The 420,946-nt window shown below is 39.0% G+C and overlaps 19 protein-coding genes and 1 non-coding gene across 41 annotated transcripts; 13 read left to right on the top strand and 7 right to left on the bottom strand.

The window, feature by feature from the left end:
• Positions 1-4,453: 4,453 nt before the first annotated feature.
• On the bottom strand, positions 4,454-7,172 carry LOC119659338. The gene is made up of 2 exons (XM_038067380.1): positions 6,562-7,172; positions 4,454-4,702 (listed from the first exon to the last, which is right to left on the bottom strand). Exons 1-2 carry the CDS (start codon positions 6,952-6,954, stop codon positions 4,556-4,558), a joined length of 540 nt encoding a protein of 179 aa, XP_037923308.1. The 5' UTR covers positions 6,955-7,172; the 3' UTR covers positions 4,454-4,555.
• Positions 7,173-7,414: 242 nt separating this feature from the next.
• On the top strand, positions 7,415-8,989 carry LOC119659610 (Bardet-Biedl syndrome 5 protein homolog). 2 transcript variants are annotated; one of them, XM_038067781.1, is made up of 5 exons: positions 7,415-7,557; positions 7,625-7,773; positions 7,839-8,022; positions 8,150-8,387; positions 8,462-8,989. In XM_038067781.1, exons 1-5 carry the CDS (start codon positions 7,505-7,507, stop codon positions 8,897-8,899), a joined length of 1,062 nt encoding a protein of 353 aa, XP_037923709.1. In that variant the 5' UTR covers positions 7,415-7,504; the 3' UTR covers positions 8,900-8,989. The 2 variants fall into 2 exon arrangements, with proteins under 2 accessions (XP_037923709.1, XP_037923710.1); XM_038067782.1 differs by having other exon boundaries at positions 7,440-7,561.
• A 2,289-nt stretch (positions 8,990-11,278) lies between these two features.
• Positions 11,279-12,808, top strand: LOC119659565. The gene is made up of 2 exons (XM_038067714.1): positions 11,279-11,846; positions 12,450-12,808. The coding sequence occupies exons 1-2, from the start codon at positions 11,457-11,459 to the stop codon at positions 12,594-12,596; spliced, it is 537 nt and encodes a 178-aa protein (XP_037923642.1). The 5' UTR covers positions 11,279-11,456; the 3' UTR covers positions 12,597-12,808.
• A 2,002-nt stretch (positions 12,809-14,810) lies between these two features.
• On the top strand, positions 14,811-230,506 carry LOC119658598 (guanylate cyclase soluble subunit beta-1). Of its 2 annotated transcripts, none has more exons than XM_038066067.1 (16): positions 14,811-16,070; positions 33,440-33,513; positions 167,318-167,418; positions 167,599-167,717; positions 167,776-167,925; positions 168,344-168,524; positions 169,089-169,421; positions 173,036-173,147; positions 173,461-173,620; positions 173,868-173,950; positions 194,775-194,945; positions 195,020-195,091; positions 196,441-196,606; positions 196,680-196,817; positions 196,909-197,066; positions 227,847-230,506. In XM_038066067.1, exons 1-16 carry the CDS (start codon positions 16,068-16,070, stop codon positions 228,025-228,027), a joined length of 2,202 nt encoding a protein of 733 aa, XP_037921995.1. In that variant the 5' UTR covers positions 14,811-16,067; the 3' UTR covers positions 228,028-230,506. The 2 variants fall into 2 exon arrangements, with proteins under 2 accessions (XP_037921995.1, XP_037921994.1); XM_038066066.1 differs by having other exon boundaries at positions 168,344-168,620.
• Positions 188,158-225,454, bottom strand: LOC119658603. 5 transcript variants are annotated; one of them, XM_038066077.1, is made up of 10 exons: positions 224,955-225,454; positions 224,331-224,419; positions 224,119-224,218; positions 223,926-224,035; positions 223,464-223,567; positions 219,334-219,429; positions 206,962-207,118; positions 206,596-206,714; positions 194,406-194,585; positions 188,158-188,492 (listed from the first exon to the last, which is right to left on the bottom strand). In XM_038066077.1, the coding sequence occupies exons 1-9, from the start codon at positions 224,983-224,985 to the stop codon at positions 194,468-194,470; spliced, it is 924 nt and encodes a 307-aa protein (XP_037922005.1). In that variant the 5' UTR covers positions 224,986-225,454; the 3' UTR covers positions 188,158-188,492; positions 194,406-194,467. The 5 variants fall into 5 exon arrangements, with proteins under 5 accessions (XP_037922005.1, XP_037922006.1, XP_037922002.1 ...); XM_038066078.1 differs by lacking the exon at positions 224,955-225,454 and adding an exon at positions 224,596-224,713; XM_038066074.1 differs by having other exon boundaries at positions 188,159-188,492; positions 224,959-225,453.
• An 11,053-nt stretch (positions 230,507-241,559) lies between the features above and the next one.
• On the bottom strand, positions 241,560-262,876 carry LOC119658594 (protein mesh). Of its 6 annotated transcripts, XM_038066057.1 has the most exons (18): positions 262,153-262,874; positions 259,121-259,356; positions 258,634-258,821; positions 253,867-254,044; positions 253,421-253,558; positions 252,652-252,820; positions 252,187-252,444; positions 251,701-251,863; positions 251,300-251,476; positions 248,528-248,650; positions 248,307-248,465; positions 247,504-248,248; positions 247,289-247,418; positions 246,791-247,079; positions 246,544-246,731; positions 244,853-245,086; positions 244,730-244,783; positions 243,821-244,672 (listed from the first exon to the last, which is right to left on the bottom strand). In XM_038066057.1, exons 1-18 carry the CDS (start codon positions 262,646-262,648, stop codon positions 244,344-244,346), a joined length of 4,254 nt encoding a protein of 1,417 aa, XP_037921985.1. In that variant the 5' UTR covers positions 262,649-262,874; the 3' UTR covers positions 243,821-244,343. The 6 variants fall into 6 exon arrangements, 5 of the variants coding, with proteins under 5 accessions (XP_037921986.1, XP_037921985.1, XP_037921984.1 ...); XR_005250248.1 differs by adding an exon at positions 241,938-242,051 and having other exon boundaries at positions 243,857-245,086; XM_038066056.1 differs by having other exon boundaries at positions 243,821-244,783; positions 262,153-262,875.
• A 14,186-nt stretch (positions 262,877-277,062) lies between these two features.
• LOC119658597 (probable 2-oxoglutarate dehydrogenase E1 component DHKTD1 homolog, mitochondrial) lies at positions 277,063-286,320 on the top strand. Of its 2 annotated transcripts, XM_038066065.1 has the most exons (16): positions 277,063-277,322; positions 277,410-277,617; positions 280,731-280,854; positions 280,913-281,081; positions 281,153-281,372; positions 281,433-281,594; positions 281,658-281,731; positions 281,856-282,191; positions 282,250-282,407; positions 282,706-282,841; positions 284,356-284,487; positions 284,583-285,000; positions 285,237-285,560; positions 285,730-285,918; positions 286,007-286,092; positions 286,182-286,320. In XM_038066065.1, exons 2-16 carry the CDS (start codon positions 277,461-277,463, stop codon positions 286,284-286,286), a joined length of 2,790 nt encoding a protein of 929 aa, XP_037921993.1. In that variant the 5' UTR covers positions 277,063-277,322; positions 277,410-277,460; the 3' UTR covers positions 286,287-286,320. The 2 variants fall into 2 exon arrangements, with proteins under 2 accessions (XP_037921993.1, XP_037921992.1); XM_038066064.1 differs by having other exon boundaries at positions 277,063-277,617.
• Positions 286,321-290,118: 3,798 nt separating this feature from the next.
• Positions 290,119-291,307, top strand: LOC119658604 (probable rRNA-processing protein EBP2 homolog). Its single transcript, XM_038066079.1, has 3 exons — positions 290,119-290,254; positions 290,313-290,396; positions 290,453-291,307. The coding sequence occupies exons 1-3, from the start codon at positions 290,195-290,197 to the stop codon at positions 291,248-291,250; spliced, it is 942 nt and encodes a 313-aa protein (XP_037922007.1). The 5' UTR covers positions 290,119-290,194; the 3' UTR covers positions 291,251-291,307.
• A 195-nt stretch (positions 291,308-291,502) lies between these two features.
• Positions 291,503-297,765, top strand: LOC119658599 (protein zwilch). 2 transcript variants are annotated; one of them, XM_038066069.1, is made up of 9 exons: positions 291,503-291,703; positions 291,756-292,462; positions 292,523-292,695; positions 296,360-296,433; positions 296,554-296,753; positions 296,825-297,120; positions 297,207-297,333; positions 297,417-297,544; positions 297,613-297,765. In XM_038066069.1, the coding sequence occupies exons 1-9, from the start codon at positions 291,566-291,568 to the stop codon at positions 297,675-297,677; spliced, it is 1,908 nt and encodes a 635-aa protein (XP_037921997.1). In that variant the 5' UTR covers positions 291,503-291,565; the 3' UTR covers positions 297,678-297,765. The 2 variants fall into 2 exon arrangements, with proteins under 2 accessions (XP_037921997.1, XP_037921996.1); XM_038066068.1 differs by having other exon boundaries at positions 297,417-297,548.
• Positions 297,766-300,588: 2,823 nt separating this feature from the next.
• Positions 300,589-323,562, top strand: LOC119658596 (chaoptin). Of its 4 annotated transcripts, none has more exons than XM_038066062.1 (22): positions 300,589-300,961; positions 304,231-304,461; positions 304,519-304,585; positions 304,642-305,288; positions 305,357-305,532; positions 305,590-305,724; positions 305,785-306,004; positions 306,068-306,286; positions 308,102-308,188; positions 308,258-308,392; positions 319,405-319,479; positions 319,562-319,652; positions 319,713-319,840; positions 319,901-320,014; positions 320,170-320,312; positions 321,440-321,581; positions 321,651-322,009; positions 322,070-322,184; positions 322,259-322,552; positions 322,611-322,852; positions 322,986-323,172; positions 323,246-323,350. In XM_038066062.1, the coding sequence occupies exons 1-22, from the start codon at positions 300,959-300,961 to the stop codon at positions 323,348-323,350; spliced, it is 3,915 nt and encodes a 1,304-aa protein (XP_037921990.1). In that variant the 5' UTR covers positions 300,589-300,958. The 4 variants fall into 4 exon arrangements, with proteins under 4 accessions (XP_037921990.1, XP_037921991.1, XP_037921989.1 ...); XM_038066063.1 differs by having other exon boundaries at positions 300,590-300,961; positions 319,562-319,649; positions 323,246-323,562; XM_038066061.1 differs by having other exon boundaries at positions 300,590-300,961; positions 305,776-306,004; positions 319,562-319,649; positions 323,246-323,562.
• Positions 311,115-316,520, bottom strand: LOC119658601 (zinc finger protein 658-like). Its single transcript, XM_038066070.1, has 3 exons — positions 316,264-316,520; positions 316,000-316,170; positions 311,115-313,186 (listed from the first exon to the last, which is right to left on the bottom strand). Exons 1-3 carry the CDS (start codon positions 316,390-316,392, stop codon positions 311,636-311,638), a joined length of 1,851 nt encoding a protein of 616 aa, XP_037921998.1. The 5' UTR covers positions 316,393-316,520; the 3' UTR covers positions 311,115-311,635.
• Positions 323,563-328,129: 4,567 nt separating the features above from the next.
• Positions 328,130-336,382, top strand: LOC119658602 (eukaryotic translation initiation factor 4B). Of its 2 annotated transcripts, none has more exons than XM_038066073.1 (5): positions 328,130-328,276; positions 328,702-329,913; positions 329,983-330,070; positions 330,173-330,365; positions 335,587-336,382. In XM_038066073.1, the coding sequence occupies exons 1-5, from the start codon at positions 328,264-328,266 to the stop codon at positions 335,644-335,646; spliced, it is 1,566 nt and encodes a 521-aa protein (XP_037922001.1). In that variant the 5' UTR covers positions 328,130-328,263; the 3' UTR covers positions 335,647-336,382. The 2 variants fall into 2 exon arrangements, with proteins under 2 accessions (XP_037922001.1, XP_037922000.1); XM_038066072.1 differs by having other exon boundaries at positions 329,983-330,112.
• Positions 336,383-341,882: 5,500 nt separating this feature from the next.
• LOC119658605 (ATP synthase lipid-binding protein, mitochondrial) lies at positions 341,883-347,932 on the bottom strand. 2 transcript variants are annotated; one of them, XM_038066081.1, is made up of 4 exons: positions 347,802-347,932; positions 347,145-347,242; positions 346,027-346,231; positions 341,883-342,622 (listed from the first exon to the last, which is right to left on the bottom strand). In XM_038066081.1, the coding sequence occupies exons 2-4, from the start codon at positions 347,190-347,192 to the stop codon at positions 342,459-342,461; spliced, it is 417 nt and encodes a 138-aa protein (XP_037922009.1). In that variant the 5' UTR covers positions 347,193-347,242; positions 347,802-347,932; the 3' UTR covers positions 341,883-342,458. The 2 variants fall into 2 exon arrangements, with proteins under 2 accessions (XP_037922009.1, XP_037922008.1); XM_038066080.1 differs by having other exon boundaries at positions 347,773-347,913.
• A 1,067-nt stretch (positions 347,933-348,999) lies between these two features.
• LOC119658680 (zinc finger protein GLI1) lies at positions 349,000-360,920 on the top strand. Its single transcript, XM_038066244.1, has 5 exons — positions 349,000-349,421; positions 349,734-349,946; positions 353,399-353,507; positions 353,580-353,714; positions 353,777-360,920. Exons 1-5 carry the CDS (start codon positions 349,322-349,324, stop codon positions 354,534-354,536), a joined length of 1,317 nt encoding a protein of 438 aa, XP_037922172.1. The 5' UTR covers positions 349,000-349,321; the 3' UTR covers positions 354,537-360,920.
• Positions 360,921-373,106: 12,186 nt separating this feature from the next.
• LOC119660234 (protein takeout-like) lies at positions 373,107-382,002 on the top strand. The gene is made up of 5 exons (XM_038068680.1): positions 373,107-373,361; positions 379,925-380,034; positions 380,909-381,173; positions 381,267-381,416; positions 381,563-382,002. The coding sequence occupies exons 1-5, from the start codon at positions 373,298-373,300 to the stop codon at positions 381,712-381,714; spliced, it is 741 nt and encodes a 246-aa protein (XP_037924608.1). The 5' UTR covers positions 373,107-373,297; the 3' UTR covers positions 381,715-382,002.
• Positions 382,003-387,805: 5,803 nt separating this feature from the next.
• Positions 387,806-395,316, top strand: LOC119660276 (protein takeout). Its single transcript, XM_038068746.1, has 5 exons — positions 387,806-388,163; positions 392,382-392,622; positions 394,096-394,229; positions 394,790-394,942; positions 395,013-395,316. The coding sequence occupies exons 1-5, from the start codon at positions 388,103-388,105 to the stop codon at positions 395,159-395,161; spliced, it is 738 nt and encodes a 245-aa protein (XP_037924674.1). The 5' UTR covers positions 387,806-388,102; the 3' UTR covers positions 395,162-395,316.
• Positions 392,782-392,854, top strand: Trnav-uac. The gene has a single exon. It is a non-coding gene; the product is annotated as a tRNA-Val (tRNA).
• Positions 395,317-397,933: 2,617 nt separating the features above from the next.
• LOC119659807 lies at positions 397,934-400,531 on the bottom strand. Of its 3 annotated transcripts, XM_038068080.1 has the most exons (6): positions 399,970-400,531; positions 399,048-399,063; positions 398,848-398,997; positions 398,536-398,770; positions 398,340-398,473; positions 397,934-398,272 (listed from the first exon to the last, which is right to left on the bottom strand). In XM_038068080.1, the coding sequence occupies exons 3-6, from the start codon at positions 398,912-398,914 to the stop codon at positions 397,998-398,000; spliced, it is 711 nt and encodes a 236-aa protein (XP_037924008.1). In that variant the 5' UTR covers positions 398,915-398,997; positions 399,048-399,063; positions 399,970-400,531; the 3' UTR covers positions 397,934-397,997. The 3 variants fall into 3 exon arrangements, with proteins under 3 accessions (XP_037924008.1, XP_037924007.1, XP_037924006.1); XM_038068079.1 differs by lacking the exon at positions 399,048-399,063 and having other exon boundaries at positions 398,848-399,006; positions 399,970-400,530; XM_038068078.1 differs by lacking the exon at positions 399,970-400,531 and adding an exon at positions 399,422-399,771 and having other exon boundaries at positions 398,848-399,063.
• A 796-nt stretch (positions 400,532-401,327) lies between these two features.
• Positions 401,328-403,039, bottom strand: LOC119660273 (protein takeout-like). Its single transcript, XM_038068735.1, has 3 exons — positions 402,887-403,039; positions 401,835-402,209; positions 401,328-401,767 (listed from the first exon to the last, which is right to left on the bottom strand). Exons 1-3 carry the CDS (start codon positions 402,960-402,962, stop codon positions 401,466-401,468), a joined length of 753 nt encoding a protein of 250 aa, XP_037924663.1. The 5' UTR covers positions 402,963-403,039; the 3' UTR covers positions 401,328-401,465.
• Positions 403,040-406,929: 3,890 nt separating this feature from the next.
• LOC119660270 (MFS-type transporter SLC18B1-like) lies at positions 406,930-416,668 on the top strand. 2 transcript variants are annotated; one of them, XM_038068730.1, is made up of 10 exons: positions 406,930-407,646; positions 412,486-412,674; positions 412,745-412,873; positions 412,967-413,153; positions 413,250-413,390; positions 414,981-415,146; positions 415,440-415,535; positions 415,595-415,746; positions 415,847-416,091; positions 416,282-416,668. In XM_038068730.1, the coding sequence occupies exons 1-9, from the start codon at positions 407,524-407,526 to the stop codon at positions 416,086-416,088; spliced, it is 1,425 nt and encodes a 474-aa protein (XP_037924658.1). In that variant the 5' UTR covers positions 406,930-407,523; the 3' UTR covers positions 416,089-416,091; positions 416,282-416,668. The 2 variants fall into 2 exon arrangements, with proteins under 2 accessions (XP_037924658.1, XP_037924657.1); XM_038068729.1 differs by having other exon boundaries at positions 406,935-407,646; positions 415,847-416,084.
• The last annotated feature ends 4,278 nt before the right edge of the window (positions 416,669-420,946 follow it).

Below are 420,946 nucleotides of genomic sequence, written 5' to 3'. Positions count from 1 at the left end.
TCATATTTGGTACTGGCTCTTGAGTAGGACTCCAATGGATCTCCGCTTCTTAGCTGGTTTCCGGTGACCGGCATAAGAATGTCGACAAGAGTCAGTCCTTGCTTTTGAGTGGGCCGCCGACGACGACGGTTTTGGGTTAGGAGTACTATGGCCGGTACTCGCTACACTCAGCTTAACAGCAGTGGATTCCAAGCTGGAAGCCACTATTCCGTCTGACGCCTCACTTCGGGTTTCAGCATTACAGTGCTATGACTGGCACCGATTTTACTGATCTCCAAGGTTAATGGTCGAAACATTAATAATTATAATAAAATAATTATTAAGGGCACCTAATTGAACCCTTTTCCAGATGCATGTTTTCACCGCGATACACGGAGCAGTCCAATATCATGTGGAAGCCTATCTCGATTTCTTCATTGCGAAGCGTATATGCTTCATTATAGATCCCCCTCGTGTGCAGATGTTTCCATATATACCGTATATATTTCTTGACTACTGCTCTTCTCCCATATTTGATTGGTGATAGAAGCATCGCAAAGAAAATCTAAATAAGAATGAACGGAAACCATTGTCACGAATGTTCTTTTCAAAGTAACTGAGTAGCAACTAGATTTTGTCTCACATGATTCGAAAGATTTAAGCGAGGAACCTTATTAACTCACTTCTTTGTTTCCCTGTGTGAAGTTTGCGAAGATCTTTATTTTATGACTGATTGGTAATCAGGATGCTTTTATGGAAGGTTCACGGATTCCTTGTTTAAAATATATTTTAGGCGAGCTGGTCGGGATCAATTATAACTGCAAATCCTCTGGGTCTCCCTGCATTTCCTTGATTATGAGCTGGGAGATGAAAATGTCTAACTTCAAGGAGTTCTGAAAGGACTAATAAAAATGGTAGCTGATGGGTTGACATCGCACAAAAAGGGGGGACCGTGTGTGTGGAAGAAAGTTTCTTTTCAATTTGTCTGGTCCGACATCAACTGGATTTGGACCTATGTAGGACTCCCTAAATCTTCAAAAAAATATGTTCGTTTTGGCCTAGTTTGGGTGATAATATACGGCGGTTTTCACTTGTCACTTATGTTGTATTTGCGATTATATATAAAGGAGCGATTATCACTTGTAGCCATCCTGCTCCCGAGGTGGAGCGCTCTGGATGAAACGGTCAGTCATTCTTCAATACACTTGCTCCAAAGGTCTTCTAAGTTATGAGTTCTATCTCTGAAGTAAAGCCGGAAGATTGTCGAAGACGTTTGCATGACTGTTTTTACCTGTTTGTTCGATGAAAATAGTTCCCAATAAAATTTTGCGGCTTGCCGATTTCGATTGCTGGGTAGAGGCGATCCCATCAGATGCTGCCCCGCGCCTCTACCTTGTGAAGCAGCGCAACAGAAAGTGGCTACAGGTCGCATTTTGGTCTTTTTGTTTAATTCCAAAACCTGACAAGAGTATTGTTTGAAATCAAAATTGGTTTCGGCTAATGTAACTAATTTTTTCCTTTAGGAATGAGTGGTTCTGAGGCAGCCGTTGCGATCGCAGGGAATTTTTCTGATGTTTGAGGATGTAAATCCAGTAAATAAGCTATATGCTGCGATAATTTGTCCTTTTATTGATTGGCGATGGTTGACGTTGCATTGATGAAAAACGATTTGTTTTTTTTTTGTCTAAACCAAGTCTTCTTCCACGATTTTTACAACCAACTGGTCAAACGACTGCAACCATTTAAAGTAATTCCTTTTGCATCCCAAATAAGTTAACGCTAACACTTTATTGGTTGATTGCTAAACCTTAATTCGATTTGGATCTACAGAACCAGGCTCAACTATTCCTTAGCCATTCATTTTGATTCGGAACATTGGTATTAAATCCCATGTATAGTGATGAAACGACTCGGTCGTATTCGAATATGCTTTTTCTCCGTTGATAGGGACCTTAACGTGCATTGTACACACGATTTTCTGAAACGCAATGAGAGGCTTCTACTAAATCTCACTAGTTAGTTCAACACCATATCCTATGTTTTTATATAATTTCTGGTGATGACTAACTTTTCGATCCCTTTTTACGTGGATCGCCTTCAATAAATCCACCCGTTTCCACTGTTCTAGAAGAAGACGAAGACTCCCTCATACATGAATTTGTTTTGGTGGTACATCTTCAAAGAAAAACAAAGATTTATCACTACCCCAAAATATTCATTTTTTTCAATTGTAACAAACACTTTAAACAGCTGGCAATATACGGAAAGCTGGCAGACCTACATGAAACTTTATACGCGTTCTTTGAAGAGTGTACTATCTTTAGAAAAATAACGCGACAAGCTTAAAAGCGTCTTATCGATGACGAAATCTTAGTGAAGGATCTAGCATATCCATCCCGTGTGAAAAAAGAGTTGATGAAGGCACCTCTTTTTCTTCAGCCTTTGTCCCGTTCACAAGCGGGGTCGGCTCATCGTGATCGGTTTTGCCATTTGGTTCTACCGAATACCTGATCTGGGGGCAATCTTGAGGCTTTTAAATCCCCAGCCAGCGTATCAAGCAACCGTTGTTTCGGCCTGCCTTTTGGCTGTTTACCATTGACTTCGATGTTCAGACCAATCTTGGCGAGTGAATTATCGTTAGCACGAATAGCGTGACCATACCATCGAAGACGCCTCTCTCGCAATTTTCCCACGATCGGTGCAACCCCATAACGATCGTGGATATCCTCATTTCGGATGTGATTAAAACGTGTCACGCACATGTCGCAAGACGCCATTCATCTTTTATAGTCATACACTCAGACCCAGGAGAGTGACAGGACGGACAACATTGCGGTATATTTTAGATTTAAGATATTCGTTGATACGTCGATCACAAGAACACCAGTTGTGGAACGCCACTTTAATTCAATCCGATCATCGTGTACATTGTATGCATTTTCTTGGTCGGCCTGTCGCGGGACCTGTCACCTAGAGAGATCAGGTAGGATTTAGCATAGTGGAATAACTCCAACTATACTCTATTTATCTCTTTCCTTGATCTCAGCATTTTATTTTTGTTTTACTGAGGACAGTACAGAGTATGTTGCCTCAAACTCTCCTCCTTTACACACCTAACTAAAGCAAAAGATCGCCTCTTGTTGTAAAATTTCAGAATGGATTTTTTAAGTTGCTTTGATAAAGTATAAACAAATATTTTATATATTTTCGCATGAGCTGCTTTCATTTGCATTGCGAATTTCCGTTTTTATGAAAATTCTTCTTTGGAACTTTCTTTTGTATGAAAAAAATATCTCTTGGATGTTGTCCTCATTATAATATTCTTAGCTGAGGCTCACAAAAGTAAGAGGATGCAACTCTAAATAATAAAACTATTTCTATCTCGAATCCAATCAAATAGGCCCTGATCCAATATGGATTGTTTCGCCAACGATTATTATTATCTGTACCAGAAAATAATCCACTTAAATATTAGGATAAATGCTAACAGGATGAGGGTGGAGATTTTACGATAAACATTAAAATTATTCTAAAGATGAAAAGCGTTGCTATTGTCCTGGAATATTAATTCAAATGGGTGTTAATTTCTTATAATTTCATCTATTATTTAAATAATTTTAAAATTTATAAAAATATTTAAAATGGAAGCAAAGGTTAGTATACAATAAAAACAAGAACAATAATAACAAGAAAAGAGGAATCATGTAATGTTAAAATCTACAATAAGTATTACATAAATATTTGGACTCTTATATATACATATATGTGGAATTATTGCAATGAATATTTAACGGTATAAATTCATATATTTATCCGTATGTGTTTAGGCTTCATTAGATAAATAAAATTTACATGTGCTGTAATATTTAATTTAATTGTCTTCTTGATAGTGATGACACGATATTTTCATTCCAAAACGTAAATTATTCTATTAGCATCCATTAAATCCTTTTCATTTTTTCCGGAAAAAATATTGGTGTAAAGTTTTTCTTGGAACTATGCAGCTAAAGCTGGAATAAAGCTTCCTCTTTAAATTAAAAAAAAAGTCAGTGATCTGTCCTAAAGGCCTTCAAAGCGTGTTTTTTTCATTTTGATCCCTACTTTTCCAAGCCATATTGTTATTATTATATTATATATAATCTTGAAAAACGTAGAAACATAAGTTAATAAATATATTTACTTCTTAAAACTCGAAGGATTATACATTCGAGAAAATATTCTGTTGCTAAATATAAAGAAATATAAATAAATTAACAAATTAAGATATTTATAATGGTAACTATTGGAAAATCTGAAAAAATATAAATTGAATAAATAATGACTTGAATAACATTATCTAAATAATGTCTTTGTTGGTTTTCAATAATTCAATAACTTGTCTTAAAATCTCGACTTATGGTTGATGCAAGTTACCATAGATTACCACTTCCGTCAAAGGTCAACTTTCATGAAGTATAAGAAAAAGATTTATAACTCAGCGACCAATATCAATTTTTTATTGACTAAAATACCAGGAAAAGGGGAAGTAAATATGCAAACTTGAATTTCTTAGATATCAAGGAAATATGAACCAAATTTAGATCAGGAACGATAACCATGCACCCAATAGTGTAATTGTACCCAACATCAGGGCTCCTTCACAACAATCTGGATCACGATTGAATGCTCTATGATATTGTGTTCCACAGAATATTATCGTTCCAGCAACCAATAGAGTTGTCGTCTGCGGAAGAAAACATTTTATGTAATTTAATCTTTACAATTTCTATCTAAAAAAATAGGAAGAAAACTAGTACAAATTCGGATATATTTCTTAGAGAAGTGACTATTCGAAGAAGGTAACATACTTCGCGGGCTTGTTATCTGAATATATTCTTTCAAGGACAACGATATTGCACACTGATATCACTAACTAAATTACCAGAAGGTGCATTTCGTTATTATGATGAGCAGTATAATATTTATTCATGCTTGATATCTCAACTACCTGTGCAAAATAGCAGTCTCATTTTGCTTAAAACGAAAGATTTAAGCGAGTAACCCGATCTACTCAACTGTCCTTTGTTAGTACACCTTCCTTACTTTCTGCACGTGAAACCATCATTTTCGGTGAACCTTTTTCTTTTCTTAAAATTTTGTGGAATAAATACTAGTTTATCCGTCGTAATCTCAAAATAAATGATATATTTATGTTACAAGAAGGCAAGGTGGTATTGCAGGAGCACTCACATTTACACGTAAAATAGGAGACCATTTTGGCACTGCTCAGAATTCGTTTATTTCAAGAGGAGGGGGGGGGGGAGTGAAGAGAGTAGAGATTTCTATAGTAAATATTTTCTACCAAAGCCTCGACCATGATGTATAGGCCACAGATTTTCCTGAAGAAGCGGTGTTGTACGATAGAAAGGAGCGGGAACAACGGATCAAACCTTCTCCTTTACCGTCCCCACGTGAAACATATTTTAGTATCATCATCATCATCAACGGCGCAACAACCGGTTTCTGGCCTAGGCCTGCCTTAGTAAGGAATTCCAGACAACCCGGTTTTGCGCCGAGGTCCACCAATTCGATATCCCTAAATGCTGTCTGGCGTCCTGATCTATGCCAGCGCTCCATCTCAGGCAAGTTCTGCCTCATCTTCTTTTTCTACTATAGATATTGCCCTTATAGACTTTCCGGGATGGATCATCACGATAGGGCATTCCCTTGTCTCAGATCATTGTTGTTGATTATCTGGCCCCGCACACTGGTCAGGGTCATCCTAGTCAGTAGCAATATATTTATATTGCTAATGATCAAGCAATGAGGGACTCATTGTCTGTATCTCTCGCTAGCTTAATTCTAATGGGGTCGAAAGGTTCTCAGATCTCATCATCTAGTGTATTAGACCATCGCTATTTCGAAATCATAACGAATTACGACACTGATTCAGCGCAAACATCCATGTCTCCATAAATTTTAGTAGTACCCCATTGGAAACTTCCAATCCGCTGTGACATTACAGACGGCGTCTGCAATCTTCCGGCGTTAAAATCGGAGATGCTGTCCTGGCAAAGGAGGACAACTCATCGTTCGCTCATTGACTGATAACTGGAGTTGCGGAGAGACATCCGGGCAACGACGAATTTGTTCCCGATGTCGCTTTGCGGACACGAAGCTGTGTAGGATATTGGCAATGATATTGGAGTCAAGATGATTGACTTCTGTTAAAGGCGTACTGGTTGAATCAAACTACTTTTATATATTGGCTGACCTAATAAGAGTTGAATTATGGATCCTTCGACTATTGGGGGGAGCTGATTGAGGGAGCAAGTAATGATTTGAAAAATTTAGTATGAACTAAAGTGGGCAGAAATAGGCACTATCATGAGGAAAGTAAAATAAATGGTACGCACCGAAATTATACAGCGGAACCTAATCAGCATGTACATCCTAGTCACATTCTGCATACACCTGAACTAATCAGGCAGCTTACTTCCTTCATTTCAACCGGAGATTGTAATTTATACAGGGTCGAAGACGCAAGAAAGTTCTCCCATTATAATAAAGAGTAACAAACAAAGGAAATCAAATTTTACTTACAATAGCTGGTTGACTTGCAACATAAGGTACAGCCAATAGTGCAGCCGAATGTACCACATGCTGATTAAATCCACCACGAAATGCTTGTGCTAATTTCGGGTTATATAGCAACGGTTTCTCATTAACATCCCCCGAATTATCATTATCCTCGCCTTCTGTCCCTTCAGTGTAACCGGAGCCATCGTTTGTATCTGTCCCAATCAGACACATTTTATTTTCATTCGCCACCATCTCACGACCAGCTTTTGCGGCCATAAATAAAGCAATGGCACCACTTGTTGCTGCCAAAATTGCCATATTCAATTTGCTAGCAAAGAAACCTTTCGGTGGGGGCGGTCCCAGTGCAAGACGTCCTGATCCCGCAAAAGATGGCTCACATGCCCTGAATTTCATGATTTGTTTACTCGTTAGTTTCGTTTAACGTTAATCCTATTCAATATCTGGATATGCTTTTTTTAAGATGTTTGAATTTTTCCCTGATTGACTAAAACACAAAGCAAACGAATTTTACTTTGGAAATTTTGAAAAATACTGAAATTTTTCTTGTTGTGTCAATGGTAATTCCAGTAGGAAAAAGGGAAGTGTCGTTAAAATGACGTGACTCTGATATCGATGTATTTAAGGATGACTAGATCCTTATGAAGGCGGCGAAGTTAGGGCAGTAGGGATAAGGTATTTTCAGGGAGGAATGTTGGGAAGATTAGTAGTACGAACCTCCTGTGCACTTTGTAAAAAAGTTCCTTAGCTCCATTATTTTTACAAATTCAAATTTTCGAGAGTATACTCTTGGACTTTTCAGCGCATGCGTGCCTCCCAAAAGGCATAACAAAAATGTCCATGGTAACAACAAAATATTCAATAAAATACTCAAAGTATTCGTTGCATTGAAAGAGTGCAATATTTTAGTTTGCAGATTTGAAAGACAGCTTATATCTCCATAACTATGGAATCTCCTGTTTGGGAAGACCGAGAAATAAAGTTCGATTTGCCAAATGTGTAGGTATCTATTTGCAGACCATCCATCCTTCTTTCTTGTTGTCAGCGTGAAATGATCCCTTTCCAGACAATATAATCTCCGTAGTGGCGAGAAAGCGCTGGATCTTATCGATTATATCGAGGACACCAAAGGAAACCCGGATGACTCCGGTAAATTGCTGGTGACGAATTTGAGGTTGATATGGTATTCCTTAGTTCACAAGAAGTTCAATTTGTGTAAGTTGGAAGAGAGCTGAAAATCTATAGTTCGGCGATTTGATTGGTATAGGGCATACTTGCAGCAATCGGTTACCAAAGGATTTTGTCATTACAAACTAGGACTGTCTATTCGAAGGCACGGAGAACACATCAGGCACTGCATGTAATGGGAGTCGGAGTGAATATGCGATTTGAATTTTTATTTACGGATATGTCTATGAAGACGTCTAAGGTATCTGCATTCACATCGGTTTTTGATGTTTACAGGTAACGTTCTAAATATACTGACCAATAATTATTGAGTTTTGAATGGTCTCACCTTTTTTACCTCACGAATATAGGATAAGCGTTTGTCCCCTTTAAAAACTTTAAATATGACACTTTTATTATCCAGATTATATCAAGATACCCTTCTCTATCGTGAAGTAAAACTGCGAGGTGCTATTGTTCAATCTGGTCAGCTGGTTATACTTCCGCAGGAGCAGGTTTACAGCAACTTTCAAGGTGTATGGAACCTATCTAGCGATCAGGGCAATCTAGGATCATTCATCATTACCAATATTCGAATGGTTTGGTTTGCAGATGTCAACGAATCATTCAACATAAGTTTACCTTACATGCACATGTCATACGTAACTTCATATCCCTTTGACGTATCCTAACTATATATACTGATCCTCTTATCTCACAACTTTTTTTATGATAGATCAAGATCCGTGAATCAAAGTACGGTCCAGCATTAGTCATACAAACTTCAGAAACGGGGGGTGGATACGTTTTAGGATTTCGTATAGACCCTCCGGAACGTTTGACTAGAGTCTATCAGGAGCTGAAATCGCTATATGCAATCTATAGTGAGACTCCTAATTTTGGTATCGTCTATCAACCGGATAAAAATCCAAAGTTAGCCAATGAAGCAAGCGAGGAGGAATCGGTAGAGTCAAAAATAGAACAAGAAGACCGGCAAAGGAATGAAAAGCTAAATCTTTATTTGGCTGAAGGATCAACGGCAGGTGCTAAAATTCGGGAACCGTTTTATTGTAAAGAGTTAGGTTTTGCAATGGAGAAATTGAGGGATGGATATAAATTGAGTGATTTATGGAATGTGATCCCTTTCAAAGAAGAAAGTTCAGAGGATAAGTAATGTAGTAATTTATCCTTTTTATTGGCGTGTTTGTCTTGTCAAAGTTTTAAATATGTTGTTGGTGAATAATAAAATTATAATCTCACATTAGCTAGTCTCCATTTTCCGTTCCCTTGATTAATTCAATTTCGTTGTGTTAACACGGGCGTTTTGAGTTTGGTGAAAAAATGTGAAGAAAAAAGAGTTTTCTGTTGACCTGATTTCAAGGAATTTAAGACTCATCAGGAAGAGAAAGAAGTATACAACGTGAGGATGAAGAAATTTGAACGGGTTGCTGATGGTGAATCGAAATCTGGAATGGGGAAAATGCTCAAGCCGAATGGGTACTAGCTTGGTTTGATACCATAATTGTTAAGATCCAGAATGAACTGCGTAAGGAGGGAAGAAGGAAACATAAGGTCGTAAATACAAATCAGGTCCGCGAAGTAATATTTTAGGGGTTGTCCCGTAGGACAGGACTGGAGGGAGTGTTTACAAATTTCATATGCATCCGCTAAAGCTCCAAATTTCAAGTGGCTAACATGGAGAGGACGTGTCTTTCTATGATTTTTACATGTCTTTACGTGAAGAAAAGCTATATCGTTTCCACAAAATAACAACGTGAGAAGGGGATGGATGATGAGAGTATTGTCGCAAGTGCAAAGCCCATCCGGTTAAAATCTTCAGAGTCAGCCCGTAGTATTCACGAAGGAAAGCAGTACTCCTACCATGCAACTAGAGATCTCCCAGGGATCATCAATTGCCAAGAAAGTGCCTGAGGGTTTCTTCCTTTCCCCGTAGCTCCGTCAATGCAAATTGTAAGGTATGCCGAGCCGGGCGGCATGGTGCCCTATAGGTCAGTACCGCGTGCAGACCGTGGTAATCTTGTATACATTTGCACGCGTCTGGCACAAGAGCTCTTGTGATTGGGTCTTGTTATAAGTGGGACAAATTCTGGTTGACCTGGCGTAGGTGGTTAAGTTCATCACCTGAAGACCGCGGCTGTTGAATAGTGTGAGTAGATACCACTCTTAACAGTCGTCAGCGGAACACAGACTCCCCCCACTAAGGAATTGCCAAGAACAGAGCCTGGCCTGGTCAATCCGTCAATCCCCATTCCCCTCTATGTTCCAATGAATGGAAAACCAGAGGATGGTGACTTCGACTGTGTCGCCCTAACTAAGCGCATTCCAGCATAAGTCTGGAGAATTTCCCCACTAATATAATATATGACTATGATACGTTTGGGCTCAGATCATGCCCTAGCAATCGACAGGCTTCCAGTATTGCAAGTACTTCTGTTTACAATACACTTGCGATTCCGAGGGGATCGTACTACTCTGCTATAGTGTGCCTAGCCGAGATGACTCCGGCACCAACTCTACAAACCATCTTTGATCCATCAGTGGAGTATACTGTAATATAGCCTTACAACACGTTGCCGGTCTTCCACTCTGTTCTGATTGGAAAGTCCACAGCGAAGTTCTTCGTGAAGTTCGGCTTTCGTGTGGCGTAGTCTGCGGGGAATGCCTACAGTTTCGGAGGTACTTCGTGTAGGATGTTACTACGATCGTAGGGCGTTTTTAATGTGGAAGTCTAGGAGAAGGAGGTGTAGGCGTACATTAAGAGCATCTGCCGAGCAGGACTGCAACGCCCCGGTAACACCTGCACACGCAGTTCTATGAACCCTATTAAACTTGACTCTATTGTACTTTTTGCTCAGCGACACCACACAATAGAATTATACGTTAGGATGGGGCGAACCACGGCTGCGTACATCTAGCAATATCATCGATTCGCCGGCATACGCCACCACTTTCACCCCGCTCCCGTCCTAATATTTGCAAAATTTCGTCCATTACTATCAACCGGAGTACCGGAGCGATGGCGCCACTCTGGGGGGTTCTTAGCTATGGCCAAGTGGCTATCTCGCAGGGCAGAGAATTATATGCGGAGAGCTCCTTATAACCTAGTCGATTTTACCCTTGGTAATTATCGATTTGATAGTTTCAGACGACTGGGGCTGCATACTCTCCAAACAAGGTTCTGACTCATAGTCCTGCTTGCTGGTGGGAAAGTGCGTCTGAACTAGAAACTCTAGGGTTCCAGCAAAAGATTCCGTCCAGGAGTCTTCCGACTTTTCATGGTGGGAGTATCTTATGTAGGATTAGATTGTATTGTCCTTATGCAGTCCATTTACATATAAAGTACCGTCATTGTCACGAGCATAACGCGATAATTTCCTTTTCCCTTTTTCAGGATCTGTTACTTCCCAGGTGGTATTTTACCACCGTCAGGGGTTGGGGCAGTCTTTGTTTGCAGCTTTGTTTGTCTTTTCAGTTCATAGCCTACTTAAAGTTAGTCATTATAGAAAAAATTAGGTAAAGCAAGTCATGGGAACGTCAATAATGTTCATATGGTTTCGTTTCGCTTTTATTTTCATGCACGTCAAATGTATAGTTTTTAAAATTTTGCTTTATCAGTAAATTTTACGTGAGACGAAATTTTCCCTTATCTCTTTTTAAATAAATTTACAAATTTTAGTCCGTCCAGCCATTTCCTCAGTTCTTTAAAAAAAATGTTCAAAACTTTCCTCCCAAGTACATATCGTCAGCTTTGTATGTGTTCCTTGGAAAAGCCAATGTCATGTATTACACGAAAACGTTTGGGCGGATGTGGGTCAAGTGGTGCCAAAAACGAATTACCCAAAAAACCTGGACAACTTCTTTGTCTTGCCATTGGTAGTACATCTATGGTTGCATCAATAATTATGGCATTTTTAGCAGTTCGGGAACGAAATTTGACGTATTTGAAGCAGCAACAAGGACGAAGTGATGAATCGGTATCGGCCACAACTATATTGGACTCGAAAATTTTGGGAGAGAACTTTTTAGGAGGAAACCGAATGCATTTTTTGCATTCATTTGCTATCATTGCTGCACCGTATGCGAGTGCTAATGTGTTTTTGGTAAATATTTTTGTTTGTTTTGAACGAAGGTGCGGGATATGATTTAGGGAAAGTTCCACAAATTCAAGGGTAGTGAAAAGTCTAATTTCTAGGCTGGATTAGGGAAATCTGGGACAGGACTGAATATTTTTCTGCGGAATCGCATAGAATTTTATTAAAATCTTTGTGTCTCAGTCCCCCAAAAAACTCCGTGCTTTGCTCTCCTTTTACCATCCTTGTCAAGCCTGACTCCACAACTAGAGAAGTTGCCAAAGCCTGCTCTTACTGATAGATGGAAAATAGAAGCAGATCATTCGCGTAAACGAGTTCACTCTGGATTTAAAACTTCTTTTAACTAGTATAAGTTGTCAACACGATTCCGGAATTAAAAAATTGGGCGGGGGGCTCTGTGATAAAAATATTAGAACTTCCTGTTATCAGTATGTCCGGTTTTCATTAAATCGGGGCTCGGTGCTCTGACTGGCCAATGCCTCTCCAGCCATGGGAATTGATGTTACCTTATCCTTGTTATATGTGACATCATATAACATAAAAAAGGCTTTCATTATTCATTCATTCATTCACACATTAATTACAATTTTCTTTTTCTTCTTCCAATTTCAGACAACAGGACTATTTTTATCTGGAATTGCACTGTATTCAGGAGCCCAATATAAACGCTCTTTTAATCGTCAACCTGAGTCTCTGAAGCCTATATTGTGGGCAGGAGGTGCATTGCTTCTAGCTGGATGGTTATCATTCCTTCTTTAAAAAGATATGAGGATGATTTCAAAGGGGAGCGAAAGAGAAAAGAGAAGAATGGGCAATATCCTAAGCGGGGTTAAAATCTGCAAGGCTTCCAATTTCCTTTTTAAAGTGGCATTTTTAAATTGGAGTTAATTGTCTTGATTGTTTTTTCGAAAAGGAAGAATTTATAAAAAAATGAATATTTTCCATGTCTAAAAGGGAGAAAAATTTATTGACTCGGAAGAAGAAAAAAGGATCATGATTTAGTATACATGATGTAACGAAATTTCAATAAATAATTGATTGAATCTTTGAATTGCTCTATTGTGTAATTGCGAGTGTATCCTTTGCAAATTTGATTCAAAAGACTACGTGAGTTCTTTGTCTCACGATCTTTAGTAAGATTCTAACAGTTTAGTATCCGCATGTATTACAGCGTTCATCCTCACACTCTCCTTGAATCATGGCCCCTAATAAGCGGTGGCGACCTCGATGGGAGTAGGAATGGAGAGAGGGGGAATTGATATTTTAAGGAACCCTAAGCTACCGGTCTATCAATCTAGCTGGTGTTATGTAGATGTACTGCCACCATGCACCTTGGGACCTCTTGCCGAAAGTGCAGCAATACTTTTATGGTTTCTTGCTAGCTTCTCTAGTTTATATACTCGTACAGGTAGCCTCCAGTCTCATTTAGGTTCTACCCCGTACTGTCACTGTTCCTAGACCAAATTAAAAAAAGAGTACATGTGGCATTCTTTTTCTTTCTTTATTATTTTTTAATTGAATAGGGCTCTGATGACTACATTTATTTCGTGTAGGGTCTCGGGATCCAGAGGCGTCCTTGGGATCAGTTGGTTTTTGATGCCCCGACAGGTTGGTTGCTCGTTCAGCTCGTAGTCCCGCTTTTTCCAATTTCTGCTTCCGCTTCAGATCTTCAAGGTCTCGCCCGACCTGCTGTTTGATTTCCGGGCTGGTCGTATTCTCCCGGAGTAGATGTAGCATGCGCCTCTCCAGTCGCTGCCGCACCTTTCGGCCTTCCCTGTGTCGCCGCCCCTTCTCCTCACTTCTACTGTATTTTGCCTGCTTGTGGGTGCCGAGCCGGGTATTGGGCTATAGTAATGGCTACCCTAGGACGAGTTCCGGCCACTGGTTGATGGAGGGCTGTGATCTTCGGCTGTGTAGGCGTTGGTTTTGATTTAGAGGGGGCTGGCAACTGTCCAGATATGTATACCTGGACCGGATATATCGTCAACTGCTACTGTAACCATAGAACGTGTTAGTTACAGTGCCCGATTCCTATTTGGGGACCACCCTAGATGGCTACATGAGAAGAGTTTTCTTTTTTGGGAAACCTAGTGGTTCTCACAACGACTGCTATTGGATAAATCTTTTACAGAATTTTCTTGATGACACTACAAAGTCTTTGTTTTATCAATGAAATACTTGGAAGTTGATTTCGAAAATTTGTTTCTGAAAGAACAATCAAAGAAGTTACTTACTTTCCTCTACTAAATCCCCCTATGCAGTATTATTCCAAATGCAATTTTGGGAAATAAACACCCTTTGGGACTGCGGGACTAAGTAACTACTGGTGTGCTAGCACCCCCGGCTGATAAGCACACGGGGTCCCACGGACAAAAGCGCAACAACTACCATCGGCTCAGGACCAACTGGAGTTTGTACGCCTTTCCTAAAATAGAGTTATTTAGGTTTTGAACCAGTGTGATTCTCACTTGGTTATTGAGGAAAGCATATTCTTATTAATTCAAGCCAAGCGTTTAGTCCAATCACTTACTAGAAATTCTGGGTTAACGTTGAACCCTTTTCGCTCCCATCTTGCGCGCTTTTCTTTTTCTTAAAACGTATACACGCTCTGTTTCCATTTAATAAATATATTTTTTGAATTCGTTACTTGTCTCCTCCCTATAACTCCGCTGGCATCTATAAAAAGAAAACAAATTGGCACAAATCCCTTCCTAAATGACTAAAACATATTATTGAGTTTAGATTCAGCTTGAAAGATCCAACAGAATTAAGATTTTATGAGCAGGAAAACTTTCTCTGAATTCTATCTTTTTTCTGAAGGATTAGATTTCCATTTAAGCAACTTTCTCCCCTAGCAAAGCTCAGTGTGGATGTTAGCCCCATCTCAAAGCTTAAAAACCGCCCCCAGCTGTTTGCGGAACCAAGCGAATCTCGTCAACACAACACGGTCCCGAATTCAGTCGCGTACGACTCGCGAGTAGGATTGGCGCTAGGTGTGTTCCGCGTTATCTTTTTCCGTTTCCCAAATCCGTAAGATTTCACGTTCAAGAATTCTCCTCAATTGGTCCTAAAAATATTATCCTCAAAACACTAATTGTGCTGTAACTGGGTCAAGACAGAGCCAGTTTACTTCCATCTCCTCAAGTGGGGATCATACGATTCATATCCGTAAATGCCCGACGTCGGGAGCAAAGTGGATTCGTTAAAGTGAAAGTCGTTCGCTGAGCGTCCTGTCGCGCCGTATTGTACGTAGTCAGTAGTCACCGTGGGTTCATGTGAGGAGTCCTCATTGAGCTGGGACGTTGTTTGCGCGGTTCTGGGTTATGTGCAGGTAGTGGTGATAATTGGGGGTGGTTGCTGGGAATTGAGGAAGAGAAGGTGGTTCTCGTGCAGAACATATTTCGTGCGGAGCAAAGGCTCCGGTGGAGCGCAAGTGTTTTGGAAGCATGTCAAAGATGCAGTGGCAGTGGCAGTAGCGGCCGCAGGACTTGCACGTAGCTCCAGATTCAGGTCCAAATCGAGTCAGTAGACACAAGGCTACCGTCCGAGGATAGTCGTTCGAAGTGTTGGCTCTTCGGGATCTTTGCGCTGCAGTTGAGTTGCTTCCGTTAATCGAAGCAGTTGGAAAGGTGAATTCGATATTTTTGCAAATTCCTTTTATTTAATTTAAAGAATTGCGCTACGCGGCCTAATGAAACGTACAGACAAATTCCTCTGAAAAGGACTTTAATTTCACCAAAATAAAAACAATTAATCTTCGAGTAGACATTGATCAACATTTGAATCCGAATACCGCGTCATAATAATAGTACACTATCACGTGCACATATTTCGTTTCAATCATTCCCCTGCCGACCGCAGCGAGCTCTGCTCGTACTTACCGCCCAGCTCGCGCGAGACTAATTGACAACGCGAATCTTTCATGTAATCGTAGATTGTTGTGATTTTTGTGTTGCCTCCTAGATGCCGTGCAGAACGAGTTAGATCGGGAACTGAGTCCTGTCACGAGAAATCTTCCGGTTTACGGGAAGTGGACATTTTCTCGGCGGGTGTGGTGATTTGTGGTTCCTTCCGGTGATTTCGTGCGAAATTGGAAATACTCAGGTCTATTGTCAGTTTCGGTGGTTTTAAGTGAACTTTACGAATTTCAAGTGAATTGCTTGTGTGGTTTGGATTCTTGGTGACGGATATTTTTCAGGAAGAAGGAGTATTGGAAAGCAACACTCCAAGATGGTGAGTATTGCATTTGCTATTATTATTGATAAACAAATCTGGTTTGGGGTGGGTCTGGAGGTAACATTATTGGAGGACAAGATTGCTAGGTCCTTGGGGCCCAATTGAAAATGAAGTTAAAGTACTCACATTTTAGAAGTCTGAATCTAAATGCTAATAACGATCATGTTTGGTACAAATTTCATACTTTGCATTAACTAATTTGCCTAGATTTCCCGAATTTTACTATCAATTTTATAGTAAAGCAATAATCAAAGTGAAACTGGTTAGGGTGGTCGGCTTACACGGGGAAAGGGGTGCAGCTTTCTTCTTCTGGGACACTGCACTCCGATTTCGATTCCTGACCTCTTGTAGTCTCCGTTTCTGTCTGCTCGGTGGAGCGACGACGTCTTTCAATTTCACTGTAGGCATTTTTGAGGATTTTTTTTTAAATCAGCATTGGACCTACTTTAGGCGTGGAGCTCTCCAACTCGACCACTGGATGATATGGAAGGTAATAAACGTTCCTGTTCTTCGCAATGAAAGGGATCAGTCGCTCCATATGTCCTAATAATATTGTCAAGGGATGTCGTGTGCCTCTTTACTGGTTATAGTACACCTATAAACTATAACGACAGAAACTTTATTATATTTCCTACTTCTGGCATCTATGATAGTATTAAGGCTTCTCTTAGGTGCATGAACCTACTTTGAACAAGTGCCGGACACTGTCCCAGAACATGTACAAAGGTTTTATCACTCTCCCCATAGAAGCTACAGACAGTGTGTAGTTATATTTTTTATAATTAAGAGCACATTTAATTCAATTAAAACATTTCACTTTTGTTATTTTTAATCAATTTATTAACAAATATAAAACCAAATTTAAATACTACTAAGGGAGGAGTTCTTCACTCCTCGGCAAGGCCTACTTCACACGATAGTGATCACTCTGTGTGAAGTAGTCTCGCTCTTTCAAGTTGGCCTCGTGGCAGCTTGCGCCCTCGTCCAGTGCGCCCGGTATCGCTCCGCCACAGCACTCTGCTGCGGTCGACTGGCAGACGTCAAAATGAACACGGCACTCTTGCATCCTTCCAGTCCCGTCTGCCTTCTGGAAGAAAGGGTTCAGCTTGTTCAAGGAGATCCTCTTGGACTTGCCACCGTCGTACAGATCGAAAGAGTGCTCCCCACGCTCGAGTACCTTATATGGACCGTCTTATGGTGGCTGCAGCGGCATTGGTGCTCACCAGAATATGGGTACAAATTTCATGGTCCCCAAGGGTGTGGACCGCCGGCTGTGTGTGACGAGATGGCGAAGGTTTTATTTTTTTTTATTTGGGCACGCTTCTTGTAGAAGGCGCAACAATTCGGTCTCTCCAAGGCCGTGCCTTTTGTCGAGGACCATGTCGCCAGAGAGTCGAAGGTTTTTACCGTACATCATCTCAGCAGGTCTGACAGCAAACTCTTCGTGGACAGCTGTACGGAGGCCAAACAGAATGAAAGGCAAGACCTGCGACCAGGACGGCTCGTCGCGCGCCATAGTGGCTGGAAACTAACCGTTCGTTGTCCGAATGCCGGGATGCGCAAAATCATGCACCGAGCGAAACACTTTCTTGCGAAAAGCGGCCGGAATATATGGCGTAAGTCCCTTTTCAGAGACCTCGTAGTAGAAAGAGGAAGCCGAAGATAGGGAGCTTCTTGAACTTGTATTTGGAGTCCCATTGCAGTCTCTGAAGAACTGCGTCATCCTTCTGGGCCACATCGATTACCGAAAATCGACTGCGGCTGGGATATTGATCTCGGAGATTCGAAATAAAGCGTAAGCAACTAAGTTGAACACCTACTAAAGTTTTTGACCGTTTTTGGCAGCAGAAAGCTCACGATCGCTGCATTTTGACTGGGTTGGGTTGAATGTCGTCAGAGATGATGGAATGACCTAAAAATTTAACCTGTTTTGGGAGAAATTTGCATTTGTCAACGTTGAGAATCAGACCATTTTCAAGGAGGCGTTGAAAAATGTAGTGGAGATGTGCCAAAGGCTCAGTTTCGCTGGAAGAAGCGACCAGAACGTTATTCAAGTAGACGAAACAGAAATCCAAGTTTCGTTTGTTTTTGGAGTATCTTCGCGAGCTACAGGGGTTTGATGATAAGCTGAGACCTCAAGAGAATCGCTGTCTGCACAAACTAGGATGGCCAGCGGACTTTAGGGGCTCCGTACCGACCTTGTTCCACTCAGCTGCTTCATTTCCTGAAGTAGTTGGCTGGGTGTGCGGCCGTCAAGCGTTAAATCTGTCAGCAAGTAATTCAGCTTGGCTCTCTCACATACCGATAGGCGCCTGATGAGCTGGTCGTTCAGCCGGGTGTAGGAGCACCCGCTCAGCACGCCGGCGACTAGTGTGACGAATTCCTCGCCCACGCCGGCTAACGCATGGTTGAATTTAGTGGCGTTCGTCGTGGCGCACACCAGCGCGAATTGCGCCTCCAATTGGACAAACCACACCTTCGGATTTCGCGGCCACAACGGTGATACCCTAACCGAAACGACGATTAGGAGGACAGAAGGTGCGCGACATCTTTCCGCTCGTCTGACATTATTAGCGGAGCAACACCAGAAGAACCCGAAAGAGAGCGGACGAGAAAAACCTAGATCATCTTTTGACCTGGAAAGAAAGAGGCAATGCCCGTTCTTGCGGCCTAACGTCTTTTACTTTTATTTCTGAATATTTATATATATCGTCTTCACACGAAAAATTAATATTACTGCCCGTTATTGAGATCTACCCTGTCCTTCTCATTTTCTGTAAATCTTCCTTCTTCAGAAAGATAGAAGATATTGCCATGAATTTGGCTATAGCTTTATATAACCTGCATGTTTGTGTGTACTCCTTCACAGAATTCCCTGAAGCTATTTCGTTTTGCTTCCATGATCGTTGCTATACATCGTCAGTACACTTTTGTACCTGTGCCAGTCTTTGGTTTGTTTCGCTTGGTTGAAGAGTTTTCGCACTTCCTGTCTGATTCTGACTTGTTTCTTGTTGCACCAGGATACGTCCCTTGACGACTAGACTGTCTTAGCGTCAATGATTGAGGCCTTCCACCATTATTTCGCGCTTGATATCACCGTTCACCTGTAGATGAGCCATATTGCCAATCAGTTGTCTTGTGTAGGAGTCCGTTGTTAATAGTAACATAGGGTTATCTTGTACAACGTGTGGCTGTCAACCCCTACTAATTTCTTAGTAGACAAGAAGCTTAGCTTCTGGGGACCCCCATATCAACCCCAGAGAGAGATAGGTTGGCCCCTAGAAGGTTGTAGTCCAGATCAGTCTATCCACTGTGTGATCCCATGTGTTCTAGCTCTATGTAATAATTCATAGTTATAAGACACTTCTTGTGTAACTCGAAAATCCTGTCTAGGCGCCTTTCCAATTGTTTAAAACAAGGCAACGCCCTGCTAATGGAGTTTTCTAGTGGAGCTATGGCTTTGTCGTCCTAAGCGTATATCTTTCGTCTACATTGAATGCAGACCACCGAATCCTGTTATAGACACGAATGTCTTGCTTTTATTCAATCCCAATTTATTTACCTGTGATCCAGGTTTGATCAAAACCCAAAGTGTAACGCTTCCTCCACCCTGGCAGATCGTCTTCACTAATGCTATTGCCAAAAAAACGCTGGGAGCATGTTGCTTATTAGTGGTATTGGCCTTTATGTCCTTTTTATGGTGCAGCAATATATGATGATATATATTGCACTCAAAGCAACGGGTCTTAATGGGACATTTTTTAGGATCGGCATGCGGACCACCAATTCCGACATAGTTCTTCTGTTTCACAACTTGAAACCTTTCGTCGATGGAGAGTTCTTTGAAAGTGTCATAGGTAAATATTGGATGATATGATGAATTGCAGTAGAAATAGCCTGGTTTCGGCAGTGTCGTAAAAGATGTTGTCCTTGGGGATCTGGGAGGATATTGGCTGTTGTTTCATGACTACGAGAAAACGATATCATTTCAGCAGAAAGGTGTAGAGTTTATCCACATTATTCTTAAGGTTCTCTTTAATAATAATCGATAGCGCTATAATCCAGTTGGATCAGGGCCTTGAAGTGTGTTAGAGGACACTACAGGATTACAGTACTCTGTAGGACGCAATGTGGTCATTTCATTATTGCGCTCGCTTGAGATTATTATCCTGATTTGCTACAGGTGCTCATTCACAGCTGAGTCGATATATCCGACAACAAGTCACGATATAAATCCCATTGCCTGAGATTTGAAACGCGACGTTCCGTACGAGAGCCTAGTGCTCTAACTACTGAGCTATTTGTTCCTCCATATTCTTCTCGAAGAAGCGCAGCGTTTCGTTGTCAAATTTACGCCGTGTTATGTTTATAAGATGGGAAACCGCCTCCTTGGTGGGGTCTTGCAAGTACGCGAGGTAGTCCCACATTTTTTGGATGACACCTAACGTTCGGTTCGAGTGAAAGATTACTTTAAATATCACCTTGAATTGGTACCATTCTTTGCTAAGACTCGTGAACACTGGAATTTGAATAGGTGGTCGTTCGGCCGCTCTTGAGGTGCATACACTTGCTACTAGCCTCCGTGCTCCTCAATTATGCGAGCCATACTGGTACTGGAGAAATCTGAACGGCTTATATTGATGTTCGTTTGGTCCCCTGCGTCCGCGACTGTATAGTCAGTGAGGTTTGTTTAATCTTTCTGAGCAAGGCTTTTATAGAAGGGAATTTTGATTCGGAATCAAGATGTATCTCGAAGTAGAAACCCCTTGCTTCCAGCAATCTGATCAGCTTCTGATAGACAACGTAGTATCTTGTCGTCAGCTCCTCCAATTTATAAAATACTCGACCGTTTTGCGTCCTACATTGTCTTTCCGGTATTTTTTTTCTAAAATCTCCACACTTAATAATGCCTGCTTCCGCTTATAACAGCGTCTTCGCCTTGATGAAGTTACATGATTGTATCACAGGAATAGGTTTAGTGAGGAGACTTGGAGACATCTGAAGGTTGACTAAGATTTTGATAAGGATAAGGGCTTCACGGACCAAATGTGGCCTTGCATTATAGAAGTCTGGAGAAGACCCACAAATAAGGCAAATCAACAGTGTGTATTTTTTTAAAAATTATTTATGAACCGCAGCCCACCAGGGGTGGATCTATATTATGTCTTCTTGTTATCGATGGCTTTCCCCATGCTGCCTTGCCCAGAGGACGTGGAGGAGTTCAATGGACCATGACATCTTTCCTCGAAACGCCTGAACTACGCTGATGATATCTATTTCTTTTGTTACCGCTCTCACCGGGCCATGAGCCTTGGAAATGCCTTTGATTTTGGGAAAAGAGGCAAGCAGAGTTGGACAGAAGATAAACGCAAACAAAACCAAGGTTCTCAGTCTGACGGTCATCGCACTCTCCCTATCTGATTGATGGGCGGATCATCGAAGACGCCGTCATTACGATGGAGTGACAACAGCTTTGGTGACTACGCCATGTAGTGGAACCCACTGTATCAAATGGTTATCGAATTGATCGCCCCAAGAGCATTTGGCGCAGAATAGTGGAGGGAGAGTGTACTAAGGTTAATTCATATCAGTCAATACGAGGCCTATTTAATAACTCCGCCATCAGTTCTCCTGACTCTGCCTGTCAGTGTCTCTTTATATTTATTTTTACTTGTTGCGCGTATGTCCCTCAATTTGCTATTTCCAACAACAGTTTTTTAATGAAACACAGTAAAAATTGCACATTGCATTTTTCATTAGAGTCAATGCATCAATGAATTGTTTTTAGGCAATCAGGCTGAACATGGCGGTTTTCCGGGTTGTAAGTCTGTGCTCACATGTGTAAAAATCCTGAAAATCCCATCATAAAGTAGAAATGGCTTATTGTCCTTCTGCCAAAAAGTTAGTTGAAACACCGTATCGATGGTAATATGTAAATCCTTGTCTCAAATTAGCGTTATATCATATGAATCCTATTAAAGTAGAATCTTCCCTTAATAAGGTAACTTTGTAAATGTACCCCGCTTGCGATATTTCACCACCCGCACGGTCACTTGTTCTTGGTTCTAATAAAATTCTTACACACTTAATTCCTTGGTCGACAAAAGGTAATTACTTTCATTTCATCGTATAATTCCTCTTATACCAATATACAGCCATACATATATGCACATAGCAAGCATCATTGATAGGACTTGGAATTTATGGGATCGTGCTTCCACAACAGTTCTTTGCCTCGATGAAAACATAAATTTGAGCCCCGTATAGACATTGGAGTAAATTTTGTTAGTATAGTGACAGTGGAGGTAGCTGCTGTCAGGATTAGTTCTTTATTGAACGTTTCTACGTGGAATTAGGCGGAAGAGACAAGGATGCAGGGATGAAAATTGCAAAGTCAGCAGGGAATTACTCGGGGAGCAATAACATACGCATGGGGGCATAAATGTTTTTGCGTGGCGTGGAAATATAGGCTTAACTTATTTGGGGCTCCTCAGAGAATTTCGATAGGCAACGTGTCACTTGAGTGAGCAAGGAAACAAAACTGATCCGGAAGGAAGTTACCATAGATTTGCTCTTGAACTTTTATAGGGGCTGAGCGATATTTCCTACTAAATCTCCGATACAGGTATTCTATCAGAAGCGATTGTGGCCATAATTTAGCTTTTCGTTGGCTAGTAATCGTTGGCCGATAAAGATTCCTCCATCAATAAATCCTACATCCTCATGAGGTAGTCCATAACATACTTAATCGAAGTGGCTGCTGCCACACTAGTCTCCATTCTATGTATACCATCCAGATAATCACATTAGAGGAAACAATGAACCTTTATTATGGCGTCCCATACACGGCATTATCTATTCCGTAGCGTGAATTCCTCTGGGTTTGTTCATTACGGACCAAGGATGTTAGAGATTAATGTGAATCTGCTGAGATATTAATCAATTTGACAATGTCTCGGGGCAAGCTTTGCAACATTTTGGTTCAATCCCAACAGAGTTTGGAAGGATTTTGTTATGTGGGCATGCTGTCGGGTGATAAATATTGAAATAGCTGGTCGAGCCTAATCATGGAAGATTAGTATTTTGTGTTGTTTGGGTTTGTCCATAGTCCTCAAATTGTTTTTCATGTATTTTACGGAACTTTTGGTCTATGGATCAGGCGAGGGGATATTGGTTTGATTTTTGAAGAAGAGGATGTTAAAGATAAGCTTTTTGAATGGAATGATGAAGTAGGAGCCTCCTGGTTCCCAATTGTCTTGATTTAAATCGAATGATCATAGTGCACGACAACTGATGAAAAGGGCGTTGTTGAAGTCGAAGTTATTTCCCGTGGGTAAATTGCATATCCTTCTCTTTGTGTTTCCCCGGGTACTTTATTGTGTTACACAATGAAAAATGAAAGAATGTGAATTCCTCTCCAGTGTCCTACACAGTCACTCCGTGAATCCTTTAAGATTCAGACTGTGAATTCGCAGAATCATAAATTTTCCTGTTTTTCAAATTAAAAGTCCCCGTTGAGGAAAAAGGCACGGAAATGGTAGAAAATAACTCCTGGGAAGGAATTCCTTATTAACGGAAAAACTGAGACAATAATTCCACTCTATATTACATCTTATCTCAACTTGACTTTTTGCCAGGAAATTTGTTCGTATTATTCACAATTCCAGAAGACAACTCCCATGAAAAGACAGGAATCTTTAAATCAACCGAGTGAAACGATAGTTGACACTGACAAACAGAATATAATATCCTTCTCGCCGACTAATTGTTACAGGAGAGGGCAAGGTATCGTAGCTTCTATCCAGGGAGTAGTTGACGTTCATTTAGTGTGACTCTTTAACAAACAACGCTTTCTAAACTCAGCCAGACATACAAGAAACAATCAACGGAGCGGACACACAGTCTGCAACAGATTATAAATACTGACAAGCTGGGAGCCGATTCAACTAGCAAACAGGCAGACCGACAACTATACTCTGCAAACAAAGTATTTGTAATTCTTTGGAAAGCAGGAGCAAAGGGGGCTCAGAAGTGAAAGGAAACAGGCTCAGAACTGGAAGGAGCGAGGACTATCAGAGATGTTTTGAAACAATGAAATTAGGCCTGTATTCAATTATGGATATTTTCGCTTCATTTGAAGGAAGCAAGCATGTAATTCGAAGAAGATAAGGCGTAGGAAGGACTTGTGTGTACTATTAGAGAATATTTTACTTTATTCTCTCGGTTTTCCTGTATGATATCTCGGTACGGTTGTTCAGAACTAAGAAAAGGAACGATGGCAGTACGGATCAAATGAAGTTTTCTGCAAGGTTCGTTTGACTTTATAAGTAATTCTATTATCCTGACAAGTGATGACAGCAGCGAGGCGAATGAAGGGGAGAAAGCAATAAATTTGCTTATACTTGTATGTAAGGGTTAGTCGCTGACTAGGGAATATTTGCAAGAAGGTTGCATGAAGCCTTTCATAGAAACTTGAAACGTGTCGTAGACAAATCGGTTGTTATTTTCTAATTTTAATTCTCGGGAGACAAACTTGTCTCGGTTGAAGAGAATTTGAACCTTTGTTGTGGAAGCATAGAGTCGAGAAGAAGAGAAGCGAGGGGGGAGAGGTGAGATAACTTTTGAATGTTATTTAAAATGACAAGGGAGGTTTTTAGAAAAGGACTACCGGACGGATTGTTGATTGTTGATTGACAAAAAAAAGTTTCTGGAGTGGCTCGCTTTGTTAAAAAGAAATCTAAAACCGGAGGCCACCAAAGGCACATCTCAGTCATGATAAATTGCGCGAAGGATCAGAAGAACCAAGCTCAAAGTCAAGATTTCAGAGACAATAGAGTAGTTACATATGGAAGGCCAACGAGAGCCGAAGATGCTGTCGATGGATTCCTGCTTGGGTGGAGGTAATTCTAGACAAATTTTCAAAGACGCCTTTATCAATATTTTTCTTTTTGCACGTAGGGTTACACACTTTACTGCTGATCACATCGCATGGTTTAAATGAACGTCAATTCCTTAACTGAAGTATCGATGCATTGCTGGTACTGACTGCGTCTTTCTATTTTTTCCTCGGTTTCTCGGTTGATCTACTTCTCTTCATTTTCCTCTTGAGTAACTCTTGTCGGTGAAGTGGCAATTCATGAGAGGATGCAGGATTCGTCATATTGCTGCTGGAACCGAGATCTCACCGACAGAGAACAATCAAGAACTAACTAAGAAATTGGTGTCCGTTTAAACGATAAGTGCAATTGAAGGGTTCAGTTCCAAAAGCCACATGCAAAAACGTATTTTTTCAGGAATCGAGAAAAACTGATTTCAACACATGTGACTGCTGAATATATAGCCGACTTTGAAGGCCAATTTTATCTCGCAAGAGAGCTGTACGGAAAAAGTTATACAATTCGTTATACAATTCGAAGCGGCTTGAAATTGACTTTCCTAGCTTTGACAACTTTGGAACATGTGACCTTAGGAACTTCAACTGTTTTGAGTCAAATCTCAACAGCCAAATTTTATACATACCATCGAGAGACTATCTAGCATGGTATATAGGTTGCAGGATTTAGGAGGCGGAATAATGGCTAAACCTTTACAAAAATTTCAAATGTCGATATCTCCGTTCATATCGGAAGAAAAATAAGAATAGGAATAGGAAATTGATATACAGGTTGGGGTGTCTAGGCTGTTACCAAACTTGTGCCCCCTTATGGTAAGGTCTTGGCTTTTCGCTGGGGAGAATTTGTCTACAAACTCGGGTCTTGTAGTACATCGATTAAGGAAATTGGGGCGATAGTCCCCATCAGTATGCTATGTCAAAACTACTACCCTTTCTTTCCTAAAATCCGGCAGTTCATATTATTAGGTATATTGATCGCCCTGATCTTGTAAGCATGTGCATGTTTTTAGCTTCTAAGCTTCATTGTCAATGAAGCTTTTTTTCTATAAGAGCTAAATTTTCCTCGAGTTATACAGATAGTGAGTGTGTTTCATCCGGAGTCTGCAAATGAGTTGTGTGAGCAGATTTTCTTCCTTACATTAGCGAGGCGTAGATTGCGGTCACCGAAGTGTTGCCAAGACTAGAATCACGCTTGGTCAGTTCGTTGGCTCGCTGATTTTCTTCGGTACTTTGCCGGGCAACTCAGAAAGGAGAGGTTTTATGTGAACTGTCCAGACTATCCATTTCTTCCCTGCACTAACTTCGCCTAGAAAGCACTCACATATCCTGGAGCTGTACGATTTGGGTATTTTGTGAGTTCCAAACTTCCGCTCCAACTTCAAAGCTTCCGTTTTACTCGTCAGTAATAAATACCATGTCACAACCTTGTAGCGCATTGCGGGTTTTCGACTCCGCATTGATTGGGAAACCAGGGATAAAGTTTCCTCTTAAGCTCGGCCTACGAGTAGCGGCGTCCGCCGATGATGCCAAAAGCCTCTTTGTAAGTAGGTCCTGGATCTTTGGATATGAAGGCCGAAGAGTAAGAGATGTAAGATTGCATTGAGGGCGTTCGTTAGGTAAGGTTGCATAGCTACTGCAGTGCCCATGCATTCGGCTCCTTGGACCCTATTACGATGGTCTCATTGTATTCTTTGCAAGGGGCAAGTTACTACGCAATAGAACCATAACTGAGGACTGGACGGACTGTGGTTCAATGCAAAAATAGAAATCCCTTCGGATTTTCCTTTGGAATTCATCTGTGGCTATTAGCAAAGTATCAGCGAGATAGTACCACCTAGAGATGTTTTTCTGTTGCTGGTCCTGTTTAAGTGGCTGCTTACTGGATCTGATTGGATTATTATCGATGTAGTGCTGGACGGTCAATGCTGCAGTTCCTTAAATGGTGCGGATTAGTTGTGAGTCATATAAGTCTAGGGAACATACAAGCTTTCTTTTCCCATCGACATATTTTAATCAGGGTTTGATCGCTGGAACCTGGATCAGAAAAATGAATAACATGACAACTGTTTCTCGCAAGGATACAAGTTCTAGGCCTATGAGCTTTAGAATACATCGCAATGCTTGTCTTTAAGTGGTAAACTTCGCCGTCGAGGCATCCAGTTCTCTTCTCATTTCTTCTAATCTCTCGTTAGCAGTTTCAGGATTAGGATAGGCAGGCTATTTTCCTCCTTAAATACCATATATATGGATTGCAGAGTTATAAATATATAGGCATCGGACGAGCTTCATTCTATTATTGAGGGCTCCTACGAATCTCATCATATGGGGTTTTCACTGTCTCTGGTGTCCTGATTAATGCAAAGGTTTTCCCTTGGTCAACAAAGGCTGAAGAAAAGGAAGAAGATCTCGTTTTTGACTTAGTTTTGAATTTGAAATGTCGACGTTGCAGACTCTTAAAATCAGTTTCGACCATTTGTACTGGAGCTAGATTCCATCCGGTGTATGTCTGCGATTAGCTGCGAAAATTGAGAAAGCTCTTTTGATGAATTTCAAATTCTAAATATGAAGTTGATATAGGTTGGGAAAGGCGCGCATAGGCGCTACATGACTGGAGTCTTCAAGATTCTCTATAATTCTGATTCCTGTGTGTGCTACCCCATTGAGGTCCTTGCCCTCTTATACGGTAGGTACGGACAGAGGGTATTCCAAGAAAATTGACTTTAGGGTTACCTGGTTAATGCTGATTCCTGAACAGGCTACGCATACGTAGTCTATCACTTTGCTAAAAGGCTTCAATATCCTTTTCGCTCTAACATACTTTTGAGTATTTCTTGAGAAATCCAGAGCTTCTTTTACTTTGCATATGTGTTGGTCTGCTGTGATTACTGTTGTTGCTGTTTGGTTCTTCGGACCAGCCTTTGTCGCTAGTTTCCGAAAAAACTCATTATTATTAACAGTCGTCTGCTCAGTCTTCATGTCCTAACAGGTTCCGGGTTTATTAATTAAAGGGCGCAATTCGGATACGCTCTTTTTTAAGTTGACTATAACTTTGTTGTCAAAGAGGAAGGAGAGCCTTGTCAGTTCCCTAATTGGTCCATCCTTTAGAACTGCCGAGATTTTAATTGAATTGAACTGATATTCCGTCATCCATTCCGCAGATTTATTCGTGTTTGCTTCCATCGGAAATTTCGTTAGATCCAGGAACAAACACACATTCTGAAATATCTAATATATTCCTTCTTGCTCATATCTTTGCCAGGACAAACTAAATTCCAGCCTCCACATGCACACGTGCCCTAAACAATTACATTCTATCCAATCGAAATTGGATGCAATCAATATTGTCATTGGCTTTTGACGAATGACAAATTGAAGTACACATTCAGCAGCTTTTATGTCCTTTGCGTCGATTTCATTAGGGAATACTGAACTGAAGTTCTTGGTACTTCAAAGGTATTCATTCGTTATCTCCTGGAAATTTAATCGATTTCTTTGGTTCTTTCTTCCGCGTGGAATATTTACTTAAGAGTCATGATTTTCGTTATTGTGGCAGCTGCTTCGTTTCTTTTTCGCTCCCCAATGAGCAGGGGAGGTTTTTAGTTCCTTATGGTTCTTGCTTCCGTTTGGTTTTCGATCAATACTTTTTTCCTTTAGGGCTTTGCAAAATTTTACCTGGCTCACTCCAAAGTGAGTTAGGCCGGGTTCTCTGTTCGCCTTGAAAACTCTACCACATCGGGATTAGTTTGCGTTAGATTTGCAACTAGATTTTCTCAGTTTATTTTCTGGTGAATTCACTTCATCTACATATCCTGAAAAGCTGATGAAAAGGGGATATCTCTTTGATTTATAAAAATCAAGGAAAGATACAAAAGGAAAACCTTATCAAGCGTTATAGAAATGAAAAATCTAGAAGCTTTCCACTTTCCACACTGTTAACTATCAATTGAGTGTTATTTTCCCACAACAGGGTTTGCATGTGCTACAGAACCCTTTACAATTAGAGCTGAGTTTCTGTTGCCTTAGCATGGAATATTCTCTCAACCTCTTCTGTAAATTTTCTCCGAGAAGTGCGATGATATGAATAATTGCGAGGAATTCGAAATTTACGTTAAATTTGATGCTTGAGAGAGAAACTCTTCAAACTTCTTGTTCTGGATAACTGCAATTTCAAGGATATACTTCGGATTTAATTGGGTTTGATGTTGAATTAATTTACATTCCAATACACTTACAAACCTCTCAATATAATGTGGGGCTCGACTACACGTAGTTGAACACTCCGGATGAGGACCATTTTCGGCTGAAAATAACTTTACACTGAAAGAGAGCTCGAACTTTTCAAAACCACCCTAATTTAAAATTAACTTTTCATCATGGTGCGTATGAAAATCTAATATTTAATTTCTGAGCCTATTCGACACGTTTACTTGCTTCTGTTCATCATATTTCCATTCGATTACAACGTGTGGGCCTAACTTTGCAATTTTCACCCTTGTTTACTTGGAAGGTAGCCGATGTGAAGTAGGTCGGTGACCACGTCCCTTCCTCCACATCTAGACAGTGGGATCGAAAGCAAGACGAAACGTAACAGGTGTTTGCCTATTTAACCTGAAATGTCTGGAGTTTGGTTTCATTCTATGACGAGACGACTACGAGGACGACTGCTAACGACTGAACTGAGACAAAAATAGGCACTCTAAAAATCGACCCAAAAACCAGGAAGTGTACCCCCAGAACGTATTGACCCATGAAACCACTCTTGAATGTGGAAGGAGCGCTAAACGAACGAGGATGAATTTAGATGAGGGGAAGGTAGTTTAGATTCAGACCTGGAACGTCAGAGCTACCTTTTCATTTTTAGCCCTGGCAGAACGTAACTCATGCGACTTTCAAGGTTGAGATGTTTTTATGAGAACCTGTAGAAATGTGTGGGTGACTGCACCATCCTCCCTTTTGCTTTGTCAGGAGTCTGCTAACAACTGAACCCTTGGGGAGTATTACAAGATATTGTAATGTTAGAAGACGAATTGAGGAATTCATTGATTTTCGGTTTGTTCAATGTGGAGAAAACGAGTCGATAGTGGTAAAGTGAGAAAACTAGAAAATGTAAGCATCCTGTCCTTCGTAAAATATGCTCAGGTGGTTGTGAAATTTACAACCAAACATGATGAGATTGGGTTACGATAAAGTAAATTGTCTGGAAGGAGTCAGTATTGTTACTTTAGATTAACATTTGATAGCAGGTGGAGTCGAATAGAAATAAAATGTTGTAAATTGCGACCATGAATATCTAAAAGTTTTCTGCTGGTTATTAAGATAGGTGTGGGTGATATGGAGAGATATTTGTAGTCATAGGACTGATTGGTTGGACTGGAATTCAATAAGGATGCAGGGAGGAAATTGGGTTTTAACATGGAGCATTTTTTGGATTGGGGATTGCATAATGACAGTGGAATCTCGATAACTCATATGATAAGGGGGCTGACGATTTGGTGCGAAATATTGCGATTACCAATTATCGGGAGTGAAAAATAAAGAAAATTGACTCTGGGGACTGCCAATTTTGTACGGATTAATCGGAAATACGAATAATTCATGTAGAAGAGTTACACAAAATATCATGTGCTCGGGCCTCCAGTTGAAGTTAGTCCTTATAAAGACTTTATTTTAAGCTGTTGATCATTTCTCCTATTACACTCTGTCCCTAATTTAAGTGTCTATGTCTTCTACCGCTTTTTAATCCTTTTTTGGAACCATTGTAGCCATTTTCTTTCCACTTATGTCAAAGAAGACTGCCGTCCCTATCTTGAGTTCCTTCACACGACAGTCAACTATCGAGAACGGTCGTTAATCTTTCTTTCAGTAATTTTGATGTCATTATATTGGAGTACAACTTTCCTTAATGCTAGTAAACGACGTATCAGTGTAATCCTTAAATAGCGAATAAAATTAAACCGGAGAGTCTCGCGACTTGCGGGTCCTCAGCTTGGGCACTTGAGAGCAAACGAAACATGAAAAATATTTTTCTTTTCCAATGTTTAATGGTGTTACATCAAAAGATCCTTTGGGTTGTTCATTGATTTTCCCTCTTTTACAAAACAAGGAGTAGAATGGCTAACCCAAGGGTTATAATGGCTGAATCACTTCTTTTCATCCATTGTGTGCCAGGGAATTACATACAGAAATTATTATAGCCTTATCGGTTTACGTACGGAGAATTTTTTCATTCTGTGCTGCGCTTTCGTGGATGCTCTATTCTTCAAAGCTCCTCCTGAATGCAGTTTCATCTGATGTCATTCAAAATGCGTTAGCAACTCTTGACGAGACGATATTCTGTGGATATGGTCCCCTTGTAAGCTTTGGTTTTAAAGGGTTTCGGCCGGACTGGTGCTATGTACAGTAGGATGAATGCATACACTTGGGTTAGTAGTAACCTCTTTCGGCAGTCCCCTCAATATTGTGCAACGCACCTACAAGTTTTACCACTTCCTTGCTCGCGTAAGGAAGGTGTCCTTTGAAGTTTAATTAATGATTCAGCCTAGCACCCAGAGATTTTCTAAAACGTCTGGATTATATCATGTGCTGTCCCGCGCGAAGTCTTAAGTGCTCCACCAGCATAATAAAAATTGGCACTCGATCTTGGTGGCGTTGTTTCTTTCAGTTTTGCCATCATCAATTCATAAGCACCTCATTATGGGTTAACGTCGGCCTCTTGTTTCTTCAGTGAATTTCCTTTGCTCTTGTGGATCATTTTTTGCAACTTTTCCTGGCAAGTTTTTTCAACGGTGTGCAGCTCTGCTAAGGTTGATGTTTATCTGTCTGCTTTCATTTTCCTTGTTTCTTTCGTTTTTGCAATTGTCTAAAATTTGGTTTCCCTCTTTTGGATTGCTAATATCTAATCTTTGACGCTTTTGTACTTTTTTTTTGGTAATGGAAGTTTTCCTATAATATCTTACATTAACGTCCTGCTTCTCCTTATGCTCTTTACCACTTTCCACTTCGGGTTTCTTTTTCTGCCTATTATGCATGCTTCTCACAATAAAGGATTTTCTTTTGGACAACCCTGCATTCATTGTGCATTCACTCACATTCTTTTCGCAGAAGTCTTTCTAGCTTTCTGTGCAAAAACCATGCAACAGAGAGATTTCCACCTCCATCCACACTACAAAAAACCTGTATCTAAGGAGTAGTTGGGTTACATTACAATCAGCATTGTCGTGTTTTCGTGTGAATTGCCATTGACTCTAATGGGTTGTGCGGATAATCTATCATTCAGTTGACTCTCCCAGGATTGCTGTCATTATTGAGAATGCGAGCCTTCTTTTTACCAATGAACATTTCCTTATCTTTCTCATATTCTCGGATGTATATAGACTTATGCTCCGCGGTGTGAAGAACGATTATGCTATCACCATCAGAGATAGTGTATTAGGTGGACGCTATTTGCTAGGTTCTTTGATTTTAAACCTGCTTTAAGCGCTTGTAGTATATCTGAGAGAAAAACTTATTAAACCTCTAATATTGGCGATCCTTCGTTCTTTTCAAGTTCTGCCGGCGTCTTCGACTCAGCCATCCAGCTGACTCGTTCATTACCATTCCAAGTGTACATTGGTATTGTTCGACCAATCATAGGGGGGATTAGTGCCGTGTAAGATCATCTGGATATCCAGTGTAATTCATCGAGCAGAATTTCGTATCAGGGATTGCCGAATCCTAAACTGTCCACGATGTATTCTGCGCTGTCCTTCCCACAACTTGTAGAGAAGAGGGATTTCCTTAGGAAGTCCTTCGATATCCGTAAAAGTTAGCCTGCAATGGGAAAACGATTTTTCAATAATGTCTCATATCTTCATGTGTATACCACACTACGACATTATGACAAGTACCAGCTTACAATGGGGCAGATGTGTGCCTCAGTTCCAGCGCTCAGGTGTTAAGTAGGCCCATTGTACTAACTCCTATGACTATAGTCGGGATTCGACCCTGGGGTGCGTCGGCTCGTGAAACTGACGCTTCGCAAAATTTGAAGGGGGGGAGGGGGGGGGGGAGGGAATATCTGCTGCCAAACATGTTTCAATACTTTGCTGACGATATCATATCACCTCGAATCTTGTTGTCTTTAGTATACAAAACCATCCTTTCTAGTTTCCTCGCGGTGACAAACGGCCAATCTGTACACAAGGAGGGAACTATCCTTGTCGATTGCCTCATCTCATTTAAAATGCACATGAGAAAGTACCTGCATGATTCCCTCCATTTTAGTTCTGTTGGGTGAGGCAAACGCAAAGCCTCCCAGCACTCAGACCCTAGTGCTCCATTGTACCCGATTCCCCCTCTAATGGCTGCACTATGGATTCAACATGTTTTGATTCTTTATTCATTAATTAACGCCTCCAAAGTTTGGAAGGGTCGAAAATTCCTAACTTTACATCATTAATTTAGGTTTTTACTAATTAAAAAATCTCTTTTCCAGTATGGATTCGTGAATTACGCTTTGGAACTGCTCGTCCTTAAAAATTTTGGATTATCAGTTTGGGAGCAAATCAAGTAAGTACTCTTCTCTCTTCCAAATGCATATTTAACAGAATTAACTCGGTATTATCCTGTAATCATGAATTCCTTTTGTAAATCCCATGCAACTTAATGGATTTTCAATTAAAACTATTTGTAGAACTTTGTTTAACCAAGAAATTGATTTAAGGATGCAATTTAGACCGAGAAAAAATGGGGGGAAAGTAGTTATGGGAATGAATCCCAAGTGAACTAAAAATATTTGCAGAGTTTAGGTTTGCGGAAGGGCATGATAGTAAACTCTGGGGAAAACCATTCGATGTGTATACTCGGACTGGATGGTATCTGTGTCAATAATTGCAGGGTAAACAGTTTAGAACTTTTAGCAAGTAATGTAGACAGATTGAAGCATATGATTTGCCAGGATATGTAGGTGGACGATAATGGGAGAGACAACGGACAAATTGAGAAGGGTGGAAAAAATTGAGGACAGGATAGATGTGTGTGGCTCTGAATGGAATTTAAGATGTTTTCACCACATTTGTATTATTGTCATGGAGTTGAAGTCATTAAAGTGAAGTGTGTAATTGTAAAACTATGAAGATGACTTGATATACTAAGGGGTGAATGGCAATCATATATATGCAGATAGGAAATCTGAGATTCTGAAAATGACTCATTTAAATAAATTTTGGTAGAGTATGAGTTTTGAAAGTCCTTATTTTGAAGGAGGATAGATAAATTCATTATCGGAGACAGTCTGACCGAACCGTTCTAGCAGTTCAAAAAGTGAAACTTGCCCTCCCACGGTATCTTCCGTCAGCATTGTCACTTGATCCAGGAAGCTGGCTATCGGCATCGAGTCAGGGGGTCCAGAGAACTTCAGGCCCCATCCGGACACTATCTTGCTTAGGCGGTCGTCCGGGTAATTACCTCCTCTGGAGATCTGTTCAGATCACTAGTTGGTTTCCGACCTGAACTCGCAGATGGCAAATGCGATGTTCCCGCTCGAAGAATGGTAGAATTTCGATTCGACGGGGGATCCGGCGAGTTGACACCGTCGCCGAAGAGCGAACCGTGCAGTGCTCCGGTGATAACCTAAATTCATGGATCTCTTCTCGCAGCTGCTTAATTTGCTGAGCGAGTGCAGATGATCGTTCTGTGTGTACCTTACGTTCGGTATTTATTTATCGAGAGAGGATGAGTGGCATTTTTAAGACAGCGCTAGATGGTAGAATCGGTGAAGTCACTGAAAAGGATGTGGCTTCCTTTCAAGTCTTATGTCGAGCGGCTAATTTTGGGCATAGTCAACTCCATCTGTTGATTCTCCTCCAACTGTAGGCAGACAGAGGCTTCTTCAAAAGCTATGGCGAGATAGAAACGAGATAAAGATTAATTCAACAAAAAAAAAAACTGCGAAAATTTGCGGTATTTATGCTCCTTCCGAGCTCCTAGAAAACGCCAGTCCACACAAAAAGATTCTTGCATGAAGAAGAAAATCGATGGCCACACCCCGACGAAGTAGATCAATTAATTCAAAGCTTTAATAAGGAATATAAAAAAATAGGTTCAGGAAACTCTTCATTTGCTGAGGAATCTGGTCGGAATCGCAGACTCAAGTCCCTCCCAGACCAGGGATGGGTCGACGGCACGGCCATCCTCCCAACTTCGACTAGCCCGGTTGAAACTCAGAGCAACGTGACATTGAAGATTAATTTTGATGTGTGATGAGTCAATGGTTTGAGCTAGCTCCTTGGCAAACATTTAAAAGGTGAAGTTCCTGAGCTTTGGATGGACACTTTTTTTCTACATCCTCCACTCAGGCACCGCTGAAGAGCTTTGCTTTCAGCATCAAGCTCTAACTGACAAAAGGATGTTCACGTGGTGATCAAAATCCTCCTAAGTTCGTTTGGTATCAGAGTATTCGCAAGCGAAGGAAGCTTTGATCCTAATACTAACAGGCCTGGAGGGTGCAAACCCTAAAAGATAATGGGAATGCCACCTTTCGGGCCCCACGTTGGGTGCCAAATCTGTTACGTAACAGGTCTGCAAAATTTTTTCAGCGAATATAGCCACGTGGGGTATCAAATGAAAGGTCTTGATTAGCGCTTTTCGAAGCAGATATTGATTTTGACATTCGTTTCTAGTGGAAGGAGTACAGAGGTTCTAAAGGGGATTCGTTTCTAAAGCCAGAAGGTATTCAAGAAAGTTATTAGCTTGTCTGGGAAATTAAAACTTTCAGCACGGGACTTTTAACTCAAGTTTTTTTGGGCTAGGGAAAAGGGGAAAATGCTTTTCTTTCTATTCTTTCCCATCTTTTGAGCGCTGACTAAAAAACTCAATTTTGTGCATGAATATTGTAGATTTATGCGTACAATTTAGGTCATTTGCATGCCAGCTTAAACTTTGTTAGATGTTCTTTAAAAAAGGGCAAAAAGCAGATAATTTTCTTCGAATAACCTCCAAGATGAACCCATCAATCGCTTCAGGTGGAATTCAAAAAAGCATTCCTTTTGAAATTCCACTACCTATCACGCAAGGAGAACATTTCAAATGCTCCTTTCTCCACATTGAGTAAAAAATTCCAGATAAGAACCCTCGAGCTATCTTGACGGCCTTTTTTCCTCGCTCAGTCGTCACTCACATATCTTTTCCGAAGATTATTATATTATTTATCCATTCTCCTCGTCGTCCTTTGTGATTCCTACTTTGCGCATTTTAACGTATTATATTTCTACCATTAAAATGTACTTACATGGGGATATCTGAGACTCGAGGAATTTCATCCAGATTATGAAAAATGTCTATGAATTCGTATTAACTAGGTAGACGGGGAATTTCTGCACAAGCCTTTCCCACATAGCGCTCCGGGTCGGAACCTCTCATCCCTGAGGACGTTCCAACAGAAATAGAATACTGGAATAATAAAGAGGCTCTTTACACACTTTGTTTCAAAATTAAATGAAATTGTTATGAGTGTAAGCAAGAGCTCATTGTAATGTTATTTTGTAATTTTGCACAAGTGTGTATGTGACCGTTTTTCATCTCGTTTTGAATTGGATGACAAAGGGGGTGGGGCAGGCGGAGGTGAAATACGATGGTTGCAGAAAAAGGATACAAGTGCTTGCTCGGCTCTTGATTTCCACAATCTATTTGCGAAAGCTCTAGAGCTCAAAGAAGGTAGGTAGAGGCAGACTTGTACAATTTCAAGTTGAATTGATGGCACATTTTAAGCTACTCCAGGTTACGATGTGATGTTTTTTTGTCCTTTTTTATCGGAAAGGGGTTGATTGTAGTGGATTGGAAATGTTATATGTTTCTTTGAATTGCTTGTGCGTAGTTAATTGGGTGGGCAATGGTGTGGGCTCAAGGATATTTGAATTGTAATTGAGTGGAATAGACAAAAGTGGGACTCAGAGTCTTTAAATTACGCTAAAACCTACCCCAGCTCCTCATTAACTATCACGCAATGATCCAATAATCGAAATTGCTATCATTAATTATATTATTACTTCATTTCATGTTTGTCTTGCACTATCTCGTTCATGTCATCAAATTATTAAATACAATTACAGCAACTTCCTTTTAATTATGTGACTTTCCACCTTTACCACTAAGTCCCTAGTCCTTACTCTATAGCCAAGTGACCATAAAGGGCTCAGGCCGCAAAAGTATAACTTTTCCAATTATTTCTAATTGAATTTTAATGTCTTCGCTTTCTTTGTTACGACTAACCTGTTTTTTTCTCCTCTTCAAACATCCACTTTATTAAGGCTCTTCCTAATTACGATTAAGCGAAAGTCCTTCTAAAAAACTTCATTACACTTTATAGGACGTACTTTGCAGGCTAGATGGGAATTTCATTTATATCCTGAAGTTATATGAGAGACTGCGAACGGGAACCCTTTTTGAAGATTTTGCATTCTAAAAGAGAAAATTTAAATCAGAAAGATAACGAACCTAGCAAAAAAGTAAATCCTTTGTGCCTTTAAAATGTAAAGTCTTTAAATCCGGATTCAGTTTCCTTTCCCCTTTTTTCTTTCTAAATTCCGAAAAGGAGCAATTTATCATTGAATACAACTAGCAAAGCATCGACCATACGGGAGGATACTCCTGAAAATACATGAGAGTCTTGGACTTATAACTAATTTCCGGTTTTCATTTGCTAACAGAAACCCAAAAGGATAATAGGAAGGCGAATGAAATCGGCTGGGAAAACAAGATTTGATTACGATCACAGCAAGTCATCTATTGGAGTGGCGAAGGGTCTTTTAAGGATACTATGCCTGGCTGGGCGATTTGATATGATTGAATCGCTCGTCCTTTTTAAGCTTGAAAGGGGGAAACGAGGAGCCAGCATTACTTGGGTATTTTCTTTTCTCTGACCTCTAAATCATTGATGGTTCAATTTTCGAAAAGCAACAGTTTTCCTGTAGATTGACCAGTCCTAATGGGAGGTTTCGTTGTAGACATGGGATTCGTCGATTTTCTTTCATCGCAATTGGAATACAGATGGATTTCAATTGATCGTTGAACAAAAAAAGGGATATCATTTTCAGTCTGAATCAATTTTAATCAATTTCGGGGTGACTGGTATTTATATTGACTGGAAATTGTTAAGTTTTCGATGGGAATTAAGACAATTCATTTGTGTAATTAATTTGAAGTTCTCAAGGGCTGGTCCTTGGTCGATGGATTCAGACCCTCAAATCAATGATCAACGAACTTTCTGGAAGGAAGATACATTCAGTTTTAATAGATTTCTAACTGTGTTGGGTCAGACATGCTCTGATGGCGTTAAAATACCTTCTGGTTGACATATTGCATCTACTCTAAGTTTAGTTCAGGTTGACGTATTACTTCCACTACTTCTAGGATTTCGAGATTTCTTTTGTCGCTGGTGCTATAATTCGTTGACCCCTGCTGCTCCTTCAGTGTCTTCAAGTCAATTACCGCCTACCGTCAGTCCTCGTTAATGGCGTACTCCTGAATCAGAAAGAGTGCCTGTCGTTCCGGTCTTTTCCCAACCTTCGTCCTTCTCATGGCCGTAGAGAGGCCATTGCTGGGGGCTGTGCCTGGCGACGGGCTGGGTGCTCCTCAAGACTGAATTCTCGCCGTCTGTTGTCTGCTGAGATTGATCTACTACTTCCAGTGACCTCTTTCGTCTTGTCTTGTAGTAGTTGGGATGGTGATGACGCACCTTCCGTGCACCCGGACGCCAGAAAGGCTTTTAGGGCTGCCTGTGGGGAAACAAAGGAGGGAGATTATGGCTCCTATTGCCCGGGACTGATCCTAGCTACTCTGATCTCTGCCTAAGGTAAATGTTCCCCTTTGTTAGAAACATGTGGGTAAGGAGAAAAACAAGAATAAAATCGCAATTTTTAAATAGGATAGCTTTATTTCGAAAAAGTTACCTAAAACAATTCCCTATTCCCTTAAATACATTATTTTTACGGACATCAACATTCAGACTTTGGCCGAGATGTTGATGGGTTATTTCTTTATTGTCATTGTTTTACTTTAGTGTTTCACGTAAACTTCCGCTCAGCATGTGTGGAGCGATCGTGTGGAATGTAAAGTTCCCACTGAGCCAACACGCTGGCAGTCGTTGCTTTTACTTTTTTGTATCTAGCCAAACTTTCCACTATTAGGGTACTTCGGTCACTGAATATCGACGACCAGCAGGCCAGATGCCCATAGCCGACGATGCTTGGTTTTTGAAGTGTTTTTCCGTAAAAGAATTTCCTTTTCCCTGCTTCCTTATTTGGCTTATTTTCTTCTCTGGATGTCCATGCTCATAATGGATTTGCCGAGCCTTCCATCATACTCATGAAGGAACGCGCCTGATGGGGTACTTGGTAACATCATACAGGCTGCCTGTTGGAAACTTTAGGTGGCACAGTATTCAAACCTACTAACGATGCACTATAGCCGGTTAGTCGGAAAAAAATGTCGAGGTTGGGTTACCGAAGCCTTAGCTGATGAAAAGTTTTCTTCTTCCTTAAGGTTGGTTTGTTTTTTTAACACACATATAAGGTGGATATTAGATAGTAGTATATGGATTAATAAGTACTCTTCTGTTTACGCGTTGGAGAGGCACAGGACAGAAGCACTGGACACTTTCAGTAGTGGAAACATTTATAATGTCTAAAGGCCTAAGGAGTCTGAGCAATGTCCTACCTACGTTATCACAACAAAATTTCTCATTTCAAATCGGCCCTTGGCCTCCAGGATAGACTTCCTCCAGTCATCTCGTTCCTACGATGTTTATGTCGTCAGCGAATCCCACTATTTGCGGAGATTTATAGAGCAATGTTCCTGTGATACCTAACTCCAGTTTGCGGATAACATATTCAAGGGCTAGGTTAAAAAGCATGGGGTAAGCTTGTCTCCTTTTTTTGTACATAGGACAAATTACGCTCTTGCGCCCATTTTCATTTCCCCAAATTTTCAAAATTTATGGAGGAGATTATCTAGGCGATTTCCTATCCTCTGTAATAGTTCAGCTGGAATACCATCGAATTCCGGGGCTTTGTTCAATTTTTCGTCGCGTAGGGCTGCTCGCATCTCTTCAATAGAAGGAGGTTCAAGTGGTGTGTTGTTGATAACTTCTCGGTTCGTCAAAGCTTTACTTCTCGTTGCACTTCCACTGGATTGAGCAGTTTCTTAAAGTGTTTCATCTAGCTTTTCTTGACATCGTTGGGATTACCTAGGATGATTCCTTGGTCATCCTTACAAAGATTGGTTTGCGGCCTATAGCCTGTCGTAGGAATCACGACATTCTTATTCAATCATTACAGGTGTGTTCCGTTTGCCGTTACGGGTGGGTTTGGTTTGGAAGCCTTTTCTTTTCGGCGGATGATTTTAATGCATCTTTTAAGTTTGATCACGTTTCTTCAACTTCGGGTCCGGCTAGTGATGCACTATTGACGTAGTTGGATAGCACTGTAGTTTTGCAGCTGTAATTCGCCTATTCTGTTGCTGAAGTCGTTGCCGTTGAATCCGTCCGGTTCGAAGCTGTTGTCCTGGTTGCGTGGCATAAGAGTATTGCCAGGACAGGTTGCTGGTCCCTCATTGGTAGGTGAGAATATAGCGTCTCACACTCGCTACGACCATCGTTAGTGTTATCCAGCAGGCACCGCAGGGTGGTGACGGTTCGTTTTTGTCTGCTCTCTCTCACAATCAACAGTTTTTATTCTATATGGGGGAAATCCTCACATGCTGCCTCCTCCTAAAGGAAACTGAGTTTTTGCTATAAAGTGTGTTCTTTGTTACGCTAGTGAGCATTCACCTAATTGCATAAATATTGTTTCTGAGGTGGACTGGTGATAATTGGACTCGGAATTTTCTTTGAAATTTCGATTCGTAGAGTACCATGGTTAGTACGCTTTGGCCTACGATATGATGCGGATTCAAACAGGTTCAATGACAAATTTTTGTGAATTGGGGCTATCTAAGAGTGAGGGCTACTACTTCTAAAATACTCCCCGCGATTAAAAAGTAGATTGAATAAATTTACTACCACTTCTCATTTTCTGACTGTTTTTATTAAAAATGAAAATGGAAATTTGTTTACCTTTTTCGTCCTTTCACTCCTTGAAGAGGTACCTTTTAAAACGGGTTACAAAACACCTTCATAAAATCTCGTTTTTATCACAAAAGAGCCAGGTGTGACCTAGATTTGCTGTACTTTACAACGAATGAGTTTCTAACACGTTAACATCCTCTTGAGGAATCCTCACTCAAATGAGTTATCGTAAGCTTTTCATCCTGCATTCTTTCAAGACTCCGAAGTAACTCTATAATGAAAGCTTTTTACCGCCCTATAACATACTTGCTGTGCTCGGAGAGAAGAGTGAATTGCTCACTTGGACAACGGTATGAAGAGCATTTTTCTTTGGGAACATGCATACTACTTATATCCTTTTTATTGTAAGGACTTGAGTAATTGTATTCATTGCTTTTGTGGCCAGTATTGCACAAACTAATTTGTTATTCGTTTAAGTGTGTAGAAGTGGTGGTACCGGAACATGTTGCAGGTTGTAAAGGTAATTACTTCTCTGGATAATTGCTGGGTTTCATATCGTCTCTGGATTGGATGGTGATGGGTTTAGTCCTCATTTTCATGAATAGCAGCTATTTACTTGACTTTACGAGTGTTGAAGCAAGAGCAGCAGGAAGATTGTTTATACTATGTGTAGAAAGACATGGTTCAATAAATAGTTTTGTATCGTAGCTGGGTTCCTTAAAAATTGTGGGAATTGGTTCCAACCTATTTTGCTTCAGGGACCGGGATCCTGGTTTTAGTGGATTCCCAGAGCGTCATTTAAGACCTAGCATATCTAAAGAGGAGACCTAATAAAGTCTTAAATGGGTGCTTAACTTCGAATATAAGTTAGACGATCCTTCTTGAATCATTATTTATGCAGTTGATTCTTCAGAATAATGCCTTCCTCTCCCCAATGCGATGTATCTCTTCCTTTTTTTTCGTATACTTAAAAAATGGATCAAATAAAAATTATGTTATCTAATTTTTTCGCTGCAATGTGCTTGCTTATTAAGCGGGTGAAATTACATTGAAGTTTCTTCTGACAGGCACCTTAGGCAGTTATGAAGAAACACAAGGACAAAAGATGCAGCTGTAAATGGCTCTGCTTGACATAGATGATGGGTGGTGTGATGAATAGACTTTTGATTCATAATACACTGTCGAATATCCGTTGGGTAAGTTAAAGTGGATGACTTTAGCCTTTTAGCAACAAATTTTGTGGTCCTTGTGGCTTTATGTAGATTTATGAAGTAGTCAGTCTTGAATGAATACTGCTTCGAATCGTCAAACGGTACAGTGCCAACTGCCAAGATATAAAAGGGGCTAATGGGTACTTGCAGGCTCGCAGAGAGAAGCTACGTATCGGGGGTGAAAATAATGCGTCGATCCAGCAAGGGTCATTATAAATAATTAAAATCCCATTCGATTTGTAGACCAGTTACACCGTCAGCTAAAATTTTCGTCAATACCGTGGCTGTTTGAAGGACTATCAACATCAACTTGATATGATGATACCTTCTGGCCAAATGTGTCCAACAGAATGATTAACATCCTTCATCATCTAAGCGTTTCAAAATCATTACATAAATCTCATTAGTTTCCTTTCTAGCATCACACGTGTCTTTAAAAAGGGTTTTTTATTCATAATTTCCTTTCAAAAAATGTTCAATTTTCCTAGCACCTGATAAGATCGACCTGTCTACCCGGTTCACCCCATCCCATTATACAAATGTTTTCAAGTAGCTGCGACACGATTGAAAAAGGAATACCCTGTCAGGTTTCTGATAGACCTGTGATACCTTATGCTTTCCTTCCATAAAGGATGTCAAATAACGATTCCTGTAATTTTATGTTACGATGTAAACATTTTCCTACGTTTTCTGTTTAAAAAGGTGCCGGAAAGCAGGAAGACATGAGATGCCATGACGAAGACGAAAAAGGATGAAATATGAAAATGTAATAGGACGTTTTGAATTTCAAGATGGAAAGGATATAGGGAAAAGCGGTAGCATGAAAAATGGAAATTGAAAATATAATTTTCTGAAACGCGACTAATATGGAATGATGAAAAATGAACAATTTTCATATCATTCCGGAGATGAAATTTGATAAATTTTCAATTGGAAGCGATGCTGAAAGTCATCCTGAAAAGTTTTTGATATACAAATTTCATTTGGGAACGTAGAGGCGTGGAAAATGCTGTATTCTGATATGAGTTTTAGAGCGTGGGCCTTGTAGGTATGATGGGGATAATTAGATAAGTTACTTGTCAAAGTTGTTGGAAATGATAAAATGTATATAACGAGTAGCTCCGTTTGTTTGGGTGGAAGTCTTCATAGGATTGGTGGTAGGTGGAGTATGGAAAGCTCTTATCTAACCTGTCTTATGAATCAGTCAGTTCAGTTTGGATTACTAGTCACTGTAGACTTTTGAGGCGCATTTAAGTTAAAACTCCCCTACAGAGGAGAGTCCTAAATCAGAAAGCGTACTTGAACTCTGCCGTACCCTGTCCCAAGCCATGAAAAACGAGGAGGGAGGGATAGCTGTAGCCTAAATGGATGAGTTATACCTAAGCGTCTCAGATGAGTAGGGTGTCACGAGCTACGTAGTCAGACGTACAACATAGTTGTGTGAACTCTGGCATGTTTCGAATTACCTGAAGTAGCTATCACCGAGGCCACCCCTGGATAGGGGTTTGCGATGCGCCAACGACCCATCCATGTAAAAATTACCCCATGTTAAAAAACCTATAACATTTGCAAACGTCTAACGGACTATTCTTTCGGATCCGTCATTGCGTGATGCGTCGTGCATCGCGTACAACCATGAGTTGTATGAATTATACGATGAGTTAGAAGTCTCGAAATTCGTTAAACTACAACGCCATCAGTGGGCAGGACATGTCCAACGAATGAGCGACGGTCGCATGTCTAAAAAGGCTATGAACGGAAGACGTGTCAATAGAGCAAGACTACGAGAAATATGGAGAGTACAATGTATTCCGACGCCGAGCAACTACTGGGCTTCCAAGATTAGAGAACGCAGTCACGTGACTGATACATTTGGAGTAAAACGATTCAGGTGGCCAGGGCGCGTTGACAGGTTGTAGTACCACGATGATAATGATGAAGATTTTGGTTTACGATTGCAGAGAGACTTTCAGTAGTTTATTAACAAGACTTCCATTTTTATCTATTTTTCTACTCTAGTTGAAGATTTGAAAACTTAGATTAAATGTTGGACAAAGGTCGTCAATTATATCTATGCGTTGTTTCTTCCATTTTCCTGCAGTGTACTCCAATCCTTCTCTGTCAAGAGACTACCTCAAATGCTCTAGGGCCAGTATCTCCAAGGGGACTTTGCTGGGATAGTGTATTCCATTGCATAACAGTTCTTCATTTGTGTTAGGCTCGAGTATCCAGGCATAAAGAGAAAATTATGCACAACTCCCCTCAAAACCAGCTGATCAGTTTAATTTTGCTAGTTTGCCTTCGGGCCCGACGAGAAAATTTCGGGTCAGGGGGTAACCACTCCCTTTTTCATCCCACTATCGATGGGCGTGTTGATAAAGTCTCGAAGGTAAATATTATAAAGGACGCTTTTTTCCTGAATAAGAGGAGTGCGAAGACCAATGAGACTGAGAAGTATGGTTTCATTGGTGTTACTCTTTATTCCAACTCACCTTGCCTTTTCTATATGGGCTGCCATTTTATCCGGATTAAGAGTGATTTGGTAAAAGTAAATGTGTCAGGGAAATTGAGGTGCTTAGGAAAGCGACTATAGTCCATAGTTGAATTCCTCTATGTGACCGGGTAAGGCAGTACGAGAGGCTTCGTAACTTTCTTGGCTGGAGCATCTGAAACAAAATTAATTGAACAAAATTAATTTAATTTGCTATAGCTCCCTACATCACTCTTAACCATTAGCAGAGCTCTTGGGGTCATGATTGACAGATTTTTCATAGATATCAAAGTACCTTCGATCAGGCTAAGGCTAATTGAGTGATATGCCTTCAGTGATGATGCGGTGGAATTCGTAGAAGTCCACAAACCTTTACTATTGTCCTTACAATCGCTAAGATGATGTTCATTCATTACGTACCCGATTAAGTTATTGTCAGATTGCCCTTTGGTAGCTAGACTGCTGTTCATGATCTTCTCTGAACTGCCTTCAGTTTTTCATATGACTTCTGGATGGATACAAAGATGTCTTGATACTCTGGACCGTGATTTAAAAGCCTCGCGACTGCAGCAAATGACAGCAAAATGACGATCACTAAGAGCTGATCTCGCATGTGAAGGGGAGAAGGCTAAACAAAAAGGAGACTGACTCAGACACGCCAGCGTGTAAGATTTCTACCCGCTTAACGCACTCCTACTCGATACCATTGCATTCTTTCTTTCATTAGTAGCTCACATATGGTAGGATCTCTAAGCTTATACTGGATGGATTTGATGAGTCGATCGGTTCCCAATAATTCTTTACATGAAAGCCTTCTGAATTCCAAATTTCCACGGATTCACTTAGAGTACTTTTCTTTTTGTCCATAAATCTCGCGCAGTAAAATGAATTGAGACGTGCTTCAAGTCCTCCGGAGGTCCATCGAACCTTGGGCAATCATGTAGAGTAATAATTTGAACCTGTACAGGAGGATGTGCAGTATACTGAACTCTGTGAGATTAAATAAAAGCTCATCTCACCCCCATGCTTTTTTGCGACCTCTTCTTAATAGCACATAATAAGCAAGAATTTTGGCTGGAAATTAGGCAGAGAAGGACAAGTCAGGGTGTTTGGCTTTCCTCAATGGTTGCCCATTATTGCTGAAATTATGTATAGTAATGTATCAAACGTTCCGGTCACGCCTCGGCCCCACCCTCATTTCCTTATGCCTTCAACCATTTCAGAATTCGGTGAATGGAATGACGGCAGATTTAGACTCATAAATACTCGGTTTACCTTAGCACCAGTGGGACTTTCTCCGAATTCTATCATACCACTAATTCGCACCTTGCACAGGGGACTTCTTCCTGAACTTCGGCAAATTTAGTTATAGAAACTAGCAGAGGTTGCTCGTCAGCGAAGTATTTGCAGATGAGCAAAGATCTTTTATTTCAAAGGGAATTGGAATTGAAATTAATTATTGGTCCGATGTCTCGGGAAATGTAATTCCCAGTATTTATAGACTTTACATGTTTCTGAAGTATTAAAACTTGAATGTCTAGTAATCATTCATTTGTGGAGTATGGGGCATCCAGACAGTTTGTTTTTCGATTTTCAACGAGACTCTTCTTCAGGCCCATTATTATCATCACTCTTAGTGCTGTGCAAGTGCTAAACCTACAGCAGCTGGATAGCACGAAAGTGAACTCAAACATCCATGTAACAAGATTGAAAGGCAGACGCTTGTCCTGATTGGATTGGGGTTGAAATTTTATAAAAGCTCTGGAAAGGTTAACCATCAAACTTGCCAATATGCAAACTTTTCGCCCACATTGGGCGCCGAATTGAGTTCAAAGATTGTTTAGCAAACAAAGAGCATTTCACTTCTAAAAAAGTTACTATGTCACCCAAGTTCAATATAGATTTCTTTTCATCTAAATTAAACTCGAAATTTGAACGTTTCGAGGGAAATCGCATTTCAAAGTAGTAGCTTAAACTCAACCTGAATCCGGAACTTATGTATAATCTCTTCCTTTTCCCTCTAAAACCGTCCCACGTACATAAATTTATTGAAATAAATTAACTACTCGTAACCTGTTTACCACAAACTTTCCCTAGGAAACCTTCGGTTTAAAAAATCCACTTGATTACTGTCCCTGTAAAAGGTGGGACGTTGCAAATCTTTCAATGACTATTTTTAGACCATTTACTATCAATCGGAGAAGCATGAAAATAAAAAAAATCCATGCAAAATCCATCACTTTTACATATCCTTTAAAATTTCGCCCCTTCATTTTCCAAGGAAATTGAACAAGGAGCATCAATGCAGGAAATGTGAGGATACCATTTTCCATGAATCTTCTGCGCTTCTCTCCCCGCTTGAGTTACATCTATCGTTCTTTTTAGTATAGTATTATAGATTCGTTGAGGTCCTCAAGATACTCCTTCATATAAACATTCATACATACATATTCACATCGTTGTAGAACAATTTTCCTCTTACTTTGAGCCGCCACGGTGCTCCGCTCTCCATTAACGATATAACTTTTATCTTGTCATTGCCGCGAGGTGCTTGGAAATGATCCTATCATATTTCATAGGATGGAAATTTTTCTTACATTTCTTTTTCCTTTCGCTTTGCTTTTGTGACCGAAGGGAGGCTTTATAGTGTTCTGTTGAATTTTTTCTTCTTTTTTTTTGGGTGAGACTTGAATAGGGATGAGACACACAAGGTAATTTTAGGTGAAGTGAGAGACATCCTCAGTATTTTTGCCCGATTGAAAAGCAGAGGTAGATTTGATGAGGGGGGGGGGGGGGGGTCGTAGTCAGGGACGTTGAGGGTATTTCTTTTAAGATATGACCTTGTGAACTTTTTTGAGTCACAAAAATAATGTTATTTGGTTGGTGGTGAATATATAACGCCTACATTAGGGATATTAAATGAAATATTAATTGCGTATTAGTAAAATGTTTCCAGGTAAAAAGTAGTTTCCATTGTGTAGGTCTGGCGGGAGGGACTGAAGCAGGGGAAAGCTCTCCATTGGCTGAAGTTCTCCCGGAAACCTGGGACAGGAAAGTATTGGTGATTATGCAATTCCGGGTGGACAGATCGTGCAATTATCATCTTGAGCCCGAATTTCCTCCCTCCGACCGTGCCATTTTGACCAAAGACATAGCCAAGTTAAGAAACATGAGGATCAGTCTCTATCTACTATCTTTCATCCTTCAAGAGATAAAGAGCAATATCGTTGGTCCCGTAATGGATGAACTTGTTCTTATCACACTCTGAGAGTTATATCTTGTGTCGGTTTTGTTAACTATGTTTGGTCCTTTTGGCATTAGTTTTTACCTTTTAACACACCTTCTTTTCGAAAGAACGAAAAGACCTTTTTGTTGCTGTGAACAAAAAGCTTTATGCGATGTATATGCGTGAAATACTGACAATTCGATGATGAAGTACTCTAAGAAATCAGTGGAATATGGACTAATTTTTCGCTGTATGGCATTTTCGGGCAAGCTAGTAACCACTTTGTCTGGCTGAAGTTAAATTGTCGGCCTGGCAAGCCGTCCAGATTTTCAATAAAGATAAACGATTTATTATAGATTTTACTGGATACATTGTTGTGGCTTCGTATTGTTTTTTCCATCCTGCTGCAAAGCTTCCTTACTGCAGATCTTTTTACCACGCCTAAAGGTCTCTGAAGGCAGTTGTCATGTCTGTTTCTGGAAACCGGTCGTCGTATGTGATTTCTGGAGATGCACGTCCTCTGTACTATTACAATTCTGTAGATGTTTCAAGATGGGCTTACATAAGCTTTAGGCTCTTTTCAAATGTATACGGTTCCATTCGGCTCACTTTCGGTCGTTGCTGACAAGTGTGGAATGGAGTTTTGGTTTCAGTTTGGTGTCTATTCGGTATTTAATTTAAACTGTACAGCAGTGAATGCTACCATCACTCTAACAAGTTTTACTTTCACTTATTGGCAGTGACTTAAACAGAACCGAAAACGAATCGAACCGAATGAAACCATATACGTGTGAAAAGAGCCTTACAGAATTATCTGAAGTAATGCCTCTTATTTCACTGTAGCTACATGTATAGCTTTCACCTCATGGTCAGTTTTATTTACTGGTTTCTGGACCACTTGCCTGGCAGATGACTCGTTATTCAATCAAATCTCAATAAATGTATGCTTGCCCGCTGCTTTCGCAAACCAGCGAAAGTTCGGTTTTCACCCATTTTGTGAACTTTGAGGCCCTCAGCACAATGTATGAGGTGTTCACTGCCACTTGGAATCATACCAGGATCTAGCACAAGACTAATGGAAGTCGACCTATAATCGAATCGAATCTTTTTTCCGGTAGGTATTCACTTCACCCTCGTCAGGCAAGAAAACTGCTAACTGCCGGGAAGCTCCCTGAAGTGAACTTCTTAGTTCCGTGGGCAAATCATAGAAATAGTTTTAGGTTTTCGTACTCTTGCATCGAAGGTCAGGCTCACTAACAGAAGCATATAAGTTATGGACGTATACGCCATCTATTTTTTCGCCCTTGTGCAAACTTTGGTTGAAATCAGAATCGTGGATACAGATTTTTTAAGCCTAGCATGAGTTCAGGCGTTTTCTTTCAAGCTTAGGTATGGATAATTGAGGTATTTCTCGAATTCTTTTTACGCAAAATAATAGCACACGTAAAAAGGTCAGCGGCAAATTAGAAAAAAATGATCCCGAAAGTCAAAATAAGCGGCATAATTGGAGGATGACATAACGCAATTTATAAAAAAATTCATCACCTCTGGAATAGAATGACCTATGGAAGACGAAAATCTTTTTGCGCTCTTCGGCTGAAAAACGTGGTCTTAGAACATTTTTTGTGCAGCAGGATTACTGCTACGTTTCTGGTCTTTCTCTTTGTTGCTGTCTGCGTAACCACTTTCTAGGTTCATTATTTTTCTTGGAAAGTTACTCGGTTGACCAATGTCACTAGGGAGAGTAGAGTGACAAATGAACTTGTTAGGGACGTATTTGAAGCTCGTTCCAAGCATTACAATACATCAAAAAGCACTGAATCCGATAATATTCTTTTTGCCCACGACCTTGATTTATCCAGTGTCATTATAACAGGGAAGGAACTACGTATATGTCAATGGCGTTTAGTGGATAGGTCGCACATAAAGGGGAGGCGACAGTTGCATTGCTGGCTACACCATGCAGTGGAATTCACTTCCCAAGTGGGTCGCCTGAAGGGCGCTTGACACAGAACAGTGGAAGAGGAGTGCGGGCATTTCGGCATGTCAAGAGGGTAGCTGAAGCGTTGGTGTGCTTGATGCGCTATACGCTACCAAGTGGTAAATGGGAACCATATATACATATACAATAGCAGAGTGGCAACTATGTATATGCCACAATTTTACTGTTAGAAACGTTTGATCTCAAGAGGACTGTGGGAGGCCAATGACTGTTTGAATTGATATCAGCACATCAGAATATGACCTTTAGTCTTCAGCCTTCAGGATGCGTTTAGATTATATAGTATCCGCCAATAATTGGGACAGCTTGTCGTTTAATAATCCTCTATTTCTCACAAAGCGGTGATTTTAGTATCGCGTCTATGAAAAAAATCAAAGGACATGTTTGTGGAAAATTTCTTCCCAACAATGCGACTCAAAGCCAAAAAAACCTTGTCCACTCTAGTATTACGAAATAGTGTATGAATGCGCACTTTTACTAATCACTTGCCCTTCTGACTTTTTAACCTAAATTTTCATTGAATTGTCCGATTCACGCACCTTTCAATACCATTTACTTCTTTTCAAGTTCAGTAATGTGTAACGCTGCCATCATTGTGCCTACAAATCAGAATTTTGGTGAGCCTCTTCAAAATCTATGCCACAAAGTCATGCAACAAGATCCTGCATACGGTGCTAATGAGGAACTGTCATAATGGAAACTTCTTCAAAAGTAACATACCACTCCGCTCTGAAGGACCCTTTCGCTCATAGCATGTCATTGTTACCCTTCATAGTTCCGTTTCTTCCATGTCATCATTAAACTTCCATCAGCTCGGCTAAAAACCCTTTCAAGATTGAAAATCCAAGGAACGTGTCTTATCTCCTCCATGTCTTTTTTTCTAAGAAGCTCACGAATAATATATGCTGACAACTACTGAAATCGTTCAACTATCATCCCCCTTATGGCCCGTTGGTTTGTGGGGTTAAAAAAAGAACGGAAGCCTTTAGTCATCCAACAATAGGACCATGTCATCATTATATGTACCTTGTTCGCTGCTTGTGCCAGATGAAAAATCCATCTCAGCATAAAACTCAACCTAGTTCATGTAGGTAAAGGTGACTAGAAGAAATTAAATCTTGACTAAGAAGTAAAGGTTATGGGAAGAAATGATGGTCCTGATGAGATGTTGTAGTTGAGATGACATCACGATAAAGCATGTTAGCCAGGGTGGAATGTTGCAATGTCATGATTAGTCATTTAGAGGCAGGACATTTGATATATGGATTAGTATTTAATTGAGGTAATCAACAAATCGAATTATTTGAGATGGGAAAGGACTGAATCATTCATTTTGGAATTTCCTCATTGGAACTAATCAAGCAATTAGTAAGTTCGGAAAAATTCTCCATGTGTAGTTTGGATTGCGGAAAAATCTTGATAACTTCATCTTTTTCGTAAGTTGTTAATTGAACAGAATGGCAGACGTCATGAATTTGGGTCCATTTGCAAGATTTAATAATCATTTATTGTTGAATTTATCCCACAGGAATTCCGTTCTTACTTCGGTTTTCCAAACTATTCATTGCAAATTAAAAAACGATTTGCATGGGGCTGCCAACATGGGATTACTATAAGTCAATTTGAGTTCAAGTGTTCAGGTGGCCCCAAGAAGACACTTTGTTCGATATTTGATGGTAGAGAAAAATCGTTGCACATTTTCGACTGTCGATGGTGATTGCGGAAGAAAAATTCCGCGCATAAGATCTGGTGTTAGTGTCGTGTATGTGATGCATTGCTGTGCGCCTATGTGGCTGCGGGCACTTTGCATTACATAGTTGTATATAGCTTGTCACATGGGGTGGACAAACAGACACGAGAAAACCATCTAAGCGCCATTGACACACCGATACTTCAATACATTAACCACATGGAGCACGGGTCAGTTAGGTACCTCGTCCCTAACCCAAAGACATTCCGTGCCACTGGATTTTTCGGGAGGGCCTTAGTAGGAATTTCCTTTCAAATGGACACAATAAAATAGCTCACAGACGCCTATTGTTAAGTAGTGAAAGGATTTTCAGGCTGAGGAAAAGTTCAGTCTGGTATTTCATTGGCAAGATCTCGAGTACGTTCTTCAGTAACAAAGTCAGCCAGTGCTTCTCTTAAGTCTTTGTCCAGCTTGTCTGCATCGAAATTTCGCTAAAGAAAAAGAAGAACTTTATTTGATCAAATATCAAAATAGAGGTATTTCGAATCTTTGACGATCTTCCATCCGCCAGCAATTAGCACGAAATTTATCGATCGTGGAATGCCAAAGCAGATGGGATAAAACGCTGAAAGCACGCTGGGAAAGTAGAATTACTCCAGATGGCTGGAGAAGAGTTCAACATGACCACAAGGGAGTCAGTCATAATGCGTAATAACAAGGGGGAGTACCTTGGAGTATGAGTGATGAGACCAAATTAAAAATGTATGGCAGTCCAAAAGGCAAGTTCAGGCAGAAGGATCTGGAACGAGGGAAGGAGTGGAGAGGACCACAAAGCGGATAGATGTGGTTAGTCCACGGACCCCTAATATATAAAGCAATCATCGCCTTACATTTTTTAAATTTTGGGTGCTAAGCCCAAAAGTTTATTTCAACACTCTTCGCTTATGTATTTTATAGTTGCAGACCCATTTGTTGGCTTTTTTGGGATACACTCTTTCCAAATGTGTCACTTGTCGACAACTACTTCCGCCTTCTACTTAACAAGTTTGTAGTTGTCTTGACTGTCCAGGTGTGATAATATCGGTCGTTTCTCTAATGCTACTACAAACTATCTTAAACCTAACCATTGTCAGAAGATGCTAATACACTATTGAGCAGCAAGGACTACCTTACTGCCAACTATCATGAGGATAATCGTTAAGAATAAATCATCACAGAGCAGAGTTGCCTTCTAGAAGTTTTCTTAACACTCAAATCAGGATGTAATCCAATCCTGAGGGATTGAGAATAAAATCTCTGGTACATAGGGTATTCCCACCAGTGGTTCTAAATCGATTGAAAATAAAGCACTAGCTCCATAACAATGAAATCAAAGGCTAATGAAGCAACCAACCGTTTAAAGATGAAATAATAAAAATACTTTTTAAACCTCTTATTTGTATCCAAAAGAAAAACAAAATTGTATCTTAAATAAATATTTTCTGGTCTGGGATCAAGCTGCGTTGAAACGATTTGTTGGCCCCTTCATTCCTTTTATCTTTGGAGCCCATCCCTGGCCCTAATAGCATAATTCAGTTGGTCTTTTTGAAATATTCATCTACGAGAGTTCAGTATCGTATTTGGGTCCGTATTCTTGTCATCGTCATTCGCTTGGTTGTCGTTTCAAGACACAGAAGATCTCTTAATATAGTTACCAATGAATCATAAAAATTTGATTTTCCTCTACTTCACTTCATAAGGACCATCCGTTCTTTTTTCCTAATTCTATCAGTAAACGAGAACGGACGAAACAGAAGGACTTGGGAGAAAGGAAAGGAAAGTTTATATTGACGACAGGTAAAAGTTGAAAGCGATTTTCCTGAGCTTCTTTCGTCCGACGTTTGGGAGTTTTATTCTCCGAATGTGCTCTAAAGGAGGTTCAGTTTAGAAGGTCATATATAAAAGGATAATCGTGTGCTTTTGTTACAGAGTTTGGAGATATGTGTCTTTTCCATTAAAGAGCTACATTTTTCTTTCAGCTTTTTTTTGCCAACTTATAGACAGGGAACGACCAGAATGTTATTGGTAGTTCCGAGCACTCCCTGGGGTGCTTTGAATAAAAGTTGATCCTTGGTGCGGAAAGGTGAAACGTAGAAGAGTTTACGAATTGGCGAGGAAAATTCTATACATGCCAAATGGGTTATATAGAGTGAAATCGGGGTAGGGAGAGTTAACGTAGAGTATGGAGTAGTTGAAAAGTTGATAAAAGTTTTAGTTGCTATGAGCCGATTTGAAGTCCTTAAAAGTCCAACAAATTTAAATAAAAAATTGAAACTTTGGATATAGAGAAAATACAAAAAGCTTTCGAAATTATCTACTTTATCCAATTCAAAGTGACAACTCGACTAATGTGGGTGGTGGTGGTTTAAACTTAGAAAGATGGGTTAATAGTGAGTCGTTATTTTTATATTATAATAATAATGCCGGGGGTCTGCACTACGTCTTGATGGCAGGTTGATGCCTATCATCACTATACTATGTCAGAGTTCATCAGGGAAGCATCCTCTCACCACTCCTCTTTGTTTGTTTATGGACGCTGTCACTGTTCAACGTATCCCTTGTATCTCTTACGTGCTTCACTAACGTTACGTTCTCCCTGGAATCTGTGAGGCTATTTAGGTCGCATCCATTTTTTCTGCCAACTTTGCTTCTTTTTAGGTATTCTTCAAAACTTGTTTCCACTTTTGATTATTTGATATATACTTTTCTGCAACCCGCGTAAGAAATTTCGTATATCCCAGACTTTGATCGATTGGATCTTTGGTTGATTCTTTAAGGGTCAATGACGTCAAAACTCCTCAGGCAGGGTCTGATGAGTTGCTTCTGCCCTGCACGAAAGCGTTAGTCGTTTTTCTGTTTTTTTTTTTGTGAATACTTAGGTGCTATGCTGGTCGGTGGACCAAAAAAGTAAGAGTAAGTTGCTTTTCATCCGGTCCGGTCCAACATCAAGTAGATGTAGATTTATCCCAAACATAAAAATTAGCTTTGGCTTACTTTGCCGTGTTTGCGATTGTATAAAAAGAAGATATTTCCATTTGTTGTCGCTGTCGATCACATTGCTCCCAAGGTAGAGGTGAGGGAGCGTCTGAGGAGTTGTCTATGCCTTGGACAGAACTGTTAGTCCTCTTTCTTGCTATTGTGTCCCACCAGTGTTCGTTTTAACGGAGAGGAAATTTAGTTGAAATCTCAAGCTATTCTTCGTTTCCTGATTAAGTATTGTGTGTCTGGTCAGTGTATCCTTTTAGTCTGGCGACCTCAAAATTATGCTTCGTCTCTTTCATTATGCCATGCCGGGTGAACACGATGCAGTATATTGAGGTGCAGTCTCTTGAGGAAGTTGAGTGTTTTTCCAACATCGTTTTTCTTATTGATAGCGCGGATATCGTCTATATATCTCTTCCAAAATCTTGGCATGCGATCGGCCATAGCTAATTTCGTTTCCAGGTTGGCTATGAAAAGCGTTCCCGTCTGTTGGTTTTTTGGCCAAGGTGCTTGAAAAAAGAACCTTGACGTCGAAAGACACTAAGACTTCGTCTTATTCGAATTCCGCAATAAATTCAAGAGGCTTTGAGAAATCACCTGTTTAACGAGTTGCGGTAGATGGTTGGTGTTGAGTCTTCTGTACGGTCCATTCTTCACCTTTTCCTTTATCCGGTTTTCGTAGTCCTTTTTGTCCAAAATGATTAGTACGTTCCCTTTATCTGCCTTTTTTCCTCATTCAAACTCAATCACTGAAGAAGGCAATAAGTTATCGTTGAACTATACATATTTGCAAAAAAATAAAAATATTTAGCGAAGAAAAGGGTTTGGATTTTTTATTTGTTTTAGTCGATGAGATGACGGCTACCTAAGATATTAAACCCAGTTCCAATTATCGACACATAAAAAAGGAGGAATTGGAAAAGTATTGTAGATGAGAACAGTCATGAAGAAGATTGCAAAATGAGGCGTTGGACTCTGGGACACAGAGAAGGCATGGAGCATTTAATTATAATCTCATCCAATTCCTCAGGGGATATGGATAAAACTGCAAATAATGTTTGGATTTGCCTAATTGTTCAAGTTGCAACTCACTAGAGGGTTGATTGTCTATGTATAGCGAGATGGTACTAAATGATAGGGTTATTAAGGCAGTTTTGCTTTGTTTTGGCCCATACAAATCAGCGAGATTATTAGGTCTTCCCCCTGATAAAGGACGTCTTTGACTGCTTTCTCGCTAAAAAGTAGGTCTATGCTGATTAAAATGTAGATTGAAACTAGTGTTCTGGAGCCCTTCAGTGATTGAGTCTCTGGCATAGGGCTCTTGCCAATATTCTCATATGCAAGAAAAACCAGCATTTGACGGGCAATTTGCAGAAACTTCAACAGTGTTGATTTAACAGGGAGGGTTGAGGTCGTTATGGGAAAGTCCACCTCGATCGATATCTCTTGCAGCAAGTCGACGAGGCTAAGGTTGTCATTTGGATGTGTGCTTTAGAATATCTTCACTTTGGTGCCTAATGCGGAAGTTCCGCAGAAAGTATGCTTTTTTCAGTACTTCTACATAAATTGAATGATTACGAAAAGGCAGGTTACTTCCCGGGCTTCTCTTCTTTGCCGGCTAGCTCCCGAGAAGATAAGAGGATTTAGAATCCGCAGACTTCATTCATTGTAGCTTCATCAGTGTTGACTTTGGACAGTCAAATTTTTGGCGATAGGTCCTTCAGAGGATTTCATCGGCCGGAATCAGTTCGAGCTTTAGGCCTATCACAGTATACCATGTCGGTAAAATAAATAGCTAAGGTCAAAAGTTAGCTCACTCGAAAAAATCAAATTACATGACATAAAATAAACATCACCTCCCTCGCTTCAATTCAATTCAATTTCATTTCCAAACATACATACAGAAATGAACCCCCAACAAAATAAAGAGGAAGCGTTAAATATTTGTATTCCTCGAAAAAATAAACCAGGAAAGACACACGAATATGAAAATAAAGTGACTCAACTTGAGTTGATTTAGGTACAACGAAGGTTAAAATTCGCAGACGCCATGCATGCAAAAGAGGCTACATCTCCGATAATTAATTACTTTGAATGTCACAGTTTTGTACAAGCATTAATTAATCATCATGATATGACAATTTTATGTCAAACCGTCAAGCAAAAGGATGTAAAAAGTATATTTATCTGGGGAGCTAAGGCTTACGGATGTTTACAATTCAAAGAAGGATCACTGCTACGAAGCCTACAATGGAATCTGACACCCAAGCTAAATTTTAACTCTGTAAACATTCATTAACATTGTTATTTGGAATTTTCCAAGCTCTCAATGGCTTTCATAATTTGCTGAATGATCCCGACTAATTAACTTCCCAAATCTTAATTCAATCCAATTTTAACAACGAAGCACAAGTGCTTTTAATGCCTTCACATAATCGACTGGTTCTGTGAAGGCCCTGTTCAGCTCCTGGCCTTGGGTGAGAACCAGAGAATTTCTCATCCCCCATGAACCTGTATATGAGAGTACAGAGGACAAAACAATCTCATTATCTGGCGACAGATTGATGTAATTACTTACAATCCCTCACCTATTTACCATCTAATTATTTTGTTAACGATTACCGCCAGCCAGCACTTGAACTGCAGACCAAGAACCACGTCGTTACCTCGGTTTTCTCCTCATCCCACTTTTTTTCAAATCCTTTGCTCCGTCAGATGGTTGTAGCCACAAATCAATACGAAAGGACAAATTACTTTGCTGACAAAATCTACGTGTTTACAATGGAATACGTGATAATCTGATCCGTGGTGTTGACAGCTTAAAGAATAAAAGGGAAAGGGGGTGTTTTGGGTGGGAAACAAAATAAAAGATTCTCTGATGCTATCAACTTAATGGTTTATTTATTCTTCGTATTGTCCACACTTTGCCGCCAAGCACATTCGAACCGTGATTAATGACTTGATTGTATCCTTGGATGAAAACACCCAAAGGATATCGCAACCAAAAAAGGAACAATTCTTCAGACACTACGTGAAGCAGATAAAGGTCCAACAAATAAGGATCAGTTCAAACTGATTCTGAGGGCTGAATAGGGAACTACCAAATTGATTAGTGACCATTTAAACAAATCGAAAGGATTGACTCCTTGGCCCGTTCTCTTAAGCTGACCCTGCAGATATCTTTAAACCATCTTGATTTCAGGTCCCGTGGGAATGAGATCCACAACACAGCTCTTCCGCTTGGCTGTAATTGGGATAGGTGTGTTGTTAACAAAGCTTCATAAAACTGAAACAATCCCAATCTTCATTCCTGCTGAGGGGATATAAGATGGATTATCGGCATATATAGTTTCGTATTTTAATACACAAATGACCCCGTACAGTCCGCCTATGATGGATTATATTACCATTAAATGTTTGTGACATAAAAACGGAAAACAAAATAAAAACGATTTATCAGGATCCTTGTAAGGCTTGAAATGACAGTGCCTACCACATTTTATTAATGACGATTGGATCAAATTTTTTATCGTACGAAATTCTGTCCCAGATAACAATTATATGTGCTCATTGGGTCGGAAAGTAATTGAGACAAATGAGGAAATGGTGATCATAATGGATAGGTTAAATGTTTATTACGCTTATTGCATTATAGGTTTTTTTAATTGGCGTAATTTGATATTTATAATTATTGATTATTTGGATATGCAGAATAATCATTCAAATGGAAGAGTTATTGATGTGAAAAAATGCGAATGTTCCTCGTATAGCCTTTATGTAAGCAAAAACGTATCTACCCACACTGAATGCGGAAATTTGATTGCATTTTATGGGGCTCATTGTAGTTTTATATAAAAAGGATTTCTTTTGGGATTTAAACTAATAAAAAAAACAAATTTCAGAAATCGAACTATTTTAAATTCAGGCACAGCGTATAACTGTTAGCCACACTTCTTGCTACACTAAGGAGGAATTGGCAGCCCGCTTTTTTCGAACCCCCTTTAGCCCCAGTTCACTACACTACGCACCTACCTCTCTTCTAGGTACGGACTGCTCTTACCCCTTCCTTAGTGGAGTTCTTGGCTTAGGAACCTTGACAACGATGTCGAACCTGGGCCTAATGGGCTGGCAAACTTCTTCTTTGTAAATTGCAAACGATATAGGTATTTTCCTCCCTCTGGCATAATCTTCTTCAAGTCTCGGAAAATTCTACCTTCTTCATCTTTGAAAAGAGGCCCCTATTATTCCTATCCTTTGGCCACTTCATAGTGAAAGAGCATCATGTTTTTAAGGTTCTGTTTGTATGCTTCTTCTTCCTGAGCAGGTTGTGCATCGCTTTCATTAATTTTTCTATTGACCTCCAAGCTGCTTGAAAAGTTAGCATGTGGTTCACGATATTTCCGGGTAACAACCGCTTCCCGCGAGTTGAACTAAGGAACTAAGACGTAGCTAACTTTACCGTGCCTTCGTTTGATCCATTTTCAGAGACCTAGAATAATCCTGTGAGTCCAACTTCCTTTGGGTGAATCATCCCAACTTCTTTTGCGTCTGTCTGTCTTTCACAAACTTTTTGCAGAAACGGCTTTACCGTGTGATCCGAAATTTGGTAAGAAAGTGAGAACTATGAATCCCCACCAATGCAGGGAGTTACACTTCTCTATGCTGAGTTTAAAGGGCGGTCTTTCTACATGCAAAAGGGGAGTGTAAATTTTTTTTCACTAAATATAGTTATGTTGGGTATCAAATGATGCCTCGCTTAGTAGATTAGTTTTGACATTTGTTGGAGAGGCGAGAAGTGCGGGGCTTGAAAGTGATAATTTCTTGAAAGGAACCATTCTTAGAAACTGCCCAACCGAACAAATTACTCAAATCAAATAATACTGGTATCTAGATTTGACCTCCTACTATTAATATTTTTTATTAACGACCTCCCCTTCATCCCCACCTCCATGGGCTTTACAAAGACGATTTTAAATAGTTTCGTTCGCTATTTCGTCTCCGCGGAATATTGCTCACTTGCAGTGCCACATAGATACTGTGGTCCGTTTGTCCTCAGTTATCAAGCTGACATTAAATTTCAGCAAATGCCATTTAAAACCTTCCTATCACCCTTTTCTTATGATCATGGTGGACAAGACCTATCACTATTGACCTCCTTTCAAGACCTAGATGTAATCTTCGAAGGCACACTTTGTTTCAATTCCCACTTCGTTTACATCATCAATCGCGTTTCCAAAAAGTTTGACTTTATCCTACGTTCCTGCTCCGACTTTATTTCATTTCAGTCCACCTTATTGCTTTTCAACTTTGTTGTTAGAAACATCCTTGGATATTGCTGCGTAATTTGATCCCCTTCCGTAACTGGGGCTTCGCACCCTCTCCTTTCTTCCTTGGTTTATTTACGATCTTCAAACTCTGTAGTTGCCTGATGGACCCCTCTGCCAGCCGCAATATTATGTTTTGCATCACCTTCTGTAGTATATTTAGTGCAGAAATTTTTGAAGCCCCCGCTGAGCTCGACATTTATTTCCACTCTCCGGTCTTACAATACCCTGCAACTTCGATCCTTTGGCTCTGCCTCCTTCCAAATTTTTAAGCATAAGTGAAGCCACTTACTTCCTTGTTCTGAGGAAAATATGTAATTAGAAATTTATTTCTCTGGTTGCCGTGCCGATGAATTGCTTAACCTCTCAATCTACTAATATGCAATGAGCATAAAAAAATCTGCACCGATCGTTGAATCAAATGCACAGCTCTAGATTTCTAATCTTGGATGCGATGAAAGGAAGTGGTATGTCGTTCCAATGATAAATTCCCATTAGTTTTTTTGTTTTTAAGTGCGGACTGTTGTGCAGTGGTCAGATGACAGCAAGGATGGCAAAACACCATGATCTGGTACACGGCTAGTATAAATCTGCGAAACGGCTACTGCACATCAATATCTAGAGCTCTGTTATCGAGTCCTACCTTCACCTGTGCACAGTGAGTTCTGGGTGAAGACGAGCCATTTGCCTAAAAAAGAAAGAAATTATCCAGACCATTCCTTCTGGGAGAGCGATGAGTGAGGCGATGACCTTCCTTTGGAAAACATCAACATATCCAATAACTCAGGATACAAACTAGGACCGGATGAATTCAACGGCGATGACTCTAGCATTAGGAAATAGATTATTCTTTCGGATGTGGGAAGGCTGATTCCTTTATCGAACCGCGGTATTTTGCAGGAGTATTAGTACAGGCGAGTATCATTTAGAGCAGGTGGGCCAATTCGTTTGCTAAGCCCCTCACTGTCGAAGGATGAAAATGAAATTCCAAATTTGAATTACTGCTGTTGACAAAGCATTTTATGTGGTCTTATGCATCTATAAAATCCTAACCAGTCCCGTGTTACTGGATAGATACGAGAAATAGATCTGAAAAATAAATCAAGACTTTTCAAAGAAAACCCCTTCGAAAGATTTTTGAAGCCAAAGGACAAGCGAAATCATAAATTGTACCCAGTATCTGATTAATCGCAGTATGATCTGTACTCAAATTTCGGAAACTGCAGCAGCAAACTTTGTGAAGATTCTAACTGGAATACGCGGTTATTGGATCCAGAGAAGTGAAAACTGCACATAAGCGGTTTCACCGCTCCCGTCGTCGTAGGTGTGGACCGGCATGTATGTAGTAGGTTAACCCTTGTGAGTCTCAGAGTTAAACTGGTATTAGCAATAGCCATTCTTATTTCGTCATGGTTTCGAGTCATTTCATTTCTTGAGGTGGTCGTTACGTTAAGTTACCTCGTCTTAGGTTTTGTTACTATTATTAGAAGATAGTTATTTTCCAAGCTGCATTATCACTGACTAAAGAACCTTGGGTTTTTGATGTTCTCTAGTTTTAAGGTAAGTTATCTAGACGCTCTCAAATTTCAGAATGAGTTACCTTTTCTTAAAGTTTTATATCAAGGATTGAAGAGTCTACCGTTTCCGTTGTGAATGTTCTGCTAAGATAAGTTTGTCTCGAAGTTTTGCTACCACCGCCTGGAGACTTTTTATTAATGAGGTGGTCTTCCACGAATTGTAGGTTAGGTTACCTTCCGTCGAAAGCTCACTATTAGGATCTCCTGACCTCCTTACGACCAGGAGAAGTGGCGATCCTGATTCAGAGCCACCACTCGACGGGGCAAAGGCTAAAAAAAAAGAAAAGGATTCAGGTTGTTAATAACGATCAATTAATAGGTTTAATGTTTTGTTGAAAGGTTTATAGCACATGCTTACAAACGTTTACGAAATGGCTCGTATCGTTCAACACTTTATCTTATGGTGGGCTAGGTAGTGGTCACGGCGGTCATTAGACCTCCCATGAGTTGAAATCTATTAAACACAAGGGCAAAATTCTTCTTATTAAGGGAACAATTCTGTCCTCATGACTGACAAAAGCGCATATTCATTATGTGCTTTATGCACATATTTTGAGCTACAATTTGTTGTGTTGTATTCACTTTGGAGAGAACTCGACGTGTTTAAAATCGAAGTCGAAATCATTTTTTTTTCAATCATGATAATGTGAGACTGACAATTGACTGATTCCTTTTAATTAGCTCCAAAATATGGAACGGATCACCTAAACCGTGGCCCTTAAATTCCCCTATCTCTCATCTGTTTTAAAATTCAAAATACGCCACCAACTTTCATCCGGCCTTTTCACACATTCATGGTCTGAAGTTTTTCTATTGTATTTGTCCTCCCCATTTTCTTCTAAATGATAAAAATAGGACCAACAACAAAAACATGACGACGTTTGTCAGTCATCCTTTCAGTCATTCGAACCTTCTGTTCTATTCTCCTTGAATTAGTTTACTAAGAATCCCAAAAGTATCTGTGGCGAATTCGAAAGCATCCTTTCCACCGTTTCCAACAAAAAAATTCGCATATGGGGGTTATTTACGGTTTCTCAATCCGTCGACTCATCGTATTATTATGCGTAGAAATATCTTTCGGCTAGTTACTTAGGAATGCTGTCAACATTCTAGGTTTTTGGTCCTTTTATCATCCTTTATAGACTATAAACGGAGCCTCCAAGATACAGTGTGTTTGAAGGGAAAAGGTGAGGTTTGGCTTGAAATTCCTGAGCCAGAAGCGAAATGTTTTACATTATTTAGAACTATTGTGGTGGGATTTTCAACTAGAGTTTCACAGGACCTAGGGACCGGTACGGTCAAAGTCAACAGGTTCCTCGAGAACATGGAAAATATTTCAATAAAATCTTGTTTGCTACAAGCCTCTGAATTTGAAATTTTATGTATCAGAAATATGCCTTCCTAACAGCACACTGTTGAGCGGCACCTCAACCGAGAGAGAATGTGACTTAAATTTCAAAAAGGAATTTACTTTCTTAGGCTCGAATATAGTGGGAGGGGGTAAAACCCTAAGAGCTTCAATCCACTTATTGTTACGGAGGCAAAAATGCGTAACAATATTTGTAGGGTCAAAATATGACACAAAGAATAAAAGGAACGCACAAAAAAGAACAGAATATTCGATCCACGTACCGTACCGATACCGAGGTCGGGAAAGAGATTCCAAAAATAAGAACTAAAAGCATTCTTTATTCTTGCCTTTATTCCACTCACAAATTCAAGTAGTCACTTCACTTTCAACAAATAATGTTATTGTGTGTGGACAAATATGTAGTTTGGAAGTATCCCGGGATGAAATCCAAATGAAATAATATCGAACAAGTTTCGTTTTTTGCCAGGCTTCCTTTTTCGTCTCCGTTTTTTTTTCTGGTCCTGCCTGTGTTTTTCTTTGAAAGTGAATGAGATTTACACATGACTTACATGGCACGTAAATCTCTTGTGTGAAGACAAAGTATTTCGGAATGGGCTCTTCAAATATTGAACATAAGAAGAAAGCATATGTGACATATTTTGGGCGTAAGTAGGCTTAATATTGTAGGAAGGATATGATATGTGGAGCGTAATTGTATGGTATAGAAAGGTCTGCTTGAATGTAAGGTTTTGATCTCCTAATTAAAGCTGAAAAAAATTTACTAAACATATGTGATTCTCGCAAGAATGTTAACCTACTTTTTGCTATGGACACAAATTTAATCCACGGATATTAGCTTGTATATTGTTAATTTGGGGGGGGGGGGGGGGGGGGGGGGCAATAAAACAAGCAGTCCATGGACCATGGAAGTTATAATATTAATAATCTTGACTGACGGTTTCGTCCAGGGCAGAGGCAACTCATCAAGTGCATACGGACTCAGGACGTCCAGCATTCTTAACAAAAAAAGGTATCCATAATTTGGTTCTCTCATCTCATATGGAAGAAGAAGTAGGTCCAGTACGGAGCCCTGTGGGACATCTGCGGAGACAACGTCAGAGAAAACGTACTCCTGGGGTCCGTCATCGGTGTCATACCAGAGCCTCCATTCTTGTAAATATCTGCTGACTATACAATAGCTGCGAGATAGGCTGGAATACCAATCTTTGCCAGAGATTCTCGTATTAGGTTCCAATTGGCCCAACTGAATGCGTTTCCCATGTCCAGGGTCGCCACCACGCTATATTTGCTAGTATTACCCTATCCGTGGATTGCATCATGCTCTATGAAACCCATACTACCCATCTGAGAGGCCTCCCTGGCTCTCAACCACCGGGAGTAATCCATTGTAGATTATTCGTTCTAGCATTTGCCCCACAGTGTCCAAAAGACATATAGGCCTGTAGGAGGTTGGCTCACCTGGAGGTTTATCAGCTTTAGGTAGCAATACTAACTTCTGCCGCTTCCATGATGCAGAAAATGTCCTCTCAGACATGCACGCTTCGAACAAGCCTTAAGACCCGGAGCTTTGTTATTTCAGCCGATCGAAGGCTGGCCACTTCAGTATTCTACCAGTAATTTGCTCTTCTGCTAGGAAATGAGCACTTCCTAGGCATGGACGTGTCACCTGCTTTGGCGATGCATTGGGCTACATGGGCAGCCCTTTCCGTAAAATCGTCTGCTTTAATAGGTTGGTCTAGCCACACCTCTATGAAGCTTTACTAAACCAAAGTTTTTGCAGGCAATTCTGACATATTTCTCGGTTTCGGACGTGATGGTTCTCTGCACTGTGGCTGCTCCACTAATAGCTCAAAGAAGGTTGCTTGGTATTCGATGTGGGTGTAATCCTCGCTGACGTACCAGGACATACCACGTGCTATTGCAGGGTTGACAAGGTTAGGTCTATGATTGAGGTTGACCCCTAAAAGGGGTTTACATAACCTTCGTTGGCCAGAATTACATCCAACTGTGCAAAAGCGTCTAATAGACTGCGCTCACTTGCTTCTGCCTCTCTGCTACTCCACTGAAGGGCCCCCAAGAAGTCAGCGGCAATCATCCTTGGTTTATAACCCCTTGCGTCGAAAACAAGACTATCAAGCATTTTACTTGGTTGGGCGTAACATATACCCTTCCCTTGCTGGAGATCATAACTGCCTCTGGGCGAATTTGCACTTTTGCTTCCTACTTCGCCTTTTTATTAACTACTTTGGTCCATCCACCATTTTCCTTCCCCTTGGATTTTGTCGATTCGATTCCCGGAGCTTGCACTTGGGGGACCTGTTTTTTCTCTTCGGTGCTTTTAGTTTCGTTTTTTGGAATTATTTGTATGGCCTTTTTCTTCTTAAGTGCTTGCTGATTTCCTAAAAGAGCCACATCTTTTTCTCGCACTCTATTGTTTGGTGGCAGGTTGATTGCAATACGATTAGATATCACTTGGGTCGCCTGTGATACTGTTGGGGCAGCAGGCTTTGACTTGTCCTTGGAATCTCGTTCTTCCTTTTTCAATTCGTTGTAGAGCACTTTAATAGCTCTCACCATATTTTTTATGGCTTGGTGCACGTTGTGCTTGTCCTTGATGAAGTCGCATAACTTAACTATTTTTGTACTAAGCTGTGTGAAGGGTAATTCCTCTGGATCAGGGTTCTGCTCTCCATGAGTCGTAACCGGATTATTGTTTTTAAATAGTCCTTCACATTTGGCATTCATTGACCTTCCCTCCGCTCCATCTTTTGTGATTTTTGGCATTGGCGGAGATCTCAGAATTGACGATCTTCTTCTGAATGGGTCCTTTTCCTGGTTCTGGAGTCCCTCCTACTGTCGCTCTTCTTGAACAAGTGCGGTCAATGCTGTGGCCGTCTAGCAATCATTTTTAAACTCATCTTTCTTCGATTTTGTTACCGGTGTTCTCGGTACGGTGGTACTTTTGTTTGAACAACTTCTTTTACAACTCTAAAACATTTGTCGCATTAGATGCCATGTTGGCAAGTCAAGTTGTTTACCATCGATGCACTGCGGTCGAAGGATATCGACGATCGGAAGCCCGCTTGCTCACTTCCAAAAGCCGCCGGTATTGGGGTTCGAGCCCTTCCACCGTAAGTTGCCTTCTTCTCACGTCTTCCATACTGGTTTACGAAAAGGGGGGGGGGACTCATAACCATTTTGGTCCGCACACCAGAGATAATCAAACACTAGCCCATGGACATTCAGAAAAAAAAGTGCATGAACACAAATTTACACATCAATAGATATGTCCTAATCCGGCAACTGGGGTCGCGCTTAAAGGGAAATCTGGCCACTCCTCATAGAAACTCCGGAGACTCTTGACGCGATTATTGAGGAGGGTATACACACATTGAAAACCAATTCTTTTCTGAGCATGCTATTCAAAAGGTCATAATTGATAGGAGCTTCTTTATCTAGCCTATGGATAACTACTCATTAGGGTACCATTTCGATATGTTTATCCCTTTCGTCCCTTTCCCTTTAGTCGTCGTTTATGCAACGATCCTTAGTTCACAGGGAGGGTCACCATTGCAGTATGGGGTAAGATGTCAGTTAAAGGTGGCTATTGTAATCATTATTTGAAATTTCTCTCACCTACCCCCCGAAGATGCCTAGATACTTCGTGGTCGTTAATACTCCATCCCCTTTGGAAAGGTCCTGGAACTAGGTTGAGTGGAGTTTTCCCCGAAAAACTGAAAAGTTTCATCGAATTGTGCAGTCAGGCTGAAGATTTGAGATAAATTCCAGTAAATAGTATCAAACCTATAATTGAAGAGTCGTGTTAATAACACTTTTTTTACAAGGAAAAACCCAACTCCTTAACGCTCCCCCCCCTCGTCAAAGTACGCAATTAATCTGCTTTTGTTACAGTATTTATTCCGGGACTTTTGAGAAAATCCTTACTGGAGTTACCCTCCCCCTCTTGATGGGCTTGATGTTGGACTTGTTTGATTAAAATTCTAGATAAGATATAGCGAGGTAAGCAACACTGCATGCGAAATAACTCCGCTTCTGGTCATATTTAATGCAAATATAGACACAACCCCTATAAATAATTGACTTCACTCCCTCTCAAGTAACACACCCCACATTTCCCACGACCCTTGGCTATCACAAACAAGCAAATAATCGGATAATTGCTCACGTTTTTCACCCACCACAAAACATCTTTAAATATTCAGGTCACGCTATGCTATCGAAGCCGACAACTAGCTGTTAATTAAAGTAAGAAATCAATTCCTTTCTTGCATACCGAAGTGAGTGGTTATGCCAGACACTCTATTTTTCACTTAGTAAACACATATTTACATTGTCCTTAATGCTTCCGAGGAACTTAACCGGAGAAAGTGATTGAAGGCGTGTCGTGGAAATTGACTAGTATTTCAGTTCCAATCAAAACAAAGACATAAACAGGAACACGGCGTTGAACATATTTTCAGTCGCGTGACTATCCACGTTTGTTTTTAGTTGCATGGTGTGAGCTTAATTTATGATTTGATCCTTTGGTTGGTAGTCGTAAATGCTTTCCCTGAAATATGGAAATTGGGGCAAAGGTTGGGGGACAGTATTTCATTGGAAAATCAAAGATTACCAAATGCAATATAGACGTACAGAGATTTCCAATGAAAAGCAACGTGTGTTTTCATATTTCCAATGTTCGAAAAAAGTCCTTTTGCAGGACTTTTGACTTGCAAAGCTTGCAGAGAGGGTATGCAAATTTAATGGACTTCCACATCCTGCTGCTTCCGTGATTACTTTCAAAATTGTTCAGTAATTTGAAGCCCACTTTACAAAGGGCTGGGAAAACTTTTGTATGAAATAAAGGACACTGCAAACATAATTACGAACAGAAGAGCATTTAATAACTCAATTTCCGGTAAACAGTTTAGTTCAGCACTAAACGCTTCACTCATCGAATTCTGCAAAACTTCATTAATGAGGTCAAACTAATTTCACCCACAAAACTAGTGAGCCATTTGCAATTTTCACATCGACTAGTTTTTGAAACTCCTTTGAGCCCCTATCTACCTGCAAGGGCATGGGAAAAAAGCGGAGGCAATTCCAAAGTTTTTTTTAATGGCTTTATTGGAATTTTCAAACTTATGTTCTCTTACAGATTGCAGTGAACCGAGTCCTTTCGAAAATTCCTGGCTACAACCTTGGCTTGGATGGTACTTGTCCACTGCACTTCCATAGCGATTAAGTGACGAGGAAGTTCCGTTCGGCAACCATGTCGGAGGGAGTTCAAATTACTCAAGAATATGCATGGAAGCGTGAATGGTGAATGAAATATTCAACAGGTTTTATGCAAATTTCAACCTGACGCTAAAGTTTCAGTTTAGTTGACTGAGAATGAATAAATAAGGATTATGAACGTTTTGTTCGTATAGATTGGATAATTTGGATGAAAGAAAGTGGAGAAGTTTTCGAATCCGGAAAGTTAATGAATGAACTCTTTTCTGTAGAGAAAGAAAGGTCAGGGAAATTTTTGTATAAAATGAGTTCAGGAAGATTTTTAATTCAAGTCCTCCTCCTTGGATAGCATCATGGATAATTCTTTACATCCTTTTTCAGTTGGTAGCGTGAGTATTCTTCAGCAATTAGGGGATCTTTTCACTTCATTATATAACTTTCTTCTTCTTCTTTCTTTAGCTTCTGATTGTGAGGGTAAGCTTTGTTTTTGTGGTTGCCAAAGTTAGCTCCAGGAGATCTATTAAATCATAGAAGTGTGTAGGCTTTTTATCCTTTTCATGTAGATTATTATCCAGGTCGTTACTCTTCGTAGGAATACAGCCACATTTGAAACGCGCTTCCTTTTTACAATTTGTAAATTTTGTTTGGCATGGAAAAGCTCTCTGTGGACGCGCTCCCTATTTGACAGAATTCTTTTTTCGCTCATTTATTCCGTCTCCCCAAAATATTAGTTACGTTTAATAAAATCTTCAGATTTATTCGGAATAAATTTCCAGTTCAAGGCTGCAATCATTCACTCTGCTCGATTGAGGTGTCCCAATTATTTGTTTTTCTCCCGCTCCTTTCTGGAGCAGCTATGTTAGTACCTACTTTCACCTCACGATAGTCTGTAAATATAATTTCACTGATTTCCATCAAAAGCGTTGATTTCCGTCTCCTTTTATATCTTTCACTCATCTTTCTTCACTTTCTGGGTGTAATGTTTACTTATGCAAAACGCTTACAATATCCACGCAATTTAAAGATAACGGCAAGGATACCATCAAAAGACTTTCACTTGAGATCCCTTGCCTGCTTAAAGTATTAAATTCAAAAGCAAGTGATTTCTTGTAAAATGGAGGCCGAAACATGCTAAATCCATGAACATAGTGGATTCAACCTTTCTTAAAGGAAAGAATGGGCCTCATTCAAGCCAGGGATCCCTGCAAATGGCTGGCGTGAATGAGAATAACTTTCATGGCTTTGTTACTGTTTTACTTTTGAAGGGAATTAGTAAGTGAGAAAGCTGGGATAAGTGAGAAAGTTGGGATAGTAGGGAGGAAGACAATAAGATGGAGCACACAAACGAAAAGGGGAGAGGACTGGAGATGCTATTATTGTACACATGCTCTCATACTTTCAGTTTCAGGATTTTAAGTAAGCAAGTGCTGGACATATTCAAGTGGAGTTTATGAAGAAAGTTTTGGGATTGCTTTCTTAATATATCCATATCGTGTCGGACTACTTTTGTAACTAACTGAAACTCTTTGGGGAGTGACTCGAAAGATACTTAAAGTCATATACCTAGAAAGTTTCTGAAATAATTAATCGATGCTAATCAAGATTCCATTTTGGATAAACGTTTTTTCCATATTAATATGGGTTGAAACTGCTCAATAAGTATAAGAATCTCCCACTAATTGATCGCATCATCATTTAATTTAAATGACTACAAGGAAAGAAAATGACATCGCGAAAAAATAGAATATAATATCAACAAATCCTATCACATATGACATTTAAGATGGATTATTCTGATATTCTAAATATTTTTAAAATAGTTTCGGTAATTATAGTGAAAGCCACTTGACTGGCCCCTGCATTCAGTTCTAGTTCACTCGACCCAAATTGTGAACGCAGAGCTACGCGAGTCATAGGTTTGTCTAAAATTGCCGAAACACCGTCTTTTTAATAACTAACTGCAGAAGTGAAGAAGTCAATGTTGCTATTGTAAGAAATGCAGTGGAGACGTAGTTTATTTCAGTAAGTCCCTGATGAATTCCATCCCATTTTAGGGAAGAGGTTTCCCAAAGGTAGGTGACATTGCGGTGGCAATGGGTGATCTGAATGGCAAGGTGGGCTCTGACCATACTTTGCTCAGACATATGATGGGTTCACACGGTCTTGGTGACCGTAATGATAATGGTGGGATGTTTATTGGTGGCACATTGTTCAAGCACAGAGCCTGCCATTAGGCCAGTTCAACTGATTGACACCGTACGATAATTAGATTGACCACTTTACTATCAGCAGTAGAGGAGTAGGAGTTGTCCCCTTGCTGTGCATAGCAAGAGAGGTGCTAACATCAGCCTCGAAACGCTTACGTTTGTTTGCGTGTTGCGTATGTTATTTCTCTCAGTGTTAGAAAGCTTCAACCGTTCAAGTATAACATCGGGGCCACTTGTATGATCCAGCTCTTGCTCGACAGTGGATCCACTGAGAAACCCACCTAAGAATATCGATGAGCATTGAACAGTTATTATTAATTCTCTCGGGTGCTTCGCAGGTCAGTGGCCACGTCTTGAAAGGGCGTCACAGGATCTGGTCAACTGTGGAATCGTGGAACCGGATTAATGAACGAAAGGGGTTGAAGATTCTATTGACCGCTGCAAGTGGCGTGCGAAAGTTCCGATACCGTGCGAAATCCTGGAAAGATGCCGCAGAATGCAATAATTTCAGAAGTGTTATCATCTACGATCATAAACAACTGAGCAGATGGAAAACAAATCACCATGGTTTTCAACAGCATCACATCCGGTGAGGTTCCTCCTCTTGTGGATTAAATGGTTATACAATGCTTATAGGAACTGTTTCCCCAAGGAAAAGATAAATCGTGTCGGTCACTAATGCACTCAAACGGAGTAAAGCCGATTGGCTTGACGATCTCCCCGTAGAGTTATTTATCGCTGCACCTGCAGTCACGGTAGATCAGCTACATTCACTCCCACGCAAATCTTGGGAATCCGAGACCTTGCCCAGAGAGTGGAAGAAGGGGATGATGGTTAAGATTCCAAAGAAAAGCACGCGTTTTGGTTATATTAGACATTAAGGAGGGGTGATAATTGCATTGCTGGCTACACCATGGTGTGAAATCTATCTTCCAGGATAGCCGACGGGGGCACTTGGCGCAGAACAGAGAGGAGGAGTGCGAGCATCTCGGGGTATCATGGGGGAGTTGAATTAAGCGATGTAGGTGTGGTTGACGTGCTATACCTCACCAAGGGGCAAATGGCAACGATATATGTACTTTGGATATAGACTTACAGATAACACTGTGTGCAGTTAAGATGAACGGAACGAAATTTCAATAACACTTTACCTATTTTGCTAAATATTGGAGTGGAATCCAGCATGGTACATTCATCGATTATATAATGAAAAATTGAATGGGTATTAGCGGCATTGAAGTTAGTGTGGAGTTATCTTCAACTCTACTGTCATCATGTATTTTTTTCGGCCCATCCTCCGTATCGCGCCATAGAAGTGTCACCAACAAGTGTGCTTATGTTACCTCAGCTGGCCGAATTGGAAATATTCTTTGTGGGAGACCACTAGCTTATTAAATATCATCCTCGCCATCATTTTTTTCCATAGCATTTAACAGACAGATAGGACAATACAAACTGAGTACGCGGGGTGGTTTTTTCGGCTTCCGTAGCAGAACTGAATTCAACTTTATACACTAGACAGGAAACACTTTCTCGCCGATGCATGATTGAAATGTGTTTCTGAATTACTTGGGCCTTGTCTTAACATCCAACTTGAGAGCCTCTAACGCGTACGTATATATCGCATAGTTTGTCCTCTGTAACACCAAGGACCGAAAAGAAATCTTGTTGAACCTTTAGTTATTATTATTCTGTTAAGGGGATGTCACACTGCGTCCTTGAAGTACTATTGTGCCCCTTCTACTGGTTATAGTGTATCTATTAACTATAGTATTTCAAGAAAGCCTATAACCGTTAGGAAATTTAGTATATTCCCCACTTCCAAATCTTTCAACTTTGCATCTGGTATTAAGTGTTCTTCCTGGTGCCTCGACTTACTTTGTACAAGTGCCAGATCCTATTCGAGAGCGTGTATAGAGACTTCGACACACTCCGCACAGAGCCCGCAGGCAATGTTCGTAGATATCCCTAGCTTCCCTAGAGTGAGTATTCCCACGATGATTCGGAGGTTCTTCTTAGTGAGGTTTAAACAGTCCTTTGTGTTTTTGAGTTCGATTCCTCCAATGAGCACCCTGGATTGCTCCATTTCTGGTAGGTTCGCCCAGTATAGTTCCTCTTCTGTTTTTAGTGTCAGTGCTATGAACCCATTTCCGACTCCACAGAACGGTTCTGACCCGTAACTTTACACGCGTCCCTACTCCTTTCTTGGCCAGTTCGTCCGCTGCCTCATCGCCTTCCAACCTTGCCTTCCAACCCAAAGTATCTAGACCGTATTGTGCGAGCCGAGCATATTTAGTCTCTCAGGGCATTCCCATACCAGCTTATAGTTCACCTGGTTGGACTTAAGTGCCTTGATCGTCAGTCAGTTCCTTTGCAGATTAAAGAAGGCACATCTGTCTATCGCGTATATATTCGCCTGGAATATGCTAGTGTGCTTATCTATTGGTTCCAAGTACATTTTCCTTGGAATAACGTCCCCGGCATCCACATCCCTCGACAAGTCCTGGAAGGAGATGATATACATTTCAACAAACCGACATCGATATCCTGTAGCCGTGGTTGGCATTCTGCTATATTCCGATCCAAACTATCATATGCTTGCTACAAATCTACAAGGGTCTAGTGCATGTCAATGTTACGTTGCTAGCATTTTTTTAGCACCTGTTTATATTATTCTTTATGAGCTCTTCGTCAATAACATAAGCTTTCCAAAACCAGATAAAGTCGGGACTTTACCATAGAAAATTCAACTTTGAGCATATAGTGCTTTTCCCCCTAAGGGAAATGCGTTTCATTATGGTTTCTTCAGAAAAGGGCGAACCTGATAGCATATATAGTTTGTCCTATAATACATACTAACTTCCCGGAATTGATTTCAATTTACACCAATTAGTTCAGTCCACTAAGCAAACTCATGTAAACCTTCCAACTGGAAGTTCCGACTACTTATCCAATTTCTTGCTAAACAACTATCGTTACAAAATCATTTTGCGCTAACAAGAACTGAAAGTTCTTCACCTTATTACGCAGCACATTCAATTACGAATTTCATTAAGAAAACTTCCTCCCTAAATAGAGATAAGGAAAACAAGAAACAGGAAAACCTAAACCAAAAGTACGGAGGCAAGACCGGAAAAAAGAAATCAGATACATACGATAGAGGCAATGCAACATCCCACAATAGTCACACGCACTACGGACGAACTAATGAGATAGAAGATCGTGTAGAACCGAAAACGATATGTACACCTCCATGTAATAAGATTTCCCATTACCATAACCCAAAGTGTCGGAATTGAACAACGGGCATCAATCTCATTAATCACCACCCATTTATAGTTTCGGTCATCCTATAAATGGGAAATAATTAGCACAAAAGATCCAAAACTGCCTCCATTCGAACCCTTTTTGGAGCAGGCATGTTCTTGAAAGTGCTTTTTGATAGTTCAATGGGTCAATTGTTCATCCCTCAAACTAAGGGACGATTAATGGACGACAAGAACAATCCATCATTCTGCTGGAGAAAACGATGAGAAACACAAGGGATCTGAAATGGATATGAGTTCAGGCCAAGTCAACTTTGAAAGATTTGTTGATTTTCGAAAACTTTGTCGAACAAACATTTAAACATTTCAACCCTTGAAGTGAACCCTGAGTATACTTTGGCAAGTTAGCTGTTTGCGTTTTGGCCGGAATTATTTATGCAACTGATGATTGGTGAAATCTTCATAGTTAGGTATGTAGACAGTTGGGTTGGATCGATTTGAAGATGGGGTTGAGGGAAGAATTTGCTTTTAAGATGCCAGCTTTAAAGGCATTCAGGAGAAAATTCACGGATGAGCAGAAAACAAAGGGGAACATATTCGCTCGGTTTAACCTCACTCTCAAAATAATCACATCAATCCATTTCACCGAAAATCACCCTCTGGCACGTAGACTATCGGACGCCATCTGAATGAATTTTCCACGCTATCATCAATCATATTTTTTTTTCAATTTTGTAGATACTGAGATATATCTATATTCTCATGGATGAGATTCGTTTCTAACTATAAATTTCTGAAACTGATGCTTCCAGTCAGATGAAAGATGGATTGGAATTATTTGTTTAATAGTAACTAGCTCGAAACGGGAACTTAGGACCTGAGTGTATGAAAGGTTTTCCAATAATTTTATTGATGAAGTCAATGCGAGTATGAAATGGTGGAGGAAATATCAGGAACCAACTTCAGATAACTTTATGCTTTTGAAAAAATTTTGAATTCAAATATTCTCTGAAAGATAAAGTAGGCATAAGGAGCATTTTAGCACTGCTGGTGTTGTTCAATATCGAAGAGCTTTTCAGGTACTACCTCCCCGATATATTATGAGCAGAACGACTGCAATACAGGGAGTTTGTGTTTGAGTTAGATGAAATTTATAGGATGTCCAGAAGTATAAGCATGCATAGCTTGCGGTTGAGTTGTTTCATAGAACTTTTTACCCATCTTAGATGCATACATATCTCGCTGTTAACGTACGTAACTTGAGTAAGAGTGGCTTCTTAAGATGATCGTAACATAAAAAAGCTTTATCAGGTGTGACAAGGAAAACCCAGTGCTCGCTTAAACGCTAGGTCTGATGCTGTGCCTTCCGGAAGGATGCCGATGTTGCACGAATGGTCATGACTTTTTTAATCTTCATGAATGCTGCAACAAAGTTTGACACCTTAGTAACGAACTCCAACCATCCTGGTGTCCTGCCCAGGTACACCAATTCGACATCCTTGCAGTTGCCTGTTGCCCTGCCTTACTTCATTGCTTCTTCTAAACAATGTCTTATCTTTCTATAGTAGGTGTTGCCTCTATAGAGTGCTTTTCTGGTCCATTATTGCAGGTTTCAACTACCAACGGCGAATTGGCTAGATGAGCACTGACAATTCTATTTTATAAAAACAAAATTTTTGATAGCTTATAATGTATTTAGATGGTAACCTCAGTGGTCGTTATTCCTTTGACTATTTAAAGAGTTTCACTGCCAGAAATATTGCGAGTAGCTTGCGGTCATCTGCTCCATATTTAGGTTTCGCTGGTCTCAATTTCGTCGAGAAAAAGGCCAGTGGTTGCCAGTTTCCATCAACCAGCTTCTGTAGTAAGGGGCCTACGTCAAAACCGAATGCCACCGTGGATCCAGTTAATGATACGATTTGTTGCGGGTACTTTAATCAAGTTCTTCCTAACGGTCACCAATGTTTGCATGGTAACTACTACAGGAGCTCGTTGAATATGCTCCTGAAATTTTCGGTAAGGACCTTTCAAAAAAATGTTGGTTGTCTGTGTCAGGTCATTGGAAGGTGAAACAAACTTCCACTTCATTTGAAAGTAGTCGGGCATTTGGTTTACGTTGTCAGTGTTATTTAGTTTGGAATCATACCCTTCTTACAATAATTCACATTTAAACATACCTTAGGTGCAGGGTCGTGGACAGAAAATCCGGGCCCGGGGTGAAAATGGGGGTGGAAAATGGAGCTCGGGGTGAGAATTATACGGTTTAGTTCAAGGTTATGCGGTTTGAATTTTGCAACGCACCAGCGAAATCGATGTTCGAAATCTAATGGATTTCACGTCGCGGGGAAAACCTACCTTATCCACTTAGATGATATGATTGTTATCGGGAGGGCTTTCGAAGAACACGTGAACAACTTAGAAGAGGTGTTCCAACGGTTGCGATTGGCAAAACTGAAGCTTAGTCCAAAAAAAATGTTCACTGTTCTGTAAAGAAATCAAGTACCTTGGTCACATAGCATCTGCCGAAGTTGCTAAAACGGAACCGGAGAAAACGTTCGCCGTAATGAACTGGCCTACTCCTAAGGATGAACATCAATTTCGTAGTTTCCTAAAATTTGACAGTATGGCACACTGGCTTTACCAACTAACGGAGAAGGGTAGACAATTCACTAGGAATGAACAACACCAAAAAGCCTTTGAGAAATTAAAAATGCATGCATGTGTTAGTCTTCCATTTTGAGCTATACAAACCCCAGGTAAATTTTTCGCCGACGGAAGCACCATTGGGGTCGGAGGAGGACTCTCGCAAGAAATCGATGGGCAAGTGGGGGTGCTGTCGTGTAACAGTTCTTTCAAAGCCGGAGCGAAACTATTGTGTAATTGGTAGGCAGTGGGAGACACCTCTACGGCTAAAAGTTTATTCTGAGAGCAGATCATGCATCACTAAAAGGGTTGCTTTAGTTCAAACACCTCGAAGGCCAAATCACACGGTGCATAGAAAGATTTCAGTCATATAACTTCGAGATCCTTGTGAAGAGGCATCAAAATTGGAAAATTTACAGAAATGAGGCATCCACAGGCTATGTTCCTAGAACTGTGGTTACTGTGCTCGTCTAGAAAAGAGGGAAACCGGCGGCAATTTACGGTTGCTGACAGTAAATCCGAATGCTGGATGGAATCTTCCCTCCTCATTCCCAATCAGGAGACTGCCACTAATGCCGATCAGTTGATTACGAATTGGGTTACCAGATTTGGAGTTTCTCGGGAAGGAAGAAACTTTGAATCCCACATCTTCAGAGCACAGGCGATTCATAAAACCAGTACAACACCATTGCATCCACAATCGGAGGGAATGGTCGAACGGTTCAACAGGACTTTGATTGCGAATCTGTCTAAATTGTTCAGTGAAGGATAACGAGACTAGGACCAATACAAACCGCTGTTTTTAATGGTCTATACTTTCTAGGCTAATTTATGTAAATCTTTCTTTCGGTGTAATTTTTTTTTGAAAACTTTCTAAAAAAGGTCCAGTTACTCAACTTCATTTGTAAACCCAAATTAGTAAGATACGATTTCAAAATTGTAGAAAAACTGAAGAAAACTTCGAGAATAATTCCATTTATTGTTCGGGGCAATCCATTCCGATAACAAAATATATTTCAAATTCTGATCCTCATCCATTTTTTGAACAACTCCCCAAACTCAAATTTCTGTCAATCATCTTCCCTCTAATTATCAACTTTATTCACAAAAATGAGGATAAAATTCTCAGAAGACAAAGTCACATTTAATCCTCTAATAAGACAAGGACAATAACAAAAATTCCCACACCGTCCCCACTGTTCGTATCTAACTGCTACAATGGCACAATCATTATTCATGTCGTTTCTGTTCTTCGTTTTAAATAACACCACGCTGTCAACAACCATTCAAACAGGATGTAATGGGGAAAATGGAAGTGAAGGTTTGAATAGAGATAGACAAATATGTGAGTAACTTGAAAAGGATAATATAGACGACAGCAACAATGGCATCACAATAGCAAAGAAATTAGATGCCAGGGCGGGGATAAAATCAATTCTGTCATATCAGATGACTTGTATATAGTTGTACATATGTATGGGGAGAGATTAGGACTTTAATCCTCAGATAGAAGATATTTGTTTGAACGGGGCTGGATTTTAAGGCTTTCCTAAATATTAAACTTTGCCCCTGAGAAGAAGGAAAAAGTAGGATAGTCAGTTTACAACAAGGCTTAAGATTCTCATAGAAGATTAAGCCGACACAACAGTGAAATGGGTTGGCTTCGGATCATTGCAGGATTAAATTCTTTACAGAAGAAAGCTGAGTCGAAATTGAGTGAAGTCGGTAGATTGTTGCTACTTTCATTTCCGACAAAAACATGAAATGATCGACGAAAAAAAGTTTGTGGCACAAGAAAGATTTCTCAAGATTCAAGATGATCCTATCTAACACTCAAGCAATATCGTCCTTTTTAGTAAACTTTTTCAACATGCTTGCAGTATAAGTGTTATCTCGCTAAGGATTCAAATAAATTCAGTACAAGGGAAGAATCTTTATGTGAAACTTCATTCCCAGGACGAATTAGTTGAAACCATAAAGATTGGGAGCTTTATACTGCAAGCAATAATCTTTAATTTTTTGCTCGACTAAGTTTCGAGAGTCTATTACTTTCTGAAGAGTCTATCAGAGACATTCAAAACTTTCTCAGGACAGAACAGTGAATTTTCATTGTCTCCGTTACTGGAAAATTCAATTAAAAGGCAACTGATAATGTGACAAAAGTTGGAAGATTGTTACAAGATATAATATAATAGAAGTGCTGAGAAGGGTGAAGTTAAATGGTCCTATGATGGCAGCAGAAGGCAATGGACACACCTGTTGAAACGACTTTCAATAACTTTCTATCATAATGAAAATGGCCTTTACCGGGAAATTAAAAGGAAGCATCGAAATGATTAGTATGACTTGAAAAGGCATTCGATACGCCTGAGAGAACCTCACAAATTAATTCACTGAAAAGACAGTTCGGTTATTTAACTATTTCACCGGCAGTGGTTTACTAAATTTAGATTCCACCATTGATGATACAAGAAATATCAAAGTGTCACAAATCAATCAAGTTATATTCGAGTTCCATTAAATAGTAGGAGCCAAATTTCAGCCCTTCCTCCAGACCGCTTAATTGTGGTTAGCCTTTTCACACCAATTTTTCACCTTTTCACCATACAACCGTCAACCTGTCTCGACTCACTTCGTAGTATCTTGGAACAATTAGCAAAATCAAGAATACCTCCTCAGGAAATAATTGAAAGACAAGAGAATTGACTGTGCAGAAAATGATATTATCACATTAAAGGCTTCTTCCTAACAGTAGCAACAACAGGCGCCACTTGAGCCTTTGTCACCTCTTTGGCGGGTTGCGTCCCTAATTTAAAATCAATCAGGAGTTTCTGGTTTGTGTTTTCAGTGTAAATCCTCTAAATTAAAAAGTTCTTTTCTGGGGTTTGATGGACGCAGTTGACATTCGAAAGAGGTTAAGGAGATGATTCAACAATGAGAATGGAGATATGTCAAACCCTTCTCAGCTGAAATCTTCTTGTAATTGAAAAGGAAATAAGTAGAATAAGGTTTTGCAGTCGATTGAATGGTTCAAGGGATTTGAAGGTTTTTCTTCATGTGTCCTTTTCTGACGGTGGAATCAATAGAATTTCTTCCGAAAGGACATCTTTCAGTTTTTTGAGGAAAGTTTGAATATTATGAAACCTTTCTTGAGTAGTGTAGTGTAGTAGTGTTATCTGTGGCAAGCCACGGAATTACATACATGGAACGGACAAAGGAGATAGAAAACGTGCACGAAAAACTAAACTCGATTTTTTCCAGGATCATTCATGAGCTTTGCTGAAAAAATTGACGTTTAAGCTTGAATGGTCATTCAAATTCGTGCGGTAAAACTTCTAATGGTGAACTTTTTGTAGAATGAATTTTATTGAAGATTTGTACTTTCCCTTTATGTCCATATTGATTATTCTATTGTTTGGTAAATCGAATTGACTAAGTACGAACAAATGAATTTTGATCTAAGGACCAGACTATACATGGAGATGCAAAAGATCATCATCCAGTGCTATAATCCGAAAAGTCCTGTCTGGAAACTTTCCTTTTGTTATTGCTGCTATATTAAACAGTAGTGTTAGAGATAGGCAAGAGTAAACCATTGCGTTTTTAAAGCCCATGCATGCGGCGACCTGGTTGTCATGCAGTCGGGAGTCATGCTAGTGTCATGCATATATGGGGGTAAATTCAACTAGATGTGCAAAGCGTATATCTTTTCAGGGCAGCCGTTAATGGCGGCAGACGCCTTATGAATTTACACAGTAAATGCTCAGCGAAATGGCGCCGAGCTAAAAGATATAGAGGATAGAAAACCCTTTTTCATTAGTCTTTGTCGCGTACACAAGCGGGGTCGGCTCGTCGTGATCAGGTGTGCTATTTTGTTCTCATTTGCTTGATCTGAATGCAGTGACAAGGCTTTCAAATCCCCATCTAGCATATCAAGACACCGTTATTTCGGGTGGCGTTTTGGTCGTTTACCATCAACTTCGATATTCAGACCAAGCTTGGCAAGTAAATTCTTGTTAGTCCAAATTTCGTGACCATACCATTGAAAAAGCCTCTTCCGCAATTTTTTCCTGGTCAGTGCAACCCCAAATCAATCCTGGATGTGATCAATGCGTGTTACGCCATTAGTCCAACACAACAGTAGATAGTGAAAATTCCGAGAACTGGCTCCTGCTGGCTCGATCGTGCTAGTGCAATTTATCCGCTCAGTACATTGCGATTTAGGGACTTTTCTATATGAGAAGGAAGGCTATGGATAAACTTGTAGATAAATGTTACATTTGATCGTCAGTGAAAAAGGATTGTCAACGGTGGACTTGTTTTTGTATTGAATACTAACGGGTAATGGTCTAAAGATACGTCGCAGCTTACCTGGTTCTTTTCAGCTTCCATCTCAAAGGTTAAAACGTAATTTTCTAACCTAGCGATATGTTAGCAGTTATAAAGTGCCCTTCTCTTTTAGAAATTGTTCTTTCTCGCAGATACCTTTCTTACCGTTCCAATGCAAATTCTTAACAATAGCTACAAAGGGTTTACGAACTATCTGGCTTCCGGGCTGCGCTTAGTTTATTACAATGCAAACTTCTAATATTAATTAGAACTTGATCAACGTCATGAGTCCAAATGACCGGATGAATAGTTCCTCCTGAGATCACTAAGAAGCTGCGAGGCATGAATCCACTACGGAATTACTGAATTCTACACTAAAGCCGACCCTGCAATAGAACGGGGCAAAGGCTGAAGAGGGGGAAGATTATGGAATGCTGTGTACGATCTATACAGGATCCGGCTTTCGTGATTTGGCACATGGTGGTTGCGATTGACGCCTGTTAGAACAGATGCGCTTTTGAGGTTTTAAACGAGCCCAGTTTCAAGGAGATATTGCAAAATGATTGGATTGATGGATTGGATGCCGGATACCAGTCAACTCAGCTGTTAATGAGTATCTACCAGCGTGATGCTGACAACATTGCCTTTTGTAATTTACTGTAGTCCTATCTTGAATGTAGTGATTAAAACGCTTCAAAGCCCTGATCCAATCTTTCATAAACTTTCTTCATTAGGAGGAGAGGAAATGGGGATCCAGCGAACTGTTCTTCTGAAGGCTACATGCCAGCCTTCCCTGCTACTATAGTTAAAATCCAAAGGAGCACCTTTTACCACCACCAGTTAAAACCATACTAACATACTAGTCGTTATCTGCAGTCACAATACCAAAATCTTAACGTCATTTTTTTGTGGCCTATTCAATCCCACACAACATCATTCTTTTTTTCCATAACAGACATAGATACGAATCTAACAACCAACTGTTTGTTGAAAAGAAATTATGTGACATGTGATAAAAAAAATTGAACAAGACAACGCACCAGCAATAAAGATCCATGAATATCCATCCAAACGCAACATTACCTAAATTCCCGAAGAGAAAAAGTTAAATCTTTTCCCTCGCCAACTTTCCCTGAATTTATTCGAACACTAGTGATAAGAGGACTAGCAGTTTTATCTCTGTTCCGACAGTTGTAGAATAGAACTGAAAGTTGTTTTCCTGTAGCATAAGAACACAACACAATATGTGGCGAAAACGGGAAGAAAAAATCAAACTGGGTGAAATCAAACTGGAAAATTGGTATCGAATTGGAATCCGTTAATCTTTTTCTGATAGATTTGAAATGAATTCTTCTAGGAGGACATGCGTGTGATTTAGGAGACAATAGTTACTTGGATCTAAAAAATCCCATTAGATTTAGGCGTATGTTTCGTTGGCTCTATATTCGGATAAATATCTAGGATTCCGGATGAAGTCCTTTGGGAGAAAAGAGGACTACTCTAAAAATGTACAACAAGAATTGGCGTGACGCGAAAAGGATTCGCATTGCCGATATGGTATTCCAAAAGTTTTACGTTTCACAAACTTTTTACTTGAGTTCCACGGAAATCATCACTTCGGATCGCGATAATAAAACCATAGTCTCCTCTCTTCCTAGAAATATTTCGATACTTTTTCTTTCCATCCTGCATCCTTACTCTCACTTCTCACTAAACCGTTTTATTTTTTATGCAACCCCAGAGATTTCGTAATATGATTCCAACCAGCGTTGATTTGAATCACTGCGACTCAATGGAATTCTGTCACAGAGGATGGCTAATAGTATAATCTTTTATCGTTTGATTCTCCCTTCGTGCTGTCAGAATAAACTTCTTCGCTCAGCAGCAGGATGAAACCAACGAGAAAACTGCTCCCGAAAGCTAACGCAATCATGATGAAAATCTACTTCAAAATACACAGAAGGAAAGCGAAAGTGACATGACTACAGGAGGTTCACCTCCGACCTCCTATCGTTGAATTGAACTCATTTGTCTTGTACAGATGTGCATGGTGGAATTTGTGACATATTGGGAGATTCAGGTCTAGACATTTCAATGCTTAAGGATTTTAATAATCTTCAAGGTTTGTCCAAAAGAAAGGCAACCATACTTGAAGGTAGATGTTTCGTTAGTCTGCGAATAATCTTTATTTCATATGAGAATCAAACTATATAAACTAATCGATGAGAATACTGAGGGAAGGCTGCAACCGTACTTAGTCAATAAAAAATCTTCCCGCAATACATTAAGAGTTACAGAGATTAATCATCATAGATTCCTTAATTTGCCTAATTCACTAAGCTAGCGGATAAGCGGGAATTCGCACTGAATATTAACTCAATAAAAGAGCGGAACCACCGAAGCTGATGGGGAATGAGTCGCCATAGAGCTATATTGTGCAGAAAAGGAAATATGTTGACGCCTTGAAAAAAGTTGGGGCACATTACCAGAAGCAGGTGTCAATAACATGTACCCATGACGTTACGCTATACATAAGCATATTATCAAGAGATCAGGGTTGTGTGTTTTCCAGCCTTAGATGTTAGCACTTCAATGTATTAGAAAAGAGGAAAGTTGAGAGAGCTGCAACTCTGAGACCCAAGTGCTCATATATTTGTGCTTCGTCTTTTTAGCGTTCGTCCCGTTCCATAGCGAGGTCGGCTCATCTAGATAGTCTTTCCTTGGTGCTCATATTGACTACACATAAAGTTAAAAGTTGAAAGCCTAACACTGAAAGCCTTACTAGGTTAAAGTAATTACACGGGGGTTGGCTATCTACATTTTTTAGTTCAAAAATGTGGTTATTGGGGATATTCCACGGTAGGCGTCTACGACGTAAAAAGCTTAACTTGAACTCCATTGGTTTCCTACTTTTCATCCAGCAAATTCTTTCAGCAACAGCCATTATCCATGGTATCTGTAAAAGTGGTTTTTGGAGCAGTTTCTCGTATTCCACCACCCTGTCTGTCGTGGCAAAGTACAGATTTGTAAGGCGCAACGATCATGCTTCCCTGAGTTGTCGTCTGCCTCTTGGAAGAATGGCTTCAGCCTTTCTAAGGAGACCTTCTTGGGCTTACCAGTGTTGATTACCGGATGCGCATGACGAAACGACGGAGGCAGTTCAGTTTGGCACCGGCCTCCCGTAGCAGACGCAACAATCCGTTCTCGCCAAAACCGTCTCTCTTCTCTAGGACCAGGTCGTCAGCGATTGATAGATTCTCCCCGTATGTCAGATCAGTAGACCCATAATTAGGAGGTGCCATAAGGGCGGCCTTTAGCGCCTGATACCAACGCTCCAGCATCTCAATGGACTTGGATGATCTGCAGTTGTTCACTGTCGTTTGAAACCCAGGAGTTTTCCGAGCTTCGAAAAGGGAACAGTTTCGAACTTTATACCAAAGCATGGAATTCACTCGTAGCAGGGGGCCGCAACACATGACTGTGCTGTATCGTTCTTCAGAGGTATTGCTTCAAGTCATCGCGTAAATCTATCAATCGCGAGGCAATACTTGTAGCAGCGCAAGTCGTGAAAAAGGCGTATAATATCGAGATGTATGATGTGAAAGCGCTTCGTCCAGCGGAATATTCCTACTTCCTTCCTAGCAAGTCTAGTAACCTTACAATTCGTTTATTCGATGCACTAACTGAAATATTACTAGAGACTAACCGGTTCGCTATCCAAATGCCGGGGAGCGTAAGATTGTGCACCGAGAGAAACATTTCCTTACGAAAAACGACCGCATATATGATTTAAGTCCATTCTCGGATGTCTCGCAGATAGGGGAAGTAGATGGTCTGCCTTCAAGGGGAAAAGGGAAGTATTTAGTGCTTAGATATGTGACGTGGGATTCAACTGCTTTGAGAAGAAACCCAAGGGCTGCTAGCTTTGATTCGCTATCTGATGGAGAGCAGCACCTATTGCAATGTCTGAGTCATAGACGAACACGGCTAGGAGTGCATCCTGTTGAGGATATGCCAAAATTATAGCGCCTACTACTAATCGGTTCTAAACGCTTGGATGTTATCTGTAGACCACATAACCCCCCGCGATTCCTCGGTCCTAGGATCAGATAGGAACCGTTAAATAGAGCCTGGTGGTGAGTGGCTTTGGACAGGAAACGACCGTAGTAGTTTTCCATTTACAAAAATCTACTAAGCTCTTTAATTGTCTTCGGTAACGGAAAGTATGCGATCGTTTGCACCTTGTTTAGGTCCTGTTGCACGTCTTCAGGTGTGATGGAATGTCGTAGAAATTTCACATGCTGCTGGGGAAATTTGCCTTTTTAGGGTTTAGAATTATTCCATTATCGTGGAAAAAAATTCACTCCAAATGTATCAAATGCTTTGATTTGGTGGAAGAGGTGACCAGAACATCATTCAAGTAGATGAAACAGAAGTTCAATTTGCGTAGTACAGGTGGATGAATATCTGGAAGGTTTGCACGGCATTTTGTAAGTTCGGGTGAACTGGAAGGGTCCAAAAGGTGTGCAGATTGCTGTCTTTGGAATATTTTTTGGAGCTACAGGGATGTGGTGGTAGGTTTTGGCAAGATCCAAGGTCAATTTGCTATGTAATGTGCAAAGTCTCGAATGAGAGGAATGGGGTATCGGTCAAGAATCGTCTGAGCATTCGAGCGTCTATAATCTCCATAAGGTCACCCTTGGCGATTAGGCTTGGGAACCAGATGAAATGGAGATGACCAATTGCTTTTGGAAGATCTGAACATAACCTTCTTAAGTAGTTTGTCAAATCTTTCCACACAATAGCGAGCTTCTGGGATGGTAAAGGATGCGTCTTCGAAGGTTGGGAAGTTGGTAGTATTGATGTGGTACTAAACGTCGTGTTTAACTTTCAGGTAGTTACTACATTCGGTAGCGCCATGAAAAACCCTATTATAAGTCAAGACTCACGTGTGCCTGCTTGTAGCCATAAGTATTAAGAGGCGTAGAGTTTCTTGTCGTTAATTTTAACTCCGGAGGAAAAAATTGTTGGGTCTGGTGACGGGGACGACCGGAACTTCTGCCCTTGTGTCCACCAGAAAATTGTAACTGCTAAGGGGTCGTACAATGTTGCTCTTTGGGTAAAGGTCACTGCGTTCCCGAGCGAACTTACTTTCTCTGTGTTGCAAAAAACGTGCATGGGGTGGTACATTTAGTGGCTCTTGCTGCGAATTTGCAATGGTACCAGCACACCGAAGATGCGGACCCCGGCGCGCGACTATCCGATCGCACACTGTTAGTTGTCGGTATGTCCGCCGAGGTCACTTATTACTCGGTGTAGTCAGGCTGTCAAGCGGGTTCAGAGTATCACAGAACAAACGATCCATGCTAGAAGGTGTTTCGTTGATGCACGGAAGGTATCAGAGTGAAAGGAAGAGCGTTTTAGTGGAAACATGAGCTCAGCATTCGGTAATCGTTGAATGAATCAATCGCGAAACATACTCCCAAAAGGCAAAAGCATTTCGCTGCGAAAACATTATTTGAAAATGTTTAAAAAGGCAAGTGGCTCAAGTGAGCAGGTGACAAACCGCATTCATCAGCCTTGCCACGTAGGCTAATCTTCAAGGTGGTGCCGGAAGGGAGCAGCTAAAAAGGGGTAGTTTTCTACAGAGCAAAAAGCGGATCAATGCCGAAATCATGCACATTCCGCAGTATTAAACCTACACAGTTTCTAGTGGAATAGTAAATCGTATTATTTTCGCGATTGCCAAAAGGTGGGTGGGTAAGACTGGTTGAAAAGGGTAAAAGCTTATAGAGAAGCCTAAAAATTGTAAATTAGCTGTTTCGTGAAGTAAAATAGACGCTTAGATTTCTCTTCACATAAGTTTATGGTGGGTCTCTATAGTAGAAGGTGGTGGTGAGACTACTCAAAAACTATGCACTAATCTTCTGCTGAAATTCATTCAGGGGCTATTATCTCATCAGAGGGGACCTGTCAGCGGTGACAAATCAGAGAAGAATTCAAAGAAATTTGCAGTAGAATATGGAATAGCTTCAGGCCTAGAATGTAAAGTTGGGCTGTTGGACAATGTGGTAAGGACTAGAGCTGAAGCTGTTACGTAGTGAGTGAAAGTCTCACGCGTGTCCTCTCTTGTATTGGATCCTCCATAAGCATTTAAGAGGGAGGTTTCTATAATACAAGGCCTTGCCAATCCTATGCGCCTCCAAAAAATGTATCATTACCACTAACACATGACCATGGGTTGTTTACCGATTAGTTCGGTTTGCTTGGTTCACTAAACTATTTTAAGAAGTTCTATCGAGAGGAGCCTACCAACTTTTCTAAATAACCGTCTAGCAGTTAATGTGCTAGTAGATCCCCAACTGTCATCATTGCCTTGAATTTGAGAATTATAGTCTGAGTTATAAGAAACTGCTGTAGGTAAAATTTGTTTGAAACCATAACACGGAAATGTTTGCGCAAAAGATGCATTAATTTTAATTATTAATTTTCACTTGGATATCAACAAGTTGAAACCTTAATCCTAATTTAAATATATCCTACCCCAAGAGAGAACATCTCCGCCGAGGCTCCTTTCTCGCCACTTGTGACTCACGTAATCATTTATCACTTCAACCCTAGACATTTGCCCATAAAACTAAAGTTTATAACAAGCTCCATCTTACCCCCAATTTGTACATTCACTGAGCAATCTATCTGATGACCTTGTATGTATCTCAACAAACAACACTATCACGATTTCATAGTGCTACACTTTATAGTTTCTTTATTTGCAGAAACTTACAGCCAAGTCCATTTACGGTCACTATCATTGGACACTGTTTTCCTTGTAAAACATGAAGTTGTTTTCTCATCCAGCTTCACGACTCCTGGAAAGCATAGAATGACCACTGTTCCGCCCTTACCAGAGAACTTGTTTGACTGAATTACTCTTCACAACTAGAAACGTTTACGAAGTTGTCGAAGACGTTATTTGACTCGGTCAGGATGTTTACGAACAATCGCCTGCTAATAGGAAAAAGATGGAAACGCTTTCGGATTTTATTGCTTCATATTAGCCATTCCCATCATATTGAAGAGCGGATGGCATACGTGCAAATATAGAGGCGTCAGACATTTCCAGAATCCTGGTAGACTGGAAGGGGAGGGAGTTGGGGGGGTGCTTTGATGACAGTATCATAGTGCGAAGGATACCGCCTGAGAGGGATATTGACATTTATTCTGGGGATAAATTTTCTCAAGATGTTCCCAACATGGAAATCAATGGAAATTTATGAAGGACATCTTTAACCCCGTGATGACATCAGACCCCAGTTGGGATGTTATGATAAATTCAATAAAGACGTACAGTAAAGAGCTGGGGAGGAATTCACTGGCGACTTATTCTGTTCATCGACCCTTTAAAGGTCCAGTCCGAGCCATTTTAGACCTGATATGTCGTTGCCCATTTTTTTCGCCGTCGTAAGAGGGGAGAAGCTGAAGGATTTCCGAAACTCGATAAAAATGCGTCAATTTTTCTTGCGTTTTCGCCTATTTTCAGTTTTGTTTCTGTCGCAGGGCAATTTAAATGTTATTGACTAAAATTTTATGGCATTAATAAAAATGTATATTGGTCCTCCGTTGAAGCACACAAATTCCGGCCTAAGCGCGATAACGACAGCACTTGAGATGCGAATGAACGATGAATGAAGCTGAATGTATTGAGAGTTTACTACCCTCTCAGTTCAATTGCTGGCGAATTCAATTTAATTTTATATCATTTAAATTCGAGTCATTTTGGGGATAAGATACTGACGACAAATTGTAATTTTATGGCAGCAAATCGGCCATTTTGTGGTTGATTTTAGTGGTGATCAGTTGAAGTTGTTAACCGAGAAAATTACGAGGGTAGATTAATTGTTGAGAATATTAGAAGCAGAAAAGATGCGGTAAGGCCTGTGACATCTTGGGGAAAATTTACGGGTGATTGCAGTATAATGAGGGAAAGATTTTATTCTTTTTAATGATAACCATAATCCAATAGACTTCCTGGCGCCCTTTATATTTGATGCAGAAGTAAATATACAATTTACAATAATCGCACCAAAAAGATGCAATTAAGCTCAAGAAATATTATTCTGCTTCATAAAGGATTTGTATATTCTAGTTACACGACAGAATACATACTTTAGTGATACTCACAGCTTCGATTATCTTTTAATTTGACAGCAAAAATAAGAGAAAACCTTCTTAAGGCGTCCCAGCGTAGCCACAAAGAAGATATTTTTGGATAGCTCGTCTTCCCCAAATATATTTCATTGAAACCATCAGACACATACATTAAGAAGGCAATGAATCTTGAATTTGAATATTATCGTGATACTGGATAATGCCAATGAAATGTTGTTTTTCACACTATAGAGTCGTCTCTGGCCAGACATTTTATGGCTATAATAGCGATGATCGTTGAAAAAATGAATGAATGACGTCCAACATCGTAAGTTCTATTATTGTTTAAGATGTAGATAAAACTTTGTGGAGTAAAATAGAAAGTAGATAAAGTTCGAGGAGTTATGGATGATATGAAGAAGATATGCAATGACGTTGAGTTTTCACGATTAAGTCGAGAAAGCAAGAAAGTCTGACTCGTCAGTGCAACCTATCAGTGATACGAATAGTACGTAATAGTCGCATTCTTCTATCGCCAGATTAGGAACAAGTATCTCTGCCACTTATATTCGTCGTCTCCTACTAGGGTTTTCATGTACCCCTTTTTAAGGGACAACAAAAATGATGCTCTATCGGCCCCAGGTTCCGGCGGGTTCTGGCCCCACTATTGTGGATTCAGACCATTGGCGAACCAGTCTGTCACCTTTCTCGTTACCAGCGATGTTTGAGTGCCCGGGGACCCACATCAGGAATATTTCGTTTAGTCGACTAAGTTTCATCGGCAACTGGTTGCGTTCTCCACACCAACTGACTTGTTGTGCTGTTGCTGTTTAGCTCTGATAACGCTGCCTCACTGTCGGAACATATTTGAATAGTGCAACCGTGCCAATTTCGTCGCAAGCGTTTTTCTGCTGCCAATGAAGTTTCATATATTTCTGCCTGGAATATTATCGTCATTTTTCGGAGGGGTCAGGTCAATTCCATAATTGGAATATCCGAGAACACCCCTGCATCTGATCTGTTTTCCATGACTGACATTAGTGAAGATTATTAGGTCAGTAATCTCAAATGACTCGTGGCCATTGATCGACGATTCTTCTCTTTTGGTGATTAGGACAGAGTATGTCTTTTCAAAGGCGAATCAGGAAACAATATGTTTGTCAAGGAGGTTCAAAATAGGCGCATTACAGTCACCTTTTCACGCGCCAATGGTACCATGTCTATATACGCAGTTGGCTGCTTTCCGTTTCGCTTCCAAAATAATGGGAGGCAAATTTAGGACAGCTTCAAATGCTGCGGTCGGCGTAGTACTCATTACTCCAGTAATATTTAGGCAACCGAGCCTTTGTGTCTGCGCCAGTTGCTTCTTGGTGTTGGCAAAGTTCAGTCTCGGCACCCAGACAACGCATGCATACATGAAAATGGCCTTTATTATGGATTTGTATATCCAATGAATCCGTTGCGGTAAAAGTCCCCAGGTTCTACCTCCTCGAAGGATTCTTGATATTGTTCCTCTAAATACTTCACTATATACTCTAGCCGCCACCGTAACTTTCCTAACGAACATAACTAGTCCAGTGTTCTTAGCGTTCACCATGACTCCGTTATGGAAGCACCAAGTATGGATTACAGTTGCAATGAAGCGGTCATATACTGTGCCCGCAAACTTCCCGGTTACTACGTCGGCAAATGTTTGTGCAAAGACTTTTTTGTCCTCAGAAGCCATAGCGAGGAGTCATAACAGAGGAGAGAGAACTCCTCCCTGTGGGCAATTCGAAAGACATCCTGCCTAAATATTATGTGGATTTTTCTTCATTCGATCCATGCTGTCTTGCTACGTTACAAATTGCCACGAATGAGGCATAAGTGAAGGTACCTTAAATGTCCATGAGTGCGCACTTTTGGACGTCAGCTCATGGAGTATTGTCTCCGTTGATTTGCTTTTCTGGTAGGCATGCTGCCTATAGTGAAATGGCTACTTTAGAATTATCCCTTATAAACCGATCCTTCCTACTAAAAGGACTGGAAAGATTACTTCCAGTCCTTTTAGTAGAAAGGACGTTAGATTGATGGGTCGGAAGCCTTTTGCGTTCATGTTGGGCTTGGGACCTTGGAAATAAATATCAGCCTCACAGCACTCCAGTTAATTGGAATAATTGGAATGCACGGTATATATTTCGAATATGTAGACCCAAGGCTTCCATTATTAGCGCAGGAATGATGCCATCTGGACCTGCAGACTCGTATCTATGGAACGAGTTAAATGCCCATTTTATTCACTCTTTTATTACTACTTTGTGTGCCAGATTCCAGTTTTTCGGTTGATGGCTGTATGCACCTGTCGTCCCCGAGATGATAACATGTATTCTTTCTCCTTTTTCTCACTTGTTGGGACCATGTACATGCGAAGAATCATGTAGTTGAAAGGGGCCATTTTCTAACTCCATGACTGGTTGAAGGTTATTGGGATGCTTCGTCGGATGTCGGTGATTTTTCTGTGGAAGTCAAACTCCCCCTTTCCATCCTTGTTCATTAGTTTGACGTCCAAGAAGGGGAGGCTGCGGTCTATTTCCATTTCCATTGTGAAGGCGATTTTTTGGTCGATATTACTTATAAACTTAGGTTTCGTCTTGCCTCTTGACTACGGCAGGGACATTATCTACATATATTCCGAATTTTTTCATGAAAATTTCACTAATTAGGGGAGAGAAGAAGTTACCCATTACAATTCTTAAGGTTGCCTAGTAGGATTTACTCCTGAAAGTCAAATAGGTTTCGCTAATAGACAGGAGGCCAATTTCATATATTGACGAACCTCTTTCTTTCACTTAAATAAACTTTCTCTTTTTAAGATTTGCTCTTCCAGGTAGTCCAGTGCCTCTTTTATAAAGATGCTAGAGAACAGAGCATTCACATTTCGTCTTCGTCGATCTGTTCGATGAATTCTTTCTTTGTCTTTCATGGCGTATTTGCTTTTGAGCCCCAAATCGCTTAGTTCTGATATCAGGCATTTCCCTAGTAGGTTGGCGAGTTTGTTGCGACGATTATCTCCCTCATTTCATTTTCAGGTTTATGGATTTCAGGCAGGCACTTAATCCTTAGGAGGGTTGGGTCGGACATTCGGTCCGTTGATAGGTTTCCAATGATACCTTCGCATTCTTTGGTCGTTTTTTCCACCCGGTCCGTCGACTCTGGTCAACTTGTCCATGATTTCTGCATCGTACTCGTCTTTTTCCATGATCTCAATCGCGTTTTGCTTGCCTGCGTTCATGTAATAACCCGGTTTTCCCTGGGGCTTTTTTTGTTCATTTTGCCTATTTTGTCCTTTGCATCGTTTAGAACAATTTGGCAAAACTTTTTCTCACAATTTCCTTTTCTTCTGTTGGGTGGTACCGAATGGCCGCTTCGATATCCACGATTATAGCGTGTATTGTGGGGGTAGAGTCTCTTCTTTTAGAACGTCTGGGAGGGCTAGTTCCTCATCTAGTTTCTTTGAAATCTTCAAGGACGTGGTCCACGAAATCCAGTTCTATTGCAACCAAGGATACCAGTTATATTTTGTAAGGTGGAGGGACATTATTCATATGAGGACATGCTTCAAAGGTACCAGAACAAAAGGAAAAGTACACCAAGTAGAAAAATGTATCTTTGAAGAGTGAATATAATCTTGCGAGCTGGTTAATTTATTTGATACGGCCGGCCTTACAATTTGCTTGCTCTTGTTTCAGGCAACCTACAGAAGAGACTATTTGATGGTAATTGTTGCTAGTAATTTAAAGTCTGACAATGAAAACTTGTTGCCTAAAGAAGTATTTATCCTGTGGCAATCTGATATCTTTCTCTCCATTATTTCTCTATCATGACATTTAGTTTCTCCCAAGCCAAATTACAAAGGTCTTTCATTGATTATCTAGGACATAACACTAATAATAAATATCCAATTTGATTATATGTGATACCCTCATAAAACTCCCAACTATCCAATATCTTTCTCCCTGATTACCCAAGTGGCTTGCATTACTTTTCATCACTTCCATTCTGATTAAATCAATTACAGCCATTGGGCACAGGCTCCATCGGAGAATGCCATAAATTCCCAAACCGAATATCGGTCATACACTCCATAGAATATATCTAATGAATTTTCGATATCTTTTTCGGCTCATATGGATGCAAGGTTAGTACGTTATGTATTTTGGCCAAACTTTAAGGTTTGGGATTAATTTCGTAATGGAATCGTATGTTTATTCAAAGTTTGGATAAAATACTACCCTTGCAGCAACCACGGCAGCTGAAAGGTACCCCAGGTTGCAAGATCTTTGGTTTATGGCTAGGTCTACATGAATATGTGGGTTATATTAAATGGCAAAAGTCATACAGATGCGAAATAGTTTACTGCAGTCTTGGGATTTTCTGAGGGAGTTAGAATCAACCTTTCGGTTTTAAGTTTCGGGGTGGATTGGAGGACCAAGCTTTCCGCTTATTTGAAGTTGATACTAATTAGATGGAATTTCGCGGAAACAGCTTTTAATTAATTTTAGTTAATTACGTATCGAGAGAAGTGGCGAACCCGATCTCCCGAGCAGGGTCTCTAAGGACTTCTCAATTTTATAATATAATATTTAGTTCAGTATCGAATAGTACGTCCGTTACGAGCTTAAAAGAGCTATAATGCCTCAAAGTAATATGAGCGCATCAATACCTTTCCTAAGCATTATTTTTCATGAAAGGGTTTTTATGCTACAGATACGCAAGTTTCGAATCTCTGCTGTGGCAAACGAACTACCATTTCCGTTGGCCCGAACCGTACGACCCTACAAGGGAGGTGAAACAAGATAAACCTGAACTAGGAAACGATAACGTGTCCTAATAAAACTAACGGAAAAATCAATGATGATGCAAAATGGAAAATGGCCAGAGATATAATGAAAGGATACCGGATACAAGGACGTCATATTATATGAGAAGCAAACTAAAATTGTGCGGTTGCTGGGCAATGGGTAATGATTTTCTCATGGAACTCATCGAGTAGTAGATAAACAAGGTATCTGTGTTTATCATGAGATAAGAGTACAGCTTACTGGTTGTATCTTTCTAAGCAAACAGTTCAAATATGCCGAGTATGCCGTTGAATAGCTTTACCATGGGATTTTTTTTCATAGCAAAATGATGCAAATAGGAGTCTGTTGGCAGAAGGATTTAGGTTTCATTCGGACTGAAGGTTAATTAAGACGACCCAGATTTCAATGTTAGTTTCTCTTCGTACGGAATTGATTTATATAGATACTAAAGCTTTTTGGGAAATCCTGAGAGGAGCCGAAGAACATTGGAAAAAACTGGTAGCTATGGTGCGTGGGGGCAGCATATATATACATTTATATACATAAGAAACGATAAGATAAATGGCCTTTTTGAGGCGTGAAAACATATCAGCATATAAAAACTTTGATTTGTACAATGTTCAGTTGTGATGTGGGGTGGAAACAAAAAAGGTGCGGAGATCAACGTAGGTTTCTTCTATATGCCTCCTGGAAAAGATTGTCGCCATTCTGTTTCCTTACCATGAAAACCGCCGAAGGCAACCCGTGGTTGATCTCAATGTATACACTCACCCCCAGTAACCGCGGCGGAGCTGCTGGAGATAGTAGGTAGAATCGGTGACGACAAAGCCCCAGGTTTGAGTGGCATGTCTATCAGAGTTTTGGAGTTGGCAGTGAAGACTAGGCCTGACCTTTTCGCTAACTCCTTCGAGGCGCGACTTAAAGAGAGAATATTCCCCGTCTAGTGTGAAAATCAAATGTTGGTGTTGCTTCCCAGATTATGGAGAGAGTCATCTACAACAGATCCCTTTCCATCGTTGAAAACAGGAATTGCGTTTAGTCGCGCCAGTTTAGTTTCAGGTGTGCCCACTCTACGGTGAATGCAATAAGTATGCTAGCAAATGTGGCAAAAAGCACACTGCTTTTTGGCGGCTGCTGTACTGTGTTGGCGTTGAATGTCAAAAATGCACAACTGAGACCGAATTAAAGCGGTGTTGACTGCCATGGGCGCTCCCGGATATGTAGCGAGCCCGGTGGAAAATTAGCACTTACAGAGGGCTTTCTGGTATGGACGAATGAGGGTCTCAAAGAGTACATCGTCACAGGGCTCAGTACAGTCATTTATAATGAAGTGCTCGTTCTTCCCGGCCCAGAAGAGGCTACGATTGTCGTCTTTGCGGGTGACCTGGCTGTAGTTGTAACTCGCTCGGAAAGGTCGGGCTGACCTTGGCGGACGAAAAAAAGGGAGCTACTATGAAAGTGAAAGTCGGTAGATATACGATCGTGCCAAAATCGGCTATCAAATATCTGGGGGTTCTTAAAGATGAGCTTGACATCAAACAAGCTCATCTTTACGAAACACCTAGTACAGTATGCACGTCACTAAACAGCCGATGCCACTGCGGCAATTGCAAAAATGTTGTCTAATATTGATGGACCGAAACACTGTTGGAGGTTGCTTCTAGCCGGAGATGTGCTATTCATTCTATTTTACCTGTCACCTATATGGAAAGAGTTGCTAGCTGGTGAATTCGGTTTATAGGCTGATGGCTTTGATAGTTTGCAACGCTTTTAGGATGGCATGATCTTGGTCGACATTCAGGTGAAAAAACGAGGGTCCGGCATTATGCAAAATATATACAAAACTCGGGAATACAGCAAGGTCAGAGTCGAATGATCCCTGCCAACGCATGAAAAGTCGCTGGATGCACGGGCTTATTCCCAATGTTAGAGTGTGGCTTAAACGGAAACATGGGGAGGCCAAATACCACATTACACACTAGCCTCAGTTACCTGCATCGGTTTGGTCCGGATGGAGATTTTTGTGGCCGCGTGGAGGAGCTGGAACGAAGTGTTTCTTAAGATTTTTTACTTTCGTGTACGCAGAAAACAAAGCAATTGAAAAGGTCTGATTATTCAGAAGCTGTTGCGGTAACAGCCAACTTTGAGGAAGCAAATAAGAGGCGACCAGGTACATTTTATAGGGGGGAATAGACACAACTGCGTACTAGCATCTTGTCCCGATAGAAGAAGGTCGATACTCACATCTATTCAGGGTCACTCAATATGTCGATCACCGTAATGGCTGTCAATCTGCATACCCCGGATCACTTGTAGTTGGAGTCATGATGCTTGTCTTTGCTTGTGAACTTGCCCCACTGATTTAGGCTTATTACATTAAGTTTGATGCTAAGGGTAAAACCCTCCCTTTATTCTTGAATTCCTTTAAGTTCCACTTATCTTTATTGAAAGTATCATGCTATGTTTAGTAAAATTGGCTTACATTTCAATTGGTTCTATTTGGAAATTTAAGCAAATATTAGAGATAATGGAAATTACTATATTATTCCTTACAAAAGGAAGAGTGTTAATCGTTATTAAATGAGATTCCATCTTCACACTGTCTATCAGCATATGGCTTATTTCAGCAAAATCAAGCCCAATTGTTTGTCTGCCTAAGCTTAATTAACTGCAATCAACTAAATAAGCAGAAAGGACTCGTTATTCCTATGCTAACAACTATTCATGAATTAAATTTCAAATATAATTAAACGCAAATGATTAGGACCGCAGCAAAAATTGGTGTCATTTTTCATTAATGACTCTCCCAGGTGTTATTTTATCACTGCGTGGGGAAGGGGTTGAATTTCAATAGAACAATATATAACGCTACCAACAAGAATGTAGTTGCTTTTGGCATTATTTCTCGATGGAAACGGTCGTGGCCAAGAGCAATTATTAATAATAATTAACGTCGGTTAGATTGGCGTTGAAAATTTAGAAGTGGTTTATTTTCATTAAAGGTGGTATTAATTGATATAAAACGGTGGATATTCTAGCCTTTATGTGAGCCAATATAGTGAGCTTGAACCAAATAAATATTTTTTTTACTTAAATAAGCGTTCGCTGCACTTCAACAAAAATGTGTGCTATCAAAAACATGAAGCGAGCAACACAAACGAATTCTAAATGGAAAATAGCAGAGAGTGTTAACAAAAGCCGGGTTGACATGAAAGGATCTGAAGGGGTTTTACAGTTAGAAAAGCTGAAACTTCGAGGAAACAGGGTTCCGGAGGTCATAACGTCCAGGATTTCGAAGGAAATTGAATGCCAAGAAGGTTGAAAACGATGCCTGGATCAAGCTCAATACTAAAAAAGTCAATCAATTATGAGAATCTGCCGTATCTGGACATACAGCAATCATTGAGAGTAAGGAAAGCCCCTCTTATCTTGAAAAAATGGAAGATGATTCAGCACTGAGGGACCTACAAGGGGGTGTCCCGGGGATCCTGGGGAGGATGTTCCAGGGAGCTGGGAACAGAAGGAATCGACAGCCTTGGGGCGTGGAAGACAATGTGAAATGACAGCTTATTGTCTGAACCAGATAAGTCGCTCCTCAAAGAAAGGGACCAAAGCATACAAACTAACTCATGAAATAGCAGTGTAGCACAGATATTTCGATAAAATCATCTCGATATTTGAGCATACTTGCTAATTGGAGATATTAGGAGGAAGCATGGACGCGTGAACGCGATTATCAGTTTACCAGTAGATTCATCGAACAAAACACTTGCAGCTGGCAAAGTTAGGAACTGATGAGCTCAAAAGAAAGTACCTGAGATGCTACATGGCAATAATTTTCAGAAGCAACAATAGATTGATTCTTGAGGTGACATTGCAAGAAAGCATGCTATTATAAGCTGTGCAAGGACATTGACTTGGATACAAGGGCCATACCGCGCGAAGTGGAAGAAATTCACTTTCTAGGATTGACATACACACGTAGATTGGTCTAGACTCAATTTATCTATCTATCATAGCCGGAAAATCTTCCATAAAGATATAACAGGAAGTTGACCTTAAAATAGATCCCTGCGGAACTCCCAAAATGGTGATCTTTTTTTTGTGCTGATCAATAAGTGCCTATTGTCGAAGGAACATATTGCAAGTTTGATCATTGGGTCGGGTTAAATGGTTCTATGTTGGAACCGGAAGCCAAAGTGGTGGTAAGCAAGAATATTTTTAAGTCCGCACTATTGGATCAACTCTACAACTTATACTTTCCAAAAAAAACCCATTTTGGGAAATGGACCTAAAATTTTGCGATTTGCTTTTTATCCTTATGATAGTTATTTTTATGGTAAAAGTCTTGGGAAAATGGTCATTGGTAATGCAGTTGTTAAAAAATGCAAAGGCACACTTCATTGAGGCTCTAGAGAGGTTCTGATTGACGAAGTTTAGGATTTCGTCTAGCCCGGCTGTTTCTTTACTCTTTATTGTTGGTAGGAGCCATGGGTTGAAATAATATAATAATGCTTATTTGCATTTTATTTTTGCGGGAGCAAGGAGAGCAACGACAGAAGTGAAAAAGCGCCTGACGAATCACCTCTACCCTTAACGAAATATTTGTCGAAAAGAAGAGATCCGACCTTCCGGTTTCCGAAATGTTCATTTTGAAAACCCTTATTACCATCATCAACGGGTCAACATCCGATACTCAGCAATGTGATGCCTTTATAATTGCTGCCCTGTGTGATATTTTCCTTTCTATGTACGGGATAGGTAATGTCTCTTTTCCAATCATCAGGCATTGATTCGCTTCCCCACATCCCACAATTCGACCGTAATTCCATCTGGTCCTAACGACTTATGATTTTTAAACCGATGAATGGCACGGACTATTTCTTCTCGGCTTGGTGATGGCGTTAGTTGACCGTCGTCTTCAGTTGACGGGACCTCCAACTGGCCGATATTCTGGTTGTCGATCGGTTTATTAAAATACTCAACCCATAGCTCTAATACGCCCATTCCGTCGAAAATTAAGTTTCCCTCTTTATCTCGGCGGGATGAACATCAAGGTGCATAAGACTTCATCCTGCTGACTTGTTGGTAAAATTTGCGCGTCTCCACCATGTGCATCGTCCTCGGTGCTCATTCCGTCTCGTTTAATCTTAGCAAACCACTTTTGAACGATTGATTTTCCTGGTCCAAAGTCCGAATAATGTTTACCAAGCTAGGTCTAGGGTTGAACAGTATTTTTTTGGTCATTACGAAATTTCTTTTTATCCATTTTCTTCAAACTCACGAAAGTTGCTTCACATGAAATACTCTATCCGGCTGTCCAATATGTACACGTGACTTTCGAAGGTTGGAGCTAACTAAAAATCATATTGATTTAATATTAGTAGTCCCATCTATGTGTTAGCCTATGAACTTTTCAGCTAATTTGGTAGGTCTCTGTGCTGCCCCCGTTCTTTGAAAATGAACCTTAGTCGGTATACAGAGTCGAACCAGGTGGCTGTCAAGTCCAAATCTAAAACCGTAGTCAATGTGTATTCACCGTGTTTCTAGCGAGTCAACACTTGGCCCTGAGGAAGGGAACAAATTGTTTCCGAAATATCGATATATGCCAAATAAAAACCACCAGTAGTGACGGAGACAGTGTTACGTTTTAATCTCGCAAATACTGTATTTCGAAAATTAATCCCACAAATACTGTATTTCGAAAAGTTTTTTTTCGATTCGTAGTCTCATAAATCTCAGGGATACGTACTCTCCTATTATCAATATTGAAGTTTAATATGGTACCAACAGGGCGAGCGTCACTTTTTTTATCTCATGGCCTAGGCTCGAATCCCGAGTGCATCATGGTAATTTGTATTTATCTTTGTGTTCGTCTTGCTGCTGCAGGTTTATTCATTACGCAGAATTGAGTGTGATTATAATGAGATTTAAGGTCAGATGAAAATTAAAAGATAGAAATAAGAGGCTGTGTGAAGGCCCCATCTTCCATAAAGGAGTGAACTGGAGACATAAGTATTCAAACTTTGATATATGAGCTATAAATAAAATATCTTATATTCAATATCTCCACTTACTACAGTTATCACCGTATTGAATAAAACCATCGTAAAACTCAACTATTGATCAAATTCAATAATAATCGTTAGTGTCACCGATTCGGACGGTTATAGTCGTTCCCGATAAATTATCGCTCACACATGCCCGGACTAGTCCCTGAGGAAATAAATCCTCACGTTAACGATCAATCGTCCAACATATTCCAATGATGAACCATAAATAATATTTCATAGTTGGAATGAAACTTTTACTGCGGTAATAAATGGAGTCGGTTATAATGGAGGAAGTTGAGGGAGCAGGAGTAAGGCAAGGTGGTGAATTGATAGTCCTTCGTATGGGCGGCCCACACTGCTTTCAGGGATACGATTTACTTTCTTGCAGTAAAGATTAAGTTGTGATGCGGAATATAGTATTTGGATTTGTTTTTGTGTTTTGCAAGAGGGAGGGTGATATGATCGGAAAATATCCTTAATAAGGAGACTCCCACGATAAACAAACATCTATGATAAGAAAAAATCTATGCAGCTATGATTCGACATAAAATTTGAAGAATATGCTGCGCCAGAGGCACAACTAGCTTGACTTCAGAAATTGCGAATTTCAGGATTTTTGCTTATTATTCCCATTTTCATTTCAAAGGACTTTTGTCGATTCATTGCATTTCTCTAACTTCTTTTCATTATGTTCGAAATCATTAATGATTTTCAAAATGTTATCATATATTAAAAATTCATTTGCACTCGCTTCAAAAAAGATAACTCACCATCTGCAAACCTAGAAAATTGCAAAACTCAACAGAATTCGCTCTTCCCAGAACGGTCTGCTTCGAAATCCCTAGCGGGTCCACCAAACTGAAAAAAGTGCCAACTCTCCATGAAAATTAAATTCTAAACATAAACGCAATTCGACAGCTTTGCACTTTAAATTAAACAGAGAACCGAAGTGAAAACTTTTTTTCAGTGGAAATTCAGCAGAAGAAGAAGAGATAAAAGCGGATGAAACGAAATAATGGTCTAACAAAAAAAGCCCCTCGTGTCGAAAAGAAAGTTTGCCAAGATTTAAACAACTTTTTTCCTTAGAATATCACTAAGACAATTTTCATCTGGTCTAAGGAGAGATACATTCCTCATGATGGTTGCGAGGGAGTGAACATGTCCAGGAGAAATTTTTAAGCAGGAGCAAGAGCGTACTAAGTGAAATTCCCAACACAGGATAAAATTCCAAAGATTAATTCTATTTTATTGATTTTCGTGCAAAGTTGCTGGCTTACGTGAATCCAAGTAATTTCAGATCGACTTCGAAGATATATCCTTGAAGGACGGTGAGCCTGCACTGAATATTAAGTATATGAAATGTATTTAGTCGACGAAACAGGCGCGCAAAATGACGATGTATTGAATATTCTATCTCCTAGCTGCCTGTAGAGTTTACTCTCTGAGCAAGAAAGGTCTCCAGACCTGTTGATTTCTCTGTGTAAATTTATTGAAATTATTCGAATGTTTCAAGGTATTTTTCAGTTGGATGAGGGAAACGGAATTTACGGAATTTAACAATATCGGCTTCAGGATAATAAGAATTTCTCATCGGATTTAAGATAGAATTTGTTGAGTTCATCGTTGAAATTCGTAATTAAAAGAAGGAAGGGAAAGGAAAAAGGTCGGACCAAAATCAGGGTATTTTCGAGATGCAGGCCTCACAACTACAGTGAGAATAGAACAACAGGACTTCAGCCCTGTCAGGCTCGCTGGTAGCAGATAGAAAGAGGCTTTGGCATGCTGTAATTTGACCAACCTTTATGGTTTTCAGCATAAGTTTAGTTTAATGTTTAATGGAAAACAGAACCAGGCTTTCCTCACATTGTACCACTAGAGGCTTCATCCTCTCATGTTTGATTTCTCTGAGAATTTCTGCATTTCGAGGTTCATCTCATCACGCATAGCTTTCCTTTGTTTTCAACTTAACATCCTCACTGGTTTGCGGTGTGCGGTTTGCGTAGATCCGATCACACAAACTGGCATCAAGCCAGTTCCGCTCACGTCTCTGGCTTTTCTTTCACCACTTGTTACTAACAGGTAGGATTTATTCTGCATTCTCGGGGTTGCGCCACTGCATGCACAATCCCCCGCGCGCCGCTCCATTGTGACAAAGTGAACCGAATATATTGCAATTTATTATTCTTCTTTGCTTTCAAAATAAGGATAATGTTTCCTGATATGATCGAAGGTCAATCTATCGAGGAAAAAGTAAAGCACCAGATGGCAACTGTTCCTAAGTACCTTCTGGCAATTCTGGTTCAGTTTAAATAATAATAATCGTTGGCGCAACGATCCATATTGGATCAGGGTCTTGAAGTGTGTTAGAGCACTTTATTCAAGACCGTAATGGTACACTAGGAGGCAATGTGGTCAGCAGTTTGAATACCAACCTAAAACGTTCCATGTTTGTTGATTGGCCTATTCTGGCGTTCATGAAATTTACCTTCCAGTATCGGAAGTCCAAATCCGGGTTCTGGTCACCCGGCATGCAGATCGCATCCCCTGCCTTCCTTCGAGGGCCAGATATCCATCACCCGACATGTTCTCTTCTGCGCAGCTCGGTATTCACAATGGCGAACTTGGGCCGACCGCCAGAACTACCTGCTGGAGCCACTTTAAGGCAGTCTCATCAGTGCACTCTAAATGGAGGAGTCCATTGCAAAACCCTTGATTGTTAAATCTTGGCTTCGTTCCAGGCTCCAGCATTTTTTCCGGCAGGCTTTAGTGGGGGAGAGTAAATTGTCCTTCTGATATGTCTTCCTTTGCCATACTTGGAGGAAACACGGCAGCGGTCAGAAATGCGCCTGCAGTTTATACATACGTCTCCTTGTTGCCCGCCTTCATGTCCGTATTCTTATGAGAGGGACCAGCTACATTAAGATTTTTCTCGCTGATTTGGTCATCTCCCGGTACAACGGTCCTAATTTTCACGCGGGTGTATGCCCAACGTTTTCATTAATGTGTTTGTATCTGATGCAAACAGTAGACCTGAACAACTGCCCTTTTCAGATAAATTGCGCAAGGCTTATCCTTTTAAATTAGTAATTGGGTTTTTATCTTCTTATTAATGCGTTTTTTCTCCTCCTTCCAGGTAAGTCTAAGAATTTGCATAACTATTTGAACCAATGGATTGGTAAGTACTTAACCTATAAAGCCTAAATGATATGAAAGAATGAACTTTCCTATTTGAGATCTTAGATTAAAAACCTCTCTAAGTCCCAGCTCAGAGGCTCTTTCAATTTTCCGTCTAATTAATAATAAATCCTTGTTTTAAACCGTACTACTAGCGGTTAAAATCGATATAAAGCCCACATTACCTATCACGCTCTGTAAAATCCCCAAGTTCTCTGTCAGCGAAATTAATTTTCAATTTTTCTGACGACCGTCAGCACAATAAATTACCAGAATTTCGACGTGAGCAGAACTTAATGTGGAAAAGAAATTCCTCTGTAAGGACTTTTTTTTATTGTGTTCTCTGGTTGAGCCGTTTCCGTTTTCTATAGAAGCAAGCATCACACGTTTCTTCTAGGACGGTATTTATTTCCATATTTTCCACGCACTGTTATTTATCGCTCTGGCAATTTTCTCTTCAATTTTATTTACCGTCAGCTTTTTTCCCTGAGGGCATGAAATAATAAATCCTTACTTCCGTGTTTTTCTGGGTGTTATCGAGCTTGATGTTAGTTGGTTTGTTGACGAGGAAAAAGTGAGATTTTCCTTCAGGGGGAGGCGTGTCGATTTCAGATTGTTGGTTGGTTTGCTATTTTTTAGATGGATTTTAGGGGTAGTAACGAGTTATCCTGTTAGACAGGCAAATAATTGTTAGCTGTCGTTTGTCTTCACAATTTGGTATTTATTGACAACAGCTGAGATACATTCGCTTTCGGAAAAGAATCATCATCAGAGGAAGACTTGGGCGAAGGAGCGCCATTGTCTTCGATTTGATAGAATTTAGAATCCTTGGGATGTTCAGAGCTGTGAAGTTTTAGGGACCGATTTAAGAACTCACATAGGGTAAAATGATGTACTTCCATACCAGCCTTTTGGAGGGATATATATTTAGGGTATTAAGGAAGATTTCATGGTTTGATTTAACTACTTTGAGTTGACTGCGTAGATTCTGGAGCTCTGTTTCGACGACTAAGGGCAAATTTTCAGTCCCACTTTGCTTGCCTGGTTTTGAAAGCTTTCCATTGTGATATAAAAATCCGGGCCCGGGGTGAAAATTATGGGGAAAACGGGGTCTGGAGTGAAAATTGCGTGGACCCTCTATTATTCCATTTTCTTACTGAAATTTCTGCTCCGAGCCCTCGAGGCAATTCCGCTTTGGTCAGGCATGGTTAAGGAAGTGCCCTTTCGATGATATTTTTTAGGAAAATTTGAGATTAATTCGCGATAAGTTCTACCACAAAGAAGGACATTGACTTCATTAAATAATTTATTGGCGCGTTCTCTCTTAGGACATAACCTCGCAAATTAATAAACATACGCCGCTGTAATATTGCATGCATTTACGATCGGATCTTCTTATAAGTCGGCTAAATCCTGGCGAGACTGTCGGCCCGCTCATTCTCGACTAAATTCCTTTGACCGGGAATCCAGAGGAGGGATAAGCGTACCACCCAGACCATTCAATTCGTTTCTACACTCTCCCACCAGTCTGGAGGATGTCTCCGATGAGTAGTGACCGCTTGGCTGCCGGTTAGGATAGCCATGTTACGTTCGTGCCCGGCACTTCCCGATGCTTCCATTATCTTCAGTATTTTCGTTTGGAATGCACTGGGAAATTCTGGAAGGCCCTACGACTCGGCTACACTGTGTGTAGAAAACTCCCGCCTCAAAACCGCAGGCCGTCATTGATCCCTCGGTGAAGAATGCTGTGTCGTAGTTTTGCAACATGCCACTCTGCCCTGGTTGAAAATTTCCCAGTAAAAGTTCCTGGAGAAGTTTGGCTTGCGTGTCGTATAGTCCGTGAGGACTGCTCAGAGTTTCCGAGGTACTTCATCTGGGATATTACTATGACCATAGGAACTCACGTAGTATGACAGTATTGCACGCTATAGCGTATTTAATGTGTAGGCTTGGGGATAGGAGATTTAGGAGTACATTGAGAACACCTGCCGGGCAGGACTGCAGAATCGCACGCTGCGTACATTCAGAGAACCGTCCTCGACCGGAGATTCCATTTCTTTGCAAAGGTCCTCTTGCAGGCGTAGAAGGCTTTACAAGCCTTTTTAATCCTCAGCTCTATTTTCAATATCCAATTTAGCTGCGGAGCCAGGATTATGTTGGAGGAAAGAACCAATCCTTATTGATTTAGCTGGGGGAGGTGTAATTTGGCTACCATTGTTTCGATGGTGAATATCATCAGCTTCGTTTTACTTGGATTTATGCCGAGTCTACATCTTGTGGCCTATAGGCAAGCCTTTTCCGCCGCTTCATTCATGATTTTGATTTCAACAGAGGGAAATATCCTGTATCCTCGAAGACAGCTGAAGTATAGTGCTTGCATTGTGATGACTGCTTAACCGCGCTAATTACTTGTCGAGTTTCTATGGATCTGCTTTTGAGGAGGGCATACTGAGGCTTATATAAGGGCATTTGGTCTGGAAAATTTATATGCAGTGAAATTTTTTATGGCCCAGGCGATTTTATCCTGGGTAATTACCGATTTAATAGTCTCACACGAATGGGACTGCATATCATCCAAGCGGAGTCATGACTCACAGTCCTCCTCGTTGGCGGAGAAGTACATCTGAATCAGGAGGTCCAGGGTTTCACCAGAATATTTCGTTCAGGAGTGTTCCGACTTTTTAAGAAAGAAAGGACTCGTGTCTTCCTTGGACAGAATCTTACTGAGTTTAATAGACTGGTTGGTGCTGCCAATGTTCTGACAATAGTCCAACCAGGACCACTTTATTGTAGTCGTCATGGCGGATCTGTACTATTGGCAATATTTGTGCTTGTAGCAGATGTTTAAGATCTCCCTGGTCAGCCATTTGAGGCTGCACAGATATTTATTCCACCACAATGGCAATGTCTTCTTGCAGTATTTAGTAGGGCATATGACTTTGAAGGTGGTTTCGAATGCCTTTGACTCCCGTTCATCTGTCGTGCCAATTTTACCAATTTCCGCACCGGAGAATTCGTTCTTGATAACTTCGTTCTCCCAGTCAATTCTTGTGAGGTCTCTCAAAGGTTGGAGGCCTCTGCAGCGAGATCTAGAATGAAAAGTATTCAATTGTGATCTGAGAAGGATCTCTCGCCAGACACTCTCCAGTGTTCGACCCTAAGACTCTTCTATTCAAACATCACAGTTTTTCAAGCTGGAAAAATGTAAGATTGATCTACTGCCGCTGTTGCACACCGATAGATTTGTGATAATAAAGTCAAAGAGAGATTATCCTCATTCGCTGATTTCTGAGCTACCGAAAAACCATACCTGCATTGGCGTAACAGCTAATCAAAAGGTTAGCATTCTTTGCTGCGATGGCGGATGTCAGATGTTGCAGTTCCTCTGGTGGAGCTAGTTGGTCTTGAGCCATGTAAGTCAAATAAATATACTCATTCTCCGCTCTCGCCCACTATTAGGTCGATGGAACTCAGGTCGGGACACATGCTGTAGGTCTGTCCCGATCAGTATCTGTTGTGCTGTGGAATAAATTATAATATTTACTGTGGAGCCCTTTGATTTCTCGGCCGATCTAGGGCTTTTGTATTAGTACGGCATTGATGTCTTCTTCTAGGAGGAAGACCAGTAGATTAGTTGAGGTGCATTTCGAGTGTTACAGATTTAATTAGCGCTACCCTCAACATGATCTGCTTATGGAGGCGGTTCGTGAGTCCCCGTTGGGTCGTCAATCTTCACCTTCTTTAACAGTTCGTAGACGGTGTTGAGTGGATCAGGTCATATTCACCTGAGGTTCCTTCCTATTGGTAATCACTCAGTCGCCGCTGGGGATCCTGGGACTTCGAAGGCGCAAGGATTGAACGAGCTTGTCCTAACACATGTGGATTTTTTTCAAATAGATGCGAGCGACCGGATTCCTGGGGATCCTGGTCGTTTGGGATAACTTTGAGCTTAATGCCGGACATGATGGTGAGTGTGTCGTCGTATATCGAACCTTTTTGGTTTAACTTGAATCCAAGCCACGCATTTGATATTTCTCGCAGGTTTTGTCCATTTTCCTCTTTAAAATCTGCCCAAGATCCTATTTGTAGTTTTCGGTTTGTCATACAGATTTATTACGCATTTCTTTCGGGGTTGAGCTTGCAGTTCAGTTTCCTTTTTTCCCCAGAGCAATTCATCAGGTGCTTCCTCACTGCTGCCTTGTGAGTGACGTGCCCGTTAAAGCGGTCTTGAGAGTACACTATGGCATTACATTTTAACGCATTACAAACAATGGAAATGTTGTTCAACCAAAACTCTTTATAAAAAGAAATTGTTAAAGTATCCTGCCCTGCTTTCCGTTCCCAACTTGCACCACAAAAGATGCAAGTTACCCCCTAGCCAGATTAACGTGAACATACATATAAACTCATAGTTGGTATCAATTTCATGGAAAATGTTGCTGAACATACCCCCAATGCTAACTTTGAAAGAGTTGCGTCGTCACTCGAAAACCGTAGTTGAACTTTAACATCATTTCATTTAACGCCTCTTCGTTGTAGTAATTATTGGAGTATGAATTCCATGTAAATTCTGTTTAATTATTTATTCAAGAGCCTTCCATGCATTTACTTGATTTCAGGATGTGTCTAACCACCACCTATTGATATAAGTTCTCTCATTTAAATAAAGCCGTTCCAGCGTCATCTCCGAGCAAATCGATATCACTCTCCTCATCATCACCATCAAGTATACACATCCTCGCCGTCATGACTATGTACCAGAATTAAGTAATATAGAACATATACTCGACGTTGGATTTCAATAACATGACCACACCATTGATTTTCGTGCTGGATCAGGACAAAGAGCAATTACTCAAGCTAAAATACGTAATGTCTCTCCGAATTGGTCGATTTCATACTAAACCAATTGGAAGGACATGAACTCTTGCTCATCAAGTGACCACTTATGCAAATATAATGTTATAATCAGCTACTCACATACGATGAATACATATTAAGGATCACAAAGCTGATGCCACTTGACGTTGGATTCGTTTCTATCTTGGTTCCCGGTAACTTCATAATCCTTCAATCAGGAGTCGATGAGAGAACCATCTGTTCATTGTTTTGCTTTTCACTTTAATTGATCTGACAATTCGTTCTGATTCTCAGGGGTGGATTGCATTAGCTCACGTATGGTGACCACGAACGTGGGCAGTGATGATTGAATTAATATTAATTAGTAGATCTTGGCCCAATTCATTGCGAAGTTTATTTTGTAATAAAAAAAGTTTCCTCACAGCTTTTGGTTGAAATCTTGATGTCCCGTCAATATCCCTGGGAAATTTCAATTATTTCATAAATATTCAGCATTGAGGGGCAAATCAGAAAGGATTCAGAACGCTGCTCCCTGTTTCGAATGCTGGGTGGCTATCCTGCAGCGTTTTGGGCATGACTTCTCACAGAGCGCCCTACAGTTTACTAGAAGGGAGGGAACCGAGCCTCGCCAAACTTTTTTTATTAATAAAGTTTGAACATGGGCTAAAGGCTTGGATTTTCGCAGAAAAAAGGGTGGTTTAGGTGGGTCGTGTATGGTATTATCATCTATAGACTATCACTTGGATTAGAGGATCCTCTAACCCTTCCAATGTCCCTAAGCGATGCTTCAAAGGTGAGTATCCGGCAAAATTAATAATTTTCCCATACAAGGATGACGTTCCCATTGTCGTCCCAAGCCATTCTCGTTGGCAGGATTTATGTATTCCTTCACACTCTCTGTACGTCCGTTTTTCCTCTTGTTTTTCAGTCACGGCATTCAGAGGCTGATTCATATGTAAATTCATGTCACCTGCAAAATGGAAATTTTATGAAAGAAGGAAGCAGAGAAGTCCGAAGGTATTGTACGAGGTGAAGAGGACAAAACTGATTCTATTAGCATATTCATTGGTTCTTTATTCTGTTGGGATATCGCCGTGTGCAGCTCGAGGCAAGCAGGAGTCTCTGTTGCGAGCAATCAATTGCGCTTTGTTTCTGTAATCCAATTTGAAGATATAAAAGGTGGAAGTGCACAGTTAGAATGCCACCCCCCATTTTTCCGCTTTGCTTTCACATGAAAGAGGTTTGTCAACTCGATGTAGATACGAAACACAGTGATGTTGATAATATCGCTACATAATGGCATTGTGGTTATTGCTTGAAGCTCTGTTTGCAGAATATATTGTAGTATTCTAGTGAATACAGTTGCCGTTCTGGACTTGGTTCAATTACGCAAATTATAACTTCACTGCACATTGACAGGATATCAACAGAATTGAATGAAGAGGAACAAATGGATAAAATAACAAATGTACATGACAACAAAAATGTCTTCATGTTCTTCCATATAAAATGGAATGAATGATGAACTCAGAAGAATACTTTGATTGTATGAATTCAAATGAAATTTCTGAATATAAAATCTGCGCTTTTTTCACAGAATTAACTATTCTGTTTGAATTCCGTTGATAGATGCATGCAAAAGCAAATTAAATGGGGATCTTAGTGAGACAGAAGCCTTGTCGAGTAGGAGGGAATTCTTAGAATTAACGGACGTTCCATTTGAAACATGATTCCGTATAGCATCTTTTTCAAAATTGCTGTATCTTTTTGCAAACTATCAGCTAACATATTCAGATTTGATGCTTTTGCATTGAGTGTCTTTGTGCCGTATATGGTTGAAGCGATAGCGGAGTAGATAGCAGCTTTTTCGTGCATAATATTTAATGTCCTGGTCAGATTTCTAGAAGGATGGGAACTATGTGAAAGGATTTTTTAACCAAAATTAAGGATATAAATGATTGCAAATGACTTTAAGTGATTTATAATGCCTCAGCGTTATGGTATTGCTGTTGCTTCCTAGTAAGGTGTTTCAGTTTCTCTCAGGTCTTTCCAAGAAGCCCGTAATACTTCTACTGCACCATATATTTCTAGGACGACCCACTGGAATACTGGATTCGACAGTATATATGGTGGCCATTAACCCCTAAATTTGACCAGTCTAAGGAGTGTAAAGCAGACCCTGAATGTAAGTTTTTCAAGGGGATGGAAAATAACGAAGAAATGAGGTTGATTCACCTCAACTTCAACCTTCCTGAGGTAGCACAGGACCTGTTCGCATGGATCTTCTTTGCGAGGGATCTACAAGTAGTCATTGTCTGCGCACCATATCTGAACTGCGAATTTGGCGGTAAGCTAGCACAATTAGCATGCGCTCTGTTGAAGTGAAGAGAGGGAGTTTGGGACGAGCTTTAGTTTTCGTTGGAAAGCTGTCTTGAGTGGTAAGACGACTACCCCTCCCCCCTCCCCCTCAGTGTTGATCGTAAGTTGCTTTCCTCTTGTGACGAACTAGACTATATAGATTCTTTTCAAATGGAGTTCACTGATGGTTAGGCTGATGACTCCAGACGTTCGGAGGCGGCTGAGTACTTACTAATTGCAGAACCCAGGTTGGCCTACTTTAGGTTCGTCGATTTCAGACAGCAGTAAAAGATAGCCAAGGTTGGTCTTTGGAGTGACGATGAGAGGGCAGCCGTGAACGCATCGATTGACCTTATGTGCTTGCTAGTTAGGCAGAACGGCGATCGTCTAGAAAACCTTTCGAGTATTGCAGAAAGGATCAGTGGCAGTTTTATGAGGTCAATGCAATAGTGGTCGAATTGCTCATTTATAATATCTAGAAATTTTTGTCTCATGTACGGTCAGCTTTATTGTGTTCAAGGCCTCCATGTTTTGAAACGCGTTGGGGGCGGTTTTCTATCATATTTCTAGAATGAAAGGTCTAGCGTTTGCTGCCCGGCATCGCTAGCTTGTTAGTTTAGTTAGGTTGGATGAGCCGCATCTCCAAGCGCTGATACCTTTATTAGAATCACTATATTGTCCCCTAAAGTCGTCTATCCAATGACCAATCGCTTGAGGAGTTCGCGAGCTTTTGCAAAATCCAGAGCACATTTTGAAGAAATCTTTACTGAGATATATTCGTCTGAGATCTGAAGTGGCCGGGCTCCTCCTCTTGTTCACATTGGTTACTTACAGACGTTTTGTACGTCCCCCAATCTGTCTTTCGCTCGTTCAGAAATGAAGTGGTTGGAGGTGAATTCATTCCCATATCGAAAACGACGTCACTAAGGCTAGAGTTATTCAAATTCTAACCGATGAAGTCCTGACTTGGATGTTTCCTGCTTGTTCCTCTTTTTCATTTGCTGGGCTTTGAAGAAGAAAAATCGTGTACCCCGTTATTCACAGCTATCAGTTACTTGAGGGTTTTCTGGTGTTGTAGAAAGGAATCGTAGGTTGTAGGTCGTAGATCTTTGGGGCAATTAATGCTGAAGATTTGTAGTAGCGTCGGCGGACGTTGCTTTTGATTCGGAAATTAATCGATGGTTTGCACGTTGGGGTTTGATTCTTTCTGTGGAGATGATGTAACTGAAGCATTCCATCCTGTTCATGCCGAGGACGAATTTGTTCGGGTTGATAGGAAAGTGTGGTGGAAATGTTTTTCATGTTCTGATAAAACCACAAATATATGTTATCTAAGTAATGATTAAATTATAAATTTCCTTTTACCTATTGAGGAAGCTTTCATTGATGGGTAATGGCCCGGAGTTGTGCAGCCGTTTAGATGTATGTAATAGCCAATGATTTGTCATGGGGCTTGACTGCGTTCAGGAAATTTACACCAATGGTCGCTATTTGAACATTGACGTCAGAAACCTACTAAAAAAAGGTTAAGGTTTGGTTAAGCGTCATGGTGTGGCTGCCCTAGGCGTAAAGAAGGCATAAGTCTAAGTTAAGCGTCATGGTTTGGTATGATGGAGAAGAAAAGGCTCACGCTGGGGTGGCTTCCTCACGATAAAACCCTTTGGAAATAGTGAATTGGCGGAGCACGAGTGGATCGGAAGTCGGCAGTAGAGGTGTAGACAGTTTTCTGTGGGAATGGTAGCGTTGCCAGAATTCGTGCTAGTTTCAACGGTTTTCCTTGTTGTCGTTAAGGCCACATCACTTTCTCACTTCTGTGCTTGCGATCCATGAGTTTAATGTAAACTGTGTGCCTCACTTTTGGCATCTTCGTTGCTTGTCCTCAACTCACCAAAAGTCTAAATCTCCAATGAAGCGACCAGAGTTTTATCACCAGGCTATGTATTGCTAAGTCTATCTTAAAGAACGCAAAGAGTCATGCTGTCGAGTAAAGAAATTCAATATCTGGTCGACAGACGAAGGTATGTGCGAAGGAATCAAGGCCCCAAGAACAAAACAGTTTTACTATTCCTTCAAAGGGGGATATAGAAACGCAGAAACACTAAAACAACTCCCGACTCTTCTCCTGCCCCGTGAAAGCATCATTAGGTATTACATTACGGGGTAGAGTTAGCTCACTAGCTAGGTATCTTTTCTTCTTTCCACGACGCACTTTTCTGACTTCTCTCCCTTTTCACAGTTTATCTTGGATTGTTGTAATCATGTAGTTGATCGCATTCCAATCGTCCTGGTAAGCTACCATTATCCGGCAAAATATTCCAATGATAGCACTTCTCCTAGAGTTCCCTCTAAGTCCTTGCCTTCTTCCACGACGTTCAGGCATTGGAAGAATATGTACGCTGTGTCCTCCGGGATCCCATCGCAGTTTGGACAATCAAATGAGTTGTCCAATTTTCGATGAAAAACTGGGTGAAATTATAATTCATATCTTCATGCTTTCTTTCCTTTCACTTTCCGATGGCAGGGATCAACCTCTTAGTCTGGCAACCCTTTTCTGACTGCTGTTGCCATTTGCTTATGGATCGCTCCCAGTTAGTTTTTTCTTTTTCATCTTGTCTGCCAAGATGTCAAACGGCATCATTCCCAAAATGACGAACGCGACATCATCTTAGACAGTCCTGAAAGCAGAGCGCACCCTTAAGGCTATTCTTCTGTAGAGCGCACTCATTTTACTTATAATAATAATAATAATCGTTGGCGCAACAATCATTTTACTTACATTGCCTAAAATATGCAGAGCTGTTCTCGAAACTGGAAACTGGCTATGAGTAGCCTGCAAGTATGACGCGGTCTTCCTATGTTTGGCATCATTCTTGCTGGAGCCATGCTCGTGGTATGATTCCGAATTCTAATGCGGGCGTAATTTTTCTTGCGGTGCTTGGTGATGAGGACCGTTTCCGTTTTTTAACAGTCCAACGTTTTCTAACTAAGCCTTTACAGCACAGATTGCTTTTCTTGAGTACAACTCAGTATTTTCGAGGTGCTTTGCGACCACAACTAGTGCTATTTCGTCGGTGTAACCCACCACTTTGGCCTCCTCCGGAACCAGATTCTTCATAGTAATGGGCTCAGTACAGAGCCCTTTGGTACACCCGCGGAGTCTATGGACTCCTTGAGTCCACCATCGGTGTCATACGAAAGCATCCCTTCTCACAAGTAGCTATCGACAATAGCAGCGTGATAGGTGGGAGCACCAATCATATCTAGACTAGTATAGGGTTCCAATTGATTGAATTGAATGCATTCCTCACCTGTTTTCTAGTACAACCACTTCCGTAAATTGCATTTTCGGCAAAGCGAGTAGCCATTTTGATGGCATAAGTGGTTGATCTGGCTGTACGAAACCCATACTGCCGATCTGAAAAATCTCCTTGGCTAGGATCTGTTTGTTTAGACGGCTAACAACCCATTCATTTCAAATTTTCCCTACAGCCAACCACTTTTGCGCTGCCTCCACTGTGGCAGGCACATTGTGGCCGTTTAAGAGCGGCCTTAAGCTATTCTTAGACTCACGATGGATTCTTCTCTGAATTCTCCCTCCTTTGAACTGTTGTTGTTGTGAAGATTTCCTCTCAGGGTGCCACTCCGTCGTGATCCTCCACTATCTCTATTACATTCACCTTTCTCAGAATATTCGGTAGAAATGTTGAAACTGTGAATCCCCATCAGCTTCCGGTTTCCCGGTTCCGGTTTCATTGTTCCGGGAGATTCTCTTAGTTTGAGATCTTAAAGTTAACTGAAACAAACCCTAAAACTATTTTGCAACAATATGTACTCGTATACGACCGACGTAATTGAAGTTAACAGTTTTATAATTTCCTTACGAAATTCACTACATAGAAACTTTTCCAAAAAAAAAAAACCACAAAGATTTTCTAGACCACGACTGCGTCTATCATCTCTCTTCAAAACTATTTCATGTTTTTCTTATATTTCAACCTCACAGATACTTTGCTCTCTGCCGACACCAAAAAGGGGTTCACTACAAAATGAACTTAGCGAAGACTTTATCTGTCGCAAACAGAACTTTAACTTTTTTTAGGAAAGTTACTCCATGCAGTTCACTGCTGTGCTCCAGTTACCCTCACTATGTTGATTTTGTCATCATTAACTCGAGGAATTTTCGGGAAACTTTTAAAACAAAAAGATACAGCAGATGCAGCGATCAGAGATTGTGTTAGGTCTTCATGCATCATTTGCTAACGGAAACAGGAGATCTTAGGATAGTGTTTGCTTGTAGTTTTCGGCAGTCCTGGAATTTATGGAAGAAAACTTTTCCCATTTGACTATTTGTTGAGGAAGTGGTAAGATGTAAAAGCATCTAGAATATATCCTTGAATGGCTTGTAGTTTTATATGGGGGACAAATGGATTTCTATTCCATCGGGAAGGAACTAGTTCATTGTAAATTTTGGGAAGCTTGAGCAAGTTCGAATACGTTTGGATGCATTCTGCAGATACTCTCCGGGTATAGTAGATGTCTGGCTCCTACCGCCAGTAGGATGGCTCCGCAAACGCTGCCCGGGGAGAATTCGATTATCTTAGAAATGCATTTTCAACTCTCCGCATTTTCAACTCTTCGGCTGTAACCACTCACACTCAATTTACGGTAATGTCGTCTTTTTGAAGTGAATCGATTGCAAATCACCCACTGAAGTGAAACCATCAGTTTGTTATGTTTAAATCGATATTACTGAAAACGTGAAACGGGAGAATTTATATTTCAATCAGTGCCCAACTGCCATTCCTTTCAGGGAAAACTACTCCAATTTCGCGAAGTCTCGAAACACGTAGGATATTACTCTTCCACAAGTTGCGGGGTCCTTAACTTTGATGCACATCTAAATTAATGGAATTCATTTGCATTTGCACGTGAAAGTTTACCAACAAGATAATATGCAAATGGTTTAACTTTAATTCAAGGAAGGAGAACATAAGTGTTTCCGTACAAAGGAAGCCATTAGAGACTTACGTAGTTTCCTGTTGGGAAAGTAATTTGCAACCCAACAATCGACCTGACTGCAGAAATTCCATGTGAAATTATTGGAACAAATCTTATGGTAGTTTTTGCCGCTTTTCGAATTCTCAAGTTTCGAAGAAAATGCAGTCACAGAAGATGCATCTTCTACGAAAGTGACTTAGTAAGGAGAAAGTTATGGAAACGGAATTCAACTGGGGATCAAGTTAAGTGTTAAATTGCTTTAGAAAATTCAAGTTAATTTTAGCGGAAATAATATTCTGTATTCTGTGAGGAATGAAAGGGAGAGGATAGTTTAGTGTTTAGAGAAGTTGCTTTGTGGGTGTGATGTTTCAGGCACTACCTTGGAATGAAATTGGAAACGAGGTTATAAGTTTGCCGGAAGAAGTCGAGCTGAAGTTACAGAAAGTTCATACTGGTATCGATTCAACATCTTTTACTTGAATCTTGATTAAGTTCTCGCTGGTACTTTTGTAAAATTCGTCACTTTATGTTAAAAAAGCGGAAGGCAACATGAGATTTTCTCCATCTCTAACCATTACTTTCCCCTTTTTCCCAGCAGCCTCACAATTCTGCCTTGGAAAAGCAATGCCTGCAGATTCTCTTTTAAAATCTTTTTCGATGAGCCAGAGTGCTCTTTACCTCCAAACTCAAAATAATTATTTTTGAAGCATTTAACCCAGTCACTGCATATTGTTCCCGATAGAATATAGACACCATAAGTCTAAATAAAAATTGTGTGTGTTGCAGCTGCAGATTTTTTTGAATAAAGTAGTACAGTAAAATTCACTGCATATTATCTTTCTTTGTTGTTGTAGGTTTTAGTTTCCTCACGACGTCCTGGCAGACTAACAGAGAAAGCTACGTTTTCTGGCCTCGCCCACGATGATCGTACGTGGGAACGAGAAATGGCCAGGCCTTCGGCTTATGTGTACCAGCCATCATTCGGTTTTTGTGCACTGGACCCTGCGCTGCCATGAATGAACTACGAAGGGTGCCTTGGGATAGGAAATGCCTTATGGCTCGCGAAATTCACATTTGCGTATAAAAAGCGAGGAAAAAGAAATATGAAATAAAACGTGAGAGGCGCATAGTCTTAAAGCTTGATTTTTGATTCTTTTACAAAGCTGATCAACTCCTCAATCTGGAGTTGGTTTGCTTCTTACAAAAAACTCTTAGGGAGTTGAAAGCATTTCCAAATAGATTTGTTCCTAGCCACACTGCTCCTCTTACACTCAAAACTAAGGTAGTATATCCTCAGCTTCAAAGGATAAAACCATGGTGCTTCCGCTGATTAGGGGTGCCTTTGCTGCTGAGTGCCCCACTTTGTTCAATATAATTTCACGTTTAGCTGGGAACCACAGTTCTTATCTCTTCGAAGCTAGAATTCGCTAATGCGTCAATTATTTCCCAGACAATGGGATGTCTGATGTCTTGCTTCTCGAGAAGAGTACAGACTTTTTGGAAGTCTCTGATTATTGCGATCTTGGAGGCAGCAGCATAATCAAGCACTGGTCTCACAATAGTCCTAAACAGTTTTACGGCTCTCTCAGCTTTTAATACCCATGAAAAATTTGTGGCAAAGTTTAGAAGTATGTTTCGCCTTTATGATTGAGTTATTGATGTGATCTTTCAGGGATAGGGATTTCGTAATTGTCCTGCTCAGAAATGTTAGCTTCGGTACCTATTTTAGAGTGGACTGATGTCCAAAATTGTACAGGGTTTGCCACTATTTCTCCTAAAAGCAATAACCCTAGACTTATCTTTGTTCGTTGGGTGTTTCAGGGAGTTACATTTATTCACAAAAAGATCAACCTGTTTTTTAGTAGCCTATCCACTTGATCAGATGTCCGTTGAGTCATTGAGTTTGGAGTGAAGTGAGGTTGTGTACAGATTGAAAAGTACCGGGCTTAAAATACTTCCTACCCCACTGTTTACCGAGCACGACCACTCATCCAGCTTCAGCTCCTGTATTCCAGAAAGTGCAAGGTACAAGATGTCAGATGGCACGTTTTTTTCTCTCATAGTTTCGGCAAGAAGGAGTAGGTCCAGTCTTTCGTACGCTTTGCTGATGTCAAAAGATACAGCTATCACCACTCTGCCCTTACTCTTGGCTACAGAAATTTTCAGCAATAGGTCGTTTGAGCACGTCGTGGTCGATTGCCCATACGCATAGCAATGGTCCGCAAGCGCGTTTTTGGTTTCTAGGAAGAAGGAAAATCTTTCTTTGACCATAGAAGAAGAATTTTGGCGAAAGTGTTTATTAGGGAGATAGGTCTGAAGTTCATGGTGTTGTTCAGATGAATGTGGTTTTTGGGTGTTGGTATAATCTTGGCCGTCCTCCATTCTTGTGGTGGTTGGAGGGTCCTTCAAGCCCCATTAAGCGCTTAAGCGCGCTCAGAAAGTGTAATTTAGTTTCTTCATTCAACCAGTTTACATAAAAGTAAAGTATCTTATCATTCCTTGAAGTGTGACTGTCTCTTGTGCAAGAACTTTGTTGAGATCATCGGTGTTGAAGTCGGCATGGCAATAGGAAGAATAAAGTTTTATATCTAGGGGTACAGATCTTTTGCCGTATTTACCTTCTATTTCTGTAAGAAACTTTTCTTTCTTGTCTTTATCTCATGATTTGAGTTGTCTGGACTGTTCTTGAACCCCTTGATCTTTAGCCAGAATTGTTTGTTGTTGGTCTGGTTCGGCATTTCTTGCATAAGTTATCCCAGAAGTTTCTTTTTTTCCTCCTGATTTCCTCCTTTCATCGTTTATTTGCCTGTTTGGTCCTGAGGAAATTCTCATAGTTTGAAATTTGTCTGAGAGCCTAGGTCCTTATTTTACCAGACCTTGGGCCTTGTGGTTTTCCTAAAATAAATCGATGTTACAATGCTAGGTTTAAGATTTAGTGTTTTTGCAGTCAGTATTTCATATTCGGTGTCAAAATTGAGTGTTCTAAAGGTTATTTTGTTGCGAAAGGCGAGTGCCACTCCGTCATATCCATCATATCTAAATCCGGACACTAAACAGTATCCTGTTATAACCTTGAAAACGGAAGTAAAGTGAATGTCATAGGTTTCTTGCAGGGACACTATGTCGATGTTTTTTAAATTGTAAAATCTGGTAGCCTCATCTCTACAGTTAACTATGCTTTGCACGTTATGTTTCAAGATCCTTACCATCGGGTTTTCCATGAATCGCACGTCGCTAAAGTTGTTCAACTTTTTGGTCATAACTCTGGTGTACTGTATCTCGTCTGAAATTCCTTGGTTCCGTGTTTCTTAGACCAGCATTTTATGCATTAGCTTTTGAAACTTAGATATTGGAAAGTAGGCAGGATGTTCAAACACTGGACCCTTTTTTGGATTAGTAGTAATTTGGGGAAAAGTCCTGTAGGTTATAAGGGGGTTCCTTTTCTTCACAGCAGTACTGTGCTTTCCTTGGCTCCTGAGGATGTTCACGTCTGTAGTGCTATCTCTTGAGTTTGTTTGGTTCGAGCTGCTAGCTTTTAAAAGGGGGAGAGCCGTGTTGTATTCGACGACAATGGAAAAAATGCTGCTTTTATTTAGAAGCTTTGACATATCTTAAATGCCAAGTGGCAACGAAGTACGAGTTTCTTATAGATGCATTACAATCTTAACCTATATAACCCCATCTGATGAAAAAGTTTTACTAAATTTCTATATCGTGATATTTCCTTTATTTCCACTTATTTGCTAACCTGTCCCTTTATTTGTCATCCAATCTGTTATAAATCAACAAAAATTTCATGTGGTTTCTATTTTATCGACATTCGATTGACGTGACTGTAATTTACGATTGTCTACAAAGATGTAACTCCCACAGCACGGATGCCATTTTCAACCTTCCAATTCCCAGAAGCTTCCATTGTGTGCTCAATTAATAGATACAGTCGCAGCCCATAGAACTTGCTTATCACGATACAATCATCATCATCTAGGTCGTCTTTTTCGGACAGGACACATTATTCGTGCATGAAAGCACAAGGTAGTATGCTCTTGTATGTAGCCTGATCCCCTGGGTGGAAAGCTATGTTTGATGTACTGAAAAAATACCGCAAAATCAACAATCCAAGTAGAAAACAGTTTTTTCCTTAACTATATATACTCGCATGTTGTTGATTTCTTTGTGCTACTTTTTGTCTTCACGTACTTTCAATTCCCTCGTGTAAATATGAGCAATTTATATGCGTGTCATGACTTTTTCAAGTCACTCTCAAAATACCTGAACCCGCTGAGTTTTCTTGGGGAATATTTTACGAATAATATCCTTGGAAGGATGTGACAATTTTTACGGAATAGAATTTTCACCAATCGGAAGGGGTTGGGACATTTACCAGAGGATTCTAGGACTTTGAAATTCTTAACCAGGAAATGTGGTATAATCACCTCAACTTGGTGCTACCTTCCAATCTGGTTTGACTTTAATCGAATTAGGTGTGTTCTAGGAAAATTTCCTGTTTTGAATCCTTAAAATGTAGAATGATTCGGTGGTGGATAAATGATGTTTGAGAACGAGATTGGAATTTAGGGCAGCTCGTTAGAATTGAATTACGCAGGAGCGATGCGAAAGGTTTGTGGTGAAAGCCAATGAAGGAAAATATGTTTACAATCATTTATAGTACGTGATGTGGTATATTTGAAAGGTTTTGACAGCAAGCAGAGGTTCACCATGAATAGGGTTGAGGTAATTGTAAGTAAGACTTCGAAGTTTGATAAACGTTTAATAATGTAGCTGGTCATGGAAAATGTTTGAAAAATTAAGGACGGCTCAGAAGATATAGGATCCACTACCAGCAATATTTAGAGCGCCTTCTGTTTAAGCACGATGTACAGCACTACCGGCTCTTCAATCTTTTCAAAGGTGCGTCCACTTTCACTCCTGAAGCTTGCTGTTGCTCCCGAAGACGTTCCGAAGACAATTATCTGCACACCATTCGAACTTTTCGAGTTCACCAGGATAACTTCCGGCTTGTGCAATGCTGCGCAGACTTTCTAGAGGTTCATCCACTCTGTATTGTGAAACTAAAACTTTTGTATCGTCTACATGGATCATGTTCTGGTTGCTTCCTTTTTAGGATCTAAGCACTTGAAATATCTCGAGTGCATTTCTCAACGCCTCCTTGAGGCCGAACTTGTCCTAAACGTTGAAAAATGCAGATTCCTCCAGAGGCAGGTAAAATTTCTCGGCCACTTGATAACCCCTGACGGTATCCAACCTGGCCCAGAGAAGTTTGAGACGATAAAAAGCTTTTCCCTATCAACCGCGGTGAAGAATCTGCGAAGGTTCTTGGGCATGTTAAATTTCTATCGTCTTTTATTGCGCAAGGCCCCTCATTGCCAAACGATCCTGAATGCTTACTTACCTGGCGTGGTCTGTTGAAGCGTCCATGCGCTTGAGTCGGTCAAACAACAACTTGTTGATGCAACACTGCTAGCACTTCTTCAGCCAGATGCACCCCTAGCTGTGTTCGTCGCTGCCTCAGATACAGCGGTAGGCGCCGCTCTTCACCAACGAGTGAACTAAATATGGCAACCGTTGAACTCCTTTTCAAAACAGCTCTACGCAACTACAGCGCCTATGATCGTGAGTTACTCACCGCGTACCTTGCTATAAAATACTTCCGTTTCTCCCTTGAGGGCAGGCTGTTCACTATGGTCACGGACTACCAACCCTTTACTTTCACGCTCAGACAAAAGCCTGACAAAGTGTCTCCTTGCCAACTTCGGCACTTGAGTTATATCAGCTAGTTTACTTCTGATATCCAACACGTGTCTGGAAAAGATAATGTCGCGTTTCGATCACCATCTGTATGGATCAACAAACCGTTGTGCTAGTTCTGATGAATATTGACTTCATTTTTTGAATATTACTCTTTTGAGTAATTTGCCAATTTAGAGCACTGCCTAGAATAAGTTGGAGCTCACCAGTCTACTATGTTCAAAATCATCCTTTTCAGGGCTTTACTTGTGTTGAATGCTTTGTTAATAGAGTGCTCTAGTGCTGCTTAGAATATAGCCTTACAGACTTTAAGGCAAGCTTATGGCATAGATATAGGGATCTTTTCATCACTGCCAAAAACAACAGCAATGCAACGTTACCCAGACTTCTAGTCAGGCGACGAGGTTGAGACTTGACAGAGTACTTTGGGAAGCTTATGACGGGATATAGGTTCCCCTAATATACTTGTTAAAATCGAAGCCTATTTAAATCTCTACCGTGTTAACTACGCCGCAGCTCTGTTGAAAAAAATAACACCATTTGTTTGCCTTTATGGATAAAAACCACAACCTTCACGGATCCAACCTGGTTAGCTAGGAATTATGCAAAGCTAAGAGAGTTTATCTGGCAGCACATGGTACTCAAGTTGCCTCCCATATGGAAAGATCGTGGCCCGTAGATGTTGATGTGCAGACCTCTCGTTTAGGGGCAAGAAGCCTATTTTTGAAATAATCAAAAATCAACTCTTTCGTTCAGGGCAGAGGCAGAGGTTGCTGCCTCACCTCTACACTGAAGCACTGCCATTGCCAAAGGCAAAATTCAAAGATACTTTCTGGATACTTATGTCTTCCTTAGGACTTGTATCTTCTTTAGGACAGGCTGCTGGAATTATTTAATCTATCTAACTATCCTTTCTTGCAAGAACCTTTAAAGACTATTAATCGAAATTTTCATCACTCTACTCAACATACTCCTAATTATAATAATAATTCACATCCATTTCAGGTGATGGTACACATTGCCTCATTCTATGTCTATGAGCACATTATAGGCCCCAAAATTGATGCATGGAACTTACCACCACTGGAGACGTATAAGGTGGAATATATGACATCATTCATTGGCGAAGTAGTTACAGTTTTACTTTGGTCTCCCGCAGGCCTATTTTAGTTAATGTTCCCATTTCCACTTAGCATAAGTCATCAGCCCTAGGTATTTCATAATCGGCTTTGAGATGACATTGTTGCTATAAATCCAGATGCTAATATGGAGAGACTTTGATAATGACCTTATCAAATAACAAAGGGATTTACTTTTGCCAATATGGTGTTAATCCGAATTATGATATATGGGACTTTAATGGCAAGGAGCAAGAAGCCACTATATCTTACGACTTTTTTTTATCCATTATTAGATATGTATTAATTTACCATGGAGCACAAGAATGGGAGACTGTGCGAAGTGTATTCATATCGAATAAGAAGACAATATTTCCGGGGTCAACACTAACGCAGTCAGTAGAATTTACAAAGTTACGAAGTAAAAATGGACCGAACAGGGGTGAGGCGAAAGAAGGCTTAGCGAACGTATTAATATACTGTATGAGTTCATAAAGGAGTTACTGAATATGGTTAGGGTGAGGGATAGGAAGCATTTAATTGCCTTATATTGAAACACTGCAGGATACATTTCTTGAAGCGACAAATAGCAAAGTCAGAAAAGGAATGTAGATGACATCTTCCCAAGATAGGAGAGGAGAACATGCTATTAAAGGAAGGAGGAACAAACAAATGAGTCTTCGCGACCTCCAGAAAGTCGACAAAAGGAATTGCGGAAGGGAGAGGGGGTGATTTCCCAGAGGTAGATTGTGCAGTTTCGAAGGCCAATTCAACGTGCTTTCCAGTGCTCCCGCCCAGACAGGAACCGCATATAACAGGATTTCACATTCCTGCGATAAGCAGCCGGCGACTAAATTTTGGCTCTCGTATATAAGGCGATATGAAGGGGTGTTTCAGGTGGTTTTTGAGTCCTTTTCCACTGGGCTAGAAACACTCCTTATACTATTCACGATTCAAATGTGCGGACCTGATTTTAGCAGCTAGTTTGTACCGAATTCCGTCCAATCCTACCCCGGAGCTTTTTTACCTACAATTTGTCCACAGATTTCTCGTAGTTAATTCTTTCATTCTCAGTCAGCCCGAGGATTCAGAGGACGTCCTGGTGAACCGTCGGTTGACGTGCACCTTTTTTTTGTTGTGGGAAAGGAATTGCGGTTATTCTGAACAAGAGTCGTTAGCACGTCATTTGGGGTGATTTTTGATCACAAATAACGATCAACGAAGACAACCAGGTAAGCAACGCCCCATGGGTTCGAATTTTCCTCAAGGCACAGCTGCTTGCAGAAATTCCCATTACGTTCCTGCATGGTCTTCTGAAGACTATTTCCAAGATCGCGGTATTCTTTCTCCATTTGCTAAAATGTTGGCTTCCCTCTTGTCACTCGAAGTTATGAGCATCTCAACTGCGAGATTTCCTGGTTTCTCCGGCAGTTTCATTTCCTTCTGCGGTAAAACCTCCGTTTGGCCTTTTGCAAAGCTTCCTCTCTCGCAGACACGAGGATCCCAACAGCCAGATTTCCTGATTCCGCCAACAGTTTGTTTTCCTACTGCAGTGAAACCTCTGTCGCGGCATTGTAGTGTCGAATGTCTCAGTCACCCGCTGACATAGCTGACTCCTTTTTTTCTAGCGCAATTCCGTTCGAGTTGTGACCTCCTAAAAAAGTGAGGAATGTCTGTTCCTCGAAAGCTCTAGTGCACCAATCAGCTATCGTGGTCCTTCCACTTCTGTTACACATTCGACTATCGCCTTCTCCCGTTTCTGATGTTGAGAAAAATGGCCCGGTATTCACTGTGGGTGTAGTGTTCCCTGCCGCCTACTGAGGTATGCCACATCGACGATCGAGCCTAACTTTCTGCCTCAGGAGGGTGGGTAGTACGAGGTCCAGTTTCGCGAAGGTTTTAAGTAGAATTTGGCCCCTGGCGTTCGTCACTCTGCTTCGTCAGCAATAAATTTTTCTTCATATTGCGTTAATGTTGCTCTTGTAGAGACATAATAACTGTAAATATGGACAGGAATGCCATTGTTTCTTAAATGGCTTGCCTTTCGGTTATCCATATTAACACGTTTTCAGATGAGTCATTCAACCATAAAGATCTCCCGTAATTTCAGTAATGTTCGCAGATTACCACCACGTCCACATTCGACTCGTGAATGGTTTGTGAAACCAGATCTTGAACTGGCTCAAAATGGTTGGCAGTTTTTTGGGCCTTTGATTTAAGCTTAACCCACCCCCACTCCACCTCATCACTTTACAAATGATGTAAAGATTAGCGTTTGAAGTATTAATTAAGAGACTATATTCCGACGAAAAAAATTTACACCTCCTTTGCTTATATGGGAGCTCCTCAAAACTCAATGTAGATTAACGTCCCTCACTGCATGCAGGTTGGTTTACAGTCCCGAAGTTTCCACCAAAATTCGTGTCAATAGATGGGACGCCAGGCGGAGAAAGACAGATAAACAGACGAATAGACGGATGATAAACCTATTTTAATAAAGTTTTGGTGCAACAGCAGCAAGATAATCCCAGATTCCAACTCGCCAGCTGGCTTGTTCGTAATCCAAGAAACTCACTCCTACCCGAATGTTTTAAAGTTAATTCTTCCAATGCAAGTGGGTAGCAAAGGAAGGTATTAGTTCAGCACAGTAGTTCTGCCCTTGCGAAAGTCTAACTAGGGCCTTACAAGTTTGATCTCGTGAACCCAATCTCACCAGTCCAACTGGAATACCGGAAGGTTTGCTTCTGACTGGTACTCCCCTCGCATTCCTTACAGTCAATGACTCCAAACCAAATTACACTCTCATTTTTATCAGAGTCCTACTTTCTGCCGATTACCTCATCGTAAATCCTCGTAAGTCCTAATAAGAACATACTGCGTGATGAACTTTTCACAACTTCATATTTAAATGAGTTCTATTGATGCATTACCAAAGTGAAAGTTAGCTTTGAACCCCAAAAAATTTCTTAGTGATATTTTCGGGAGTCAATCCTTTTTCTTATCAGCATTTAGCATTGATTTTACTTTCAACTCTTTAGATATCTAATCTGTTTCAAGCTTTTAATATGAGATCTTTTCAGACTTTGTAGCAAAACAGAATTAAATTTGGATTCTTTCTAAAAGGACAAAGCTCTGCCCACCCCCTTTCACCTCATTTTTCTCACTTCTCGCAGCATCTGGATAAGAAATCTTCCCATCCATCTAACCTATCATTTCCGCATCTTTTTTTATGACCTCACGCACTCTGTAATGTCCAAGGATTCTCCCACCATTCATTGTGAAGAAAGAGGCAAAAAAAGAAAACATGGGACATCCTCCTCCACTCAAGGGAAGTTTCTAATCTTTTCCTCATTATGGATTCCCAGCACAAGTACGTGATCGAATTTAGTATTCCGCCGACAACGCTTGAAATTCATCTACACGAAAGAATAATTACTTTATGCCTTTATGAATGGCGAGAAATTTTTCATAATATCTTGGTGCCATGATTTTTTGATGGTTATGATAATGGCGGTACATCTTTTGTCCATTGATATTATAAAAAAATATTAAATGGAAAAAGTGCGTTTGACGCGGTGCTATGGTTGCGGTGATTCGTTTCGGAAATTATGCAATATACGCAGAATTATTTTATTACAAGTTATAAACTCTATATGAGCTTGGAGGAGTCGAATAATGGGGGGTTGAAATTGGAGGAGATTATTGGAACATAAAGTACTGCTAAGAGCTTTGGCAACGAACAGGACCATGAGACTGTTGGCAGTAAATCTGCAATACAGGCCGATTTAATATGATACATCCTGCTTAGTCGTTCATGGAATATGGTAAACCACATAATCTCTTCTTTCAAGATCATGAAGATGATGGTCAGCTACTTCGGAAATTGCACTGTCGTCAATGACTGACAATGGCATAATGAAAAATATGTAATAAAAAGCGCCCATTGAAGCCGCACATGAGTATAAGCCATAATACTTGGGAGTCATGAAAAAAACCCTAGAAAAAATGGTTTTCACAATGAACTGTGAATGATTTAACGGATGAGACTCTAGATCAGAAATCGGAAAGACTCTGATCTACTGACTAAGTGTAAACAATGAAGGATGTCCAAGAGACCGAAAAACCTTTCGCTCCTGAATATTCGTTGTGAAATGTAATTTGGGGAAACGACTCAACTTTCTGCTAATGGTATTGTTAGGATTACGAAAAGAACGCCGCCGAGTACTCGTTGAATAGCACGAAACATTCCTATATAATGGATCGTAAACCCTCTTCCCTTTTGGCGTTTTTCACGTATCGATCAAAGGAAGAATGGGATCTGATGCGCGTCGTCTCATCGGCCGCAATGCCGATCGGCTTCATTCCTGCTACAGCGTAGGCCATTTCGTTACAGATAGTTCGAAAAACACAGCACATTATTAAGGCGCTCTGCATGGGGTATGTAGTTCAGTTGGTCAAATTGGCACTCCGTAGAGCAGTATAGAGCCTACTACTCTAGCTGCAAATAGCCTACGGCTGCGTCGCGGTGTACCAACATTTGAGCCATGCTAACAGTTGACACCTTAATGCAAGCGTGCTGTAAATGCTGCTTGAAACCCAACATGATATCTATTATCACTTCAAGGTATTTACGTAATTGCTAGTTCTGAAGTGATGATGTAGTTTTCCATTCTGATATGAGCACAGGTTTCTTTACGACGGTTGGTGTTAAGGATCACCTTTGCTTTGTCCACTGTAAGTGCAAGACCCACATCTATCAGCCACTTCATTATGTCATCCATTTTTGTGATCTCGTTATCAACTGGGATATTAAGGAGATCAATATACAATAGGTTTTAGGCCTTCTTTTATTTTTTGGGAACCTGTTGGTTTCCTGGGTGTTCGTCTGCCTTTTCTCGAACCCACTTTTTTTGGTGCCCATCCAGAAGTACTCCGTCAAACGAGTCTTTGCAGGGCTTTCTTTCAATTCTTTCGCATCCTACGGCGATTTGTTGTATAAAACCATGATGGCTCTCACCATATGGTTGCTTGCTTGGTGCAATACACACCTTTCATACCTGATTTCCCGACATGTTTTAAATCAAACCACTCAAAACTATCGAAGAAGGTAAATCAGTCATCAGCACTTATCTTCTGACGGGAGTTTCAAATGTAAACAATCAAAGTAAAATAAAAAATTGAAAGGGATTGCCAATATGTGAGTATTTCAAAGTCTTGAAACTTACCAAGGACTCCGACAACGAACTGAAAATTAGTAATCCATCATGCCCAAAACAAAGCATCCCAGCAAGATACATCCATTCACCGAGCGAGAAATATCACAGTCTCTTCCAGCATCCATCAAAACGTCCCAGACAAAATTCCGGCGTATGCATCATACCCGTCTTCCACCAACGAATTCCGACATTGATCCTAACAGCCAAGTATGCAATTGAATGCACATCTAATCCATACATAAATTTCGACCCTTTTTTATTTGTAATTTTTGCCCTTGATTGTAACCAGTCACAGTTCCAGAAAATCAATATTTGTGTTTCCTATATATAGAAATGGCTGCGGTTGTATTAAGAGGACAGAAAGCATAAGTGCAACAACATCTAGGTCATCCGACCAAGCGAAAGGGGGTGGACGAAAAGCGAGAAACAACGGCAAACAAGGGTAGTAGAAGAATGGAATGGATGACGACGGATGTTTTTCTTCTCTTTTGACCGTGAAATTGAGAAGTTATGCTCATGTAATGCAAGTATATATGGATGGCGAACGCACTTAAGCATGCACAGACACAAAGCTTGTAAGTATGGTATGTTTGAGGAATTGTTCAGAGCAAGGTCGAAATTGAAGGGAAGGACACTATGAATTTCATTGGCGGTCATTAGTCAGAAAAGAGGAAGATGCTTGAGTTTTACAAGCCGAAAGATGCGAGATGATTAGAGAATGTTGTTAATGGGAGAATAAGAACTACGCAAATATACATTTGTTTGTTCGCAGGAAACGCATAAGTGATCCTGAAGGCAATGGAAGTGGGAAACACTGAACTATGCGTCAAATTAAAGATGCAGGTTTCTAGTCCACAAATTTCTATCCCTTTTGACAAAAGGCGACAAGCAAGGAACTCTGAGTATATTCTTAAACACTCCAAAAACACTCCGCGTTATGCTGGTAATCACTCCAGCGATCAGTACGGTCTTTAAGTCCTTCCATTCATCAATCCGCTTTATGATTCCACACCCAGACAGATCACGTGATGGCCCTTCAGGACGTAGACGGCGACTCGCTTAGTACCCAAGAGAAGAGTATTCTTGAAGTTGGTTCAATGTTAATCAATATTCCTAATCAGGTTATTCAAGGTATTTCTCCCACTGTCGAGTGGCAGCTGGATCATATAAGTGGCCGATGTTGAACTTGGGGGGTCGAAGTTCTCCAACCCTACGAGATATGGTGGACACAACATGCAAGCGAACGAAAGCGGCTATTAGATGATGACCCCTTTCGAGGCAAATGCCAGCGCCTCTCTTGTTATGTACATCCAAAAGAACAACACTTAAATATACTGTTGCGCAGTGTAGCGAGAGAGAGGGGGATATTCTCCCAGGTCCCAGAATCCTACTTCATTTAAGTCCAGAATGCCCAACTTATATCGTTGGAATTCTCTTTCCAGTTGAAAAATCCGTATCTTGGCTTTCGTAATTCCCGAATACTGTAATCCATTACAACGGAGTAAATTTATTGGTTGGGTTGTAAGACCAATGCATAGAGAGCGGAAAAGCTACGACCTGTTATCCATAGTCATAGTCACATCCTTATTTTTTCTGATACATTATTGTCCTCAACAGGACTGTATGGTTGTTGCAAAATTGTGACCTACGCGTTTTTGCAGCGATTATCGAGCCTTCGCTACATGGCTCAATTATCATTAGATCATCCCGAAAGCTTTAAGTCCATTCTGTATTAGCCTTGCTTAGCCATGGGAAGACTGTTTCACTGGTATCCTTCAATAGGTGGTAAAGGTGATATACGGTAGTCAGCAATGGAACTGTAGTTCTTTCTTGATGCATTATGTATCCACTAGCATCCATATTTCTAATTATTATAATTCGCTCAACCTGGCTCTGACACTATTGCTTTATTATATCATAGATTGCAATTCACTAAACTGGTTAGGTTTTTGCCTGTATTCAACATCATCAAGAAAATTGGTTCAAAGAAACTTTCGAGAAGGAAATCCTTTTGAATATCCTTTTTATACAAGAAAGGGAGTCATGTATGCAAAGCTGAAAAAAGGAAAAAGGAAAGTTTTTTTTGGATTGCCTTATTCGCGAAAGTTTTCCACTTTCATTTCGTTACCCCATCCCATCACACCCACAAACGGTTCAATGAATCGTCCTGAATTTTTCAAGTGGAAGCAACAACACATGTTAAAATTCCTTCTTTCCATTCCTTGATTATATCATTCAGCCACATTTCGAGGTTGCAATCAGTTTTTCGCATTTTTCTTCCAATTCTCTTAGTCAATTCTGTTAAATTTTTGAGAATACTCAGAAAATGCCATTACTCTGTTTCCTTTTCGGATCCTCGGATGAGCTCGGTTTTTCAATTACCATCCATTTGGTGGAGTGATATGGACCCTGTGTGTATCTCAGGAATGGCGAGGTTATGCAAAATGAAAGGCTCTTATGATTTTTTTCTTTTTCCTAGGAATTCTTTCGTTCGTGGAGAATATTGAAATTGTTTTCATTATTTTGAGTGCTTTTTTTGAAGTTAACGCTCAGGAATTGCCTGGAGAGAACATTGAAATGTGCGTGGAGTAAAGGTAACTTTTATACATTTCGAAGAATTGAATAGGATAACGTTGATTATTAGATTCATTTCGAGGAAATTTGCTAAGAAGTGTGCCCAGAAGTGAGCAATAGCTTAAATTTATCAGAATAAGTTCTTTGTTGGAGAATCCAGAAAAATTATGTATTTTTGAGTATCCCGGCACCCATTTATTGTCTTGCAAATATTCGATGTTCTGGTGTCCTTGCTTTATTTCCAGCTTTTTTTGCCATTTATCAGGCTCTCCAATAGTTTCCTCTCATGGTTTGGTCACTGTTTAACTGATCCAGTCCTGCTGAGTTGAGTTGAGTTTTTCTAACCAAACCACGGTGTACTTTCCGTGCAAACTTTCTGAGTGATTTCTCTTTATCGATTTGTACTTTCTGTTTGCGAATGGCCTCCTGTTGCGGTTTTGCATTTTCTCAAGCGCTCTCTCTTCTCAGGCTGTTGCTACCCGAATATTTTAATTATGCTCTCAGTTTCTCAGGGTTCGATCCGTCACTGTATACTTTCCTCCACGTCGTTTATCGTGTCTGGCAGCAGACGTGGTGTTGGTAGTGGTCCGGGTTTTGACGTAGGAGGGCTAAATCTTCTTCAATATAATACAAGTAGTTAGCGTTCGTTATCTGGAGTCAATAACTGACAAGTTGTACGAGTAGATTCCGCTCCTCACTGGGACATCGAATGCATCTACCAGCAGACTCTTGATCTTATGTCAAGTTTTCTTTGAAGCAGTTCCAATATGCTTCTATAGCCGTGAGGCTATCGCTATCCAATATCTTAATTGCCGGAGCCTGTCAACAGTGAATCATCCAACGCGTTCGATATGAATGTTAAATAAAAAGCAGTGTAGCAGTACGTTGAAACAGTCCTTACCCAGCGAAGGTCACCACAGGGCAGAACCGAAGGTGACGATTAAGTGAAATATCGATGTATACATCTATATATTATAGTTATTTTCAAGCAAAGCTCCCTTTTTTTAACGAAGAACTTTTTTTAACTTAGAAGTTCAATGTTTAATCTCCAATTTAACTTTGCATTGAGGACTACACCAAAATACTGGAAGAAATTAGCAGTATTTATTTTATATCAAGCCAAAAGGCATATTTTTTCCAATCGTCCTTTCAAAATTTTATTGTTAACCGCGAGCCTGACACGCCTGTCGAGTGTTTTTCGGACTTCAGTGTCGCGGCAGGCCATGGGCCAAATTACTGAGCTTCAGCAGACGGTAGCCACCCTCACGGCTACCGACTCTAAGCTAGCACCAACAGTGAGAGCTTTGCGTTCGGTAGGTGGAACTCGTTCGAAGTACGCTAATCGAAATGGGCGATCGAGTTGTTGCACGTCGGGGACCTGAACGAGTCCTGCAATTTATTGGTACCATTGCATCTTTGCTGACAAAGCAAAGAAGTGTACGAATCGGGAGCTCGTTGGGAGCTCCGGTGTCGGTTATCCAGAACGCAGCTCCATGCTACTTAATCATCTATGATTCTTTGAGCATCCGTCATTACCTAATCGACACGGACGCAGACGTATCAGTCCTCACGATATCACAGAAACACAAACTGATCCCGTAGCAACTCAAACTAGAGGCGGCAGATTCCTCCACTATATGGACTTACGGCTACAGGCAAGTGGACGTAAGTCTGAGACTTCAACAAAAGTTTCCATGGCGTTTTGTTCTAGCGACCATCAGCATTCCCACATTTAGCGCAGATTTCCTAGGCTACCATGATTTGCTAGTAGATTTGCAGAAGAGTTCTCTTATAAACCCCGTAGTCTCGTTCAGGTCTTCAGGAAAACTTGCTATCTGCTCAACCGTCAGTCTTCCTAACATTTTTGAAAAACTATCCGACCCTTGCATTCGCGCGTTTCTTCATAAATACAGCAACATAACTACCGAAAATAGTTTCTCGCAGCCAGCTAAGCATAATGTACAGCACCACATCCGCACTTTAGGCTCTCATATCTTTTCAGAGGTGTGTCCATTACCATCTCAGAAGTCATCCACAACGTAGTGCACAAACTCGCTAGTTGCTATGTTTCCAAGACCTTGGACTTAGCCAAGGCGTTCTATCAAATTCCTGTAGCTCCAGAAGACATTCCCAAAACGGCAAAAAATACACCCTTCGGAATCTTCGAGTTCACACGGATCCCTTTTGGTCTGTGCAATGCTTCGAGAGGGATTCATCCATTTTGGCCCACGAAACCTTAACTTTAATTCCGTGTACTCGGATGATGTTTCGGTCACCTTTTTTTCTGAGTCTGAGTATTCGGAACGTCTCGAATGCATTTTTCAACTTCTCCTTGAAGCCGATCTTGTACTTAATGTTGAAAAATGCAAATTGTTTCAATAGCAGATGAAGTTTCCCTTTCCCCGGATCCACACAAGGTTCAGCTACCATAGACTTCCAACAACCTAAAACAGTCAAGGATCTGCGGCTTTTGGGCATGTTAAACTTCTATCGTTGTTTCTTGTCCAAAGCTGCAGCACAATAAGCGATTCTCAACGCCTACTTGTTTAGACACAAGACCAGAGACTCATACGTGACTGCGTGATGTTCAGAAACCGTCCAGGCATTTGAGCCAGCTAAACTACAGCTAGCGTAGCCGTATTTGCCGATGCCTCAGACATCGCAGTGGATGCTGCCCTTCATCAAAGATGAACCAAATCTGGCAGCAGTTGAGTTTCTTTTTCAGGAAATTGAATACAGTTCATCAGAACTACGGCACCTACGATCGTGAGCAATTAGTCGCGCACTTGGCAATTAAATACTTCCCATGTTCCCTAGAAGGCAGGCCGTTCACGGACCACAAGCCTTAGTGAATAAGGATGTTAACTCCTAGGCCAGACAATGCTTCGCGTGTCGGAAGTGTAAAGTCACCAAACACATTCAGAAAGAAGTAGGCTCATTCGATCCAAATCGGCATCATTGGCTCTTTGCGACACTAAGATGGCTTCAAGTATTGCCCCACAATCGTCGATAGGCTTAGGCGGCTTGAGGCAATATCTCTGGCGGTCATTTTTGCACGATCGTGCGCCGAGGTCCTGTCGGGAAGCGTGGGAGTTCCAGCCGAAGTTATTACCGACCAGGAAATGCAGTTCGAGTCTATCTTGTTCCAGGTAAACTTTTAGGCTTCGAACGCCATCGGACTATTGCATACCACATGCAATCATACAAATATTAACACGACGTCGGAGCCTTCCCGTTGGGACGCCGGCCTTCATTTCCTCCAAAATGTCTTTGACGGCGTCGACTTAATTCAGGTTATTAACTGGTTTCGAGAATCGGAACACTTTCACTTTAGTGCTCCTAGTCCCAAACCGCAGCTTGCGTCTCGTCTTTTCCACCGCCTCCAGGTCCTCCATTGTTTCGCTACCTGTGCCATAGTCCTTGTAACCAGTCAGTCTTCTACATGCCAAGAAAGTGTGTGCATATGGATGATCAGTAACGCCTCATCAATGGAGATTCCTAAACTCCGTGCAGATTCCTAAATTACAGATACCTTAGAATAAAACGTAAAATATCCTTCTCAAAAGTATCGACCATTATTCAAACGGACTCCTGTCAGAAAACTCATTATCCCAATCGTTTTCAATAAATCTATTTATAATGAGACTTTCCATCTTAATAATACTTTCCAGGAAAAAAAGATATAGAAAACCTATTTATTCTGCTGTTGACAGGCCAACACTAAATCACCAACAACTTCAATCCACACAGTAGCGACAATCTAGTCATAAAGTCCTTAAGAATAAAATGCCTCATATCCCCTTTTTGAAAAGTCCTGTTGTCATCTTTTCCTATAAAAGTGATTCGAAAATGACAGGATAAGTAAAAGTGAAAAAAGATATCAGTCAAACTTTTCCTTTTCATTTGAAAAGTAGTCTATCGTTTTCCTGTTTCCTTCCTTCTTACCAATTTTCTAGGAGTTCCTTTTTTTACATGTTTACTTTGTTCTTTTCCGTGAGTTTAAAATATTTTCCTTTTTAGTCATTGAGCCAGAAAATGGAGGGAGGAAATTCAAAGGGAATATGAATGGTTATCCTGAATAGGAAACATTGTTTCTTTTACTGCTGTGCAACTTCCTTTAAGTGATTAATTGTTTTCTGCTCTTTTGTATGCACTTAAAAGCGTTCATTTCCTGTTCAAGACGAAGGACTGAGATGAGGATTTTCTCAAGGAAATAACTTTTTTTCAAAGTATTTTTTTTGTGGATTTTACATTTCTAATGAAGCGTTTATTCTTGGACATTTGGATTAGTAAGAAGAAATTGTAATTGGAAATGTAGGATGTCCTTGTGATTGAAGTTTACTTTGAAGATCTCAAGAAAGTTGTGATTAAAAGAAGGAAGCCATTTAGATTGGGCAAGATTGTATGAGTATTATGGGAAAGTTGCCAGGAAAGACTGGGAAAAAAATTGATTGGTAACAAGACATTTCGAGCGCAAATCTACGTTGGGGATCATGAGGAACTTGTGACTGAAATTGAGCGATTATTCTCTCATAAGAAATTTGCTATCAATATTGTTCCTGAATACTCCAGAAGCGTCGATCAAAGAAAGTTGCTACTGAATTGTTTCTTTCTCTGGCGACTAGCCTATCTTCAAGGTTCGTGAGTCAGACTCCAGACACCCTTACCTATTAGGTCCCCTCCCCAAAAAAAAAACGAAAAAGGAAACCCCAAAGCTTACATTAAATGCTGACACTCAATTAACTTTTGAGCATGCAATAAAAACCAGCAATGGTATCAGCTCATAACGCCGCAGACATCCTTAAGAGAACCCAAAAGCTTTATAGGCAGAGGAAACGTAAAAGGACATAACATTTTTACTGTTAATCTAAAAACCACTCTTGATCCATAGCCTGCACAATCTTTAATTAAAACGACAAAGCCATTTCAATACTTACGATAATATGCGTGTCCTATTTAGGGAAATTTTATTTCACAAGAAAAAATTATTTTGAATTTGAAATGGGGGTGAGTACTGGGAAGTTGCCGCGACCCGGGTCTATCGATTATGGAAGGAATCCGTTTGGATGGAAGATGAAAATAATGATCAAATGACAGTGAGAATAACGACAAGGACGCTATAATTAAATTTCTTGAAGGAAATATGTCTCATCATTAATTGGATCACTGCGAAATGATGTTAATCTAATTAAGAAGGGATAGTATTATTTTTGCTAATGAAGTGGATTATGCAGGGGATGGTTTTGAGAGTGCAGAAAGAATAGTTATTCCATTGGAGCTCCTTTCGACTCATGATGATTGTTAATGTAGCTTCGAAAGAGTAATTATTCTTCTGAAATTTATCTCTATTTCCCAGAGGTTGAAACTTCAGGGGGCGTTAATGCTACTTGTGTTTATTCAAGTCCATTATATTTGCACAGCTAATTGCACGTGGCTCAGTGAAAAGACTCTTTTCTTCTATTGGCAGAAAATTTCTATGTAGGACATAGTTTTCGATCCGTGAACATTCCAATATATGACAAAGAGAAATGAGTGTTTTTAAAATTTCAACGTGGTTAAATGACGATACTTAACCTTCAAAGCGATACGGAAAGGCTAAACCAGTGACAATCTCGGAAATAATAAAATACTACCATTTGCGAACGTCTCTTTGACAACATATCAGAGCACGAAATGGCACAGATCCATGTCCCTCAAAGGAAGAAAAACAAGGACGAGCAAATCAAAAATGAATGCAATTCATGACCGAAAGCAGGCTAGGCGAATGCGTTTACATACAGAAAACTAGCCTGGAACTGCTTGGCACATTGATTCGGACTAGCTTTCCCGGCTTAGGGAGCCATCAAATTAGTGAAATCCTTCCACCAACTAGAGGGGGAGGGGGGCATGACGTTGTTGGTGCAGGAAACCTCTTGCTATCCGGCCCCTCCACCGTTCGCGCTCAATCTTCTTCGCAACAAGAAGATTCCGAACGTAATGTGCAACATCACACCATTTGCCAGCGCTCTTCATCATCTCTCTGACAATATTGTCTGGAGAGAGCTTCTCTGTATCTGTATGAAGCTTCCAGAGAAAAATGTTGTTTTCGTCGCCGTCCGCACTCAATTGAAGAACACACAATCAGGAGATCGTGCTTTCCCAATGTTGCGCAGGTAGGGCTGAAAACCATTACCATTTAGAAGTTGGGTAAGGAAATAACCAATTTCATCACGTTTTCAGTTCAGCCACGGATCTAAATCGTCGATGAGCTACGCCGACCATTTGTCTGTTGGCTCATTGAGAGAGAGTTGCCACTCAGTAAGTGTGCGTTGACGTTCTTCACCTCTCTTAAATTTTCGCGTTTGCAGTTGTAGATGGCTTTACGTTCGAGCGGGATCACTCTCGCGATCACCATCAAGACGAGTTTTCAAACAGTATGATAAGCAGACACCACTCGCTGAGCTTCTCGTCTCTGCACTTTGGGCAAGGCGCTTCCGGTACCCTTTCTTTGTCAAAGACAATCGCTCATACCTTCGCACCGTAGAGTATAACAGACTGCGTTATTCCCATAACAAAACGTCCCCTGGACCCCCAACATTGGCCGTTAGTCAACTCAAGGCTAGTTTGATTTCCTCGAAAAACCTCATCTGCTAGTTGACCGTAAACCAAGGTATTTATCTGCTAGTTTTGACTCTATAGTCAACTTGCTGACCGATATGGGATCCAGAGTCGGGATTCTCTTTCTGTTCAAGGTGACTACTACTATTTTCCTAGAGCAATGCTGAAACTATGAGCAGTCATCCTTCCGCTTACCCGTCGCATCAATATGCCAAGTCTGTTTTGGGCTTGTCCGCCTAACCGACCAGGTGCGAGTCTTCTTGCATGTCGAGTCTTAGTAGACTATCGTAATGGGGTCCATACACTATCAAACAAATTGCGCATGCGGCTGTTGCGCAGTAATTTGCTAATGTATGGGCGCGTTCGATGGATATCAAACAAGTTTGAAATCAACGGAGAGGTTTGCACAATACATTGTGTTGGGTATGGGCACATTGTGCTTCGATGCTCAATGTTTTTCACCTGACGGCTGAATTATCATTTTGGTGAAGATTGAATTTTCAACCCCATCCCCGGAGGGGTGGAAAGTTTATGGAGAAGGTAGAGGGTGCTGCCCCTTCTTCAAACCCGGTAAAAATTCGTTTTGGCTATTCTTTAATATGTTGTGGGGTTCCTTTCACATCATCAGGGTCCAGTTGAATTTTCAAGTTTATTCTGTGAGAAGAACAGGGAAGGATATATAGAAGAAACAGGATGGTTCTCTTTTTCTAACCAAGTTAAATGACTGCGGCGGTTAACATTCCTTTAAACGATAGGGTTTAATTTTGAGCCCTATTCCCGCAGCGGTAAAAGAGGTCCTCTCTCTAAAATTTCTCTCGTCTAATGGGAGGTATTTTGATATCAACACGGTAAAGTTGGGTTTGCCAGCAGATATATACAAGGAAAAAAAGGCCCGCCTTTCCACTTTTGCTAAAGGTATGGCACCTCAAAAATTATCGTCTCAAATTGCAAGGGGGGCTACATTTGCAAAATATCTCCGAAATTTTTAAAATTAAAGGGGAAGATAAATGTAATTCTTAAGTTAGACTGACTATGAGTCGCCCGCGATAACAATACAGATTGATGCAACAGCATTTTAATGACATGTTACCCGTACGATTTTCAAGTTATAATTATTGTTTGAACAAAATTTTACTAAGTGTATGGGAAATAAAGATTTCTATGTTTAAGACGGTGGCAAGTTCACTATTTTACAGTTACCAAGTGAGGAGCTGTCTCAGTGGATTTTCACTCCAGAAATGCCTGCTGAGATCTATTTACTAGGGCTGCATTCTAAGGTTGTCAGTGTAAATGTGAAAACTTACAGGTTTGAAGTTCTCCTCAAGCTCATGATTTCACTTCCTAGCTTCCGCGATGGAAACAATTTGGGCTCACCTCCACAGGACAACTGTCTGGACTTGCTTCTGCGCCATTGTCGGTAATATGTATTTTGTCCAAGTCAAGTGATATTGTATGCTTCCAAGTTCAAGAAGCTTCCAAGTAATGGAAAGCAGAGAGTATCGGATCTCATTAGATAGGAAACTGTTTGATCACCAGTAGGTCCTTGTAAACACAGATATTTTATACGCCTTTTGGTTTTGGATGACCGTGATGGTTGAGTGCCAGTTTCTCCATCTCTTGATTTGGGTTCGCATCCTGGTTTTGGTCATGGATATTTTTATTTATCCTTGTGCTGGTCTTCCTTCTGTAGGCTTATCACTTGCACAATATTAAGTGTAAGCATTAAGCTTAATAGGTTCTCGAAAAGCCCTAAAGACCCCAGAAAGTAGCCTTATATCCCACGAAAGCAACACAGCAATTTGTTTGTTAAACATATGTGCACTCACTTAAACTCCTTTTAATTTCATAACATTTTTGAAAATTTCATTAATTTGTAATCTATCAAACTAGATATTGATTTTAATTGATTTCGGTTTCCTCCATTAAAAAACACATAATTTCTGAAGCGAAATTTTGCGGAAATTCGAAACTAATTTCTCTCTCGATTGGAAATTCATCCACATAGAATCTTTAAATCGCGAAACTTTTTTCAAAAATTCCATTTCTCTCTTAAATTTCCATTCACGTTTTCCATTATTTCACCCTCATCACGTTCAGCTTTGCCCCATCATAGCGAGCATATATATATTGTGGATATAGTGGAAGATAAGAAAAGGAAAAGCAGAAAGCAAAAAATTGATGGAAAATCTTTCACTTTTCCATGCTGAAGTGCTCATACAATTTCGCTACACTATTATAATCCATGAAACACGTAATCCTTATGAGGTAGATCCCAGGCATTTTTCACATCACCAACTTCTGACTGCGGATTACAAGATTGCCAGCGACAGCGCGATGAGAAGTATCTGAGATTAAAGACTCATTACGTTCTAGCTGGTGGCCATGTTGTGCAGTTTTCCGGCTTAAAGAGCATCTCATTTTTCATGTTTTACTTTTTGCTGCTTGCGCTCGGAATCTGTTGGCTCTGCTTCCACTTGATCTGAATTTCAACCTATTCATCTTGCCCTTGAATTGTGCTGAGTGGTTTGGGGAGTTTGAGTGCGGTGGGGATTTATTATTGTTTAGGGCAAGCTCATGAAGGATATTGAGAGTTTTTAGGCTTAAAATTGGACTACGGGGATTATTTTGAATAGTAGGCCAGAGTTGATGACGCTTAATCCCTTCCTTGAAATGTAAGCAAGGTTCAGTTGTGCACGAAAATGTTGAATAGATTCAAACTCCTTGTCAAAATCCTCGCTTCAAATGCTTTTCTAATCCTGATTCTTTTCCGGATCGACATACCACTTACACACCACATTTCAGGATAGAAACTATGCTCCCAACGTAGAGTGCGAGATTTTTTGCTGGCTTATGCTACGTAATCGATCCTAAATAAACCTATTTGTTAAGAAAGCAAGTTGGTCGCTCGATATGTTTCAGGAAATTAAGGAGTGCAGAGTTTTCGGGAGGTCCTGGTGAGATACAAGGCGCCTAAACGGAAATCGACAAAGATAGTAAAATAGCTGGGACGCTGCTGTGCTTCACTTGGAATAGGCGCTGAGAATGGGAAAGATAAACTGCAGGAAAGTGAGAAGGAATCAGAATAGCATCTCTTATGCCTTTTGCTTTGAGCTTTTCTGGGAATTCACTTTTAGAGATATATAAGAAGGACTCCCCCTTTCCGAAAAGTATAATTGTAAACAGCGTTTTGTCTCAATAGAGCAACCACTTACTAAGAAACATCAACCATTCTAAAATTCTAAAAATAATCATTCAAATTTTCCCTTATTCTCTCATGCTATCCCCACTAGAATACAACCACCCCTTACTATACATTCACATCTCTACACGTAAATAGGTTCTCATGCGGGTATAACCAGACAAGCGGGCACAAGTTCAGAGTTTTCATATTATAAATAACACTCCATTCACACAAGTCCGTACTTCACTCTAGCTAAAAAAAGACACTGACACGGTTCTTCCGTTTATATTCCGTTGTTTTATTCATATTATTTTGTCCCTAGTCCTTTTCGTTGATAGTTGGACATAATGGTCGGGTGCAAGTTGGATTCCATCACGTCATGGCCTCTTAGAAATTCGTCCCAACAGGGGGTAGCGATGCCATTGCGGACAAACTGTTCCACAGTACTCGAGATAAGGACTTGAATTTTCTGACTTTTAATTGGTGTATATTAAAAGAAGGATGTCCGTCACTATAAGCGGTGAACAATTGAGATTTACTGCATAGAAACGCTATTTCCTGTTTGAGGAACGATGAGTAAGAAAGCGAGAAATTCAAAGCCAGGACGACCGTTGGAGTAGTTTATTTTCACTTGTGAGGTCTCATTTAGGGGGACCGCTATATCGTCTATAACAATGTCTCCGGACGTACACAATTCGTGCTTGTTATTCCAGTTTAATGATATCCTTGTTGGAACAATTTTATATTAAATTTAGTTTTTAATGATTCGTGCATTTTTTTAAAGGGAACCTTCATTTAAAGGATCCATGAAATGTTTAAAGGGAGCCGCACTCTTATCATTTTCGCCAATTCCTGCCATTTTTAAAGAGTTCCTTTAACGCTCCGGTTAAATAACTCAACTTCTCACTCCCATTCACTAAGAACCTCCGGGATTCAACTTCAATCAAGACTCAATTAGCAGGTCCGCATCTTTATAACAGAATTTTCAGTAAATTTACTGAAAAATATTTTCCCAAAAGGAAAGTACAAACCACCTAGGAACCTCCAAGAAACAATACCAGTAACTAATTTGATACTGAACAAACTCTTTACTTCGAAACCATTCCAAACTGGAAATATTAAATGGCCCTTTTTTCTTCAACCATAGTGGCGTTTCACCCAGTTTACTCGAAGGAGAACGAATTCCACCCTTTGCATTTTCTAAAAGAGGAAAAAAATCACACAACCCTCCTCGAAGGGTTCCACTTGCCTGACTTTTCAACAAAGTAAAATTTCAACAAATTGCAATGAAAATACAAAACTAAATTGTGAAGCAATTTTCTTTGTAGGCACTAGTTATGAATTGCTTCCGGAAAAGGACGAAACAAGCACTTTCTGACCCTCAATTTATTTTCAGGAGTTAATTTGGAGTGAAATGTAATTAGAGCTTACAAGTGAAATTTTGCCATTTGACTTCATTGGGGTGTCTAATTAAAATGAGGATAACAATTGTTTAATAATTACCCTGCAGAGAGTAAAATAAGTCATTTCAAAGGATTGTTAATTTGTTTGACCCTTTTCGAACGAAAGCAATTTTCGAAACTGGAGAGTGTCAATCAGAAAGATATATTGTAAATTAGGAAATGATGGGGACAACTTCCATATGCATTATTTACCTATAGCAGTTTTCTTTTCAAGATTGCAGGATATTTGTTTGTATCCTTTACGGGTGTCAAGTAAACCCAATTCCGAACCTCAGGACTGCTTGAGAGTGCTTCCACTCACCTGTAAATTCAGCTCTTCAGCTCTCCCCATAATAGATATCGGTTCTGTTCCCAGTATACCCAGAGTTCTTGAGCGCGAACTACTTCAAAGTCCTCATATTTTCACTAGCAATTATAGGATTTAGGAACTAATCTACTCCATCCCTGCAGGTTTATTCATGCAAACTGCCAACATGTATGCCTTTGTGTATCGTCTCCGGCGCTCGTCGATAGTTCAGCTGCCTCCTAGACTAACAGATAGGAGGTAAACGTTCTGAGTCGGGGGTTCACACAATTCACCAGTATTAGTCCTGGTTTGTCATTGTTTCTAGCGACTGAGTACTTGCTCTTGATACGCCCAAGATAAATTACCCTTGCCTACTGATCTCCGCTTCTCCCTCATTTCGGCTATTCTAGCGAAGGATTTGGTCATTCCAGAGCATTTCAAAAGGATTTCTTCAACCATAAACCATTTTTTCAAATAGCGCAGGAGTCACTCAACTCCTACTTCACTGGCACCTGCCTTCTTTCTGTCAACTGGTATCCCCAACTCAGATTTAATTTTGCTGGTGTTCGTTATATTTTCACTGTTCTTAGTCAGTTGACTGGGCATGATTTGCATAACATTTTGATTTGGAGGGTGAGGGCGCCTGGGTAGTCTTCGGCATTTCGGTCTTTTTTCTGCTGGAGTAAAATATCCTTAAGCAGAATGCGAGTTGTCGATACCCACAAACGCTCCTGTATACGGAAGACTAAGGCTTAATATAATATAATCGTTGCCGCAACAGTCCATATTGGATCAGGGCCTTGAAGTGTGTTAGAATACTTCATTCAAGACTAAGGCTTGCGGAATGATAAATCTGTCTTCCGTAGAGTTGCACTACTTAACCTTCTCTGTCGTGTGAATTTGATACTTTTGTCATGTCAAAAACGGCAGCATGGACAAGTCAACTACAATATGACAGTGAGGGATCCTAAGTCCACATCCACTTGATGTTGGACCGGACCAAATGGAGAGCATCTTACTCTCACGTTTTTTGGTCCACGGATCCCTCGTTTGGGGCATGGCACCTAGGCATTCAAAAATGGGGACTAACGGTTTTGTCCAGGGCAGAGGCAACTCATCAGACGCTGCCTCATCTCTGCCCTGGGAGCAGCGTGACCGTAAGTGGCAACAGATGGAAAACGCTCATTTATATATTCGCAAAAACACGTCAAGGGGGCGAATTATATCCAAGTGAAACCGACAATAGTTTAAGCCTAAACTAGGCTAAAGCTAAATTATTGTTTAGGATAGTGAGGGGTCCTAAGTCTACATGCACTTGATGTTGAACCGAACCAAATGGAGAGCAACTTAAGTGAGAATAGTCCATTTGGTCCGGTCCAACATCACTTATCCTAAACAAACATGATTAGTTGTAATGCCTCCTAAAAAGACGTTTGGGATATCACCGCTCCCAGATACATTCCGTGAGGTTGGTATCAGCACATTCTTCCCAAAGTTCACCACCAGTAGAAAGCGGCCGTATAAGTTTTCCTAGAGAAAATTGGAAGACAAAAACTGTCTTCAAGTTTGTGCTGGGCGACGATATTTTTTCTTTCTCAGGTAGCTTTTGAGCCATGAGAGACATGATTCCCTGGGCAAATGGGGCAATTAGGAGGCTACTGGAAACAATACTTGCAAGGTACCGATCACCTACCCCATTGCGCACATACACAATTTTGCCGATATCCTCGAGGGCTCCTTGGTCTACTTCACAATTGATTAGATTAGAGGATATCATTGAATGCCAGTCTCTTTCGAGGACATCGCAAAAACCTCATCAATCACGCAACTCGTTTAGTATGAGTTCATTTTAATGAGCGCGAAATGCGGATTAAATATTCCAACGATGAATACCTTATTCCTTTCAAGTCATCAAAAGAACATGAAAGCTGTTTGAGAGCTATTTTCCAGCACTTTCTCAAGTTTAGACCCAGGATCAACCTCGCTAGTTGTATCTTCGATTAGACAGAATTGGTAGCACTTACAGTCAGGCTGTTCCATTGCACTAAGGACTAGAATGCCAGGCGGCTCATCCGTTTAACACTATTTCAAAGTAATGTATCTGCAACACCATCGGGTAGTAGGAGCTTATATCCGATTATTTGAGACTAATTCATCCTAATCAGCTCCTTTTATGAGAGGAGGTTGGTACTGGAGATATTATTCCTGAATAATTCCTTCTTTTTATGAAATCCATACCCTTCGAAATCAGCTTGAGGACATTTGGATGAATGGAATATGCTTGAATTGTGTGTAAAGTCCATTGCAAAATTTCAAAACCTATCATGAAGCTGGACCTGGTTCAAACGATCGGTTTGAAGCAATGGTGGAACTGGTGCACCCTGGTTTAAGCCTAGACGGACAGAGGTAGATGCTCTATTGTGCTATTAGTACGGGTTGGAAACTCGGCTGACTAGTGCAATTTTAGTGAACTATTTCTTAATGGATTATTCCAGAGTACCTTACAGGTTTCCTGTAGAGATTATTGAGGAGCACATTTAAGAAGCTAGCAGATTCAATGCTAAGTTTTTAAGTCTGTTCGATTTATTGGAACTGTCAGCAGTTAGGGCATACAAAGACAGTTTAGGGGAAACCCGAGACTATACCTCATGACGTCTGAGACATCATGGGGTGTTAGACGAGATTACTGTATACCACGGTTTTACCTTTCATTCAAACTCCATGTTTGGGTTCCGGAGTAGTTCAGTTTCCACATTAATCACAAGGGTTCCACATTAATCTTTTTGCGATTTCAGGAAGCAACGGATAAGTAAGATAAAGATGCTGGTGGTTAAAAGTGCCAAGAACTCCACTCACATTCGCGAACTTCATAATGGCATGCAAGGAAGCCTTGCTAGACATTTCTGCGGGACGGGGCTTTCGGATCTACACCGTTTCTATCCGTGACTTCTCTATTTGGGATTGTGACAAAAATCAATTCGAGATAATCTTTTAAAGCATCAATTAGGGGACCTTTTATTCATGCTGCTTCCATGATGGAGATAATGGTGTATTGCAAGTGTTTGCCTCTATTTGGGACAAAACAGACAATAATTTAGAAATAAAATTGAAACGGTGCCTTTGGAGGGTTTTTCGGACAAGTACATCTATCGCAACTAAAAGTTGATTTTCCAATTTACCTCTACTTTTTCATGTTTCTTTGTTCAGTTTTCCGCATGGCCCCGAGTACTGCTTGATCACAATTCCACAGGGTTGATGATTTTCAGTCACTTGGACTTTTCAAGACTAATACCAACCCCATTTCCATTGAAAACTTTGTTATACTATTTTTATATGACATTCATTGGAAAATTACACCGAACTGTCATACAATTGCACAAATATCATACAACATTGTGGCTGCCGGGGCTGGTGGTGAAGTGGCCACGTTATGAGAGGGAATAAAAGGCAAGCATGGTGCAAATGGAAGCAGCCATGCCAGGAAAATCGAAAACTATAATATTTCTTGTGTCATTATAATCGGATTTGACTTTTTACAGTTGGTTGGTTTGTTTTTAGTTATATTCGCTTTGATTTGGTTTCCAAGAGGTGAACGGAAGAGACGGAGAACGGAAATTGTGGTGTATGGGCTGTGGCCGAGGAAGTGAAAACCGGGGTCGGAAGCATTCCAACAATATCTAGTTCATGTGAAACATGTATGACATTGCGCGTGACTATTCATTGGAAAACATAAAAACTAGATTTTCTATTGCTTGGAAAAATATTCAGTTGAATTCAGTTGGTGGGACGTTCAAAGTCCTTGGCATCATCCTTCCTTGAAGGGCAATTGTTCGTCTTATATAAATTTCGCTTCCAAATCACTAAGGGCAATACAGTCCACAAAATTTCAGATATCCGGAACTTTTGCCGTTCTGAAATCCCATTAAGATCCTTATAAAAAGGAAATAAAAACATTGAAAAAGTCGTAAAAGGACTTGGGACTTTACATCAAAGTTTCATCTGATATTATGGATGTTACACATTCTCAACCGAAATGAAATGTTCAGCGATCTTTTATGGGGTTTGCGTAAAAGCATTCACCTGTTGCGCTCTGAGTTGAGGAGAATCTGATTTATTTGCCCTTTTGAGTTGACAAGTGTCTATTTGCATTTAAACAGCGTATTCTGCAAATTGCATTCCGGGCTGTGGGTGGGTACTTGAAAAGCTCCCCTAACAGACGTCATATATAGTGCACCACGTTTGGAGCGATGAATTGCAATGATGTATGCAGAAATAGTCCATGTAGGATATGCTAAACTGTGCTCAAGTAGTGCTTGAGGAAAATTAGCGATATTAAAATTCAAGCACGGCAAACGCTATGAGAGAGCCATCATTTGATTACACTCTCTAACTGGCCAGACAGCAAAGCAAATGCATGATTGAGTCCTTTGGAGCTCGTAATTAAATCAAAACATTCAAATTACGAAACAGCACCAAATAAAATCTCATTAATGAAAAACCGTCTGCCTTGGGAAAGGGCCAGCTCACTTCATTATCTCAATTCATAGCGCGAAATTATCGTTATTAACTTCGGCGTCCTGCGTCCTGAATTTGGATTATGAAACAAAGAAAACCGTGTCCTTCCTCCTCCTTTGACTATGATGCTAATGCAAGATACGACTTCACCTCGTAATGTTTACTTAATACAAAGCTTTTAAAAATATACAGCCTCTCCAATCCCGACCAGATGAACCCAATCTAAGTATCCGTACCTGCACAATTGCCGCCATGAAAATATTCAAAAGATGTGCCCCGGGAATTTAGGAAAATTCTTGGTGAACAGGAGTAAAATGGAAAATAGAAGGAAAAGCCCAGTTGACGTCACGACTAAAGCCAAAGGTATGTACTTTGTTCAGCTTGGCTTTTATTGATGTTTGAGTAGCCTCTACTGTGGGGCTGTTGATTTCCATCGACTTCAGCCTCTTTAGAAAATCTTTTTCTTCCAGTGGAGGTTAGATTGTTTAGCCACGATTTCAAATTAAAGTAGAATAATCGTATTTCTTAGGTGAACTTTCTGCGAGCAGAAATATGTATATCATTCGTTTTATGGGGGACGTAATTGAGCGACTTGCCTCCAAGGTTCCGAGGGTATAATGGAGAGGGAACTATTAGTGGAGGTGTAGTTATAGATGATTTACTCTTTCAGGAGCAATGAAACCAAACAGATTTTTCACGGAACTTTTAAAGTTTGATAATACCAATCAGCACACAATCAGACCTTATTGTCCGCACTGGATTTAATAGCGTTGAAAATTGTCTCTATTCGAACCTGGTCCATCACAAATCGGGACAAACTTGGTGAAAATCTTAAAGCCCTGTATTCTATCTTAGCATCCTCCTCCAAGTTCGCTAGTTATTAGAAGTACACAGCAATAAACTGTCTTGCATAGAAACCGACTTATCGGCAATTTGAATCCGTATTCATCATCAGCGATGCACCAACCGGTATTCGATCTACGTTTACTTTAGTAAAACACTCCAGACATCCCGATTTTGCGCGGAGGTCCATCAATTCAATATCATTCTGGCGTCATGGTCTATGCGATCACTACATCTCAGGCAGGGTCTGCTACGTCTTTTTTTCCTTTCACAGATATTGCACTTATAGACTTTCTGGGCTGGATCATCCTGACCCATACAAATTAAGTGACCCACCCACCAAACTTATGGACGCGAATTTTATCCAGAACGACAGAGTGGTGGTATCAATCATAAATTTTGGGGGTTACATGGGCTATGGAATCGTCATACAGGAGGCCAAAAGTTCTTGCCTTCATTATCAATGCACTGTGCAATCAAAGACCTCGCGCCGATCACCGCCTGCTCGATCATGTTTTTCAGTAGTTGGGTGGACTTAAAGAAGTTGGTGCCTCTTGCCTTTACATCATCGACGTTCATCCCCTTTTTCAGGGCCAGGTTAAAAGGAATATCTCCTTAGGTCGTTGTTGATGTTGAATGATTTCGAGAGTGATCCTTTCTGCTTTTTTTGGCTTCAAATATTGGTCAGGGTCAGCCTAGTCCGTCTCAATTTAGTCGGGATACGAAATTCTCTCATGGCCGTGTACAGTTTTACTCTGGCTATGCTATCACAGATGGCCTTGAAGTCGATGAAACAATGGTGTAACTAATGGCCAAACTCCAAGAATTTTTCCATCGTTTGTCATAATGAGAAAATCTGATCTGCTGTTCATTTGCTGGCAATGAAGCCTCTTTGGTATGGGCCTCCGGGCTATCCGCTCAACAAGATAACGAGTATCTTAAAGATTATTTATTTCCTTCAATGCAAAATCGCTGGGTGTAATCCTGGATTCGAAGTTAAATTAGACATTGAACAGAAAGTTGTGGGTTAAGAAGGTCTATATAGCCTTCTACATCTGCGAGAGGACCTTTGCAAGGAAATGAGGTCTCTGGCCGAGAATGGGCCTCTGGATATACACAGTTGCCGTACGTCCCATTCTGATGTACTGTTTTATTGCGTCGGGGCAGGCGCTGAGCAAAAAGTGCAATGGAGCCAAGCTTAAGAGTTTAAAACACTGCAAGTGCAGGTGTTCCAAATGTACTCCTACACCCTCTTCCTCTGAATCTGCACATTAGATACATTGTACCGTGAGATGAATTTAAGGCAAAGAAACAAAAAAAAATCTTAAAGTGATAAATGAAGCAGATTCAAAAACTGACATAACAGACCTGCAAATCGGTGACATCTTGATCTATATAAGGCCTTCGTCCGAACAGGTAGCTGAAAACAAAGAATGTTACTTTCAGCTTAACATGTTAACAGGAGGAATACCGTTACGAATGGGGAAGAATCGTGGGACCAAGTTAAAGGTACGATTCACTAAGCGGCCTATGCAACCCTCGGGGTCACCAAGCCAGGTAAGCATAAACCGGAATAGTCGATGACGATGTTCAAATGAAGGTCCGTGGAAGGAAACGCCTCTACCACAAGTTTCCTGACGATAAAACGCTGGCCAATTGGCAAATTTAAAAGACTGCAAACAGGGAAGCAAAGAAGCGATCTTTAGGATAAACTAGACATTCGGAATGGCGAGGAAGATCTGTATTGATTTGTCGAAAGCTGACACCAATCCACACAGAATATCGAAGAGTTCTGTTGCGTTAATGACAAGAACAGTACTTTGCTTACCGATAGGCAAGCTGCGACGGATAGATGACGAGAAAATAGGAACCTAAGAATTTGTTCATCTTCCACTTCCACAAGCATTTCCGACATTTGGAGTAATTCCATCTATCAGCGCCACTCAAGTCGAAGAAGCAATAAAACGAATGACATTGGGGAAAGCAACAGGACCTTACGACATCACATCTGAGCTCTGGAAAGCGAACAGCTGGAACCCAACACTGTGGCTCAGTAAGTTCTTCAATCGGGTTATTCAGGGAGGTAGAACACCATCTGACTGGCAAGAAAGTAGAAGTGATCACTGGCGTTGGGGAGGGCCTAAGCTCCCAATTGGGATATATTTTGTGGGCTCCTGTGGTCTAAGTTCCCAATAGGGATATAGGTTGTGGGCTCCTGTGGTGCTAGGAAAATTGCTGAAATTTGGAGGAATCTTGCAAGAAATTTTAAGCGCTTGTGTCTCCGTTGATATTGAGAATTTCAAGAAAAGGAGGGAAATTCGTGATTACTTGTGTTGGCGGAGGGTCTGAGCTTCAAAATGGTATTTTGGTTAAAAGGTGTGGGTGTCAGGAAAATTGCTTAAATTAGAAGAAATCTTGGGAAAAACTGTAAACCGGTCCGTGTGCAGCGCATCTCTTGTAATGCTGGTACATCAGCCCTATATTGAGACTGGGTCCGGAAGTTCGTTTTCTCTACGGAGTACACAAGTTCCACGAAAAAATGAGTAACTCGTTCGACTATGCTGCTCTTTAACCGAAACATTCTTAGATTCACAAAATTTCGCAAACAGCATACACAAAATCTGTGCTTCCTGGCGACTAGGGTCCTTAACTAACCAGCCTTGCTGATAAGACAACTGAGGTGGTGTGGCTAGAGTTCTCCCGGTTGTTGGTAGGGTTTCAAAAGTAACTTTTCATTCCATTGGATCATCTTGAGGACTCTACTTTTCCTGTTTTCCTTTCGAGTTGAATTGTTATTTGTTTTCGATAGAGATATAGGGACGCAGTTCATCTCTCTTGGCCATGAACTTGAACATTCTTTTTCCATCGACCTGCTGACTGTCCTTTGCATCTTTTAGATACGGTACCTACTCTGAGCCTGTTACGCTTTTCTCTTAGCCACAATTACTGATACACGACGTGGTTATGAGGCCGAATTTTTGCCTTAGTGCACTAAGAAAGGATCCAGTATATTCCCCGTTTCCCTATCAAGAACAATTCAAGGCAGATCAATCTCGTTGCTTTGGGTTCGAATCGCAGCTGTCATTTGCTCAGCTTATTATATGATAATAATGAAACTAAAGCGGTCCCATTGAAAATAGAGGGTTAAGAAAACAATAAACAATAAGAAGAGTCCTTGGATTCCCTATACTCTACAAAGGAGTCAGCGGTAGACATACATGGATTTGGCTCAGGATGCTATGGTTGTATGTTGGAAAGTTGGGACTAATTATTGAGGACTGGGGCCCTTTTTGACGCGGTGACTGAGACCTAGTAAATTGATGTCATCATTTTTTATGTTTTAATTTTTTTGGGTTTTGACTTTTGATAGGCACAGCCTCCGCACCTTTTCATTTACATGTGGCTGATGGCTTTTCGGTTCGGGAATATAGTAGTGGATCCAAATCCGAACACAATACAAGCTTCTCTTCATTTTGAAGATAAACAGGAAGAGGTTTATACTCTTAAAATCCTTTGATCTACCTTAACAAACGCCCAATTATCATCGTGATGGAGAACCGGAAAAGGACTAACTTGCCTTTAACTCTAAATATCCCACTTAGAATTTCTTCTAATAACATCAAAAGCGTCTTCCGGGCTTGTTAGTTCCTAGTTTCCCAAGGCTCCAAAAAGGGAAAACAACGAAAAGGGAGATTATTTCATCTGACACAATAAACCTGGAACTTGGACTGGTCACTCATTAGATGAGCTGGATTGAATACTTTGTTTCGTCATTTTTATTTTATTTCATCACATCCCTAAAATTGTATTTGGTGCTTTCTTCTTTCATCCATTCATTTTCACAAAACAAAAAGAAACCTCCCTTGAAATTCATTGTTCTGCCCAAAGTTGAATCAGGTTATCTTCCACAAGTGTCATAGAATAAACAGCTCTGAATGTGAGCAAGTCATACCCCAAAGTAAATGTGACCCAACGAATGAAACCATCTTGTAAATAGCCATCGGGTGGTGGCGAAGTGGCGTCATCGCAGGCAGACTTCAGTCACGGTGCTTTCCTATATTTTGTTCCTTTCATATTAAGTCTCGCAGCGTTCAACGGAAATTTTCCTTCAGCAAAAGCCACTTTTAAACACAAACCTCAATGAAAACGCTTTTCTGCTTTGTTCAATGTTCGCCCCCAACAAAGATAGCCACAGGCTGGTAAACATTTAGTGGAATCCACCATAGAGTAATCCTAATTAGGAGTCGGTTTATGACAAATACAAGGACATGCCCGTCTTTTTTTCATCTCCATTCATAAGGACTGGCGTTTTCCAAGTCAATATAATGGATGTGTGTACATTGACTTGAACGAGCGCTTGCTAAACGTGGGAAATTGGCTTTTGAAAAAGGCTTGATAATATGAATGGCCGTAAGGAATAAATCTCGAGCTTAGCTAGAGGGAGGACGAGGGAGATCGATTTAATTTAACTTAGCTGTCTTTTTATTATGTGTGTTGTGGAGAGCTTCAGATTGAAATGAAGTGGAGTTGAGTTGGTGACAAAGGAGGTTTGAAATGAATTATCCGAATGGCTGTGCTTCGGAGTAAAACTAGTTTTGCGAAAATATCCTTCTACATACATACGACTAGGAGAGTGTCATGATGGATGGGATTCCAGTACTATTGATTAACTAATTCCTTTTAAGACATGAACATTTTCATTCTTTTACAAAGCTGTCATCATCAACTTCTACTGAGACGAACTTCATCCAAGCGATAAAAAAAGCAACACAGCCAATCCCACAGAAAATCAAAATCCTTCCTTCAAGCAGACTACTTAAAGAATAATTTGATTTTTGCCTTTTTAGGGTTCTTTCATTTCTTCACTTATTCATTGAGGGAGCGTAATCCGATAGTCCCTTTTTCTGCTTCTCCATTTTTTTTTCATTCAATGCAAATTGAATACTTGCTTCTGAGAAGACTTTTTTCTTCATATAATTTTTCATGGAAAAGGCAAGGGAATCCTTTAATGCTTATACGATATTTCATCAGGGTGACAGTTGTTTGACTTCATTTTTATCCGATTCTGGATTCAGTTGAACCCAATTCGGATATAGTCCTTGTAGAAATATTTTAAAATTGAGGTTGGTATGAATTCGGGGAAATTTGAGTTTAAGTAACCTTGGCAGGTATCCTTTGTGGCAGATATGGTGATGACCTGTAATACTATAATAAAATAACGAGTGAACTCCTTAAATTTTTCCCTCTATCCCTTTTCCTTTCGTTTAGTCTTTGTCCGTTCGCTGGTGGTGCTGATTCATTTTCTTGAACCCCTTATTCTCTAGAAAAACCTAACCTATATCTTCCAGCCATTTGTAATACTACCTATTTAACATAATTAGATGATTAAGGTCCTGGATTTATTATCTTTAGAAGCTTTCCCTTCACTGTTCCAGGAATATAAACGTCCCTTAAGTTCATGTGATCAATGCATCAAATTCCGAAATGAAATGGAAGTAGGGCTATGAAAAGGCATTCAAACATTTTCCGTTTCAATTTCACTCCAAAAATAAAAAGGATTCCATTGTATTATATATGCAAATAATGTGAGCTAAGACTTGTGTTTGCTGTTTTTTTCTGTTGCTTTTTGTATCAAAATTTCACTGGGACTTCTCAGTATCATTGGATGATTCTAACTCCAAAACTGATAGGTTGCCTAAGCATCTATACCTAGAAAAGAATCAATTAGATTCAATTTTAATTAGCTGCATCTTTTCAAAAAGCCTTGCCATCACTCCCACAGCATAAAACCTTCCACTAAATCCTTAAAACCTCATGAAATTCTTTCTTTTTCTCCCTATTTTTCATTTTGGTGTCCATTTTTTCTGAACTTATATTTACCACCCATCCATTTCGGGAAAGAAATTCATTGGATTAGGCATTAGATTATTTTCACCTGATTTTCGATAAATATTTTAAAGTAGGGTCGAATACAGTTCTCGCTACTCATGGGATCATAAATGTGACCTAAAATATTTAGGAGCCGTGTAAATTCTTAAGACTCTTCAATTGATAGAAGGTCGTAAGGGTATTGTGTCCCTCATGATGGGTTTCCTATAATTTGGAGGGAGTATATAAAAGGTATTTCAGGTAGTACCGTTGAAGGTTAGTTAAGTTGAATGGTATGATATTTTGGGTTCATGAGCTTTAATATTCCTTATTTAAAGGGAAACAAATATTAAATGTGGTGCTTACTCGTTTACATTGAAGAAATATTTTGGGAGATGGTTTGAAGGAAAAGTCACATAAGCTCTATTGAAAGTACTCCAGGGAATTCCACACTTCATTTCTCAATGATTACGACAAAAATGTCTGCACAAAAGACTAAAATATCCCTGGAAAATTAAATCCTGAATAACTTAAAAATTGGTCGGGGCCGTTTTCAAGAGGATTCCGAATCAGGGCACCCTTTAACCTCAAACAAAAAAGTTCACTTCCGTCTAGTGTAGGCCTAAACATAAGGCGGTCTCCACTTAGATATAATTCGTACGCATGTCTTGTTCGTGATTATATATAAAGGAAGCGATTATCACCTGAAGCTTTCGGTCACCTTGCTCTCAGGACAATACTGAACCTCAAACGAAAGACATGCTATACGCGTTTTCTAAATAGGCATTCACACAAAACGTACGCTGTTGCACTGAACTCCCCATGTTGATGACTTAGAGGGGTCATAATAAACCTTCCATCCCACTCCGCACACATTTGCTACAAGAGGAATGCGCCCATTCTCAAATCTATCTGTCTGCAACGCTCCACTCTCTACAATCTGAAGTCGGCCTCTCCTTTGTCGCAGACGAAGAACTTCGAAAGGAAGAGACCTGTAAATAGATGGCTGGAGTGTTAAGAGAACTCAGAAAGGGCCAGTGAACACGCAGGGTGATCCTTACCATCAAAGAGTGGCTGGGGAGATAGCATGGGGAGATTAATTCCGCCTCATGATGTAATACCTTACGATGGTTTCACGAAGCAAGGGGAGAGTCAGGGAGTGGCTTTAGTGGGTAATCCCACACTCTGGCGTATCCAAACATGGATGCTAGCGGGTCAAGTAACAAGCCATTCTGTAACATTCTGGAAGTCTGTCCTTTTCACTATTATTTGATAATCCCAATATTTTTTCCAAGGATACCTTTCGCTGTGATAAAGAGAAGAATAATGGATATACTCTATGAAAAGAAATTTTACAGGGTTGATCCTCCATGTCATAGGCAAGTGAAGAAACTTAAGTAGTAAGTTTCCGAGGGACCATTAAATTAAAGAGAATATGACCACGAATACGAATTAAAACGCTATTGAAAGAATTTACTGGGATGGAAATTAGGATGAAATGTATTGAACGTTGTTTGTAAGTAGGAAGTAAAGTAAGGAATTCGCAACAAAGAAAGAGTTAAAATGAGGGACTTTTGGTATTCAAATTGTTCCCCCCAAAAAATAGTAGTCGAAAATTGTAGAGCTACTCGCGCTTAATGAAAAAGGTGTACCATATTCACCATAAATTGCAAACTCACCATAATCATTATTTCAGCACATCATCCAATGTACACTATCGATTTTTTCATTACTCTCTCCCTAGTTACATGGCATCAATCGGTCTGATTTAAAATGTGTTCAGTGCCAAAAACGTTTAGCTCCCTTAAAACTTTTCGAAACCACATAGACAGGGAAACTGTATAAATGTTGCAAACTTTCTTTCTGTTCAAAAACTGTCGGTCCGCATTAGAAGGTTTTTCCATGATGCTTGAAAATATTGGTCAGTTTTCCCGTGTTTTTGTTTGCTTTGCTATTAGTCTGCTCCCAGTATTGGAATTCCGTGGAAATTTATCAGAATGCGGTATGAGAAAGTAGTTTTCGGCATGGTCGTTTTATGTTACTGAAATTTTAGGATATATCTCGAAATTCAGATAAATTTCAAACCAGAATTTAGAAAGAACCTTCGGAAATAGGAGAATAAGTATGACTTGGCAGCCTCCAATCTAGGAGCGCATCTATCTGCTTTGCGTTCGTTTCCAATTATATATTTCATGGGAGAGAAGACAGTCTAAGCTAAGGAAATTTATTTATTTGCTTCGAGGTAAGCATCCTCTACATACATATATGCATCGGCTGTTAAAACATATGACTGAATACTTTCTTTGCAGTATCCTTAATGCAGCTTTCTCCAGGCACCAAGCACATGGCGCCTAACAAAAGCTTATAAGATACCCGTCGTACCATCATAAAAACTTACGACTGCAAATCTTAGCACGTAGACATTGTCTGCCCGTACTATTACCCTGGAAAGATGCTTTGTGTGAAATACTCATTCTTCTTATTTTCAACCCTTTTCTGTCGGAATATCAGTTCTAATGCGCTCAATCTACACCCAAGGGGTTGTAATTTCCGCATGCACTTGACTATGCCATTGGGTGGTCCTGTCTAATCCATCTATGTGCTTGTCAGATAATTCGATGGAGGAATGACGCCAACAGAAGATTTTTCGCTTGGGTTTTTTTATTTCCTCTATTGCTAGACTTTGTATCTGTTCCACTTGATTTTTAATGGCGAAATTTTGAAGTCATATTGATTGATGTTTTAGGAACTTGACTGGATTCTTGATTGCGAGAATATGTGACGGTTATATTTTATAATATCTTATTGAACAAAAACAAGGAACATTCTTAATGGATTGAAAATGCTGATGCTCAATGATGAGGTTTGTAAGCATTGAAAACTAGCCAATTTATCAAAAAGTCAATCTGAAAGAATTTATAGGTAGTACCTTGATGCATTGGCTTCGTGTGGTCACATCCACATCCCCCCTCCTTTCCCCATTTGATTCTTCCAATACTGTCTCATCCCCAATAAGGTAACATACCCACACTCTTGACATCAGATTCGCCGCAAACAGGATCAACGAGTGAAGAAAAAAATATATTGATTTAGAAAGTCTCCATCCTGAGAAACATTCTGGGAACCTCATGGCCACAAAAGGAACAGTGGATCTTTGAAATAGTAATGGAGAAAAGGACCCAAAGAATACAGGTAAAAACAAAGCTTCTGCTCCAAAAGAATAGAGAACTTATGCAATAGCAGCAATAGCGATTTAGCACGCGAAAATTTCTACATATATCGACATGACGGTGAAAGCAGAAGAGTACCCTCGAACATGTCTGAAACACAGAGTAAATTGGAGTATCTTGAAAAGGGTAATTATCATCAACAAGCCGAGGAAAGGCGACTTGAAGTACTGTGGAAAGTATTATTCTGCTGACTAGGTGAATGGCGGATCCCTGCCTTTATGATTCTTTCTGAATAGATTGCCTTCTTTGAAGATGGTCTACGTGAAGAACAAGCTGACTTCAAACATAGAGTGGATGCATTAACCACTAAAATACCATAAAGTATTAATCATAAATAATCAGCAGGGTACATCTCCTTCCTGTATATACCATTCCCAAACTTCGGGTGAGTACACAGCACATTCGGAAAACAATTACTTGAGCTCTCTGCAAAGACGTGGAGCTTCTTCTGTCTTTGTCCCTTGCAGAAGCGGGGTTCAGCAGGGTACATCTCCTTCCTGTATATAACATTCCCAAACTTCGAGTGACTACACAGCACATTCGGAAAACAATTACTTGAGCAAAGACGTGGAGCTTCTTCTGTCTTTGTCCTTTGCAGAAGTGGGGTTGGCTTTTTTTCACCGATTTCGCCATTCTATTCGGTCGAAGGAAGTCGCGAGGCTTTCAAATCACGGTCCATCATATGAAGCCATCGTTGTTTTGGCCGCCCTTTTGGTCATTGCCCATCAACTTCGATGTTTAGACCAATATTGGCAAGTGAATTCTCGTTAGCGCGAATTACATGACCATACTATCGAAGACGACTCTCTCGCAATTTTTCCACGATCGGTACAACCCCTTTCGATTGTGGATAACCTCACTTCGAATGTAAACAAGACCTATTACCTCTTCCTCTCTATCACCGCGGCACGCCGTTCATTGAATTTTATAGTTGGCCATCAATGAGGACCATAAAAGGCGATTAGGCTTATGCCTATGAGATATATTTTGAATTCAAAACGTGAAGCTATTGTAAATTAACCCTCTCAACTGAATTGGATGTTGACATAAGGATGTTAACTTTCCTTGATATCACAGTTGATCACAGTATTTGACGAAATAATGCGCAACACAATTGCATTGACTCGTTTATGGAATTTAGACTGTGTTCCAGTTGCATCATCATCACACCTGCTTGTCTGATAAGCCTATATCAGCGGGACAGAACATAGATGAATACAAATGTTTGTGATGACCAGAATTCAAACCGGGGCTAACGAGAGCCAAAAGGTAACGAGACTCATCATTTTGAGCCCTGCGCTCGTCAGAATAACTTTCGACAAGTTCAAAAATATCTAGAGATCCTCATAATTTTGGGTACTGTAGTATGCGTTCAGAGAATAGTTCAATCAAGATTACTTAATACGAAAGAACCAGCAATTACAAAGTGCAATTAGACGATGGTCAAAGACTATTTTGAGTGCTCCAAAAAGAACCAAGAGGGAAGAGCTATCCCAAAAATCTAAAAAGATGGTGAACCTGACCGCCAAAGTCCGCTTGCAAATGTTGCAACCCCATCGAAGAGTTCCGTCGACACGTACTTGCATGACTCTGCTAGTCAAATTCGGAAATGTGTGGAAGAGGATTCTTTGGCCAGTTCCATCTCTTACGTGCCATTATACGAAAATTCACCTGCCCTTTAAAATTGCGTGGAACAGCACCGAATTCTGAAAAATATCATAATTCGCGTGCAACTAACGAATTGAAATAAAAAAAATTACGTGGAGCCGTAAAATTCCGGACTCAAGTGCTGCGATTGATACGAAAGATCTACGACGGATCACACCCTCAATTGATGCTTCTCCTGGGCTCAGCTGTACTCTGAGGTACACCCCCTGAGGTTCCCTCTCTGCCGTGGCATACTCAGACCATCCTATTAGAGGATGTCCCTTTTAGAGGAGAGTTTTACGAGGTCAAATCCACTAATTCATTTGTTGAAACTAAGCGAATGTCGGCGCTTAGCATAAAATCGTCAGTGGAATTATTATCCGCAAAGTGTAGAACAGCACTCCATAACTTGTTCTCTGGGGATATTTCAATCTACGCCCTCCAAAGAGGAAATAAGCAGCTGAAATGGAGCCCCACTGTCCTGGGAATCAGGAGGGAGGGTAAAATGTGGTTCATTCCATCTAAAGATAACCCGACTCTTTTCTATGGAGGCTTTATCGTTGACGAGGCAATTGCAAGGTCGGAGTGTGAAGAGTTGATTCGCTTTTCCTCGGACCGAAATAAACATAGCCGAACAAGGTCAGTAGTTAATTTCCCACAATTTAACTACTAAGTGGCATAGTGCGACTACAACCAAGATAGAATTGTACAATTCTAATATCGCTAGAAAGGAGTATATTATTGGGATAGTTCTGCCCACAAATATCTTAGCCAATTATAATTTCTTTGCTACAATAGAGAGTCAGGACAATTTCGAGCCAAGCAATTTTTTCGTCAATAGTGGCGCTCTCAAAACCGTTTCAGAGCACCCTCGATCCAGCCTTGAACTAAGTTCGTCTCCACCGTAATAATGATAACTCGATCCTTCACTATGGGAAGAAATAATAATCCTTAAATAATTAAACTTCAGCTTCCAACGTCGCCCCCCCCCTCCTCTTTTTCGATCTTTAAGTTTAAAGCATCAAATATTCGTAACATAGAAGAGTTTCACTAAGAATTAGGCGACGTCAGGAGCTTAAACCACCATAGAAGAGCACACAAACATAATCGGGAGGAGAATAAGAGGAAATGGATTACAATTTTGCAGCTTGAGTGAATTGTGAAATTCTCATTTCATTTTAAATCGATTCCTTTCGAATTGCCAGCCGCAAAAAGTAAAGGCAAAATAATTGAGAGCGTCCTTAGTACGGCAAGCACTACTAGATAATACGTAATATCTCTGGAAAAGTATCTGCGACTGAGCAGATATATACTCGCTCCGGAAAGACAATGGGAAAATCATAGCTAGGACTGCTGGATGCTCAATTCCGTTCTATTTTTCTATTTTTGCTTCATTTACGCTTAACAGCTTGCAAGGTTATACTTTTATCTAAAAATAGAAACCATCATTGCAGAAATGGTGAGAAAAATTGACATTTTCTCATGGCAGTATCGGAAATATTTTTTCTTTTTTCATAGTGGCGGTTGCTGGAGCTTGTTAGAATGATTTAGAAGGAAGTCATGCTGAGTGATTTGGTGTGAACGTGCTTCGAAGTCAATTGCATTATTGGATGGCAACATGTTAATGCAGCACATGGAGCTGGAGGAAACAGCAAATCTGTAACTTCCGTGAAAAATAATTTTGTTGGCAATTCGATTTTTGGAGACTTTCGGAAAATGTGAACTAGCTTTCAAGCAGAATCGATTGATGATGCTAATGAGGTACTCGCGCTTCAATTGACAGAATGGATGGATATCAAGAATAGATGTTGACTGAAAATCCTTCCTGGGGCTGCCTGAGTAATACATTTAAAGATCCGCAGTATGACGTGCTCACGGCACCGATTACGAAATATGCACATTACTACATGAGGAGTAAGTCCCCATGTCGAGGCCAAGGTTCACCTGTACAGCTCATAAGCTTTGAGAACTCGTTTAATCTTTGCCTCTACATGTTTGTTATAAAGAACATTTTTAACTAGAAAAACTCCAAGATACTTCACTTCTTCGGAAAGCAGAAGGGTTTTTATAAATAATACCATACCGGCCAACAGCTAGCATCGACTTAAATTTCTGCCCGGTGAACGATTTTTTAAGTTCGGAAGCAAAACAAAATCTGGGGAATACAGTGGATGGGGTAGCAGCTCGTAGCGCAGGTGGTGTGAGCCGGTGCGTTGTCATGGTGGAAGAGCAGTTTTTTTTCGCCAAATGGGGCCTTTTTTCAACAATTCGTGGTCGAATCGGCCCAATAATTCGGCATAGTAGAGCCCTGTGACCGTTTTGCCTTTCTCCAGGTAGTCGGTGCAGATCACACCTTGTGAATCCCTTTGGTGACCATCACCTTTCCGGCCGATAGGACAGTCTTCGCCTTCTTCGGGGCACGTTCGCCGGTGAAGCCCACTGTGTCGAGTGTTGGTTAGTCTCCGGTGTGTACCAGTGGAGCCATGTTTCGTCGACGGTCGGGTCGAGCAGTGAGGTTAAGTATTCATCAGACTGCCCTATTATATATAGGCAGATTTCACAAATCGCATAATTGTAAGTCGATCAACATATTCCACAGAAAGCGATCACCACCCACTTCAGCACTTAATTAAAGATTCACCGGTATCATGCTCTCTGCCAACGTCACACGGTTTATGGAACGAAGCATAGTCAAAAGCCATTTCTATCATATATGCACGAACTACATCGCTCACTGGTCTTTCTGAATTGTGTCCTCTATCTTTGAAAGCAAAGAGCGAAGAGCACACTCATAGCAGTTTCCATGCTAGTAAATATGTTAGCTTTCATTAAGATGGTGCGACTTTTGTACCTTCTCACAAGGTGATGTTCAACCAGTCCAGAGATTTCAGCGAGGCTGATATTAAGATAATCTGACCGAAGTTCTGAAGTTCTTTGGATTTGAATAAATACCTTTCCCAGGTTTAGGTATGAAAATTACCTTAACTTTCTGTCACGTAACCCAGAGGAAAACAAGTTAAAAAAATATTTCTTACAAGCCGCTCTAGGTGTTGGCCGGAAGCATCATGCCAGGTGCTTTGAAGTGCTCAAAGGAAAGTAGAACAGCACTTTTTCATTGATAATCACCATTGTCGCATCTTTACAACACTTTGCCCTTGCACCCTTATCCTGCCACTTTTGTTAACTGTTCTTCCGAATGGTATATTCCCAAGAGAGTTTATTCCAGCTCAATCCTCGAGTTCATGAAGGTTCCATCCAGAGTCCAACTTGACTGACTCATCCCTTTTGAGGATTCTGCGTATTTCGGGAACCAACTGCTCTCTTCCTCAGAGAAGAGAAGAGAGAAAACACTAAGGAAGGAGACAGTTGGTTCCCGAAATTTCGGTAATTTTTCACAAAATGTTTAGCCAATAAAGGAAATCTTAAACCTTGGCTAACTTTTCACCTCTGAACTCAAACCATCAATAGTAACTTTCAGACAAAATTTAACTTCTTCCCGCATTAAATCGATCCTGCCTTTCAAATTATCTACATATTCTGTGAAAATTTATTCAGATCATTTGGTTCTTCAAAAACCATCAGTTTTCGTAATATTAGAACCTTGATACCCGCCCCAATTATGTCAGGCACAAATAAAATATCCTAGTCAAATACCATTCCGAATTTTATTGATATTCCATGATATTCCTGGGAAAAGGGTCAAAAATAAAACTCTTTTATGTCTAACGTATGCTTGTTCAACCGACCGTAAATTATTTCCCTTGGTAAAAACATGAAATTTCAATTGTGTTTCCTTCATTCATATATCGTGGTCAATAAACATTCATGGGAATTGGATTAATTGGACGTTTTTATTGTATTTGAGGATGGCTTGCTTTTAGGTTAAAGTGTGCGGTTGGATGAAAATAAACCATAAAAACGATCAACACTGCCGGAAAGCAAAAGCACGTTAAATTGGTAAACCAAATATTTTATTCAGTTGCTTTGGCCATGACGTCAAGGAAATGACGTAGGTAAATTAAACTTTTTCTTTGCAAAACTATTATTAGTAAATTGGAAAGCTTTCTTTACGAATGGATGTAGTGTTACGGACTGAAGTAAGAAGTTACAAATAAACTAACATCGAATTTTCATTTTGTTGGGCTTCGAGAATTTGGTAATTTTCCGTTCGTTGTGGAAAAGTTTGTCGAACGTGACTTGTTTTCCATCGCTCTTGAGGTGATAACATTACAGTGTACGGGAAACCAGGCGGTGTGCGATGCGAGGTGCCAAACTCTCCCTACAACTACGGCTAACTACGAGTTGTGTCCTCAGACTTATTTCCCTGTCAGGACACCGTGATTTTATTGACGTGCTCGACCCAATACAAAAAAAAAAATAAACCCACCTGGAGTAAGCTACTTTAATAGAGACTATATACTAGCGAACATTTTTTTTTACAAAAGGAGCTAAACTGCCACACGCCTAATAATGGAGGGGAAACATAAAATGCGGGGGATGGACGAGGAAGGAGTAGCCCTGAACTGGCATCTACGCAACGAATGGCCCCGTTTTCTTTTTCTCTTCGTGGGGGGCAGATAACATGGTGGCCCTGCATCGGCCGACTCCAACTTAAATAGTGTTTATCCCCTGCCTCTTCAAATACAATAGGGGGGAGGAGGACACCTAAATGTGAGCTAACTCCTCAGCAAACATTTAAAAGGTGGAGCTTTTGAGCTTCGAATGGACAAGGCCCATTCTACTTCTTTCTACTTCCTCAACTCAGGCACCTTGCCAATAATTTTAGCTGGCTATGCAGAGGCCCACATTGGGCGCCAACTCAGTTACAAAGAGAGTACGGCGTTGTATCACCTTGACACCAACATGGTCACCAAGGCTGTAAGGTAAATACACACGAAAAGTTAATAATAGTTTGGTTATGTCAAAACTGTCCAGTGTTTTCTGTTGACGATGCTGGGAGTCCTGAGTCCGTATCCACTTGATAACGGACCGGACCACTTGGAAAGCAACTTACTTCCTCTCTTGCGGTCCACGGACCCTTCCTTTTCGGTGATTGATTCCTTCACGAGGTCGAAGTCACCGATGTTATAGGACTCTCGTTTTTGGAACAGTACCCCTTATCTCTTGTCAAAACGCTCTACGCGAGAAATTTTACTGTGAAGTAATTCAAACGAAGAAACTGTTTTTCTAAAGAACCCATCGTGAAGCTTGGAAACAATCTTTATGTGATAGCGTATTTTTTTGCCCCTTTGATTTAAATGCACCTTGTAATGATGACCCTTTACTGAAGGATGAATTTCTGATGGCTTCTGTAATACATCTGATTAAAATATTTAATTCCGACCTGATCGATGAAATTTAGATTGAATATTGTTGAGCAAACTTAGCTGCAGTGTAAGTTTGGCGCTCAGTTCCATGTTATATGTAGATGTTTTGCACCTATCCTAACTCCTCCGTGTATGTCCTTGACAGTATGAGTACAAATATTTACTTAAATTTAATAAATGATGGAAAAATTACTTCTGCAGTAGCTTCAAAAGTAGCAATTCAACATTTTATTGTTGTAAGCATCTTAACGCAATTGAATTCAATTAAACCTTCACGTCCTCCAAATCCCATTATGTCTGACGTTTAGGCGACTGTAATTCGTTTTTCACCTTTATATGCGGCGACGACATCCATATGTTTATGGTTATAATACGCTGATGAGAACCTAGATATATATAGTACGCAGCAAATGGATCTAGCTATGTGCGTGTATATGAAATAAACTTTTATCCTCGAGCACCTCTCAAACGTGCCTGTAATGTGTCGAAGTATTTCAACAATTTCGAAAACAAGCAACTGAGAGCGGGCGAAGGATATATTTGCAAGGATACGAAGGTACATATATGGGTATGTATGGTGGCGAGGACTTTCACATATGGAAAGTGGAAACTCCTACAATCGGCTGTAGGCTATAAATTTGGTTTTATGTGTCTGCTCCATATGCGATAAGCTTCAAGTAGCGGATAATCCTTAGATTTTGCGGAAAAGTTACTTCGTTAACAGTATGTTTAACTTGGTCCGTTGATTCATCTTGCTCCTCAAGTATGCAGATGTGAATGTGTGGGTGGTTTTATGAACAAATTTATAACGAAATCTGTTTTTGAAATGATGGATTAATAGATGGATGTAATGTAGCGCAAATAAATAAGAAAGTTTATGTTTTTTGTCGGTTTTTGATGTATGTCGTTTGGTTTCATCTTTTAAAAAAGATAAAATTGAATTTTGAATTTCAATTATTTAATTTAGGTTTTATCTAAAAAATGGGTGCCTAAATCTGAAAATTAATTACACATCTGAAAATATTATGATTCTCATTTGCAGTATCAATATAAACATATCTAAATGTGAGACAATTCGAATATTTTGGTAATTCGGCGGTGAATTCTGATAACGTTTAGAAGAACTCCATTTTTATACATTTAAGCGATTATGTTACATATTTTAAGGAATTGGCTCCATTAACATAGTTACGCTTAAATTTAAAGGTTTCCAGATTTAGTGAAATTGAAAAATCTTCGAGCTTCCTAGGAAGTGGATCTCCTTGGGAATGTTCGTTATTGCTTAACGTTATACGACCTGGAATGGAATCTCTCTGTAAGTGTCATGTATGAATGGGAGGCACATTTATCCTTTAGAAGGTTCATGCCTACTTCTGGAGCTATAATATAGCTTTCTTGAATATAATAATATATATGGGTATGCGTTCTTCCACATAAAATAGACAAAGGTGGCACCAACACGGTTGCTTTGATAGTTTGAAAACCTTCTAGCTACTGGCCAATGAATTTATATCTTTTCAGTCACCTTTTACGATATGTAGGGAATTCCTTGGCCGATCGAATATTATCGCGAGCGTGATATAAGAAGGTCTGCAGTGTCGATAGAGAATAGAAAAGCGGACAAAATGAAACGAATGAAAAATATTGGGCAACGAAACGAATGACATATCCTCACGACTTCAAAGCTTTCGCCCAAAATTCCTTTTGGCTCTAAGGAGTCTTCATGAACTCTTATCAGAGGATCTTGGAGAAAATTTCCTGTCCGCCCACCTTCCTCGCCGACCTTGAATGATTTTTCACATATAAGATGGCGGAGGTTACTCTGATTTTCGTTGTGATAGAGATTGGGCTGCGCTTTACAAGGCAACCGGCGTAAGTACCCTGATAGCTGTTAAGGCCCCTTTCCGTATCAAAATCATCTTTTCCTTCTTCTCTTCCACCGACGATTCTAACCCAAGTACGAGTCATTTCGCCAAACGTTTGCACCTTTATCATCTCCTGTGTATATTTACCCTGCGTCCGCCACATTTCTCTGAACGAGGATTTTTTCAACAGATTATCAGAAGTACTAATCCTGTTGTATCCCTCAGTTCCTTTCATCCTCTGTGGCAACTTTAATCATCTTATGCTCCCCTGGCCTATCACTCCCGGCCTCTCCTCCCTTCCTAATAACTACACCCACCCTTCCCTTCCTTTATCCACTTTCATGTAGATCTGTACCGCCCTCCAATGTAACCTTTCTAGAAACCACTTAGATCGCGCTCTTTACTTTGTCTTCCCTAACCTTCCTGTGCGCTGCCTTTCCCAATCCCTTCGTGCCGCCTCTTACGTTTCTCCTTATATGATGCAGCATCCGTCATCTCTGGAATTTCCCCAATTAATAACTTGGCGGACGAGATTGCGAACATTTATAACGTCAAGTCCATCTCTTCTCTATCACAGGAGAAAAAAATCGAAAGGGAGATACCTATAAGTAGATGGCAACAGTGATAAGATCAGTAAAAAACGGTCGTTGGGCAAACAGGTTGTCACAAAGACTGCGCTGCGCTTGACAACCGAAAGAGGTGCCCTAATTTTGTTAAGTCCCCTCTCCGTGCAGAGACCTTTTCGATTTGGGGAATACTCTTACTTTCTTCCTGGCATATCGTGACGTAAATGTAACGATGTGTAAGGTCACTAACACATCGTTACATTTACGTCACGACACAATTTCTGGGCAGAAATAATTGCTGGAGACTAGCCGGATCGTTATCCGAACGCTGGAATGCGTAAAATCGTGCACTGAGCTAGGTTTTCGGATATCTCACAGCAGCTAGAAGAAGGTGAGCGGAAGATAGTGAACTACTTGAACTTTAATAAGAAATGTCGAACAAGAAATCGTATTTTCCTTATACCGGTATTTCGAGGACTAGTTGTCCTCTTCCTCAGTGAGTTTTAGTCTCCTTGAATTTATATTTGGTGTCCGGCTGTAAGCTCTGAACAAGTACGTCATCTGATTGCAGAAAAATCAACTGCGGCGGGGGTGTTGATCTCAGAGATCGTAAAGCAAAAAGCAACAGTAACAGCCTTTTTCTATATGGTCAGCAATTCTGTCAAATAAATGCATTTGTATGTCAATATTTTCATTAGGTCGAATGGCAATCACTGTATTAGGAATTTGGAAACTATGAACTGGTAAAAAAGGATGTGGTATTGAAGAGCGGGAGTGGAATGGTGCATACGAATTCAGTTACGAGAACCAAAAAGTCGGCCCAAAGCCGCAGATAACTACTTCACGAATTCAATAATTTTAAACTTTCTTAGCCACTTGTCATAAGTCGGTTATTGTTAAATGTTTCTGAATCAAAAACCAAAATATCCTAAGACTTCTTCAAGTGGTGTGCGGGATTCTGTTCTGCACCGTCATAATTTTGGAAAGTATCTTTCAGACGTATCAGGACATGTTGCTTTAAATCATGTAAAAATATTCAGTTCAAAGGATGTTCTTAAAATAACAACTTTCTCAAAACTTTTCTAATTAATTTCTGTTCTTAAATACCTTCCCATCTTCTCTCGAATTCAAGAAGTTTATATTTCATTACTCTTTCCAACAAACTGGGAACTCTCATTCGTCCTCCATTTATTAAAGACAGTTGAAGCGCTTAGATCTTAAGTAGCTTCCGTGGAAGATTATAAATTCGCAATTTCAACGTCGAAAGTCAGGTGGTAATTTTAAAATTTAAAATAGGGCAAAATGTAAATAATACTTATTAGGATATCAAGAATTGCGATGTGGATATGGATGGGAAAATTCGTGAGGAATATCATTAAATTTTCTCCTAATGGTTTTTAACAGAAAGATGAACTTTTCTTCTTTGGAGAATCGTTACGCTCATAATTAAAATGAACAATTTCGCAGAAAATTTGTCATAAGTTTTATACTTGGTATTTCAGTATGAAAAGAAGCAAATCTGTTGCTCGAATCCCATTCTTTCAGCCCCGAAAACCCTTTGTATAATTCCTCAACAGTCACACCAATGAAACTACTTCTGAATAAATTCCGGTAAACTTTCGCTTGTCTTTCAACTGCTTTTCTTCTCATCCTTATAGCCGGGCAACCACTAAAACACCACTAAAACATAATTAACTTCAAATACTCGTCCATTCTTAGTTCATAAATTGCAGACTCTCTACTACTATCCCTGCAATAAATACGTAACCAGAAACCACATAATTCAATTTTCCTCCGTCCCATCTAATGCGAAAAGTATTATCATCGTCATCATCCCCCACGCGTCTAGTGCGAATCCTTCACTGAGCACTACAATCGTTAGAGACTCTCCCTCCTCTCTCTGCTGGGGTGGGTGCCTTCACAGGGGTTCCTTCTTGGTCTATGCGTCCTTTTGGATCTTTATTAATGTAAATTTAACCTACTTAAGCTGTGACAACGGAAATCTTTTAAGACTTTGAGGGTAGAATTTCATTACCAGAAAGAACTAATTGAACTATTTTCTTCATCCTTACCCACAATTGTTCTCGGTTGTGTCCTATCTTATTTATGTAGTTAATTTGTATGCCTGAAACATTGTGAAATTGCACGTGTCTCGTTTGGATATTTTTGTATTTTTTCTTTAATTTTGCATTAGTTAATTCAATCCCTTTATATTTTACAGAAAAAAAGCGGAAATTGCAATGGAAGGACAATTTCTCGTTAGGCAAATTTATGATGACGAGATAACATACAATTTAATTGGGGCAGCTGTTGAAATTCTCAGTGAGTTAATTACGCATATTTAATTTTTTTAATTTTCATGATTACTTGGTCCAATGGTCTCCTACAGATAAAACGCATTTTCCCGCTCTCCTCGTCCTCTTCCTTTTGATACCAAATTAAAAATTCTAATGGCATCCTGTCGTTAACATTTATGAATATTTTTTTACGTTCTTTATCCAGACATTCCAGCTGACAGTATCTTGGAACTTTTTGGAAAGACTTTTTTCGAATTTTGTCAGGATTCTGGATTTGATAAGATTCTTCAGGTGCTGGGAGCCACTCCAAGGGACTTTTTACAGGTGAAGTTTTTTCATGATTGGAATAAAATAAAAATATTTGTAATCTTTCCATTACTAGAATTTAGATGCCCTTCATGACCACTTAGGCACTCTCTATCCAGGAATGAGAGCGCCGTCATTTCGGTGCACAGAAAAAGATGGGTCCTTGATATTACACTATTATTCGGAAAGGCCTGGCTTGGAGCATATTGTTATTGGAATAGTAAAGGTAAGTCCGGAGACTTATAGCAATTCATAGGCTTTTGACTTAATTTATAATTTGACCCATGGGTCACGTATAGCTCGCACCCACATTGGGCGCCAGTCTTAAGCCTAAAAAAACAATTTAATTTCTGGTATTCCAAGGAGCAAATTATCATTATTGTCGCTCAATATAAACGATTGAATGATTCAATCCTACGCAAAGACAAAGACAAGGCTTCTATCGTCTATAGCAATAAATCAATTTGTCAAACCCTAAAACTCTTTGCTCCATTTCGTAGATAAGAAAGGCTTTCACACTTGCACATCATCAATTCAATATTCATGAGTCAAATATTCCACATTCCTTCAATCTTCTTGCATCCACATACCCGCCCACAAATCATTCATTCCATCCCATTAAAATTTTATCTATCATTTTGCAGGCTGTCGCATCAAAACTTCACGGCGTCGAAGTTAATATAGAAATAATCAAGAGAAAAGGTGAACCACTTGATGATGACGAAGTTGAGAGGAGCCAACAAATCGCATCGTCCTCGTCGGATATGAACCTAAGCAATGCCGTGGACGGTGATGGTTTGCGGGAGACAAACAATAATGATGAGGGTAAGCATTGTCTGAGCGAGCCTACATCGGCCATTGCGGGACGTAGACGTCGTTCAGCCACTGAGATCCTTTCGAAAGGAAGATGTCCTTTTGCAAGTAAGAATTATCTTATGAATATTGTCGAGGAATGGGTCGTGGGTCACAAGGATGCGAACTTGACGGTATCTAATAATGGATTGAAATTAGTGTCGTCTTGTTGTGACCTAGACTCCTTCGTACCAAGCTTCGCTATTGAAATGCCTTGAATACTTTGAGGAGCATTTCCAATTTATTGATTTTTGTCGTGATCTTCCTCAAAGTATTTTCCGGTGAGCTTGTCATGAATTCCTTGCTGTTTTCATTTGATTAGATGCACGCTTGATTTAATTATCTTTGAAATTAGGTAACGTAAGAATTCAATGTCGTAGTATCATACAAGGAATTCAGGCAAGCGTGAATGCATGTACGTATCGATTTTCATGTTTAAATCTATTCAGTAAGTGGAGGCCATGAAATGAAAAATTTCACCGACATCCTGCTCCTCGCATTGATTCTATTCACTCCAATACTTTCTTCCTCTTTCAGGCCAACAAAAAAACTCACAAACCTCCTGCGCGAATCGAACGACGGATAAGAACCCATCCAGTGATAGTAATTTTGAAGGCATAAAGAACGATGGTAATAGTGACAATGAGTTTTCATCGCGACGACCATCACATCCTTCAATCCATCTTCACGAGAGTTTTGATGAGAGCAAGGCCAACGAATGTTTGCGATTATGGAAGAACAAAAGTGACGATATCGAGAGGTCGGATCACGTTCAATTTCTTATAACTGAAACTTTAGGAGCTAGTCGTACGGCCCAAACCAATGTAGAAGAAAAAGAACCACCCGACGAGGTCGATTTCTTTTGTGAAGGCAAGTACACATAAATTACTAATGATGAATCTCATCCTTTCTTCTGGTTCTTTGCCACGAGCTCTCTCGGTTTTTTTGCGGTGCCTTGGTAATGAAGTAATCAGGGCCATGAATTTGAAGAGCTTTGGGAATGGTGTGATCAAGCTCAACAATGGGAGTATTTGTTGAGATGTCCTGAATTACTTATTTGCGGTTATATGGCTTTACACAGGAATTGGATTACAGTCGCTTTAGAAGATGTATGCTCCTCATGAAAAATAGGAATGCCAACAAAGTTTCAGAGTTTTGTTCTGTATTTGGGTAGTTGGAGATTGAAAAAGGTCTTCATTTACCATTAAAAATTAACTGAGCATCATAATTGAATTTAATCTCATATTATTTTAATGGAAATATAGGTTATAAATTCCCCAAAAAAATGGCAAAAGTGGATGCAATATAGTTAATAATTTCCGGATAGTGAGCTTTTGTATCTTGAAGACGAAAAAAGATTGGCTAAGAGGGAAATGTTTCCTTGATGGAATCCTATACTTTCATTTTCAGTTATATGTACTTACAAAATGTTTCATTCAGATTTAAAAAAGGTAAGTCAGGAACCGGAAGCTCGGTTCTTGATTGAATATGTGCGCAGCTCAGCACCGGTGTCGGCATGTCGACAGAGAGGAGAAAGCAGAGTGGGTACGGAAAAGAATCACCAACGCCATTAGTGAGTTCCTGCTTCGCCTCCTATGAGCACGGTTTCTGGTGTCAAACCGCGAATGAGCAGGTGCCTTACGCTCTTACGATGTTGAGTTTGTTATAAAACTCAATGTTTTCAGATGACATTTTCACGGTAGTGATTAAAAAAAGGTTGAGCGCTCGTAATCCATGTATCTTGGCTTAAAACTGCGATTCTTGAACTAGAACTAGAAACGAATTTCCAAAGTTTGTACTGAACCTCAGTACATGAGAGATAATATAGGAATCATAAGATTATCCCAAAATGGTTCTTGTCAACCAGGTGGACAGAGTATTGCTTCATCTGAAGCTGGCGAATGGTGGGTAGGGTCTCATAGAATTACCCGTCAAAACTCCTTATTGCTATGATGACGCTGGATTACTGAATATCTTATAGTATAGGTAAAACTTTTGAACTCTGATCCTCAGATCAAAGGGGGGTGAACAGCATTCTTCAAGAATGCAATTCACACCACAAAAAATTCAATGAAGAAATGGATTCTAATTGCTAATTAGCATGTAAGGTCACACCTGCCATACAGGACGTAAAATCCATAAAACTAAACTGCCATCAAGAAAAATAGCATTAGGACGATTAATTCCGATTAATGAAGCGGAAAATGAATACTTGTGTGATATGATACACAGCCCACAGCGACTGACGTGAAGTTTGAGCAAGAATGGTTTTCTATTAAAAGGTATTAAACGATTGTTATTGAAATCCTTAACCGACGCATCCAAATACATCATAAAGAACACAGCTCACAATGGCTATCTCCTAGCCAACTACATGTCATGGATTTCGGATAGATTGGGGAGAATTGTATAAGAACCTGTAGATAAGAAAAGATCTTATAGAGCTCCGCATAACGTGGGAAGCCTCTTCTCGAAATTGAAAGACTCCGAGTTAACATTCAACAAGCCAATTTGGTTTACAAAAAAGTAATTAAGGCACCTTACCTAATTAACTCTACTTAAAAATACTAGACCTTTGCATTTGCACGTATCTGGAACAGGAACCCTCGTGATCGGCCAAATTCTCCTTGACTTGGCACAGATGGTGAGCCCTTGCCATCTGAGGTTTAAGCTTCGTTCTACGTACACGGCGGGGTACCTCCAAAGAACCATCTTCAGCCGGAGATCCCATTTCTTGCAAAGGTTCCAATCTCCAGTTTCGCTTCGCAATCAGGATTACATTCAGGTACTATACATTGACGAAAAGCAGAAATATTTGCTCATTTTGTCACGGGAGTTGGAATTCAGATACCCTTGCCTTGGTGGTAAATAGTATCAGTTACGTTTTAGATTTATGACGAGTCCCCATCTTGCGGCCCACAGACCTTCCTTTCCCAACGCTCCTTTCATGATGTCATGCATAACGGAGGGAAACATCTACCAATATCACCAAGTCGTCGGTATATGCCACCACTTTGACTCCACTTCTGTTTAATACCAGTAGAATTTTGTCCATCGCTATTCATCAGAGCACCGAAGCGATGGCACCACTCTGGAGCGTGCCTCTGCTCATAACTCATGAGAAGTAGCTACCTCCCAGATCGGACTGGAATATCCTGGTCATTAGCATTCTATATTATCCAGTTCGTAAGATATCCCTCCAATCCAAGATTGGTCAAGGCTTTCTTCACAGCGTTGGTACTAACGTTGTTGAATGCTCCCGCAGTAACCAGGAAAGCAGCTAGAGTATACTGCTTTTACTGCAGTGACCACTCAACCATTCCACTTACCTCGTGGAGAGTAGTTTCTGTAGATTTTCCTTTGAGGTAAACATGTTGGGACTAAGAGAAATTCCACGACGCGCTTTAGGATCTTCAACACGAAAGAGGTGAGGCTGATAGTTCGACGTGGACTCATGACCGCATCTGCTCGCTTTCGGTATGAAAACCACGTGTGCGCGTCTCCAAGATTCTAGAACGTATCCCAAAGAGATGCAGCTCTGGTAAATATCGGCAAGGCACGGCGCAAATACTTGTTGTTTTCGTGGCATGACTGGCATTATGTCATCTTGGCCTGGCGTAACTTAAAAGAAAACATCCTCAACGATGATCAATTTCAGAGAAGTGGAAACAGTTTTACATCCATAGGGATCAAATAAAGCTCAGGGTTTGATCTCATACCACAAAACTCATTATTGATTAATTTCCTTTTTCAAATGTTAATGAAGATGTGGAACAAAGAAGACGCTTGATGGCTGGCGGAAATGCACAATATGCTGGATATATAGGAAAGGAGACAAGTTTTGCTGTGATAGGAACAGATGCAACGGCTATAGAAGTGCTAACTAACATAAGCCTGAAACAAGAAGATGGTCTCGTCCCCCTGGAATTCGTCCTCAGGGACAACAAACACAAATTGGAAATAATATCTTAAGGTTTTTCCAAGGATATTTTAGGGCTTTTCCAAGGATAAAATCGAATAAAGTGTACAGGAAAAATAAGCCACGAAGGAAGGTAGGTTGAAGATGATGATGACTAATAGAAAGGTGCCCGGCGACATAAGACGGCAAAAGGTTCGATGTTTTTCGTGTAAATTACTGATTGAAGTTAAGGTTAATCACGTCACTACGAACACAACGATATCAAAATTGTTATTCTGTTAGTCTTATGTGACCATCGTTATCAGGACACAGTAACATCTTTTAAAATTCTATTGCAAAACTCGATTTTGAAGGTGTTTTACCGTTCAACGTGATCAAACTTTACATTTTACAAGAACTATAAGTAGTTTTATGGAAACATAAAACCAGCGGATTTTCAGGATAGTTAAAAAAAGAGATGTAGTTCAATAAATATTCAATAATAATAGTACACACTTCCAACAACACAAGTGCTATAAAAATCGAATAGTCCTTAAAATGGTACTTTCGTTCTTCTACTTCACAGGTTCCCTGATATCGCCATCAACATTCTCGAAAATATTTCCATTCCATTTAATGTTCGATCGTAATATGAAAATCGTACAAGCCGGAAAATCCGTGTCCCGCGTCATACCCAGGTAATTTATGGATCAATCACTCTTTACCACTTGCATGTTTCCCTCCCAAAAAGCAAACAATGTCCAACACGTGCAGAAAACATTGTTAAAATTCACACTCTGCATCCACTCACCTCCAAAAGCACACTTCCTAGTTGGTCATTTTATTGCTTCCGCCCTTTTCCACGGAAAAAAGCACTTGTTTGTTGCCATTTCGGTTTTTTTTTGTCAGTTTTTCCCTTCTTTCAGTTCACAATAAACTGCTTCCATTATATTTGTTGTGAAAAGTGAAAATGGAGGAAAACTTGAACAAACTTTCCCATACATTTTGCAGGGTATCGGACAGTGACTGTCCACTACTGGAGGTTCTTGAAGCGATTCGACCGCATTTACAGCTCACCTTTGAGAACATTCTGGCGCACATTAATACTATCTACGTCCTTCAAACACGACCGGGTGCAATGGAGAAGCAGGAGCGCTACCTGAGATTAAAGGTGGGTGAATAGATAGATCGTAAATGCTAGTGGTAAGCAACGTGTAATGGATACTCAAGAAAGGCGTACTTGGTAAGGATATACATTCTCAATGAGAGTACTCACAATTTTCATCAGTTCAAAGTAAAAGAATAAAATTTCAAATAGAAATGGGAGATAAAGTGTGAAAGGGGTTGGAAAGTGCCCGTTAGAGTGCTGTATCTGCAAAGTGTTTGGTTTCTAACTTTGTTATTTGTTTGCTTCGCAGGGTCAAATGTTGTACATTGTGGAGTCGGATTTAATCTTGTTCCAATGCTATCCAAGCGTAATGAATTTAAACGATTTAACAGAGTAAGTAGACTTGCCTTTTATATGTCCTTTAGTTTGTAGTGAAGTTTTGTCCAAGACGAAGAAGTTAGCTCCAAGGAATTTTAAAAGTTAGCTCGCATTGAAGCTCATTCTTAGACAAAGAAAGTAGTTTTAAGGCGTAGCATAGTTTTAACTTGCTATTGGATTTTCGCCTAATGTATGTGTTCCAAGGAAGCTGCAAACAATGTCATAATAGACAATGAAGGGAAAGGAATTTTGGAAACAATTTCCAGCTGTTTTCGTTGAACTGCATCGCAATATAAATATATATATTTCCGCAAACCCATCTTCTGAACCCACCACTTACGTAGTGCAGCATCCTCAAAAAATTCTGCAAACTTCTCCAGAATACAATCCTTGCAATCCTATCTTTGCCCAAATATACTACCTGCAGTACAAAGGATACCCAAATGCTCCATCCTAAATCCTATCGTTCCCCGTGCCTCCTTATCATCTAACAAAGTATGCAATCGATTGTAAGCAAAAATACACTCTCCTTAAATATTTTCCAAAGGATTCAATTGAATTCGATTTATTCCGATGTAATCTTAGTCGTATTCGCAAGATCCTGAAGTCAACACATGATTTGAATAAATTGGAATACAATTTTTCCGAGAAGAATAAAGCGGGGTTGAGCAGTCGTCGATAAAAAGAAAATTTGGTGTACTCAGCAGATTGTAGATTGCAAGTAGAGGATTTATATGGAGTCAGGGAATCGTTGCTCGTATTTGCCCATTTAAATTTGAGAATTTATGCTCGAATTTAAAATTTTTCCAATTGCACTGAAGTTTAGAAGAGGACATCGTTATGCTAAGTGAATTGTAAATCATTTTGGAACTGTATGCTGGCTTTTTAAGGAAAATACTTAATAGCAGCAATTTGATGGTGAATTCAAATATCCCTAATTAAATTAAATACGATTTATTCGACCATTTCAACAGGAAAAGCATTCAGAACAAACTGCATAGTGCATATTCTGAAAGTTAGTTCCACCAATGGAGATTCAGTAAGTTTTGTTTTAATTTGAAAAGTTAACTTTGTCCAATGCTGCATTGCCATTGCTTAAAAGTTTTCTGTCCCTATATATGGACCCTTGTATAGAACATACCGCCTCGCCTACATGCAAAGCTGCCGGTTTCCAGCCATGTAGAACGCGTAGTAAATAATCGTCATCATCATCAACGGCGCAACAGCTGGTATCCGGTCTAGACCTGCCTTAGTATGGAACCAGCCCGATTATTTGCCATTGGCCCTTAGTATCAGTTTTGTGCAGATTGTAGCTTATATCGCAAATTGCAGGAGATACTTTTTTGAGTTTGGCGTTATCATTCCAAAATATGCCAAATATGTTAGATAAACGTCATATTCGTATGATTATTCAGCGTGTGTTGTGAGATGGCGTCAATTAACGTCTTCCCCTACTATTGCTCCGAACTCTCATGGCTGGTCAAGTTAGTCCGTTTGGTAAGAACTCACCATAGTAGGAGGTATGACAGCGTGCCTGGTATTTAGCAACCATCAGCCCCATCAACCGAAGAAAACATCTAGAGAATAAATGATATTATCCTCCATAATCATCGTACAATCTTCAGTATGAATCGAACCAGTTCTTGCGAAGTATCTGGGCAATGGGCATTTGAAACACTTTTTTTAATGAATTTTAATGACTTCACCAACGACCAGCGGTTATCTGCTTTTTCTGGCAGTAGCATTGTCACCTTCACTATTTCCTCGTGCCTCTTTCTCACAATGGAATCTTTTTATACTTAATCAATCATTCAAGGCAGTGTCAATTCCTTTTCCATATGTGACTCCTTCTAAGCATTTGAATATACTGTTTGTTTCTCCTCTGAGACTCAATACCCCATAGGTGTAGCCAAAAATCATCTACTCTGCTCTTCTGCGCTACGTAGTTCTAACGAGTAGGATCGTCAGCCATTGTGGGATAAGAAATCGATATAGTAAAGCCAGTAGTGAAATTGTCGTAAGGGGATGCCAAAAAGAGCTGAACCAAGCACTCGCACTAAAAGCAAGAGACAAGAGGAAAGCAGAACAAAAAGCTCTTCCATCTAGATGGTGTGCATGAAAACTTTCGATGGAATTCACTTAAAAAGTAATTATGGTGGAACCGTGGAAACTGGACAATAGTTTTATTTCGCCCTGAATTCCTACTATCCTCTTCTGACTGCCAAACTTCGTAGAATCTGTTAGTTTCGAGAACGGAATCGATGGATGACATTTATATTGTCCTTCGTGAGGAATTCAGGCTCTATCGATATCTCCTCCAACCAAACCCCGAAAAATTATTACGATTCACTTTTTCCTTGACAAAACTGAACACCCGGGATTGGTTTGTTTCTAATTATTGACCATGGAATCATAATTTCACATCAGTTCCCTATCAACACTGTATTAAATTTGTTTTACGTCCATTAACCCAACAAATTATGTCTTGATTAAATTCATTGTACACTAGTACACTAGTTGCGCCCGAGAGAAAAGCAAATCTGCTTTGTTTCGCATCACCAGGTGTTCCAAACTTTCATCAGGCTATCTAGCAGTCTTGTGAAATAAAAAAAAGTGCGCCTCCCGCACAAAACACCAACTTCAGGCAACCGTTGCTGCTGCGGGCGGTTTCTAAAATGGAATTTTTTTAACAAAATAGTCCTACTGCCTATTCTTTGCTACTATGGAGACTGCCGCTGTAATAAAATCTACCACTAGAGCGGGACACACTCAAAAAAGTTCGTTGGATCTAGCGGTGAGGCTGCATCGCTAGATCTAAAGAACTCCACAGGCAAGGTATTTGCAGACCCTCAGACAGTTGTTGGTTATTTCCACCCCATATGTTACTTGATACATGGTACGCCGAATGGAGACGTTGTGGCCACTATAGACGCCTAAACGCTCAGACTATTCCAGACCGATATCCCATACTGCTCATCCATGACTTTGCGCAGTTATTTTACTGGTAGTCATATTTTTTCTACCTTGGATCTAGCCAAGACCCACCTCCAATCCCTGTAGCTCCTGAAAACTTTCCGAAAACGGCAATATGCACACCTTTCGGACTCTTCGAGTTCATCAGGATGACTTTTTGACTGTGCAATGCGGCGCAAACGTTTTAGACATTCATCCACTTTGTTTTACGAAACCTAAACTTTTGTTTCGGTTACATGGGTCATGTTCTGGTCAACTCCTCTTTAGAATCTGAGCATATAGTGCATTCCCAGTACATTTTTCAACATATCGTTGATATGGGTCTTGTTCTCAACGTTAAAAAGTGCAAATTCCTCCAACCGCATGTGAAATTTCTCGGCCACAATATAACCCTTGATGGCATCCAACCGGACCCGGAGAAGGTGCAAACAATCGTGAACTTCTCGCTTCCCAAAATTATTAAGCATCTGAAGAGATTCTTGGGCATGCTAAACCTTCATCACCGTCATCAATCGATCCTCAAAAACTGTCTGTCCGGACCGAAAACCAAAGACACCCCATTTTCGACTCGACCTCTAATTATACTACGGGACCTCAGAAAAGGGCCCAAGGCCATAGATCCCAGCCGCTTTCTGCAAGCAATCTGGCGCGACCAGGCATCCGAGCAACGAACCGGATAGTCACTGCAAAATCAGTGTGAGAAATGTAAAGCTTGGAGGCATATAAGAAAAGAAATAGGTGTGTTGCCCAAGTCTACCCAGCGTGTCCACACCACCCACCTCGACACCATTGGACCAACGCGAGACTGGCATCGTTTCAGGTATTCCCTCACAATCATCGATAGGTTCACGCGGTGGCCTGAGGCGATTCCCTTAAAAGACATTACGGCACAATCATGTGCCGAGGCCCTGTATCGAGAATGGATTCCACGCTGTGGTGTGCCGGCGATCATCATCACTGGCAGGGAAATGCAGTTTGAATCCTCTCTTTTCTCCCAGTTAGGGGAACAACTGCCTACCATCCTCAGTCCAACGAGATGCTCGAAAGATGGCATAGGATTCTAAAGGCCGCTATAATCGCGCAAGACGATCTTTTCCTGTCGCAAGTCCTACCCCTCGTCCTACGTGGCCTACGGGCAGTCAGCTGCGAGGAGTTTGCTGCAAGGCCCGCGGAACTTGTACACGGGGAGAACCTGAAACTCCCCAGCGGCCCAGTTCTCGACGTGCGGTCAAGCATAAATCCAACCCGACTGTTGCGTCTGCTTAGAGACGCCGTGAGCCGGATAAAACCACTTCCACACACCAACCATGCGAAAAACGTCGCCAAAGTGCCCAGGGATCTTGAGTCGTGTACGCACGTCTTGGTAAGAACCGACGCCTCGCGAAAGCCGCTGCAACGACGGACCCGAGAAAGTCCTTGAGCGAGGACGGCACCACTTTACCCTCCACGTTGGACACGCGCTCAAGTCGTCAATAGCTCGCCTGAAACCATTCCTCTTCCGGAAGATAAATACGTCCGGTTCGACTTGCCGAGCGGAGGGAGTTATAATACATCTGGGACTTTCGCTGAAACCTCCTGGCTTCAATTGGGGGTGGAGTGCTGTGGAGACCATTGCTGTAATAAAATCTGCTATTGTGTAAATTTATCTGCAGCAGAGTACTAGAGTGGCGCACATTCAAAGCGCCTGGTCTGGCGAGGAAAAGTTCGTGTTGGATCTACGGGGTTGCTGCGCCGCAGAAGATGTATATCCTCAGTTGTTACATTCGAATGTTATTACATATCAATCTCCCTTTAGTGATCCAGGAACTTTCATAGTCAGGGTCATAGTTAGAGGAGAAAAAATGGTTTAGTAATAGGTCCATTGAATTGAAAAAGGGATTCATGCTTTTAACTGGCCTGCAATCTAGTAATGAATATTTTCCTAGAAATGTTTGAAGAAAAACAATCACAATTCGCAATTTCCACCTCTTAACCACATGTGGAACTCACTGCATATTTCGAGTTATGGACTGCTTTTGAAAATATCTCAGTCCATTAAAAAAGTAACGAGAAATAGAGAACAAAGTAGGGACTATAAAACTTTGCCGATTAATTTATAAATTAATTCGATGTGTCTCTTCCGATAATGGAGACCACACAGTGGATCAGAAAAACAGCGAAACGGTAACATTCGGGAACCTACTTACACGTTTGATAAAGTATTCTTTGCGGCGATGTGTTATTATAAGCTTCCATATGTAGTCGTTTTCACCTGGGGCAGCTCCTTTCAGTTTTAATATCAAAACGCGACGAAGGGACCATTCACCTTGACCTTTTCACCTTTTTACGAAAAGAAGGATTATATTGGATCGTTTAGCAAATACTCGTATGCCCTTACTTTCATCTAATAAATCTATGCAAGAATCCAGTACATTGAAAGGATACGAATTAGCAACGTATCCGTTGTTTTCTTAGAATACATTATTGTTCTCTGCACTCGGTCGCAATTATACACCATTTATTCCCCAAATTTAAATACCTCCTTTACACAAAGGATAACCGTCACCAGCAAAAGCCCTCCTCGACGTAAATATTAAGTCGATTTACAACTTGCTCTAAATTTTTCGTAGAGAGATGCAATTCCGTGCAGACCTGGCTAGCTGGTACATAGTATATCCTCAACGAATAGCAACGGCTATTCGTCTACCCATTTGCATACTGATATGTTCTGCTAGTCTTCCAGAGAGAACGTTGCCATTAAAAATGCATGTCCTACAACAAATTGGATCACATGTCTCACTCCTGGCTTAAATGGTTCATTAAACCACTGGAACCATATTTCAGAATGCTTATTCCAACGTGGTACATGGACGTAAAATGATAGTAGGGGATGCTGTGATTTTAGGGTGCATACTTGGAGAGAATCCAAATATAGGCAGAGGGGCGGTGTTATGAGGAAGATACAACGCTCTCCAGGAAAATTCATATTTTAGTAGTATACCAAAATCCTTTGGGAAGAATCACACTACTAACTTCCGTGGCCAAATTTCCTTAATTATTTTTAAGTTTCAGTAATTTTTCCTCAATTAGTATTCTTTGTCGCCATAATTAAACCACTGATGGTTCCTTGGACTATCTTTGAACAAACAATGTACTAACTTTGTACTTGTCTTACTGGTATTCCTGTATCCCGGACGCGGTACACCTACTTCACATCGGTCAATGTGTTTACATCGTTTACAAGACATGTTTCATATATATGTATAAGCGTATAATCTGAATAAGGTCCTCGTCAACTCCCGAGCTTTGGATGAGTGTACTTTGGTGTAGTCATCCTTTCGAGGCGTCTGTAATCCTCGTTAGCCACATATCCGTGCTCGTGGGAGAGTAAGCACAAGTTGCAATATTCCCATGTTAATCTTGCAATGAATTATATGATGACCATGTTTGTAACGGATGCGAACATAATCAGGCAGATTAGAAGCGATTGCAATTTCTCCGGATTACACCAAGCTGAACAGATGTAAGTAATCCATTTGAAATTCAAGGGAAATGTTTTACTCGCTGCCCCGATGAATAGTAACTTCAGCAGAATAGATTTAGGAGAAGACCAAACGAGGAGAGGACTAGAAAATTTTAGTAACGTGGAAACCATTCATTACTCCGTTTTCCCACAGAAATATTTTCTCAGAAGGATGACTAGAATAAATAAATGAAATGAATATTCGAATTAATTTATAAACACCGCCATCACTATAAAAGTGCTCTCAACTTTTATTAACTTCATCCTTCTTTCGAATAATACAAATAAATTCTGTTTAACTCCTTCACTTCGTCCCTACGATCCCAGCATTTTCTCGTCGTAACCTCTACTTTACAAAGTTCTCGAACAATGGGTTCCCTTTCTCCCCGTCGCATCTAGTTGCATCCATGCCATGGAAGTTTTCCTATTTTTCACCCTTATGCCCCGGCAAAATGAATTTTCCACAATGAATCCGACAAGTAGCTTATTTATAAATGTAATAACCGAAGAGATTAATAAGCTAGAAGGAATCATGTTGTAGCACCTTAAGGGTGGAAAATGAGCTCGATGTGGCCGTCGTCGTTGAGCCATGACTCAAGATGGCACTCATGAAACTTGAGGAAACAAAATGGAATCAAAAGAAAGTAACGACGAAAAAGTTGTACTTTCCCTGCTTCGTTGGGGGTGATGATATCACAATGAAGGTGGTAGAAAATTATTGAAGTTTATGTGTAATTTTTTATGTTTCTTTTCTTCTTAGTTTTTGTTGATGCGTTAAATCTTTCATAGCCGCTTCAGCCTTATGTAACACAACGTATCTTTACGCTTTTATAGCTCTGAAAGCGTTTCCATGTCAAGATTTATGGAGGCTCCGAAAGAGGGGAGGATATTGGCAGTGTAAAAAGTTGGTATTCAACTGGGAGAGTAGAAACTTTATCCTGTATGCCCGTAGACTCCAATGGGAATGTCATAATCTCTAGGATGTAAACTTGTAATTAAGTCTGCGCTTCTTCTGTTTCTTTCTGACTAAGATACGCCATAAAATTGTATACTCGTATACGTGGGAACTGGCCATATGTTTTCTTTTTCAACAGGGAAGTAAATGGGATCGAAATTTCTAATTTTAATTCTTTTCGGAAGATGATTTTCCGTGTAGGGAATTAATGATCAACAGGTGAAACTTACACACGCTCCACATGGAACGAGGATGAAATAAGTAGCAAATATGGCGACGTTAAATTCTAATTCCTCTTGCTCTTGCCTGCATAGAAGCACGAAGAGTAAATGGGAAAATGTAAAGGATAAGATAGAAATCATGTTACACCCATGAAATAGATCCCTTCGGCCTCAAAGCATTTCCCTTCCAACGTTTCACCGATGATAATCACCGTGCAAGCTACAACTGTCACCATCACCCCCTCTACTCAACTGGCCCACTGCTGCAAATTGCCCAACCACCTAACCAGCTTTTCGTAACTAGGATGTCTTACTCCACCTCCTCGGACGACATTCTCAGCTACATCGAAAGCAGTAGTAGGTTCACTTATTTGCTTCACCTCTCTCCTGTGTGAAGTTGATGAAGGATGACATCCTAGGCAGTGTAAAAGCTTCCTTCGAAGTAACGTATCCCCACGAATCCGACGTCGTCACCCAGCTTTTTGTTCGCAGGGGTTTTCATCAAATCTTACCAGAGGAACAACACCTGCTTGTCTCGCCATCGAAAGTAATTGGATCATTCACCCCCTTTAAACTCTTTAATAAAAAAAATAAGAGCCTAAAGAAATAAGCTGTTGCGTTTAAATCTATCTGCCCTGGTTTACTAACAACGCATCATTCTCCCCTGCCTTGGCCCCTCCCACCTTTCCGTGGAATTTTTCGTCAAATGGTCGGGTATCCTAACCGTAGTTTTCCCTTCTCTATCTTTTATTGTTTGTGATAACCTTGATCTTCCCATGCCCATCTGGCCTAACGTACTTGGCCTTACAAAGCTTCCCAATAATTCCTTCCTTCCTTTCTCTTGCCTTGTGTATCATCTTCTGTAACATCTTCTGTAACATCTGTGCTGATCTTCAGCTCAGTCTCATTAGAACCTTGTTCCCTTCAATTTTCCAGTCTGTCGCTTTGTTCCAATTTTCAGATGCTCTCCCTTATGTCGCTCCTGATGTTCCTCATCTTGTTTGAGCAAATCGTATCAATTCCTGCACAAGTTTGCTAATCATCCACTACTTCCTTGTTACGTCCTTTCCTTTCGCAGCTCCACTCTTGCCACTTATGGTTCACCATTGAGATTTATAAGTAGCTCCACCAGAAATAAGCTGCAAGAAAAAAATACAAAACCTCCATGCTGATCTCGCACACTTTAAAGCTTTGCGAGCTTCAGTAAAGTCACGGATATCTAAGTCTAGGAAGGAATATATGGATAGTGTTGAGGCTGGTGTAAACTTGAAACCGCTTTGGTCTCACACCAGCAACCTCCGCAATCCCGCCCAGCCTTCCTTCCCTTTCATCAAGTCTGCTGGCTGCAATTATCGTGGGAATTACTTTGTAATTATTTCTTCTCAGTCTATAACTCCTCTTTTCCTTTTTCCTTCCTCTTCCGAATCAGAGCAGGCTGCCCTACTCATCTCATCTTACGATACTTCTCCTTAATACTTCCTTAATTAAGTACTTCATTGGTAATCTTAAAACCTATGTTAGCTTCCCACTGCATAATTTTTAACATAAGCCACGAAAGTTATTAGTTTCGTAAACCGGTGAAAACATGTTCTTACTACCCATTAGACACAAAAGCGGTGACATAAACTCACTGAAAATTACCGTCCTATTTCTCTCCTCCTGTTCTAGAATCCTTGAGAGATTTGTCAAACACTGGTTAATTGCGCTCTTTGGTCACCTTATAGCAATAGTAACACGACTTTGTTAAGCGTCGGCTCATCACTACTAATCTACTAGACTGCAACAACATAGTCGCGAGAAGTCTAAATTCTCATCAAGAAATCCACGTCATCTACATAGATTTTCTTACGGCATTTGACTCTCTTAATCTCACGGTACTTTTATGCAAACTCAGCTCAATTAATATTTGCCTGTCATTCATTGTATGGTGCGCTTCTAACTCTCAAACCGTTCCTGCCGCGTTACACGTTTGATGGTTACATATCGCATTCCCTTTCCACTCCTCTGATGTACCGCACGATTCCATTCTAAGTCCACTAATATTTCAATTTTCCATCAGCGACCTTTCCTTTCTGCTCACGGTCTCTGGCTTGATTTATGCTGATACCCTTAAGCTTTTCCATTTACGGCTTCTCCTGCAGACTGGGACACACAGTCGAAACTTAGACACCCTAGTTCCTTGATACTTTACAAATAAATTACCACTTAACGTTAAGATATGCCATTCGATGTGCTAATCTCCCATATCTTCTCACACTGTTTTTCTAAATCCTTCATGACCATCATAGTTCCTTTGGCTTATGTGATCCATGAAGATCCATAGGGTTTAACGTGAGTACTCTGTACTCTTCCTATACGTGCCGAAATCATCTTTTCCTCCTCCTCCACCTACGATTCTGACACTGAGCATTTCCGCCAAACGTTGGCCCCTTTATCATATTCTGTGTATATTTGCCCTGTCTCAGCCTCCCTTCTCTGTAGCCTTAATCGTTTTGTACCCCTCGCTTCTTTTTATTCTCTGAGGCGAATTTAATCTTCCTATGCTCTCCTGGCGTACTATTCCCAACCTTCCCTCCCTTCCTAATAACTGCACCCACCCTTCCCGTCCTTTATCCACTTTCATGTATATTTGTACCGCCCTCCAATTTAACCTTTCTAGAAACCACTTAGATTGTTCTCTTGATTTTGTCCTCTCTAACCTTCCTGTGCGCTAGTCCTTCTCTCATGGCCCCTCTTACGTTGGCCCCGACACCCATCATCCTGCTCTCGAGTTTGATGCTCAGACATTCCCTTGTCGCGTGCAACCCTACCAAGTTTAACTTTCGTAAAGCGAATTTCGAGAGTTTTAACTCAGTCCTGGCGAAAATCAACTGGGTCCCCTTCTCTCTCCATTAACGTCTGAACACCCAATACCTTCTATACCTCTTTATCTGATCTTGTTCCCTGTAAGTCCCTTTCTCTCCTAAGTGCTTGCACTCTTACCCTGTTTGGTTTACCACTGAAGCCCACAAAAAACTTCGTGAAAAAGACACTGCGAGAAATAAGTTCCAGTCCTCTAGAAGCTATGTTACCTTAGTTTTTTTTCAAAACTCTGGGTTCTTCGGTCAAATCTTTAATACGTAACATCAGAAACGAATATCTGGCCATTGTTGAAGACTGACTAAAGCGCGAAACCTCAAAACATTCTGGTCCCACATTTCCAACTCCCGGTGTCTTGCCCAGCTATCCTCTCCGTCCATTAAATTCTCTGGCTCCTAAGCTAACTTCCCATAACTATCTTGCTTTATGGCTTGCCTCTTACCTTTGCAACTGATCCTGCTGCGTCTATTTTTTCCACATTCCGCTCCTTCTTCCCTATTCTGGCGTCCCACAGAGATCTAACCCTTTATTATTTTTATTTTTTATCAACGACCTTTCCCCCTCTCCTTACTTGTCCCTGTTTTCTCTATGCCGACGAGCGTAAACTGTTTTCCGCTATATCTTCGCTTATGGACTGTGTTTTCCTTCAATCCAAGCTAGACACTCTTCGTTGGTGCTCTGCTAATGCTTTAGCGATAAACGTCAGAAAGTTTCACTCTATGTGCTACTCGCTTAAAGTTTCACCCACATTTTTCTCCTGTTCTCTTAACGGACATTCCTTATCATATCTAAATTTCACTCGGAGTCACTTTCGGTAACAAACTCTATTCGACACCCATTGCCTCAAAGTCATCAATCAAGCAGGAAAATTGTCAGGCTTTATACTTCGCTCCTCCTCTGATTTTGGCTCCATTCAATCTTTCTTGGCTCTTTTCAATTCCCTCGTGAGGAGTACCCTCGAACACTGCTCCGTGATCTGGTCACCTTCCCGTAACAGTGATTGTCTTGCGCTTGAAAATGTGCAACGTACATTTCACCCCTTCCCTCTTCTTTAACAAATAACTTTCCTCGCGTGGGCTACCCCTCCCGATACCGCTTTTTGAACCTCCCCTTCCTACAACAGCGTAGATCCTACCTGGATTTATGCACATTTTTTAAACTCTCCTCGGGTCTGGTAGACTGCTCCATATGTAACGACATCACCTGCCATCCTGCGTCTTACAATACACATTACGTAGATATTTTCAGTGTATCCTTCGCGGAGCTCGAAATCTATTTCGATTCCCCAATTCCTAGACTTTGTCGAAGTTACAACGCACAACAGCTAGGTCTTTTAAACTTCTCCTTTTTGAGTAGGTTATGATTTCTCCTGAGGGCAAGAAGTAGTTGGAGTTTACACTATTCATTGTCCGTTAAATAAATAAATCCCTGCCATCTGGGAATAGCTGGGGAGAAAGCACGAATTCATCAATTAAAATCTCACCTAGCTTCTCACCATGAAGGCTACCAATAGTACCTTTATTAATTAGACACCTCACCAGATGGTGCAAATTGCAATGAGATGTCGGCGGATCAAGAGCACGCAACCTTACAATGGCCGAAGTTCGTGAAAGAATAGCAATGCCAGGAACGGGGGGTAGTCGAGGATAGGTGAAATCTCATATACTTGCGTGTCCAGACTTTATTTTTGGAGATTTTCACCTCCTTTAACAAAAAAAGACGGGCAGATGGACGGACAAACATACAGATAGTAAATCGATTTACACAAAGCCTTAAAAAATGAGTTATCTGCCGGTTCTCAGCGATTCCGAAACATTTCTCGGTAAAACCAGCTTCAAATCAGCCAATGACTTTGCCCCCTTCTACAATATAGCAACGAAGCTGGCTCATTCCCCGTTCATCCTTTCCACCTGAATAAATTGTTTAATTATAATTTCTTCTTTATTTTCGTGTATTCAATTTCTCTATTCAAACTCGCTAAAAATTTCCTTTCTTATTAATTTACAGGACGATAACCGTGTCCCATCCGGACATCAACTATAACTTTGAAAAGCAGATTGTGTCTCTGAAGAGCCTCCAGATCCAGATCAGCCTAAATCCTTGACACCTGTGTTAGTCAGATACCAGCACAGCTTCCAGGATTTTGAAGCAGTGTTTCCTGCGCATCTTCCTCCTCGAACATAATCATTTACAAAAGGACGATCCTTCACTCAAAGACCATTTGCAGTTTCTTCGTCGGAATTTGCTAAGCATTATCCTTTGCGACAGTCGAAGCTGCCCAGATACACTAAACACCTCACATTACACTTTAATTTGCTTGAAATATTTTTATTTTGTTTTGTATTTTTGGTAAATTGCTTTTAATAAAATGCTATTCACACGCAAACGGCAACCCTTTTTTCTTTTGATTGGAATACAAATGCTTAAAATGGTGTGACCATCACCGAGGGTACTTCCTTCTTCCTCCGAATTTCGCGACTAGCAAAAGGTTAAATTCTAAAAAATTCCACTAATTTGGTATCGACAGTGCAAAAGTTTCTCTCGAAAATCAGCCTCCTCAACTACGGGGTTAAATTTCCTCGAGCTCGGAGCCAGCCAAAAGTTAAAATTATTCGAGGAAAGTACTAGGCCCCCAGAACCGGCAGCAAGCAAATCAGTTCAGTTCAATTGTTGTGATTCGTACCCCTCCTGTTGTTTTTTTACTTCATTGATATTGTTATTGTTTACATTCAAAGTACCTGCAGCAGGTCGGCGGCCATTTGTTTTGAGGAGTTCGTTTCGTAAATAAACAACCGAGACTGGCCGAGCTCGTGGTTGAAATGTAAACAAAGCAGGTTAGCGGCCAAACTGTTGCAGCCGCTTGGAAGTTAGCAGGCTTTCTAGCTCCCTTCAGTTCACCGCAATCGAAAATTTAGGAGGTTGCGACCTTCCTCCAAGTATCCTGAATAGGAATCGTCAAAGCAATCTTGCCGAAATCCTCCGCTCGCTGCGAGGCCGGCCTCGAAAGGCTGCTAACTCCCACATTCTGGTCGGCAATTCGAAATGTCAATGATCCATGCGCGCACGGAAATGACCTCAAACCTGCTCTGTTTACATTCCAATTTCCAACTCGGCCAGTCTCGCTCGTTTATCCAAGGGCCATGGGCGAAGCGGAATCCTCAAAATAACCGGGCAGAACACCTCGAGCGTGTCGCGTTGGATACTTCAAAACACCGACCCGAATGCTTCAATAGTCGCCCGTCAAGTTCGCTCAAGTTTACCGCAATCGGTTTGTCGCAGGTCAAGTCCGAGGTGCTCTAAATGTAAACAATAACAATATCAATGAAGTAAAAAAACAACAGGAGGGGTACGGATCACAACAATTGAGCTGAACTGATTTGCTTGCTGCGGGTTCTGGGGGCCTAGTACTTTCCTCGGATAAATTGAAATTTTGGCTGGCTCCGAGCTCAGGGAAATTTAACCCCTCCGAGCTCGCAGAATTTGACCTGTGGGAGTGGGTTTCGATAATTTTTGATTCGATTCTTTGCATTCGATTTTTGTTTTTTAGTTCTTATGGTTCCATATTACTGAGTATTTCGATTTTCAAATTCCGTTTGACTTTTTCAATTAAATTGGCTTTTAAACTTATGAAGATGGAAGTGTCCTTGTTTGAATTTCTTCCTTATTAGAGGAGTCCTAATCGATGCTACTCAATTCTGATAAGGGCAAAAAAAGACACAAAATTCAAGTGTAAATATCGTTTTATTGGCAAAAATTTATTAAAAACATCACACATGCATGTATATGTTTATAAACAGATCATAACGTAAATGTCAGACTATTATATCTGCACAGCTGTTGCCTGGCAAAGGACACGCTCTATTGAAACTCACTAAATTAAGACGAAGAACTGGAAATGGTCTCAAAATGAAGAGTCGTCGGGTTGAGGTTGCGGATCATCAGCTGAACTGCTATCGTCGCTCAACACAGGCTGGATCTGGAAGCTTCTTAGACACAATCTCCTTTTTAAAGTTGTGGGTGATGTTCCGATGGGACACGGTTATTGTCCTGTAAATAAAAAAGAAAAGGTTAGAAAAATTAAAAAAAAAAGATGTTGAATGAAATACGAATAAGTTACAATTGGACACAAGATATTCAAGAGAAATGAACGAGATTAGCTATTGTCGTTGCAATGCTCTAAAATACGAGGAAGAGGACAATATTATTGGGTGACGCCGATTCTGTCGAGAAATATTTTTAAATTTTACGCCGCTAGCACACTGTTTTGTTTTTTAAAGTTTGGTGTGAAATAAAATCTTATTAAACTCGGTTTACTGTCTCTCTGTGTGTCTTTTTTTTTATTTTTATGGTTGGAAGTGAAAATCTTGTAAAGACGCTGCAGTGTCTGGTTTGCAGCAATGTATAGGACTCTAACCCTCTAAAACCATCCTTTTCCTTCTTCCTTCTCCCAGGAAACGCCGCAAAACATTAGGTCACTGGGAGGACTGCGATTTAAGCGACCAAGCCAAGGTTCTGCCGCACTCCTTGCGCGATCCACTTTTCCTAGTTCTGAATCTGAATTCAGTATTCCCCGACCCCTGAGGGCTTAAACTGATTTGCAGGAAGTCTTCCACCTCATGATCAGAGTCCTCAGGTGTGCAACCAAGTCCAGGACAAAAGGGAGAGTCATTCAAACTCTACCAGTGCAGATATTTCCCGTAACCCGGGGGGGACCTAACTGGAATTGGTTCAGTTGGTAATTATTCTCGCCGTATCATCGCTGAATCTATTCCTCAATATGGGAAATCAGGGTGTGAGTCCAACGACCCTTTTGCGAGTCATCCCGCCCCTACTATCTTTCAGTTTTCTGTATCCTTTTTTTTCGCAAAGACAGCGGATGTTCATTGGGACCATTCGCGCAATAACACACGCTGCCTCACCTGAGATTGTTCTGAAGGCGTTGGACACTGTTACCGCCACTAAGCAGGAAAACATGTTTACCCTCCTCTAATTGCTCTCACGCGCTAGTGTTTCCTGCTACACCGGTATATAATAGTATAGAGCGACCAACTCTGGCCACAAGTAACCTTCGACTGCATCTTGAGCTTACAATGTTAGTGACTATCCACTAAAGATACAGATATTTGCCACTTTCTGACAGGCAAAGTCCAAGTATCCCTTCAAGTTGATCTTCCCGTCACTCGTTAGCGTCAAATATTTGTTTACCGGTTTTGAAGTCATAATGTGGCCACCAACACGAATTCCTTTTCCTATGGTTGATCATCAACATCGCCCCCGTCTTTTGTTCCGCAAAGTCAACTTGAACCACCTCCAGTCACGCTTTTATGGCGCTAATGGTTTCGTTAATGTACACTTCAACATCTTCAGATTGTTTTTCGTCGACAACGACGGCTAGATCATCTGCGAAATTTATTACAGTAGCCTCTTTTGACACGGGAAGGCGAAGGAGGCCATTGCACATCAGGTGCCACAGGAGAGACCTCAACACTAAGCCATGTGATACTCCTTCCGAGAACTAACTTTCGAGAGTCTTGGTCAAATAACTAGGGACACCCGTTTTAGATAATGAGCCTCTTATCCACTCGCAGCTGACTGAATTAAACGCATTTTGAATGTCCAATGTTACCACGACACAGTATTTATTGAAGGACATCGCGTTTCGAGCCAGCCAACCACGTCTACAGCGTCGATCGATTAATAAGCTTGATGAAAACTAAACAGTCGCTCCGATAGGCCATCCCTATATTCTACGATAGGGCGAAGTCTATTGTAGATGACCCTTTCGAGCATTTTTCCTATCATGTCGATAAGACAAATCGTACTTTATAATGACTGTTTTGGTTGTTTATTAGGCCTCTTCGGGAGCAGAACTAGTTTTTGGCTCTGCCACTGAGCGGAGGAAACTCCTTTTACCATGCATGCTTCAAAAACCGAATTAGGTCTAGTTTTAACAGTAGGTTTAAGGGTTTTGTTGAGAACCTTAGCTATATTATCGCCGGTACTTCGGCAAATCTCCTCAGTTACCGAAGGTTTAATGAAGACAACATACCTCGCATGTTCTCTGATGGTGCTATCGTCGCGCATTGTGGAGCTTAACAACTACATATGTGTAGATGCCAGCAATTTTGGTCCTGTCTGTCTGTGTGTCACAAGCACTTTCCAGAGAAACGGTTATAGTGGGAAGGTGTAAACGCGCACTTAGATACGCTAAAGTCTCTTTTCATCGAACATAGCCAAATGGATTATCAAATAATGTGATGGTTCGTTGTGTGTCCCAGCTTCCTCGAGTTCATCCTCAAGGTTCTAGATAAATACTTCGCATAGCAGCAGTGAGAGGGGGTTGCCCATTGCTGCCCCGGAGGTTGTTTTATAAAATTTATTCCTGAATGTGAAATAGGATCACTCATGCACGTGAAGGCCAGTTTCTTATATAATTTAGCCTTTCTCCTCCATTCAGATGAGTTTTCGTGTGTCGTGATCCATTCCTCGAACAATTGTAGAGCTTCCTTCAACGGTACGTTTGGGAACAGTGCTTTTACGTCGAAGGATACTAACATTTCATCACTTTGTATCCCCCCGGTCCCGTCTGGCAATGACTTCTCGGCTATTTCCCACTGCTCGTTTTCCTATTTTTTGTGCCAATCAGGAAATAAGGAACTTCTTAGCATCGATTCATCAGGTACCACTGCCTTCTGTGCTCGAAACGGCGTTCGACTTTGGGTTCAGACCCAACACCGAGGAATCTAAATTCGATGCTTAAGAATAACATTTTTTTTGCGTCTATTTAACACCGAATGAAACAATGCCGGACTTTTAACGTACACTTGATGCTCTGGTAGACGTTGTCTGGCTGCCAGCACATCTGCATGGGATATGTCTTACGCAGACTTCAGAGGGAATAGTAATTTTAAACATCGGTGTTCAGATTGAGAAGGAAGCATTCCCGATGAAACCTTTGCATCGAATTCACTGGTGCCATCGGTTGAATGGTAGTGAATTCTGGAAGCGACCATCAATACATCGCTTTTGAAGTACCCTACTATGATAACTAAGAAGGCACCATGTCCCGACGTTATCACGGCAGACGCACACAAACTGGTATTTAATTACCGACCGAACTCGAGATATTCAACTATTGTCTGAAGAAAAGGTAAAAAAGTACCTACGTTGCTGTCTGCACACCGACCATCCTGAAGATTTTTGAAAGGAACTTCAGAAATAGGCCCACCGAAGCCGGTTTTAGAACAGGGAGATCCACAGTGAACACTCTCATACGGTAATGAGTTATACCCTTACCCAGCTTCTAAGCGGACATGGAGATTTTCAGTTTTCCACCAGACTGGTCAATCCCAATCTCCTGACTGTGTGTTCTTTGATGCAATGTTAGACAACGCCGAAGGCACCTTTTTCTATTAAGGAAGATGGAATAGGATTCGTCACCAAATCTATGCAGGTACAGGAGGGTTCTCTCTACAAAAAATTGTCAAAAAGATGCTGAGGAGCATTGACAAATGGAGCCGTGTTGCATATTATCTTCGAGCTCTTGAGATTGAGCTGAAAGCAGGACTAGCTCAAATATGGTGCGAAATGGCGTTTTCAAAGTTTCAAATTCCGCGCTACCATCGATGGTGATTACAGCATGACCATAAAGCTAATGGGGAAGAAGACCTAGAAAAAAATTCGATTAAGACAAACGACGAGCCTACGATGTAACAATAGAAACATTTATTTATCGTTCAGTTCGCGGACGATTATTAGTGCCCGTGATTATACGGCTTTGCGAAGTTAAAACGAACAGGCGAAGAGTACAGACTGAAAGGATCAAGAGATTGATTAGGGAAGTGAATACTCGCAATATACAAAATGGTCGACAGAATCTCTAGGAAGATATGGAAAATTTCTGTGGATTTGAAGAAACAGGCCGGAGAAAAGATGACGTGGATCTATCGGTGGTGAAGATGGCCATGGCGTTGATCCTATTGAAAATGATCAGCTCGGAAAAAAATGGAAGTTACTAAAGTTGCTATGGAAAATCTGTCTGCCTTTTGTAATCTTTAAGGTAGAATTCGAATTCGTGTCTTTGAGCTTAACAGTTAATGCTAGAAAGTCAGACAACTGGTATGGATACCCAGCAGAGCTGTTTGTAAGTCATTGCTAAACATATCTAGACTGACTGTTAATGAAAGCCTTTAATTTCATCATGGAATTGAAGATTTCAATGATTTGTCATTTTTTCGTAAGTCAAAGATTGAATGAATGAGTACGACAGTTAGTTGCTAATGTTCTGAGGATCATTGCTGATAGTTCTGAGGACATCTGAAAAGGAAACTAGCGAGCGGACAAATGGCAAGGGATGTGAGTTTAGGTTGGTAAAACTCGGAAGACTTTTGCACATTTCACTTAGCGGCGACTTTAATAAAGGTCAGCAGTTTCTAAATTGTTTGCATGATCATCTGATCCACAGTTTATATATTTTGACCTACTTTCTGCCGTCTATAGGCATGCAACAGGAGGGTAGGAGTTCTCGCATTAGAACTTGCATGTCCGACTTGTAGGCAGATTCCTGAACTATTCGAAACTGATCAGGGTTCTGTAACTTAATTTGATGTTGATTAATAACTTCTCAGCAAAGCGAGAAAAATGATGCGCTAAAAATTGAGAACTCATTCCTCGAGTCCCCCATTTGTGGGGAAAAGAATTTCGACAAATTTAAAAAATCTAAAATTGGAGGTCATCAATAATTTTCCAAAAGGAATAGGACGAACCAACGTGGCGAACGACGGGGCTAGTTGATCTGTCAGACAGGATTCTCGGAACTGTCCGCCAGTATGTTCTCAAGGAGAATTTAATGAAAGGAAAGGCCTGATTTTTAAGGTTTTGTATAAAACAAAACCTTATTAAAATCGATTCAATGTGTGTTTGTCACACGGACTTTCCTCCCAAACGGCTACACCGATTCAAACCAAATTTCGTGAACATATTGAAATTATAAAATCCCACGCATACAGTAATATAAATTTAGGTGGAGTTTAAAGGAAGGCTCCTCATGCATGCAAAGGGTGTGAAAATTTTCTTGTTGTTCTTGTACCCATGTGGGGTATCATATGAAAGGTTTTGATTAGAACTTTCACAAGCAGCTTTCAGTTTTGTCATAAATTTCGCGAATAAGGAACCAAAATGTGCACATTTAAATTTAGGCAAGACCCATTTTCGGAAACTATCCAACCCAAAAATCTGAAAAAAATTAAGGCCCATGCGCTTGTATGAAATTTAGGTCTAAAAATATGTCCCATTCCGATATCTGCTCAAATAAACTCAACAATAGTACATTACCAACTTTTAGAAGTTGACCGGAAAAGCCCTCTCAAATTCATCCTAGGCATCCAGCAGTATAAAGGATCGTATCGCGCACAATATTGCAAAGTTTCATGAGTTTCATATTAATTTCAAAGTTATTGGAATCCAAAGTTATCAATTTGGCACGAATTTACTGCATGTTAAGCGATACTGATGTCATAATTAACGAGAATAATTGACATTCGAGCGAAATATTAAAGTTCCATACATATATGAAGAAGTTACTTCTTCCCAGCTCTTTGCTGCTATTAGGTGAGCCGTTTTTGTATCTGTTTCCGGTGAACTTCTTCACATTTGCTAATAATATTGAATTCCTAGTGTGGAGCGTATGAGGCTAACTATTATCAATACAGTCCCTTCTAGATCAAATTATTTGTGTAAATGGCTTTTTAAAAAATAGAGAACAATGGAATTTTTAACCATGTACCCACGGAACTGTCAGGGAAAACAACAAACCTTTTATAACTGAAGGGTTTCGCTTCCAGCTTCCCGACTGGTTTTATAAAGGTATTCATTTGGTAATGACTTTATAAGGGTAGATTTCGAGCTACAAAATCCACTGACGGTACTAACTACAACAAAAAAGAGGATATCTTCAATTACCTGATTTTGTTGGTTGTGCTTCACACCTGATGATTATCGCCTGTTAATGCCACTCGTAGCTGCTACCGAAGGAACGTTCGCCGAGATACAATTAAATTGCAGATTTCGTTGAGGTTGTATGTCAGGATATAGTTGGTCGTTGCTGCGTATGCATTATTGCCCGAGTTACCTAGTGAAGAGCTGCAGGTTGTGTTAAAATAAAAAAAAAAATAAAAATATGTTTCAGGGGCGCCTATATGATCTGGATCTAGGATTGCTGACACTGGCTAACTGAAATTAGTGCCAGCTCACCTACATCTGCTCCCCAAATAATTTAACTATTATATCTCAGAGTGTTGAGAAGAAAGTTGAAATCAATGCAATTTTCAGAAAAGGCCTATACGTTTCCGACGTTCCAATTCACGATGCAACCAGAGATCTAGTCCTGCTCTCTGAAAAATTCGAAGCTGAATATAAACTCACACGAAACCTGGAAATGCTCACCGATAAATTACAACAAACATTTCGAGAACTCGACAGTGAAAAGCAAAAAACCGATAGGTAAGCAACTTTCAAATTAGCCTCCCTCACGAGCAAGCTTAATTAAGATAATATCTTTATCTTTCATCTTTCAGATTACTCTATTCCGTACTCCCCCAAAGTGTTGCTAACGAACTTCGCCATCAGCGACCGGTCGCACCGAAAAGGTAAGAAACCGGAAAAGTTGAAAAGTAAACAAATTAATAGAAAGATCTAATAGCCATGATGACTTTTTCATCGAGTTTTTAATTTATTTTCGTGGGTTGAGTGCTCGTGAGAAACCATGAAAAAAATAAGGCGTGGAATTACCTTAAAAATTTTATTTCTTAGACCGGAGAAAGTCCAACGCCTTCTTATGATTTGATTCTTAGTACGGGGAAAATCCAACGCCTCCTCTTGATTTCTAATCAGAAGTGCAAACGTTACCTATCCGGGATGGATTTCTACCACTCTGGGAAGGGAAGTTGTTTTTAGGGAGGGATGGAAACTTTGGGTAAAGAGAAACGAAGTGAGAGCATCAAGCGAATTGATGAAATTCGCTATCATTTCACCGTGCCAATGATTTCAATGTCCTTGTTATTATCGTGACTGAAAGAATAGAGTACAGTTTTAGAGGAAAATATTAATATACGTTCCCTGTCGAAAGTTATCAAGACAAATGAAAGAAAATATGATAAACCGCTTGGAAACGATGGAGTGAAAGCAGAAGGGACAAGAAGGTTCGATCTAAAGCATTGTCGTAACGAAATCTTATTATAGATTTTCAATTTCTATCGTCAGGACTCGTCTTCAGATACATCCGCCGAATATATGATAATATCATTTCCGTAATTTTCTCTCAGCAGGAAACGTTGGAAGTTTTTTTAAATTTCATTATGATTTCCATGGCTTTTCCCAAGGAGACGCGTTTAAATTTCCAAATTTCTATATTACAAAGCAGTTTTTGAAATGCAAATCTATGGAGATAGTGCCCAACAAGTTTCTTTTAGGTGAAATTTTCAAACACAACTGAAATCCAAATTTCTAACTAAATTACTCGGTTTTGTACACATCAGTGTAGACATGAAAGCAAATATTTCCCAATCGTAAACTTTCTTTTTTGATCCCCCAATTTATACCAACAACTTTTCTCATTATTGTATGTACAACTGGGTTTTTTTCAGGCAGTATGTTTGCCGTCAGGTTTCCCAGCATTTCGCTCTCCCGTCATATTTTTTTCAACTTATTTTTTATTTTCTGCTAATGGCCTTCAGACTTTTGCCGTAAATATTGACTTTAGTCACCATTCGCCAGTACCGCATCAACGACCAAAGTGGCCAAATTTCTGAGTTCTAGGAAGGGACAACGAACATTTTTCTCTTTACATTCCTGGATTTGGATAGCAATTTCGTTCCAAGGATAATGACATAATTGACTAACATAAAAAAAATAATTTGTTTACTGTTTCTCTCTTTTTCTGGGGGAATTCAAGACTTTCTACTGCGACCTCGATGGTCTTATGCATGGTTTTCAACAGGTATGACTGTGTGACTTTAATGTTCTCCGGAATCGTTGGTTTTGGACAATACTGTGCAGCCAATACAGATGCAGAAGGAGCTATGAAAATTGTGAAAATGTTAAATGAGCTTTATACTCTTTTCGATGCCTTAACAGATTCTAAACGTAATTCAAATATTTATAAAGTAAGTACCAGACAGAGAGCAAGGAGAGAGAAGAGTAAATATTGCAACTGAATTATTTTTTGGAATCCTACAGGTAGAAACTGTAGGAGATAAGTACATGGCCGTGTCAGGACTGCCGGATCCTTGTGAGAACCACGCAGCCTGCATCTCTAGATTAGCTTTGGACATGATGGATATGGCGAAAAATGTGAAAATGGGACCAAACCCTATAGTAAGTACATCAATAAAAATTCAAATAAAACACACACCCTGCTAAATTGTTTCAATTGTTTCCTCCATTCCAATATTCAATAAAACAACAGCAAATAACAATTGGAATTCATTCGGGCGAAGTGGTTACTGGCGTGATAGGGAATCGTGTACCAAGATACTGCCTTTTCGGGAACACAGTGAATTTGACGAGCCGTACCGAAACAACCGGAGTGCCTGGAAGGATAAATGTTAGCGAGGACACGTACAAGTAAGTAGTGAATGGATCGTACTTTATTTATTGCAGAATATTTTATATTGGTCCTTAGTAGGAATTGGAAAGAATTCCTTGATATATTTATTCCTCCATTAAGTCAATGTAGCGCTGAAGCTTTCTTGGTATACGCAATGTCTCAATCGCTCCAGGCAACTGAGAATTTTCGCGAAGTAAATCGCGGATACGGCATCTGAAAGTTGAGAGGGCCAAGGAGGAATTTTCGTTAGAATTTTGAAAAATTAATTATTTCAGAAAGTACATTATTAAAAGGATACATTTTCCTTGGAAATTGAATAAATTTAATATTAATATTAACGATTAGGTCTGGTAATTATCAGTCTCCTTCATAGAATTCAATAAAACCGGATTCCATAATACTCAACAATTTAGGGGACTATATTTCAAAGTGGATGCAAACAATTTGTGAGCCCAAGGATATCAATTTAAATTCCAAGTCAAGAAACTATTTCCTCATTAAATTCTTCTACTATTAAAGAGTCCAATAGCCTAAACATCCAAATTTTTTAATCCTTCTTCAGATTTTCGAGTCCCCATACATCTGTTTGATAGAAGATATGAAATTATCTTGAAACGTAAAAAAAGGGCATTGAGTAGACCTTTGATCACCTTGAAAATCGTTCAGGAATGTAGAAACCGATTGAACTTTATTTTTACATTCAATACGGTAGAACTACTCTGGGTGACTATGGTGTAGGGAGGGGAAGTGTAATCTCGGATGCTTTAACAAAAGACAATGCTAATATCGGCGATGGTTTTCCAACCTCTTTTTGATTAAAACCTCTAAGTTCATTTCTTTTCCTCTCTGAATTATTTTCAATAAGGGCCTCGAAGATTGTGGTTTTCCCAGCCTGTGGAAAGAAGCTTTAATTTTTTCCCAACCTCAAAGACGGTAACCATACTCTTACTATGAATTACCGCCTTATTTCACTCCTCTCATCCTACTCCAAGGTCCTTCAGAGGTACGTCAATGACTGGTGGACCACCCACTTCAGTCATTGTTTCATGCCCAAGAGATTGCGCTTCCCTACAGGCGAATCTGGATACTTTGGTCCATTAGTGCACAGTTAATAAGTTGGCTCTTAATGTCAGCAAATGCCACTGGATATATTACTCGCTCCCAGTCTTCCCCCTACTCTCTTGGTGGTTGCTCTCGGTCCTATCTGAACTCTATCCTCGACTTGGGCGTAATCTTCGACGATAAACTCCGTTTTGACAGCCACTATTGCGATATCACCAACCGCCCCTGTACTGATTCCATCTCGGTCCAACCCTAATAACTCCCTGGTGGAGTTTTCCCGTTTCGTGATTTGGTCTCCCTTCCGCAATTGTGATTAACTTGCCCTAGAGAAGGTACAGTGCAAATTCACCAGCGCGCTCTTTTTCAAGATGAACCTTTCGTATCCCTTACCTCCAACAACGTAGAATCTTCCTCGATCTTTGCACCCTCTTCAAACTTTCTACCGGCCTAATCGCCTGCTCCGCCTCTACTGATATCGTTCTTCGTAACGCGTCATACAACACTCGTCACGCTGACATTTTCGGTGTGTCCTTCGCGGAGGTCGAAGTCTATGTCCATTCCCTGATCCCAAGACTATGTCGGAGTTATAACACACTACAGCTTGGTCCCGTGGACTCCTTTTCACAATTTAATTTTAAGTGTTAACTACGATCTTTGCTTTTTCCTCCTGCTGGAGGCAATACGCAATTGGAATTTTTTGTTTATTGTCACACCAAATCTTTCCTTTCAGAAGCTAACAAACATACTGCAAAGTTTATCCTGTCGAAAAGCAGGAAGATTTACAGAAGTATGATGGGTATTCTAACCACCCAATTTTTTTGAATATGGTATGAAAATAATAGCTTCTCTAGCATTGATAAAAAAAATATATGATTACAATGAACACTTCAGGAGAGGTTAGGGAGGGGGAGCATGGAGAATCCAAAGGAGAACGTCCTTCAATCTGGAGAGAATTCACTATTCTCTCTGATATAGTTTAAAAAAGTTGTACAAAATCTGAAGTATAATGTTCGGTGTAGCTACTTTCAAAATAGGCATATTTACAGTAATTGCAGAAAGCTTTCAGAGCCGGATTGATTTTATTCTACAGCAGGATAAAAGGTGTTACACAACCTACCAGCAACCTGCAACTGTGCCTTGGTCCACCTCTGTTAGGTATCAATCTTGCCATCGATGTGCTAGTGCCAAAGCAACGAAAACTGCTCGAAATTGGGCTACAAGGTTAAAAAAATGGGAATTTCAACCTGAAGGACGCTGCTAGGTCCAGCCGCCCCGTTGATTTCGATGAAGAGCGACTGAATCACGGAAGATGATGTTGTGCATATGGCAGGACTTAAACCACTAATAATTGTCCGATCGGAATCAAACAATAAATGCGGATCTTCATGGGTTCATCCAGTAAAAAGGGCCTCATCCGCGTCAATTTTCCAACACGATAACGCCCATCCTCTCCTCGCTAACATAACGCCCACTGGGAACGGCAAAACACGGCAGATTGGTTAACAGCCAGACAAATGCATATGTCTGTTTCAGATATCAGACAGATACCAAACAACCTCTCACGGTACACACATACCTGATTCGAAATGTTAACAAAGCTTGTTGGCTGAAACAAACATAGATATTTGCCTGATACAGAAAATGATTTTGCATGGAACAGATATTTGTGTGTCTGGTGTCTGAAACAGGCACAGTCCGCTTGTTGTTTGAGGCCACCGGAAGCATTTGCCTACACCAGATATAACTTAAGAGTAGTGTTTTCAGTATGCATATCTTTTAATTACACTATCATGTCGTTCCCAGTGGAAGGTATCCAATCTGTAATGTCGTGTCGTTCCCCGCGGCTACTGACGCAACATGCGCTCCGTGGTTACTCCTACCCTACTCGCCCTGTTTACATTTCATTTCTGTATCTAGAGAAGACGTTTGATTTGATATGCTCTTCGACAAAACATATTACCAAAAAACCGTACACTGGGTTAAAATGCTCTACCAAGATCCGAAAAGTAAGGTTCAAAGTGTAGCGGGTAGATCAAAACTACACCGTGTCTTCGTTTCTCACAGAGTTATACGGGAAGCCCAAACTCTAGCGCCCTACACACTGCATTATGCAGATGACGCCTTCCGGGCGTCTCATAGCAAAAATAATCTCGAGCAATTTATCGAAAAATGGAATGGAATCCATGATACAGCCGCTATCATTGTTAATCACAGTGACTTGCCTAGAATTGAACGATTTAAGCATCTTGAATCAACGCTATCAGCCAATGGAGAACAGCGTAATGAAATTGTTTTACGCATTTGCGCAACTTGGATGAAGTGACGTTCCACAACTGGCGTTCTTTGTGATTGGCGTATCAACGAACGGCTCAAATCGAAAATTGACCGCGTTTCGTCCGCCCTGTCGTCCTCTATGGTTCTGAGTGTTGGCCGATTACAAAAGAGAATGAATGGCGTCTCGCGGTAATAGAGAAGGTGTTGCGTTGGATTATTGGCGTAACACGCCTTGATCACATCCGAAATGAGAATAACCGCGATTGGGGTTAGACCCATCGTGCAAATTATGAGACAGGTGTCTTCGCTGGTATCGGCACGCAATTCGCACTAACGAATATTCACTTGCCAGGATTAGTCTGAACTTCAAAGCCGATGAAAAAGTGCCAAAATTCCGGCCGAAACAACGCTGACTTGATGCGCTGGATGGTGATTTGAAAGCCTCGCAAGTACGTCCTTATTAGGAAAATTATAGAACCAAATGGCGCCACCAGTTACGAAGAGCCTACCCCGCTTGTAAACAGGACAAAGTGTAAAGAAAAATAAAAAGTGTTCTGACAATAAGCATGGTTTCCCTTCTTAGAAATGCTTGTGAAAAACTTCCTACATTCTAGGATCCCTCCGTCCAGCAGCCTACAGACCTTCGATTACAGTTTATTTCCCTTCAAATTTTCCACCAGCTTGCTGGATTTTTCAGGGAGCATGTATCCCAAGGAGTATGTAATTTTCCGGAAGCGTCATCCTCTCACGATTGTACTCAAGATTATCCCTTACATATTTATGGACTTTAGCGAAATTATAAGCTCTTATAAATCATTCAAAATTCCCAAAAAATAAGATTCTTATTTTTATATAACGGACAATTTATTTTCATTGGTATCTTTATTGGAAAGTACTCTTATGTTGCTTTTGTCAACCCTCATGGAGAAAACGTTGATATTTTGTTTGCTACTTTGGTGTTCTCTTTGGTTACATTTGGAACAGATGGGAATGCCTGTCTCATAACTTGAGTGATTTTGTGCTGGATCTTACTAATTTGCTTTAGATTATTAATCATTAGATTCAAAATCATGTACATCTTCAGTAAGGATATTTGAACGTTTCGGAAAGAATTTTATTCCCCCTATAAGAGAGGCTCTGCATTAGAAATTAATGAAAAACTGGAATATATTGGAAAGAATAAACCCTAAATTTACTTTGAAAACAAGTTCCCAAATATATCCTTAATGCCCTTAAATGCAATTACAGTTACTCCCGCATTATGATCCGCGATTACGCCTAAAAAGCTCAAATGTAAATGTGACTTAATCTGATATCCTTTTACCGTAATAATGAACGATTAACTCAAACAATTCATAATCCATTAATACTAATTATGATTAATTTATTCCTCGAAAATCCATTAGTCCTATGTATCTCATTACATATGAACAAGAACCGTCCTCAAATCCTATGAATTTCCTTATCACTACCATAATTATCGCCATAGGAAACACATCCCTTCATTACCATATGAATTACTCTAAGCTCCATTTATGCATTCATCATAGGGCTAATACACACCCGAGATAAATCTTTATCCATATGTCGACATACGAGTACACGCCTATATGAATGGATCTGTTTGTGTTTGTATCTTGCTCTACATATCGATCTGATATGTAGCGTAGATATCAGATAGAATAGACTCAATAGAGCCAAGGACGATTCAAAATATTTCCATGATGTAATCTCATGACAAATGACTTTATTTTGTGTCCTGATCGATAACAAAGACTTGGGGAGGATATTGACATATTCCTCCACAATGTACTCTCTCCCTCTCATTGCTCTAACGCGAAAGGAACTTCGGCTAGCCACAAAAGGACACAAATTTGAATCAATGACAAACAAGTCCAATGCATCCTACGTGTACTTTCGCAGTTCTGCTGATTTGGCTTTACTTTCTGAGAAGTTTTTCATTGAAAAAGGTTCCATTACGTCTTATACATAACGATAAAATGTCCAGGATCAGGTCTAGGTCCTTGGGCTTTTGTGGTTACACAAAGTGATTAATGAAATTGGAGTAAAATGCTGTTCGTGTTCGAAAATTTTTCAATAGCTCTGGAGGTAAAATTTGAATAAAAGGTTTGTAGGAAGTGTGTGGAAATTTGGAGTACTACCATTTTCCTTATATTTGCGGTACTACATTCAATTTTCATGGAGAATCAGCAAAATGATAATAAAGAAGTGACTGCCAAAAGTAAATTTCTGAATAATTCTAATCGAATGGTTCCAATCTCCTTACTCTAATTGACGACGAATGACAAACGATTCCAGGATCAAAGGGAATCCAATATTCCACTGAGTAATGTCCCTTAAACCTTTATCATATGCCAGACTAGCTTCTCTCTAACAAAGCAAAAGGGATACAAACGTCACATTTATCACAATAAGTGAAATTCGTAGAATAAGTTTATCGACAGTAGCAAAGATTTGTCCTGAAAATTTCTATATGTGTATGTTATGTTATTGTGCGGATAAACGTAAACCATCGACAATCTTGTTGTCATCTGAATATGTTGGTCTTCTATCCAGAAAGATAGTTTCTAGGAAATCATATAAGTAAAAGGATTCACAAATATAAAATTCAGTAGAAAAGGTGGAATCAAAGATGCTGCGAAATCTTAAGATAAGTTGATTCCTCCAATAAGATAGTGAAATATGTTCACTTGAGAATAGTTGTTTGGGGGAGAGTTGTTGAAAGTGTTAACAAAATGGTGCGGAATCGATGGAGGATGAGGAGGCAAGGTTCGCTGGAGCACGTAAAATTCTTCTCAGATCCCATTTTGTGCAGATGATTTGCTCCTTTCTGAAAGTTGATCGATTCTCCTTAGTATTGTAGAATTTTCTTCTGGATATGTCCTATTGAATCCTATTGAGAACAGTACGAGTTCTAGGATTGTTTCTGATACTTACCTTCGTGACCAAGACTCATCTTCCATTAATTTCTGGCAATCATGCACTCCTTTTTAAGTCATAGCATGCTTTCTTTTCCGAAAGTTAGAAAGAAGGAACGATAGGTGAGATCCCAGAAATAGCATTCACACCGAGGGCTAGTATTTGAAAAATGGGGGCTCCTGCAGCCGCAAAGGTAACACTTAAGATAATCCTGGAACATATAATGAAATACCTCCAAAATTTGAAAGATAAAGAGCTGGCTAGTTTCCGCTACATGGTAAATAGGTCAGCCTTGCATATCGAATAATCATGGGTCACCACTCCGTGGTCCAGAGATGGCTTTTCTCTGAATCGAATTTTACTACCTAAATTCGACAAGTTTTCGACAAGTTTGTTAGATTCGATGACGAGTTCGTAGACCAGTTGGTGTTTTTATTCAGTTGCAGGATTTCGCCACCCAATGGTTATCCACTTTTATTTAACTCTAGGATTTATACTATTTATTTGGCTAATTTTTCTAAGTATTGAATGCTATCAGTCCCATCTGAAAACCGCCCAAGGGTGTAAAAGAGGATTACGTGGCTCTCTGTAGCAATAGTTCGTCTCCCAAATAAAACCAATCTTGAACCAAAAAGCTCAAAATATGTACGTTTTCGGCGATTGCTATAGATATAACAATTGGTGGAGTTTAGCATCGCCTCTCAATCTTGCGCCCTGAATTTGAATTACAAAATCAGTCAAGGAAATTTCCACAACATAAATAGTCTTGGCTCAGCCCCATTAACACCGAAATATCAGAGAAGAGAGTTGAGTAGATGCCATATAGTTGATTTATGGAAGAAAGCCATATAGTCGATTTGTGGAAGGTTTTAATCAATTGAAATAGCGTTAGTTGAACAGCTTCCCATTTCCATGGCCCAGGATCGAATTTACCTTCCAACCATGGGCAATTCTGATTATCCAAAAGACATACCACAATAGTAGAAAGAATGCCTAATGATTTCCTCCAGGGCAGAGGCAATTCATCAGACCCTGCCTCATCTCTGCCCTGGGAGCAGGGTGACAGAAAGTGGCAGCAGAGGGAAATCGCTCCTTTTTATATAATATAATAAACGCGACAAGGGTGCGAATTATATCCAACTTAAAACCGCCAGTACTTCAAGCCGAAGCCAGGCTAAAGCTATTTTTTTCTATCCCTAACAAAAAAATAGCACAATAAGCCTACTAAGGGCATAATTACTTGAATTAACGCTCCTGTCCAGAAAAAGCTGCTGGAAGTTAAAGATTGTTAAGCATTCCTTCCAAAAAATATGACATTATATCATATACGGACGGCGTGATGATTGAGGGGGTGGTGTGTCAGCTTCCCAACCTCGCTGCTTTGGGTTCGAATCCCAGTTATCATGGGTGTCTGCGTTCGTCTTGTGCTGTTGTAAGCGTATGACCTGCACACCGTTAAGTGTGGTGATAATGAAACTGAAGCACAATCTGACGATGAGGATATCCTATGCTCCACCAAGGCTTGAGCAGGAAACACCATTACAACTGACAATTGCTTTCCTTTTTATTTAATTTAAAAAATAATTAAAGGATTATGGTGAGTTACTTTGGCAAGCTCTATACTTTCGTGAAAGTGAATCGGCTTGTTTGAACAAAAATGTTATGAGCCTTTAAGCCATTGTATATTTGAGACTTACAACTAGATTGCTAAAAAATTTTAAATCATCAGGGAATGGTGTGAAGTTATGAAAACGGACGAGAACATTTGCAAATCCGGTTACTCGATGCACTTGATAAGACGCGGTCCAACTCAGCATTTGAAAACCATGTAGATACTTCTTTACAAAATAGAGTTCCTGGAGAGCGCTGGGAGAAATGGGAGGAAATGAACCTCTTCAATACGTTCTTAACTAGGGTAGCCGGGTTCCAGTACCGTAGCCTAGTCGCCGCTTCCAGGATATAACAATTTGATGAGAAGCTTGCAGTTAACTCTATTTTTAATTTGAGTAGCTAACATCGAGAGGAGGAATGAGTTGTCAATCTATTTTTCGATGTTTATATATTTTGTATTTTATGGACAGACCTGTACATTTTAAATGTGTTGGCAGGGAACACCACACTCATCGGCTCAAGTCGTACGTTTCCCCGAAGGGTCTGAGCCAGCTTAGATTTTTGAGGACGATATTCAAATCACAACATTATCTCCCTAATATCATGATGCAAAAGATCTATGTTACCTTTGGGTTCAACTCCAGATGCGTTAACTGGATAAACGGGTCCGAAGCTGGTTACTGAAACCATCTCGAACCGCAAAATAATCAAACTATTCCACAAACTGATGGTATTCATGCAATCATTCTGATGCATGATTACCAAACAGCATGCACGCGTTTTCTCAAAGCAGACAAGAATTACTTTGGAAGATGAAACATGTTAGGGCTTATACTAAGTACAAACCTCTGCTCCTTGAGTAGTAAAAATAGTAACGAAAAAAAGCCTACATGGCCTCAGATTGCTCACAGGGGTCGGTTGGCCCACCATTATTAAGGGTCTCATTAATAGAGAGTGCTGGCGGTAAAATTGTTGCTGGAGCCTTTTCTCAGTACTCTCCTTATCATTGTCCCTACACCATTTCTAACAGTAGGATTCCTGATAATGGCTAATAGTACTCCCCTATCTAAAAATTCACAAGTTAGGCAGTAGAGTTATTCCTTTCTTTTGAATTGACTTTATACCGTCGTTCCGTAAAGCGTAACTTGGCTCCATACAGCAGAGAACTGACCTCAACACTCATCCTAAAAACGACTCTTTTGCATCATTCTAACAAAGTCCTAGTTGAATATAAATGTTTAAACACACTAGTTACCAATTTAAATACACATAATTAGCCATCATCCATAGCAGGTCTAGCACCAATTATATGTGAGTATTCTCTTTCGCTCCTTTTTAATCGTTGTTAAAACCAGCTTTTTTTGGGATTCTATGTTAGGCCCAAGTCCTGCTCTGGCCTGGTGCTTTGGAGTGTATCAGCTTTTAAGGATTTTTTCCGTTTGTTGTACAACAGACTCGACTTGTCACTTATTTATTGTGGAAATCGTTTTATGGGTCAGTACTTCACGCACTGCCACGCTTGATACTTTATAAATTGAGTCATAAAACAAAAATGAATCATCACCAACCAGGATGTTATCAGTAAACCCATTTCACTTCAATTTATTTTAGTCCCGAATCTACTAAATTAATCTATCAATTTCCAAAGATTCAACTCACCGGCATAAATGTTTCAACGGCATCACCCCAAACACCTGATCCATATTGAGAATGTTATCCAGAAACAAGACGCCATATTTTTCCATGAACCGATTCTTACGTTCAAGATATACATGTGGCTGAAACAACAAAAGACAAAAACATAAAGTTAATGAAATCTAGAGTATGGTCCTCGTGGCAAACAACTAAATAGTCAGTTCCAATATTATGCCCGTCCTCTGCGGGGAAAGCACAAAACGTTTCACTGAATTTCATATCAGTCTGTCTTATATTTAGGATATTCGATTCATATGCTACATGTCTAGACTGTCTGAGGATATTTTAAATGTATGGAGCCACGTTCGTGTGGACGTATATTATGCATACCTTGTAAGGCATTTCAATTGTGGTAATGTTCCTTAGCAAAATCTGAAGGCAAGATACGAGTTGATATGTATAACGTCTTTCCTTCTCCATGAGCTTATCCAACAAAGCAATGACGGGGCAGGACCCTCCATCTGGAGGAGCCGGATCTGCGCCGTACCTGAAAGATAAATCGAAAATTTCATCATCAAATCGATTTGCTTCCAATGGTACTACGTTCTGTACAAATGCATCACGTCCTTAACTTAAATTTCACATATTGTATAGGTAGAAAGTAGGACATTTTATCCTTTCTCGAAATACAGTGCTTGCAATATAAAGGTTGACCCCTGGTCGCTTCAAAGCCTCTTCTTAAAATGACAATTCTAGGATAATAAACTCTAAACTAACGGAAAATCTGGAGGTATAGTCTATCATCTGCTGGTAAAAAGATTCGAAAATCCTAAACTAATCCCCTACAAATCCGACGTCGCACGAAAGGGAAAAATACAATCCTTATTTCACTTGAGTAAAAAATTTAAGACGATTGAGAAGCTTCAGAAGGGCAATAATACTACATTCGCGCGAGTTACGGGATCATTACCCTAACGTTTAGCCATCGTCGGCACATTCATCCTAAATTCAAACTACTTACTTGCATAAATACAATTAATGTTATTTCATTGAACTTAACAATTGCTTACTACACATTTTCCGGAATTTGCACTTTGTATTACCTAGCTTAACACGTGCTATTGCATAAGCATAATTTTAATATAAATAGTAGATCGAATATAAGTACAGCAACTTGTTATAATCAATCAGCCAGCGAAAGCTATGCTCGAATAAATCGGTTTAGTTCAAATTAAGTTGTATTTTTCTTTATTTTTTTTTCACCGGTAACGACCACGTTACCATAACTGGCGCAGTCGCAAAAGTAAGGGCGGAGGACGGTACGATTTAGGATTCCTAGTACGCAGAAACGCAGAATTCCGAAGGATTATCGGTTCGCGACGGTTGATCGCTTACGGTTCAGTGTGCTAATTTGTGCAAGTGCAAGTGACAAAGGATAATTGTTGCGCAGAGCAGGCTCAGCGAAAGCATATCGCTACTCGAGCAAACAAAGCAAGGATTATGAGAGTCCTACTGATCATTATACTCAAGTAAGTTCTTGGTCATATGCCTCTCCCATCCAAATCGAAATCCCCATCCTCAAAACCCTATAACACGCTTCCTAGGCTATTTAGACGTAATAACTCTCCTACTAAATTAAGAAAATATAAATCCGATAGTGGTCATATAAAATCTCCCGCGAGTGAAAATATTCTTAGTGTTCCAAATCAATCAATCGTTGGCTCAATCTCGAAATTAACCAATTTATTCAGATCACGAAGTTTGTCTATATTAGTTAGTGAAAGTGAAGAAGAAAACAAAATAGAATATAGTATAATGGCTAACCCAGGTACAAGTTCGCAACCTCAGGTTACAACCATAGATATTTTCAATTCATTACGGGTACCGGACGCAATCAAGGATCTCCCAAGATTCGAGGGTAACCCGCGATTACTGTTTGATTTCCTTGGCAACGTCGACGAAATACTTTCCCTTATCGATGTTACAAATGGAACGCCATATGGCAAGTTATTATTGAGGGCCATTCGCAACAAAATTGTTGGAGAAGCGAACGAAGTCCTCAATATGTATGGGACACCACTAGATTGGAATCTCATTAAAACCAACCTAACCCTTCACTACGCCGACAAAAGGAATGAGACCTCCTTAATAAGGGACTTGCATGTGTTAAAACAAAATAATGATTCGGTGCAAAAATTTTACAGTGAAATTATCGAAATACTTAGTAGTATGAATAATCATGTGTGTATTCATGAAAGTGACCTCAATGTGATCTCTGCAAAAAAATCTCTTTTCGCAGAGATGTGCTTAAACACATTTTTATCGGGATTGAAAGAACCACTTGGGTCCACCGTTCGGGCTATGAAACCCACAACTCTAGCAGAAGCCTACGCATGCTGCATACAAGAGCAGAATATACTTTATACTAAGTCAGATTCGAACCGGAGTCTATTAAACCCAAGGTCAGTTAACCCGCTGAAACCCATCATGTTTCCCCAACAAAATAAGGATGTGTTTAAACCTAAACTTTTGTTTCCTTTAATACCCCCACAAGGGTTCTCGAATCCTCCGTTTAATCAACAATACAGACCTAACTTTTTACCTCAACAAAAACCATTTGGCATGTATCAACAACCTCAAAATCCTTTTGTCAGGCAACAACAGTTTAGACCTCCGCAGTATCCTCAGCAATTCCAACGACAAGCTCCATTTCAGAATAACTATCCTCATTTCCAACAAAGAGCTTCTATACCTAATAGACCAAGTAATGGACCTGTTTCAAAACCTGAACCAATGGAAATAGGCTCAGGTACAATTCGAAGAAACCATCCACAGCAAAGAGAACCAGGAAGTAATTTCTTCCGGTCAACCGGACCAGCTAATTTTACATCTAAAGAATTGTTCAATGTCGGGGAACAGGAGTCTAACTCACACTCCAAAACCCAAAAGGAATCCCTCTTAAACATTAATAGTGAGGAAGGTAACCCAACTAGCGTACCCTATAATCTCGAACAATATTATTCCCAATATTACTATGATGATGAAGACGTTTATTTTCTTAATCCCTACGAAAACTGCAACCAGAATAATTCCGAAGAAAACAATATTGATGAGGAAAATTTTCCTACGAATGCCTCCTCAACCCAATCGGATACCTAGATATTAACACACACGGTAACCTACTACCCTATGTTAGCATTTCCTCCCCTTTTGGACGTCCATTAAAATTTTTAATCGACACAGGAGCATCTTCATCATTCATCAACCCCGAATATATCAATCCGAGTGATATAAAATCAATTAAACCTATTTCGATTAGCACTGTTCTTTCTAAACACGAAGTCAAAGAAGAAGTTATCTTACCAAATTTTACTGAATTCAACCAACCCGGTAACTCGCGTTTCTTAATATTCAAATTTCACGGTTATTTTGATGGGCTACTTGGGATAGACATTTTGAGTAACCTCGGAGCTAAAGTAGACCTAGGCAACCAGGTGATAACGACTAACAATGCCGTACTCCCCTTGAACTTCAAACCGAACTTCATGTCTAACAAATACGTAATTTCACCCGAAACAAAAGTAATCGTAAAACTTCCTGTTGACATACAAAATGGAGATATTTATATTAAATCAACTAAAATCTCCCCTAACCTAGTAATCTCGGAAGGAATTTACAGCGCGGTTAATTGGTACGCACCAATTGAGGTTTCTAACCATTCACAAAAAGAACAAATCCTTTTAATTGAACATCCCCTTATGGCGGAAAAACTCTCAAACCGATACGAAGAAATAAATAACCTAAACATCTGCTGTGACAGGGATCAGTCACCACTGGCTCTACATGAGGATATTATTAACCTTCTTCGAGTGTCACATTTAAATACCGAAGAACAGAAAGGCTTGTTCAAAGTTTGTAGAGAATTTGACGATATCTTCCTCCGAGAAGGACAAGACTTGACTTTCACTAACCAAGTGAAACATCGCATCAGAACTACCGATGAACTACCCATTTATACAAAATCCTATAGATATCCTTTCATACACAAACCTGAAGTGCGTAATCAAATCTCCGATATGCTTAACCAGGGCATAATTAGACCCAGCTACTCACCATGGAGCTCCCCTGTCTGGATAGTTCCAAAAAAACCAGATGCGAGTGGTAAGCAAAAATGGCGATTGGTTATAGACTACAGGAAATTAAATGAGAAAACAATAGGGGACAGGTACCCACTCCCGAACATTAATGACATTTTGGACAAACTAGGGAAGTCTATGTACTTTTCGACATTGGATCTCGCTAGTGGGTTCCATCAGATCGAGATGGATCCACGCGACGTTTCTAAAACGGCCTTCACGGTCGAAGGTGGCCATTACGAGTATGTACGCATGCCATTTGGGCTGAAAAATGCCCCTTCAACTTTTCAACGAGTCATGGATAACGTTTTAAAGGAATTGCAAGGAACAATCTGTCTAGTGTACCTAGATGACATCATTATATTCTCTACCTCCTTGCAGGAACACGTAGAAAATCTTCGAAAGGTATTCCAGAAACTTCGTCAAGCAAACCTTAAGGTTCAACTCGATAAGTCCGAGTTTCTCAAAAAGGAAATAGCTTTTCTTGGCCACTTGGTCACAACAGAAGGTATTAAACCAGATCCTAGCAAAATCCAGGCTATCACCGACTTTCCCATTCCGAGAACCCCGAAAGAAATCAAATCATTTCTTGGGTTACTCGGCTATTACCGTAAATTTATTCGGGATTTTGCAAAATTGACCAAACCACTCACAGAATGTCTAAAGAAGGGACGACGTATTGATCTAAACGATCGCTATTTGAGAACTTTTAAATCTTGTAAAGATATTCTCACCAACGATCCCATTCTTCAACATCCGGACTTCAAAAAACCCTTTGTGCTCACAACAGATGCGAGCAACTTTGCAATTGGTGGTGTATTATCACAAGGGCCAATCGGCAGTGATAAACCAATCTGCTATGCTAGTAGGACCTTGACTGATACCGAGATCAACTATTCGACAATCGAAAAGGAGCTCTTGGCAATTGTGTGGGCCACTAAGTACTTTCGCCCATACCTCTTCGGTAGGAAGTTTACAATAGTGACAGATCACAAACCCCTTATCTGGATGATGAATCTAAAAGATCCAAATTCTAGACTGATACGTTGGAGGCTCAAGCTAGAAGAGTACGATTATAAATTGCATTATAAAAAGGGTATCCAGAACAGTAACGCAGACGCCTTAAGTCGAATAAAAATCAATAAAGAGACGAACAATAAAAACTTAACTGAAGTTTATGTTAATGATACTCCAGGTACATCCGCACAAAGTACTATGGGTTCCACTGTGCATTCCGCAGAAGAAAACCTTAATACAGGAATCCCTATTTCTGAACGCCCTTTAAACGAATTCTCTCTTCAATTGGTACTTGAAAAAACTAACAATAGGCCCCAAACGATTCTCGAAATGCCATTCAGAAATAAACAGCGACGTATCATCCGAATGCAAGAATATACGGAAACAAACCTTATCGACATCTTCAAAAAATTTATTCCTCCCAATAGACTAACTGCAATATATACCACCGAAGAAATTTTCAGAATAATACAGGAAACTCATTCAAACTATTTTTCTCAATCCAAAAACTTTAAGGTCGTAAGATGCATGGAAATCCTAAAAGAAATAAGTGAGAACGATGCACAAGATGCTTTAATTACTGAATACCATCTAAAAAGTAATCATCGAGGAATAAATGAGGCTCTTGCTCATCTCAAGAGAGAATATTACTTTCCTTTTATGAAGAACAAAATCACACAAATAATCAACAATTGCGAAAAATGCCAAACACTTAAATATGACAGAAATCCTCAAAAACCGAAGCACCAAACCCCAGATCCTCCAAAAAAACCTTTAGACGTACTCCATATGGACATATACACAATTGACAAACGCTACATACTAACCATCATTGATAAGTTCTCAAAATTCGCGGCAGCCTACACTCTCGAAACCCGAAACAGCCTAAATATTATTAAATCCCTCAAACATTTCATCAGTCTACACGGGATTCCTAGAAATCTAGTCACAATCGTAACCGATCAAGGAACCGAATTTACATCTTCTATCTTCAAAGACTTCTGTAAACAATATACGTTAAATCATTACTTAGTTTCCTACCAGCAGACAAGCAGCAACGGACCTGTAGAAAGACTTAACTCGACTATCACTGAAACTTACAGAATAATACACGACAAACACCGAGACAAGGACCCAGAAGACATACTTAATGAAGTAATCATCACTTACAACAACGCTATCCATTCAGCTACGAAATACACTCCCTTTGAATTATTCTACGGCAGAACCTACAAGTTTGACAAAGACGCGAAGTACACTAGTAATCATGAATATCTAGAAAAACTTAGACAATTTCAAACACAACTCTATCCCGAAATAGAACGTTTACTACTTGATCAAACCAATAGACGATTAACAAAACTAAATAAAAATAGAGAAAACCCAGAAAATTACAATGAAGGATCGGTAGTGTTTAGAAGAGAGTGTAGACGAAACAAATTGAATCGAAGATTTACTAAACACAAAATTAAGAAGAATAATCTTGTTACAGTTATTACAGACAAAAACCAAAAATTACATAAGTCCAAAATTAAAAGAAAACGAAAATTTCAGGGAACTCTTCCTACTGACCATGGTAACCAGCCAGACGATGAACCTGCTAGACCTGACACATAGGAATGGACTACTTCCAATAAACTTGGGAAATGCACGTTTGATAACATCCTACAAAGACTTGATACACATCGTACAACTCGATAAATACAAGGAAAATATTGACAATATACATGACTCTCTAGCAATTTTCGACAATACTACAGAATATACAGGAATGGTAGAAATATTAAAAAGGAAGGTTGACGAAGTTAAAACTAAACTGGATGCAATGATGCCTCACAAACGGACTAAAAGAGGACTAATAGACGGACTAGGTACTATCATAAAAGGTATTACGGGGAACTTGGATGCAAACGACGCGATAAGAATAAATAACGAAATAAATAAAATCTTTGATAATGAAAGACAACTCGAAACTAAATTAACTCAACAAAGCCAACTAAACGGGCAAATGATTGAACGATTCGGTAACATTACAGCACATATAAATCAACAACAAAAAACAATAACTGACTATTTGAAACATATTAATGAAATTTCCAAAAACCAAATTCGAAATGATAATAGAAACATAAAATATTCGCAGTATATGAATCAAATTAATATTAACATTGACGTACTTGATAACCACTTAAACGGGATTTCAGAAGCAATCATTCTAGCAAAATTTAACATTATATCCAAAATGATACTGAATCCTCAAGAACTAACGGAATTATATCGCCTATTTGAAGAACAAAACATTAATATTACATCCGATGAACACATATACGAATTATTAAGTCTTCAAGCCTACTCAAATAACTCAAATATTATCTTCAACATAAGAATCCCGGTCCTCTCAAAAGAATCATACTTCTTATTTCACCTTATACCCCTACCTATTAACAAAACCCGAACAATATTAACAAAACCCTATGCCATCCTTGGGCATGAACATATCCAAGAACTTGATAATAAATGTCAGAATATCGAGGGGACATTTTATTGCCTCGAAACCACTAATTTGGAAAAAGTCTCTCATTCAAAATGCGTAGCAAGCATCCTGAATCACAAGCCTGCCGAATGTCACATCTACGATCGCGAAAACGACATCGAGATTTTCGAACCAGAGCCAAATCACTTGTTGCTGATCAGTATTCCGGAAACGATGGTTAATACTACCTGTGGACCTAACGACTTTAAAGCGAAGGGAACCCTCCTAATCCACTTCAAGGACTGCGAGATTTCGATCAACAGCATTACATACAGCTCCAAAATACAAACCTTCTGGGACGAGATCAGCATACATCCAGCTGCATTTAACAACATAAACTTTACATCGCCCACTAATAATCACCTTCAACTCAAACGTCTAGGAGACTACCAGTTCACGAATTTGCGCCTAGAGAAGGACTCGATAACCGACTTCGAACTAATGGATCTGCACCTACCTCTCTCTGCAACCACAGGCATTATCCTCGTCGTTTTTATAATATATTATGCCTTTTCTAGACGAACTATCAAAAACTCAGGCCTACATACCCTACCTGTCATAGCTCCGACCAACGAACCTGCAAAGATCCAGTTTCTTTGGCCCATGCTCCACACTAAGGGGGGAGGAGTTACGGGATCATTACCCTAACGTTTAGCCATCGTCGGCACATTCATCCTAAATTCAAACTACTTACTTGCATAAATACAATTAATGTTATTTCATTGAACTTAACAATTGCTTACTACACATTTTCCGGAATTTGCACTTTGTATTACCTAGCTTAACACGTGCTATTGCATAAGCATAATTTTAATATAAATAGTAGATCGAATATAAGTACAGCAACTTGTTATAATCAATCAGCCAGCGAAAGCTATGCTCGAATAAATCGGTTTAGTTCAAATTAAGTTGTATTTTTCTTTATTTTTTTTTCACCGGTAACGACCACGTTACCATAACTCGCGCACATTCACGTATAATGCCAGAAAACCGGAGAAAGCATAAAACGTTATTAAATGAATTTATCATGCATGCAATATAATCTTTTCAATTTTCATTTTAGCGGGGCTCAGAATTTACTGAGCATTTGGATAGCAGAGTAGAGACGAATGGAAAGCCACGTAAATATGATAGATTTCCTTCCTGCCGCCCAAGAAATTTCCTCTGATGAATAACCTCCTTGTAGTAACTATTTATTTTCAAGGCTCCTTAACCCTAGAATCAAGTCAGCTCCATCCCTAGTAAAATTCACATTGTAGACGATTCCCCTTGAGCCTTTCCAAAACTTTGCCACGCTACTAACAACATACAAACGAATAAATATATGAATGTATATGATTTAATTTCGTAGAAGCATTTGGATTTTCATCTTCCAAATTTCATTTCTGAAATTATGACCCTTCACAACCAGATGCTACCACAATTTGTAAATCCTCAAAATGGGGCATTTACGGATGCCTCTTTCCGGTTTCCAGTGTGCCTCGATTTCTTAGACACGTACATATTTCATACTCATTTTGAATCGAGGTGAATAAAATGAAGTTTTTGTTTAGTCTTGTAGCAAAAAAGTAGGGGACACCACAGAAACTCTAGTTTAACTGTTGCAGTTTATATTAGAATTTACACAGGGTCCTGAGACATAGAGAAAGAGAGAGAGAGAGTGAGAGTCCTAGAGAACAATTCATGCTGGAATAAACATTTTAATGACAACACTCGTGCAAATTTTATGTCGAAATTTACAGCTTGAATAGTCATAAATAATAATTCTACCGTGTTTTCCAAGGAGGGTTTACCTATAATTTCAGGACGTAAACTTTATGTTCGGTTCAAACCCCCGGAGGGTATTCAACGATTATACTCATTAAAGTTGGTAGTTTGAAACCATTAATTTGATATATTCTGTTTATCCCTGCGTGGTAAAGGTAAATTAGATATTTTAGGAGGATGCTAACGCCCGAATGATTTGCATTAGTAGTTTATAGCTTGTTTGAGAAGAACGTTATTCGATTTATTTGATTATTTATTACAAATTCTGTAAATGGTTCAAGCATTTATGATCCTGTTGGTGGCAATATCGTTGCGGGTATACTTCCTTTTGTAATAATATGGTGTAATTGAACAGACCAAACATCCCTGGAGCTGAATAGTTCATTCATTCAAACATAAAGCCCATGAAAACATACCCTGCCACATTGAGAGCAATGTAAAGTATAGTATCTAGATTAGAACCAAAGGTAGATCATATATTGGAGTGGAGATAGACAGACGAAAGTCAAACAGCGTTACATCCTGTCACTGTCAGAAACGCGGTTTTATGTACAAAAATAGAGTTTGATAAACTGCTGATGAAGATCTAGATCTTGGACAGCATGATCCTGTTAGCAGCTGATTCTTTACAGCAGAGCGACCCGAGATGGTAAACCCATTCGAATATAATGAAGATGAATATGTGTGTATTTTCTACATCATCCGGTCAAACAAATTGAGCGAGCAGCAAAGCTCCATCCAAACGCCATCTCAATGCGAGATAGAAATTGTTCCCATTCTCTATCAACATAGACAGTAGAATCTCCTTTTCGTTGCAAACTAGTAGAAAAAAAGGGAATGACAAGCACTCACCTCATCAACGTGCTCAACTCTATATTACCAATGCGGAAATGCTAGCCCCATAAACTCCCAAGTGTCCCCAACAACTCTGATCTTACTTATGAAACTCAATTGCAATAACCTTGACTTCAAGATCTCCGAAATTAGAGCCTCCATAGACAGAAATTTGATAGACTCAATAACAAGCAGATAAACATCGTATCTCTATTTCAGCGATGTAGGTGATAGTTGTCACGTTTTCTGAAAGACCAAATGTCCGATGCTGGTAAGGACCCGCGTTGATATTCCACCTAAAAATGTAGTACCATGATCTTGTTGTATCACAGGCTACCACCAAATCTAGAAATATTAAGGTTGAAACGTATAACCTGCACGTATCACAATTATCCAGCTTCATAGCCTGATACGAACACAAAGTCACTCCCTTCTTGATTGCCTAATATCATTTTGTGCTCTACGACTTCAACATTCATTATCAGTTATGGCATTTTAATCTAAATAACGATGAAAGAGGACTCTTTATCACTGAACATTTATACTTCTACCCGCTGACGCGAGACAGCAACAGGCCGATAAATCCACAACCTACTGAGCCTCGCACCTTCATTAAATTAAGTAATTTTACTGAAGTACACAATTCGAAAACCACTTTTAGATGAGTCTTACTGAAAAGGGCTTCAAAAAACATTCGAACAGGACACATTGCCAAGATCCTGTAATGATTTCTCACTTTAGCCGCCAGATTAATAAACGAAAGAGACCGCATCCAGAGCACCAAAAATTATGGACTGGCTATAATACTTCAAAAATGGTAAATTTGAGGAATTCAACTTTTCGATCCCCCCCCGCTGTACCCAACTTTATTATACATGGCTGATTTTTAGAGTAACAATCCTCTGCGACGATTCACTGAAAATTGTTTTTCTTTTTGTACAACGTTTTCTGATATAGCCTAGATGGTCGATATAGTCGACAGGATTTGTTTCAGTTTCATTAACACTGGACTTATTGGCAAGAAAGTAGTAAGATCCCCCTCCCATACTAGCATGGTCATACGCGGATGCATATAATCTAAACCAGATCTTGAATCCAGGCCCCGATCGTTTTTGTCAATGGAGAGGCTAATTTTGTGTTCATATGACCGAAATAGACACAAGCGATATTTACCTTGCTTTACTACTTACATAATTAAAAAAATATCCTTTTCTGTCGATCCCTTTTGGAATATTTAATATCTTTCTTCTCTCACCCAATGAGCCGAATGAATCGATGATGTCCACCACATATAATTAATTACTCCTAAAAAGAAAGGTCACATTTTTCATATGACTCCATCTATAGTTCATCCGTGGGTTATTTTCCCTGAAACTTTCACCATATTTCCTAATATTAATAAAATCACGGCCAATTTCCCAGCAGCGAAAATAAATTTCTCATTAAGAACATTAAAATGTCTTTTAAGTTTTTCTTCCCCGCTAATTACATGGTTCTATTTCCAGTTTCCAACCAGTCACGTTTTCGCTTGTCATCTTCAATAAATCCTAGTCTGCAGAGATTATTCATTAATCACACAGAAAAGTTACACACATTCAAGTTAAATTGCGCGAATTAAATCGCGTTCCATCTTTTCATAAGTCAGAGATCAAAAATGACTAACATTAATCTCACTTACGAAAAGTTACCACTCGCTCTACCATTGACCATATTCATGACGTAAGACTCGCTTGGGAACGAACGTATTCCTGCTGCACATGCCATCAGTATGAATGTTTAATCTCGTAAGTAGGGAAAGCTCCTGGAAATGACTTAGGCTTTGCAGCCTCCGACAGAATCCAACCTATTCATATTCATTTGATATGGAGCTACGACTTTCTACAATAGCAACCACCTAACTCTCATTAGATGCGTATTATACCTATATAATGGAAAGCATTACGCGATAGGAATGCAGGTCAGATTCTAAGGATCGCTTCAATGTAGGGTTGTAGAGGAAATATCGGAATAAAAAAGCTACATTCATAGGAAAACCCAGACCCCATGCTTTCTAACTAAGACCCTAAAAAGGAAAGGACAGAAAGTAAGAGAGAGAAAACTCCATTAGATCCTCCCTGCCTTAAAGAGAAAACAATCTATGTTGAAAGCATGCTCCACATTTATATATCAGTGGATACCTTTTTTTTATATTTATCTAATATCCTTAGAGTGCTCACCATCCCCTCAACAGCCCTAGTATTCAGAAAAAAACCTAAAAACTTTAAAAACAATATGAAATGACCTAGCTTACAGCTTCAAATATTCTTTTCATAGAAATAAAAAAATCCAGCACCGCACCTACTTATCAGGCGCTGCCACCCCTTGATACTGTCCCCGCCCCTTACTTTTCGGAAAGGGTTTTGCTCAGTTTTAGATGCCTAGAACTAGCTGAAGCTTACACAAAGTCACTACTTGATCGTAGTTTCTAACACTTACCTTAGTAATATCATCAAAAGGTCTGGAGCGGTGGCTTGAAGGGCTACACGCAATGGCGATGATTTCCCACATGATTCAATGGGGACATCGATGAATCTATAAAATAAATATTTATCAGAATCCTTGTTTTGAATGGAAAATAAAGAAAGCTAAACGAGAAATGAACATTAATTCAACTAAAGTTATAAAAAGTTGGAAAGTCGTAGTTTCGTGGTTTACCGAATATACTATCTTTTTTCTGTAAACTTTATATGGACACATTACATTCTCTTGCTTTGCAGTTTCAGAGTGTCTAGATTATACTTTATAAATGTGGGATGTGGATCTATTTTTAAGAGACAATCCAAATACTCGAGATGTAAAGAAGTACAACCAGATTAACCACGTCCCCATTGAGGAACAGGTAACCTTTAGAATCCTTATCATGCATGCGGAAGTGTAAACTGCCGCAACCATTACTATCTCATCGGAGCTAGATATTCATGTCGAGCCGTATCAAAGGACAGAGCAGGTCCCTCCCAGCTACAAAGTGTGGGGAGTATAATGGGAATTTTTGCGTAGTTACTATTATCAGGAATGCTGTCACTAGCGACAGTACTCCATGGGGCCCTCAATGGCATTTTGAGGGAGCAATACATGCAGATGTAATTTATCCCTTTTATAAAAGAGGCGATAATTTTTTCTGCACAAATAACAGGTGAACTTCTTTATTGTGTACGTGGTAGAAAGTGCTGCTTGAAATAATTACGTATTAGTTATGCAGTCGCTTGTCGAAACCCTAAGCAAAGACACAGATCAAAGAATATGACTTTGGCATAGAAATCGCATGATTGTTGATCATCCGAACCTAAATATTTGGCACAATCTGCGGAGATTGTGACAACTCGGAAAATAATAAAAAAAAAATAAAGAAAATATCGTCGAAAAACAAAATAAAGGCAATTTCATAATAAACGAAACAAAAAGCGAAAAAGAGGAAAACATCTAACTACCCTCACCCGGAGCTCTGTGTGATTTGCTTTTTTGGGCTAAAGTCTATTTTAATTCTGAGCTTCACTACTTCACTTTTTATTTCATCTTAACCTCTTATTTGATATTGTCTCTATTAGTGGAAGGTCAGTGATCTCCTTTAAAAATTGTATTAAATTGCATGCGAAGCACGTATGTTACACTAAATTGGATCAGTTTTATATGTATAGCAGTTAGATCAAACCTGCACATGATCGGCATCCACGAGTGGATATAACGTTTATAAGGGAGAGAAAAACAGAATCTCAGGAAACTGACAATATCAAATTTGGAGTTTTATTTCCTTGTTGCCAAGACAAACGTATGTACATATTCATGCTTGTATATCTTTTTGAAATAACGTTGATTGAGTGCGATTCCTGTTGCTTGGTTTAAGTCTTAACACAGAATCCGTTGAAATACTGCACATCGCAATGCTCTCAGAATTTCCGGGTGATTACTTTGGTTCCTTTCCATTCACTACTCCAATGTCACATGCAAACACAGTTTATTCTCAAACCTGAATATTTTAATTAGGATCGGCGGCGCTTCTTTATGGAATTCCATTGAAATGTGAATAAGCACGAACCTCGTTCAAGCTCAATCTTCCATGGGGTGTAACACCGGGTCCTGGCGGATGCGAACCGGCCCCGCTAGCAACACCGTTGCATGGAGTTAGAGAGACTAAACTATTCCTCGCGAGTCCTTCCATGACGTTAATTCGTTCGTGACGTTCTTCCTTCTCAAGTATGCACAGGCATAACCCCTTCCATCCGCACACCCTCGAGGGCGAAAAACCACTTTTACTTCACTTTTACTTTCCACTAAATTCGGTGCGCGTCACCGAAAAAAAAAACAGAAAAAAGGACGTCAATATCGACGCATCAACTCGTAGCGCACACAATCCTCTTCAATAGATTCCCTCAGGTCACGTCTATTGATCACCAATCACTGGCACTTCGAATCCTGTATCCTAAAGTAAATGTCGCAGAGAGCTTCATCTATGATATCGACCAATTGATGTACAGATAATGCGGCATTGTATGATTCTACAACAGTAGCTGAACTTTTTGACTGAGCCAGTACCACCCCCGAATGACGTATACGTTGAAATCCTTGCAGTTGTATACAAGATCACACGTTTCAAATCACCCACGCTCTTTCCCGGAAATCGACTTCACTATCCGAGATATAATTAACGAATGTAGCTCATCAGTTGTAAATCCATCAGCCAGTCTCAGGGTTCCGCTAGCTTCTGCTCACTCGCCTCAACCAGAATAACCACTAGGCGTATATTCCAAAATATGTGGACGGGTCAATTTTAAATACAAGGTCGATATTCCCTTTTGACTGGTCATCCAATATTGAATATTGTTACTATACAAATATAATACAAATTGACAATTTGTATATAAATAGTAAATTAGTTATAGAATTTTTAGGGAGGTGGTAGGTGGTAGGTTTTATTGCTAGATAAAGTGATTAATTTTCAAAATTTTAAATGATTGAAGTAAATGAATGACGAGGATTGGAAAAAAGGACATTGTGAGAAATATATTAGGAAAGGTAAAGGATTCAAAATGGATGAAAAAGGAAGAATACTGCATATTAATGGATGCATTCCCCTTTTTGATTGCCTTTGACAAGGCGAAGGAAGGACTCCACCTATCGCATAGATGCGGACACTACAAAGTGTATAAATTAATTTTAATTTTTTCGTAAAATAGGTGGTGATCCGAAGGAGCAATGGCTAGGGAAAACGACCCGGGACAGTACAAACGGCGATTGGCGCGAGATCTTGAATTGCATATCAATGAAGGCAAGACAAAATATATGGAAGCAACATCAACACCGAAAACCAACCAACCAACAATATCACACACTACAACTTTGAGACCGTTAATAATTTATCCTATCTAGGGTGGAAAATCACAACCGATAACAGCTACGACGATGAAATCCGCGCACGGTTATTGGCAACCAACAGAGCCTACAGCTTACAAAATCTGTTCCGATCGAAACGTCTCACCATAGGGTCAAAGCTCTTACTGTACAAGATAATGATCTTGCCTGTCCTTATGTATCCCTCAGAGACCTGGGTTCTTACCAAGCAAAATTGCGAACTCTTGGCCACGTTTGAGGAAAGAATCCTACATGAAGATGGACGATTCCGCAGCCTACATAACGACGAAATCTATGAGCCGTTTTATCATCAACGCTAGGCTCAGATTCATCGGTTGTTGTCGATAACACTCTTCCGTGATGGTTTATTTCGGATGGAGCATCTCATAGTACACAACCTCCGGGAGACGCGTATGACTTTTTTCGGTTGGTTCGGTGTCTTCAAACTTTTTCGGCGGTCTAGCACGTTTCTTGTCTTCAATGTCAACATAACTACTTTTTAAGCATCGCAATCAGTACTCACACGTTTGCTGCGATGCAACATGCTTCCCATAAACACACACAGATTCGATAATTTCAGTTGCTGTTTTCTTCAAATTAAAACAAAAAATTAAAGCACAAAACTTGCCATGCTTGAAGCAAAAACAATGTGTTGCTTATAATACAAAGAAATAATATATACCGAAATTTGAAGTTTGACTATGACGCTTGATGACAATATGGCCTGGTACAATTTAATAGCACAAACGAAGTCTTCTGTAAAATCCTTAAAATTAATTTATAAACCTATGCATGTAATATCAAGAGCGTTCGTTCCTAAAGAGTATCACTTACAAGGCGCTACTTCAACGAAATGATTGCAAGGGACATCTCATTTGGAGCACCTATCCGCAGAGTCGAGGAGAGGAATTTCGAGCCCGGGGTGAAAACTCTTCTTTCCACCCTTGAAAATCCACAATCAATTTAAATTCGGTTAAGTCTCCAATCCGAGTATCCGAAGAAAAAAAGTATTCAAGAAAATTCCCCTTTTCCCTGCGTTTGCAACGAGATTGCCTATCCAAGATACTTAAGAGTGCTTAGTTTTAGACAGGTGGAAGTCACTAACAATGAAAGAGCCGCAGCCGCCAGAATGTCACTACCCTTGAGAATTTATTCTAAACAGAAACATATGAGGGAATTGACGGCTTTTTGTTTCTAAATCAATTAAAATTCGTACTTACTTTATCATCTTAGATGGTTCGAATTTGTTCACCGTCACTTGAAATTCCAACCCCAGAGTTGTAGCATGATCAATAAAATAAACAAGAGCTCGAGTATTTTCGTCCTACGAAATGAGAAGAATTGAAGCCAATTAAAATATGACGTTCCATTTTATTATGAAGTAACAACAAGCTCTCTCTAGTTGAGTAGCCTGTACAAGTCGAACACCAAATGAACTGCTGTTCCTTTCAGATCTCAACCTCCCTTGCTTTAAATGGAATATTCAAATTATGGAAATGTTTTGATTTATTTTCTGGGAAACTATTGCGAAAGTACTTTTCATGCAGACTTTTCGAGAGAGCTCGAATGCAAACTTCAATATTCATAAAGCTTTCGGGTTTTACATAAACATTACAAAAGCAAAAGCAGGTGCATGAAGTAGCGCAATATATCCTTCAAAAGCTATATGAAGTGTTCATTACCTGGTCCCTGAAATCGCTTCGCCATCCTGCTATGAAATGCGGTGCATTCGGACCAAACAGAGCTCCCAAAAATAATCTCTCGAAAGTCTTCTCACAGGAATAGATTTCCTCTGAAATGCATGTAGGATGCAAAACATACGAATATTATTATCACCGTACATTATACTTTCAGTGCAAACATTTCCGCACTCACCGAGTAATACATTAACAACGGCTGAATCTCGCACACCCCACTCCCAACAGATTCGCAATGCAATGTACAGAATGTTGTGGTATTTGCCCATCAAACATATCTGAAATGAAAAATCAGAAGAGGAAATAGTAACGAATGCACAAGGTATGCGGTGAGCAAACTTAGATTGCTATCAAATTTACATCTGAATTGACCATTTGGAATTTGCATACCTCGCCATTTTCTTGTTTGTTTTCACGATGGTATTTTATAGCGGAAAGGACAGCAAGTCGAGCCACCTCATCCGGACGTACGTTTTGGCCTGGAATGAGAATGAAACATGCTTGGAGCTTTTCTCTGGTGGGAAAAATGTTTTAATATGTCCGCGTGGAACCTTTGTTGTGTAAAAGGACAACAAAGTGTTTCATTGACGCGGTTCGGGATATTTAACAAGAGAAGCAAATGGTCTTAAAACTATATATAAGATTAAATATATACCACCATAAGATACACATGTATCTATGTTCATGTTCGGGTTGTTGGTCTATGGCTAGCTTATCTGTTGCAGCAGAGCGTTAAGTCGCCGTCTTAGTATTGCTATGCTAGGATGCGCGATTCTATCCTATCCATATACGTAATCCATTCAACAAGCTGATGTATCAATGAATTGCAACTCCGAAACGAAATTTGAATAATAACTCAAATAAGAATAATAAACTGAATTTCGTTTGAATGCAATATGAAAATCAGATGAATCGCTAAACTTTCACTTTCAATCGATTTATCAAACTATCTATACTAAACAACCCCCTACAAGACAAACTCAACTTCGTAACTGAAAAATGAAAAAATCTCACCAACCGTCACTGCATCCACCAATAACAGCATTCAAGTGATCAATCACATCACGCCTGGAGTGACGATCATGCAATCCACTCCGTTTTATTTTGAGAAAGGTATCCTCGAAAAAGCAATCAAAAATATACTCCATATCAGAAAATTGGTAAAATCAACGTCAACAGGAAAATGGAGCTGATAGTCGAGGGTTACATATAAACAGAATTGAAACTCTCAATCCTATCTACGCATCCCGTCAGGACACATATCCTTTCTACTTCCACTTCGTTGAATCAGGACACAAACGACAACCAATTGCACTACTATGCAGTATCACAACCAAGCATTTATTCCTTTTCCAAGAGTACTCATCGAAAAGCCGGCACGAATGGATGATATTTACAAAACAATACTCGGATCTAGGCACTAAAAAGGAAGAAGCACTGGAGCCTGCAGTGGTCGTTCAAACAAGGCGAACAATAGAGTGACACTGCATCCAATTACAATGATACCTCCATTGGCTGGAGCTGGAAAAAAAGAATGAAATCCCATTGATTTTCATTTCATTCTTTCCCTACGGTGATTTTTCTGCAAGGGCCTTCTACGTTTTCTTGGACTCATGTCAATTGAACACAATTTTCACTTGAAGGTTTTCCTCAAACGTACGGCGGATTAGTTTTGCGTAAATGGATTTTCCATAGATTTCCATCTAAGCTCATATGCTTAGCACCGGTCAGTGAAAGTGTGTCGATGTTGACATTCCGTTCACGTTTATGGTCATGTGAAAAAAGGTACCATCGGGCGTGCAACACCGAATGAAATAAGAGTATAACGCGAAAATTTAGTCAGATAATTGTGCTACTAATGTCTTCAGTGCAATAACCACTGAAAGCCACTCCTGGTCTATGTAATCTTGCCTCCATAGGTGCTCGTGGGCAGGTTCGCCTCTATATTCTGCTAGTTCGAATTCATTTCGATACCCTGCACTTTCACAGTTTTCAACTTATAAATATTTGACAGATTGACTAACAGTTAGTTACAAGACCATTATTTTGTATAATGAAGCGATATACGAGTATGCTCGGGGCTCTCTGGTATCCTGAAAAATTTGGGACGATTCAATGAGACATTCAGTCCAGAGTAATGCAATGTTTAAGTTTGTCAAAAATAAGGGCAACACACATTATGAGAGTTAGCAATTGCAACAAAACACAGGAGGAAGGAAGAAGTGCCAAGCAGAAGCCGAAATCTACTGTGAGGTGACACAAATGATACCTAATCGTAAATAATGTTTAATCGTACTACCACCGACCGAGCGTAAAGATTGTTCTCTTCACCAAAGGTAAACTGTCGTACACAAAGGTACAACAAAAGGTCTAATTTGATTCCGACCGAAGAAAGAGGAGTATAGTATATTCAAACTATAAAGACCCAGTATGTACAAAATTGATGACTTTCGGAATCAAGTTAAAATCTCACTTGAGGAAGAATCCCTCAGCGTGTGCCCAAAAACATCTACGCCATATATAGAGGAGAAATCTCCCCAGTTTTGAAGGAACAATTATCCATTATGAGATAAGCCTATGCTTTCCTTAAAAGACCACACTAATACTATTAGTGGAGGCAGCCCAGAGCTTGTAGACCACCGCAAAAGCTTCCAGTGGTGAGTTACCTGCTGTCTAAGAGAGGTGTTCTGAGGTCACAACGGAGGAAAATGATTCTGCTATTCCTAGAAAGGAAGACAGGCAAAAGCATGGATTCCAGATATCTCTGAACCTAACGGTAATTCCAGCATTAACCGGAAATTCACAGTAGAAAAGGAGGTTGCAAAGTTCCTCGCCTTGGCATCCTCTTGTGTTATAATCAACTAGAGCTGCCGATAAATTTTGCATCGAACAATCCTTCTTTAGAAAAATGTGTTTTGATGATACTTTGATTGCAATACAATACAATAGATTGCTCCCAGTTCTTTAGAACTAACGAAGTTTTGAGATCGGCAACTTGGATATAGATTGGCATTGGAAGTGCCTTTATTTCGACCAAGCGGAATCCAATATCTTGTTGCTATATTCAATACCGACTTAGAAGAATAAAGACTCTGATATGGACCCAAGAAGTACGGTGTCTAAGCGAACCGTGAAGAATATTTTGTACTGAATCAAATTTTGTGGTTAGAAAGCACCAGACTAACATTTGCACAGGAAAAACCAAAAGCGATCACTCATTACTTCGAGCGAAATTAAGGTCGGAATTGAATTGGGAATTATATCATCACTTGTAAGTCAACCAAAAAATATTATACATGGGAGTGACGATAGACGCAAAGCTAAATTCCCGAAGTGCGTTCAGTATGTTCGCTACAAAGTATCCATCGCAAGTATGGCTCAGACAAGAATGACACCGAACGTAGGGGATCCGAGGAATGCTTACAAGCTACTTATAGACATATTTCATTTCATTGTTCCAAAAAAACACTAAGTATTAAGACAGTGTTTGTTTGAAAAGGATGTCGTAAAAAAGCTCCTAAAAAGAACTCGTGCGAATAGTGCGCGGAACTTGCCTAATTACTTTCGAAAGCTTAACTGCTGTGATCCTGTTTTACGTAAACAGAAGTGACTCCAACTCAGCACCACACGTGGCGGAGAACACCTCGTCGGAGGTTGGCTGGATTCCTGCAACAGGGGGATGCCACGTCGTTGCTTTGAAACCATAGTTGTGAGTGACTGAGTTGCACAGACCCAACTTAATGATTAGCCTTCCGGCGATTACTCAAAATAATATTTTGTAATCTAATAGGGAATTTTTGGATATCGTTGGACGGCCTTCATTTGTACTACCTGAAACAAATTGTTCCTTATTTAACTGTTTTTATGTATTCTATATATAATTATCCGAATTCTTTTTCTTTATAGATTTCTTTGCCGAGATTTCACGGAGGAAGATAGTCCTTTCAACTTTGAGTATCGCGGTCCAGTTGTAATGAAAGGTAAACCTGAACCAATGAATGTTTGGTTCCTTACACGAAAACAAACTAACAAGGAACCAGTTGAGATAACAACGGACCTATGCCAATCAACCGAAGCGACGTCATAGAAAATAATTCCACCTAAACTATGCAAACTTAGACTCAAATATATAATTTAGAGAAACAAAAAGTCCAATATATGGTGAGTGAAAAAAAAGCAAATCTACACATAAAGCATATAGAAGTCAAAAGTATTTAAGAAATAGTGACGTAGAAACTTTAAGGACACACCTAATTGCTAGGATTTTTGTAAATAGAAAACACTCGTAACAACATTTCGTTTGGAAAAAATCAGGACTCACCCACATGCATATGTACTCTATATTACGCATTCACATTCCATCAATGGATTCCACTGAATCAACATCAACACGATTCAAACGCATGACTTCAATTTCGGTTGTTCATTTAAAACGTTCAAAACAAATTGCCCGTAAACGGCTCTTAGCAGGTTTCACGTTTTCCCTTTCAATTAAGTGTAATTTAGTGGAAATTTTCAGTGAGCTGATAAGAAATAGGTTAATATACCAGGAGAGAATGGTTCTATCTACCTATCGGTAGAATAAATTCGGTTTGAAAATCCTTTTCTACAAATCTACCCGCACTCAAATCGGCAGGATTCCAGGGGCCTGACAAAATATTCTGAATATTAAAGCGCCAATATCGTTCATTGAAATAGGTCATGATGACTGACATAATGCGAAAATGAGGAAAACTATGCGTTCATATATGAAGAGATATTTTGTAACCCTTCTTTCCCCAAATTTGTCCATTTTCCATTCACTAGGTAATATGGTATGCATAGCACACAATTTTCGCTATTAAGTCACTGTAACTATTTGGTTAGCGTAATCATCCCTTCATTCTTGGATAGGACTAGCAGTCCAAGTAGCCTCCACATAAACGTATGTTTTCATTGTGAAAACATCCGAACAATGCAATAGTAGCAATAATACTCGTACAATCCGGTCACGTCCGCGATAATGTGAATTAGATCCACACTACTACTCTGTTAAATTCTCGGTGGCTTGGATTTAAATTGGAAAGGGTTGATTGCACCTTTATAACTCCGGTGGTACCTCAATTAGATGGTCATGCGATTTGAAATCTGGTTTTCAGCCTGTGTTTTAAATTTAATGAAAGATAGGAGAATCCAAAGCAAGATTACGCTTCTATGAGGTAATGTGAGTGGTGTTCTGGTAATATACCGCCTTCAATTAAACTGTATTACGATAACCCAGTTTTCTCAAATAATTAGAAAGATTTCAAGCCCAAATGTTACTGGACATACTATAAAAGGAAAGTTTTTCATGGCTTCCTTAAATTATATAACATGATCGCATTCAACGCGTTTCATATTCGTTTCACGTTTCCAGGTCACGGAAGGCTCCTTTCTATTCTATTTTATACTCGACTCCCCAAAAATCCCTTAGAAGTTCGGTAACCTCCATCCACAACCCGACATCCTTAATACCCTCCCTTCGTCCACTTCAATATTAACAATTTAGCAACGATCTTTTTATAAGATACATATTAAATCGTAATGTTATAGTACCTCTTCCGCTCTACGTTCACAACCTTTCCGACTCAAAGGAGCATGTACGTATATACACACATTAATGGCCAATTAAGTGATATCACTGAGTCAATAGATAAAATAAGTTCACCAGGCGTTCCCCGGCAATAAGAAAAAGTGTGTACGTGATATAGCAACTTTAATGTATATTTTTTTGTAAGCCAGTCTCTCCTAAATGGGGTAGTAAAATATCATCATTACATTCACACTGAAATCATTCTCACTTCACTCAATAAAATTAAAAGATCATAAGAGGATACCAAATGGAAAATTAGGTTGTTTGTATGTATGTATCCATATTTCCATTACAATTTCATAAGATTACACGAAATATATTGGATTGCGGGCGCTTGGGGATTCACAACTGTTGGAAAAGGGAAAATGTATTGTAGGAACTCATGTTATCCGAATTTATCCACGCAGTAATTAATTACTTCCCTGCATTACACACTGGGAGCTGAACTGTGAAAACAGAAGTCAACAGGTTTCAACTCATTCAGAAGGGCGGACAATATATGTATGTATATCTGAAATGTTTTAGGTTGTGTGTCTTTTTATGGCTCTAACCTAGCTTTGCTTATTTGCAACGAAGTCCGTACGTTTAGTTTAGTTTAGTTTACTGGAGGGAGTCGCAGCTCCGAGCACTCAGGCCATTGTTAGACCCATTATACTATCCCCGTAAATCGGCTATTCAATGGTTTCCCGCCTACGGGGTTCTCAGGCTTTAGTGAATCTGAAAACATTCTCCAGAGGCAGAGAGTGTGCAGATTCTTCATTGAAGAAAACCTTACCAAGATCTCTTCATCTGAGATCTGAGGATGCTGAGCAGCTGCATACAAATTGCAGGGCCTCCTCCTCACATTTACTGCACATAGCCGAAACCACATCCCCAATCTTTTCCATATGGTAGTTTAAGGAGCAGTGTCCGGTTAAAAGCCCTACTATGGTTTTCATGTCCCACTTCATAAGGGATAACAAAAATGCCGCTCTAGCGACCTCAGGTTCTTTCACAAGGATTTTCGCCAACCGGCAAGAGTTCGAATTTCTCCACTCGGCTGCGTGAATCCTTGCAATTTCACTCTTCAGAGTAAATTTGACAGTGGATGGCCGGATTCCAAAATCTGGTTCTGGCTCACTATTCCGGATCCAGACCCTCGGCGAGCCAGTCTGTCAGCTTCCTCATTACCAGCGATATTTGCTCCGGCACTCACATCAGCAATGTTTCGTTCAGTCGACCAAGTTTCAGCAGCACCTGATGATAACTTCACACCAACTGGGTTGATATGTCGTTACTGTTTAGTGCTGATAATGACGCTCGACTGTCGTAATTCTCATAGCTACGTTTTTCCTTGTATAAGTAAAGGACAAATTACGCCAATTATTCATTAGTTCAGATTTTTAAAATGATTTTATGAAAGAAATTAGCAATACAATTTTCCCCACTCTTCAATAGCTCAGTCATTAATTCCGGAGGCCTTATCCAATTTTTTGTTGTGCAGTTACTATCTCTTCAATCAAAGGAGGTTCGACCGATCGGTGGTAATTCACTTCACTACTTCCCAAACCCTGTGCGTTTAGTATGAAATCCATTATTTTTTCTGCTGATATTTTACTTTATCTTTTAGTTTTGATCGCTTGTACTTAAATTCAACTAGTACTACAATCGAAATAGATAGATAGTTCTGTAGGTATGTTAAATTTTCTCACGCCAAACTTCTGGGAGCTGGTCTTTTTGCCGTGGTACGTCATATACGATCTGGCCGTTGTCGTTTGTGTTTTCGGGGAGAATATGCCTTTCAATTTATCCTTGATCTCTCCTAATCTTGGCGTTAAATTCCAATCATCACAGTCGATGGCGCAGCACCCGGTATCCGGTCTAGGCCTACTTTAGTGACGAACTTTAGCCCCCTCCACCCGGTTTTGCGCTGAGGTCCAACACTTCAATATCCCTAAAAACTGTCTGGCAACCTGCACTACGCAATCGCTTCATCTGAGGCAGGGTCAACCGCGTCTTCCTTTTCTACCGTAGACTTTGCGGAATGCGGATTAAGTAACACATCCAACGTAACCTATTGAGCCCAATTTTATCCACAGCCAGATGGCTGTGGTGTTGCTCATAAATTTCGTTGTTATATATTCTACGAAATCCCCTAGTATTATTTCTGGGTCATTAGTGGACGTTTTTATAGAGATGTTCCCCCATAGGCCAACTGCGAACCTGGGGGATCATCCCAATGGGGTTCTGCTTTGTGGTGCCGGAAATTACCCTTTCTCGTCTGCTGCAGACTGGTTGCTATCTAATTTTTGTTGACTTTACAAATAGGAGTTGATGGCAGAGCCATAAATTATATTTCAGTGGGTACTTTGCAGTTTTAAGCATTTCTCACTTTATTTTATATTTCCAAGTTATCGGTACATTAGTTTGGTTAAACATCAACATCTCGACCTCGTGTTTGACACAGTACACTGTGTTAAAAAAGTGAACAATAAACAAATTACGTTCGCTTTCATCCCCCTTCGCTTCTTTAATAAATTTCCAACAATGAAAGAATGCTTGCCCCAACACTCTGGGATACTATCATATATACGAAAACCTGGCGAAATAATCAATTCAAATCTGAGGAAGTATTGGCGGTCTCATACGGTAACGATGTGAAACTAAATAAGATTATAATCCGCTATGTTTTCGTTATTTCCATTCTCTCTGTAAATGGAATACTTTTCGTACTTTCCCATGGTTATTGCCAGCTACCTAGCGATTTCTCCTTCCCAGTGCTCTTCATGTGCGCTTCCGAAGAACTAGAGCTCTTACCCGAGATCCGTGCAAGATAATCTACTGAGGACTAAATCCATCTACACGCGTTACTTCTGGAGGGAAATTTTCGGTTCTTAAAGCAAAAATATTCTCAAAGAAGCTTTTCTGTAATCCATTCTTTACCCCGAAATACACAAATTGTGTAAGATCAATGAAAAATATCAGGCTTGACGCCAATGTATAAGTCACACATTAAGGAGCGGCGACAATTCCACCGCTGGCTTCACCATGCAGTGGAACCCACTCTCCTAAGACGGCCGTCGAGTGGGTAGTCCCAAGAACGCTTGACGCAGAGCAGTAGAGGAGAAATGCAGACGTCCCGGAAAGTCCTGGGGGAGCTGAAGCAGTTTTCAGCAAACCGCGAATGATGGCGCGTAGGTGGGATTGACGCGCTATACCGCACCAAGGGGGAAATGGCAACCATATAATTAGAAATGTTACCTAACAACGGAAGTTTTTTTTTGAACTTTCTTCTATTTGTTGAATCACTAGCTAACAAATTTTCCCCAAATTTTGAATTTCTCGCCGGCCTTGAAGATGATTATAATATATTTACCAACTCTAATACGAGCATGGCTCAAGTCAACGCTCTACTTCAACGTCCTCCAAACAATGATTGTTTTGCAGGTGTACGTATAGCTCGACCTCCTCATTACGTATAAGAACCACAACTGCTTTTCCAGATTGAAATAGGTTGGGCTCTCGACATATGCCCTCTCGGTTGCAGTGTAGAAATTTAATGTTTTCGTGATTGGCTAAAATCAAGCTTTGTGCGAGGCGGAAAGTTGATTTCATCCATTTTCCTGGTAATATTTAGTGGAAACACTTCCAAACAACTGTGTTTTTTTTCAAAATTATAGGGAATTTTCTGAACTCATGTTTGTTACTAAGAAAACACATGCAACACTACTCACTGATAAAATTAATGAAGTTGAAGGTTTCTATAATATATTGCCACACCAAATCACTATCACGAATTTCGCCTACCACAAATTCATACACTTTTCTAATCCCTTTTCATACAATGATATTTCAGTTCGTTTAATTTATTGAATAAAAATCAAAAACCGACTATTGTATTCTATTAGACCCAACAAAAACTTATTGTGTGTATACATGAAACAAATACTAAGGCAAAATTCTAATTTAATAACTAAGAAAAAATACTGCAAATGAAGCAAAACTAAGACTTCATCTTGAAGTAAGTTGACTTTACCTACTTCAGATATTTAGAAAACAAAAATCAAGAAAGGAAAAAGGACATTATTTTCTCCTGAATAGCTTTATAAATAAATCTCAAAAAAACAGTAGAAACAAATGTAGTTGGACACATATATATAGATATACATAGCAAATGTAAATTGTGAAATCTTTAAAGCAATGAAAACACACTCAATAAGCTGCAAAATATTCAAAAATATTAATTGAAACTCAGAAAGCTTTTTATAAAACCTAGTTCCTAGTACGTTTTAGGTATATAAACTTGTTTCATGACATCAGCTAATAATGTCAACCATCATCAAAGTAGGAAAATACACTTTAATTTACTTCCAGCAAATTCCGCTCCCCAGCTCCTTCCAGCGAATCCGGTATAATTTTGCTTAAATATGCTAATTTATATTTAATATAATAATTTTATTTTAGATGCTAACATGTTTAATTTAATAATCAAAGATATTTCATCACATTACTTTCGTCCCCTTTTCCCTACATTTGAAGTCACGATAAGCCAAAACTATTTCTATTGCTTCACAGACTACACTACTTAATTTTACCTCAGTAATTTTCTTGTAAAGAATAAATGAAAGGTTTCACTTGTTTGTTAGTCAATATTTGTTGCACAGAAATTTTAAATTTAATCAATTTATTTGTGTTTTTTCCACAATAGCAATACAGCTAAAATTACAGATCATATTTACACTAAAAAAAATGTAATTAGAAATAAATAACTGCAAGGAAAATAAAAGATTTGAAAAATCTGTAAAGTGTTTCATTCCTCAACCCTCAACACTTCTCTAAAATCTACATTAATCAATCTGCCAACTCGTAAAATTTCTAGCTTTTTCAGTCAGCTAAGAGGTTCAGAAGAGCCTTAACGATCAATCAACCCTTGCTAGTCCAATTTATGATGCTAATTTAGATGGAGAAAAAAGCCACAAAGTGAATTTAAGGATTGAAAGGACACAATAATGTGAAAAACAAAGCAATCCCTTAAAAAAGCTTAATCACCAATATTTCTGTTAATAAGAAAAATTCGCCGAAAAGGACTCAAATTCGCAGCTACCAGCCCAGAAGAAAAAAGGAGCGTGATATATAGATTGGGATATCAAAATGACAAAAAAAAAAACAAAACAATTAGTTATCATCAGTTTAAAGGACAAAACCTGCGCTATAGTGGACTCGGAGGCCAAAACCAAGGAAAATCGATGGCAAGTTATATCGATATTTGCGTTAATATTGAAAAATTCGTCACAGCTAGATCAATGGAAAGAAGGACTATAAACTGCTATGTGTGTGTGTGTCGGGGAATCCGCGACATCTATATTAACATCCATGGGAAAACGTGAACAAAGTTAATTACCCCTAAAAAGAAAAAGTTCTGCGAAATTATATGTAGGCAGGCACAGTTAACCGCGCTCTCAATTTGCAGAAGTCATTAAATGTAAAGAATAATTTATAACAGGTAGGTAACAAGTCTTGCACAAAAAAGTCGTTTATTAAAGGATAATAATAATCGTTGGCGCAACAATCCAATTGGATCAGAGCCTCGAAGTGTGTTTGAGCACTTCATTCAACACCGTAACGGCACACTACAGGATTACAGTACCCTATACAAGGCAATATGGTTAGTACTGCAGGATTATTAAAGGATGCTTATCAAAAATCGATTTTGTGAATATCTTTGATGAAAATTTAAACAAAAAGAAATTTTAGAAAAAGTGTTTTAGTTAAAGGAAACGTAAATTTAATAATGGGTGTTGCCGCCACTGGCTTTTATGATTTCTTGGAGCCGGTTTGGCAATTGTTTCATGATATGTTGGATATCCGATTAGGGGACATTATGTCACTTCTTTACCATAACAATCTTGAACTCTCCTAGAGTCGTAAGGACTAGTACTCATGCTCGTATATGTCTTTTGAGGGTGGCCCAAATCTGTTCAATTGAATCAAGTTCGGGACGTGTGCCTTGAACCCCGACCTCATTGAGATACTCAATGACGGATCTTGCGGAGTGGCAACATGCGTTGTCATGCATGAGTCTATAGTTGTCACCAATAAATGGTGCCAAAGGTATTATCGGTCTTGGAGAACATCTTCCACGTATCTTTGAGTGGCCACACTGCCTCTATCGAACACAACAAGATCCGTACGAGCCTCGTAAGAGATACCTCCCCAAACCATTATGGAGCCTCCCTGGTAACCTACTGTTCGGGATATAGTGCATGAAACAAACCTTTCATTTTGGCGCCTGTAGACACGCAGTCATCCCTCTAGACCTCTTAAGGCTATTCTGCCTTCGTTTAAGAACAAGGCGTCTTACAGTTCCTCCACAACAGCAGCATATTCTCGCGTAAAAGCAAGTCTAGCCCCACAGTGTTGTGGGACGTAACCTGGGCGAAAAGCCTTCAGATTTCATTCTGCCAATTTCCAAGAGTACCCACTTAACAAAAAAACAGTAATAGTTAACGTAAACAAATAGGGCGATAAATTATATAGGTGATCGGTTAATTGTGCCTGTGAGTGTATACCATATATGGTTGGTAGTCAAATAGGTGGCAGAACGGTGAAACTGTGTTTTAAATGAAGATATCCCCAATAATACAGAAAATTTAGAGAAAAGGAAACAAATTCTGGTTACTAACTTAAAGGAAAAATTGACGAAAAATGGAGGAATCTTTGGAAAACATCACGCCTCAATATCTTCTTTGCTATTGAAAATTTAGAGAAAAGGAGAGAAATAATTGATCGCCAGGAGAAAAGTATCCGTAAAATAGTATATAGGTTATAACGACATGTGATTTGTCGATGCTCCAACTACCATCCTTAGTAGCCGGACACGACCAAAAGGGGAGAGCTAACTCAAAAACCTAAAAGGATGGCGAAATTGACCGTGAAGGCTCATCAAGCCTAACTAGCACAGACGCGTGTGCTTCGATACAACTTCAATGTTTGCGGCGAAATCATATAAGTTATCATAAATGGCGCCCAACGTGGGGGCCAACATTACCTAGGTTCTAGTTGCTTCAATCAGTAGAAGATAGCCTATTCCGGCTCACAACTTCGTTTTGGTATGTATAATAGAGAAACAAGAGTTTCTCAACATTGTTCACAACTAGGCTCTAAGTGCATTTGACTCCATTTTTCAAGTCTTGGGTTTCACGCTTTTTCCCCCAGAAGCAAATGTTTCTAAACCTCAATTTTCCTTCCCACCTTGTAGAGTAGAGTTTCCTGTGTATACCACAAGAGCTGGTCTTTTGTTGTGGTTGACTTTGAGACTTTGCGTTTTTGAGTCTCTGGATCTACGACGCTTCGCAGCTATATGATGAAAAGTATTACCGTCCAAGCTTCTGAGGAGTGTCTTTCCCTGCCTCTATGTGAAACGACTATCTCTTCGTTTCAGAATTTGAGAAAATTAATATTCTTTCCTCTTTGTCTGGATGAAGTGGCGGGTGAGATGAATCTTTTATAGAATACGGAAGTAGTCAGCTAAATGCTGTGCAATTCCTCCTCACTTTGTTCTCTGATTTCAAACGAAGAAGATTGAATTCCCGCAAACACTTTTGTTTGATTCGGTTACCTAATACTCCGCGACGGAGAACATCTTGTGGGATGTTTCCCTGTTGATAAGTCTAGATTGTTGAGCTTCGATATGGGCAACTGTTTATCTACCTTGTTCCGGATAACTAAGGTAAGTAATTAAGGGGACGTTATAATTTCATATAATTAAATATTAGTTATTAGGTTAATAGTTTAATAAGTTACAGAATATGAGGTTATAGAGTTTAGTGAAAGTAGTAGTAAATTAGTACAAAACCAGCACTGAAGAAGGACACATGTTGTGTCCGAAACTCGTGCCTGCATTTTTCAAAGACCAAAATAAATCTATAGTAAAGCCGGAAACCTTTTCCTACTAATAATTTTTCTTAATTAAAAGACATTTTGACAAGAAAGAGAAGAGAAAATAAAGAGGCAAGGAAAAATGGTAACTGTCGCAGTTTATAAAAGGACTGGAACCTGCAGTAAATAATATTGCTGATAGCTGGTCAGCACTGGATTCCGTTGATAATTCAAGTGAAAAGCTAAGAGTTTTCCTCAGTGTCTCGGAATTAAAAAATTAGAGGCAAGTCTTCACTGTGGCTCTCAAATTCTAACAATTATCACGCCATGATTGATCCCAGATATCAGTAATATGATAAAAGAGAATCGAACGGTTTTACTGTTTTTAGACAGCTGTGCCATTAATAACAATCCACCACCATTACCATTTACCATCAACCGCGAAATCAGGATTGCAATCATTAGATCATGTGTAATCCAAAATTTTAAAATCTCTGATGAATATCATTTAAACGCGTCGTCCTGTCCCTCCATAATTTCATAAAACGCTCAGCACCTCTTCCCCGAAGTGTTCTAGCGGCAATAATTCTCTATCCCAAATGTTCCTAATAACTTTTCATAACACGGAGTTATTTATTTGAAGTTGACTTTCATCTTTTTACTCAACTTCCGGTCTACTAAGCCATTACAACTAATTTTTCTACGGAACCATTTAAATAGGCTCAAGGATTTCATTCAGTTTTTACTTGATGATCTCTGAACAGGGTCGCCCCACTATGAAGCACGCAATCTCAATCATCATTGGGTTTGTTACATGCTACTGTTTAATATATAGCTCCAGTTTGTGTTCTGGAGCTTAGCATGCATTCTAGGCAGATTCCAATGGTTCCCACCATCCTTCTTTATGGAAATTCAACCCAGCAACCAGTACGTTCGCTTTACCACGGCTATTCGTGCAACAAAACTCTTTAAAAATCAATTCTACTTTGAAGGCAAAAATGGCTGCATTAATAGACAAGGATAATGATAGACCGCAGCGGCTGAAGTAACACGTAAATACCAGCTTTCCTGATATCTTCGAATTTTAGCTGGCAAACAACCTGAACTTTTCTTTAACAAGATAATTTGCAAAATCACTGAATATAATTTAATTCTCTGAAATATTTGATCCTTTCCTTAAATATCCTTTCCCGTTCTCTATCAAGTTCGTTAAAATCAGTTGCTTATGCCATGTTCGTGCACGGCGTTTTCAACTTTGTATCAAAACTGCAGCCATTACCTCACGAAAATGTTATTGCAAATTCGATGACTGTAAAATTGACCCAACTCGCTAGTTGGTATTCACAGCGAAGCCTTTGCAAGGATCTGAGCGTATTCGGTAGTGTTTCAAGGTACTCACCTTGTTGGAAGACTCCTTCGTATCACTCCCGATAAACTTGCGTGTCACGTACTTGTTTACTTCGATCTGGTGCTGTCGTAAACAAACTGTAAGTACATTTTCGAATAAATGGTTTAGTACATATCGGCACATACAGTCGGGGGTAAAAGTAGGCAGTAAGTACTATTACAATATTTAAACTCTATTTTTAACATAAAAAAAGAAACTATCAGAAAATAAGAAATATTTCCTGAAAAGAATTGAAATTTATTAAAACGAAATATTTAAATTTTTCCAAATTTTGAACTCATTTAAAAATCAACTGGCCATATGTAAAGACAGCGGAAATTTGTCTATTTATTGATAATTTAAATAATTGACTGGAAAGAAAGAAAAAAAAGATTTGTAAGAAACAGAAAAATATCCTCCCTACATACATATGGTCAGCTATTTAATTTAGAATTTCGAGAATTTTATACATTCTCTCATAGCTTTTTCATGAAATAAATAAAATAAAATTTCTTATACCTTCCTTTTGATGAAACTGAAATAAAAAACTTTCAAATTAGTGTAGTGATACAAAAGAAAAAATATTATTCTTGAATGTCTCTCCAGTTAGCCACGACTGTATATGAATGCACACATCTTCCACCATTTCCTCCTGATTCTTACCGACGACTGGTTCAACCTCTCCACATTTAAGCTTATATTTAATGTATTGCCATTAAAGTAGATGCAAGGATGCCGTATTTTAACGATAAATATTGAAGCAATTAAAGAGCTCTCAAACATCCATATTCATGCCTTCATGCACATTTATATAGGTGTGCTGATGAAAATGTGGGATGTATAGTGTACGAGTATATAATTGAAGCGAAGCTATCACAGTTTGCTGGTAGACGGAACTTGTCTGAAGTATTTTCATTAAAACGGAACTCGATGCTCTTCCCTTGAATTACAAATTTTTCCCAGGAATATATCATCATCACAGCTTCTCGCATTGCTCATTGCCACCATAGATTTAGGGAGGAAAGGATCTTAATATCGAATTTTTCAGATTCTTCTGGGATTCTATTTTTTGATTGGGAAAAATTGATAGTGGATGCAAAAGTGCGTAACATTTTAAAGCGATGCTTTTTGGAGGAGTCTGATGCTGAGAAGTGTAATGGTGCTGATTACTATAATAATATAAGGTAAATTATAGGTTTATTAATTGAAGGTAATCTATTTTCTAAGGCTAACCCTCATGCAGGACGCAATGTATGCATATTGTATTATCACTATTGCTAGAACTCCACCAAGAACTGTCCTTAAATTCTTTAAAAAAATGAATGGCCGTATAACATCTCACAAAGTTAATGTGAATTCGGAATGGCTTTAATAATTGAAGATGGACAACGAAAACCATCAGGATTGATTGTTGCCCATATGGGGGAGTAGCTATGCCAAAAAGACGAAAAACCGTGAATATTGACTGATCAGATCCACTGCCACCGAAATACTGCACAACTTAGATGTCCCACTGACGAATGGGGAAGGATTCTTTGAAACCTGCAGTTCCTTCATGTGCCCGAGCAGGTACTGTGATTGAGAAACGGAAATTTAAAACAGAATATATACTCTACCCCTCTTTTTTAACCCCAGGTGTTAGTTAGGTGCAGGCAATGGTTCCTCGTAATGGATAAATGGATCGCCTATCAGGAAACTTTTATTACGTTATTTTCTCTCCTGCTAATAATTAGTTAACAACTAAAAATGCGGTAAATTTAAAATTACATTTGTGGCGTTCTCAGCTTTTGCTAAAGATCCATCTAATATTATGAGCACCCCAAGCTTTAACACATATCTGACCAACGTATCATGCAGGCCCGACTGGTTCATGAATCATTTTAGAGAAGTCCTTTCGAAAACGTGCCCTCCGGTTTTTGTTATCATCTCAACGACTAGTTAAACAGATTTCTATTCTCTTTTCATTATACATTCACACTAACATAAGGGACAATCTCCAATCCTTTGCGCTAGAGATGCTAATGCAGATAGAAGAACTGCTCAACAACCAGAATGTCGGCGAGTTCGAGGTCCCATCAACTGAAGACAACGGATAAATGCAACCACCACCAACCATGGAAGAAACAATCCGCGCAATTCATCAGCATAAAAGGCATGAGTCGCCAGGAGCTGATAGAATTATGGACAAATTGGTTAAATATGGAGACAACTCTCGAGACCATTCAACATCAACACCTAAGACAAAGGAATGCCCTATCATGCACTCCTTTTAACTTGGCCCTAAAACGGATGGAATGGATCCATCAAGTTAAAGTATATGCGACAGACATCATCCTCTTCAAGTCCACCTAACAATTGGCCAATGTAAACGATAGCAACATCATGGGAAGAATAACCAGAGATGTACAAACTGCCTTAATTGGGATCGAGCAGGCGGTGAATGGCACCGATCAAATGATAGGAGACTACAACTTTAACTCCGTTGATAATTTCCCAAATCTAGGGTCGAAAATCACAACCAATAACAGCTACGATGATGAAATCCAGTCATGGTTGTTGGCTGCCAACAGAGCCTATTTCAGCAGACCCTAGTCTTACTGTCCAAGGCAATGATCTAATCTGTCCCAATGTATTCCTCGCAGACTTGAGTTTTTAGCAAGAAAAATTTCGAACACTTAACTGTATTCAAAAGTATTTTTCGCCGAAAATTTTTTGGGCAAAAGGGTCTATGGCAATTCACATATTATTATTCAAAATACTTGTATGATCAGGAAGTACAATAAATTTATTGAAAACCTTTCATAGCAGAGCATTGAGATGAGTAATATCCTAAATAGCAATAAATACATACAAATCATTTTTGAGTCTAAAACAAAGTGATTATAATACAGACAAAGAAATAGAAAATTAAAAAGCTTTCTCTCAACCTTTACAATTGTTCATTTATGCATCTCCATTATTCCCTACGGAAACCCGCTTAAATCCTTTACCTGTAACTAACTCTCTAAAAGCACAGAATATCTTTCTAGACAAAAACATACAAAATTTAAAATTCATCCACTCAGTGAGCACTCACACATCCGCCTTTGTCTACATCTCCACATATTTATTTAAATAGCTTTCTCTTCGTTTGGACTCTTGTGATATTTAATCCAGAAGAAGAAGAAACAAACAACAGCCAAAAGTACCGGGACCATAATGGCGAACACTAAACCAAATGCAATTCCTGCTGTACGCGACGTGTGTTCTTCGGCTCCTGTTTCAAAGAAATACAGAAAAAAAAATGTAACGTAAAATGAAACGATTTATCTTGTTCGTGTGTTTTTAGTCATCTAAGCTATGAGGATACCAGAGAAAACTTATCCTGGTTAAACTTACCTAAGTGACTCTTTGATAAAAGATTAATGAGACATTAAATGTTGTGGGTTGAGAGGGGATGGGTATGGGAATTGGGTCAAATGATGATTTTACTCTCGATAAGATGTGCATTCGTATCGAGCAGGTTAGACCTTCGAGTGTTGAGAAGATGCAATTTGCTAAATAACTGACATTTTCATGCAATATGGTAGATAGCTTGGGAATAATAAAAACGTTTTGAGCGGGTTACACACATTTTCATAGAACTGAGGATATAGCCTCGATTCTTGACAAAGACTGAAATATAATGCATTAATGGCTTAATGATATGAAATACTACGAACTAATCGGCACAGAGGAAGACAAAATTGGGAAACCCACATTGTGCGCCACCTTAACCGCACATCAGGGGGGGGGGGGGGTTGTGAGAGAGGGTACATAAAAATCCGCAGAAACTAAAATTAGCAACGGACATTACTATTAAGCACACAAACATCATGTGAGTGGTTCAGTTGAGTAACAAACACTGCTTTAAGCAATTCTCATAGAAAGAGGTATAAATCAGCAGGAAAGCCTGCTAACTTATTAAGTCTGAAGGTCATTTGAAATTTCTATCGACATTAAGAGGTAACAGCATTTTAGAATTTGCAAGAATCCGATTTCTTATTGCTTTGAAAAATACTTTGAACTCTGAAAAATATGATGTATAAATGAAAATTCGAAAACAGTAGTTTTTCGATCAAAATTTGAATTCTTTCTATAACGGTTAGTTCATGCCGACATTTCAAAACTTTAAACGCATTTTTCTCGTTATATGGCACGCGGTATAATTCTAACAATCTTCAACACTTTTAATTTAAAACTTCCACGTCTTCACAATAACATTTTAAAGGAAATGATGTGAGGAATTTTTAATAAGTTCATTACAACTATTTTTAATGATCGGTAAAACTCGTTTTTTTTGTGAAAATTGATTAACTTTAAAAAACTCTCGCCAATTTTCATCTGATATCTGATGCGAGACTGAAGTAGATTAAAAAAATCTTTACCTTTTTTTGGTCTAATTTGCCAGGCTTTAGGACAATTGCTGCTGTGCCACTATTTTTATATACATCTTTACAAAAATTTACTGGAATATACTGGAATATTTGCGTAATAATTACCCCCACTTGTATTCCTCTACGACTTTTTCTTCCACCACAAAGTTGTCTGTTTTAGTTCTTTACAGTTGTGTTACCCTTTAACTTGTCTTCTCGACGTTCACACTGTTTTTTTCTCATTCCCCACAAACAAAATTAATAACTTAAAAACATTTGTACATAAAAAAGCTAATTTATAAAAACTTCGAATTATTTTCTGCAATGGTTAACTAGAAAATGCCCTAAAATATGCCTTCAGTTACTCTTGTAAAGCTTCGACTTAGGTAACTGAAGACTTACACCGTTATGACAATATTTATTATAGGGCCTTTGTTGTAAATATCTGGTGACCTTTATACAATAATTTACAATGCTCATTGACTCGCTACGAACTGAGAAGGAAAGAAACGGATAGAAAAAGCAAAAAGCTGATGAATATGAATTGCATGAGTAACATTAAAAAACATTTACAAATATTTAGAAAACAAGTCCCTTTGAAAGACAGTCATGAAAATGTAAAGTTCATATGCAAATTTTGAAAAATTAGGTATTTATTAGTCTTTACCTTTAACTAGAGTTTACAGATATAATTTTCAACATTTTTCGACATCAATTTTCCAGTTATCCTTAAAAATATCTATTGACAATCAAATTGCTTCTGTCGTCAAAATTAAATCAATCAAATACTGCAGATATGTTTGAAATGACTGAAAACTTTGTACTAAATCTGAAAGTGTTAGTGTTTTAAATTCGAAGTTGGCTCTACGAAAAAAAAAACAACGAAAAAAGAGGGTTTGAGTCATGGCAAATGCATGATTACTTCAAAATGAAATTATTTATAAGTGTATGTTGGGTAAAAATATTGCATGATATGAAAATATGTATGTATTGCAACAGAATTACCAGTAGAGAACACAATAACTAAAGTAGAAAAAATATACAATCTATAGATACCGCCAAGCTTTGCTTTGCCGTACTGAATTCTCTTACATCTAATGATAAATTTAAACAAATAAATTTCTTTTTGTCTTTTCTAAAAAAAAAGTCTGTTATTAAACTTCTGTTGATCGGGTGTTTTGTGGGCGTGGCAATCCAACATCTTGTGTGATCGGCGGTGATGATGATCCCGATGAGAATGTGTTACTTCCCGTGGGCAACACTCTTATCGCTCCACTAGGTAAACGGGTAACAGGACTACCAGCCTGTCCATTACCACTACTATGTTCAGCCCCGCTAAACGTTGGACTATATTCATGTGTGGGCGAAACATTGTTCCTAGGAGATGGTGGATAATCGTCGTCGTGGTCACGCTCTTCCGCAATTGCATCAGGGCCAGTTGACAGACGCAACGAACGGCGTCCCAATTGTTTGGGTTTATCACCTGAAGTATTAATATACTGAATGTCCTTTGCGACTTTGGAATCTTTAAACTCGCTACCTTCGGACGATGTCACGTCCTCATCCTCGTCCTCGTCCAAGTCCCATTTCTTCTCTGGAAAGTCAATCACGGGTTTCCCTTCAAGCGGTTCGTGTGTACGATAAACTTTTTCGTAAGACCTACTTTTCTTCAAGGTTCCACCATCCGAATCGGTTGTATCGCTGTTCAGGGTGCGCAGGTTAGCTCGTGAACCATTACGTGATCGTGGCAATGTCATTTTGAAATTAGGATCTTCTTTGAGGGCTTTCTTACGATAGCAATAGACACCACAAACAATGCAAAGCATGATTGGAGCTATGACAGCAAAGATAATACCAATTGCAATCCATGCCATACGTTGCGTGTAGTAAACTTCACCTGTTTATAGTAAGAAAAATAAATAGAATGGAAAATTGTTAGTTACGTTCAATTCCAAACTTAGCATTTGTTGTTTTTTGGATAGATTAGATACGAGTTGTAAAAACGATAAATTGAACATGTATTCCGATACCCGAATGAAATTTATAACGCAAGGAATTATCGTGGACGGAAACAGTGCGCCTTTAAGAAGGATGAATTTGATAAAATCAAGTACTTTAACCGAATTATCAGGTGAAGTTAACTCACGACAAAATGAATCACTGAAAACCCGCCAGCACCCCCGGAAAAGCTAATTTAACATAGATCTATATACAAAAATAAGGCAGCACTATTTCCTCCCATTAAGGCCGATTTCTTCTATTAAAATTCGTCTCACTCAAATACAAATTCCACTTAAGAAATGATCCTGAATGAAAGAGGGGCTTAACCGATGATACAGAGAAGAGGAGAAGCAAACCAGAAGACGTTTTCATCAGGAAGGTTAGTAACTTAACAAATATACTGAAAAAAAGAACTTAAAATATAACAAATAATCATATTAAACGATCTCAGGACAAAGGATAATAGTTTCAGAACATCCGCTAGGAAGAAAAGATGGAGAATGTTTCACCATACCCTTTTTTCTACTTTAGCATATGAAAGGCCAGGGGGACATAAAGAGCACCTCGCGTAGTGGTATATAGGCATAGATTAAAAAGGGGGAAACTCTGAAAAGCTATCGTCTATCATACTGTCAACTTTATTCCTAACAATAGTCTCGAATACCATAAAATAGTAGACGGCAATCCAAACGTATTTATGGGAAACCGAATTATCATCATCAACGGCGCAACAACCGGTATCCGGTCTAGGCCTGCCTTAATAAGGAACTCCAGACATCCCGTTTTTGCGCCGAGCTCCACCAATTCGATTTTCCTTAAAGCTGTCTGGCGTCCTGGCCTACGCCATCGCTCCATCTTAGGCAGGGTCTGCTTCGTCTTCTTTTTCTACCACAGATATTGCCCTGATAGACTTTCCGGGTGGGATCATCCTCATCCATACGGATTAAGTGACCCGCCCACCGTAACCTATTGAGCCGAATTTTATCCATAACCGGACGGTCATGATATCGCTCATAGATTTCGTCATTGTGTAGGCTACGGAATCGTCCATCCTCATGTAGGGGGCCAAAAATTCTCCGGAGGATTCTTCTCTCGAAGCCGAATACCTCACAAAAATTCTCTTCGTTTAAAGGCTTCAGATATTGGATATTGAAGCCAAAGGAATTAGTAGAATATGTTAGAGACAATTCGAAAAATATTTCTGAAGATAAAAAAATGTCGAGTTTAGCATTCTCGACCTTAAGCATAGACCCTATTCCATTCGTCACAAGAGTTGAGTTGTTGAGCTCTTTTCTAAGAAATGTGTACCCGCTAAAACGGTTAAATCCGTTCTTAAATCTTATATGTACTTACGTAAGCAAAGTGTATATCCGGAAACCGGTACATCCCATCTGCCTTGAGGCGTACAAACGCGTCGTTGATCTCCCATAAGTACGAAACCTTCATTGCATTCGAAGTTCACACGTGCACCAGGTGTAAAGTCGAAACTGAGTTTTCGTCCGAAACGAGGAGTTTCCAGAACACCACACGATATTACGCGTCTATAACAGAGTCAAATGTTCACTGCATCTACTGTAAAACAAGTCAATATAATACTCACTTCTCATTTGTAGTCCTTATATTCACAATACTATCGAAATAGTTCTTCGTAAAGTGAGCCATATCACGATTCAATGACATTCCATAATCATATCGACATTGATAGCTCTCCCCACATAATTCTGACGCTCTTTCAATATCATACGATCGATTTGCAGGAAGGAAGTCTTTCGGTTCTCTTTGGTAAACCGGAATAAACGACTCGTTCGAGAAATAACTAGCAGTTCGTCCGAATTCTCGAGTAAATAATGCTGCACCTACGCCCGGTATCTCACGATCCGCCAACATCCCTAATGGTAAAAATTAAATTGAAAATATTTATTGGGATCTATAACGAGGAAGATACTATGCTGAAAAATTAAGCTACCAAATACGGCATTGGAAGAAAAACCAAATAAAAAATTATGGGGAAAATCTTTGCTATTGTAATTAAATAACATCTTAAAATTAATGCAAAGTAGCCTAGAAAACAACGACTCACTTCTAAAGATTCACTTACATTTCAATCCGAAATCTCTATGTATAGCCTCGAAATTATTTAGATTAACGCTTACAACCCTTCCATCCGGCAATGTTAAATCGTCAGAGGGATCGAAACTCCAATTGCCCAGTAACCCTCGTGTTTTATTCTAAAGATGAAAGAAATGTTACAAAAGGATGTCAGTCCGGAAGTCCAAATTGGGGAAAATATAAATCGACAATCTTTATACTTACAATATAAGACCATGGGGTATAAACTCGAGCAGTCATGAATCCAGCATTCTCAACAACTTCTACGCCAACACCCGAAGAGTACATAACAACAATTTCTGATTGATTTAAAATATATGGTGGCATGTAAACAGTGACTCCGTGGAAATGTTGATATCTCAAACTAGGACGATCAAAGTAAATCCTCTTTCCGTCAGCAAACACATCTAAATGATAACGCCACTGTGCATGTGGTGGCCTAAGACGAATCTCAATCACGGTTGTGGTGTTTCCTCGTGTAGCAATCGATGTCAACTGAGTGGCCTTAACAGGTCCATGCACATTCCGGTGAACCTGTTCGAACCGACCCTGTACTTCGAATTTTTCCTTGTTATCATTGCCTTTAGCCAGTACGAATTCTCCCATTCCGTTGAAGGTATACTGGAGATTATCGAATGTAACAAAATGAGGGTCACCGAATGTTCCACCAACACCTGGCGCCTGATAGGCTACACAATCCTGTGAAGGTCGTCGTTCGAATCGATATGTTTCACATCCAACTGCCTGTTCGTCTTGCCAATAGCAACAGGAGTAGTAAGGACGTACATCGTGGAACCATGTAGAGAGTGTTGGCACTTTTCCGGCTTCATTCCAAGGCATGAGACCGATATCGTGATTACGTCGTGGACGGGAACCCCACATTTGATCGTAGGACATCATGAGGAATCCATAACGATCGTAACAGCATTGCTGTTGTGCGCCTTGTTCACTATTGAAATTTATAGATTAAAGATTAATCAAGCTTTAAATCAACAATGAGTACTTACGTAGGTTGTCCTGTTCTCACACAGTGTATTGCTCCTTTATGATGCAAGCAAGTTGGATTTGAGTCCTTGTCGCAATCCGGATCGGGATAATAACGTCCTTTGTCGTATGTAGCATGTTGTAAAGTACACGGACAGAGGGGCAAATCCGCGGCAAAATTCCTAAATAAAAAATTTGAGGTAAAGTACTTATTCAAAAGATTGGCAAAACAGAATGAGTTTACCTTAAGAAACGATCCGTTCTAAGCCAATTGTCACATAGCGCGCGTGGCCATTCTCTACCATGAATTCGCTCCCATTGTGGTCCGAAGTACCACGCGAGTGGTATGGGTTTTGACCAAAGAACTCTGCAATGAAAAGAATGCAGATTTTTCAATATATGTACGAAACAGTTTACTTTTACCTACATCAAACGAGTATCGATAAAAATATTTGTCAAGTACGCTGAGAGAGGGAAAAGCGGAATCTACCTGGCACGGGTTTTTTTCGGCAATGAAGTTAGATTGACTTTGCAACTTTTGAGGAATGAGAGATATAATTCTTACCCAGGGCCGGATATCCTTACCACCCTGGTATTCATTCGGTAGAGCTTCTTGAAAATTTCTAGAAAAACAACTTAAATGCAACCATCATGAAAACAGTTCTCTATCCAAACTGGCTAAAAATGTCCTTAATAAGATTTCTTCGAATCTGTTCAACTCATAGAGATGTAAATTTTATTATGCATACAAATGTCCTATTTTAGCTCTCTTTTAAGCATGTAATTTTTAGCTAACAAGCTTTCCTTGTTCCAGAATCTCCATATGAGTTTCTTATTCACTTTCTCTTATTTCACGATAAACAGACGAGTTGTGAGAGCAATAGCTAACTTATAAAATTCCAATCTTCCAATTTAATCAGTTACAACATTCGTGCCCAATAGATTAATGTAATTGAAGATTTTGTTTGTCGGTTGCAATCAATTTAACACACAAAATTAAACGTGTGCAACATAAAGTATAATATATATTTCTAGACTAAAACACATTTTCTTGCATTGTTCCTGATATACGTTCTAAAATACGGTGCGTGTTTCTGCATGATATAATATCTTATTAACAGTAGTTTACTTTTTTTATGGCTGGATTTTAAGAGTCATTGCTGTGCTACGTAGCAGTTATGTGCGGATTGTCCCTGCCTTTTCCAGCGAGTTAGGAAGCTCCTTCCACCATTCAAAGCATACATATCTTCGGCCTAAACCTCGCTGCTGTGGATATGGAACACTCACTAATTGTAGCCATCTTGATGTCTTAGATTATCTAGTCCAAAACACACGTATAGGGTCAGCTTTGCACTCCTTGAATATATGATCTTCTCCTCCACATTTGCTACATCTTTATCATCAATCACTGGTGACATTCTAAGTCGGCAAACAACCTTGCCTAATTTCAACTTACCTGCCGTCAGTAGTTTGATTGCTGTTTTTGAACTCCATAGTTTCCGGTTGCGTGTCCCCACACGTCTTCCTGAGTCCCTTTATTACAAACTCTTACCATGCCGGCGGTTCGAACTGTTTTTAGGGCCTCTTAGGTCTACTCTACGTCGTAGCTTTAACTTCTTTACATCCGTTGAAATAGGTTTCGGTGCCTGTTGCACTTTACTATCTACACATGCTTTTCGATGGGAGTGCCCTGCAATAATCTGAAAGAATTGTTCCCTCCCTCTACTCCTATTTCAAAATTTGCCACCCTATGAGTTTTGAGGAAGCGTGATTTACGTCCCCTGTGTAACCTTTGCTCTATTTTCAATATTTCCTTCATTTGTACAAAGCCCCCTCCGAGCAGAACAAGAGATAATTCGACTATATTCGAACACTGTCCTATGTTTTGTTTTCAAATAAATCATAAGTGTACAAAGTGTTTTTATTTTCTCACGATAGTGACGTTTTCAATATTTTATAGACTTCCAATAGTGATGCTAACGACCACCCCTCCTTTGTTGTCCTACTTAAGCTATTACCGGAAACAAATCAGTGATCTGCAGGAACTTCAGAAGGTTTTGTGATCTGCCTGCTTCAGTCATAATGAGTAAACAGATTAGCAATTATTTTGCAGTCTTATGATTTTTATCTACAATGTGTAGCATATAGGCATAACACATCTCCTTTTTTTCCAGCCGATGAAAAGCAAAATCAGCATCATCATTAATGGCAACAGCCAGTACCTGGTCTGGACCTGACGCAATTGAAAGTTCTAAACGCTTCGGTTACGCACCAAGATAACCCAGTTTGTTACTCCCAATAAATTCTTGGCAACCTATTGTATGCCACCACTCGGCGGTTAGTAGGATCTACCACGACGATACGACGTCTCATACAATGGACGTTGTCTTTATACACTTCGCATAGGATCGGTAGGGTCTTAATCATTTACAGTGTCAAGTGATCTCCTCTGCAGCTTTATCAATCTTTATCAATGATTGTGCAGTCACGATATAACTAACAGATTTCGTTGTTACACAGGCTTCTGAGTCTGCCATACTTATCTGGGGGTTTGAAGACTCTACGTAGTTTCCTTCAAGTCACGTTCGGTCTTACACATTAATATTATCACCATGAGCGAGCAATGGTATCCTTCATGCTTACTCCAGACTCTCAAACCACTTTTTTCAACGCCACGGTAATAAGTCGGCCTTTCGGAGTCCCTTGCAGATGTTGAATGATGCAGACAGTAATCCAGATGATTTGGTTTGACCATGCATGGGAACTGTTTTTTTCTCGAATTTCTAACTCCTTACGCTGTTCTTTATGCCCCAAAAAGTGTTTGATTCCTCCTAATCCCAGAGACTACCAAGATAAATATCTTAGCCGATTCAACTTGCGTTTTCAGTATTCATATTCCTACGCTTTCAAACTCTGCCTTTTGGAACCAAATAATCTTACAAATTCACATAGGATATAAAAATATAAACATTAAGCACTTCTATAAATAAAAGGAACGAATTTAAAAGTTACTCACGGGCTGATGTCTAAACCAGAGTAGTCTGTCGGATTCGTGAGATTTATGTGTATAAAACCAAACTGCATATCATTGTTGTTAGGGTTCCAACGGTTCCGATAGTTAGCCGGTGCTATAATGTAGCTTCCTGTATTTGTTATTGATGCATCTATCATGTCTATGTACTCCAGTTGCGGTCTATTGAGGAAGAATATGACATAAATTATTAGACAAAAGGTCGAATATTGTATTTTTTATGACTAGAAAAGTTTGTTTTTTTGGTACGAATAAGAAATTATCATCATTGAATCATGAAAAAGGGTTCATCTCAGATTTTGAAAATTTCAAAACTTTATTTCTTCCAAAATGTATGTGTCGTACATACAGTAAGTATTATACAGGAATCATTTTCAACTGCTTACCGTATAGTACTTTCTCTATAACCCCATAACGATATTCGAACCCCCGCATTCAAATTTGCCGTCAAATTATATTTATTCCACGATATTTTTATTTCAGCTGGTGCTTTCTTGTAGACTGCATCAGTTTCAAAGAAAATTCTATCGGTTGCAGTAGCCGGAGTTTCTGGAAAGAATAAAATGAGATTGTAACAAGCACTGGATCTCGAGATATTGACATTTGTAGTAAATACACCGGGATTTATCCCCAACTTGAAAATGATCTGTTATTTTAATATAAATAATGAAATATTAATAAAATCACAATTAAAAATGTCTAAAATGAGATCAATAGAAATAACAAAATGGAAAATCAAATAAATGAGGGGATTTTGAAGATACAAGAACTATTAATTATTTTTATTTTATAACTCAAAATTTTCGCAAATAAAATCGAATTAAATTATAATATATAAATATGCAATATTTTCTCTAATACAACCAACTTACCAACAAAGTATTTTCCACGCCACTTGAACCGTTCATTTCCTACTGATATTTCAAATCTAATATATCCTTGAGCCTTCAAGAATGGCTGAACACACATTGCCCTATTTCTGTCAATAACATGCGCTACAACATCTTCAGTATCGAAATGGCATAGAACACGTTCATTTGGATCAAAACATGGACCACTGATGTTCACCACAGTTCCACCCAACATGTTACCATACTCCGGAGCAAAGACCAGTGGTAGATGTGCCGCATCTATTGTTTAGTTTCCCCAGAAGAGAAGCCATAGAAAGAAACAAACAAAAAGCAAGTCAAAGTTACTGGAAAAATAAACACAAGAAAAATATACGAAGTCGAAAGAACATAAATCATTCATTCGACCAGCTTTTTTCCCCCAACTGTGGGACGTCTTGCCTGTATCATTAGGTGATCTTTTTACAGGGGAGAAAACGATTTACATACCAATATCCTTATTGCACGTTCCCAACATTATCTTCTCATCGATACGGAATATATGTCGACCTGGGAAACCGTTTGCCCACCCACGTCCCGTTAAATCACGAAGTACTGATGCCTGACTGTATGGTTTGTATTCGTATGCTTGTGTTCCATTGCCAGCATTGAAGCCAATCTGTGAATTTCAAATGATAAAAATGAAAGCAAATTATAAAAAGCAGTAGGGAATATTCTCAAACGTTATCCTGATGAACACAGTTCAACCACAAACGCGAATTATTACCTTTCATAGTGCAATCGTTTACTCTAGACTGTAATAGGCATCAACCTATATAAACAGTCAGATATCCCTAAAAGATACAATACCTCAAAGATATAATTTCTACGTCTAGTAAACAAAGTGCTTTCTCAAGAGAATCAAACAATAACACAAAAAGTACTATTCAGACACAAAGTTTACAAATTAAAAAAAAAAATTCATCTCTCTCTCTGATTGAAAAGTACGAAAAGGACTCCCTCAGGGAATCCAAAAAGCTTACTTTCCTATCATCAGTGCCATCATCATCATCATGAAAAACTTTCTTTACTTTTCATGACTTTATTTCAAGCTAAAAAGCAGGCATTTTGCCCCGCGGGAGATGAAATGGAGCTACATGTCCCGTGATAAATTTATTTTGCAACCGAAGGTAATAATTTTGTAATGTGATGTAAAATTCTAATAAAATATTCAAAAAGTATTCTTTTCATTCTGATTTTGGGTGTTGTAGATACTTACAAATGCTGGAACACCACCTTCTCCTCCTGTTGTATCACCACCCGCTTCAGTATGTGCCGACCAATTAATCACGGCATAGTTGAATATTGCGTATGTGAAAACTTCATCGGTAGCCAGGACCATTTGGAATGAGTTTGTCTGGAAATTTGGAGAGAAAATCAATGATAGATGCTGCTATTTTAGGTTCCATTTATTTTGATTGATTGTTTCCATTCAGATAATTTTTTGAAAGCTTTTAAGTTCTTATTTGAAAATTTTTCACTTTTATTCCATATTTAGTACCGAAACAAGAACGTTATTTATAAAAGCCTTCGATTCTTTCATCCCTACGTCCATAGCTCAAAATTATGTGAAGGTTTTCAAATATTACTTTTTGCCTCCTTGCGGATAACTTCAACCAGAATTAATTGGGGGCATAGGAAACGAATAATTAATTGAAAATTTACCTTAAAGAGTGAATTATCGATACCACCAGCAAAGGACATATTTTTCCATGTAATAATGGCGACGTGTTTTGGAATAAATGTATCAGCACCAACTACACCTTCACGGATATCCCACATAGTACGTTCCCGAACTTCAACACCAAAACGATCTGTTCGTGTCATCAAATCACGCTCCATTCTGAAAGAAAGCAAAGAATATTTTTTATTAGAAAGTTATTTAAATTGAGAGCTAAACTGGAAAACTGAGAAACAATTAACGAAAGGACACTGAAACTCAATTGAACTACTTAAACAGATTGTGACCAGGCAGTGATGTACTGAGATTCGGATTGGGGAGCAGTTGAGTAAATACAATTAGAAAAGTATTTCACCGAATCATCTGGATATCACCAAGTAATTTTTCCTCAACTCGATGAAAGAGAAAAGGGAAGTGGCCCTTTATTTATTTATAGAAGGAATATTTTATTCATATTCTCTTCAATTAGACCATGTAAATTCCAATTATGTACTTCTCAAAATATCCAGTGTCCTCGAACAAGAACAATGAGAAAATGCTATCGCAATAAAGAGGCCTAATGTGCGCAAGTTAGTTTCTGTCGTAATTCTCCTGGCCTGAGTCATAGATTATTTTTCCCTAACATGCAGCAACCTTATTACAAAAACGGCGGTTCAAGGAGTAATGCCTCTTATAAAAGTAGCAAAAAATACAAAACTAGACTGAAGAAATCCTGGTGCACTAGCATATTTACCTTTGATGTGCCAAACCGCTCAGAAAGAAGGGAGACAGAGCACTATGAGTTCTGGAAATGAGCTTTTCTCGGAATCTAAGCATCGAAAAGGATCAGGTGGTTTCTGAAGCGATATCGAACCGGATAGACGAGAAATAAGCTTTATTCAGTGTTTTGATCGTCACACTACGGGTCAAATCTTTGCCCAGCCCTGAGGAAAACGCCTTCAGAGGCTGTGTGTCATTTTTCATATCTGGAAGTAAATACCATATGCTTCGAACTCGCCACCCACCTGAGTGTGGAGGCACTGTTATCTGTTTTATGTCGCTTTATCTCTTGGAAAGGATTGTGCCATACTTTCTTCAACAAGAGAAAGTATATTTCCACCTTTTTTCATTCTTTTTTCTCACCAACAGAAATTTCCTGCGTATCAGCAACCCCCAAGAAGATTTCAACAAAATAATAAAGAACAAAATCTTCTTTGGTGCATTGATCAAGCACAGCGCTATCCACTACTGGAGGTAGCGATCGAACTCAAATATCGCAAATTAATCTTCTAAATAAGTAGTCGCGGTAAAGCATATTTTATCCTTTTGTATCAGTTTTCTTTTGTCCCTTTTCCTTTCCAAATAATAAATTACTCTCAACGGTAATAGTGTCAACTACCTACCGGAGATAGAAGACCTGGTCGTCTAAATGAATAAGTTTATCGCGCTTACTATCGTCTCAAAGATTTAGACTGGAACTCCGCAGGGTATAAACAAGTATTCCATAAGCCATTTGCTGGAACTCAGTCATACTTCGGAATAGCAAAAAATAAATACCGAGTGACAACGAAAAATTATCATATTTTCCTTCCAACTAGGCGATATATTTTTCAAAAAGCTTCCCTTTTGTTGGGTGAGGTCATCATTTAACATTTAAAGGAGCAATTCGAGAACGGAGTAACTCACAGCATATGTAGACGTTAACAATTCCCACCTTCCCACGTATTATTCACGAGTTTCTGATGGAAAGAAAGCTTTGTTGCGACTCAAATCAGGGCCCCAAAGAATTTCACACAACCTGTGGTGTACCTGAAGGATCATCTCTCAGCCCTTTATTGCGGAACATAATGTATAACGGAGTTTGTCTCCCTGGTGGGGTCACCTTCATTAGATTCGCAGATAACATCGGAATTACAATCATAGAAAGCCACGTTGACGACGTCGAAATATACGCCAACGAAGATTTTCGATCAGAAGCTGAAATTTAAACAAAATCTGTAATATGCAGCTACAAAGGCGTCTAACATCAGCTCATTGATCGCTAGAATGCTACCACAGACAAAGCCACAGAGAATACATTTCAAGAGTGATTACTTACTTTAGCGCTATTGCACGCAGAGCCTGTGTGGACAACAATACTAGGTAAGATCAACTACAGAAGAAAACTAATAGCGATGTATCCAGTGAATGTTCTCCGAACGTGCTGCGCTTATCGAACGACTTCTGACAACGCACCGTGGCGAATGAAACCCTACGAATTTACGAACCAACTTAAAACTTATAGGAAGCTATAACTGGCAGAATAGCACAAACGATGGGATGTGAGCAGTAGAGGACGCTGAACTCATAGATTGATACCGAACATTGAGAGCTGTATGAAATGAAAACATGATAATGTAGGCTTTAATTTGACCCAGTTTTTAGGCAGACATCGAGAATACCTTAACCAATTTAGGCCATGATGATTCACCGAATGCCCGAGATTCGAGTTCGTAACGGAGGATGCGGAGCATGTACTCTTCCATTGCCTAAGGTTTGCATTATAGAGAACGGAAATGGATGCGGTAGCCAACAACCACTTATTAACAGAAATCATCGTGGAGAATGTTTCGAGTTCGATAGAGGTTTGGAAACCATGGAAGAAGCAATGAACAATATCCACGGAATACTACGGCAGGAGGAGGAAGAAAGAGAAGGGCAGGACCACTATCATAAATACATTTAAATACTGATCCAGCCTCACGACGTAATACGATAAGAAAATCCCGCGGGGAGAGTGGATGTAGACGAAGATGAGTTCAGTGGATGAAAGTCCCAGATAATCGCCTGAGAGAAGTCAGCGGTAACTTTTGAAGCCTTCCACCTACCATACAGAAAAAAAAAGACAAACAGACAGACATTAAACCGATTTTAACAGGGTTTCGTTTTACACGAAACCTTAAAAATTAACGAATTTGAATTTGAAAATGATAAGTAATTTAAAAGTACGTATTCAAATTATCCCCTTAAGAATAGCTCAAGGGAATTTACGTCAACGTATGTACCATACAATGAAACTAAAGACAATTTCAAAGCGAAGGATAACTATCAATCCAAATGCGAATTCATATGCATATTTGATATCCTGGATGGTATCAAATTACACATTCATAAGGTAATTGGAATTTGACCTAATAGGGTGCCGGCTTGAATCTCAACATTCAAAGCAAATATATTAATGGCCTAATATTCTCCGGAGTATACCAGCTAGAGCTATTTTTTTCTTCTTTAGCCTTTCTCCTGTTCAAAAGGGGGTCGGCTAGTCTTCATCGGTTGCGCCATTTTGCTCTGGTAAAGACCTTATTGAGATCATCCGTGGTATTCTGATACAAAAATTCGCTCAACAATTTTCTAATCCTCACTTCAAATTAAAGGAGTCATCTGGCTCTCTGATATTTCACATATGAAACATTCTATTCAAAAAAAGCTCCTTTGACCGGTGATTTGGTGGAAAAAATGGATCACCCACATGCCCGGGTTTCAGCTTTTAAAATGATGAGAAATCATCCCTGCAAAGCTAAAAACTCTTTGACTATCCATTCGCCTCTTTTCGCTTTTTTGTATGCCTGGGAAATACAAAAAGTCAAACATGCTTGAGCAAATGCACAGTTTTTTGTTTTGATTGTGTTTACAAAGCATTCCTTCTATGTCTACTAAAACTGTAATGGATGATGTAGAGTACAAATCATACTAACAAACGAATGAGCCATTGCAGCATTTCAACATTCTAAAATCATCATCTCATAGAAGAAAAATCCTTTTATGGTGAGAGGAATTAAAAAGGGATCATGATTATATACCATCAACAACATTAGCTTTGAAACTTATCTAGTAAATAGAAGAAAAATACGAATGCTCCCTAATGTTGAGATTTTCATCACTTTTCAACCGAAAAAGGACTAGTCTGTAGGTCCTTTATGGCAATAAACCGCTCCCCACAAATACACATATTTTAGCGCCAGAACCAGTTGAAGTATAATCTTTGTACACAAAATAATCTCCGTATATACGGAATGATATTTACCATACACAGTTTTATTATAAACTTTCAACGGAGATTTAATTAAAAAGTTGGTTTGCACAGTCCCCTCTCTGTAGTTTATATTTATTTCAGATGCATACAGATGGGTCATTTGCAGCGCATATGGACAGAGTAACGTTAGCAGTCATTAAATGGAGACAACAGCAGAGCAAATTGGTACGAAGGATTAATGTTTCGGACAAGGGGGTGAAAGAACTCCGGAAATTAACTTTTAAATTAACAAATGTGAATAATGAGTTTAGATTCGCCGGGCAATGTATTCGTTTACACCGGAATTAAAATGTTTGGATTATACTTTACTCTAAACATATTTGAATTGATTTTTCACATTGCTGATATGTAGGTAGGACCGTTGAGGGAGAGCAAGAGAAATGGGGGGATTCATCCAGTCCTGGAAATGAGACTTCAGTAAAATAAAGTTGAGTGTGCTTTTTCGCTGGGATGTCCCGACAAATTTCTACCCTATCGTCGGATTTCCACCCTACGACCTTGCTAATAGGAATAGACATAGAATATCCTACCTCGAATGTTGAATCAAATTAGCCGTAATTAACTTATCAAGTAGTCAATGTTAATTTTATTAAGCTCTTACGAAAATATTCAAATTTTACACTCAGCCCGCAAGTTTCCTTTCTAAATCATTGTACTAACCAACGCAACCAATATCTTAAAAGTTCGACTCAGCACTCACCTGAAATAGACACCTGGCTCCCTTTGATCGTAATCGGTAGCATATATCCTTCCGATACGACATTTTGAGAAGAAAATCCCAATGAACGAGGGATCATTACGTCGTGGCCAATCCTTAACCGGGAATACTAGAGGATAAGTAAAGTGTTCTGGTGGATCCGAAAATTCCAAATAACCATTCATAGAAACCTAAAAAAATGGAAAAAAAAACCGTTAAAAAAAAAAATTGTTAATTAGAAAGATCTATAGTTAATCTTAAACCGAAAAGAGAATTTAGTAATGTCCATATTGCCAGCCTGTTGTTACCGACTTGTATGTTGCAGCTGAGTTTCGAACTGTTGCCATTGAGCTTTTAAATTTGAAAGATCACGGGTCAAATACAATGTTGGCAATTCGTAACTTTGCTGTAACATACAAGTTGGCAACTGTTGCTAGACTTAATTCTGAATCTAATGTTTTCAACTTGTCTTAATTATATATGTACTTACCCTTGTGTAATTGAATCTGAATCCATAAAAAGGTAATTGGAAATTGAAATTTTTATGGATTTGTGGCATTGAAGCATGAATATCCTTTTGATAGTCACCACGTCCGCCTTTTGAGTCTTTATCGAAGAACCAATAGAAGAAATGTTTTCGGATATCTTGGAGACGCTGTGTAGTGATTGCATAGTTGTCACCTTGGTGAGTAGCTTGATCGGGAGGTGCAACACGATTTTCCGGATCTGAAATATGAAAATCATAAATATAGGTATGTGTATATTGACAAAACTAAAGGTTTGAAACGGAAATGACATCTAGGAGGCTCTGAATATTTCAGTGGAGACACTAACAGCAATAAGTTTTTTACATCTTTTAGGGATTTTTCTAACCTTTCCACCTGTTTCGACCCTACACCTGTAAACTAATTTTCACTCCTTTTCGCTTTCAAAGTTACTGATAATAATTTTTTTTTTCTTTATTCCGAACACGGCTTATTTACGGAACTATCGACCAATTGCCACACGCAATACTAACCAGATCACTGAATAAGAGAACAACCAGTTCCCGAAATATGTTTTATGCAACATTGCAAAAGCTTTTTTAATAAAGGGGTGACGCGAGTAATAATGGTAAAATGGTATTTTTGGGAAAGAAAGGAAGAACCAGATTTCTCTCAAAAAACACAAACAGGAAAAACGATGACGAATACGCAAGGGTTAGTCTCGTTTCTTTCCGTTATTATCGAAGTTTCTTCTAAGGATGGTAAAATGTCAGAGGGGCAGTTTCACATTCTGCAGGAGTGTCTGCTGAGAAAGATACTTTAACCTGGGCCAAAGCTAAGGTTTAGTAACGCACGTTTCCATAATGGATTCATCCATTTAACGTACACATGTGGTTGATAAGCAGAACTCAGGCGAAAAACTCAGATATTGGAAGAAAGTTCATAATTACATTATGATGGGGATGGGGAGATTCAATTTAGTCTCTGAACTTGACCAAAAAGATCAGAGAATCGTTAGAAATAAGCACAATGTCAAGCTCCACTTTTTCCTATAAATACTGAATTTGAAGCGTATCAGGAAAATATAGAGCATCATCTTCAGAATTTGGAAAGCTTCGGCTTACAAAAAAATATATAAAATTCAAAAGCCTTCAGTGGATGTTTCCGCAATGAATCTGCGCGTGATAGATAAAGCAATCATTGGTAGAACCCCTCATTGGCGCTCTCTCCGGAGGAAGAATTGTGGGCTGCAGGTAGGTAACCTGCTAAAACCTCCCCTAGAGTCTCCTAAAGAACAAGCTTAAGAAAGCCCAGCCAGATTATGAGATCAAAGCTGCGCGTATCAGGGGGGGGGGGGTTTGTTCCCGAATAGTAGAAAGGCTTTTTGATCAGAAAGGCTGACGTTGATGATAATTTAAATCAATCAATCAACCAAACATAGGCGATATGATTGAGCTGGTATTATATCGGAACCTTGAAACAATTCAAAGACATGGAACTATAAAGTAACTTCCAAATAATAAACCTAGAAAATTTCTAGAGTTCACTGAACAGCAATACCTTAGTTCGCATCGCAGCCATTGAGGGACACTTTCTAACCAAATACCAGTTCACAGTTTAGCCCAACCCCCGTAGTGACGATATTTGACACTAACTGTTAGTTTTCTATTGCAGTAGCCTCGGAGTTTTATTATCGCATTGTATATTCTGAATGGTAAGACGTTAGGAAAAATCACAATGAGAAACGCAACACACTTTTCTCTCAATTTATCTCCCCATTAACCTCGACCTAACTTTTGAAATTAGATAAACAAGCTGAACAGAATGCTCTAATCGGTTTAGGAATACAATGGTATGGTGTCCGCAGCACTTGCAATCAAGAGAATTGATAGCAACATGTACTATTCATACTGAAGTTTTTAGATAGACCCACACGAGCGTTTGTTTCTTTGCATACATTTGAAAAATATGAGTCCAATTTACGTCTCTTAATAACAACTAGCCAGGGGCCAGGGGTTGGAGAAAAATTGAACCCAAGGTGAAAATTATAAGGACCCTTCCCCGAAATGGAAAACCAACCTAATTTTGTTAAAGTTTCTATCACATTCCGGGTTGCCAAGAAAACTCCGGTGAAATCATCCCTTTTCATCCCCTCTCTCCTGCTACTCTGTATATATGCCATTGTCTCTATGCGTAATCGATTTGACCAATGGAGCACAAAGTGATCCATTAGTGCTCTGAAACATTGTTTGCGATGACTGTTGGAGCATAAATAGATTTCATCAGAAATAATGATCCGATAATTTAGCCAACATTAGTAGAAATAGTTTCACCTAATACAACCTCCTTTAAAAATTTTTTCTACGCATTCAGTAAATTCGCAGGTACACAAGCCAGGTGAGCTTATGCTTCTGTAAATACTCATAAGCGAATATTATCATTTCCTATGATATCTCAGGTGCGATTACTCATTTCAAATGCTTCATCATAAAGCAATAAGCCTAGTGAATTCAATTCACTGTTAGACACCTCCAAATGTACAGTCTCATAAGCTTGTTATCTATGTATGTGTACTAATATAGATAAGGTTATTTGTGCATTGACTCAACCAACCCAAAAGGCTTTTCATTTCAACATTTATGATCCCATGATAAAATTCACACATGAAATATTTCGTATTATTCATATCTTATCGGGTCTGTAATTTTCGACATTCAAACCGAGGTAGGTAGGAAAGGTATTGTCCAAAAATGAGCTGAAATCAATGCGTAAATCCTTGAAAATCAAGCTAATAAGCTTGAGAAGGGGAAGAATATGAAGATTTTGTTGCTCAATATTTTAAAATTGAATACGAGAAACAGAAGTAATGTCTTCTTTAGCTAAAGTGATTTTTTACAAATAACGTATTTCGGGAATCAGTTGATCTCTTCTTTAGAGTAAATTTTTCTTTTGGACTCTCGGAAATACTGAGGACTAGAAAAATTATATTCTGGATCCATTCTACTCAAAATAAGTATGAAAACCTAACAATACTCACCCCAATCGTAATTGTCCGTACTATCCCCATAGCTGAATCCACCATCACCAAAATAAGTTTGTTGTGCAAATGGTTGCTGCAACTTTCCCGATTTCCCTGAACCAATCCTCGGTTGAATTTGAATTTTCTCCGTGGAAGACTTCACGACATTGGTAGTTTGTGCTGTTTCAACCTTCAAGTTCGTCTTTATCGGCGAGAAAAACGGTTCCTTAGGTGAGGTAACTGCCGATTTCGCACTTGTCGCGGGTACTATCGGTTCCGGTTGTCTTTTCGTCACATCCTCTTCAATAATTTCAATATCATCGATTTCATCCTGAAGAAGTGGTTTCTCTTTCTTTACACTTGCACTACTAACTTTCACAGGATCACTTTGAATTGTGTCGAGTTTCACATTTTTTGGTGTACTTGAGTCACTTGTTAGATTTTGATCCGATACAATCCGACAGATTTGTATCATGACCACAATGAGGGTCACGTAGAGAATTTTGAACCTCATTTTCACGTTTTTTGCGCCCTTTCAATCGCGAAAATCATGAAAAATCTCCTTTTCAGAGATTTTCCGATATAATCCTGAACCTTGTTCACAGAAATATCTCCTTTATAACGTTTCACTATAAATTATTTTCACTAAAAACTATACCGACCATCTTGCCTGGGCGTTGGCTCGTTCAAAATTGGACTTATTCTGCGCTATCGTTACACCTTACCGAGCATTGATAGCTTTTGTGTCTGTTATCAAATATTTCACTCTTTTTTTCTGCCCATTGGCATTATTCTGAAAGTGTATCATGAAAATGTATGCCATATCTTATCTTGCAAACGCAAAGATTACAGGTGCGATAAGCAAAAGTCGCGCTAACGTTCAAATTTAAGTCCACGTTATCTAAAGTTGTCCGTATACAAGCTGGTGTGTTTGTCGAATTGTGCAAGGTGTATGACACCTCACGCCCGGTGGTTAATAGGATTTGATTGTAAGGGAGTCGACCAGCAAACAAACACATATATGGGTGTATGGCTGTAGCATACCAGCAAGTGTAATTCAAGGAAAACAACTATATTACTCATCTCCGTTGACTGCTAAAACCGAATTGATAAACGATATCAATGATGATTAAATTTCTATTTAAAAATTGTTAAGACGGAAATTGAAGCCCTTCAAGAATATTCGAAACACAAGCCGGATTCAAATTGATACACAATCTTCTCAAGTTGGTTTCATACAGCATAATTCATGCGTACCTATAAGCCGGGCACTAATACATAACATAATAAAAAATAGGCACCAAATAAGGTAGGTAGAAATTTATTGCGACGAGAGCCACCAAGTTTAAAAAAGGCTATCGGTAGCCAACCACGTTTCTTTTGCGTTAGTTCCTAATTAAATATCGTCCACAGAATGAGAAGCAATTAAATAGCTACTTCTACTGTTGCAACTAAAACGAGATTCATAGTAAAAGGAAACAGACTATTGGGCATTATAGGATCGGCATAATCTCAGGATCGAGGAGTGTAGCTGCCGAACTCTGCGAAGGGAACTTTGTAACCTAAAGAACCCATCCACTGAAAAGATTGTCCGACCCCACTATCTGCCGAGATCAGGAAGGAAGCTCTCAGAAAGGGTACGAAAAGGCATTGCCTTCGAACGAATGGTTTCACATCCGAAGAACATGTTTATCCCACGTCATCCAGACAATTCTAGTCAAGAACTGGATAAGTATTTTATGCCTTTTTTCATTCATCAAGAGGGTATTATTTTTTTAAAAATAGAGTCATTTATTAAAGTAGTGAGAATTAGCGATATTTCATGACGCAAGGTTTCAGCCCGTTGATTGACTAACCAAAATCTTGATCATAGGATTGAAGGTCCAATTATGTAAATCTGATTCGATAATCTTCTTGAGTATTAGATAACAACTCCATTGAATAAATTTGCCCCGAAACGGCTGGCAACTATTCATAAATCAAATTCAGATAAATGCTATTTGCCCTTCTCTGCTAATTGTTTCCAATGTTTTTTATTCAAACAAAAAAATCAAATGAAACTTCTTCTTCAACTTCAATACCAACAAATATAATTTACTCATTGCATGGCAGAAATTATTTCAAGATCAAGTAGTCAATATAAATGTTTCCTCACAAAATTGAACTGAGTTCTTATATTGTTTAGGGTTAATTTTGTGTGATACCATACAGCATTTGCCTTTCATATATATAATAAGAAATCATTTACTTAATTAATAGAACGAACCCACCCCAATTTTCCCAAAATTAATTAGTATAATGATTTAATAGCCACCTTCAACTCCCGTCTTTTTCCATCTGGAATGCTGTATTATTTCGCCCATCGATTATAGCCAAGCGTTCCTATCCTCCTAACCAATTTACATTGAATACGCTTTACCATGACATTCACTGCACTTCCGTTTCAATACTGCCATTCCATCTAATGTCTCCTCAGAAATCGAATCTTTCATTCATGAATTTAAGAATAATAAAGTAGAGGAGAAGGTCTAAATTTGGCCCCTGCTGGTATTTTGGCCCCCTACGATTCTACGCGACACAAAACAGCCACAGATAAAAACGCCACTGTGCAACAATCACAATCTTAACAGCTGTTTTTTCATGTATCCATATGTCATTCAAATGACAAATGGTAAAGACAAATTCTAGTTTCTGTTCTTTGTGTTCTTCTAACTTTCTTCCAAGAAGATATTTGTTGTCGGTATTCCTGTAAATGTGGCATGTTTAAATGGTGTTTTGTGCTAAAAAGTTTTTACAGGTTCAGCAGTATCACATATCAAGGTAATGCTGAAGCACGGCTTACTTTTCGTTTTATTTTTTGCTTTTTTTTTCTGTGATTGCATAAGTCTAATATGGCCCCCCGTTCGGTTTCGATTATGGCCCCCGGGGACCATAATCGATGTTTGAAACACAAAAGTATTAAAGATTGCTGTATTGTTTCCTATAGATGCCCCGGAACAGCATTATGTTAACCGTAGCCAAAAAGAGGAAAACATGGGACCCGGAACAAATGAAAAAAGCTATAGATGCAGTCAGGAGTAAGACGATGGGTTACAAAAAAGCCGTAAAAATGTTTGGCGTACCGAGGACTACATTAAGAAGGTTGGTGCACGATCTAGGAGAGTCTGAAAAAATTGTTGAAAAACCGCTAGGCAGGAAAACTGTACTTCCACCTAATATAGAAAAGAAACTCGTGGAGTATATTCTTCTAATGGAAGCGAAATACTATGGTCTAACACGAATAGATGTTCGGCGAATGGCCTATCAGTTAGCTTTGAAAAATAACATACCCAACAATTTTACAAAGGAAATAGCAGGGCGTTCGTGGTTAGACCTTTTTCTACGAAGACACAAACACGAACTTTCTTTAAGGCAACCATTAGGAACATCTTTTGCCCGTGTTCAAGGCTTTAACCGTGAGGCAGTAAAGGAATTTTTTGAGATTTTGAAGGCGGAAATGGAAAAAATTCGATACCCTCCTGATCGCATTTTCAACGTTGACGAGACCGGGCTGACAATCGTTCAATCTAAAGTTCCTCAAATAATTGGGAAGAAAGGCAAAAAACAAATAGGTGCTTTAACTGCTGCGGAACGAGGATCATTGATGACCGTGGTTTGCTGTATGAATGTTTCCGGGTTTTTTATACCACCCATGATGATTTTCCCCAGAAAAAATTATTCCGATATACTTATGAAAGGAGCTCCGCATGGTGCTATCGGCAAAGTCCACCATCCGGCTGGATTCAAACGAATTTATTCACCGATTGGTTTCGTCATTTTCTTTCTAAAACAAATCCAACTAAGGAGTCGCCTGTACTGTTAATACTCGACGGGCATTACAGCCACACTCGTAACATTGAACTTCTGGAGTTAGCTCATGAGAACTATGTAACAATAGTTACTCTTCCACCTCACACCACGCATAAATTGCAGCCCCTGGATAAAACCTTTATGGGGGCACTAAAAACCTATTATAGTGAAGAAATCCGAAATTTCTTGTTGCATTCCGATCGGTTGCTTAAACCCTACGATATCGCCGAATTGTTTGGTCGAGCCTATCTGCGAAGCTCAACAGGAGAAATCGCTGCAAATGGATTTCGCGTCACCGGAATCTACCCCTTTAATCCGCAGATTTTTTCTGACGCAGATTTTTTAGCAGAAGCTCAAGTTTATAACGATGAAAACACTTCCGAAAACCGCCCAGGGAGCAACACACAGGAAAATTTGACTGCATCGCAAAGAGATGAGTTGTTGCATCATCAGTTAAACATCATAGTTTCACCAGAAATTATTCAACCAATACCAAAACCTAAAAATAAAACTTCGAATCGAGGGCGAAAACGTACCACACCAAAAGTACTCACTTCTTCTGCATATAGAACACACCTGGACACACCTGGTACATCAAGTGCTTCAGATGGAAATCAGAATCCTGACAATATCCAAAGTCGTAGCCGTGGAGGGAAAACCACTATCTCAGATGAAAATCATTTAGACACACAATCCGACAGCTTCGACGAAGGACCTTCAAATGATAAAATACCAACGAGCTTAGATGCAGAATGCTTACTTTGTGATGCAAGGTATTCAAATGACCAACAAGGGGAGGAGTGGATTCAACGCCAGGGATGCAATTTATGGGCTCATTGCGTTTGTGCGGGAAACGAAGGAGATTATTATATTTGCGATTTTTGCCGATAACTTTATTTTATATGTATTTTATCTTGATTTCGTTTTTATTATGTTCATTATTATTTTTTTATTAATGGATTTACTTAATTTTAAGAAAAGAAGGTAATTTATTGTTTATTTTTTACTTAATTGTTAAGGTTTGGAGAATATTTTTTAAAGAATTTTTCTTACTACCAATATGGCCCCCTGGGTGCCATATTACCCACACTTTACATCAAAACCAAAATTTTGGATACGTCGAAATATACGATTTTGTTAAAAATATATGGAATTTTATCATGTTTTTTCCTTACGAATCAATGACCAGGAGAATATTGAAATGCATAGCACATGAAACTTGACATGCCGACCTTCATTTTTCTTTTCATGCTCGAAAAACAAAAGGGGGGGCCACATTTAGACCTTCTCCTCTAACATATATTCTGAGTCTTTGAGCATACCGTCGCATCTGAGAAAATGTTCAACCATATGCAGATATCTGTGGTGCCCTCCATGCCCAATTGTGTAAAATTAGTTACAGTTGGGAATTAGTCTGTTTAGTCTGCGGCTGCCGATCAGAAGGGCTGGACCAGAATATCAATAGACATCATTCCAGTAATAGCGTGCACTGCAATGCCCGAAACAGTCTTGAAAGCATAATACACTGTTAGCATAATCCTTCTGTAAACATTTTAATTTTTTGGGCACCAATGGTGTGGTCTTAAAGACACCGTTAAGGCGATTCTTCCACCTACATATATACAACATTTATTTTTTCCAATATTTCTGGTATGCAGGGCATTGCGTAGAGTAGTACCATGCTTGCTGCTCTGATAACCACTAGTCAACCTGGTGGTGAACAAACTTGAGCGACAGAAACGTAAACGATTTGGCATAGCATTGACTTATGATTTGCAAACGATTCGGAATAAGTTGCACATGAGTTGACAGTTGTGGCGTTCGGTTACCTCAGTACATGAGAGTGATATCTCGTGAAAACTGCTTTAAGGCTAATGTTAGAGCTGCCTCCGCCCCGATAATAATTTTGGCAGGGCTGCAAATACATTAAGTTGGCAGTGCAAGCTCAGTTGAGTAAGACTCCTGACTAGCGCCTGATCCCGGCTCTGAACACGAACTCCCATAAAGATTTGTGTCAACCCACACGTCACCTCCCTACTCGCATAGACAATCACGGGAATCATATAAGGCAACTGTACGTTCTAGCGGAGAAAGCGGCTTGCAGCTGGGACCAAAACAAATATGACAATAACAACAACAAACACGACCACACAACCGGCAATAGACAAAATGTTTAGAAGGGGCAGCAATACACCACGCTCCGCTTCTGGCAGTTAAATGGGAGATTTCACTATAAATCCCTTTTGCAAGAAGCGCCACGTTACGACGGTCGCCTACTGAAAAAGTAGAAAAGCCCGCTGTCCCAACGATGAAGGCGGCTGGAAGTGAAAAAGGGAGAAACACCGTAGAAACGGAGAGTCCTCGCAACCAAAAAGGAGAGACATCATCGAATTCGAGTTCGGAAACGAGACCACATGAAAAGATGGCAAACTTTATCGACAAAGAGGGGTGACGAACTCTCCAATCAGGCGAAAATGCAAAAAATCGACAAAAGGAGTCAAGAGGAAAACAGAGATATATTTGACCCTGCTGCCATCTGGGTGCGAAACACGGTTAGCTTGCGAATGTGGGCCCATTGTGCACAAGTATCATTTTCCAGCGTTTACCTCACACTAAACGAATCTATACAAGCTTTTCGGAATAAACTCGCCGGACGAGATTAGAAACACGGAAGGGAGAATTCTAGTCAGAGAAGACTATCCTGGGCTCCAGCCCGCGCATCTAGTGCAGTGATGCACCAATCCAAAATTCGACAGGAATCCCTCCGCGGATGTGGCTAGTACTGTTCTATTCCGGTTAAATCTTAATATGTGCTTGATCGCCTGTTTACTTGTCAGGAACAGATGAACTTTATCCGAATTTTTGGTAGTACAAACTCCCAGCCATTTAGCTTATTTTTCAGTCCGAGAAAAGTTTCCTGATTATCACCTTCCTAGACGGACCTTCCAACTGCGCGAAAGCTTCTTCAAAATATTCTTTCATTTGTAAGTGATCTTTCCCATTCTATGGTCGGTTTCCATCTTCTTGCATCCGAAGCCCAGCTGTCCAGAATGTCCTCGCGCTCAGTCAATTGACTTAGAGGAGCATCTAACACCTCTGTCACAACTAAAAGGTACGGCCGCCGAGTTGTACAGCGCAATTGCACACTTGAGCCCATAAGCGGCTTCGCCCGCAATATAGGCCAACCCATTGAGTAATATTTGGATTTGATGTGCTTTTCTAATGAAGAGAATAGATGATAAGTTCATTTACGTAAGTAGTTCACTAAAAACGAACAATCCAGATATCAAATGGGATGTCTTAATAAATACTTTTCGAATTTTTGCATAAAACAGGAAAAAGTTTATGGCAGGAATCTTTGTGAAATTAAAAAAGTGTTTTACTAGAAACGCCAAGCAATACTCATATCATACTTATCTTAAGAATTTATAATGCGTCATGATTGCCAACTGATAAACTTACTCATGTAATTATCAATCAGTTATTTACTAAACCCAACCGGAAACGATCCCTAACATGATTCATAAAAATAATTATGAAATTACATGAAATTTTGAAAGATCATTTGTCAAAAAGAAATTCCCATTCCTCCACATTTAAATACTCAAAACGACACTCCCAAAACATACTCTCTCTAAGCCACACAACATTCCAAGTGAGAATAATATTATATCTGATCAAATTATCTTGTGAGAATAACTTTATCTAACTGTTATTTGAACTTTATATCAATTTTTAAGTTTATCACATTCTATCTATGTTAACATTTGCTCGATAGGGTGCAAAGTATATTCCTACATAGCAGAAGAGATGTATATGTATATATAATAAAATGAAAAATATATGCATAATAAGGTATAATAAAAATATTATTATTCAAATCCTGTTTCTATCATGGATTTTTGTATTCGGTGTTATAATTGTCTCACTGTAGGCTTATCATTAGTTGTTGATGTCTAAGTATCCCGTCTACACCCAGGCCCAGGCTTGGAAATATGGGGAGGTATCTTTTTTCGAATACCAAGTATCTAGTGTATTGGGGCCACACTAAATACAAAATAAATACAAAAAGGGAAATCACACGATATTACACAAACATCGCGAATGCCAAACTGAACATGGGAAAATAAAAGAATAAAATGCGCTCATAGAACCGGAAAACTGTTGAACTGAATACCACGATCGAGAGAGAAGAGTCCCGACAGATGCATACTTTATTGATGTCTGTCTTGGCTCAAATCCTAATGAGGCGTGGCATTTAGGATTCCCTCCCTACTACGCTATTTCATTTGGCAATGCGGTATTACCGGTGTGGTATTTCAGACTGAGGTGGCGCAGTCCCAACGAACCGGACATTTGATACTTGAAAAGGGCCGAAGTACCGAAAGGATAACAAGAAAACCCATTCATCCTAATAAGATGGTGATATCTCGATTACGAGGAGCGGAAGAAAGCTCCAGAAATAATAACTTGTTTGCAAAAATAAAATTTATTTGTTTAAGTTCTACTAAGACTTTACAAGCATCGGAAACTAACCTTTGGTTTAATACTTATCTTTATTTCATTATTGATTTTTATTAATTTTATCTATATTTATTCGTATTTCATGACAGATAAAACCAGACATGAGTTTCATTATCTTCACAATCAATATCTTGCAAGTGATAAGCCCAAAACAACATTTACTTTCCGAATACAAACAGATCAGATCGTCCTCATAAAAGTATTCAATGAGCGAAAAATTTCGATGTGCCTTTTTCATTCCATACTCGTAAAAATTGAAAGCCAGATTCGATCCTTTTTTCATATATGAGCAAAATATATAATTTTAATTGAATGAATTTCTCTTTGACTCAATTTTATTTTCAGTGACAATTTCCATTGAATTTATAAAAGTAATTTCGCAAATAATGATTGTTACATGAAAGCGTGCATCCGTTTCAATCCACGGAAAATATTACGAAATAAAATTAATTTTTCGAATTATATTGTATGAAAACTGTAACAATAGCTTAATCAGTTCATACTATAAAATATTAAAACTTTTTCTGTTGGGACTATGTTTACCATATGTTGCAGCAATTTCGGAAAAAACGAAAGGTAAACGTGAAAAGTGGAAGAGGAAACAATGAGAGAAGATACATGAAAAATTGATATTATTGACGGTTTCAGTCGTAATATTGGTTGAAAATTAAGCGAAATTGGAGGAAATAGAGTAAATTTATGAGTGTTGATATTGGAATACTTTTATTAGTGCTTCAAGCATGAATGGTTTTGTGTTTTATATGTGAGAATACTTCGTTATAGGACAATTCCATTTGTCACATGAATAGTGTATATGCATTGATGCCCGACTACTAGGATAGTGAATTAACACGAAACAGGCATTTTTGACCCACTATAACTCTGTTAATAATAGTGCCGGAAATCTCCGGAATGAAATTGCATGATTCGCTGCAGAATGCTACGATAGCCACATACCCATCTATGGTCATATTGGATTGATTTAAGTACTGAGGAAAAGAGTAAGTAGCTCTCGAAATACGTATTTACTAACTATTAAAATATATTGTAGTAGGAGCAAGCTACCTAGTTTTATTTTCATCCATAGTAGTCAAAGTATTATAGCATGATTGTGGTCAGAGAATAGAAGAATAGCGCTCCGCTTTTAGAATTCGTAGAACCCCACGAGTAAAATATTGAATAAAGGGTTAGGTGTTCCTCTCATGAAGGGTGCTGTAAAGCTTGGCCAATAGCTTTATTTTCAGAATTTTTGTTGATTTTCAAAATGTACTGTAAAATATTTGATTTAATAAGGAGAACCACGGGCACCGTCAAGATATTCATTACCTGAAAATAAATGTGCCTCAGCCCATGCAATGAAACACAATAATTGCACCAGAACATCAAAAATACCATTCAACTCCCAACTCCCTCAAGACCCCGATGTATAGCAAAAACCCTCTTACACTCGTACTTTCCAAGATCGTTACATTTGCACGAAAAACACCATGAACGCTATTCTGTAATGAAAAACCAGTAAAACAAAAAGCACGTAACAAAAATTACGTGGTAAATTCCAGCAATAAATTTAAATGCCCATGAAGCCACAATATGTTGTTCTCTTCAGAATTTTTATCCCAGAAAAGCACATATTCGACTGTGATACAGAACATGTGGGGATACAATATTATAATAGGCCCCGCAGGAGTGACGGGAAATAAATTTGAGTATCATACATGCATGAAATGATCATGTAATCCCTAGTCAATTCTGTGAAAATGGGCGCTAGTTAAAATTTTAAAACCGCTTAATGGAATCAATTACGTCCTATATAGTCTGATATAATTCTCATTAAAGCAACCGAACAAGGACATGCAGCTGTAGATGAATTTTTCAGGCTGCAGTTGCTCATTAATTCACATTACATGCTCCGTAATAATCAAGACAGAGAGGATTCAAAATGTGAATTTTTCGCTGTGAGATTTAATGATGCAGACCAGATGTTTTTTCCCTTGTTTTTCGAAGTAAGTGTTAGTACATAGAAAAGCATTATTCCTACTGTCTCCCTGTGCTGTTTTTCATATTGTTGCTTATTTTTGGAAAAGTCAATAGAATTGCTTCAAATGATAGATAAGGAGCCTTGTTGACATTGTGTACTGTACTGTCGCACATATATGTACATCTCCATACCTCAATATCCGGAAGTTGCCTAGAGTTATTGGAATTCGTAGAGTTGGATAGAATAATTAAATATACAATTTTCTGAATTTTATTTCACCCTTCATATTTTTTTAATTTAATATACTCGGTCGAAGGATGCCCTGAACATTCAAAATATGATGAAAATTCTGCAAAGAGCAAAGATAATAAAAAAAAAACAGATAAGCGATAATAATAATAAAAATCGATGGTGTGACAATCCAATTGGATCTAGTTCTTGAAGTGCATTAGCGCACTTCATTCAAGACCGTGACGCTAACTACAGGATTACAGTACCCTGCGGAAGGCATTGTGATCAGCTCACTCACAGCGGAATCTTTCAAGTTGACACAACGCAGGGGTGACATGCAGCTGTTCAACATAATTGCAATAATTGACATCTCTACTCATTCTAGCAACTACAAACCTTAGAAGCCTTGGAAAAAATAATCTTATCGACAAAGGTTTCCAAAGGTTTTGTGAGAAGGCACTTTGAGCCACAGCCTTAACAACAGGGCACCGACTCTATTGCGCAAATACTAAGGCACGAATAAAATAAAAGTGAGAAAGACCGAGAGGAATGACAAAATGAAACTGCAAAGTGGTAGGAGAAAAAAAGGAACTTGGAAAACAACTGAATGAAACTGCGAGAAACCACCCCTGGGACTCACCAACGCATGCGAAGAAGGTCAAAATGATAAAAGGAACACATTTAGAATATAGGAAAACGCGGAAAATTTGGCATTCTCATAGCGCGTAGAAGGTATTAGAGTCAAATTTTCAGAGGTCCTAAAAAATTTATTAGTTCCGGCCTTGAGCACTTTATTGCAAAAGCTACAAGTTTTTCCGACCTTTGATAAACTATGAAGGATTTTCAGAATGCCAAGTATCTTTTATTCAATGCTGTATTTCTGCATTTGCACTGTGGGACTGATGTTACTAAATTTCTGTAACGTTTATTATGTCAAATATATTCCCAAGGTCGACTAGGTCCAGTTTCCTAAATCCGCAATTGACAATAAACATTCCTAGTACGCAAGTCTCGGTTAACTAGGTTAATCTATTATATTTGCAACTTCTTCAAAATACTGAACGTTCAAAAAATGTGATGCGTGCATGTTATTTTTTATACAAATATTTTATCAATTTAAACAACTTCCGCTTGCAACGAATGGTTAGCTCTCCCATTAGGTGCATTCACATGTGGATGTAGAGACGTTTATCCTTTATCAGTTTTTGGGAGTAGGCAAGCAAGTTCCCGATCCTCGGAAATCCTCGGCAGTGCTAGATACCTTGATTGCTGTGGTATCTAATTCTGCCATTGCATCATGCCCTAGAACACCGAAAACCAAGGCGCAGTGGGTGACAGCAACCGCGCCTGAGCAGAGGGGAGTACTTTAACTTGATCTATTGGATTAGAACGCGGGCACGCGCAGAGACTTATCACGAACTCCGTCGAGCGGAGAAGCGACTTCACAGACGGAAAAAGGAAGCCTGGGAGAACCAACAAGTCTGTGAACTAGAAAAGTACAGGGAGCAACCGCACCAGGCGCGGAAGTTTTACCAACAAGTCAGCAGGATGAAGCCTTATACACCTCGATGCTCATCCTGCCGAGACAAAGAGGGAAATCTGATTTCCGACAGAATGGGCATATTAGAGCGATGGGTTGAGTACTTTGATGAGCTACTGAACAACCAGAACATCGGCGAGTTGGAGGTCCCGCCAACTGAAGACGGCGGACAAATACTGCCACCACCAAGTTAAGGAGAAACAGTCCGTGCAATTCATCGGCTAAAAAATCATAAGTCGCCAGGAGCCGATGGAATTACAGCCGAATTGGTTAAATATGGAGGCGACCAGTTACACCAAGTGGTTCATCAACTTGTGCTCAAGGTATGGGACAGCGAATCAATGCCTGACGATTGGCAGCGAGGCATAATCTGTCTCATACATAAAAAGGGAGATATCACACAGTGCAGCAATTATAGAGGTATCACGTTGCTGAGTACCATCTATAAGATATTCTTCACTATCTTGCTAGGCCGGATAGCCCCATACGCCCAGAACATCATTGGCCCATACCAAAGAGGCTTCACTCCAGGCAAATCAGCAACAGATCAGATTTTCTCTCTGCGGCAGGCGATGGAAAAACTGTTGGAATATGGACAACAGTTGCACCATCTGTTCATCGTCTTTAAAGCCGCCTATGATAGCATAGCCAGGGTAAAACTGTACACGGCCATGAGAGAATTCGGTATCCCGACGAAATTAATAAGACTGACTAGGCTGACCCTGACCAATGTGCGAGGCCAGATAAAAGCAGCAGGATCACTCTCAAGACCATTCGACATCAACAACGGTCTACGACAAGGGGATGCGCTATCATGCGTCCTCTTTAACCTGGCCCTCGAGAAGGTGATCCGTGATGCTGAGGTGAATGCAAGAGGTACGATCCTCTTCAAGTCCACCCAACTACTGGCCTATGCTGACGATATCGACATCATGGGAAGAACCACCCGAGACGTTCAAACTGCCTTCATCCAGATCGAGCAGGCGGCGCGAGATCTTGGGCTGCACATCAATGAAGGCAAGACAAAATACATGGTGGCAACGTCAGCACCGAAGACGAATCAACCAACAACATCAAACCGCACTGGTCAAACACAAGCACGAACAAGAATAAGGATAGGGGAATACAACTTTGAGACCGTTGACAATTTCTCCTATCTAGGGTCGAAAATCACAACCGATAACAACTACGATGATGAAATCCGCGCACGGTTGTTGTCAGCCAACAGAGCCTACTTCAGCTTACAAAGACTGTTCCGCTCGAAACGTCTCACCATAGGGTCAAAGCTCTTACTGTACAAGACTATGATCTTGCCAGTCCTCATGTATTCCTCGGAAACTTGGGTTCTTAGCAAGAAAAATTGCGAACTTTTGGCCGCGTTCGAGAGAAGAATCCTCCGAAGAATTTTTGGCCCCCTGCATGAGGATGGACGATTCCGTAGCCTACACAATGACGAAATCTATGAGCGATACCATGACCGTCCGGTTGTGGATAAAATCCGGCTCAATAGGTTACGGTGGGCGGGTCACTTAATCCGTATGGATGAAGATGATCCCACCCGGAAAGTCTATAAGGGCAATATCTATGGTAGGAAAAGAAGACGAGGCAGACCCTGCCTAAGATGGAGCGATGGCGTGGGCCAGGACGCCAGACAGCTTTTAGGGATATCGAATTGGTGGACCTCGGCGCAAAACCGGGATATCTGGAGTTCCTTATTAAGGCAGGCCTAGACCGGATACCGGTTGTTGCGCCGTTGATGATGATGATGATGATTGGAGAGGACCTCATGCATTTTTTTAGATCTGATTCAATACCAATTGCGATGATGTAGACAAGTGGAATTTGGCTATACCAGGTCGTACGGCACACTTTCTAGTGTGTGCGTAATCTGCGGGGAATTCCATAAAACAGTTCTATGCACCAAAAATAAAACAGACGCTACAATCAAAAAATGCAGTCACTATCGACAAAACCATATTGCCAATAATAGAGGATACGAAGTGAATATAGCCCTCAAGCGAAACACGCTGCCTGTTCAAAGATGGGAGCAACACCAAATTAACTCTGTGGCTAAAACACAAACTCTGGCTAGCTCCGTTAACCTACCAGCCTCATCTATTCCTCCTGAAGTACGATTTGCAGATATAGTGAAAACCAAGGCCAAGACGAATTTGTCCCTGAATCAAGAACTATCTTCGATGGACGTTTGACATCGACATCTTTCGACATCGATGAAATGTTTGAACGTTTCAACAAAATTCTACTGGAAGCCGCTTCTATAGCAATACCAAATACTTCCAAGAGAGCCAAATTCAAAGAAGTCTGTTCGTCGACAATTTTAAAACTTTTGCGCGATGAAAGAAAGTACGTAGGGAATGGTAATTACATAGGTCTCCCCAAGCAAGAAACAGACTCAATGAAACCACAAAACAGCTTAAATCAGCGCCTATGGAGGATCAGGAGACTGACATTCACCGATTCTTGGACGGACTGTTTGCTTATGCATCCAGTGACTGTTCATTGTAGAAAGCTGCTAAAAAGATTAGTAAGCTAGGCGAACTAAGATAAATTTAATTAAACGCATGTGCTGATAAAGGTGAACACCCAACCACTAAGATTCTCCCACTCCTGGCTCAGCATGTTTCATCAACGATCCAATTAAGGACTCCTGGCGCCCATATTCAAACATATATGAAAAACAATTCAATAATCTTCCCATTATCATCCCAGGAGATATGAAACCTTATATAACTGATAATATTCGCGCAAACATAACAATCAGCACCCTCATTACTTATCAGTCAATCATTAACGTCGCCGTGGTGGTCTCTTGAAAAAATCTCGGCTCAGTTCAAGTCACTCCTTCATTGAGATCGTGCTAACTTTCACTAATAATTCCACTTTAAAACGCATCGTCGTTAGCATATTCTAGTCTGCCAGTGTTCATTCGTTTATTTTTTGTTAATTCTAATATTACACTCCCACAGTGGAATATCTCTTCCATCAACATTTGTAATGTTTCCATAAAGTGTGTGCGCTAGTTCTACAACGGCTCTATTAACACAAGTATTTCCACTCGATATTGCTCAAATCACTTAAGTTTTCCCGTATTTGCATAAATGTAGTGGAAAATAGTCCGCAAATTGTTTTCAGAGAAGTTCACATTTGTTCGCTCCCCACGAATCTATTTACTCGTTCGTCAAAATGCTCTTGCCGAATTGCGTCAATATCTCAAAGTTGGTTTTGGGAGTATCAACGCGCTCACCGAATTTTCTGCTACAACAAAAGTTAGCGCAGCGCTCCTATCATAGCGAGAAGGGGGTTTATGGATACCGGCCACTTCCCAAACGAGAGTTTAAAAGTAAGTAAGACTATAATAAAGTGGATAGTGAAGTTATTAAAAACTAGGTACAGCAGTCTAAAAATAATTGAATGTAATATGAAACATTATACGAGTATCTGTACAAATAGTATGATTTTCTACTTCAGCTCTAAAGTTGTTGATAAGGCGAGGATGAAGCCACGCTGTTTAAAGCACTCAAATTCGTCTCTTCTTTAATCTTATCTATGATGCCGTGACATCCACATGGCATTCAATTTGCGTGGAAAGATACTCTGGGAAGAAGATTTATACAAGAATGATAATTGCAATGCTTTTTATAGTTTTAAAAGCTCATACAACAAAAAAGCTCTCGAAACCAAACCAAGATTTTGTAGCGGGGAAAGGTATATTTCTTAAAAATTCTAAAATCGTTGATTTTAGAAAAACTTAAAGAGATAATACGTATTAATATACTAGAGAAAAGGATCGTTAGTCCTTCACTGTTCCTGTTCTGTTGACTTAGGAAGTTGAAAGGATGAAATTTCATTTGAAAGTCACAGGGATCTGACTCCATATTCCTGAACACACTTGTCGGCCTGAAAGAGAATTAAAAAATCAATCCAATCAACTCAAGTTGTAACTTCATTGGTTGATGGGTCTTACAGCCCTTATATGTACTAGCCTTTTATATCATATGGTACTCTGGGCAAGAAATTTTCTCTTCAGGGGCCGTAATTGGCTGCGGTCTCATTTTCACTTGCAATTTCCTGTTGAATGAGAACATCTGTATTTCCCATTTCCGCACTAGATTTTTCTGTGCTATGCAACTTACGAATATACTACTGTGATCCGTTTTCAGCCTAGTTCCAACTTTACATTTTCGGAATCTAATATTTATGGCTGAGCCCAGAATTTAGTTTATTTCTTAGCTTTATACTTCGTTTAGCAGAGTTGCTACCTCCTCTTAATGAGGACGTCGTTTTGTAGTGAAAGTTGTAGTAAGGATGTTTATCGGCAGATAGGAGCCGTAAACAGCAATGCTGCTTTAGTCCTCGCGATAATGCAGGTTAAAGGGTAGTATAGTAGTATAGTGATATCAGAATTATACTTGGAGATTTCAGCAGTCAAGTAGGGACGGAGCCCGTATTCAGACGCCCATAGCTTACATAGGGATACCAATCATAACGGACTGCGGATTATTCAGTTAGCAGTATCGCACGAAATGGTTGTTGGAAGTTGGTGGTGGTTTGCGCGGAAAGCGTTCCACAACCATACGTGGGCCTCTCCAGACGGGACCACTTTCAACGAAATTGACTACGTGCTGATCGAATGCTGCCACCTCTCAGCCTTGATGAATGTCAGAACTTATAGGCTTGGATTACTATCTCATTGGCATAGTGCTCCGAACCCGAAGTACAACACCACCTACAATTCCCTCTAACAATCAGGTGAGGGTGAATACTGAATCCATTCACAACACAGCCCTCTGTAACACCTATAAGGGGATATATGGATGGCCTAATAGATGTCCTGGAGATGACGCCTCAACAAATGATCTTCACAACCACCTGAAGAACGTTATCCCTGATGCGGTCGCAAACATACTTGGCCCCAGCTGCAAGAAAAGTCGGAACGGCTGGTTCGACGATGAATGTAAGCTAGCAACCGAATGGAAGAATGCTGCATACCGAGTAATGTTGCATTCTCAAAAAACGTGGGCACACGCAGAGACTTAACTAGTCAACAACAGGATAAAGACTTATACACCTCGATGCTCGTCCTGCCGAAATAAAGAGGGAAATATGATTTCCGACAGAATGGGCATATTGGAGCGATGAGTTGAGTATTTTGATGAGTTGACGACAACAACCAAAATATCAGCGAGTTAAAAGTCCTACCAACTGAAGACGATGGACAAATGCTGCCACCACCAAGCATAGAAGAAACAGTCCGTGCAATTCATCGGCTTAAAAATCATAAGTCGCCAGGAGCCGATGGAATTACAGCCGAATTGGTTAAATATGTAGGCGACCAATTACACCAAGTGGCTCATCAACTGATGCTCAAGGTGTGGATAGGCGAATCCTGGCGACTGGCAACCAAAGAGGCTTCATCCCAGGCAAATTAGCAAGAGATCAGATTTTCTCCCTGCGGTAAGCGAAGGAAAAACTGCTGGAATATGGTTAGTTGCACCATCTTTTCATCACAGCCATGAGAGAATTCGGTATTCCGACGAAATTGATAAGACTAACTAAGCTGACTCTGACCAATGCTCGAGACCATTCCAAGGGGATGCCCTACTATGCATCCTCTTTAACCTGGCCCTGGAGAAAGTGATTCGCAATTCACATGTAAATACGAGAGGCACCATCCTCTTCAAGTTCACCCAACTACTAGTCTACGCTGACGATACTGACATTATGGGGTCTATCACTGCCCCAAGATATTGTATTGTAGGCTTTGATTTTCCTTCTATTTTGAAGGCATCCTTCTCTTTTCTCCTTACACCAATTCGTTAAACTGTCTCTAACTTATGGTCCACTAGTTCCTAACCAAACCATTCATTGGCTGTCCACTCTACATCGACCTTGTGCAGGAAAGTTGTGACGACATGTGCAGGAAAGTTCCTATATATATATTTACCGGATGAACGTTCCTCTAAAAAAGACATCCTGTCTCAGAGCAAAATAGAATACTACATAGTAATTCCGTACAGCTAATTTTTCGCGACATTATTTTCTCTTAAGGTTAGCCATAACCCTCTACCCTACGACTTTTCTCAGCTTTTTCTTTGGCGCCTTGTATGTATGTATTGGCCCACCAATCGCTACACAAACATCATGTTTTTGGTCTAAAAAATTCAACTTTTAACCTACTGTTTGTAACCCGCCTGTCTATTCATAGAAACAGTACATATCCTGCTTATAGTCGTACTTCTACTTTACATGAACATTTCTCGTAGTAGAGTGTCCATTAAATTAGATCTCCATTTTACCCGTTTTTCATCGATTTCTACGAAGTCACACTGGATAGTGTTTTCTAAGGAGGTTATACCCCAAAGAAGATGCCCTCCGAAGGAAGTGATATCACAAAGAAGCTCGTTCCTATCATCATCGCCATACCACAACGATATCTAACATAAATCCGAATAGTTTCAGATGAAAAACTCTCAGCACGCAACAGTCAACCTGACATCGTTCGCTGGGTCGAAGGTTTTCGCAAGCATGGACATCGGCTAGCATCAATTGATCCTGTAAATTTTAAAAAACTTGAAACGTACTCTCTACACAGATGAAAAAATACATCGACAAAATTTATCATGAAACTATTTCAGATCAGTTGATGAGCTATCTCCTGCATTCTATGGATTACAATCAGACACAAAAGCAGATCTGTCAGGCATTGCAGACGCCTTGAGTGGTACAAAAACCATAGCGGAGATAGAAGAGTTGCTGAAAAAAGTCTATTGTGGCCCGATAAGTGCAGAATTTTCGTTTATTCAGGTAAATAAGAGAAGCTTCTTCTTTTTCAAAACAATTTAAGGGCTAATAGTAATCAAATTGCCACACAACAGAACCTCGAAGAGCGGGAGTGGCTTGCAGCTCGCTTTGAGGCTTTAAACGATCAGTACGTGGAAAACAAGACTAAAAAAGAATTCTTAGAAATTCTGCTGAAGAATCAGCTTTTTGACAATTTTTTGGCTGTGAAATTTCCGACTGTAAAGCGATATGGAGGCGAGGGTGCTGAAGGGTCGATGGTGTTTTACAAACAACTATTGGAATCCGCTGTTGAAGGTATACTGTTCAATTGCAAGCGTGCGATAAAAGATCAACCTATCCTATTTTTATTTTCAGATGAACTTCAAAATATAGTCATCGGAATGCAGCATCGAGGACGTCTTAATCTTCTTACGACTACGTTTCAAGTTCCTCCAGTGAAGCTATTCCACAAGCTTCAAGGAAATTCTGAGTTTCCAGATGATGTTAAAGCCATGAGTGATGTCATAATGCATTACCGTAAGATTTGATCTGGTTCGATAATAAAGTTATCTTCTTTAAAATAATTTACTTTATAATCAGACGTTAGCGATGATATTACTGTAAACGGAAAATCGATCCATGTAAATATTCTACGAAATCCGTCTCACTTAGAGGTATGTAGGATGAATTTTAATCTGCGATTATTCTTATTCCTTTCCTTAATTCTGTGCCCTCTGTCATCACTTCTATCTTTTTCTGTTATCCCTAAAACTATTCATCGATTTGCTATCTTTCAAGGTTGTTAATGCGGTCTCAATGGGGAAAACGCGCTCTAAGCAACAATCAATACGTGATGGTGCATACGGTGATGATGCTGCCAAAGATTTTTCAACAACGGTCCTCAATGTCCAAGTACATGGTGATGCAGCATTCACGGGTCAAGGAATCAATCAAGAATGTCTGATGACGGCCCGCGTACCTCATTTCAATGTGGGCGGTAGCATCCATTTAGTCGTCAATAATCAAGTAGGATTTACTACACCAGCTGATCGAGGACGATCCACTCGGTATGTAACCGATCTAGCTAAAAGTATTGATGCCCCCATATTCCATGTGAACGGAGATGATCCTGAGGTAACTTCTTCAGTTTAGTTTTTACTTTGATTACTAATATTCCATTCTATTATTCCAGAGTGTTTTCCTAGTCACAAAAGTAGCTTTCGACTATCAGCGAACCTTCCGTAAAGATGTCTTTATAGATTTGAATTGCTTCCGCAGATGGGGTCATAATGAGTTGGATGATCCTACTTTCACAAATCCAGCACTGTATTCGATTATCCATAATAGAAGGTAAGCCTCGTAGATCAATTTCATTTATTATAGCTGATAAATGAAACTGATATCGAAATGATAATGTTTTCCCTGATAAAACTCCATAATTTATTATTACTGGTTATAAATTGTATTTATTAGCCATTTTTCTTTTAAATAAAAAACAGTAGCAGATTATTCCGTTTTTCACCAAATTATATTTTTCCGAAATAATGCATTTGAGGCAGAAAAATAAAATTTAGCCACAAACGAGACAATTCTCTACTGTTTTTTATGCTTGTTTTAACCATATCAATATTTAAAAAATGTTCCACAGGTCGGTCCCAGACTTGTATGCTCAAAAACTGGTGGAAGAGAATGTTTTAGATGCCAAAGAAATTGAAGACATCAAAACCCAATATAACAAGTTCCTTAATGATGAATTAGAGTCAACTTCGACTTATACACAAAAGGTAAATATATCCCTAGGAACATACAAGCCCAAACTCGTTTCTCAATTAGGGATAAGCCCATACTTTTGAGCTATCGTGTCCTAGTTAGTTTTTAAATGGTGAAAGAAAAGCTGTGTCCATGTTGAAATGGTATTGAAACGCTCGTAAATCTCATCGGAGCGGCATGAAAATAATCCACCATCGCTACAGCTTATATGGAGTTTCTGTATCCTGATATATCTCCTCTAGCTGCCTCTATCTAACCACCGCGTCCTCTAATTTGAAAACCTCACAAGCGACCTACTATCTGCGTTGATTGAATCCTCTTATCTGTTACGTACGCAACAACGTTGGGCGCATACTCTGTTACGTTGTTACATAAGGCATTGCACCACCTTGACACCAACAGTGACCAAAGCTGTCAACCAACCAAACTTCCCTAACAGGCTTGCCAGTCATAAACACCGACTGCGCGAGATAATATATGGAACCGGACGGCACGACCTGGAGTTAACCTGAATGTCTAATAAGGGGAAAGACAAGCCCTGAGCTGATTCTGGTACCTACGCGACCAATGGCCCCCGTCTTCCTTTCCTTTCATGGGGGCAAGATGGCATTGTGATCCTGCGGCAGCCCATGCCAACCTAAATGTTCACACCTGCCTCTTCAAAAAACATAATGGGAGGAATCCTACGTTTTGTAAGGAATCGATCAAAATCGCAGACCTAAATCCCTCCCAGACTAGGGATGGGGTGACGGTACGGCCAGCCTCGCAACTTCGACTAGTCCAGTCAAAACTCAAAGTCACGATCCAAAGCAAACTCCCACAAAGTAAAAAAAACGCGACATTGAACTTTAATTTTAATATGTGGGCCAATGAGTCAATAATTGGAGTTGACTCCCCGGCAAACATTTAAAAGGTAGATCTCCTGAGCTTCGGATGGACAATCCAATGGTCCATTCTACTTCTTTCTACATCCTCCACTCAGGCACTTAGCGATAGTCTCAGGCGAATATGCAGAGGAACCCGTTGAAAAGCCCTGTTTTGAGCGTCAAGCTCGAAGTTACAAGAGGATGTTGACCTGGTGCAGAAAACCCTTCTAAGTTCGTTTAGGCATCAGAGTATTCGCAAGCGAAGGAAGCTCTGATCATAATACTATCAACCCCGGTGTGTGTAAACCCCAAAATTTCCGGAAATGCCACCTTTCGGGCCCCACGTTGGGCGCCAACTGTGTATTTTAACCATTGCATTTCAAATGTTCTTCCAGTTGACATAGTATATTCAAGTATACCCTCACATAATAGAGGCCAAACCTAATTTCTCTCGCCAATAGGATTTTTGTACACACACAGCCCCATGTCTTTTGCAGACACCACCAGGCAATCAATACTAATTTTTCCCAAGCAATCAATAGTCCCATTTGAATAAAGGACACAATTAGTGCTCTTTATCCTGTTCAAATTCTACTTCCTCTAGATAACTTAAAAACGTTCAACAATTTACAACTTTAATTTCCTTCTCTTCTAAATTTCAGCCATGTTACTACGAAAAGCAATGGAGTGGATTCGTTCAAGCTCCTAACTCGATTACAGTCTGGGACACAGGACTCGACTATTCATTATTGGCTTACATCGGCAACGCAAGTGTGCACTACCCACCAGACTTTGTAAGAATCTGTCTAATCACCTTCCAATATTTTATCTCCGCTCTTAGTAAGGACACATCCCCCATCTATAATTCTCTAATTTACCATTCACACAGAATATCCATCCGCACTTACTTAAAACTCATGTCAGTGGGCGCTTGAAGAAAATTCAACAGGGACAAAAGATAGATTGGGCCACAGCTGAAGCTTTAGCTATTGGGAGCCTCATGTACCAAGGACATAATGTACGGATAAGTGGCGAGGATGTTGGACGTGGTACATTCTCACATCGACATGTAATGCTTGTCGATCAGAAAACAAATGAAATGTTCATTCCACTCAACTCATTGAAGGGTGGTCTTGGTGGTAAATTGGAAATTGCAAACAGTATTTTGTCAGAGGAGGCAGTGTTGGGTTATGAATATGGAATGGCCATTGATAATCCAAATAATTTAATCATTTGGGAGGCGCAATTTGGTGACTTTCATAATGGCGCCCAGATTATTTTCGACACATTTATAGCAAGCGGTGAAAGTGAGTAATAACAATATTTTGACTCCTGGCATTTAACCTGCAAAGCCAGCGTAAAATCTAGCAACGTCCGTGTCGCTGACTTGTTGCCAACTTGTATGTTACAGCTGAGTTTCCATTTGTCGCTATTGATTTTAGATACTTTCAGACCGTCTTGCGTTGGCAACAGGTCGTTAGCAGGAGCGATACTAGATTTAATGCCGGTTTAAACCATATATCTATCCTTCCCCTAAATTCAGCTAAATGGATGGAATCAAACGGGCTAGTCGTCCTGCTGCCACACGGATATGATGGAGTAGCTTCTGAACACAGTTCGTGTCGTATTGAACGATTTCTTCAACTAACCGATTCACGAGAAACTGCTCCAGATGGTGATGACATTAATTTACACGTCATAAATCCTACAACTCCAGCACAGTACTATCACGCATTGCGGCGTCAAATCCTCCGTAATTTCCGTAAGCCGTTGATTGTCGTCGCACCCAAAGTCCTACTACGTCTATCAGATGCAACCTCGTCACATGACGACCTGGCACCTGGGACACATTTCAAAAATGTCATCGGTAATAATTTGTTATTCTTCATGTAGCGTAATAAATCCACAACATAAATCATATCATGACACTACCACCATATTGGTACCCTGTCGTGATGCCATTTTGATGTCCATATTTAATCAATTTTTTTTTATTTTTTTTTCCACTGTGCGTTTACAATTTTCATAACATTTAGGTGATGATATAGCAAACGTCCAAGACGTCCGTAAGGTGATTTTCTGTAGCGGCAAACATTATTACAATTTAAATAGCGAACGTTTAGCAAACAGAATAACAGATGTTGCCATTATTCGCTTGGAATCACTAGCACCATTTCCGATCAAGGAAATACAAACGGAAATTGCAAAATATAAAAATTGCAGAAGTATTTGAAATTCAGGCAAAACCCTCAACTGAAATTCATAAAATGGAATTTTCTTTTTTTCTCGGTTATTTCTTGTTGCCAATACTAGAATTCATTTGGAGTCAGGAGGAGGCAAGGAACATGGGAGCGTGGAGTTTTGTTCGACCTCGATTTGAATACTTAACAGGAAAGGCTGTGAGTAGAAGGACCGAACTGACAAATCTTTTTTTATACCTAAGACATAGAAAAATGTCATTATTTTTTTATTTTTTATGCCCTTTCAGATAATATACTCTGGACGTGAGGAAGCCCCAACTGCTGCCACAGGCATTGGCAAGGTGCATAGAATCGAAGCAGAGCAGGTTGCTAAGGAACCGTTTCAATTGTAAAACTGTATTTTTATAGAATACAATTTTAAAAGAGTATTTTTTTTTATTTTTTTCAAATATGTGTACATTGTACCTTAAGACATAAGGAAAAGGAGTCGTGATAGTCACAGCAACCTTCCCACAACTGAATTCTTAATTGCTTCGAATCAGTGCTCCCAGTCAATTGTGAACTTCGCCATGAAATTGCCTAACTCTCGACTCCATTCAAAACTACTGACCGAGAGAAATTGCAAATCCGATCCAGATAAGCCGACCCCACGATCGAACGAGAAAAGGGGTAAAAGGAAGAGATAGAAGACGCTTATTCTTCACTTCCTCAATCGAATCCATTGTTGTCTAGCCTTCTGGCTTTGCTGTTGCCCGATGATAGCATCCTCTTTAAAATAAACCCGGCTTTCACAGAGTGTTCGATATTCCTTCTAGCCCGTTCGTTCGATAATCTCTTCATTTCGCATATACAACGACAGAGTTATCCTGATAAAAACACACCTTCGTAGGCATGTGGTTCTGTGATATCCTTCGTTGACCTTCAAGAACACGGTGCAAAAGCTCATGGTAAGGCCATGATAACAACACCAAGCTGTTAGCTTATTGCATGCCCTACCAAAGTTCAAAGCTCGCATTAATTCACTAGGTGCACTTGATCGAGCCCATCAGGATTTTTTGCTTCCCAGGAATATGGATTTTAGCATGTTCGTACTTCTTCCGTAAATTGTCCTTGCACAAAAATTTATTTCATATAATTTCGCCTGCTCGAAATAATATGACAAACGGTTCCAGACTGGATGAGGACGCCGATGGGGAGGTGTTCAATTTGTAGTCCGACGAGATACCCTTGCGAGAGTCCAATATTCTGTGCGTAAATGCACTTAATTACCCTATCTCAAAAAAAGCTATCAATCGATATCCTGCAACTCTGGTTCTATGGATGCTGCTTCAGAAATAGAATCAATCCCCTGGTGAAAGAGAAGGGGGTAGATTCCACCTGCACCAAGTACAGTTCAAATCATTTATCTTATTCAATGTTACAACCAAAATCGCGAGTATGCATTCATCCTTAGTATTGTTCAGAAATGTTTCATTCAACAGGATCTCGCCACTCTTTTGAGTTTTAGAGCTTAGAAAATCGGTGCCTAAAAGAGTTTCCAGGGTTTCCTTTTCACTTTTAGTCAGTATCCCAACGGAATTAGCCGGATCTTAGAAAAACAGTCCTCTGGAACCACATTCATTCTGGAAGTGTAAAAGATCTGGCAGCCATTACCTCGTTGAGAGCAGCTATAGGTCGACAAAGGAATGTTAGAATACTAGATATAGCTAGTGGAATCGAAATGTGACATAGGTACGGCGGAAGATATGTCGACTATTCAATAGAATAAATAGACAAGATGATGGGAACAATATAACCACACACAGTGTAATAAGGTGGTCAGGGAAACCAAGCATAAATCACCAAATACCTCCGATCATAGCAAATTAGAAACGGTGTAAACGGCAGAGAAGGATCCTCTTCCTGGTTGATATTAATCAATTGCTTCTTCTTTTTCTTTGACCTTTGTCCCGTTCACAAGCAGGGTTGTCTCGTCGTGATCGGTTTCGCCGTTCTAATTTATCAAAAGCATGATCTGGATACAATCACGAGGCTTTCAAATTCCCATCTAGCGTATCAAGCCGCCGTTGGAAGATATTAATCAATTACCTTTTTATGTTTTCCAAGGTTAGTTGAGGCAAGGCAAGGCAATCTTCCCAGCCATTGTCTTCAAGCACATGCAAACTTTCATTATCGATTCAAGTCATAAAGGTCACACCGTCTTCCCTATGCCGTTTCGTTACTTGGTTTTGTTTTCTTATTGTGAGCCTTTAATTTGGCGAGCAATTTTTCTGGACCGTCAACATCTAAAATGTTGAGAAAAGCGCAATCTACGGGACATCAAACCATCAGTTTCAAAGCCATACGTCGCCAGGAGCCGATAGGATTAAATCCGAACTGGTTAAATATGAAGGCAACCAAAAACACTCAACTAATACTCAAGGGCTGAGACAGCAAATCAATGCCTGACGATTGGAAGCAAGGCATTATCTACCATATACACAAAAAGGGAGATATGACGCAGTGCAGGAATTATAGAGATACCACGTTGTTGACTATCATCTATAAGATATTCTCCACTATCTTGTTAGACCTGATAGCCCTAAGTTGCCAGAACATTATTGGTCCATACCAAACAAGCTTCACCCCAGACAAATCGACAACACATCACATTTTCTCTCTGCAGTAAGCGATGGAAATGGAATATGGCCATAAGTTTAATCGACTTTAATCGCCTATGATAGCATAGCCAGGGTAAAACTGCACACGACCATGAGAGAATTCGGTATCCCGACGAAATTGATAAGACTGACTAAGCTGACTCTGACCAAAGTGCGAGGCCAGATAAAAGTAGCAGGATCGCCCTCGAGACCATATAACATCAACAACAATCTAAAACAGAGGATCCCCTATCATGCATCCTCTTTAACTTGGCTCTGGAAAAAGTGATCCGTGATGCTGAGATAAATACGAGGGGGCACGATCCTCTTTAAGTCCACCCAACTACTGATCTATGCTGATCATGTCGGCATCGGGAAGAATGAACCGAGACGTATAAACTGCCTTCATCCAGATTGAGCAGCGATTTTTGGCTGCACATTAATGAAGGCAAGACGAAGTACCTGGTGGCAACGTCACCACCAAAAACCAAAGAACCAACAACGTCAAATGGCACTGGTCAAATAAAAACAATAAAGATAGGCAAGGAGGCAGACCCTGCCTATGATGGAACGATGACGTAGGCCAGGACGACAGACAGCTTTTAGGGATATCGAATTGGTGGACCTCGGCGTAAAACCGGGATGTCTGGAGCTCCTTATTAAGGCGGACCGGTTACCGGTCTTTGATGATAATGATGGCGAAGGCAAGGACGCCAGACAGCTTTTAGAGTTATCAAATTGGTGGACGTCGACGCAAAACCGATATGTTTGGACTTCCTTACTAAGGTAGGCAGATGCCAGTTTTTGCGCCCTTAATGATGATGATTATTAAATAAGACTCATTTGTGCAAATAGCTGCTCGTGAACTAAGGTCTAGTGAAAGGGTCATACTTTCACTCTTCAGAATATCAGTCCCTCTTTCTCGGTGCTCGCTTTTCATTTGGTCATCTCCCGGACATTTTCATGCCTCGGTCGTTTGAAGGGAGTGTGGAACAATCAGCCGACAGTGTTTTTGATTCCTATCTCCCGTTCTCAATTGGCTCAGAATTCCGTTGCTAGCCTCAGGGTTGGGCGAGAGATAGGATCGCTGTTAAATAGATTTCTCTCCCTCCCTAGCTCCTCCTCTTTCATGTCACGAGCTCCAGTTTCCATAGAATTTAGAAACCGATTGATTTTAAGAAGGATGACTACTTCAACGTATTAAGCAACGGCAACGCAGTAGGAAATTAGTATAAAAAGTATTTTTGAGTTTCGAAGATCTACACGAATCTAGCTTAAATAATTTATTTCTAGAAATTGAAAGCGGCAAGTATCAGATCTATAAGGACAAATGGCAAGAAAAGTGTTAAAATAAGAGCTTTTCTTTCCCCGAAATACTATAGAATATACCGTTGCTGATTTGAATAAGCAAACCTAAAATAAGTCATGCAGAATTTCCTAGATAAATCTCAAATTACTTTTGGTTTTTCTAAATATCTTCCCAATACGATCAATCTTTCAAAAATTAACAAAAAATCGATTACCGAACGCAGCGCGTTGATTAAAAACCTCTCCCAATACTAGTATCTCATTGAACACATTTGACATTTCTACTTGCACGTGTTTACGTTTATCTGTCACCGCGACGGTTTTAACCGTGCTGAGTAAAGAAATTTACAAAAATGATGGATTTCGAGATGAGAAGCAGCGATTCCGAAGGCTACGATGAATCGGATGAAGAGGTACTTTATTCCTTGCAAAGTGAGCCTAAGGATTCCACTGAATCTCTATTTTTTCTAGTTACAAGAGGCGTTCGCGCGTGGTGACTTGAAACCGGGTCTCAACATAGAACTCGTGAAAGAAAAAATCGACGTTAACGACATTGTGAGTTTGCTTTGCATGAAAAAGAGTTTAGTTGATAACATTCCATTAATTTGCAGCCTCGCATTCTTGCAAAACACGAGGAAATCGAGCTGAAGTTGCCGTGGATCGAACGTCTGGACATGTACAATGACTTGGCACCGCTAGCACCAGAGCTCGCTCTCCAACTAGAAAGGCACGAGCAAAAGCGTGCAAACCAGTTCAAAGGCAACGCAAAAATCCCATACGTCCGGCCCGAAGAAGATCCCGTCCTCAATGATTTCAAGCGCGAAATGCTATTTCATCGCCAAGCGCAGGCCGCCGTCGTGGAAGGTATCCGCCGCCTCCACGAACTCAACATTCCCACCAAGCGACCGGACGACTACTTCGCCGAAATGGCTAAAACCGACGAGCATATGCAGAAAGTCCGCGCCAACCTAATGGCCAAGGAGCAAGGCCAGGCAAAATCCGAGCGAATTCGACAGATCCGGGAGCAACGGAAAATGGGCAAAATGCTCGCGAAACAAACCAAGGTGCAACGCGAAATGGAAAAGAAGGAAATGCTCGATCAACTCAAGAAGTTCCGAAAGGGCAAATTGAAGAATCTAGACTTCCTGGAGGATACAAAGGCCAATGCAAAGGCGTCAGCTGCGTCAAAGAAAAAATCAGCCGCGAAGAGGAAAGCTCGCGACCAACATTACGGTTTTGGTGGCAAGAAACGTGGCTTGAAACGGAACACGAAGGCTTCGTCGGCGGGATTGGAGCGGAACACAAAAGGATTGTTAGGCAATAAGGGAGGACGAAAAGGAGGCGCAGCGGCGAAACGGCCGGGCAAGGCACGCCGGCAGAAGAACAAAGCGAAGGCCAAAGGGAAATAGTCTTTTTTTGTAATGTTTGACTATAAGCTAAGGATTAAATATATATTTTTGAATGAAGTTCTCGGTGTTTTTGCTCCTTTGTTGATTTGAGTTTGGCAGAGGCAGTGTTGGTTACATTCGGTCATTATCGCAGCTTAAACACAAACCATCAGTCCAGCTGCAGTTCATGCAAACTATGGTGCCACCTAGCGCCAATGGCTGGAACGTCGTACTGGTTCCAAAAATTGACAGTTCTCACTGTTTTCAAAACAACCGTTTTTAGGGAAAGTTCTTAAGAAGTTTGACCAGCCAGTAAGCGATTTCCTTAGATTTGCAATGACCAAAAACTCAGCAGACTTGTGTGCCTACTTGAAACGTGAGAACCCGAGCTGTTGTGTTCTCCACAATGCGAACATTTCTTACATTAATTCATTGGAGGATTCATCTCAAACGAGAATATTCCTCTGCAACGAGGTATGTAGACCAATATAAATTCGTGAGCGAAAACAATGAAGGCATCTTTCAGGAGATATCTTCTGAAAATGTGCTTAGCCCAAGAGCTGTGCCAACAACTGTCGAGGAGCGAATAGAGAACTTGGACCTAACTGGATCCCCCCTCAAAGATGAATGTGATGTCGATATGATCGACGATATCGACGGCCTGGACCTTACAGAAGGAACTCCCTGGTCCGAAGCAGAGGAATCCTACAGGGGAGTGCCTGTGAGCAAATGTCGTAAGGTTCTAAATGACCCAAGTGTGCAGGCTCATCGAGGTTGCCCCGACACTTCCCTGTGGATTCTCTGCGATGCTGCCGACACAGACAAGACTGTTCTTCAAATGTTCGAGTTAAGCGAAAAATACAATAGTCGCGGAATAGTCGTTTATCGTGGCATCGTACCTGCAGCTGGAATCGACGTACAGAGCCTGGCAAAACAGCATTTAAGGAAGATCTACGGTCGTTCCCAGTTCGACACTAAAATCGACTCATTTTTCTTAATTCGCGCTGGGATGATCCTAAAATTAACATCAACAACCAGTTCACCTACCCCTATCTTAGACGATTTCCGCAATAGCGAAACGTTGCTGTACCAAACAGTGCGCCTGGCTGACGTTGAATCAAATACTTCAGAACTCTATTGGCAGCTAATTCTGCTGGCGGTTATAATGGAGGACATTATTCACTACAAAGAGCAAGCGGACGACAGCAAGGAGCCAAAATTCGGTTGCGGAAAGTAGGAAAAAATTGTATGATTTAGGAAGGGATCAAATCAGTAAAAAAAAATATTTCGCAGTGGGATCACGTTGAATGAGCTACGAGAGCAGGTGTCGCAAGTCCTCACGGATTTGTCGGCCTTTGATAGCAGCGATTTGGTGGATAACACTTGTGAGCTGGAAGCTGTTGTGAAGAGGGCTAAGAACAGGAACAATATTGATGTCACGGACAAATTGTGGGAAATATTGAAGAGTAAGTATCTGAAAAAATATGATTTAATAAATGGGGGTGGAAAAGGCGCCCCTTAGCCAGGGTGAAGCAATGGGTAGGATACGTGGAAAATCCAGGAAACCTACCCTCCTTTACTAATAGATAAAGTTTATGAGGAAAGATTCTCAGGCTTTTTGTTTGGGTTTCGGTGACTATGAACTTCCGTGTTTTCCTCTAATCGAGGACCAATTGTTTTCGATGCGCTGACCATAGTTGAGACTGATTCTAGCAACGAGCTTGAAAATTCTATTCGTAATTTTAGCCGAACTTGGAGCCTTTTTGTGGCTTCTCATTGATATAGTATTAAGCTCCGAGAAAGTAGTTGAAAAGACGTTTGCCCACGCACCTTGTTCATCCCTTACGATGCGCCTGGGCCTTAGTTCAGCTTTCTGTAACATTTTCATTTATTGCTCCCCATAGTTTGCTTAAAACAAATCCAACGATTCATCTGCTTTCAGCTAAGGTTCGTCTGTCAATAGTTTAGTTGTTTATTGGGAAGCTAAGCTAAGATTTCATGCCACGGCGTTAACGTGATCTACATCTTAGAGATCAATATGGACGGGAGTACAATAGTAATAATCGTTGGCGCAACAATCCACATTGGATGGCCTTGAAGTGTGTTAGAGCACTTCATTCAATACAAGGGGCAATGTGTCAGCATTGCGCTCACCCGAGATTATTACCCTGATTTGACTCAGGTACTCATTTACAGCTCCATCGGCTGGTATCCGACAAATTATGATACAAATCCCACTGCCACCAGTGAGAATAGAACCGCGACCTTCCGTACGACAGCCTTGTGCTGTAACCACTCAGTTATCCGGACACACTGGAGTACAACCGCTCATAAGTTACTAGCGCAGTGGCGCTACAGAGATAAAAGCTGATCTAGTGCCCATCAGTGTACAGTACCGGAACAGGGACCCAACTTCATAGCACTCATCAGGTTCTTGATCAAAGCCGAGGAGATGGTTTTATCTAAATTCGGTGTTTAGAGGTAAAGTTAAGTACTGGAAGACTTCTCGGCAAGCGACCATCGATACATCGCATTCGAAGTGGTTGGCGTCACCTCTCGGTATTCACCAGCTCGCACACCTCCTGTACGTGGAACGTCGCGAAGATGGGCACTGAAATTTTTTATGGAAGCTCTTGAAGTAGGTTCAGCCGCGTTGAAGGGAACATATGGGGGTGGTGACACAAGCTGACACTGTTGTAGATTCAACTATGAACCCGTTTTGATGAACGGCGGAAATTGCCGGGTCCCCCTCGAAGTGTCATAAACTTCACCGCTTGACACAATGCCTAAACGACCGCAAACGGCCACTATTAAAAAGTACAAATCAACCAAAAGGAGAGCCCGCAGTGCAATAGACAGAAGCAAAGTTCTCTGCTGGAAGGACCTAATCGACAAGGTGTATGGGGGCTCATCGGGGCTCGGTTATAAACTGGTGATTCGAAAAATCAGGGTTGAAATCTCACTGGTGCCAGAGAGATTTTTGTCGTGGCTCAGTGTCGGATACCGATCGACTCAGCAGTGAATGAGTACCTGAGTTTAATCAAGATGATAATCACGGAAGAGCGTAATGGTGACCACATTGCCTCCTACAGTGTATCGTTACGGCCTTGAATGAAGTCGCACTGACGATTTTATTAAATGGACCGTATTGTACGGGTATCTAGCACATCCCGTACGGGTTAATGGCAGCAGCGTGAAAGGTGCCAAGGATTTTCTATAAAAGAGAAGAGGCAGTTCTCTCTACGAAAAACAGGAAAGCGCAAGGACCCTATTATATAACCGCACAGGTATACAAAGTGGTGTTCCAAAATCGGTCAGACCTACTGCCTGAAGGAGGGCTGGAAGATGGCGAGGCCTATGCTGATCGGTAAAGGGAAAAGAGACCTTGGCCTGCCATCTGCATACCGGCCAATTTATATGCTCGACAATGTCCAAAAAGAGCCGGAAAAGCTCACTAAGAGTGAAAAGCTCACTAAGAGTGAAATTATTGCTAGAGATGTATCTCCAAGTCAGTTCGGTTTCGGAGCAGGAAGATCCACAATAGAATCTGTCATGAAAGGTAGTGGATGCGGTTCAGCAAACGGAGGCACGCTTGATGCCAGAAATGCCTTTAATTCCGTAAGATGGAAAGAAATTCTAGCCACATCAAACAATATATTCCGCGAGCCGAGCTACCTCTTACTGATATTAAGAGATTATCTGAGAAACCGTTCCCGCTTAATGAGACGCTAGAGGTTCAGAGGAGCATGGAGATAACGACTGAGGTAGCGCAGGGATCCATTATAGGACCTCTGGAACGCTTCTTACGATAGTTTGCTAAAACTCGACATGCCGGCCGCATTAGTGAACAGATGCAAACCAGAATTCACATATTGATGCGACGAATCAGTGTATTACTGTTCTTGGTTTAAACCTAGCCCTGGAATAAACCGAAGTAATCATCCTGACTGAAATGGGAATCCCGACCCTGCGTCCCATATCGATCGGTGAGTCAATAATAAAGTCAAACCCAATAGTTAAGTACCTCGAATTGACGCTCGACTCAAAGATGAACTTTTTAGAGCAAATCAAAGCAGCAGCAGGCATAACTACAGCTGGAGTTTCGGCCTTAGAGCGACGTCTTCTAGTGAGTGTAGCGCAGTCTATTCTGCTGCAGCGCATTCAGCTCTGAGTTTTCAGTCTTGCCTGCACAAGATTAGTGAGTGAGTCTGTGTTTTGGATTGAGGTTGTGGACTACACCGATCATACCTTTTTTCTTGTGAAAGGTGGAATGAGATTCGTTAACAACTTTATTTAAACACATGGGAGCTCTCCAGATAACATTGTCGAGGAGATGTTAAGGAGTGCTGATAGGTGTTGGTCATTACTTTCGGGTTCTCCTTGATAGAAGATAGAGCTCGACCGGTGGAGAGACCGGATGGGGCTCCTTGAACTAACAGTTCTCTCCGTCCTCCCTTTGGTGAAAGGAATTCCCTATCTTCAAAGCTCCTCAAGGCGAAAGAGATGGAGGGATAGCATGAGATAATGCGAGAAACCGTTCCAGGCTAGTTCTCTGGCGACGGGGAGATGTTTGGTTGGTAGTCCGTGGCGTATCGTTGTGGGAGTCCAACACTTTGTGCTTAAAAGCAGTCAGCTACCCCAACTGCCAGGCGTTGTTTTACTTCGGTCCTTGTAGCGGGATGACTCCAATTGACCACATGTTTAACAACTTCCAGATTGTAATTCTTTTGGAAACCCCTCATATAGGTGCGCTCGTTAATACTGTTCGTAAGCAAGCGAAAATGACTTTTTACAAAGTGGCTATTTTCCTGCATTCCTCTACTAACTTATTCTTGATTCAGCTTCGTTTTCCGGAACTCTTAGCAGAGTTCAAGGATATTATTTATCCTTAACCTTCCAGTTTCCATCTGCCAAGGACCGCCTATGGTAGCAAAGAAGCACATCAAGCACTATCATGACAATTTTCAATTCGAAAAGAAATCAATAATCTTCATTCGCTAATTCCTTTGAGACGCAGGCAAACAAACGAAGAAAAGCCTACTTCTCGGCCTTGCCTATTATAAAAATATCAACGTACCAACACACCTAGCAACTCACGTGTAATGCTATTCATTTCTATTTTCATTTCAGATTGTGGCTCATATAAAGACTTGAAAGCAGGATTTAACATTGTCTTCCAGTGTGCAGCCAAGTGTAACATTGTGGTAATTATCTAATTCACTTATTTACACTCCGCCAGCCACTTTACCAAAGCAATTTAAATTTAAAATAGAGAAATAATGCTAAACATGCTTTCACATACACGAATACCTATTCCTATCTAGAATCCACCGACAAACAACAATCGTCTTGCAGAAATCATACGTGAAGTGTCGGAACGTCGCTTGGCTATTCCATGCCTAACTGGCTCAGAACCTCTTGAATTGCTTCTTGAAATTGGATTAGAAAAACTCACAAAAGACTATGAGTATATTTTCAGCGAAAGCAAAATATGTAGCGTAGATGACTTAGGAATCAACAAAAGGTTAGATTTATGGTTTTTAATGTATTCATGCTTATTACAAAGTACTAACCATTTTATTATTATTTAAAAAGTCCTAGCAAAGAAACGGGGGTCAATGTTATAGCTGGCGGTGATACTCCTCTGAGAGTTCGTAAATCCTTACATGGCGCTATGCAAGCCGCAGCAATAGTACCGATTAATACTCAACAACGAATGACACTACTGCATACAAACAGCTTAACAAATGATGAAGAGAGCGATCTTATTGGTTTCCAAAATAGCAAATTCAGCAGAAAAGAAATTGAATACAAAATATCACGATTGGCACATGTTCATTTAGCCCTGGAGCATCTTTTACAGATTCAAGTCCATTTGAATTTGGAAAATGGTAAGATTGACGGTTTTTGGAATGTTTCCTCACTGCCATCATATGATACTGACCTAATCTTTATATTCCCACTCTTACCGCTGCAGTCGATGATCGCCTATATAAGCAGCTCCTGAATCGTCCAATGCAGGCATTCGATACTTTCAGAAATGCTCGTAGTGATCGGATAGAAATTCCAATCGAAACAGACAGTATTGTTGCTAAATTGGCAAGGTAAGCTTCACTAATAGATAAGTTTGAGCAAATTAAAGTCTGATTAAGTATTTCTTCTACACTGATTTGACTCTATCTTACAGTAAAGATCCTCACGCTCGTCGTATCGTCATGACTTCAAAAAATACCTTTAAGGAAGTCCAAACAACGTATTACTATAATATAGAGAATATATTCCCACCAGCAACATTTAAAGGCATTGATCAGGATGGTAGGTGACTTGTCGCAATTTCGAAAGAGATTTTTCCAATATATTCGGTTCTTTTCCTTCTTTTATAGTACTCAAAAAGGAAACTACATATCATTCTTGGGAGTATTCGAAATTTATGACGCGGCGAAGTTAGTTTCGTTCATGGAATTTCATTATTGTTCTGCTTGTTTATTTTACAAATTCAGATATATTGTACTTTTGTTTTGAATTATAAATTATTTTCCTAACATTTGTTTAGCTGCATTTCTGTTTTGACAAAACAGCGAAAATAAATTTAGCCTCGTTGAATGACATTGAAATCGCCTCTGCTGTCGACAGAAACAACGCTTCCGCTTGTTATTCTACTCATTAATGCAACAGTGCGTAACCAGTCACCCTTAAAATTATGTTTTTGTCTCCTTCTACAAATCTATACCCATTTGACGAAGCTCCATGACTCAGTGGGAAAGTATTTAGATATCACCAGCATAGTTGAGGTGTGTGAAGAAGGGTAGCATCCGTAGAAGAATTCAACCCTGGAGGACCCGGCTTTCCACCCCAAGTTCCTCTGAAATTTTACCTTGATGTAAAGATCATGCCCCTCCATCGCACACCCAAGGTCTTGTTAAACTTCACCTTGGCATTCAGATAGCCCATTACGACCACAATATCCTCCTTAGGAAGCCTCCGCTGTACCGCACACTGAACTTAACTGGTGTAGTTGCTCATAGAAAACATCCTCCCCTCTATATTAGAAATCTATGTTAGTGCCTACCACTGCATGACTGCGATACTCTTAACCTGAACTGGAATCTCGCAGTTACGAACTTTCCAGGGTATTAAAGCATATCGCAGCTAGAATGAGAAGAATATTCCACAAACTCCCATCTTACTTTGCTTACGCCCAGAATGTTCAGCATATATCGCCAGAATTCCCGTTCAAACTGAAAGCCCTCGATCCTGCTTCGAGGGGTGTATGCATACTGTAGAAACTAATCAAAAACAATCTTCGATAGTCAAAAGTCATTGCCCTATCCGAGGCATTGTTGAATGTCGATAACAAGAAAGTTCCGAAATTTGTAGGTCGCTAGCCTACAAATGCTACCCCTTTTAGTCGCCATTAATAACAAACAGAGAATGCTTTTAATGTATTTTTAATCCCCAGTTCAATGGGCAAATATGACAAAATAATTCAAGAAACAAGTCGAAAACCAGTAGCTCCGCGCTTGAGGTATGAAAATCTTATTATTTCTTATGTAAGAATATTTGAGTAGACACTTATATGCAGTTCGTAATATCTATCCATTTAGTATTCGCTTTACTGTAATACTGACATTTGAAGCCACAAGGAGCAAAAGAAAGAGAAATTTGACTTATTATAACTTTGTTAGTAATTGTGCAATTTTCACCAAACACAGTATCGTGCTCTTCATTATAGCCTATATTACTGTTTATGTCATCATTTTAGGATGAACTTAAGGGGGTTACAGTAGGCTGTCTTTCTTATGCCAAAAGTACTAACTTTAGAATCAGTTAATTTTGTGCTTCAAAGAGCGGCCAGAGTGCCCCCCCCCCCCCCCTATTCTCCTGGGAAACTCAGAAGGCTATCCCGGTCCCCATGGTACCAGGTAACCTCTAGTGATGCTTTCTGGCCGAAACCACTTTAGATGAGTCCCCGTGCACTCTGGTTTGATCGCCCAAGTTCTTGGAGCATTTGCTTGTTGCAGCACGACCAGCAAGTTAATGTCAATACAGTGTTTTTCGGTGCCACCTAGTGGAGATTCCTCTCGGCCGCTTGGTGTTAATTCGATCGATAGAGTTGCTGCCCATTCTACCTCCTGGCCACCTCAGAATGCCACAGAACAATCGTTTGTTTTCAAGTCAGATAACAAACCCCACTACACTTTCTTCTTGGCACGAGAGTAGTTATCGTATAATGTCCTACGTCGACACTATATGCCTCTCCGATTGGTAAAACTTAATCTGGCTGAACATCCGTAGCTTTTTCCAACTCCACATCTATAGATAACACTTGTCCTGAAAAAATATTCCCGGAAAGCATTTTAGGAACCTGGGAACGAAATTTCCTCCGTAGTTGCAGACATAACATTAAAATTGAAATGGAAGCTCGAGTTTTGTCGGTTTTTAATCAAAATCTGTTCATTTTTCTTGTTGTGTCAATACTTTTGTTGTACTCTTGCACTTAGGAAATAATAAATCACAGGACGCTTTTTGATAATAGCCCGTAATTTGTATCTACTCTAATGTCGTCTAGAATTATCTAGAAAGTTTTATTTCTTGCGAATTTTCGGAGACGTAAATGTCTATTTTTTTTAGCCAAAATGAGAAGATATTCATCACTTTCACCCTACATCAACATAATCTGAATAACATTGATCACATCAATTCACTCTTAACATCAAGGTGTAAGCATGCTCAAGTCCAGTATTTATCGAAATCCCAAATCAAAGTCGAATTACTTGTCTCCAGAAGGTGAAAAACTGAATTCTATAATTGAAAAAGTCAATGAATGAAATTCACATTGGTATGTTTCCATACGCAACGAAGCAGACAAGCGAAATTGTTTCCAAAGAACATTATAATGTAAGTGAGAATGTAAAAAAATTAAATCGCGTTACTGAATCCATACAGGTGCTCCCCGAACAACCTCATTTTCCAATAACCCAATTTGTTCCCGGCATGTATCTTAATTCTCCAAGAAAGTGGCAAAGACCACCCCTCCCAGTTTCAAAGCACGTTAGGAAACGTGTTGGTAATTTGAGTAAGTTGTCATAGGTTTATGGCTGAAATGTAATGTATTTTTTTTTAAATAATTGAGGTCCCCGGTCGGTATGTTAGGCAGACATGTGATGACGAATTTTGCAACGGACACAGAGTGGGCCCCAGTACGCACTTCAGCACATATTGGTCACCGATGGGTAATCCAATGCAAAAGACAATTTGCAGCTGTACAACGATTTGTTTTTTTTACCATTTACGTTAGAGATAATGCAATTATAGCCACTGGAACTATTCCACAAACCTAAAATTCAAATATATTGCTGAATACTGTGCAGAAGTTTAGTTGAAGTGCCGCAGTTCGGATGTCTTTTTGAGTCTATCGTCGGTTGGTGATTATAGTCTGGAACTTTGATATCTTACGAAGGATAATAGTATCCGAAAGATACTTTTAATATACTAGTGAACCTCTACTGGTTGTCGTGGATTGGAATGAACATTTCCTAAAGAAACGTACTTAAGTGCCGTTCCTTTTATAAAACAGGATAGTTTGCGACTAACTGGAGTTCGCCGATGGTGATAGCTGGAGATTGGATAACAGAAAATAAACTAAACTGCACTACATATTTGGATTAATACTTGCTCATGGGAATAGATTATACTCTTTTGATTGAACGTTGAAAGGATACTACGAAGATGGTTAGTTCAGAATTAGTGGAATCGTTTTCGTTTTCGCTGGAGCCATTTTCTATCGTTTCTCCTTATAGGGACCTACACCAAATATGTACATATATTTCATATTAAATTTAACATTTGAATTCTACTAATCTTTCTTCGTGTGATCGTATGGTGTCGAGAAAAGTAAGCTTACTTCAAGAATAGGCTTTATTCAAAAAGTTCATAACCAAGTTCAAAGCAAATTAAGTGAAGTGCAGCGGAAAATCTCCTTTTTCTCTACTCAAGAATTGAACCAAGAGAAATCCATTAAATATTTACAACAATATAAAAGCGTTAGAAGAGAGTTTAGGACGATTCAAACTAACCACGAGTATATTCACTCGAAAATAGTCTCTGCAGTGTTAGCCAGATTCCATTTTGACAAAATTGCATGAACCAAGTTTCGTTCTATGATCCCTCGTAGGCAACTGAGCCTAAAGATAAACACTTCATGGTTCAAACTTCGCTCCCTGAATGATATGATGTGATTTCACTAAAGGGTACCCAAAAGAGCCACGGTAGTACCAGCCAACAGTCTTAAGTATTTTTCCCTCAACTGAACTCAATGGAGGAGCATGACTTTACACAATTTAAACATCTTTCGACAAGTGCTACGAAGTCGAAGCCTGTTTTTGAAACCAGCTTAAATATAAGATAGGATTTAATGCTCAGGCTACTTTTAAGATATCGTGAACCAGGAAATGTTCATAGACGTACAACACAGTTTCTTAACTTTCGGCAAAATCACTCGCCTTTCATTTGAACTAATATCAATAATCTGGCTCACCGAAATCTGAGGAGTTTATAAAATACCAATATATATACCTCGATGAGACTGAGTTTAAATATCATGTGTTGCATGATAGCAACATTTCATTGCCTCTATATAAGTCCTAGTGTCTTCAAAAATTTCTCATTTCCGAGAACGCTAGCGTACTCGAGTAGAGCGATCAGATTCGAATCCCTAAGGGGCTCACCTTAAGAAACTTCTTCTTTTTCTTCAGTCTTTGTCCCGTTCACAAGCGGGGACGGCTCGTAATCAGTTTCTTAACTCTAACCAAGAAATCATATAACAAGCTGACTAATATCACTGAAATCCGAATAGTACTTTAAAGGGCTACGCTCTAAAGAAACTTTCAGGGGATGCATCTTCAGTCCGAATATTTACGTTCCACGGTGGTTACGTTATGTCCTTTTTGCAGAGAAAGCTTCTTTGAAATCAGTGCGGGATTTGCGACTTCCAACTCGGGGAGCGTACCCTTTAATTGCGGCAGACTACTAGTGTGACCGCCGGGTCTGCACTCATTATACATAGATCGATGTGGCTACCGCAGTTGATTTCTGACTATTATCACAGATTCGATCCGAAACCCTATATGACACAAACTCGCGTTGAAACCCTTTAAACCTGCAGATTACTCACATGATCAAAACATAAATGTTTACGATCAAAAAAAGATTTATTCTGCTGCAGGCGTCACCCATGTGGAGCTTTGCGAATTCCAACGACTCCATAGATCAGCATCGGTCTATTTCAAGCTAGTGCGTTTAGGGAGTGCTTACCTCACTTTCTCAATAGATGACTTTCAGAGCCGCGCGTATCTTAATTATTGAACGGTTTAAGATTTCACCTGATAGTGAGAAAATCGGATGACGATCTGGACGTAATATCTCTTCTTTTCATTTGTTTGCGGAGATTAGGACATCTACAAAGTCTTTTTTCATATTGCGTCCTATTCGTCCCCTTCTAATGAAAGAAACCAAAAGGATGAGGAAGAGAAGGAGGCGGTCTTGCATTGCATATGCGATTATCCGACTTTCCCATATTTAAGACAAGATAAGTAGGTAAATAAAGCCTCTGTTCATCGACTTTAGGAGACGTCCTCAAGTGCGCAGATGTCTACGAGGAAATTATCCTAGTGTACCCATTCATACATTTTGAAAATATGATTCTCCCTTCCACCTTTGACAGTGCCATAGTTGCCTTGTTTGCGAAACCCAGTCGTCCATGGATGTTTGTTTTCGTCATTGTGCTTGTATAATTGCTGTAAGCTTAACACGTAAGCTTAAGTCGTACCTCAATGGTGATTCCATTTTGACAAAATCGCTTGAAACAAATATTGCTTTTAGTGTTGCTCTACATTGTTCTATGATCCCCTGTAGACAACTGAGGCTAAAGATAAACACTTCATGGACCGAACTTCGCTGCTCTGAATGATATCATGTGATTTCACCAAAGGGTACCCAAAAGAGCCATGGTAAAGCAACATTCGGGAAAGTCTTTCCAACTCGTAAGAAATGCAAAAATACAGGATTAGTAAGACTCTAGGAAATACTCGATTTCACTAATTATAATGAATCAATACGTTGACGCAACCAAAGACCAGCCACGATTTGAATTTTTTCAATATTCTGCTCTTTACAAATTCCTCGCCTTCATGAGAGAGTAAAGCATAAAAAGAACCCACTTCTACAGCGAACCTAACGCACTTTAGAACTACTTAGATAAATCTGACAAGGATAACCGCATTTCCTATGAAATTCTGAACTCCTGCCAAGGTATAGGGATTTTCTTTTTACTTTTAAACTCCTGAATTTAGATCTTAACTAGGATAGCAAATGTAAAAAGATTTAACAATTTATACCAATTAACCGATGTAAAGTCCAGGTTATTATTAGTCAGCTTTCTCACAGATCATTAGTCCGAGCTAAAAACCACTCCTCTGAGAAGGATTAACTACTTGGTCCCACCTCACAGAGGCACCTTACGTGTTCAGAAACATAAACACAAGAACCGATCATAATGATACGCATGTAGATTTCGAACAATTTTCTCAATTTCAACTAGGACTTAAAGCAATATTTAATATAAATGACTATGAACTACAACATATCTCAATAGAAATGGAGATTGCAAATGTTTAATGTTTGGTATGCGTCAGGCAACAGTAAATTGTCCTTCTTGACACGTGGGCCCTCGCGTGTCTTAGAAAAAAATAATAAAATCTTATCTTCGCTCACCAGGACCCTTTTTTCTCTAACCAATTTAAACCTAGTTTTCAAATGAGTTTGAGGATTGCAATTTCGTACATTTTAAGGGCAGTAGCGATATAGTGACCAGATATCCACTGCTGTTAGTGGATGTTCTGTTCTGTTGCAGGGCATTCGGTCATACATTTGGTCGGCCGATAATAACCTTGTGAGAATGAATTCTTCATGAAACCTTTTCATATTTCTTTGTATCTTTTCAGGGTCTCGAATCCATACTGAAATTCGGATATGCTTTAGTGACGGTGACCCTAATGTTAATGGTTTGGGCATCATTGGCACGAGCTAACAGTCGTGAAATTGAGCAAATGAAATTTCCACCATGCACCTCTAATCCACTATGTACATGTTCGAAGGCGGCACCAGATTTAGGCGTAGTCCACTGTAAAAATGTACCGTTTCCTGCACTACCTAGGATGGTCAATTCCTCAAAAGTAATTCTTTAAAAATGGAATAAGTGGAGTAAATTTGTTGAAATGTTTAAACTTCAGGTTTTCATGTTGCACATGGAGAATACCGGACTGCGCGAAATAGAGCCTTACTTTTTGCATGCAACAGGTTTAAAAAGATTATTTATACATTGAATAAGAAGCTTTACGTGTTGTATTTTTCAGGTCTATATCGCCTAAAGCTTTCAAATAACTACCTTACTGAAATTCCCGATGATGCTTTCACTGGTCTGGAGAGGTCACTCTGGGAACTCATTCTACCGCATAACGATCTCATTGCAATACCATCAAAATCATTTCGACATCTTCAAAAACTACGACACTTGGACCTCAGTTATAATCATATTACTAACATGGAACGCGATTCATTTCGTGGTCTAGAAGACTCTCTTCAGACACTCATTTTGAAGGAGAACTCCATTACGATGCTTGTTTCGCACAGTTTTTCAGGACTCATGATTCTCGAGACTCTTGACTTGAGCGGCAATAATTTGTTTGATATTGATCCTAGTGTATTTAGAGATGGCATGCCACGTCTATCCAAACTTTTATTGACTGACAATATTTTGAGTGAGATTCCTTATGATGCGCTGGAACCGTTGAAACAGTTGAGGACTTTGGATATTTCACACAACATTATTTGGAGTCTGAGTCCAAATAGTACGTATGGAACCAGGTCCAATGTAAAACTGAATCTAGACAATTTGCATATTGAGTATAACCACATCCAGGAACTTCCACCGAATTCATTCAGCAATTTGGAAGTAGTTAACCGAACGTTCTTTGATGGGAACCCAATCAAAACACTAATGGTATCGAACCTCAACCTGAAATATTTGCTTCTAACTTCAAAATGTTCTTTTTTCCAATTCGGATGTAGCAAGATGCCTTCAAACCAGCCAAGATCAGAGAAATCTACATGAGATATTGTGGTTTGACTAATGTTTCACCGGTTGCTTTCGATAGCCTGGCCAACACCCTTCAAATCCTGGACTTATCCGGCAATAATTTGACTACCTTACCCAATAAGCTCTTCAACAAGTTTGATTTTTTGAGGTCAGTAGAAATCACTTTTAAAATATTCAATAATTTCCAACCTACTCCACTTCGCAGAGTTCTCAGCCTTCGGGACAATCAAATAAAAATTGAATCACCAATGGAAACTTTTAATGCTGTGCAGTATAATCTCCTGAAATTGGATTTGAGCGGTGACAAAAATGCTGCAACGAATCTTCAAGAATTACGAAAGTATATCATTTATACTTATCATGGAAAAAATCTGTTTATTTATTTCTAAAGTATGACTAGATTGAGGAATATGCGATCATTATCTATATCCAAGATGAACACCCAATCTTTAACTCCTGAAGAATTCGCAGATTTCGGCACCGAACTGGAAGATTTACAGATTACACGATCTGAACTACAGTCTGTCAAGTCGCATACATTTAAATACATACGAGGAGTTAAGCGATTGGACTTGAGTGAAAATAATATTGGAACGATTGAGAATGATGCATTTGCAGAAGTATAACGACTAAAATAATTCTGAATTTTCTAACTGAACTTACTTCTTTTCCTCTAATTTCAGATTGGACATTCGTTGATATCTTTTAAAATTTCACATGGATATTCGGGAAATGCCTTGCCTTCGGACGCTCTCAAACATTTGACTTCACTACAAGAGCTTGACTTCAGCAATAATAAGATTACGAGTATGAGTGATACAAGTTTTCATTTTTTGAAGAATCTACGACTTCTTGAACTGCATGATAATCGAATTGAACAAGTCACGAAGGGTACATTCCAGGTAGGTAACAGAATATTCAAAAGGACATGCTTAGCTTTTAATATTGAAACAGCGAGCCATTTATCTACATAGAAATAAACTCATTTTGTAGAAAGTGCATTTTAACTTAGAAGTACAAAACGCAAAATGGTCGCTGAAAGAGAAACGTAGAAGGATCTTTGAGGAAGTTAAAGTACATTGGCAGAGACCAACAGCGACAGACCCAATAAGGATTTAGGGCAACCATATAATACGCTTACACAGTAAGCTATTTACTTCCAACGCCACAAAGCACAGCACAGCACAGAATGGGCCTTAGTATGCCATTCTGTCGAGCCGGACATCTTTTCCGCGTCAGTAGGATTTTAGGCACTGCTGCGAATCTGGAATGACGAGAAGATCCTAGACGACTGGCGAAGAAACATGATCTGTCCCATCCACAAAAATGGATATAGATTGCTTTGTGAGAACTACAGAGGCATTTCACTAGTATGTTCGTCCTGTAAATACTGACGACGGTGATTTAAGGCCGGGTACACAACCGAGCAACGAAGACCTAAACAATGCAGGCTGATTCAACATCGAAAATCCTAACATAAAACCCTATTTTATATTCGTGCTGTTACCCCCCGTATGCAACAAAGTCTGTTCACAAAAAACTTATTGCTGTGGAATCCGAAATTAAGTCGCGGGTTGATTTTGATATATAACAAAGATTACGGCGAAAAATAAATTACGAATTTGTAGCCCTCTCTATTGAGAAAGAAGACTTGCACAACGTTCAATGAACTGGTCGAACAATTCAAAGTCAGTGTCCTGGCGATACAGAAAACGAAATTACTAGCAGCCAAATATTTTAGTCTCAAACGCATGTTTAAAAGCAGAAAAAGAGACTGTAATCAATTGTCCCATCGAAGAATTTCAACCGAATCGCCCCCAAACCAATCACTGGAAAAATGCTTCTATTGCAAAAATAGTTTCAAATGTTTCGGTCGCAACCATATAAACTCAAATGGAAGAAAGGAATGATTCGGCGTTACTAATGTTAAAGTCAAAGAACAGTTTATCTGCCGGAAAATCGCTGACGGCCACAGACATCACAATATGCCAAAGAAAATGGAAAACGGCTCTAAAAATTTGCGTGTAATAGAAAACTGACTATTTCACAATTCTATTTCTTCCATCGGAAAATCCTTAAGAAAACATTGGTATTACCAATTAAGAGGATGTCAAACCAACTAGACTACGGCCTCATTGAAAAACAAGCTGCCAAGATCCTCTACGTGCCTCATACCGCACGGATGGTCATCACTACCACATCATAGAAATATATCCTTATTAAGATAAGCGAATCAGACTAGCTTGAAAATGAAAAATATGTTGGAGCGTTGAAACAAATCCTGATAGTAAAAAATCAACGTTAAGTAACCAACAGTATTGACGAGATGGAATCAACTGGTATTCACGATTAAAGAAGTTGTCTCTTAGCCAGAAGCAGCGATGATTTTTGTTTGTAGAAGTGCCACCGAGTCCAAGACAATTTTACTACAGTCATTCACTTTATTTATCCTTAAAATTTTCGGAACTGGCAAAAGGACAATTTTATTATTTAAATATTGACGACTACTCGCCGATTTCAATTAAAATGTGTGGATCAGTCCTAAGGTGCTAAATCGTACCAGATCACTTTTCTGATACATGAAAGTAACCCTCTAGTGTTCTTGAATAAAAGTTCTTCATTCTGTTAAAACCACTACATTTTCAATTCGTTGAAATCGAACATTCGAATTAAATTTTATTTTTATAAAATAATCTTCATTGTTTCTTCCTTTTTAGGGTGACATTCATTCAAAATTGGAGGAGATTTCTTTCAAATTCAATAGTTTAAAATCAATTTCACAACACACTTTCTTTGATCTTGAGGTAAAATAGTTTAACGGAGAATATGGGACGTTAACAACTAAGTTACTTCTTTTAATTGCCCCCCAACAGGCCTTGGAGAAACTTCATCTTGACGATAATAAGATTGAGAAAATTGAACGACGTGCTTTTATGAATTTGGACCGTTTGGAAATTCTCAGCTTGAGAGGAAACAAATTGAATTCATTGTCAGAGGAATCGTTCCAAGTAAGTTGGTTTTTTACTTAAGAAAGAATAGTTTTTTATGAAGTAATGAACGAAATTTGCACCTTTTTGTACGTACAAATCATTATGAATTATGAATTATCATTATAAATCAAATCGTTATCTTGAGTTCAGAATTTTATCTTTGTCTGTTTCTTTTGAGGAAGTCTTTCGCTGCCAGTGCAGCAGAAAGCGGAAAAAAATATCAAAATTAAAAAATGAAAGGATTCTACGAATGCCGAACAAGGTCTGTGGTCATTCTGACCAACAGCCTAGCAGCCATTAAGGCCTTGTAGCGATATCCTTCAGGGTCTGGGCGGCGCGTTCAAAGTCACAAACCTCTGGGTTCCTGGTCATAGGAACATAGAGGGGAATGGGCGGTCCCATGCCGGACTCCGCTCTTCGGAGCCCTTTGGTGGGCACAGTCTGGGTCTGGCTGGCGACTGTGTGAAATCTGTTCACACTACTTAGCAGCAGCGGACTTCAGATGGCGTAGGCTCACCACCTATTCCAAATCAAAGAAAATTTGACCCGTCTAGAACAAAAGCGTAATCGCGAGGCTTCTTGTGCCAAACGCCTGCAAATGGATACAATGCACACACACAATTCGCCTCCTTGCTCTTACTGCAGCAGTCATGGTCTTAGAAGAGCCACAGCGTTAATTGGGCCTCCCGGAGTGATAACTACACCGTGAATGCCGCGGAACGCAATGTATTTCATTTGCATTCAATTTGTGTAAATCCGATATACTGTAGAATCCTAAAATGATATATCGTTGGACCTCAAGGGCACTCCTCCGTAATCAAGCCACGATTGAGAAAGGAGGAGAAATGGATAACTGTAGCCTGAATGGCTGAGCTACAACTAAGCGTCTCAGGTGAGTAGGGTGTCATGAATTACGTAGCCAGACCTGCAACTTAGTTGTGTGAACTCTGGCACGTTTCGAACCACCTGAAGCAGCTATCACGGAGGCCACTCCTTGATAGGGTTTTAAGAAGGGCCGACAACCAATCCATGTAAAAAGTACTCCATGTCAAGAAACTGGAACATTTGCCTTGGGCTGGGCGGGTACACACGAAGACACGACGACCAAGTAAGCGTCTAACTCTCTCTCTCTCTGAACAAACCAGAGGCCATCAAGCCCCTCCATCAACAGGTCGATATTTACAAATTGAGCACGATTTTAGTCCAGGAAACAAATTGGATTGGTAGTGAAATAAACACACAATTTTCAAAAGTGGAAAATAGCTCAAGCCGCACGTCATCAACTCTAAACTTATCAACGAAAGGTTGTGTGCGATCCGTATCAGGACTCATTGTTTCAACCTCTGTCTCATCAACGAGCATGGCCCGATTAAATTGAATGAAGATGCAGTAAAAGAAGTGTTTTATGCATGACTGAAGGCACTATTTGAGTCAATCCCAACAAACGGTGTCAAAATACTGTTGGGACATTTTAATGCGAAAATCGGAAATATTTTGACGAGCAGTTGCTGAACCTTAATGAAAACCTAGCTAATAGGAACACCCGACAAGCATATAGACTAGTGAATACAATTAAGAACTGTTATCAACCCAGGACTAGCCTCTGCAAGGACAAAGATGGAAACATCATCAGCGATGTCGACTACTGCTGGGCGTCCTATTTTGAAGAGCTTCTGAATTCAACACCTGGCGCCCTTAAACAAGTAGCCCAAATCGATAGCGGTATTGATGATCCTGACCCCACTACACATCTTCGGACAGCAGAAGAAGTTAATTTTGTCATACGGTCCCTGAAATCAAACGAAGGGCCGAGCGCGGACGAGATTCCATCCGAGCTATTAAAATCCGGTGGAACGGGTCTACTAAATGCAATATACCAACTACTACTACTACAATCAAGAGGTAGGACACCAGCTCATTCAAGCATCAGCTTTGGGACCCTCAACATCGACTTCGAAGACAGCTTTTCATACCTGGTTAGCACCGTGTTAAAGGATGCCAATGAGACTGACGAGGTCAACCGACGGATACAGCAAAGCAAATAAGATATTCTTCTCGGAACTTATCATAATTAAATCGAAGCATTTACACAGAAACACGAAGCTCCGCGTTGACAAAACCATCATACAACCAGTGCTATGCTATCGGTGCGAAACCTCCAAACCTCCTCCGAAAATTTGCTAAACACATTCGAAAGTCCTTCGATGAATTTTTGGAGCAGTTCGCGACCGTGATAGGTTGCGTACCCTGTACGCCATGAATTGCATGAACTTTACGATGAGCTAGAAATCTCTAAATTCGTTAAACTACGACGCCTTCAGTGGGCAGGGCATGTCCAACGAATGAATGCTGATCGCATGCCCAAAAAGGTTATGAACGAACCACGTATCCACGGAGTGAGACTATGAGGAAAACCGGCCACCACAGTGAAAGGGCACAATATATACGGTCGCTGAGCAACTACTTCCAAGATTGGAGGACCCGGTCACGTGACCGATATAATTGGAGGACGATGATCCAGGCAAGGCGTGGAAAATACAATCAGATACGTGGATCTCTAATTAATAATTTAATATTCTCACCAAACACTACCCACATATTATTTCTCCAACTATCAAACAATTAATCAATTCAAGTCAAATTCGAACGTATTGCTTTAAGTCATAGGATCGATGGGACCACAATGTGGTTAACATTTCGCGCGTTTCTCCTAAAATAGTCAGTAACAACTCAACGTTCATATATTTCTTTAGGAATTTATTATGACATAATCTGCTCAAATTTACAATACTTTTTCATGTCTTTTCTCTATAATTAAAATGCAATACAATGAAAATAAATCTCTTATGTTCTTATCGTCGCATTCGAGATTACACACTGAGCGAAATCGCTCAAAACAAAATTGATTAAATCTTCTGCCAGCAAAAACCGAATATATCCTGTACGTGAAAAACTATGCTACTAAAAATAATATTATAAATAAAAAAAGTTATCCCACATTCGAACTTTCTAATATATTTACACAAGGCAAAGGATGAATTTGCGACGAAAACTGTCCTAATGATTATCCATAATATGCAATGTATCGAAGCATCCTAAGATTAATCGTTCTAATGTATTGATTTCTTTCGTACTAAAATTACGACAATCCGTAAAATACTTCATCTGAGAATCATTGAACTGAAACACCTAATCTACTTACGTATTTCTAATAAATAAGACTTAATAGTAATTATAAATAACAAACATAAAACCTATAAATTAACTACCCTTATGCATCAACATAATATGCATCTGCAAATCAGCTGAAGTGACGAATGCACGCAAGCAAAAACGACACCCAAACTTATTATTTGATTGACACAGTCGTTTATGCTGGAATAGATCCGTCTTCGAGGTAAACTTCTTACCGCACGGATGGCAGTTATACATTTTATCATATTGCATATGGTCCTGATTGGGTTTCTTTCCGGATGTCGACTGTGCATTATTTGCACTTGGTGGTTGTTTCTTAGCAGTCATAGCAGCGGATGCAGGCTTCGCTTCCAACGATTTTGCCGGCGAAACAAAGGAATCCTTTGCTACAGCACCACCATTTCTTACAGGTTCGCTATCCTTCGTATCATCCAACTTTTCACGTTTTATCCGCTGACCACTTGGCTCCATCCTAACTAATAATTGTGTGGAATCCTCATCGTCTTCATCTTCAACATCGTCATTTTTCTCCCTTTTAATCGTCACCGCACTCAACAGTGGTGGTACGTCTTCGTCTAACTGCATTTTTCCAACTAATGCTGATTGCAAGTTGATTTGTCCTTTATGTGCTCGCATATGTGAATTCTTTGACTGATAGTTGGGGAAAGTACAAGAGCAAAGATTGCAACTTACTCGACCGTTGGCTGTGAGAATGGTTTTTGATTTTTTAGCAGGTGGTCCTGCAGGCGGACTTTTCACTTCCGGCTGTAATTTTGGCATTAAAAGTCGCAAAGGTGGCTTCACATCATTGGGAATAGGTTTGTTCAGTATACGAACTTCTGGAATGTTAGCCACTTGACGACGAGACGATTTATATGTTATGCCATGAACTTCAGGCACATGCTCTCGAAGCTGTTTTGGATTTCTCGCAAACTCTTCACCACAAATCTGACAGAAAAATTCACAGTCTGCGTTAGACCAATGCTCAAGGATTTTTCGATTGTCTTCGAAAAGCTTCCAACAATTAAGACATCGAATACATTTTTTATCATCGACTGGTATCAAGCGACCTCGCCGTACACTTTTGTCCAAGCATTTCTTATCAAAAATACGCCTATCTGACACTGACATATGCATAAGTTGATGCTTTGCGAGAAACTTGTTGTTAGGAAATCCTTCCCCGCAGTATTTGCAGTGAATTATCAATAGTGCTCTGTTTTTAGGCAGTTTCGGTTTAATATCATTTTGCATGTGTGAGGCTTTGACTAAGAGAGAGCAACCATTCGACTCCAATTTGTTCTGAATTTCTTTGATGCTGTTACGTCGTTCATTGCCTATCATGGGTTGTTCTAAATTGAAAGTAGAACCATCCGAATCACTGTAGCTGCTAGGACCCATGTCATAATCAAATGAAAAGCTATTGAGATTCTTTGCTTTTATATTGGATTCCTGGTATGTATTGAGATTCTCAAGAGATTGACTTGATATTTTTTGTTGTAGAGAGGATTCAAAATCTTCCATATCCATATTGGTATCATATTGCAATAATCTGATGTTTTTATATATGAAATCTGGTGCAACTTGTTTAATACGGGTCAGCATATTTTGATGACACTCCTGTAAATTATTCAAGAAAACTTTGAAAATGGGATCTTTCCCAGTAATGCCAAAGTAATGGACACTTCCTGTGATATTGTACCTTTTAGTAGTGAATTTATGAATTGTCAAATAGCTTTTAAATCAAAACTCTTACAATCAAATTCAGTAAAAAATTAAAAAGAACTCTACAAAAGAGTGATAGCAAGAGAGAGCAAACAGAATTTTCATAATAAATACTTTGAGGAAGAAGCATTAGCGCCTTAGCTACACAATGTCAACTTGCTAGTTGGGAATAATTCTTCAGCCTGTCCAAGAAAACTAAGGGACTTTGTCCAAAGTGATGGCTGAAAAAGTAATAGAAATTTTTAAACTCTCTGTTTGTAATAAGAGAATCGAGAACTTTCATGGGATAACCCACATGAAAAAAAAGGTTTCGTTTTACACAAAACCTTAAAAAGTGACTTCTTCGGCTGCATAGGGGACCACCAGCAAATTTGTGTCAAGACTTCAACTTTGTCAGAAGCAATTTTCTTATATTTCTCCACAATATTTCTTAAATCATTCGAGTTAAAAAGTAGTTAACTTTTACAATCACTTGGCATGTGAAGGCGCTAATAAACAAATAAGTAAACTCTCATTATCTATCGTATTGGTCAGAAACCAAAAACAGTGAACGCGATCCCGCAAATATAAAGAAAAGGAGCTGGTTGCTAGGAATATAAAATCTCCTTCTTTTTCTTCATCCTTTGTCCCGCTCAGAAGTGAGATCGGCTCGTCGTGATCGGTTTCACCATTTGCTTCTATCAAATGCCTGATCTGGATGCAATTGCGAGGCTTTTAAATCCCCATCCAGCGTATCAAGCCACCGTTGTTTTGGCCAGCATTTTAATCGCTAGGAATATAAAATCAGAACGCAATAAATGTTTGTTGATTTCCTATGCCTATGATAATATCGTAACACACTTGCCAGAATACTGACCGAAACATGTATTTGAGCAAAACTAATCCACGACAGAAAACAGTGAGAACCTAGAACGAACTAACATAGTCGAAGAAAACGAAGATATAGTCAACCCGTCTAGGTTTGCCTTAATAAGGAACTGTAGACATCCCGGTTTTGCGCCGAGGTCCACCAATTCGATATCCCTAGAAGCTGCCTGGCGTCCTGGCATTCGCCATCGTTCCGTCTCAGGCAGGGTCTGCCTCGTATTCTTTTTTTACCATGGATATTGCCCTTATAGACTTCTCGGGCTGGATCATCCTCATCCATACGGATTAGATGACCCGCCCACCGTAACCTATTGAGCCGGATTGTATCCATAACCTGACGGTCATGGTATCGCTCATAGATTTCGTCGTTATGTAGGCTGCGGAACCATCCATCCTCATGTAGGGGGCCAAACATTCTTTGAAGGATTCCTTGGCAGTCCTTCGGTGGGGATAGTCTGTGCCCCGCTGGCGACTGTCAAGGGTGAAAGATCACTCTCCTCTGAGTTTAGCTGACTAACGGGCCAGGCAGGACTCTGCTCTTGGCAGTCCTTTGGCGGGGATAGTCTGTGCCCCGCTGGCGACTGTCAAGGGTAGAATCTACTCGCACTACTTAGCAGCCGCGGACCTCAGATGGCGAAGGTTCACCTCGTGTCAGACGCGTTAAATGTTTACAAGATTATAGCGGTCTGTCCAATGCATTGGTCCATAGGGGACCATGCCACCAGTCTCGGTATAACTCGCATTGCCGAAGCTGTGGAGAAGAGGCAGAAACTCTCAGGCACTTCCTTTTTGATTGCCTAGATCTAGCAAGAGCCAAGCTACGGACATAGTGTCTTTGAGGTCTTCAAAAAGATCTCTAGCTACAGGATGGGAGAGCTGCTTTCCTTCGTGAATGCTCCTGGCTGGCTCTAAAGATCTGAACCGCCTGGAATCTGCCCTTGCTCTTACAGAAGTTTCTGGCATCAAGACGGCGCACCGCAACACAAATTGAGCTGCACGGAGCTACCACGGATACCTTCTCTACCTACAACTTAATCGACTATCATTCAGCATCTGGCCTTCCATGCAAATCATTCTACCACAGTGAGCGATTTAAACATCGCGTTCTTTTTATTAAAGCAGAATGTAAGCTCGCTTTCTGAAGTACAATTGAAGAAGGGCTTAGGAGCCTGCTAACCTTAAAGAAATATTCAGGATGACCTGAAATAGGAAGAAGGATTACAAACTAACGATATCAAAATGAAGAATCCCAGTCTGAAGGGATCACGGAAAATGAATGGAATTTGTTGAGCAATGTCCACATCTAGGTAGGCCAATTTCAGGACCGACCTTCAAACTGTTCCTCGTAAAAAAGGGTTAATCCATATTTTCTCTTCTAATCACGTGAAAGCCAACATAGACTTAGGACGTTCTCCACCAATGTTCCGTTGAAGCTATCAGAATAGCAAACGGAAACTGACCTCTGCCCCCAAAACAAAATTGCCGGAATGTTGTCCTATTTCGACATTGTTTGCAACAAGTAATTCGGGCACTGACGTTAGATAATGATAAATGAAGAACTACATTTTCATACAGATCCATCCCCTACAGACAATTCTATTAGGAGACGGTAGTGACCGTAAATTGCACTCATTTATAAAGGACCGAGATTGTGTTGCTGCTTTGCTGTAGCAACTCATTGCCTTAGAGAACTTTGAATGGTTGTCGGCGACTATTATTTTCCCAGCAAATATAGAGAAGATTTAAAGAATCCAATCCCACTTCTATCCTCAGTATTTATATAAATAAGAAAAAACCAAAAAAGCCAATGCCGCAATAGTATTAGACGGAAAGCTACTCACCTCAATGATGTTCAGTACAGTCACATAAGGATGATCCGGTTGATTTATTCGAACCCTCTCCACCCATTTCTGTTGTATCCTAACTAGACGCTGGCACTCATCATGCATACAAGTAACATGATTGCTGCACTTCTTGCAAATATTCTTCGGTAGCGGATCCGTTTCGTACATCTAAAACACAAAAAAGTTCACTAGCGTCCTCCATGAAGTTCAACCCACTGGTCAAAGAAGACATGACAAGTGTCGGCTCAACTGTCCACTTACCGTGATTGGGAATATCGTCAAGATCTTGTAGAGTAGAGCCTTTTGCTTCGGGTCGAACAGATTCATGTTTTTCGTATCGACAGTGCCGCAAATGCGACATGTCTTATCCTCCACATTTGCATTGCTCATATTGTCACTAAGACACTAGATTTTCGCACAAAACGAGTGTGCGGCTTCTGAAATTTGCAAACTTTTTTTGGTTGCTTGACAAAACGACGGCGACAAGGATTATTGTTTATGGCGGACAATATGTCAAAGCAAAATTTTCACACGCACTGAACTGAAAAGAAAGGAATATGTCTTAGATGGAAGTGCATAGGGAAGTTGTCAAGAGATGGCAGTGAATGGTAGTGACGTAATCGAGTACATTCCAGTTTATCGTTATTTAGAGAGAAAACGCTGTAATTTATTTGCACTCGAAATTACAAACCACAAATGTTTAATAAAAGGAAGAGGAAGGGAAATGAAATAAGCATATCATAGGCAAAAAGAGAAGATAATTTTAGAATTAAAGCGCCTTGACCAGTTACAGCTACATATGTCGGAAAAAATTTCCTTCGGTCGTAAGTGAAGCAGAAAGGGAGAAGTATTTCCACCGCTTGGGCTACACCCACAGGAACAATGACATATTTTCTCAATGATTAGGGTCACAAGGAAGGAGACAGGGAGTCGTGAAAGTTACACTTTTGAATATTAGTGGAATCAACTTGTAGTGGATATCCAAGATAATCGTTCGTCAAAAGAGTTATGAATGTATATTCCAATGGTCTGCTTGGGACACGGATTGATTTGAAGACCATAATCATAGCCAAGCCATGACCGGCACAGTGGTACTAGTTTATACTGAGTGCAAGCTCAGCATTCACACCAGTAGATGCGGGGCCTATATGCCCAAGTTGTACAGCGTAACTTGAATACACAAGGGACTCTGCACAACCACAATCACCATGAAACTTCCACAATGGGGCCAACGGCCCGAGAACGCATTCATAGGAATTCTCCTGAAGCGTATGCTCTCAGAAGGCCATACAGGTTCCCATGATACTAAATAACCTTCGGTGAAGCTTCGTGGCAAAAGCTGCTTCAGATGAGTCCCACGTGGGGACGTTATTCCCCAATGGCTTAAGTCGAAAGGAGAGAAGGGGGTTCGAAGTTCATTGCAAGGTTCTTCGTGATACCATCCAAGACTTGATAAAACCAGCGATTAATCCCCGGAATAGTTATAATCCCAGTCTGAAAGTATCACGTAAAATGAATGGAATTTTCATTGAACACAATGCTGAAGGTGTGGAGCATATTTCAGCAACGATTTCCAGACTGTTTCTCGCGAAAAAATGCTATTCCACATTTTCTATTCTGATCACGTGAAAGCCAACATGGAACTTAGTAAAAGTAGCGATTCCGGATGATGCTGGAATAGTATAAAAGTTGAATTATACAGACACGTAAGGGGAGCGTGAAGACTACTCGTCTGTGTTTTGTGCAATGCAATTTCTTTCCAACTGATCCAATATAGTGTTGAAATTATCGTCACCTTTACTTTACGGGGATATTTGACTGCAAGCACCCAAAACACGGAGTCCCTTTACATGCCTGCATAATTCAACCTTTAATCGTATCTCAGATTCCATGTAGGAAAAAATTGATGGTACCTTTAATGTATTACTGGAACACATTATCCGTGATTGTATCACATACACTGAATCTGCCAAGTAAAAGATCACTGTCACCACAGATGTAATCTACGCCGTCAAACGCTAAGAATACATTCGCTGTGAAGGGAATATGGAACCAAACAATAAGAATAGCTATTCTTTTCAGTAGTGGCATCTTTTCACAATCTGAGTGGATTTATACTTAATGGTCAGGGTTTTGTATTTTGACGAGGATTGGTCCTCCAAGTGGTCGACAGTTTATGGGATATTTGCCTCGAAGCAACCAAAAAGGTCAATACCGATTCCGAAAATTATGCACGCGAAGGAAAATATTCTAGTCAATCGCTTCTGAATAATTTGAAATTGTCTTAAGCCCTATTTTATTGCAATTTCACAGTCTTTGTTTGCCTTAGCTATGAACAATATTTTGAAAATCATAGAGGTTACTTCTCAGTGTCCCTTAATCGAACATGATCACATATTATTGAAAAGCAAAATCACAGGAATATAAAATCCAAATCCGAAGGAAATCACCACCTCCCCTCTTCTTTACGGGTCTGGATGGGAAGGTTACATGTTGAGCTGTTGAGTCTGCATTCGGGTATACTCACTCTAACTAATGCAGGGAAGAAAACATTGAGGATAGCGTTATCATTTTTAAAATTAATTATTATGAATTTTCAACAGCCAAAATTATCGAGATAGCTTTGCGAAATTTGATAGAAGTAATGCGTATCAGTTTTTTAACTTGTATTTCAACCCATTACGCATGAGAGATAAAAGTTTGCTCTCATTTTCATATAAATATACTCTGTTTACGCCTGCAGCATTCTGTTTTACCATACTATTTGGGATTAACATCAGTTGGTTTGCTATTCTTTTGGGGTTAAATAAACGTACAAAAAGGAGATGCTTATGAATGTTCGTCTAATGCCAAATCGGTGCTAACACCACCGAAAGCTTGCTTTGCCGTTTAAGTGAGCTCCAAAAAAATTGTGAAGCAAAATGTCGCTACCAAATTCGCCTCAATGCACGGGTAAAAAAATGCCGATATTTGGACACAATCTTATTAAACCCCCATGAATAAACATTGGGAAAAAATACCACCAGGATTTAAGATAACCTTTTCTCTTATCTTTACAAGAGCAGGGAGCACGCAAATAGCCCTCTATTTGCCACACTCAATCATAATCATTCCTTTTTCCACTTTTTAGAAAAGAAATCTAAAAATTCTGGAATCTGCAGATGAGTGGATATGGTAGATCAACAAAGACTACGTGGGCTCCAAAAAACAGTTTGCAAGGAAACCGTCGAACACAGTGTTCTTAACCTGGTTGAGTGCATTGATGGCAATGATGATTTCATTTTCAAGGGTTAAAGCTGAAGATTAAAAATTAGAATAGACACTAGCCGCGTTGTATATACTATCCTATATGTATTGAAAGCAGTTAGTTCCAATTGATTTGTTTTTTCTCCTTTATTACAGAATCTACCAGAGTTGGAAATACTCGACATGGCCTATAACTCCTTAACAACATTCGCGTTCGATTATTTCGATCAGGTAAACTAATTTCTTTCAAAAGACTACATTTTTTTTTTAAATATTATTATTTCGGAATCCTAATCGAATTATTTATGTTCAGGTTGGGACTCTATCATCCCTCAACGTAAATGTTAGTCATAATAACATCAAAATTCTGATGATTAACAACAGTTGGACGGGTCGTGATGGTGGTATACTTCCAAGATTTTTTTATAACATTTGATTTATATTTGTAACCCCCAATTATGCAGGCATGGTTCATTCAAACATCAAAATTCTGGATCTATCTCATAATAATGTATCGGTCATTCATCCTGGATATTTCAAACCTGTGGAAATGTCCTTGACGCATTTGCATTTGGGATATAATAATTTAACAGTAAGGATTTTCCTTTCGTAGTGAAAGATATTTCCGAAATGAACAATTGTTTTCCAACAGAATGCAACAAGAGATGTTTTTGGAAATATGCCACAACTGAACTGGGTGGATATTTCACACAATTTCATCCGAGAAGTCGATTTTGATGCATTCAAAAATACAAAGAAACTTCAGGCAAGTATGCATGAATATTAACTTCAATGTCCAAGGTAGCCAGATTAGGAAAAAAAAGATAAATGATTGTAGCACTACAAGAGCGATGGAGCTGTATTAAGAATTAACTTCCTTAAATTGTATGTTTCTAAACTAGATCCATTTTTCATTCATAGGTCTTATATCTACAATATAATAGGATGACCGATATGCCAATGGATATCTTCAAACCTGTTCAAGAACTAAGAGTTGTGGATCTTTCACACAACAGGCTGCGATCACTGCCTGATCAACTGTTTTATAATGGCGGGCTTGAGAAGTATATATCATATCATTTACTGCCTAGATAAATTTATAAATTCACGGAGAACTTAAACTCTCTCTGTCCTCTGTAAACCACATCCCTTTCTGATATGAATTTCGCTTACTCTATGTCTGTGCGCTTAATTATATAATTTTAACCATGTACAATAATGTCAACTGAAGTCTTTTACCTTGACTTTGAAAATCGCACTTGTTAGCTTCATTCGTAAAATCAACATTAGCTTGGGGAAACTTGAGGGTTCATATACTGAGAATTGTTTTGAGGAGATCTCAGGTATTCATCTAGAATACGACCATATATAATTACTTTATTGAATATGTCGCATGACCGTGCAAACAGGTAAACTAAGCAACGCAAGGATACCTATATTCGCAAAAATTAAGACCTTTATCTAGAATTAGGAGATTAGTGCTTCTGTGAATTCGTAGGTTAACAGAGTTAATCAGGTAAACCAGTAACATGGGGATACAAGGACAAATTTTACCTGATTTTACTCAATTTGCATTCTGTTGAACATATTATACTGTACGTTGATGTGCGAATTTTATAGAAACGGGGTGGACTTTACACAACAACAAATTCATTGGAAATTTCGTATTAAAATCAGAAAGATTTTATGTATATGGAAGACCAAGCCTTGTAAACATAGAGAGAGAAACAAAGCCAAAAACCCTCCATTGTTTTGTGATGTTTCGATTCTAGGTAAATGTTAAGTACCTTCAAAGCAACAGGAAAGACTAAGTGGCAACTAACGAGGTACTATCAACTTGTACAGTTGTCTTAAGTCTGTTTCAAAATTAAATACTCACAAATGAGTTCGCCCATAATTGGCTGCTTACAAGGACTGCTAAAGGACCCTGGGTAGCAATCATTGTAGGAGGGCATGCTGCTTAGTCGTAACATTTTTTATTGTATACTATATCATGATGAAATAAGGCAGAAAACAACCAAACTAAATAAAAGAAAAGATACAACCGAATAACTGATAAAATTATACAATTGGATATCCTACCGCTACATAGTTTAACCCATTAGCATTTTTTAAAACTCAATACCAATATCTAAAGCAGTGGTTTAAATAAAATATGTAAGATAGTAACAACAAAATTTACTTTCTACAGACTGGATGTCTCCCACAATCAGCTACTGAAAATCCCGATTTCATCAATGTCAAGCTTAGCAGCGCTCACCCTCTGTGAATTGCATCTATCAAACAATTTCATCTCAACCATCCACAGCATGGATCTATCAAATAAATTTCGAGTAAATAAATATTTCCAGATACAATCTACCTATGTAGACCTTAAAATTCTAATGGATGCTTCTTTTTAGTCACTCAAATTCCTTGATATTTCCTACAACTACTTACTCCGCATTGATGATGCTGTTTTCGCTACACTTCCAAGAATTTCAGTCTTAGATCTATCACACAATCGCGATCTAAAAGTAATGGAAAAGTCCTTTATGGGCTTGGAAAATTCCCTGATCAAACTGGGTCTCGAGAATGTTTCGTTGACAACAGTGCCTGAGCTTCCATTGGCTCAGTTACGGGAGCTCCGAATCGCTAATAATGAACTTCCATCCATCCCACCAGAATTATCTTTCAACATGAGCAATTTGCGGGTATTGGACTTATCGAATAATGATCTAACCAATGTCCCAATCATCACACAAGCATTACCACGACTTAGGTAAGGGTCGTAGTGCTAGGTTGAAAGCGTGTACTTTTGCAATCCAGTTGTCTATTACAGGACTCTACGACTATCAGGAAATCCAATTACATCACTTATTAACAGTACATTCGATGGTGTTTCAGATTCTTTAGAAAATTTGGACATTTCACACTTCAGGCTCAAATTCTTTGAAGTGAGTATTCGTAATATGAATCTATGAATGTTTAACCATCACTCATCCTTTTCATTTTTCTTTAATATCCTTAGTATGGAACATTGGACAATCTACCGAATTTGAGATCATTAAAAATCACCGCATATGCTCACATCCCCAATTTCAACATCCCAATGTTTGTTGAAAATCAATACAACCTAAGAGAACTATGGGTCGAAGCTCCCAGACCAATAGCGGGATCCCAGAATGATCCAAGTGGAAAGCAACCCCCTACATACAAACAAACTGACCTCAAATCTGAAATGAAAGGAAAATTACCTGCAAAATTGAAAAATATCACCATCAGCGGACCAGGATTTTCGTCACTAGCTGAGGATATATTGAAGGTTAGAGATCGTTTAGATCAGACAAAGATGTTGTGAATGATGTATCTAATTCTTCCAGGGCATGCGATCACCGTACCTCTACATCACCCTATTCAACACATCCTTACCCGGCTTCCCGACTAACTTCTTCAAAAATATGGGTCGCGTGCGAAATATTTCAATTGATATTCGCTACAATAATCCTGAAATGAAACAAATTCCTAATCCAAATACTGGACGTGTTCCATATTTACCACAAAGTGTGTTCTTGACGGATCTTAAGATGTCTGGATCAAATATGAATTGTGACTGTAATTTGGGGTAGGTAGCACTTCTCCTGTGAGGTGGCTGCGATAGTTTCACCTTTTCACAACTTCAATGGTCAAAATCTTTTAATTGATTAGGGTTTAGATAGAATTTTTCTCGTAGTAATGTGCATCTTTTTCATTGCTAGATGGGTTGAATTCTGGCAACGTAAACGTCGACAGTATATATGTTCTGCGCAAACATGGACTGATACCGTTTTTCGCACCTTCATGAATTCTCCATGCCAAATTTACGGAAAACATGATTGCGATCAAACGGATGATGATTTGCGTGAAACACGCTGTGCCAATAAGAATGCACAACAACTGATGGAGGTTGGTATCTGAGTATCCCTCACAGTGCTAACTTTTAGATACTATATATTCCATTAACATTTTTTCCCCATAGATCCTCAAATCTGATCTTGAATGTGGATGGGATCGGGCTGGAAGTAGTGTTAAGATAACTATAACTGTTCTCATAATATCTCTATGTTTTGTACTTTGGATATGACTATTGAAATATGTATATAAAGTTTCCAAAGATTTTTATAGCGTTATGGAAGATGTCTACGGTAAGCAGTGAATTGATTGACTAGATACGAAAAAAACACAAGCAGGTCTACTGAAATTTAATACAATTGGTTCTAGACTATCGAATTTATAGAAATTGGTTATCTAATTTGCTTTTCATCTTAATAAAAAAATATAGAAAAACAACAAAAATTGATTGTTTTATTGCAAGGGTGTACGATGACGGTGAAATCCTATCTTCCTAGGTAGTGAAAATTCTGAGAGATTTTAGAATGTTACATTTCTTGCCATCTTAAATCGTGATGGTGTAGCAAACGTATAGACAAAGATACATTTGAAGATCCCAAACCTACTTGAGAGAACAGGAGGGTAGAGCCATTTTCGTCTGCATGGTCGGGTAATACCTAGACATCTCATGGTGTAAGTGGGATAAATCTTACTAACAGTATTTAGTGATTAGCTGGGAAGTTGATACCGCGTCAAGGTAGTCACTCCCCTTTGAACTAGGGATTGAGAATTTACTCACAGATCCACCTTCTGGTAAAAAGCAACTAAAAGGTATAGAAATTTGAGGGCTCTCATTTTCATTTCAAAATATCTCGGAGACAGACTCATTTTCGGCTAAGATCTTTTGCTTTCGTTAATGGTTTTTATTTGGATTCTGGAATGAATGAAGGCCTTTCAATAAAGAAATCGAGAGTCGTCAGAATAATCGCTTGATCCAACTTCAGCTAGAATTTCAGAAGCCATATCCACAGCCAGATACTAGATGACATCTCAAAAGTGATGCGATTGTGATCGGTAATCTGAATGCCAAGATAGGCTCTGATAATATCTTACTCGGATATGTGTATGTATATCATAAGGTTAGTAAATTTTTAGTTGACCGGCAATGTCCATCTAATCAGGACGACCATATAGCGATCAAGAGTAGAACGTGCCCTGCAAGAGAAGCCCTAACATCGGCTTCTAGCAAGATCATCATTTGATAATTGTTTACCTTCGCTTGTGTATTATCATTTGATGGTTCTTCTCTTCGCTTGCGTATTACTCGCGCGGTGGAGAACTCAACTCTACTCCATGATCCGTCTGTCCCTCAGCAGTGGAACAATGACTTTTCTAACCGAGCTAGCATTTTTAGAACCTCGTCAGAAAATATATGTACAATATCACCATTGTTGTTCTTTTTTGTGACGGAAATCAAGTTGTTGACTAGATAGCCCCGATGTAGCAAGCAACAATAGTACCAAACTATACTGAGTGCATGGCTCAGCATTCATACTGGTGGATGTAAGATATACTTAAATCTCATCGTATGAAAAGTATGGCTTCTTAGTTGTGAACTTTAGCCCCAAAGGTTTGGACGTAGCCAAAATCCCTTTGAAACTCCCACTAGGGGGCCAGCGGTTAGTAACATGCCCCTGAATTCTCCTAAGTCATATGAACTCAGAGGGCCATGGCAGGTAACTTCTGCTGAGACTTCGTGGCCGAAGCCATTTCAGATGAGTCCTCATAAAGACTCAAATTTGATAACCCAATGCCTTCGGGCATTCGCCTAACGCATCACGACCATCAAATCAATATTAATACATCGTTACTGGTGCAACTATGTGGAGGTTCTCCTCGATCACTTGGTGTTGACTCAGTCGACAGGGTTTGTGCCCCATCTACCTTCTCGGAACTTCAGAGCACCTCTCAGAAAGTACAGCACGAAAATTTATTATTACGTTAATTAGAGTGGCAGAAGCTGCGGTTCTATTGCCATATAACGCATCATGAAAAAATCTGCAGGTGACTACAAGTTTTCCGATGCCCTGTCAAGGACGTTAACGGTAGGTTCCTCCTCCTTGATGACGATCAGCTCAGCTCAAGGGAACATTTTACTATGGTTTTCAATCGTGCGAGTAACATGCGAGTATGAAATGTTTTTATAAACGGAAGCGAAATTAGCTCTGTTCCCTTGCGTAACTGTTCGTTGCAACCTCTGCAGTTCCCATAGATTTTATACTGCCACATATACAGAAATCCAGAAAACTCGTGGTCCTTTTCGGGAACTGAAAGAAGGAGATTTCCCTTAATATTCCTGAAAACGGCACATGAATTGAGTGTGATAATTGTATGTACCTGGGGTATTCTTCTCTGCCGTCATAAATATTATGGTCAAAAATTATCCTGAAACAAATCAAAGGACACCTTGAAAGTTTGATTAACAGAGAATAAGCTCGATCACCTTGCGATGATCTTCTTCATCGGCTTGGAAAAAGGTTTAGACAGTGTCAACATTGGTATTTTTGGTGTGCTTTGCACAGATCGGTATATGGCCGTGCAAAATGTCACGTACTATATTGAGGTAAAATTTCAGAGGAACTTGAACTTTTGCTAGGTTATCGAAATTTTACTATTTACATTACTGGGCAGAGCAGTAAAGCCGTTGCTCAATTTGTCAACCTTGGTAGCGTTGTCACTGGCATTATTAGCTTTAAATCCGCCTTCGATGTTTTGTGCAAAACTTAGAAATGAGGCTATTCCGCGTCAATAATCACTACCTCCCTACTACTGTATGGGAGCAGTACACTTGATCTTTGCTTCCCAGAGATGAAGAGTACAAACCTTTAACTCTGAATAAATAAAATATCTTGGAGTTATTCTAGACAACAAGCCTCTTTAAAACAAATATGGATGAAACGAGCCCTCACAGCTTATGGGCTATGCAGGCGGACCTTTGCCTCGGTATGGGGACTTAGACCTCAGATGGTAATGTGGATATGCGTTGCTATCATTAACTGATGTTTATGCATCCGTAGTGTGGGGGGTTAAGGTGAAGCAAAAGAGTTTTCACTATAAGGTGGCTCCACTGCAAAGAACAGTCTGTATGTGGGTATCACCGGTGCCATGAGCACGACATCCGGAGTAACTCTAAATGCATTACTCAATTCGCCCTAAAGCTTTATTCAGAGCACTTCAAAGAAAGCAGCTAACAGACTAATTCGATTAGATCTATGTAAAATTAGCAGACGTGAGGGGCACAGAACTTTGGAAGAACTGAATTTAATTTTCACAATGCCTTCTGATTTTCGGATCCCCATACATCGTGGAGAAAACCGGGACGAACCAGAAAAATACTTTTTAGGATATATTGAAGTCTTCTACATCAATGGCTCAAAAATAGGGCTCGGGAGCAGGATTCTACCCCTCAAATAAAAACAGGAAGTGGGCTTTTCCTTTGGGACAGTATGCAACGGTCTTTCAGGCGTGATGCGATTCTAAGGGCAGAAACTGGGTGATTGAGGAGCGGTTGAAGGGTAAACGAATCGCAACCTGTAGCGATAGTCAAGCTGCATTGAGGTCGTTCAGCATACATTTAATGACTTCAAAACTCGTTTAGGAATATAAAAACCGATTGAATTCTATTTCTAGATTCAATACGGTGGATCTATTCTGGGTACTTGGTCATTGTGGTGTAGAGGGAAATGAAATCTCGGTGAAGGTTCGATTTCCACCACCCGGGCTGTAACCAGCAATTGGAGTGTGAGTAGCATTGGCTTATGCTGCTATTAACAATTAAGGAAAGCCATACTAGCAGGTGGCAGATTGTTAATCCTGCTAAACACATCAACCTTTTCATTCATCATATGAGCCAGTTAACCGTGGAAGTGTTGATCAGTAAGCGGAAATGGCAGTGGATAGGTTATACATTGAAGAAGAACGACAACTGCATTGCACCATCCCAAGGTAACTGAAGAATAGTCCGCTTAAAGTCGTGGAATGAGTTGAGCACATTGCCAGCAACCGACAACCAGGTAGGGATTTACTGAAACCATTTCGAAAGAGTTGTTTCTCGGACGGCCTTCCAAGGTGTGGTATTCTCGTTTTCCTCTATTCATAAGAGAACTAAGCCAACGCAAATCGATACTTCTTCTAGTCCGTTGTCTAGAAAGCGGGGTATATGATTGTTGGGATGGTCCTGCCTCCCCGACAATTCACCGAAAATAATTTGAAGATCGATTAGCTTACCGGGATAACATGCAGAGGTAGACAACTCATTCCTGGTATTCATGTGGAATGTGCAAGTTGGTTTATGCAACAAATGAGTGGCGAAAGAGGCAATAAACTTGGAAATTAAGTCCTCCTTTTTCGACAGGGAATAGAAGCGTAGTACATGCATAGTGTATGGGACGTCGCCCAAACCTTTGTAAATGGAATAAACGCATTGAGGGTGGGGACATATTTTATTCAGCAGTTTTAAATTTGCCGAGAGAAGTACATTGGATCCATTTGAGACATGTCTGCAGAATCGTAAAAATATGGCGTCGTAAGTTTAGTTTACGAAGGTTCGTCGGTAAAAGCAAGAGCAACATATTGGCTTGTAGAGGTTTGTACAATTTATGGAATCATTCAAACAACATTTTTGGGTAACAGCTCAATATTTTTGCTCCTGCTTGTTCTCTTTAAAATGGTATAATAGGCTGATCACCTAATTTATGCCTTAAGATTGGATTTTCCCGCCATTATTCACAAATCATAATCTTGTCCGAAGCCTGATTATATACAAATCGAGAAACGAGACATTCAGTTGCCGTACCTCTCTCCCACTTACCTTTTCCGGCCTTACGAATTCCATGGAAAATTTCACGTCTTTCTTAACATTACAAATCCCCGCAAATCTTCCGAAGGCGGGTCGCTCCTCGCACATCCTCTTCCGCAAATTCCAACTACCTGCCGTTACCTTCCCAAACGCATTATCACAGTTGCCCGCATTGAACGTCAAATTCTCGCGCACTTATCACGCATTCTTCATTCGTTCGTTGGCACGACTGCACGTCGGCCAACAAACACCTTGTCATTTTAGTTCTGCGCTTTTGGCAGAATTTCACTGTTCAGATCCTTTTCAACATGGCTTCGACAGGTTGGTTCTTTTGATTTGTTTGTCGCGTGAAAACTTTCGGAAAATCCTGTGTACCGCGGCCAGAGAGAACGATCCGTTTCGCATGGATTTGTTGAGAAACTAGTGCTGGTGTTATAAGAATGGAGTTTTGGTGAAAGTGCATACGTAAACAAACGAATAAACGTTTGAAAAGCAACCCACCGATTTTGACGTTTCATCCATTGCCCCGACCGAGACTTTGGGGGCCGATATGGAATTCTAACCGCGTGGCCAGTTTTGATTTTCCAAAAATTTTCTCGTTTTCGATTAAATAGAGTAAATTTCCATGTTTTTCCGTCACTGGTTTGTGTGGCTTGATGTTTTCATGTTGTAGATGTTTTGAATTGATTTTATCGAGCTTGTAGGTGAGATGTTTCTGATTCATTGCGAATGTCTTGTTTTTGCAGGTAAAAAAGGTAAAAAGTCCAAGGGAGTCGTAGTATCTCTGCAGAGCTTCCTGGCAAATGAGAATTCGCAGCCTGGATTGACGCAGGTCGCGAAGAAAGTGCGAAATCGCCCCGATGAAAGCGATGAAGAGGACAACCACTCGTTGCCTCAGATATACCAGCTTCCGACAGCGCCCCGCGCTGCTCGATATCTGGATGAGGATGCTGTTCCACATAAACCGCCGTTCCTGGCATATTTATCAAATTTGCCATTCGATCTGCACGACGAGGACTTGTATGATTTCTTCAATGGGATGAACATCGTTTCGATTCGTCTGCCCCGGGAGGATGGGGAGCAGGGCCGTCTACGCGGCTTCGGCTACATAGAGTTCGAAAGCCGTGACGAATTGATCGATGCAGTAAGCCTTCCCGATCCTCAAATACGAAACAGACGCATCCGGATCGATGTGTCGAATGAAAACGACAACAGACGTGGAGGCATGAGCAGAAGCCGCTACGACGGATTCGGCGGAGGGAACCGCGATGATTCAGGCAGTTGGCGCCGTGAGCCGAACGACAACAGAGACGAGGGCAGGCGTGGTGGCTACGGGTACAACAGGGATCGACAACGCGATAATTCGAACGAGGGTGGATCATGGAGGGCAGCTGAACGTCCAAATACAGACTCTTCCCCACGTCGGGGAGGATACGGTGATGGATTCAGGGATCGTGGTGACCGTGGGTTCGGCCGTCGCGATGACTACAGAGACAGACGTCCACCACCGCCTCCAGCCGAAGATGAGAGACCAAAATTGAATTTGAAGCCCCGCACTTTGCCGTTGCCGGAAATCAAAGCTACTGAAGACGACAAATCGGACGGTGAGGAGAAGTCATCAACGCCCGAACCACCGCCAAAGCCAAAACCAGCAGGCGTTGCTCCTGAGAAAGTGTTCGGAAGCGCTAAACCGGTGGACACAGCCGCTCGGGAGAAAGAAATTGAGGAACGGCTAGAACGCGAGCGTCTCGAAAAATTACGAATCCAAGAAGAGGAAGAGCAGCGACGAGAGGAGGAGAAGAAGGACGATGGTGCCGAAGATAATGCTCGTGAAAAAGACGAGAAAGAGGATCGTGAGGCAAGGAGTTGGCGAAAACGAGAAGATGATGTACGACAAGATGGTGACCGTAATAATCGAAAATGGAGCCCAGACCGAAGGGGCCCACCTAGGCGACCAGGTAAGGGTCATCATCATAGTCATAAATTCATGTATAATTTCTAACAAACCATTTTTCTGTTACTTGCAGATGATCGACGAATGGGCAGCGGACAACCGCGTGATTATCGCGATAATGGGCCACGACGTGACTATCGAGACAATCGCGATAATAGAGGGTATGATCGTGACAATAGATATCGAGATAACCGAAATGATCGGTATTGAATCGATTATCCTATTTCACGGGCATCCTCTACAACGATCTATGCTTTTTTCAGGTCCGACCGAGACCGTGACTATAATCGCGATCGTGATCGTGATCGCGGCTCTACTAATTACAACAAAGACAATAAGATCACCTCTCGCGATAGCCGACCGCCACCAACACCACAAGCACGAGACGACAAGGCACGAAGAGAGCCTAGACCTGATCGACCCATGCCCAAATATCAGCCACCACAAGGAGGTCCTGTAAGTGTTTTATGAAAAATGAAAGAGAAATAAAAAGAAATCAAAGGATTGTTAGATAAGTAATCTCAGAGAAAAAGATTAGTTTTTAAGACAGTGGGATTGGATTTCATGATTTGCAAGAATTTAGTAAATATTAATACACATTGGCTTTTTTTTAATGATTCGAGGTTTGATTAAAGTTTAATTGTATTCATGTTGACACCACATTAACATGTCTTATTTTTAAAGTTCATCATTCCTCGCCATCCTTCCATTACCCCAAATATCTATGCTTTTACACATATACGTATTTAGCATTGAACCTCATTCACACCTCGTTTGCGTTTTGTTATGTTTCCATCTACTAACATGCAACCGTTGCTTGATCGTAACTCTGAAACAAAGTCACAGCGCTTAACTGTCCACAGTTGAGCATCATTGAATCAACACTAACACTCGAAAATGCATTTTGCCGCATTGGTAACACGTTGTGGAGACTTGATTTTGGTGTAGTTTTAAGCTGCAGTGGTTCGAATTGTTTGCGCTTTATTGTTCCTGAGATGCTTGCTTTTGAACACTGAATTCAGGCCAATAAAAAGTGGTTATCAGTAGACAGATAACATTTAGATTACGTAGTTAATTAACGAATTGGCTGCCAGTGGGGAAAATTGACGAGAGCTAATCGACTGACTAGTAACTGCAATGTTAACGATTGAGATAAGGGAATTTATGACACTTAGAATGGGCTACATTCATTTGACTTCAAATGCATGTCGGTAGAATGGTGATAGCTGGCACTAGTCTTTTACACCAGCGATTACATTGAAAGTTAATCTAACACGAACTTCGAAATAACACGCCCGATCAATCCCTGCAAAGTATTTGGAAATATAGTACTCGTCTGCAAGGTGCTGCGGCACGTTCGTTGCGAATATTAGCCAAGGATAACAATTTGAAATGAAATGGCCACTGAACTCCGCACGGCATGTGAATCTATAGAAATGTATTAAAATTCAGATCTGGAGTGCAAGACCTATTTAGGCAAGTGGATCAATCATGGTAGGTAATTCTCGCAAAAATAATAGCGCTTGGATGGTGTTGATCATCCAAGCGTTATTGTCTTCGCCATATCGTGCAGGTTTGGTCCACTTTAACTCTTCATTTAAAATTATACAAGGTACGTCCGATGAGTTTTAAAACTACGCTTCGAAAACGATTTTTAAAAATGCAAAAAATTTGAGAGAGTAATTTTTATTCAAACTCATCTCCGTTAACACAAATACACTCATTGGCGCGATATTGTAGCTTATCCATCGCTTTCTTAAACTTGGAAACTAGAAAGGCTTTCGACTTGGCTGTTACAGATTTTTCATAATGGAGGGTTCCCTTCGTGTCCAATTTCAGTCTTTGGAAGGCATAGTAGTCTGGAGAATTCAAATTCGGTGAGTAGGGGGAATGACTCAACTGAGTTACACCTTTTTTTTTTACCCAGAAACTGCTGAAAACCAGGGGCTGTATGCAGCCGGGCATCATCGTTAAGAAGGAAAAAGTTACGGTCTTTCCATAATCCTGGCTTCTCATGTGCATACGTTTGCACAAACTGCCCAAAACTTGTTTGTAAAACGCGGCATTGACAGTCTGATTCTTCGGAACAAATTCGTGAAGGATACGTTTGTTTTCGAAAAAAAAGAATGAGCATTATCTTCACTCTCGACTTTTGAAGTCGATTCTGCGCTCTGGCGCTTCGTTTCCGGATCATAGGTAAAGCACTAGCTCTCGTTACCCGTCATTATTGAATCCAAAACATTTGGGTCGTTTTCAGATCTTCAGCGTGATCGAGGCGCTGTTCCTTTTCTACTTCTTAACGCATGCGGCACAAAACGCGCGGACACTTTCCTCTTTTTCAAATCTTCGCGCAATATGCGTTGAATGATGGTTTTTGGTATACCCGTTTTCTGCTCTATCAATCTGTATGAACATCGACGATCAACTTTCGAAACATCGGCTACACGGTCGATGTTTTCGTCCACTCCTCTCTTCTGTTCCATGTTCTCTCCACTGCCGGTAAACGCGACATACCAACGAAATGTTGTTGCTCGATACACACCTGATTCACCATAGACTTTTCGTATCAGTTTGAAAGTTTTGCCACGGTTAAACTCTGCTTTACATCATCAACGGCGCAACAACCGTTATTCGGTCTGGCGTCCTGACCTACGCCATCACTCCATCTGAGGCAGGGTCTGCTTCGTCTCCTTTTTCTAGGCTTTACAGCAACATTTAATCGCAGCACGTTCTAAATGTTTCTCCTTTTTTTAGTGATCCAATAGAAAAGCATACGTTACAGAAACACGCACTTACTAATACTAAGATGATCGGATTGAGCTGAAACTTAGCATGTGGGAGAGGGAAGGTTCATCAATAAATTTCATGAAGATTGTCTCAAAACTTATAGGACGCACCTTTGTATTAAGCCAGGTGATGCGTTATTGATGACGGGAACAATCCTACCCAAATCAGTTGAACAATACATGTGGAAAGAACGCAATAACTTGTCGAATCCTTTGTCTCAAATAAAAGTTTTTATGTCCTGAAAACTGTAGTGCAAACTGAAGTATGCATTTTGAGTCAAAAATGCAGTAGACAAATTCCTGACAAAATTGTCTGGAAAGATAAGAACCATGTGACCATTATTTCCTTAGATGCATTTTTGGTATGATGAAGCCAGCACAATGCTGACCAATGGTCATTTTTTAACCATGACGGTTTAGGGATAAGATGAACTGCTGGACCTGGATCATCGATTGTTATAATTCTTGAAGGAGAACTCTTCAAGATTCCGATTGCCTACATAAGCATACCTTGTACAATTGCATCCCAATGCTATTGAGAGGCGCTTTGTGAAAAACTTATTTAAGAAGACTCAACATAAGCAGGATACGTTGCATTCCAGATCCTCATTATATCCAAAGCTTAACGTTCCAATCAAGGTCTATTTTTAAAGCTTGCAGTCTTAAGATAAAGATCTATTAGACAACCTGTAATGACTAATTGAAAATTGCGATGGTCAAAAGACCATCCTGAGTGGCCGGAGACGACCAAGAGGGGAGAGCTAACTCAAAAACCTAGAAAAGAATGAAATCAATGTACCGTGAAGGTCCGCCCGTAAATAGTGAAGTTTTATCGAAGTGCTCCGTCGATACGTGCTTGCACGCTTCTGGGCTAGCTAGGCTCGCGTGTTGTTCATTTCGATAAGCCAATCTCCATGATTGAGTATTTTTCAGGATCCGGTGTGAAGCCATGCACCGGAAACGAGACGTGAGGGATCGAAGCGCTTAAAGAGCCCCCAACATTCCCAACACTCTCCATATTGTAGACTTACATTTCCCAGTGACATCACAAGAAAACATTCATTCGACCAACTATTCTTTGGCGTGCTATCCTAAAGATAATTGCTACCAAGTGAGTTTACAGTCACTTTAAAATATTCCGGTGCCTCTGCCACAGTCTCTAGTTTTAATCACACAAAGGAAATAGCGTAAAATTTGTATTCTATCAAGACGGTAAACTTCTGTATTTATTTTGACCCTTAGTGTTCCCTGTTCTCTTGTGGAGTATAGGGCATCAACAAAATCAGAGTGTGCTTCAGTTTCACTATGATTACACTTAACACTCTGCAAGAGATAAACTTATAGCAGCGAGATAAACACAAAACGAACATAGACAGCCATGACGACTGCGATTCGAACCCAGAACAGCGAAATTGGGAGGCTGATTCTCTACTCCCTCAACCATCGACCCCTTGCTCTATGATAATCAGATGTGTCTTACCGTTGGGACAAATTTGACCTCTACCATACAGAATACCAGCTTTGGCTGTATTCAACTATGTTTGAATGTGTAAGCTTGTTCAAAATTAACCAACTACTCCTCGTTTGTGGGGACGATTTTTTGTCTCATACCTGAGGCCCGAAAGTGGAGCGAGCAATAGTTTTAAAGTTGCAATCCCTTACTGTAGTTTGCAAGCAATGAGCGCTTTCGTAGGGTTTCACTATCAGTTTATTTTTTGCTATAAAAGGGAGTGATTCACCGTTGATACCTACCTCGCAAACCATCGCCCATCTTCATACATAGATCCTGGAATTCGGTCCCACTCTTTTTGCTGAGTTTCAGTTACTCACTGTTTGTTGTAAACTAAGTTTCTACGCAGGATCTCAAAAGCTGCTGGGATATAATAATTGACTGCCAAAAACTATTCAAGTACAATCAGAATCAACAACATTTCACCACTATTCTAGTAGCAAATCAATTGGTTCTGAGACTTGATTTGCTTTTTTCAGAAAACTCAGTCAAACTTCCACAAATTGCGTCAACATTAATAAATTATTGATTGTGCGAATGGAACTCTATTGATATGAGCAACTCATTCTGATCCCATATAACTAATTAACTAACATTCTCTAAGTACGACGCGCATCGTGCAGCTTTTTAAGGGAACAAAAAGATTCGATTGCATTTGCCATGGTTACCAAAACTGATCAATGTCTCTCAAAAGGGATAGCGCATGGATTTATCAAAGAAGTCAAGCTTGTTCTAAATTAATTGCATGAAGGGGAGCTCGTTTAACTAATTGAGGTCTTCTTTTTGTGGCTGATTCAAAGCAGCGTTATCTTACGGAGGTTTGCAAACCCGTTAAACATGTTTTCCTTGATAAAATTTCATGGCCACGAGCACCAGTTGTTCATGTACACTCCCAATCGATATTCGTAATGAATCAAGCTCCGCTCCACTATCCGCTTTTTGTATGATCATCATGTGCACGTGCATGTGACTAAAACCTCCGCAGTCAATTCCTTACATAATAGTGCACAATTGGCATTTTTTGCGTTAGCATTTCATTTTTGGGTCGAGTATACAAGTTAAGTTGACAACCTAATAATTTGTAGAGAACCAAGTTTAGGCTCGACTCTTAGAGAGTAAGTTTTTGTTGAGATTTACCTACTAGAATGCCTTTAGTTAGATACAACATAGAAGAACGCAAAACTCATCCTTCTGATAGACCTCAATTTCAATGCGCATTGCAGACTGTAATTTGGTAATGACTCTCGCACCTCTTCAAATAGATCTGCTTCACCTAACTTGCTAACGATAGTCACACATAGCTTTCTTGCATTGACTTTTAAGTTAATTCGAACTTGACTAGTCCATCGGAATGACACACATTTCCCTCCTTCTCTTGCAGATGCTGACAAATTCCAACAAATATTCAGGGCTTCTCGACGACGATGATGCATCCGAGTAGAAATAAAGAGAGAAAAAAAAAGAAATTTAAATACACCCCATATACCAACCAATCAATTCAATTCTTATTTAAGTTGCTATTTCCAACATTACTTTCTTTTGTAACACACTGTCCATATTATATATATAATTTACTCTATACATCGTAATATTACTGAAAACGAGGGAAAATATCAAGACACGCGAAGCGTACGAAAAAAAGAAATAGTAATTAATTATTATTATTACTGAGATAAATAGTAAAATAAAAAAACGTGGTGTGCTGTTTAAATATAAAATATTGAGTATTTTTTCGTGTGTTTGTAATATATGCATAGATAAATTACGAAGTATGTAATATACATGAAACAGAAAGAGCGAATAGGAAACTGAAAAAAAATGTCTAAATATTGTTTTTTTTATCAATTTGAAACAACAAAATAAGATGACTGTCTAAGCTATTTCTTTGAGATTTATATATATATATTTTTTTTGTATCTACATTGCGCGTGGGATGATTATTTTCATTCGTTTTGTTATTTTTGCTCTTCAGTGAAAATCTGTTTGTATAGAAAAACAAATGTTGCATTGAATTTGACGGAATTGTTATCACGTTTTTTTTATATATATAATTTTTGAAAACAAACAAACCGAGAAAAACCTTAAAAAAAAGAATATCTTTTGTGAAATTTATCAATAAGAAAATTAAATATGATGTATGATATCTCTTTCTCTAAATTATATTGAAACAAATCCAAGGCGATTCTTTTATTTTATGCAACTGCAACTACTGATTGAATGATTGGCACAAGGATGCCTAGCCTTAGATTTAAAACTGACCAAACTTTTAAGCTTTCTTATCATTACTTTTACGGAGAAAGTCTCCTCTACTTTACTGTGCTTAATGGAAATGTGAAACGGGTGTGTCTTGATAGTCATTGGATTTTAACTATTTTCTTTTAATAAAATATTTGAACATAAGAAAGTAATATCAATTAATTTATTCAAAAAGGAGACTGAAACCTCGGATTTTGTTTGAAAAATTGATAAAATGTTTCGCTATATATTTGTGTAAAATGTCGAAGGTTTAAGGCTTAACTGCAAAATTCCTGTTGATCTTTACCTTCAGTTCAGTTGCTTGAACCAAGAATCAACAAATAAGCAAGACTACGAGCTTGCAACTGAGTTCTCCAATCAGAAGCTAAGAAACCATTCAACGCACCCCAAAGGCTTTTTAAACTGATGGCCAAGGAGTTCGGCAGCAGTCTCGTCAGAACACATTGTGAAAAACATGAATGCCTGCTTGTACTGCTTCAGTTCAAGCACCCTTTGATAGGTTGCATAGTAATTTCCAAATGATTGCTTTTGTCAAAGTATGACTCTTTTGAGATTTGTCAGCATTCAGAAACCGATTTTTTTAGCAATATCAGTTTATAACGTAATCCTTTATGACTGAATACGATGATGAACGAAAACGCGTCAGAGGAAAATAAAGGGAATCAAAATGTTCAAGATTGAGCTCGTTCTTACCACTAAAAACTTTCTGGAATAATTTATTTTTTTCTTTCTTATGGAGGTCACGTAGGCGGATAAATTAATATAGGCTAATATCAATTTTTTTATATGAACACATTGGACGCGAACAAGCTAAGGCAATTAGTGCTCTCAATATATTTTAGATTTGTAGTCATATTCGTATCATATTTTCCGTTTTTTTTGTCTCATATATGAGAAGTGCCAGCCAGGCAGGTATGCATTTCCCCAAGATTCTTTGTAACAAACGAATATTGTTTTTGTTTTTAGACAAAGTGAACTGTTTGTAACCATCATTTTCTATATGAGTTTTGCTATTTTGTTAGATATTTAAGGAGAATGACGAAAATAAACTGAAATATCCTCAATATTTAAGAAAGATTATTTTGAAAATGAATTCTTAGTGATAATTTGTTTTGTATGTACTAAAAGAAAATATAGTGCCTACGAACTATCGAATTGTTTTGTATTCTTGGATGAGTGTGCCTTTTGCAGTTCATTTTTCGAGGAATCAAATGGGGCTAGAAAAAACTTCTATAACAAATACCACCCGGCATACGTGCTTACAGAAGAAGACGTTGAAGAGGTGATTACAATTCTTTGCGATCTTTGCATAAAATTGCAGCGTAATATTTGACAATCGGCATAAATCTAATAAGTGTCGAAACTGCAGCAAATCGAGAAGAAACTGAAGTTTTAGAGTTTTTGGTTTCTTTTTGTTTTAAAGAAAACGAAAAGAAACAGTGGGAGGGATTGTTGCCGCACTGGATGGCGTTTGGTTTTATATTTTTGATAGTTTAATTGAAGATGTGACCTTGGGCGTGGACTTCTTTTGACAAGGTAAGACAGAGAAGATAAAATTACGACTTGATAACGACAAAATCCAGTGATTGGCAATGAACGAACAATTAATTTAAGCAAAAAAGGTCTTCCGAAGTGGCTCCTTTAAATGAAAAGCCATCCTCTTGAAGGAAAGAAAAGGCAATTGAACTGGAAGATGTGCCCAACTGAAATTCTCATTCTTGGAATAGCAGCGATAATATCGCAGCATCATACAGAAAAGCGTCAAGCACAGTCGTGGAAGCTAATTCATGTTTAATTCACTCAAGGCTTATATGACAACGAAGTTTGATGAGCGGTGTCACTTTTTTTTTTAGTTATTGCTCATCATAGAATAGTAGGATCATATTCGCAACAACTACACAAAATGACTCAGTAAAAAACGCTCACCTTTTCCATTGATGGGTTTATAATACACGTCAAATACTGCAATAGTTTCCCCGCTATCCAATTTTATTAGAAACTCCTAATTGTATCCATTCAAGGACGATTCCTCGACCAAAACAACAAACATGCATCACATCTGCTTCATCCTCCAATGGCACAATCAATTTAATTTTCTTAAAGCTTCTATTCCGGGCCTTTTGAGAAAACTTCGAGTCAGTGTGAATTACCCACTTTCTCCCGCTCCTTGTCTCTGGATTACAACGTAACATCTGAAATGACACGAGCAGTTACATGGAAAAAACATGCACATACCACAGAACTATATCCCATTGCACCCACTGCGCAAATTGTGGAATATTTCCGCCGAGCAGACTCGCCTACTACTCGCATACGATAAAATAATGGAGATCAGACTGGACTACCTAGAAATGAAAAAGAACTTTGAAAAGAAACACTACCTGGATTACGATGCCTAAATAAAAGCAATTGACGAGAAGTTTGAGTTCCTAAGAAAGAAAAACAAATGTATCTGTGGAAATAATGCCAATGTAGAGCGGTCGGGAAATATCCAAGAGGGATCTTCCTAGCTCGTCCAAATATTCCGTTTTTAGTTAGGTATTGGAATCCCAAACGGCGAATATTATAAAGATTTGTGTGAAATTCTTATTTTTTTATGGAAGAAAAGAACAAATGTGTATACAACATTTGGCTGAATAGCGGAGATCCTGTAACCTGATGATGTTCAAATCCCTGATTATAATTATTGGATTCTAGCAAGGAAGTAGGGATTTTTAAACTTTCCTATTTTTAAATTTCTTGTATATTTTCATCACATACTGAGGGAGAGTGATTCGGTTTGATACTTTCTTTTCGTTATTGCGAGAGAGGCGTCTTCGATGGTACGGTCACGCAATTCGCGCTAATGAGTATTCACTTGCCAAGATTGGTCTGAACATCGAGGTCGATGGTAAACGGCCGAAACAATGATGGTTTGATACGGTGGATGGGGATTTAAAAGCCTTGAGATTGCATCCAGATCAGGCATTTGATAGAGCCAAATGGCGAAACTGATCACGACGAGCCGACCCCGCTTGTGAACGGGACAAAGGATGAAGAAAAAGAACACTCTCTTTTCGTTATGTGTATTAATATGATTGCGGTTTACATAACAATGCGGTTGTCGTGACATATAGTCTTGCGAGTTGGTCAACAGCCGGACGCCCCGGAATTTGAACGTTCAAAATCCGCGGTTTTGTGGAAATATACGTGCTATTACTATACATCAATTTCTCGACGAATCAAAAAATTCCAGAGCTGGAATATGGGGAAATGGCAAAAAGAAGACAAATGGAGCAATCATAACCATCACAGAGAAAAATCAGTTAGATCCGAAATGAATTCGACATAATCAGCTCAAATAACTCTCAATTCCCATTTTCAAATTGAAATATTTCTTCCGTATGATTCCCGAACAGCTGCTATATCGTCGCATGCAAGCGAAAATCTCAAATCCAGCATCAACATTAATCTGACGGTCATATATGCAATCGAGTATCACATGCTAGACTACAACAAGGGGAACGAAAGCAACTGCAAAGATGGGAGCACCCACGAACAACATGACGATGAGCCTCTCGATCACAATCTCTAGCTGAATTTAACAACTGTTGGCGATCTAATATCTTCCTCTCATTCCAGAGTGGAATCTGGCGTCCGAACTGCGAAAATTGTTATGAGCACACAATAGCCGCTGCTGCAACTTCAAATTCACGTCATCGTTACGTTCCCCCTTATCAGTGTACCCGGTCAGGCTTGCTTTTAAGACCAACCAGTCGGACACCCTCACTATCACGTCCAATATATAATACGGCAGTGGATTCTATAAACAGTAGACGGGAGAAGTAGGCACGAATTCGTCTGTAAAGTCTCGATTGGGACGTGATCTCTTAAAATTCCCTAGTAAACGACCTCGTTTGCGTTAACAATGTTAAGGCCGCCATTCATTAGGCCGGCTTACACCTGAATAGTCCGCATTTGATCGGCGAAACATGTTATTGTGGTCCGGCTAGCTAGTCAGTTGGGGCTGATCAGGTGGATAGTGATCTGGTCATTCGGTCGGCCAGAAAAAAGATAAGGCAAACCGGTGTGTGCACTTATGCACTCTATCGTCGGTCGCCACACAGGCGAGAATTTTATCCCATCTCCATCGCTAGTAAATGTATGTTTTGTATGAATGTTCAAACACTAAAATATCACAAATTTGTGTCTTAACGTCTTTTAACGCCAGAGCTGAACTGATGGTGCCGCCCGGCTTACAAGTACGTGGATGGTGTTTTTAATCAAACAGCTGACCGGAGACTTAATAAATAATTTCAGAAAAATCGCGATCGTTCCATTGGTATATGGTCTAAGTTGATTTTATTTAACAGAAATTGAGATGATTAGTAAAGTCCTTGTTTCGCTAATTGTGTTTCAGTTCCCTTCAGGATTTCCTGGGAAGCTATAAGTTAGCTCCCAGAATTTCATTGAGATATCCAATCGAGTGAAGAAAAAATTACGGAGAATTCGTTTTAAAACAACTTTCCCAAAAAGAGTGGACGCACTTCTTTATTACAAGTCAGAGTCATATTATTTCTTCTTTTCTATTCTATCCCACTCCTCTGTCCATCATAGGACGCCCACTCATTCCCTTCTTTCCTTATTGTATTGTAGTTGCGTAGTTGCATATTAAGTCTGTAATTTCAACCTACCTGGGACAATTCAATTCCGTGCTGTCTCTATCTCATATTCACTCCTTAATTGCACACTAAGATTCCTTCGTAGGTCTACAGCTCACATCGATGATCTTTCTCTTCATTTCCAACGATTATCTCGCCCTAATTAATAACATTTCTCTTAACTATGGTGTTTTTTTATTATTACCGCTCTAAATGTCGTACAGTCACATTTCCAATAAATGTAAATTATCAAGCGCTCACCGAGACATTGATCTTATTAAAAATGTATAGACGATTGCCCTTCTTGCATCGATTACCCGCTACAAATGTTCACTTCGTATTGATTCAAGTTTTATACTAGCAACAGCGAAATAAGGGAGAACAAATCCAAGTGCATCGATAATTAGAGGAAAAATCAAAGTATATGAAGCGAAAGCGAAATCAGCAAACATGTTACGCCATTGGAAAGTCACTGGCTAGTTTTTAGGAGGCGCAACTGTTCACCAACTTATCAATCGGTTCATATCTCCATGCTTAACAAAAACATAAGCACAGGGCAATTATGCGATGCTCAGCATTTGCTTCCATTATTTCGTAAAGTCTCAGAGAATGCATTTTACAAACATTTCGCATAATTTAGTTTTTATTTTCTAGCTTCGATCTACTGTTTGCTCCTTCCCCTGCCTATTTTCGTGTCCAAACTTAGGTTTTTCTTTATTTTTGCTGTTCTTAAAAGTAACTTCAAATTATACTAAGGGAAATAACCATGAAAAAATTACGATTGATCGTTCGAATCGATTTTCACCATTTTTATTGAATGTCCTTACTTTGTTCTATTCGACATATGACATATTTCGCAATTACATTACTTCAACTAGCATCAGTAGCAGTTTTACTCTTACTTTCATATGATAGGTCCTACTAACTTTCAAATTAAACACTTTGCAAAATAAAAAAAAATCAAATTTTACAAAGGAAACGAATAATTAAGTGTTCTATGTTATCACATATAACGACGATGAAATCTCCGTTCTGTTTCTATTTATTAATAATGCACAACAGATCCTTCAACGAAAGAAAAGTTCTGAGTTAAATGATAAGGAAAAAATTACGTCATCGCAAATATTGGAAAGTGCCATAATTCTTCCATGGATGTTCCCCCTCGCATTTCTGATCTCATCCTATTTTTCTTCACACACACATTACTTTTAAATGTTTTCGAATTGAGAGAAGTTTATCAGTTTTTTTAAGTTTTTCGTTTATTCTGTTGTTTCTCCTGGTTTCTTTTCTTACTTAAAGATGGTAAATAGTAATTAATTCTGATGTTGTTTTTAAAAAGTATATTGATGAACACTTTTTAGAAAGCGAAGAGCAGCAAGAAGGCCATCATAAGACAGAAAAGACCCATAGCCTCAGACAAGGCGAAACCCAAGATGGCGTATGAGAACAACTGTTGCTTAAGAGATGGATTCCTTGCGTAGCCGATGATAAGGGAACCGAATACTGTTCCGATACCAGCACCTGTAATTAGAGGAAATAAGAAAATGGGTCAATACCTTTTCAATAAATTAGAAACAAGAACGAATTAGAGTTCATTGTAATTTCCATTTGTTGACATCATTCCGCTGCGATTTGGAAAGGGTTGTTGCCAGAACTTATCTTAGACGTTTATGATCTTATTTGCCTGTTTCTAAAATTTACCATCGAGTGTAGTCTTCAGCCGGATTTATATTTCAAAGTTAGGAAAGTGAGAGGCTCGCGAAATATACACCGGTAACGGTAAAGCGTGGGTAAGTTTGAAAAAATCTTCCCAGCGGAATCAGCGGTATAATTTAAAGTTGCTTCTATGGAGATTGTGATGATAAAAAGGATCCTAATATATATACTACCTTCTTTGATGACACCGATCATATCATGAAGTATTCGAAATAGTAAATCTATGAAACTTGATTAGGTGAAAGGACAGAAGAGGAAAGGCTAGAACCACAACCAAGAGACACGATTGATCTAAAAGTAAAAGAGCGACGAATCTACTCCTGATTTGATAGATATTTTCGCATCACATTTCCGAATAAAATTTAAACTTTTCCGGCTTTAATTGAAGTTCAAGAAATCCAGGGAAAAGTTGAAGCGCATTTTAGTTAGCAGTTAAATGTAAACTTCATCCCTGGAGGTCCTTCTGTGATTAGATTCTCTCCATCTTCACATACAGAAATAATCAAAGAGGCGGGGAACTTTCTAGATTGAAGTGAAATGAAGTTTTTCTAGCCGATATCCCAAATTACTGACGCTGAGGAGTAACATGACAACGACGTTTCATTTCTATAAGACATTTGAAACACGTTGAAGAAACAGACAACAGAGCTGAAAAAATATGTCACAAAAATTGATCAAGTAATGGAACATATCTCGCACAATATTAAAAGCATTTATTATCCTAGCGAAAATCGTGTCTTTGGATGAAGCTTTCTTATTATGGCGCTGACACATCCCGATTAAAAATTCAAAATATTTTACTATGAGTTTGAGCGTCTAAGATACCAAATCCACAACACCTGATCTGTGATGACGCAAACCTTACATACCTTTGGTAGCGAACTGTGTTTCCGGCAATTTTAAAATGCTGGTTATATTCTATTAATATGAGACCATGAATTATTTTTCAAGTTCTTGGGTTGGGTAGATTCCAAAAATTAGTCCTTCCTCACTTAAGTTTGCATTATTAGACCCTTCGCCCACAATATACGTCGAAACTAAAATCCGCTTGTGAGAGTATTAGTGGAGACTTTTCATTTGATATTCCACACGAATACATTTAGGTACAAACATTTTACATCTCCTTTTGCATTTATGGGGAGCTCCCCTTAAAACACCATGTAAGTTTATGTCACTCACAATTTGGATAAATAGCGTGTGGCAGACAGTAAATAGATTTCAATAAAGTTTTCTTCTACACAAAACCTTAAAACAACCGCTTGTGACACATCGTCGACAAAGCTCTTTGGGTATGGTTTATTCAAAAACATCAGAGAGGATAATTTGCACTTTGAAGGATAACGCAAAACTGAATTCTTCTGTTGAATTTATTGAAATTTCGACAGTATATTCATGATTCTGTATTTAACATTTAAGGAAGAAGGAATGATTCTAAATAGTACTCTTTTGTTTTTAGAGCCACATGAAAATTGTGAAAAAATACCCGCTTTTTTTCCTACTTTGATAATTTTTTTCTCGGTAAGTATGGAATGTATTCAAAATCGTTCTCCCATAATAAAAAAAAGAAGCTCTAATCTACACTCTTGCCAAATTCTGAAACGATTAGTTAACTTGGTTCCGAGAAAAGGGAATATTTATCGGGAAAAACGTGATTTTTCAGGAGAGGCAAAAAACATGGCGATTCATCATATTTCCCCGCTTTCTTATCGATTTTTCACACTACAGTTGTTGTTTCAACTCTCTTCTATCCTTGAAGAGTGTATAATATATCATTAAATCTCTTTAAATGATATATTATAATAAAACACCCAAGAAGTTGTTTAAAATATAAAATGGTCTGTAAAATTGAATTTTCAATCAATTCTCTAAACGAAAATACCAACTCCACCACTAAATATTTTGGAACCAAGTAATAATGGCACGGTTCGACCTGCGAGTAAACATTAGCTTGATCTAAGCATGGTGATAGACATATCATGACTTTGGGGAGTGCTTCGCGACACCCAAGGCATCGGAAGAAGACGATACTCATGAAACGAAATATCTTGTGGAGAAAGTACATTCGTCTTCGTCGTCGTATTACTATTTTAAGTGAATTTAAAAGTTGAATCCTACATCCCACAGCGAACTCACGGTAGATTTGAAACATTTATCCAAACGAATCTCGCGCAATTGTTTGATTAGGTGGTTAACGACTGTAACCAGGATTAATGACTTACCTCATCTTCATCTAGATTCATATAACAAACTCTACATCCCTTGATTGTGCAGAATGCAATAAATTAAAAAATAAAGTAGCAAATAAGAGGAAAAATAGATTTGGAAGGTAAACTACCAGTTGAGAGATGTAGAGTTTGTTATATAAATCTCACTCTGGGAAACGAACGTGTTGTCAGCCACGATTGCTTTATAGGGAATTGACTTCACTGATAGGACGCGTGAATCCACATTCGCGACGTTTAAAAATAAATTTATCTAAGATCATGTCAGTTGTCATGGGTTGTAGGATTGTAATTTGCGTACTTCCATCTGCATGTTTAGCAGGCGCTGCTGTTCCCAATTAAATTATGGACTTGGGAATAATTAGAAACGATTTCATTCTACAAAACGTTAAGAGGAAACCACGCGGTGATTTGAAATTATGCAATATTTGTTCGAGTATTCAAAATTACTTTTTCTTTTCCTTCAGCGTGCGAAATTCCCGACTGAATATAATAAATTTTGCTTAGCTCAACCGTTCAATATCTAAAGAAATTCTTGACCTTACTGACCCTATCGCTTAGATAAATCAGTGACAGATTAGTCTGAATTGAGTTCTGTAAATGACCCCGCTCACCATCATTTAATCGACAGAAGAGAGTCAAGGTTACAGCATGCACATTGCACTAAAACAGCTGGCAACGAAAGATATCAATACAAAGAAGTCGGCGAGAACCGACTCCAATGCAGTTTTTCTGGTCCTTTCGCCTTTTCGTCATACAAGCTCCTTGCTGAGGAGTACGAACACTCTCACACAGAGTTGTGCCTTATCTCAGACCTTCCCGGGGTAAAAACTCCCTCCTTGAGGGAATGAGTAACGTAACGTACTCGTATGTGTACCCCAGGTGCATGATTGTAACTGATTTGGAAAGCGATAGGGACGTTGGGTAATACTGGCGCGATATTGAAGTGGTTGAGTTGAAGCGGAAGGAAAAAAACGGGGTACCAACCAGAACCAGCGACTCCTACTGTGGCGGCACCAGCACCGATGAATTTGGCTGCTGAATCAATGTCCCGTGTGACTGGTGAGGTCTGGAATGACCGGATTTGTGGCAGTATGCTGACGGGTTTTGTATTTTGGTTGGCCAAAAATTGACTTTGGCTGATGACTGCGCTACTCAGTGGTCGCAAGTAGGCTTTTGTTCCATTGAGCATCTGAAATTGAAAAGAAAGGAGAAAGTTGCAACATTAGAGATTGATTGGAATTGGGCTGTTGGGAGGACAGATTGAAAGTGGACAGCAACGAAAATAGCGCGTTTCGGGAGATTTTACCAAAGTTCAATATGAAACATTCAAAAGTTATGTAATATGAAAGTGTCAGGGGATCCATAGCTTTTTTAGACCAAAAAATGCGAGCTGGAATAATTTACAATCTTAGTCATGAGATCACAAAGGACCGCAGCAAACATGCATTCAAATGTCGGGCCAAGGTGCACTTAGGCTTCCAATTAAAGTTGAAATTGATCTAATTGGGTTCGTGCGAATCGACGCGTCTTTCAACTTCTTGGCTTAGTTTTTATCTTTCTTGACATGTTGCAGATGGGAATGAAGTTTCGCCTTTGGGGGTTATGTTATTCGTCGAGATAAGAACTTATGTAATCCGTTCCGGTGTCCAAACCCGTGTGACCAGCCAAAATGCAATGTTTCAGTGTATGATTTGCGTAAATCGATCGAAAATAGATTCCACGCGCGACATGGCTTCCCGACAGGGCAGGACTCCAGTGGAATCCTCCGGAACTCAGCAATCCCTGCCAATTTTTTTCTGATAAATTATGTGCGGGCCAGACGCCCATAGGGAACTGTTTCAAAATTAACATTTTCATTGAGAAATCGCCAGGAATAAATCGCAATTATGTAACGCGTCACAATGCCAGTCTGGCTCCGCACTCGGCTTGACATAACCAAGTCATTACATAACTTTTCAGGCCAGTGCCATGTAAACACCCGAAAACATTAAAATTAAATCAAACAATTAAAATTAGATGCGCTATTTCCGTTGCGACCGACTTAAATAAAGTTTGCACGAGAAAAACTTGACTAAATTGGGAAAAGGGGGCAAAGTACTTACGGCGCTCCTGGCAATTGGGGCGAAACGAGAGCAGGCCGACACCAACATTCTGGATGTTTTCTTTATAGTTTAACGTAGACTGATGCTAGTACGAAGCTCTGAAATGGAAAAGAGAAAAGGCTTTAGTGGCAACTGCTTGCAACCAAGCGCCGGCGGCGGCGATGATGACGTTCGAAGGTGCACGGAAATTTTGAGAACGGCCGAGCTAGAACTTCACTCCAAGTCCAGTTACGTAACGGCGGACTACGTAACGAACTCCACTTAGAACCTGCGCTAGTGGACTGGGCAAGGACGCTATCACTCGGCCAGGACGATTCCCGAGCCAGTTTCCACAATAAAACCCGATCCCGTCTGGTATTATCACAGAAATCCGCGAAAAAAATCTCCGCCTACAGTCGCCGACCAAGAAAATGGCCGTCAGACATTGGTGACATTTTCCCAATCTTCCACCGACAATTCCACAGAACTTTAACACGAAATACCCGGCTCCGCCGAACCGGCAATCGACCATCGTTAATTCCGCGCAAATCTCAGCAACCGATGCTTTGAATTTCCATTGAATTTTTCGCGATAGAAATCGTCCATCTTCTCAAAATTTCCATTGAAAATTCTCGGGCCCAGCACTCACATTCTCGCCACACTAAGTCACCGACTTACCGATCAACAGTGAATGCTCGACGGGCAAACTTCAGCGGCGATGTGCGACTGGGCCTGTTCCCGTGTCCGTGTATGACGGAGCCGGCCTGTAAATTGTTGGTGTAAGTGAATACATGCGCACTTCGCGCTAGAATCGGCCTAGATTCGGCAGCGATTGCGGGCGGAAATGAACGCTGATTGGACCGTTGATGGATCGATGCGGCATTGAGGACGTTCAATTCTCCTTGTATGTCATATGATGTTAAGCGGGAGGGAATTAAATAAGAATCAATAAATTTCGGATGGAAAGGATAAGATTTGAGGGAAGTTTGGTGAATTAATGATTGCTTATTGAAAATTGGGGAGCAGTTTTAATAATCAAAACACTGGAAAAGCCATGAGATACCTCATACAACTTGAATTCTTAATCCAATAAGTCAGATGCATATTGTACCAAAGACAGCGGAAAATATTGTACCCAAGCTTGATTTACGGTTTTTGAAAACAGATTAAGTTTCTCAGTTCCTAATTGTAAAAGGATCCAAACCCTTCCAATAGAAAATTTGCTTAAAAATTATAAAGGAGAGGGGCGACGAACTAATTTCTGCCACCTTATCTACCAAGAGGAAAAAATATATGGTTTTAAAATTACATTTCTCTCCGAAGTGATGCTTTACACGAGTTTGGAGTGCGAATACTAGTAGAAATCATCTTGCTATGTGCACTCTTCCCTTCTAACCAACAGCTGCACTCAAATTAACTTTAAAAGCATGGATATAGTCCCTTTAATTGATTTATCCACCTATTTTACCGTGGAAACAACGACATATTGCCTGGACCGCGCTTAAATTAAGTTAGTTTCTAAGCTGACAGTCCAGACTGTTCAAAAACAATATTTGCTGTTAATATCTAAATGTAATTTATATCAATTGTATATACTTGCGCTAGCAGATCTAATAAAAATCTACAATTAAAAATCAGAATGCATTTGCTCTCCATTCAATGGTCGTCCAACTGGATACTCCTGGAATCCCAATTGTCTTATTTCCAACGATTTGTGTAATGGCCATTTCCGGAAATTCCATAAAACGATCGAATCTTATTAGATCCTATACATTCCTTTTAGGATTCCCAATTAAATTCAAATATCCCTCTCACTGGACATTTCCAAAATTTTATCCCATTTCACAGGTGCATTCCGCATTCCCGTCACTCTGGCAACACTACTAATCAAAGAGTCAAAATCAGATTAGAAATAGGCAAATTTTTAGGTTTTAGTTGGCCCCGTAACGTGAGATTCCTATAACTAAGTGGCTGTAATACGGGCCGCGAGTGATAAGTAGTGATTGAAATAAATAAGATGCTGGAGTGGATATACATCAGTGAGGGCGAGCACATAACCGAATTGCATAACAATTGTGCGACGGCGACGACGGTGACGGGACATTGATTCCGATTTCCGAATCGCGAATCCGCACTCCGCAGTGTGCTCTGGGCTCGAGTGGCTCTAGGCACAGCGCCAGCAGCATCATCGCGGGGATATGGCCGTGTTTTTGATCAACATCTGCAAATTTAATGGCTGCGGAATCACGTTTCCAAGTCTGGGCGATCTAATTCAGCACATCGAGGATACCCATATCGGTGCGTGTGCAATTTCCATACGGTTTTTAACAGAGAATGATGGTGCGGAGACGCGAGTTTTAAATATAGAATGCATATGTCAAAAGGCTATCGGGTTCGCTGGCGCTCGCCAGCTTGCCCGTAGCGTTGACATGAACCATATTTGGCCTCTATTGATCTGACGCTGGCCAGCTTGCAATCAGCTGAGTGGGTCCCATCTCGTTTGTTTACGTTTTCGCGGGCGGCCGGCCGCTCCGGTGCGGGTCCGATCGGGCCGGCGGCCGTGAGTAATGCGAGTCACTAAGAATTGCTTTTCGGTTTTCTGTCTTTCAGACTATGACCCCAAGGTCATAGAGCAGAAGGAGCAAGCCCAGCCAGCGTGTCTGCCGCTCAGCTATGTGCTGCGCTTCATCACGGATGCGGCCGCGCGAAAGGAGGCGCCCTTCCTCAACAACAACACCACCGGGGCCGAGTTGAAGCGGAAGCTGGCGATCAAGCACCACAGCTACAGTATGTCGTCCTCGAATCGGAGCAACACGCCAACGGGTAAATATTTTCGGATGCTTTCAGCTTTTGAATTTATTCTCCGAACTTCTTTCTCCTTTCCAAGTTTCAGTTCTTTTTAGAAAGTTCATTTGAATATTCTGTTTTTCCGAACATTATCTCCTGCTTTGCCGATTATTGCTTGGATAACGTGACTGCCTGGAAATACGGCCGGGCTGCGCCACGATGCACATGCGCGGATAGATTTCTCGATTAAAATAATGAGGTGTGGCGGCCGGTGCAGTTTTAGCCTGGGGACACAAGCAGGGGTCGCAGGTCGTAGCTAAACACTATTAAATACCCAAAAGCCTGTTCAAATAATATTAATAGGCCGAAAGCCCAATAGCAAATACGGAGGCAACCAATTGATAGAAGAAATCGTTGAGAGAAAAACATATTTTTTTCGACTATGGTCGCATCCCGGCAATTACAACGAATCACAGCCGCAAATATATATAAGCAAGAGTGCCTTTAAGCACGCGAGCTAAGAAGGACTCCTGAATCTCATTGCAAATGAAGGCATCTGTCTTCAACAATGCCGACTGACTCGAAGCTGGGTGATGCATTGTGGTACTGTGTATCTTGCCGTGGACCACCATTTCCGCCAGTGTCTTGGAAAAATTTGGCTCTTGATAATTATGGCTGGGGTTCAGGAAAGGACGATCTATCCTGCCTTTAACTGCTTTGCACACAGTTCAAACTTCAGCGTTCTTGGTTGGAATTACTTCCGCTTTGTAGGTGTATTTCCACGCTCTTCAGACGCAGATTGGTTTGGAAATCATGATCAGAGCCTCGCTATAGTTGGCACCACCGGTACTGATTTATACTAAGTGCAGGCTTTGCATTCATACCAGTAGACATGAGGCCCCTCTAACACTATTACTGCGCGATACGGTGCCCGAATCGTACAGCGCAACTCCACGCTTGATGAAAGGAACTCTATCGCTAATATGGGCTCCACCACACCCGCACACATAACCGGGTGGGAACATATTCCCCAGGAAGGCGTCTGTCTTCACATAATTGAAACTTCAATTCAGTTTTAATATTCCTGATATCTCCTTTGAAAGTAGCTTTCCGGCTGCCTTGTGACCCTCAAAAAATTTGAGAGGGTAATTTTTATTTAAAATAATCTCCTCTAACACGAATGCACTCATAGGCGGGATATATCCATAGCTTTCTTAAACTTGGAAACTTTCAAATTTGCGTCTCAACGTCTTACACGGCCAGAGTTGATCTGATGGTGTCGTCCGGCTTATCGATACGTAGATGATGTCTTCAGTTCGACATACAGTCGAATGGATGGTGCACTGCTGAGGCGTGAGTGACAGCCCTGCCTGATCGTGGATGTTCGAATTTGGGACTTGGGGCAAGTGCAGAAAAATAAATAGCTGCTGATCGAGCATTCGAAATTATTCTCAAATCTCTGTCCATTCTGTAAAGTTCAGTTCAATAATCGATTGCCTCTCTGCTACTATGAGGCCATCATTGATGTGTACTGCAGGCATAAGTGTATCTCGTTGTTCTTGTGGGTGAATAGGCGTAGGAACATTTTTGTTTTGGGTATATTATGAGCGTGTCTAGAAAAAGACGGTTTATTCATCTTGATGCCGGCTTCGGGTCGTACAAGCTTCTTTGATTAATCTGGAATATGTCGTCTGATTCGAGTTAACACATGAAGATGGTTGCCGGCAAATCCCATTGGTCCCTATAGCTGCAACATAAAGTCTGACATCCAAATAAATGTTGTTAAACTGAGAATGTATAGTTTCCTTTTTTTCAAATTTTTCTAAAGAGCAAGAATGAAACTGTATTTTGTGATCTTGGCCTCCGACCTAATGTGCCCTTGAATTCTGCAAAATGCGTGGTTGTTGTAGCTCGTGATGTGGAAGAAGCCTAGTTGCCTTTGGTTGAGTTTTGGGAACTTGTGGGGGATATTAATGGGTACGTAGGAGTCGCTAAATAGTCTTAGATGACCGTGGGTTCAATCCAGATTCCACATTCTTATCACTACCATTTTACGCTGGTTGGATAAAAATGTATAAAATATTTCACTGTCTCCAAGATCTCATTATTGCAAATTAAATAGGAAATAGGATTTACAAAAACTGCTGGAAGGTCCATTCCTGGGTCAGGTAGTCTTATCGGTCCAGAAAATCTCTACGGTCTTCAAAATATCGCTGATGTAGTTGTTAACGTCGACGTTGAAATCATTTTTCACAAAAATTTCCCTTGTTTGGATTTTAATTCATATTTCAGTAGGGTTTTAGGTATGCAAAACTATTGGTCTTATTCTGCTGGCTTCTGATTCTGCAAGCTTCCTCGCCAGATTGTGTTCCACATATTTTTTTGAGTTTGTATATCTGATTATACGCAAATGGCTTAATGAAGGGAACAGTTGCAAGGTATGAGAAAGTCGAAGTTTGTCTATCGAACATTGACAAGAAATTATTTTTATGACATGAGTGACTTCCTCGATATCATTATCCATACTTCATAGAATGTTCAATTCCTCTACTTGGAGGAAAACCCCTTCAGGTACAAAAACTTGATAGAATTTCATCACTTTTCATGTGCCACTCCCATAAAACAACACAGAAAGAAGATTAGCACAGAGCAGTCTCAGTTTGATTTTGGTGTTGAGAGAACTGCATTGTTTTAAACAAGGCAGCTAACGCGTTTCATGCGCTGTTAATGCGGCATCCAGTTCGGTGCTACCATCGGTAACGACCATCTTCCTAGAGATACAAATTGGTTAATGTCTTCGTTACTCTGGGAGAGTGTGATGACCTGTCAGACTGAGAACCTTAGTTTTGTTGGAGTTTATCTTCAAAACAACTCTACTCCGCCCATGACCTGATGAGAAAGCAGAGAGATGTCATCAGCGTAGCTGAGGTTTTTGAGGACGGATTTCATCGTCCTCCACCTCCTCCGCGCAGGGTACAATGAAAAAAGTCGCCGATAACAAGAAGAAATAATATTGATGAGAAGGTGCAACCTCGGGGACACCGCTTCGCTCTCAAATTTCTCTGAGATTTTCCCCCGGTGCAGTACGTAACACAAGCAGTAATTCAGTCCGTTATATATTGTCTAGTTAATTTCTAGATTCCTGTCGTTATCTGATTGTGTAGTAAACATCAATTGTTACAAACTGTTCTTAGGTTTAAACTTGAATTTCATGAAAAGTTTTGAAAAGCAAAGACCATCAATTTCTTTACTTCTTTTCATTTCTCTAAAACTCAGCGATAATTCTTAGGCTAGATTTTACTTGTTCACACCTAAATCAATTGACGCTTTCTCACTTTACTTTTTTTATTTCTCTATGTACGTTGTTTATTTTCAAATGTTGAATATTATAACACTATACCCAGAAATTGTGTTCCATCTAAAAAATGCATTATATAAATAAAATGTAAAAACAAACGAGCAATAAGAATTCCAAAACCCAAATTCAGGGAGTGAATTGGACGAGGACGAAATTATCATTTCTGAGTCGGAAGACAGTAATGACTCGTGGACGACAGAAGAATTCAGCTCGGAATTTATCATGCGTTATGGAAGCAGGTAAATGATTGTGTGATGTGTTTGGATTCTAGTGGGAATGTTTGAAATATACTTGTGTTCCCTTGGTTGCAGGCATTCCGGAACAGGTAGCGGTGGAGCGGCAAATGAAAAACCATTTGCTTGTCCGGTGCCCGGATGTAAGAAGCGTTACAAGAATGTGAATGGCATCAAGTATCATTCAAAGAATGGTCACAAGAAGGACGGAAAGTGAGTTGTTATTCGCATGAGAAAGTGCTGACACGAAGATTTATAATTAATTTATGTTCCAGAGTGCGGAAAGGCTACAAATGTCATTGCGGTAAAAGTTATAAAACGGCACAGGGCTTAAAGAGTCATGCCCTTGGGGCACACAATTCAACCACGCCGGAAAACGTAGCCGCTGTGAATGTAACCAATATTACGGCACGCAGTACGTCACCATCGCAATCGGTTGGCTCGCTCAGTCCGTCGAGTATAAGTAATCTGTCCGGAAGCAGCAATAGTGGCAACAACTTCAACAGTAGCCTGAACCAAAGTCAACAACAGTCGCCAAATTCTAGCTTAACATCGGCAGCGAATCAACTGAGTAGCAGTTTGATGCGAAGTAACATCGGTTTGATATCAATCAAACCGACATCCAAGCCGAATTTAGTTGCAACTGCCGCCACTACTGCCGGTGGTGTTAATAAGATCTTAAAACTAACATCCGATTCACAACAACAACAAACCCAACAGCAACATGAAACTGCTAAAATCCAATTTGAAAATTCATCGAAAATCTCATTACCAGGCTTAGTGAATTTAGGAATCTTGACGCCAACATCACCGAAAATTCAGCAGCAACATTCGTTTCAACAGCAGCAGCAGCCGACGCATCTGAATAGCAATGGTAACGGTAATAGCGGTAACAATCAGGGTAATCAAGATAATCTTCCCCTCACGCCAATCAGTCCAAATGTAAGTAAATCAGGTAATGTGAGTTATCTAACAGCTACCGCGGCAACAGCCGGGGGTGGTGGAGCGGATAGCTTGAATAACGATGAAACGTAGCCTATACTCAAGACGCTGCTTATGAGGAAAAAGTAGCATTTGCCGCACATATTATTAATGAAAAAAACTATTCAAATTTTATTAAGAATTTCAATTGAAACAAACAAAAAAAAGAAAATGAAGAAAAAATGCTTTACAACTATCCCTTGTTAAATAGTTAATATCTACTCTTCGATTTATTATTCCTCATCTCTGTCGATTTTCTTCATCTGCACATTTGTCTTTGATTTTTTTGTATGTTTTAATGGAGTTCTTAGTTCCTATGCCAACGATGCTATCATTCTCCTACAGGGATGTTTTCAGGTTAGTTTACACGCGTCATAGTTGATTTTGAACAGTTTATTGTTTGGTTCCGTGACGGAATTTCTGCTGGGTCTCGATTAATTTTTGAGATGGGCAGAATCGAAGCAGACTCCTTACTTTCCGGAGAAGCGCAATGAGTCGTGTAGACGCCTGAGTGACAATTTCTAGTCGGCTGTTTGGAATGACTCGTTATATGAGAAAGAAATATGAAGCATGGTTGGCATATTTTGTATACGTAACGTAACTATTATCATTGCGAAGTTGTTGAATTCTTTCTCTCTCTATCTTCAGAATTTCATTTGTTCTTTCTATTTAAAATTCTTTTCTGTAAATATGTATTTCACGATATATTTAAATTTTAAAGAAAAAACAAAACTAATACGCTATTGAAGTCATCATTCAATGAAAAATGAGGTTGTTAAAATGTTTTTAAACATGTTCACACGCATGCTATATATATTAAATTGAAAGAAATTGAGAAACGAAGAATACAAATGAATAATCTAATTATATCTTTGCAATTCAGTCACTCTCTGATCACATTCACAAAAAGCAGGAACCTTTTTTAAACCAATAATCACAACATAACAAGTAAAACAGAAAATATTCAACCCGTACCCGGACTCGCTCCAAACGAATTATATCAACTTTTTATATTATAGTTGAAAGATATTTGCTATTTATTCATCTATTTCGGATTTCTGGATTTTGTGGTGTGATTTGGTCTCTTTATCTATTAATTTCCTCCTTTAATTTCTTCTTAGTTTTCTCCTTTCTATCCCCCAATCTTGTTTGTTGATGTTCTCCTTAAAGGATCTATTTGTTAACTAGAACTGATTAATTAGTTGAAATTCTAAAAGATGTGTATGTCTGAACCATCAGTTTCGTTGAGTGTATGCCCATTGCTCATGGGAACTCAAGCTGGCATACTTTCGAAAATGGTTGAATTTCTTTTTGAATCGCAAGTGGAGTTTTTTGTTGTTTTGAAACGAAATTATTATCTGGACATTTGTTAATTTTGGGGAGGGTAATGAGAAGTCCTTTGTAATAGGCTTGGAGGAGAGGATAGTCATTGCAAAACATAACCAGTGGTAATTTTTCTAAACGTTGCAACCAGCATAAGTTGCAAGTAAGGCAATCTAGATCTGCTAATGCCTTGTACCTACTACGACATACCTTTTACTCGATCTCAAAAAATTATTCACATGATTCAGCAATAAAGGCTGTATTTTAGGTAGGAAGACAGATACAATTATTTGCTTACTTCTTGCGGCCTCATTTGTGTTAACGTAAGGTAGAGTCCTCACAGAACGTAGAGCACAAAGTTCGCTTTGATTCACACGTCAGTTTAGCAGTTGCACTGGTCTCGATGATTGATGCAATGTAAAGAAACCAACTTTATTCTGGAGTTTCTTCTTAATACATATATAGCCCGCTCCAAACTTTGGTTTGCTGGCTATGTTCCCTTCAATCTTTTCTGAATTTTTATTTCTCGCTTCGACTAATGGCTGCAAATAAGAAAGTGTCACTTGTGATGTTAGTTGCTGCCTGGGATCAAGACTGTTCTGGTTACTGTTCGTCAACCTATTCCAATGTAGCGTTGGAAAAGCTTTTGTTTATTACCTCTTTTATTAATGCTACGATGCGTTTACTTGCCGTTTCGGGCAATGATGATTAGCCAGCCATAAATATGTATATTCGATGTCTCCAGGGCGCAGAAAGAACAATTTATATTCCTTTTCTTCGTTCGTCGCTGTCAAAAGTTGTTTGGCGACGTTCAAACTGTTGGTCAGTAATCTCAATTCGCGGGGCTTTTCAGTCAGGATCGCAGTTGTATTATGCGCATCATCATTGACATTGGTTTCCATTTGTGTGACGGTGTTAGTGCATCTGGACGCGTTTGATATAGGAATTTTCCAGCTTGGTGCCAGTTCCTTGTCTGGACCTATGGCAAGGCACATATTTATAGGGTTTTCAACGAGAGCGAAACTTGCAATTTTTATGCTTTTGTTCTTGTATGGACAGATTTGATATAGTGCGAATTACGGGAATACTGAAGGAATGCGCTTGAAGTTATTTGAAAACACAACACTGTGGTCTTTACTCACACAGTTGAATTGCCATCCATTGCGTTAAATATTCGAGTTTTCATGGAAACGGAAATGTTAAAGAAGACATTTGAGTTGGTCCCGGCTTTCGTACGCAACTGAATTTCTAACTTAAGGGGAGGTGATGGAGAGGCACAATATCTTTCAACTTTGAGTAATATTAGGATGACGCAAAGTCCGGCTTATGTGCGGTTTGTGCAAAAAGTTCAATCGTGTCGAATTGTTTGACCTTTTCGTGCATCGTTTGACTGAGATGTGAAATGTAGCGTTGTGCAAGGCTGTGTGGCTGCAGAAGGATGTAAAATTTTCAGTTGACTAATGCTGGATATTTTCTATTCACTTGTGCATACGTTCGGTTGATATAGTCACGATAAAGACTTGTATAGACACCCTAGGCTACTTGTTCTGCTTGTTTCTGCGATCTCTCGAACTTATGTCAGTTTTCACGAATTCTTGTATTTGATAGGAGAACAATGGTACGACAAGTGGTTTTGGCTTGAACAGAAGCAATTCGTCAGACGATCTAAATTCTGCCTTGGGGGCAGTGTGACCGTAAGTCGAAACCAGGTGTTGTTTGCTTGTTATTAATTCGCGCTGGTATTGAGAGATTAATGGTTAGTGTATTACCATTGTGGGTAGTCAGGGAAACGAATGTGGATTCTACAGCTAAAACCGTTTTTTGCGCCATCAGTCTGGTCCGCTCTGCTTATCAAATTAGGATAAAAGGATCAGTGGGTTTTTCTTTTTAATGAAGATTTTTTTCTGTTATCAGATAGGAAGCAGGTCCGCCTATCTCTTTAATTAAATTATCTTTCGGGTGTCACTTGAGAGGAAATTATCTCAGTAGCTTCCAGGAATCGGTTTCAATATCTATGTCAACAACAAATTTGAGGTTTATTTCCATAACTGTTGCACCAAGGTTTTTGAAAGGAATAACGCCATATTTTCTAGGTTTTTATAAATTTATTATAGTCCGTCAACATTTTGGATAGACGTCTTCAACAAGTCACATTACGAAGTATTCTCCATTGAGAAGTCCCCTCGCCTTTGAGTTAATGTCTAAGTTTAAATTCCACACTTTTACTAGTTTTCTCTTCAAGAGCATTTGAAAGCACAAATACAGCTAAAAGCTTATTTAGTGGAAACAAAGTGACGATTTGTGCAATATATATTTTTTATTATTTACTTTTGAAATCAATCGTTATATTCTCTATTTATTGACCAAACTTATTACATTGTTTTGTATATATTAAGTATAAGTTTATCCTTTTGAATTGGATCCTATATTACTTTCCTCGACTAACTGGAAACAAAATGAAAACAACCCGAAAATGAAATTCGCAAAACAAAAATTGATATTGTCAGAATAAACCCTAGTGAATTAAAATAATAAGAAAAACCTCAAAGAGCTACAAAGATCGGAAGAAGAAAAGCAAACAAAACTGATTGTGGCGATTGAATATTGAAACTATTCAATAAAAAAAAATACAAAACCAAACAATCTAGTGAAATTTTTGGATCGAAATTATTACAAAAGGAAAAGTACATTAAAAAAAAAATAAAAATTGCAATATGTCATTGTTTCTTGCATGAATGTGTAGTAAATGTGTGTCTCTCAGAAGTAAACAAAGAAGAAAAACAGAAAAAAAAACATTTCCTTGTTGTCTTTACTAATAGTAAGTGAAAACTTTGAAAAAAGATTAAAAATTGCATGTAATAAGCAAAGCAGAAAGTCGAGTAAAACTGTTAAAAAAAACAAAGGACATAAACACGAAGAAATAATAGAAACACGAAGCAAAAGTGTTTTTTCTCCAAGTTCAATCACATCCACGGATGGCTAAATGAAGAAAAGGGTATAGCTTAATTCAACACGATTTGCATTATTGCGCCACATTCACACATTTGAAGCTGTTCGTCCTGTTTTTTTCGTCGTTTTTCATGCCAAGTTGTTTTGTTTTTAAGAAAACTCTATCAATTTAATTGTGTGATTTCAACAAAGGCCGAATAGTTATGGTGGGCGGTTAGTTTAAATATTTCTATTGGTTTCCATCAGGTTCAGATATTGATCACTACATTCCAGTGAATGTTTTGAATTTCTTGTTGCACTTAACTCACATGTTTTAGATACATTGTGTTTTGTTTGGAAATTTTGTGAAGTACACAATGATTATAGTCATCGTAGATATCCAATGAATCCTTCATCTCAGCAACAAGAGTTAGTTTTACGTGAGAAAAAGTTTCAGGGTTTTATCGGCACGTTTGATTGATCAACGATAGATATCTGCACTTTGAATCAATAGAAATACTTAAACTTTGTGAAAATGATTTTTTTTTTATTAATTATTGATGATTTGTAGTTGAATAACTCTCGGGCATGAGTATGTAATACTAATTCAGTTCGAAAATGATCGACTATCGAGTTTTTGGACATTGATTGTTTCCTAGTTTTCAATTTGGCAAATTGAATAGATAACTTGTAACTATGCAAAATAATAAGATAATGTCGTGACGACCTCCTAGTTGAAAGAAATTTGTATCGTAATGAATAGAATGGAAATGTGGTAATCGTAGTAAAGTAATACGCTTAGTTAAGACATAAAGAAAAGCAAAAAATGAGTAGGATTTTGCTAAATATACACTTCCTTCGGCAATGGAAGAAATTGGGAAAGTGATAGCGATAATATTGAATGCATCAGGTTGAATCGCAGTTAATTTTTTGTATTCTCCGGTAGTGGCTTCAACAAATTTTCTCAGTCTTAATAACATTGTTGGACGGTTACTACTGTCCCATTCAATCGCTCCTACTTCCTCTTTCAATGAACCCATTGTCGGATAATACAAAAAACAAATTGATGAGCGACACACTCGTACGAAATGGATGGTCGTAAGCTAATTACTCCTCAATTGAATTTCAGTCTAATTTATTTACATAAAAGTATGTTAACTTTCCTCGCTCTAAGACTCTAGGAAAATTATGAACATGAAAACTGAGGAAAAAAATTCGATAAAAAGCACATTTTAGCTTTCTCCGCTGTTAAAATATTTTTTTTTTCGAAGACTTCTTCGCCTAGTCACTATTGTAGGTAAAAAGTAATGTTAAAAAAAAAATTAAATAAAAAAAATCATAAAAAAATCAAAGAAACTAATTGAGATGATTCAAACAAACAGGAAAAATGAATAAAATCATGCATTGTTTTCTAGTGGAAATATACATATTTATTTTGTTATTTTTGGTTTTTACATTATTTCAACATAGGTAACACCTTTCAATATTCAACTTCTATGAATGCTTTTTCTTTTTTCCATTTTCGCCATTCACTATAATCGGACGCATTTCCTGCATCAATGTTCTGACAGATTATTTAACTTCCTAACAATTATCATGCAAATAGTCATGAAAAACGTTCAAATCTAGGAATTTGTCACTGTAAACTTTTTAATTGACTAATATCCGTTAATGAATCAATGTCAAATGAATTTTTTTTACTCCTGTGTTTCATTTGAATGTAATACATACGCATCTACACCATACATCCAATAGATACCCCGACGAATACATATAAAAGTAATGTGTACTAAATTGATCATGTCGTTGTTGTAACAAAGAAAAGAAGAAAAAAATAAGTAAAGCATATAAATATTACTATAGTAAGCTAAAGTAAATGGAATGGCTAAAAAGGAAAGCGTGTACTGTAATCCAATAGTAATTGATTTTCTTTTTCTTGGAATATTTACATTAAATAAAAAGAAAGCAACCCAACCTGTATAAGAAAATAAAACTAAAAGCAAGAAACTTTCACGGAAATGGAAAACATAAAATAAGATTTGAAAAAAAAACAGAAAAAAAAAAATAATTTTAATCGTATATAAGACTGCTGTATTGTTCGTAATAAAAATATCTTATTATATTTAAATTATTTAATTTAATTAAATAAATGGAATATATAAAAGTAAAAACTAGCAAAAATTAAAATTTGTCTTTTTTCTTAATCTATGCACTCCATAGACGATGTTTTTGTTTTGCTTTTTTGTAGACGGATCATGAAAGTTGATGTCAATATGCTTGACTGAACTCTCTCGCAAAATTGTTCGTTCCTCACCTCCGTCTGGACGTTCTTTGTTTTAGATTTGAAAAAAAAAACAATTGGAAATACATCAATTGCACTGTACTTGCCAAACTACTTCATTTTCAAATCCCTTCCACCCAGATACCGGATAGCAAAATATCCCATAATAGCTCGGCATGTAAACTCGGTCGATGATGGTTACCATTTCGTACCGGATATTTTCTCTCAGCAGAGTCGGAGAAGACGAAATATTGAAGTTCATTTAGATTTGAGATCAAAACTATACAGGTAGTAATGTTACCTCTGTTAGAGATAATTTTAAAAATTCGTCACAAAGACATATTGGACGTGGGGAAAGCGTTGATATCTCCACAGAACATTCTGAATTTGCATTCCTTTCGTCGTTAAAAAAGTACATGTGAATTGTTCCTCGCTCCGACACTACGATCCAGAAAATTGCTTGAAGCGAATGTAGGAGTTTCTGCTATGTAGAGTAATGGCAGTTCTATTTGCACATGCCTTTGCCAATCTTAGTTACGCTCAGTTACTTGGGTCGATGACTGGAATCCTGGCAATTTAATTCATATTCCAATTGAATTATTTAGAGGTACAGTTTTCAATCTTTGTGTAAAATTCGATAAAGTTTGCCATCGTTATGAAATTCGCTTGTTCCTGTGTTAAGACAAACCTTTGCAACTTTTCGACCCGTTTTCGAATTATAGGGATACTTTGTTTATCATCCAAGTTACGCAAATTAGAATGACCGTCGAGTCAACGCCTTTGTAATATTCTCGCGTATAGAAACACCAACATTATCGGCTCAGGTTCAGTAAATACCATACTACCATAATTCTACATTCTACATTACATTCTCAGTTTTGAACACCTCAAGTGAGATTCTTAAGAATATGCCATCTCCCTATGGTGAGACCAGTCGAGTCGGCTAGCCCGGAGTTCGTTTTCTTTTTTTAACGCTGATTTTTCCAACCCGCTGTGCAAATGATGCGGAACATAGTTTGCAGCAAATCGAGTCTAAATTCGTACGTCGAGCAATTACAGTAAAACTTCTCTGCTATTCCCAGGGTAAAGTTGAAGCAGTTGGTGATAAGTTGCCTCTGCCCTAGATGAAATCGTAGTCGTCTGTGTTCTTTAAAAGAATTTGTAATTATGTCAGGCGTGACATCATGATTACGGACTGAAATCTTTTTAATTCTACGCTCTGCATTTTGAATAATTCTCCCTTAGATGAACTTTCATCATCATCAACGGTGCAACAACTGGTATCCGGTCTAGGCCTGCCTGAATAACGAACTCCAGACACCCTGGTTTTGCCCCGAGGTCCACCAATTCGAAATCCCTAAAAGCTGTCTGGTGTCCTGACCTACGTCGTTACTCCATCTCGGGAATCCACCGCTTCTTGATTGCTGCAATTTCTCCAGATATAATTTTTGTATGGATCTCATCTCTATTATCATATCAACTGTGGCTAACCGTCGCGGACTCTGAAAGTAGAATAATTCAAACCTTTTGCGAACTCTAGGGCCCCTTTCTTCAATATTGGTTCGCTTATGCGGTGATTGCTTCATCTCACTAAACTGAACTTATCATAAGCATTTTTATCAAGTGTTTGATATTTGCATGCTCCGTTCGCTTTAACACTAGAGTTAGCATTTCCAAACTTTCTACCCAAATAGGAGATAAAACTCCAAGGAAAATTTGAAGTTAAGCAGTAGATTGTTTTAACATTTTGTGTATGAAAATATTCTGGATAAAACCACTCTAAATAGACACTTTATGCTCAAATTTCGTACGACGAGGAATCCAGGAACTCGGAGAGGCAAGCTGGATCCGGGGTGAAAATCATGCCCAGAAATTGGGAATGGGGTGAATATAGTGCAAAACATTGGTTTGCGAATATACACACGACTGAAAGTAATTATAATCAAACATTTCCCGACTAAGAAGGAGTTTCTACTTAGGGGAATTCAACTTAGAGGTTGAGTTTTATGTAGGAAATTGACGGGAAAGGTGATGAAAGGCCAAATAGTTTCAGTTAAAGAATTTCGGCTGAGAGAGGTTCGATATGCTATGAAAATAGAAACTAACTTTAAAATCCCTGTACCCAATTATATTTTGGATCATAGCAATTGCACTCCAAAACTCTTAAATTTGCTCGCTTCAAGTAGTCACTCTTTGCTGCATCAATTCCTTCTCATACTACATATACCCCAATTCTGTGTCATCTGTGACAATATTCAACAATTCTTCGTTGGAAAGTGGCACTTCAGGAGTGTTAATTACGTCAAATATAACCTCTTCATCGATTTCGTCAAAGCCTGTAGTTTTAGCAATCTCAAGAATTTCTCTGTTGGTTTCTGAATCACTGCCGATATCAATGCCAGAATGAGACTCAACCGCTTCTGGCCAGATTTTATGCCAGGCTTTGTCAATTATGCCATTAGTTACCACTTTCCAAGAAGCCTCGATATTTTCAACAGCCTTGAGAATACCAAAATTTTTCCAGATTCCTTCCTGGAAAGACCACTTTCACATTTTCATCGCTTTGGTTGATAGTTGTAGGATGTCCAGAAGCATTATCGACTAATAGCAAAACCTTGTGCGATAAGTTATCCTTCCTACAGTATTCTTTGACTCCTGGACAAATTTGAAATTACCCAAGCCTTTTTATTATGTCTCCAAATAACTGGCAGCGTGGTTTTCGAAATATTTGTTAAGGCCCTTGGATTTTCCGAATGGTACACCAGTAGAGGCTTCAGTTTAAAATTGCCAGCGGCATTTCTGCCCAAAATAAGTGTAAGCCTATCTTTGGAGACTTTGAAACCTGGTGTTGTAGTTTCTTCCTTGGAAATAAATATACCTGATGGTAAACGCTTCCAGTAAAGTCCTGTCTTATCGACATTAAGAACTTGTCTCGGGCTGTAACCGCCTTCATCAATAATACTTTTAAGCATGTCGCTTCTTCATAATCAGCACTAACCGCTTCTCCAGTCAATTTTAAATTATGTAGACCAAATCTTGATTTGAACTCGCCGGACCATCCTCGACTTGCATTAAATTTGAAGGCTTCGTTTTCACTTTTGATGGTATTGAAATTGCTACGTTTCTCTGGTTCATTTAGAGAATCCAAGCATACAGCAATTTTTCCGTCTACTCTAATGCAAAGTGTTGGTGTTTACTTTCTGGTGAAGAAATGACCGCCTTTATATGCTCGCGAATTTTTTCCGCATTCCTTTTTATCTGCCTAATAGCACATGCCTTCAATCCTAAGGAAACAGCAATTTGCGCGGCTTTCTCTCCATCGTCCAAACATTTAATTATTTCCATTTTTGTTTTTAAATCAAGTGCCTCTTCTTTTTAGAGGAGCTGTATCCTTTATCCATACTGCTGTCTGGGTTTTTGGTCGTTTTCCTCATAAAACAATTTTGCCGCTGAGAATATGAAGGCCTGTTTAAAAAGAAAGTTTCTTACCAAATTTTTGTCGTGAATTTCTTACTGTAATTCAAACCAATATCGTATTAGGCGTCCTTTAGACTTGAGTTCTACTACCAAGATTCAATTAAAATTAACGAGGTTTTTTTATTTATGTGTCAGATAATTATGTACATAGCTGGATGGATTTCAATATTTGTAACGTGCGATCCTTTCAGGCTTTATTATAGCTTATAGCCCAGGATAAGTCGAATATTCCGAAAGTTTGGATAATGCCCGGACATTGAATAAGTGAAAACTACTTCAGTAGTTTCGCAGAAACTGCTGCCAAATATGGAGGAATTGATCAATTTCCTCGAGAAGTAGATTACCCGCTCTACTTCACTCATTACTTAGAAAAGACAGAATCAGCTGGTGTGCAACTTTTAATGACGTTATGTTTGGTAAGAATAAAATTTCATGCATGTTTGTTTTGAAATATAAGACCCACAGTGTATAAAACAAAAGACTTAAGCCAGTAACTTGATTTTTGGATCACTCAACATTTACTCATCAAAACTAGCGGAAATTGGAAAGTAGAAGTTTATGAAATTGATAAGATAGTTCAGTTTATACAGTGTGAACCATAAATTTGTAGAATCAGTATATTATACTAGGAATTGTGAATATTAGAACGAATTAGTTTTTAAGGTCTCTAAGGAAATATAATGCCTACAGTTGCGTACTTATATCTACAAAATTTAATTAGCGGTTGGGAGTTTGCATAGTTCGAGATGTTTAAAATTGAATACAGTCTACGCAGAAATCATTGACCATATGATAAGTGCTGTTAGTGGTAATGAAATATGTAAGCATAGATATGTACTTAAACACCAAACTTACATTAAGATACTGCCTAGGTCGAAGTGAAGTTTTCGTAAGTGAATTTTTCGTCTGAAATTTTAATTTACAGGAAAAATATGTAGTATAGGTGGTCCTGCTTCTTAAAATCGATTTTTATCCGATCTGCTGAGCCTATTTTACACACAGGTGATACATGAAGCATTGGCGGAAAAAAAGAATTTCATAGAAAAAGTTACAAACTTCCTCTAAATAAAGTACTCAATTTCTGGATGGTGGTTTATAGCCGAGCGGTTCATTTAGAGGATTGTAGCCAATGCAGTGTATCCCGAAATATGTGTAACATACAGTTATATCTATGTACACATAGATGAGAATTAATAATATGGCTCCCTGTTTCGTAGAATCTTTTTATATATGTTTTTATTACATTTTCTTCGTCGGAGAAATTAAGCTTACTAATTTGAGTATAATTACACGTCTGATGTGAAAATGCAAAATTAGATTGAATCCGCGGTTAAATGGGAGGAGACAATTTACTGATAGTAATAATGACTAATTGGTAGAATATTATGGCTAATAAGATTTTAAGTGATTTTTTTTTCAATATTATGGTCAACATCAAGTCAAATAAAATTTCCTATTCTTCAATTCATTTTAATGAAGATAATAAAACGTGGATGAGAAGTGGGCGATTTTACGAGAAGTACTTGAAGTGCGTGTATATACTTTTGTGTAAATATTTACTATCTTTATTTGTTGAGACAGTGTATGGAAGATTTCAATAAAATTTTGTGCAACTCCATTGCTCCCGTGACACTATTCATATTTGATTGTTGATGGCAGCTAAGGGAATAATAGCATAAGAAATTATGTATATGAAGTGAGATTGTAAACAAAGTGCTCTTTCTAATAAATATATTTTGCTTACATCGAAAACTACGCGATAACTCGGTGGTTAATTTAAAGAATCAACTTAGTTACTAACGAAATTGCGCACCATAGAAAGAGGTAAAGTGATTAATCGTTAGAGATCACATCTGTATGTCTATTTATGGATATTTACGTCAATAGGTACAATGTGCAATATAGTTAAATCTACGAAACTTTACATAATTTGCTTAAGTATTCTCTAAAAGTCAATGGCTTCGGCAGCTATAACATAAGATTTGATGCTAAATGAAAAGTTGTTATAAAAGACGAATTTTCAATGTCATCCCATTTATTATGAACTCAACAAATATTACAAAGCAGTTATTCTTCCTCTGCAAGAGAGTACCTAAAGAAACAAATTTAGGGTCATCTGTTTGAAAAAGTTAATGAATTGTGTCATTTCCAAAGTTAGTCATACTTTTAGCGATGGATCGGTTTTGTGTACATATTTAACAAAAAAATCTTTACAATCATTGCTTACACTTTTTTTCTAGGCGCAAAGGCTTAGAGGTAAAATCTTAAATCTTCATGATTAATTATGGCTCGTTTGTCAGAAAAATTTTAGTTTGTGTTTTGCATTTTTAAGGTTTCTTGGTTCAGAATTCAAAAAGGTTGAAACTCGGTGAATTGTATTCTGTATTGTCTGCCGCAGGGAACAAGGGAAATTCTAAGATTTTATTTCAGTTTAAAGAATCTTAAAATCTATAATGCTTGTCACATAGGACAAAGGGAAATTCTTATGGGGAGAGATACATTGTTAATGTGAAGTCTTTGAAGAAGATAAACAAATTCGTTAAGGAGATTATGCGTCTTGAATTTACTCTTACGCATAGCCTTGGTATCGACGTAATACATTCAAATTGGCACTGAATAGAATTCTGCCTGCCTGACGATCCAAGGAGTAGTCTTTTCACGCAGTACTTTTCCAGATATTATCCATATACATACATAAATATATGAAGCTTTGTGGATGTTTCTGAAAATTTCAGAATTTGATGTAAATATGTATTTAGCAGAAATACGTTTCAAACAGGACGTTATTAGCTGCAGTACTTTATCTTTGTTATTATTTGAATAAAAAAAACACCTTTGCAACATCTGCTTTTCTAGACGCCTAGATATTTCCCAATAGTCCAGAATCAATTTAGTGGATTTCAATTAGTATATGGTATGTTAGATTCCGCCTACTACACTTCTACTTGTGGTTTAGGGCCTCTTAAGCACCTCTTCTATGGGACATGTTTGGGATGATTCCGTGTGTTTTTCACAGATTTTGTCTCTTACGCGATTTTTCAAAACCTCTATTAAATTCCGATCACTAGTTTTTTTGTAGATCTTGATGTAAATTATTTTTTTTTGATGAACCAAGGTGTATCTTCGACTGCGACTGTCGGAGCGTCTCATAACTGAGGACCGTAGGTCAGGATGGGTTTAACTAATGACTTGTATAAAAGTACCTTGTTATCTAGTGATAAGCCAGAATTTCGGTTGAATAGCCAGTAGATACTTTTCACTTTTGTTAACTGTTAGTAACTTGCGCCCTTTTAGTGTTGATGTATCTTCTTCAAGTAAGATGTAGATGAAGGTGGAAGCCTCACTTTGACATTGTGTCTCTGTGGAATGTTGATTCCATTTAACGAAATAGGCGGACACGGTTTCCGATTAAGAGTGAATGCTATATGGCAGGTTTTGCTTTGGTTTACGCGAATTCTCCATGTCGTTAGGATTGCTCTAGCATTTAAAGGTAGACTTCCAAGCATCTGGAGGTATCCTCAGTATTTTTGTGAACATGAAGGATTGTCGTGTCGTCGCAAATGTAGATATAACAAGTTATTGTCAACTGGCATGTAGGTAACATATATCAGATGCAGTAATGGTTCCAGGACGCTTCCTTTGGGCGCATCTGCTTTGATCTTTGGATGTGAAGCTTCTATATTTTAATCGGAACCATCGATCTTCGATATAGGATTTCGAAATAATCTACATGTTTGCCGGTAGGAGTTTTCTAGCATCTACTTTTTTCAGAGTCGCTTTGCAGAAAGCATATTGGTTGATAGCTGATTCTCGAGGATAATCGATGTATTGTAAAGTGCTCGGTGTCTTTGCCATCGCTTTGAGTTGTTTATCGACTATCTCCGCACTTCACACATCCTACTTGATATTTGCCTTCAGCTTTCTCCGAAAACATATTGAATTCAGTAACTGTGGATTGCATTGGTAGCCGTTATTGCGTTATTACTTTTATTTCGAACCAAGCTGAGATTTTTTTGTATTGGATTGGATGACACAGTTCTAATTTCAACTTTTCTTTTGCGGAAACCGTCTTAAGGGAAAATGTGATTTTGAGTACTTTTCCCGAAAGGGAAATTCAGCCTGAATTTCGCATAAGGTTATAATAGGTGTTAGCTGAAGTCTTTATAAGGTTGAGGGCATTTTCATAGGCTTAAACAGTGCATGCGTAGAGGAGGTTTTTAAGTATAACCGGGTGAAGGATATTTGGAGTTCATCGGTAGAATACTTTGATCTCTATCGGGTTGCCCTTTGAATAGAAACAGTTTTTAAGCGAAAATTTGTCTTCAATTGTTCAATAACGTCTCCCTATAGACGAAATATGGCAAGTATAATTTGAAAATGCCGGTAAGGTAATAAAAAAGTATTTACGTCAAAACTAGCTGCTAGATTTTTTTGTTCAAACAACTATTCACATTTAGTGTTGTCATAGTGTTATATCTTAGATTGGGAGTAGCAATAGTTGATTGTTTTTGCAGTCAAGCAAGTTAGAATCAAACAAATATCTTATCATTATTATATGATATTTTTATCTTGTCATAGTTGACCAAAACAGGCTTTTAGTCTATATTATCGTAACAACGAATAATGAATTTTATGTAAGAGTCTTGCCTCTGATACAATAATAATTTTGTTTTTCTAGCTTTACTTCAGTCACAAGTCCGACCAGTACCTTTGATTTATCTATTTTTTTTAATTCAATTCTTGAAAACAAAATATGAAATATCAATAGGCACAATTTCTGTTATATTTATTGATAAGTTTCACTGATTGATAGAAAACAAGATATAAGTTCTGTCTCACATAAGCTATAAGATTCAACATTTGTTTGCTTAATATATCATTAATATGTTCTGTAAATAAATTTAATATTACGAAACTAATTTCATATTAGTTTAGGTAATGAAAATTGAATTCCGGTTGCAGAGAGCTTGAAAAAACAAAACTTCAAATCAGAGATCGACTATGAGAGTGCTGTAAATATTTAATAACTAAATAAAAAAATAAGTGACTTCCGTGCAAATGCAACCTTTATCCGCAAAATGAATCCAGAAGTATATACTTTTCACGAATATGATATTGGATTTGCCGGTTTCAATTTGTGCATATACGAGTGCATGAATTCACAAAAGTAATGTGTACACTCAAATTCGATAATTAACTTAACCTTTCTAGCTAAATTACATACATGTATATGTATGTATTCGCATATGTTACGCAAATACGAAGATGTTGGATTGTATATTCGTTTTTTTTTTTGAGTGAACATTATGGCTGATTTTCTCTTCTGTTGGTCAGCTGTTGCAAAATTACGATGGTACCCACGGTTTGATGCCCGCTAATAGATACCCCTGCATATCTTTATTTGTGGCCAATAAACCCAGTGGTGCACTGTAATAAAGAAGTCTCCTTGTACCGATTTCAGTTAAATGCTTTTTTTTCGGTTCTTCAGTAAATTGGAATATGCAATATACAAATAAAAATGAAACCCAACAGTCGTCGATGTTGGTTTGAAATTATATTACTTACAATTTGAAAATTCATTTGATTTTCAAGTATGTTTATTCATTTGTCCAAGGCGTTACTGTACTTCGAAGGGAAATAGATACGTACTTTACATAGTTTGATATTTCCCAATTTGTGGACAATTTGGACGTTGTATACATGTGTGGAGACTTAGCGGTTACAGATCAGTTACCTTGAGATGGGAACCAATGTCTTTAAGTAGAGTAGTGTTGCTTAGCGGGTCCCTGTCTAGCAGCAATTCACATTAGGTTATAGTGAAAAATATGGGTCATACATGGTAATAGGGTCGACATGCATATAGACTTTTGAGGGGCCCAAGTGGGTTATTGTACCACGCTAAAATGCCATAGCTACTGCGGTTATTGAGAGCATACTTCAGTTCAGCCCTCCTCCCCCACCCGAAAGGATATATTTATTATTATGGTAAAAGATTAGTTGCATGGCAAAGTTAGTAATAAAGTTATCATTCTTTCTGAGCATGAGAAAAGTTATCCGCCTAGAAAGGGAGGGAAGGGTTCAGGAGGGAGGAACAGTTTCGAAGAGGTCTATATTCAGTAGAAAGCTTCTATTGTAACCTGTACCCTGAATTTAACATTCATTCCATCTATTCGAAGAAGCAGTATGTGCTACACAATGTAAGCACATCTATCCATATGATGGAATGGAAGTGGAGGTTAGAGGGGCCTCTTGCTTCATCTGTTTTTGCATCAGCTGCCTATGCAAGTCACTTCTGATCGCATCAGTGGTTCTCTTTACCTTGGTGGGGCCTAGAGGTTGAACTGCGCCATTATTAGCGATTTTAGTGTGGTAGTCTTCATAATGAGATGCTCCAAACTATCAATAAGTCAGAAAACTCCTCCATTAAATGCTTTCTTCCTCTCATTGTATTATGGTGTACCTGACATTTAACTGCCTCCGCACTCAATGATTCGAAAGACCCCAAATTTTATCATATTTTGTAGGTATACGTTGAGCCTTGATGTGGGAATCAATCTTTTGGATTAAAAATGTACATCCTCCTATTTTTCCCTTTTCCTTTAATAAGGGGGTTTGGAATAGAGCCCAGTTATTTTAATGTATTATCTTTGCTTTTCTTACATCAGAATTATAATAGTATTATTAGTTCTACTACCACAACTTGTAGTAGTTCAAGCAGAAAAAAGTTGCATAAAATTCAAGTTTGGTTGACCATAATTAAGCGCAATAAAATTACAGACATCATTTGTAATGAGCTCTCATGACCAATACCCTACAATACAATACAAGATTTATTGCTAATTTCCTCTTTGCTAATTACAAAATATCTTATTAATTTTTTTTTTCGTTACTAACATCCACATGGCACTATGACCGTTCATGCAAATTACTATTTTCACTGAAGCTTTTTCCGCTGACACCAAACATGACCGACTCCATCTATTCAGTATATCTTTTTTATGGACATTTTAAGATACAACCATTTCCATTTCTTGAAAAATGCATCAACCTTGAATCTCACTAATTTCGATGTATGTTTTTCGTGGATTTGTTTGTGTGCCCATAATCAGCTCGTACGAATACGATTCACGTAATCGGGCATCGGCTTCAAAACTGAAAAACTAGTTAATGAGAATATAAGAAAAAAACTGCGTTAATAACAAAATCTCAATGTCAAGTGCTTTCCCGCTTTATCATTAGTTAGCAAGTTTTTTTTTGTAAGTTGTGCATGTTGGAATTGTTCGAAATGAAATGAGACCTACATTTACACTTTTCCCGTGATTTTTAAGGTGAAAAAAATGATTGAAGGCGCTTATGACTTTAAGTATAGTATGACAGCTTACTCTGCAATTTTTTTGCAAAGGCGAATAATATTTGATTGAAATGTGCATATGTTGGGGTTAACGTCTTTTGGTTTACAAGATTACGACATACAATACGTTTGAAGTAATGGTCTTCCCAATATTTGATCAGGATGTTGGTTTTTGGGGATATATTTGGGCTTGAAAAAGCACCATCTCAAAGCCACCACATTGTATGAAAGTGCAGACAAAATGATATCCTGTTTAAAAGAAAAAACAGTTATATCGTTGCTAGGCTCTCTCGTTCATATACTTTCGAGAAGCCATAGTGTGAGATAATAAATTTATTAAATTATGTTAGAAGAGTAAGAATAATTCTAGTAAATTCAGGCTGTTTGCAGGAGCAAGGTTGTTCTTGTTGCTATTAATAAGTTGTTTAGCTTATTGTATATCCTCTCACAGTTCGTTTAAATAAATAGTCCCGCCCTATTCGACTAGGTGCCCTTGGTTAAGTCCCATTTTACGGTTTGCTATTTTCCTGGGTAATATATCTTTACAGCTTATGTGAGGTCAGACTAATATGATATGAGAAGTCTTTATGTTCTCCTCACTGCAGGGACTATATGCTGGGATTCGTACCTGGGTATTAGCCCTACCAGTTTTTTTTCAATATGTTCCATTCGATAATGTGGTCGACTAGCCTGAGATAATATATTCATTACATTCATAGATACGTATGTCGGAGGAACATCATTGCTGAATTTATACAACATATAGTACAAAAGTACAACTACTTCTGTAAATCCTCGGAATATGATCAATGTTTCAGGAATTATCCTTGAATACATAATTCCCATACTTCCTAAATAGCACTCCATCAGTTTTTTCCGTTAAATTTACTTATTCATGTAAGTTTCAGATCTTGAAGTTCATCATAATATTGTCGCTGACACATAGGATGCTTATTACCCTCGTAAATTTGCAATCATTGCTGCATCAATCTCAAAGCTAACAGCACACATAATAAATCGAAGACAGACATAACAAGTCAAAAGTTGATCAACAGCATCCCAATTTACATCACTGTTATAGTAGATGCAAGTATAAATTGGATTTATCTTCCACTTAACAGTCAGATATTCTCGTCTTGATTATATATAGTGTACCACTACTAATACATTTTAACGACATCATCCCTCCTTAAATTTTAAACTCATGAAGATTATTGAATCTGCAGTTTTAAGCAAAACATGTATCTAAGTTTTGTTCACTTTTATACATTAACATTCAACCGCGTATCTTCAGATTTAGTTCTTACTTTGCAGACTTAACATCTCTTCAAATTAGTCTAGCAGTTAGTGAAGTAAAAGTGAAATAATTCCTAGTGAACAATTACCAGATAATTTTCTGGGATACTTCCGACAAAGTGATTTTGATTCTGTGAATCTTTGCAATTAGATAAAAACATGTTTCAACTAACGTTAATAGGAGTCAGTGTGGCTTTGCTTGCAATCGCCGCGAATGCTCCTCGTAAGTTTATTGTACTCGTAATTTTGTTGTGGAAACATCTTAAATATTTAGCATTTACAACTTGTAGATATTTTTGCTCGTAGTTATGAAGCGAAAAAGTTACATAAAATTGCAGCTCTTTCTATTGAGGTAGTGGTTTTTGTTTGCTGCATTTGGTGGTAGATAAAAGTTCAAGGAAATTGCTCTTAACATTCGTTCATAGTGGAACTGATGTGTTGAAGAAAGTTGTTTGAAAATTGTTGATTGCACTCACATGTTTAGATCTACGAGTTTTTGAAGGTATCTTTTCGCTTAGAAGTGGGCATTGTAATTAGTTTGATTTTGAAAAAAACTTATGAGGAATAAGTTCTTGGTAACCGCAAATTTGAGTATTCCATATGTAACCAATAAATTAGGTAGGAGTTTAAAGTTCAATCTTTAGCTTAATGGAGCAAAAGGATGATGATTCAACAGCAAATAGTTTAATAGAAGAGTCATTTGTCTGATATATGTCTGCAGATTGCTAGTTAGATATGGTGGACTTTAGATGTATCTAGTTTAGATTCGGAATAAAAGAAGGTGGATCGTTGGATAAATTCTAATTTTCTAAAGGAGAATGTTGGAATGTTTGAAGTTTTCTAATATCAAACTCCCTTATTATCTTCTTAATTTGCTGGCTATCAAATCATATTGGTTTGCTTACTCTTAAACTTCCTCCAGCAACACGTCTTAATGAAATTGATGGCCAAAGAAGTAAACCCACTAAAAATAATTATTCCATCAGAAGGAATAAATCTGGGTACCGTGAGTATACTCTATAATATGCTTGTTTCTTTAAAAGATGTTGCCGATAGATGCAATAGATTTGAGTTGGTTAAATAGTCAAAAGATTTTCTGGAGTTGGCTTCTATCAACCAAAACGGCAGAGCTATATCTCAAATTCGGAATATTGATGAAGCATCTAAGGAGTAAGGGTACATCATCGATACGCATCTGAATATTACAATTCTAGTTAGTTAAAAAAAAATTAAATTTGATCCTTAGATATTTGCTCTTATAGCTTACTTTGACAAGGGTTTGATGCTCCACTTTTAACCAGAGAAGACTCTCTCCATAACAATTCTTCCCGTTTTCTGTTAGTATCTCTATTTGAAATATTGCCAGGAGTATTGACTCGAACAATTCATGTAAGTCTTCTCCATTTATTTTACCTTATTTTAACATGTAAGGAAACTGTGATGAAAAATCAGCATCTTATACAGGGTATCCTTACAGGCTTGAAATATATTTTCTAAAACACTTAGACCCAACGATTATTATTGTTGGATATTGAGTTGCTCTCCTTTTGGTACGCTCCAACATCAAGTGGGTGTGGATTTAGGATCTCTCATATCCTAAACAAAAATCTCGCTGGGGTTTTCAGTCTTCGGGAAATTTCTGATAACTTCGTAGATTGTGTTTTTTTGTATGCAAACTACTTGATAATCTCCTTTGTTGAATTCAATGAGTAGTAAATTCATGCTGACCACTTTTTTATCATTTTTTCGCCTCATGCTTGTGGAGGTTTAAACTAAAGTTTTGTGTGCTTTGATATGATGTTGAGGGACCCCTCTAGTTGTTCAAAATGTTCACTTTTTAAAATATTTTTATGGTTAATTTTCTTTGCGGGAGGAAGAAGCTGGTATAGTCAGAAATGCGGAAAGAGTTAGTGATTAATATACTATATTTTTATTTACATAGTTTATTTTCATGGGTTGTCCGGATCTTAAACAAAAAAGGTTTAATATTTGAATATGTATTGGGTTTGATTCTTAGGTCGGCAATTGCACTAGCTAGCAGGGCAGTTTCTTGCTTTTTATAGAGTCCTCCTATTGGTGGCTATTTGGAAGGAAGAAGTGTTGTGATGTGATTTGTAATGCATAAAACGTGCCCCTAGGATATATCCCTAAGCAAATCTTGCTTCGGGTATACTCGGGTAATGTCACACGTTCAGCCCAGCATTCTACGAACTATCCTATTTTGAGTTTTGAATAAAATCGATCCTAGTTTGATGATTGTAACTATTTTTGAAGTGTCCGGATTGGGGTGGAAGCCTATTTAAACAGTTTTCAATTCCTAAAGTGTTAACGCCACCTCTAAAATTGGCTAAAGCTAAAAACAACATAATTTTCTAAAATTAAACTTTTTTGATGAGGCTGTTTTCAAGCCTGACGAGAGGTGGTGGAAAGAGGTGGATTCTCCCGGGCCAGGAATTTTCTAAGTAGCCCGAAATAAAAATTTCAATTAAAAAAAATAATAAGTATGCCCGCATAATTTTCAACTCAGGTTCGTGTAATTTTCACCCCGCGCCCCGTTTTTATCTCTACGGCCGTAAGTCTTGTTAGTAGCTAGGACACTGGATTTGTAGCCTTTATGTAATGAGTTTATAGTAATTTTAATTGATGTGTCGCTTTACTGACATTTGCTGACATTGAAGTTTAGGCTCAGTGATGGTGACTTAAAAAGGAGACAATAGTAATCAATAGAGCAGAGAAATAAATATTATATTTCCTGTAAGTCACCCTCTGAGTAGAGTTTTGAAGCAAAAGAGATGCATACTCCTTCAATGATTATTCTTTTTGTTAATGACTTCTATCAATGGCGTTTTGGAAAGAATAGAAATTCGTCCTTATTTGAATTAACATTGAAATGTAACGCTCTGCCGCATACGTGCTTATTCAAGGGCAAAATTTTCAAAGGTAAACTCAATTGTAAATTCTAAACAATGGACAATAGAAGTTGCTGCTACAAATTCTGTCAGATGCTAGGCTGTTTATCTATTCATTTAATTCTACTAGAAATTTTCCATTCATCATGCTACTTGAAATTCTTAAGAATTAGACTCGTTCTTATCTTTTCATATTTCCTAGGTTGTTTTTTCATAACATATAGTTCTTTACTGAGCAGCATAAGTAATTGAAAAAAAACTTGCTTTTTCAAAACTTTCCGTTGAAATCCCATAATCTATCTAAATCCATTTGATATCAGTATAAACACGTTTTGAAGTGTTGAAATAATTTTGCAGTAATTTCCACTCAATGCAGTCTCGTTTACTAATTTCACAATGAGTGCCTTTCACATTGTCTTTGGATAACAAAATGTGCAAACTGCATGCTGTTCGTGTTTATTGCTATGAATATAAGATCCTATACACATATGCATTGATATTTCTATCTTTTTCTTGCTGAAAATTCACTCAATCAAATGCAAAATTTCGCATTCACTACTTCAAAGTTTTGAAATTAGATAGCAAAATATAAAAAGATTGTAATAATTCATGATAGGCACTCTAATCTGACAACTTTACCTTAGAAAGCTTGTGGAATTTCGTAAATATCTAAAGAAAAATGAATCGAATGAAAATTAAACTTGTAATCAATCGAACCAAAAATTTTAGATACTCTTTTTATCGCCTTCATCGTGTTATGTTGATTTACACCTTGAACTCATTGATTGGTGTTTTTTTGATGCGTTTACAAATATACAATAATAATGTCAAAGGTCTTCTAATGACCATTGACATAGAAATATAGATTTAGTGTGATGACGTATCTTTTGATGGAAGCACTTTTATTTATACTGAGTCCAATTGTGCGTTAGAGAATGTGATAGAAAGATTCTGTTTTCCGATTATATATAAATTAATAAATAAAAAAAAACAAACAAGAAGTGTTGAATGCTTTGCGTTGTATGGATAAGTCTGGGAAAAAAATCCCACAATCTGGCGATGGTACTGGGTCGCTCGTTTCATGTAATAATGTTCTAATTTCATGTCTGAGAGGAATACTAGCTACAGACATGAACCCCATTAACTTTAGCTTTTCTGAATCCTTGCCAGGTATTTCGATCATCTCAAGTGAGTACCTCAGGTCCAGTAGTGACTGAGCTTCATCTGAATTAACTTGATTCTCGGTTTCGTGCGTTGTGGCTCTTCTCACCAAAGTTAGCATACTTGTACTGCATCTTTCTTAAACTGCTCCCTTATCAAAGAGCAGAAAGTTGCCGAAAGTTTCGTAGGTTGCCAGGGATAGTGCGTTAGCTGGACTAACTAGTTTGGAACGTCCTATTTCAAATCGGTGGTCAACTTCCTTGGAATCGATGCAAAGTAGGGTATTGGATTCCGAAGCTTGCGGGAAATTTTTACCTGAACCATCTAGTTTCAACTCTAGGACTCCATATGGCCCATGTGGGAGAGAACATGAATCGGTAGGAAGTTTGTTTGATTACTTCGATACGTGTGTGCCTTTGATGCAACCACTGCCAACAAATCCTCATATGTCAAGGATTTTTGTTCTGGGTGTCCTTCCAATAGCCGCTTGGTGAATGCGTCTTTACGTTAGGGTGACAAATTTCAAGTAATTTTCTATATTCATTTGGAAAAGCTCCTTTGAAATGCGAAATTGTATCCAACCAGAAGAGGTGAGTTCAAAAATATAACGCATTTGTCTGTTCAGGAATGTGTATATTTGCCTGCTACATTTGACAGATTTAAGCAAGCCAATGGTCTATTTTGGAATTGAAAAAATATCATATATGTTGCCTCGTTTTATAAGCAATTTGGTTTTCCAATGAGATTTAAAAACAAAGCAAGATTATTTTGTGATCGTTTTGAACTGAACCCATTATGTTAGCGACGCTTTTTTTCTATTCGTAGTTTTTAATTGATGAACTGGAGTTAACTAACCACATATCGGAATATTATCACTTTGAACATCCCACATGACATTTATATATCTAATAAATTTTTCCTCACCTTTGAAGTTATTTATTATACAAGTATTAGTATGCAATAGTAACGTTAATAATTCTCTGAAATCATTCTAAAAACAATAAATAGTGAAAGACGATGCTGCATTCGTTCAATGACCGCAAATAGTGAAATATATGAGAAGAGATTGAGTTTTATGACTACAGGGAATTTTGAATACCGAAAACGTGTACTAACACGTAACAGATCAAATCTGCTTTTTGGTACTATTGGAGTCTTGTGCAACGTGGTACTATCGATGATTCTTATTAGGGAGAGGTAGCCAAGCATTTTTGGTGAACTCTACCGCCTGTGGAAGGACTTAAAAATGAGAAAGAGGAGACGTCTATCGACGCTCTTACTTTGAAGTGAAGGTCTATGTGAAGTTCACGCTTGATATTTATACAAGCGGATGCAAAGCCTAGTTAACATCTCCGCTGGTATACCGTACCCGGTTTAAAAGAAGTCTAATTCTCCATTAATCTCACTCTCAATCAAAGAACTCTTACGATTTGAGGCATCAACTGTAGTTAGTATGCAAATTTCATAAGTCAAATTTCCGGTCGGGCTCGGGATTATTGCAATTGAAAATTTGGTCTACATCGGCAATACACGAATTTAAATAGGATTTTTTTCCGGGACGGGCTGGGCTTTATCATTTGTCGTTTCACAAAATCAAGTGTGAGAAACAAAAAAAAAAACTTTATTAGCAGAATGAAAGCTTGAAAAAAATAAGACTTCAATGTTATAGCTACGTAACATGTTGTACAGATGTATATGTTTTTACGACAGTGAAGAGGTGCATGTTCTTTCAATCCACCAACTACACATACTTCTGAGAACGTTCTGTGACGTTTTATTGCCTATTACCTGCTATTTGTATTCTACAGAGGCTACTCTCCTTGTATCTACCCTAACTAATAATAAGATGCATTGACCTGATTATTGCCCCATTGATATGCCTACGTCCGAATTTAAATTATATTCCGTGACGGAGGAACTACGTAATATACGGACGGATGATCTAAGGCAGGACAATACCTACTAGCCTGAGTTACGTATGAATTTTTAAAGTTATTATAAACATTAATTTAATTCATTGCATGCTTCTGCCATTTAAACGGCTCAGATAGCAACAGGTGAGGCGTAATCTTTTCATCTTTGACCGCGAAATAAACTAAAAATTGGACACTCTTCTACGTCAGAACAAAGTATTCCGTGAAATTTTAATGTTTAATGTAGAGTTTTCGAGTACATTACACAATAGACTGTTACGGGATTTAAAAAGTAAGAACGCGTTTTAACTGATCACGTGTATCTAAAGTATCTGATGTAACTTGAAATTCAGAGAATCTCATAATTTGATAGCAGGTTGACTTCTATTCCGGGTAATCTTTCTCTTGGTAATTCTTGAGAAGTGATTAAATATATAATTTATTGTAACTGGTTTTAATACCATATATCAAGGGGTTATGGAAGGTCAAAAAAAGACAAGAGAAAAGTATCGCGCGTCAGAAAATTTTTCGCTGATATATTATGCATACGAAGAGAAACTGTAAGATATTTAGCTTGATGTGCAGATTCAGATAGTTTTTCAAATAGATAGATTCAGATAGTAAATCAAATCTTATCTCGCTTGTAGCTGTTTTCTGTAAAATAATTGCAGCTCCGAATTTTGGATATTTTGGCAGAATTCTCCACAAAATAAAGACAAAATAAAGGCATGCTATAGTGTGTGTTCATAGTGATACGTTTCGGATGTAAATACTTCCTTAATTGATATTAATTTATTTTTCAGCTGAATACATAAAACAATGTAGGAAATCTGATCCACAAATCATCGAATGCTATAAACAATCCTTGCAGCACTTAAGCCCATATCTAGCTAAAGGAATTCCTTCGATTGAGGTATGTATAAAGTGATTATTATTTAGAACCTTTAATTAAAATAAATATAGAATAGAATTAGTGAAATAAATTCAAAGTAGTGAGTAAAAAGAAGAAGAAATAATTTGCAATATATCAAAAGTGGATAGTGTAAAATTTTTCCTATCTTATCAAATTCGTATGTGTTAATCTTAGTTTGCTTAAACTGTTAGTGATTAAGCTTAAATAAGCCTGACCTTGTTTGAATGATGTCTGAAACCGAAAAATATATAGGTGACGTACCTAGATGGTCTATGGGGTTCACCTTGTTTTGCCGAATTTCGATGAGTTTTATTAATAACAATGATACTACTTAGTGGAACCTTCGTGAGACTACTACTAGATTTTTAGATAATAATAGAAAATAATATAACATACGGGAGAGATTGAGATAAATGTGTTTAATTAATAGCTACTCAAAACCATCTGACTATTTTCAGATATTGCTTTTTTAAGGCTCATATTTTCTTCTTCCTGTTTGACTTGTACTAAGAGTTCAGTAGTTCGCTCTTAGTCGCTTGAGGTCATCATACAACTTCAGCAATGACCCAATGCAATATTATTCCTCTAAGAACTTAAATTCTAATGAATTTCCGCCCCATTTAGTGTACATATAAAAAATTGTTTTAAAATATGTATGACAAGCAAATGCAGTAAAGTAATTCAGCTCCATCCATGGGCAGGAAGGTTCAAAGTTACGTCAAGGTTTCTCATCTTGGTTTTCATAATTAAAAGAATGTGCATAAAAGAAAATTCCGAAGTTCAATTAAACTCCCAGCAAATGTATTAAAATCTCGTTTTTTTCTTATGACTACTTCCTCAATTAATATTTTGCTATGGTCTTCCTTGATTTCAGATGCCCTCCGTTGAACCCTTCATTATGGACACTCTAGACCTTCAACTCACCGACGGTCCTCAAGGTTACAAGATCTCCATGAAAAACATCGAAGTATTCGGTGCCAGTAATTATCAAGTGAAATCAATAAAATTAAGTGAAAATGATAAACCTTTCGAAGCAACAATAATTATACCAAAACTTTCAATCGAAACTAAATATACCAGTTCCGGTGTATTGTTGATTATTCCTGCATCTGGTGGAGGTGATCTGCATGGTGTTTTCCGTAAGTAATAGTTCTTGTTTGTTTTCGGTCTCAATGTCATCTGAAATATAATATATTGTATCTTTTAATAAACAATATTTATGCACTTTTCAGAGGGTGTCACAGCTCATTTATTGGGCAAAGTTTCAACGAAAGTGAAAAATGGCAAAACTTACCTGCATGTTGATCACCTTAATCTTGATCTTGACTTTAAATCAGTTAAATTGAGCATTTCGAACGTCCTTCATAATAATCAAGTTTTGAGTAAGTATCGTATACGATGATATACTATCTCCCTGATATTACCTATAGACCGGTGATATTTATTAATCACTGATGTTATATATAGACCTGCCTTATATCCAATATTAATTAACTTTGATTATTAATTAATTTCTTTGCAATTCCAGCGGATGCCTCTAACTTGTTCCTTCGTGAAAATGGTTTGGAAGTAGCGCAAACTATGCGACCTCAGCTACAAAAGAGGTTATCTTCAGTGTTCGGAAGGATTGCTAATCAATTATTAAAATATGTTGCCGTTGAAGACTTTTTGATCGATTGAAAAAATACATTTTAATCGATTTTCTCGACATCTGTGGAAGAGTTCGCAGGAAGATAGGCCCCTATCAGAAAACGATTGTATTTAATATTACGCTGATATGACGACTGATCCTGTAAACTTCTTCATTATGTTGATTTAACCTCTCGCTGATAGGCATACATTGGTGTAAATAGATTAAGAATAGTTTTAAGTTTGTTGATTGTATCCATATGTTGTTTTTATACTTTTACTGCAAGTGATCTGAATTATGTATATTACTTTAATAAACTGGGAATATTTTTAATTCTGCGTTTCGTTTTGTTTAATTTTTCGATCACATGAGATGTGAATTAAATATTGAAATATGCTTGAAGAACATATTAGATATAGGTACAACTATTTAAGCATAACAAATGAATGCAGTTTCTGGATAACTTTCCCATGTTTAAGGTCAACCAAGCCTGACAAACGCTACTTTGGAAGAAGTTGAAACAATTAATTAGAGCACATAGCGAGGGTCTACCTAAAAGAGCAACTGTGAGTGAGACCCCGAATTACGTGATCAACAAGTTCTCAATGATGTTTACACAAGAAAAATTTGAACCTGCTGAATAAAGGTTGGAATTATGCTCTTAAAACAAAATTTTTGGGCGGCTCTGTTCCCGAACACACCCGTGAAAGAAGCCCTGACAAAATTCCAAGGATGGCTCCTACAGTTTGGCAAAGAAAACTAGGCAATACAAAAATTGGTAGCCCTGTGTATGAACGAAAATTATTTTACCTTCAAAAGAAGATTTTTTCAGACCACTTCGGGAGTAGCTACGCAAAATCCATTATTCCCACTAATTAACGAGATCTTTATGTCATCAATAGAGCAGAATATGGACCAAAAAGAAGTATTACCGAAAATGTGGCTGAGATATGTCGATGACATCTTGACGATTGTCCCGAAAAGCGACATAAACACTATGTTGGACACTATTGATGCAATGTACCTGAAGATCACATTTACCCAAGAGATGAAGGGAAGCGCTAAACTGCCATTTTTAAATTTAATAGTTATGTGCTCCAATGGGCACCTCTCATTCGACGTTTACCGAACACCGGCGTGCACTATCGCTAGCACTTCGTTCCATAATTACCACCAAAAAAAGACCGCCCCTCTCTCACCAGAAAATTTTTGTAAGAAGAAAAGGTACATCGTGGATACGGCCAACAAGAACATAGTAGGATGATAGAATCCATGATTCGTTCGAATTTCGAAGTTCGCAAAATGGAAAGAGACTTACTCCCCTGTGGCACATAAACTAAAAATTCTTTTGTATATAATAATAGAGAGTTGGAGGAGAGGGACCGGTCTAGGATATTTGGCTCCAATGATCTGTGGGACGGGTATGCCATTAAGTCCATCGGAGGGGCATCACCATTCGTTTAGAGCGTAAAATTATTATTGGAAGCCATCTTCGTTCTGGTTTAAAACTTCTCGTAGTTCCAGTCAAACCTTTTTTTTAAAGTAACATATATTATCGCCATTCAAGGCTCATATTTTGTTTGTTAGCAACAATTTCATCAACCTCTTTGGAACTTTTCCTTCACGGTCAAGTTAAGTTATTATCTTTAGATGAAAAGTGTTGTTCATTTTATTTAAGAACGTTAATGAAAGAATTCACTGCCATGTCGAGTTCAGTTAAGAGTGGTAGCAAAAATGGTCAGTACTAAGGTCGAGACAAAGCCATGCAAATATTTGAGTACTTGATATCTTTCAGGTTATTCAAAAGTAGTTAGTACACTAAGTAGTTACTTGAGATAATGTTGAACTCACTATGTTTTGTCATCACCATTAAAAATATCTGTTGCTAAAATCTTTTAAATGACTCCACGAGATAGTGAATCTCGGAGGGCAGATATCACATCTGGAACACCCCAGTCCGTTAAGCATATTGATGTGGCTTGTATCCAGTCCTTATCTAAGTCATCCTTCCCATGATGCCTTATATGATTTTTGATTGGATGGATTGGATGGAAAATTCCAGGACCGCCTTGACCTTTCCCATCAGAATGATTTGCACTGTAAAAATTATAGCCTCGCATTTTGAAGTTGTTTTGTCCAGCAAAGTGAAGACATTCGCTTCAACGAGTTTCTGACCAAAAAGGTCAAAAGGAATAAAAAAAGTTTGAATGGTATGAATGGAATAAAGATTTAGTTTGAATGGTATACACCAGCTCCTAACTTCCTAGGAAGAAAAGGATACCACATTAAATGATCAAATGGAACTATTTATGAAACATTTGAGTTTTTCAGCTATAAATTATTACCATAAACATTTTGTTTGAGCATTTTAGATTTGCTAGAAATTGGTGAAAGTCTCTCATTGTTATGGATAGGATGTTGAGAGTTCGACGTATGATTGCTTGTGCTTATATAACGTCTCAATATTTATTCAAATTTTACAGAAATTCCCGAAGGTTTTATCAGCAACAGCGCGGGAGCTATTGTTCATTAAAAATATTTAATATCTTAATTTGCACTGATATTGGCAGAATCAACACAAGCTCAACAAATGGCTCCGGATAATGCGTAATCTTTTATGGATATGCGCGTTACGGGAGTATATAATTGGCGTGTGGGTTTCAATTAAAAGACGTACATCAGTCCACGTTTTTCAAAATGTAATGTGTATTATCTATTAAATTTTTTAAATGTATTTGCTAGATTTTAGGCAATATAAAATTTAGATTGTGGCTATAATAATCAAAATCTATTAGGCTCTTTCTTAGTTAACTTGATCTCCTATATATATGCATCAGATGGAAATAAACCGAAATAAGTTAATAATTTAAAATTTTACTGTTGATTCTCAAAACTACTCTACATTTCTGAGATTTGATTTAAAAATGTTTGCGTACCATAGGGTTTTGTAATATAACATAAGCAATGAAAAGTTCTTTTAAATCGACTTGATTGTCCACGTATGGTGAATAAAAGTATTCTGAGATGCATTATATGTATATGAGAATATTAGCACATATGATTTTTTCTGTGGAAAATTGTTGTCAGTGGAGATATCGCGTGAAATGGTTAGTTAACATTTTAAAGTTGATATTACTAGGCTGTTGCCAAACTCGTGTTACAAAATAATTAAAAAATTATTACTCTTTGCCATGTGCTTTCTACTATGTACTACTCATGATATTGAAGCTATTGAAAATGTATAACAAAATTATCCTAAACTGCACTTAGTATGTGCAAGTGATGAAGCTCCAATTACACGGGAAAGACAAATGATGCCCCACCTATTATCAAGCCAATGAAATCCTAAACAAATCCACAAAGGTTTCTCGAAGTCAAATTGACCACATTCAATAGAAAAATGCAAATATCTGAATAATTCTGCTCAACTGCCAAATACGTCATTTATTTTCGTATTTCCATTGGACTCGGACTGAGACTCTAGCCATTCATCAATTTTTTGTATCTTTAAAAGTTATTTTCTTGCGTGTTTTGCTGTTTTATTGTTTCCATTGGTTGCGCACAGCAATTACGCCCGAACAAGTCTTTTGATGATTTGAAGGAGAAAGTAATAGTTTAGCTTATTGCGTTAAAAAAGAATTGGCCGATGATAGAGAAGTTTGAATCTGATTTCTATCGACTGTTGTTTTCATTTTTCCGGAAGAAAACTGGGTGCCAAACTCACCAGAAACCTTCTATTAAAGCACAATAGAGAAATATTTAGCAATATTTCAATCCTTCGCTGGTTAGACTGCATAGCCATATGCTACTTGATCCTACTCCGCCACTTTACCGTGACTGGTTTCTATGTTGCTGAACTTTAAATAAATCCATTCGAAGGAATTTCAACACAGTTCTTCATTTCAGTATGGTGATGCAGGCTGATCTCATACTTAACGATAATGTATTTGCGTACTTTTTTTCATATGGGAAGTTGATCTCCACATTCAGGGAGCTAAACAATAACAGATCCTCCACTATGGTCTTGAAGTATATGCCAACTGCTAGTTTGCATGAATCAACAAATCAGTTGAAAAGCCATTGGTTGCCTACCTGTATACAAGAAAATAACTGGGCTGGAATTCAGAAGATGTTTAATCATATAAAATTCTTCACGAACAAAGATCAAAACTGTGAAGCAGTTCTGTTTCAGGATTGCCAGTACAACCTCGAGAAATTGTTGAAAGGATTTCCACATTATTGGGAGGAGGATGGTTCTGGGCGCACCCTTCATAAGAAATGTGTTAGATACCTGGGTGTGCATTAAGGAGCATGCTAAAGTGGTGCTAGAAAGCACTCTCGGGGCTTAATATTTCTTCAAAAAATTTTCTATGTTCCACATCTTGCCCCAAGGGTTAAAATAATTTGCTACCTTTTTCTGAGCCTCGATTTCGCCACTCACTTTAGGGTGGCTTTGGCCTCCTCGTTTTGGATTAATACCTAAAGTTCAAAAATATACAGACGACTACGGTTTGGTCCAGCGCGAAGGCAACATATCAGACGCTGCCTCGCCTCTGCTCTGGGGGTACACCCAGGGCTTCTCTAGTTCCAAACAAAAAATATTTCAGCATGGGACGCCTTAGGCCAGATATATTAGGCAGTTTTTCTAGTGAATACAATTCCCCCGGTTGAGGGCATTGACCTCGCACCCGTGATGTGTTTACGGACAATAACAACAAATAACCAGTTCGTTCACGTTGCTCTCAGGGTAGAGGCGAGGCAGCGTCTGGTGAGTTGCCTCTGCTCTGGGCGAAACCGTGATCATCTTGATGTTTGCTATCTTGCTTTGGTTAAGCTGCCTTACTCTGGTAGGGGGCCAAAGAGCAATAAAAAAGTTAAAGAAACAAGAACAGAGGAGACTTGACAAAAAAACATAAAAAATTCTAGGGTTATCAAAATAAAAGTTTCTATAACCTTTAGTGTAATTCTAGAATCGGATAAATGTTCTGCCTTTCATCTAAATTAGCAAAAGAACATGTAGGCATAAAATGTGGCTACACTAATGTTTGATGGACTTTTTTACACTCAAGGACTCACCAGAACAATACCTATGAACTTCAATCAACGATAGTACTATATTTAAAAAAACTCGTAGTGAATTCAATGGAAAAATATACACAACTCATAAAGTTCGCTATCTCCAAAACTATCGGCAAATTCCGACTTATAGCTCACTTGGCTATACAGAGTCAACATCTCTTCATTTGTTAATGAGCAAAATGGATGCTTTCCTGGACACTCTCCGGAATAATATGAACGAAACTTGAAGCAAAGGTGTGATTAGAACTGAATGATTACAAAAATCTAAAAATGAAGGGAATTGGAATATTGGAATATTGGGACTCCATATCTCAGATACCACGATTTATACATAAGGCGCATATCATGGCCTACTCTCTGTGTCCATTTAATGTAATTTTAGGTGTATAGTCACTGAACCAGAAGCAATAATTTTCTATCAAAACATTTGTGTTACTATTGACACAAAGAGTACGAAAAATTAGAAAAAATGTTATGAATCAATAAAAACAAGAAAATATCTAATGAATCAACCATAGCAGATTTAAGATGAATTGATGGATTAGTGAAATCGGCAGCGGGCCTTTGAAGAAAGCTATTTCAACATTTTGCCCATTTCATTTACTTCTTAGTCTGTTCTACGTAATACTTGTAAGATGCTGATTTTTACAAGATGCTTAAATAATACAATTGTAATGGTACGCCATGGATTTTCCCTCGAGAAAACTTTTACTATCACTCAAAATATTTAACAATATCCGGTGCATCTAGAATTTTTTCCTCACCTCGTGAAATTGCAACCTTTTTTTCTACAAATCCATCATCAGCTGATGATGATATCTTAAGACTTTTACCCGATCGCAGGTGATATTTCAGGTGTGACCACTAAGAAAGAGCCAATCATTCCAAGTATTACTTTATCTAAGTCTCCCTCGGTTGGGGGCAATGATCTTGCACTTCGCAGTCAACTATCTTTTTCTCTTCTGTCTTTCATCGGCATTTCCTCACATGCATGCAATATATACCTACATATATGGCTTAAACTTAGTATCTTCCAAGTTTCCGAGACTATCTTAAACTTGACTTGGAATGCGATTGTACCGTTGCTAAGATTATTTGTGACCTAGACCTCAGCCAAGACAGAAGTGTTCGAAATCGCGGTGCTAGTAGTGAATAAAAAAGATATTAATAGTAAAGACGCAGATTTTGTTAGTCTTTTTATTAATTAGTTTCTATTATTCCTAGTCACTTGAATAATTTTTGAAAGTGCAAACAGAAAGTGTTTAGACAAGAAGCAAACGAGTCGTGAATTTTTATTTGCAATTCCCCAATTGCCCTTTGTGTAGAGGATTACTCGAACCATACCAAATATCCGTTGAAATGAAGAGTTTAATATTTGCTATTTTAATTATCGGTTTCGAGACGATTTCGGCACAACAGCGTAAGTGAAATTATTGATATTGTGAATAGTATTTCTTGAGGAAAGTGATAGTGAAACAACTATGAATGGGTCATCGGACCATGCATTTCTTTTACCTGCGCATAAAAAGCGTTAAATCTGATTCGATGCACTATGTATTCGAGGAAGCAGAAGAAATATTAAAGCGAATTAACCGGACTCAACTTTCTTTGCTTCAAGATTTGGTTTTACGTTTTGGCGCTCGTCTTAATTTATTTTGAAGGGTTACCGTGTAGCGTATTTCTGAGGATGAGGAAACTTGAATTTCAGTCGCATAGTATGAGGTGTTGAAAATTGTTATCGTTTGGCAAAATTGAAAAGAAAGTGTGGCATCCTGATTGCTACGGTGTTTAATTTATTTTTCAAGTATATATTACCACAAATCCTCAGCAATAAAACACGGTTGCAATATCGAACTTCCGATATGAGTGCTAGCAAATTTTTTTGGCTATTCTCCAGAGGGCATAATGGATACTATAATGCTGAATTTTTCTTATTTAAATTAGATTTGTAGGTAAGATGAGACTTTTCTATGTAATTATGTTTAAACTCTGGGGAGAAAAGATGCGATTGGGGAGAATTAAGTCTAGTAGCGGGAAAAAGGAGTGAGTTGTGCACCCATCGAAAGAAACCTGCAGTATTGGTTTGAAAAGTAGGAGGTAAGCCATGGAGTAAGTGGCAGGGATGTATTGAGTGACACGACTTTGGCCATAAATAAGGTGTGATTTACAGGCCATAGAAAAATCCATGCAATTCCTGCCCAGAATTCTAATGCTTACCCAAAAAGGTAGTTGACAGATGATATATGTTTAAGAATGTGGGTTACAGAGGTGTGAAGGGTTTGAATCTTCCTTGCATCAATGTGACTTCGACGATGGTCAGATACGCCTTTCTGGACTGAATTACCAATGTTTTTACCGAAGATCGCAGAGAGAAATCTTTCCTTTGTTATGAATTTTAGATGAAATTTCTTATGGATCTAAGTGGTGCAAAAGATTAGCTAAGTCTGAACGAAGGGTATAAAAGGTGGCAAAGCGTTTAGTCACAAGTAAGAAGAGGATGGGAGCCCAGTTGATATTGCCAGTCTTATGTGCAGACCTTTATAACTGCCCTTTTGAAATTGGAAATTAGTTGACTTGTGCAGAAAATGCGACTTAAAACAAGCGATTTGAATTGAAAAGCGGGATGAAGGGTATTAGGAATGATCTAAGGAGGAGCATGTTAAATTTGGGAAAAGCAGTGCTCAGTTAGGTCACACATCTTCTCGTCTCGAGTGCGAATTATTTGATTTATGGTGAGGTGAAACTGGAGAGCTGCGCAGAACTTTCGATATGCTGTCGAAGAATTCATCGTACGTAGTAGGATGAATTATTCAGTTTTTTGGTTTTTAAAATCATCTCTTTTATTTTTATTTATTTTAATGGCCCCTGTGAGCTCTCAAAATTTTTTGATAACAGACAGGGAAAAGAAACAGTAAGAAATTTTATAAGTTGTCGGGAAATGGTAAAAAAACCCAACAGAAATCTCTTGGTCTTAGGAAATATTGTATGAAGGTAGTAATAAATGTTAAATCGCTTCAAAAGATACTTTTAACTTAAATTATTGTTCTTAAAATTATCATAATTCAAATACTCTGTTTCTTGGTTCTTGGTTTCTATCCTTTTGTCCGAGGCCCGTCTATGTATATGATACATAACCGAATCACCGGCAGAATCAAGAATTAGACAACTCCTGTCAAGATACACGAAAGCTTGGGTAGGAATGAAGCCTGTCGTGACAGTTTTTCGAAGTACTCATCCTAAGGGTTCTCGCCTTGCTAAACAGATCGCACTATATGATTTCGAATCAATCTGATGATAACTGTGTCTATTCTCTGCACAGCAGCAGCTGCATACATCACCTCATTAGTTACACAATGCTCATAGATTGATGAAGCAGTCCTATTTAGCCCCGTGCAAGCACGAAGATATTTCCTTTCAAAGATCCTTATTTTCTCCATTTGGCTAGCACTCAAATTAAACCAGATAGGACACCCGTAGGTGAGCACCGGTCTAACCAAATTAAGATAGCAAATAATCTTAATCTTCCGGCTAAGATGTGGAGCATAGCCAGGAGTGGCCAAGTGAATAAGTAGCTTCCGAGATATGTATGTTTATGTATAACCTAATCTGTGTTTATAACAAAAATTGACATCGAAAAGACGCGAGCGTAGGATGTATGGAGTTTTCAGACGCCCACTATAGCTGGTGTGTTCTACTCCAAAAAATCCAGGCATCTTGAATGCCAGCGAATAGCATTGTTAAATATGTCAGAAACGCCTAGTAGTTGAGTTAGTAGTTAAAATACTAAAAACGTTATTGTTTGCATAGAATAAACCTCCAAAGAATGAGATTCTCAATGTAAGGTATTAGATATTTGGCCCACATTGGGCGCCATTTGCAATAATCTTTCGTTCTCAGGAAATCTTGTTATTTTCGGAGCACACAGCGTTATTTCAAGAATTTATTGACCTACATTGAATTGATCTTCTTGTGTGTCATAGTACTTTTGAGTGGTTAAACTCAGATCCCCTAATCTTATATCAATTATTTACTATTAGCCTCCTTTTGCATTTTTATCTGTGGGACTGTGGTTAATGTGTTGCGAGTTGCAGCATTGTGTTACAACTATATTAAATAATTTTAGCAGCGAACTTGTAAGGAACAATATAGGACCAAGGGGAGAATTAAGCGATGATCCTCAAAATTACACAACCTACTTTTGCTAAAGCTTCTGTGCTCAGCGGGAATCATCATTTCTATATCTTTTCAATGGAGTTCCTTGCAGCACTCGGCATATATGATAAGGATTCCGGTTTCACGTCTTCTCTTTCAATATTTTGCTGTTCTATACCAGAAAGCTGCACCACTCCTTTAGTCATGTTTGTTCTTGCTTTTCACTAGGCATTCTTTTGGCTGATCAAAAAGATACATAATGAGGCGAATCAGAAGAGGTCACAGAACCAATTGAAATCAACGTGACAACACTTAATTCAATCCAATGTGCAGCTTTGTTGTCCCAAAAACACCGTGGTCGGTTCAACAATAACAAGTTGTTTCAAGACCGTAAATTGTGTAGCTTATATGCATGAGATGTTTCAATCGAGAATTCCCCATCGGTGAAAGTCATTCCATTCAGTTAATACAATACGTAATAAGAAAAGTATTTCATATGCGACATTATTCGCAGACAACCATGTGCAAACATATACGTATGGAACCGGATGCAGATAAATTGTTCTATAAAAAGATTTCAACTGCGAACATTGTACGAGCATGTTGACTATCTTACAGATTGCACGAAGATTGTCACACGGATCTTAGTACTTTTGATGAATGTAGGGTTCCAATTTAGCTTCCAATTTACTTCTTATCCTCGTCCTCATATATGCGTTCCGTAAACAAGTGGTGATTTTGAGTGTCGCAAGACCGCTCTTTATGGGTCATCTTTCGATAGGAGCTTAGCGCCCGGAGATATTTCTTTCAATGCTTTAATATTCATTCTAAGACAACTTTTAAATGCTAATTAACGATTCCACTCAGGTATGGAATTTAGAGATAGTAGAGCTGTTATTGTTGCCTAGTGACTTGAAGTGATCGTCCTCTGATTGATTCAGATTGATACTATGTGGGTCAACACAGCGCGTGACCCGTTATATGCTGCGATAAACATATAAGTCTTGTTGGAGTCTCGATTCTGTTGTCGAGGTTTATTAACGGATGAAGAAGCAACTGAATGATTATCGTCACATGTGGGTATGTAAAAGAAAATGCATAACGTAGACATGGCCGTGATGGAGCATAATGAGTCAAGGAGTGGTTATTACGCATGATATTTGACGTCATCTGCGCCGGTCACGAGGTATAAATTGGCTCAGGAAGTAGTTTAAAATCTGCGTGGATGTACGGAACGTGTGAAGCTATTAGAATTTATAGAGAATAAGCTATGAAAGTGTTGCCTCGAGCTAGATTTTATTCGGAGGAGTTGCGTAAGATGGGGTATGTCTGGGAATTGTCTCTGCTATGATATAATAACCTTCAAGTAAATTGAGATGAGATAAGATAGTTGTGATAGTTTATTGATGCTTCGAACTAGGTGTCAGTAATATTACTTATCTATGAAGAATCAATTTATTTCTGACAATTCATTTACTACTTTCAGCCTACTACCTCCAACAATGCCCTAGGGACGAGAACGTAGTGAATGAATGTCTAAAAAGCAGTGGAAATCGTCTGGTAAAATATCTACGGGAGGGAGTTCCCGAATTAGATATTTATGAAGTGGAGCCAGTCATCATTGACGAGATTGGAATTATGCTAGGAAGTGGACCAGATGGATATCGGGCTGTCTTCCGAAATATTGAAGCGTATGGAGTGAGCAATTTAACTGTTACCAATGTGAGGTAGGTACTTTAAGTAAGTAAGGAACTGGTATGACATGTTGATGAAGCGAACAAACTGAACTGGTTTCAGTATCTGTGCTTATAGCATATCTACATCTTTGAGCTTTTTTTGTAACGAATTATTTGATTGGGAGTTTGTGGTAGAGTTAAACTCCATGTGGTTCCATAGTGTAGCGGTTATCACGTCTGCTTTACACGCAGAAGGTCTCCAGTTCGATCCTGGATGGAACCAGCGAATATTTTAGTAAAAATTAGTATTATAAGCACTTCAATTATATATATATATATAGAATTCAGCAAAACGCGAAACGAGGGGAGGTGTTTAGATAGGCAGCAATAAGTCAATTGAATTGAAATTCTTATGGGATTTTGTTTATTTATCGGAGTCTTTAATTATGATTAAAAAAAATTTTAATTAACAAATAATTTGAAAATCGTTTTTAATTGTTTTTGCCATCAAATTGGGCTCCTTTGGAAAAAGGTGGGTAGCTGGTGGGAAGCACATCCCTCTTTTTTTTAAAATTTGAACATTTGTTTACGAAAGATATGTATCATAGTATTATTCAAAGTATTGTCCATCTGAATCTACGACCTTTTCCCATCTTTATGGCAATTTGTGGATTCCATTCCAAAGGCACTGCCCCGGCTTGGTGGCCAAGAGTGAATCAAGCCAATTTTTGATATTCTGTTCTGATGTGAACCTTATTCGGCGTTCTGCATCGATCGGAATAAATTTCCCTCCTTTTTGCTGCCTTGTGTTCATGCATTCTGGTAACTTTCCGGTAATAAACTGGAATCAGCAATCGAATTGATAATGATACTTTCGTAATTTGCGGAGGCATGACCACTATCTTCACTGTGAGAATTTGCTCTAATCTCATAAGCATCAGATTAGCGTAGTGCTATGCATACTAGATGACTAATAAAGGCGAGAAAAATATTCTCTAGTAAAGGGGGTTGCGCTAGGTCGAACTGGAGATTAATAGCAATAAAATCAAATTGAAATTACTCGACGCATTACAGCGCTGAATTCGTCTTTGTTGTTTTATGCAATATCTGAAAATGCGGCTATTTTAGCACCAACATCAAGTTATGGCCAGATTTTTTGCTGTTGATTTACAGTATATGATTTCATGATATATATGAAATTTAGGAACAGGAAAATGTTCGAGAGGACTGAATTATATGTTCCTGGTTGATTGGATCCGCAAGTTCTCTGTTTCATGCCTACCTCTAGTGCTGCGTACTTGATTTTATAGATAGAATGTTTGAATTGAGATAGAATATAAGACTATAGATGATAAACCAACAACGATTGCTCAAGCTCCTTTCATGGAGCCGTAACACTATGCTGAAACTCAGATAACTGCAATTATGGTTCTATTTTTTTGCTTTTGGGTACCATCTTGATTTAATATTTTTAACGATTTTTTAAACCCTAAACTCTATTCAAATTATTTAATTTCATTTCAGATCTGATATTGATTCACTTCAGTTCCAACTTACCTTAGAAATTCCAAAGATCAAAGTTCGAGCAAAATATCAATCATCTGGAATTTTAATTCTAGTCCGTGCTTCTGGATCTGGAGACTATTGGGGAGAATATGGTAAGTCGATAAGGTTGCTTAAAGTACGTCCATCAATCTGTTCTTTCTGATGATATATCTTCCGAGATAAATCCACTAGAATGGATTCCTGTTAGGAGAACGGGGTGGTTATTGAGAAGTGTGCGCACGATAAATAGTAACCTACACTTGGTCGACCCATCACATATTTTTAGTAGAGATCATTCGATATGAAACTGGCCGGGTTTGAAGAGTACACGTATGCATAAGGGCACACGTATGTAAGCCAATTGTTAAGAACAGAAGTGTGTCCCCCGGATTATGTAAATAGATCCAGTTTACCATGGACAGTATACCATGATCTTTCAGAATGAGGTATTCATAAACGAAAAACAGGCAACATAGAGTATTGATCTAGATTTCAATGGGAAACGCATCACAAGGGCAAGCATGTCAGCAAAAAACAAAATAAATTTGACTTTAACAGGTTGAAGTCCTTTTCGTTAGATACTCGTTTCTTGTACATGGACTGCCCTCAAATTATTGTTACTTACTTATTAGTGAATGTCTATTTTAAACATTAAATCCATTTAACTTCACAGACGGAGTAAAGGCTAAAGTGTACTTCAAAGCTAATGGTCAACCAAACGAAAATGGCCTTACCTATTTGTCCCTTGAGAATATTAAAATGGATTTCAGCGTAAAAGATATCCGAATGGGAGTGGAAAATATCGCAAATGAGAACGTTGTGATTAGTAAGATTTTCATGAATATATTTCCAAATAGTTTCATACTAAATATCCATCTTTTCCTTTGTTATTTTAGAAGCTGCACTGAATCTTTTCATAAATACAAATGCCCAGGATCTCCTTAAGGAAATGAAACCAGCATTGAAGAGTAAACTCTCGTTAGTTATAGGCAACTTCATGGAACGGTTATTTAAAAAAATCCCCTTAGAACATTGGCTCTATTAATTTATTTTATAAGTTTTCAAAGAACTCACTAGAAATGTAAGATTGTTACTTCATGTAGTTAATTCGAAGTATGGAAAGTTTCTTGATTTGCTACGTTTATTCATTAGATTGACTCTCTATTAAATAAATTATTATTTTTTTGTTGGTTTTGTAAATTCCATGTTTTAAAGGTCAGATTTCTAAACATGAGAAGGAGCTAAATCCAGTTTTTATCTACTTTTAGTTCATTCATAATTTACTTGTTAAGTTGTGTTCTGGGAAAGTATCCAACAATTTATTGAGGATGTCGTTACATTGTCTAGATATAGCTTCATGTGCGACATCAAGAGCGTACTTACACTTGGGGATCTAAATTCTCAACTCAGAATTTCACAAACCCCATGCAAGTTTGAAAAGGATCTAAAATGAAAAAGACTTTCTTCACTATTTCTTTGTCTCCTATTCACTCCTTTGTCGAATATAAGGTATCCCACGCAGTCTATTTTGATCTTCACAAGTAGCACCCTACTGTTCAAATCATCCTATAAATATAAATATCCTGGCACGATTGAAAGAAAGTGCGAAGGAGGACCTTGTTAAACTTGACGAAGCTGAGGAAGTTTGCATAAAATTAAATAAAGAGAAGACCAAAATCATGATTCAGACTAAAAGAAAGGCACCAATCATACAAAATGCGACACTAAACGATGACAGGTTCGACAGGAATCGGATGTACCATAAACATAGTTCAATATATAAAACTTTAATTGGACGTAGACAATGAACCAGGTCGGAGAGCAGATCAATACTTTCGAACGTCAAATCCTCAGGAGAATTGGGGGTGGACGGTGGCTGGAGATATAATATGTAGTTCTACCTATTATACGCCTATTCAAAGGGAAATCTGAAGGTAAATGCTCACCTGGAAAACCGTGACACAGGAGGACTCAGTGGCTAACATAAGCTATATGCTGTTTGATTTCTGGAATTGAAGGACGCTCAGCCGAGAAGAGTGAGGATGAAGACTTACAGAAGAAGAAGGAAGACATCGTAGGCATAATTCATCAATGTGGCCTTTTGTGGAATTAAAAATTCAAGTGTATCTTTGTAAATGATGTTTCAAAATTGTGGATCCAGCACACACTCTAGGGGAAATCCTTCCCTTTGGATCTATCATTAATTTTATGCTATAGATTTTTTTCTGCAAGATAGTAGTCAAATATTTGGGAATATTAATGCTTATTTTAACTAAACAAAGACCACACTGTCAAGGTGATAGGCATTTCAGGTTTCTCGAAATATTTAAAAGACTTATAAGTTAACTTACATATATGGAAAGGGCTTCCTGCCTTTGAAGGCAGTCACCGCTTGCTGGATAATTTTTAAAGCATTACAGATTTCCCTTCGGGATAACATTTTATCTAAGTCTTTGCATTGCACACTTTCATTCGCTTTTACAGTCTTATCACTTGCACAGCATTAAATGTGATGATAATTGAAATTGAAACCAAGTGATTGTGTAGATGTCCCATACCCCACAAAGGAGTGCAGATAATATTTTATCTAAGCTTTTGCACTGTTCGCTCGTTTTATGTTATGTACTCATATTGAGGAATTCTCTTCCAGTGAATTTATAACTTAGTTATGCTCCTTCTGAGTTCCCCAGATATTGCAAACGTCTCATTCTCACGGGATCACCTTAGAGCGTTTTGTATCTGTCCACGTACTACAAATTGACTTTCCTAAAAGGCCTTGAGGTCTTGAATGAAGTGCTCTAACACACTTCAAAGCCCTAATCCAATATGGATTGTTGCGCCAACGATTATTATATAAAAGGCCTTAATTTTTTTTCATCTTCTTATTTTTGAACTGGATCCGTGTTCAACGAGCTTTGGGCTTCGGTTTTTCAGTTTCATACACATATAAGTCGACCCTGGAACTTCATTGAGCCCGTAATGAAGGAAGACCACTTTGCAGTGTAAAAAAATGGAGCAGAAGAGCATATAGTTAGGATACTTGGCTGAAACCCTACTTATTTCAATTTCCCTTATCCTGTCTTATAGATAAAAGAATAAATACTAGTAAAATGTATGTGCTTCGATGTATCATGGATAGATATCCCTGGAGGCAGCACTTCTTTTGGCTTCTCTTGAAACTACAGTTGTTTTTGGATTCTTCGTGTATAACCTTCTGCATTAGAGGAAGAAAATTCCTCTAAATAAACCATACGTAATGAAAATTGCCTTACAATCCTTCAGGATTAAGACGCTTCCAAAAGCACAAAACGGCTTTTGAGTGTTATAATCAGAAAGCAACAAAGTTCCTTCTCGGCATTCTCTTCTGTTGGGGATGTGGATTTCTTAGGCCAGTAGAAGCAACGATAAATATTCTTCTCTTAACAGGGTTTATGGAGGCATCTGGGTATCTGTTATAAAAGGTTATATATGTTGATTACCGTAAGTAAGCTTCTAAAAACCAACATGGAAGGTAAAAAGCTTCCTAGAAAAGTGTGGAACTTATAGAAAAATTGTAAAAAATGAAGAAATATATAGAAAAATTCAGTTGTCTGCGGTATTTTCAATAACATGATAGCAGGACGAAGGGTAATGAAGGTCGATAGTCTGAGAAGTACGACCTAAATGGGCCTAAAGGAAGGTACTCAGCTACTAGGAAAGCAATACTTTCGCTCAGTGACCAAATATTGGCTTTCAATTAAAAAGGAATACAAAGGTGAAGTTTGAGTAATTTTTGTCGTCTGTAATTATTAAAAAAATAAAATAAAAAAGTGAGCCATCTATTCCACTAATTTACTTGAGAAACACAACATTAGTGACAAATTCATTTCACTTGCCTTTCATTATGCAAGGATATCTTTCGCTTTATATTGCGAAAGGATGTCAGTGCCCCACTGAGTAAGTCCATGTTCTAGTGCCTTCTCGATCCTTGGCATGAGCAATGCGTTCAACACTTCGAAGTGGTTTTTCATGTATTCATTGAGTTTATCGAAATTTTGTACATTGAGCGTTACACTTTTGACTTTAATCTTAATTCCCGCTTGCTTTATCCGCCATGTTTGATTTCCATTCTTTTTTACTAAGCCCAGTCTCAAGGTGATGTGTGCAGACAGATTTTCTGAAATTCAGGTGAGAATTTGCTTAATACTATTACTAAATTTACTACTAAAATTGCATCATGCTACTTAGTAATGCGTGGAATTTGCCTTTCGAATTAATGCGAATACCACCAAAGTCTCCATTTGCGGAATAATGTCCTTCCGCTTTGATTCTAGCAAAAGACAAACGAATACTAATGACATTTAATTCAGGATTATATCTGCGAATAAAGAAAGTTCCCATGTATTATGAAAATAACAAAATCCATTTTGAAATATTTACCCGAGCTCACGTACTCTAAATTTCGTGAGTCCTTGAACCTTTATGTTAGTAAAATTCAAGGCAACTCCAAATACAGATTTTGGCACCGAAAATTTCGCAACCTTCAATGGTTCCACTGAAGATATACCAAGCGCCTGACTGTCTTTGATTAAAACCTGACGAATCTTCATGATATTGCCTAGCATGCATTTTGTTACACCGGGGTCACGCTGCTTACAGGTCTTGTAAAAATTGGCTACGAAGTTCATTGCATAGGAGAAGACGCATTAATTTCAAATGAAGCTTTTTTTGTTGTATTAAAGTTTCACTTACGTAGTTCCTTGATCTGATTAGCATAAACAGATGCAGAGAATAGTAGAAACAGGGAAAAAATGTTCATCTCTAGGATTTTGCCTCCTAATTTTTAGATCTTATTTTAAGAGAGTGATATACCAATAATCACTAGCAGTAGGCCTGATATCGCTGACTAACGTATAAGTGGGGAAAATTGAATGGAAATTGAGTTATAATACCTTATCTCCCAGGTAACTGAAAAATATAATTCAGAATTAGTTAGGTATATGTCCCTGTGCAAATATAATAGAATTGGTTTTAGTTTTAAAGATAAAGGCCGTATATGTGGAATCTCGAACATGGAAATATTTTTAAAAATAAGGAAATGTCAAATTTGTGAAAAAGAAAATTGTTCAAAACCTTTTTTTTTGTTTAAAAAAATATTTATTATTATAAAATTAAACGTTTTTGAGATTACATGCTCAAGCTTCGATACCGTGAGAAATACCGGGAAGTTCAGCATAGTGTGCGCAAGGACAAAAGGAAATTTATTATTGTGTTGGACAGGGAATTAGAAGCTGCGCCAAATAATATTGATCTCAAAAATTCATACCGCATCATGAAAGAATTTGTACATGGTGGCAAACATTTCGATGGTCCCATCAAGAGCGGTAACGATCGACACCTCATCCAAATGAAAGAAACACTTCTCCACGGTTCTCAACCGTATAACATCATATTGTTAGTCACCCTAAGCCACGATGAGGACTGGTTCTCCAAATAGAAGTGAAATCATCTCTGCCATAAATGGGCACAAACTCTTATCCGGGAATCCTGATAGTCCAATGTCTTTCCCAGGCAGTGGAAATTGTAGTTAATCGTTAAGATTTCGATAAAGGGCACGCGGTTTGAGTGCGATAATTGGGTACTTCTGTTTTATTATGTGGGACCAGCACATGGAAAAGGACCCCCACTGTTACTCGAAAAACTCAAGCCTTCTTCAAAAATTATTTGCGTCTGGTCATCAGGATGTTCTGTCCTGTAGCAATAACTAATGAAGAACTTCTTTGACGTATGTAGTTCAAATTACAACCATATATCATATATTGAAGCTCCCAGGGATGAATCAGACAAACTAAATCAATATAAATATGTACTAACTATTGGCGACCAATTGCAATCAAACTAAGAAGATAATGGCTAGCAGTCCTACTAGTATATTTTCTTTCAATTTTCAAACTTTCAAATAGTAACCAAATTTACAGAGGCTGCACCGTAATACCGTGCACAACAGCGAACGTTACCAAACTGTTGCTTTATGAGTATGAACACCATATTTGCTTTAGGAAATTTTGGTTAAATTTAACTGAAACTATCATTTTTTCAGATACTGCGTTCTGGTTTAATTGCTAAGGTAATTGAATGTGAAAACGAACACTAAATAGGTTAGGAAACACAAATTCAAACTTTCTAATTAAATGCTTATCTAAAGAAAATTAGTCCCGGCTTGTTTGTATGGAGAAAATTGCAAAGATATAGGTAATGGATTGTATATTGTTAGCACTTATCAGCAGTACCTGTTTTATCACGTCATCAGATGGTATCATGAGGTTACTGATTACTGATAGTTTTATGAATGTTCCAGCAAAAGCAATTATTCATACTCTCAAAAGATTTGTAGTAAAGATGTGGAAATAATGAAACGTGGCCACCGACCTTCCAGAACTTATGAGGAAGGAACTTTTGAGAAAAATGTATTTAGATACAAACCGTTCAGCAGGAGGAATCCTTGGGTTAAAACTAGGTGGGCGCTTGTAGCTATTGCATTTGAAATCAGCGAGGATATCTTGAAAATTTCATCGATCCTAGCTAAAGAGTTTGTTGCTAGTAAACAATACAATGACTGCAATTACTGGGACTTGCCAAGCATTTGCCCTCCTGTAAATCCTTGTAACGTTGTATGATTAAACAAATACAAATCCGAAAACTTCTTAGTCTGAGTCTAGTCCGCAATAAATAAAAAAATACATGAGATGAAAAACAAATTAGTAAAGACCAATCTTTTTTTCCACGGTGGGAAGGAGGTAGGGTGTTAGGTGCCTGTTAGGTCCACCAGTGATCTTTTCTGTACTAAATGCAATTTGCATATCCTATAAATTCTGATTTACCATCTGAACTATTCCAAATTTGTTTTCTAAAACACTGGAAGTATCCTCAATTTGATATTCACCTTTTACACAGTATAAACTAGGAAATTGTCTCTCTGCAAAACAAACTATGAATAATTTTTTTTCGCCCTCGGAGATATTGAGAAATATCTGTGGAAGAAACTATATTAGTAATATGACTTTAAGTGGCTGCTTCTGAACTCATTGTATTCTTGTCTTGAGGTATTCTTCAGATAGAAAATATTAAGTTTCCTCAAATTTTGCTAACACGGGAAGTGTCTTGGGAAACAAAACAATAGTTTCTAACCAAAAAAACTGGTGAAACGAAGTAAGTTATAAATATTTCTGAAGTTTGGTGATAAAAATGTTTATTGAGATAAAAATGGTTACCAATAGAAACGAGATTCATTAAATTACACTTAAACACAATAGAAATATAAAATAACACTAATACTCAACAAAAAGGCTCCAATCTTAAGAGTATCTTTTCTATGGTGGTAATAGTTCAGCATAGCTAAAAGTTTCAAATAACTTTGCGGCGATTAACTTTATAATGTGAGCCATTTTGTCCTCTAACGTAGGCTTGATTTCCGTCATTATGCTTTGCCAATTTTCATTCAAAAACTTGTTCACAGCAGACCCTAGATCCTGGTCTCCATTGAATAAATTGTCCAGGTTCACGCTTGTACTTCCAATTTCAAAATTAACACCTATGTCCTCTACTGTGAGGTGTTCCTTACCGTTCCTCATGTCGGTACCTGTTTTTATGAAGCTGGTGACATCTACATCGGCTGTAAATAAAAGAGGCATAGTTAATTTAGTATTACGTTAGGCTTTTCTACGTTAAAAAATACTTACTAAAATTTCCATTGCAAAGACCTTCTCCTTGCAACGGCATCATCATAATCTTTCCAGATATTTTATAATTTGCATTCAACTCCAGACTTGGGAAGTGCACCTTAAGTTGCATGTAATTGTTTTCCAAATCAATTTTTATTTCACGAATTTCACATTTGGATAGTCCATGGATAGAAATATTTGTATATGAAGAGTAAAGAGCAATTGCTCCTGTATCTTCTTCTAATTTTATTTCGGGAATTTGCAGAGGCTCTAAAGGAGGAATGCCAATTTCATTTATACCACCTACAAGACGTGGCCGAAGTGTTTCAATGGAATTTCGAACGCAATCTTCGATCTTTGGATTGTCTCGTCTGCAAACATTGAAGTACTTTTCTGGAAGTATAAAAAAAATAATAAAAGATTAGTGGCACAGTCTTGATAATTATGAATATTAAAGATTGGGGACTAAAGGAACAGGTTAATTATTTAGATCATATCCCTATACCAGTCATGAAAATATAGTAAAGGACTTAAGAAGTAAATTTTGTTAGCCAATATTTTAATTTTGAATATAAATGAAGTAAGATTATTGATGAACCTGGAGTGCGTTTGATAGGCAGTCTACAATGGAATCAACTGAACTTTTATTTTTTTATTCGGGAACTATTTGTAATATCTTACACTGAAGAAGCAACTAATATTTCCAAAAATACTAATGAAGCTGATTGCTTGCATTGAACCTTTGTATATATTTTTTTTTATTTCCATAAAGAAAACCCTTCGGAAAGAAGTGAAAAATTAGTTCCCAAAAAATCGCGGATTGAAAAGGAGAATATCTGGCTCTCGACAAGCTTTAAAACTGAAGAAAGAAATTTCTAGTTTCCGAAATACGTTACTTCCAAAAAGCGTTTTCTATAAAATATATATTTTTTTATTTATTTTTTAGTAATTATTTAGATAGCTTAAAATCTCTTATCTCGTTTCTTTTATCATTTAATGAGGATTTGTTGTATGGTATTAAAAAATTAAAAAATGGAAATATTTAAAAAAGTCAAAATAAGCTTGCTTACCCACAGAGTTTACCCGTTTAATACCGAGGGTTGGAATTAGAACAACACAAAGTAATAAAACACTATAGAGCAGCATTTTTGTCTTAGACTTATCGCCTCACTTATCCACCGTTAACTGTACTATCATGAATGCAAATTACTATAAATGTTACTTAAGTATAATCAGCAAATTATTGTTTGGTGTATTGCAAAAATGCTGATATTCGCTGGTTTCCAAATGAGCACCATAATTGTTTATCGTCTCCGTAAACTGTTAGTAAATATGTCTCTTGCGTGTAATGACAATATCACGGAAAGCATCTATAATTTGCTCCGGTCATGTTTCAAAATATATAAGGCGTATTCAGTTTGATTTGTTGTATCTTGTCGTGTTGAGATGTCTCAGTATGAAAATATCAAAATGTATATATTTCTTTTGTATTTTAACATTTATTTTTAAATTTTGTTGTTGTTCTTATAATAAATGCAATTCTGGATCAGTTGTAAAAGTACCATCTAAACCAGAGCTTTAGAAGCATGTGATTTTTTTAAAAAATGTAGGATGAAACGGTTTTCCTTTTCACACAAAAATGCAGCCACACAATAACGGAGAAATAAAGAAAATAATGATGAAACCAACATTCGGAGTCATTAGGCTTGGGGACTGAATCGAGGTGTAATCGACAGTACGACATCTAAATCGTTAATTGCCACGTTGATTACGAATATGATTCCGAATTTTGTAGCTCCTTCGCGACAATCTACGGGGAGAACTCAAGCAGATTTGCGTAGAAAGAGTGAGTGAACCTTTTAATTATCCATTCCTACTATAAAATTACAGTGATAGGGATAAAAGTGCCTCGCACTGCCGGTAATAGGTTCAGTATTCGCTGAATCATGCTTCCCCATCATCCGGGTACAGTCTCCGTTGAGGTTCAGACATGTTTTTTATCGACATATTTATCTTATTGAGTCTTTTCAAATATAAACTAAAAATAAGTTTTCAAATCTTCGAGCTAAAATTCAGTTGTATTCCTAGCCAGTTCTATAGAATACATTATTCAAAAGGTAAGATTACAGATTAGTCCACATAAATATCGTTTTGTTTATCTTTATTTGCATTCTAGAATCTCCGCTTTTTTAATCTACTGACGCTGTTGTGGCAGTCTCCTGACCAAGGAGTTAGGCTGGGAAGCTTTGTACTTCATCACCTGGAATGAGATCACCTCTCTTACCGTCGTAATTTTGAGGTCCCTGTGGATGTTTTTATTTTTCACATACCAAGGTGCATCGGTGATCATCCGTAGTATCCTGGACTGGGCTCTCCGTAGCAAGTCGATGTTAAATGTGCCCGCTGAACCCCGCAGCGGAACCTGCCTATCCTATCCAAGTGCAAACTGAGATACTTTACCTCATTCACTTTTTATCAATTTATCTTAGGTGAATTTGCAAGTTTTTTTATGCTACCTGAGGATAAGTGTGGTTACTTAAAATGACAGTATTTTCTGCAAACGCTGAAGTTATCAGATTAGGATTAGTTGGTAGATCTGCGGTATAGATGAGGTAGAGTGTTGATCCAAGGCCACTACTTTGAGAAACGCCAGCTTGGACGTTGTAGTTGCGATACGTAAAGCTTTTATATTTCATCCCGAATTGCGCGCCACACTTTGTCAAAGACTTGCCCCATATTCAAAAAGGCCGTTGAACAATGCTTTTTATTCTCCAGTGAATTGTTTATCTTAGAGGCGATCCTGAGGACTTATTCGATTGTACCATGCTTCTCTCGAAAGCTAAACTGGTACTGAGGAATTACTTTATTTTCCGCTAGATGTGGTGATATTTTTAAAAATATTAGTTTTCAGAACACTTTTGAGAGGATGGGTAGCAGACCTATAGGCCTGTAGGATGCAATCTGTGTTTGGTTCTTCCCACATTTAAGACTCATTGTAACTTCTGAAATCTTCTAAGTCTTGGGGAAATAGGCGTTGAATATGTGGGTCAAGTAAATGACTCCGATCCCTGGAAATTCCTTCAACATTATTTCCGTGATTAAGTCATGTCCTGGAGCTTTCTTAAATCCACTTGTTCTTTAAATACTCGAGCAACGTGTTTGGCTCTAAATGAGAAGCTTACCTTCGGCGAAGTGAAGTCTTGACTCCATCTCCAGTAAGTGGGAGAGGAATACTTTCTTCAGGTGTCTTTTCGGCATCACTTCTTGCCCGGCTGTGTCTGTTGATCTCAGTGGCAAACTGTATTGAGCAGTTCTTTTCAACTTTCTTGTAGTTTTCGACAGGGAAGGGTGAGCCTGCCATTGTCTTTTTAACTTGCGATTTACTTCGACTAGCTGAAGTATATTTTGGAAAGTTTGCAATATATGAGCGATTCAGATTAAATTTAAAAAAATAGTATGAAAACTGTGTGTAAACTTTTGCATATTGTGGTCTATTTATGGCTTTCAGATTCTATGGTCAGAGGATCTATTATCGTGTTATTGGTTTCTGTGACCAAAGATGTCAACCAAAGAGGATTCGCTTGAATTGTCGGTGTGACCTACTGAAATAGGGCATTGCTAGACAATACTGGCAATACCCGCAAATGGGTCAAAATGAAGTGCAAAGGATTAACCGGAGATATGCTATCCCCTATGAAGCACACATAGCTAAAATTTTAAATCCACTCAAACACTGTTGCATGCAGGTTGAAAAACGTTCAGCAACGAACAGATGTAAATTAATCTGTTCGTTGCTGTCATTGGGGTTGCAGGTGTGGTTGAAGTCCTACCAGAACATCGCCTCCAAGTCGACTCGTTACCCACTTACTTTTACAACATGGAGTAGGAGGGTGCTTTGCATGCGACTATACATAAAGCAAATTGCGGACTGACTCCACTTAATTTCAAAGCTATTTTTTTTTTAATTCTCTGACTAGGAGCAAACCGATGAGTCGAAGTTGAAGACACCCTCCCTTTCGATCAATTAATAAAAATAGTCTCCCCACTTAATTAGATCATCGGAAAAAATACTTAATTTATTATCATTCAAAAGAAATGAGTTTAATTTTCTACGCCTCATATTCGGAAATAATTTCCAGTAGAACAAAAAAAAATAATTAATTACATGATAACACAGTCTACGCACTAATTTACTAAGCATATTGTATATTAAATGTAATGTAAGAATATCTGCCCTGATTTTTCCTATAAAGAAAAAAGGACGAAATTATAAATGAACCGTAAAGTTAATCATATTAAACTGGCATCAAGTGAATCCGGTTTAAAGTAGTTTCTAACTACTGGACAGCTATCGCTATGTAATCAATCCGAAAATGTGTAAATTATGACCAGATTTAATTTTTGAATTATCACAGTATCATTGAATATTATTTAGGTTTGTACCATTCATTCTTACATCGGCAGCAAGCTAAGAATAAAATATAATCGGGCTCACTCCTTTCAACTCATCTTTGCTTGTTGTAACGATTACATGATCGATAAAGAGTTAGATAATGTAATATTAATCCCGTAAATTATTCGTATTGTTATCAATATAAATTTCTATTAGGAAAATCAAATTATTATTCCTCATTCAGATGAAGCAATAGTTACGCCAGATTAATGGTGGTTTAATTCCAAAAATAGCAAAAGATAAGAACCGGCTTCTCCTTCAAGTACAAATGGATCCTAGATGAATCGTGATACTCAATCCTAATTATCCTACACGAGGCGACAGTCTAGCATGCAAATCCTCTTACTGTACCCTCCTCCTACATTAACAAGGTTATTTTTATTACGCACTAATGAGGGTCATCACCAATATCAGGATTATAAATTTTGACTCATCGAATGAGTGTCACTAATAGAAAATATTCAGTACGTAAACTGCCAGATAAATAGCAAAAAATAAAATATCATTATCTCAGGGTCCACGTTAATGTCTCTGGACCTCGAAACTGTTATCATTTCAGTTGTAACGCTTCAGATCATCTCTTATCAGTGTCTATAGTGAATGCAAATTTATATTGACTAGAGAATGATGTTTCGAGATTTTTCAATTGTATAAACTCCAGGCTATAGTCCATGAAATCAGTCATTCCGTGAATTATATTGGCTCTGTACGGTTCTAGTCCCGGTCGTTGATAAAATTTTTTGAAAAATTTGAATTCTAGAATTTTTGCAATCTCGAAAATTGTTCTGAATATATATAGCTTTGACAATACGGTTCTAATTGCAGTAAATTGTGGTGTTTTTCGAAATTCTACTGTTTTATGAAATTCGTGTTTAACTTTTCACGTTTTTTTAAAAATGACCAAAATGAATAATCGGAAGTTCTTCTTTGAGAAATATTTAATTTTTAATTATCTATCAAACTTTTCCACGTAACAAAGTCCATTTGAGGAGAAAAACTGAAACAATTATCCGCACATACATAAATAAATAAATAGTGCATTGTTCAACTGATCCTGTTGATTTTTCTTGGACACAAAAAAAAAACAATTTTTAAAATATTCGAAAAAAACGTTCCTAAATATATAGTCAAGGATTTGTCTGTGATCTAGTGAAATTTTAAGTGTTGTGGCAAATATCTATCTAAATAAGAGCTCCTTCCTCAGTGTTTCGAACTTGATATTTTATCCTATTATTTCCTGGTTTTTGTGTGACAATGTCGATTCTGCCAAAGTTCAATTTCTCTAAGCGACAATGGATGACTCTTTGCATAATAGGACTAGCAGATTTCTGTAATGCAATATGTGTTAGTCTGCAGGCACCGTTCTTTCCAAATGAGGTAGGTGGACACGTGTATAAAAATTTTCCAATTTCAAAATTGAAATCTAAGGAACTTAAATTACATAAGAATATTGTGTTTTTTTTGCTTGCAAAAATTGATAGTGATCCGGATAGTTTAAAAAAAGTAGCAGAATTAATGATGATGAAATCCCGGAAAATTCTTTCATCACTCCCTTTCCCTTGATAATTTTTTTGCTTGATGAAATGGTGCGTAATAATTTTCAGACCCTCACTATGTCTTTCACCGATGATATTGAATTAAAGTGGGGAGTCGTAGAAATCCATATCGGACCCTTGGGACTTCAGTTAGTCCATCGTTTGATTGTCTTGCTGGACAAAATCTTGGGCTAATTCTGTGTAGTTAACATCTTAAATATTGGCAACAAAAAGATTTATGCTCCTTACATATTTTAAAAATGTGCTCTTCGTGTTTGTTTTGCTTAGTCCTTCTTATTTGACCCATTGACAACGGTTTTTTTTCGTACAAAAAATGTTAAGCTTAATTGGATAAACTTAGTATTGATTTTGGGGAATATCTTGGCAGATTACCTAATTTTTACGTTTAAAAAAATTTTTTTTTGTGAGTATAGTCGCTCTAGGATATACCAATACCAATTTAATTGTTTTCTTTCTCTCTTTAATTCAATTTACACAATTTACACAATGTACACAATGAGTTTTCCACGAAAGTGCGTTTTCTTATTTTAGACCTCTTTAAAGCCTTCTTGAAATATTTCTTTGAATTTCTTTGTTTCCTATTTTTGGTGAACTCGAATGTGCCGAGGTTATCCTTTTTGAGAACTCAACACAGTAATAACCAAGCTCAAAATAGTATTGTAGCTAATGTAGGGCAATGGCTTGTAATGACATTATGGGATGGTACTACTACTACGCCAAGCGCTGAAAAAAATATAGTGTCTAAACCCGATAAAAATTGACTGCCGAATTTGTTGATTTGAGGATGGCCAAAATGACCATTCAAGTTGGCTCATTAACTTCGACGGAAAAGCTACTTCAACAATCGAAAAACTGCCCAAAATTTGGGCATTGCGGCCCTTCTCGCGTCTTACATGGGGTTTTAATATGTGGTGCGTTTGGGACTCTCCCCAATATGGGTCTGAAATTTAGTTGCATCGGGATGAAATCGTCTCCATTGAATAAATCGTAAGCCAACATAAAGGCAATGAAATACAAATTTACCACTCGACTGCACACGTGGAGCCGAATACTTATATACCACGGCGCTGTGATCGAAAAGGGAAATCCACGACGAATTGTGTCTTGAAATCTTTAGAATATATAATCTTTATATGGTCACTTGAACGCCTCTATTCTATGGAAGACAACTTAAGCTTCAGTAATTCAATAGCAATACGAGCAATACGAACTCAAGATTTATTTATGTATGTCATTCAGTCAAACAAGCAATGCAAATCAAAGTACTTCTAATCAAAATGATCCACCCGTTTTAATCTTTGACATTGCAGAAGCTATAACTGCATCAAAAAATGTAACAATGCCGTTGCAAATTATCTGCTTAGGAAATGCAAGTGAGGGCAATGAATTCACGCGGCACGAGATACATGCACATAATATTAAGGACTCCTACTCATCTTTGGGGATGCCCCTCCAGTGCAGAATGTGGAGAGACAGAAATTTAAAATTTGTCTTTCCAAAAAGAGAACTTTGCAATACGATGTATCAAAGCAAAGACGGCGGCTATTTAACATTTTATGTGAAGACAGCGAACTACTCGTTACAGACGTCTGTAAGAATATTTCTCATCATCAATAACATATTAACCGCATGTAGAACCTCGATAGCATGCATCTTTTATGTCTTACAGATAGGAGGTCCTTTTGCTATTTAATTTTGATTAATGTGTCCATTAGATTGCTAACGGAATATGCGCTGTACATGTCTTGATTAGTATTGGTTGAATTGATATAAAGGATTAGTTTTGTTTTTCCTGGTCCTCCTCCACCGATTAATATTGTGTCGTTGAATCTATCTTGGCACTTTTAAAAGCAACGTTTTTACTTGTTTTCTGCTTCATTTAAGGGAAAATTCTAACATAAAAAAGAATTTCATACTTGAAATATAATGGATGTTCGGTAGGGGGATGGGTGGGATTAATGGGAGAATAGTAAGTGGAATTAAAGGCTTAAGATGACTCGAAAAACGTCATCCTTTGTTCAGTACAGGACATTCATAAAGTCCCAGTTTTCAATGAGATTGTGTTTCGACTTGACTACCATTACATTTATAATTTTGTGTAAATAATAAGCCTATAGCAGCGGGACAGCACAAAGTCAAAACATAAACATCCATGGCAAATCAGGATCCGATTCCGTGACAATGAAATCAAGAGTCTGGCACTTAACTAATTCGCCAATCACACCTCCAAGATTACGTTGAATGGGTGAATTCGAAGGGAAAATGAGAGTTGCCAACTGTTCGCATGGTGGAGGGATAATCCGCACCCTGCGGGAAAATCATGCGTCTTCCTCCGAAATTGCGGAACACACCCATTTTTTTTATAAAGTTTCTATTCCGGATTCCTCCAAAAAACTCCGAGTCCTGGAGAGTTAACCCCTTCTATACTATGAGTAGCGTTGTTGTTGCCCTATGTATGATTTAAAATATTTATAGGGTAGAAAAAGGAGTAATACAATTACCTCCAGTTAAGATGGCATGTCATTTACGTATCGGGTAAATTCTATCGTTGTTTACCTATTGAATGACTTATTGGTGTTCTTTGGTCACAACTATCTATTCTATCATAATTAATTGCAACTTCATATGAGACACCTTCTGTATTGTGTGCAATAATCTAATTCTTTCCTGTATTTTTAATTGAGTTCTAAACATCTTCTCTTCAGTTTCTAGTTGCATTTTTCAGTGTTTCTTGAATATAGATGACTCCATGGTTTTATAGGGAAAGTAGAGGAGAGATACCTCCCCGCATTCGAATAAAGGCTGATAACATTTATTATATTATACCATTAATTTAAAATCATTCTCTATTGAATCCAGCAGCGATTTGATAATACAATTACACCCTGAACATTGACGTATCTATCATAGGTAGACATATATGCTGTCATCATTCACCTAAGACTAAACAACTCAAAATGATTTTTGACCCGGAAATTTTTCCACTTTTTTTTTAAATTTCAACGCATGAAATAAATCCAAGCGCCTCAAAATTTTCAAATTATAAATTATATTTGTCTAATTAATCTTTTTGATATCATCGGGTCAAATGCAATCATTTTCTTGAAAATATTGCAATTCTGCGCATTTGTAATTGCCAACTAAGTGACACAATGTTAGCTTCTCTATTCGTACAGAAATTCAAAATAAAATATCTTTGATGAACTTCATTTACTGAACTTTAAGAAATATTTGTGTATCTTTTATAGAAAATATTATAAAAGCTCATATTCTTGGCAGAAAAATAAATAGAGGAAGTTCAAGGAACGACTTTTTAGTTCTAGGGATCTTGGCTTTAGTGAAATATTGACTAGAAAAGGAAACGAAAATGACAACGACTTGTGTTAGATTATCATTGAGCTATACAAAAGTCCCGAAAGGTTGTTTAATAATTTGTTTTTTTTTTTTTGCAAAGCTCATCAGGATCCTTTCATCAGGGGTCGCGAGTCCAGTTGAACGTCTGACTCGCCGGATATTTCTTTCTTTAATATTGGCTCAGTAGGTGTCAACACATTTTTAAGTGATTTTCGGGAATGGAAAACGAAGGTATCGTCCTGTTCAGCAGTATCCTGCCCGGAAGTAGCTTTTCTCATGCGGGGATTGTAATTTTTTGCCACATGTGCTAGGATATAGTCCTGCTATAGAAGTATTCTATTTGAAATCCTACTTTATCTAAAACGATTTTACCTAATATTAGCACTAAGTGCCAAGCATTTAAGTTCGGACCATTTTTCCTACTCGAAAAATAAAGGGGATAATGGCCAATGGGAGAATCCGTCGAGAACTCCCCGTAACATTGAGCACGTATGCACAATGGTGTATTTCTGCATGGTTTGAACCAGACTGTGTGAAACTATCGGGATATCAAAAGAAGCCGTGAGGGATTTGGATGCAATAAGCTGATAATATTATGGGAACTACAACCATCCTCTCGAGGTGATACTTTTATTTAATTTCTCGAGCCTGTTGCTTATAGTTCACCTTTTTTTTCCACATATTTCCGTTCAACCTTTCTATTATGGGTGATAGCAACAAAAATGATATACGTGGAGCGACTCTCTTGTCAACTAGCAGCATGTCAGGCTTCGTGTACGCCATATGGCGATGAGTTAGAATTTGCCGATCCCTATACAACCTATAAGCAGAGCTATCAACTATTGCATTTGGCCTAATCAGTAAACAGGACATCTTCCCGTAATCAGTCCATGGTTTTGGTGAATCACCTCATATACAGAATTATGCCTGTTCGTGTATTGCACTAGCACCATAACAGTGGAGCCAAAAAAAAGATGGTCCAACGTCTCTAACACCGAACCACATATGCAGCACTGGTCGTTCTTCACCCGCTTTTTCATTATGAGCTTTTTATAGGCTCTGGTGGCGACCACGCCGTCCTGAATCGCACACATGATTCCCACCAGAGAACAGATGGCTGCCAAAGAAAATTCACGTGTTTACCATGCATTGCCTTCGATTTCCATTCATTGATCCCCTCTTGGTTCGTCTTCACCCCACTCAGAGAATTGAAAGATCGATCCTTCAAATTAAGTGGAGTTATTATTATTATTATTATCCTAATTTGCATACAAACACTTATTTATTAATTTAATTTTATTTCCAGGCTGAAAAGAAAGGATGCACAGCGACCGAATATGGCTTAGTTTTTGGAATTTTTGAACTGATAGTATTTTTAATATCACCAGTATATGGTCAATACTTAAATGTAATCGGACCTAAAGTATTATTTAATGGAGGAATATTCACAACAGGCACGGCAGCTATTTTATTTGGTCTTCTGGACAGGATACCGGTAAGTAAATTTGAACTATTTTATTATTTAATGAACTTCACTAACGCAATTCAATGATTGATTTTTTCAGGGCCATACCTTATTCATCACACTAGCTTTCATTATAAGAATAGTTGAAGCCCTCGGCAATGCTGCGTTTTTGACAGCATCCTTCGCGATTATTGCAAGAGAATTCCCAAACAATGTTGGAACGACTTTTGTAAGTATTGAATATTTTGAAAATGCTCGCACTAGCAATTAATCTGTATCAATTCTGATCTAGAAATTGTATAAAATTTGGTTCTAATTCTAGGCGTCTTTAGAGACATGTTTCGGACTAGGACTTATTGTGGGACCAACTGTAGGAGGAGCTTTATACGCATTGGGCGGTTATTATCTACCTTTTGTTGTTCTAGGATTTCTACTTTTCCTTACCGCTCTGCTTACACTCTGCATTCTGCCAAAGCATCCAAATGAGGCGACTAATCAGACTAGAGGCCGTAAGTTGATAAACTGGAAAAAATCCCTAATGCCAAATTTTTACCACTATTTCAATATTCTTATTTACAATTCAATTAATTTTTCTATCTCTACAGCTTCACTGAAAACGGTCTTGAAAATACCAGGAGTACTCGTCTGTGCCTTAAGTATTTGCGCTACAAGTGCTTCAATTGGCTTTTTAGGAGCAACATTGGAGCCACATGTGAGACAATTCGATTTAAGCCCCGTACTATTAGGTGAGTTTGAGAATAATTACAGAATATTTAAATATTGTTAATGTAAAATTTTTCGTTCTTCTTCGATTGGGCTTTGTTTTTATATCTTTAAATATAGAGCCGGAAACCCGTAGTAATTTTTCACATATCTGATTTCAACTTTACCAAATTTCCCGAAGAAACATTAAATGTCTAAATTTTATTTTGCATGAGTTGTTCCACATCATTTAATTGTAGGACATTCCATAAAAATGCAAAATTAAAAAAACAAAATTGTGTCAGGTTTTTTAATACAATCAAAATATTACTTCTAGTGGGCTTTCCCTGGCTTCAATGCTGCATTGCTTTTTCTTTGCGCACACAGGCCTTATTTTGAGCAAGCCATGTCTATTTCAACTCGAATATTTACAGGAAGCACTTCGCGCTTTTACCCTTCTTTCTGGTAGTGTAGGTACCAAATAGGAAATGAGTTCTAGTTTTTTACGTCTTCGTCGGTAGTGGTATTTACGACCGGCCTGGGTTAGGCTTAGTGACGGATTTTAAATGCCCAGATTTTGATTAACATTTATTTTTTTATTGTCAGCATTGCAGAGGTGTAGTGCTGCCTGATACTCCAATTTAGGGGAAGTATTGGTTTCGCTTGTTAATTGACTTTTTAAATTTTTTGTGCATGTTCAAGAGACCTGCCATGTCGTAACTCCCAGGAGCATGGTAAGATTAAAGTTTCACAGTTTCGAATGATGATGAAAAACAGAAATTTTTCCTTAAATCTCTGCACAAAAATTTCCACCAAAACGGGTAAACAAGTAAGGTCCTTACGACACGGTTCGCTTGCTTATAAAGATTCCTTGGAGTAAAAAAGGAATAATTGTTGGCGAAGCAACGTGATTTTACCATTTGCGGGGGGATATCAGCGGCGTAATAATCCGAATAGTTTCTTTCATGGGAATGAGTGCAAACAGGTTATTCAGCAGGTCCCTTTTTTCTAGGTGGACATTCTTTTATATTCTCGAGGATCCGTTGCTAGCTTCCTAAACACCTCATGTACTAAGATTAAATTGTGCTTATGATAGCTCCTGAAATATACTTGTGGTCTTTAGAGAGACTATAAGTATATATTTGGCGTTCATGGATTAGTGGAAATCCGCTCTTTCCATTTCTACGAAAGATGGCGCATAGCGGATATTTCGCTAGGGATCTTTGAAGTAGTCAGGGGAAGTTAAGGCCTTTTTTGGGAAAAACTCCTTGCCAGGAGCAAGACGGTCGATAACACGAATAAACATCTGTTGCCATTGCATCTTTTTTTTTCCAAAAAGTAAATTTAGGAACTTTTCCTCGAATTGTCCCTCGTCTTTGTGTTTTATATTCCTGCAAATCTGGACACCTCTTGGATAGTAGGGTGCTCTGTTTCGGTGTAAAATTTAAGAACATTTAATCCCCCCGAATTCAGAATAACCTTAGGAGCGAATACCGGAGTGTATAGTTCGTACATTGATAGTCGTGAAATGAAAGTTTTTAGTCGATTAAATCTTGAAAATATCATTATTCATTTATTGGATGAAACCACTAATTTCTTTTATTGACGAAAATCATCAATTATTGCAATTTCAGGAATGATTTTTGTAATAAATGGTGGAATATATGCAGTCACCGCACCAATTTGGGGTTGGCTAGTTGACAAATGGATGAATCCTAAAATATCATCATTCACGGGCACCCTATTCATTATGGCTGGATTCTGTGCAGTTGGACCGGCACCATTTATTCCTATAGAGACGTAAGTATTTGTGCATCGTGTTGTTTTTAAGTTAATATTGTTTATTACATACTGATAGCGAACATAATAACTCATCAAGCTAACTTATTCCTAAATAGAAATACCCTTATCTTTGGGTTCATGAATACACAATTTACACCGAGTCATCTTTTGCATTGAATTTGACGATGTATTCTTATCATAGAATTTGCAAAATACTTGAAGAAAAACAATTTTGTTTTTAATTAAACATAAATTATAAATGCCAATTTAACCGTAAAATATATATTTTTTGATAAATTCAAATCGGACAGGAAGCTGAGCAATGTCATCCTTGGACTAGTTCTTCATGGAGTTGGTATTTCGGCGCTTCTGGTTTCTAGTTTTTCGGACGCCCTACGAACATCAATGTAAGTTTGTTATTGAGTTTCCAAGAAAACAAAGATGAATTTATTTCCTTGTATTATAGATGTAAAGGTCTACCTGATAATATAGAAACATATGGTCTAATATCAGGATTGTGGACTTCGACATTTGCATTGGGAGCATTTATTGGTCCATCTGTGAGTGGAGCTCTTTATGATTCAATTGGGTTTAGGGGAGCATCTTTGTTTATTGTTGGTAAGAATTAAAGTTTTTGGAACATTAAAATTTGGTTCTTTTAGGCCGATCTATCTCTATGAACATTTATATCAATCACAACTTTTTTTCTTCTTTTCAGCACTTCACGCTGCGGTTGGAATAATTTTGATTATGTTCTTATGCTGCGAACGTAAACCTAAAATGTACAAAGAACTTTCACAGACTGACTCCTTACTTAAAAATAAACGTAATGGCTTTGGTTTTGAAAATCCCATATCCAATGGCAATGGAATGTACTATACAAATGGGAATGTAGCCACCAGTGAGCCTGGTTTTTGTAAGAGTTTCACTCGAACGATAAACAGGGATTGGAGAAAGTAAGTGGTAATTATTCTCAGTATTCTCTCAAAATATCGGTGAAAAATATTTCCCCTAAGAAGCTCCTGAAAATAGCAAGTTTCCAAGAACACTCTCTCTTGTTATAAACTTTTATTTTTTCTCGAAGCCAGAATTTCTTGTGGATATTTTAAACATTGACAAAATAAATGTAATTATTTCTCTTTTGTATTTACAGGGCCTGTGAGAGTGGCTCACCAATTTCAATGGGTATGCGACCTTATTATGGAAGTGTTGATTGCCTCCGTTCAAACCTAGCCAATTGTCAGGAAACCTTTGCGTAGATACTGATAATAATATAAATATTTATGAACAAAAACAAATTAATTTAAGTTTATGACTATTTTTCGTTTAGATATTATTAAGGATAAAATGCTACTGACGAAAGTCAGCTGAAAGACTTGTTTGATATTCTAAACTACTGAATGTTAAGTCCAAGCAACGAGAAAGGCTTAATGGTATATTTTGATACAAATTTGTACTATTTACGTAATTGTAGAAAATTTAGCTTTATTTTATTGCTTTTGTTATATAAAGATATTAAATTTTGGTTTAAGAACACAAACATGAATTTTACTAAACTTTAGGAATCCGGGATACACTCGTAATCTCTAGCGACAAGGGACGCAAATTTCAGGATAAATTATCACACAGCAAAATTCCGGCAATTCGTTTTCTTAATGGACTGGCGGTTTGTTACGATTAACTCTGGAGAAGTGAAAATTTGTTTGAATTAGCCGGATGTCTCTGTGTTCGTAAAAAACTAACTGTCGGTGGGTAGGTCGAACTTTGAGAAAGGGTGACGATTCCATTGCCTAGCATAGCCTGCAAACCACTATCGCAAATGACTAAAGGATGCAAAATAATAGATAAGGAGCGCAAGCACTTGGCTTTAGGGAGAACTGAAGGGCATCCCCGGAGAGCCAACGATAGCGCATAAGTATACTATGCCCCACATACGATTCAATGACAACCATATATTTGCGATAGCATACTCTTAAATCGAAAAACAAAGAGCTATTCAACTTCCAGATACTATAGACCATAGACAATTAACAATCAAATCGACGGTGAAAGCAACCATTACAATTCTTTAGAAAAATCTTGTTTTTTTGAGTGAGTTTAAACACTTGTTTCCGTTGGGCCAATCGCAATTCTTCTAGCCTTCTGGTATGAATTAATTAAATTAATCGCCAATGAATATAATTGCCGAATGGAGAAGCTGATATAAAAAATAGTAATATTTAAATAATATTTTGAATTTTGCGTATTTGCTATATTTAGGGTTCAATGAAACTTGAACGCATTTCATGCAAAAAAACTCGTTAATTAACATAATTTTTCCCCCATCATTATTTCAAATTTTATTTCATACATAAATGTTATCATACTTTAAAAAAATAAAATATAGAAATAATAAAATGTAAACAAGAGATAAATATGCTGAAGCTAATTTCAAAACGAACATCTTTCATTGTTACTAGTTACCAAATTATTCATTGATACTGGAAGCATTTACTTTCTAATAGTGTTATTTTAATAGTTTTCGTCTACCAACTAATTGTCTGCTTAATCGTTCTTAATTGAGGAAAAAAATTATCTGAATGAAAAGTGGGTCAGTGAGATTTGACTCTGGAGATTTTTTTTTTGGAAGTAAACATTCTGAAGTTTTAATTACTAAGAATCAATCTATTTTGATAATTAATTTAAATTTTTCGAAAAAGTTATTAGTGCTGGGTTTTTTGTTATGACAATAAATTGAATTTTATTTAAGTTCGTGTGAACAAGAATGACTTGAAAAAAATATTATAGATACTGGATTTGTTTGCTTAATTCCCATTTTCCTCATAATACAAGTACAAAAACATTTTTGTAATTTAAAAATATCTTTGTTAAGGAAGCCATATTTACCGTTGTTTCCTAATAAACATAATGAACAACAACATTAAGTTGGATATGTTGAAATCATCCTCTACAATGGGTGCCAAGCCGGTAAGTTTTTCAATGGATTTTTTCTGAAATGATAGATTGTCCCTTTCCTATTAATAAATGCATTATCCTTGAGATATTCAATGTGGAACGAGCTTTGCTGAAGTACATTTTAAAAGCTACTGGCATTTACCGTAGCATGAACATCAAAGAATTGAAAATCTTGGCTTTTAATTAAGCCAAAGTAATCAACATCAAGTATCCTGTTGAATGGAATACGCATGGCCAAGCTAGTACAAATTGGTATTATGTTTTTATGTGGCAACATACCAAATTATCGCTTCGAACATCTGAAGAAGTGAGTGGAAACCGAGTCAAATCCTTTAATAAAGAAAATGGTGATGCATTTTTTGATAATCTCTCACGTGTGATGACCCAAACATCATTTGAACCTCATAGGATTCGGAATACGGATGAATGTGGCTTACCCACGGTGTCGAGAAAAATGGTGAAAGTTTTTGGAGAGAAGGGTAAAAAGTGAATCGGTTCAAAAAGCTCTGCGGAAAGAGGAACGAACGTGACTTTGGCATTATCTGTTAGTGCAAGTGGCTAGTCAATTCCAACGTTTTATTTCTTTCTACGTAAAAACACGGAAGAGATATACATGACTCAGGGTGTTGCAAATGATTCGGGATGGATGACTTTCGAAGATTTCATCAAATACATGCATACAACATTTCATCAAACACGCTAATGCCAACAAAGAAACACTAATCCTCATGCTGTTGGATTATCATACTTCACACTTATCAATCGAAATGATTGACTATCAAATATGGCATAACAATGCTTTCCTTTCCGTCCCGTTGTACACACCGAATGGAAACATCACGACTGGAAAAACAGCCACGTGGGCGTTATATCTGATCTTCCTCACGTGCCGCTTATTGCTGACGAATATCTCAATATTGCCGTCACGCCGAAGAACATCAAAGCAGGATTTAAGGCATCAAGCATTTTCCAATACAATCATCATGCCTTCACCGATGTCAACTTCGTAGCTGCACAGTTCAGCGGTGAAAACCGATGCGATAATGAAGACGAAGATCAAGAAACCCAACGACGTATTGTGGTTTAATCCTCTCGTGATGTTGCTACAAACGAAGAAGTTTTAACATCTGAAGCTTCAACATCTGAAGTAGCGAGCACATCTGGAATACAATCTGCTTCTCTACATGATGCATTTAAAGCTATTGGTCCAGTAAAGTAAGCTACACCGGCCAAGAAGTCAGACCAAAGTCGCAAGCCCATGCAAACGAACATTTTGATATCTCCTGAAGTGGTAATGTGTACACATGAACCACATTCCCCTAATGTTAGGTAGGAAAATTTGTAAATCGTCGGAGGGAATTTGAAAAATATTGCTCCATAAATTGTGGATGGGCATGGATGAGGATTCAGAGAGTGTGAGTAGAAAAGGCTAAGTTTGAATACAAGAAGTATTTTCTAAAGATAAATCATAAGTTCTTGATTAATGCGGAGGACTCACGCAAGATTTCATTTTGAACAAACCATGCTTTATAGAAATCTCCCTCAAATATCTACTGGTCTATTTGCTGCCTCCCAGAAAAAGAAATATTAAAGACATGGGGCTTTCGGTAAAAAGAAAATAAAAAGACCACTCTCCATAAGAAGGGCACGAACTAAAAATTAAGAAATCGAAATCATTACAACAAAAATATCAGAATAATAAAGATAATAATCATCGTTGGCGCAACAATCCATATTGGATCAGGGCATTAAAGTGTGTTAAAGCACTTCATTCAAGACCGTACCGATACACTACAGTAGTACACTGTAGGGTGCAATGTGGTCAGCTTTGCACTATTATGCATAATTCAGATGATCTCCTTTCATACATTGTCCATAAGATTAACTAAAACTACTACATCGGAAAAAGAATCATGATCCTTATGGTTAGGGAAAGTTCGTTAGAATTAATGACAAGTTTCACAACCTAAAAAAGGGGGTTTATTTTAAAAATTTTGTAAAATGCTTTTGAATTTTTATTAGCACCAAATGAATCAATTGAGCTTCACTTTCACATTATTATCTCTCATCTGAACTTCCCCTGATATTTCATGTCCAATCAAAGTATATTTACAATGTACAAGTTTAATTTCTGGTTTCACAATGGACACATACGCACACTGAAAATACCGCACGCCCCAATATTATATAATTACAGATGTCCCCTTTACAGATAATTAAAAAAATCTGAATACAACTAGTGGTCATTTCTGAGCTTATGTGTACATGGCTTCTATAATAGTTAATATTATTATCGCATGTGTTACTATTAAATATTGTGATAAGATTTTAACAATTCATCTGTTTAGTCTAGATGTCAACATTGATGTATGTGCGTGTTAATTGAATTCATACAAACTTACTCTGTTTATATAGTCGATGCCCTTTACTCCGATGATCTGTTGAATTATACTACGCAGTTTACTATTAAAGCTGGTTATCTCATTTTATTTTGCGTGGCTATTCATGTTGAGCACAACAGGCGTAGGAGTCCATTTTGAATAAAAACACTAAAATGAATTTTTGATTTTTTATTAGAATTCAGTTTTTATTTCTTCGAGCCCTCATTATGTATCTCAACCCCCATACTTATCCTTTTGCTTCAATAATTGTGCACTTTGGCATCCTGTTTTCGTCGTCACTTTCAGAGTTCTATGTATATCCCAGTTTGGGCCTTGGCGTTTAGGGTGCTATTTCGTTAACCGTCTTGATTTCTGCAGCCAGCCTTCTAATTCCTCATTACAAACAATGGAGCGCTGTTTTTGACGACTGTATTTGTCCAGTGCTTTCTATCGAGTATGCTTTTGTGTATCATCCATACTAT

This window comes from Hermetia illucens, chromosome 6, assembly GCF_905115235.1.
Source record: "Hermetia illucens chromosome 6, iHerIll2.2.curated.20191125, whole genome shotgun sequence".
Lineage (NCBI taxonomy): Eukaryota > Metazoa > Arthropoda > Insecta > Diptera > Stratiomyidae > Hermetia > Hermetia illucens.
This window is presented reverse-complemented; position numbering and strand designations above follow the sequence as displayed.

Bases quoted from the DNA above. Each gene is read 5' to 3' on its own strand.
- LOC119660270 (XM_038068729.1), top strand. From the start codon at position 407,524: ATGTCGATTCTGCCAAAGTTCAATTTCTCTAAGCGACAATGGATGACT. The intron at 415,536-415,594 runs GTAAGTTTGTTA...CTTGTATTATAG, and splicing joins GACGCCCTACGAACATCAAT to ATGTAAAGGTCTACCTGATA. The intron at 415,747-415,846 runs GTAAGAATTAAA...TCTTCTTTTCAG, and splicing joins AGCATCTTTGTTTATTGTTG to CACTTCACGCTGCGGTTGGA.
- LOC119658599 (XM_038066068.1), top strand. From the start codon at position 291,566: ATGACCAAAAACTCAGCAGACTTGTGTGCCTACTTGAAACGTGAGAAC. The intron at 291,704-291,755 runs GTATGTAGACCA...GGCATCTTTCAG, and splicing joins GAATATTCCTCTGCAACGAG to GAGATATCTTCTGAAAATGT. The intron at 297,121-297,206 runs GTAAGATTGACG...TTACCGCTGCAG, and splicing joins CCATTTGAATTTGGAAAATG to TCGATGATCGCCTATATAAG.
- LOC119660273 (XM_038068735.1), bottom strand. From the start codon at position 402,962: ATGCTGCTCTATAGTGTTTTATTACTTTGTGTTGTTCTAATTCCAACC. The intron at 402,210-402,886 runs GTAAGCAAGCTT...TTATACTTCCAG, and splicing joins TAAACGGGTAAACTCTGTGG to AAAAGTACTTCAATGTTTGC. The intron at 401,768-401,834 runs GTAAGTATTTTT...TTTTATTTACAG, and splicing joins TCTTTGCAATGGAAATTTTA to CCGATGTAGATGTCACCAGC.
- LOC119658605 (XM_038066081.1), bottom strand. From the start codon at position 347,192: ATGTTGGTGTCGGCCTGCTCTCGTTTCGCCCCAATTGCCAGGAGCGCC. The intron at 346,232-347,144 runs GTAAGTACTTTG...TTTCAATTTCAG, and splicing joins CCCCAATTGCCAGGAGCGCC to ATGCTCAATGGAACAAAAGC. The intron at 342,623-346,026 runs GTTGGTACCCCG...CTCTAATTACAG, and splicing joins AGTAGGAGTCGCTGGTTCTG to GTGCTGGTATCGGAACAGTA.
- LOC119658602 (XM_038066072.1), top strand. The intron at 329,914-329,982 runs GTAAGGGTCATC...TGTTACTTGCAG, and splicing joins GGGCCCACCTAGGCGACCAG to ATGATCGACGAATGGGCAGC. The intron at 330,113-330,172 runs GTATTGAATCGA...TGCTTTTTTCAG, and splicing joins CGAGATAACCGAAATGATCG to GTCCGACCGAGACCGTGACT.
- LOC119658680 (XM_038066244.1), top strand. From the start codon at position 349,322: ATGGCCGTGTTTTTGATCAACATCTGCAAATTTAATGGCTGCGGAATC. The intron at 353,508-353,579 runs GTAAATGATTGT...CCTTGGTTGCAG, and splicing joins ATCATGCGTTATGGAAGCAG to GCATTCCGGAACAGGTAGCG. The intron at 353,715-353,776 runs GTGAGTTGTTAT...TTTATGTTCCAG, and splicing joins GGTCACAAGAAGGACGGAAA to AGTGCGGAAAGGCTACAAAT.
- LOC119658597 (XM_038066065.1), top strand. From the start codon at position 277,461: ATGCTCTTGCCGAATTGCGTCAATATCTCAAAGTTGGTTTTGGGAGTA. The intron at 281,595-281,657 runs GTAAGATTTGAT...CTTTATAATCAG, and splicing joins TGATGTCATAATGCATTACC to ACGTTAGCGATGATATTACT. The intron at 285,561-285,729 runs GTAATAATTTGT...CATAACATTTAG, and splicing joins ACATTTCAAAAATGTCATCG to GTGATGATATAGCAAACGTC.
- LOC119658601 (XM_038066070.1), bottom strand. From the start codon at position 316,392: ATGAGCAATGCAAATGTGGAGGATAAGACATGTCGCATTTGCGGCACT. The intron at 316,171-316,263 runs GTAAGTGGACAG...TTTGTGTTTTAG, and splicing joins TGACGATATTCCCAATCACG to ATGTACGAAACGGATCCGCT. The intron at 313,187-315,999 runs GTGAGTAGCTTT...AATAATTTACAG, and splicing joins CTGTACTGAACATCATTGAG to GAGTGTCATCAAAATATGCT.
- LOC119660234 (XM_038068680.1), top strand. From the start codon at position 373,298: ATGTTTCAACTAACGTTAATAGGAGTCAGTGTGGCTTTGCTTGCAATC. The intron at 373,362-379,924 runs GTAAGTTTATTG...TTTATTTTTCAG, and splicing joins AATCGCCGCGAATGCTCCTC to CTGAATACATAAAACAATGT. The intron at 381,417-381,562 runs GTAAGTATCGTA...TTGCAATTCCAG, and splicing joins TCATAATAATCAAGTTTTGA to CGGATGCCTCTAACTTGTTC.
- LOC119658594 (XM_038066054.1), bottom strand. From the start codon at position 262,648: ATGAGGTTCAAAATTCTCTACGTGACCCTCATTGTGGTCATGATACAA. The intron at 258,822-259,120 runs GTAAGTACATAT...CCATTTTTTTAG, and splicing joins TCAGATTCAATTACACAAGG to GTTTCTATGAATGGTTATTT. The intron at 251,864-252,186 runs GTAAGTTGGTTG...TATTCTTTCCAG, and splicing joins GCGTGGAAAATACTTTGTTG to AAACTCCGGCTACTGCAACC.
- LOC119658596 (XM_038066060.1), top strand. The intron at 319,480-319,561 runs GTAAACTAATTT...ATTTATGTTCAG, and splicing joins CGTTCGATTATTTCGATCAG to GTTGGGACTCTATCATCCCT. The intron at 322,185-322,258 runs GTGAGTATTCGT...TAATATCCTTAG, and splicing joins TCAGGCTCAAATTCTTTGAA to TATGGAACATTGGACAATCT.
- LOC119658604 (XM_038066079.1), top strand. From the start codon at position 290,195: ATGATGGATTTCGAGATGAGAAGCAGCGATTCCGAAGGCTACGATGAA. The intron at 290,255-290,312 runs GTACTTTATTCC...TATTTTTTCTAG, and splicing joins ACGATGAATCGGATGAAGAG to TTACAAGAGGCGTTCGCGCG. The intron at 290,397-290,452 runs GTGAGTTTGCTT...ATTAATTTGCAG, and splicing joins AAATCGACGTTAACGACATT to CCTCGCATTCTTGCAAAACA.
- LOC119660276 (XM_038068746.1), top strand. From the start codon at position 388,103: ATGAAGAGTTTAATATTTGCTATTTTAATTATCGGTTTCGAGACGATT. The intron at 388,164-392,381 runs GTAAGTGAAATT...TACTACTTTCAG, and splicing joins GACGATTTCGGCACAACAGC to CCTACTACCTCCAACAATGC. The intron at 394,230-394,789 runs GTAAGTCGATAA...TTAACTTCACAG, and splicing joins AGACTATTGGGGAGAATATG to ACGGAGTAAAGGCTAAAGTG.
- LOC119659338 (XM_038067380.1), bottom strand. From the start codon at position 6,954: ATGAAATTCAGGGCATGTGAGCCATCTTTTGCGGGATCAGGACGTCTT. The intron at 4,703-6,561 runs GTAAGTAAAATT...TTTCTTCCGCAG, and splicing joins TTGCAAGTCAACCAGCTATT to ACGACAACTCTATTGGTTGC.
- LOC119659610 (XM_038067781.1), top strand. From the start codon at position 7,505: ATGGAATCTCCTGTTTGGGAAGACCGAGAAATAAAGTTCGATTTGCCA. The intron at 7,558-7,624 runs GTAGGTATCTAT...ATCCCTTTCCAG, and splicing joins AAGTTCGATTTGCCAAATGT to ACAATATAATCTCCGTAGTG. The intron at 8,023-8,149 runs GTAACGTTCTAA...TTTATTATCCAG, and splicing joins TCGGTTTTTGATGTTTACAG to ATTATATCAAGATACCCTTC.
- LOC119658603 (XM_038066074.1), bottom strand. From the start codon at position 225,088: ATGGAGTATATTTTTGATTGCTTTTTCGAGGATACCTTTCTCAAAATA. The intron at 224,420-224,958 runs GTTGGTGAGATT...TTCTCATTCCAG, and splicing joins TATTGGTGGATGCAGTGACG to GCCAAAACGTACGTCCGGAT. The intron at 206,715-206,961 runs GTATGCATAATA...TTGTTGTTTCAG, and splicing joins CAATTGAAATGCCTTACAAG to CCACATGTATATCTTGAACG.
- LOC119659807 (XM_038068080.1), bottom strand. From the start codon at position 398,914: ATGAACATTTTTTCCCTGTTTCTACTATTCTCTGCATCTGTTTATGCT. The intron at 398,474-398,535 runs GTAAATATTTCA...CTTTATTCGCAG, and splicing joins TTTAGAGTACGTGAGCTCGG to ATATAATCCTGAATTAAATG. The intron at 398,273-398,339 runs GTAGCATGATGC...CCTGAATTTCAG, and splicing joins CAAATTCCACGCATTACTAA to AAAATCTGTCTGCACACATC.
- LOC119659565 (XM_038067714.1), top strand. From the start codon at position 11,457: ATGTTCAAAACTTTCCTCCCAAGTACATATCGTCAGCTTTGTATGTGT. The intron at 11,847-12,449 runs GTAAATATTTTT...TTCCAATTTCAG, and splicing joins CGAGTGCTAATGTGTTTTTG to ACAACAGGACTATTTTTATC.
- LOC119658598 (XM_038066066.1), top strand. The intron at 169,422-173,035 runs GCAAGTACACAT...TCTACTTCACAG, and splicing joins GGTCGATTTCTTTTGTGAAG to GTTCCCTGATATCGCCATCA. The intron at 197,067-227,846 runs GTAAGTAGTGAA...TTTTCTTTATAG, and splicing joins GTTAGCGAGGACACGTACAA to ATTTCTTTGCCGAGATTTCA.